This window comes from Canis lupus, chromosome 13 (genome assembly GCF_048164855.1).
Source record: "Canis lupus baileyi chromosome 13, mCanLup2.hap1, whole genome shotgun sequence".
NCBI lineage: Eukaryota > Metazoa > Chordata > Mammalia > Carnivora > Canidae > Canis > Canis lupus.
The window spans coordinates 6,511,561-7,081,492 of record NC_132850.1 but is presented as its reverse complement, the minus strand read 5'-3'; the positions used below and the strand labels follow the sequence as shown (position 1 = coordinate 7,081,492).

The 569,932-nt window shown below is 54.4% G+C and overlaps 1 protein-coding gene and 4 long non-coding RNA genes across 8 annotated transcripts in view; 3 read left to right on the top strand and 2 right to left on the bottom strand.

Annotated features, from left to right (window-relative positions):
• Window positions 1-109,686: 109,686 nt before the first annotated feature.
• Window positions 109,687-114,690, top strand: LOC140602117 (uncharacterized). The gene is made up of 2 exons (XR_012005117.1): window positions 109,687-109,833; window positions 113,923-114,690. It is a non-coding gene; the product is annotated as an uncharacterized lncRNA (long non-coding RNA).
• Window positions 114,691-193,260: 78,570 nt separating this feature from the next.
• On the bottom strand, window positions 193,261-415,759 carry GRIK3 (glutamate ionotropic receptor kainate type subunit 3). The gene is made up of 16 exons (XM_072771904.1): window positions 415,589-415,759; window positions 281,441-281,617; window positions 272,416-272,673; window positions 265,747-265,928; window positions 263,252-263,305; window positions 254,069-254,242; window positions 253,128-253,271; window positions 248,009-248,116; window positions 244,620-244,733; window positions 236,109-236,312; window positions 221,920-222,143; window positions 216,373-216,491; window positions 213,999-214,216; window positions 202,732-202,954; window positions 201,985-202,235; window positions 193,261-199,436 (listed from the first exon to the last, which is right to left on the bottom strand). The coding sequence occupies exons 1-16, from the start codon at window positions 415,701-415,703 to the stop codon at window positions 199,242-199,244; spliced, it is 2,760 nt and encodes a 919-aa protein (XP_072628005.1). The 5' UTR covers window positions 415,704-415,759; the 3' UTR covers window positions 193,261-199,241.
• A 132,948-nt stretch (window positions 415,760-548,707) lies between these two features.
• On the top strand, window positions 548,708-550,486 carry LOC140602116 (uncharacterized). Its single transcript, XR_012005116.1, has 3 exons — window positions 548,708-548,848; window positions 549,135-549,352; window positions 550,188-550,486. It is a non-coding gene; the product is annotated as an uncharacterized lncRNA (long non-coding RNA).
• A 7,749-nt stretch (window positions 550,487-558,235) lies between these two features.
• LOC140602430 (uncharacterized) overlaps window positions 558,236-569,932 on the bottom strand; it is a 14,802-nt gene continuing 3,105 nt past the window's right edge. Inside the window, exons 1-5 of one of the 4 annotated variants that reach the window (XR_012005398.1) lie at window positions 569,101-569,926; window positions 561,345-562,149; window positions 560,887-561,011; window positions 560,453-560,706; window positions 558,236-558,537 (exon numbers count right to left, since the gene is read on the bottom strand). This is a non-coding gene — a long non-coding RNA (uncharacterized lncRNA). Of the gene's footprint in view, window positions 558,538-560,452; window positions 560,707-560,886; window positions 562,150-565,009; window positions 568,919-569,100; window positions 569,927-569,932 lie in introns of those variants that run through there. The other 3 variants (XR_012005395.1, XR_012005396.1, XR_012005397.1) reach the window with 3 other exon arrangements.
• Window positions 562,707-569,932, top strand: part of LOC140602431 (uncharacterized) — a 9,935-nt gene continuing 2,709 nt past the window's right edge. The window contains exons 1-3 of the long non-coding RNA XR_012005399.1: window positions 562,707-563,406; window positions 565,229-565,413; window positions 569,439-569,932. The exon at window positions 569,439-569,932 is cut by the window's right edge and continues 646 nt beyond it. This is a non-coding gene — a long non-coding RNA (uncharacterized lncRNA). The remainder of the gene's footprint in view (window positions 563,407-565,228; window positions 565,414-569,438) is intronic.

Sequence of the window (569,932 nt, the reverse complement as noted above, 5' to 3'; positions counted from 1 at the left end):
GGGGGTGCCCCCCTCGCTCCTGCTGTCCCTGCACCTGTCCAGGCTTCCCAGCATTGGGTGCTGGAGGCGCCCCCAGATCCCAGAGGACGGGGGGCTAAGGGCCATCTTCCGTCAGTGAGTGTTCTGGGGAGAGAGCAGGGGGTGAGCTGAGACTACTAGCCCTGAGTTGCTGGGGGTGTGGGGCGGGCGGCTGCAGAGATGCGGAAGGTGCAGGGGTGGGTCCTGGGCCCGACTGCCCGCCAGCCACCCGGGAAGCGGTGGCGCAGGTGGGTGGTGGCGAGGAGGCCGGGCCAGGACCAGGAAGCCGAGCAAGGCCGTCCGTCCGGTCTGCTGCTGATTCCTGCAGCCCCTGAGTCTCTCTCTCTCTCAGCCTTAATTTCACCACCTGGTAAATAATAGCACTAATAATAATAATAATGGCTCCCATCCACCGACACATTTACACGGGACCTATAGGCTTGGAGGGTGGGGGGAGCACCTCGGCCTCGGTAATAAATACACCGAGGAGCAAGAGCTCAGACCCAGGAGCGGTCAGCTCTTTCCCGCATCTTCCAGGAGGCTCTGGAGTTGGTGACGGGGAGGGGGGTGGGTTTAAGGTAGATTTAGCCAATAGAAATGCAGCATGCCTGCTGACATTTGAAAACAAAACACATTTCTTTTTTTTTTTTTTTTTTAAAGATTTTATTTATTTATTCATGATAGTCACAGAGAGAGAGAGAGAGGCAGAGACACAGGCAGAGGGAGAAGCAGGCTCCATGCACCGGGAGCCTGATGTGGGATTCGATCCCGGGTCTCCAGGATCGCGCCCTAGGCCAAAGGCAGGCGCCAAACCACTGCGCCACCCAGGGATCCCACAAAACACATTTCTAAGCGTAAGTATATTCCACGCAATATCCGGAACAAACCTATATTAAAAAATTATTTGTCGTTTACCTGGCAACCCCGGTCACACACCAAATAGTGTCTTCTCTTCATGCACTTCCCAGGCAATGAGAGTCTTGGTGGGGGAGAGGAGAGGTATGTGTGGGTCATGCCCAAGTTTGGGATCTGTTTCCTCATCTGTGAAATGGGGAAGGAGGACCCCTTCCTCCTTCCTCCTAAGGGCGATAGGAGCTTCCAGTCCCCACCGTGTCCCAAGTGTGGGTGGCTTTGAAGAATCCAGAGAGCTTGGCCGAGGTGAGGCCTCATCTGGTTTGTAGTGGATGCCAGCCTGTTCCCCGCCCCCTCACCATCCCCCTGGCACCCACCAGGGAGCCTCCCCGCCCACCTCCATCTGCAGCTCCACAGAGGCGGTGAGGAGAGGGCCGTGACTACAATGGGGCTCAGCAGTGCTTCCCAGGAAACCCGCGGTCCCAGCCCTTGGGGACGTGCCCTGGCCAGTGATGGGTCTGAAGGGCTTGCGTCTACACCATGGTGCCGCCAGCTGTCTAGCCGGCCTCCTAGAGTCTCAGTGTCCTCCTCTGTGGTGGGGGGAGGAAGGATCCCCATCTCACGGGTCATCGGGAGAGTGCAAAGAAAGGGCCGAGTGTGGACACTCAGGACAGGCTGGCTCGGCACCGCCCCTGGCCGTATCTTGTTGCCAGGGTCGCACATCAGGTCACAGCCCCGGCAAGCTCACTTAAGAAGACCTGGCCACATGTCCACAAGAGCCAAACTATGGAAAGAGCCCAGACGTCCATGGACAGATGAATGGATGAAGGTGTCACACACACACACACATACACACACACACACAATGGAACACTACTCAGTCATCAAAAAAAAAATGAAATCTTGCCCTTTGCAATGACGTGGATGGAACTGGAGGGTATTATGCTCAACAAAATAAATGAGGAAAAGACAACTATCATATGATCTCACTCATATGAGGAATTTAGGAAGCAACACAGGATCACAGGGGAAGAGAAGAAAAAATAAGACAAGATGAAGTCAGAGAGAGGGAAGCAAACCATTAGAGACTCTTTTTTAATTTTTTTTTATTTTTTAAATTTTTAAAAAGATTTTATTTATTTATTCATAGACACAGAGAGAGAGGGGCAGAGACACAGGCAGAGGGAGAAGCAGGCCCCATGCAGGGAGCCCGATGTGGGACTTGATCCTGGGTCTCCAGGATCACACCCCAGGCTGCAGGCGGCGCCAAACTGCTGCGCCACCGGGGTGTCCCACTAGAGACTCTTGATTACAGGAAACAGACTGAGGGTCACCAAAGGGAGGGGGGTGGGGGAATGGGTAACCGGGTGACAGACACAGAGGAGGGCCTGGGAGGTAATGAGCCCCAGGTGTCACACAAGCCCGATGAATCAGTGACCTCTACCTTCTGAAACTATAATGAAATAATATATTATATGTTAATTAATAGAATTTAAATAAAAAATAAAAATAAAAATTTAAAAAAGGAGAGATTCTACTAAAAAAAAAAAAAAAAAGAAAGGAAGAAGAAGACCCGAGCACCACCACCATCATTGTCATCTGCCGTAGGGGGATGATCGGGGGGATAATCGTGGTTCCCAGGGGTCTGGGCTGAGCCTCGCTGGCTGGCCTAAGTGATAGGGACGCTCGGACACGCTGCCACGGCCCCTTGGCACAGGGGCTCCTACACACAGACACCTTCCCCCCTCCCCCCGACTCACGCTTAGCACCCACGCCCATGCGGCTCGGGGGCTCCTGGGATTCATCTCCTCTCTGCTGCTTGCCCGAGGTTCACCCCTTTCTCTGAACACCACGCAGCCTGCCCCCCTCTGCACACAGACCCCACTCGTCTGTGAGCTCTGGTTCCCACAGACCGAGTTACAGGCCTACGCGGTCGCCCAGATCCGTTTCCAAATTCGTTTATGCCAGTGGCACCTGCTCTTGAAGTCGTGCAGTCTAATTAAATAATAAGTGAACCGACATATTGTGACCACACAAAAAGTTGTTTCTGTAAAACCTAAACTGAAAGTCTTCAAAAAAGACTCTGGTGAATTGCTAAAAAAAAAAAAAAAAAAAAAATTGCTGTCAAATTAGGCGTGTGGATAAGCAACCGTAAGATAAGATTGGAAACAAAATTGTAAAAATCGAGAGGATTCAGCCCTCACATCACTTTACAAGTGTCTTTGACGCTCGTGCTCCACTTTAGAGAGATTGAAATCAGAGATTGAGGATGATGTGTTGTGGGCTTAGTGGACCCAACGAAGACGACACGGTTGCCAACAGCAGACCCACAGGCGACGGAAGACTTTGGTCCTGTACGAAAGAAAATGAAAAAAGAAAAAAAGAAAAGAAAAAGAAAGAAAATGAAAAAGGCAAAAAACTTTTCAGCTATATGAAATAAAATGTTGGAGTTTTAAAGGTGTGTATTTTTTTTTAATGATTTCCTCCAGAATCAGTTAAAAAAAATTTTTTTTTTATTAACCCCTACCCCGAGCTGATGGTACTAGTTGACCCAGAAGGCTTTTCCTATATAAACGGACGTGTCTGGACACACTCCCTGCCATACACCCTTTTTAAGGAGATCCACGTGCACGCACACACCAACCCCCGTGTCCACACGCATCCTTGCACACACACAGGTACCCAAAGATGCACACCCTCACCCAGACAGTATACTTGCACACAGACACATGTGTACGCATGCTCTCGCACCCCGAGGCTCCAGTGGGCACCCGGATGCTTGCACAGAGGTGCTCACGGGCTCCCCTCTGGTTGGGAGCTCACACACGCCCCTGAGCAGATGCAAACCGAACCTTTTCTTTTCTTTCTTTTGCAAGAACAGTCAAGGCAATAAGCAGAGGTTGGTTTTTAATCAGGAATTCACACTTCAGAGTTCTTCTCCCCTTGGCCTGGCGGGAGGTTGGGGAGAACGGCGGTAGAGGGAGGAGGGAGAGGGACCTAGTGGGAGGAGGCAGGCCTCCGGGGGGCATCCGAGCGGGGCGACATGTGGCCCTGCAGGTGAGCTGGGCTCCTGCTGCAGGATCCAGCACGCCCTGTTCTGCTTTTATGTAAAATGTAGCCGGAACTGCCTGAGGGGGTGGCTGTCAGCAGAGCTCGAGGGGGGAGGTGGAGGCAGCGGCTCCCAGAGAAGAAGGGGATGGCGGGCCGGGATGGCCGGTTTAGTGCAGGTGGTGGCCAGGTGTGAGGACATCCATTGGCACCCGGGGGGAGGGTGGCGGGGTTCTCTGGTCCGGGCTCAGGGGTACCGCCTCACACCTCCTGCATCCCTGGGAGTCAGCCAAGGAATCTGCATGTTCACAGTTCCCGGGGGGTGATTCCGACAAGCAGCAAGGTTTGGAAGCCCCGCCACCCCAGAGAGACTTGCTGCCTCCTGGTACCTTCAGGACCCTGCGTGATCTCGGCCGGGGGTGGGGACCTTGCTAAGCCAGGGTAGAGAGTCCCCGAACTCTGGGAGATGGAAGGCAGCTCATGCCTGGGCTCTCTGCTTTGGTAAGAGGGGGACACAGAGAACCAGAGGGGGAGGGACTCGCCCAAGGCCGTTCAAGGGGTCAGTGGGTTGGTGGCATTTGACCCCGGGCCGTCTGGTCCCAAAGCTCACTTAGTGCACCAGTCCGCATAGGCCAGGCTACGGGCACTTACATGCTCCGGCCCCGGGAGAGGCCACCCCTCCACGGAAGTGGCCGGAACCAGTTCCACGGTGACAAAGCGCGATCCTCCCACGGGCCACGCAGAGCGGAGAGTAGGAAAAGCTCAGTGAAGAGCTCCGATCGCCTGTCCAGCGGCCGTGACATGGGGCCCAGGAGCTCTGCTGTGTCCCCGGAAGGGGGCCAGCCTGGGACAGTCCTCCTCCGCCGTCTGGACCCCGGAGCCAGCTTCCCGCCCCTCCCGGTCCCCTTGCAGGCCCAGCGGCTCCTCCTCTTCACGTTCCCCACCCGGCGGGGGTTTGAAGCGCCCAGTCTCTCACCCCCGCGCTGGGTGATCCTGCGTCTGTCCTTCCTCAGCCACGGGGCTCAGTTTGTCCATCTGTACACTGGGACTCCGCCTCTGAAACTTGGCCCCTGCTGCCTCTCGTGGGAAGTGTTTCTGGAGGCCTCTGTGTGTTGAGACAACAGACCTGGGGGAACAGACTTTATTTTTCCTCCTTTCCCATCCCTGTTTTAGAAGATCCCACATATGTTGGGCCTGAAGGCATCCCACGCGTCCTGGGAGCTGAAGGGGCTGCAGTTTCCTGCCAGGAGAATCCCTCCTTGGAGGTGGGGCGCTCTCCCTGGAGGCGGGGGTGGGGGGCCCAGGCGAGCCCGCCCCTTCCCCCTCTTCCCTCCCGCGGAGAATTCTCACCTGGAGACAGCACAAGGGGGGCTTCGGGTCTGGAGGGAGTTAGGTGTGATGTCGGGACGGACATTCTGGCAAGAGCAGTTATCGAGCGGGGGTGGGGGGTGGGGGGGCAACAGAGGACAAGGCAATCTTCTCGGATACAGATGTATCTAATTTGTCTGTAAACCTTAAACATTTCTTACATGTTAGGAAAAAAAAAAAACAAAATAGGGAAGTTTCTCAGGTGCAGGGCCAATATTCTCCCCTCCAGGCCCACTGTCCGGGGGCGACCTCAATCAGCCGCGCGGGGTCTCCCCCTGCAGACCTTTCCCCATATACATACAGAAAAAAACGTAAGGTTTTAGGATCCCTTTTAGTTTTTTTTGTTTTTGTAACAAAAGTGGGATTGTGTTTCCGCAGACGTGTACACCCACTCTGGGAGCATGTGCTGGGCCCCTGCTGTGTGTCTGGAGGGTGGTTGGGCTGCAGGCTTTTACACACACCTCCCCGCCTTCCTTCCTGCGGCCCCAGGAGAGGTTCCTTGGGAGGGAAGGCCCCCCCGCGGGGACCCCAGGGCAACAGCCTCACCGGGAGGTGCCCGCACACGAGGGGGTAAGAGGCTGCCCTGGCTCTTCCCATGGGGCAGCGAGGCGGTGCCTCAGGTGGCTTGCAGGTGTGCCTTGGGGCCAGGTTGCAGGCCACAGGGCCACCCACACGTTCCCTGCTCTGGCTGTGCAGGGTTGAGTCCATTTCATGGATTCACAAATCCGCCTGCCCTGGGTGGGGGAGGCGGGGGTGGGGTGGGGCAGTGGGGGAGCATTTATTGAGCGCCGCTGTATACCGATGCTTTCTTACGCATTGCAGGACCCCCAAGGCTGCTTCTGCTCCTTCGGGAGCTCCTCCGATTACACCGCCTCCTTCGAGAGGCCTTCCCTGGGGGCGAGTGGGCGTCTTTTTTCTTGCTGCTACGCCCCGGTGCTTTTCTTTTTCTTTTTTTCTTTTTCTTTTTCTTTTTCTTTTTCTTTTTCTTTTTCTTTTTCTTTTTCTTTTTCTTTTTCTTTTTCTTTTTCTTTCTTCTTCTTCTCCTTCTCCTTCTCCTTCTCCTTCTCCTTCTCCTTCTCCTTCTTCTTCTTCTTCTTCTTCTTCTTCTTCTTCTTCTTCTTCTTCTTCAAGATTTTAGTTATTTATTCACAAGAGACACAGAGAGAGAGGGAGAGACACAGGCAGGGGGAGAAGCAGGCTGCCTGCAAGGAGCCCGACATGAGACTCGATCCCGGGACCCCGGAGTCACGCGCTGGGCCCAAGGCAGATGCCCAACTGCTGGGCCACCTGGGGGGCGTCTGTCCCCTGAGGGCCCCCGACACCAGCCATCCAGTTGAGCTTGCCTTTTACAGGTAAAGGAACTGCTTCCAGAGACGTGACTTGCTCACAGCGAATAGATGATTGGAAACCCCTGCTCTTGACTCCTGGTCCAGTGCTCCTTCCCCCACACAGGGTCCTGGTTCCGACCTCTGGGTCTCAGACACCTCCTTCTGGGGAGCTTCCCGGGTCATAGGGATTCAGAGTGACGGAGGCCACGTGGGTAAAAGGGTGGCGGCTGCCGCATCCTGAGCGCCCCTCCTGGACCGTCTGCACGTGGGCACCGGGGACAGAGCCCACCGGATCTGCAGAGGCAGCATTCCCCCCCGCCCCCCCGCCGGCCCCCACCCCGTCTCCTCCTTCCCCAGCGCCTCTCATTTTTCCTCTGAAAGGAAAAAATTAATAGAAAATGTAAGTGAGCAATCTCGTGGACGAGGCGGGTTTTCATTATTCGCGGCTGGGGAGGCAGCGCGGGGCGCGGGCCCCACCGAAGCGTGGATTGTGCCGGGAGCCGCGGGAGATAATTGAGCGGCGGCGGCGCGGGGCGCGGGGCGCGGGGCTGTATTATCATTAGAATTTACATGACACATTAGCCAGAAGTGGCAGCGTTCATCTTTCTAACCAAATCCCATTTACCAAATGAGCAGCCGACACTTGTTTCATCAGCGGCCTGTGTCCTCCACGCGCCTTCCCGCCCCAGTGCCCCGAGTGGGCACCGGAAGGAAGGGCCGCCGGCATTTATGAAGCGCCCACTGTATGCCGGGGCCCTTCCTACCCGTTCCTGAATCCTCATATCAGGCCTGCGGGCAGGCGGTGGGGTTGCCCCCATTTTACGATGGGGAGACCGAGGCTTCGAGGGGCGAGACTGCGCTCTCTGCGAGGTGAGGGTCGTTCTGGCAATGGTGGTGGGGAGCTTCAGAGGCTGGGCCTTGAGGCCGCACTTCCTGAGTTCGAATCCTGGCCCTTCCACCTGCCAGCGCCGAGGCCTGGAGCCAGTTGCCTGAACTCCTCCGGACGCTCCCGTCCTCACCTGCTGAATGGTGTAAATTCTGGGACGTGTGTCGGGGCTGCTGTGGGGACGGCACATGACACTGGAAGCAGAGTGATGGACCCACGTGGGCTGTGAGCGTGCAGGAGTTATTGCCTGGCTGGTGCCTCGCCCCCCACCCCCCCACCCCGCTGTGTGCTGGGCATCCCTGCTCCCCATAACGTCGAGTCCTCTCAGTGTGGTTTTTCTGATGAGGCACAGAGAGGTGGCTCCAAGTGCCCGCAGTCACCCAGCGCCTGGGTGGTGAAGCTGAAGTGGGTCTCTCTGATAGCCAGACCTGCATCTTCCCAGCTGCACCAGCTGCTTTCGCCCACCCCCCAAAGAGTTTTCCCTAAGAGCCCCTCGTCCGCACAGCCTGGCTTCCTCTCCGCGCCCCCTCTGCCCACGGGGACCTGCAGGGGTGGGGGCAGGGGATTGTGCTCGGGCCCTGCTGCTCTTGGCTCAGGACTGTCTGCAGCTGAGCCCATTGGCTCATCACGTGTCAGGGGTGGGGGGTGGGGGTTAATGACAGGGAACCTCTGATTGAGCACCTACTATGCGCCGGGCCCCGGGGCGAGACAGAGATGGATGAGATGCAGCCTCCAGTGACAACACGGAGGGTATCGCTGACAGAACATGATTAATGGCAGGAGGGACTCCAGGCAGGAGCCGCAGAGCCCCCTCCGAACGGGGAGCCCAGCACCCTGGGCTGGAAGGCGGGGTTGCCCGTCACCCCGTGGTGCTGCCTGAGAGCCCACTGTGTGCCGCGCTCCTCTAGGGCTGCGGCCCCTCTGGGAACGAGCCAGGAGGCCCCTCTGCTCCGGTGGAGCTTAACATTCCAAGCAGATGACAAAGAATGAGGATGTAAAACCGTAATAAGCTAATTTCAGATGGCACGTGCTCTGGGGACAGTGAGAAAGGCCGACGGGCCTGAGGGAGGTGTTCATCAGATATTGGGGTCAGAGGAGGCCTCCCAGAGGTGACGGGGAGCAGTGACCTGCGTTAGGACAAGGAGGCAGCCCCCTGAGGATCTGGGGGAAGGGGGTTCCAGGCGGAGCAAAGGTTCTAGGGGAGGGGATGAGCGTGGCGGGTTGCACAACGCAGGTTGCACCGAGCACCCGAATGGGGCTGGTGGGGTGGGTTCCGCAAGGGAGGGTGCAGGATGCTGAGGCGGGAAGCAGACCCTGGACCCCGGTGGAGGGACAAGGGAGAGGAGGGGTCGGTCCTAGTCTCCAGGTCTCCATGAGGACCCTACCTCTCCTCTGACTGCTTCTCTTCTCTCCTGGTTGGCCTTGGTGCCTGTTCCAAGTGGGCAGGGGGCGCGGTGGAGGGGCACAGCTAGCTTCTAGAGCCAGAGCCTCCCTCCCGAATCCCTGCCCCCCCCACCCCCCCACCCTGAGGCCCCTCCAGGCCCCTCCACTTCTGGTTCTTTCACTCCTCTCTGCTTTGCCCCTGCTGCACCCTCTGTTTGGAATTCCTTTCCCCGGTTCAGCTTGGCAAGGGAAGGCCGACACCCCCTGCCCTGAGTCCCTGGGTCCCCTATCCCTGCCTTAGAGCCCCAGACACAGGACATTAGAATCGCCTGTTTCCCACGAGGACGGAGGGCTTCTTCGTCAACGTCTGTAGAAGAATCAAAGAATGTGTCCCTTCTTTGTCAGTGGCTCTGAAACCCCCCGGGTGGGGTTGCTGCGGCTGGGGTTGCGGCGGCAGCTGGCCTCCGGGAGCTCCCTCGGATTCCCTCCGAGGTGGGAAGGGGCTCACAGAGGATTTCTCCAGTCCCTTCCCTGCCTCTCCCCGGGGGGTACCCAGCCTAGTGACCTAGGCCGGGGTGTGGAGCGGCTCCCGGCTCAGGAGTCTATACTTCTGTGCGCCAGGAAATGGCTCTGGAGATGCTCTGTCAAGCACGAGATATAAATTGCAGGCGGTTTTTAAACGTTTGGAGAGATTGCTTTTTGAGTGGCAACCTGCATCTGCGCATATGGGGAGGGGGTGGGGCAGGGAATCATCCATGTCTTTCTATTTTCTCTCCTCTCTAGGGCTCAGGCCCTTCTTCGCCCAGCAGGATGCCACCGAGGCCTGGAGTGAGAGGTGGGCGCTCCGGACACGGTGGGGGATTGGCTGGAGGGGGTCTCGGGGTTCAGCCCGCGACCTTGCACTGCTGGGATCTGGGGAGGGGCCGGCGGGGAATCAGACAGGCTGGTGTACAACGGGCCTACCTGCAGGTGGGCGAAGCCCCCTCCTTGTCCCTCGTTCCAAACGAGAGAGGCCCGGGGACCTGGCTTTCCAGGCTTCTCTGCTAGGCTGACTTTCAGGGCCTGGATTCGATTACATCCGAGCCCAAAGAGGCCCAGCTTGGCTCAGGCATCCTCATTCTCTAGACCTTCCCGGGCCGTAGGCTGTCCCGGCCGTGGGGGCTCCTGGGGGTTGGGGAGGAAATCTGTCAACCAGGGGGATTGCTGTGGGAACAACTGCTGACCCCAGAAGCAAATTATTCTTTTGTTTCTTCATTCATTCATTCATTCATTCATTCATTCATTCATTCATTCATACTGGAACTTTCTGTCTCAGTAACATAGGAGTGATAGGAATGAGGTATGAACTTAGAAGGCTGATGGGATGATTAGAATGGCACTAGCCTTGGCGGGGCCCCGGGGTGTTTGCTGTTTTACTCGGTGACTACTGGTCTCGGGGAGGGAGGGGCCCTTGAGAGGAATCGACTGGCCCAGGGTGGTGGACAGTAGGGCCACAGCCAGGCTGGGCAGGGGCCGCCCTTGCCTTGCTCACCACCAAATCCTAGGCCCCAGCCCTGGGCCTGGCACACAGGAGGCACTCAGGAAGTAGTTTTGAGTGAACGGCAGGTAGCTAGGTACCAGCCACCTCCACGTCCGCCTCCTGAACTCCCCATCAGAATCCAGCTCACAGGGTTTTCAGGTTGCAGAAGGCTGGCCGTGATTAAATGCAGATGGGAGTGGAGGGAGAGCTAGAAGAGCTGACCCCATGAGGTAGGAGCAGCTGAGCCCAGGGGATCAGAGTGACCACAAACCCCGTTTCCTTCCCCTAGTGGGATGGGGATGGGAGGTTGAGGCAGTTCACCGCTACCGGCCTTGGGTTCTTCCCCATGAACTTGCCTTGGCAGCTCAGGCTGAGAGTGGGGGCAGGGTGGGTGCTGAGGCCTATGGGGTGTGTTTGGGATGGCACTCTGCAGACAGGGACATGGGGGCGCTGGGGGGCTGCCCGTTAAAGCACACCTGATGCTCTGTTCTCAGGGACCCCCAGTGTGAAGGGGGAGACCTGGCTCTGTTCTTAGGGAGCTCAGTCTGAGGAAAGTCATGGCAGCAACCTCCCCTCTCCCCCCCACAGGCCTCTCTGGCCCCCAGCTGGCTCCGCCCTTAAGTCTCTTGGGGCCCACTGCCAATTCCAGCACATAGGAAGTGGCTTTTGGGGACAAAATGTCCTGACCTGAGTGTGAGGACCCTTGAGGGGTCCTGGCAGGGCTGGGGGTTTGGCCCCTCCACGCCCCTCCCTGTGTCCGGCTCCTGCTCATCCCCTTGAGGCATCTTTCTGGCTCTAGCAGCTCCTCCTGGACCAGACTCCTCAGTATGACTCCCCGCTGCCTGGGACTTGGGGGCCCAGTGAACTCCCACTAGGGGACTCCTCATTTCCATCCTAGGAGGAGGACAGTGGAAACAGGGCCTCCTGGGCAGGGGGCAGGGGTTCGTGGTCAGACTCACAGGGATTCCCTTTGCCAGGAGTTGGAGGGCTGTTCCCAACCCCAGGAAGGGAGGAGGCTTCTGGCCAGACTGGGCACCTGCCCAGGTGATCCTGCCGTCGCCCCCACCCCCGGAAGCCACCTCGGCAGGATGGACTCGGCTGGCAGCAGGGTGGGGGACCTCTGCGGGGCATGCCTGGAGCTGGGCCGGGCGGCTGTCCTGAGATTCCCACTCCCGGGCGCCTGCTAGCTCCTTCATGGCAGTCGGGGCGGGCGGGGGGGGTCCCCGAGGACCTGGCCTCCTGGCAGGCGCAGAGAGCTGGTTACCATTTGAGTTAATGCTCCTTAGAAGGAGCCAATGGGTCCCTCCGGGGCCTTTCGGGAGATTACAGATTGCACTCAAACCGATCCACCCCCGAGAGAGAGGGGAGGTTAGCGCTCCACAGCAGCCCTCTGAGCCCGGGAAGCCGAGAGAGTGGGCAACGGCTGGAGGTGGCACCGGAGCTGGGGCCCACGTTACATAGACAAAGAATATGCTTCCTGGCCAGGGTTCCATCACCTGTGTCAGCCTCACCTTGACCTGTCAGGTAGGGTTTTGTGGTCACACATAGTTGACAGGTGAGGAAGGTGACCTCTGGAGAGATGAAGTCATTTGCATCAGGGCCCACGGCTAGTAAGTGGTAGATGAGGGATCTGCACCTAGGCAGCTGGCTTCGGGGCATGAGCCCAAGCTGGAGCTACCACAGGAGGTGGGTCCACCCTGGAGCTGGTATTGGCACTGAGGGTGTTTTGGAGCTGGGGGCGGGAGCTGGCTGGAGCTCAGGCCCGCAGAGAACGCTCCCAGCTCTCCTTCATGAATGACAGGCCTATGTGGGACACGCCAGGCTCATCTTTCTCTCTTTGGAGCCTCAAGGGATAATGGATCTGGGAGACGGCCACCTTTACCCACCCTGGCTCACCCTTGCTTGGGTGGCTGGCATCCCTGCCTGCCCTCAGAGACCGTGTCTCAGGTATTTGGGGAGGAGATGCTCAGGTCTGGGCTGTGGTTCTCCTGCTCTGGACTGGGGAGGTCTTGGGGCTTGGAGACAGCAAGGGCAATTGCATCAGGAATAGGTCTCCTGGTCCTGGGTCCGGATCCCATCTGCAGTTGGGCTGTGGGAAGTTGCAAAACTCCGAAGCTGGAACCTGCCCAGAGGGTGGGTGAGTGAGTCCGGATCCCATCCACAGTTGGGCTGTGGGAAGTTGCAAAACTCCGAAGCTGGAACCTGCCCAGATGGTGGGTGGGTGGGTGGGTGAGAAGCTAGAAGCTGTCAGAAGCATTCCCGTGAGACACCCAAGCCCCCTCTCCAGCTCTCTGGACTCTTGGGGTCTCAGGTGCCAGAAGTCCCAGGCTACTTTCTGCTTAAACATTGTCGATAATTTATCACTGTCTGCAGAATAAGGTTCAGTTCAGGCTTCGTGGACATCCCCAAGTTCTTTTATCCCAGCCTCCCAGCTAATGAGGGACCCAAGAGTTCTCAAGGAAAGAACCAGGTCCAAGGGCTGCGCAACCCCCTCGGGTCCCCTGACACCCCTGACAGTGCTGCTACGGGCATGATTCAAAGGTTACATGCATCGGTTGTTATTTCTGACACACACCAGCTCAGGGCCTGTCCCAGAGAGTCTGGTTAATCCACATGGTTCCATGGGAAGATGAATCCTGTCCTGACTTTTGCTCTGGGCTGGAATTTAGAATCTCTTTCTTTGTACTTCTGGCTGCCTCATCCCGCGGAATCCTGGCCCGGCCGGGTGTAACCGACGCTTTGAAAAACTGCAAATCGCAATTTCTGAGATGTAAGCAAAATACAGCTTTATTTGTGTCTGTCATTGTCCTTTCAACTTTTATCCCCATGGCTTATTGGCTCCTCTTTAGGTTACCAGTCCATTAAAAAAAAGCCATTTTTGGGCCTAAAACGGGTCTCAATTCCAAAATTAGAAAGCTTAGTCCCATATAATAATCCCCATTTCAAATTTGATTCGATGTCAAACCTTTCCCCTCTCCAAGCCAGAGCAGTTAACAGGTCGCTGCGAATGACCCTGCCAGGGTTGGGGAAGGGTTTGGGGGGAGGGGGTGGCAGTGAAATCCCTTCCTTGCTCTGGTCTGGATAAGCTTTGCCGCTCTTGGAGGCTGGCTGGGGAGCCGTCCTCCGCTGCCCCTCAGCTCCTGGGTCTCCAACGGGTCCACTCCATACAGACTTGCTGTTGAGTCCCTGCTCTTCTGGAAGGACTTAATGGGTCCCCATCTCTTCTCCCTCCCTTGCTTCTGCAGTAAACATCTGAACAGCCTCTGGCTTCCCCGGCTCTGGCCGGGCGCCCACCCCGGCGCGGCTGCTTCTCTGGCCACATCTTTCATCGGTTGGATTGTAGGCAGGAACTAGACCCCAGAATGGAGTCTTGGGCGGGTCACATCTTTTGCATCTTGGCTGCCTCCACAAAAATCCCTCTTATGTCGGAAGAGGGCAGTTCCACCCCGGCCTCTCACGAGAGTGTCCGCACAGGTGGTGCAGTGCCCGGCTGTGCAGCTGCCCGCAGGCCCAGGCTCGGCCCTTCCCGCCCACTGGCCATCACACTCACAGCAAAGAGCCCAAACTACGGGATATGGAAGCCCAGCTGCCTCCCCACTCGGTGTGTGACCTCATGCAGCTGACTTAACTTCTTCAGCGTTCCGTTTTGTCCTCTGCAACCCCCGGGGAGAGCAGTCCGTGTGTCACAGATGGCCCGGTAAACGGGACAACCGTTCGCAGAGCGGCGTGCCTGGAACACAGTGAGTGCTCAGTATCATCCTCCCCCTCATCCTCAGCACCACCTCTGGACCCCGCACCTTGGGAGGGGACGGGGAATGGCTAAGAGCATCGGCCGTGGTCCTTGGAAGGAGATCTGGTTAGAACCCAGCTCAAGGTTTGTGACTTCCAGCAAATCACTAACCTGTGAGCCTCAGTTCCTGCAGCTGTGAAATGGAGCTTTCATCAGTCACCTCCTCCCCGCCCCCGTTTTGTCTCTGGGCTGTTGGAGGGATTTATTGAGATAAAAAGTCTCTTAATGTCTCAAGCTGAGGGTTTAGCTTGTAGAGGGCAATTGATAAAGGGAAGGCACTGTATATTCTGTTAGGGATGGAGATAGATTTTCCTGGAGGTTTAGGGAAGTGCCAGTCGTCACCGGTGCCCCTTTAAATCAGTTGCCCGCCCTGACTTATTTGTGCCGCTTTGATCACCAAGGAAACAGTGAAGGGACCCAGATATTCCTGAGAAGCCCTTGATTTATAATTACTGCACCTCGCAGGCAATAATCACTCCACCTCCACCTCCGTCCTGGTCCTGTGTGTTGGAATGCGGCTCTGCGTTGTCAAGAGCTGGGAACTTCAGCCTCCGATTAAGTACAAACAGATGAATATCTCTCCTCTGTGTGTGTGTTTTTTTAAAAGATTTTATTTATCCATTCATAAGAGACAGAGAGAGAGAGAGCGAGGGAGGCAGAGACACAGGCAGAGGGAGAAGCAGGCTCCATGCAGGGAGCCCTATGGGGGACTTGATCCCAGGACTCCAGGATCACGCCCTGGGCCAAAGGCAGGCGCTAAACCACTGAGCCACCCAGGGATCCTTCTCCTCTGTGTGTGTGTTTTTTTGTTTTTTGTTCCTCTGTGTTTTTGTCCGAGTTTCCAACCAGTCCCGGGGAGCAGGGGAGGGAGGGAGAGACAGCTTGGCGGCCTGCTAATGAGCAGGCTCATTTTCCTTGTCCTCCTCCTGCCATAAGGATGGAAGAATTGTTTTTCTGTTTGGCAAGCCAGCATCAATACTGCCAGAGTGATATGAGGAAGAAAACCACCCGAGGCTTTATTAGTCCTCCGGTGGCTTCGGGAAGCCACACAGTGAGGATGGCTGGGGTTGGGTTGTGGCTCCCCTCCCACCTGGCCTCATCCCCACCGTCCCGAGCAGCCCAGGGAGTCAAGCCAGACCCACGACCACAGGTGGAAAGGTCCCTTGGAGGCCAAGCCTATCGCCCACACCTTTGTACACATAGAGAATCTTTTAGATCTTTTGGAAAGTGGACTCCCCTATGGAAATCTCAAACATAAAACAGATAACGTGGATATGAACAGATAATGTTCTGGTTGAAGTGTGGCTAGTGAGGAAAGGGGAGCCGGAGCCCAGTTTAGGGACGTCCTACACCCCTGGTTGGCCCTTAATGAAAACTCCTTCGAGGAACCCCAGGGTTCTGCAGTACCCCAGTTTGAAAACTCTTGCAGTAAATTTCACTGTCTTGGTTTTCAATACCTGCATTTGGGGAACAAAATTTGGAGTTTTGGACTCAGGTTCTTCTTCTTTTTTTTTTTTTTTTTAAGATTTTATTTATTTGTTTGAGAGAGAGAGAGAGCACAAGCAGGGGGAGGAGCAGAGGGAGAGGGAGAAGCAGACTGCAGACTCTCTGCTGAGCAGCGAGCCCGATGCGAGGCTCGATCCCAGGACTCCAGGATCATGACCTGAGCTGGAGGCAGACGCTTCACTGACTGAGCCACGCAGGTGCCCCTGGACTTAGGTTTTTTGACCCAATCAGAGATTTGGAATGCTGCTTTGCTGCCCCTGCCGCCAGCATGTGCGCGGGCAATGACTAAGAATGAACAGGCTTCCAAGTGGGTTGAAATCCACTTCTGGGAAGTGCCTTCTCTCTCGCTGGGTATGGTCAGTGTTTCCCCTGGGTGAGTAGTGGGACCAGTGTATGACTGACTGCTTGTCACCCTCTCCTCTGGACCCCGAAGGGGAACAACGCTGGAGGTCTTAGCCCCAGGCCGTTGGGAGCAGCCGTTTGTCTGTTGTCAAGACAATTAACTGAGTCTCCTCACCTGAAAGTAAGGAAAATAACCTGACCTAGGGTTTCTGTGGGATTAAAGCGAATCTTTTTTTTTTTTTTTTTTTAAAGCAAGAAATTGTTTTTTAAAAAGCAGTAACGACGATGGAGTTCCTACTACATGCTGGGAACTGTATCGGGCCGGGTAATCCTGGGGTGCTATTACTGTGCCCATTTTGCAGCTGAAGCAATCAAGACAAGGAGGTTAAATAATTGGTCGAATGTCACACGAAACTCCAACAAAGAGCTAAGTGGGCCTTGAAGAAGGCGTTGGGGCTCTGGCTTCTCCTTTCACCCCTTCACACCACATGCTCCTAACACGTAGCTCAAGCACCATGGAGGCAGGTCAACTTTCTCACTTGATGAAAAGGGAAATTGAGGCCCCAAGAGGCATAGGCTTGATCAGGGTCATTCAGCAAGCCAGTGGTGGAGCTGGTACCTAAACCCAGGCCTCTGGCCTCCCAGCTCAGGGCCTTGCCCTTGGCTGCACTGGGCACCACCAGAGCATACTTCTGGCGATGTGAGACGAGCTTCAGGCCTTTTCATCGAGAAGATTCCCGAGTCCTAGCTCTCCCGTTGGTGGGGCTGGGCTCTCCCGTCATCGTCATCGGGGATGCTGAGCAGAACCCCTCTTGAGGGGAGAGATGGACCTGTAGGCAGCCCTCAGCGCAGACTTCTCTGTTCTCTTTGAACTTCCCCAAGTTGCAAACCACACAATTAAGGGCGCCTCATAAGCCATCCGTCTTGTCCCACGAAGAGAGAACTGCAGGCTTCCCGCGGCTTCCTCCTCCTCTGGGAGGGGATCAATGCCTTATCTCAGCCGGGCCTGCGAGAGGAAGGAGGGAAATGAAAGCACTTAATTAAGGCGCAGAAGAGCGGAAAGGGAACACCACGTCCTCCCTGGCTCCCTGCTCCCCCTTCGTTTCCCGCATCTCCCCTCCTAGGGCAGCAGCGGGCACAGTCCGCAGAGACTGGGCTGCTGGGGGAGCAGAGGAGGAGGTGGCGAAGATGAGAAGAACTCTGGAAGGGCCCCCGCTGTCTGCGCCCCAGCTAGAACTTGCCCCTCCTGAAGTTTCCCTACTCTTTCCTGTGCACCCGCCGAGTCCCAGGCAGGCCTGGCCATGGCCGTGACGGGGGCGGCGGATGGTCAGCAGCAAGACCTCCTCCTGAGAAACGTCCTTCTTGGGCCTGAATTTCTAGGACGAAAGTGTATGCGTTCAGGTGAGGAAAGCCTCCTTGGCTTCCTCTATGTGACCGTCGTGTTTGTAGAAGGGACCTCCTCTCATGGGCTTGGGGGGAAGACACTGGGCTCCATAATTTACATTTTCCCTCCACATTTCCCCTGGGCAGTGCCCAAAGAACAGTCCTTAGTGCAGCTGGGAAGGTGAGGGCCCACATTAAAAGCATCCACATGCTTGGAAGATCTGTCGCCAGAAGTTTCTGGGACGTTCAGGATCTTCCCCTTGAAGTTCTTCTGTGCTATTCTGTGACCTTGGCTGTCGACATCTGGACATCTCTTCCTCCCTTGGCTCTGCGCTCCTTCTGTCCCGACTGATGTCAAATTGTTGACCCTCACAACCCCTATGGCCTCCAGGCCTACATGTGGCCCTTGTCTCTGGTTTTTCTAAATGTGGCTTCTGTGACATGGCCATTGTCTACACAGCTCCAAGACAGTGGGAGATACCTTTGATGTTCTGTGACACTGGTGGTGGCCCTGCGTACCCACAGTGGGAGGACGGGCGGGGTGAGAGCCATTCTCCGAGGATCCTGGGCCTGGAGGATCCCCAACGAACCAGCTGCTTTCACGGAGTGGCTGTGTCTCCCCGCCCAGATTCACATGTTGGGGCTAATCCCCAGAGCGATGGCCACTGCAGGTAGAAGGTGGGGCCTTTGGAAGGTGATTAGGTCATGAGGATGCCCTTATAAAACAGACTCCAGAGAGCTCCCTGGCCCCTTCCACCATGCGAGGCCCCAGGGAGAAGATGGCCATCTGTGAACCAGGAAGTGGGCCCTCACCAGACGTTGAAACTGCCGGTGGCTTTGTCTTGGACTTGGTAGCTTCCAGGATTTGTGAGACATGAATGCCTGTTGTTTATTCATTTTTATTTATTTATTTTTAAAGATTTTATTTATTTATTTATTTATTTATTCATTTATTTATTTATTTATTTATGAGAAACACAGAGAGAGAGAGAGAGCAAGGCAGAGACACAGGCAGAGGGAGAAGCAGGCTCCATGCAGGGAGCCCGACGTGGGACTCGATCCTGGGTCCCCAGGATCAGGCCCCGGGCTGAAGGCGGCGCTAAACCACTGAGCCACCCGGGCTGCCCTATTTTTATTTTTTTAATTAAAAAAATTTTAAGTCTTATTTAGAGAGAGAGAGAGAGAGAATCTCAAGCAGACTCCCTGCTGAACAGAGCTCCACACGGGGCTCAACCGTATGACCCTGAGATCATGACCTGATCTGAAATTAAGAGTCGGATGCTTAAGTGACTGAGCCACGCAGGCGCCCCAAATGTCTGTGGTCTATAAGCTCCCCGGCGTGTGCTCCTCTATGACAGCAGCCTAAAGGGACCAGGACGGCAGTCCCCATCCGCCTCTGCCCTGGGGGGCTCGAGGAGGAGGACTGTGTGCAGCGTCTCTCCCTGCCTGCTCCGGGGATTCAGGGATGGAAGCTTTCGGGAACGGTGAGCCACCCTGACCACACCTGCAGGACGGGCCCTGTTTCCTCACCTCCCCGTGGCCGGCTGGCTCAGTTCTACAGCCGGTGGGACCAACGCTGGCCTCTCATTGAGAGCAAAATGTTCGGAGATAATTTAATAATTCAATAAATGTTAATTGAGGTAATTGAGGTAACAGGAGGGGGAGTGGAGAGCCGAAGCCACCCTAGGGGACGAGCCATGTCCAGTTCTTAGGTTCACTTGGGCATGTACAGAGCTGTTGTCCCCCGCTGGTCGCCCCCAGGTGTAACTCCAGGGCAGTCCTGGCTGTAATCACCAACCCCGCCACCAGGGTGGTTTCCATCCTGGGCACTAGCTTAGCCTCCCCTCCTCTGGTCTCCCGGGTCTGGGTTTCTCCCCCCGTCCCACGTGGCCTGGCTGCTTCCCGGCAGGCTGGCCAGGGGCCCTGCTGCCCTCTGCCTCTTCTTGCCCGGGGTGCGATCTTGCGGCGGGCATGTCCCGGGCCCTGCTTGCACGTCGCGCCCCAGCCATCGCAGCCACGGCCCGCTTCAGGCAGGTGTGCTCGGCAGCGCCTTGTGCAGCTGGGCCGCACGTCTTTCCCTTTCTGCCCCACTGCCTCCCCGGGGTGCTGGGCCTTGAGGTTCCCATGGGGACACGCCAGAGCGTCTGTGTATGTCCCACCTGGGAGTGGGGCTCGCTGATGTGCTGGGCCTGACCTGAGGTGGCCTGCAAGAGCCCATTGTTACATGTTGAGAAAATTCCGCGGCTTGAAATCGGCCTCGGTGTTCATACCGTGGGACTCGGTGGACGCAGGGGCCCCTTCCCCACCCACTCAGCCCACCCAGAGCCCATCTAGCATCCCCTCACCCCGACTCCCCGGAATATTTCCCCGAATAAACTACTTGAATGCAAACTCTTATCTCAGACTTTATTTTCGTGCGGCAGGGAGGGGGATGGGGGGTGGGTGGGTGGGAGGAACAGAAGCTAAGACTCTTCAAGTATAGGCTATATTTGCTTCCTCTGCCCAGAGTGTACCATTTCCGTGCTTTTATTCCTGTGGTTTTTATTCGCATGTCTAGCTGGGATTGTACAGAGTCTCCCAAAGCAACGCGTCCTGACTTGCCTTAGAACATCTTCTATAGCGGTGCAAAGGATTTTAAAATATTCAGTTGATTTAGGCAGCGACAAGAACATCTCCTGGCCTGAGCGCCGTCTGCAAGTCTCCTGCTTGTTACAGTAACTTTCCTCTACGATTCATTTCAGTTTCCATTTGCAAATGTAACCGCCACCTGTGTCTTCTCCTCGGTTCTGGATCCTTCCATCATATTCCCATATCCCCGTATCGCAGCTGTCCAGGAGCTTCAAAGCTGGGGGCTCTATCCTCAAACCACTCAGCAGCTCTCCCCCAGACAGGCATTCTGTGTCTTCTTTGGGTTGCCAGTTTCTAACCCAAATCATTTGCCCCCACCTGCCTCCGTCTCTGCCCAGTGATGTGCTGCTGGTCATTGAGTGTGCCTACCCCATGACTCAGTTTCCTGTTTCTGAAAGCAGGTCCCTAGGGGTCGCGTTCAGCCAAACAGGCTGGGTGATGGTTAGAGAGCTTTCTAGATGACTGGGTCACGCACAGTAGCTGTGGGGACCTTCGGTCTTGTCTCCCTGGGGTGGTCACGTCCCAAGAGAAGCAGGTCAGGTCAGGATGGAAGAGGACTGGGCGTTCTTTTCCTCCTCGTCTCTCTACTAAAGGTCGTCACTTCTGGATCATTTTTGCTGTGAAGCTGGCTAAGTACTACCGTCGAACAGACTCAGAGGATGTGTATGATGATATGGAAAATGGTAATACTGGTTTTCATAGATATCATTCCACTTAGACTATATGAACAAAGTTTTTATTTATTTTTATTTATTTTTTAATTTTTTAAAAAGGTTTTATTTATTTATTCATGAGAGACACAGAGAGAGGCAGAGACACAGGCAGAGGGAGGAGAAGCAGGCTTCCATGCAAGAGCCCGATGTGGGATTCAATCCAGCAACTCCGGAGGCAAAGGCTCAACTGCTGAGCCACCCAGGCATCCCGAACAAAGTTTTTATTTATTTATTTATTTATTTATTTAAAATTTTTATTTTATTTTATTTTTATTTTTTTTATTTTTGAACAAAGTTTTTAAACAGATCCAACGTGGCACGAGTTCTTGACCTACAGCATCCCCAAATGTTGGAAAAGAAACCCTTCTCTTCCGGAGTTTACAGAGTTCAGTGATTTTATATGCAACATGCACTGATGCACCAAAGAGTGAAAAGCGTGCACACCAATTTTTTTTTTTTAATCTCTAGAAGTTTTGCTCTAACCATCGGCGCCTTCGATGAAAGTTTCAATATGTAACACCTTCATTAATTTCCAGTTTAGCTTTTGGAACAAGACATGAATTGTGTCACCTTTCATTGCTTGGAAACTTAGACTTGTAGTTAGAGAAGGTTCAGCAAATCACAGATGTGAGTGTGAACAATAAAAGAATGATTTTAGAAAACAAAAAAAAAGGTCGTCACTTCTGGGATGGCAGGGAAGCATTTCCTCAAGTCAGTTCTACTAGGTCTACACAGCTCTGTGTGATGTGGGCCCCTGGTCGTCAGTCCTCGGTCAGAGGTGGTAGGAAGGACAGAGAGAAGAGGTCGTGGTCATCGAGATTCTGGGGGAGGCCCAGGGCAGAGAAGAGAAGTGGTCTTGGTCGCCGGAATGACCCTCCATAGCAGCAGCAGGCGGATGCTCTGAGAAGACCCCAGGGGGCTGCCCGGGTGTGGGTACCATCAGAGATCTCCCGGACATCCACACCGGGTGCTCACAAGGAGGTCCTCACGTCCTTGCATCCTGGATGTGGCCCTGGGTTACCAAGTCTGTCATGTTCCATCCCCTGAACTCATGAGGGGGTGGCTCCCTTCCCTTCCTCTCAGGCACCTCCAGCCCATGCGCGGGACTGGCACGGTTTTGCGGAGTCCGCTGTAAGGCCCTGGCAAGGAGAACCCCAGATTGAGCTTCTGAGATACAGTTTCCAGCTGCTTCTTCTCATCAAGACCCAACGTGGTGGGCTCTCCTCTCCCTCCCATTCTCCTGCCTGTTGAGTCCTTAGCTCTCAGGCCCTGTGATAGACACCGACGGTGCACTGCTGGGTGCAGCACACATCGCCCTGCCCTCCTGTGTGTTTCCCAGCCTTCTTTGTGGCGAGGTTGGGGGCACGTGATTGCTTCTAGCCACTGAGACGGAGGCAGAGCTGGCGAGTTATCTCCAGGATGGCCCTTGAGAACACCCCATGAAATAAATCATCCAGCCCCTCTTTGTCTTCCTCCTGTGGCAACAACAGGACCCACGACTTGAGGATGGCAGCGTCGCTTGACAGGGAGCCTGGGTCCCCGAGTCACCCCTGGCAGTCTCAGGGGGGCGGAATTTTAGCCCCCACCCCCTTTGCCCTGGGTGTTATGTCCACGAACAGATGACACACATTCCACGGCAAAAAGGACTTTGCAGGTATAATTCGGGTTACTGATCAGATGACCTGAGATAGGGAGATTATCCTGGATTATCCGGAGAAACCCAGTGTCGCCACACTGGTTCTTAAGAGCAGAAGAGGAAGGCCAGGAGGTGTGGGGAAGGGAAGTCAGAGGTTCGTGGTGCGAGGCTTGATGTGCCATCGCCGGGCGGGCTGGGAGCTCCGTGCAGGCCGCGAGGTCCAGAAGAGACTGCTTCTGAGGCATCTGAGTGTCCGCCCGGGTCTCCCCGAGATGGGTGCTCCCCGCCCCGCCCCGGCCTGAGCTGGGGCCTCCCCGGGAGCGGGGATGCGGTCCGAGAAGAGAAGCCTGGTGGGGAGAAGGGCAGGGCTGTGAGATCACAGAGCAAAGCATCAGCAGAGCTGAAGCCAGAAGCCAGGCCTCCTGACCCCAGGGCCTGGGCTCTCTGCCCCTGCCGGCTGCTCACTAGGTTTGCCCACACGGGTGTGCGTGTGTGCGCATGTGTGAGCCCCAGGCGCACGTGCACGCGGGCTGCACGTGGGCTGCACGTGGGCTGCATGCAGGGTTCCTCTTCTCCGGCTCCCAGATCGCCAGGGTTAACACTCGGCTCGGAGCGGAGAGGAGCCGCCGCTCCCCTCTGGTAATTGAAATCAATTTCGCAGCCTTATCTTTAGGAAACCTATACAGTCGGGGCTGTAATCTGGAAGCCTGGGCTCCGGCCAGTTTTAAATGAAAACCCCTCTGCGCAGAGGGGGAGGGAGGGCAGTGCAAGCGGCTCACCTCTTCCCGCGATCTCTCAAGGAGCACACGAGCGTGCAGGTGGTGCCTCTCGTCCTTTCGCTGGGGCCTTGGCTTCTGACTGTGTGAGAACGTGTCGGAAAATGGGGGAGCGCGTACGGGTGCAAGGATGTGTGGGGCGTGGTGGTGCGTGTGCTAGGATGGGGAAGGGGATGTGTGTGCATGGCCGGGCACCCCGGGACGGCCTCCGTTTTGCCTTGATTTTTGCCTCTGAGCCTGTGAGCACCTGATGTGGGAAATGGGAGCCGACGTGTCCTTGAGTGTAAATGCGTGTGTGCCAGGTGCCGGGGGCTTATAAATATGTGCATCAGAGGATGCATATTTATATGTCTCATTTGAGGAGGCATTTCCTGGGGGGCCTCACCTCTGACTCCCCCCCGGGGGCACCCGAAGAGCGACTTTTAATGCATCCAGGAGCCTGACACAACTGCCCCTCCCCTCTCCAAACTGTCCTCATCCTCTGCTTTTCCCCTGTGACCCCAGGGAGGACAGACCTCCAACTTGTCCACCCTGGAGAGGCGTCTGCAGCACCCCCACCCTTCCCCGAGCTTGTCCAGCCCCAATCAGGGCAGCTCCTCCCCAAAAGTTGACGCCGTGTGGGGGGTGGGGGCCTGGCTTGGCGACATCTCAGCCCCCAGACCTGGCCTCCAGGTAGAGGCTCCCTTGCCAGCGCTGTGGTATTAGATGCAGAGGTCCACGCAGGCGAGGACAGCTTCCTCCTCGTCCCTCCCCTCCCACCTCCCAGCAAAGGGTCCCCCACCTTCCCTGAATCCCCATGGATTTCTCATTTGAAATCAATCAGCCTTGAAATCCCAGCCAGCGCCTGCAGGGTAATTATGGGGCTGGTAATCAATGCCAGACTCTCGGCTGCCCAGGGTGGGAAAGGCACATGGCCTCTGGGCTCCAGCAAACCCTGGAAGTGGTAGGAACAGCTGGGATGGTGGGGGGGCAGGGGGGCCTGGCCTGGAAACAGCCTCCAACTCCGACAGGGGGGAGGTCGGGAGGGGGAGAGTTCTGGGGTTCACGCCTCCCATTCAGAAGGAGGGAGGTTGGCCTTTGGGCAACAGCCTCCAGGAAAGGCCTAGGGGCAGAGGGTGGCTGTGGCTTCAGAGACTACACCGAGGACCTAGGGGAAGCCTGAGGTGGGGTGAGTGTGTGTGTGTGGGGGGTGGTGAGTGTGGCGAGGGCAGCACAGGTGCAAGCTCCATCTCGCAAGGGACAAAGTGGCATCAGCCCGTGAAATGCTGACACCGGGACCTCTGCCCTTCCAACTGAATTCAGTCCCAAGGACGCTCTCTGGGCCCCACGTGCTTCCCAAAGGCTTTGGTAAGTGCCAGCGACGGTGGTGGCGGTGGGTAGAGCGAGAGCGGCCGCGGCACCGGCGACATGGGGAGGTGGGGGGGTGGGCATGGCTGTGGCAGGGCTGGAGGGGATGCCGTCGGCGGTCTTGGGGACACCGTGATGGGAGTGACGATTCTATCGGTGGCGATGGCTGAGGTGCTGGTGGCTGTGGTGGGGGTAAGCGAGGGGTGGTGATCCTTATAGTGACATGGTGGTGGGGGAGATGGTAACTTTGGAGGAAGGACCCAGAAACAGGGGTGTGGACACAACCCACAGGAGTGGGGTGGGGAGATGGGGTGGGTGCCAGAGGAGGAGGTGAGCCCCGCTGGGGACGGCCGGGCCCAGCTGACTTGAACGGAGTGACCTGCCTGTCGCAGGGGCTGTGTGCTGAGGTGCGGGGGGCTAACAGTAGGTAGAGGGCCACCGATTGGGCAGCACAGGGGTGTTTCAGCCCCTCTATGGCATGAAAGGTGTGAAGGCGAAGCTCAGATCCCAGAGGAACAGCTCAGCTGGAATGAGGACCCCCAGCAGGGAGCCCGACAGGTGATCGAGGGTAAGCAGCAATTTCAAAGGCCAGTGGTGTAGACGCTGGTCTGAGAGTGGGGTGAAAATGTTCCCTGGGCTGGGGGACTTGCCGTATATAGGGCCGGGCATCCCCGATAGCTCCTACCCCGGTGCTCTGGGTTTCACCAGGCTTTGTGCCCTTCGCTACTCCAGAGAAGCTTGCTGTCAAGGTCAGGTCAGCTGTCAAGGACCGGGGTGTCTCCTTGCTGCCCCAAAGACTCCGAACCCAGGGTCCTAGCGGCTGAGGGTGCTACACAGTGTGTGAAAGCCCCAGACTCCTGCCAGGTGGGGTGCCTGGGCTCACATCTGGTTTTGCTTTTGTGGTACTGCCCTGTGGGGAAGGGCTCAGGCTGTGCAGGCCAACAGCCCACGGTTCACATCCAAGGCCTGTCCCTTCCTACATGTGTGACCTTGGGTAATGTCCTTGACGTGGGCAAGACTGTCTCCTCTCCTGCAAAAAAGGGGATGGTGCTACCAGCATCCCAGGTTGCTGTGAGGGTCGGGGGGCAGACCCCGAGGTGGCCCCAGTGATGCCACCCTCTTGAAACTCGGGTCCTCGCACCGTCTCCTCCGCTTGGGCAGGACCTGTGCTGGCTTATGACCAATAGAACCATCTTACGGGGAAACCCAGGGGGGCACTCGGGTTGAGCGTCTGCCTTCAGCTCAGGGTGTGACCCTGGGGTCCTGGGATGGAGTCCGGCATTGGACTCCCTGCATGGAGCCTGCTTCTCCCTCTCCCTGTGTCTCTGCCTCTCTCTCGGTGTCTCATAATAAATACATAGAATTTTTTTTTTTTTTAAGTAGAACCATCTTTTGTAATATAACCTTACAAGGGACATCCCGACACCCTTGCCATAGTCTTTGGTTGGAAGCAAAAGTTGCTTCATCGAAGTCAACAAGGGAGACAGTCTCAGAGCCACACGGGAGGGGTTTGCAGGGGGGGCAAGAGGCGAGGCATGTGGTCAGTGCCTGCCCATCCAGGCTGCCAGGTGGCCGCCCCCCCCACGCAGCCCGACCTCGTCCCCCCCTTCTCTGAGGCCCTGCCTCCCGAGGCTCTCCAGAGGCCACCGTACCCAGAAACAGGAGGCCTCCGGGTGCCCCACGACAAGCCTCAATGCCCACGCTCCGAAACAGCACCTCGGGGGGACCAGTGTTGGGCTTAGGGTGACTCTGTAAATCAGAGCATTTTGATGCATAAAATCTGGAAACGCAAGTCTATGAATTGTAATCGAGCATGACGAAATCTCATCAGCAGAAGTAAATACGAAATTCAAGATGACAGGGAGATGCAGAGATGCGCTCCTGAGTCCCCCCCATCCCCCAGACCCCCAGTCCCCCGGTGCCGGCTCGTAGTGCCACCCTCACATTTACTCTCGCACACAACAGAATAACCCCAGGGCCCTGTGGTGGCCCTGTGGCGTCTTCCCCTTTCTGTCCCACGGGCTCGGGGTGCCTGCGACAGGAGCCAGCTTGCCTTTACTGTTCCTTTGAGCCTGGACCCCAGGTTGGGAGAGAGCCCGTGACACTGGGCGCTGACTCACGGAACCCTCTGTGTCACTGCCTTTCCCACCCTGCCTAGAGCTGCGCCACCTGAATTGGAGTCCCAGCTCTGCCCTTTGCCAGCTTTGTGACCTTGAGCAAGTTCCCGGACCTTTCTCTACCTCAGGTTCTTCATCTGTAGGATGGGGACAATCGAGGCACCAACTTACGGGGTTGTTGTGGGGGATCCAAATAAGATATTTGGAACAGCACCTGGCGCTTAGGACAAACCTGTGCCAGCGATGAGTGCCTTCGTCATCTTTCTGGTTCGTGACGTAGCCACAGCTTCGAAGGTCTCAGGGAGGGTAAGTGTTTGGCCTCGGGTCGCACAGCTCATAAGGCGTCGGTCTGAGATCCCAGATCTGTTGCTTTGACAAAGTTTGTCCCGACCACCACACCGTGTCCTCAGTTCCCCAATCGCAGACTGTGGGCTCTGGTCTGCACCCTCAGTTTGGAGGGACACGCCCTCACCTTGTCAGCATCTACTTGTTTTGCGAACCTGGGGTCTCGGCCAGGTTCGTCGCCTACCCGCCTTTGGGCTGAGACCCCTGCCTCCTTGGGCCACTGGACTGTCTCCACGGGCCTCCTGTTCCTCCTCCCAGAGGGCCCATCCTGACCAGGATGGGCTCCTGTGCTGTGGCAGCCTCTAATCCTTACTGTCACCCTCCATGGGGTTGCCCCAAGTGTTTTCTGCTGACTGTGTTTGGGGGAAACATGCATATGGACCAATAAACTTGGGCAGCGCCGATTTAAACCAAGGCAGGTGGGTTTGCTTCTTGCAGGCCTTGTCAGAGCCTTTATTGTGCTAATCTGAAACATCAGATTCCAGGAGGGGGCTGATGGGGGGGAGGCAGGGTTTCACAAACTTACTTGGCCATTGGCAACTTTCTAGCCACCACTGACCCTGGCCCCAGCATCTCCTTGGGCTAATATTCCCTTTAGATAATGTTTGTATAAGACCATGAGGCCCATTGCCTGACAGTAGGGCCATCTGGGTCCCAAGCAGGACCCCCGGTTGGGGGTAGGCAGAGGTGTCTCAGCTTTCTGACCTCCTTTTGGAAAGAAGAGTGACTGTAAGCACACGGCAGGTTGCGGAGGGGATGTGCCAGGGGTGGTCCCCCTCAGGGAACAGGAGTGGCATCCGTCCGTAGAAGGGCTGACTCCGTTTCAGAAGTGAGTCACCAGTGGGCGTGCCTGTGCACGCCCAGACATGCCCGTGTGTGAGCCACTTCCGGTGGTGACTCAGGACCTCCAAGACCTGACACCGTCAGGGGCAGATACTACAGACCCCACCTCGGGAAGCTCCTCCTCCTGAGGTCCTGGTGCTGATGAAGTCCTCGGGCCATTGGAGGAAGTGGTCATAGCGTTGAAGGGGCTCCCGACCCTCGCTGGAGGGATCTGCACCTCCCTCGGGCACAGAACAGCCCCCAGAAGAAGCCCGTTCATGGAGACACACGTAGACATGCACCCTGCAGAGTCAGTGGGCACACGAAGCTTAACCTGTGCATACACGGGTATACGCGATGGTACGCGGAACCCTAAGATGGCCTCCCGGGGTCCAGCCCTCTGGGGCACCAGCCCTGTGTGATCTCCTCCTCTTAAGTATGCGTGAGGCCTGTGCATATGGTGGGGTATTGCACCCTGTGACGAGGTCACGTTTTATGGCACCAATGAAGGGATTTTCCAGATGTGATTAAGGTCCCTAATCAGTTGACTGTGAATTAATACAAAAGGTGGGCCTGGGTGGGCCTGACCTAATCAGGCAAGCCCTTCAATGAAGGTCTAGAGGTAAGAGAGAGATTCTTCTGCTGACCTTGCACAAAGCACGCTGCCGTGAGCTCTACGGCTGTAAGGAAAGACATTCTGCCGACAACCACGTGAACTTGGAAGAGGACTTTCAACCTCAGGTGAAATTGCAGCCCTGGCCAGTGCCTCGTTGCGGCCTTGTGAGACCCTCTGCGGAGGACCAGTGAGCTGTGCCTGAATTCCCAACCCCTGGAAAGGATGAGATAACAATCGGGGGATGTTTTAAGCCAACGAGTTTGTGGTGATTTGTGGCATTGCTGTGCGGCATACGGGATTAATGCGCTCACACTCTATCCAGTGAAGGGACGCACATTGACCCCGAAACATCCGTATGTCGTCAGACTTACATATACGCGGACACATAAATGTTCACACTTCTCCACTCTCAGGTACACCGTGCTCACAGGCATTACAAAGGTATTTGTATCCACACACGCATAAACGTGTGTAAGTGCATACACATTCTTAGTACACGCACGCTGCACGTCTGCACCCGCGAACACAGATGCGGGCATGTGAGCCACCTACACAGCCGCATTACATACGCACACACGTGCCCGTCAAGAGCGATATAAAAATACTTTCTATGTACCAGCCACCGGTCTAAGTTCTTCATACATGTGAACCCACCTAATCGATACCTGCATAGACACACAGAAGCCCATGGACGCAGATCTCTCTACCACAGAGCTTCTGTAAAATACCACACCACTGCGTGCTACCGGGGCACAAGCGGAGGGCACACTCAGCTGGAGCAGTTTCTCAGGGAGTGTCTGATGCGGTATTTTCCCTCTCCCTACTGCCTGGCAGGTAAGTTAAATCCCTTCATTCCTGGGGACGCTTGGGTAGCTCAGGGGTTGAGCATCTGCCTTCGGCTCAGGGCGTGATCCCAGGATCCCGGGATCCCAGGATCGAGTCCCACATCGGGTTCCCTCCATGGAGCCTGTTTCTCCCTCTGCCTGTGTCTCTGCCTCTCTCTCATGGTGTCTCTCGTGAATAAATAAATAAAATCTTAAAAAAAAAAAATCCTTTTATTCCTTTTCCCGGCTGGAGGAGGGGCCCAGAAGTCACCTCCCCGTTCCCACTAGGTGGTGCTAGACTAGCATCTTTGGGTTTGACGGGCAGTCCTGTCAGTCTCTGGGGAGCCGAGCTTACATCTTGGTTGAGGAAAGACAGACAGGAGAAAGAGAAAAAACTTCTCCTGGCCACAACAGCCTCATCTCCATCTGTTCCCTTTCTGTCCAAGATAATCCAATAGGTCCCTGGTGCCCTGGGTGACCTTTGGGGCCCTTGCAGCCGGAGGCTTGGGTGACTGTGCTGGGAGGTCTTGGCCTTGCCTACCATCCTGCTGAGGACAACCAGACACCCAAGCCCCTGGTCATCTCTCACCTCAAGACTTAGTCATTTATTGAATAAACCCTATGCGCCATTTACTGTCACCTAGACACTGTCCTGAGTTCTTTCAAGTATTAACTCATGTAATCCTCATAGCAACTCTATGCAGTAGGTACTCTTATCCTTGCCATTTACTGATGAGGAAACAGAGGCACAGAGACGTTATATAACTTGCCCAGGCTCACACAGCTAGCAAATCGTGGGAAGAAAGGAGAGAGGGCCAGGAATCTTCACCCCATTTTAGAAATGGACAAGCCTGGTAGTCAAACAGTTGGTGGAGGAGCCTGACCTTGAACTCAGAACTCAAACCCAGGGCTTGGCTTTTCTTCCTGGACTGTGGGTTGCATGAAGATGAAAGCTGAGGCTGTCGCTGAGTGGGGTGCTGTGACAGGAGCAGAAGAAAGCTTTCCTTACAGGCCCCAGTGACCCCCCACTAGGGCTCTGGCGTCCAGGAGGCAACTTCCTGACCGAGAAGGGCTCTCTTTAGGAATTTCATGTGGCATGAAAGGTAAGGCCAGTTCCCAGCTAATGCCCGGCCGCGGGTGAGTCTATAGACTCAGACGCTGGAACGGGCCTTTTACAAGATACACAACCCATTCTACACTCAATTGCGTCCCATAAATCAGGTTAACCTTTTCAATGCAGCTCGGAGAAAATTAATTACTCATATCGGAGCACATGACCTTTTTCCTGGGCAGGATGAGCCGAGCTGCTCCTAAGCGCTGGGCATCCTGTTCTCTTCACTGCAGCATCCCGGCCATTAGGGATCCACCAGCCGCCCAAGCGTCCAACCACGGACAGCTTCCCAGGGGTGACCACGTAGGGCCACTCAGTGCCCCTCCTAGTAGCTGGGTCCTTCATATTGACCTGTTGGGGCCAATGATGGGGAAGGAGAACCACCCCAAACCTCCTTGCAAGTCCTTGCTTGGCTGGGCAGGGGGAGGGAAGAAAGGAAGGAAGGAAGGAAGGAAGGAGAAGGGAAGGAAGGAAGGAAGGGAGAAGAATTTAAGGATTCTATATTCTTTGCTGGGGAGAGTTTTTCTAGCCAAAGAGAACCCCCCAGTGGGATCAGATGGTAAGTGTCCCACTCAGGGAATATCCCAGGCCTTACCCGATACTCTGACACTATCCAACCAGCTCGTCAACATCATACCAGTTGACCATCTGACCATCCAAGCAACCAGAACCAACAATCCAAGCAATGACCCATTCACCACCCACCTAACCAACCAGTAGACAACCATGCAAAATTCAGTTTGTACTGAATTCTTACTTTGTGCGGCCCCAGGGTATGCGGGTGAAAAAGAGGACACCAGTCCTGCCCTCCAGAGGCTTATGGTCTCATTGGAGATACAAGATTTGAAGCAGGGAACAAGGCAGCACAGGACTATTGAGTATGTATGTGAGGATGGGCTCTGGAAGAATCTTGGAGCTTTCTGTTCTTGTAGGAGTTGGTGAGTGTGTTTATTTTTTTTAGTGCTTGCAATTATCAACTGCTGGCAACAGGGGGCAGGCCGCTCCTTGTCCAAAAAATGGGTATAACAAGACCCACCTTACAGGGAGGCTGTGAGAATGAGTGAGATGGTGGCCGCAGAGTGCTGGGCACAGTACCCAGCATAGAGTAAGTGCTCATTAAATATCAGCTATAATAATTCTTTCTGTCAGCTTCCACTATGATTTCCGGCATACCGGTGATTCCAGTTCCTTTTTTTTTTTTTAAAAGATTTTATTTATTTATTCATGAGAGACACAGACAGAGAGGCAGAGACAAAGGCAGAGGGAGAAGCAGGCTCCCAGTGGGGAGCCGGATGTGGGACTCGATCTCAGGACCCCAGGATCATGCCCAGAGCCAAAGGCAGACAGACGCTTAACTGCTGAGCCACCCAGGTGGTCCCTCCAGTGACCCCAGTTCTTAACCTGAGGCTGGAGAGATCATGTGCGTTGGGGATACACTGAATGTGTGTGCCAACCAGTTTGCCTTTAGGGATTCTGAGACCAGGAGGCCTTCGTTATGTTTTGGAGCTAAAATGGTGGAGGGGCCCCGAATGATGTGTTTGTGCTCCTGACCATGGGCAGGACCCAGAGTCTCTCACTGTCCTTGCTTCAAAGGAAGGACATTCAGTGAGGCCCCTGGTGGCTCAGTTGGTTATGCATCTGATTCTTGGTTTCAGCTCAGGTTGTGATCCTGGGATCCTGGGATCGAGCCCCTCATCGGGCTTTCTGCTCAGCGTGGAGTCTGATTCTCCCTCCCTCTGCTCCTCCTCCCACTTGCACACACACACTTTCTTCCTAAAATAAATAATTTTTTTTTTTAAAGGAAGGATATTGGGTGATTGGGTTGTGAATGCAAGAAGCCTTACTTCCCATTCCCCCCACCCCTGTCCCTGCAGCTCAGCGCTCCGGGTGCTGCCAAAAGGATCCCCCGCCCAGGGGGCACACTGGTGTCCATACATGCACCGCTCTCTGCGGCCCCAATCTGGACGAGTCCTTAGATGGTGACATGCAGGAGGGTGGGGCCAGGATGGGTGGAAGCGAGAATGAAGCCAGGAAGAGGTGACTCTGGCAGCAGAGGCTCGGTGGGGTGGAGGTGACCACTGCATAGAGGGGCAGGCGGGAGGGTGGGGCTGCTGGGGGTGAGTCCAATCCACTAAGCTGGGGTTTGGTGAGCTGTGGAGGGTGCAGGGTACAGATCCAGTCGGAAACGCAAGGTGCTCTTGGGGAAGAGGCTTGTCATGCGGGCTACCCCAGGTCCCACCGTCAGCTTGCACATCACCTCGTGTGGAGGGCTCCCACGCGGACCGACCGTCGGTATCAGTCAGGCTGCCCTCCTGTAACAAAATCCCACAGGCCGCGCGGCTCAAACGACAGAAATTATTCCCTCTCAGCTCTGGAGGCTAGAAGGCCACAGTTTGTAGCCAATGTGGTTGCCGGTGAGGATGTTCTTCTTGGCTTGCAGGCCGTCACCTTCCACTGTGTCCTCCTGTGGCCGTTCCTGGGTGCGAGCGCGGAGAGCGAGCCAGACGCACGTCTGACCTCCCAGGGACGCTACTCCTGTCAGATGAGGGCCCACCCTTAAGACTTGATTAACCTTCATTCCTCCTGTCTCCACCTACAGCCCCGCTGGGGGGTAGGGCTCCAACATGCGAGTTTGGGGGAGCACAGAGCACCCCTGTCATTGCATTTTTGAGTTCCAGACCTGCCCGTCCAGGCCCAGCAGGACTGCTTAGCTGGAGGGGTGAGCAGGGCTGGGCAGGGAGGGGCCGTGCCTCAGGCGCTGCTGTCTAGCCCACCTTCTTCCGCAGCTGGGGAAAGAATCGCTCCCCCCACCAGCGTCTAGGGGTCAGTGGTGAGCAGGCTCCTGGGAACAGAGAGGGAGGGACACCGTTCATGTCTGCTTCTCCCCCAGCTCCCCCAGGGGGACAGCTGTACTATACTCCAGGCAGGGGCAGGGGGAGCCGGGCTGGGGGGAAGTGGGGCGGGGGCAGGGGAGAAGTGGGGTGGGAGCAGGGGGGAGTGGGGCAGGGGCAGGGGGGAAGCAGGGTGGGGGCAGGCTGCGGTCCTCCTGAGCTCCAGCCCTTACCTGGGAGCCCTTAGCCTGGACCTGGTGACGTGGCTGTGACCGTGACTGTGTGCCAGGTGTGTGTCTAAGCGCATGCACACACAGGCACACACACGTGTGTACGTGGCATGTAGGCGTGTGCATGCATGCTGCAGACACGTGTGTGCACAGTCTGGGTACACTGCTGCGTGTGTGGAGCCTGCCATGACGGTGCCCTGTTGTGAGCTGTCACCGCCGCCACTGCCGCTCCGCCTGCTCAGCCCGGGGCGGCTCCAGATGTCGTCCCAATATTCCTCACCCACTGCGGAAAATCAAACAAACAAATGAAAAATTAACGCCGCTGTTAGCTGGGGATGCCCCGGAGCTGCCGAAGCCACCTCTAGCCAGGCGAGCTGGAGCAGATGGCGAGGCCTCCAGGGCCTACCTCGCACCTTGGCACTGGTGTAGACATGACCCCATGACTGCTGGGGGGTTGGCGGGAGGCAGGCTGCTGTGGGCCGGGCCTCATGTGAGCACAGGAGGCTGTAGGGCCTTCAGAGGACTGTCCGTCTCTCCTACCCACCCCTTCACCCCAAGAGTCCCCCAGCTGTGTGACCCGGGGCAGGAGGGCAGGGGACAGCCGGAGGCCATGCACATGCCTCGGGCTCCTGGTATACAGTAGGCGTTCACGAAATGCTGTCAATCGAACTTCACATACGCGTACAATGGCCTTTGACAGAGCAGGAAACTGAGGCTCAGGGGCCCGAGGCCTTGCAGCTTCGGAGCTGAAGCCCTGGGATCCAGGCTTTTCCCTGATGCTCTCCTAGATGCACGGTGGTTTCTGGAGTGTGATGGGCACGGGGGTGGGGTGAGAGTCTCGCTGGGCCTAGAGATTTACTTGACTAACACAGTGGGGTGGGTACAACGTTCTGGAACTTCCAAGCCTCGGCCTTGCAGTTTTCCATTGTCCCTGGAAGCTCTGCGCCCCAGGAGGGGAGTCTGACGCCCTGAGACTGTCCTGCTGGAGACGGTAGATGTTCCAGGAGGTAGTTTGGGCAGGGCCCTCCCTTCCTCATCCCTGCTAAGGTACCACATGCGCCAGGGAAGCCCCCAGGGCCCCCTCCAGGCGGCCCCGTCCTCCAGCCCAACATCCCTGCTTTTGGTCACACTTCACCGGCGTGAGCCCGGCCGGGGCGCCTGGGTGGTCCACAAAATCCTGAGCCTGTGATAAAATGACGGTGGCTTGAAGCCGCTGAGTTTTGAAGGAAGCTTGTTATGCAGCAGTGGGAAGGTAGAGTAGATGCACACGCATGTGCACAGCTTCACGCCGGCACACACATGCAGCACAGACACACGGACTTAGGGACACACACTCAGGAGGGACACCCCCCCACACACACACACTCTCATGCATGCACGTCCCTTTGTTTCTTTCCAAGAAGATTTTATTCATTTACTTATCGAGAGAGAGAGACAGAGAGAGACAGAGAGAGAGCGCACACGCAGGGGAAGAGAACCCCAAGCCAACTCTGCGCTGAGCACAGAGCATGACATTGGACTCGACCCCACGTCCCCGAGATCATGACCTAAGCTGAGATCAAGAGCCGGACGCTCAACCTACAGGGCGTCCCGGGAGCTGCCCACAGGTCCCTTCGGTGCCAGTGCCCCAGTGGCGGAGTCCTGCACATACCCTGTTCCCGTTCTCTGGGGCGAGGAGAGCTCGGATCCCGGGAGGTGACAATGGCTGCTCATTATCCAGCCAGTTTCATTGTTGGTGGGATTCTCTCATCTGAATTCCTCCCCAAGAATCAGGGCGATTTTATATGGAAATGCAGACAGGAGCACGCAAGTGGCAATGGCTGGGTGGGGGGTGGCGAGGAACAGGGGGCAGGTCCACTGAGCGGGTCCTGTCCGCCCTTGGTCAGGCTTCTCACACCTGCTGCAGCCTCAACCCCCAGTGCGGGAACTGGGGCGAACTGGGCTGGCGGGCAGAAGGCTAAGAGAGGGGGTGCAGAGAGAGCTGGAAGGGACTAGAAATCTTTGCGGGAGGCTTGTGAGGAGACTCCGAACCAAGAGCTGAGAAGGATTGTCCCGGCCTGGGGCTCCGACCCCATGTTGCCTGAAGCCTGGCTGTGCGGGTACGAGTGTGCGCGGGTGGGGGGGCAGGAGGGAGGCTGCGTCAGGTGTGCCCTCTTGTCTGCGCGTGACGGTGCCTACGGCCAGGAGGCGATGCGAGCTGGCGTCTGTGCATTGTGATAACCGGTGTGGGTGGCCGGCCACCTGTGTGGCAGTGCCTGGCTGCACGCGCAGGTGGTCCCCATGGGTGACTTCCCACGTCTGCGTGTGTGCACACCTGTGCGTGAGTGGGCCGGGGGAGCCAGCGTGCAGCTGGGGGTGCAAGTTTGCTGTGGGTGCCGCTGCAGGCGGGCATAGTGTGCGCGTCACCAGGCACCTGGGCGGGACCGCTGGTGCGTGCCTGAGGGGGAGGCCGTGTCCCTGTTGGGCCGGGAGGTGGTGGGGGGGTGTTCACCTGCAGCCGGAGGCCATCGCTGATGTCAGGCCCTCCTGTGCTCCATGGGAGTCATTTGGAACAGAATCCCTGAGCGTCGGTGTCGTGGACAGAGAGAGGAACGAGGCAGGCAGAGGCCCTGAGCTCCTGGAGCTGAGAGTCACAGGGCGAGGGCAGAGAGGAGGCAAATTATCATCCTAATAATCACGTCATCATGATTTTGGGTAGTTGCTCTGAAGGCAAAAAAGCCGGGGTTGTGTAAGACCCACGTTAGGCTCCTCGTTTAGCCTGGGGGTCAAGGTTAGGCGGGGGGAGCATCTCCTAGGAAGCAACATTTAGGCTGAGGCCTCAAGAGTGAGTGGGAGCTGGTGAGGCAAAGGGGTAGGGGGATGGGCCTGGGGGGAAGGGTGTGCAGCCAGAGGGAACTGCGCATGCGAAGACTCTGACAGGGTGAGTTCCTTGGAGAAATAGCAAGAAGGCCCGGATGGGGGTGCATGGACGAGGAGGCTGGGAAAGCAGCAGGCACCGGGTCTCTGAGGACTTCTGGGCCGTGGGGAGGGCTTTAGACTTTATCCTATAAACCATGCTGACGGGATGGTGCCTGCCTTGGGGACCCGACTGTCAGGCTGCAAAGAGTGGCTGCGGGGAAACTGGAGGGGGTGCCTGGCGTGGGAGGCAAGAGGGCTGGCAGTGGGGGGAAGTGGGGGCTCCAAGGAGGAGCGGGAGGCTAGGGGGAGGTGAGGGCCGGCAGGGGATGGTGGGGGTGATGGGGGCCGGAGGGGCGGGGAGCGCTGGCGCCTGAGGAGAAGGTGCAGGTGCAGCAGGGGCACCCGGGGAGGAGGGCCTCCAAGTTCCAGGGGACATGTTGGGTTAGGGATGCTTGTGAGCCCTGGGGGTGCAAAGGTCCAGGCTGGACAGTGGTGGATAAAAGCCCGGAGGCATCTGTGAGAGCGGACGCCAGGACCAGGAGGAGGAGCAGCTGGGGTGAGCGGATCTGGGGTGACGGGGTGCCTTTCTTTGCCTTGGTGGCAAAGTCCACAGAGCAGGGGACAGCCGAGTGCAGTGCTTGAGGTCGCAGACCCTGCCTCTGGGCATCCACCCGCCAGGTGCAAACGCGGGGCCTCGAACAGGTGTCTGTCGGCCAGTTCGGTCTCAGTGGCCGAAAAGTGGAAGCCCCCCTGCAGGTCCCTCCGCGGGTGAATGGGTAAACTGAGTCAGCGTGGCCATACCACGGAATATCATCCCTCCTCGGGAAGGGATCGAATCCTGACACAGGCCACAGTGCGGCGGACCCTGAGGCCATGATACCGGGTGGGAGTCAGCCCGGAGAGCGTGGAGCAGGGGCGGGGGGAGGGAAGCAGCGGAGCAGGTGGGCCTGGGAAGACGAAAGGGCCTGGGGGTGGAGGGGGCCGGTGGCCGCAGGGCAGCGGGAAGGCGCTGCTATTCAACTGTCCACTTCAAACTGGCTACAACCGTCACTCCTACGTTTTGTGTATTTTACCAAAATTAAGCAGAGGTCCTAGGGGCGCTGGGGTGGCCCAGGCGGTTAAGTGCCTGATTTGGGCTGTCATGATCCTGGGGTCCTGGGATCCGGCCCCGCGTCGGGCTCCCTGCTCGGCGGGGAGTCTGCTTCTCCTTCTCCTGTTGCCCCTCTTCCCACCCCCCTGTTTGTGCTCATGTTCTCTCTCTCTCTATCTCTCTCTCCCAAATAAATACATAAAGTCTTAAAAAAAAAAAAAGTCGTAGACTCCAGAGCCAGCAGGACTGCAGAGTTTGAACCCCAGCCCGCTGACTTCCAAGCTGTGTGACTCCTGGCAAGTTACGGAGCCTCTCTGTGATTCAGTTCCCTCATTTGTAAAATGCGTATCATGGTCATACCCGTCCAGAGGGCTGTTGAGGGGATTAAACGAGTTAATAGGTGTGACGGGCTATGACACAGTACACACTTTGTGTAGTTGTTATTGTGTCCAGCGGCCACAGGTCAGATCCTGGGCGATGGGAGCTCTTGGTCAAGAGCCTAGGAAGCTGGGCCGCGGCCTTGGTGCGGGTGGGAGGGACCGGACTTGCCTCTGTGCCCAGCTCCTGTGGTCGCTCAGGCCTGTGATTGAGAGGAGCTCCCTGGGCCCCGTGGGGTGGGCCAGAGCGAACCCAGGGGGAGAGGGAGAAGGGAAGGGGGTCTCGTGGGGAGACAGGATGGCTCAGCCCAGGGACCTTGTGCCGCTGCTTGCAGAGCCTCCCGCCAGACCGGGGTTTGAATGAGCTTCTGTGGAGGGAACAGCATGAGCCAGGATTTTTCTAGAGAAACAGAACTGGTGGGACGCGTCTGTGTGTTTGAATACCCACGCTGTGTGAGAAGCAATTGGCTTGCACGATTATGGAGACTGTCACGTTCACTTGTGCAGTGTGGGCCAGCAGGCCAGACCCCTGGGACACCCGGTGGTACAGTTTCAGTTCCAAGGCTGTCTGCTGGGAGTTTCCCCTGGCACCGAGGAGGTCAGTTTTTTTTTTTTTGTTGTTGTTGTTGTTGCTATTCTAGTCAAGTCTTCAACTGATTGGGTGAGGCCCACCCAGACTACTGAGGATAATCTGCTTTACTTAAGTCCACAGATTGAAATGTTAATCTCATCCACAAACATCTACACAGAAACATCCAGAAAAGTGTTTGCTTGAACAGCCATCTGGGCACCCCGTGGGCACAGCCAAGGTGACACATGAAATCAGCCAACGTGGGAACTGACTTCCCCATGGCCAGGGACATATGGGACCGCTCGGTAGGCCCCTCTGCATCCTGTTGGCCACTCTTTGATCCATTTCCCACAAAGAACCGAGGCAACCTCTCCAAATGCAGGGCCGATTGTGCTGCCCCCCTTTGCTCTGGGAATAGATATTACCTGGTTATGATTCCTTACAACACACCTCCGGCTCTTTGCCAGTTCACCTGCCCATCGGCTTGTGCTCCGCCTTGCTCTCTGCGCTCGGCCACATTGGGCATCGGCATGTTCCTTCCATCTTTGAAGACGCTGGTTCTGACTTTTGGAGAGGGTCCCCCACCCCTTACCCAGAACTCCTGACTCCCTTGTTCTCACAAGCTACCATCACTCATCTCTTCTGCCTCTGGGTCGGGCCTTGGGCCACACATGGGGATGGTCAGGTGGCTTAGACGGGGGCCAGGAGTGAAGACAGAATGGACACGGCACTGGGGGAGCACGGAAGTATGGGGGAGGGAACACGTCTGATCCCCCCACCCTGCTTCCCCCAATGGGAATCTGGTTTGGCTAAATTTAGGATGCTGGATCCCCTTTACCAGCGACAGGGAGGCCAGGCCGTCACTCAGCTCGTCCTTAATGGTGGGAGCAAAAGCTGAGCCTGGCCGCGTGGGTGTTGGGGGCTGGCTTTGTGGGATGTTAGCTCCCCACCACCTCCATCAGCATTTCTCCTCCAGAGTGGCATGGAATACAATAGGAAATAAGAACAATGGATTTGTCACTCAAAGGTGACTTTAAGACAGGTCCCCTGGGTCACCCGGGTGGCTCAGTCGGTTAAGCATCTGACTCTTGATTTTGGCTCAGATCCCAATATCAGGGTGGTGAGATGGAGCCCCCCCCCCAATCAGGCTCCTGTTTCACGATCTCTCTGTTTCCCTTTCCTGCTGTCCCTCTCCCCATCCCTCTCTTAAAAAAAAAAAAAAAAAGACAAGTCCCTCAGCCATGTCTTTTGGGTTGTGAACCCCAAGCCCATAGAGTGATTCTGAAATCAAGACTGCAAGCAGGCATTAAGCCTCCCTCTCTTTTCACACGACTCCGGAGTCTCTGCTGCTCTGGGGTCGGCACTGTCCGAGGCCTCTAGTGCCAAATAACAAACGGCCCTAAGACTGGGCGGCCTTAAGCTGTCTCCTGGTCTCTACGGCCCATGGACTCTGGAGCGGCTTAGCTGGCCTGGCTCTGGGTCAGGGTCTCTGTCAAGGGGCTGCTGTGATCCGGAAGCTCGAGTGGGGCCGGACGGCGGCTGGCGCTCCTGGGGCGGTGCGCTCACCATGCTGTGCGCGGGAGGCCCCAGTGTCTCCCCGGCTGTCGGTACGAGGTCTTGGTTTCCTCCCCGGGAGCCTCTGTGCGTGGCTGCCTGCGTGTTCTCGGGACACGGCCGTTAACTCCTCCCGGATGAACGCGTCAAGACCAGATGAGCAAGGGGACGCTGCTGTGCCTTCATGACTTGGTCTCTGAGCACCGTCACCTTTGCTTTGTTCTGTGCATTATAAGGAAGTGACCAAGCCCAGCCCCACTCGGGGGCGGGCAGGTGGCGTGTGTGTGCGGTCTAGGTTCCATCTAATTCCACAGTCACTAATGGTGATAAGGTTTGGATTTAGGGATGTGGCCAGGGATTATGCCCTAAAGGACACCAGACACTGACCCAGCTAACAATAAGGGGTATTTGGTAGTTGTTACTCCTTGGGTGTAGGACTCGAGGAGGAGGGATAATTAGCAGAACAACATGCAGGCGTCCCTGGACTCTCCAGTCAAATGCTACCTCCTACACTAACTAACTCAGAACTTCATCCAGAACATTCAGAATTCTAATAAGAGTGACTAACGCCTCCTGGGTGAGATGGATGGAGAGAACGAGGGAGGGCTTCCAAGGAAAGAACACTGTAACACTGGGTTTTGAAGGATGAATAGGAGTTCTTTTAGATTTTATTTATTTATTCATGAGAGACACAGAGAGAGAGGCAGAGACACAGGCAGAGGGAGAAGCAGGCTCCCTGCGGGGAGCCCGATGGGGGACTCGATCCCAGGACCCCGGGATCACGCCCTGAGCTGAAGGCTCAGGGGTGATGCTCAACTGCTGAGCCATCCAGGTGTCCCTGAATAGGAGTTCGTTGAGGAAGATGATTCAGGACAAAAGTGCGACAGAGCAGAATAAGCAGGCTTTGAAGTCAGGATGAAAGAGGTTCAAATCCCAGCTCAGTGTCTAGTTGTGTGAGCTCTAGCAGGTCGGGGCCTCTCTTTCTGCTTTTCTCCCCCTTATAAATTAGGGCTCACGAGGCAAAACCGTTCCAGGGTTGTTGTAAAGACTGGAGATAATCCCCGGGGGGTGCTTGGTGGGCTGCAAGCGTGGGATAAGTGGCAAGAACTCTTGTTTGCGGGCATCCGGGAGGGGGCAAAGGGGTGAGACCCCACGGGGCCTGCACGCCGTGTTTGGAGCCCCGAGGGAAGTCCTGCAAGCTCTGTCCTGTTCTTGGGGTTTTAGTTCTTCTCCATCTCTTGTTCTGGCCCAGTCCGGGTCGCCGTACTCCCTGACTCAACCGGGTTGACACCTGGAAGAGCCGGGTCCCGCTGGGCTCAGCCCTGAGGCTGTGCTGGGTGAGCGGGCCAGGGGCGGGGGCCCTCTGGGTCACCCCACCTGCAGTTTTCAGGTCGGCTCCATGGGCTTGGTCCTGAAGCAGACGGAGCCGCAGAGCTGCAGAGGTGAGTTCGGTCCGAGGGGTCGCCCCGCAGCCCCTGGCCGCCCGCCCTGTCCACCTGCCCTCGGGGCCCGGGGCAAGGTCAGTGCATTACGCGTGTCGCAGGCAGGGCGGGTGGACAGGGGTGAGGCAGGCAGTGGGGGAGACGTTGGCCGGGTGTGCAGGGCGGACCTGGGCTGACTCAGCCTCGACTTCCCCCTCTGGCTTCACGTGCCCCGGGGAGCCACTGGGCCTTTCCTGCCACTGGCCCCTGGGTCTCGGAGGGACAAAATGGGAAGGGTTGGAAACTCTGTTCCTTAGGCTTCATGCGATGTTTTGGGTCACATGGCATCACTACCCGAAGCCTCCAGAGGACCTCACTGCGTTTGGTCTCTTCCTGGGGGGGGAGGGGGGCGAGGCGGGACGTTCATGGGAGAGGGGCCTGGAGGTCTGAGTGGGGATCGCAGCTCTCCCCGGGTGGGCTCAGGTGCATCGCTTCACCTCTCTGGGCCTCAGTTTCCTCCTCTGTTAAATGGGGGTCCTGGGCTGTCAGGGTCGGGCAGGCCTCAATGGTCTCACGGCCGCCGATTAGCTGTGACCGCTGCATGGGGACAGGTCATCAAGGGGCGGATGGGGATCTCCATTCTCGCTCGAATACTGGGAGGGTTTTAATCCTCTTTGGTGTGATAGGCCCTTTGCCTCTGGGGTGGGATCTGGAGTCTTTGGTGTGTCCCTGCCAGGCCCTTATTCCTTCAAGCCCGGTGACTGCAGGAGCCCCGAGATTGCAACCTGGTGCCTTCCCAGGCAGAGGTTGTCAAAGTGTGGCCCTCGGACCCGCAGCAAGAGCAGCATCACCAGGGAGGGTGTTAGAAATGCAAATTCTCAGGCTCCATTCCAGACTTTTGAATCAAACTCAGGGGTGTGCCCAGCCCTCTGGGCCCTCCCGATATTGGGGCCCTTCGAGAAGCCCTGCTCAGAGGTGCTGTGGTGCCCCCTCCCACTGGCCACCCCACCCCGCCTTGGATAGGGCGGTGGAGGGGAGGCTGCAAGCCCTGTACCGAGTCTCTCTGCTGCAGGGGCAACTCTCCTCTGACTGTACCTCAAGATATCCCTGAACCTCACTGGTGGGACTGATGCCAGGGTATTTGTTTTGTTTTTTAAGATTTTATTTATTTGTTCATGAGAGACACAGAGGCAGAGACGCAGGCAGAGGGAGAAGCAGGCTCCCTGCGGGGAGCCCAGTGGGGGACCCGATCCCAGGACCCCGGGATCACACCCTGGACCGAAGGCAGATGCTCAACAGCTGAGCCACCGAGGTGCCCCCATCCCCCCTTTTTTAAAGTGATGCCAGGGTATTTGAATAGCTCATTAGCTCTGCTCTGGGCTTCAATCCCTCTTAATTAGTTTTGCAAAAGATATTCATTTAAAAAAAAAAAAACCTCATTACAAATCAAACACAGGTCCTCAGAAGTTTGGGGATGAGGGGGTAGGGGAGTGGGCCTGTGTGCTCCTGTGAGCCTGTGAGGCCATGGGGTTCAGCAGATGGGAAGACCTGTGTCCGGAAGTGGAGGAGCACATTTGAGTGGACATTGTGCCCGTGTGTCGTCGTCGTTTACCCACAGACAAGTCCACTTCACTCCAGCGGCCCCCACGAAGCGGACCCTTGGCCCCCTCTTTATAGTCATTGTTCCTACGGGGCCTGCATGGCAGGGAAACATACCCCCCACCCCACAGCTCTCCTGGTGGGTTTGCTCCCCTGGTGCGCCCAGCTCTGGGCTCCAGCGGCAAGGACGGCCAGTTAAGGCCTGTTCCAGCCGACTTTGCAGCCAGGGGAGGGGCCAGCAGTCCAGTCTGAGGACTCGGAGAGGCTGCTGGGTCTTCTCTACTTAACGTGGGCAGTCGCCCGATGCCTGAAGCCCCAGCCTTGGCGGGCGTCCTCTGCCCCCGGGGGCTAGAGGTCCTTAAGCCTCCCACCCGGGGAGTCAGCCAGCAGCAGGGCTGCCTGCCCGTGGGGGTGGGGGTGTCCTGGGATGCTTAGGGGGTCCTCTCCTGCCCCCTCCTACCCTGTCCTCGGTTCCCCACTGCAGTGCTCGCTGTGAGCATCCCCTTGCGGAGCCGAGTAAATTTATGGCATAATCCTGCATGGAAATGCATGGAAATGCTGCCAATTACCATCAAGCCAAGAGAGAGGCTGCATCCCTGACACCCTCCGCGGCCTGCTGTCTGTTGGCTCGCAGCCTCCCAGAAACCACAGGGGGCAAGGGGCCAGCCAGGATGGGCCAGGCTGGCCGAGTGGGGCCATTCGTAGGAAACCCTTTATTGGACTCACCTGGCCTTGAAGGTTTGCAGCAGAAGCGGCGCCTTGGTGGTAAAACCTGAGCAAACGGGGGAAATGTCATTCCCTGAGTCTCCGCAAAGCCGACAGCTGATGGGATTTATCTAACTGAGATCAGTTCATCAAACTTGGGCAGAGCCGAGCCGCGGGAAGACGGGGAAAAGCTGATACAATCGCGGCTGCTTAAAATGCAAAGGCTCATCGAGGTTTTGGGAACACTGTAAGGAGAATCTCAGGGAAGCCGGGGTGGGGGGGGGAGCATTTAGCAGGCTCTGAGGTGGAGCTGGGGGACGGAAGGGGGCGAGGGGCTGCTCCGGGCGGGGGGGTGGGCGGCAGGGAGCGCGGAGCTTGCTGTCTCTGCTCTTACTCTTCTCCACCAAGGCCAAGGGACTAATGAGGCCTACGGTGTGCAGAGCCAGGACTAGCTCTGGGGCCTGGGACCCCACCCCTGGGAGCCTCACAGTTCAGTGGGGGAGGGAGGTGGGCAGAGAGGGGCAACCTGTGACCTGACCCCCCACTGAGTAGGGTCTTTATCAGAGGCTCCAGGTGCTGCTAAGAGAACAAGGTGGGAGCACATTGTGGTGAAGCCCTCATGTCCCGGAGTCGGTGGGGCTGGCTTCCGACCCCTGTCTCACCTGCTGTTAACTGGCTGTGTGGCCTTGGGCGCGTCGCTTAACCTCCTGAGCCTCGCTGTCTTCATCCGTGGGACAGCTGTAACTCGTCCTACCTCTCCGGCACAGGGGAGGATCGCGGACCCACCGGATATAAAGCCCTTTGCACTGGGCTTGGCGTGGAGGGAGCGCTCAGAAGTGGAGCTGGCGTCCAGCGGGAGGGCCTGGGACGCCTCTGAGAGGAGGCGGGGACGCCAGTTCGGCCTTGAAGGATGGGGAAGACTTCAGCCGGTGGCAGGGACAAGGGGATGCCCTGTATCTGTGAAGAGAGGCCTAGCCGGCTGTCTGCCCGTTGCTGTGCCCCCCACCTCCCCACCCCGGGCTCTCCTAGGGGCAGGGGCGGTGGGCGCTTGTCTCATCGAGCAGCTTCCCTAGCCCCTGCCACCCCGCCAGGGCCCCCGTATTGCTCCTCTTCCCCGCTGAGATGCGCTTGGCAGGGACCAATTTCCTGCCATCAGTCAGGAGCTGTGGCATCTGCAGGACTGCGGAGCCCGAGGGCTTGGTCCTGCCCCCCTTCTCCCAGCTGCCATCTATTCCTTAGGTCCGTCTGCCCCTCCCTCTGTCTGGGGTTCCAGCACAGTTAGGATGCAGGAGAAACAGGAGTCTGGGTCCTGGGGTGGGGGTGCGGGGGGGCCAGGGCCGCGGCTGCATGGGGTCGGGCACGGGGAGGAGGAGGTGACAACGTACTGAGGCTGCCGGTTAAAAGCATATTGAGTTGTGCGTGGGTGGACCCCCCAGCCCCTGGAGCAGGTCCTCCGTATCCTGGACTCCTTCAACTCGGTGGTTCGGGGTAATTCAGAGCAGGAACGTGGGGGCTCGTGGCAGACTCCAGCCACAATGGGAAACTGAGGCAGCAGCTCAGCGGCCCCGGAGTGGAGTGAGTGGAGGCTGAGTCTCAGGCAGCACCGAGGCCCAGGCGCCCCCGCCCCACCCATCCCCTGCCCCATCCCCTGGGCTGCTGGGTCGGGTTCTCTTGACCCACACAGAAGGGTTCTTGATGTAGAGGTCTGGGCTGGCCTTGGGCCTGCAGCGGTGCCTGCTGACAGCCGCCACCAGGGAGCCTGCCTGGATGCACGGCAGCCCCGTCTTTGGGTCAGGAGTCCTACCCGGGTCTGCACCACCTCCTCACGTCCCTGTCCCCTCGCCAGACACACAGCTATGATTCATCGAACGCTCACATGCCAGGCCCTGGGCCAAGCGCTTCATGCATATTAGCTCATTTCATCCTTTATCAACCTGGGGAGACAGACAATGATTAAAATTACCCGATTTTTTTGAGGAAATGGGTTCAGAGGGGCTGGATCATCGTGCATCAAACATCCCCTTCCCTGACCGCCTGTTTTTATTTGGCTCCGCCCCCCTTCCCCTCCTCTGGGCTTCTCCAGGGTGTCACTGGGTTCTCCTCTGCAGCCCCTGCTGGGGAGCAATGCGACCGCGCGGAGGCCCCGTGTGTCCTCAAGGGGAGAGGGGCACCTAGAACTGTGCGTTGAATGATGACTATTTGTCGACGAGGGAAAGAATGGATAGATGGACGGAGGGACGGGTGCCCCGTGGCTAACACTAGCAGAGCCGGATCCCCACCAGGAGCCAGGTTCGAAGAGCACTACCTGCTGGCAGCTGCCACACCAATGCTGCCGTCGCTGTCACCGTAAAGGGAAAGCAGCGTATGCAGGGAGGGGTGATGACGCGCAGGGGATGGCCTGGGCCTGGGCTCCCGGCAGACCGGGGCGGGCCTGACCGCTGCCCTGGAGTGAACAGCATCAAGTCAAAGAGGCTAATGTTCAGCCCTAGCCCCTGTCGTGCCTAGAGGAAGAGAGAGGGTCCTGAGGTCCTGGGGCAGAGGCAGGTGGTCCTCTGGGGGAGGACAGGTGACTTCTGTCGCATTTAGGCAGGGGCTCCTCGCCTCTTCCAGGCCAGGGGAGCCGGGGTGGGGTGGGGTGGGGTGGATGGATCCACGGTCTTGGTCTCAACAGCGCAGCTGGGGCGGGCTGCGGGCGCTGCAGGGCCAGCTGCTGAGCTCAGGCCTTATTAGGATTGGGGGCGGTCTATTTGTCTGGGAATGACAGGGACCTGGAGAAGAGCTTTCGGGAGATGAGTGGCAGGAGAGATAAGCCTGATGTGTGACTTTCTGACGCTTGGTTGGTTTGAAAATAAGTCCTGGGCCCAGATCCAGGATTGACAGGGGGATCAGAGAGGGCCATTTGCTTTCCGCCTCCTGACTTTGAAAAGAGCTCGAGAGTCAGGAGGCTGGGTTCTAATGCTGGGGGGGGGCGGGGGGCGGGGTGTGTCAGGTAGCGTTGGCCGGGCCACAGGGCGAGGTCGGGTGCTCAGGCTGGTGCATGTTGGAATCAGCCCCAGTGACTAAGTTCCTGGGCTCGCCTTTGCTCCTCTTCTGGGAAGAAGAAGCCTGAGTGCTGGGAGCTCAGCGACAAGAGAGCCAAGGAGGCATGGCCAGACTCCCGTGTGTCTCCGATCCGCTCTTGGCCTTCTTCCCCCTGTCCTGGGCTGCAGAGGGCTCATCCGTGTAGACGCTTCAGCAAGTTCCTTTGTCCCCTGGCCGATGGGCTGGTCAGTAGAGGCTGTTTGGGGGTTGGCTAAACCCTCTAGGAGGCCGCAGCTCTTGCCATGTGGCCCTCTCCCTACAAGTAGGGCTTCAGGGTCTGTCCCCTCTTCCCTTGCAGGGCTGGGGTGGTGACAGCTCCCCCCATCCCACCACTTACTGATTTCCCTACATCTTGCCCCACCTCTGTGCCAGCCCTTTCCTAACATTTGTTTAATGTAAATGCGACATCTCTTTCCTGCTGGGACCCTGACCGGTACACCAGCCATGACCACAGAAAGGCTCTGTCTCTGCTTCAATAGTGTTTGGAAGGAGCAGACCCGGGACTCCACCCCTTCTAGCCTCTGCCTGCCTTCCAACCTCCTCTCCAGTCATACCCGCTGGACCACCTTCTTGGCCATGCCGTGCTCCCAGGACCTGTCAATACCTATTTTGTGTGTGTGTGTGTGTGTGTGTGCGCATGCCTAGCTCCTTATTGCTGACCAACCGTGAGCTCCTGGATTTATTAGGATCGTTCACAGCCTGCTCAGCCTGCATCTGTGGGCCTCCTACACCCACTTCTCACCGGGCTTCTATTTCTGCTAAGATGATGTGGCTCTGAAGGGGGCAGATTCCCTCTGCAGATTGGTGGAGGGGGAGCATGAGGGTGCCAAGCACCTCCTGACAATGCAAAAACCAGCAACGGCGGCCGTGCCCCCTTTTAGGAGGCGCAGAAGCCACCCCAAGATGGGTCGGGTTCTGCCCTGGGCACCATGGAAGCCACCAGGGCCCCGGAGAAGACCCTGAACCAGGCCCTTTGGGATCGCACGCCCTGCCTCTGCCCACGCAGACCCCCATCTCTGTGGCTTCCTGTTCGAGAAGGGGAAAGTCATCAAGAAGATGGGTGACCAGCTGACCAACCTCAGGCTGCTCTGGGCAACTATCTCCCTGAAAGCTCAGTCTCAAGCATGACTAGGGGCCTGGCAGCCTTTGAGGGTGGGGTGGGGGCCCTCTGTATCCCCTGGCTGGCAGGGCTTGTGTGCGAGCCGCTCCTCCAGCACCAGGCAGGTTTCTGCCCAGCCTGGACCCTCTCCCAAGCTGTGGACCAAATGGAAACAATAAGACTTTTTGCAATAACAGCAACAACCAAGAGTTTTCCCATGGATATCCCCCAAGGTGGCCTTGGGAGTGGGAGTAATGGGTAGCTGCTTGCTGTCTGGGTTTCCTCAGGCTGCTTTCCAGCCTCTGTGGGTTGGCCCAAGCTAGGGGCAGAGGGAAAGCCACCCCACAGGGGGTCAGAGGATGCAGGTTTGCGGGTTGGGTTCTGCTCTGTCTTTTCCTTCTCTCCTCTCAGGATCTCAGGTTTCTTATCTGTGGTGTGGGGGGAACGACAGCTGTGTGACTGCCAGGTGCCAGGTACTCTATAAAGGGCCATAAATACACGATGTCACTAGCTTTCCCCTGAAGCCCTACAACGGGGCTTCCCTTAGCGTCTCTCTTGGGCAGACAAGGAAACTGGGCCCCAGAGAGGTCAAGGGCCTTGCTCAAGTTCAAAGTCTGAACTGGTAGCCTGCAGTTCAAACCCCGGTCTCTCTGCGCTCAATCCCAATGCCTTCTCTGCCCCACATCCTCGGGAGGTTGAGGCCCAGCTCTGCAGCGAGGCCTTGGGGTGGGCAAGGGCATTTAAAATTTTTATTATTATTATTTTTTAATTTTTAAAAGATTTTATTTATTCATGAGATATAGAGCGAGAGAGAGAGGCAGAGACACAGGCAGAGGAAGGGGCAGGCTCCATGCAGGGAGCCCGACGGGGGACTCGATCCCAGGTCTCCAGGATCACATCCTGGGCTGAAAGCGGCGCAAAACCGCTGAGCCACCCGAGCTGCCCCCTGCCTTTTTTTTTTAATTGAAAAGTGACCACCTAGTATCTCATTGCTGCATTAGAACCACAATTTCTTTACGCAGTCCCCTGATGATGCCTCTTCCCTGCCCCCCCTTTTTTTTTACTATTTCAAACAATGATACAAGGAATAATTTTGTATATTCAGCAATTCACACCTGTCCTACGTATCTTTTGGGATAATTCTCACAAGTATAATGGCCATGCCAAAGGGCACGAAGGCGTTTGCAGTTTTGATGGATGTGGCCAAACCGTCTGCCCCCACTCTAGACTGAACCACGCGTGGTGCATGAGATGTCATTTGCCTTCCAGTCTCCAGCACAGTGTGTCCGCAAAGTTTTTTGATCTTCGCCAGTCTGGTCGTAAGAGGTATATCAGGTGGTTTGTTTAATTAATTAATTAATTCTTCCAAATTTTTATTTAAATTCAAATTGGTTAACATATAGTGCAACATTGGTTTCAGGAGAAGAATTCAGTGATTCATCACTTCCATATAGCACCCAGTGCTCATCACACATGTGCCTTCCTTGATGCCCATCACCCGTGTAGCCCATCCCCCAAGTGCTTCCCCTCCAGCGACCCTCAGTTTTTCCCTATATTAGGAGTCTCGTATGGTTTGCCTCTTTCTCTGTTCTTATCTTATTTTTATTTTTCCTTCCCTCTCCTAGGATCCTCTGTTTTGTTTCTTAAATTCCACATATGAGTGAGACCATATGATATTTGTCTTTCTCTGACTTGCTTCGCTTAGCATAATACTCTCTAGTTGTGTCCACATTATTGTGAATGGCAAGATCTCATTCTTTTTCATGGCTGAGTAATAGATATATTAGTATTAATATTATAATAATTATAAAATTATAAAATTAATTATATTAATTATAATATATATTATACATTATATATCTATACACACACACATACACACCACCTCTTCTTTGCTCGTCAGTCAATGGACACTTGGGCTCTTTCCATAATTTGGCTTTTTTTTTTAATTTTATTTATTTATGATAGTCACAGAGAGAGAGAGAGAGAGGCAGAGACACAGGCAGAGGGAGAAGCAGGCTCCATGCACCGGGAGCCCGACGTGGGATTCGATCCCGGGTCTCCAGGATCGCGCCCTGGGCCAAAGGCAGGCGCCAAACTGCTGCGCCGCCCAGGGATCCCAATTTGGCTGTTTTTGATAATGCTGCTATGAACATCGAGGTTTATGTACTCCTCAAAAATACAATGCATTTTTGTATGCTTTGGGTAAATACCCAATAGTTCAATTGCTGAGTTGAAGGGTAGCTCTATTTTTAACTTTTTGAGGACGCCCCCATGCTATTTTCCAGAGGGGCTGCCCCAGTTTGCATTCCCACTAACGATGCATGAGGGTTCCCCTTTCTCCACATTCTCACCAACATCTGTTGTTTCTTGTGTTGTTTGTTAATTTTAGCCACTCTGACAGGTGTGAGATGGTATCTCACTGTGGTTTTGATGTGTATTTCCCTGATGATGAGTGATGCCGAACAGCTTTTCGTGTGTCTGTTGGCCATCTGGATGTCTTCTATTTTGTGTTTTCTTATTATGGGTGAACTTGGGTGCCTTCTCAAATGTTTAAGAACTATATTTCCACTGCTGTGAACTGTCTTCATATCCTTTGTCCATTTCTCAATTGTGCTATTGGTCTTTTTCTTATTGATTTGCAAGAGCTTTTTATATAAGTAGGAAATCAACACTCTACCTGTATTAAGTCCCAGATATCTCTCCTCACTTGTTGTTTTTGACTTTGCTAATGGGTCATTTCTTCCATGAAGAGGTTTTCTACTTTTATGTGGCTGATTTATCAGTGTTTTTCTTTTGGGCTTCTGGGTGTTTTGTCAAAGGCCTTTCTTACATTAAGATTATTTTTAAAAACTCCTTCACTGTTTCTTCTAGGCCACTTATTATTTCACTAAAAATATTTAAATCTCTGATCCACCTGGAATTTCTTTCAGGATATGTGTGTAGATTCACTCCTTTCTTTCTCTCTCTTTCTTTCTTTCTTTCTTTCTTTCTTTCTTTCTTTCTTTCTTTCTTTCTTTCTTTCTTTCTTTCTTTCTTTCTTTCTTTCTTTCTTTCGATTTTATTTTTAAGTAATCTCTACACCCAGTGTGGGGCTTGAACTTCAAATCCAAGATCAAGGGTCACGTACTCCACCAACTGAGCCAGCCAGGCCCCCTAGGATGAATTCCTAATGGACCTAATTTAGCATTTTGTCAATGGCTTCCCACTGTCCCAATATTATGGAATAGTTTGTCTTTTCCTCGATGACTTAAATCCTATCTTCATCATAGACAACATGCTCACGTGTCTATGGATTTATATTTGTGTTTTTCTATTCTGTTCTATTGGCATGGTTGTCTACTCATGAGCCACTACTTCATAATTCTAATTATTGCAGTTCTAGAATGTATTTAAATAACTGATAAGGCTAACCTCCCCTCATTACATTTTTTTTTTAAGATTTAATTAATTTGTTTATTTGACAGAGAGAGAGAGAAAACAAGCATGCAGGGGCAAAGGGAGAGGGAGAGGCAGGCTCCCCATGGAGCAGGGAGCCCAATGAAGGGCTTGATCCCAGGACCCTGAGATCATGACCTGAGCAGAAGGCAGACACTTAACTGACAAGCCACCCAGGCGTCCCCCTCATTACACTTCTTTTGCATTTTCCTGGTTATTTTGCATGCTCGTTCTTCCATATGAACTTCAAAATCATGTTTCATTAAAAATTCCCATTGATATTTTCATTGAAACATATAAATATTACAGACTAAGGGAGAACTGATGTAGCTTTATGATGTCAGTCCTTCCTATCCACGAACATGGTATGCCTTTTCATTTGTTCAAGTCATCTTTTAGGTCCCTCAGTAGCATTTTAGGATTTTTATCTATGTTTTGTGTGCATTTTTTGGCATTTTGTCTTTCTCATTGTAATAGTAAATATCATATGTCCTTCCATTATATGTCCCAACTAGTTGTCGTTAAGTAAGAAGGGCATTGACATTTGCATATTAATTTTGTAGCTGGCCACATTATTAAATTTCTTTATTGTTGGTCATATTTTTTCAGTTGATTCTCTTTGATGTCCCAGGCATATATTCATATATTCTGCAAATAATGATTATTTTACCTACCGTTTTCAAATTTCATATAGTTAAGTGATTTTTGTTATTTAATTGCATTAGCTTATACCTAGAGAACAAAGTCAGGTAATAAATGAAGACACTGGATATCCAGGTCTTCTTCCTCACTTCAATGAGAGTGCTTTTAGAATTTCCTCATTTGGGTTTAAGGGGGATATATTTTTATCATGTTAAAGCAGCAGCTGTTTTTTCTTATTTCATTAAGACATTTTTTAAGATTTAAGAATGGTTGCTGATTTATGCAGATAATTTATGCTTAGATACTCCAATGTGATAAATTATATTAATAGGAGTCCTGACACCTACCACTCTTTTCTTCTTCTCTTCTCTTCTCTTCTCTTCTCTTCTCTTCTCTTCTCTTCTCTTCTCTTCTCTTCTCTTCTCTTCTCTTCTTTCTCTTCTTTCTCCTCTTCTCTTCTTTTTCTTGACAGAAAGTGTGAGCCAGGGGCAGAGGAGGAGAAGGAGAGAGAGAGAGAATCTCAAGCAGGTTCCATGCTCAGCACAAAGCCCGATGAGGGGTTCCATTTCAGGACCCCAAGATCATGACCCAAGCCAAAATCAAGAGTCAGACATATAACCGAATGAGCCACTGTGCTCCCCCTACCCGAATTTCTTAAACACCACCTGATCATGATATACTTTTTTCCCCCTGTGTTGTTGGACTCTGTATGCTACTGTTTTATTTAGAATTGTTGCAGGGAAATTCAGAAGTGAGATTGACCTATTATTTTTCTGTTCTTTGAGTTGGATATTGGCATTACTACTAGAGCTCTACTCCATTAAAAAAAAAAAAAAAGAAAACTAGAAACTTTTCTTCTTTTTCTATGCCCTGGATTAGGGAGAGAGCCATCCCTTAACATTCTGGTGGAATTCAAGGGGGCCCACCTCAACCTGCTGTTGGGCACCTGGGAAGAGGGTCTTGGGGACACAGATGATTCTGTACCTCTCTAGTGGGTCCAGAAGAGCAAGTTCAGTGGGGCTGACCATTGGTTCAGGGTTGTAGACTCCAGGTCCTCAGGGCGGAACCTGCCCTCCCACCCACCTGGATCTCTGTGCCCAGCACACTTCGACGATTGATTGTATAGGTGTGTGGATCACGAGGAAAGACTTAGAAGAGAAGAGCACTTTTTCCATAGCAAACTACTTCTTGAGCATAGATAGGAGCAGTAGGCTTTCTTGAAGCTTTTAAGGCTTTGCTGGACCTATTGCAGCAAAAGGTTCACTTGATTTGAAGTCGTGTTCCTATGCAGTGTTTAAAGTAATGATATTTAAAAATTGATATATTGGGAATCAACGTGGAAGTTTTAGGAATGCACAGGAAGTCATCTTGCAAATAGGAAGCTGTTCGGTAGGGTTCCATTGCCCACTTGGCTCCCCTTTCCTGGTGACCTCAGTCTCAGTAAAGTGACTTTAGTTTTGCTTCGTTATGCTGGTTCTATAGAAGCAAAGCTGAATCATAACCCATGAAAAATGCTGATGAGACCTTTATCTGGATGAGGGCGTACAGGTCCTTCTGAAATAAAGATAAACCTCTCTGAGTGCGGAAAAAGGAAAAAGAGCATAGGAAGGTGGGGTGAGCAGATGCAAGCTGGCCAGAGAAGGGCTGGATTGGGAAGGGAGGATTTCTTGCAGCCGGGCTTGGAGGTTGGTGGCTGCTGAGGCTGGGCTGGCTCTGGGCACCCCTCCCTTCTCCTCCGCACTCTTGGGTGCCCCCGGGGAGGAACTTGTCTAGGTGTGTGTGTGTGTGTGTGTCGCTGGCTGGGGGGGCTGGTCTAACCCATCCTCCCCGGTGATGGTCTGCTGTTCTGTGTGTCTCTGGGTCTCCAGGGGTCATGGTGCTTCTACGGGTCCCTGTCACCTCGCCTCTGCTGCAGTGCCGCAAGTCCGGCGACCAGCCATGGTGGGGCGGTCTCCATTCATTCCTGCGCATCGGCCAAGAGAGCTTCTTGCTGACACTCCATAAACACTACTTTAGACGCGGCGGGTACGTGCCCCCGCCCGCTCCCACCCCTTCAGGCCTGCTGGCACAGTTTAATTTCCAGCCCCGGTATTTCTCCCCAGCCCGTGACAACCTCAGGTGGAAGCAATTTCACCGTCTTGTAACTCACCGGGTCATTATAATTAGTATCCCGGCGCCCGGGGGGAGGGCGGAAGGAAGGAAAGAAGAGTTGATCCAGCCGGGCGGAGAGGCCGCCTCTGTGGGCTGGGGGGCTGCGGGCGTCGGGGGGTGGGGGGGGGCTGGGGCTTCCTCTTCCTCCTGCTTCAGCCTGTAACTCAGATTTTCCCAGAGACCCGGTTCCACCCAGCTTCCCTCTGTGTGTGTAGGGTGGGGTGGGGTGGGGCGCCAGGTACCGCTAAGCCCTGGGTTCACACAGAGGAGAGGGACCCGACCTGTGACCTGCAGGAGGGGCCCCGTGGGCTCACCTCTGATCTCAGGGTGGGTGAGGGCCCTGGAGGAGGAGAGGGGGCCATACCCTACACATCCCTCTGTCCCAAGGACCCGGTATCCCAGCATGTGGCCCCTCCTGCCTCTGATCCCTGTGGTCTCAGAGCTGGAGCCCATCAGAGCAGGCGCAGACCTGGGTGCCGCCCCAGGCACAGACAGGAGCTCGTGTGACCCCAAGAGAAGCAGCTGGGTGGGGGAACAGGCCACGATAGGGAGCAAAGTTTCTCAGCGGGTTGGTGAAGGCTTTTTGGTTGTAAGCAGTGGAGACAGACACCCCCCAAGAGAGGGGGTTGTGATCAGGGTGTTGGGCCATCGCAGAGTCAGCAAGGGGAGGGCTAGCAGCTTTGGGAGCTCAAGGCCAAGGCAGCCCCAAGGACCTAGTGTTGGAAGAGGGGTCTTCTGGGAGCTGTTCACGTGCCCAACAACCCATGCAACCCATGGGACTCAGTTCCCCAGCTTCCGATCTCTGTGTTTCCAAGTTGAAAATGCCAAATTCCTCAAAGAGGCTCATTCATTCACACATTCATTTTGTTTGTTGGTTTGTTTGTTCCATAAATATTTATTGAGGTTCCCCCGCCCCCAGTGTGGTAGGCAGGCACTGGAGAGGCAGCAGGGACCACACGAAACAAAAATACTTCTCCTGCATCTCCCACGTGGTGGGCGCGGGGTGTGGATGGCTCAGTTTGGGTCAGTGTCCACCCTGAGCCCATCTCAGTCATGGCTAGGAGGGTTTGTGAGTCAGGAGGTCACCCCAAATGGGTTCGGCTGTAATGATTGAATCACCCTTTAAGACACATATCAGCTGTTTTTTTTTTTTTTTTTTAAAGATTTTATTTATTTATTCAAGAGAGACACAGAGAGAGAGGCAGAGACACAGGCAGAGGGAGAAGCAGGCTCCCTGCAGGGAGCCCGATGTGAGACTTGATCCTGGGACCCCGGGATCACGACCTGAGCCCCCCGGGGTCCCTAACATATCAGCTCTTGATTGACATTGCAGAAAGCAGGCGGCGGGCGTAAGAGAAGCTAGGCTTGGTGGAGCTTATTCTCAACTGCGGCAACAAGACTTGGCTCTAGGCAGAGTGGGCACTTTCAAGGAATGTTCTATCCATGCTGCATCCCCCAGGCTCCCCAGGTTTTCCACTTTCCAGGGGTCTGGGTGGAGGGCCACACACACACACACACACACACACACACACACCAGAGCTGCGACCTGCCAGACCTGTGTCAGCCAGCGGCAATGGGGGACGGGCAGCCTGTCTGCCTTCTGTCTTGTGTGCCTCCTGCATGGATGCTTCCACGGACAGGGCCCAGCCTTGCTCCTCCTGGCACCTGCAGTAGCAGGAGCCCGCCCGGGGTTCAGGGCAGTCTTGGTGGGGGCCGACACACACCTGCCCCCGCCTCATCCCTGAGCGTCCCACATCTCCCGGGGACTGCGTCGCCCTGTTCGCTACAGCTCCTTGTATCCCACGCGCAGGTTAGAGACCTCACAAGCCTCCCTTCCTTTGCAACCTCCCGATTTCTGGCCTGAGCCCCGGGAGGCCCTGGCTTCGCTGTGCCCCGACTTCCCAGGACCCTCCTGCTCGAGACCCAAATCGTCAGGTCCCGGGCGACCACCCCTCCCAGGCCACAGCCTTGTCGGGGGCACAGCTTATAATAACACCATTATTCGCCTTAGCCGGGGGCGGGCCGAGCCCTCAGTGAAGCGGACCTGCCGTTAGAACCCTGCAGAAACCAAGTAATAGCCTGCGCAGAAAGCCATTTGTAACGTCGCTGTAATTCCCATGATTCATTAAACAGGAATGGGAAATGATAGCGTTTCCCCTGGAAAAAAAAAAAAACCAAAAAAAAAAAAAAAAACCCACTCCTCCCGGAGTCGCCTGCTGCGTTCACTTGGCTCAAGTCTTTTATTGACTAAGCTTCTTGTTGTGCGGATGTGAGGAGCACGGGCCTGGCCTTGGGGGGGGGGGTGGGGAGGGGGGTGGGGGGGGTGGGGGGGTGGGGGGGGTGGCGGTTTACAGCAGCTGAAATGTGAAGTGGAGAGGGGGTCCTGCCAGGCCCAGACCTGGCCTTGGAAGTGGGGCTGCTGCCCCCGCTTGGGGGGCCCAGTGGGCGTCTCGTGCAGTGCCTGGTGCCCCCCAGGGGCCGTCTGACCAAGGCCCCCTCCTGTCTCTGGGAGAGGATCGGTGTGCAAGTGTCCTCCAGCCGGCTCTGCCCAGCCCCGTGGGGTCCCACGGGGGCTGCCCTCCCCGGCCCTCTGGACACGGATGATCTGTGACCCCCAGGTGTGTGCCCACCTTCCCAACTGCTCAGTCCTCCAGATAGGACCCCGGATGTAACCCTGGGGCCCGTCTTCCGTCAGCCGGGTGCCACAGGTTGCCCCCAGGAGTCTCTGGCGAAGAGGCCTTCTCTCCCTCCTCTGCCACCAACGGGGCTCAGGCCTCACCGTGTCTTGCCCCCCTCCCCCTCCCGGCCAAGCCCCGACCCACTACCCCCCTGGGTCCCTGCCTCCAGCCTCCCCCTCCCCGGTGACTCCTCTATGGTGAGGCCAAGGGTTGTTCTAAGAAGCGACTCTGACCCTTTTCCTTCTGCCTGGAAGCTCGGCGGGCTCCCCACGGCACCTGGGATCATCCAGAAGGCCACGGCGCGGCCCTCAGGGCCCTTCCCACGCTGGCTCCCTTCAGTCTGCCCTTCCAGCTCCTCCTCCCCGGCCACTTTCCGCCGCGCATTCCAGGCTGTCCCAAAGCTCGGGAGCACCAGGGTCTACGGGGATTACGCAAGGGGCGCCCCGCGTCTTCGCACCTTGTCCCTGCTGCTCCCTCAGCCCCAGATGCCCTTGCTCTTCATCCCTCGGGGTCACGCCCTGAGCTGAAGGCAGACGTTCACCCCCTGAGCCACCCAGGCGTCCCTCTTTCTTTCTTCTCTTTCTCCTTCTCTTTCTCTTTCTCTTTCTCTTTCTCTTTCTCTTTCTCTTTCTGAGTTCCAAGGTAGGGCTTGAACTCAAGACCCCAAGATCAAGACCTGAGCTGGGATCAAGAGTCAGACATTTAAGCTACTGACCCCCCCTGGCACCCCCTCCACCAGGTTCCCACCTCACTCAGAGAGAGAGCTACTATCCTCACCATGGCCTTGAAGACCTTCTACCATCTGGCCCCCCATCGCAGCTCTGACTTCACCTCCTACTGCTCTCCCCATGTTTACTTTGCTTTAACCTTTAGCCGCCCCTTCCTTGACTGTGCTCAGCATGCTCCTGCCTCAGGGCCTTTGCACTTGCTGTTCCCATTGTCCTGCATACCCCCCAGCTCTCTGCAAGCTCACCTTCTCAGGGACACCTTTCCTGACTTTCTTCTCAAAAGGTACGAACTTCCTGTTCCTCTGGCGCTGCCTAGTTCCTTCTTCCCGCTTTATTTTTCCCATACTACACATCACCAGCAACAACACAACAGTGTATTTTACTATGTTAATTGTTTTTTATTTTAAATTTTTAAGGGTTTTTTTTTGTTTGTTTTGTTTTTTTGTTTGTTTCCCTCCACTAGACTACAAGCTCCGTGAGGGCAGGGACTTTTGGGGAGGGGGTCCTTCTTTTTTACTTTTACATCCCACACCTGTGCTTGCGTGCCGCAGACATGCATAAGACGTGTTGAACGGGCGAGTGCTACGGGCTTCCTGCTCACTCGACTTTCCCCGACCCCTGCTGGCCCATCCACACGGAGGGGATCGCCCAGTCCCGTGCCTTCCCACAGCAGCGCATCGAGGCCTCTGTTAGAGCACGTAGGCAATCGCTGGGTCTGGACCCCATTTCCCTCCGGGGGAGAACTCCGTGAGGCCAGGGCTTGTGTCTTACTTATGTCTGAGTTCAAGCTCCCAGCATGGGCCTGCCTGCAGCATTTTCTCTGTGCACACTCAGGGAATTTATTTTTATTGCTTTGTCCCTTCTTGCCAGGCTCCCAGTCTTGCAGAGCCAGGACTGTCCCCCTGAAGAAAGGTCTGGGGCAGGTGGACGGAGACTTGCTCAGTGTCGTGGCAGGGCCAGAGAAACTCTTGGTCTTTTAGGTGATGGGGGGCAGGACCCGCCCCTGCAGATGGGGACAGAGCACCCACAGGCCTCCAACAGAGCCTGGAGGTGGCTGGAGGCTTCCAGCCATCAGACCGGTGAAGGCCCAGCCACTGGGGCCAATGAGTTTCACCAGTTCCTGACTTGGAAGCCCTCTAACAAGCCACCTGATGGAGTGATCCCCCCAGAAATGGGACTGAGCGGAAGCTCTCTGGCCCAGAGCTGTCTCCTTACCCCCAACTCTGATGACTGAGCCTCATCTGGATAAAGGAGCAGAACTCAGAGGTGGTGACCAGGCCTTTGGGAGCAGAGCCTGTGGGTGGTCACCTGTCTTCTCTTGTCTGCACCCCGGCACCCACGGTGCCAGACTCTCAGCTCTGCCGGGGAACACCCGGGGTCCAGCATCCTGACGGCCATCTGGGGTGCAGGGGCAGCTCCCCCCCCACCCCAGCGGAGCTGAAGTGCACCCAGGCTAGATGCTCTGAAAATGTTGGATGGATTTGCGGGCGTAGAAGCAGGCGAGAGTCCTTCCCTGTGATCCTGCAGGGGAAGGTGCTCGGCTGCTGCTTGGACGCGTCCGGTCACCGCCGATCAAGCTCCAGATCTTAGCTGGGTTTTCTAGAAGCAGACTCTGGGATGTGGATTCTAGGGCTACCACCTTATAGGGCCGGTGCTCGCTCCGGGCGATGCTCACAGGGGAGGAGGAGGCCGGGAGGGGAAGCAGCCTGCACAGAATGTGACACGAGTGAGTTGCTACCTCGGGTAACTGGCGTGTGATTCTGCTGGTGGCGGTGCAGGACGTGTTGCAGGGTTAACCGGCTCCGGGGAGGTGCTGGGCGGCTCAGGCGCCAAGTCCCGTCCGTCACGGGCTGCCACCAACCCTGAGCTCCCGAGAGTGCTCTGCAACCTGAAATGGGGCCACGGTGCCAGCCGGGGGGCTGAGGCTGAGACTCTGGCACGCTGGGCACCTGCTGACCTTGGCATTTCTTCCTGGGGTACCTGGATCCCGAGCTGGGCATCGCCCCCCATATCAGTGATTGCACCCCCACAGTCTGGGCCCTCTGGCTGACCTTTGGCCGTCACCTGTCCCCAGCACTTTTCCCGTCTCCTCTCTGCCTTCACAGCTGCCAGCCTGAGCTTTCCAAACTCCCGTCTCTGCGCGTTCCACGCTGCACCTGTGCTGCTGCGTGTTGCCGGTACCTGCTGTCTAGCTGGCATCCCGTACATGTGGACGGTGAGCTCAGGAGGTGGGATCCGGGGACCCTCCATGGACACTTACTAGGTGCTCACTAAATGTTGGTTAAACCGAGCTACTGCAAAGTTGATGCAGTCCCTCCCCTGCTCTAGAGCCTCGCTGGCTCCCCAGGTCTTGACGGGAGAGCCCAACATAAAGGCCCAGCGTGACCTCTCCAGCTTCAGGTTCCAGAATCTTCACCCGCAGGCCCCCGTCTGGCCCCACAGGGGCCTTAAGGAGCTTTGCGTGTCCCTTCCTTTCCTTAACCCTGACAAGGCTACAGACTCAAAGCTGGCAGTGGTCAGGCCAGAGGGTGGTGAGTGAAGCAGGCTGCGTTAGGGCAGCATGGAGCGGTGGCCTCTGCAGTGAGCTCCTGGGAGTTCGTGACCACTGAGCATTTCTGCCCAAGTGCTCAGAAAACCCGGAGCCTGTTGACTCCCAGCAGGATTTGGCTGAAGAAATGCAGCCTAGGCCGTGGGCTCGGCCACACGTACCTCTTCATTTGCTGCCCCCTCCTTCTACTTTCTCCTTGTGAAATCTGGCTCCTCCTTCAGAGTCTGGTTCTGATGTCACCTCCTCCGTGAAGCCTGCAGGGATTTCCCCAGCCGGCAGGACTCTTTGTCTACTCTGTGGTGTCACAAACTTTAGAACTTCTAGTATTTGCATCACTATTAAAAAAACAAAAACAAGAAACACCAAACAGTTACTATGTTTCAGGCCCCCTGCCAGAGGCCTTTTGCATACTTCATATCATTTAAAATATACTTTAAAAAATTTAATATTTTGCTATTGTTGTTGAACAATGTGACCTATGTGCAGAAAAGTACATGAAACATGAAGTATAAGGTAACAAGTAATTATTAAGCAGCATCCAGGTAAATACCACCCAGGTCGAGAAATAGAATTTATTTCATTGATGAGGAAACACGGACCCAAAGAGGCCAAGTGATTGTCCTCAGTTCATATAGTCATATGTGCAAAAATTAGCATTTTGGTTTTTTAAAAAGATTTTATGTATTTATTTATGAGAGACACAGAGAGAGAGAGGCAGAGACACAGGCAGAGGGAGAAGCAGGCTCCATGCAGGGAGCCCGATGTGGGACTCGATCCCAGGACCCCAGGATCAGGCCCTGGGATGAAGGCAGATGCTCAACCCCTGAGCCACCCAGGCGTCCTGGGGAAATTAGAATTTAAACTTGAGACCATCTGACTCAGGTGTACATTTCTATGGCTCCAAAGAGGCCTCACCTGTGACCAGGGTTGACAGATTTAGCAAAGGAAAATATAGAATTCCAAGTTTACTGTGAATTTCAGATGAATAAGGAATAAACTTTTAGTATAAATGTGTCCCGAGTTGTATAGGAGACACACTAAAGAGTACTTGTCAGTTATCTGAAACTCCAGTTTACCCGGGCGTCCCATATTTTATTTGGCACGAATAAAGCCCCAATCTCTTGCGCTTTCTTATGTGATGGTCTTTGGAGCGTGTGTCTTTCTCCTTCTCTTTTGAGGATGCTCTTCCCTGCAGGGTGGACCTTTGCCTTGTTCCTCGTATGCACTGGGGCCAGGCTCAGAGGGTGCTCGGGAAGTGCCGCTTGTACGGGGTGAGTACCAGACTCTGGGGCAGTTTCTGCTGAGCTTGGCTGTGCCTCTTTCCTGGGCAGACTGCGATGTCTTGGAGAAAGGAGATGAGAGCAGCTGGGTCCCCGTCTCTTCCACCGCAGCGCCCCGCTCCTGCTCCTGAGACCCAAGCCCACCCTGGGAGGACCAGGCAGGTCCTTGAGCTGAAGGTGGCTCTTCCAGCCGGGAGCAGGGAGGGTCTGAGACGAAAGGTATGCTGATCCCCTGTTACAGGTGAGGCACCGAGGTTCAGCAAGGCTAAGTGACGGCCAGAGGTCACAGGCAGGTTTATTGATGTCCTCGAGGGATTTTCCGGCTTGGAGGAAGTGGGGTTTAGATCCCAATCTTCTGAGTCCAGATCAGTCCAGCTTCCTCTCCAGCTCCGCGAACGTGGGGACGAGCCTTATGCAGTTGGAGGGGGTGGGGGGTGCGGGGGAGAGATGGAGGTCCCCCTCACAGTCGTCGGTGTGGAGGGTCTGGGGACCCACTGGGGGCACCTCAGCCGCGGACACTCCTGGGCAGCCACCCTAGAGGCCATCCTGCCCTTCCGCTGTCCTGCCAGGACAGGCCCTCCTGCGCTCTGTGCTTCCGGGCAGCCTCCAGGCTCAGGCCGGTTCTGCCTCACTCCTATTGCACCTCATTAGCCAAAAAAAGAGTCATTCATCAGCTGCCACTTCATGTAGAGGGGGTTCCGGCGACAGCCCCATCCTTGTCTCTTGGCTTTCCAGCTCTGCTGGAGCTGAAGAGCCCCAGGAGCTCCCGTCTGCTCCCTGTGATGGGCTTCAGACTCCGGGCCCGATGTCAACCTCAGCCTCAGCTCCTTGCCTAAGGGTGACGTCCTCATCCTCGGCCTCGTCCATCCCAGGTCCCCTCTGTCCCCTGGGGTCTGCAGGCCGCCGGGATCTCTGGCTCTCGGATCCTAAGGGCCCAGGGCTCAGGCTCGGCCCTCTCCGGGGTTCTCTGAGTACCGGCCACCCCTGGCCCCGCACACAGCACCCATGCCTGCGAGCAGGGGAGTCCTGGCTCATCCCGGGGAGGGCCAACGTGAGGACGCCAAGATCGCGCCCCGCAGCTCTAACCGGGGGGCCCACCCTCCCGCACAGCAGTCCGCCCCGTGCTATTTGCTCCGAGAAGCAGGACAGCGAGTGCGCCCCCATGGTGGGTGCACATCTATGTCAACCTGAAGGTGCACACGAGCTTGTGCGTCCACGTGGCTGGGTCCACGCATGCCTACGCCGGGGCCCTGGCATCAGTGTGCCCGGAGGACAGACTTGAGGGGGGCGGGGGGCTCTGTGTTCCCCGTGTGAGGAAGGGGCGGAGAGGAGACCGCAGCCCCGTGGACGGCTGGCTTGGCGGGCCCCAGCTCCGGGTGCACGGGAAGGTTTGGGCCAGGAAGAGGGCGGGTCCCGGGGGGGCACCGTGGCCTCCCACCTGGGCTGACTGGTGACCAGAGCCCATGAAATGAGGCGTTTCAGTTCCCTGAGTCAGAACCGGGCAAACCACAGGGAAAGTGATTTGCTTTTCAGATAGAGCAGCCCCCGCCGGAGGCTTTGCCCTCGAGTGGCTGCTTTTCCCATCCTCCCTGCAGAGCCGACGGCGCGGCCTACGGAGGCTGGGGCAGGGCTGCAGTCCCAGCACCCGTCATCCTCAGCCTCCTAGGAAAGCCCGGACGGGGAGAGCACCCCCCCCCCCACTCCCACGGCCCGAAGGCCTCTCCTGCCCCTCGGCCTCAGCACCTCACCTCAGCTCCCTCTGGCTCCCAGGCTGATCTTTCCTGTGCTGCCTGTGATTGAGGTCTCGGGGGGGGGGGGGGACATAACATAAACACCCTTGCCCCCCTGGAGCCATCACTTGGGGATGTCATGTGACCGTCCGGGGTGACACAGGCCACAACACAGTCCTGGCTGGAATCCAGGCTGCTCAGACCCCATATCTCATGCTCCTAAAACTTTACGGTCTCTCAAAAACCAAGGGACCAAAGTGCTAGTGTTTATTACACCTAGCCCCACTCTGGGGAGATTTGAATTTAGCTCCCCCCCACCCCTACCCCAGGGTTGCCTCTGAGAGGTAGCTCCTAGGTCACAGTTTTCTGCGTGGTTGCTTCTTCTTGAATTTTCCCTTAGTCTACATTTAGGGGTTCTCTGCTTCCCATAGACTTAGGCACCCTTGGGCTGCTTGGAGTCTCCGTGGGTCCACACCGACTTCTGTCTACCGACCTGCCGCCTCCAAGAAGTCAGGCCTGATTGAATCCTTGACTCTTGGTGGCTGCGTCTGTCTCTGCTCAGTCCTGACCTTGAACAGGTCCTCAACCCTCTTTTCCCACCTGCCTCCTGTTATAGGCAGAACTGTGTTTCCCTCTACCCCTCCCCACCCCTCTATTCATACGTTGAGGTCCCAGGCAGGGCCTTTGAGTGGTGGTTAAGGTAAAATGAGGGTGTTGGGGGGACCCTGATCCAGCATGACCGGGGTCCCCATAAGACTGGAGGAGGAGGAGGAGGAGATTACGAGGCGACACGCGCACAGGCAGACGGTGGGGACACGGTCAAACCTGAGCAGGGAGGTGTTGGGAGAACCCACCCTGCCCACAGCCCCATCTAGGACTGGACCTCGGAGGTCCTCGCCACAGCAGCCCTGCCCCCTTTCCGAGTCCCTGTTCTGGGTGGTGGAGCAGCGTCTCAGGGCCAGGCTCTCCAGGCCAGAGGTCTCGGGCATTAGCTCGCCGCAGCCACAGGCCTCGCCATCCCCAGGCGACGCTCCCACGTGTGGCTTCGGACACACAGAGGGTCCCGCTGACCTTCTCACGGGCGGCCGTCTGCCTGGCTTACGTTTCTCCCCAGTGAAATCCCAGAATCATAGACATTGGTGGCCGCTGCGCTTCTCCTCGGCCAGGTTGTGCCACCGCGACGTCTGGCCGGGAGGACACTCGGGGTGCTGGGACACGCTGACACCCCCCCACACCCCCCTTATGCTGACCTCAGGGCCCCTCAGCCTCCAGTTCACCAGCTGCCCGGGTTCTGTGTGTTGAGCTCTTTCTCCAGCACCCCCACCCCCAGTGGGCTCATCGGCAGCCCCGAGCCTTGCAGTTGGCCTTGCCCTATTCGGCCTCCTCCTTGGGGTTGGACCCGGTGACCCCCACCTGCACTCCCCCCAAGTTCCGTGTAACTCAGATCCCCTAGGCTGTTTCAGGCTGCTCATACTGCCTTCTAGGGAAGCCCTTGCCCCCCACCCCCCTGCTGGGGGCGCAGAGGACCCGGGAGCGTCTCTTTACTGGGCGGGGGTGGGGGGGCTCGCAGAGGTGGGCCACCACCCCCGAACTGTGTTTACTCTCAACACTCTGAGACACTGAGCGTGTGGCGTCCTCCGACACCAGCCACCAATTCGCTGATTCTTCACCGGCTGGACGGCCCACCTTTCAATTCAGTTCTGACCCGATATTCCCAGACTTAGCCCCATAGGGTCAGGCCCCATAGGGTGCTGGGCTCCATCCCACAAGACAGGCCCCCCTTTCAGGGGCCACATGCAAGCTCTGAGCATCCTGTACTTCTGATCGACCAGGGATCGAGGGTTCCCACCACCCCCCCCCCAATCAAGTTGGATAATTTGCTCGAAACACTCACAAAACTCAGGAAGGCCCTTAATTTACATTTACTGATTTCCTTTTTTTTTTTTTTTTCATTTACTGGTTTATGATTAAAAAAAAATACAACGCAAGAGCTGCCAAACGCAAGAGCTGCATAGGGCAAGGGGGAGGGAAGGGGCTTGGAGCTTCCATGTCCTCTCTGGGGACGTCCCCTTCCCAGTACCTTCATCCCCAGCCTGGAAACTCCCTGAACCTCTTTGTTTAGCCTTTTTTTTTTTTTTTTTAATGGAAGTTTTATTATGTGGGCGTGACGGATTAACTCCTCCACCTTCGGTGAGTGACTCAGTCTCCAGCCCCGTCCCCTCTCTGGAGGTTGGGGGTGGAGCTGAATGTTCCAACCCTCTTATCTTGGTGCCTTCCTCTTTCTGGCACCGGCTCCCATCCCGCAGCTCCCTAGGCCACCCCCCCCCCCCACCCAGCCACCACTCATCTCATTAGCATACAAAAGACACTGTTAATACTCTGGAGATTCCAATGGTTTTAGGAGCTCTTGCCAAGAACCAGGGATAAAGACCAACTATTTACTTTTTATTATATCACACCCCTGCACATGTGTGATTTCAGCAAATCCCTTTTCCCCTGAAGTAATGAATGAGTCTGTCTGTTGCCCCTGAAAGACCCCCCCGAGTGGTCCCCTGTGCTGACTTCCAGTAGGACCCTTGGCCTTTCCTTACTCCCCCCACCCACCCCTGCATCTCTACAGTCCTGGGTTCTGAACTCAGTGTCCCCACACGCTAGTCCCACGTGTGACCTGAGGTAAGTCCCACCCTCTCTCTGGGATCTCCGCGTCTTGATCTACAAAGTCCAAGTGGTTCCATGACTACTACTGGTGAACCTCCATTGGGTCGTTGTCAAAACCACAGAGCGCAGACGCCGTCGTCGGGTAGAGTAGGTGCTTGATGCACAGAGTGGTGGTTCGGGCCCTGGAGCCAGACTCCGGCTCGGCTCCGCTGCCTGGGTTTGGATCCAGGAGCCCCCACCTCCAGGCTGTGTGACTTTGGGGAAAGTTGCTTAAAGCCTCTGGGCGTTATTTGCAAAATGGTTGAACGGTGGTATTCACCACCTAGAATTGCTGTGATTTTGAAATGACTTCGTAGAAAAGGGGTTTAGAGATTTGTGTCTGGTATAGAGTAAATTCTATGCAGGTGTGAGCACTTCGTGCTTTTTATTATTATTATTATTATTATTATTATTATTAATTATTTTAAGGTCATATGTGTTGCTAGTTACAGTTGCACAAGTGTCAACTGCTATTACGCACTATAGACTTCCTTAGGATGACGCCACCTTGGAGAGAGTAAAGGCTCTTCGTGAATCCCAGAGCCACTGTCCCTCCACCGCTGTCCCCTGGACCTGGGTGCTCTCTGCCCATTTTCACTTGGCCACTTCCCCTTGTGCTCTGACCTCAGGCCACAGGCTGCTCCCTTAGGGAAGCCTCTCCGAGTTTTTGATGTCAGCCCCTGGTATGTGCACCCCTAAGACCACGTGCCTCTTGTATGCGGCACTGATTCCCATCACTTTACACCTTTCTGTGATTATCGGATTCAAGCTCTTTCCTTCCGTGGACCCTAAACTCCCTGAGATCGCTGTTAGGTCTGTTTTCCGCTCATCTTTTACTCCGGTGTTGACACACCATAGGCGCCCGATAAATATTCGTCGAACAACGGAGAGAATGAATGAGAGAATGAATGAATGCTTGTCTCTTCCAGCCCCTGGGCCGGGCCCCCTGTCCTCGGGGTTCCTCATTCCGTTCCTTGGTGTCATTCTCTGAACTCCAAATCTGGGGAAGGGCGGAGACAAGTGTCGGCATGGGGTCAGGGGGACCAGAGGAGCGAGTAGCACTCGCAGCTGGACACACAGGAGGAAGTGGGGCCTCCGGGAAGGTCCCGGGATCAGTGGGCAGGAGATGACCTTGTGCTCAGGAGGCAATGCATCATCTCTTCTGCATCCAGGCTCCTGTTTCTACAACCTTCACCCTCTTCTTGGGCTTCCTCTTCCCATTTCAGACACTCCCAAGCATGGCTATCTTCCCAGGAAGGCTTCCCTAGCCTGTCTGGGGGTGGGAAGAGATCTCTGCAGGCCCCCTGATTCTGCACATCAGTCTTCGATTGAGGTTTTGAGCACAGGATGGTCCACCATCCACCACTGGCCGTGCTGCGCTCCGAGAGAAGTTGGTTCCAGAGACCTGCGTCCTCTCCTGTTGATGCGCCAGCCCAAGGTCTGACTGCAGTGACCCTCTGGTTGGTTGGAGCCTCATGGCTCTAGTCCACTTATCTCCCCGCCTCATGGGGTTGAACCCCTGCACGGGGTTTGACGTGCATCAGAGTTGCGTCTACAGAAGTGGGTTTGTGTTCTGGCCTGGCCACTGACCTTCTGACCTTGAGCAAGCCATGCCACCTCTCCAAACCTCAGCTGTCCCACGTAGGCTGCTGTGGGGCTCGAACTATCCATCGAGACAGTGGACGAGGACATTTTTAAGTCATGACTGTTGGAGCCATTTGCCACCAGCCTGACGCTGGCCTCCTTCCTGGCCTCCGGGTCACCATCCACCTTCTCCTCCTTTTCTCCTGGGCCTGGCCCAGCCCCCACCCACGCCCTGGATCCTGCCCCCTTGGTCAGCGGAGCCCCCCACCCGTCAGCGCGCATACCTGTTTGTGTTCTTCTACCTACAAAACAACCTCCTGGGACCATAAAGTCCCTTGGATGTAGCGCCTCCCTCTTCGCCCACATGGCTCATTGTCGCTCATGGTCAAATAGAATAGAGTAGTCTAGACGGAGCTAGCCCCAACCCTGGCTCTACTTGCAGCTGTATGCTCCGGGCAAGCATCTTTATTTCTCTGTGCCTCTGTTTCCTTGTCTGTAAAGTGGGGCTGAGAGTATTTGGCTTATGGGATGGTGGGAGGATTAAGTGGGATCATTCACATTGAGCGCACAGCACCGTCAGCCCGCAGTGAGAGCTTGTGCAGTCGCCAGTGGCTACCGGGATTGTGGTCCCTTTTGCAACCCCACCTTCCATGTCGTCCTCAGTCAGCCCGGCTTCCTCCTCCTCCTGGGCAAACACCTCTCTGGCTTGAATCCTGATGCCTCTCCAGGGGCCAGTCCCCACCTCCCTCCCCAGGCACGCTCCCAACTTCCCCGTAGTCTTTGGGCCTGCAGTGGGAATTAACCAGGGCAAGGTGGAAGGCTCCAGAAGTCCCATAGGGAGCGTCAACCAGTGGTAAGGAAGGTCACGTCCTCGGTGCTCCATGTTTGCAGCCTGAGCAAAGGGCTTTGCCAGGAGGGCTCTGAGAACGTACGGAACGGGACTTCTGTGAGCACCAGCATGTTGGGAGGCTGTACGGGGCGGAGGACTAGTCATCTCAATGATACTGAAAAAGGGGTTTGGCCTGGCAGCCCCAGGAGGGCAGGACGACGTTGTGTTTGAGCAGCGCTGAGTGGTGGCCACAGTTCTTTGCTGAAGGCCCAGGAAGAGGGGTGAGTGTCCTCGCGGAACCGGCGCACGGGCCGCTCTGTGCAGTTGTGACGAGGACCCGGGGCTTAAGGCTTTCCTGGGGTGAGCTCACAGCTTCGTCTCTCTGGTCCTGGGGAGGAATCTTTTTTCCTTTTTTTAACTTGGACAGCCTGACTCCTGCGTTGCACAGAGAGCTTGGTTTGATCTCTTATTTATTACAGAGAATATTCTCTGTTACGGCAAATGTAGGGGATGGAGTTTCAGGAGCCCGGGCTTTCACTGCTGCCTGTGCCAGCCAGCCCGCTGGGGACCCTGGCACCCTCGAGGGGCACTCCGGCACTGCACTCGTTCTCTCATTCATTCTTTCTTTCATCAAATGTATCGAGTGGCCGTCATGTGCCAGGTCCCGAGCCCCCAAAGATACCAGGTCCTAATCCCCGGAGCCTGTGAATGTCATCTGATTTGGCAAAATGAACTCTGCAGGTGTGACTTAGTCAAGGATCTCGAGACGGGGAGATTAGCCTGAACGGCCCCGGGGAACCCCACCTGTAATCAGTTCCTCGCGGGATGGAGGCAGAGGGAGGTTGGCACAGACGAAGAGAAGGGGATGCAGGCCGAGATCGGAATGATGCTCCCGCTCTTGGAAGGTGGAGGAGGGGGCCGTAAGCGGAGGAGTCCGGATGGCCTCTAGAAGCGGAAAAAGGCGAGGAAATAGATTCTCCTCTCAGAGGCTCCACGAGGAACCTGCCTGACAGCACCTTGACTTCAGCCCAGGGAGACCGATTTGGGACTCCTGACCTCCAGGACCACAGAAGGATACATCTGTGTTGCTTAGGCCCGTTTGTTACGGGGTGACGGCAAACTTGGATACTGCCCTGGGGATGGAATGACACCTTTGCCCAAGCGTGAGGGCTGAATGGGGTGCAAGGAGCTGCTCCTGAGCTAGATCTTCAAGGATGGGTACGAATCTTCCACTGGACCATGGTGGGGACGGGGGCGGGGGGTGCTTGGGAACAAAAACCAGCACGTGCACAGGGAAACCAGCGTCTCTGCAGAGCAGTGGCTGTCGGTCGGGGCTTGGATGGGCGCTCAGATCACAGGAGGTGGGCTGGGGCGGTGGCTGGGTCGGCCCCTGAGGCTCTCCGCGTGAGGGAGTTGACATCTGCCCCTGTGGGCAATGGATGCTACCGTGGCGAGTTGCTTTTATGGCCTTAAGTCTTCACCCTTCCTGCACCCACGCCCATCGCTGAGGGACTTTGTCTACCCTCCCATCAAGGGCTGAGTGTGCTTTCCCGTCTCTCTCTCTCTCTCTCTCTCTCTTTTTAATGTTTAGCAAGCCTTGCTTTCCCGTCTCTTGATCCTAGTTCAGCTGTGCGTCTTGCTTTGGGTGATAGAATGATGTAGATCTACCATGTGTCAGTCCTGTGCTTCAGTCTCAAGAGACCTTGCACATTTTTCTCTCTCTCTTTCTTTCTCTCTCTCTCTCTTTCCTTCCTTCCTTCCTTCCTTCCTTCCTTCCTTCCTTCCTTCCTTCCTTCCTTCCTTCCTTCCTTTCTTTCTTCTTTCTTTCTTTCTTTCTTTCTTTCTTTCTTTCTTTCTTTCTTTCTTTTTCTTTCTTTCAAGATTTTACTTATTTATTCATGAGAGACAGAGAGAGAGAGGCAGAGACACAGGCAGAGGGAGAAGCAGGCTTCATGCAGGGATGTGGGACCCGATCCCAGGACCCCGGGATCAAGCCCTGAGTCAAAGGCAGACGCTCAACCCCTGAGCCACCCAGGGGCCCGGCCTTGCACATTTCTGCTAAGGTGTGCCCCAGTGAAGCCAGACCACAGCTGAGCCCTCAGCTTACCTGCAGACCCTGAGTGACCCCGGCCAACCCACAGATGCACGAGCTATAACAAATGACTGTTATCCTAAACTGCTGAGTTTGGGGATGCTTTTCTGTCCAGCAATAGCTAGTTGATGCACCCAGTAGAGGGTTCAAAGGAAGAGAGTGACACAGCCAGGTCTGCATTTTAGAAAAACATCTTTGGGGCTGAGACCCTGGAGGATTGCTGGAGGGAGCTTGACAGTGTGGTCTGAGTGAAAGGCGGTGAGGGCCGCCCCCTCCCGGGGGGGCAGGACCACCAGAAGGAGGGCACAGATACAAGCACCATTAGGAGGCATATTAGACCACAAAGTTATGTTACAAATTACACATAGGGCTTGGGGGAGACAGGAGATTTGGATGTTTTCTGGCATCAGAAATTGGACTGGGGGGCACCTGCGGGGTTCAGCGGTTGGGCGTCTGCCTTGGGCTCAGGGCGTGATCCTGGGGTCCTTAGATTGAGTCCTGCATTAGGCTCCTTGCAGGGAGCCTGCTTCTCCCTCTGCCTGTGTCTCTGCCTCTCTCTCTGTGTCTCTCGTGAATAAATAAATAAAATCTTTTTTTTTTTTTTTTGGAATGGGGTTCATGGATGGATCCCGTGATGAGGTAATGGTCTGCTCTATGCTCATAGTTTACAGTGCTGTGGGCAGCTCAAAGTCATCATTATACATCTGGGGCTGAAGACCTGGGCCAGGGGACCATCAGTGAATTAGTGAGAGACAATTAGTGATGAATTAGTGAAAGCGGATGAGGGTGTTTACGGTAAGCAGAACAAAAGGCCAACTTTGGAACCCTGGGAACCCCTGCCATTGAGGGAACAGCTGGAGCAAGGGTCCCTCCAGGGGGGATGGAGGAGAGGACAGCAAGGAAAGAGCTGGTGTCTAGAAACCGCAGAGAGGGGCCACTTGGAGGAGGAGGAGGGACTGTCACAAGCAGAATGTCACAGATGGTGGAGACCGAGGACATCGGCCAGGGGATGGTCAGCAGTCACCTTGGCGAGAGCAGTTTCGGAGGTAGAAAGCAGCTTGCCATGGGTCAGGAGGTGAGGTAGCAGAGAAACTTGGTTAAGGAAAACCCTTTCGAGAAGCCTAACGTAGAGGGAATAGAGGGTGGGCCCGGGACGAGGGCATTGCTTTATCTTAGGCTGAAGCAAGGGGAGCAAGACTTGTCGAGGGTCCCGGGCAGGGGAGGAAAATGGCCTGATTTACGTTGTGAAACAGATGCCCTGGGCAATAATGTGGCTCCCGGACTGGAGGGTGGTGAGTTGCTGGAAGTGAGGAGACTGGTAAGGGGATGAGTTTAATGGCTCAGGAGAGGGCTGGCAGTGGCTTTGGGGAGAGCGGTAGCTGTGCCAGTAATACGAAGTGGCCACACCTGGGATTTCTTGGGGGGTGGCACTCGGGCCAGGTGCACTTGGCTCCGGGTTGGACTGTGTGCGCGCATGCGCAGTGACAGGACCGCAGCCTGACTTCCAGGTTTTGGCCTGAGTAACTGGGAAGGGCTGGGGGAGAAGCAGAACAGGTTTCGTGGCGGGGGAAGGTGTGGAATCATTTCGTCTTAGAGACCGGGAGTCTAAAATACTTGTTAGAAATGCAAATGTAGATCTCAAGGAAGCAGCTGAAAACGTGCAGCTGGCATTCAGGGGAGAGATTTGGGGCTGGAGACGCAGATCCAGGAGTCAGCCACGAACACAGGGCGCCTAAATCCGTGTGAGAGCTCCTTGGGAGGGAGCAGAGCTGGAAATTCTTGCGCCGTCTTCCGAGTCTACGTGCCATCCAAGCAGAGCCCGGTCTGCCTCGTGCACAGTCGTGGGCCGACGCCTCGAACAGCGCCTGGCACGTAGTGGGTGCTCGACGGATGCTGAGGTGAACACAAGTGTCACAGGGGTCGGTTAGTTGAGGAAGGAAGAGGTAGGTGTGGGCAGGAAGTTGCTGATCCCCAGCTCCTGTTTGGGAAAGGGTGATCATGAGCCGTGGCTCAGTTTCCTACCCCTGAAGTCCCCGCCACCCCCAGGCTCCAGACCCACATGGTGTCCCCACGAAGGCTCAGAGACTGCAGCAAGCCCCCCGAGTTTCGCGAGGTTGACAGGCTGCTGGAGAGAAGGGAGATGAGGCGATTCCTCAGGTCTGGAGTTGGGGGTCCCCAGACTGGGGCCTGGTGATCATGTACATGACTTGCCTCCCATGTGCGCATAAACCCACAGCCTAGACCCTTACCATGGTGGGGGTCAAGTGAGAAAAACGCTTTTTTTTAAAAAAATAGTTTTGCTCGTTTGGAATTTTCAGTTCCCTTGGCAATTTAGGGCTTTGGTGGTTCCTTTGGTCTGTGGGGTTCTCTGCCCTGGTCCCCCGCCTTCTGCACAAGCCCCCTTTAAATCGAGGCTTCCCCGCGAGCTGCCTCTCCGGACACCTGCCGCCTCCATGTCCTTCTTCACCCGAATCCCTCCAGGCCCCCCCGAATGTCAACCTTCCCAAGTCCTCCTCTGGAACCACCATCCCCGTTGAAGACCCAGACAGGGACTCACGTCTCTCTATGAGGAAAATGCTTTAAAATCTGCCTTTTCAGGCAGCCCCGGTGGCGCAGCAGTTTAGTGCTGCCTGCAGCCCAGGGCGTGATCTTGGAGACCCGGGATCGAGTCCTGCGTCAGGCTCCCTGCATGGAGCCTGCTTCTCCCTCTGCCTGTGTCTCTGCCTCTCTCTGTCTCTATGAATAAATAAATAAAATCTTAAAAAAAAATCTGCCTTTTCCTAGGGGAGGGATGTTGGTCAGACCGTGTCCTGCTTTCCTCTTCTCCGATGAACACTGGCTGGTACCCCTGAGCCCCTTTGTGCCTTTCCCTTCCCTGTGATGACTTAGTGGCGCAAGTCTGCCCAGAAGAAGTGACTTTTTAAAAAATTGAAGATACTGAAAATTAAGAATCTGACTATAGAACATTGTGTAAGTCACAGAGGTACGACATATTGATTTGGTGCATTTGTACATTTTTGTCAGTTCTTTAACTGATCTGAGCCTGGGTGTTTTCATTTCTACAGTGGGAATAATAATACCTGTCAGGGTTTTTTCCAGGATTAAGGGAGATCATAAATTTGAGCGCTCCTAGCAGAGTTTTGGACACCTGCAGGCATTGACTGTTGATCTCTTGGCTCTTCCCCTTCTTTTTTCTCATTCCCTGTCTCCCCTTAGTCTGTCTTCTGGCTGTGAAGCTGTCAGGAGGAGTCACCTAAGCCCTGCCCAACATTTGAGCCTCGTTGAAAAGCCTGTGTCGCGTCGTTACCTTGTCCCAAGCTGCCGGGTGGAGGGTGGTGGGAGGCAGCCCTTTTTCTCGCGGATAGCTCTGGCTGGCCCATCTCTAGGGGATCAACCATCTGAGTCTGCCCAGGCCGGAGGGGGTTTGGGAGACGTGGGACTGGCAGCACTAATGCCAGACGCCGACCCTACCTGCACCGCCTATTGTGACCCTGTCCATGAAGCATTGTTCATGCAAGACATCGTTCTAAATTTCAAGGTTCCAGTCTTGGCCAGAGACATGGCTTCTTGGCTCTGCCAGCTGCATTACTGTTTTTCTAACTCCTCCCCTACTCAGCTAGGGGCATCCCCTCTCCACCGCCTTGGGGGCGGTTCAGAGCTGCAGGCATGTGGCCCTGAAACTATCAAGGCACCAGCGTCAGCTCCTTCACACCAGCGGTCACCGACACGCCCAATCACCTTCAGGGTCACCGCCCAGCACCACTGTGCCATATGCGAGTGAAATCCTGTACACGTCCCCGGGAACAATCCTCGATCTGGGTCTGCTCCAATACTATCAAGACTCTTTCAGCGCTTTACCTGTTGGTGCTTGGCTGACCCTGAGAAGCAGAGCTAGGAGAAGCAGCTGTCTTTTCTGCGGCACCAGCCTGAGGCTGGGCTTCTTGTGCCAGGCAGGGGCTCGGACGGTGTCCTCAGACCCTTCATATCAGCTCTAGGAAATCAGGCCCTTAGCCCAGCAGCATCACTTCCATCAGCAGGTGTTCCATCCCCCGTGGGAAAGGGCCTCTGTGAGCAGAACCCCAGACCTGTGGACTTGAGGGCCTTTGATTCAGAAAGACCTGTTTTTCATTCCTGAGTCTATCATTTACTCACTGTGCAACTGCAAGGCCATTAACCACCTTCTCTGATCTTGTTCCTTTCTTTATCTGTAGAAGTGGAGTGCTGGTCCCCTCCACACAAGTGCACCAAAGGCAAAGCTCTTGCCACACTTGCCACCGAGCAACAATCTGCTGGGAGCTGGCCCTTTCCTTATTTATTTTCTTTATGATGGAAACTTGGTTGGTCTGCCTCTTGTCTCCCTGGTGTGGCACAGTGTCATAAGTAGATGGGGTATCAATAAGCAATGACAGTTATGATCTGACCTCTTTTTTCACAAACCTGGGCTTGTCACACCCAGCTTCTCTAGAGCATTGGGGATGGGGCCCCGGGACTTTAGGACTCAAGTCTCAGGAAAGGACAGAGGTCTTTTTCACAGACTCCTCCTCCCCGGACCTGCTTAAACACCCCCCACCCCCCACCCCAGGCTGGGCATGGCCTCAGGGTGCTGTCTTCTCTAGGTGAGCGGTGAGCGGGTCCTGGGGAGGAGGCTCTTGGTTTTTTTGAGCTTCCACTTGGCCATTGAGAAATGGGGATATTAATGTGTGGCTCCCAGGCTTGGGAGGGGGAACTCCAATAAAACACTGAGCACAGATATTGCAAAAAACAAAACAAAACAAAACAAAACAACAAAAAAACCAAAACCAAACCAAAATGCTGAGTGTGTGGAGGGGGGAATGTGTTTTTTAAAATGTTTTATTTCTTTATTTGAGAGCTAGTGAGCATGAGTGGGAAGAGGGGCAGAGGGAAAGGGGGAGAGAATCCCCAAGCTGACTCCCCTCCCCTGTGCTCTGGGTCACAGAGCCCGACAAGAGGCTTGACCCTGGGACCCTGAGTTTATGACCTGAGCTGAAATAGAGTCAGATGCCTGAGCCACCCAGGCTCCCCAGTGAGAATGTGGTTATTATGTGGACTTCCAGGGAAGAGCCAGCTCAGTGTCCTTCTCATTAAAGCCACTTTGGCAACATAGGATGGACACAGGAGGTCAAGTTTTGATGGTAGATGGCAGGGGGTGGGGAGAAGCTAGGATAAGGTGGAGGGGAGACCAGTGAGGGCCCTCGTGGAGAGGGTGCTGTAGACAAAAGACCCACTGACCAATCATCTGGGCTCAGCTTGCCTCTCCTGGCCTCACCCACTTAGCCTGGCTGCATTGATTTACTTGAAAGTTTGTAATGGGTTATAATTGGAAAAGGCCTGGGTGAGATTTGCATATTGATTTGACATTTAAGTATATGATTAAATAAAAGCTGACTGAGGTCATCACTTGACTAAATTGGCTTAATGAGTGTTGATTACCCTGTGCATGTTAATTTCATTTGCCCTGATTGCTCCATCCATCTTTCTCAGCGATCTGTTAGCACCTTGACTGAATTGTACTTGATGGGATGAGGAGCAGGGGTCCGTGTCCATGGGGGCAGTCCCTTGTCTGTCCAGCTGCCCATTTGGCCGAACACAGAGTCCCAGAGGTTCGAATTCCCATATCCCGGTCCCCTGTCTCCCACCCTCTTCCTCCTAATCACAGAAGCTGATTGCCAATCTTTTTCTAAGTGGGAGTGTTGCCACTCTGCTGCCGGAGAAATCAGAAGAGGCGTGGAGGAGAGCTGTGAGACATGAAGTGTCCCTTCTCCCCCCACGATGCCTTCCCCTCCCAACACGCACAAGGACACCCCTTCCCTGTGTGCATCTGAGGCCACAAACCCAGGCTGCTCCATGTTCCACAAGTAGACAGCATTTCTGAAGATGGGGATCCCAACTGCTGGCTTCCGTGTCTCCTGTTTGCTCCTTCAGACCCACCCCTGGCCTGCTTCACCCTGCTGACCTCCGTGAACCTATGAATGGACTCCTTTGTGCCCCCGACTTCCTGTTGGGAGGACCCCAAGGGCCCCCCCCATAGGAAATTGGAGGGAGGGAGGGAATGAGGTTGGGGTATTTCTTTCCTGGCTCCTCCCTGCTGGCTGAACAGAGGGCTCAGGTCCATCAGCCAGTTCGCTTCAAGGCTCTCTCTCTGGGGGCACTTGTCATCCCTCCCCTACCCCCCACAACACTAGGGGGGTAACAGAGAAACCAGTCTCCCCGCAAATGAGCCAGAAGGAGGGAGGTGCCTATGTTGAGGTTCCCCATGCCCTGCCCACAGCTTTGCAAAAGACCCTTCATAAACTCTCCTTAAATTACCCAAGTTGAGCATGCCATCTGTTTCCTGCTGGGACCCTAACTGATACAGCCGGCAACATATTTTCCCACTCAAAAATCAGGACACGTGGTTGACAAGTCCAAGCGTGATTCAGGACCCGGGACCCAGCCCACATGAATCCAGCAGGATGGCTCTGCCTGGTGGGTTGGGTCCTGAGCCCCGGTGGGGGACTTATCCGCACAGACTCCACCATCACTGTCCTGCTTCCACCCGCGACCCCTTCTTTTCACTGGTAAAGCCAACTACTCCCCTTCTCTCGGCCATACACTCGCCCCCAGCTTATTGGGAAAAGAAGTCAATTTTCTGTAAGGCTCCTTGATGTCCTTTCTCACTGGTGACGTTTCATTTTGGAGGGATCACATTTTTTGAATCATGTCCAAGATATTCAACCTCACCTCTTCCTGGTGTCCTCTCCTGTCCACCTTCCCCAGGGACCCCCCCCCCACCATGGTACCTTTCCCCTCCACAGTCTCTTCTCTGAAACATGTAGAGATTTCTCCCCATCCCTCATCCTCGTCTCCTTCATAGGTGAGCCTCCCGCCCGAGCTGTGTGCACTCACCCACTTGCTCCTTCAGCCCCTCTGCTGCACCCTCTGCATGAGGCTTCTCTTGCCAGCTCACCGGTGCCCTCCAAGGTGATAGTGCCAGGGGATTCATCTCAGGTTCTGTTCTCCAGGCAGAGGGTCACCAAGAGCAAAGCCCGCGTCTCCTTCCCTGGGCCAGCATGGTGACGATCTCTCCCAGTTGCCTCCCAATGAGGGGCTTTGGGCATTGGAAGCTGGGAAGATAGGCTGAGATGTGATGTTGTCCTGACGCACCTGCCTAGGTCAGTCAACATCAACGGGCCAGTCAGCAGACATCTCTGCCTGGAGCTCACCTTCACCTCTCCAGGCTCCTGGACATGGTGCCCCCAGCTCCTCTCTGGCGTGTAGACTTCCTTCACATGCTCTCCCTCCAGTGTCTAATGGGTCATCTATCTCATTGACTCAGTTTCTTCCTCTCTATCCCAGACACATGTCTAGTCCCGGCTGCATCCATCTCTTACATGGCCTGTTACCAGAGACCCTCCCAGAGGTCCTCGCCTGCCAATGCTCTGTCCAATCCATCCTCTGCTCTTGGCAGCCAGAGAGATTGTCCCGAAGCTCAAATCCAATCCTGTTATTATCACTCTGCTTGAAGCCCCTTGGTGGGTCTCCATCACCAACCAGTGCAAGACTGAATGTTTTTAGTATGGCAGAGTGTGGTTTCAGGAAACTCCTATTCATCCTTCAAGGCCCATTCAGTGGTCTTCTCCTCAGTGAAGCTCTTTTGACCCCCATACCCAGTGGAGTCCCCGCTCCCTCTTCTGAGCCCTCCACCACCTTAGTCCTTATCTCTGCCAGAGTCTGTATGACAAAGTACTGTAATCTGTAATCTTTGATGGTCTGGGAGCCTGAAATCATGTCTAATGTGTCTTTGTAGCCTTAGGGCCCAGGGCGACACCTGGTAGAAGGAGTCATCCATTCATTTAAAAAAATATGTATTTTGGGGCCTCCTATATAAATGGTTGTTCTAGAATAAGTCACTGGGGTATGGCAGTGAACAAAACCAGACAAAAATCCCCACCCTCCTGATCTTATGCCCTAGTATAGGGCGGTAGGAGGCAGAACATGAACAGGTGAGATGATTTTAAAGAGAGGCCAAGTGCCACGCAAATTCTCTCTGGGTCACAGCAAATGTGCAGAGAAAGTTGAACTTGAACTCAGTTCTTCTATTCAAGTCTATTGCTCATCCCTCTCCCCCCAGGGGATTGTACATCTTGGTTGCACAAGTCGCTGGAGGATGTGACGTGGGGTCCCCTCCCCTAGCCCCTGTGTGTCTGTCAGTCAAGGAGGGGTCATCATGCTTGCCTGCTTCCCTTGGGGGTTGGAGCTGGTGGGTGTATTAGTGTCCTCGCGCCGCCATAACAAATGGCCACAAACTGGGTGGCTTCAGGGAACAAACGTTTATTCTCTCACAGGTCTGGAGGCTCGATGTCTGAAATCAAAGTATCAGCAGGGCCACGCTCCCTCTGAAGGCTGCAGGGAAAAATCCTCTCTTGCCTCCGACCTAGTTTCTGGTCACCTCTGACAATCCTTGGCATTCCTTGGTTCATGTGTCTCTCCGATCTCTGTGTCTGTGGTCGCATGGCCTTCTCCCTGTGTGTTTCTGTGTCTCTTCCCCTCTTATAAGGACACCAGTTATATTGGATTAAGGGCTCACCTTACTCTAGTATGACCTCATCTTACATCTGAGAAGACCTATTTTCTTTCTTTCTTTTTTTTTTTTAAAGATATTATTTACTTATTCATGAGAGACACACACAGTGAGAGAGGCTGAGACACAGGCAGAGGGAGAAGCAGGTTCCATGCGGGGATCCCGATGTGGGACTTGATCCCAGGATCACGACCTGAGTTGAAGGCAGTCACTCAACTACTGAACCACCCAGGTTTCCCTTTTAAAATTTTTTTAAAAAAGATTATTTCTTTATTTGAGAGAGAGAGAGAGAGAATGAGAGAGACAGCGAGCATGATTGGGAGGGACAGAGGGAGAGGGAGAGAGAATCTCAGGCAGACTCCACGCTGAGCATGGACCCTGATGTGGGGCTCGATCTCACGACCCTGAGATCATGACCTGAGCTGAAACCAAGAGTCGGATGCTTAACCGGCTGAGCCACCCAGGAGATTCGCAAGGACCTATTTTCAAATAAAGTCGTGTTCAGAGGTACCTGGGGTTAGGATTTCAACATATCTTTGAGGACACAATTCAACCCAGTATAGTTGATGTGAGAAGAAAGAATAGACAGGCGACACTTGAAAAGTTAGATCCGTCTGGGACTGGGGCCAGGCAAAATCTGCCTTCTTGTTTTGAGGCCCTGAACATGGGGAAGGGGTCACAGGGCTTCCAGCCTGGAGCCCGTGGAGGGAATCACAGGGCTTCCAGCTCAGCCCCACCTAGTTAGGCTGTAGGTGGGGTGACTCAGAGATGGGGCTGTCAAGCTTGAGGGTGTCCTAGAAACGCAATCCTATGCTTCTGGCACATTTCCCTCACCTTATGGGGCCGAGAAAGACAACATTTTTGGAAACTTGGAAAGCTTAGGTTAAAAAAAAAAAAAAACCAAAACCTTTTATTTTTCTTTATGGGGAAAATAGAAATTTTGGGAAAATTGGAAACATACGCAATACTTATTTTTGTAGTACCCTTCTCATATCTAAAGTCACTCTCCTACTTTAGGAGCGCAACTGCAAACCTTATGTAATTTGGTTTGCTCGATCAAATTATCATGTTTGGCAAATTCAATCAAAAACTACAGCTTGCTCAGACAATGATGACAAATTTGCTAATTGAGTGAGGTTTTCAGAGTTTTAGACTCTGTGACAAACGGGAACCTTGTGCAACTGAGCTCCAAGCATGAGCTCCTTGGAGGTGAGCAGAAAAACACCAGCGTGATGGAAAGAAGGACAAAATGTGGAAAGACACACACGCACACCCATATTGTCTATAATAAAAACGTTGTATGTGATATAATGTTAATGATAATATTAAATAACAAGAATTGTGATTTTTTAAGCCCCTGCTGCACGGTCTCATCTCACTTACTCCTATGAGGCAGTTCTCTCCCCACTTTACAGACGAGGAACCAGGTTCAGGGAGGTGAAGCCACTTGCACAAGGTTCGACAACCAGTAACTGGTTCTTGCTTCAGTTGTATGAGGAGCCGAACCTCAGTTCACTTATCAACAAAGACCTCCTGTCATGACACCACAAAGCTATCAGCACGTAGAAGCTGAACACGGAATAATTTCTGTTTCTTGGATTTGGTCTTGTTACCAGGGGAGGCGGATTTGGCTGCTTTAGGAAGTGATCTGAGAACATGAGGGTACCTGAGAACCCTAGGGGAGCTAGGGCAGGGATGAGGCAAGGGTCTTGGGCTCTAGGGTCAGCTGAGGATGCAAGACAGAAGAAGCCAGGTGTCGGGTGATGGGAGCGGGGCCCTGAGGGCAGGTACCCATGGGGAAGGCAGCTGGGAGGGAAGGACGTGGGGGATGCTGGCGTCCCTGGGCCAGGGGCTGCCTGTGTTGGTCTCTACAAGGCCAGAGATGATGCAAGAGTCTGTACCAGTGGTGAGCGGAGAAGCAGCTATTCTTGGAAGAAGACTCCAAGCTTCAGAGACGCCCCGCTCTATAGAGACAGAGCAGCATGGGAAAGGGTGGAGACGGGGCGGGGCGGGGGGGGGGGCGGCCCAGGGAAGCCAGACACAAACCTAGAAAGGAAGCTAAGGCAAAACAGACCCGAGTCCTGGATACCCGGTCCACATCCGTCTCACTGCTGACCCATCTCCGTCAGAGCTTTCTGCTTCTGTGCCTTTATTATTTTATTTTGTAGCATCTCCAGTGGCTTTGGAGTAGGGTGGGTCCCCCGATCCCTGCCTCCTCCTCGCTTGCTTTTCCTGCCCTTCCAACCTGGCAGTGACTGGCACGGCTGCCTTTCTCCTGGGTCGCCTGCACCTGTCCGGCCCCACAACTCCCCTTCCATGTCCCCTGGGCTCCAGGCGGCCCTACCTCCAGGGGGAGGGAGCTGGTTTCCCAGGCAACTGGTGGGGATGGGGAGAGGGGAGGAGGCTGGTATTCCTGCTGGTGAGGGCTTAGAGAAAGCATATGCCATCCCGGCTGCCCTGTGAATTATTCAGCGGCCGTGAGAACTGACTCACTCCCAGTCTGCCGTCTTCTCCTGAAACCTGCCTGTCAGCTCCTCCTCAGCAAGCCCTCTCTGCCTCTGTCTTCGGGGCTTAAACCCCTGTCTGGAGCCTCTATCCTCAGGATGTTCTTCTCTGGGTCTCTTTAAATCTCCCACTCATATTTATGATTACTGTTCTCTGGCTCTCCCCTTTGAGCCACCATTGGGCTGTTTCCTTTATACCAAGCAGTGTGCTCAGTGCACAGATGTGGAAACGGTACCCACTTGGGTAGGTGAAATAATGTGTCCAGGGTAATACAGTTGTGAAGCAACAGAGTCAAAATTAGACTTGAGTTTGACTCCAGAGCCTGTGTTCTAGGGTCTTAAAATGGTTCTTGGAGCAATGGGAGAAGATTCTCTATAGACTGTGTCCTGGGGCCATCTTGGGTGTTGAGCGGGGTAGGTAAGGCTGGTGCAGGGTTTGCCTCGTTGGCAGAGCTGCCCACTCATCCACCCAGGCACCTGGTCAGGGATGTAGCCACTGCAACGGCCCTTCTACTTCAGGCCTACTGCAGGTTTGGCCAGAGTGGAGGTTCCTTGGAGGTCTTGAAGGTCTTCTGGTCTGGCGGCCTCACCCTTCAGAGGAGCAGATACAGGCCCAGGGTGTCGAGCCCCGATGCCTCGCCTGGAGCCCGCAGGCCTCTCTCCCCTGTACCCCACCCCGGCAGTTCTGAGAAGAGGAAATCCTGCTCTGGGTGGAGTCTCAGTACAGGCGTAAAGGCTCAAGGAGGGAACAGAAAGGCTTAGTGGGGCCCATGGGAGACCCGGGAAAAGGATTGAAGGGGCTGGGATCCAAGACGGCAGCCGGTATCAAGGCCCAAGAGTGGGTCTCTGGTCAGGGCCTGGGAAGCCCCCTGGGAAACTGGGGGCAGTGCTTCAGAATCCAGGGAGGGACCACTCAGTGGCCGGGGCTCTGAGGTGCAGGCAGCCATGCTGTGCTCAGAGGCCAGGAAGAGGCTGTCCTCCCCTTGGCTCACTCAGGGACTCGAAGCACGTGTTGCAATTTTGGATCCAGTTGGTGGTGTCCTCCACCTTCCACCTCCCTTTGGTCTTGCTTAGCCAGTCTTCCAGCCCGCCGCCCCCTGGGGACTCATCCTTGCATCTCTCCTCCTTCCTCTGGCTCCTCCGCAGTCCTCCCAGGGATGGTGTTCTCTTACGCTGGCTCTGGCCTCTTCCCTCCTGGGCTTGGGGGAGGTCTCCTGCTTTGGGTTCTGCGTGGGTGCAGGCCGGGGCGGTCTGTTCTTGGTTTAGGGGTGGTCTCTTGGCCTCTGATCTCTTCCAGTCACGGGGACCTCCCTGACCTCCGAGAGCCCCCCTACCCGCTACCACCACAAAGCAGTCATCCCCGAGGAACACCTCATCCCATGCCAGAGCAGCAGGCCGCTGCCCTCCCATTTCCTGTGTCTGGGAACACATCCCCCCACCCCCCGTTGGCCGCTGTCCCAGGTGGGAGCATCCTGCTGCAGTTTGGAGAGCTGCCACCAGGCGGACTGTGGGGTCTGGGCTTCGAGTCACCTCCAGCACCGCAGACTCTTGGTGATTGTGGATAATCGTGAGCATTTACTGATTTCCCAAATCTACGCATCGTAGAAACAAAACAAAGCGATGCGTTTGTGTGCACGTGTGAGTAATACGTGTGTGTGTGTGTGTGTGTGTGTGCAGTCGAATTTATTAAATAACAAAGCATAACAACCCACTCATCTCTAATGACCTATAAAAAGTGATCGCTAATTTAGAGCAAAATGTAGAAAGAGCCACACATTTGGGTAAATCAGGACTCCTCGCTGCCCCTTAACTGGAGATAATTAAGCTTAATTTTGTTTTGACTCTCAACTTCCCTCCTCCTCGGGGCAATTTAATTTTGGCTTCTCTGCGGCTTGTCTGAGCCCCCGAGACCTCCGGTCAGCTAGACGAGGTGTTAAACCTCGAGACTTGGCTTTCTGCGGCTTTCACTGCGCTGGTGAAAGAGCCTTATCTGTGATTGCTTTCTGCAAATCCTGGCCAGGCCTCTGGTCTCCTTTGTCTGTGCTCCCAGCCCCAACTCTCCCCTCTCGCAGTGAAAACCAGACGAGGGCGGGATCACGCGACACACGGGCTACGTTTTCCTAGGGCTTGCTCTTTCTCTTTTTTTTTCAATTATGAAAAGCATTTCCTCGCCCTGACCCCCTTCTCCTGACCACACGTCTCAACCTTTGGAGATGTGTCTTGTCTAAAACCCCAGTCGGCTTCCAATTCTCGAGGTCACCCATTAACCTCATGGCGTTGTGGCTCAGGCAACTCTCTGTTACCGTGGTTTAGGGTCGGGGCAATGCCACGTTATCTTAGACTTAGGTTTTTGAAACATGATAAGTGTGGAGTGACGTTTAAAAATGAAAACGTCGGGATCCCTGGGTGGTGCAGCGGTTTGGCGCCTGCCTTTGGCCCAGGGCGCGATCCTGGAGACCCGGGATCGAATCCCACATCGGGCTCCCGGTGCATGGAGCCTGCTTCTCCCTCTGCCTATGTCTCTGCCTCTCTCTCTCTCTCTGTGACTATCATAAATAAATAAAAATAAAAAAAAAATCAGTCATAAAAAAAAAATGAAAACGTCTGCCTTCCTTATAGGGAATCTCCGATCTGATAGAGGATGTGCTTAGGGGTGGTCTCTTGGCCTCTGATCTCTTCCAGTCATGGGGACCTCCCTGACCTCACTCTCGTAGGACCACTGAGAGGGTAGGCCATAGACCCCCACCCCTTTCTGCCTTCCCAGGGGAAGAAACCACATGAGCCACTCCCACTGCTGTTTGTCCCAGAGCCTGGCAACCTTTAAGTCTCAGGGCAGGAGGAAGTGGGGAAGGAGCTAGAAGTAAGAGGGGAGAGAGGGAGACACAGATGATGATAGAACATGAAACCGAATGTGAGTGAGAGAAGGGCTCCACACGAGGTGACCCGGCGTCCCGAGGAATATGGTTGGAGAAACAGTAACAGGGGAGCCTGAGGCAAGGACCCCGCGCAGGTGGTTCATATGAGAGACGATCCCAGGGATTGGGGAGACTGAGGCACGGAGGAGGAGAAGCCACAGGCAGAGAAGGTTATCAAGGTTGCTTCTGGAGCCAACAGGAGCATGACCCCATCAAACCACCTGAGAATGTTCCAGAACCTCCACCTGGCCAAGCTGAGGCGTTTCTCTTCCTGCCTCCCAACCCTCCCGAGGACATGAGCTTTCCCTAGAACCAGGTGAGCTCCTGGTATGTTTGGGAAGGGCCTGGGCTGGGAGCAGTGCCCGGGAGGCCCCGGGGAGGTGAGACTTTTCAGGGCCGTGGGCCTGAGCTTGCAGAGAACTGGCCACCGCGGGCAGGGCTGCCGGCACAGGTGGGCTGGCAGTGGGGGACACCGCAGGCTCACGGGCTCTGCTCCAAAGGCTTCTGAGCAGGGGTGGGGGACATGGTCGTTCTGCGTGTTGGGGACCCTCCCCTGGCAGCTGGTGAGGAGACAACAGTCACCGGAGGGGCAGGAGCCCACAGCCCCGGAAGGCCACGTCCCTCCCCTCCCCTGCCCTACTCTCATCCTCCCTTCAGGCCCAGGGGCCTCCTTACTTCTGCGGCCGCGCCGTCGGGGGCCGGTTAGCTCTCCTGGGCCAGCAGCCGGTGGGCCCAGTTGTCACAAGTCTCCGCGCAGGCAGCCCGGCGCCCTTCCCCTTGGCCTTGGCATTAGCCCTCATGCCACCACCTGCCTGGGGGTTCGAGGGCGGGTCCCCGACGGCCACCATGGATTTCCAGTCTCGAATTCCCATCCACTTGCCAGAGAATCCCCCTTCAACAGCACCATCTGTGGAGCTGCCAGAGGCCAAATTAGACGGCGGATTCCAGGGCTGCGCTCGGCAACAGGCCTAGGGCAGCGGGACAGCAACGGGGAAGTGCAAGCACGTGGCGTCCTCTCGCCTGCAGCCCCACTGGGTCTCCCCGGCCCGCCACTGTCTCCGCTCTGGGCTCTGCGAATGCCCAAGCCTCGGTGTCCCTCTGCGCCCCGCCCTGGCCTGGATCCACCGGCCTGTCCCAGGGCATCTTCCTTGGGCACCCCCCCGCACCCCCCCTTGCTCCTATCGGCTGTGATTCCCCGGGCCCAGCCCCTGGATCTCTGGCTCCGGGGCACTGGTCCCGCCTCGTGCTCTGTCCCCACAGACGGAGGCCTTTATTGCACGCGACCAGAGCCCGGGCATGAGGATGCTGCGTGCTCACCACACCCTCCCGTGTTCTTTCCCTGGGAGGCTGCCTGTGGGGCTCGAAGCACCAGCAGAAGCCAGCGTGGGGCACAGGGGACGGAGCCCCCTGGGCAGAGGCAGCAGCTGGCCTTGAGGCTGTGAGGGGCAACAGCTGCACCCCGGGTCCCGGCAGAGGCCGTGGTGACAGGACGTGTAGACAGAATGATTGCTTCCCGGCCTGCGACGCGCCCGTAGTTGCATCACACGCCTGCAGGTTTGCAGGGCCCTCCTGGCGCCGGGGCCGTGGCTCCACTGTACTAATTTAGGCCTTGATCCTGTGACTTGCTTGGGCCATGAGACGTCAGTAGACATGACCCCAAGTAGGAGCTTGACTTGTAACTTGCGTGGCTGGGCTTGTGGTCCCGTGCTCTGCCGGGGCTGAGAGAAGGACACGCTCCAGAAGCGCCCCCCCGGAGAATGTGACACAGGCACACAAGAGCCAAGCTCAACTCGTGACGCAGAGCTGAGCTTAGCTAAGCCCAGACGGGATGAGCACAGCCCCAGCTGACTCACAGACGTGTTGTTCCGGGCCATTACACAGCGGTATTGCGGCACTGACTGACACACTGGTGGGGACCGGGACTGGGATGAGCCTGGAGAGGTGGGCAGGTCCCGAGTGTCTGCCCAGATGCCACACAGTGTGCATCAAGGCACGGTGGGGAGTTGGGATGGGAAGACTGCCACATTGTGCTTTATCGCTGCAGGGCCTAGATGCGGGCTACTGATCCCATTGTAGAGACGGGAAAAAACAAGGCTCGAGAATTGACGCGAGGGATCCCTGGGGGGCTCAGCGGTTTGGCACCTGCCTTCGGCCCAGGGAGTGATCCTGGAGACCCAGGATCGAGTCCCGTGTCGGGCTCCCTGCATGGAGCCTGCTTCTCTCTCCCTCCACCTGTGTCTCTGCCTCTCTCTCTCTGTGTGTGTCTCTCATGAATAAATACATTTAAAAAATCTTAAGAAAAAAAAAGAATTGAAGCAAAGGGGCCAACATCACAGACACAGTCTGTCTGACCCTCTGTGACTGAATTCTTCCCTTTTGGGTCAAGTCCACGTACTGCAGGTTCACAGCCTGACTCTCTCTGGTCCTGCCTCCAAGCTCTCCGGTGTTGACTACCTCCCCCTCCCTGTCCCTCCCTCCCCCTGACCCTCCCTGCCATGCTCCAGGTGGCCACTGGCCCTTTTGCTCTTCCCTTGCAGCCACCGGCCCCATCCCCTCTGGCCTGGCCCAGACCCCTGGGCCGCTGTCCTCTCCTGCCCGACCCCCCAGCTCTCTGATCCTGGGCCCCATGAAATCACCAGCCGGCACAATCCCCGGTCCCCGAGCAGATGTCACACCCATGCTCTCCCCTCTGACTCCTGGCCACCAAGTGGCACTGAGGGTAATCACAGAGCTTGCTCCCACAGGTAAGGGCAAAGAGCATGGGCGACTGGAGTTCAAATCCCAGCCCTGCTGCTTAATAGCTGTGTTACCTTGGACACCAGGTTACTCGGTTTCTCCGAAGCTCGGTCACTTGGCTTCTACACACAGGATGATGAGACCCCCATGGCCGGGCTCTTCCGAGAACGCAGTAATGGACAGGGAGGCCCTCCGTGAACGCGCGGCACCGTGGTGGATGTGGGCAAGAAGGATGCCTCCTTCACCTTCCACCCTCTTCCCCGTCACTCTCCTTCTGTCACTGTCACCTTCCGCCGACAACTTCAATCCAATGTGTACTGTGCAGGTCAAGGTCATCAGATGTGCGCTCCCTGGGTGTTCTCACCCCCACCCCGTGTTAGAGAGGAGGGTCGTCTCAGATCAGGCCTGGCTGCGAGCCTCGTGATAGGCTTGTTCATGCTTCCTGCTTCCTCGCCACCTGGCTGCCCCCACCTGTGGTCCCTGGCTTCCGCCTCCACCGAAGCCACTCCTGCTGAAGCCGCAGCGACCCACCGAGCAGACCCAACGCCGCAGCTCAGTCCTCAGTCTTCCCCATCCCTTGGCAGCATCTTTGCTTTCTGCAAATTCTCTCTTCCTGCCTTGAGACATCTACTTTTTCTCCATTCTTCCCTCCCCTTTCATCAGTCCCCTTTCCCTGGTTCCTGAAATCCCTCTCAGGGATCAGTCCTTGGCCCCCTTTTATCCCTTCTTTGAAAGTAGCAGGTAACCACACAGCATTACCGACTGTGTCGTCTCTACATTGTCCTCCAAATCTGCATCTTCAGGCCTGACACCTGCTCCTGTGTCCCGGGCTCGTCCAGCCAACTGCCCACCGCTCACCATCCTGCCTTCTCCAGAGCTATCCTGCTGCTGGTGCCCTGTGGAGGGTCAGTGGCGCTTCCATTGTTTCCTCGGGACAGAGAGCTCGTCCTCACCGCCAGCCGGTAATCAGCTACTAGGTCCTGTCAAGCCGACCTCCCTAAGAGAGCCGAGGCCCTACCCACCGCTTCTTCCAGCATCTCCCCGGAAACTTCTCTAATACTCTAGAGAGGCAGGGCCCCTGTCAATGCTTTTATGCTTCTCCCTTCTCCCGGGCAACACTTAATCACACTTGCAGTGAAATAAATCATCATATATTTAGTTGTTTAGTGTCTATATTCCAGCTAGACGGTGAGGGCAGGGACTGTTTCTGTCTTGGTTGTCTCCATATCCCCAGTACCTGGCATGGGGACCGGTATACGTTAGGGGTTCAATGAATACATGCGAAGGCCATGCACGACAATGGGGAGGGATTCGAGATCGGGGAGGGGTGGGACCAGTGCCCCAGTGTTTGGCACCTACCTGGAAAAGCAGTAGAGTCGGGTGCAGACTCCCCCCACAGGTCTCTGAAAACAGCAGCGGAGCCTTTTGTTCTATGACAGGAGGCGAAGCAGCTACAAGCTCCTTAATCACCTCTCCACAAACACAGGGAAGCCTCATTAATCCCAGTGAGCGGATGATCTATTGTTCCCAGCTCAGGTCTCTGGTGGATCGGCCTTCCTCTGCAGAGGCAGACACCCGTTGGCAGGAGTTGTCCTCCCCCTTCTCTCCTGCAACTGACCTGCCCTGGTGGGGCTCTTGGCCCAGGTGACCCAGCCCAAGGCTGGGACCGATCCTCCACTATAAGCCATCACTTACCTACTGGATGGGCAAAGTTGAAAGGTTGGATTGTATCCAGTGCTGCAGGGTAAGCGACCCTCAATGCACTCTTGGCAGAGGCAGGTGTGCGTGTGCATGTGTGTGCATGTGTGTGTGTGTATGTGTGTGTGTGTGTGTAATCTGCTAGCACGGGTGATTAAGCTCATTAACTCTGGAGCCAGACTGATTTAAAATCCCAACATTGGCACTTGGCGGCTGTGTGAGCTTGGACAAGTCTGTTACCTCGGTGCCTGATTTCCCATCTGTAAGGTGGGGATGAAAGGAGAGTAGCCCCTCTGTGTAGGGTTATTACGACAGCAGGTAAGTCAGTGTATGTAGAGGCCCGGTTTAGGTCATCCTCTATCTGAATGGAAGCACTTCAGCAGCCCTACTCCGTCCGTCCGTCCCCCAAACCCTGGGGTGAGGGTAGCTATGGAAATGGGGGGTGGAAGAGCAGGGCTCTCATTGGCTCCTCCTGGGCCTGTGTTTTGGGTCCAGCTTGGAAGTAAGACCTTGATCTCCCCACCGGGTGGCCTCATCTTTTGCCTTCATGGCTAGAACTAGACTCCAGGAACTCTGGGTTCTCTTCCTCCTTTTGCTTCTGATTTGTGTGAACTGGGGCGATTTGCTTTTCCACTAGGCTTCAGTTTCTGTGTCTGCACGATGAAGGAGTCGTTCCAGAAGAGACACGGATTTTATCTCATCTGGCACTTCAGGGCAATTGGTGGTAACCAGAGACCTGGGTTGAGAAGGAATCTGACGCGGTGTTCGGGCTCTGCTGGAAAAAACATCTGGGATGGATTAGTGATGTCAGCAGTGGTCATAGGATGGGGGGCGGTGCTCTGTGCGTCTTGTATTTACCGCCCCTACGGTGGATGCTTGATTTCTAAGGGGTCTACTTTCTTAATCTAAAACTGTTGATTCAGGGCTGTGAATGTTCAAGATGACTCATTAGTAACGTAGACATAATCTAGGCTTTAGTTCAAAAAGCCCCAGTCTCTATGCTTCAAAATTATTCAGATTTGAGGGGGGTAAGGAGTCTTCGAAAGCTCTGTCCCCATTGACCCCTGAAGACAGCTGGTAGTCACCATGAAGGGAAGAGAGACTGGCTCTAGGGAGTGGAAACCCTACAGGGTTGGGAAGCACGTGGGTGGGCAATGGCTCACCTGGGAGGGGCCAGGGCAGTGAGCATCACGGGATTCCACGGAACAGGCAGTGCTGGGAGGGTTTCCTGGGGCAGGTGGGGGAGTAGGCACTGAGACCAAGGGAGCCAAACTTACAGGTGTGCCTGGGGCTGGCCGTGCCCAGAGAGGGGCTGGGAACTCCTTTCTGAGGATTTCAGCTCAAAGGCCCGGCGAACGGAACTCTCTCCTGGACATAGGAATTGGACTGGCAGCCAAGGCCGAAAGGAACTGATTGGGGTTGGGCTGCAGCCTTGAGACTGGAAGCTCTGAGAATAGAGGGCGATTTTCTGGAGCCTCCTTAGAAGCCTTGAGGTCATCACCGGTTGCAAGGGTTAGGAGAGTGAGGGCAGAAAAACGTGAGTAAGGGGCTCCATTCCTGATGGTTGGCGGTGTTTTTGGAGAACCTTCTGTCACGAGCCTGCAGGCAATTTTAGAATCCATAAAGTTCATAAGCACAGAGCTCATCAACAATTAGGCTCATGTAACCATCACTGTCGTTATGAATTCACTGAAAGTTAGGAGAACGAATTCCATTGTTCTTTAAATTTATTGTCTGCTAACTCAATCAAGGTTCTTTTAGTAACTTAATTGTTTCTGAATTCAGGAACTCCTCACTCAACAGAAGTGTCAGAAAATGAAGTTGATAGGTTTAAAAAACTTTATTCTATACCCAGCAAGTGCCTTTTCATATCTTCAGACAATGAGGCATTTTCTGTGCTTAGACCCCGAGACACTGGGGCACAGTCCTCGGAGCTACACAGTTGTCACAGCCGCTGTCTACACCAGCCAGACCTGGGGTCGAGGTTTTTGCTCTGCCCTTCACTGCCGTGTCCTGGTTGTGTGACCTTGGGCAACGTAAACTGCTGGCACCTCGGTTTCTTCACCTGTAAAATGAGTAATAATATCTACCTTGTGGGGTTGTGCGATTTAGTAAGGTTAACGGTACGTAAAGTACGCAGCGGAAGAGGGCCTGACACATGGCAGGTGTGTGACAAGGGGTAGCTAGGGTCATTTTATTTTTGGAGAAAATGCAAATTCACGGTACCATGTCGTTGCAGTAAAGCGCAACGTGGGCTGCTAAGGCGGGAACACCTGGATATAATAACATAAAAACAGGAACCCATAGCTACCATATGACAGCGAGAGCCTGACACTTAGTACAGAAGTCACTACTTTTGCTTTCTGTAGTTCCAGTTCCCTGCACTGCCCGTTTCCATTTGGAAGCAGATAATCCTCTCTTGGACGTATCAAGACGGTCATTAGTGGCCTAACGCTGTGTCACAACGCCTGTCATTCCCCTCGGGTCAGCTCATCCCATAGGCATTTTAGCATCTCACGTCATTACAAGAAAAAGGGCGAGAGTAGAACAGTAAGATATTTTGAGAGCTGTCACATTCCTGTTATTATTATTATATTATTCTCATGGTTTCACCTTCATGTACTGCTGTTCACCTCTTACTGTGCCTCATTTATAAATTCAGCTTTATCAAAGGTATGTATGAAACAGGTAAAGACAATATAGAGGGACGTCTTGGTACCACCTGCAGTGTCAGGCATCCGCTGGGGGGGGAGGTCTTGGGACGTATCCCCGTGGGGATGAGGAGGGATTGCTGTACCTGAATAAGTTACAGGGACACCTACGGATGCAGTAATGTCACTGCAGCAACACACGGGCATAGTTACGTACACACATAATAGCTCTTGGCCGCACTAAACTAGATAAATAACAGAGAACCAGAGCCGCAGCATCAAGATAGAGTATCCCACAATACGGTAATGTATATGTTATCGTAATATAGAGACACATTAAGTTAGATACAGTAAAAATAAATACTGTTAAGTCTCAACTAGTGAGAAATATTCCCTGTAACGCATAGATAGCTGGAGGATTACGTGGATCTTAGGATACGGTTGTAACATCTTGTGGGAATTGTAATGGATAAGGTACAAGGGCGGGTAGAGGGAGGGGGGTGCACGGTTACAGACCTGTAGGAACACTGAGACAGATGGGTGCTGCGGCACTCAGCGTTTTCTCTGCGGTTGGGAGTTCTTACCTTTCTGAGTCATGTCTTTTTCTAAAAATCTTAAAAAAAAAAAAAAAAGGTTATGGCTACTCTTCTTAGAAAACAAAACAAAACAAAAACCCTCCTTGAATGCATTTACAAATGGCAAAATTTTGTACCCATAGGGCCCTAGCTCTCGCCTGGGTATTTAATGGTTAGGCATCCTGGATTCAAACTCTTGAGAATCAGAGGAAGGAGATAATCTGTCAAGAGGTCAGGCCTCAGTCCGCAGGCAGGCATCATCCAGGCTGGAACCTCAGTCTTCTTCTTGCCTACTGGACCCCGATCTGATTTGGCATTTAGGGGACCTGGACTTTCATCCCGCTGGAGCAAACAGAACCCGATCTCCCTTTCTCTGATCACGGTTTTGATGCCCGGCTACTCTTGTTCGCTGATCTTACGTCTGCTGAGGAGATCAGCTTTGTCTGAGCAAGAGTTTCCTTTGGCCAACATCCCGTAAATCCCAAAAGGTTAGTCCCCAGTAGTGTATGCACAGGCTCGTTGGGCCTTTGGGTGTTGACAGCTCCCGCAGCCTGGATGGTGCTTGAGATGGCAGTGGAAGAAGAGTAACCTCTTAGGAGCAGATGTTGTCCCCTGGAGCCGGACTGACAGGCTTCTTCCTAGTCATATTTCCCTGGACCAGTCTGGAGACCCAAGTCCAGACTTGCTGTATTAGCTAGCTCTTGCTGGGTAACAAAACATCTCAAAGATTTGTTTAACATGGCACACGCTTATTATTGCTCATGAGTGCGTGGGTCAAGTGGATGGTTCCTTTGATCTGGCCAGGTTTTAGCTGGACACGTTCATGCATGTGTGGCCAACTAGCTGGTCTAGGGTAGCCTTGACTGGAGGAACTGGCCCAATGGGAGCTCTTTCCATGGATCTCCCACATCCATCCAGCAGGATTGTTCAAATGGCAGCATTAGGATTCAGAGAGGGGCAGTGGGGTTGGGGGGTGAAAGGGGAGAGAGAGAGAGAGAGAGAGAGAGAAGGCTCTTGAGGCCTAAGCTTAAAACTGGTGCACCATTACTTCTATTGCGTTCTATTAGTCAAAGCAAGTCAAAAAGCCGGCCCAGATTCAAGGAGTGAGGACACAGACATCACTTCTTGATGGTGAGGGCTACAGAGCTACATCGCAAGGGTATTGATTTAGAGAGGAGTAGAGGATGGGGGACATTTTCATAATCACTCAACCATACTTGCTTTTCAGGGGTCATTGCTAGAGCCTCTGCCAAGCCTTCCTTTGGATCCCTGAGCAGAGCCGAAGCTGTGTTGTTTGTTTGTTTGTTTGTTTGTTTTGGGGGGGGGAGATTTCCAACCCTACATGCCTGATTCCTGGCTCCACGTGGGCAGCAGCGCATGTTGTCTGGGCCTTAACCCTCATGAGCTCTTCCTCTCTTTGGCTAAGTGGCCCAGGCTTACCCTACTTTTTTTTTTTTTAATTTTTTTCTTTTATTTATTTATGATAGGCACACAGTGAGAGAGAGAGAGAGAGAGGCAGAGACATAGGCAGAGGGAGAAGCAGGCTCCATGCACCGGGAGCCCGACGTGGGATTCGATCCCGGGTCTCCAGGATCGCGCCCTGGGCCAAAGGCAGGCGCTAAACCGCTGCGCCACCCAGGGATCCCCAACCCTACTTTGACCTTAAGTGGTATCTCCACTGGCTTCTAGTGACTTGTGCCTTGCAGGCTTTCCCCTAGACAATAAATTGGGCTGTATTTCTCTCCTGGGAATTTGAAGTCAAGATGCAGAGATCTTGGGACGGTCAGCAGTGTGTGGAATTGGAGAGGTCGTGGTGTGGGACCAGGGCTGGGAGAGAAAGCAGAGAGACCCAGAGAGAAGCAGGGAAGAGATAGGTCTCATGGGACCAGAAAGGAGGTGGAGGGAGAAGAGAACTGGTCCCAGTTTCCATAAAATTTTGGTGAACCATATTCTCTACCCTTGAGTCCAGAAGAATCTGTTTCCTTACAACACAGACCTCATTTTTGCTTGAGAAGGTCTGATGAGGATCCTATTCTCTGTGACCTGACACTTGCTTACAGGACTCCCTTTGGAAGGGAAGGCAGGCCAGACATCTCAGCTTCCGTGGCAGAGTGTCAATCAAACTGGAGAGCACCCAGCTGGGACCCCCAGCTCATGGGTATCCCTCCGTATGTGCCAGCACCTCTGCCCTCCTGGGTCTCATTGAGGGCTTAGCCTTGAGACAACCAGCTCTTTAGATCGAACTTCTGCCCTAAATCAGAGAGACAATTGATATCTGACAGAGAGGATAAGAGGGTCCCTGACATTCATTTCTGAACATGCTAGAAGCTCTACCTTAGGAAGAGGACCACATAACTCACCACTAAGATGATTTCTCCAGACTGGGTTTGAGTGCTGATCCAGAAACAGATGCCCGAGAAGAATTACTACACCTTCTTTTATTTTTTTTAATATATATATATTTTAATTTTTATTTATTTATGATAGTCACACAGAGAGAGAGAGAGAGAGAGAGAGGCAGAGACACAGGCAGAGGGAGAAGCAGGCTCCATGCACCAGGAGCCCAACGTGGGATTCGATCCCGGGTCTCCAGGATCGCGCCCTGGGCCAAAGGCAGGCGCTAAACCACTGGGCCACCCAGGGATCCCTACACCTTCTTTTAAACTCTCATTGAAAGCACTGTCCGTTAAGTTATCTTCTATCAAAAGTCCTATGCAATTAATTCCTTTAAAAATTCATTGATAGTTGGGGCACCTCGGTTGGCTCAGAGATTAATTTATTTAAAACAAGAGCCAAGTTCATCTTTACTAATAGTTGATACCTGGATTGACACTGGTATCTGGGTCTTACATCTGGCAGTCAGGGGTGTGGAGGGGCCAAGGTAGACAGAGGGAGGAGCGGAGTTCCACAAGGTAATGGGGTTCATGGTGGTACCTGGCCTCTTTGCCATGTCTGGCTATGTATTTCCAGTTTATATGGGGCTGGTCAAGGGATCTATGGATTTTGCCATCTGGTTTGATCTTCAGCAAACTTAAAAAAAAATATTTTATTTATATAATCACAGAGAGAGAGAGAGGGGGGGGCAGAGACACAGGCAGAGGGAGAAGCAGGCTCCATTCAGGGAGCTCGATGGGGACTCAACCCCAGGACCCCGGGGTCACGCCCTGAGCCAAAGCCAGATGCTCAACTGCTGAGCAACCTAGGCGTCCCTTCAGTAAGGGTTTAATTGGAGTATAATGTGTACACAGAAAAGTGTACAAATCACAAAGATACAGGTTAGTGGCTCTTTGGGAATTGAGCACATCAGTATAACCCGCACCCGGATTAGGAAACATAAAATCACCAGCATTCCAGAGGTCATTTTCATGCCTCCCTTTAGTCTCGACCCACTCCCTGGCAACCCCTATCTGGATTTTGAACACTGCATAATTAGTTTTGCATGTGCTTGAACTTGGTGCAAAAAAAATAATATATTCGAATTATTCCATTCAGTGTTAACATTTGCGAGGCCTCATTGTGTCACGTTGTTTTTATTTATTTTTATTTATTTAGTCACATTGTTTTGATGGCGCGTTCGTTCTCACTGCTGTATAACATTCCATTGCACGCGTACATCTATTCTCCCATTAATGGACATTTCTGGTGCTCCGAGGTTGGGAGATAATAGGCAGTGCTGCCAAGACCATTTTGTGTATGTCCTTTTACGAGAAGGTCCAATTTAAACTAAAGTAACCCTCACAGAGTGGGCAGTGGCTTGAAAATTTCCTGCAAAGATACTACGGGTTGAAAATAACCCTAATGAATGCAAGCTCCAGCAGAGAGCAAGAAGACGGCAGAGCTGGTACTTCTACTCCACATGGAAGGTTTTGGGTCACTAATGATGCTTCAATAAGATCCGACGAGAAATTAGAAAAAGGAGGAGAGCTTAAGGAGGCTTTGCTGTGTGGATTTACCCACATGACCATCCATGGTAAAGCTTGACACATTCGCTGGTGAGACTGTGAAGTGCCTGCGGGGAGCAGGTGCGCATGTCATTGGTGTCACGCACCAGATATTTCTGATTCTCTTCTTGGGCACATGATAGGACTGAATTCTTGGCCTCGTTGGAGTTAAGTGCTGCCATATGAGTGGTTTTGGCCATTGAAATATGAGCCAAAGTGACCACCAAACAGAAGCCTTAGGAGCCAGCGTGAGGCTCATCACGTCCTCTTTTCCTTTTGCCACAAGGTCTGAGAAAGTTCTGGAAAGAAGCCACTCATTTAGTCTGGATCCCAGAGTGAGGGCACTGTGGCTCAGAGCCCCCGGCTGGCCTGTGACGTGTCCGTGGCGTGCAATAAATCAGCATTGCTTTAAGCTACAGATATTGGGAATGTTCATTATCATCGCATCACCTAACCTCTCCTGAAAAATGAAGACTCAGGACACAAAGACAAACCTGTTATTTTTTTTTTTTCGGTGATGTCTAAAGTTATGTGATGCTCCCTCTGGTTCTTTACATAATGTTCTGATTCTTTGTGACAAATATTTAGATGTCTCTTTTGAGATTTTCTTTTTTTTAATATTTTATTTATTTATTCATGATAGACACACACACACACACACACACACACAGAGGCAGAGACACAGGAGGAGGGAGGAGCAGGATCCATGCAGGGAGCCTGATGTGGGACTCGATCTCGGGACTCCAGGATCGTGCCCTGGGCTAAAGGCAGGTGCTAAACCGCTGAGCCACCCAGGGATCCCCCTCTTTTGAGATTTTCTTATTTATTGATTTATTTATTGATTTATTTTTTAGATTTTCTTATTTAATCGTGAAAGTTTCAAAGCCCCACACTGTCAAGGAAATGCTGGTTCTTCCTTCCTAGGGCAAAATGGATGAAATAACCCACAGAAGCCAATCCATGGACAAACTCATGCATTCCTTTGTCAGCAAATGTGGTCGGAGATACAAAGAGAATGCTGCTGAAGATGTGACGTGACGAATATTAGAAGAATTTGTGCAGTGGGGGAGATCTGCTCTGGATGAAAGTACAGATGTTCCTAACACGTCTCGGGGTGTGGTATGTGCTAGATTCAGGATTCAGGAATGAAATACACTCAGAATTACTTAAAAAAAATTTTTTTTAAATGAGCTGTACCGAGAAGATATTGTTTCAATAACCAATGACTTATTTAACAAAAGTGTTGTTTTATGGGAAAACAGTAGAAATACAACCACTGATAGAGTGGATGCTTTAACTATAAAACATGAAGGATTCCAGATTAAAGTTAAAGAGATTGCTCCACACGTGCGATTCACTCAGAGACTGGCTGCTGAAGAAAAGAAGTTGAGGCCAGAGGTGCACAAGATGATGGAGGATGTCATTGATGTGGTTCATATTACAAAAAGACCCTTAATAAATAGTATCCTTACGGTATTTTGCAACAAGGGCGTAGAAATTTGATTATTCTGTGATGAGATACGGAGGTTTGATGGTTGTCTTGTAGCAGAATGCTTTAATGAGATGGGGAGCTTGAAGATGAGCTATGCATTTTTCTTTTATAGAAAAAGAAGCGTTTCGAACTTGCTATTTTTATAATGACAACTGGCTGTCAATACTGAGATACAACCAAAAATTTTAAAATAAACTTTAAATTTTGAAATAATTTTAGATTTACAGAAGAGTTTCAAAGATAGTACAGAGCGTTCCTGCGTACTATTTCCCCCGGCTTCCTATACTATAATGTCTTATATAACCAAGGTACATTTGTCAAAACTAAAAAATTAACACTGGTGCCTTATGATGAACAAAACTGCAGACTCTGTTTGGATTTCACCAGTTTCTCCACTGATGTCTTTTTTTTTGTTCTAGACTCCAATCCAGGGATATTACATTGCATTCGGGTAACACATAGATTTTTTAAGACTTATTCCTTTGGGGGGGGAAAAGGGGGCAGAGGGAGAGAAAAGAACCTCAAGCAAACACCCTGATGAGCACAGAGCCCCCGACATGAGACTCAAGCCCTCCAAGGTCATGACCTGAGCGGAATCCAAAAGCTGGATGCTCAACTGACAGACACTCAGGTGTCCCAGGGAACAGATATATTGAAAGCAACACACACACACACACACACACACACACACACACACATTTTGTTTGTCTTCAAAGGGCCATCTCTCCTTGGTATCTCTGTATCATGTGTCTTCTACTTCTTATAAAAACACCTGTCGTTGGATTGGATTTAAGGTCCATCCGGCAATCCAGGATGATCTCACTTTAAGATCAGTAACTTAATTACGTCTGCAAAGACCTTTTTGTGTGATATGTAAACGATAATTGAAAGATAAACTGCTTCCTGAAAGGAACTAGTGCTATGGAGAGCATTGGAAAAACACAGGCAAGCATTTCCATTGTTCTCTGACTTGGGGGCTAGAAAATGATGTCCGTACCTCACGTATGGCAACTCTAAAAACTTATAAGCAGAATTTTCTAACGTGTTTTTTTTTTAAATTTTTTAAACAAAGTGTTTCAGAACCTATTTGCTAAAAATATAAAAATGTAACACCTTTTGATTAGTTTGCAGGAACCGCTGATTGACATCAGGTAAGATGGAAATTTGCTTGCTGAATTTCAACAAAAAACTTTGCATAATTGGTGGATGAGAATGAAAAATAATGATAAGGGTTTAGTAAGCACAGCCAGGATTGCTGTTTTCCCACTTGGATCAATGCATCTTTGCATGGTATCTGGGTTTTCTTTCCCCAGCCATAACAGCAATTAAAATCAAGTATCACAATGATCTGAATTAAGAACCAGACCTTTGAGCTGCTGTTTCATAAAGCTTTGCCTTTTGAAAATGAAACATTTTCAATCACATGGCTGTCATTAAAATTTTTAGTGAGAGCAAAAATGCTTTGACCTATTAATAAATACGATATAGTTAAATAATTAAAAAATACTTCATTTTATCTTATTTTTAATCTAAATAATTTTAATTATGTTTTACACTGCATGCAAAATACTAGTGCAGCGCTGAGTGCAGGCATGTGTTCACTTAAAAAAACAACTGGTAGGGGGGTAGCTGGATAGAGCAGTTTAGGAGAGTGATGTCTGCGGACCCAGTAGCTGGGGGACAGCTCTATGGAAGCTTGGGGGGTTGCCTGGGACAGAAGGGATCAGAGCCACCAGGCTCCCCACAGCATGAGCCAGACGTCAGGCTCTGTGCCAAGGAGGCAATCAGGATTGGCACGATAGCAGTGGCCCCATGTCCCTCCAGGTTCAGGGACAGGAGAGGAGTCTCGAATAAGGTCTGTTGCCCTAGAACAATGTCCCTAGAAATCCTTTGTGCATTCATTTGCTTACCAAGTGGCAGCCCAAGCCCACCTTTCAGAACCAGTCTGGCTGGGGGTTCCCTACCATTTTGGTGACAGTACCCAGTGCCTTCTCTGGATCCTGGAACCTCAGGCTATTTGTCTCTGGGTCGCCTCTGCCCAGGCCTGGCAAGCTCCTCTCTCAAGCTGCAAACCCTCCCGTGTGGCACATCACATTGTCTACAGAGGGTTCTATCACTGGGGGCTATGCCTTGCTCCCCTTCGCTTCGTAGTGGGTTGATGGGCAGTTCTAAAAAAGACATGTCTTCTTTATCCATTCACCTGTGGAGTGGGAGGGTGGGCCAACTAGGTGATGGGCATTAGGGAGGGTCCTTGAAGTAATGAGCACTGGATGTTGCGTGCAACTGATGAATTATCAAATTCTACCTTAATAGGTTAATTAAATTGAATTTAAATAAAAAATTTAAGAAAAAAAGATATGTCTACATATCCGAGAACTTGTGTGATGTGACCTTCTTTGGAAGCAGGTGTCTTTGAAGATGTAATTAAGCCAAGGATCTTGAGGGGAGATCATCCGGCGTTAACCAGTTGGTGGTAATTTGTTAAGGCAACCCCATGGAAATGAAGACACTCAGCGACTCTTTAGTCCCAGCGTGGACATCTGGGAAGCCTCCTCTGGCTTCGCCAGTCTGGATTCGAGACCCTCCTTTGGGTTTCTGACCCCTCTCTGACCCCTCCCATTAGCACTTATTCCCATGTCTTCGAATACACCTGGCCTACCTGACTCGCTGTTCCTTTCCTGGGGCCGGAGGCTATGCCGTTCTTATCAGCGGCTGTTCTCTGGTGCCTGGAAAAAAAGCCCAGTGCGTGATGACAATGGCTTATATTTGTTGAGAATTTACAAAGTCAAAGGCATGACGAAGGTCACTAAGCACAGTAGCTTATTGACTCCTTGCATCATCCTTACGTGGAAGGCACCGTGTTAGTTCCATTACGTAGATGAGGGTAACTGAGGCCTTGGAGGGGTGATAGAACCTGCCCAGGTTCACACCACTAGTAAACAGAGTCAGTACTCGAACTCAGGTCTTTTGGCTCCAAAGCTTTTGTTCTTTGTCTCTATCACCTCAATTACTAGGTGCTTGGTCAATATTCATATAAATAAATAAATACATAATGATCTTTTCTTTAGGGCAGGATCCTTCCTCATCTGGGGTCTAGTGGTCCTACAGCAGTGAATCGGTCGGGGCCCTTGGCAAGAGGCCATTCTGCACACAAGTCTGGCAAATGGGCGACCTGGCTTCCTAGCCCAGAATGGAGAAATCTGTTGAAGCTGGGACGGGTCGCAAGAAGTGTCACCGTGTGACCCCTAGAAGCTTCACGGGAAGTGGCTGGGAGGGGCGATGACTCTGGAAACGAGCAAGCTCTGGCTGCCCCAGGGCCGTGCGGGGCAGCACCTTCAGCAGTGGATGTGTGTCCACCGGGTTCCAAGCTTAGTTACTTCTCTTGGAGCATTCCCAGAGTACGTGTGTGTGCAGGTGCGTGTGAGCACACGCACATTGGTCAGGGGGCTGGAGTGTAGTGAGGGAGGATATATAGACGGGGGTGTGATACATTTCAGATGCTTTTTAAAAATCCAAAAGTGGGGAGGCCTGGGTGGCTCAGCGGTTGAGCCTCTGCCTTGGGCCCAGGGCATGACCCCGGGGTCCCAGGATCGAGTCCCGCATCGGGCTCCCTGCATGGAGCCTGCTCCTCCCTCTGCCTGTGTCTCTGCCTCTCTCTCTCTCTCTCTCTGTGTGTGTGTCTCTCACGAATAAATAAATAAAATCTTTAAAAAAGAATCCAAAAGGGTTAAAATCAAAGTGACATTTTGGTGCCTAAAGGGAATAAGCTTCAATTATCTTGAAAATTTCCTTTTGAGGAAAAAAAAAAAAAAAAGCCTGTTGCCGCTAATGGTGAATAAATGAGGTGTTACGGTATTAATATTGTCGATGATGACAAGCAACAGCACAATTATTTTCAAGCTACAAGACACTCACTCACTCACTCACTGGTCTCCGGATCATCAGATGGGAATGTTTACAGCCGCAAGATTCTGGAAACCAAAGGAGTGCCTTGAACCGAGTGGGCTCTTCCTTGTCACCGAACAAGACATTTTTAAGGGAGGAGGCCTCGGCCTCGGAGTGGACGTGGCTGCTGAGCGGTATCCACGGAGACCCACTCTCTTTTCTCTCTCTCTCTGCCATCCTCAGGTAACGGCGACATTTCCATCCGTGGATGCCGGCTGTCACCTCCAAACACCTTACTTCCCAAAGCAGCCTGGAAAGCATGAGGAGGAAGAAAGGCAGGGGAGAAGGAGCACCCTCCTCCCGCGCCTCCCTCATCAGGGCTAGAAACCTCTCTCAGAATCCCCTTGCACCTGCGTGGCTGGGTCTGGGGCACACGCCCACCCTAGTCACCATAAAGGGGAACGGGGCTGGCACGACTCGTTTGGAGCAATCGGGCACCACCGGCGCCTGAATGTGGGGTCTGCTACCAAGAGGGCAGGATGGCCGTGGGGTCGGCTGCGTGCGTGCATCCCACAAACATCTTCCTTGAGCCTGTTCGACATTTAATCAAATGGAGCCCTGTCCTCTGGAATCTCCATTTTACGGAGAAGCACCACGATGGCCCCGATTGCTGAGCCAACCTGCCCAAGGTCCCCATCCAGCGAGGGTCAGTGCGGAATTGGACGGCACGTCATCCCGAAGCCCAGACTCCCTGCACCACACGGCGTTGCCTCTGCCCTTTCCGGAGCCGCCCCGGGTGTGTAGCCTGCGTCCCCCCTGGCGGGACGCTAACAGGGTTGTGTTTTATGCCTCGAGTTCTCGCTGGCAGGTGCTGCCCCTGTCCGTCCTGAGATTTATGAAGTCCCGGGATGCTCCCGCGTGGCTGCAGATGGAAGGTGCCCCCTCTCCAACAGGCAGGCAGGCTCCCTGCAGATGGGCCCCAGATGGTGGCATTATCTGAGCAGTGGGACGGAGCGGGGCGGGGGGGGGGTGTGGGGAGAGGGTGGGGGCCAGGCTTGGTCAGCCAAGTGTTCAGTGGAGAGCGTGGCCCAGGCCTGGAGGGACGGTGCTATTGCAGGTTCAGAGCTGCCGGCCTGTGACAGCTTTGCTCAAGGTTGGCATCCCTGGCCCAACCCCGACACTTCACTCCCCCGCCGCCCCCACCCAAGGTAGGGAGCCATGTGGCCCCTGAGCTTGTTGGAGCTTCTGGGAGATGCTGAGTCAGGGCCGGCAGGGCTCCCGCCTGGGCCTTCACCTCTGGGCTCTGACCCCCTCGGGAGGCCTGAGGTCAGGCTTGGTGGGGTGGGGGGGCACTCTGCTCCCGGGAGCTGGTGGGTGGCGCTCTCCCCTCTGCACCCCCAGCACGCACCCTTCACGCCACGTGAGGCAGTAAGAGCAGCGGCTGCAGGGTGGACTCACCACCGGTTCGCGGTGTAACTTTAGGCAGCTCGTTCAACCTCTCTGGTCCCAGATTTTCTCACCTGCACAACGGGGCTGATAGCGGCTGGGGCTGTTGTGGGGGCTTCATAAATCAGCGTGTGCAAAATGCTTTGCTCGGTGCCTGGCACATGGTGTGCGTGCAATGGGATCAGCTGGCGTTCTTATTACCGCCCCCCCTCGGCCCTGTGGGAGCCTCACCAGTTCAACCCAGTTGTCAGCCTCCTTGTTCTTGCGTTTGAGTTCAAACTGGGTATTGGGGAGGGGGGACCTTCCCAATTCCTAGGACTGGGAAGGTCCATTCTGGGGCCTTCTCTAGGGTTGCCGAGACCTCTGGGGGGCTTGAGGCCTCTGGTCCCCACCGTGGCGCGGTGCCATCTCACTGCCCATGCCCTCGCCTTGCTAGAAGCCCCCACCGCCTCTCCCTCTGTCAGGCGCACAAGCTTCTCCCTGACTCATCCCAGGAGCTACCATTTGTCAAGAGCTGGTTGTGGGCCAGGAAGTGCTCGAAGCACTTCGCAGTCACCTCGTTTAAACCTCATGCGACGCCTGGGAGTCTACGCTTTCGCCATCTCCACCTTGGGGGACAAGAAATCGGGCGACACACGCGACACGGGCAGTTTGGCCCCAAGCCAGGGTTCCCACCGTCCGCGGCACGGCTTGGCTCTTCTGGGGCTAAGCTGGTACCTCCGGGAGTGCCCTGGGCCGTCTGCCCGGACCCACGGGAGGCAGGCGGCTGCAGGAGAAAGACGGTGGCCGCTGGTGCCGCTCAGGCGGGAATTCCGGGCCTGGCTCTTGGCCCAGTCACTTCGTCTCTCCGAGCCTCAGTTTCCCCTCTTGTGAGTCGGCTTCACAACATACATGCATGGTTGGGAGTGTCAGTGGCGATCGGTGTGGATGGCCGCAGGAGCAGCGCCCTGTCCTCCGCTCCCAGCCCGGGGCGCACCTGTTGGGCCTCATTTCTAGATCTTTCAGGGGTGGCCTTTGTCTAGACAGCTGGCCTACGGTGCAGTCTCTCTTGTTCTACTCTTTTCTCTCTTCTGCCCTTGGCTAAGTCCTCTCTCACGGTCAAGTCCTCTATTCCCATCTTTGGGGTCCGCAGAGGGGCGACTCTTCCCAGGGCCTCCTGACCCCGCAAAGGCCAGCTCTAGGGCAGAAGGAAGGGCCCATGAGGGACAGATGGTGTCTGAGGGGCTGGGGGTGCCTCGCCCAGCCTGGGGGAGGGGAGGGAGGGAAGGGGCGACGGGAGTGCCAGGACCAGGGCAGTGGTCAGAGTGCCCTCTGAAGAGCACAGGTGACCCAGGCCTTGGCCATGGTGGGCTTTTCCTGGTCATGCGACAGCCAGAAAAGCAGGTTTTTCTTTTCTGAGAGCTTCCAGGCTTCACTCCCACCCCCTGTACATGCACGCGTGCGCACACACACACATGAACACACGCACGCGCCATTCTCAGCACCTCATCCCCTGGCCTCCCCGCCGCCAGCTCCCCGCAGCCCTCCGGCCTCCAGGAGCTGACCTTGCCGGACCCCACAGCTCTCCCCGGAGCTGCTCCTCGCGGGAACGCCAGCACTCCCGTCCTGGTGCCCCACGTCTCCCCCCTACCCCGGGCTCCTGGCTCTGCACCCTCCACAGCTCCTCAGCTGCCAACTCCGTCTTCACGCCTCCCAGGGGAGCAGCTGTCAGCCCGTTCTGGGGGCTGGGGATGGAAAAGGCAGAGACGGAGAGATAGGAGAGAGGGCGAGGGGAGGCGGGGGTGGGGGGGTGGGGTGGAGCTGAGAGACAGGGAAGGGGGAGAGTGGGGAGCACCCTGATGGGAGACTAGAACAGAACAGGCAAAGCTGCAGGGTCCTGGGGTCCCCGAACCCGAGACTCCGGCTCTGACACCCCTGGCTCTGCGGCTCCTGTCACCCAAGCAGCCCCGGGGCCCGCGGGGGAGGCGGGTAGGGGGAGGCGGGCCTTGAGCACAGGGGCACAGGAGCCTTCCTGGTGAGCCACTGGGAGAAGCTCATCAGGCCTGCGGCACCTGCCCCTCCCCTCCCCTCCCCTCCCCTCTTGTCCCCCGCTCTTCCCCTCCCCTTCCCTTCCTCTTCCCTTCCCTCCTCTCCTCTCCCCTCACTGCTTCCCCTTCCTCCCTCCCGTCCCCTCCCCCCGGCTGGGCGAGGCACACCCAGCCTAGGCCCTTCCTTCTGCCCTAGAGCTGGTCTTTGGGGGGTCAGGAGGCCCTGGGAAGAGTCACCGTTCTGCCCCTGGAGACCCCAAGGGCAGGAAGAGGGTCTTAGGACCTGCCAGCTTGGGAGCGGAAGGTGCCTCGCATGTGTTACTGCACCGTCAGGACACCAGGGGCCGTGGAGGAAAACTGGGAAGCAGTAAGCAGGAGCGAGATCCGAGGGCCTGGGGCTCTCTGGGGCCCTAACCATGCTCCACAGCACTGGGGGTTGGGGTGGGACCGGGGGCCGAGGACTCGTAGTCACCTTGCCCTCTTCAGTGCCAGCGAGCTCACAGCTCGAAGAAGCAGCCCTTTGTGTTTTTGGAAACCAGTGTTTCCGAGAAAGAACAATAAGGTGACAAACTCCTATTCATCCCACAAAGCCCAACTCCTATGTCACCTTCTCATGGGATGTGCCTCACAGCTCGCTGCCTAGAGACCCGTCATGGGGCCGAGCCCACCCTTTGGTGACGTCGGGGTACCCCTGTGTCTTCTTCATGAAACCGGGTGTTTCTTGAGGGTGGGGCAAATATCCGATTCATCTCGGTGTCCCCAGGCCTCGGCATGGAGTGACCCAGAGTGGCTTCTGAGTGATACGGATCCTTGGGACACTGAGACTGGGCCCGGGGGCTGGACTTGGGTGAACCACGTGCTCCGAGCCCGGGATCCCTAGGGCTCTAGGTCTCGGCCAGTCAGCGGGTGAGCACCGTGGGCCGAGGCCTGGTCTGGGCGCAGCCGGCCCTGGGACCCTGGGAGGGCGACCGACACGGAGGTGCCGGGAGCCCTGAACGTCTGAAGGAGGGACGTGGCTCTGACAGAGGGCCCCCGGCCTGAGAAGGACAAAAATACAGAAATGGCCCTTGGACAGCGTGGGCCGCCTCGCCCTCCCGGCTGGCCTGTCACCACGCATCTGATGAGGTCTGTCTGTCTGTCCTGTCTTTGATCCCGTCCTATAGAGATTCCTCTAGCCCCGGTCCTGAGCCTAATGAATGTGACATTCAGAGAAAACGTCTCCGGTAAAGGTCACCCGAGGGAGGTGGCGTTCTCGCTGGCAGCACCTGTCCTTCGAGACGAGGTGCCTGTGCTCCCGTCCCTCGAGCTGCCCATCCCCACCGGCTGCCTCGTCTCCACAAACCCCGCATCTAGAAAGGACCCGCCTCGTTTGTCTGCTCATGGCCCCCACAGGCCATCAGGACGCAGGGATGTCCTACCTGGCGGGACACCCGGGAGGGCGGATCCCGGGCACAGCCACCCTGAAGTCATGGCTCGGGGGTGTCTCTTCGGGGGCGGGAAAGAGGGGCGGCGGCCAGGGAGGCCGAAGCCCGCAGTGAGAAGTCGTGTGCTGCGTGCTCAGAGCCCTGCGTCCGTCCGGAGGACAGTGGTGAGTGACGCGGAGGGAGTAGGCAGGGAGATGCGTGTGTCTCGGAAGGGCCGCTCGGGCTGCAGGGTGGAGGGTGGGGCAGGGGGAGGCGAGAGGAGAGAGGCCTGCGCTGGGCAGTGGCCAGGCCAGGGGAGAGGCAGCAAGGGAAGCGGGGGGCGCTGCTCCGGCTGCGGCCGCGTGGACCAGGTGGGGGCCGATGCTCAGCTGAGCCGAAAGGGGCAGGCGGGGCGAGGAGGGTGTGCGGGCTACGAACACGCTGAGTGTGATGGGCGTGGGCAGTGGGTCGGGGGCCCGAGGCAGAGCGTGTGCAGGGTGGTGGGGGGATGGGGGGGCAAGGAGACGAGCAGACGCCTGAGCTGAGGTCGCTGAAACCGTGCGTGCAAACTCGGTTTCCCGGGGCCGTGTGCAGCCGGAGCAGGGCCAGGACCTCGGACAGCTCCACCAGGGCCTCCGGTGGGAAGGGGGGCCGTGCCCCAAGGGTCCCCGGGACGGGTCACTTGGAAGGGGCAGGGGCGCCAGGGCCACCCCTCTCCACCCCCAGAGGTAGCACTTGCTCTTCTCCTTTTAGTGACACTCGCAAAATGACTCGCCCGGGAAGGTGCGGGGTTCAGACCTGCACCGCTCAGATTCCGAAGGCCTCGCAGCCGCTGGCTTCTCTGTTCCCTCGAAGGCCGGCACCTGCAGGCTCCGCCCCGGCTGGTCCTCCGTGCGGGCGCGCTCCGGGAAGGCAGGGCGTGGGGACGCTGCCACTGGGGCTGCCACCTGTCTTGGTCCTGCTGCTCCTGCCCGTGTTCCTGGGCAGGTCCCGCCCATTCTGCCCCCACCTTACCCCGACTTAACCGCGCATGACCATGCCTTCTGCCTCAGTTTCCTTGCTCTGCCCTCTAATTCCCAAAGGGACTGACTGCCAACCTAATAATTGCTAGCATTTCGACGGTTCCTCCTACTTTCTAGGCTCTCCAGACATCAGTTCACTCAATTCTCAGCAACTCTTGAGGTAGGATACTCTTATCCCCATCTTACAGATGGAGAAACTGAGGCAGTGAGAGTTTAGAAACCTTGCCCCAGCCTCGCACAGCTGGCCGGTTTCAAAGATCCAAACCTAGGTAGCCCGTGCTTTAGCTATTGGGAGCTCGAGAGCCACTCTACGCCCGTCCTCCTCGCCCCTGCCTCTCTCTTCTTTAGATCCTATCTCCTTCCATCAGTGGATGGATTACCCAGCACCATGAGCTGGGCGGCACCTGCCAGATGCCCCCACTGCGGATGGTGGTGATGGCGACAGGAAGACAGGCTGCCTCTTCTCTCAGAAGGTCGTGTCTCTGACTCCCCTTGGGGGGCAACGGTGGTCTTTGATGATTGGTGATCGTGGACTTGCCTTGGAGCCGTCAGCTCTTGGTGTCTCAAAGAGAGTTGAGGGGGGCAGTTCTAGGGCCTGGGGTCTGCGGTCTGAGCGCCGTGGTTCGGGGCTGAGGGAATTGGGCACCTGGTTTCTCCGTCAGGCCTCTGGTTCCTCCTTCGTGAAATGGGCACAGCGGTAGCCCCCGGCCCTGCACACAAGGATGGTAGTGAGAACCTGCCTGTCGACGCGCGGAGTCTTGTCGGTGTGTTTGCCATTAGGAGAGATGTTACCCCAAGCGCCAGGAGGCCACGTAGGACGTGGCGCTGAGCAACGTGCATGGTCATGACAGTCAGGAAGGGTTTGAATCTTGCCTTTATTATTTCTTCTCTCAGCCTCAGTTGACTTGATTTATAAAAAGAGGGTCATGGGCGTACGCACCTCATGGGTGCTCCTTTCAAACCACAGCGGTACAGACCCTTCCTTCTTTTGGGAAAGAGACAAAATTTTTCTCAGGGATTGATAGACCTATAGGTCTTGATGTTCAGCAATATGACTTGATGGCTGTTTTTGGAGGGAAAATTGTTGGCCCGCCTCACCCCGCTCGAGGGCCTGGGCTCAGTGGGCGGTGTGTGACCTTGCCCGGTCCACAGTAGCAGGCGCCCTCTCCACCCCCCGGCAGCTGGTGCCGTCCTTCTGCGGAGTCCCTGCAACCCTCCGACGGGGGCTTCCCTTCACTCCTGGTGCAGCTCGGAGCAACCCTCAGCTAGTACGGGACGGAAGCTGGAAGCTAAATACAGATTCTTTGACTCTCAGGTGGGCCCCCTGGGGGTGTGTGTTCCACACCATCTCCCCAAGGTCTCCAACGGGCTTGAACCCCAGGTGTCCATGCTGTTCACACTCAGTATTGGCTTCCTTTCCTCTCCATCTTCCCCATTCCCTTATCTCTGTGTCCTGGGAGCACTTCCCAAGCGAACCACCTGCACCCCAATCCTTGTCTCACCGCTCCGCTTCTGGGTGAACCCAGCTCGGGACGTCCAAGGTGACGGGTACTTCCCCAGGATATGAGAGAAGAGATGGAAGGAGGGTTTTGAGAGACAGGGAGTTTGAGCAACTTGGTGAGAACCAACCCATGGGCTTGAAGATGAAAGATGGCGGTGAGGGGTCACCAGGAATGGCCGAGGTCAAGAGCATTAGCTCACTTCTAAGTCGCGACGTCCTGTGCCATTGCTGTCATGACCCTCAGACCTTCAGTAAAACTCCCTGGTGGAACAGCATGGCCCTCATGGTTGCTTTGGGGCATCGAAGGAAAGGCTGTAGAGTCCTTTGGGCTGGCTCAGGGTGGCGAGAAGACTCCAGGAGCAGGATGCAAGACCCAGATGAGCTAGACTTCAGCCGAGGGATGTCTAGGAGACACCCAAGTCCTTGCAGGTGGGGTTGGGGTCTGCAGTGGGACACATGCTGGGGCCATTTCACTGACGTTGTAAGGGAAGGGTGACTCTACAAGACTGGAGATGTGGGGACATCCAGGTGCCTGCCAACGTGAGGCTACATGTGGGCAGCACCCACTGCAGTGCCTGGCTCATACCCATCACCCAGGAGATGGTAGACAGGGCCCTTTCTGAGGATGGTGGTGTCCGGTGCCAAGCAGGCACTCCCAAGAGCGGGGAAGCTGGGCCTCATAGAGCAGAATTGGAAACAGTGGGGCCAACCAGGCAGGTGGAACCCCATCCCAGGACCTGTCCTCATCAGATGCCCAGGAGACCTCTCCATGCCTCACTTTCCCCTTTGTTGAGCAGGAAACCCCAGCACAAACCACTAGTTCCCCCAGTCAACTTTTTTGGGATGCCTTTCATTCCAGAGCATTTTATTCCTAATTTGTGGCTGGACGTAGACACTATGAGGCAGGAATCCTCTGGTTTGTACGGCCAGAACCAGCATAGCGGGCCCGGGGAAGGTGCTCACTAGATATTTGCTTGAGAAATCAGTAAAGATATTTGTAGTTCTAGAACAAAGGAGTAAACCTGGACCCTATCTGTGGCTTCCAGGGCCCATGGGGTCTCTGAACAGCCATCTCTCTACCTCTGCCTCCAGGTGAGTCCTCCACCTGCTTAAAATGCAGACATTCCCAAGTCCTGGCTCAGCTTTCCCCCTGTGTGACGGAGAAGCAGCAACTGTGGGGATGCCAGTGTGCGTGCGCCACGTGGACAAAGGGCAGTGTGGGACATAAATCTAGAAAATTGGAAGGTGAGTATTCTTTGTTCTCTCTCTCTCTCTCTCTCTCTCTCTCTCTTCTTTCCTCCCTCCCTCCCTCTCCATCCCCCCACTTTCTTCTATAGGTTTTCTCTGAGCTTTTAAATGCTAATGAACATGGCATATCTCCAGGAGGAAGGGTCTACAGCTGCAGCAGGTCCCAAATGTGTTTGTTCCTAGAGTGTATTGATTCATGGATTTTACATGGCAAATTTGGGATTCGTGTTTCCCAGGAAATTCCTGGGAGAATGCTGACCTACAGAGTAAGGTCCAAGTTTCTTGACTCTATTTATTATTATTATTATTATTTTTATTCTTTTTATTGGAGTTCAATTTGCCAACATATAGCATAACACCCAGTGCTCATCCCGTCAAGTGCCCCCCTCAGTGCCCATCACCCAGTCACCCCAACCCCCTGCTCACCTCCCTTTCCACTACCCCTTGTTCCACTCTGTTTAAGGTCTTTAGAGATCTGGGTCCTGCACTTCTCAGTTTCCCACCCCCCTTGGCCCACACCCTATTACTCTGCTCCAGACACTATGGTTTTCTCACCACCACATACTCTCTCATGCCTCCATTCCCTCTGTTGGGATGTCGGTGACCCTGTTGTCTGCTGGCTGAGCAACCGTCGAGGACCCAGGCCAAATACCACTTCCTCCTTGAAGCTCCCCCCAGACCCTTCACCTGTGTTCTCAGAGCCCCTGATACATTGTTCTTCTAGCAGAACATGGCCGTGATCATCTAGAAGGAGCTGTGATTGTTTCTGCCTCCTTTTAAACTCTCCGGGGTCAAAGTCCAAGTCGTGTATTCACAGTCGTGTCCTTAGTGATCAACGCAGGACCTATCACAGAGTGGGAGAGCACACATATTTATTTGTGAATAATGGCATGAATGAGGCTGGAAATGGAAATGTTTCCAGTCTTTAAAATGATAGAGAGAGAGAGAGAGAGAGAGAGGTGTCCCAGGCTCCTTTGTCAAGATCTCTACTCCTCAATCCTTGTCTTCTGCTTCTATAGTTAACCCCATCCTGAGCAGCAGGAAGTGATATGTACCATGCTGGCAAGTTTCGGTTTTTTATCTTGCCAATAAAAAGTGCACGAGAGGATGAGGGGTGGGCTGAAAATGGGGAGTGAGTGAGGCTCAGGGGTGGATGTTGCACATAGTGTTTGCCCTAATCAAGGTCATGGGCTAGATTCCACTGCTCGCTCTGGAAACTTCCTTTTACTTGACCTCTCGCTGGCATTGAGCAGAATTGCTCACTCTCTCCTTCTTGAAGCATCGTCTCCTCTTGGTGTCTAGGACACCACATCCAGCTCCCTAGTCCTCCTTCCTGCACTGAATCTCCAAATGTTGTAGGGTCCAAGGGCTCAGTCCTGGGCTCTTCTCTATATGCATTTTCCCCCAGGAGATACCATATACTCCACTGTTTTTTTTTTTTAAGATTTTATTTATTTATTCATGACACACACACACACACACACACACACAGAGGCAGGGACACAGGAAGAGAGAGAAACAGGCTCCCTGCAGGGAGAGCCCAATGTGGAACTCGACCCCAGGACCCTGGGATCACGACCTGAGCTGAAGACAGATGCTCAACCACTGAGTCACCCAGTTGCCCCCTACTCCACTGGCTTTAAGTATCACCTCTGTGCTGCTATCTCCTGTCCTGCCCTCACCTCTGAGATCCATGTACATTTACCCCAAAGCTCCACTGGCTGTCTAAAGGCCTCTAAACCTACTGGGGCCAAAGTAGGATCCTTGTTTCTCTCTACCCCAAATAGCTTTCTTCTTTGGTCTTCCCATTTCAGAAAATGGCGCCATTAGTTGTTCAAACCGAAAACCTTTCAGCAAGTCTAACTGTCAGTAAGTCCTGCATAGTCTATTCCTAAATATAGTGAGATCTATACCTTTTTAGCTATTTCCTCTACAATCATGCCAGCACGCTCACCTGGACCATTGCAATAGCGTCCAAACCAGTGTCTCCACTTCCTCACCTGCCCGACACTCCTTCCCATTGCTGCAGACCAAGCTCATGGGAGTTATTGCAAGAGTGAGGGCTTTGGAGTCAGATGTGGGTTTGCACCCTGGTTCTATCACGTATTACCTGTGTGATCTTGAAGGAGTGACTTAACTTCTCTGAGCCTCAGTTTCTCATCTGGGTAATAAAGGTGAAAGCAATCAACTTGCTTTGGAGCTGAGGTGTCTCCAGGGTCCTCTCTCCTATGGTTAAGATGATGAGGTGGGGTTACGGGCTAGACTTCTTCAGTATGATTCCCCCAGGAAAACCCAAGATCAGACTAGATATTCTGGGAGAATTGCATTTGGAGATATGCACGTGCTAACTCGTGTGACCATGATAGTTGTATCTGCTAAGTGTCAAGCCCGGCTTTGGGTAATTACATACGTTGACATATGAGATTTGAAACAAGCCCTTGAGGGCCACTTGATTGGCTCAGTCTGTAGAGCACATGACTCTTGATCTCATGGTTGTGAGTTTGAGCTCCATGTTGGGTGTAGAGCTTAAGAATAAAATGTTTTTTTTTTAAAAAAGAATAAAATGTTAAAAAAAATAGTAAGTGGGATGCCTGGGTGGCTCAGCGGTTGAACCTTTGGCCCAGGGTGTGATCCTGGAGTCCTGGGATCGAGTCCCACATGAGGCTCCCCACAAGGAGTCTGCTTCTCCCTCTTCCTCTGTCTCTGCCTCTCTCTCTATGTCTCTCATGAATAAGTAAATAAAATCTTAAAAAAACAATAAGTAAAACAACCCCATGAGATATAGTCAAGCAGGAGAGTCAGAGTAGTTACACACTTTGTAAATAGCACAGTCAAAATTTTGACCCTTGGTTCCATTCTTTGACCTTAAGGAAACTTGGGCTTTCACTTTGCAAAACCAGAGGAGCACGGCTACAGCCCTGCCCACCCGGGGGTGGTTTCACTCAGCAGACAGAGCCTGGACTCGGAGTTGGCCTTGGGTTTGAGTCTAGACTCTGCTGCTCCGTGAAGCCACTAAATCTCTCCAAATCTCTACTTTTACCTTCTGAGAAAAAAACCCCACAAAGAAACAGAAGCATGAAGACAATAGCAGTTAAGTCATCGGGTGGTGTGGAACCCGATGCGATATTACGTGCTTGAATGCTCTGTAAACTATAAACACTTGAATTATTGCTTCCTCACCCATTAAACTGTGGGCGGAATGGGTCAGAGGGGCTGCTCTGGGGGCTGAGTCCTGCGTCTCGGAGCGCTGTCATACACCTGTGTCACCACCGAGCGCGTCCCTGACTTCTCGGTCTGGGCTCTAGCTTTTGCTCACTCTCCACTCAGCTGCCTTTATGTTCTTTTTTTTTTTTTTTTTTTTTTTTTTTTTGCCTTTATGTTCTTGACTCACTTTCTCTCTTGGGCGACTTGGTTCTCCGTCCTTATGTTCTTCTATTCTAGCCTCCTGGAAAACCTGCCTAGAGGTTCTCACTTGGAAGGAAACATCTGTATATCCGACTCCCAATTTGTATTAGTATTTTATTCGCACCCAAGGGAAGAGGGCCGTATTCTTAGCCCACGTGTAACGGTGAAAACCTTTTTTTCTTTCTTTCTTTTTTTTTCTTTCTTTCTTTTTTTTTTTTTAGTTCCTACTTCCAGATATAAGTTTCTTACTGGGATAAGGTTCTGAGAGCTGCCTCTGTTCAGACCCTGTGTCTTTCCTTCTGCTTCCTCATTTGGGTCCCTAGGATGTAGCCCCCAACCCACCCTGGCCCCGTGGAGCTGAGCACATGATGGCCTGTGGCCAGTGGGGGGCAGCAGAGAATGAACTAGAAGGGGCTCGCACGAGTACAGGTGGTTCTGTGGTTGCTGGTTGAGGGGCTGGGGGTGAGGGGAGGGTCTGGTCCCTGTGTCTGCCCTGCTCCAGGTCTGCACACCCTGGGCCGGCCTGGAATAGAGAGCGGTGAAGTGGGAATTGTCTCCAGAAGGCTGGTGGAGAGAATGCACCTGTACTAGTGCAATAAATAGGATGCTGGTTGCAAGTGACAGAGATTTCCTTTGGAACCAGGTAAGATGGTTTTTATTTTTAATTTTTTTCTCCTGTAGATTGGCTCCTTCCAGGAACTGGAACCCTTGCCACCAGCAACTTCTGCCTCACATGTTCCCTGCTTCACTGTCTTCCTTTGGTTCTGATTGGACAAAACTCAGGGGAGGACTTCTCATCCTCTGGAGTTGGGTTATGGCCTGCCCATGCAGCCGGGACAGGGATGGGGCTGTGTGTGTGGGGGGGGGCGAGAGCATCCTCTGAAGGCAGCCAGGCCTGCACGTCGGTGGGGGAAGGAGCATTCTCCTGATGAAGGGCCTTCTCTTATGGAGGAAGAGATGGGCACTGGGCAGACACAGCACTGTGCACCTACACAGCCCACGGGTGGTACGTGACACTTTCCCTTTGGCACAAAGGCACCCCCCCACGTCTCAGCTTCATGATCTGACCTTCAGGACCCAGGTTAGCAACCTTCCTCCCCACCTCCTTCCTGAAATGAAGGGTTAGCGTCCCAGGAGGACTGCGGTTTTTCTCTCCACCTTAAATCCACCTGCCTCTGGTCCATTCATAAGGATGGACTCTCCAGTAGGTGTAATGAAGGGGTCACCATGAGAGAGAGTCCTAGCTGGAGGGTGGAGTGGGGGGAAGCGGAGGGACCTCACCACCTCCCTGAGGTCTCGGTGAAGGTCAGCAATAAGCAATCACTGCAAATGTTCTACCCAAGACGCATCATCAAGAGTGATTCAGTCTGTGCCTGACATTTCCCACCAACCCTGAAAGCTAAGCCAGGGTTGCCTGGTGCTGCAATAAATGTCATCATTTGAGTGTTATTAGTGGTGTCTTCTGACCTACGGGGTCATCAGCAAAGCATGGATGGGATTCGTGGAGGCTTCAGGAGACCTGAGCAGTGTCCTGGAGCTGCCTGTGGAGGAGGAGGTGACAAAGGATGGGGGCAGGGTCTGCCCTGGAGCCATGGTGGTGGTGGGGAGATGGGACTCAGGGGAACTGGCTAGACCTGTGGGTAATTTGCACCCCAATTCCTTAAATGTGTAAAGTGTCTGCATGCACTGCTAGGTTTGTTCCCGTCTCACAGTTGAGGAGATGGAGGCTGTGAGAAAGAGAGAGAGAGAGAGAGAGAGAGAGAAAGTGATTTGCTTAGATTCTCAAAGTCAGTTGTCAAAGCTAAGGTAGGATCCAGGGCTTCTGATGCTCAGAGCAGGTCACTCTCTTTGGCTGGAGGGTGGAACAGAGGCAGCTGGAAAAGGGAACAAGAAGGCAGCTGATGGGACCGCATCCAGATGTCTGGGGACGGAGGCCAGTGCATGCAGCAGCCCCTGGGGGGTGTGCAAGGGGAATTCCGTAAAGTGAGTCATGGGTTGCTTTACTGAGAATGCTAGTTGGGGGGTGTGCATGCCGAATGCTATCGGAGCCCATGGGTGTGTGCTGACTTTTCCCATGGACAATTGCATTCCACCTTCTGGCACCTTCTTCAGGCCCAGGACTCTCTCCTGAGCTTCCAGTCTGCATATATGTGTAGGACACTCCCATTAGGAGCCCACAGTCCCCTCGGTCTCCCTGGATCTCAATCCCTGTTCCTCCATCCCCAAACTACTCTGCCTCCAGGATCTGCCACCTCAGTGAATAAGACCATCTTTCCTGAGTCATTTCAAGTCAGAAACTTGAGTGTCATCTTCAACTTCCACTCCCTTCTTCCCCACATCCAACATCGCCAAGTCCCCTGGACTCCTCTTCCCTAATGCCACTCGGATACATCCTGGCACAGCTTCTATCCTGGGGACCCAGACAATGGAAGCTGGGGTGGCTTCTCTAAGCACCCTGGGGGAGGTGGTGTGTCTCTGCTTTGCCAGAGCTGAGGGTGAGGCATGATGGGAGATGCCCCCATCGAGGGAGGGGCCAGCAGACTTGGCATCCTTTGGGGAGGGGAAGTAGGCATGGAACAGAACTGTTGACAGACTCCAGGCTGCTATATTGGGAAGATTTGACAACACACACAAGGAGAGAGTGAGGGCGCGTTGACGGCTGGTGAGAGGCGCGGGGGCCGGCTGGGGACGTGTCGCCACCACCCACACAGGAGGAAGTTGGGAACAGATTGCTTGGGACCCGTGCCAGCCTCCTCCGTCCGCTCCCTCTCTCCTGGTGCTGTCACCTGCCAAGCAATCGGGGAAGGGGCTGCCCAGTTGCAAGTGTATGTCCTGAGATGGGAATCCAGCTCTGCACAAAGGGACATCTACCATGGGGCTTGGTGCCCACATCCCATCCCATCCCACCTCATCCCACCCCATCCCATCCTATCCCATCCCATCCCATCCCATCCCATCCCATCCCATCCCACCCCACCCCATCCCTCCCATCCCATCTCATCCCATCTCATCCCACCCCATCCCATCCCATCCTAAGCACTCCGATCCTAATATCCTACACATTTATGTTCCCATCCTGTGTTGTCTCATCCAATCCCACCCCCTTCCCTCCCAGCCTCTCACCATCTTATCCTCTCCCACATTCAGCTGTATAAGACATTTCTTCAATTTTCATTCGTTGTTATCTCACCTTGAGTGGATGAAAAACAAGAGGAAGAGTCCCGTTTATTATTTTAGGTCTTGGGGCAATAATCACGCTCTGCTTCTCAAGCTGGTTTGGAACCAGCTGAGCACGAGCACAGGAGTTGGGCAGATAGAGTTGTGGAGAGTGTGGCTTGGAGGTGACCACATGGAGCCTCCTAAGCCCCTCTTCTCAACACTTACCCTCCAGGCACAGACGAGGGGACAAGCCTACGCTTGTCCTCTAGGGGCAAGCCTACCTCTCCTCTAGGGGCAGCCCCAAGGGGTTGAGGGATCAGTGGACATTCCGCATCCCTTCTGCCCGGTCTCCTGCCAGAAGGATCTTTCCCTCAGGCTTCATCAGGACTATCTGTAGTTCAGCATCTCCGGGTGCCCAGTGGATTGAATCTCCTGGCTGAGCAAGACCTGGCCGGAAGAGTAAAAGCAGAAATGGCTTGTAGGTGTTAGTACCCCCCTGGCCCGTCCTCCGCAGCCGGTGATACAGGGGAGGTGAGAGGACAGGGACCAGACTCCCACATCACTGACGAGGCCTTAGGAGGAAATAAGAAAATGAGAAGTAACCTTTTCAAGCACCTGCTGTGAGCACTCAATTCATTAAGCACATGGGGGTGGGCTGGGGGGAGTTGAAACCAGCCATCTCCACTTCCTCTAATTATCTTAGAGGCTGTCTGCGATGCCCCCCTCCTGCCCCATCTCCTGGATCCTCTAAAATGGGATCCCCACACCCGCTAGATCTGTTGCTGCTCCTGAGGCAGAGGGCTTGTGAGGAGACCATGGATTCCGAGAGATGGAGAGATGGAGAGCTGGCCAGGCTCAGCCCCCAAGTCTCCTCCCCTCACTGAGGCAGCACCTACTGGGGCTGGATCTCTGCTGGCCCCACCTTCCTCCCTGGGCTCCTTCCCCTCCTTGGCTTGGCTCCCTCCTTCATTCTCCCCATGGGGGTCCCACCCCCTCCTGGGAGTTCACAAGGACCCTATTCTCTGGGAAACTGCCTTGGGGGGACCTTGGCAATCAACCTCCTTTGTAGCTCGGACATCTCCTTTTCCTCCTGGCCTCTCAAATGACAAGGGTCATGAATGTAGTCCTGGAGCCTGGGGACAAAGCTAGCAATTACTGAATTCCTGGCGGGGAGGACTTGAGTGTGTGTGAGTGTGTGCATGCATGCACTGGGGGGTGGTGCACAATCTGTGAAGGACCCTAAATGGACCCTAAATGTGGGTCGTGAGAGGGGAATCCTGGGCTCTGACCTTTAGTAACCGTGTGGCCTCCGGCACGTCAATTCATCTTGAGACTCCATTGTCTCCACTCCAGTGGGTGCCTGTGGTGGATGTGACTCCTTACTGAGGGCAACCTGCGAGGTCAGAGCCCAACAGGAGCCCCGGGCGGTCAGGTGCTGTGTGATTGCCACTGTCGTCACCAAGTGGCAGTTGGCACCCTCATGGCTGCTGACATGTTGGAATGACAGCTCAACCACGTGCCTGGGGCAGTGACAGGGCTTTGGCTGGGGGTGTCTGGAGGGTCAGGACTTCAACAAGCAGAGGTGAGGGTGGCCTGGAGGGCATTTCATGGAAGGGCGAAGGCTCACCTAGAGGTTGTAGGCTTGAGGGGGCACCATGTAGTGGTAGGGGTTCGTGTGTATGTGACGCAGGAGGGGTCACCTGGGCCAGAAGATTAGCAGAACCGCACTTCAGGCTGGTGAGGGTGAAGAGCCCAAATTGGCCAACCTATCCTTTTCATAGATGGGTAAACTGAGACTTGGGGAGGGGCCAGGACATAGAGCTGCCAAAGGAATGGGGTGCAGCTCAGGTCGGAGCTCCCTGTCTCTACCTTCCTCCAATTCCCGAGGCCTTGAATGTCCAGCTAGAGCGCCCATCAACCTTGCTGCCCTGGGATGTCACCATTGCCTTTTGAGCAGGGGAATGAGGCTGACAGACGACAGCAGCTGGATCCGATTGCCTTTCCTTGAGCTTGGTGCCACTCAGCTGACACCGGGAGCTTCTGGCTGGTGACACAGACGGGCTGAGGTCTGCGGGGCGCTGTGCCCACCTCAGATCAGGATGCTGGCCTGAGCCATCTAGATGGGAGGCCCCCAGTCCTGGCCGCCTGTCGGGTCACCTGGAGAGCGGAACAAGGGAAAGGTGCCTGGGTCACCTGGGGGTCTCCCGGGCCCACTCCGCAGGTGATACTTTCCTGGCCAAGCTGGCCTTCGAGGCTCCGTGCAGGAGATCACACTGTCCCCACCAGGGTGGGGACTCGGGAGCAGGTTTCCCGAGAAGAACCTGCCGGAAGTGTGATTTGTTAGAGCTGAATTTCCATGGGAACACGACAGGGCAGGACGGGAAACACGTGTCAAATGCCCCGGCCGGTCCCTCCCTTGTGCACGTTTCCAATCACATGCCATCCGCCTGTCGCCTGTCGGAAGCGCCTCACCCTTGGGCTGATCCTAATGATACAGCACAGCCTGCCGTCCCTGTTTGCGGCTCCCTAACTGCCGTGGCCTGCGGGATGGTCATTAGCACCTTGACATTCGCATCTCCCACGTCCATCCAGCGGTGATTAGGGGCTGCGACTTGCCCGGTGTCCCAGCACGGGGTGGGAGGGGTCCCCAGGGGCCGGCTGCCGAGGCCGGAATGGGTGGGGGCAGCTCGTGCCATCTAATTACCTGGCTGCAGCCGGTGGGCCTGAGCCCCTCTGAGAGCCGCCCGGCCCACCCCCTAATCCTCTGCCTGCCTCTCGCCGCCGTAACGAGCCGGTGCCACCAGCTGCCGCGCGGCTAGATGGGACTAAGTTTAATTGCTACCCCAAATGTCAGCCCTTTCAAACCCACAGTATTTCATCACTTACCTTTAAAGAAGAGGGGAAAAAAATCAATTTGGACCGCGAGTTTCGGCAGCAAAGCCTGCAGAAAGGGCTGCCCAGTTCTTCAGGGGAGCTGTTCTTTTCATTAAAATAGCTATTTTTAAAACTCTCTCCCTCTCTCTTTAACACGAGATGAAAAATCCCAGCTACAAGAAGAAACCCTTTCATGAGGGAATAATAATATAAAAAAGAGTTTAAAAAAACCACTTCTAAAATGGGTCCCTTCTTTTTTTTTTTTAACCTCTCAAAGGTTAAAAAAAGAAAAGAAAGGGTTTTATTCTCCAAAGGCTTTCACACGTGTGATCTCATCCACTCTCAGAGCAGCTGAGGGGTTTGGGGGGAGGGCAGATGTCATTGTCCCCATTTTATGGATGAAGGAATGCACCCCCCAAGAGGCTAAGGAACTGCTGGGGGTGGGGTTGTCACACATCTAAGGGGCAGGAAAGAGGATCCCCATTTTCTGCTCCCCAGACTGACCTCTTCCTATGGGTCCCTCCAATTCTCTTGCCAGATACACTGACCTCCCAAATTCACTATTTACCTACAAGTCAGCAAGTAAGAGTAAGGGACGTTAAAAAAAATACACACACAACCAGAGACCCATTGGAGTTTAACACTTATTTAGACTCTCCGCGAGATCACAGCCATCCTTTCTTCCCTAGGGAGAATTTCCCTCCTTTTCCTTTAGAAGAAAGGGATGTAATTCTTTTGGAGATTACATTCCCCGGAAACTGGTTTCTTAAGCTCCCGCCTGAAGAAGTGTTCCAAAGTCTGCAGACTAATTAACCCCATTGTTCAGAATTAATCACCTCAGGAATATTTGGAGTCAACAAGAAATGTATCAATTGGGCTCTTAATAAACCTAATGAAACGACTCAACATAAAGGCATATGAAATAGACGGAAAACATTAGCATAAACCACCAACCTCCCCGAGCTCTTGGCAGCACAATCTTAATTGACACTTTATTAGCACCGAGAATTGCTATCAATTTGGCAAATCCCCCTGCATTGCCTACTGAAATGATAGACAACATTTTTTAAAAGAGAAAAAAATGGGGAGGCGGGTTGAGGAAGGGACTTGGAATTTTGCTTGCACGAAGACAGAGGAGAAATGGAATTGGGGTCCTGGGTGGAAACGGAGTGTCCTCCTCGTCACTGGATGGAGTCCAGTGAGGACAGGAGTCTATGCCACCAGGTCCTGCAGGGTTGGGGAGTCTACACCACCAGGTCCTGCAGGGTTGGGGAATCGTCACTGACACGCAGCTAGAAGCAGGCCCAGCCCTCTGCCTCGATGACTGCTACAACCCCACAATGGCTCCCCTTGCCAGCGGAGACTCCCCCCAACCCTGCAGTGTTCGGGATGGGGAGTCTGGGCACAGGTAGGAGGGAAAGAGGTGGGTGAGCCACGAGGAGCTTAGAATCTTTCTTGGGTTTTAGCTTCTTGCTTCCCCAAAGGTTGGGGACTGTTTCTAATCCTACATTCTTCGGTCTCTGTTAGCCCCTGATAACCCAGCCCTGCGTTTGGGGTAAATGTCAGAGGGGCCCTGGGTTCTCCTTAGCAGCCTCAGCTCAACCACGAGCCAGGGAGTAAAATCTCCTGGGGTTTTACTTCAGGAGCCCAGACACAACTTGGTGTTTGTGTCCTGGGTGTCAATGATGCCACCCTGACATCACTGACCGCCTCTCACCTTCTTCCTTCTTCTCTCTCTTCTGGGGCTATGATTCATAAGGCAGTTTTAGGGCTTAGCCCAGGGAGGCAAGGTGGCCCCACGTCTTCTGGGGTGGCCCTGGCTCGCTTGGGGCGGCCGGAGAGGAAGAAGTCCCGAAGAACACGGTGCCGTCCCAGACAGGATGTGGACAGCGGCAGTGTCCAGCCCTTGGACAGAGAATTGGAGAAATAAAGGGGAGACAGTTTCTGCTTGATTTGAGACTGACGGAAGAATCTGGTATATGCCACCAACTTGGCTTGGGTTCTATCTTGTGCAGCTATGGCGGGCGTAAGCCCTGGGCAGGGGGCCTAGACTACCTGGGTTTGAATCCTGGTCCTGCCAAGTATTACCAATGTGACTTCGTGTGCCTCAGTCATCTCATCTGTAAAATGGGATGGTAACAGTGGCTCCTAATAGGGTTGTGAGAAAGTTTGAGGAAATGAGTGTAAGGTCCTTAGACCCGTGCTTGTCACAAAGTAAACACTATATAAATGTTTTGCTCGTATTATTGAAAAGGAAACTGGAAGAAAGCATGGGCTAGCATTCATTGACCATCCACTACGAGGTGTCATGAAAGCCAAGGGTGGAAAGAAGTTGTCAAAGGGAAGAGTCAACGGGATCAAACACTCCAGATTGATAAGATCCTGCCTGGGGGGTCCCCCACTGAAATCAGACCTGAGATCTGATGTCAGGGTGATCTTAACACCAAGCGGAGGGGTGTGTGGGTGGCTCAGTCAGTTATGCTTCCCACTCTTGATTTTGGCTCAGGTTGTGATCTCAGGGTGGTGAGATTGAGCCCCGTGTCAGCCTCCATCAGGCTCTGTGCTCAGTGTGGCGTCTGCTTGGGATTCTCTCTCTCCGTCTCCCTCTCCCTCTCCCTGTCGAGGGGCTAGATCTCACGACACATGAGATCATGACCTGAGCCAAACTCATGAGTCGGACGCTTAACCGACGGAGCCACCGAGAAGCCCCGCCCATCACCTCGTTCCACCCTCACCGAATCCTCTAAGGTAGGTACGGTATTTACCCTCCTTTTATACACAAGGGAACTGGAGCATGAAGGAGTTAAGTGCTTTGCCCAAGATCAGACGCATGTAAAGGCTAGAACTAGGACTAAGCCCAGACAGTCTGGACCCAACATCTGCAGCCTCAACCGGTTAGCCGTGTCCTGGCTGGGGCTTCAGTGCTCCAGCTTTGAGAGCAACATCAAAGGGTGCAACCATAATAACTGTTTCTCCAGAACTCATGCCAGAGCTCGAATCTGGGAGCAGAGACACGGGGTCTTCCTCTGAGGCCCATTGAGGTTGTCCTTCCAGCATGAATGAACTCGAGCAAACCTTGCTGTCAAACGTTGTATCAGTTCTGGTTGGGTACACGATGGCACGTAGGCTTCTTCAGATCATTGCAGCTGGCGTGCAGGAAGATTTCTAGAAAGCGCCATGGCACTTCCTGCCCAGGGGCACTTCCCCTGCTTCACCTAGGCCGCAGGCACTGGCACTCTTAGAATAACGTTCCAGAACTTTGCTTCGCTTCTTTCCGCCTGAGTGTCTACAAGAGCTGGGCGGGTAGTCTGTACTCTGCCAGTAGCTGTCACCAACCAGTCTATGCGGCCTCCTGCTTTGAAATGTCCTGAGGTCGTCGTCTGAACAGGAATATGTTTGCCCACTTGGATGACACAGACAGCTCTTAAAATCAGACACGATCAATACCATTATAATTTGCTTGCGAATTTCTCTCGGGGCTCATGCGCTCTGGTCCCCATCCTCACAGAGACTCTGATCTTAGATTTTTCTCTCCCCTTCTCTTATTTTCTTGCTTTAAATGGGATCCCTAAACAATATATCCCTACGTAAGATACGGTGTCATTTGACTTTATATCAAAATGGTACAGCCGAAGGGTCTTTTCAGAATGCAGACCTGATCCATCAATGTGATATAGCATATTAATAGAATATGTACAATTATAATACCGGATTAGCAGAGTAGAAACCAAATGATCATCTCAATTGAGACAGAAAAGGCGTATGACAAAATCCAATACCCTTCCGTGATAAAAACGCACAATAAACCAAGAAATAGAACTCTCTCAACCTGATAAAGAGCATTTATTAAAAACCCACAGCTAACATCGCCCTTACTGGTTCAAGAGTGTATTTTCCTTCTAAAAATCAGACACAAGGCAAGGATGTCTGCTCTTACCACTTCCATTCAACACTGTGTGGAAGTTCTAGTCAGGGCAATGAGGTAAGAAAATGAAAAAAAAAAAAAAGGCAGTAAAAGGCATTCAGATCGGAAAGAAAGAAGTCAGACCACCTCTATTGGCAGATGGCATGATCTTATCTGTAGAAGCCCCAAAGAATCCATAGAAAAACCGTGAGAACGAATAAGGAGGCTCAGCAAAGTTGCAAGATACAAGATCGATATGAAGATCGGTTGGGTTTCTACATACCAGCACTGGGAGATATGAAAATGAGATTAAGAAAAACAATTCTGTTCATAAGACGATCAAAACAAGACTTAGTAGTAAATTTAACCAAGAATGTGCAAGAGTTGTTCACTGAAACCTAAGTAAATGGAAAGACGTGCACGTTCATGGACCGGAAGACATGGTGCTGCCAAGATGACACGACGGCCCCGGGCAAACCTCCAAAGCAGGGCTTTCCTAGTAAAATCCCCACCGCCTTCTCTCTCTCACTTTTTTAGAAATGGACAAACTGATCCTAAAACTCCAGTGGAAACACAAGGCATCCCAAATAAGCCAAAACAATTTTAAGAAAGAACAGAGGGAGAGGACTCACAGTTTCCTATTCCAAAACTTACTACAAAGCTATAGGAGTCAAAATATTGTGGGGCTGGCATAAGGATAGACATATAGATCAGTGGAATAGAAGTGGAAGTCCAGAAATAATCCTAGACATCTGTGGTTTTCGATAACGGTGCCAAGATGCAATGGGGAAAGAATAAACTTGTCAACAAATGGCACTGGGACAGCGAGGACAATGGTGATCCCCATGCAACAGAATGCACGGGGAGCCCTATGTCACACAACAGTAAGGGGCGCCGGGGGGCTCAGTCCGCCGAGCATCTGCCTTGGGCTCAGGTCATGATCCTGGGGTCCTGGGATCAAGACCCACGTAGGGCGCCCTGCTTAACCAGGAGTCCGCTTCTCCCTCTCCTCTGCCCCTTCCCCTGCTCATGCTTGCTCTCTCTCTCTCTCTCTCTCTCTCTCTGTCTCTCACGCTGTCTGTGTCTCTCTCTCAAATACATAAACAAAATCTTCAAAAGAAAATTTATATTAAAAAAAAAAAAAGGAAAATGCAAACCTGATCCTGTCAGTCCCAGCCTAAAATCCCTCACCTGGCTTCCTGCCGGTTCCTGGGCCTCATTTCAGGCCCCTTTTGGCCTTTGGATTTCAGTCTTCTTTCCATCAAAATCCCTCAAGGGAATATGCCAGGTCTCCCGCCTCCCTCTGGGCCTTTGCACAGGCTGTTCCTTTTGTCTAAATCGCTCTTGATCCATTCTCTACATCTTCCAAGGAACCTTCCATGACCTTCCAAACCATCATGTCAAGACTCACATAGCCCTTGCCCTTGTGGTTTCCCTTCTGAATATTTGCCTCTATTTGTGTGCGCGCACGCTCACGCACACACACAGAGTTCATTTCACTAACATCTACTTCCCCCACCAGACCCCAAGCCTTGCTCCCTATTTTATCCCCTATTTTTAGGGCCTGACTTCACCAGCCCCTTGTTCTTGGCTCCGTTTCATCCTCCCATCCTGGGGTTCTCAATCCTGGCTGCCCGCTTGGATTACCCAGGGGTTGTTTGTTTTTGTTTTCATTTTGTTTTTTTAAACCTAAGTCCAACCAAACAGTTGGATCAGCATTTCTAGGGGGTGTGACCTGGGCAAGGATGATTTAAACAACCCAGTGATGCTAACGTGTAGCCAAGGCTAAAGCGGCCGCTTCGCTTCGGTCTCTCTTCCCTCCCTGCTCAGCGCCACCCAATCTGCACTTACCCTGAGCACCTGCGAGGTGTCAAGTCCTGGGCGAGTCCCTGGAGAACCCAGAGACCTGAGACATCCTTTCCGGAGAGAGCACACCCCCTTCTGAGTTTCCCTTAGGGCTTCTTAATACCAGCGGCTGCTAAGACACAAAGTCAAGCAGAGAAAGCGTGGAAGCATTTCGGAGCTCAGAGTCAGTGCTGGGGACTCCCACGAGTATGGCTGTGACATCTTTGGCCTGAGGTCTCCCCGTAGCTCCTGACCCAGCTCCTTGACCCTGCCTCGCTTTTGCCATGGCTGGGGGCGCTTCTCCAATCTTCTTTTTGTATCCGTCCTGGCTGTGTAAGACAGAGAAGCCCTAGGGGTGGCTTCAGATGTTCGAAGTCCAGGTTACTACACATCTGCAAGTCTAGCCTGCTTCCACCTCGGCAAACCGCCCTCTTGTGCAGAACTCCCACCGGGGTGGCTGCAAATTTCTTGGGGTCCCAAGTGGGAGGGATTGGGGTAACAACCTGGTTGAGAGTTCAGAGGTGGAGCTGGGGGGGATTCATGCTGAAGCTACACTTGTGTCGAGGCACACAACTTTGACTCAGGTTGTCCATGATCAATCGAAATAAGAAGCAAAAATTATATATATATATATATATATATATATTTAAAAAGATTTTATTTATTTATTCATGACAGACACAGAGAGAGAGGCAGAGACGCAGGTGGAGGGAGAAGCAGGCTCCATGCAGGGAGCCCGATGTGGGACTCGATCCCGGGACGCCCCGGGCTGAAGGTAGACACTCAACCCCTGAGTCACCCAGGTGCCCCAGGAGCAAAAATTTTATAAAAGAAGACTGTCTAATTTACACTAAATTGAGAAAACATTACTTTCCCATATCTAAGAACATTTATTATTATTATTATTATTATTATTATTATTATTATTATTTTAAGAGTCCCTGGAGGTGAGTTGGTGGAAATGCTGACAGGGTCCCCGCTGTCCCTTGGCACTGCCTCCGAAGAGACTTTTCCGGTCTTCCTGGAAAATGCTCTGTGTCATTGTTCTCTGAGCTTAAAATAAGAGCAATTTCACATCCTTTCAAATAAGACTGTGGCTTCGGCGTGGGAAGCGAGGGGCAAAGGGGCTTTGGCCTCCGTCTCCTCTGTGTCATAGGCTGCCTGGGGGGCCCAAGGACACCTAGTTCCCCCGTTTCTTTTCCTATAAAATGAGGGTAACAGCACCTACCTCATCAGGTTTTGGGGAGACCCAGTGAGAAGATACACATAGAGCACTTAGTGCAGCCCCTGGCGCAGAATAAGCTCTCAAGAAACTATTGTAACGAGGCCCATGAGCTACGCCTGGATGGTGTGTCCGCGTGCTTACGCGTGCAAGGGCCAGGCGCTGTATTTCTGGGTCCGTCCCTCATGTCCCATGTCATCTAATGTACACAATCTAATGAATAATTGAAGAAAAATTAGGCATTAATATTTAAACCGTGCTCTACGTCGCTGATGCCTTATAACGTGGGGTTGGCTTTGAAATTATTTTTGGTCTGTGGAGCAACATGGCAGCATGTTTGATCGATGGACCCACGTTCTTGTTGTACATGTTTCTCCCAGTGTCCACCCACCTGAGAGGCCCTTTCTGATGGATCTAGACCCTCACGAGGTCAGGTCATAGGCCTGGGGCTTGGGACCTGCTTTTAGCTTCCCGCTGCCAGCGTGAGACCAACCTCTGGGAGGAAGCGGAGAGGCAGGGGTGTGATGGGCTTGGTGGGAGCTTTACAGCCATGGGTGGGGGGGGGGGTGTCTCAGCCCTGCTCTGCTGCACCAGGCCAGTAACAAAACAGCTTGAGGCCCCTAAACAGTCCACTGGCATCGGGATCGTGAATCTGCTTTGCAGAACAAGAACTGGAGGCTCACGGAAGAGAAAGGGGCTGCTCTAAGCCCCCTGGTGCCGCCAGTGAAGGATCTGGCTGTGGCCCCACGTTCCCGGACCTTTGCTATCTACCAAGGGAGTGGCCCAGGCTTTCCAGGCTCAGTGGCCAGCTCCATCCGGCCCCGAAACCCCGTCCTCTGGGACTGCTCCCTGCTCCCGCCTGGGCAAATGGGCCTTGCCAGTGCATACCCTACTCAGGGGCCCAGGCTGGCAGCTCACAAAAACCCCAAAGGCCACTGGGACGGGGAGCTGGGAAGGGGTCAGGGAGGTCCCTGCCTCCAGCATGTGGAGACATGGAGAGAAGGTGGAGGTGATCTGGGGTAGATGCCCGCCTCTGGGGCGGGGGTAGAGAACCCCATGGCCCTGAGGGGCTCTGTGGCTGTCACCATAGGCGGTGGGGGCCGAAGTGGGTGAGGGCAGTGGCCGGCAGGTGGCCCAGGGGCCCTGCACAGACATCTGGGCAACCGGGGCGGGGGGGGCGGTGGCTGGGATGGTGGGCAAAGCCTGGCGACCTACCTCCGGGCTGGCTGGAGGGACAGGCAGTGAGGGAAGGATGGAGGAGGAGGCTCAGACGTCCCCGCCACAGCCACGGGCTGCAGCTGGACGTCCTGGGGAGAGGGACGCATGTGGGCAGAACAGCCTCACCGTCCTCTGTGCCTGGAGTCCGCCCTTCAGTCGGGCAGCTTGTGTCTTCAAGGACTGTCCTTCCTCTCCTGGGAAGGGCCGGGGCCATCCCCTGGCAGCTCTGAGTGCACACACGGGGCACTGCCGGCTGCAGAGACAGCCACATGCAGGGAGGAGAGCCTGGGAGCTCTGGGTGACCTTGAATGGGCCCTGTCCTCTCCCTGGACCTCAGTCTTCCCATCTGTAGAGCAGGGGAGACTGAGTCTAGCGACCTCTGACGCCTCTCCTTGGGCTGACAGTGAGCAGACCCCGGAGACGTCTAACCCATATTTGTTGAGTAAGTGAAGGAGTCAATGTGGTTCTGGGCCAGAAACAGGAATGAGCGGGGCCGGGGGGGGGGGGGGGGGCGGGGGGGGGTGACTTCTGAAAGACAAACCCGGAAAGCTACCAACGGGGGCGCCCATCTATTGACGGCTTCGGCTGTGACGGGCAGCTGCCCCGCACTTCCCACTCGGTGTCTGATGACATCTCCATAACCACCTAACGCCGTGGGCTCTGCCGATTTTTCCACTTTGCAGATGACAGAGCCAAGGTCGCAAGAAATCATCCACCAGAGTGATGGCATCACCCGGGACTGTTTCCGCCGTTGGCCACACAAATGCAACTCGTAACAACAGGCTTGAGGAGAAAAGATGATTTATTGCTTACGTACCTGTCAAGCACGGGGGTGGCCGGGCCCAGGGGCTCAGGTGATGACTTCAGGACTATGTCCCTTCCCTGTTTGCTCACTTCTCTGTGGCTTTGGATGGCGGGGACTCCCATCCTGAGCTTAAAAAGAAAAAAATTAGCTAAGGCCCAAATTTCGGAGGTCAGAGCAGCTGGGTCAAAACCAGGGTGGCCCAGCGGTTTAGCGCCGCCTTCAGCCCTGAAGACCTGGAGTCCTGGGATCAAGTCCCACGTCAGGCTCCCTGCATGGAGCCTGCTTCTCCCTCTGCCTGTGTCTCTGCCTCTCTCTGTGTCTCTCTCTCTCTCTCTGTGTCTCTCATGAATAAATAAATAAAATCTTAAGAAAAAAAAAAGAATTTCTTTAAAAAAAAAAAAAAAAAAGCCCAGCCTTGCTGTGTGGCCCTGGCCAAGTCACGCAGCTTCTCTGGCCTCTGTTGCCTTGTTTGCGAGATGGGGCTAAGATGGGGGCCTTACCCTGTGGGGCTGTCGTGATGAGCTCGTAGGTGGAAGATGCGAGGAACAGGGCTTGACAGTGAGTGTGTGGGCCCCGCTGGTTCTACCTTTGGAAATTCCAGGTGGTGAGAAAGCACCCCCCACCCCGAAGAAGCCCACATCTGACTACTACTGGGGACTGACCTGTGCCACCTCTTAAACCCATCACACTGGGGGTGGGGTGGGGGGTGGAATGTGCTGGTTAGGCCCGGTCACATGCTTCCCTCAGAGCCCCGGAGCACAGGGATGGCTGGTCGTCTCCAGGGCCAGGGGCCGAGAGCGGTGGAGAATTGACATGCCACAGGGCGTCGTGGGCCCCGACCCACAGGAGACCACCCTTGTAGCCACCCTGGGACCTGAGCCCCGACGGCTCACCTCCCAGCCACGCAAGCATGGATTCGGCTTGGTTGCTGGGTTTGTGGAGGGTAGTTTTCTACTTATTTAAAAAAACAAAAACAGGGCAGCCCGGGTGGCTCAGCAGTTAGCGCTGCCTTCGGCCCAGGGCGTGATCCTGGAGACCCGGGATCAAGTCCCGCTTCGGGCTCCCTGCAAGGGCCTGCTTCTCCCTCTGCCTGTGTCTCTTTCTCTCTCTCTCTCTGTCTTTCATGAATAAATAAATAAAATCTTTTTTTTTTAAATAAACGTTCACTTATCTACCAAAAGGTTCATTATCAAATTCTGTGTGTTTTACCGAATGCAGAGTCTTGAAAGCGCTGCCTCAAACAGGATACAGAACGGTTCCAACGCCCCGAAGAATTAACCAGTCCTTCCTCCACCCTAATGAATCTGTTCTCTGTCCCTATAGGTTTTGCCTTTTTCCAGAAGGTTCTACAAATAGAACCATCTGTCTGGAATCCCTGGAGATGGGCTTCTTTTGCCGAACACCATGCATCTGAGATTCACCCGGGGGGTTGTGTATCACACACTCTTGTTTGTGGCTGAGTAATAGTCCACGGTGTGGCTCCACCACGTTTTGTTTATTCTTTCATCCGTTACAGGACTTTTGAGCGGTTTCCAGTTTTGGGTAATTATGGATAACGAATAAACATCTGTGTACCGGGTTTTTGGTGTGAACATCAGCTTTCCCTTCTCCGTAAATAAATACCTAGGAGTGGGTTGCTGAGTCACACGATAAATGTGCTCAGAGGCTGCCGGCCGGCTGCCCAGGGTGGCGGTGCCGCTTTGAATTTCCACCGGCAGTTGAGGAGGCTCCAGTTGCTCCACATCCTTCCCGGCCACTGGGAGCTGCCAGTAGGCTCTGCTTTTGCCCTTCTTGGTGTGCCATCCAAGCATGGGACCTTGGCCAAAAATTTTAACAAACGGTGTCAGGAGGTGCCGAAGTCAGCAAGGTTGTAGTGACAGCAGGATTTGTCCACGATCCCAGCCCCCCCGGCTGCCCAGGTGTCTGTGCAGGGGCCACCTGCCGGCCACCGTCCCCACCCGCCTTGGCCCCCGCCGCCTATGGTGACAGCCACAGAGCCCCTCAGGGCCATGGGGTTCTCTACCCCGCCCCAGAGGCGGGCATCTACCCCAGATCACCTCCGCCTTCTCTACGTCATCTCCACATGCTGGAGGCAGGGACCTCCCTGACCCCTTCCCAGCTCCCCGTCCCAGTGGACTTTGGGGTTTCTGTGAGCTGCCAGCCTGGGCCCCTGAGTAGGGTACGCGTACGCACTGGCAAGGCCCATTTGCCCAGGTGGGAGCAGGGAGCAGTCACAGAGGATGGGGTTACGGGGCCGGGTGGAGCTGGCCACTGAGCCTACCAAGCCTGGGCCACTCCCCTGGCAGACAGCGAAGGTCCGGGGACGTGGGGCCACAGCCAGATCCTTCACTGGCGGCACCAGGGGGCTTAAGGCAGCCCCTTCTCTTGGTTCCGCAAGCCGGAGACGAACCACTGCATCGCAGGCACCAGGACGGTGCTGGCGGAGGGCGGGCAGGGTTCCGTCTAGTGGTCGAAGGAACCGGGTTAAGACAAACGTGTGGTGGACCTGGTGTCAGAGCCATAAGGGCCCTCACGCGTGACCCTGAGACTTCCTCCCACTGTATCCACGAGGAGACCAGGTCTGGGGGCCCGCCCAGCCACAGGACGCACGGCAGGTGCCCCATAAATGAGTGGATGACAAAAGGAATCTTCGTCTTCAGGGTGACCCTGGGGCTGAGATATGTCACTGCGCTTGCGCTGGAGGGGGAGCGGGTGCTGACGGAGGTCTCCTGGGTTCCCTGAACTGAGGGGTTCTTGGGCGGAGACCCCGCTCAGACGCAGCTGTACCCAGAGAGAAGGCTCTGGGGTGGGGATGGTGCCAACTGTCTACTCTTCAGACACCAGCGGAACCTGGAGCATGAACAGCGGGCCATTTGCCTGCCTCTGTGTGACTGTGGCTCGCAGCCCCGGAGCCTTCGGCGACCTCTGGGTCCTCATTAAAGCCACTAGGCCCATCCTGAAGGGGACTGGACGGCGGTGCTGAGCAGGAGGGAATGGGGCTGCAGCTCCCCCAGGCCGGGAACTGCCCACGCAGAGCGCCACCTGCGCCTCCTGTATCAGATGCTCAGAGGGGATCACAGGGAGTAGCTGAGGGGATGATGGGCCCTGAGCTCTGGGGAAGAGCAGCAGGGAAGGGCGCACATTGCCTGGAGGGCTGGCCTAGGTGGGATCTGGCCCCACCTCAGCACCCCCAGGGGATGGGGAGCTCTCTGGCTTTGCATCTAAAGTCTCACGGGAGGGGAGACAACGACAGGGAGGCAGAGAAAAGCCTTCATTTTCGAGAAGCTCCCGGCTGATGCCTTGGTTGAGGCGAGGTGGTGGCCGCGCTTCTCACTCCCCCGCAAGGCCACCCACCCACCCCCTGGGAATCCTACCGTTAGGGCCACGCCTGTGACTAGCGCTCAGACCCTCGTGGAAGCCGGTGAGACGTAGATGGGACCCAGGGAGGGCATTTCTGTGGCTCTGGAAGTGCTGGGACAGGGCTTTCAGGGGCAGGGACCTGAGAAGGGTGAGGTCCGAGGAGTACAGGAGGGAGTGGAGAGGATGGCTGGTCGGAGGGAAAAGCTCGGCCCAGTTGGGGAAGGAGGGCCCGTGTGTGTGTGGGTGGGGGAAGGGGGGAGTCGGGGGGACCCAGCAGGGAGAAGCAGGCTGACCACGGGACCTCCAGAGCAGCGTAGGGGGTGCAGAGATGGACCCAAAGGCATCCTTTCTGTCTGCTGTTTTCTGAATGACACCCCGCCCTTGAGCAGCATGTACTCCTGAGACCTTCAGATGCTACCATGGGGCTGCCTTCTGGGGCTTCTGGGAGAGTCCTCAAGGACCCCCCCCCCCAACTCCCCTGCTGTCTTCCCATTACCTTCCTTCAGAGCAGGCTCTACCTATCTGGCTGCAGGAACTTGAGCTCCAGGAAGAGCCCTTCGCCTTGGCCTCCTTCCCTACTGGTGACACCAAAGGTGCCACCAAAGGCGTGACAAATGCCACTTTGGAGTGCTTGCTTCCCGCTGCACGCTGTGCAAGTGCTTCTCACGCATTTCCCGCGATCCTCACAAAGACCCAGTTGCTACCCCCCGTTTTACAAACGAGGAGATGGAGAAGCAACTGGTCCAGCGTCACGTGGTGACTACAGAAAGGACCGGGAATTCACATGCAAGTTTGTGTTGCTCCAAAGGGGACGCTCTTGACCGCCGCTCAGATCAAGTGACGCGGCCTGTCCCTTGGATTCAGGTCAACAGAGGAGCATGGCTTGAGGATCCTGTGAGGGTCTAGGTCAGTGTTGGGAGGGAGGTAGGGGGTCTGGCCCGTGGGGAGCCCCCAGTCCCTCTGGGAGGATGGGGGACGGTGCTGATGCCTCCTACTGCGGCAGCCCCTACCCTTGGCTGGCGTTCACAGTAGGACTTCCTTGTCTTGTCCCCAGAAAAGTTTATCCAAGGAGAACTTGGCTATAAATTTTTCCCGTTCTGCAGCCACCCGGCCCTGGCCCCAGCCTTGGTCAGGGGATGCTGCTGAGCAGACAACAGATTTGTCACCGGCTGAGTCCTGAGCCAGCACGGCTGTCAGCAGGGAGGAGTGGCCCTGCACCATGACCATGGCAAGTTTACCCTTGAGCATGACAAGTGCAGACAGAGACAGGAAGAATTTGTGGCTCTTCCCTCTGAGTGATGGATGGACTGGCTCCTTGGGCCTCTGCTCCACCACCTGCTGTCGGAGGAGGTGCATCTGGCTCCTGGGGAGTGAAGCAGAGGGCAGGATGTGCCTGCCTAGGCCTCTAGGGCAAACTTGATCAGTGAACAGGGAGGGGCCTAGGTGAGATGACCCTGCCTGACTGGAAGAAGGGACGCGGAGGCTGGGAGCGTGATGGCCACCTCTTCCTCGCCGTCCTGACTGCACCGCACGCACTGGGAGGGCATACCTCTTCCTCACCATCTCTCTTGTCAACCATCCGTCCACCCAACAAATACAGAACACCCGCCATTTGCAGGTGCTGTGCCAGGTGCTCGGGATAGAGCAGTGACCCAGCCCCCCAGGACGCCCACCCTTGTGGAGCTTTGAGTACAGTGGAGGAAGGCGCCAGCCAATGCAGTCAAGAAACAAAAACCTTACGGAATGCCGAGGCCTATGAAGAGAATTCAAACGGACAAGTTGGAGACTGACCCAGGGACCTCTTTGGTGTAGGTGATTGATCAGGAAGGTGTCTCTTAGGAGGTGACCTTGAATGACAAGACAGCACTAGACAGGTGTGGTCCAGGGGAAGAGCCGTGGACGGGCGCAGAGCTGGTGCTAAGCGCCTAGGGCAGGGTGAGCGTGGAGTGTTCACCAGGCCATGGGCTGGAGCACGGCAAGTGGTGGAGACGTGGGGCTGCAGGGAGCCGGCGAGGCAGCCCACGGGCTGATTCTTCACGGGGCTTTTAAGTCAGTACGAGGGGTTTGGCTTTTCTCCTAAGTGGGATGGGAAGCTATTGGGGCTTAAAGTAGGGGAGAGGCGTGATATGATTTATGTTTTGATGGGATTATTCTGGTTTTGTTAGAGCAGATGCCACCAGCAAAATCCAAACTGGCCACGTTTCTCCAGCTGCCAACACACACGGCCTGCCCGGAATAGCCAATGCTGTCTGTCCTGGTGCCATTCTGACCACCGCGGATGCATTGTGTCTAAGATCATTTTAAATACATAAAATTTTGTAATAGTGTCGTTATACACAGACACATAGCTCACGAGCGTTTCTTTATGAGGCATGTGGACAAGGTCCAATCTTATCCGGGGAAGATACAGAGCCTCGCGTAGAATTGGCACCATTACAAACCATCCTGAGTCCATCAGTTACAAAAACCGCTCTTAATAAATTGAGTAAAGTAGGGACGTCAAATGCAGGAGCCTTGGAAGCGTGGGCCCATTGGCCCAAAGGGATATTAACAGATTGGCATTTAAGTGTTGATGTTTCTCGAGCTTTGGGCGGCATCGTAATTCAACACATGGTTTGGTGTGACAACATTTAGTGTGATATGCTGAATCTGAGATGAGTATGTCACATATAAAAGAGAGGAAAAGAGCTAGCTGCTCGGAAAGGGGGGAGAATAGAAATGGAGAGAGACGTATTGGAGCATGATAAGAAAGAATTCAGAAGCCTTGGAGTCAAATTGAAAAGAGTAGCATGAACTTAGGACTTTGACATTCGCTCAAGCACGGAAAGAACCCAGGCTGCCTCTAGGCTGGTGCACCTGCCCCGTGTGTCGTGATAGAACCGTGTGCCCCTCCCCTGACCGTGTCTCTTAAATCACTTTGTACCAAAAGCAAGCAGGGATTCCCTGGAGGATAAGCCGTGTTGAATCTCGGGGGGGCAGATGTCTTAGTGTCAGAAGGCTCCCAAAGATGCTCACAAAGAGGCCTGCAGGAAAATCAGAATGTGTGCACAGAGGCCAGCCCAAAGACAGTGTCCTTTATCCGTACCCCTGCCCATTGGGATGACCAAGTAGGGGACCATCTGAACCTAAAAAATGGGTACTTATGGGTGGGAACAAACTAAGTCCACAAATGAATTTAAGTCTATAAGGCTAGGGGGGAAATGGGAATTAATAGGAAGTACACCAAGGGGCGGTTGGAATGCACACCCTCAGTTTTCAACATGGTTTATAGAGTCACATGGCTAGGGGCTCCCACTTAAACCATGGCCAGCAACCAGGTCCCCAGTCCACATTTCTGTTAATGTGCTCTAATTGTTTTCTTGGAGTAGAGCGCACGCGGAATCGTGCTGTTCCCTACGATGTCTGGTTGTACCCAGGGTTCAACGCGCATAATAAATACAAGCACACCCAGACCCACAAAACTGCGATGCCATCGTTATAGATTTTTGGATGACACCTCCGCTCCACCCTTTGCCGGCTTTTGTCACCCAAGAAAGGGTGCGTGTCCTACCACAAAGGAAATCAAGATGTCTTGAGAGCAGGTGAAGCACGGCGATGGCATGGTTGCTAGGTACCGTCCTCGCAGCTGACCCCGCAGAGCTGTATAGGGCAGACAGACAGGTGTGTACGGATGTGTGTTTTGACCCTGGGCAGAAGAAAAAAAATAACAACTCGTGAATTATTGAAAAGTTTAAAACTAGTGAGATTTAACACATCATCCTGATTTTCCAGTTCTTTTGAAAGAATTGGAAGATCTGGAAATACTGAGCCAGCATCTTCATCTTTCCAGGAGGCTGGGGTTGAGTATGGATCTCCCCTTCTAGACTGAGCTCGCCACTCTCGTTAGCCTCAGGCCTTGGGACTCCCAGCTGCCTCTTATTTACATTACCTTCTTGAGCTCTGTAGACTTTTGAGTTTTTGCGCAGCGATCAATAACCACAATAATGAAGGGCCATTATTACCATTTTACCGCCCGGAGGGCTCGAGTAAATTGCCTTGAAGTCACAGGTTGTGGGAGAGGCTGCTTGTTGATTTTTTCACCGTCTGTCCTGCCCTTGCTCGCGAGGAACAGATCATTGTTTTCTTTGCACTAGCAGTGTGCCCATGTGAGAGTGTGTTTTGGGCAGCCCCGGTGGCGCAGCGGTTTAGCGCCGCCTGCAGCCTGGGGTGTGATCCTGGAGACCCGGGATCGAGTCCCGCATGGGACTCCCTGGATGGAGCCTGTTTCTCTCTCTGCCTCTCTCTCTCTCTCTCTGTGTGTTTCTATGAATAAATAAGTAAAAATATTTAAAAAAAAAAGAGAGTATGTTTCCCAGCCTCCCTGCAGTTCGATGTGATTCGATTCTGGCCAACGACATATGGGCAGATGTGTTATCGGAATCACTCTGAAAAGAAGCATCCTTGACACAAAAGAGCAAGTTGTTTTTAATTCCTCTTTGTTACTCTCATTCCTATTGCCGGGAATGCAGGTATAATGGCTGGAACTCTTTCAGCCACGTTGGGCAACAAAGAGACCTTGAGGATGGAAGGCGTGCTCTGTTTTTGGAACAGAAAGGTAGGAATCGGGTGCTCCGGTGACTGTGTGGATCCAGCACACCAGGCCTAACCCACGTCGCCGTAGACTTCTCGTATAATAGGTTTTGTTCCTGTGGCTGATACAGTGATGAGCTCAGGATCCACACTTAGCGTGCTCGGTCCCACAGCCTGGGCTCTTAGTTTCCTCCCTCCCTCCCCGGCCTTCCAGCCTATCCCACAAGAAGCAGCCAATCTGGGACTTTCCGTGTCACTGAAGCTGGTTTCAACACTCCCTCCATGCCTGCTGGCCCCAGAGGGGCAGAGGTACCACACGCTTGGACCGGCTAACGAGTAAGTGGTCACCTTCCAGTTCTCCAGAGACCACAAACCCAACTCATGTGAGGACAGTTTGGGAGTTCCTTGGTCAGGGACTGCAGTTCCATATGTCGTCTCACTATAAGAACAGTAGCCTCTGAGAGTCCTTTTCTGGGCTGCCCTCCAAGGCCAAATGACAGATAAACAATGCCTACGACAATCACCAAATGGAGGGGCTTCTCAGGGAGACCCCAGAAATCTGCCAAAGCTGTCACCAGCTGGCACTCTATTTTTACTCATGCGAAGGATGTTCCTACAGTGACAAGTGTCCTTTCAGTTCAGAGTAATGGACCCCTCTTGTTTAAGTGGTTGGGATTAATTTTACTTTTGGCAAAAGAGAAATCCACATGGTCAGACGTTGAGGCTTCTCCAGGGGCTGCGGAATGGATTCAGCCTTCTGTCTGGAAAATTCTCAAGGTTCGTGCTCCAGCCTCTCTAATCTTTTTTTTTTTTAAGATTAATTTTTTATTTGAGAGAGAGAGAGCGAGCGAGCTAGAGAGCACATGCGTGAGCGGGGCTGGTGGGAGGAGGAGCAGATAGAGAGAGACGAGCAGACTCCAGGCTGACTGAGGAGCCTCATGAGAGGCTCGATCCCATGACCCTGAGATCATGACCTGAGCCTAAACCAAGAGTCAGACGCTTAACCGACTGAGCCACTCAGGTGCCCCTAGCCTCTCCAATCTTAAAAACGATGATGATGACGGTGGAAGGGCACCGATAGCCACCGTGCCACCTTCCTCCTTGCCTTCGCCTCTGCCGCGAGTGATCTGGGCCCTTGCCTGGGGACAGCCCTCCCTCCTAGCACCCAGGGGCCCCTGCTTCCGCGGCTCCAGCTCCGCGTAAGGTCATCATCAGCCACCTTCTCCTGTTAATCCGATAACTTTCCTTTTTTAGCTTTTATGCGGTTGGACCTCTTTGTAGGATGTGATGCTATTGACTACTTTCTCCTTAGAATATTCGACTCTTTCGACCTTCTGACAATAGGATCATTGGGTTTTCTCTCTGCCTCTCAGACCAATCCTTGTTTGGTTTGAAGTTCACCAATCCTTGCTCCTTGGAGATTCCTCTTTGGTCTCCTTTTCTTCCTTTCTCGTCTCACTGGACGCGCTGTCCCCAGGCTCTCTCTCCAGCCCCTGCGTTTATCTAACGCTGTTCAGCGACAGTGCCTGCCGTAGATCAAGGTCCTCAGAAACAGGCCCAAAGATGGGGAACTGAATTGCCGGCAGAAGCTTCCTGAGAGGAGCACTTCCGGATGAGTACTCGAGGGAGGGATGGAGCTGGGATGCTGTGGTACCCGTGGCCTTGGCTGAGGTCGGGGTGGGGGCTTGGACCTGGGATGGCCCTTCACGGTTACCCCGAATCGAGGCGAGGATGCTCCGTCCTCGTGCCCCTGCACTGGCAAGTCTAGTCCCGGGATGCGAGCTGGCCCTGAGGGGCATGGCCGTCGGGGAGGGCTTCCCTCCAGGGGAGGCAGGTCCTGAACAGTGACCGGACGCAGCAGCCGGCCCCCAGTGCTCCCTGCGGCCTCCGTCCTAGCAGCACCGCGGCAGCCAAGATGCAGCCCCAAGTCTAACTCAATGGACAGCGCTGCCGGTTTCTGGAGGGAGCCCCGCACTTCCAGAAGCCTGTGCTCCGAATGTGTTCACCCACGTTGGCTCCAGTCCCCCCGGAGCCATGTGCCGGGGACTCCGCAGTGCCTCCCCCCCCTCCACTGCATGTCCTTGTCTGCGCTCATTCATTCCACGCATGTTTATGGTGTGCCCACTCCATGCCAGGCACCGTGCGGAGCCCTGGGGCCCGGGCCAGGGCTCAACAGGAGTCGCCTCTGGGGCCTGGAATCAACCTGCTGGGTCCAGAGAGGCTGACTGGGCTGCCCCGGCCTGCAGTGCACGCTCAGCCACCCTGGAGGCTCATCACGGCCAAGTGGTGGGATGAAGGGAACAGCGAGCCCCATGGGGACGACGGCAGTGGTGCGATTTTGGGGCCTCGGGCAGGCGGGGGCTGAGATGACTAAGGCTTGGGGCAGTGGAGCAGGGTGCTCTCCCCACCCTGCAGCCCCTGCTGGGGAACCTGTCGGCACCTCCTTGCTCCCCTGCCGTGGGAAATGGGCTGCAGTCCCTGGTGGCTCAGGAGAGTTGAACTCACACACAGATATGCGTGTCCACAAGCAGATCTGTGTCTCCTGTGCACAAACAAGAGATCATGCCTCCGATTCTTCCAGAAGCATGCACATGGGCGCATCCATGTTCCCCACGTACAGACTCTTAGGGATGGGCAGGCCACAACCCAAGGTGGCCCACGGCCCTGTGTCTGCCCTCATAACCCGTCCTGCCCGTGCCTGTAGGCAGGGCCTGTCTCCCTGCTGGCGCAAACCCACACCTGCAGGGACCCTCAGGACCTTCTCAGGTGCTGGTTGTGGGTCCACAGCCCTGGACACCGGTGTTGGAAGACTGAGTGACAGCTGTCAGGCTGCGGCATTGCTGGGCATCTGCCAAGTGGTCACCTCGGCCCGCGGAGGCAGAGACAGGTGAGCCTTTTCTCCTCTCCGGTTTTGGGGCCAGCCTTCTGAAGTGTCATGAATAAGTATTCAGTTCCCTCCCTTCCCCAGAGACCAGGTTGCTCTCTAAATACCAAGGCAGGAAAGTGGAGACTTAAAAAGGTCATTACCAAATACCGAGAGGTTGGTATTTAGCTAGTGAAGTGGCTCCAGGAGGAGAACCTCACACCTCGGCGGGGAGCCTTTGTTCACAGCATCCTGGTTGGGGCCAGCACGGTGTGTGTGGGGGGGCAGCCAGGCTCCTCCTCCAGGGCCGGGTGGCCCCCTGAGCTGAGGGACAGACCCGCAGGGACAGGAGAGGCCTGTCTGGGGCTCCGGGTGGGCAGACATGGAAGCTCTGTAGGTGGAGATCCTAGAAATCGTGGCTCAAAGGAGCACCCCAATTTTCCTGGGGTGCACACAGGAGGAAACAGGACTTCAGTCAACACCTCGGGACCAGAGGAGCCGGGGCGGGGCCAGAAAGCCCATCCGTCTGCCTCTAGGCTTTGTGGAGGTTTCTGGGACTGGATAGTAACCCTGCCTCCGCCCCCAGGGAATGTTCCCCTCCCTTTCTCCTTTCTCTTTTTATAGTTAAGAAGAATAACAACAATGACAAAATGATTTCTCAACTGCTTGACAGCACGATTTCTCTTAGGGACTGTGTTTGGGGGTGGGGGGAGCTTGATGAGCTGCCTGGGGCGGAAGGTGAGGCCCTGAGGGTAGATGTTGGATGAGCCAGGCTGGAAGAGCAAGGGTCTGGCCAAAGTGTTCTGGCGGTGAAGGGGAGGAATTCCTTTTGCTCTAGACGGGGAAGGAGAGAGAGGAAAGAGGAGGGAGGGGAGGGGAGGGGAGGCCGGTGGGCTGGGTCTTCTCCACCAGCTCTGGGCCCCAAGCCTGAAGCCCTCCAACGGCCCTGACCTCAGGGGCCCTTCTACCTCTGGCTTCCAGTTGGGTTTGGCCAATGGGAGGTGCTCCCAGGAGAGCAGAGGGCAGCGGGGAGGTCAGGGGCTTTGCTTCCTGGCTCCCTTCTGGCCTCTACCTGAGGTCACAGGTCCTGCTGGGGGTTCCGTCCCCCTTCTCCCCTGGCCCCCTCCCCCATGACAGCCACACACATGCAGTCCTGCTTCTCTCTTTCCAGCTGAGCCAGACCTGTTGGCTGGGGTGCTGGGGTGACTTCACTACTGGGGACAGGATGCTACCGTCTGCTCCTAGTATGGGGCCACCCCACGTGGGGCCACTCAGCAGGGGCTGAGTGCTGTGTCACCCGCGTATGTATGGTGGAAGTCCTCCCCCTCGAGGTGGTGGTCTTGGAGAGCTGCCGGGGTCATTAGGGTGGAGGCCCCATCCATGGGATTAGTGCCCTCCTAAAGAGGCCCCACAGGGCTCCCCGCCCTCTGTCATGGGCCGTCTGCGGCCCTGAAGAGGGCCCTCACCAGGACCCGGCTGTGCCGGCACCTGATCTCCGACTTCCAGCCTCCAGGACCGTGTGCACTAAACGTCTGTTTTTCAGGAGCCACCCGGTCTGTGGGACTTCGTCATAGCCGCCTGGGGTTGACTCAGGCAGAGAGGAGGGCCCAGCATGGATGGAAGGATGGTGATGGGGACTCCGTTCAGGGCATGTGTTGGGGGAGGGGGTTACAAAAACGAGGCTGGTGACCCTGAAGTGGGGCCTCTGTATGAGAAAACACCTGGGAGTCTCACGGCCCCCCATTCCGGGGACCCCTGGGGACCTGGGGCAGCGGGTCCCGGCCGGCACGTGGCTGCGGCACATCCAGGTAGGGTGCCGTGGGGGAGAAGGACGCCATAGGAGCTGCGATTCAGGGATAGACTTATTTTTCTGGCTCCTAGGAGGCAGCAGGGGAGGGGGGGCCGGCAGAGGGGGGCCTTTCAAGGCTCGTGACGCATAATGCAATCAGATGACATTTAAATATTCATAAAAAAGGATGCAGATGTGAGTGTGAGACTGGTGGGCCAGTGTGGGAGGAGGGAAAGGCAGAGACCGCGAGCCACGGCCAGGCCGCGTTTCTCCAGAGCGAGAAAGGGCATTTTGGAATCGTTTAGTTTGACCTTTAACTGTGGCGGGAATTTCTTTAGGGCCTCCAATCGGTGGGGTGGGTGCCCTCACCCCCCGCACACAAGGCGCTGCCTGTGTCCTCAAGCCCCACTGTCCGTCTGGGGGCCACAGTGGCTAAGGCTTGGTTCCCTGAGCAGCCGGTGAGGGGCCGGGGTGGGGGATGGAAAGCAGCCCTCGTCTGGGCATCAGGACACCTGGGTTCTTGATCCCGCCTGGATGCTCCTGCCTGTGTGACCCCGAGGAGGTCGCTTCACCTCTCTGGGCCGCAGTTGCTCATCCTTTCCAGGGGTCCCTGAGGGCTGATGAGCTGGGAAAGAGCTCAGTGAGGTGGGGGTTCTCTGGGCAACCTCTTGAGGCGGGGTGAGGGGAGACAGCTGAGATCCGAGGGCCTTTGGGCATCTGGGCTTCATCCTTGGCAGCTCCGGGTGGTGGCAGGCCTCGGTGACGGGGCGGGGGGGGGGCGGGGGGGGGTTGGAGTAGACGGGTGACAGCCAGGACCTAACAGGTGTAATTCTGCTGCCCGATGGCTTTGCGGTCTTGGGCAAGAGCCCTAACTCCTCTGACCCTCAGCTTCTCTCTGGAAATTATAGACAACAAACAGCCAGGAGGTCCTGGGGACGCCCTGAAGGTTTGGGAGGCAGCGGCCGTGTGGGGCCACGGGGGCCTGAAGGGGACTCAGCGTGGTGCCTGTGACCCGGGTCGGCAGAGCAGAAGCAGAACCCCGGCCCGCGCCTGTACAACCCAGGGCGGGGTAGGACACGGGGGGGGGAGGGGGGGCATGGTCTCACTTTCCCCACCACAGGCCTTCCTGCCTGATGGGGAGCTCAGTGCAGCCCACTGCGGCCCGCGGCATGGCCAGAGCTCCCCTGGGAACCCCACCCCACCCCGACCCGCACCGGCTCCTCTGAGGTCTTCCTCTGCTGCCCCATCCGCCCCAGGGTCCCAGATGGGCCTGGAAAGGTGGACAAGGCTCCTGCCCCTGGGGTGGCAGCAGGAGGAGATGGCACAGCTGAGCAGGACACAGCTGGATGGAAGGAAGGGTCGCTACTGGGCCTGGGGCTGCCGTCCAGCCCTGCTCAGCCCCCTGTGGCCGGAGGCCCCGTCCGTGTCCCGCCTCCACGTCAGGTGCACAGCCGCTCCTCTTGCTTTTCCGTCAACTGTCCCTGTGCCCTGGACTCTGTCCCTTCTGCCCCCCCCACCCCACCCCGGGGCCTTTCCTGGCGGCGTGTGACTCCTCTCTTGGATGTCGCAAGACCGGTCTTGGTCTCCACCTCTGCGCTGCCCCCCCTCCCCCCCGGGCCAGCCCATGAGCCTGCCGAATGCTCTTCCATCATAAAAATAAGCCAAGGAAGAGACAAATGACGACGACCCTCCCGAGACCCCGTGGCTCCTGTGGCTCTGATCCCGACCTTGGTGCCTTGAAGCCAAGTCTCCGGAGCAGCAGCGTCTATTCCCCATCGGCCCTCCTCATCTCCCACGCCTGCGGTTGGTCTTCTGCTCCTGCAAAGACCTTTCCAAGGTGGCCAGCAGCCTCTGGGTTGCTAGGCCCTGTGGACGCCCCTCAATCCTCACCTCGGCTCCCGCTGCTCTTGGCTCTGGTTTCTGCCCCCACATACCCCCAGGAGGCCCCCCAGGGGTCTGCGCCCGGCCACCTTCGCTTTCCGCTCCTACATGCTGGCTGGCTCAGTCCACCGGTCGGGTGGCCCTGCTTGCCGTCTGCGTGCCGACGACTCCTGAATCTCCACCTGCGGCGGGGCCCTCCGTCCCCAGCCCTGGGCCTGCACATCCAGCCCGCTGGCCAGCTCTATCTGGACACCCTTCGCGGTCACCGTGTCCGGCCTGGAGGTTATCATCTTCCTCTCCGGGGCTCTCTGTGTCAGGGAATATGAACTCTCCCAACCGGGGTGCCCAGGTGAAACCTGTGCCCCCCGCCCCATGTTGACCTTGACCTGTCCTACTCTCCTAGTTCCATTCAATCACTGGCTCCTGCTGGCTCTGCCTCCCAAATAGCTCTCTAACCTGCCCTTCCTTTCTGTTCATGAGCCCGGCCCAGCAGTATCTCCTGCTTGGGTCATCAGCACAGCCCCCCACGGGTGTCCCAGCCCGTAGTCCCTGGATGCCAGCGAGGCAAGGGGTGCTCTGCTCCAGGGAGGAGAGGAGGCGGCTGCAGAGCTGTCACTGATACAGGCCTCTTGACCCTGGGACAGATCAGGGGTTCTGTTTCCTTGTGATCTGGGGCCTGGCTTTGGTGGGAAGGGATAGGTGTGTGTGTGTGTGTGTGTTGTGCGTGTGCACACATGCGTGCATTACGTGCCGGCCCGTGTGTGCAGTGCCTGCGTGTGCATGTGTGTGCACGCTGGAGGGGGTGTGATGCAGGAAGGGCTCCCATCCCCGCTGTCCCTGGACATGTTTCCCGGGAGCCTGTCTCTTGCCCGTCACCCGCCCACACGGGAGAACAAAGCTCTTTCCAGCCGACTGCCGCCCATGTTTGCGGAGACGAGAGTTGTACATCTCAATTTTTATCACATGAAAATGAAATAAAGGACGCTGGGCTAGCTCCCGAAGAAACAGCCCTGCAGAGAGAGACAACTGCTTTGCCGCAGAGTCCCCCGACCCGCTCCGCGCCTCCCGGAGGAGCCGTCCCTGCTGAGATGTCAGCACTCTCTCTCTTTGGGGCCTTCAAAGGGGGTGTCACGGCTCTTACATTTAAAAACACAAGGAGAGTTAAATGCGCCACAGCGGCGAGAAAAGCGGTTCCAGGACGTGCTCATTGCTGGCTGCCAGCTTGTGCAGCGCGCCTCTGCGCTTCTGCCTTGATGCGGCTGCCTTGACGAGACAAGATGTTTTCCTTCTCAGTTAGGACAAATCCACAGCTTCATACCCGACCTGGGAGGTTAGCAGCGCTGTAATTCGCACCTGGGGCGGCGGTGGGTGGGGGGGGTGGGCGGAAGCCACAGACACCTCCCAGGCCAGGGTTTGGGGCCCAGGCTGCCTTCCCTTTGGGTGTTTTCCTCCTGCCCTCCCACTGCTTCACTCAATAAATGTGAATAAATTCACAGAAGCTTCCCGCTCTGCGGCCAGGCCCCTGGGTAGATCTGAGGACGCAGAAGAGCAAGAGGTGGTCTCCGCCCTGGGGGAGGCCAGAGCTGCTCAAAGCCCCAGGTGCCAGCCAGCCTCTTTCTGTGCCTTAAGATGGGATTGGTTCAAACCCTCGGTCCACGGCCCCGTATGCCCAAAGCCTCCCAAGATCCCTGCATGTGGCTGGAGGCCTTCTCCCGTGTAGGAGTCAGGAGCCCGGGCTGGGGGCAAACGGCCCGGCTTCAAATCCAGCCCCCCTCCCCATGCTAGAGCGACCCATGGTACTCAGCCGCCCTGTGCCTCAGTTTCCACACCCCTAGAAGGCAGCCAGCAGTAGTGCCTACTTCACGTGTAGCACTTGCCCCGCAGAGCCTGGCCCATCGTGAGCACTACGGAAGGTTAGCTCTTTATTCTCATTGTCATTTCTAGCTCCGAGCCCCTGCTTGCATTGAATTAATTCAATTTGTGCATCTTTTCGGCCCCCCCCCCGTCTCCCCCACCCCCGCCACTGCTGGTGCCGTCAGTTCTATCCCGAGTCTGCGCTCACTTTTTTTTGATAGACCTCAATCCTTTTCTTTATGTTCCATAAAAAAAAAAAAAAATTCAGCCTCACCCCCTAAAACAAAGCATAGCGGGGCACACAAAGTCCCTGTGGGGAGCAGACGTTTCCAAAGGAAGGCGAGAAGGAGGGATTTACAGATTGCAAGAGCGCCAGCAGCGTAGAAGCCCATCTTTGATATTTCTGTTCCCGAAAAGCCCTTCAGCCTCTCCACCACCTGAGCATCAGCCCTCCTGCCACATTGTTTTATTATTTTCCCCCCACCCCTGCTCCCTCGATCTCTCTCCCACCTCCAAATTCCCACTTATTTCCCATGAAGAGCAGTTTAACTAGCTCTTTTGGCTCCTCGTCTCCTGTCAAATCGTACCCTCAGGATGTCACCTCTCCCCCCAAGTGCCCAATCAAGGTATCTTCTCATACAAAGACGCTGCTTCCCTAAGAGGAATTGTGGTGTTAGATGTTGTACCGCCCGGGATCCAGCCGGGAAAAGAGGAACCTCGGTAAACGGGTAGGACAGGAAGGATTTAATGTGGGACGTTGGTTCCACAGGGGACGGAAAGGTAAGGAAGGCAAATAGCACCAGTGCACACCACGCTGCAACACATTCGTGCGGGAGGGGGCCGCCGTCCCAGACCCCCCCCCCCCGGGTGTCCAGTGTTTGCATCTGCTCCCCTAGTCTGGACGAGTGGGCCCTGGGGCGATGGGAAGCTTCTGAGGCCACCAAGCAAAGGAGTAACAAAAGCAGGGGTGCAGCCGTGGAGCAGGGAGCAGCGGCTGTGAGACTGGAGGCGGGCCGACCTCCAGGAGGCTGGGGGTCAACAGTCCAGGGAAAGAAAACCCTCACTGGACCCCAGTTTGCTTCTTGGCGTCTCTGCTGGACGGCACACAGCAGCACGCCCACCCCACGGGGGATGACCTCTGCGTGGGGCATTGGCCCGTCTTGTTGCAGATGGGGTGACCAAGGCCAGGGAGGCAGAGCGTTGCCCCAGGTCACTGAGCAGTGCTGGGGTCCCGCAGCCCGGCCGAGGGCTCTGCTCCCCCTGCGTGCCTCCCCAGACCTGCACGCGCTAAACAGCAGCACATCAGAGTCAGGAGGAGCAGGAGAAGAGAAGAGGACGCGGAGGTGAACAGAACCTTCAGATTCCGCTCCGAGGGAGACCGCAGAAACTAATGAGGTCTCTGCAGGACGCAACAAAGCTGGGGGAGGCCTTTGAATGGCTGCAAGGGAAGGCACCACCATGCAGTCAAGGACACACACGGCCCACTTCTGGGAGGGAGGGGAGAGGCAATTAGCGGCGGCGGGGAGGTGGCAACCAGCCCTCTCTCCAAACAGACCCGACACCAGGGCCTGGCCCTCCCCGTTGACCTCAGCCCATCTCATGAGCGCGCAGCCCGTAAGAACTCAAGACTATCATTTGGAGACGGGACGTCGGTCCTTCTTGGGTCAGCTGGGGCCAATCTGGTCTCATTTAAAAGAGACAGAGATGGGCTCTGGGCACGTTAAGCGACTTGTGACTCATGCCGGGACGTGAGGCCTGGCCTTGGACACTGGGCGGAAAGAGGTGGGTGGCAGGCCAGGCCGAGGGGAGCGTGAGCTCCAGCCTGGGCAGCGTGGAGAGTGTGCAGCCGGCGCCCAGGCCACCCTCTGACAGTCCCCTCTCCCCTGGCGTCCCTCCAAGAGTCACATGGCAGGGTGAGCAGAGGTCCCACGCCCACGGCCTGGCTGCACTGGAGTCAGAAGAAATAAAAAGCCATCTCTGTGGGCCTGGGGCATCATTGGGAACTTTCTTCCTGCCAAGACAATGTGGGAGAGGAGCCCTCACCCTGTTCCCAGCTCCCCAGATCCAGGTAATAATAGGAACGGGGCCTTGGATAATCGAAACCCCACAGACACTCATCGTGGCTCTTATTAAGGAGGCCCACAGAGGAGAAGCACCTGCCCACCATCACCAGTGACCAAGTGCGTCAGCCCTGCTAATCGTTTAATTCTATCTCCCTTCCAAGGGTCTGTGTCTGTAAGTCAGAGGATTCCAGAGGGGGCACCGGTTGGGTGTAGACTGGCTTTGAATGAGCTGCCTCTCCTCCCTGAGCACGGAGGGGCTGCGGTGCTCCACGGCAGGTCCTCCCTTCCCTTCCTCTCGGGATCTAGCTGGAAGAAGTCCCTTCTGTGCGGGGACTCGGCGGCACAGCTTTGAAGTGGACCCCCGGGCACCCCAGGCAGCCTGTGCCCAGCTGTGGTGCCCAGCTGTGGAAGGAGGTGGATGACCTAATGTCTGGACTGGGCAGAGAGGTGAAAGAGAGGTGAAGTGGGGGGGAGGCAGGGGGTGCTGACTGGGGCTCCTTGGGCCTGCCCTGGGTCCCTGCACCCTCTCCCCTCACCCCCCACCCCCCGCCGTGCCCCTGTCTTGGTCCTGGAGCTGCCCTCCTCCCTCCCACCCTCCTGCTCTCCCTCTTCTCCCAGGGGCTCAGGGTTTCATTTAAGCTGCAGCAATATCTGCTCAGGCAATCATCTCCCGTCCGCTCTCCTCTGGCAGCTTGTCGCTGTTCGCTCTGTAGCCAGGACATATTTAAAAGAGAGAAACTTTAAATTAAGTTTGGAAGAGTTTAAATGAAAGAAAACAAACCTTCACTATTATCACAGGTAAGAAAAAAGCTTCTGGCTCCTGGCGGAGAATTGCGGGCTTTCCTTCATCTTGGAGCTAGGAAGATCATCAAGTTTTTTTTTTTGTTTTTTTTTTTCCTTTCCCTCACCCCCTGCTACCCCCACCCCTGCCACCCAAGTGCCAGGTTAATTGAATAGGAAGCCCATCTACATCAAAGCAGCAGAGTACTGGCCTAGCTCCTAGCTCGGAGGGCAGGGCTCAGAGGCTCTGCAGGGTGAGAGGGAGGGGGGGTTCATTCATTTCAGTGACCTAGGCCTCTCCTTGTGGGAAGGGAGGGGAGGTGGGGAAGGAAGGAAGGAAGGAAGGAAGGAAGGAAGGAAGGAAGGAAGGAAGGAACCAAGCAAGCAAGCCCAGCCTCTACCTGTAGGCTGCCTGCCTGGGAAAGGAAGGGCCGTCCTGACCACCTGGGTGAGCGTCTGGAACTAGCCAGGCCCTGAGCTCAGCCCTGGCCAGGGTGTGCTGAGGGAGCATGAAAGAAGGGGATAGGTTGTATGGACCACTCCACGTCTTCCTGTACGAGGTGGGTGGTCAGGCTGGCTCTGCTCCAGGCATCAGGACAACTGCTTCTTCTCCTCTTCTTTCCTTGTTCTCTTTTCCTGTCAGTGGTGAGAATTAGGGGGCAGGGATTTGGGGTGTGAATGTGGCAAAATGTGCAAAACACAATGTTGGATACATTCACTGTTGTCAGCCTGGGATGTGGACTAAAACCCCTGATTCCCTCCTGGTCTACCTGGGCCCTCAGACAGCAGGTGGGGTTTGGGGCTAAAGCTTTAGTACTTGGAGAAGCCCTTCTGCGCCCCCCTCTTGCCTACCCTATGGTGGCAGCTGGCTGCTTGGGGTTTAGAGGTTGTACCCCTGCAGTCTGTCTGCAACATTAACTCCTCTTACATGAGCACTTACTACGGGCCAGATTCAGGACTATGAGCTTCACTGACATTGTCTCTCTCTTATTTATTGAGGTAAGATTTATAAAACACAAAATATGTGGCATATATATCCTCCTATACTTTTTTTCCTGATATTCATCTAAAGATTAAGTTTTTAATTCATTTGAAATTAAAATTTGAAATTTTAATCTACATTTATTCATTTTCTGGATGGTGGCTCATCAACATTACTTACTTTTTCTTCGCTTATTTCACTGGCCACCTTTACCATATATTAAATTCACCTGTCCCTTCATTTAATATGCATTTGTTGAATTCCTACTCTTTGCCAGGCACTATTTCAGGCGTTGGAGGTACAGCAATGGACAAGACAGGCAAAAGAAAGCAGGAAAAAAAAGCATAAAACAATGTGAAAATGCAAAATTCCATGGATAGATTAGGACAACAAACACAACTGGATTAAATTTCCATCATGTAAAATTTTGGATCAAAAATTGTAAACTTAATTCTATTCTAGTCCAAGAACAGTCATATAAACCAGAGGAATCAAGAGAAAGCCCAGACACAGATCCTAGCACTTAAAATTGGTGAAAAGGTGCATGTTAGAATGTAAGGAATGGCTTAGTAATCACGTGACATTGGAGCAACTGATTGACTATTTGGAAGGGAAAAAAGTTGGATCCTCCACCTCAGTGTCATCAAAATAAATTCTACATGGACGAGTGGTTTAAACCATTAAATTTTAGACGAATCAGAAGGAAATATGGGTGAATATCTATCTGATTTTGTAATGAGGAAGGTATTTCTGCGCACAGTGCTTTGAAGAACACACAAAGAAGGGAAAGAATGACAAATCTGAAAACAGAAAAGTCAAACCGTAATGCAGATCAAAATATCATAAACAAAATTAAAAATCAAACAACAAAATAGGAAATAATATCCGTAACATTTGTGATAGGCGAAGTGAAGAACTCTTACCGATCAATAAGAAAAACCCAAAACCCTATTAGAAAAATGAGCAAAGGACATAAATCAGGAATTTACAATAGGAAACGACACGTAGCCAATAAACATAGGAGAAATTTCAGCATCACTAGCAATAGAAGTAGCTCAAATTAAAACGAGACACAGAGTTTGCTTGTCATCTTAGCTAAGCTTTTCTTTAAAAAAAAAAAAAAATCGTAGTACTTCAGGCTGGCAAAGGTTTGAAGGAAAGGCAACTCCTCTGCCCTATGATGGGAGTGTGAATTGTCACAACCTTTTGATAAGGCAATTTATTTACTTGGATCAAAGGCTTTAAAACATCTGACCCTTTGATAAAAACAATTCCATTTATAACCATTTCTTCTAAGGAAATAATTAGACACGTGCACCAAGATTTATTTCCGAGGAGGTCCCTGGCGGCGTAGTACACAATAGCAAAAGAATAAAAACAGCCAAATGAAGATGATTTACTTAGGATGCCCTACGTTAGGGGATTTGTTGACTAAATTATGTGAGATTCATATGAGGGAACGCCATGAGGTCATCAAAAGCCACGTTTGCAATCGTATTTAGTTTTTGCAAAAGTGCCCGAGGCATAGCGTCAGGTGGAGATTAAGGAGAGTCCTGGGCTGTATTGCTTGTGTGGGGGATACACTTCCAAGTAAGTGTGCTTGGGGGCGTGTTTCTACCTCCACCCGCCCCACTGTCTGTCTGCTGGAGGCTGCTTGTCCCTGCAGCACGGCCTTCCCTCCTGGTGTCTCTGCCATTCCCCGGGATCACACCAGCTTGCTGGGCACTGCCCCTTTCCCGGGTCCCGGGTCCCTTACCCTCCACGGCCTTCTAACACCTGCAGCCGGACCGGCTGGTGGCGTGTTGGATCGCCTGGTACCAAAGCCTCGTCGGGGCTTTCACGTTCTAGAATCCCAACCGGACACAGCCAGACGACAAGAAGGCTTATTGGTTCACAAGCCATGGGAAGTGGACGGATGTACTCAGAAGACAGAACTGACCACAGCTGGGAGTTGGTCCTCCAAAGTCTCCCGCCCCATTTCTCACGTCTGCTGCTGCTCTTGCCTCCTACTCAGACTGGTCTCTTCCGAGGGGTGGGAGAGGTTGTCACCGATGATTTCGAGGATCATGTCTCATGGCTTTGCCTTCGGAGGAAGATTGACCCTTTGCAACTTACTTCTGATCTGAAATTCTCAGAGCGGGTGCCTGATTGCCTGGACCTGGGTCAGGCCCTCTCCCACGGGGCTACAGGGTTCACTCCTGGTTGACAGCTCCCCCTTGAAGCGCAGGGTTCCAGTAGGAGAGGGAGCGGCTCCCCAGAAGAAGGAAGGGTGGCAGGGAGGCAGGTCCAACGGCTCTCTCAGGGGAATGCCAAAGGAATACGTTAACCTCCCCAAGGCCTGGGGGGGAGGGGGGAGTTAGTCAAATTGCTCCTTTTCTTTTTCTTTTTTTTTAAAAAAATATTTTATTTATTTATTTATTCCTGAGAGACACAGAGAGAGAAGCAGAGCCACAGGCAGAGGGAGAAGCAGGCTCCCTGTGGGGACCTGGACCCCATTCCAGGACCCCAGGGTCACGACCTGAGGCAGATGTTCAACCACCGAGCCACCCCAGCGCCCCAAATTGCTCTCTTTATCTTTGCTTAGGTTCCCTCTCTCCTTCCCAGGAGCACAGACAGGAGTCCAAGGTGCTGGGCCGTGGGAAATCGCTCTTCAGGCTGAGGCTCAGAGCTCACACATTGTCCCCTCCACCCACCTACCATTGGCCTGAGCGACCCATTTGCTCAAGGCCAAAATCAACTGAGTGGGGTATTATCAAATCACTCTTTTTCTCTTATTTTAAAGAGTCAGTGTATAAAACTACAACCGTATACTACGGTGCCCCTATTAGGATGGCTAAAGCAAAACAAACAAACCCCCCCCCCAACAAAAAATACACAAAGAATCCCAAAAAACAGCCTGACAACACCAAGTGCTGGTGAGGATGCGGAGAAACGGGAACTCTCCTGTGTCACCAATAGGGGAAGCACACTGCTAGCGCACCTTTGGAAAACCATCCGACGGGTTTTTATAAAGCTAAACATAGGCTGACCCTAGGGCCCAGCAAGTCCGCCCCCAAATATTCGCCCAAGAGAAATGAAAATTTACACTAAAGCCAAAGACGCCGGATTGGGGAGGCTACAGACCATTTCACTCCGTTTTATAAGATCCTCTGCAGAAGGAAGGGTTGTAGGGACAGGGAAGGGAGAATGGGTTTTAAAAAATTATGCACGGCCAGTGTGGTCTCATTCTAAAAACGCCTTTTGTTTCCTTCGGTGAATTGTTTTTTTTGTTTTGTTTTGTTTTTTGTTTTTTTTGGTGAATTGTTTTTGTCAGAAGCCTCTTCCTCTCCCTAGCCTGGACTGATCTGGTCACTGCTGTGTATTCAATATGTTGCATAGCCTGCATTGCTTGGAATTTCCCCTTTTCTGCTATCGAATGACAGAAATTTCTCTCTAAATCTAGTGCTTAACCATCCTCAGGGAGGGTGGCTCCTCTTTGGTTCTGATTTCAAGCAAGGTCAGACTCTGTAACTAGTTTTCCAGTTGGTAGTGGCTGGGCCTGACCCAGGCCGCACCTCTGCAGGCTGTGCGGGCACCAGGAGCAGCATCCGAGGGGGGTGTCCCCAAGGAGCCGGGGGGGGGCAGGTCCCAGACTCAGGGAATCCAGGCTTAAGAGGTGATGGGTGGGATCTTTAGTGAGGCTGGAAAGACAACACCAACGGGGAGAGGGACCCCAGGGCAAAGGAGACTCAGGCTCTAGACCGCTAGGCGAGGTGACAACCAGGCCTGGAGAGGTCGCAGCAACTTGGCTAGTTGCATCCCCAGAGCGAAGCCAGGGATGCAGCAAAGGCGGGGCAAGAGGGTGGATGCAGGCCTGCCAGCCCTCCGCTCTGCCCAGCTTCCTCGGTGCTTGAGGCCCTTCCCGCCCTCCCCCAGGAGCCCCAGCCGGGCCCTCAGCAGGTGCAGGATGCTCATGCGCAGTGAGCAGATCTGCGGCTACGAAGGCTGCAGTCCTCTGCGAGGATGCGCTCCCCGAGGCAGATGGTGGGTTGTCCTGGGGCCCCGGCCCCTTCCCCGTGTCCCCGAAATGACCTCTAGACAATCAGAGACTCTCTTCCACCCGCTAGTCTGCTCTGTGCGTGCAGGCAGCCGGCCGGTCTCCGTGGGCTGACCTCTGGCTCGGAGGCGGCCACAGGGCAGTGGTGGCATCAGTGTGCAGCATCTGCCGCCACCCATCCCCACCCCGTGATAGAGCTCCCCCTTGACTCCCTCGGCCCGGACACCTCTCACTTTCCCGGATCAAGCTTCCAGCTTGGCCTGGCTGCTGTGGGATCCTGACAACGGGTCCTTCTCCTCGGCTCAGTGGTCCTCTGTCAACCATCCAGGGCAGTGACTGGGCCTGGAAAGGGACATGAGGGCTGGGGGCGTGGATCTCGAACCCAGGGAGGGTCACCTTATTCCATGAGGTCTGGGCTGAGCTGGCCTCTGCTGATGGAGGGAGGAGAAACCGGGCAGAGAACGTTCGCCAGGAGACCTCAGCGTGGGTGCTGAGCCTGTGGGTTCAGGGAAGCCACGTCCAGTAGTGGCTGGCAGTGACTGTGTGCGGAGCTTCCATTCTGCGATCCTCGGGCCCTCTGTGGGGCCTTAGTTCCCATCCCAGTCTGGTCCCAGCTGTGCTGCAGGGAATGACCAAAGAGCCTCATCCTTGTTTGGGACAGGGTGGCAAGGGGAGGCTTGGGCTCTGTTTTTTTCTGAAGCCCCTTGGTGGTACGAGCAGGGGAGAAAGCAGGCTGGCACCCAGAGCAGGGGTGACCTGAGGGTGGCACCTCGAGGACAGATGATGGTGGGTGTGTGCTGGGGGAATGTTCCACACAGCACCCTGGGGGCATGTCGAGGTGGGGCAGGCTCTTGGGAGGGTAGATGGTGGTGGGCGGTCCAAGTTCTGGTCATTTGAGAATTCCTGGGGGATGTGACCTCCTTCTGGGGTCCAGCTGAGGAGGTGGTGACATCCTGGCAACAGAGGGAGGTGGTGTGAAGTGGCTCCTTGAGTCTAGGGGTAGAGGGTGCTTTCCAGAGGGGCTGGATCTCACATCGGTGAACAGCTTTGTTCAGAAACGTTTGTCTGCATCTCCCAAGATTTTTTTAGGACAAATTCCTAGAAGCGAAATTTCTGCGCCAAAGCGTAGGGGCAATGGTCAGCTTCTCTTGTCTGCAGTAGCAGAGCCCCTTCAAGCTGGCGTACCAAGGCTAAGCAAGTGCAGGCAGGGGGAGTGGTGACACCCGCAGAGGAGAAGCTCGGGGGGCCCACATGGTTTCCGTCACAGTCCATGGACGGGTCTGGGACACGGTCAATGCTGTCAGGGCCTCGTTCTCTCTCCCTTCATCTCTGGCTCAGCTCTCTCCCAGCTCCACCCCTGGAAGCTCCAGCTCCTTTCCCACCAGCTCAGCCGTCAGCACAAAAAAGAGAATATCTCTTTCCTCTTCGGTCCTCACAAGTCCTGGGCTGGGTCTCAGCAGGACTGGCTGGAGTCCCCGAATCAGTCACCAAAGGCGGGGAGTTGACACAGTGCCTCCGTTGCCCTGGGTCTTGGGTCACGCACTTAGTCCTGGAAGCCAGAAGTGTTGTCCACCCAAGCCAGTGACCCAAGAGTGAGGGAAGGGGGCATCCCAAGAGAAAATGGGGATCCTGTTACTTAAAGAGGCTGCACAGCGAGCTCCACAGATGTCCACTACTGGCAGGAACATGGCTAGTGACCCTCAAAACTTATTTTAAGCGATCACCCAAGGGGCCATGGAGAACCTGTCGGAGCAGAGGACCAAGGAAGGCCGGAAATCCTCGAAAGAATCCTTTGCTGCACATGGATGGAAGACCAGTGCGCGTCAGGAGTGGGGCCAGGCATCGTTCCAAGCCCAGGGGCCACTGCCCGCAAAGAGCATCCCTCCTGTGTGGGGCACACGTGCAGAAGGAACAGACGGTCAGGGTCAGCGGGTCACAGCGCAGTCACCTGGGCGTCTGGGAGGGCAGGGGCAGCGCGGGGACGCGTGCAGGGAAGGCAGGGATTGAGGCCTGCAGGAAGACCGCTGTGCCTCGAGGCCTGGCGAGGGACCGCTCCGCGGGGGAAGCAGCCTGAGCCAAGGCTGGACGGGAAGAAAGGGGAAGAACGTGTAGTTGAGATAAAGGAAGAGATGGGGAGGGACGGCCCGGCCACGGGGCTTGCACTTGACCCCACAGCGCAACGGGGCGCCAGTCAAGACTCAGGGGGAGAGTGACTCGGGCGGATTACTCAGGCTGCCGTGGCAAAAACCACGGCCGGGCTTTGTATCTTTTAATATTTATTTATTTACTTATTAGTTTGTTTTAAAATATTTTATTTTTAAAAAAATTAAAAAAAATAGAATATTTTTATTTTTCTTACATTTGTTTTTATTTAAGTTCGATTTGCCAACACAGAGTATAACTAGCCCAGTGCCCATCCCATCCCGTGCCCGCCTCAGTGCCCGTCACCCAGTGACCCCAACCCCCCCTGCCCACCTCCCCTTCCGCACCCTTTTGTGTGTTTCCCAGGGTGAGGAGTCTCTCTCATGGTTCGTCTCTCTCTACCTAGTTTTTCCCACTCAGGTCCCCTCCTTTCCCTTATTTTTAATCAGCAGAGTGTGTCTCCCAGTTCTGGAGACCAGGAAGTTCAAATTCAAAGGTATAGCCCCTGGGGCTCTGATGAAAGCCCCTCCCCCTGGCCTGTGGACGGGCGACTTGTCACCCACGTGGCCCTCATGGGTGCAGGTGCCAAGAGACAGAGATCTCTGTCTCCCTCATCTTCTGAGGCCCCTACTGCCACCACCACCACCACCACCACCACCACCACCACCACCACCAGGAGGGCCTGTCCTAATCCACCCCTACTTTCCGCCCTAGGGCCCCGCCCTCAAACACCATCACAGCGAGGGGGTGGGCTTCGACATGTGAATTTTGGGGGGCAGGGGGTAGAGATGGTTTGGCCAGGCGTGGAGGGCGTATGGAAGGTGAATAACGATACAGGGGCACACCCCTTCTTCCCCTCACTGCTCCCCGTCCTGTGTCTCCAACCCCTCTCCCTCCCCCCGTCCCCCCTTCTTCCCTCTTCTTTTCCTCTCCTTGGAGGATGGGGAGCTGCCTTCCCAGAAGTAGAAGTTTATGGGGAAGTTCATCCTTGGCACGAGAGACATTCGCCTCACTCCAGAAAACCCCCGGTAAAATAAATCTAATTAAATCTGTTACTGTTCACAGAGACTAGTTTTGTGGGCAATTGACCTGTTTTATTTATTATGTAAACCATCATGAAACCCAAGCTCCATATTATTTATGCTAATGGAAGGGAATAGGTAATAAATCCCGCCTGAGGATGTGGGCAGACCAGATGGTGTGGTGGCACTTTGATGGCTCGTACTGGAGGAACCCGTGCCAGACGTGGCTCCCAACCCCAGGAGAAGGGTTGGGGGGCGCGGGGAGGGGGTGCCGTGGAGGCCTGGGGGGCAGCCTCACTCTCAGCAAATTGCAAAGTGCTAATGAGAAGAGGGGGGCTTTCTGGGTCATCTCCCTCTCAGAGGAAACTCCAATCTGTGTTATATCCCTTGGGGAGACGGGAATAAAAATAGACTCAGGCGCTCCTCCCGTGTGCCACGTCCTAGGGCGGCAACTGCCATCTACACAGTCACACCAGGTTTTCACAATAACCCTGAGAAGCAGGTCTTACTTGTCCTACTTCAGGGGCCAGAAAAGTGAAGCTTAGTGTCGGAAGTGGGTTTGAACCCGGTACGTTGGACTTGCAAGCCTCAGGTGTAGGTAAAACAGATCCAGGGAGGAAGGAAAGGAAGGAGCCAACGGGGTGGGGGGAGAGGGAGCGAGGAGGAAAGCAAAGAGGGGAGGGCGGAGGAGGGGCCAGAGGAGAGATTGGAAGGGGGGGCAGGGAGGAGGGAGGAGAGCAGAGGAAGGCAGAGGGAGGAGGACTGACGGGAGGACAGGAGGAGGGGGAAAGAGGCAGGGTACTTTCTTTTGAGGACAAGCTGGCCCAAGATCTATTTTTTTTTCTTTTTCAGAAGATTTAATATATTTTTTTAAAATTGTTTTTATTGGAGTTCAATTTGCCAACATTTAGCATAGCACCTAGTGCTCATCCCGCCAAGTGCCCCCCCCCAGTGCCCGTCACCCAGTCACCCCAACCTCCCGCCCACCTCCCCTTCCACTGCCCCTTGTTCATTTCCCAGAGTTAGGGGTTTGCTGGCCCGAGACCTTGAGGGGAGAGAGGTGGTTACATGAGGATAGGCCCAGGGCTGGGCGGCTGGAGCGGTTTCTAGGGGGGAGGGTGGTGGCCTCTTAGGGACAATGACGAGCAAGGAGCTTATTTACAGCTGAAGGCCAAGACTGTCTGCTCCTCAAAGAAAGGAAGAAAGGAACACAGTTCAGGAGCGTGACCCTGGGGTCCTGGGATCGAGTCCTGCGTGCAGCCTGCTTCTCCCTCTGCCTGTGTCTCTGCCTCTCTGTGTGTCTCTCATGAATAAATAAATAAAATCTCAAAAAAAAAAAAAAAAAAAGAGAGGCAGCGGGGTCAGATGGGAGTTTCCAGGGGCCTTGCAAGTAAGCAGAGTCGGCCGCCCGCCCGCAGCCCCACGGCAGGTGGCACCCGGTAGCCACTGGCTCCCATGGCAGGTCACCTGCAGATCCTAGTTCTCCTTGCTCCTCACGGGCTAAGGGGCCACAGGAGAGGACCTGGCTCCCCAGAGTGGTTTGATTCCTTTTCAAGCAGGTAGGCACCGTCAGAGAAGCGCAGAGAGGGGTACCACCAGAGGGTGAAGGCCCTGGGGCTGCCGCTGGGGGCCGTGTAGACTGGTGGGTCGGCCTCCGCTTCCCCAGGGGACGGCAGTGCCTCTCCAGTGTTGTGGGTGGGGACGGGCCGATGCGGTGCCTGGTGCACGGGGGTGCTCCCTGAGCTGGGGAGGGGATGCAGGGAGGTGAGTGGGGGCTCTGGGGAGGGGAGGACACGGGCCTCGGGGAAGTAGGAGCTGTGATGCCTCGGCCCACGGGGAGCTCTGCGGCTGGGGTGGATGCGCATCAAAGGGTGACCCGCTGACCCAGTTTGCCCAAGGTCCACAGGGTGCCCAGGATGCGGGGCTCTCATCCTGGGTAACCTGGGACATGCGGGGTGCCCCATGTTGCCGACTTGTCCTTCGTGGCGTGGGGTCTGGACCTGTGTATCTCGGTGGACGTGGGCTGTCCCCAAGGAGGGGGCTTCGCCGTGGCGAGGTGACTGCCTTTGGCTGAGATCAGTTCCTGGAGAAGGACGCGGCTGTGAGCTGCCATTGCCCACACTGCGGGCCGCTGGGGACAGGTGTCAGTGAAGGTGGAGGCTGAGCGGCTGCGGTATCCACGGCGGTGGCTTGGCAAATGCGTCTTCTCCTTGCTGCTTGTGACCGAGGACAGGGTAGCTGTAAAAAGAAGTTTCCGGGACGCCTGAGTGGCTTAGACGGTTGAGCGTCTGCTTTCGGCTCAGGTCATGATCCCGGGGTCCTGGGATCGAGCCCCACATCAGGCTCCCTGCTCTGTGGGGCGTTTGCCTCCCCCTCTCCCTCTGTCTCTCTCTTTTTCTCTCATAAATAAATAAAAAATCTTAAAAAAATTTTATAAAATGAAGGTCCTTTAAGGCGTCACAACTGGTGTCAGCTGCTGCCATGGTTTTTCTTTCTTTTTAAAAATCTACTTCTTACAGATTGTCCAATTTGTTGGCATGTGATTTTTCACGATTTTCTCTTATAATCCTTTGTATTTCTCCTCCATTTCTCATTTTATTTATTTGACCTCTCTCTCTCTCTCTCAATGGATGAGTCTAGCTAGGGGTTTATCATTCTGTTTCTCTTTTCAAAGAACCAGCTCCTGGTTTCATTGATCTGTCCTATTGTCTTTTCAGTCTCTATCTCATTGATTTCTGCTCTGATTATTACGGTTTCCTTCCTTCTATTGGTTTTGGGCTTCGGTTGTTCTTTTTTTTTTTTTTTTTTTTTTTTTACCAGCTTCTTTATGTGTGAGGTTACGTTGTTTGAGATTTTTTGTTGTTGTTGTTGTTTCTTAAGACAGTTCTGTATTACTATGATCTTCCCTCTTAGGACAGTTTTTGCTGCATCCCAAAGATTTCGGACCTCTGTGTTTTCATTTTTGTTTTTCTCCAGGTATTTTATTTTCTGATTTCCTCTTTGACTTCTGGGTTGGCTCATTCACTGTTTAGTAGCATGTTATTTAGCCTCCGTGTAAAGGTGCCCTTTCCATGTCTTCCCCCGTGATGGATTCCTCGTTTAACATGGCTGTGGGCAGAAAAGACGGGTAACGTGATTTCAAGCTTCTTGAATTTACTGAGACTTGTTCTGTGGCCCGACATTTGAGCTATCGTGGAGCATGTTCCATGCACGCTTGGAAAGAATGAGCATTCCCTTGTTTTGGGATGGAATGTTCTGAGTATGTCTGTTATGTCCATCTGGTCCCATGTGTCATTCAAATCCACCATTTCCTTGTTGATTTTCTAACGGGATGACGTGTCCACCGATGAGAGTGGGGTAAAGCCACTGCCATCTTTAAGAGCCCAGGAGGGCTCCTCCAGACCTTGTTCTTGGCTTACTTGAAAGGGAAGATCTTGTGCTCCTGCCGCTATGTAGAGACTCTGGGGGTCTGCACCCAGGGGCCCAGGGAGGTTCCCATCACTGGGTGGGACAGTCTCTTGGAACATCCACTCGGGCCGTGGAATTAGCAGATTTTTGAGCAGGAGATCCTTTTGCTTTTCTCATGGTGATTATTTTTTCTGTCCTCTAGTCTGGGAGTCCCAAACCATCTTTGACTCAGCTCATTACCATAATTAAAAATAATAGCAGTTGACATTTATACAGCCCTTTCTAGTGCCAGGCACTGTTCTAAGTGTCTACAGGTAATAAATCATTTTACCCTCCCAGCCACCCCGTGAGCTAGACACAGTGATCCCTATTTATCACGACAGAGCCCGAAGCCCAGAGAGGTGGAGAACCCGCTCAAGGTCACGCAGCTAAGAGGCACCAAGACGAGGATACAGAGCCAGGTGGTTTGCTTCCAGGACCCGTGCTCTCATGCACCCAGCAATGACACCACTAGAATGAGACCGCCGAATAAATTCAGACTTACTCTGTTCCCGCTGGCAGCTTTATCCCTGCACCCTCTAATAATAATATTATTTTTAAAAATATAGGTGCAATTTGCCAAGTGCTAATTCTGCATCAGACATCATGCGAACTGCTTTACCTTTATCACTTCTTTCATTATCTTCACAAACCTGTGATTCGGTTCTGATTATCCTCATTGTACGCATGCCTGTCACTTCCCTAAGGTCACAAAACGGGGTGGGTGGGGGGAGGAGGGCAGAGCTGGTTACTTATTTCTGGGTGAAAGATTCTCACAAAGCTGGTGGCCTCAAAAGAGCCACACGTGTTTTTTTTTTTTTTTTTTTTTTTTTTTTTTGCATCTGAGTGTTTTTGCGGCTGAGGCGCTCAGCCGGGTCTCAGGTCGGTGATTCCTCGGTGCCAAGTGGCATTGCCTGGGGTCCCTTGATGGTACTCAGATGGTTGCTGGGCCGGGCTGGAGGGTCCACAGTGGTTTCTCTCATCTGTCAGGTACGTAGGTGGGCTCTGCTGGGCCCCCTTGGGTCTCCCCGTGTGGTGTCTCCTCAGGCAGGTGCACTCCTCACATGGCAGCTCGGGGCTCAGGAATGAGTGTTCCAGGAGGCAGGAAGTGGAAGCTGCCCAAGGCCTGGGTCTGGAACCTTCTAGTGGGCTCCATTAGGCAGACCCATCCCAGCTCACCCAGGTGCTGGAGGAGGGGACCTGGACACCTGCCATGGGAAGCATGCCAAAGGATTTGCTGCCACCCAAATCTACCACAGGGAGTGAGTCCATCCACCTCCAAAGCCCGCACCCCCACATCTCTCCATCTTCCTTCACTTGCTTCTCCTTTCCCTGTGATGCCCTCACTTCAGAACACCCAGCGACCAACAGGCTCTCCCCAGCCTCCAGACCTCTGAGACTGGCCTCCAGGAGAGGGTTGTTTGGCCGCCTGAGCCTGTGCCCCCTGACAGCCTCCCATAAAGCTGCAGGTCTGACTTGATCTTGGTCCCAGACAATGGCCCAGGTTCTCTCCTTCCCTCCCTCCCCTCCCCTCCCCTCCTGTGGCCCTCCCCTCTACTGCCTTCTGTACACCTCTCTCTCTCTCTCTCTCTCTCTCTCTCTCTCACTTTCTTGCTCTACTTTCTCCCTAGCAGCCCACCCCCCAGCCCTCTCGTGGTTCCCAGATGGCCACAGTGGCTCCAAGCCCCACAGCCTCCCAGGTAAAAGGAAGTGCAGCCGGAAAGTACTAGCTGGGGAGCTGAGGCATGAGAATGCAGGGTAGACACCACAGACCTTGCACGTCTTCAGCCTGAGGCAGCCAGGGGATGACCAGCACCGGACTGGAGCCGGCATCAGCGCTGACCGGGGAAGGCTTTGCTCTCACCCGGGGAGGGGGGAGGACAGTGGGGCTTAATGGATTCACCCCCCTCCTCAGCTGCATGAACCGATGATTCCCTCTACATTTAAGGGTTTCAGTCGGGGTCTCTGTCATGTGCAACACAAGAGCCCCGGCGATGGTGGGTTTGCAGCGACGCGGCCTAGATATTCAGGCCTGGGTAATGGTAGCACCTCTCTCCTCTCCAGAAAGAGCGTGGAGCTTGCCTGTCTTGGCTGGAGCGCCTACACGGGGGACCTGAGGTCCAGGGAGGCAAGGTCGCATGCAAAGGGAGTGAGGTCTCCGGACTGCAGTCCAGTGGGCCTTCTACCTTCTGAGATGCCTCAGCAGGGAGGAGGTTGTAGGGCGGTCTCCCGAGGCCTCCACTGGTCAGCACGGAAGGCTGGAGGGCCACAAGGCCGAGGCCCGATTACGGAGGGTGGGGGGGTGTGGACACCACATTTTCCTGTTTGCCTCACCGTAGTCCAGCCACGCTGGCCTGCTCAGTTTCTGGAATGTGCCATCAGATTTTTGTATCAGGGCCTTTGCACATGCTGTGCCATCTGCGTGGAAAGAAAGCTCGGTCTACCCTCCCCCTCTTTGCTTTGCTATTCTTTTCTCATTTTTTCAGGCTTCAGTTTAAACATCACTTGTCCAGGGAAACCTTTTCTTGTCTGCCTGTGTGGTTCGATAAATATTTATTGAGCCCCTAATAGATGCCAGCCACTTCTCTGGAGGCCAGTGGTGAATGAGACCAATTAGAGTTGGGTGAGAACACACACACACACACACAGAGACACACACAAGCTAGGAAAGAAAATGAAACAAGATGCAGGGTAATAAATGCCTGGGGAAGCGGGTGAGAAATTTCAGATCGTACGGTCAGAAAAATGACCCTGTGAGGTTACATCTGGGCCCAAAGTCGAGGAAAATGAAGACTGAGCCGTTGAGAAATCTAAGGCTGGAGTGTTCCAGGCAAGGGAGTGGCCAGCGTGGGGGTGGGGAGGCTGGCTTGAGGGTTTGGAGCCTGGAGGAGGCAGGGTGGGTGGAGAGCAGCGAGGGAGGTGAGGTCACAGGTGTAGACAAGGGTGCGGGCCAGGGACGGCCTTGGAGGTCCCAGGAGGGATTTGGGATTATATTTAGTTTTGTAATAAGAAGCCATGGAGGGTTAAGCAGGGGGTGATGTGATCTGATGCCCATCGTTGCAGGCTCCCTCCGGCTGCTGTGGGGGTGACGGGTTGTGGGCAGCAGAGCATGGGGGCAAGAGACTGGCCGGGGTCACGCTGGTGGGCTGGGCAGCTAGGACGGCCCCTGGGCCCAGATGACAGCCGTGTTGGTGGGGGCAGGGGTTGGATTCTGGATATGGTTTCAAGGTAGAGGCCAGCAGGATTTGCCAACAAGCTGGATGTGGGGTGTGATACGGTTTGGGCTCGAGCAGCTGGGTAATGCCAATGAGATGCAGAAGACTTGGGGAGATGGGTTTTCAGGGAAGCCTGAGAGTTGCAGTGAGGTTAGATAAAATGAGGAATGCTGGGGCGCCCGGGTGGCTCAGTCGGTCAAGTGTCTGCCTCTGGTTCGGGTCATGATCCTGGGGTCCTGGGATCGGGCCCTACATGGGGCTCTGAGCTCAGCGGAGAGTCTGCTTCTCCCTCTCCCTCCGCTGCTCCCCCCACTGGTACTCTCTCTCTCTGACACATGCTCACTCTCTCTCTCTCAAATACATAAAATAAAATCTTAAAAAAAAAATTGGAATGCCTCTCGGGTCAACGGGGAGGTCCAGTAGGCAGTTGCATCTATGAGTTCGATGTTCCAGGATGAGATGAGCTCCGGATGTGAACATTTGGGGGTTCCTGGTTCACAGAAGGCCTCTAGGGCCACGTCCTTGGGTGAGGTTGCCGAGGGAGGCAGGGTGGAGACAGGAGAGGAAAGGTCCAAGCTCTGAGCCTTGGGGCCACCAGCGCCGGAGGGCGGGCCTAGTGGGGGCCTGCGTTAGCTTCCTGGGTGCCTTAGGACAGCGGAAACATCCTCTCACGGGCACGAGTCTGAGGTCAGGGTGTCTGCTGGGCTGTGCTCCTTCCAGAGGGTTCCAGGAGAATCTTTGCGGGCCTCCTCGGGCCTCTGGTCGCTCAGGTGTTCCTTGTCTTGGGGCTGAATGATTCCGGCACCACCTCCGTCTTCATGCAGCCTGCCCTCTTCCCGCCCTGGGCCCCCTCTTCCATCTCTCCCCAGGGCACTCACTGGATTTAGGGCCCACTGCACACTCCAGGACTGTGTGTCTCATCTCGAGATCCTTAACTTACCTTCATTTGTGGAGATCCTGTTTCCAAATAGGTTCACATCCACGGCTTCTGGAGTGTGGACACATCTTTTTGGAGGCCACCACTTGACCTACTACAGGGGCACGGGCACAGAGAGGGGGTTGGCCAGAGAGGGGAAGTCAGGTGGGAGTGCCTTTGAGAGGCAAGCAGAGATTTCCAGGAGGGGATGGCGACAGAGGGGTCAGGATGAGGCTCCCCCTGACCGGTGGGCTTGGCCCGTCGAGGTCACCCAGGGCCCGCCGCAGGCTCACAAAGCAGCCTGCCCCGTCTGTCCGTGCCAGGCCCGGAACTACAGGCGTATCTGTAGATGTCTACTTGCCCTGCAAGGCCGAGGCCCCCAAAGGGGCAGGGACCATGTGGATTCTCAGGGCCTAGTTCAGAGCCTGGCAGACGACGGAGGCTCTATAACATTTCTTTTTTTTTTTTTTTTAAGGTATTTATTTATTTATTTATGATAGTCACAGAGAGAGAGAGAGAGAGAGAGAGAGAGGCAGAGACACAGGCAGAGGGAGAAGCAGGCTCCATGCACCGGGAGCCCGACGTGGGATTCGATCCCGGGTCTCCAGGATCGCGCCCTGGGCCAAAGGCAGGCGCCAAACCGCTGTGCCATCCAGGGATCCCGCATTTCTAATGGATTCCAGAGGTGGCGGGTGGGAAGGACGGCCCACTGACACCCAGCAGGGAACTGGACTAGGCAAGGCCAGCTCACCATTTTGCACAATGTCCGCCTGTTTCCAAGTGATCTGACCTAAGGAACCTGCTCCCAGGGGACTGAGAGTTGAGGATGACAGATCGCAAGGAACAGTCAAGGGACATCTGGGGCTCCCCAGACACCCCAGACCATGGTTTTCCAGACTTCCCCAGAACAAGGCTGGGGTCTTAACGGTATGAGCCGAGGTGGCACCTACCCCGTCCTCCCTGCCTCCTCCGCTGAGGGTGGAGGCGAACAGGGTCTCACTGGGATCCAGGGTGCGGGGTGCGGTCCTGAGACAGAAGGGATGGGGGTGGGGGTGGGAGGGAGCTGGGGGGGGCAAGGGGTGGGCTCCACGGAGCAAACTGCCGGCCAGGCCTGGGCTGCGGGGAGGGTAGGAGCTCTTTGGGCTCTTCTTCTTTCTGGATGGAAATTCACCCTACATCCTCCCCTCACACCTGGGGAGTGCTGCCCACACTACAGCCAGGGTGCCAAATGCTAATCCTGGTCTGGGCCCGGATAAGCTGCTGTTTAAATAGTCAGAGATTAGTTTTCAAATTGACAAATAAAGCCCATCTGGAGTGTTAGGAGCCGGCCCCTCCAGGGCCTGGCTGAGCAAACCCAGTTTAATTATCACGGTGCTCAGCCCGGCAGGGGTGGGGACAGATTGGGGCGGCGGGGGTAGGGTGGGGGCTTCTCTACCTCAGCTGCCCGGCTAGTCCCTGCCTGAGCGTCCTAGCCCTCAGGAGTCAAAGGACAGGCATGAACCCACTGTGCCTCCCCCCGAGGAAGGGTGGCGGTGACATCCTTCTCTGGGGCACGAGCAGCTCCAGCCGCAGGAGGACCCCCCTCTGCCCCCTGCCTCCCGTCTTCACCTGCGCCCAGCGTGCCCCTCCACCCATCCCTGAATCTGCCAAAAGAGCCCTGTGCACCTACTGTTTTCCGGGCACTGTTCTGGGCACGAAAGAGGGAAGGCCCTGCCCCCGGAGCGTGTTAGTCTGGGGGTGGGCAAGCGGCCAAAGGATCACACGGGTATTTAGTCATCGACTCTGAGATGTGTCGGGGCTGGATGTGGTTGGCGGGGGTGAGGGGAGGCTCCCGAGGAAATGGCATTTGAGCTGAGGCTTGAAGGGCAACGGGGAGTCAGCCAGGTGAGGGGGTGAACGTGAGCGTGTGTGCGTGTGGATGTCGGTGGTACTCCAAGCAGAGGGAGCACCCAGCACCCAGGCCCTAAGGGAGGGAGCGCAGCGCCCCTGTGTGCCTGAAAGGAGGCCTCTGCGGATGGGGAGTGATTCCAGCAGCGAGGTGGGGGCCGGAGGGGGGGGCCCTCCTGGTCTGGGATCCAAAGAGCTGGGAAAGCCCTGCAGGCTTCAGGCAGGTGCACGATGCTTAACATTTTTAAAAGATGGCCCGGCTGCGGCCTGGAGATGGCCCTTCCTCTGCCCGGAACACTGCCCCCAACCACTCGACCCCCGGGAGGGAGGGAGAGCTCGTTGGGACTCAGCTAGGCCCTCCCCTCCCCGAGTCCCCAACCCCCTCCCCCCACCTGCCTGGAGGCCGCCTGTCCCCACCTCTGCAGCTCCCCTTGGACTTGGTCTGACTTTTCAGGGCCCAAGTCCTCCCTGCATCAACGAGGAATGAATGAATGAACGAACGAATGAATGGAGTCTTGGCTCTGCAAAGAGGAAGGCCGGTTCTGGCCAATGGTGGGTCCTCAGGTTCGGCCTCAATTCCCTTCCTTCACACGTTGACCTCTCACGGACCTCTGTCGTCTCCCCAGGCTCTGGGACGGGGGTGGGGGGTGGGGGGTGGCGGTGGGCCCCTGGGGGAGGGCGCGGGGGCACGAGGCCCGATCTGCGGCATCTGCTCATTTCTGAACGATCCAACCGTGGGCAGCGTCACGGGGAGCCCACAGCCCAGTGCCCCCCGCCCCTGCCCTGTGCTCCGTTGTCCCGGGACCCGGCTCCCCGTGTGCTCAGGACCCTGTTTGGTCCAGCTGAGCCTCAGGCACTCAGGGGCACCCCGGCCCTTCTGACTCCCCACCGCCCCGGGGGAGGCTACACCCCCTGCCTTGCTGTTCCCCTCTCCCTGCTCAGCTGGCAGCTGGGAGCCCCCCATTTCGGTCCTGCCTGCCCCCGGCTCAGGCTCATTCCCCTCCCGTATCCTGAACTAGCACTCAGGGCTCTGGGTGGCAGGAGGGCTGCAATTCGGGGGGGCACGGTGAAGCCCCCAGTTGTCCTTCTCCCAAGTTTGCTTCCAGTCCCCCTGGGCAGAAAGGTGGGGGGCGCTTGCTGGGAGCGGGGGCTGTCACCCACTAGCCTAGCCTGTCCTCTTCACGCAGCCCCGAGGAGCCCGGCCGGGCCCCAGCTGACCGGCGCTCTGCTGTCCTTTGGGGGAGGTGGCCTGTGAGCCCGGAAGGTGGCAGTTGGCACAACAAAAGTGGGGCCGGGCGGGGCGCAGGCTGGGGCTCCCTGACGGGCCCGCTTTCTGCCTGGTGATTACCCATTACTTCCCGTCAGCGCCTGATAAGCCGTTATCACGGAATTACCTGTCGCCGGCTCGGCGTCCCTATGAAATCCATTACTGTCCGTCAAGGCCTGTGGCTAATGCGACGCGCCCGCAGTGCCCGCCGCGCCGGCGGGGCTCGGATGGATCCGTGGCCTGTCTTCCCTCAGCAATCACACCTCGTAATGGGGTCCGGGTCGGGAAGTGACATGAGGTCCCGGGATGTGTCATTCCGAAGGGTGGCGGCGGGTGGGGTGGGTGGGTGGGGCGCCTGGCTGGCTCTGGGGCGTGGAGTGTGACCGGAGGGGACCCGAGGGGTCAACCCCTCGTGCCAGGCCCTGAGTCGGAAGGCAGCCCTGGCGGCCGGGAGCGGCGGGGGGGGGGCCCCTACGGGGATCCGGAGCCGGCGAGACGCGTTGGACGGGAGGCAGGATGGACAGACAGACGGGCCGATGCTGGGGTCCCAGGCTGGATCCCAACAGGCTGGAGCGTGTGCCTTGTTCTGTCCGGGGCGGACTGCGGCCCCCACCTGAGCTCTAGGTCCACCCCTGTGGCGGCTCCCACGCTCCCGCAGCAAGGCCTCGGGCACCCGAGCCGCTCTCTGCCTCAGTCTCCTTATCTTGCAAATGGGGCCAATACTCAAGTATCAGCAGGTGGCTGGCCGGGGTCATCCTCATCTTGTCCCTCCCCAGGTATGACTTGGCACCTTGCTGCCCGCCCACGGGCCCAGCGCTTCAATCGCCAACCCCTCCCGGGCCTCATCCGCGTAGCAGGGCCAACAGCAGGTACCTTGCAGTGCAGTAGAGGGGATCCCGAGAGAACCTTCACTTCTGTGACCTCATTTATCCTCCTACCCCTGGTCTCTCCGAGCCAGCCATCCTGGCCTCCCAAGTCTTCAGACACACCAAGTCCACTCCCACCTCAGGGCCTTTGCACTGGCCGTTCCCTCTGCCTACAATGTCCTTCCCCAGGCCTCCTCCAGCTGATGCAGCCCTTCACCCCATGTCACCGTCCCTGCGAGGCTCTCCCAGATACCTGATCCCAAACACCGCCCTCTCCCTGTGCCCTTTCCCTGTCCTGCCCAGCGCCTGCCACTACCTGAACACCCTATATATCTGGAGGAGCTGACTGTCTCTCCCTCCCTCTAGAATGGAGTCCAGGCAAGGGCAGGAGTTCTGTCCCTTTTGTTGGTTGCTGTACCCCCGGCCCCCAGGGCAGCGGCTCTGTCACAGGTACTCAGCACACGTAACTCGGAATGACCGAGGGATGGATACAAGCACAGCTCACACGGAGGTACTAGAACCGCCACCTTCATGGCGACCCCCCTTTGCTCACGTGCTTCCCCGACTTTCCCTGTCGCCTCCTGTCCCTTTTGTAGGCCACGGCATCTCCCCTACCCCACGGACCAGCACCTCCCCTGTCCCCTCCCATGTCCTCTTCTTGCCCCCCCCCAGAGTCCATCGTCCACACAGCAGTTGGAGTGCATTTCTTTAAATATGAATCAAGATATATACATACTTTCTCCTGATTAAAAGCCTCCAGTGAATTCCCATTGTCACTAGAATGGATTCCAGCCCCTTCTAGGTCCTTCACGCTCTAGCCTGAGCCACCTCCCAAGTCCCCTCCTTCCTTCTCACTCGGGCATGGGGCATGACGTCCTGCCTGCACCCCCTGCCTGGAACGCTCTTCCTCTAGACCCTTCCATGGCTGGCTCTTTCCCATCGCTGTGCAGGGAGACATTCCCCAGGACCCTCAGTCCCATCCCTTCCTTGTTTTCTGCAGGGACTTATCACTCATTGAGGGACTTATCCCTCCTTGGAATTGTTTTTATTTAATTGCTTCTTAAAATTATCTCTCCCTCCACCAAAAGGTAAGTGCCTCAAGGGGAGGGGCCGATTTACTTAGTTCTCAGCTGGGACCCCTGTGCTCTGTAAATATCGGGTTATGGGAAGAAAGAAGGAATGGAGGAAAGGAAGCAAGAAAGGCAGGAAGAAACGGGTGGTGGGGAGGTTTCCTGAGGGCTTCTTCGGCATCCGACCCTCGTCCTCCTCTCCAGTGAGTCCTGCTGCCATCCTGGGGGCTCAACGGCCACACGGGCAGGCTGTCCAGGCCCTGGCCTCTCAGCCACAGATGCTGCTGCACCCTGGACCCTCCCCTTGTTCAAAGCCTTGCTCAAAGTCTTCAGTGCTCTTCCCTGTCTCTGTCCACAACCTCCTAGTCTTTCAGCGGATGAGCTGTGTGATGGCAGGAAAGCCACTTAGTCCCTCTGAGCCTCCCTTTCCTTGAGTGTGTCAATGGGCAGAAAGTGCTTAGCTGGCGCCTGGGCTGGATCCTGTCCCAACCCTCCCCACCTCCCTGCCTCCAACCCAAGGCTGAGACTCGGGCTCTGCAGGTCCATGGGGTGTGACCCAGCAGGGTGACCAGACCCAGCGGAGCAGTCCCACAAGTGCTCGAAGGAACACTGAAGCCCGAGGGCCAGCAGTGTGGGCCGGAGAGTAGGTGCTCAGGGCCGCTGAGCGAGCACCCACAGCGGTGGTCTTAGAGTGCTGTGATCATCGACCACCTCACAGATGAGGGAACTGAGACCCAAGAGGTTAGGGACGTAGTGTAGGGTCGTGGGGGGCTGAGATGGGAACCCCGGTGGCCTGGCCCTGGAGCCTGAATCCTCAACTGCTTCCTGTTCTTGGGGCACACTGTGCACCTGTGGGGGGCAGGGGGGGATGCCTTTGGTCCTCCTCTTCTCCCAAAGCGTCAGGTTGGGTGAGTTCGTGGAAGCAGAGCAAGGACAGGGTGTGGGGAGAAAACTGGGGGAGCATTGAGCAGCCCGCGGGCTCAGCCAGGCCCCGCGGAGACTCCCAAACCCAATTAGCAGTTTTATTAAGGACAATTGGATTAGACGTGTCTGCAGCAAACGTTTGCTTGGCTTGAGCTGGGGGAGTTTACTCATTTTTCATTAATGTGCCTGCTCCCTGCTCCGCTGTCGGTCCTGGGAGCGCTTGGCTGGCGGGCTGGCCACACATCCTGGCATGGCCGGGGCCTCTCTCCTCTCACTTCACCTCACCCTCTGTCCCCCCTGCTCCTCTCCAGCTCCCCAGGGCAGGGTCCTGCCTCTCTGTGCCCCCCAAGCAGCAGAGAGGGGCCCCCGGCAGGTCTGGGGCTGGACCCAGGAGACAGGAGCCCAAGGGATTGGCCTCTCTCCACTGTCCGCAGCCTTCATCCCTTGAAGCAGAGAGGCCACTTCACATCCTTGGGCCCCGGCTCCCTGCAGGGAAATGTGCTGCGCACGTGACCACATCTCCTTTATTATTCCCTCTTCTGGGCTTTTGCACCTGCTGATCCTTGGGCCTGGAAGGTTCTTCTCCAGCTCTTTGCATGGCTCCTTCTCACCTTTCAAGTCTAAGCTCATATGTCCCTCATCCCCTCCCTGATGATCTTAGCCCAAGCCAAAGAATAACCCCAAGTTATTCTTTGGATCATCACCCTGTTTTTTTTCCTTCATAGCTCTTACCCAAGCGGAGATGATGTTGTTTTGCGTCTCTTGGGTAAGTAAATAAATAATAATCCCTGCGACAACCCTATAATGTTCATTATTATCCTCACTTAACTGCTTGGGAAACAGAGGCGCAGAGAGGTTAAGGAGCTTTCCAAGGTCACACAGAAGGTTGGTGGTGGAGCAGGGACTCCCTCCCTCCGCCAAGCTCAGTGGATGCAAAGCTATTACTGTTTCCCTGCCATTCCTGGGGAGCCTCTTCTTAATGAGTACAGGGTCCCGAGGCGGCCCTCCTGCACCCACAACCTCGTCCTAACACAGAGGCCTGGGAGTCCCTGATGGCTGGGTGGCTAGGCCAGCGGGTTAGCCTCCAGGTCCTGCGCCTGCCAACTGCTCCAAAGTAGGGGTCAGGTAGGTCGTGGACCGGGTCCGGGAGGGGCAGCCACGGGCCTGTGTGTCCTCTAACCCCCAGCCCAGCAGGGCCAGTAGGTGTGACCACATCCAGCAGCAGTATATTCCCTCCCGCTGCAGATATTAATTGGGGGGTTTATAGAAAAATCCATACGATGTGAGTTATCCAGGGCGGCGGTCGCAGGGAGAGGCACAAAATCGATAGTGAGAGATTGTCTTATTTCCCGGCCTCTGTAAGCGGGGATGGCGGGGCGCTCAGGGGTATGTGCCAGCAGGCGGAGGTCAGCGGGCTGCGGGAGCCTGTGGCTGCCAGCCCTGGGGGAGGCTCATCTCAGCGCCTGCTGGGGCTGATTTGTATTCTCCCTCGGCACTGTCAAAGGGTCGGTAAATATTTATTAACACTTCTCCGCAGGCAAGAGCGGCTTCTTGGCTGCCAGCTCCTTGGGCACCAGACAGTGGCAGTGATGCTCTGTGCCGCACCCAGCAGCTTGCCCGTGTTAAGCAGCAAGGGTGTCCCCAGGAAATGGGGTAACCCCCCCCCAGGGCTGGAGCAGCTCATCAGGGAAGGCTCCTGAGGTTTTGTAAAAGAGGGAACCTTGCAGCTGAGCCACCCCAGCCTCCCGCTCCCTCCGCCTTGGCTCCCTCCCGTCTCTTGGTTGGGCCACTTGACTTCATTCATTTGTAGGCTCAGGCCTGCTCTTGGCCACGTCTTAGCTGAGATCAGATGTTCTGGAGCAGTGCTGTCCAGAGAAAATGAATACAAGATGAGCCACAAATGGCAGCCATGTATGTAGTTTAAAATTTTCTGGTAGCCGCATTAGAGGTTAGAAAGAGAAAGATACAATTAAAGTTAATAATATCTTTTATTCAACTGGATAGATCCCCAAATATCAACCTGGGATCAAAATGAAGAATTATGAAGTGGAGGTGGGCATGGTGGGGGATGGGGATGGGTGACTGGGTGATGTGATGAGCACGTCAACCAGTGAGTTATTGAAAAGCACGTCTGAAACTCATGACGTACTGTATGTTGGCAAATTGAGTTTACATTAAAAGAATCTTGCACAAAATTTAAAAATTATGGATGAGACATTTTAAATTCTCTTTGTCACAAGAAGTGTTTGAACCTAGCCACACTTCAAGCGCTCAAAAGTCACATGTGGCCACCATGTTGGACAGCTCAGCTGCAGAGAGCGCTGTCTGGGACTCAAGTCGATGCCCGGTGCCAACATATGGCCAGACCCAGAGCGGGTAGCAGGGCCTGACCAGATGATGGTCATTAGTGTTGTCCATCCAATATTTCCAGTTCTGGGCACAGGTTAGGACTGTACTTGCCCAGCTTCTGAGGGTAGAGGTGATCACTCACCTTGTCATGGCTCATGAAGCTGAGTGATGTGGGACCTGTGATCTCCAGGCAGGAGCTTGAAGAGCAAGGATGCAGTTCCCCGTGCTGTCCTGTCCTCTGCACAGTGACCACAATGCTCCACAATGGCAACTGTGCCAGCCTGAGCCTCACAGTGAAAGACCAAGGAGCCTGATGAATGGTAATGGGCCTATAGCGTGAGCCAGAAGTAGACTGTTGTGTTGAGCCCCTGACACCCCAGGGTTAGTTGTTACTGCAGCGTGTCCTGGCCGATCCTCGCTGGCCTACGTGGATGGTGGCCCGGAAGACTCCATTCACCCATCATCCAGTGACGCTGAGTGAGTGAAGGCTTCCTAAAGCCCATGGCCTGGGGATGCCACAGAGATGCAGCCAAGCAAGGGCCTCACCCTCCTCACAGGGGACCCAGGTGCTAAGGAACAGCTTTCTCCGTTGTGTGTCTGATAAGAAGTGAGATGCGCGTTCCAAGAAGAGTGCGAGGAGCGATGAGGCTTTGTGAGGGGATTCGGAAAGGCTCCTGGGAGCAGGAGATGCTTAAGCTGGGTGCTGGAGCATGAGGGGGAAGGAGGCAGGTAAGGGGATCGGGGTGCAAGCACTCTGGTGGCTGCGGGAACCCGAGGTCCCAGGGAGAACCGTCCTCCCCATGGGAAGTGGAGAGGAAACGTCTGCTCCGGGGGGAGCAACCTCTTCCTTCCATCCCCCTGCACCTGCCTCCCCGCTGGCCTCCACAGGAGCAGGGGGCCCTCCCGTCTTGGGGAGACTGAGCTTGCTCTGCTCGGCCCTTTCTCCCGAAGGTGTCAGTGTCTGGATGTGGAAAGAAAGAGGATGACTTGTCCTTCCCTCAAACCTCCATAGCGTGTGTGGGGAGGTGGCCCCGGGCTGCGGGGCGGGTAGCAGAGACGAGGGTAAAGGGGCCAACACGGCTCAGATTCTGCTAAGCCTTGTAACCATGGTGAGGGCTTTAAAACATGATCATATTTGTGTTTTCAAATGTCCTTTAGGAAGGAGAAGGGATTGGGGGTGTCGGGAGCAGAAGCACGGAGAGTGGCTGGGGGGCTGTGGCAGGCGGGCGTCCAGGCAAGAGAGCACGGTGACCTGGGCCGGCGGGACGGGGGCGGGCTGGGGGGACACCGTGGGGATGGGGAGAGGCGGCGGACAGGACAGTGGTACCGGGGGGTGGAATCAACAGGACCACAGGACCGGGTGTAGGGCGGGGGACAGACAGGAGTCCCGAAAACCCAGGTTTGAAGCAGGGGCTTGTGTCCGTAGGCCACCCGGCTCCTTGACCTGCGCCGCCTTCTCGAAGAACTAACCCTTGTGTCTTCGCCCCCATTTGTCCAATTCTGGTGGGAGGACGAGGTTGTCATTTATCGGGCTTGCTTAAGCCCCACTGGCATCCGCAGAGGCCTCCTGTGAAAGACCTGAAAAAGGAACCGGATAGATATGTTTTAACGTCAGGGAGTTCTGCGAAATGCTTGGTTTTGGATCGAGTGCCCTCGATGCCCCACGGGATGCCGGGGACGTGTTGTCACAATACGGCGGGGCACCCTAGAAAGCGCCGGGGCCACCCGGGTCACACAGCCCGCCGCTCACTCCCACGTGACCTTGGACTAAGCACCTAAACGAAGGAGTGGGATTTGGGGGTTCCACAAACCTGGGGTCAGGGTGTGACTGCCCTACATACGGCATGGGCCTAGAAAAATCACGGAGTGCCTCTGAGCCTCAGTTTCTCTATCCAATGAGAGTAACATGAGTTCCTCCTCGGAGTGGGGGGGTGGTCCCAGCACGCAGTTCGTGGAGTGAGGTGGGCCCCACGACGGGTGGTGACCTTTGCCACCGGAGGTAACTCAGAGACACCACGGCCCCGAGGACAGTTCTGGAAGCTCCAGGGATGGGCTCATCGTCCCCTCCCCTCCCCTTTCTCTTCCCTGTCTGCTCAATACCCTTCAAAAAGCACCCCCGCCACCCCCCACAGAGGCGCAGAGTGTGTTCCACAGAGAGGGATCAACCCGCAAGGTGGGGCCGTGGGGCCGATTCCGCGCCAGCACATCTCTTGGCGTTTTTTGACCCCCCACCCCCCGATCGGACCTCTTTATTTCATTGCGGAATTGGGGGTTTTGCTCATAGTGTTTACCGGGTATGTAAAATATAATCACAGCGTTATGAATATGAACTAGATTATTTTAATGATTGCAGGTAATTTAAAACTTAAGGGCAATCACCCTCCCCAGCCGCCTTCTGCTGCTTCAACAGCACGAGCGAGCGGCTTGAAGAGCGACCTCCGCACGCCCGCTCCTCAGCGACGTGCCTGGCCAGCCCCGCGCTACAGTTATCTGGTTATTGTAATTGGTGACATTAGGAATAAGGAACGCGCACAGGAAAATCCCGGCGCCTGGCACGCCAGGGCGGTTTTATTCATTGTCGGAGAAGTTCCTAAAGCTGAAAGACGCAGCCACGTGGGCCAGGGCGGCACAAGGCAGGTGTCGGCCCCTCCTGATTGGTACATAAAATGATTGATTCCGGAAGCCCACCCTAGCTGACAAGTGAAATAAGCTGTGCTCGGCCTCTGTCCTGCACCGCAGCGCCCTGGGAGTCACGGGCTGTCACCCAGCGTCGGCAGGAGGCCCCCGGCCTGCCGTGCCCACGGCCAGCTCCAGGGTCCCCGCCGTTCTTTGTCCCAAGGCCCCCAGTCTTCTACGTTCCTTGTCTCCGGTGCCGCGGTCGCCGTCTCTCCCTTGGGATGTGATGCCCTCTCCCCAGTTTGGCCGCAGGGCCGGCACCTTTTGGGGTCTGACTGCAAATAACAGACATAGGGGCCCGGAAGCTCTAGAGAACCCCAGCCTCTCTCTTTTAGGGAGCAATCGTCATCCCCGTAGGTGTCCGCTGGCAGTCTTGTAGTTAAGTGAACACCTACGATTTATCGAATGTTGCGGCATGTTGGGTGGTATTGGGAGCACTCGACGTACGTCATGCTCCACACCCAGCTCGTGTTGCAGACGTCATTGTCCCCACTTCATAGACAAGGACCCCGAGGCTCCGAGAGGCCAACTCACTTGCCTTAGAAAGTATGTTTTAGTCAGTGGCAGTGACAAGATTCAAACCCAGGTTCTTCCAGCTCTTACTTGCTCTGAGTAGCTTTTCCTTAGAGGGGTAAGGGAGGGAGGAGAGGAGGGGCGGGGTGAGTGCACACAGGGGGCACGGGGAGACAGGGGCGTGGGGATTTGGGGGCACTCCTAACTTCTCGTGGTTTTCCTAGGAACTGGAAGGCAGGTCCTGGGCTGAGCAGGAGAGGAGGAGTTAGGTGAATGATGGGTTAGAGACTTGAGGGGAGCAGAGGCATTTTAAAATGTGGGGTGGGGTGGAGGAGGACGGGGGCGTTTTCCTGATTGGAAGCATGGAGAGAGACGAGGTTGAGAGTACAGGCCAAGGGGGATACTTGGGAATGAGGGGAGAGCCCAGGCCCTATGGCTGCGTGGGGGCCTGCAGCCGTGTAGGGAGCTGCAGGCACGGAGACGGGGAGGATCGCCGCGAGGAGACCAGGTGGCAGGAGCCAGAGTCACAGGGGTCCAGCCCCTTGACCCTAGGGGACCGTACCCAGGCTGCGCCCACACCCGCACCCTGCCTCTCGGCTCCACCCAGAGCCTGTTCTGCAGGGTGACTGCAGATTCCCAGCTCGGGGACACGGTTAAGGTAGGACGATTTGCCTCTCATTCCTGCTAATTTGCTGCTTCTGCTTGAGCTCGTAAAAAGTTTCCTAGCAAAACCATTCCGGCCTGAGTTCCTGCTGGAGCCCGCTGTGCTGCTGTAATTAAGCTTTGATTAGCCGGCTATAAATTCCCTTTTGGAAGCCAGCACTGCCCTTGGAGGGCCTCTGCGGAGGGAGCCAGCGCTTGGTGCATGCACGCCCTACAACTTGGGTCAAGTTTCTCTGCCCCCTGGGGGTCCGTGGGAGAAGGTGGTCGGGGATGGAGGCAGGGGGCGCTCCGCTGGGGCTGAGACAGGGACCCAGGCCCATTGGGCACCTCCCAGAGGTGCGCCATCCAGGAGCCGAGGGTGTGGCAACTCCCAACCAGAGGCCCCGGCCAAACATATTTTTCTACCATCACAAGCTTGTTGCAAAGTTGGTTTTATGGATGCACTAAACCTGCCTTTTAAATTATCGTCGAGTGTAATAAAAAGGCAGAAAATCGTCAATTTTCCTGAGAATGTGAGTAAAGTGAAAGTTAGTTACATGTCGGCGTGGGAGCCGCGGTCCAGCTGTGTCTATGATCGGAAATAAGCCCTGAAAGCTTTGTGGGAACAGCTGCTTTGGGATGGAGCAGCCAGGCTTACACTTCACTGTGAGGAGGTGGAGACAGAGCCCTGGGGTCCCGCACGTCTGTAGGTTCCCCCCGCCAAGGTCCCCACCTCCAATCAACCCCAACCCACCAACTTCTGGCTGAGAGCTAGGAGGGTCAGACCCCTGTGACAGGGAATGGCCAGGGGGTGATGCGTGTGTAGCAGGTGATCCCCAGAGCAAACCAGACCAACCCCGATGTGCAGCATTTGCCACGTTCCTTGGTATAAATAGTCCCAGCTTCGGAGCACCAGTGTGACGCCCCGGAAGTGGGAATTGGGAAGAGATGCTCGGGAATGCACCTTCGCATAGTATTGCCGGACTCAGTCGATGGAAGCAGGCTTAAGGTCATAGGTAATGGTGAAGTCATGAAGACATGATGAGTTTTGTGCATTGATTACCTTTGTTCATGATTTAGTTTATTGAGTTGCTAGTTTACGTAATTCAATTTTTCATAATGGCTGAGTTTAACAACCGGCTTGAAAATTTGTGAAAAATTAGGGCAGCCCCGGAGTCTCAGCGGTTTAGCACTGCCTTCGGCCGAGGGCGTGATCCTGGGGTCCTGGGATCAAGTCTTAGCCCGGGCTCCCCGCATGGAGCCTGCTTCTCCCTCTGCCTGTGTCTCTGCCTCTCTCTCTCTCTCTCTGTGTCTCTCATGAATAAATAAATAAAATTTAAAAAAAATTTAAAAAATTGTGAAAAATTAATGATGGGCCCGGCCAGAAGGCCCGAGGAGCAGGCCTCGCTGTGGGGAGCGGGTCTCAGAGCATCCTGCTGGATCGCCAAGTCGCAAGGCAGGCCCCCCTCCGTCTTGGGTCTTGATTTTGTTCACTGTTGGATGCCTGCCACCCAGCTCAGTGTTTGGCGTTCAGTAAATGATTCTAGAATTTATGAGTAACAGGTGGCAGGAAATGTCCCTTGCAATGCGTAGTGCGGTGGCGGGACTGATTCAGAGCCAAACCACTCTTCTGTGCCGGGGACCCCACCAGCCATCCCCTCCTCTGCCCCCCCTCCCTCCCCCCACTGCACGCACATCTTCGGCTGGGGTGGGCCCCCCTCAGGGCAGGCTAATGCTGCAGAAAGAGAAGCATACGGATCTGATCGGATCAGGACTCTGATCCTGGCCCTGGCTCCCCCCTGCTGCTGACCTGGTGCAGGTTAACTCAGTTTCCCCAAGACACTCAGATAAATGGAAATAATCTCTTCTGCCTTCAACAAATATTTATGGAGGACCTACTGGGTGCCCGGCCCTGCTGTAGGTACTGCAGGTACTCAGAGGAACAGAGCACAGAGGAAAAAGTCGACACACGCGCTTAGCAACCACTCATAAAGCATCACAAAGTATGATCATGCTATGGGGGGAAAGGACTCGGTTTGTGAGAGAATGATGGGCAGCGTGATATGGAGGCGGCCGGGGGCCTCTTGTGAGGACACAGCACGCAGGGCCTTAGGAGATTGTCCCGTGGCAAAGGGGTAGAAGAACATTCCAGGCAGAAGGAGCACCAAAGACGCAGGTGGGCCGGCGTGGTTGGGAGGTCTCCGTCGGTAATGCAGATGCTTGGTATACAGTAGGAGCTCAGCACACGTGCCTTTCTGTCCCTCCTCCCCTCTTCTGATTCTCAGTGGTTTTGACGGGACAGGACAGCTACTGTCCTGAACAAGAGGCGCCCCGCCCTGTCTGCTGGAGGCGGCTGGAAGCACCGGGCAGGTAAGATGGACCCCTGGGGATGGGACCCAGGGCCTGAACCCCCCCCCCCGCCACGTATCTAGTGAGGGGTCAGGCTTCAGACCCAGATAACCCTGCCGGCTCGTAGAGATTTCCACGTTGGCTGCTGTGGAGAAGGTCCAGATGTCCGTGCAGCCTCCAGACCAAGAGCACATGTGCCACCTGTTTGCTCCTATTCCTTGGGCCCCCCGCCCCCACCTCACCTGCCCCAGAGCCCATGTCCTTCTGCTCTGGCCTGGAGCCAAACTCCTTCTAGTAACTTATGGTTTGTGCTTTCTCTCCCGACCCCGTGCTCTGAATTCACCTGTTCTTGTTTCTCCTTCCCTCAGTGTTCATTTAACGTGTACTGTTTCAAGCTGTCTCGGATTCTTAGCTTGAGTGTGGTGGGAGAGATTGGGTAGGGAAGGGAGGGAGGGAGGAAGGAGGGAGGAGGGATGAGAAGGAAGGAGGGAGGAACAGAGAGAGGAAGAGGGAGAGGGAGGGAGGAGGGAGGATGAGGGAGGGAGGAGGGAGGGAGGGAAGGAGGGACAGAGAGAGAAGGAGGGAAGGATGAGAAGGAAGGAGGGAAGAATAGAGGGAAGGAGGAGGGAGGGAGGAAGAGAGGGAGGGAGGGAGGAGGGAGGGAAAGGGAGGGAGGAGGAGGGAGGGAGGGAGGGAGGAGGGGAGAGGAGGGAGGAGGGAGGAGGAGGGAGGGAGGGAGAGGAGGGAAGAGGGAGGGAGGAGGGAGGGAGAGGAGGGAGGAGGGAGGGGGAAGAGACAGACACACAGAGACACACAGAGGGAAAGACTGAGACAAGGAGGCCCACAGAGCCTCCACTGTAAGGTGCAGGGCACCTTGAAGGCACCATGAGTTGGGTGAGGTCAGTGCCGCCCCCACACCCCCAGGAGCGCCCCCCCCAGGCTGGCTCAGCATGCCCAGACCAGCAGCAGACCCGGAGCAGACTGGCCGGTCCTGGAGCCCGAGTGGGTGGGCAGGCCGGGCTGGGCGTGGGCCTGGTGACCCGTGGGCTGAGCCTCCGCCAGAGGAGCCTCCAGGGCCTGAGCCTCTGCGGGATGAGCCTCTGCGGGCCCCACAGACCTGCGACCTCCGACCTCCAACCTCCAGGGGCAGGAGCCAGCCGTGCAGGCCTGCTGAGCAGCCACTGCGGGAGGCAGAGCCCTGCCCGCCCTGGGGGCCTGGTTCTCTCCTCAGCCCAGGGCTTCCACCGCCCTCCTCAGGCCCTGCTGGAGCCTGGCGCTGGGCCCGGCACCCCCAAGTCCCGGCCTCATGCTCCTGCCCTGACCCCTACCCTGGGGGTGGTGCCCCGGGTGCACTGCGCTCTTTCCCTCATTCGTCAGGTATCAGCAAAGCCCAAGTCTGCCAACCAGTGTCCGTGTCCTCCGGTGGGTGAATGACGGCCCCTCGGGGATGGCCGAGTCTGAATCCCTGAGCCTGCGAGTGGTACCCCGCAGGACCACGCCAGCTGGGTCGATGCCGTCCAGTTAAGGGGGTTGACATAGGGCGACTATCTCGGCTCAGCCGGGTGGGCCCGGGGTCACTACGGTGGTCCTCGTAAGGGGGAGGCAGGAGGGGTGCCTCCAGGAGGGGATGAGGACAGAGAGGAAGGGGCCTGAGGAGGCCCCGCTGCTCAAGGACGAGGACGGGGACACAGCCCGAAGGAGGCGAAAGCTGGAGCTCCTCGGGAGCTGGACAGGCAAGGATGTGGACCCCCCCGGAGCCCCCCAGAAGAACCAGCCCTGCTGACACCCTGACTTTACCCCCGGGACGCTCACGCCCGACTTCCCGCCTCCGGATCTGTAAGAAAAACGTGGTCAGTGTTACAAAGACCCCGAGTTTGTGACATTTCGTCATAACAGGAGCAGGAAACTCAGAGAAGCCCTGAGACGCACGGCCAGCATCTCGCGTCCACCCCGGCCTCCGAGCCTGATGCGCCAGGCTCCTTCCACTCGGGGGGCACTTCTCACCCCTGATCTTGACGCTCCTCCAAGATGCCCCTCTCGCCCCTACCTCGGGAGGTCCACCCAAACTCTGACTTGCCGCTACTCACGCCAGCTTCTTACCCCAATGTCTGGTCTTTGGGGGAGACCTCCGGCTTCTCAGTTCCTGGGTTTACCTGGGGCCTCCCCGACCTGGACCTCCCCCAGGGGCCCCTTTCTCCGAGGGCGGAGCAAGAGGATAGGTGACTTCTGGTGACCTCTGCCTTCCTGGGCTTTATAGGGTCCAGTAGCTGCACGCACGGAACACCAGAGCAATGGCCCAGGGGGAAAGGCTGGGCACGTTCACCAACCAGGAGAAGAGAAGTGGCTTGTTTTGACTACATAATAAATTCAACCAAGGGGTCAATAAGTATTGAGCTGAATTGACCTGAATAGTCTAATAACAACCAGAGCTACGGTGCAGGGAGGAACCAATCGGCCCGACACATCCGCGACACTTGGGTCTAATTCCTACGGTGACCTCTGGGACAAAGACTGTTACTTCTCTCGTACTCCAGCTGGAGAAATTGAGATTCAGAGAGGTCACGGGACTTGCCCAAGGACACGCAGCCAGAAGACAGAGGAGCCAGGATTTGAATCACCCAGTGTGGTCCAGCGTCCACATTCTCAACCCTACTCTTAACTATTTGCTGTCATCTGAGCCTCAGTGTCCCCAGCTGCAGAAAGGGGTCAGGTGCATGAGTACCAACCTCGTGGCTCAGCATGGTAGTTACTGGAATTTCTCTGGGCTCTTCCAGTGACAGGGGATGATGCCTGGGCTGGGCACGGGTGGCCTCCGGGTCCCCAGGGAACCCACTCGCCTTGTCCGGTACGTGCCGTTCCCAGGAGCAGCTACTCGTCTCCCCCAAGGCCTCCTCCGGGTTTCTTTGAAGAACTGCTCTGCCCCTGGACGATGTTCCGTGTGACACGCTGTTTGTCTCGGAGCAGGAGCTCGGGGGGTGGGCTGCTGCAGGATGCCAGCCGGCCCGCCGATCCCGGGGGAACGACCGCTCTCGCTGCCTCTGTGCTTCTCGGAGATGCTTTCCAAGTGGCCCGTCCGCTCTCGCCTCCCCAGTGCCCGCAGACGCCGGGAGCGCTCACAGTCCACCCCGTGGCCGCCCGGAGTGCCGGAGGCCGCCTCCCGGGTCCTGGGTGATGCAGTGCTTAGGGCAGAGGTCTCCAGGTGGGGAGCCGGGTATCAGGCCAGGTAGGGGTCCCTGCTGACAAGCCGACGTCCCTGGGTCCCGGAGGGCCCCACGTTGCCCAAATTCTTCCCCAATCCCAGTCTGATCCAGTGCTTTGCATTCCCCCAGCTCCTGCACCCCCTACTGGTGTTAGTGCCCTTACAGGAGGCAGGTCAGAACGCAGATGGGCATCTCCAACAGGTGACATTAGCAGCACAGGACCTGGCTCCTTCAGGGCCTCCCAGGACTGGAGATGCCTTGAGTCCCCCTGAGGGAGACACCGAGGCAGGGGCCAGAGCCTTTAGCTCAGACTCAGAAGCAACCCAAGCATAACCTGGCAGCGGGGGGTGGGGGTGGGGGGGGTGGGGTGGCGCCTCCTACCAGCCAGCGACCCGGGGCTGGCACCTGGATGCTGGCCTCGCCTCTCACATGGAGCCAGGGACAGAATCCGCCCCAAAGAGCGCTGCTGGGAAGGTGACGTACGGCACGTGCCTAGCTCAGTGCCTGTCTCATGCTAAGTGACCGGCAGCGGGCTGAGACCCCGGGACCCCCAGCCCAGGATCCCTACGGTCCCTGCTGCCAGGACGGCCCAGCCTAGGACGGAGCGGTCCATCCGCCCCTGCTCATCTGTCTTGGCTCCATCCCCTGCGGGGGCCACCTTCCCAGTGGAATGGGGTGGGGGGGGAGCCCTTCAGCATTTCCAGCCCCTGCTGAGCTTGTCGCTTACCCCTCAGCCCTCCCGCCAGGCCCCCTCTCCTGTGCCTTCCTCATCCTCCCTCCAGCTCAGGCCTGAACCCAAGCCCCCCTCACCTTCCTCCTTCAGGTCCCGACTCACTGCTGAGTCCACAGCAGCTCGTGGTGCCTCCGCGTCCCACCCCACGGCTGGGGGATGAGGCCTCCCTGAGCCCCGGGGGTGCCCGAGCACTGGTTTTCTTAGACGGGGTCCTTGAGCAGAAATAGAGGGTGCCCCACCCGCCCGAGACCTGCAGGCTCAACCCTCTGGGTGTGGGGGGGGCACACTGGGAGGCCGGGGGGACGAGGACTCTCCCCAGGCCCCCCCAGGTGCCAGGACGGGGCCGGATCCTCTGTGTCCTCGGCTTACAGGGGAAGACGTGCTTCTGGGGCTGTGCAGGGAGGGCGTCTGAGAGGCACCTGCAACTCCGGAGGACCCGCCCAGAGAATTAAGAGGTCTGGTGACTCTTTGGGGCCCTGCCTCCCACGATGAGTTTTCCTGGCAATCTCAGTAAGAAGCTCTGCCTTCATTATTCCAGTTAGCCTCCAAGGAAATAAAAATATTTCACTCCTTTGACATGGTTTTTTGTGCTATTTTGCTTTTACAACCATTCCCTTTTAAGTGCATTTAGTTTTAAGCTCCTCAAATCCTTTTTAAGGACACGGGGATAAGTCTGCGATGAGTGAAGCAATAAATAGAGAAATCTGAAGGAGGGATCCCTGGGTGGTGCAGCGGTTTGGCGCTTGCCTTTGGCCCAGGGCGCGATCCTGGAGACCCGGGATCGAATCCCACGTCGGGCTCCCGGTGCATGGAGCCTGCTTCTCCCTCTGCCTGTGTCTCTGCCTCTCTCTCTCTCTGTGTGACTATGACTATCATAAATAAATTAAAAAAAAAAAATTAGAAATCTGAAGGATTGTGAGTTTCCTTCTCTTCCCCAATTTGCCCCCTGGCTCCTCCCCAAAGCCTGACCGAGTGCCCTGACCCCCTCCAGAGCTGGGCCAACACCCCCCCCCCTGCCTCGCCGACCTCCTCCCCACCCCGCCCCCCCAGGCAGGGGATAGAGGGTGACCCCAGGGTACGCAGCGGTGTCCGGGCGCAGGGCCTGACTGGCTGCTCAGCCTGGGACAGCCCCAGGTCGTGGCCAGCTCCAGGCCACCCCCGAACCTTAGGTCTCATTTCTTGCACCCCTGCTTGGCGTCTGAGTCTCTAGAAGCAGAGCCTATGACGGGGATCGGAGGTGAGTGGGTTGAGGGGATGCTCTCCCGACCAGGGCAGTGAGGCAGCGGGAGTCTAGCTTCAGGCCCATCCCGCTGCCAAGCTCTGGTGCACGGAGCCGTGACCAGCCAGGAGTCACAGAGGCGGAGGATCGCGAGGGCCTTTCAGGGGAAGGGGGCCTGGGCTGGGAAGCTACCTCGCCTGTGGAGGCCCAGCCCCCCGGAGTATGCCTGTCTCCCTCCCCTCCCACGGGGCGCCCACTTGGCCCTGACTGAGCTCCTGCTGGGGGCCAAGGCCTGGGCTCAGCATCCCGAGTCCTTCACGAGACCCTCACAAGGCGCGGCTTCTGCACCCTCACCTACTGGCGAGGCTCACAGTCCTCTGACTGATGATGAATCCCAGGGCACGCAGCTGTTGGATGGGAGAACCAGGACTCAATTTTCTTTTTTTAATGATTTTATTTATTTATTCCTGAGAGACACAGAGAGAGAGGCAGAGACACAGGCAGAGGGAGAAGCAGGCTCCATGCAGGGAGCCCGTGGCGGGACTTGATCCCGGGTCCCTGGGACCATGCCCTGGACTGAAGGTGGTGCTAAACCGCTGAGCCATCCGGGCCACCCCAGGACTCAAATTCAAATTCTGAAAAGCCCATGTTGGCGCTGTGTTCTGGGCCCTGGGCGGGATTCCGCTCGGCAGGGCCTCCTCCATCCTCGGTGGCCCGGCTGTGTGGCCCCTTCTGGATAGTTTCTAGTCCTGGGTGCTGGCTCCGTGTTACACACCCCTTCCCGCCCCCCAGAAGCCCCACTCATCTCTGGTTTCAGGGTCCCCGCCCTTCACCCCAGACAGCCTCACGTGTCTGCCCCCTGAGCCCTGCCTCTGCCAGGAGCCGGGAACACCTGACGTGCCCAGAGATGACCTCTCCCTGGCGCGGGATCTGCTTCTGTCACCATCGACTCCGCTGGCGCCTCCATCAACGTAGATCTTCCTAAAGACAACAGACATTTATCCCTGACAGGCAGAGGTGCAGCTGTGATCGGATGCTGGGGGCCTGGGTTGCGTGCTGTCAACAGATTGATGAGGGCTCGTCAGTCAGTGTGTCAAAGGGGCCGGAGGAGAGGGCTGGGGAGTCAGTCAGAGGCCGCGTGTCCTCGGCAGGGGCCACGTCCCCCCCGGGGCCCGGCCTGAGCTCTGGTCGCAAGCCGGCTCACCAGACGCATGACAGAGAGGAAGGAGGGGCGGTGGCATCCTGAGCGGAGCATGAGCTGGCTCAGGGTCTGGGAAAACAGGCTGGACGTGGGGGCAGACAGGAGATGACAAGTAGGGCAGGAGGCGTCCCCGGGATGGTTCCTTCCTCCGTCCGGGCCGCGCAGGACACACAGGTGGTCAAGCACGGTTGGGCCTCTGGTCCCTGAGACGCTGTGGAAGGAATGCGCATCACTTGTGGGCGGAGGCAGGAAAACGCTTCCATCCACCCCTCGCTCTGCTGCGACAGTCGTAGAGGACACCTGGCTCACCGATGTGCACAGCGGCGGCTGGACCGCAGGGCAGTAAACGTCGTTGCACTGAGTTCTTGGGACTCTGGGGCTGTTTGTTGTCGCAGCAGCGCCCGGCCTGGCCTGACCACTGCAGGTGCGGTCTGACGATCACCCACTGCGAGCCCGGTCGGCGGTGAGCACTTCCCTTGATCCTCTCACTAAATCCTGCGGCATCTCCCGATGGATGAAGGGAAACTGAGGCATGGAGGGAGCAAGCGACTCTCACACGTTGTCACATCGTTCGTAGACGGCAGGCTGGATGTCGGGCCCAGGCCCGTGTGGATTCCAGAGCCGGAATTCTTTTTTTTTTTTTTTTGAAATATTTAAGTTATTTATTCATGAGAGACACAGAGAGAGGCAGAGACACAGGCAGAGGGAGAAGCAGGCTCCATGTGGGGAGCCCGATGTGGGACTCATTCCCAGGACCCCAGGGTCATGCCCTGAGCCCAAGGCAGACGCTCAACCACTGAGCCACCCGGGTGCCCCCAGAGCTGGAATCCTTAGCACAGGGCTTCCAGAGAGGCCACCCTGATTTTTCTGTCCTCCCTGGGCTCCGGGCACCAGGGCTTGGTAGGACGCAGGGGAGCACGTGAAAGCCGTCTTCAGAGTGTCCCAGGCAGTAGCGGAGTTCCTGACCGGGGCCAGTCGACGGCCGCACGCACACCTGTCTCTGCTCCCATGGAGTTTGAGTCAGGCGAAGGCAGTGGCCACGCATGGTGTGGAGGCCGGGCAAGCGGTGTGAGCGCAGGTGTGCATGTGAACACGAGTGAGGGGGGGACCGAGTGTGTGCAGCCAGCAGCCCGGCCTGTGTAGCCCAGAATGAATGGATTGGTGGGGGGATAAGGGTGTGCCCCAGGCCGGAGACCACACGGAGCCCCCCTCTGGGTGGGGGCCGGGGGTCTGCCCCGTGTCCATCAATCCTTCCCAAGGGGGCCGGGTCCCCCGACTTGTGTTTGGGAGGCAGGGGGCTGGCCAAGTACCCCTTCCCACCCCTCGGGGTATAGAGTGGGGCTCATGACAAAGCCTTTCGTGGGCCGTGGCCCTACCTCCACTCCCAGAAGCAGCGAGCACCGGGGTGTGGCTCAGTTTCAGCTCTTGACGAACCGAACGGAGGCTGAGCCTCGAGCTGGGAGGAAGGCAGCACGTGGAACAGAAAGGCAGACCGATGTGGGTTTACACGCAGCGTAGACTGCTTGCCCCCCGCGACCTTGAACCAGTCCCCTCACTTCCCATCATCGGTATCTTCATCTGATATGCAGGAACAATCGCTTTTCCCTTGAAGGCCGCTGCTCAGGAGGACTAACTGCCTCGCCCTCCTTCCTCTTCTACCCTTTCCAGAACATTCTCTCCAGCAGCCCCAGAGTGATGGGGGTCGGGCCACAGGTCCTCCCCGGCCGGCCGGGAGCTCAGCCGGGACCCCGTTCTGGACCACGGAGGAGGCCTGCCCCACAGGGCTCCTGGCGCCCAGCTGCAAGCGGCCCCTGCCTTCACCCGGAAAAGCAAGATCAACCTGAACATAAAGCACCCCCAACGTCGCCGAGCATTATGTCCCTGGAGGGAGTTTGCAGGCGGAGTAATGTATGGGTCCATTTTTAGATGTTGCTGAATTCCATTTGCCGGAGATCTGTGTTTTATTGCCGTATCAGTGTTTCTAAATTGCACTATATTTTCTTAGCTTGATGGGAATTTACAGCACCCGGATTGGAGCGAAATGGGGCTCTCCCCGAGGCTTGGAAATCACTGGGGTCGATTGCTACGGCTGCTGCCTCCCCCTTGGATTGCTTCTGCTAATTAGTCACATGAAGAAGAATGGGAATCTGAGGAAGGACACCCGGGAGGGTCGCTCGGTGAGACCGTTTTGAAGGCTGGGAGGTCTGCGGCTGCTGCCTGCGGGGATCTGGGTGCCCCAGATGAGGGCCGTGGAGCAGGGTGCTGGGGCAGAGACAGATGGGAGGCTGGGGAGCTGGGGAGGGCCCAGCCCGGCGTTTCCCGGGGTGGGGGGGCTCGACATTAGGTTGAGGAGCAAAACCCCAGGAGCCGTAAAGCTGCGCACTGCACATCCTTAGGGTGGCCTCAAAGCGCTCGCGGATGCGACTTCTTGATTCTCCTCCCGAGAGGAGAGGCCGACAGGGGTCACCAGCCCCATCCTGCAGATGCCGAAACCGAGGGCGTAGGGGGCCAAGGCACGAACTAGAGCTGGGAACCCAGGGCCGTGGGACCACAGTGGTGTTTATTGGCCCCTGCGCATGTGGCCAGGTGGCATCCCCTGTCCCTTTCCACTTTGGAGGCTGGGAAGGGGTGCTCTCATTTGCTGAGCCCGCCAAGCGGCCGGCTCGGCCCTAGACACTCCTGGCCTCTGCTTCTTCGACCCCGTAGAGGTGGGTGCGGCCCAGCCCACGGCATGCAGCATCTGGGGCTGGTAACAGGCTTGGCGGGCTCCCACGGCGACATGCAAGTAGCAGAGCCGAGAGCCGGGCCAGGGGATACCTGGTTCCCAAGCTCATCCCTCCCCCGCTTGCTCCCCTGCTTCTGGTGACACCTGCCACCGCCACTCCTGGTGCTGTGTGGGGGGGTGACCACCCGAGCCTGGGGTGGGCATCCGATGCATTCTGGGATCAGATGGTCGCTGTCTGGCGCTGCCGTTCCGCGGGCTCTCGCGAGGGAGGCCGGGGCGCTCAAACTGCACCTGCGCTCACAAAACCACAGTCTCCCCTGCCCCCAGCCTCCCCGCCTGCTGCAGTAGCACCCGGGGCACGGGGCCGGGAGAGGATGGAGTCCCGAGGACCCAGCTGGGGGCTGCAGAAAGTTCTGGCTTGCTCCTCTGGCAGGTCCTGGCAGTTTGTCTCACTTGGCAGTGATCCTCTGTCTAAAAGCACGTCCGACGTTTTGTGCAATAAAGTTAATGGACTTCTCCATCTTAGAGCAGCTGAATTCTCTTGGAGCAGATGCTGAGGGTTATGGATGTTCTAATTAGGAAGCTGCCTTTGGCATCGAGGGGAGGAGGGGAGGCTCGTGACGTTGCGCGGCCCGCCAAGACCCCTTGCCAAACCGCCCCCCGGAGCTCGCAGGGCGCACACGCTGCGGCACAGGAGACAGAGCCGGTTCCTTCTGCTCCTGTCTCTCCCTTGCCTTCCAGCACCAAGGCCCTCCTCGTTTCCAGAAGGGACCAACAGGTCCAGACGAGGTGGCCGCGGCCTCCCGCGTCTGAGGAACCACAAACAGGCTTTAGTGTTACAATCCAATAAAACTTACAACCAAGTTAATCTGACACATTTATTGATGTGCATAATTGTTATTGGGCTGCACTGCAATTAGGCATAAATGGTAGGTCATTCCTGTGAGCGGCTGTAATTAGTAATTCTCATTTTTGGCTGAATCGAGTTCAGTTGGTGTTTTTTTTTTTTTTTTTCCCTACAAGCATAGAAATTCCCCAGGGTCCATAAACAGCATTGGTTATCGACTGTTTTCTGATTCACTCATTCATTTATTCGCTTACCCGTTTATCAAATCTGTGAGATGGGGGTTCCAGCCTGGAGGTCTCATTCTGATGCTTTCTGGGTGATTGTGGCTGAGTCGTTCTACTTTTCTTAGCCTCCATTGCCCCATCTGTAAAATGGGCATGATGTCCCCTAGCTCATAGGGCCATGGTGAGAATGCCGGGAGCTGAGGTCCGCAAACTGCTCACACAGTGCTGGGTCTGGAGTTGTCACCTCGCTGGCCAGAAGGTAGTATTGGGATGATTATTATTTTATTCATGACACCTTCTCCTCGAAAAGGAGACCAGCACTGAAGAGTTCTCAAGCTTTTGACCATCTGATCACAGGGCGATTCCGGGTGCCAAGGAGGCCGGACCCTTGTACTTTGCAGGTGGCTGAAGGCAGGTTATTCAAGAGGGCACGGAGCCGGTGACATTTGGGTTACAGCACCCACTGTGACCTCGACCTCACCCACAGGTGAGCAGGGCTAGGAAACCTGTAGTTTTCCCCATGTCTTGGCTCACCACTGCCCAGGCGTTGGGAAATGTGGGAGGGAGTCAGACCTCCCCGAGGGGGAAAGGACCCACAGAGGGCCGAAGGCTTTTACTAAAATGCTGGGGCCTGAGGCTGGACTGGGGAGAAGCTGGGCCTTGTGGCAGGAATGTGAGGAAAGGCTTTGGGCCAGAGGGGCTGGACAGAGGGGAGCACTGTCTTGGAGGAGAATCTAGGGGCCTGTGGCTTCACCCTGGGAGATGGGCTGTGACTGTGGGGCCCTGGGCAAGGCTAGAGCTGCAGTGAGGAGGGATGGGGAGGCCAGGGTTGGATGCCAGGAGGTGGTGAGGCACCGGTGGCCCCTTGAGCTGGCAAGGCAAGCAGCCCTGGGTTAACTCTGGAGCTCGGGTAAGTCACCTGGCATCTCCGAGCCTTAGGCCACCCACCTCTACAAGGGGGTCCCAGGAGGTGCTGTCAATACCTTATGTGTCTCCTGTCCTTCCCACCTCCCCACCAATGGCCCCAACTGCCACCACTCGCATTGCTTTCCCTGCCCCAGAGCCCACCTCGGCAGCTGTGGTGTGCGAGAAGTACCCAGGTCCCCCTTCGGAGACTAGCCTCGATCAACGATTGGTGTATACATACCCCTGCTCTCTCCCCCCTGGGGTGAGAAGCCAACTAGCATATTGTATGCTGCTCTCAGAGGTCCTTGGGGACATGAAGCTTCAGTTGCCCTCCCCCCTTCCCCTTACATCTCGCTGGATACTGACAGCTCAGTCTTCAAGGAACTGGGGACAGAAGCCTGAACCAGGCTGAGCTGTCGCTTGGATCTTTGGGAATAAAGGATCACGGCGGTCCTGGGACGGAGGCAGGACTTGGGGGCTGGTCTGGCTGGCTTGTTCCAGGGCCGGTCAGATGCTCTGGAAGTCATCTCCACGGGACCTCCTCATCCCAGATCTGGTCTAGAGGCTGAGGCGGGCAATAAATCCCCTCGGTAGAGCTGGTCCCAGCATGGGCCACCCTGCAGAAAGGCTTCATCAGCGGCCTCATTTGCATAAGATAATGAAACCGCAGTAAAAATAGTAAAAGAAAAAATGGCCTGGCAACTTTGTTTCCATAATGACAGATGCTTCTTAAACACTCGGCTTCTGTTTCCCAAAGAAGTGCCATCAAGGCCCCTGGGGAGCCGCGTGTCCCTGCAGCCTGATCCGTGGAACGGCGACCTGCAGCCCCAGGAGCGCCCGGGCTCTGACCTCCTCCTCCTCCCCGCTCACTGCACTGGGACATGGAGGGGACAAGGGGAGGTGAATGAAAGGCAGAGAAGGACCCTCGCAAACACTGAGCCAAGCTGTCTGACACCTGGTGTGTGCTTTCACGGGGGCTTTTCTCTTCTTGCTGTCATGAGCACCTCGAGGCTTAGGACTGTGAACCAAGCTGTGGGCTTTGGAGAGCAGGGCCATGACCTAGAAGGGGGTGGGGATGGGTGGGAGGTGGGGGCCAGCTCAACGGGTCTCAGATCCCTGCGCTCCAAGGAGGGTGAGACGGCCAAGGTCAAGGCAAGGGGATCCCTGACATCAAGGGTATAGTTGTCTGTGATGGGGCTCCCCAAGGCGAAGAGGCCTAAAGAACCCAAGCAGAATCTGCTTTGGAAATGTCTGGGACTATCATCTCCAAGCCACCAGGGCTCCACAGTGACTGCATGGGAAGCAGAAATAACCACCACAACCGCAGTGATGATGATGATGATGATGATGATGATGATGATGATGATGAATAAAATAAAGAAGGAGCTTGTTCCCCCAGCAGAGAGGGAACGCTCTAATAGTCTCAATTGGCTAGGGGCGTGTTGGGGGATTTTCTGCTGTGCCACCACCTTCCCTCTAAGTGAGTCTGTGGAATCTTTGGCCAGATTTGGTTGTTGGTGGAGGGGGAACAAGATCATGCGTCCTTCCAGACAGTTTGGGTCTTAGACCAGGACCCAGACTTTCGAACTTAAAAGCTGAGTACTTGGCTATCTTTGTTCCCTCTGTCCCTGGCTCTGTGCCTGCTATGGGACAGGACTCCACTCATTTGTTACTTTCTCCCTCAATAAAAGCTATCATTGGTTGAACTGTATTGGTGCCCAGTCATTTGGGCTCCTCTTCCTTCCTTGGGGAGGGAGCAGCGAGAGACCCCCCTGAAAGGAGAGAAACAGCATCTCCTGCTCTTGGGGTTGCAGTGGGGAGGGAGAAGCAAGGTCTAGGATCATTTCTTGCCTCCTTAAGACAGGGCTGTGGAGAGAGCTCAGTGCTTGGGAGGGCCAGCCAGGTAGAGATGGGCTGTTGAGAGGTAGAGTCAGGGGCTCTCAGAGAGGCTGGGGGGACCGGGGAGTTTCTGTCTTCTCTGTGTCCAATCCACAGACAATCAGAGCCGCCCTACTATTCTGAGAGGCCTGGCTGGCCCTGATCAGGAGCCCAGAGTGTCACAAATGGGCTCCTGGACCAGGCTCTGAGCCCCAGCAGGGAAGGAGTCTTGTCTCACTACTCACCAGACTATCACCTGTGGAGGCTCAGCATATAGTAGGCCCTAATTTTTTTCTCCTTTTCCTCCTTCTTATTAATGAAAATTGCTGTCACTTCTTGTTGGCTTATGGTATGCCCAGCCTGTGCTAAGTACTTACTGTGCTTTTTTTCATTGAGCCTGCCTGACCGTTCCATGAGGGGAGGATTTCATGATGACTGATACATTTTATTTTATTTATTTATTTTTAAAGATTTTATTTATTTATTCATGAGAGAGAGAGAGAGAGAGAGAGAGAGGCAGAGACACAGGCAGAGGGAGAAGCAGGCTCCATGCAGGGAGCCCGAAGTGGGACTCGATTCCAGGTCTCCAGGATCATGCCCTGGGCCGAAGGTGGCGCTAAACCACTGAGCCACCTGGGCTGCCCCAACTGATGCATTTTAGATGAGGAAACCAAAGTTCAAGCACGTAAAGTTGCGGTGGTGGAGCTGGACTCACACAAAATATTCAAGTTTATGAGTGGATGGATGGATTGGGGGTGGGTGGGCAGCTAGACAGATTGGTGGAGTGGTTGATGAATTGGTAGATGGGTGGAAAGATGTCAGGGGAATGGGGACAGATGAGTGGATGGATGGATGGACGGATGGATGGATGGATGGATGGATAGATGGATGGATGGATGGATGGATGGATGGATGGATGGATAGATGAGTGGAGAGATGGATGGGTGGATGAGTGGATGGATGGTGGGTAGTTGGGTACATGAATGGATGGGTAAGTGGGTAATTTACTTGTTCCTTCACTCAAAGTGTGAGCCTCATTCCTACTGGCTCTCTTCCGTCTCTCTTATCCACATTATCCTACTCCTTGCTGGGCCTGGAGTCCACCCAGAACTCTGCTGTATTTATTCCTAGGTGATGGACTTTACCTCTGCTTCCCAAGGGCTGACAGATGTCCTTCAACCCAGGGCCTCTACCTGGCTTGGACCCAAAGCCTCTTCCTGGGTTGTAGTTGTAGGCTAGAGCAGAGTTCTCAGATACAGTGGCCCACTGGGGTTCTGGTCTGCTCTTCATTCTATAGAGATTTTGGGGACCTTGACTTGGCACTTGCCAGCCAATGGAATAGGACGGTGGATATTTAGGAGGCCTGCTCAACTCACATAGCTTTCTTTGGGAATTTTGGGTTTTCTCAACTCTCCTAAAGCAAAGAGCCTGGGTACCATGATTATATTATGGGACCCTTCACCCCCGCTGGTCACAGCTGATTGGACCGTAAGTGACCAACTAACCAGAGCTGGTCCAATAATAGTCATTCTCCAGGGAATTAGAGTGGCGGCACTGAGAAACCGAGTCAACGGTGGTGGAGATCTGGGCTGAAAGATCATACAGAGTCAGGACTGAGCTGTGTCAGGTTCTGAGGCAAGCAGTAGAGGAGATAATGGACGTCTAGAGCTTAGCCTAGCACATGCCACGTAGGAAGCGCTCAATAAATATTATGACTTCTTATGATTATGATGATGTCATGGAGGGTTGTGGATGCAAATCTCTACGACGCTGATGTTTGCATGAGATCTGGAAGGCAGAAGAGAGGCAGAGGCCATTTTTTGCCCACTTTTAAGCTGTCTCTGTCACAGAGATATGAGAGTTTTTAACAGGATTGGTTCCTAGGTGACGAGAAGCAACGTCATGGGGGCGGTGGTGGCAGCAGCTTCCTGACCCAGGCTTGCTGAGCCCCAGATCACAACCCTGGGATGTGCTTTTGCCTCAAAGCTCTAGTCTCAGTGTCTCCGAGGTAGCTACTCCCTGGGTGGGTCATTGCTCTGTTGTCCTGGGAGCCACTGGAGGCCCGGGGGGGGGCCTTGCCCCCTCGTCTCTTCCACTTGTTTTATAAACATCTGTGTTCAGTTCCTTCCTTTTTAAAGTCCCCTGTCCCGGACCCTGGTTATGTGTACAGTTTCCATCTCCCGAGAGTAACCGACTTAAACCTTCCTTATTTCCACTTTGAAAAAGCTTAGGCCAGATCTCTGATGGGCCGTGCTTGGATAAGAGGCCCACCTGCCATCCCAAGCTGTGGCCAATGGGACGGGGTCACATAAGGACATGACAATTCGCCGGGTAGCTCTGTGGGTGGTGACAAGTTGGGGACAGATGTGCCCACGGGAAGACAGAGGTCAGACGATGTCAAGGGCAGACACCTCACCTTGTTATCTGAAAGGAGAACCGGGGGCTGGGCTGGTGCCCCCCACCCACTCATCCCAGGGTCTCCTGCCCAGGAGGACACAGTCAGCCTTGGGGAGAAAATGACGCAGCTGCCCGGCACCCTCTGGTTTGACGGAGAGAGCAGAGAAGCAGAAAACACACCTCAGGGAGGGGGGACACTGTTTTCTAGAAACATTTCTTTATTTAAAATTTAAAACCATATTACTTCATACAGCAAACTGTGCACTTTGATATATCACAGTGTCTTAAAAAGGAAAATAATCAGATTTGTTTGGAAAGTTATTTACATCAGCCTAGAATGATTGGCAAGTAACACAGTTACTATGAAACCCAAATTGTTACAAAATGTTTACAAAAAACTATATTCATAGAAATTCTGCATGTCCACAAAGGGCATCCCCTGAATGGCCCAGAGACCAGTGTGTGGGAACCATGTTGAGTGGGAGTGGGGGGCATCCAGGCACTCTGGTCTGGGTGGTGGGACAGGCCAGGGGTCTCGCATGGCGCTGTCTGGGGGCTCAGCCCTGGGGCTGGGAACCCAAGTCCCCGACAAGGGAGGCCCAGGCAGACATGGGGTGGGGGTTTGGAGCACAGTGGCATGAGGGCCCCTGGAGCCAGGACAGGCCCCTCCTCAGGGGGCTGGATTCAGATGTGCTCTGGCGGGTGGGGGGGCCCCAGAGGCAGATTAAGTGCACACCAGCCTGACGCCCACGGCCGAAGCAGAAGGCCGGCTGCTGACCACACGGAAGCCCACTCCAGTACCTTCTCTCCTGCAGATTCCAGAGGTGCCCTGACCGGTGACGGGGGCAGGGCCACAAGCTAAAGGACTGGGATGGTGAAGCATAGGGGGAGCCGGGCAGGGCAGGGCCACAGGTCGGCGGGGACGGTGGGGGTGCTCCCTGCCAGCTGCCCAGCCGGGGGAAGAGGAGGCAGGCGGATGGCTTGGGCTGTGCTAGGGCAGGAGGGCCGTGCTGCTTTCTCCTCTTCACCTGGTGTCACTGCACTCTCCACGTGTCCGGCTCCCCGGTCACTCGCTCACAGCCGGCCTCTGGGTCAAATGGGCCTGGGGAGGTTGTCTGCAGTGGGACAAACCTGCTGGCATTACTGCCATCACTACAGCTGCTGCCCTGTTTCTGGAGGCCCCAGAGATTGGGTCTGCAAGATAGAGACACACTGCAGGGTGATCTGAGGTCTTCCATCCTAGAAGGCAGGGGATGGGGACAGGGCCAGTAAGTAGGGCAGAGGGACACTGCACTGGCATGCAGACAATGCCTTCGGGGCCATTCTCTTTAAAAAGCATTTTCCCTAGCTGTGAACCGTGACGCTGTGTGTGGGTGAGAACCTGAGGCGGAGGCCTGTGCCACCTAGAATGCTCCAGCCTCTCGGGATGTTCTAGGTGGAGCCTGACACCCACCTGGCCACTGTGACGAGAACAGGTCGCAGGAGCCAAGTGCTGGTGTGACATTTCCCCAGACACAGGCCCTGCTTGCTGTCCTGCCTCAGATGCTCTCAGATGGAGACCAGGCCCCTGGGTCTCTCCCGCCTCTGGCCAGGGGGCACCTGCTGGGCCAGGCCCATCCGCCAGCCCCTGTGGTCCAGTCCTCTTCTTCGCGGTCTGCAGCTGGGACGTACGCAGGGCCTTCCCCATCCCACGGGGCTCTCTGCGGCTCCTGCCCCGGGTGGCCTCCCTCCCAGACCTGCCTGCTGTCGCCCCGTCCCTCACCTGGTCCCCACCCATACTGGCTGGGTTATGTACACTCTGTGTGCAGACGTGCGGGGAGGGGTGCGTATACACATGGGCTACGGGGCATATATACACTGTGCATATATATATATATATATACAGCATATATATATATATATCTTTTTACATTCATATATATATTGTACAGAACATTAACCTTCTACCAAAAACAGTTTTGTGACGTCACATATGGCCTCAGCTCTGAAATTTTAACTCCAGGGCAAATCCAGGACTGAAAAATGAGAGCTTGATTCAAACTGGCACGGGGACAAGGAGCAGGGCCCTCTCACCGCGGCAGGCAGCTGGGCCCGTTCCAGATGCGTCTGTCCCGCCCGGGAGACTGTTCCAGATGTGTCCATCCGTTCAAGACCTGTCGACAGAATTGGGCTCAGTTCTTGCGTCTGTCTGCGGGCCCGGGGCCCGTCCCAGATGTGAAGTCCATCCAGCTGTTTGTGGCGAGATCACCGGGCCCTTCCAGGGGGCTGTGCACACAGGGCCAGTCCAGACATGCGGCCAGGGTTTGGCCAACTTCCAGATGTTTGTGCATATCACTGAGAATGGCTTGGGAAGGGCCCAGCTTCATGCTGGGGGATGAAGCAGCAGCTCGCAGACCTCCACACCGCACCCCTGGCAGAGAAGGCAGGGAGGGGGCCTCTTCTCTCAGCGAGCGTGAGCCCGGCCCCACCTCTGCTCTCCTCCAGCATGAGGAGGGGGTGACTTCTCACCAGGTGGAACCTTCTGCCAACCCTGCCAGGGCCTTCCCCCCACCTGGGCTATCACTGCTGCCTGACACATGCACGAGGGAGGAGCCAGGTGTGCTCTTCTTGTGGAGGCAGTCTTGGCTGTGAGGTGGGGGGAGGCCCTCTGAGCCTTCAGGGATCCAGAGTCAGCTCATCTGCCCTCACGAGGGCATTATTCCTCTTGAGAGACACTTGCAGAGGGGCCACCTGAATGGTGACAACGCTGTCAGGGTTTTCTTATGTGTCCACAGCAGAGAGACCGGTAGCAGGTCAAGGGGAGAGAGAGGAGGAGGAGGAGGAGGGTTCACCGTCCAAAAGCCCCAGGGCCTTGGTGACTGGCGGGGGATGGGGATGGGGGGGTCTCCTCACTGCTGCCCCCCAATCTGGCCAGTCTGAGCCGGTGGGAGATGGGGGTGGGAGATGGGGGCGATCTTTTGTTAAGGGAGGGCCAGACAAGGACAGTCCAGCACCCGCCCGGGGAGGTCCCATCTTTTGTTCCATCGAAACCAACGCTGACACTTCCACGACCCCCCTCGGTGCTGCTGGGTGTGGGCACAGCCTCCTGCTGGCACGCCTGACCAAGCCTTTAACTCCTCCTGGTTGGCCTCCGTGGGAGCACCTCCTCCTCCCTCCTCCCTCCCCTGCCAGTGTCGTAGTGCCACCTGGCCCTGTCCATACCCGGGAAGACGCTCACACTCAGGCAGAAGTCGTCTCCACTGCACTCTCAACGCCGGGCTGGTCTCGAAGCAAACAGGGCACCAGCCGGGGTCTGCACATGGGCCACACAGACGGACATAAGGCTTGGGCGGGAGGGGAGGTCGGGCAGCGTCACCCCACCTGCATTCGGAAGTCTAAAGGACTAAAGGACTAAAGGACTCCTCTCATTGAACTGTGCCTCTGCCATCTACCCTTGTCCAGACGAGACACCTTCCCAACCCATAGGCCACTGCTCTCCTCTCCCATCAGACACGCTCACGGAGCACCATAGGCAGAAGCACATGATCTCGACAAATCCTTGTGACAAACGATCTCTCCCTACAGCAGAAGTGCAAACACACCCCGATCCCCCGCCTTCCTGATGGTCCATCTCTGCTCCTGCTCTGAGCCGGAACACATGCGTGAGTTTGAACACACGTGTGAGCAAGCCTCCCCCCACCCCCTGCTCCGAGACACTATGGTTCCACGTGGCTTCGTGCATCGACCTGTGCGGCTCGTCTGTCTGGTCCTGTCCTCCGCCTCGCTCTCCACTGCAAATGCAAGCCCACGCGCACATGTGCACACTCGCTCACACGTGGACCCCTTGATGACATGGCTTTTCCTTTTAAACATTTGGCAATACTGCGGGTTTTATCCTGTCCTCCACTCTCTGCCATTGGTGCATAAATGTGCACGCATGTGTGCACACACACACACACGCACGCATGCATGCACGTAAGCACACCCACTCGTGCATGCATGTGTACGTATGTATACCCCCAGAACCCCATTAAGACATGGCTTCTCCTGTTTTTACATGTATGGGGCTCTGCTGCTTGTCCAGACTTGTCTCTCTCATCCCAAATTCACACACATGTGTGCACACACACGTCGGAACCCAACGGATTCTATTATTGCGTGCCCTGGACTCTTGTCTGATGACCAAATCGGTCCTTCACCCCCGGTCCCTACAGCTCTCACACACACACAAAGATACACACAAATGCACACACACACACAGACACACACGCACTCCTACACACAGCATGGCTTTTCCTGTCATTACATGTGTTGGCGATGCTGCACGTCCAGCTCTCTTCTCCTACCTCCAAGCACACAGCCTGTTGGAACTGCTGGGATTATGGGAACCAGCTGGCTTGGTCCTGCAGCCTACAGTTTGGAGGAGGAACAGTATTTATCACATGAGCCCACTGCGCTCTCCTGCTCTGGGAGTCCCTGGGGGGGAGCCAGAGATGATCCTTCACCCCAATTGAGAAGGTCCTTGAGATCTAAATGTAGCTCTTCCCTAACCAGACTCCCTAAGCAGAAGCAGGAGAGAGGTGACGGGGTAAAAACGAGTGTCTTCTGGGTCCCCGTCCAGAATCTCCAGGCTTCTCTCCCCCGCTCAGAGACCGCCCTCGGCCCTTGGCATGGGAAGCCCTGCCGGCCTCGTCGTATTCTCTAAGGACACTTTGCTCCTAACCCTTCCATGTCTCATTCCTTTTCTAGAATCTTAAAGTCACAAACTTGTAGAGCATCCATCCTACCTAGCTGGAACCCACAGGTCATCTGGTCCGGCCCTAACTGGTACCTCATCTGCTACTATTTCTTTGCTGTACCCCCAAACCCCACAAGGTCCAAGCTGCTCTGGACAAGAGATTGGGGCCTAGATGGCCTGTATCTCTATGTGGGGTCTTTGGTTAATTCTCCAGGAGGCAGCTTTTCTTTCCCTATCCTTGGGGCCTCTATGAGCTCCGATGTCCTGTCCCTGAAAACCTTCCTTTCTGGAGAGCATCTCTAGGTTTGGCAAGTCCAGGAGGCCAAGAATTCTTTAGGGCTCCTCTGGCTTTCCCCATCTACCCCAAAGTAGACCTGAATCCCTCTTTGGAAGAGGGGTGATGACTTTTACTTCAATCTAGGTTTCTCTTCTCCTTCCAAGATGACAGGGGAAGTCAAGGTCAACTGGCCAGGAGTGGGGAGTTGCTGAGGAGTAGCTGGCAAAGAACTCAAGCTCTCAAATGCCACTAGGGTTTAGAAAACAGCTCAGTAACCAGCAAAAAAATAAGCCATCCCAATGGCTCGTGGGCCTCTGGGATTTCCATGGAATCCACTGTTCTTCTGTCTTCAAATATGGGCTGAATCTCTGGTCAGCCTTTGTGGGAGATTCAGGGGGTCCTCTATCCTCTGGCCAGAAAGTAGAAAATTTGCTCTGACCACTCACTCCCCCACTTTATACTCCTGGAGACCTCCTTGAGGGATGGGAGCCATTGGGACACTGTCCATAAGAATTCAAAATGGCACCTTTGTGCATTCTCCTCTCTCCCATACCCCAAACTCCTCTTTTCCTCTATGGAGCTCTGTGCCTTCAACTTTGCCAAGATGGGGGCTGCCATACATGGTGCCAGGTCCAAGAGACCAGGACTACGTGAGCAGCCCCTAAGGGATGAAGTCTTCTTCTGCTCAAGACATGTGGGGTGGCCATCCCCCTTCTTCAGCTCCCATTGGCAGCCACACTACAATCCTTAAGGTACCCAAGGTTTGTGTCTCTGGGCTCACGGTCATGGCCCAGGAGGCCCGGGCTCACAGGGAAGGAGTGGCAACATACAAGCTGATTCCCATTTTCTTTGGCCTCTGCAGGGCCGGGGTAGAAACTTCTGACTGTGGAGGAGAGTCGAGGGGCAGGTGAGTTTGGCCTGAGAGAGGCATATGTGCTTCCTTTGGCCTTGGCTGTCTCGGCTGGCAGGTTTCGAAACCCACAGAAGAAACGAGAGGCGAGTGAGGCCCAAGTAGCTGGCCTGGGGCCTGCTGGTTTCCCAGTAGGTAAGGGCAGAGGGCTCCTGGCCCAGCAGGCAGGCAGCAGCTCTGACCCCCAAACCCAGCATGGGCACAGGGGAGGGGCCTTCCAGTCTCCTTGCTTTCCTCTGCCCTGCCCCAAGGCCTTCGGTCCCCACCCCACCTGGGCCTAGGGGAATACGGGGGCCAACGATGTGCTGCAGGCCATGCTGTCCTTGCCCGGAAGCCGGCGGTCGTTGAACGTGTGCATGTTGATGACAGCATCAGTCTTGACCATCATGGGAGGCTGTGGCTTGTGCTTGACCCGACGCTGGCAGGTAAGGGAGAAACGGATCTCATCGGCTACGGTGCTGCAGAAGGAACGCTGGGGTGGGGTGGGGGGCAAGGGGCACATGGGTGAGGCCTGGTCTTGCAGCCCCTGCCAGCCCCTCCCCTTCCTCCCAGGGCTGTGCCAAGGCTGTCCCCCCACCCCTCACCTTTAGGCCTCCCACCCTCTGCCCGCTCCAGATGACCAGTTTGTGAGGCAGCCTAAAGCGTGATGTCCTTGTTTGGAGGCTAAGGTAGATGGATCGCACCATCCCATCCCCGTTTCACAGATGAGCAAGCTGAGGTCCTGACTGGCATGCACATCAAATTTGATTTTTCGCCACTAGATTCTGAGGGTGGGAACCAGCCAGCTTCATCCCTGTGAGCCCAGCTCCCAGCACTCGGCCTGGCCCCGTGTCAGACCTAAGAAACACCTGATGAATGTATGGGTCATTCTACCCCTGGGAGGGCTTCCCACTAAGGGGAAAATCCCCATGGTCCCACTTGGGAAAGTCCAGCATGTTTCTCCAGGTGTGCCACGGGGAGGGAGGTCCCCGCAGGGCAGGTGGTGGCAGTGGCTTCTGGCCTGGGTCCCTGTGGGTACCCGAAGGGGGCGGCAAAAGTGCAGCTTTGCCTGCAGGTATCTGATGGCCATGGCTCCTAGGAGACCAATGGCCAGAGCCTGTCCTGTGGCTCGTCTGGAAGGCAGTGGGGCTGTCGATAGCTCGATTATGCAGTGAGGCCAGGGCAGGAGCACCCGGCAGCTGAGCGCTGGCTGTGCAGGGTAGGGGGGTCCTGGGCTCTGGCTCCGCCTCTTAGCGCTTTCCCTCCAAGCTTCCCCTTAACGCCCCCCGCTAATCTCTGGATAGCATCCCTCCTCACCTTCCTTTATTCATTCTAGGAATATTTATTGAGGCCCCACTAGGCGCCAAGCACTGTTCTGGGTGTTAGGCATACAGACAGGAAAAAGACAGTTAGGACCCAGCCCTCAGGGAGCTTAGGGTCTGCGAAGTGATAGCAACAGGTGATAAACCTGCCAACAAATATAACACCTCAGAGCATGGTAACTAGTAAGAGAATAAAGCAGCAAGGTGGGATAGAGGGGTGCTGGCCGTGGGGGCAGGAGGGATGGCCATTTCAGCTGGAACCCGAATAACCAGAACATGCCAAAAATGTGGTTTCCCAGTAGAAATGGGGAAATGGTGCTCCGGCAGGAGAGCGCTGCAGGCGGCTGGAGCAGCACGTGCCAGGGGCCTGGGGCTGAAATGTGTTTGGTGCGTTAAGCACTAAAACTCAGTCCAGTGTGTGTGTGTGTGGATGGAGGAGAGTTAAGGGAGGAGAAGAGGGGCAGGAGAAAGTCCGACAAGTGGACAAGGACCAGATCTGGTAGAGTTTTTGGTGGATTGTGGGTGCTCATCCCGATTGCAATGGGAATTCCTAAAGAGTTTTTTTTTTTTTTTTTTTTTAACGTATTGTGTGTGTTTTTTTTTTTGTTTGTTTGTTTGTTTTTTGTGTGTGTGTGTGTGTGTGTTTTTTTAAAGCCATCCTTCATTACCGGACGTGGGGTGGGGGGTGTTCCCCTCCATTTTTCATGTGATCATTAACACTCCAGTGAACACCCCTGTATCTATCCTTGGCCACTTCCATTTGGGTACATTTCTAAAAGCACGATTCGCTGTCAAAATGTGCGGCCACTTTCAAGACGCTGTCCGCGTCCCTCCAGAAATGTACCCACGGACGGCTCCCGGCTGGACTGGGGAGCGTGTGCCTTTCCCCGTGCCCGTGAGAACCATGACCCCAAGAATGATCTTTCCCCTTCCTGTTTGCTGACTCTGGCTTACAGATTATAAGGGCCCGCATCTCATCTCTGATCGATGCAAAAAGTGCCTGTTTTGAATGGTCCCGTCCACACGGCCCAGAACCGCAATCTGCTTCCACCCTGGCCCTGGGTCCCCTTGGATGTCTCCGAGAGGCATGCGCACATTTAAATTACCCCGTAGCTACACTTCCTTAAGACACCAATGCCAGGCTCTGCCCCTGACCAATTAAAACAATCTCTGGGAGTGAGGCCAGGACATTAGCACTTAAAAAACTCTCCCTGTGATTCTAATTTGCTCCCAGGACCCAGAGCCACTGCTCCTCCACCCTTGAATTAATCAGATGGGTTAAGCGGAGCCCAGCCAACTGCATGCTTGGGCCAGACCTCTTAACATTCCTTTCTTTTTTAAACTTTTGATTATGGAAATTTCCAACTCTATGCAGAAGTAGAGAGAACAGTATAATGAACCCCTATGTAGCCATCACCCAGCTTCAACGATCACCCTGGAGGGTTTTATGCAGGGGAATGACATGGTTTGAATTAAGTGTTAAACAGGGCACTGGCTGTGTTCGGAGAGCGGATGGGAGAGAGGAGGCAGGAGGGCCGGGCTGCTGCGGGGTGCCCGCTGGAGATGGGGGGGCATGGCCTGGCCCAGAGTCCCAGCAGAGGGGGGCGGGCTGAGGCAGGGTGAGCTCGCACACCGCACACCACCTGTGCCTGGGAGGCGGGAACCCGGCTCGAACCCGGTCCTCCACTCGCCCTCCTGTCCCCAGCTCTGGACGCTCACCTGCTCTCGCTCTGCCGTTTTGCGGAGCTTGTACACGAACTCGCCCACAGCCACCAGCACAGACAGGACGAGCCCGGCGGCCAGCACGATGAAGATGCCCCCGATCTTCTGGATCCCCAGGGCGCTGGCCTCTTTGTTCTCCTCCTCGGGGCACCCGCTGCCCCTCCACCACTTCTCCTTCATGATGTGCAGCTTGTCCTCCTCCTGCAGCTGCAGGATGGCGATGGTGATCTTGTCCCGGTACGGGGAGCCTGAGTGTGGGAGCGGGGGTCTGGCTGGCAGTGGCACCCAGGCCACATGGTTCATGCCCCTGCCAGCACCCTGGGCAGCGCCGGCCACCCTCCCCAGCCTCCCTGGATGCTCGTAAAGGCCCCTCTCTGAATCTTCCCATGGTGTCTGGATGGGAGCAAGGTCCTGATTTGGGGTAGGGGGGGTCTTGCCTCGGCCCCTGGAAGGCCCTGTGGATCCAGGCTGCATCAACAGGAGTGAGGTCAGAGAAAGCAGGCATGAAGCTCTGAACTGACCCCCCACCTCTGCGCAGGCCTGACGCTGGCCTCACCAGGTTGTGACTCTACTCCTTTGTCTCTGGGTTGAAGAGATGCCACCTTTTGAGGCTCAATGGGATGAGCTGGGAGAGGCAGCAGGAGACTGTGTGCAGAGCAGACTAGGGGGTCCCGCCCATCCTAGATCCCCCAGCCGCCCCCACCCCCCGCTGGCCCACCCGCCCGCCCGCAGCCCCTTGCTCACCCATGGGTGTGCCAATGCCGTAGCCCTTGGAGTCGATGAGGCCCCCGATCTGGGTGAGGTTGCAGTTCCTCTGGGTGACGTACTCGATGGTTGTGGACTCCATGAGCAGGGCATAGTCTGCCGTCAGGGTCCTCTGGATGCCCTCCTCGTTGTTCTTTACCAGCGCCGAGGGCTTGCTGCTCATGAAGGCCCACATCTTCTCAAAAGTGGAGATCTTGGATTTCTGGGCCACGACAGAAGGGGGATGCACACAGTTACTGAGCGCGCCAGGGGCCCAGCACCACACGCCCCCCTTAACAGGGCTCTGGTCACCGAACTCTGTCTACCACCCTCTGAGGGAGGGAAGGCCACCCCTTGCTCAGATGTGGCAACTGAGGCCCTGGGAGGGAAGGTCCCAAAACACATAGCTGGTAAGGGATGAAGCCAGGATTCAGACTCAGGCCCACCTACTAGGAAGCCCTGGCTCTTTGGCCACACGGCACAGTGGTTTTCAGACTGGGTTTTAAAGAAATGCCTTCTCCTTCTCTAACATTTATGAAAGGTTTCCATGTGCCGGCTCCGTTCCGAGAGCTTTGTCTGCATTAACTCACTGATTCTTCACGACAATCAGGGGAGGTGGGGGCTACCCTCAGCTCCATTTGACAGAAACTGAAGCCATGGCCAAGGAGCTCGCCCAGGGTCACTCAGATACTAAGTGGCCAAGCTAGGCTTCCAACCCGGGCCACTGGCTCTCGTGTTCCCCACCACTTCGCTGCCCTGCCCCACAGAGAACCCCGTGAGGCTAGAGAGGGACCCCTGAGTACTGTGTTCCAGGGGAAGACGAGGGTTTCCGTCTATGGCGTTTCATTCGGGAGCGGGCGAGGAGTGGGGGCGCTCAGAGCAGGTGGTGTGCAGGCCCTCCAGCTCCTACCGGGAGTGGCCCCGAGCATCCTGGGTCGGGCGCTGCCGTATGAGCAGAACTAGCGTCCCTAAGACCAGGCCTGGTGGGTGGGCTGCCGTGCTTGTCCCGCCTGGCCGGGGAGGCTCAGAGAAGGTGCTGGGGCCGGCAGACCAGGCCGAGGTTGAAGGGCCCCCGCTGCCTGAGGCAACGGGCAGATCGGGTGCGTGGCATTCACGAGATTTCTCAGGAAATGACCGCCAGCCACCTCCCTGCTCCCTGCGGGGAGTGGCCCTGCCCCGCGGATCCCGGGGCAGCAGGTGGCTCTACAGGCCCCGTTGGACTGGGCTGCTTCCAAGTCTGGCTGTGCCTGTCTGTGATGTCAGCCTGTCTGACTGGCACCCGGCCCAGCTCCGGTGTGCGTGACGGCGTGGGGGTGCTGGAGCAGGCTGGTGCCGGGGGATGGGCAGGGGACGCGGAGGAAAGGGTCTACTCTTCTCCGGGGCCTCCCCAGCCCTGGTGAGGGTTGTCCTCCCCAAAACTGGCTCCTGGAGCCCCAAGCAGGCCCAGGGGAGCAGGGAGCCCTGAAGCAGCAGGCAAGACCCCATTTGGAATTTGATGGAGACCCAGAATCCATCAAGGGCAGAGATGCCTCCTCCCGGCCTGGGGGCAGACAAGCAGACAAGCAGCCACTGTCCTACCTGCGATTTCCCTGCCTCGATGTGGAAGTCTGGAAGGGCTCGGATGCTTCTAGCTCCTGCCTGCCCGCAGCCATCCTGCTTTCTAGCCAGTCCCGCTTGCAACTACTCGGGTCACCACCAGTCCCTCCGGCCTCTCCAACTCTCACCTTCAAACCTGTGCTCCCCAGCTACTCCCTCTTGCCAGCTACTCCTCCCCCTCAGCTTTTCCTGCGGCCCCAGCCGCCCTCCCCTCCTAGCTACTCCTGCCCTTAAAAACATTCCCGATTTCCTGCTTTTCTGACTCCTCGGACATTGCTTAGTCTCTAGATAGTCTCTGATGTCCAGACTCACCTTCTCTGGCTCCTTTTCTCCCTCTGGGTCTTCCTCACTCTGTGACTGTTCCTGCCCAGACCCACTCTGGTAGGAAGCTTCTATCCAGCTCCAATGACCCCTGTCCCTGGTACTCATGCCCTTGTATCATCCCCTCCCCCTTGAGGGTGGGCCTGTCTAGCTACTCGCTTTTTTAACTGCCCCCAGAGGTGTCACTTCTGAGGTTAGGTTACAAGAGACTGACTCTCCTGCTCGCACTCTCTCTGGCTCTTCTCCCTGGCTGCTCTGATGGCAGCCGGTGGCCCTGCTGTGAGTCGCCCTGTGGAGAGGCCCACGTGGCCAGGAACAGAGGGCAGCCTCCAGCCAACAGTGAGCAGAGAACTGAAGCCCTCAGTCCAACAACGCAGGAGGAACGGAATGCTGCCAGCAATCACGTGAGCGAGCTTGGAAGCAGAGCCCTGAGATGACTACAGGCTTGACAGCAGCCTGTCCCAGACCCTGTGCAGAGGACCCAGCTGAGCTGTGCTGCCTCCCGACCCAGTCAGTGAGATTACAGTGCTGTTGTTTTAAGACACTAAGTAACCTTCTGTGCAGCAAGAGGCAACTAGTACACTCTCTTACCCACGTACACACGAGCTACTTCTGTGCCCCAAATAATTGTTTTTTCAGGTAATCAATTCCAGTGATTCCTCTAATCAGATCATCCAGGTCCAATCCTCTCTGGTGCCAGGGATGCATGCTTCTCAGATATCGGCCCTCGTGGTCACTATAACTAAGTACTATTACTCTACCCATGGCTCCAGCACCCCAGCTCTTTTTTCATCCCAGTCTCTCCTGCCTTCCAAATTCTTCTATGGGAAGCAGGGGGCTGATAAGACCATTAGGGCTCCCCTTACACCTCCTAATGCATCCATCCATCCATCCATTCATCTATCCAACCACCCATCAATCTATCCATCCGTCCATCCTCTCTCATTCATCATGTTCATGTTCCATCCCCGTGCTACCTACACACTAATTCATTCAACTAACTACTCAACTGCCCACCTAGCCTTTTACTTAACCATCCATCCAACCAACCACGTTCATCCATCCATCCAACCATCCAACCAACCACGTCCATCCATCCATCCATCCATCCATCCATCCATCCATCCATCCATCCTCTCATTTATCATGCTCATATTCTCACCTACATACTACCTACACACTAATTCATTCAACTAACTATGCAACTGTCCACCTGGCCTTTTAGTCATCCATCCATCCATCCATCCATCCATCCATCCATCCATCCATCTATCCAACCAACTAACCATGCATCCTCTCATTCATCATGTTCATGTTCTCACTCACATACTACTTACCCACTAATTCTCTCAACTAACTACTCAACTGTCCAGCTAGTGTGCTACTTAGTTACCCATCCTTTCATCCATGTATCTAACCAGTCATCTATCTATTCTCTTACCCAACCATCCACCCACTTCTCTACCTCACCTCTCTTACCCACTCGCTCTCCCATGAAGCCAGTCATCCATCAGTAAATCTCAAACACTGGCAAAAGTAACTTGACAATGAACCGGTCAGGTAGCCCTGCTCCACTTCTTCTGTCTCAGGAAGGGCTTAGCACTCCTCTTGTTTCTGCAAACTCCTCCCCGTATCCTCACCCAACACCCCATTCCTCCCTTACATAGGATGACGAGCAGAAACAGGGTTCTGACATTAAAGCATATGGTCTTTCCAGGAACACTCCACCATAAATGGAGACAGAAATTTCTTTTGGGGGTTGGAGGGCTATTGAGGCTCATAGGCTTTGAGGAAGACACATGAAAGCTCCAGCGGGTAAAGGAACACAATGAGGAAGAACACGAGAGAGAGGTCGGGCCAGTTGAAAGGAGAAGTGACAATACCACGTGAAGCTGGCTGTGATGCTGGTTTCAAGTGGATCTGCTCTCCCAGCCCCAGAGGCAACACATTCACACCTCCACCAGCTTTAGGCAGGTGGCTCTGAAATCTGCATCCCTAGAATGGCCACGACTGTACTTGTTCCGTAGCTTGGGGCTCCCACGCTCAACCACTTCCACTCATGGTCTCTGCTTCCATTTATGTTCCTTCCTGTGTTCCAGTGATTTCGTGATTCCAGGGCACATCCCCCCAAAAGCTCCTCTCTAGCAGGGCTGGTCTGAGGCAGAGAGGGAACACCTGGGGCCCCTCCCAGAGTCTCGGGTCCCTCACTCATCTCTTGGGCCTGGTCACCAGAGGTCTGAGTTTCTGTCACTGGCCTGAGCTCTAATCACCACCCCAGGGAACGGAGTCCCACATATCCATGGCTCCCACGTCATCCTGCTGGTCCCAGCTCCAGTGGGAATCTTACTTAATAAGCATTGCTTCAGGGCCAGTCACCCAAATCAATTAATGGAATCGTTTGGAGGAGCCAATACAGGGCGACGTGCCAGGACAGAGAAGCTTTTTTTATCAGTAAAATTGGCAAGAAAGTAAGTTTCAGGCTCACGACTTTCAATTCCAGCCTCCTCAAAGAAGTAAATTGATTTTCCCCAACTGAAGATACTTAATCTTGAGAATTTAACATTTCTGTACAAGAAAAATGTATATAGGTATATATATAAATGTATATCAATTTCAAAGGAAGCTGAATCCCAGGGAATGCGTGCAGGGAGGCAGTGGCAATGTGATTCCATGCGAGACCTGGGGTATTTTCCACGGTGGAAAGGAGACCTTTCCTCAAGTTAATTGGCTTGCTTATCCCTGGGTGTGGAGGCTTTGGCCTTATCAGATCCACATACTCGAGCAGTTAATCATGTCTCTGGGATTATTTCTGCGGGGACCAGGCATGCTCCCCGAGTCTGTGGCCTCTGCCTGCCGCTGTAGCCCACCTAGCCAGGACAGACTCACTGACCCTTCAGGCCAGCAGTAGCCCCTGCTGTTGGCACCTGACCCCTGAGGCTTGCCTGTGTGTGCATGTGTGTGTGTGTAGGGGTGGAGGCTGCAGGCTGGCCTGGCCCCTGCAGGGGAGTCTGGGTCAGCTTTGCTGCTTGGGCTCTGGTGTCATGCTAACCCGGGTTCCAATGCCGGCCCAACTCCTGCGTGGCCCCTGCATTTTGGCCTTCCGACTCTGCTCCTGCTGGAAGGCAGGGCTCTGACTCTGGACAGGCCAGCAGATGGGTCAGGAGACCCTGGAGGCTGAGATGGGGTGAGCCTTCCAGCTCAGGGGAGAGTCTGCTGAGCACCTGGAAGGTGGGGGGCTGGGCTGATGGGCCTCTCCAGGCCCTTTCCAGGCTCCGTGGCTGCAACAGGACAAGGCTGTGCGAGGGGGTGGGGACCAGACGATGCTGGAGCCCTGGGGAGCCTGGGAACCTTGGCCCCCAGCTCTGGTCTGCCCCCTGAGCGGCCATCCCCTGCTGTGACGGGCCTCCCCCAGAGGGCTCTCCTTGGAGGAGCTGCCTTCCGACAGTCTCTGCCTTCAAAGCTGCCCAAGTGATGTCACATCTCTGAGCCTCATGTCCCACATCTGTGAGATGGGAGTCGGCTAAGCACAGAGCCCGGCGCCTAATAAGTGCTGGACAAGCGGATGACATCATTATTTCTCCTGAAGGCTCTGTTTTCTCATTTGGAAACTGGGGATAATCTAGAGTGCAGAGTTTCTGTAGAAATGAAACGACACAGTGCTCAAGGCAGAAAACCCCCACTGTGGAGAGGGGCCGGGGAGGGCGCTGTAAATACGGAAAGAGCGCCGAGTGGAATTCTGATAGACTGGGAGAGCTGTTGCCTCTTGGCTCCCACAACTGTTGCTCAGCGGGAGAGCAGCTCTTTCTGGAAAGCCAGATCTTTCACATTTTCAAGAAGCTGGAAATGGGAATTTTTTTAAATGCAAAAATCTCTCCATTTTAAAATGCTGGCAACTCACGTATGAAAATGTAAGCAAACCGTATGGCCCCCCAAAACCGTGTCTGCGGGCTGAGCAGGCCTGTGTGTCACCACTTTCAACAACAAACAATAGGGAGAGTTGACACTCACTACACTGCGATCTCTGTGTCAGGTGTTGAGCTGCTTATGCACATCATCCCACTGTCCTCATCTCAGTAACTGCGAGGTGGCTGCTATCATCAGACCCATTTCACAGATGACCAAAGGCAGGGGCAGAGAGGGCCTCCGTGCCAGGAGCGCTCAGTCACTCCCCCCTTCACTGGCCGGGCCCTGTACCTGTCCCTGCTCCTCGGCTGCTGTCTGGGCCTCTGAGTCCTCGACGAAGCCTGCGGCCCCCACCTGGAGGGACTCGGAGGAAGGGAGACTCTCCAGGTGTCTTCGGGCGGGACCCCTCTCCAAAGTGGTCTGGTTAAGCCCTTTGAGGACTACGGGGCAAAAGGAGAAGAGCGTCCAGCCCACTTCCCAGTCTTCTGGGTCAACCAGCTGGAGGGGCTTCGGACTGGAGTGCTTCCGTGTGCCCGGTGCTGGGCTGACCGCCGGACGTCCAGCAGTGTGCTCAGTCCTCTCGCTGGTGGGCATCAGTATCCGTGTCACACGGGTGAACAGACTGAGGCTCGGAGAAATAAAGTGACTTACCCAAGGTCACCCAGTGGAGACAATGCCCAAGACTCAAGTCCTGGTGTGTCTGACCTTTAAGACCGGTGTGACCTGACTGCGCCAGCAGGGTGCCCGGCACCGAATCCTGCGTGGCCCCCGCATTTTGGCCTTGTGACCCTGCTCCTGCTGGAAGGCAGGGCTCTGATTCTGGACAGGCCAGCAGATGGGTCAGGAGACCCTGGAGGCTGAGATGGGGTGAGCCTTCCAGCTCAGGGGAGAGTCTGCTGAGCACCTGGAAGGTGGGGGGCTGGGCTGGTGGGCCTCTCCAGGCCCTTTCCAGGCTCCGTGGCTGCAGCAGGACAAGGCTGTGTTGGGGGTTGGGGAGGCCGGACGATGCTGGAGCCCTGGGGAGCCTGGGAACCTTGGCCCCCAGCTCTGGTCTGCCCCCTGAGCGGCCATCCCCTGCTGTGACGGGTCTCCCCCACGGTGACACCAAAGGGCACTGGATCCTTGGAGGAGCTGCCTTCCGACAGTCTCTGCCTTCAAAGCTGCCCAACGAACACGCTCCCCCAGTGTTCTCCTTTACATTTTGCCTACATATTTTTACAGCCAAACAGTGCTTTCAAAGACTTCCTTTTTCATCTCCTAATTAATTTTTATCTTCCCAGACGGAGGGAGGACAGCGCGGGAGACGCTGTTTGTGATGTTTGCTGCTCCCCGACAACTCTTCAAATGAAATTTCCTCTGGAACGCCGGGGCGCCTGGAGCTGCGCGTCTCCCGGGCTGCAAGGTGCGCGCCAGGGCTGGTGCCACCACCACCCTCCCGACCGAGAGCCCAAGAGGAGTGTGTTCTCTTTGGTTCCTGTCCTTAACACGTCTCCTCCTCTGGGCCACTTGGCTTCTGCTGTCCTTGTGCCGCTGGAGCAACTAGGACGGCTGCGTCAGGACTGTTAGGCTGGGGCTAAGCGCACCCGGCTGTGGCTTGGCTCCTGCCCCATCGAGTCAGAGAAGCCACAGGCACACGGTGACACAGCACGTGGGCCCCGGTGCCGGACCGCTGGGGTTCAAATCCCAGCTCTGCTTTTCACGAGCTGTTGATGGTAAAGCAAGTCAGTGGGAACTCAGGTTGCCATGGAGCCTACCTTCCTCAGGTGTCGAACGGAGACGAATGATAATGGTTTCCACGGTCCCGGCTTGCCGTGAGGGTGACACGCGTTACATTGGCTCAAGTGCCCCAATGTGGCCGGCACCTACTAAGTGCTCAACAGATGCTACCATTACCACTGACCTTGCCAGTGTGTCCTAGAAGTTCCGTGGCTGGCCCCTGAAGCTGATCCTTGCTCAACCCCAGTGCCGCACCCACTCGTGGGCAGGGGAGAGGCCTAGCCCTCCAGAAGAGCCTAGAGTGCGCGTGGGGGAGCGTGCTGCGTGTGCACACAGAATTATCTGACCTGACGTCGTGCTTCCTCCACTGACCTGCTGTGTGATCACAGGCAAAACCACCCACCCACTCTGTTTCTCCGGGTGAAACTCAGGTTTCCTTCCAGCTGTAAAAACTGAAAGTGGTGAGTCCATCAACAGATGAACGGATAAAGATGTGGTCTCTCTCTATATACAATGGACTACCAGTCCATTGTATATATAGAAAAAAAAAAAAAGTGAAATCTTGCCCTTTGCAATGACATGGCCGGAACTAGAGGGTGTCATGTGCGCTAAGGGAAAGAGGTCAATCAGAGAAAGACAATTATACGTGGAATTTAAGACACAAAACAGAGGATCGTGGGGCGAGAGAGGGAAAAATAAGACAGAAGCAGAGAGGGAGACCAACCATTAGAGACTCTTCATCACGGGAAACAAACTGAGGGTCGCTGGAGGGGAGGGGGGTGGGGATGGGGTACTCGGGGGACGGGCATTAAGGAGGGCCCGTGATGGGATGAGCCCTGGGTGCTATACAAGCCTGATGGATCACTGACCTCTACTTCCGAAACCAGTAATATTATATGTTAATTATTTGAATTTAAATTAAAAAAAAAAGTGATACTGAGGAGGCTACCACTTTGCCCAGGGGGCTGGGAGGCAGGAGGTGTGACTGGAAAGCCCGGCTGGTAGAGTAAGGAGGACAGAGGCACATCCAGGGAACTTGGGGGGGGGGTGTTGTGCTTCTAGCTCATCGTCTGGGGTGGAGTCAATAGCCCCACATTCGGGCTCCTCTCTGCCTGCAAAGCACCCCATTGCTGCCGTCAGGGAAAGGGACCCTGGGCTAGAAGAGCCTCCTGAGAATTAAAGCAAGAGACAAGGTGGCCAGACGTCCAGGGCAGTTAACTGGTGATCGGGAGCTGCTGTTCCTGGCCAGGAGCCCTCGTGAGCATGGGCCCCGGTGCCCCAGGCCCAGCTGGGTGACAGCATATATGCGCGAGGGCGGGGTGGGCCGCCGGGGGTGCCGCTGGGCGCGGAGGACAGCGGCCCGGTGGGGAGCTGGCCCTGGGCTCTTGGAAGCCAATGTGAGCATCTTAGCGTGGAGGGCGGGGGGAGGCCAGGGCATCCAATCTGCGGCGATGAGCCCGCACCAGGCTTATTTATGCCGCTTCCCTTTGATCGGGAGCCCTGCTTAGAGACGGGCTCATGTGTAATGCATGAGAGATGCTCGGGCACAGTCAGAGGGCTGGGCCACAGCCTGGGGACACCAGCAGGCACACTCGCACCAGCACACACACGCGGGCAGGAACCACGACATGCACACGCAGACAGTGCATGCAGGGGCTGTTGCACACACACAGGCACGGCCCGTTACATACACAGGCTGACACCTACACAGACACGCTTGCATGCAGGGGCCATCACACACACACATGCATGGCCCGGTACATTCACAGGCTGACACCCACGCAGACACGCGTGCATGCAGGAGCCGTCGCGCACACACAGGCATGGCCCATTACATACATAGACTGACACCCACACAGACAGGCGTGCATGCAGGGGCCATCACACACACATACGAGCCATTACACATATGCATGCCTGGGCTGGGACACACACAGATGTCATCCCCCGTGCTCACCTCTGTCCACATGTACCCGTGGGGACATCCAGGTAGACAGACACACATGTAACCTCCATGCACGTATACATCTAGACATTCTGGCACAGCCACACTCATAGGCACATGTCCATGCACCCAGATCACAGAGACGCACGCACACGTATGCTTGCCAGTACACGTACAGATTTTTGCAAATACTCACGTCCAAACACAAAGATACACATACACCCACACAGGCAGACTTTGCACACCAGCACCTGTGTGTACGCACGCACCCTTAAATGCAGGTTTATATGGATCACGCACGCACGCAGGTGCACACATGCTCACATACCGCTCACAAACACGTAGGGTCCCAGAGAGCTCCTACTATGCCTGTGACGATGCTTTTATGCGCCCAAATGCATGTATAGTGACCCCTCAGGAAGGCCACACTTGCCACTTCTCAGTGGCAGCAGCAGTGTCACACGAGGGGAGCCCTTTCCTTCTGTCTTTCCACTTTACTGAACACCTGCTTCCATCCTCAAGGAGGGTCACAGGGGAGGCCAGAGTAGGGGAGAGTGCTGGTGGGGCTGCAGGGCGCGGGGGGAGAGGTTTTCCCTCCCAGTCCTCTCCCTCCTGCCCTCTCCTCACTCAGGCCCCACTGGAGGCTCAGTCCAGTCCTCCGAGGCTTAGCCCGGAAGGAAACCAGAGCTGGAGGATAGGGAACAGGGCCCAGGCTTCCAAGTGACGAATAAATAAATGGATGAATGGACCTACAGCCCCCAGAGCTCCCGAAGCCTGACCACTTCAAAGAAACCATGAGAACAGAGGCACCTGGAAACTCATAAAAACGTGCATTCTTGGCCCTGCCCCAGACTTCCTACACTGGAAACCCGGAAGGCGGGGCCCGGGAACCTGGGTTTTCCCAAGCCTCCCAGATGATTGGGATCACGTTCACGTCTCAGAACCGTGGCCTAGAGAATGGGCTTTTGCAGGAAGGCAGACCTGGGTCCTTCAGCTGTTGAGTTCTTGGACAACCTGCTTCGTCACTCTGAGCCTCAGTTTCCACACGTGTACCGTGGAAATAATCGTGGTGTCTACCTCACAGGAGTTGTCGTAAAGGGTCAGTGAGGCCGCGCTGCTAGTCTGGGGGCGGTAGCTCTTGTGATTTTTACCTTAATTCCTGTAAGAACATTTATCCCATCAGTCTCCTAAACCCTAGCTACTCTAGTAAGTGAAAATCCTTGGGGGAACTGGACCAACACCCCCAAAGCAGGAGGAGCAGTAAAGCTGGGGCCAGACCCCATCAGAACAGGAGCCCTAGCAGGGACAGGGGCTTTAGCCGGACACCAGCCGTCCAAGAGTATAACATGCGAAGAAATGTTTATTTTTTGCTGCTGCCCCCTCAGGGGTGGAGAGCTTGCCGCCAAGCGCAGGCCAGCCTCTTAGGACACGGATGTCGCCGAAACCTTAAGCCAAAGGTGAGGGAGCCCAGTGGCCCCCGTACGTGTCTGTGTGTCTGGACCACGCTTCTCCTTCCCCCTTTCCCAGCCTCATCCTTCCACCTGTCCTCCTCCGATGATTTAGAGAAAAAACCAGCACATTGACCCCATGCATGGTCCCAGGTGTGAAAATGTGTAGGATCTGTGCTGGGACACACTCTGGTGGCCGCACCATCATCACAGCTTCCCCAAAGTCAACTGGTCTCCAACAGGGAAGGGCCCGAGCCCTGGGGATTCCTGCACGGTTTGGGAAGGACAGTGACGGGCGTGGGAGGGTCCGCTCGTGCAAGGGAGGGAGAGGGTCTCACCTTGAAGAAAGTCATGGTGGCCCCATCCTTGACGGCCCCATACTCAATTTTGGTTTGCTTGGCCAGGTCATCAGCAGAGTCGATGGGCGACTCCATGCGTTCCACTGTCAGAAAAGCAGCCAGGTTGGCCGTGTAGGAGGAGATGATGATGAGCGTGAAGAACCACCAGATGCCACCGATGATGCGCGTGGACAGGGCTTTGGGCATCAGCTCTGACCCTGGGAGGATGGAGAAAGGCACGTGGTCCCTGACACCGTCTAGGGCTGCTCAGGGCCCCGGCGTCACAGACCCCACTGATGACCTAGTAACAGCTCAGCAGTGGTCGTCACTGTGCTCCCCGGACCAGCAAGCAGCGCCTGGGGTCTTGCTAGAGTCCCCAGCACATTCTCAGGCCCCTTCCCAGGACCTACTGATTCTGTCCCTTCAGGGGTGGGGCCCAGAAATCTGGGTTCGGCCCAGATCAGCCCTCCAGGTGGTTCCCGTGCTGCTAAAATTTAAGAACCAGATGACACGCGCACGCACATTTCATAGGACCCTGGGGTCCCTGGGTCAGAAGGGCTGGGGGTAGAAATCCCTGCACTCAGGTGAATCCTGCTCCCAGCTCCACGTGACCGCGCTGGACATTTTTCCTCTCTGGAGACTCATCCATCCTCAGTCCCAGCCTCTCACAACTACCGTGAGACCGCCGTGCTTTCACTGCAAGTGAGAGTGCAAATACGTGCCGTATACAAACACAAGCCGGCTGGGCGGTGCTGTGCAGCAGGAGGAAAATCAACACTTTTTGAAGCTCTTTGCCAAAATAGATCACTCTTCCTCCCCGACCTTGGGCGTGGAGCACAATTTAGATGAAACCTTCTAAGTGAAGTAATTAACTAGGCGGCTTTCAAGAGATTTAAATAGCAAGTGACTCCTGAACTTTCCAGAATATTGGGACCTGCATTCTGAAAAGTGCTTTGATACGGATGATTTTTTTTCCCTTCTTCTTCTACTCAAAGAAATCACTCAAAGGAGAGTTTTTCAAATACATGACTATTTTTTCTCCCTCCTAATCAAAACCCCACGGGGAATACATCAGGGGCCAGGCTTTGAATAGCCCTGGAGGTGGGAGAGGAGAAGCGATGACTGCGTTGAGGGGCTTCCGGGTCTTTCCCAACTGTCCCTGAGAAAAGATGATGGACAAAGAAGTGAGGTGAGGCTCCAGGACACACATTAATGGTGGGACAGAAAGACGCACTTGCCCTGAAGGCAGCCTGTCATCGCTTCCCAGCTCCCCTCCGCCAGATTGCTCCACCCCCGAGATTGCTCCAGGTCATCAGCAGAGGGTTTGGCAGGTAGTGGTCACTCAGGACACGCTGGGATCCTGTCATTCGTTTGGCATTTGCCGACAGAGGTCTCCTGAGGGCCAGGGTTTGTGCTGGGCCTCGAGAGCACACACAGCTGAGTGCCCTTGGATCCCCTTCCTTTCCTTGCCCCCTTGTCACCCAATGCGCCTTCATGGGATCCTAACATAGGCAGAGACTTTGGTCCCACCACCACCTTCTTCTCTGAGTTAAGAGGCTCTGGACATGTGACTCGACAGGTTGAACCCATGAACTTGTGGATCCTGGCCAGAAAGGCTGGGGATGGGGGGTCCTCCCTGGGAGGGGGATGCTTCTCTCCTGGCACCCACCCTTCTGCCCATGGTGTCTCTGCAGCCAGTGTGGGTGCTCTGCTTTCTGAGACATCTGACTAGCTGCAGAGCTGACCAAAAGCAGGGCCCCCAGGCCAGGGTCAGGTGAGATAACCAGCCGTCCCTCTAGAGAATGTAGGAAAATGTTGTCCTTCTGTGCAGACCCTTCCTGATGCACTCAGGCTGATAGCCCCACCTTGACCATGACCCTGCTCACTCCCAGGCTCCCCACGGCCAGGTGGTCACCGAGTCCTATCCTTGCTACATCCTGAAGTTCTCGGAGTCCATCTCTGTCTTCCACCCCCATGGCCACCACCCAGGTTCAGGCCTTAACCTCCCTGCCCCCAGTCTCCTCCATCCTCAGCTCGACTTGACTCAGCCAGAGTGTAAGGTGACAGGGCCATCAGCCGGGTTGGCCCCAGCAAGCAGGACGCTCCTGCTCCACAGCGGTTAGGGATGAGCCCTGCACATCACGGGTATAGGGTGGCTTATCTGCTTTAGCCTCACACCCCGAGCCCCGTCCAGCCACGGTAGCGAGGGTGGACGGGGACCTGAGACCAGGGTACAGACCAGGGCTGACAGCTCAGCAGGTCTGAGGCTGCTCTGGAGGGTGGGCAGGCTCTGCTGACTCAGGGGCACCCCGCGCCCCCGACCTGCCCCCCGACCCCCGGGAGGAGGGAACCCCTGGGGAGAGAGGGCACATACCTTGCTGCATCAAGGACCCCATTCCGAACCAGAAGCTGTTCAGCAGAGTGAAGTTGTTTTCTACGACCTCGGAGCCAGGATTGCAGGGATGAGCATCGTACCACTCGTAAGGGCTGAACCTGGAAGGGAGAGGGGGGCAGTGGGGCAGAGCTGCGGGGAGCCCACGGAGGAGGGGGCGTCCAGGCCACGGGAGCTGCCTGTTTAGCAAACATTGATGTGCTGCCACTTTAGCATCAATTTACTCGGTGCTCTGCTGGGGAGGCAGGGAATGGGAAATCAGGGCCATTTTGCGTCTTGTTCTTTATCGTTAGTGCCCTTTTCCGGTTGTAAAAGTAATTCAGCAGTATCTCTGAAAATTAAAAGCACACATGCCCTTCAACCTAGCAATTCCGCGACTCATTATCTGGCCTAGGAAAAAAAAAAAACAAACGCCCTGACATGAGCTTATATAAAGAGAAGCGCGCAAGGGTGTTTATCAAAGCATTGTTTGTAATAGCGAAAAACTGGAAACAGCCTAAATGTCCTTCAACAGAAGAATGATTAAGTAAACGATGTCAGAGGCACCCTCTGCAATGTCACACGGCTGATAGAACAGAACGAGAGACATCTGGAGGTACTGACGGGGAAAGATCTTCCACCCATACTGTTTGGCAAAAAAAAAAAAAAAAAAAAAGATAAAATAAGAACAATATGATCACATTTATATAAATAGATTCGCAAAGATACAGCTCTCTGGTGCCTTACGTACGTGTGTATACAAACGCATTGGAAGGGTCTGGAAAGATCCACATCTAAAAAAATACCAGCGTTTATTACCTCCGGGGAAGGGGGGTTCAAAGGGCGGCCGGAATTTCAGAGAAGCCTGTTGCTTTAGACAGATTATACGAATTTTTAGAAATGAGAATGGGTTTTTTCTATTACTTGTATACTTAAGATGGGGGAAAAAAAAAGCAAAGCATACTCTTCATAAAATATTCAAGCAGTAGAGAAGACTACGATGAAAAAGTGAAGGAGGTCCTCCAGGATCCCACCCCCGGGGAGAGAACAACGTGTTATATAATTGTTCAGATTTTTCTCTCTGAATATACAAATACCTGAGTGACAGGGAAAAAATGTTACTTAGAGCTGCGCCCCTCCCCACCCCACTGCCTGGTAAGGAAGAGAAGTCCTGATAACTGGAGGGATCTTTGCTGCATGGATTCCAGGTGAGGACATGTAAGCAGGGGGAAGCGAGAGCACCCTGGGGAGACTGGGAGACCCTGGGGAGACCCTGGAGAGAGCCCCCCCCCAGAGGCTGGCGTGGCTGGCGTGGGGTCGGACGCTGAGATGACAGGCCCAGCAGGAGAGGCGCGTCCAGTGGAATTTTGTTTTGTTTTCTAATGCATGATATGCTTTAAGCGTGATGTTGAGACTTTTCTATCCCCCTTTTAAAAGCTTTAATAAATTATACATTGATCACCAAAGCTCGCGTGAGAAGAATTCCGTTTTCACCACGTGGGGAGACCCTACCCATGTGAAATCTTAAAGGGAGGCTTTAAACCAAGATGGGGATATTCAAAGGGAATGGCCACGAACAGGCTTGAGGCTCTAAAAATCCACAAAGGAGAGGCGAGGTGGAGGCTGCTGTGGGAAGGTTCTGGAGAAAAGCCTCGGGAGGGCGGTACATTCAGGGGTCCCTGCGTCCCCCCTGTGAAGTCCAGGGAGTGGGGTTGCCATGAGCCCGGTGGGTGGCCCTGCAATGAGTAGAGCCTGCCTGGGGGTCTGGAGGGCCGGGGTCGGGCTGCTGGGTGGCTCCCGGGTGCTTGCAGGAGCGCGAGTCCCTGTCGCACGGCATTGGTCTGCACGCCCAGATGCAGCCAGATACACGGACACTGGGCCAGCAGCGCGTCCCTGGACCAGGTGGGCCCAAGGAGACAGATCCAGCCCCGCGCCACCTTGAGCCCCGTCCGAGAAGGGCCCCAAGACCCCAGAAGGGAGAGGCCATGGGGCAGGGGCTGCTGGCGGAGGAGCAGGCCGGCCAGGGAGGCTCTGCAGGAGGGGGCCCACGTGCCAGGCAAGGCCAGAGGTCTGATTTGCCGGCAAAGGTAGAAATGTCGAGGACTTGACTGGACCCAACCTTCTAATTCCTGATTTGCGACAGTGTTTGTGGTTAGAGAGACACCGAGGGTCTCTTTCTGTGACCTGGAAGCGAGCCAAGAAGTGACAGGTGCCTGCAGGGCTCTGCCGGGGGCAACGAGAGCCCCAGGTCGGAGCCCCCCAGAAGGCCGGGTCGGGGTGGGGAGACAACGTAGAGATGATTTCTGATGAGGCCACACAAGGGTTGTGGGTCTTACGTGCACACACGTACGCGATACCGAGGGTTGTTTTCAGACACAAGGAAGGATGATACCGTAGTGCTGCCTGCAACTTGGGCTCCTCACTGAGTACGTCACCGGCCTCCTGCTAGACCCGTTTTTCCAGATGTGCTTTTTCCTCTCTGAAACTACCTCCTAGGGGTCTTCGATCCCTCCTCCGCTGGCGGTGCTGGGCCCGTCCCCGTCTCCCACTGCCGCACACTCTGCCGGAAGAGACGCCCCTGAGGACACCTCCATAGGCACCCATGCCCACGGGCAGGCCCTGTCCTCCAAGGAGAGGTTTTCTAGATTTGCGGGGGGGGCGGGGGGCGGTGGAGACCATCAGTGGTGACTTTCAATAGGATAAATTCCCAGCGGTGGAGCTGCCCATCATGATACAACCACCTGGCTCTAGAACGGGCCTCTTGGTCCAACAGGACTTGGAGGTTGACAAAATGACAGGTGCCCATTTTGCAGATGGGGAGGTGGTTTGGAGCAGTCAGGGGGCTGGAGGGCCCAGATTCTAACCCCTAAGGCCACAGGAGAGGACAGAAGTGGGTTGGATCCTGGATAGTAAGGAAGGTGTCCCCCGAAGTTCACGAAGGATCTTGGATTAAGGGCTCGCAGCTGCGAAGGACCGTCCAGTCATGCACACGGGTAGGAGCTAGGAGAGGCTGACCTGGTGATACCTCTAGGTCTCCACTTGTGGGAGAAGCTGAAGTCCAGCCCTGGTGATGGAGGTGTAGACAGAGCACCGGCCAGCTGGGGCCATCTCTTCCCCGGGCTGCTCATCTGCACTGGATTTGACCAGAATGTGAGTCCCGGGAGCTGGACTGGCTGGCAGCTGACCCTCAGCCCTGCCCCGGGGATCCCGCATTTAGGACCATGTCCTTGCCATGAGGGCCAGCCATCCCGCTGTCTCCCTTCCTTTCTCCTTCTCCCTCTCCGAGCATAAAGCAGAATAAACAGGTGGCAGAGAAGAGCGTTGGTCAACGCGGGGACTCCTGGTGCTAGACAGACACAGGCCAGGCCAGCTGGCAAGCTGGGCATCCCCATAACACGCCACAGCTGCCCTGGAGCGGCCCGGGGAACTGCCCACGCTTCCAAGACCCCATGTCTGGGGCAGCTGCGTCCGGCTCTCCAGCAGCCAGCGTGGAGTGGTCCAAAGGACACCGGTCACGTGGAGGGGGGACAGAGGCCACATCCATCCTGTAGATGCGCCATGCTTGACTCGGTGTTGGAAGACATCGAGTTAGCGACGACCTGCACAAGCCACGAGGTGACACACAAAAAATTTGACTCTCTGTCTAAATAGCATGAACGTTGCAGCGCGGGGCCTGCGTCCCTGCTTAGCACAGTGTGTCGGGGCCGAGGAGCGGCTGCCCCGCTGGCCAGGCGTGCGTCCTCCTCCTGCTTCATTCTCTCACGCTTCCTGTCCGGCCCCGGGCACACCAGTGTTTGCCACCCCGATTTAAAGATGGGCGGGTCTGGCTCTGGGGTCCAGCCCTGGAAGCAGAAGCTGTCTGACCTTGGGCCCTGGCTCGGCCTTCCTGAGCTTCACTTGCTGCTTCTGCACAGTGGGCAGAAGTATCCCCACCTCCTCAGACCTCTGTAAGGATCCGACGGGATGGGTGCGAATGAGGTGAGTGTGGTGCAACGTGATAGCTGTCCTCTGTTCAGGGCCCTGTGGCCAGGTCCCTTGTCCCTCTCCTGTCCCCTTGGCTGTCCTGTGTCATTCTAGCAGCTGCAGAAGTCCCAGCTCTTCCAGAAAGCCTCTCCAGCCTAACCTCAGGAGGGGGGCCCCTACCTTCCCTGCCAGGAGACAGAAGGTGAAAAGCAGGCTGAAAGGCTGGGATGGGGAGACTGGGTGGGGGGACTGGCCTTGCATCGGTGGGCAGGAATCCTGCTGGAGAAGCCAGAACTGCTTTCCAGGGGGCAGGAGCCGAGAGCCGGCTAGAGCTGCTCAAATGACGGTGAGAGCTCTGGAGAGGGGCGCCTGCTTTCAAAGGCTCGTTAGGCCATTAGAGAAAGAGGCGTGATGAAGGCCTCTCCCGGGGGGCTGGGCAGCGGGCGGGGCCGGGCAGGCAGGCGGCACCGGCCAGCTGGCAGCCACGGGCGTCCGGAGAGGAGAGGACGATTTCATCCCTCACATCCTTCCCTTTGGTCTCTCTCTGTGCGGGAGGAGGGAGCCAAGGGGGCTTGGTGGGAGGGAGCCTTTCAAAGAAGACTCAGGAGGGAAAAAAAAAAAAGGCCCAAACACAAGTCCTTGAATCTCCAATTGCCTCTCCAAAGAAGTCTCTCTTCGCACCTTGTTAGGATGTAGAGGACAAAGAAGGAGGGTGGGGGCTGGGGCTGGAGCCTGGAAGCAGGAGGCAGAGGGCTGGGGGTCCAGGAGGCACCGACCTGGGGCAGGGGCACAGGACACACGTCCAGGGGGCCGGGGATGTGCCTGACACACACAACACCGGGTGGTCAGAGCTCCAATGCCAGTTGTGTCCCTTACTGCTGGGGTGGCCTTGCTGGGCACGGGGCCTTTGCGAGCCTCAGGTGTCTCCCATTCGTGGCGGTGACGGGGCAGGGGGGTGGGTGGCGCTGAGAGAATTAGGTCATGAACAGGGCTGTGAGGCACAGAGCTCGGCGCTTGGCAAGCAGCAGGCGCCCAGTAAACACGGAGCTACACCTGACCCTGGTGACCACCTCCGACCGGGCACCAGCAGGCTCATGCTACGTCTAGTTCGTGCGGAGGACCGAGTGTGCGAGGCAGCTGCCAGCATGTGTTATGGACAGGGATGCGTGTGTTTATATGGCACTGTTCCTCCCACTCTGTGGACACGGTCTGTTTTCCAAGTTTCCATCCTGTCACCGGACTGTCCGATGCACGGAAGTCTGTCGTCCTGGGCGCCTGGCCCAGGTGGTGAAGCTCTGGGCAGTGACCTAACCTCTCCAAGCCTGCTCAAGGGGCCTGGGACACTCCTGCTGCCTCCTGGATGCAGACCGGGGTAAGGCCTGGGGATGCAAGCTTGGGGTGGGGTGGGGCGGGGAGGAGGGGCAACAGAATGTTCTGGGGGTCTGAGCCTCAGGAGGGTAGAGAGGGGCAGGAACAGCAGTGGCCCGAACCTGGGCCTTCTGTGCTAAGGCCCCCGATGTGGTGACCAGTGTGGCTTCCCTGAAACCCCAACCTTGGGCCAGAGCCCTGGGCCGGCATCGCCCTTACCTGGCAATGACAAAGAGGACACAGCTGACCCCCAGGTAGGCGAGCAGCACATACATCCAGATGTCTGGGGACAGGGGGTTGAGGAAGGAGAAGACACTGGGGTTGGTGCCGTTGGGCTTTCGATACAGGATGCTCACACCGAGCGTCATGAAGGGCTTGGAGAAGTCGATGGCCTTCTCGCGGATGTGGGTGATGGTCAGGGGGGCCACGGCCAGATCTGCCTTCTGCAACGAGAGGGAGACACACACCCAGACGTGAGTAAAGTCTCAGACGAGCAGGGGACAGACACCTCTTCCTGGAGGAGGGGAGGGCAGGGGGTCAAGGGGAGTCTGTCTCCAGAACCTTGGGGTCACTCGACCGTTCTTCAGTGTTGACAGACCCCCTCCTTCTGTGCCAGGCCGGGCCCGGAGTGCCGAGGAGACAGTGGTGACTTAGACCGAACCCCTGTTTCCCAGGAGCTCGCGGTATCAACGTGCAGCGGAGGGAAACCCATGAAACCTGCACCCGTGTGGTTCGCTCCCCAAATGGCGCTTTGTCAAATACACACAGTTCAGCAAACCTACACACACTTAGAAACAGCTCCTGCTCTTTACTGGCGACTTTTCAGACATCACGAAGAGGACGCGGAGTCCGGAACAAACCTTCCTTGAATCTGCTTTCCTGTCCTGTCCACTTCTCGACTGCTTCTCCCTCTTCTGGATATTTTATGCACCCTCAAAGCCTCAAAATTCAATTGGGCCCATATAATACCCTTGTTAGAGGGAGAGGGGAGCCCAGAGCCCCCTTCGGTCGATCGGGTGAGGGGAGGGAAGAGGGCAAAGGCGGCTCGGAGTGTTCCCACGCTGGCCAACTTGAGCTCATCACAATGTTCAGGAGGGTAATAATTAAAGGTCCGTCTCTTTGGTCTGAGATTTCCTGATTAAACACCTATAATCCCTCATTCCCATCTTCCCAGCCTCCTCCCCGTGGCTCTCCTCCTACAAAGGCCCCATTTAATTGCTTCCTGTTCCCCACATGCCCTTTCCCGCCTCCATGCTTTGCACACACTGTGCCCTGCCGAGAACACCCTCTCCCCGCTGTCTCTAACCACCACCCCTATTTCCGCGCATATGCCGCCTCCAGTGCCAAACACCCATGAAGCTTGCTCACCCCCACGGTAAGGTCCTAACCCGCTCAGTTCCAATGCAGGATGCGTGGCCATGGGACTCTCTGTCTTATCTGCCTATTTACCTGTGACTTCCTAAGCGCAGCTGGGCCATAGCTGGGGCCTTGCTTTGCTTGTCCGTTCCCAAGCCCATCTCAGCCCTGTAGTATTGTTGACGGTGTTCCCCCTGGGAGGGCTCCTGTGGATAGTGACCTATCACAGCGTGAACCGGGTTATCACTTCCCTGTCTTAGGAGAGGGCAGGACGGAGAGGTCAGGTTCTAAAGAACAGCACGAAAGACCCTTTGGCCAAGGGTGGGCAGCTGCTTCCGACACCCTTTCTAAGGCCTGTAGGCAGCCACCCAATGGCTTGGTCCAGTTTGCTTCATTCATTCATTCACTCACTCGTTCATTCATTTTATGAGCTCCGCTAAGCACGAGAGATTCAGAGCTGAGCCAAAAGGACGTGGTTCCTGCCTCGGGGCTCACAGCCTAGTGGGGGACACAGACATTCATCAAACTGTTTACTAAATGGTAGCTGTTAACACCATCTCTGATTTCACCAATCCTAGCATAGGAACCAGCCGCCAAACTGAAGTCAGACTTCCAGGAAGGGAAGCCTGACCTGGGTAGACTCCGCAGCTTCCCCAGGCTGGGGGCGGCGGGGGTGGAGGGCGGCCTTGCTGGCAGACACGAAACCACGACACTGCAACCTCCGTGTTTTTCCTTTTAAGGGCAGCCCCCACATCCGGCGACTGACATGCGGAGCCCAAGGGTCCAGTGACCCTTAGAACCTGGGACACCAGGGAGGAGGAGCCTGTTATAAAGGACGTGTCAGAGTGGGATCGTCCTTTGGTAAATTTTGGAATGTGTGAGTTGGAACTTGCCTTGCTTCGAAGGCAGACGAAGAAGAAGTGCACAGCTGCCGCCCCCCCGGCCCCCAGGAGCCCTCAGGGTGTATACAAAGAAGAGAACGATCAGGGAAGGTGCAGAGTGAGAGACCCAGCTCCTGCTCTTACGGAGCTTCCGGTCTAGTGAGCAACCAAGGGGGGATGTTGACAGGACTCAGTAGGGTGGGGACAAAGGTGTGATATCCTGGAAGGTTCCTTTTATTCTCGAGTTCAGGATCCTCTATAATGTTGGCACAAGGCGGGTGTAGTGGGCTTTAGATTCTAGAACTCAGCCTCCCCTGGCCCTGGCCCTTCAAAGCACATTGTTTGGGAGGCTGTGCTCTGACTCCAAAGTCATCATCGCTGTACATTTGGAGCTGGTCTCTGGGAACAGCTTCTGGGGCTTGGACTGGGTTCTCGGGAAGGATCTCAAAGTCAACGGTGCCAGTCTTCCTCTGGCTTTGATGGCAGGTTGGACGAAAGGACTAGTGACCGAGGATCAGGGTGTCTGCCGCCATGCGGGTTCCACGAGAAGGGGTCCGGGACTGGCAAGGAGGCCAACTCTAGAGCTGCGGGCACCTGCTTCTTCCCTAGCGCCATCCTGGAACCTTCCTAGGATCCGCCCGCCAGCTTCCCGCTGCTCTCGGGCTCTCAGAGGTCAGGAGGTGGGTGTCTACACACATTCTGTGCCTACAGCAGCCAGTCAGCTGGTCAACCTGCTCTCCTTCACGGGGAGCTTTGATGCGTGTTCTCCCTCGGGCTTCAGGAAGCCTGGCGTTCTCCACTTTGATTTTGGTTTAGGCAAGAAACACTACATTTCACCGTTGGTTACGATTTCTCTGAAAAAGGCATTATTTCGTCCGGCTTCCCTTGCAAGAGTGGAACAGATGTCAAGCCTCTGCTTGTCAGTTCATTACTTGGAATGAAAGGCCCAACCTTGGCAGGCTCTTCCCACTTGTGCAAGATTTCTTTGAGGGTGATTCATAAAATCATAGGCTGTCAGAGCTGGACCAGAGACCTTCAGGAACATCTATGCCAACCCTCCACTCTTATGGAGGGAAACTGAGGCTCCATGAAGGTCCAAGGCCTTTGCTCTCATGCTCACGGTGCTCACAGCTTTGAACAAACCAAACCTCTGACTCGTCCAACATATTCATTGATCTCACCGGTGATTTGTTGGCCCCGTCTGCCTCAGGACCTTTCTCTACTTTTGTCTAAACCTCTCAACTGGGCAGGACAACCCTTCCAGGACATTACTTGAACCCCATAAGCCAGTTTCCACCTCCCAAGAGTCTGTCAGGACCCACCTGGCTCCAGCCTCTCCCACTCTGCTCCATGGGGCCACTTGGCGCCCTTTGCTCCCCCACATCTCCAGCAACCAGAGCTGAAGGCAGGATTGGCTAAACCACCTGCAGCTCCCTCTTCTGGCCCAGAGCATCCTGCCACCTCAGCTGCTGGCTGGACACTACTAGCCTTGTCGCAGAAAGTGAAACCGGGGAAACCTCCTCCAGATTCCAAGAACAGACAACAACCATGGTCCCACTTCTTGTAACTCATTGCTGATCAGCCTTCTCCTCTGCCAGGGGTCCTCCAAGGGGAAAAGCTCAGGCCCCTGAGCCCCAGGGGGGTTGCTACCTGGGTCTGGTGACCCTGCTGGCACCTGCCTACTTGCATTCTCAGGTAAGGTCTCCACCAGATCCCCTGTCTCTATGCTCTGCCTCTTGTTTGGGATCCCCTGGGTGGGGTGCAGGGGGATCTTGCTGCTCAGATTGTGACCTGCTACGGTTAAAATAGTAAGAACCACTGTCATTCACAGATGGATCCTATACCCCAGGCATTGCTAAACATGCCATACAGGATCCTCCCAGCAGCCTCACGTGGCAGTAAATGTCCTAGCACATTCTAGATGAGGGTGCTGTGGCTCGGTCAGGCTATGAGGTTTGTTCAAGCTCTCCTTGTCTGGGTGGCCAGTGGCGTCGGTGATACAGTAGTGAGTGAGCAGAGCTGCCTTCCAAGCTGGTGAATGGCTGGGCCGGTACCTGGACTTGGTTCACTGCGACCTCAAACCCCCATGTTTTACCACACTATCACGCAAACCACATGTAGGGGGGTTGAATTGTGCACCCCCTCCAAATATGTTCAAGTCCTAATCCCTAGCATCCGTGAATATGAGCTTGGAAATAGGCCCTTCCACTCCCCGCCCCCCAATAAAATAGTCTTTTATTATTGCCACTGGGATTAAACAGCATCGGCGAGATTGCCGGGGGAGTATCGGGCGCTGTGTGCAAAAGGGGGCACAGTGTGTATCTTCAGTGGGCGTGTTTACTTCCCCCAGGATCGGGCTCTCTCTGGCCCCTGCTGAGTGTCCCTGAATCCATCACTGGGTCCAGCAGCCGCTCCTGGGCGTGCAGCACCGCGGGTCTGTGTGCATCCGGTCTCTACCTCGCAGGTGTTCCTTTGCATGTCCCCAGCAACACTCCCCACGTGGTTTCAAATTCTCACAACACTCCTGCCTGCCTCTCCAACAGCCAAAATTAAAAAAAAAAAAGATATTGATAATACCAAGTGCTGACAAGGATGCATAGCAACCGGGCCTCTTCTAGCTTGTTGGCGGGAACGTAAAATGGTGTGGCCACTCCGGTCGCCGGTTATGAGAAAAGACTATAACTCCGGAATGGCTGCATGGAAGAGATGCATAGGGCAAGGTATGTGGGAAGGGAAACGAAGCTCCCGCGTCCTCCCTCTTTCTCTCGGGGCACGCCACTCTCCCCACATCTCCATGGGTTCACCAACCTGGACGCTCTGGAAATAGGGTCTATGCAGAAGTAACGAAGTCAAGAAGGGAGTCACACTGCATGAGGGTGAGCTCTACGCCCCAGGCCTGGCGTCCTTACAAGCGGAGAAGAGGACACACAAGGACAAGGACACACAGGCCCCGTGACACTGGGGGCAGATAGCGGAGCGATGCAGGGTCAGGCCAAGGAACACCACGGATGCCCCCCGCAGTGGAAGCCGGGGGAGGGGGCGTGATGTGATGAGCACTGGCTGTGACACGCGGCCGATACATCACTGCACGCTACCTCTGAAGCTAAGTGTGTACTTGATTGAGCTAATTGAGCTTGAAGGAAAAAAAAAAAGGACCAATTCTTCCAACACCTTGACTTCTGATGTCCGGCCTGCAGAACTGAGAGAGAATAAATCTGTTGTTTTAAGCCACTTAGCGTGTGGCCGTCGGCCACGGCAGCCCTGGGTCCCTCGTACACCGGCCACTTAGATCCTGAGCAGGATGCACAAGGCTCCTCCCACCTCCCCATTCACAAGAGCAGGCCCTACGGCTGGGCCCGCGCTGCCCTGGCCCGAACGTGGGCTGCATTGCTGGAGACGTGAACCCCACTCCGGCTGCCGACCACGGCCGCCACGGGGTCTCCCCATTGTACGCTTCGCATGGCCTGGTCTGCCTTCTGAGCCCTACGGCTGCAGGAACATGCAGACTCGCCCCCGCTTCCCTCCAGATCCTTCTGCTCCTGCTTCCTCGGCCCCTTAAGAAAACCAGTCTCACTCCTGCCACGCACGCGGGACTTCTCCCCAGGGCTCTGTGTGCCGCCTCCCTGCCCACGTACGTGGTGGTAGCCACGGGCTTCGCCCTGCGGTCTTCCCTCAAAGTCGCGTCGCTCCAGCTAGGATGCGTCCAGTCTCAACCCTGCTGACTGTACATTGAGACCCGCCTCGGCCCCGAGGATAAGGCGTTCTCATCAGGGGTTCCGTAGCCTTTAGATGATCTAAGAGAACTTTCTGCAGCGCCAGGGAAGCTCTGCATCTGCGTCGTCCAGCCCGGGAACCGCTAGCCCTACGCGGCTTGGGTAACTGAGGAGCTGAGTCCATACTTGAATTAATTTTGAACTAAAGAATTTTAAAAGTCGTCTTTATTTTAAGTTCAGATGTAAATCACCCCCCATAGCTGGTGGCTACGGAGCTGGAAAGGGCACACGGGCCCTGCCCGCCTCTCCAGCCTTTCCTTACCTCCTGTCCCCTTGCGTGTGTTCTACTAGCTTCTTTCGGAGCCCCTCACCTCAGGACCTTTGCACGTGTGCGTTCCTCTACCTGGAGCTTCCGAATTTCTTCCTCCACAAACTTTTTGTCTAGCTAATGGCTACTTGGGGTCGCAGCGCAGTTACGCCCACAAACAAAATCCTCCGATGGTGATGTCTGGTTTCCCTAGTGATTCTTCTCACGGCGCAAGTATTTTCATGCCTAGTGTTGACCACAGCTGGGTTTTAGAGAGGCTTGCTGGTGTCTCCCCTGCTGGGCCATCAACTCCCAGGAGCAGGGCCTGAGGCTGTGTCTTTCCACCGCTGTGCGCCCCACGCCTGGCCCAGCGCCCGCCGTCCGAAGACTCTGGGACTGAGCGAGTCAGCGTGTGCGGGAGAGACACGAGCAAGCACATCCTCAGAGCCAGCTGGCTGAGCACCTGCCACTTCGTAAGGGCTCAAAGCAAGTCCCAGGGGGTGTCTGCTGATGACCCCCCAGACTCCAAGCTTAAGGAAACCCAGCGCTGCTTTGAGAGCCGCCGGATGTGAACCTGACCACCAACAGCCCCAACAACCCACACACCAGAACTCCGGGGAGAGAACCCTGGAAAATTCTCGAGTTGTCTACGGATGGGTCAAGTCCCAGCACCTGTAGTCTCCACACGCTGGCTTCCTGAGCCGTGGCGGCCTCACTGCCCGCCTGGGCGAGCTGCTGTGCCCACAGCCCCTCGTGCTGCTCCTCAGGGCCCTTATCACAACTAACTTACTTGTAAGTCACTGTTTAACCCCTGGCTCGTCTGCTGGTGTGTAAGCTCCAGGAGGGCAGGGGCCAAACTGGATCACACACGGGTGTATCTCTGGGGTCAGCACGAAGCCTGGCCTGAAGGAGCTCAGTAAAGTTCTTTTGCAAGACTGACCTACAAAATGCCCCTAACGGTCCTAACCAACCTTTACCACAGCCTAAGGGGGGGGGTGGTGCTGAGCTCTGCCTCGGTTTCCCTGCTTGGCACCCCTATTCTCCCTGAAGCCACCTGACCCATGCTGGTCTGCTTGGGTCCTGCCCTCTGACTGTCTCTCATCCTCCTCCCTCCAGTTAGGACCCTGTTCCTGGGACCCTGGCCCCAGAGGGCCCCTTACTTCTGGCCTTTCCACTGAAAGCCCTCACCTGTCCCCATGACCCTCCTCAGGTAGGTCCCAGCGATGTCTTCAGCTCCACATCCTTCCCCGGTCATTGCCCTGGGCTGCCTGGCCACCCTGGGGAGGGTCACCTGTCTCTCCCACCCCCAGCCTGGCCTGCTCCACCTAGGACTCTGTTCCACCCCCAGGTGAGCTCCCAGCAGGCCTAGCTTGCAAGCGCCCTGTCCTGGGCTCGGGGAGGGGGCCTGAGTGGGGGCTGGGACACAGCCTGCCCTGGCCGTGTAAACAGGGGTCGGGTCCAATGCGTCCAGGTCTGCTCCCTGGTTGGAAGACAATGGGACACAGTGGGGTGATGGCGGTAATGTCTGAGACCAGATCTTCCCCTCACACCTGCCCTCCTACCTGGAGGCTGGGAGACATCGTCCCAAGCCTGTGTCCTCCTTCACTCACCCGACACGTGTGCCACCTTCATTGCACGCCCGGAAGCCACAAATGACCCGGGCCCCCTCCCTGGATTTCTCTGCAAGCTGCCGGCCAAGGGACAGGGAAGGTATTTCAGAACTGCCCCCACCTGTCCCAAGTCTTTAGCAACTTCCTCCAGGTCCCAGGCAGGGCGCAGCTCGGGGGGCGCCCCCCGCTCCGGGACATGTGATGGGGGATGCCCCCCTCCACTCCCACTTCTGAAGGAGACCCCCTTCCCACACCTTGTGTCACCAGCAGGCAGGCAGGGGTCCACCCAGGGCCCAGCGCGGCAGGGTCCTGCCAACCCTGCAGGCCCCCTGCCGAGGGTGGAGACGTGGGCATCCTTGGTGCCCCCCCCAAGCAGGTACCCCGTCTGTACCCCGGGTAGCTCCTCCTCTTTCTTCGGTGTCAGTTGGAGTCCCTTAGGCAGAGAAGCCCGAGTCCTTGCTGCTTGTCCTACACCTCCCAAGACCCCTCCACCCCGCGGTGGCACCGCCTGCAGTTGCAGAACAATGCAGCCTGGCTGATTCACTGTTCCCATGGGGCGGGGGGGCGAGGGCCGCGGACGTCTGTCTTGGCTGCTCCCATCGCTCTGGTCACCGGGTCTGGCACCTGCTGGGTGCCTGGTTCGGTCCTCTGCCCTCAAGCCCCAGCCCAGGCGCTCTGGCTCTGTCCAGCCACCCGCAGGCACCTCACCTCCTACCCGCCCTGCCCCTGCGGGTCCTGTGGCAGGGTCCCCCCCCACCCCGGCTCCCATGCCTGCTGCGCCCAACCCAGAAACGCATGCACGTCAGGAGGAGCCCATGGGCAAACCTGTCCCCCTCTTCTCCCCAAGACACACTCTGTCAGTCTTCTCTAGGGTGTCGACTCAGGTTCTGGTGACACTTGGTACTGACAGGCTCAACCGTGAGTCCTCGTATTGACTTTGGTGCTCCTGCTCCAGGTCCCCGCCCCTCACGTGCTCCCTGGCGCCGCACCCCCGAATGAGCTGGCGCCCCAAAGCCTCTGCCTTGGGCCCTGCCATCCAGGAGCCAGGCTGAGACGGCGTTCCCTCAAATCCGTGGGATGGACAAAGGAGCCGATGACCCTCGGCGGGGGTTGGACAGAGCCCACCCGTTGTTCCCTCTCAACGCCCTTTCCCTCCGAGCCCCCTTCACCCTGGAAGCTCCCCTGTACCTGTGCCTTGACCGCTCTTGCACCTGCCTGTCTGCACCCCGACCTCCAGCAGGGCTTCTCCCCAGGTCTTCCCCAGGTTGCTCTGCTGGCTGAGTCCGTGCCCCTAGAGTCCTTCGGTGAACCTCACCCCGGCCTGCTCCCCTGCCTGTTCTCAGGCAGAGCCGGAGCTTCCCCAGAGCTCCTCCGTCATTGCCCTGGCGACCCGGCTGCCCTAACAACAGTCCACCTTTGCACCCCATCAGGAAATCCCCTGCCCTCAGCTGCCTCGTCCCATCCAGGACTCCACCTGCCACCGGTGAGCTCCCAGCATGCCTTGCTTCAAAGTGCACTGCCCGAAGGTGGTTTGGCTGCACAAACGGGGGCCTGAAGTTCCCCCCCGCCCACCAGCCATGGGGGCCAAGACTAAGATCCAGTTACTGAACGGTGGGGGACATGGTGGGTGATGGGTCACAGCCTTGACACCTGGCCCTCCGCTTGCACAGGATGGGCAGCTCCATTGTTAGGACCCCACCGCCACGTCTCCGGGGAAGGTGTGTGGGTCCACGTGCTCACTCACGCGCCCTCGTTCGTCACCACCTGCTCGGCGTGCCCAGCCCAGGTGCTCAGGCCGCAGCCAGGAGCATGCATCGGGGCCTCACCGTCTGGAAGAAGGGTCAGGCGGGGGAAGTGGGCACTTGACACCGAGCCATCCTCTCTGCCCGGCACTCAGCCCTACAGGGAGGCAGATGGGGTGTCCGGGCAGCGCTGCTTCCACCCGTGACCACCCCAGTGTCCATCTTGTTTCGTCCCCCATCTTGGTGGATCTTGGTCAGGCCCCATCCACGAGCCAGGGAAACCCCCCGACCTGCTCTAGTGAGAGGTGACGACTGAGAGACAAGAGAACTGATGGCTTGCTGTGGCCAGGAGGGCATTTCTGCACTCCCTGCGGGCCAGGCTCCTGCGTCGTCTCTGCCTAACCCACCCGCTCTGACTGCCGGGCTCAGGACAGCGGCCGGACAGGATCCCTGGGTCCCTGAGAATGAAGCTTGCGGGAAGCCAGGCCAGGAGCACTCGGGAGGCCCACGCGGGGGCCGCCCCTACCCGTCGTGCCAACGCGTGGATGCTGTTCATTCCTCTCCGTAGACCTCCCTGCCTGCCACTTGTCACCCTCTGCCCGTGTCTTTCCAGTGGCCTCTCCTGTCACCCACGCTCTCCTGGTTCTCCTCCTTCCTCTTCCGGCCTTGGCAGGCGTCTTGTGGACTCCTCCTTACCCTCTCTCCTTACACGCCCGTGTCGTTCGCGTCCTACCCAGGCTCCCATCTCTCCTCTGCCCTCAGTCTCTCCCCCTGGATGTCTCCCGAGGTCCCCCCCACCACCCCGAGGTTGTGCTGAGGACTCCCAAATCCTGACCTCCTGCCCCGCTCCCTCCTCTGACTGCTCAGCCGTATGGCCAGCCGCCTACTGGCACCTCAACCCCAGCCCGCTCTCCGTACCTCCCCTCCATCCTCTACGTGGCCAGGAGGCCCTTTATTTGGGGATGACACTGTCCTCTTCCCAGCTCTGGAATTTCACCCCTTGTCCTTGTGCAAAAATCCTCCCTTTCCCTCACCTCCTTCATCCAACCAATCACAAATCTTTTCAACTCTACCTTCCGGTCTCCTTGCAGAGCTATCTGGGCCTTCCTTCCCCACCGTGGCCCTCCCTTCTTGCCTCCACCATGTTCTCCTTCACCCAGGTCCCAGCGATGACCTCCAGACTGGCTCCCGTTTAGCCCAGCAGCTCGGTGACTTCCCTCCAGGCCCATTCTCATGTCACCCCCTCGCCCCACATCCTCTAGCTGTGCCCTGCAGCTCTCACACTGAGGACCAAACGTCCGTGTGCAGCACCCAAGGCTCTTCAAGAACATCTCTTGCCCCCTTCTGGAGCAGTAGCCTTTCTTCTTGGGTTCAGACTCTCCACTCTCTGAAATCGCTGCCTCCCCTCAGCACCCTGACCCCCGAGCACGGTGCTGGGGACCGTGTGTCAGGACAGAAGCTCTGGATGGCAGGCGTCAGGAAAGGCCAATGCTCCAAGTGAAGCAGAAGGGGCGATGCCTTGGTGTGTGCCTCTGTTCTCCATGAGTCTGAACAGTGTCAGTTGGTTTCCCGGGGCTCCTATTTGTGTTCAGAGGGGCCAGGCTTAGATCCCGGGTCACTGTGCCCCCCCCTGCCCCCCGGGATGACCACAGCTGAGGGGCCGGCCCCACCACCGCCATGGTGTTCATCCTCCAGGAGGAACAGCTCCCAGGTGCTGCCCATTTACCAGGCGTCAGGCGCTCTGCTAAGCATCTCTGTGCTGCAGCTCATTAAATCGTCCTACAAACCCTGGGAAGAAGGCTTTTTTATGACTCCCATTTCGTAGATGTGGAAAGGGAGGCCAGAAAGGTTGAGTATGTGCTAGACCCGGATTGTGAAGTCATCTCTGTTGGATTCCAGAGTCATTAAAACACCTGCGAGTAATTTAAGGCTTGGGTGTGTGAGACCTTGGAGAGAGGGGGAAATGGGAGAGAGCAGGCAGTAAAAGTGGAGAGAGTGGCAGTCTGGGAGAGCTGGGGTGACGGATGGAGAAATCACTGCTCCGTCCAGGTGCGTCTGTTGCATCAGCGGGAGGGGGGCACCCTGCACGTGCCCCATCCTCCTCCATGACCCTGGCTCCCTGGAAGGCCGTGTGGCACGGGTCAGAGGTGAGCGGACTCTCTGGTCCTGCTGGTCAGAGGCTCCGCCCGGGGCCTCCGAATGGGCCTCGGGGGTCAGATTCCTGCAAAGGCAGGCATTCATCACTTTTACGTCTGCGTTCAGATCCCTAATAAGGAAGTAATAATATTGCCAAGCCTCTACCACGCTATCTATGAGCTAGCGAGAAGACTAATTATCTGACGACACTAATAAATGGTTATGATGTTATTAAAAATGGCACCAAGCTAGGATTAATAGGCTCATCAATTGCAGGGAATCGGGTTTAACAAGGTCCCCTGCATGTCCCGTCAGGGCCCGCGCCTTGATGGATACGGCGCCGCACGGAGCCCGCGGACGAGGCCGCCCCCCTCTTTTCCCTGGCTGAGGGTCAGCTTAGAGAGGTCAGGCCGCTGCTGGGGTTTTCTGATCCACCCCCTTTGCGAATTGCTCTTCAAAGCTCCCGACGCCGGAGAGGCTGTGCCCGACAAGACTGGCACCAGCTGGGCTCGCTTCCACAGGTGGCCTCGGTGCTCCACGTGACCCCCTCCGCCTCCCCAGCCCGGCAGCCTCTGCAAATGACAGGCTCGGGCACCCACTGGGGCCCCACATTCCAGATCCGGGCAGAAAGCGGGAGTAGGGGAGCTGATAAATGGAGATGCCTCTGGGGACTGCTGACTAATTTCCATAATAATTATAGTTATTACTAATAATGGTGACAACACCACTCCCTTCCGTTTAGACTGGATTCCACAATCTGGGAGCGCTTCCCCACCAGCTGCCTCCTCCGGGCCCCAAACCACGCTGGGAACAAGGCCGGGCAGGTATTCTCGCCCTGGAGTTAGAAACTGGAGCTCAGAGACATAAAAGGATTTCCTGAAGCCCCCACCCCGGCCTCCTCGAAAGAACAGCCTTATGACAAAAATAAAAATAAGAAGAGCAGGTAACGACATGGTGCAGACTGCGGAACGCGCGTGTGTGACCTCACAACCCCCGGGGCTCGTTCTATGACTGCCATTCCCGTTGTACAGAGAGGGAAACTGAGACCCACAGAGGCCAGGAAACATGTCCGGGGGTGCACGGCGAGTGAGCAGCCCAGTGGGAACCAAGCCCAGCCCCAGGTCCTGCTGGCCACCGCGAGCCTCTCCCACCAGCCTCCCACGCGGGCCCGAGTTCCCGGGGCCTAGGAAATGAAGGCTCTGCTTGAGCCTTCCGGCCACTCTGAGCTCCAGCTCCGAGGCTCCAAAGCGGGGAGAGCAGGAGGGTGAGCAGGACGCCCACCCAGAGACGCAGGGCGGTAGCCATCCCTCTCCCCAGCCCCCGGCTGGATCCGTGCAAAGATCCACCCTGCATGAGCCTACCTCTGCCCTGGCTCCCGGGGTTGGAGGACAGGGCTTCCGAAGGCAGAGAGCCTCCAAAGGCTCCTCCGCTTGGAAGCCCGGCTCCATCACCTACGAGCCGTGGGGCCTCACCTCTCCCTGCCTCAGCCCCGTCTGTAAAATGGGTGCATCGCGGGGCTGTTGGGGGGGATAACTGAGAGGGGGAGAACAGAGTGGCCTGGCATAGATCAGGCCCTCCCTCACCTTCCTTAGCAGGTCTTCCCTAACAGATGCCTCTGGAAGGCCAAGGGCCCTGGGCCAGAAGGCAGGACACGTTTATTGTGGGACAGACAGGCCTGTGCTCCTCCTTTCATTCCCGCAACAACCGTGGGAGCTTTGCTGGTTGTCACTTACTCCTGTGTTAGACGTGGGGAAACGGGGCCTTGGGGAGGTTGATGATGAGTGTGCGCCGTCGCACACCTGTCAGGTGCTGAAGTGGGGCCTGGGCTGTAGCTCTGTGGGACTGCCGCCTGGCCTCCTAACTTCTGGCCTCTGACAGGTCTGGGTCGTACCGTGGGCTGTGCCCCGCACCTCGCACTTCCAACCAAGAAGGAGGGATTAACGCCCAGGCCACAGATGGGGAAACCACTCAGAGAGGCCCCCAACGGCCCCGACTGCACAGCTGGGGAGGGAGGGCCCCGCGCTCGAACCCGGGGCTGTGGCCACCCCACACGGTGGCCTATGCCTTCCTCCTGGTGTCCCACACGCCCCAGGCCCCACCCACGAGCTGCTCCTTCTTCCCAAAGCCCAGCCTGTCTGCTTCCCTGGGCTGAGCAAGCCCCACCTTGGCCCAGTAAGTCCCTTCACGCAGCCCTCAGCTGCCTGCACCCCCCGTCTCCCCATCATGCCCAACGTTACTCAAGGCAGCAACGGATCCAGCTCTGTGCCTAGGGTTTGTGACGTGTTTTGCGCTGGCACCTTGCCCACATGGCTGGGGCATCCTTTGGAGGCTCCTCAAGGAGCAGGAGGCAGGGACAGGCTGAGGAACCCCTGCAGGGTGAGCTCACCAAAGACACCAGTGCGAAAGGCACAGTCAGATGGGGGCCGTGCGCGTGTGCTGGGGTGCAAGGCCATGTCTGGGAGCAGGGAGCACGAGCAAGGCGGGCCCAAGGGAGCTGGGTCCTTCCCAAGTCACCACCTCTGTCTCCGTCTCCCCTGCCCCCAAGGCCCCCACCTGCCAGGATGCCCCCTACCCCCGACGTGCCTTGCCGGGGCTTGGCCAAGCCTCCCTGGGGGGGGCGGGGTGAGGGGGGGGGCAGCCCCCCGTGCTCCCTTCCCACTTACATGGTCAATGAGCTCCTTGATCATGCCGTTCCACTGGCCCTTGTCGTCCTGCGCCCCGTACTTGCCGTCCTCCACCAGCCGGATCTCGTAGGAGAAGCCCAGGATGTGGGCCAGCTCCTTCAGCAGGTCGATGCAGTAACCCTCAAAGCGGTCATTCCCAAACAGCGTCCTGTCGGACTTCCGGAACATGACAAAGGGCTCCTCCTACGGGGACAGATGAGAGGGGCTGATGAGAGGGGAGAGGGGCTGACGACGGCTGAGCGGCTGGGCAGAGAGCCTGGGCTGGAACCTCTGCTCCTGTGTCTAGGAAACCTCTGGGTGGCTTCGAAGGGTGGTGTCGAGTCAGGCCAATGCCGGGCCTCCCCAGCGGCCACTGGCTAGCGGGCCCTGGCCCTGAGCGGGGCTCGGTAGGTATTGGCTGATTACCTGTCCCATGGTCCCGGAGCTAGTAAGTGGTGGAACAGGCATTCGAACTCAAGACCATCGGATGTGAATCCTGTGCTCCCTGCCCCACCATCGACGCAAGGCCCGAGGTTCTCAAAGTGTGGTCCCGGCCAGCGGCGCCAGCGGCACCCAGAAACGTGTGAGAAACGTTCGCTCTCTGGCCCCTCCCGAACCACTGGGCCAGAAACCCTGGGAGGTAGCCCTCCAGGGGAGGGGCGCCTGGTGGCTCAGTCTGTGAGCATCCGACTCTTGATTTTGGCTCAGGTCACAATCTCAGGGTTGCAGGCTCGAGCCCCTCTGTTGGGCTCTGCACTCAGAGCTTGGGCTTCTCCCTTTCCCTCCCTTTGCCCCTCCCCTTGCTCATGCTCATTCTCTCTCTCTCTCTCAAATGAACAAATATTTTATTTATTTATTTATTTATTTATTTATTTATTTATTTATTTATTTATTTATGATAGGCACACAGTGAGAGAGAGAGAGGCAGAGACATAGGCAGAGGGAGAAGCGGGCTCCATGCACTGGGAGCCCGACGTGGGATTCGATCCCGGGTCTCCAGGATCGCGCCCTGGGGCCAAAGGCAGGCGCCAAACTGCTGCGCCACCCAGGGATCCCTGAACAAATATATCTTAAAAATAAATTTTTTTTAAAAAAACAGCCCTCCAGGGGATTCTGATATCTGCTCATGTGTGGGAACCCGGCTGCACAAGACCCTCCGTCCAGGGTCCTCCCGGACACCTCCCCCTGATGGCTTCCCACACCCCCTGCTACCTCTCTCTCCTTCCGGGGATCTCAGCCCCCAGCGTGAGGATCAGTGAGCGCTGACAACCACGAGAGCCTGCATTTGCGTGCGGACACACCGGCCCTGTCACACCGCCCAGCCAGGAGTGCTCCCAGACAGACACGCAGCATTGCCTGGTTAAACCCCGACTTCACTGTGCCGGGGGAGTGGGGACCCATAACCCCACCTTACAGCTGCAGAGAGTGACCCCAGGAGGACGAGCAACTGGCGTGAGCTCACCCTGTGGGCAAGGAGAGGATCTGAACTCTGGCTGGTGTCGGCCCAGAGTGCAAGCGCTTAACCACCTCACAAAGCCCGAGCCCCTGAGCCCCAGGGTGCCTCTCCCTGGTGGGTGCAGGGTCCTCGGCAGGTGGCTCGGGGTGGCAGGGGGAAGAGCACAGGGCCCGCTGGCCCATGTCAGGGCTCCTCCCTGCCGGGCGATGTGGAGCCAGCAAAGGGCTGGGAAGAGCCACAAGTCTGATTTCTCATTTGGAAGCAAGCCCCTGGTCACCCTGGGGAGAACCGGGGGGAGGAGGCAGGACGGACCCGACAAGGGAGCCTACGGAGTGAGCACCGAGGGCTCTGACGTCCCAAAATCCAGGCCCGTGGCCCGGCCCCGAAGTCCAGGTCAGCACACACGTCTGTGTTTCCACGGGCCCCGTGCCCCCAGCTTCACCGACAAGTCCCCGTCCCCAAGCTGCGCTGGACGAGCCACTCCTGAGCCAACTCGGCATTTCCTGAGCTCCTACTATTCACCAGACACGGATCTGGGCACTCTCACAGGCTGCTTGATTCAGGCCTCACAGGCTTGCAAGACGGGGGGCGTTACTCCCGTAGCATAGACGAGGAAACACACTCAGAGAGGGTCAGTAAGTGGCTCCGGGTCACACAGGGGTTGCACTGCAGTCTGATGGAGTCCCACTGCATGCACTTCTTCCCACCTGTAGCCCCTTGGCCTCTTCCTGGGCCCTAACCTTCCCCAAAGCCATCTGGGCATCGTCCCCCCGACCCCTCACCTATCTGAAGGCCCCGGAGGCTGAGCAGCAGCTGACTGAGTGCGTGTGCACTGGGAATCCCTCGTGCACATGCCCGCGGGAAGGGCACACGTCGTCACTCCGTCAACCAGCTCGGCCCTGCCTTTGACACCATGGCCCCGGGGGCGGAGTGAGCCATGGGAGGCCCCGGAGAAGACCCCTACTGGGGCTCCTCGGGCGCAAACCCGCCAGCAGCCTCCTGCTGGGCTCGCGCTGTGGCAGGTGGGCTCCATTCTCTGGCCCCCGGACCCCCTGGTACTGCTACCTTCCAAAATCCCATCCCACCGCGGGGCTCCTTTACTCTCGATTTTCAACATTCCTTTGGGATGCTTCAGGGCCAGGCCGGGGGCTCCTGCCCCCCCCGCCCCGGGATCCCGAGAAAACCACCTCTCGGTCTAACTGGGTGAGACACGGGGTCCTCGGCCCGACTCTGCGCCGAATCTCCGTGCCTCCCACCCCGACCCGCCACCACGCAGGCAGCTCACGCACGAGTTTGGCGAGAAGAGCCCAGGTGGGGCTGGGGCAGGTGCTGGGGGCGCAGTGAGCAAGGACTGGGGGCCGGAGCTTCAGTCCCAACCCCTCCTTCCGGTTGCACGTTCTTGTGCAGTGAACAAAATGCACCACCGTACCTGGAGGCCCTGATGTTAGCTCGAGGAAAGAATCGGAGAGAAGGTACTGTCTCTCCCGGGGGAGTCACCAACCACGCACACAGGTCCCTGGGCACAACCTACCTCCTTCTGTAAGTAGACTGGGGGTAAGACTAGAACCCACCAGACGGGGTTTGTCGAGAGGAGGACACGAGCCAATCTGTGAAAAGCGCTTACAACAGCGCCTGGCAAACGTCAGCTGCCAATACGGCTGATTGATTGATTTTTTTTTTTTTTATTAATATCATTGCCTTCTTTCTGCGTGCTGGGCAGCCTGCGACCGCAGGGCCCTTTCCGGCCTAGAGACCGTGCCCAAGGTCACCAAAGGTTAAAGACCAGAGCTGGGAAAACCTTTTCTCCGGAAAGGTCCCTGAGCCCTGAGCCGGCTCACTTTCTGACCCTCCCTCCGCGCCCCTCCCTGGGTCTATTCTCTAAAATTAGCACTTCATTTGTGAAGCCACCACAGCCCCAGAATCTATACATCTCCATATAAATACGCTGCCTTCGGAGCAGCTGTAAAATGCCATTAATTTCGGGAAGTGCTCTGCGGATGGCATACATATTTAACAGCCAAAGCCCAGAGCATTAAAATGGTGCTCGCCTTAGTAATGTGTCTCCAGACCTGCAACATTTCCTAGGGGGTAATTCTGAACTCCGCCAACTACTTATTCATGGACTATTTCACAATTTATTACTGGAAATGTCCAGACAGCCAATTCACAAGCTCTCTCGGCTGCTAATCGATTGCTCAGTGAAGGTGCCCTCAATTTCATAACTTTACGCTCTCCTATTGCTCTGGGAGCCGGGTAATATTTCTCTTCAACAAGTCACAGGAAACAGGGGTCCAGAAAAATAACCTTTTCCGACTTTTCGTTGCCAGGGCTCTTAGTCTGGTTTTCCACTCTGATCGCTTACACTGACGTGAGAGCCGGGCCTGGCGCTAAGCAAGCTTCTCCCGGCAGCAGGACCTGTGGAGTTGGAAGGGGTCTTGGGGGAACGAATCCAACGGTGAGCTGCCCGACACCTGCACCCCTGAGCTCCCTGGTGATGCAGGCCCTATCCACACGCATCCGTACAGGCGTGCGCCTGTGTACACGATGCCACCAGCCCCGCCAGACCACGCTCTGGACGTTGTCTGCTGAGGCCTGCTTGGCCGTGGAGGCCGAAGGCCCTGGACCCAAGGCCATGGTTTCTGCTGGTTAGAACCGGGACAGAGCACTAGGAGTCCTGCCTCCCCCGCAAGTGGGGCCTAGACTGGTCCTGGCCCGGGATGGTCCTCCCAGCCCACGTCCTGGCCTTCTTTTGCTTTTCTGCCTCTCCTGTTTCCACAGGCTAGGTGTCCCTCCCACCTGGCCGTCAAGTCTCAGGTGGTCACATGCGCACAGGAGTCCCTCCTGCCTGGTGGTTGAGTCTCAGGTGGTCACAGTGTGCACGGGGGTCCCTCCTGCCTAGACATGGAGTCTCAGGTGGTCACATGTGCACAGGGGTCCCGCCTGCCTGGTGGTTGAGTCTCAGGTGGTCACAGTGTGCACAGGGGTCCCACCTGCCTGGCCGTTGACTCTCAGGTGGTCACAGTGTGCACATGGCACACAGACACCCATCAGTGTGTACCCACACACCCACGTGTGGCTGGCCCAGGCCCGCACCCACACATGTACCCGCACACGTGTCATCACTGCTGCTTTCTTCAGCAGCCCAAAGAACTCTGAACCTTCAAAGGCAGGGCCCCCAGGAGCGAGCCAGGTGTGTTTTCTCGGTGTGTGAGCTGTGGTTGGAGTGGATGAATTTTTCATGAGGCCGTGGAAGAGCAGAACCAGAACAGAAGCTGGGGCCCGGGGAAGAAAGGGGAGCGGGAGAGGGGAGGCTTCCAGGCCCTCGACCCCAGACACGGGGAAGGCCACCTGCAGCTCTCAGGGGCCAGGGCTCTGTCCATCTGTGCATCCAGGCTAAGGGCACCCTTGGCTCCTAACTCCAGGGCTCAGGAAAGGGGAGGAGAGGAGGTAGGTTTAGGGCAGCTCATGGGGAGCGCGGGCCTCTGGCACGCCCAGATTCCGGGAACAGGGTGAGCAGAAACCCCTCTCATTAGGGGTCCAGCCCTATGCTCTGGGGGCAAAGCAGCTGGATGTTCCTGAACTCTGCTCTGGTACCTGCCGTCACTCAAAGTGCCGTTGCCCGGACAACACACTTGCAGGCAGGCCAGGCCCCCCAGCACTCTGGAGGGTGGAGGGAGGTGGAGGGGGGTCCTCGTTGGCCCTGCTTCCCCGCTGCCAAGCACAGGGCTGGGTTTTCAGCCAGCGCAGCTGGGGCTGGGCCCTCTCCACGACTGCCCCAAAGAGCCCCAGTCTGAGAGCACCCCTCAGGGCTCTGACACATGCATACCCCACGGAGACTTTCAGGGAATCTGGACCAGCTCTAGGTTGTCGTGAAGGAGGCCCGAGGCCAGTCCTGGCGTGGGGGTGGGCCTCTCACTCAGCAGACTCTGAGGGCATTTTCAGCTGGAAGGAGAGAGCTTCCGGGAGCCCCGTGCACAGGCCGTGTGTCACATCCCATGTCCCCACCTCCGTCAGGGATCGTCCAGATGTTACCCTGGCCATTTCTCTTCCTCCAGGAAGCTTTCCTGACCTACAGGGTGAAGCAGACCCTGCCCTCCAGGAGCTCTGGGCCGTGGGGATGCACGGAGCAATCAGGGGTCACCCCTAGTCTGACACTGCGGGATGGTGTGAAGACCGTTGGTGGGACATCTGCCTCGAGTGGGTCAGCAGCCCTGCCAGAGGTTGAGGCCGACGGGGGCCGGCGGGGAGGGTCGGGGGGCCCAGGAATTCAGACTTTGGGCAAAGCAGACGACGAAGTGCTGACTGGGTCTGGAGTCAGATGTATGAGCAGGAGACTGGAGCTCGGAGGGACTCCGGTGGCCAAGGTCACACCCCCGACAACTTGGGGGGCCAGTGAGGAAACAAGGAGGCGGTAGGGTCATTCGCAACAGCAGCAGCTATCACTTGGCCTGCACTCTGCGCCGTTTATGTTTATGAACCCCTCAGCCTCTCTCCTCTGAGAAGGAGACACGTTTATGATCACCTCTTTTTAGGTGGGGAAACTGAGACACGGAGCAGTTCGGCAATTTTCTGGGGGCCACACAGCTAATTAGCAGCGAAGCCAGGGCTCAGACCCAAAGGTCTCTGCTCTCAACCATCACATCCTGGTCGCACGGCACGTCTGTCCCCAGCAGCTGCCGGACTCGTGTCTGCAGGTACGAGGGGCAGCGGGTCAGCTGGGGGTGTATGTGGGGCCGTGGCCCAAGAGGGGCTTGTCAGCTCCCTATCCCGGGGGGGATGGGGTGGCCAGTGCCTGAGAGCTGGCGGGTGGGACTCCCAGCGAGGGACTGAGTGCATCAGGTCGGGGCCTTTGCAAGAAGCCGTGAGTATTGATCCAGAAGCTTGGAGAAGGGGACATCTGCTGGGTCCCACCTCTGCGGGTGTAGACAACACCTGTGCGCCTTTGCAGAAGTCTTATGCCCTTGAAATCTGGCTGCTGCCATTTTAATAAAACGCGTACCGGTGGTGTTTCCAGGAGTGTGACCCTGCATCCTTCCGGGGACCTCACCGCTCCCTCGAGGGCATTGTTTTGTGGCTGAATCATCGGGCCCACGTCATCGCCCTTCCTCCTAATCTCTCCCAGCACACTAGCTTTGCACCTTTCTTAATCTTGTCTTGTGCAAAGTGTTTTATTTATATCTCACATTTTATGCATCTCTGTTTTTTAATCTTTTACCACCTTTTTATTATTTCATTTTTACCCTTTTATATTTTAGCCTTGTCTCACTTTTATCCTTTTGCTTTCCGACATTTCGTCCTTTTTTTTTTTTTACCTTGTCTAGCTGGAGCTGTTAATTATTTATTTTAATTTTTCATCTTCCTTGATGGCTTCCCTTTTCATCTTGTGCCTTATTTTTCATTTTTTTCTTGTTATTATTTTTCCTTTTCACCTTTTCATTTCGTTCCCTTTCAACTCTCTTCTCTTCTGTTTGCCATCCACATCAATGTCCCTTCAATTGCTCATCAGTCTTTAATCCCTTTGCTCTTTTTTGTCTCTTTTTAATCTTTCTAGTTTTTTGTTTTGTTTTGTTTTTTTACACAATTGTTCCCTTGTTCCTAATGAAATCTTTTGACTTAATGGTCTTAGCAGTCTGATTTATATATATATATAAATATATATATATATGTATTTAGTTAACAAAAATTTGATCAATAAAGGCAGGCAGGATGTATGGTGATGGGGGAAATGCTTGGGGGAGGAGGGCTCATGCCCAAACCGGGGGGGGGGGCAGCAGGTGTCTCCCCAGCCCTCTCACCCTGGCTCTGTCACGAGTATGTCCATGACCACTGTCAGGACTCCATCACCTTTGACGGGATCCTCTCAGTGCTAACCCTGGAGACTGGGGGTGAGATCCACAGGCTACAGGTGCTCCCTAGAAGCTGCTACTACCCCTGGTATAGGCTGCTTCCTGGGAGAATGGGGTTTAACAACTATGTCCCTTCTTGTGCCAGCGTGTGCACCACCGGTCCACCAAGTCACACTAGAAGGAGAGCACAGGACCATCCCATGGGGCAACTGAGCTCCAGCACCACAGAAGGGCCGAGTGCTGGGTGCCCTGCCCTGCTCTCAGGTTCCATCCCGGGGCAGCCTTACTTTGTCCAAGCACTCCAAATCGGGTTGAGCCCTCTGTTTTATACAGGATTTGTTTTATTCGTGTTGCATTTATTGTACTGTGTGTGCTTTATTATAAGGAGAAGATGACCAAATTGTCCTCAAAAGGTCTTTGATGAGAATCTGCTGGGTGGTCATCAGGCTGCCTCTGCCCAGGATGGCCCAGCTTGGGTCTCCAGGAAGAGTATGGGGTCTTTGGACACCCTAGAGGCCTTCTAGGAGGGCTAGTGTGTGGGGAGAGGGCATAGCAATGGCCTTCTGTCCATCCTGAGCTCCAAGGAGCAGAGAGACCTCCTTGGGTCAGAAGAAGGAGGCGCTATTCAGTCCTGGGGCTTGGAGGGAGGGTGGCAGGTGGGGTGAGCATGGAGGAGAGCTCTGGGGATGGGACCCTGTGGCCTGTGGCATGTGTGTGGGCTCCCGCACCGGCTGGGCTTTCTGGGTGTGGCCACAGCACCCACCACAGCCCGGGGGACCAGTGAGAAGGGCCTTTGCCCTGGGGACTGAAGTGAAGAGGTGGGCCATTGAGTCCTGGTGCAGAGGGCAGGTTAACCTCCCTCCTTCAACCCCATGGTGGCTCATACTTGGGCTCCGGGGTGGGGGAGGTGGGGGTTGCAAACCCATAGGCCTCTGCGGATGGGCTTCCAAGCAGGTCTTGAAGACCAGCTCACTGTGGTTTGGGGAAGAGGTCACCAACAGCCACCCCCTGGGGTCTTTGGCCTGTGACCATGAGCAGTCGCTGCGTTCCAATGACTGAGGGCTTGCTGAGGGATCCCCCAAGTTTCCACCCCCACCCCATCTTCCAGCCTCGCAGCAGCCCTGAGAGGTGCCCTGTCTATGCTGGATGGGGTCCCTCTGGCCCGTCCCCAGCTCACACAGTTCCTCCTGCGGGGCTGCAGGCTCTTACCAGCACGGTGGTGACGATGAGGGACCGGTTTGTCAGAGAGTCAGTGACATTAGGGCCTCGGCCTTTGGCGACCTCCGTGATGTTGAGCCCCTCCGCGGGACTCCACACGCCGACCTGGATGGACAGACAGATGGAGAACAAGGGTGAACCCCCCGTCTTTCCGTCCTTCCTCCACACCAACAAGGCCATCGACTCGTTCTCCTTCCTGGGAGCACCGTCATCATGGCCAACGTGCTGCAGGCTGACCTTTCTGACAGCCCCACCACCTCTCTTCATCTCGGAGGCGGCTCTCAAGGTGTCGAGTCTCCCAGGATGGCCACCACCCGCCTCGCTGGCCACCTCCGCACAACAGGCAGGGAACTTGCAGAGGAGAAGGTGAGTGCAAAGACAGCCCAGGGACCTCAGCCTCATCAGGAGCAGAGCAGAAACACTAGGAAACCAAGGGTCTTGGGGCAGAGGCGATTTGGGCCTGTTGGGCCTCCCCCTTCCCAGGGAAGATGCCCATCACCCAGCTGCTCAGTCACTGGGTCCCACTCAGTGCCTCCTCCCTGGGGCCACCCACCCTCCGCAGCAGAGGGCAGGGCCTGGAGCAAGGGAGATGCTCATTGAACATTTGTGGGGAGTGCCTGGGTGGCTCATATGCATTGAGCATCTGCCTTCAGCTCAGGGCATGACCCTGGGGTCCCGGGATCGAGTCCCGCATTGGGATCTCCCCGTGGGGTGCCTGCTTCTCCCTCTGACTCTCCCTCTGTCTCTCATGAATAAATAAATAAAATCTTAAAAAATAATAAATTTGCAGAACGGGTTAACAGCTGATGAGGCGTGTTCACACGCAGGAAGGCAGGCTGGGCAGGAGCTGGTCTTTGTAGCTGTTTCGGGGGTGGCAGCCCAGAGCGGAGACCCTCACTGCAGGCCTGGTGGCCGCTGGGCTGGAAGGCAGGTTGCTTTGTGGTGGTGCTTCTAAAGTGGGCCGACGTGGCGGCCAAGGTGGCATCATCCATGTCCTCCCAGTGCCCTTGCTGCTACAAGGCCCGAGGCTGGAAGAGGCCGGGAAGACGGAGTTCACCAATCCTTCTAACCCCCTGGGCCCCACTCTGCCCTGCTCCGCCCCCTCTCAGGTCCTCTCCCTCAAGGAAGGTGCTGGCAGGCCCATTCTGTCCTTGGCCAAGCTGGGGGGGGGGAGGCAGGGGGGCACTCAGGAAACTTAATCAATTAAACAGAGAGGCCGAGTGCAAACATCCCATTCAGAGAGCTGCGCGGAGCAGATAGCAGGGAGCCGTGTAATTATGCCTGGGTAATTCGGCCCTAATCCTCCCAGAGCCACCGGCGGGAGCTGGCGGGATCAGCTGTGACCCGGCTTAGCAAACAGAAGCCATGATACGAGAGGCAGGGTGGCTGTGTTTGGGCTTAGCACCCTCTCCAGGCAGGATTTCTATCTGTGCAGACCCCTCCCCAGAGCCCAGAGGAGAGACACGCAGGCCACGTCAAAGAGGCTCTTGTCTCAAGTGGGCCGAGGGCACGAGGGTCCCTAGCAGCACACCTGTCCAGCGGTTCCTGAGCAGCTGGATCCCCGGCTCCAGCAAGCCGGTGTGGACTTCCAACTGCATGGCCTGCTAGGCACCAGGTGCCCCGGGGGATGTGAGAACAGTTAGGACCGAGGAGGAGGCCCCAGCCCTGCAGAAGCTGTAATGCCCCCCGCGCCAGGTGGCTGAGAGTAGGAGCCCCTGGAGGGCGCAGGTCAGCCTTCGTCCTGGTGCAGCAGGTGGGCTTCCCTTGGGTGTTAGCTACAGTCACTCTGTCCGGGGAAGAAGGATGCTGTGGAGGCTCAGATGGAGAGCGCTCGCCCGAGCCTCTACCGACGTCTGCTGCGTGCATCTGAGTGGGCAGCTAACTGCCATCCTCAGAATTTTAGGCCATCCCCAGAGACGGACAGGTGAGAGCAAAAATGAGATGCCACTCGAGCGAAAACCATTGCAGTCTCCCTGGAGGAGGAGGAAGGGCCCCCCAGCACCGCCGGGGTTTAAGCAGCGGCCGGGAGACTGCTCCATGAGGACTCGCAGTGTGAGCAGGCTGGGCCAACTGGTATCCTTGATCTTAGGAGCACAGGCCACAGCCTCTGTCCCTAGCAGACACATGTGGCAGAGGAAAGGTGGGGTTTCTCTGGCCACCCCTGTCTGGGGGTCCCCAGGAGCTCGAGGGAAACTCAGAAGAGAGGAAAGTCAACTTGGCCACAAGGTACAACCCAGCCAGAGCTAGGCGTGTGCCTGAGGGAGTGAACGTGGGGGACAGAGGCCACCTAGGCCATGGTGGCCATGCCTACAACCAGGGCCACCAGGTGGGCAAAGGACAGGCCAGCGGGAGTGGGGGTGACTGGGCCCTGGGGAATGTTTTGGGGGCACTGGAGAGGTAGGGTGGGTTCATTCTTGGAAGGCCATAAAGGCCCAGGGGAGAGGCTGGAGCTTAACTTGGCACCAGGGGACCACGGAGCAGGGCAGAGCTGGGCTTTGGGAGGCTGTGTGTGTGTGTGTGTGTGTGTGTGTGTGTGTGTGTGCGTACACTCAGGATGGCTGGAGGCTCACAAAGTGGGGTGGAGAAGCCAGAGCTGGGTGCTAAAATCACCCAAGGGAGAGGCCTGGCCCAGGGCAGACGGGTGGACAGGAGAGTAGTAATCAAGGCATCCTGAAGGCCCAGCGCATCAGAGCATCAGAGCCGGCCCCTTCCCCTCCTGGCTTTGCTCCTTGCTCTTTGTACACCCCACCCCCGGGCTGGACAGATGTCCTGGTGTGAGACGGGGTGGCCGAGCCCCCGGCCCCAAGGTCCCAGGAATGTGGAGAACTAGGGGCTCATGCTGAGTGTCCTCCTCAGCCCAGCAGGATACATTGATGGTTCCCAGAGAGCAGAAGTGGCCTCATGACAAATACCTGATGGTGGCCACACGGAGGTCCACCCCCCTGGAATCATTGAGGCCTTAGAAACCAAGGGTGGGAAGTTCAGAACCCATGTGCTTCAACATCTTTCCAAAGATAAGAACCAACTCCGGTTCCCAGACAACCAATCACGTTGCTTAATCTTTGCTTAAACGTCCCCAGTGACAGTGAGCTCACTACTCCCCAGGTAGGCACCCCCTGGTGGGTAGAATTTCTCTTACCCAAAGTCAGGTCTGTCCATCTGCACCCCGAGCCTTTTGTTACTTTTCCTAGGTTAAGCCTCCCCGGTGGCCCTCGCTCAAGGGGCGACAGCTGGGGCGTCCGCCATGGCCGGGCCGCTGGGGTCTGCACCCGTCCAGCCTGCCCGCCCCGTCACGTTCTCCAAAGGGTCCAGGCCCAGGCCACACCGGGTCCCATCAAGCCCCCACGGTCTCGTCCCTCCCTCTCCTGAGCCCCGCGCACCTTCTCCAGGCCGTCCTCCTTCAGGCTGATGATGTCCAGATCAAAATCCGTCCGTAAGCCACTGGTTTTGTTGAAGACGATCCGTCCAGTTAATCCTTCCCACTGAGCCTGCCGGAAGGGAGAGGGGAGAGCGGCAATTCCTCGGGCTCATAAATCATCATTCGGTACAACTGTACAATGCTTCATTTTAATTACTCTTTGCACCGATACTGTTCCCCCAAGACCATGATTAATTAATAATCACCTCCATCATTGCTCGGGCTGTGGTGCGAGCCAGCGATTTCCATAAATTCTATTATGCTCTTTAGCCAGCTTTACATTTGCACCTTCTCGTGTACAACATCGATCTCAGATGCACTCAAATGAGCCCCCGCCTTGAAGCGACGAGGAGGGGGGGAGCCCGTGTCGGGTCCCCAGAGAGGGGCAAGGAGGCAGGCGGGCGGCTTGGGGCAGGCGAGAGCCGCGTGGAGGCAGAAAAGGCAAGAGGCCAAGCCGGCCCTGGCTGGAAGGACCGAGACTTGGGGTAGAGCCCGAGGAGGCAGAGAAGCCACCCCCACTGTCCCCGGGGCTCCAGCCCCACGGGGTCACGGTTAAGCACACGGGGGTCAGAATGCCGGGTCCGACCGCAGTGAGCTGTGTGAACTCGGGGACTCCACTTCGCCCCTCTGCCTCGGGTTCCTCATCTCCAAGACGGAAATCCTAACAGGACCAAAATGCCATGAGGGTGGAATGAGAGAAGTCCCGCAAGATACTTCGGACAGCGTGCGGTACGTACAGCCCGAGCCCTGGACCACTGGGAGCTTCTGTGATCTCTCATTGCCCTTAACGACATCAACACAGAGACGCAGAGGTCCAGAGCGCACGCGGGACCCAAGCTGAGAGAAGCCCCACTCTTCTAGCTCAGCGGTGGGCAAACCGTGGCTGGCGGCCCACGTTCCCCCGCCGCCTGTTTTTGTAAACAGTTGATTAGAGCACAGCCACACCCGTGTGTTTACTCATGGTCTTTGGCTGCTTTGGCGCAGCCACGGGCAGGCCTGAATAGTCACAAAGAGACCATCTGGCCAACAAAGCCTAAATGTTTACTATCCAGCCCCTAACAGAAAAGGTTTGCTGACTCTGTTCTAGAAAATAGCCTTCCTGTGGGCCCAGGGGATGCCCACAAAGTACTTCCCGCTGCTCAGGGCGGGTAACCCACAGCCCCGGCAGGTGGGCCAGGTGAGGTCACGATTCCCATCTCACAGAGGAGGAGGCAGGCACTTCGCCCAAGCTCACAGGGTGGATGAGAGCTCCACACTGCCCCTCGGGTCCCAGGGCCCCACCACCCAGGCTGGAGCCTCTCTCTCCCTCTCTCCTCTCTCTCCCTTCTCCGTGGAGGTAGGAGGCTGCGAGCACACAGGTAAATGCCTAAAATGCCACAGGCTTTCTGCGTCTTGGAGGACAAACCCATATATCCGGGAGTCCTTGGTAACCAGGAAAGGCTGGGGTCTGGAGGACAGGAGAAAACCTGGAGCTCACACAGCCCACTGGGCCTGTGGGGCAGGGGAAGGCCTGAGCGTCACTAACCACACCGGGGTCATGATGCCTCTTAGGTTCTGAGAAGGGTTCCAGGGCCTTTCCCTAGCTGAGCATCCCTGACACTTATGCTCCCGCTCACAAGGTGACATCCAAGTTCACAGGATCATGGATCCCTGGAGGCCAGAGTAAAAGCTGTGGGCTTCTCCAAGCACTTGGGCAGCTGGAAGACATCGCAGTGTGTGCAGAGGAGAAGCCTGGTACAATAACTTGGGCAGAGGGGCAGGGTGCGGTACTCTAACTCAGGCAGAGGGGTGGGGCCTGGTACACTAACTCGGGCAGAGGGCAGGGCCTGGAAGCAGTCCAGAAGGCCCTAAAACGAGTTGGACGGGATGAGGGGAAGATGACCCATTACCTAGGTGTTAAAAGAAAATGTATCACGTGCGTAGCGAGTGCTGCGCGCACATCCCGACTAAGCGGTACATCCCCTCATTTCCCCTTGGTTGTTTCCTTCCACGGGGCTCCCTTGGATTCGGGCTGGCGCTTGGCTGGGAGGAGGGCTGGTCACCGGGCCAGGGCCCGAGGCCTCCATAGAGACCTGTCATAGCGGGCTAACCTCCTTCCCCGAATGCACTGGTTTTGTCTCATCACGATCCTGCCCAGGTGGGTGTCGCCGTCACCCCCATTTTATTAGAGGAGACACCGAAGCTCAGAGGGGGACTGAGCCAACAGTCATCTGCAGGACACAATCCTGGTCTGCAGGGATGGCGTTGAGGAGCTTCGGGTCACTGTGCCCAAGTCCTGCGGGGGAGGCTTCTAGAGCCCGGGGGCCGGACACGGGGCTGGGGCCAGGGATGCAAAGATCAGAGAAGGTGGAGACCACTGTTCATGGCTTCACAGAGCGGCTCAGCTCCCCCCGACCCCCCAGGCTGGCTCCCCCTCCTCTGCACCCTCACGCTCCCTCCGAGCCCCCAGGGGAAATCACAGCAGGTGCCTTCAGACCTGCACTCAGCGAAGCCTTCCCCCTTGTCAGCTACAGAGGGATTAAATGCCAGCAGGGGCACCGACTGCCTGCAGGCGGGCGGGCGGGGAGGGCGGGCAGGGCCGGGCAGGGGCAGGGAGCGCCGGCAGCTCCTCCCCGTGACATTTCCCGGCCTGCCCGCCCCTTCCAGCCACCGCTCAAGACTCGCTAAATGAAAGATGCTTCACGCGCTCTGAACTCCGGCCTGGTATTTCCCAGCTCCTCTCGGAAATGCCAAGTCTTTAAAATGATTTACTGTCATGCAGTCAGAGCGGGAGGCGGGCGACTTGGAAATGGTCTGAGGGAAGACGGGTGCCGGGCTCAGGCGGGGGCACTTGGGTCCCGGTCTCGGGCAGCCGCGGCACTGCGGGCAAGCCACGTGGCTGCTCCGGGCCTCCATCTCCACCGCCCTTCACCGCTGAGCCTCAAAAATTCCAAGGGGTGCAGGGAAAGCAGAGTGGGGGCCCCCAGAAGCCGTGTGGCCCAGAGATCCTCGTTAGCTGGAAACCCATCATGGAACAAGAAGCCCCGGGGAGGGCAGTGGTGACGACACAAACAACAGGAACAGCAGCCACCCTGTCGAGCCTCCGCTCTGTGCCGGGCTCTGGCCTAAGCGCTCCACACACACCCTAACTCGCTTCCTCCTGCCAACAACCCCAGGAAAAATCTCCAGAGTAGAGTCGGACCGGAGGCACAGAGAGGTTCAGCAGTTGGTCTAAGATCACACCGCTAACACGTGGGTCAAGCTTCGAAGGCATTTTTGTGCAGCTCATAAGGTCCCAGGGTTGTGGCTTGGGTCACTGACCCCCACCCAGGGGCCTGTGGCCACTCAGGCAGAGGCCTGCCGATGGAGGGGGCACAGGGGGCTAGGCGTCAGGCCCCAGGGCTCCCCGAGAACCAGCGGGTGCTCTCCCAGGCTAACCAGGCCTGCTCAGGGCACTGGACAAGCAGCCTTCCTCTGCAGTTTTGAGGGGCGGGAGGAGAAGGGACCATCCCGATGCTCTCCTACCTACATACCTGACCCTGGATGGAGCCCCTTCCAGATGTGAGGGGAGCTGGTGCCAAGGGCTTCATGCCTCCCTCACCACCACGGTGGGATGACGCTTGCCAGGTGAGGACACGGACACCCGGGGACGTCTCGGACACACGTGAAGCCACCCCACTGGGAGAGGCAGACAGCTCCATGGGCCCGTGCCCCATCCCTGCTCCTTTCAGCCCCGTTCCCAAGCAGGATGGTGAACCGGGCACCTGCGGGAAAGCTGCCCTGCCTGCTGACTGTACGCTGGTGGGTTCCTGCGTTTGTCACCCTCCTGCAGCTGCCTTCCTTTGCCCGTGGGATTGCATTCCTGATGCCAGGACTCGGCTCGTGTCTGCTCCCTCCCCGGGCTATGAGCTCTGCGCACGCAGGAGATCGTCCATCTCAGCCCCATTGGATCCCGGGGCACAGCTCGGTGCCTGGCACCCAGCAGGCCCACACAACTAGCTGCTGAGTAGCCGAACGAGGGCTCAAGGCAGCCTGCCTCTCTCCCGGTCCAGTGTGGCTGCTACAACCCGCCTCGGGGGCTTCCCTCGACTGCACCTGGAGCTGCCCGGACATGTCACTCCCTCCGACCCGGGGTCACCCTGCCTGGATCTGCTCCCCGAGCCTTCTTCATCCACCATTTACTGGGATTTGACTCTGCCCACGTGCTGGGCTAGATGCTCTGTGTACAGTTTGCACACCGTCTCCTCAACGACACTGAGGCAAGTACTCTTTATGCCCACTTTACAGTCAAGGAAACTGAGGATCAAAATGTTAATCCTCTCACCCAAAGTCACATAGCTAATTGTAAGGCAGGCAGGATGCTTGCTTGGCCTTGGCCTTAGCTTCCCCACCCATGAAACGGGAACCATGAACTGCAATCCAGAGCTTACAAGGGCAATGACGATGGAGGGTCCTTCAGAATTACCAGTTGGCATCGCGAGTGCCAATGGTCATCTTGCAGCAGGACAGATTTCTGCTCTCTGGATCCCCTGAAGCAGCCCCACGGATGGGACTTCTTCACAGCTGCCTTGGTGCCAGCAGAGCCAGGCCGGGGGGCCCAGGACATGAAGAGGAGTTTGGAGGGCTGATTATCCAGCCAGCCTCCTCTGCCCTGCACCTGCCCTGAGCCCCTTCCCTACACGGCGTCTCATCTCAGCTTTCTGGTTTCCCTCTGGGGGGCATGCTTTGTACCCCCTTTTGCAGATGAGGCCATCACAGCTCAGCCAGTTTCTCTAGCTTGCCCAGGGCCACACAGCCAGAGGCAGAGACCCTCATTGCACCGGAAAGCCCAGGCAGGTCCTGCTGACACTGCTGAGCACCCACGGAGAACCTCCCACGTGCCATGACCTTAGCCTCCCAATCACCCTGTAAGACTGGTCCTGTCCAGCCCATTTTTGCCCAAGGACACTGAGGCTGGGACATGCAAACCAATGTGCCCAGGTTTGTGTGGCCTGGAAATCAAGTCCTCCTGACACCACACCTGTGTCTTTGCTCTGCAACACGAAAGACCCCCAGGGGAGGTGGCCTTGGGGGGGTATAGGGGGTTGCAGGGGAGCACTCACCTCCTTGATGAAGTTCATGAAGCGGCCGCCAAAGCGCCAGGCCTTGTGCCGATGGCACTGCAGGGAGTTCACGGTCATCTGGGGTGCCCGCTGGTAGCACACAGACACGATGTGGACGGCGTCGTACAGTAAGGCCGCGTCGGTCTGGAGGGGAGGGACAGGGCCTGCCTGAGAGCAGCTCCCAAAGCCCGAGCGTCCTTGACCCGACCTGCTCTGTCCCCTTTCCCTTCCCCGACCAGGCACTTGGGGTCCTGACCAGGGAAAGGCCCCCAGTGACCCCATCCATGCCCCCAGTGAAGGCCAGACTTGCATGAGCGTCCCTGTTCTTCTTCTAACCCCCAACTCCAATCTTCTCTGTAGCTCAGACCTTCTCCTTCCAGACTCTCCTACCTCATTCCATCACTCCTGCTGCTCCTGGGCCCCATTCACACCTTCTCCTTTCCTGCCTCCCTAAGCTCCAGCTGGTCACAGCTCCAAGTCCTTCGTGCCCAGGGCCCCATGTCCTTGTCCCTGCGCTTACAAGCCTCCCTTACCACCCTGGGGTGGGACTTTCTGACTCCTTGTGTTCCTAAGGTCTGGCTGATGATATACGGGGCAGGTTTTAGGAGGGGAAGTGGTGCAAGGGAAGAAAGAGATAGGGAGGGAGGAGAGAAGAGAGGATAGAAGAGGGAATGGAGGGACACCTGGGTGGCTCAGCGGTTGAGCACCTGCCCCTGGCTCAGGGCGTGATCCGTGGTCTCAGGATCAAGTCCCACATCAGGCTCCCTGCCTGGAGCCTGCTTCTCCCTCTGCCTACATCTCTGCCTTTCTCTCTCTGTGTCTTTCATGAATAAATAAATAAAAATCTTAAAAAAAAAAAAAAAAAAGAAGAGAGAATGGAGCAGGGGTTGGGGCTGGGGGAGAGGAAGGGAGGCCCTGGCTCTGGCCCCTGGCTGGAATACCATCATCACTCCATCCAACAGGCCGGACTCTGCCCGGGGAGCCGCCTGCAGCCGCTCCATGGACCACTTCTCCACGATGGCCGAGACATGCGGGTTGTCTACGTTGAGGATCCGGAACCCCGTGAGGTTCACCCCAGAGTAGCGGTAGGGCTCCAGGTCTAATGCATACAGATCCTTGACAGAAAGAGGTTCCAGTAAATAAAGGTGTGGCCTGCTGTAAGCTCCAGCCACCCCTCACCCCGGCCACCGCGGCCCCACACCTTCTTCTCCCAGCGCCCAGAGCCCAAGGCTGCAGAGCCCTGCCCTGCAGGAGGGGAGGCCTGCGGGTGATGGAGCACCTGCAGGAGCATCGGACGTGGCTTGACTGGAACTGCCTCTGCCTGGTGGCTGACCTCACGTACTCACTGCCGGACCTCCGGCAAGGGGTTCAGCCGGTTTCTTCGTCTACAAAATGGGGATCGTGCCTCCTTTATGGGACCTGGTGCAGCAGTTCACTCCCAAGGCCCAGCCCAGAACATCAAAGGAGCTTGGTAATGGTCACAACGGTCATTTCCAACGGCGGGGACCAAGAGCTCTGGGTCTGGGCTTCTCCAAGTTACCCAGAGGGAAGCTGAAGGCAGTTATTTTATCCCCCGCCCCCTGCAAGAAGCTATTCTAAAATACTCTTTTCTAGCTTTTGCACCATGAAGGGAACCATCAGAGAAATGAACGGGCTGAAAGGGAGAGGTACTTGAAAAGACGCTCCACGTCACTCATCATCGGGGAAATGCCCGTCAAAACCACGAGGCGCGACCGCCTCACGCCTGTCAGAATGGCACAATCAGAAAGAAGCCAACAGGTGTTGGCGAGGACGTGGAGAAAAGGGAACCCTTGCACCCTGTTGGTGGGGATACAAACCGGTGCACCTGCTGTGGGGGACCCTCAAAAAATTAAAAATAGAGCTACCCTAGGATCCAGCAATTCCACTTCTGGGTATTCATCTGAAGAAACCAAAAAACAAACAAACAAACAAAAACTGATCTGAAAACATCAGTGCACTCCTAGGTTCACTACGGCATTACTTGCAACAGCCAAGAGAGGGAAGCCATCGACGTGCCCATCGATAGATGAATGGGTCAAGAGGAGTAGAAGTATAACTCGGCGGCAAGAAAGAACGAGATCCTGCCCTCTGGGACACCGTGGCGAGGCCCCGGGGGCGTTATGCGAAGTGAAGTCAGACAGAGAAAGACAAATACCGCTTGATTTCACTTATACGTGGAACCTCTAAAACAAAACAGACAACACACGAGCAAACTGGAGGAAGAGGGGTGGGGGGATGGGCAAAACAGGTCAAGGGGATCGAGAGGTACAAACTTCCGGTTATAAAATAAGTCAGTCCCTGGGAGGTAAGGTGCAGCTTAGGGACTGCAGTCAACAAGGGGGCGGTCACTGGTGACCAGTGATAACCACAGCTTCGGGGGCGATCATTTAGTAAATGCGTAAAAATACGGATTCGCTATGTTGCACCCCCGGAATGAATATATCATTGCAGGTCGGTGATAATTCAATAATAATAATAAAAAATAGTCTTTGTGCTTGGGACTCCAGGAATACTGCTGCCTTTTTCTCTCTGCTCACCTCCTACATCACCAGCCAGGCCTCCTCACCCCCTGCCTCCTCGGGGTGGCTGACTCCCAGGCAGCCCGTCTGTCCACGGCCAGGCCTCACCCGTCTGATGTAATGAGTGGGCCCCCCACCCCAGGCCTTAATGTGTGGGGCGGCAGAACTTCAGGTGATCTGCAGCTCCAGCTCTGGGGCGAGGTGAACGGGGGGGGGGGGGGTAGCGGCAAGGAGGCAGAGAGCGATGGGGTGGGGATGCAGGGAAGAAGCCGGGGAGCTAGGCTAAGGGGAAGGGACAGTGGCAGGGACGTAGGGGAGAGCTCCGTCTTGTCAAGAAAAGCGCCCCAAACTTGTAATTAAGGCAGAAGGTGAGCACCGTGTCCTTTCCGTGCCGTGTGGAAGCATCCCGGCCCAGGCCTGCCGGGCACGGAGGCCACGGTCAGCTACTGGCCCCGGGCTCTGGGTTACCCTGGAGCTGTCTGCCCCTTGAGAAGACAAGCCCGGACGCTGTGGTTTGTTGCCCTTGCAGGACAGGAATGCATTTTGTGACTAGCCGAGCAGTCTGACTCTGTGCATCTCCCTCCATATAAAAACCCGATCCCCCAAAAGCTCTCTGATTGCCACCCTACTGGTTCCCTTGTTAGCGAACGGACTTCATCTTTGATACGTGCTCATCCTATATTTGCGTGGATGACGCTTCACTTTCTGCAAAACACACTATGATAATCTAGATTGCTCCCTTCCTCCCAGGGGGGGAAACGGGAGTCCTAAGGTCCTCCTGGGCAACTGTGTCTTCTTCCCCTGGCTCCACCCTCGTCCAGCTGCCTTCTGTCCTGGCCCCTGGTCCACATCTTCTTTCCTGGAAGAGAATGGCAGCCACCGCCCCTCCCCGTGGGCCATACTTTTCTCTGCATGGCTGCAGTCATCGGAAATGGGACCCAGGCCGTCACGACCCAAGCTCCGGTTAACTCGATGGTGGCTCAAGGAACCATGAGCCCAAGGAGCAGCTCTTCTGTGTGGCGCTGACTTCATTTGGTCTCTCGGATGTTCCTAATTGATGCTAAACGGCTCCTGCACCCCCGAAATGGGCCCTTTCTGGAAGACACGGTGTTGGCTTCCTCTTCGAAGGTTCAGGGAGTAGGATATCGGGGAGAGATCTGGAGCAGACTTGAACCCCGGGCAAGAAAATTTAGTCCTAGCTTTGCCCAACCACATAGGGCACTGATTCTAGGCCCAGACTTTGGGATGGGCAAGGGGCCAGGGGGGGAAGCAGGAGGCAGGGTCTTTGGCAAGATGAGCCAAAGGGTGCCTGGCCAGTGTCAGTGGGGAGTGGAGGTGCCCACCCTCCCACCATCCCATCCCGACACTCCTGCAAAGTAGCTGCTTAAATGGTAGTGACCTCTTGCAGGTGAGGAAACGGGGGTGCAGGCATGAGGTAGGTGACTCTCCGAAGGCCATAAAGCTCCTGAAAGGCAGAGCAGGATTTGAACCCAGGGCTGTTTCGATGGTATGCTGGAGCTGGCTCGCGCTGGCCTGAGGGAGCCAACCTTAGCACTTCTCAGCTCTTTGCGACCGGCGACCTCACATTGGCAGCCTGACCCCGGCCGCGGTGGGAGCATTTCTCCGTGGGAATCAGAAGCACCGCAAATCCAGGATTTCCCTCCCGTGCACAGGGAGAGCCGGTTGTACACCACCGTCTGTCTTATTCAAAAACTCCGACGCTCTTAGGTCCCCAGGGGTTACCAAACACACGATACACATCACAACTGTCTTTGGAGCTTTTCTGCGGGGGGACGTAGAGGCCACAGAGAGTGTGAGGGCGCGGCCTGGCAACCCTGTGACCTGAGAAGCCCCTCACCTAAGTCATTGCTCCCGACGGGACCTCGCTGGGGGCAGGAGTGCAATCAGAGAGCGGTGGAGGGGAGCGGTGGGGGGGGGTGCCTCTGTCCCCTGCAGCCCCGTCCTGAGCACGGGGCACGGGCACGGGAGACAGCCCGAGCAAAGGTCAGGTGTGCAGCCCGCGAAGCCAGGCCATCTGGGTTTTGGGCACACCTACCCTCCCTACCTGGGTGGGTTCGGCTGCCAAGTGTCGGCGATGATGACAACGGGACCTAGCAGGTGGGGTTGTCATGAGGAAGGAACGGGGTCGTGGTTGTGCGCAGGACACGTCGGGTGCGTGGCCCACGCCAGGTAAGCGTCTGACAAATACTTGTCTTCTGCCCCCTGTGGCAGCAGGTAGTGACAGCCACGGGATGCAGCCCCAGGGACGTTCCTGGGTGTCGGGGCCTTTCTGCCTCACCCGTCGGGGCGGCACAGAAACAATCACCCTGAGCTAGTAGCAAACGTTAGAGCAGCGGGCCGCGTTCCAGGTGCCCTCCGTGCACTAATCCCCGGAGTTCTCATTTCCACCCTGCCCCAGGAGGGCGTCCTTATCACCCCATTTTGGGGGAAGGAACTGAGTCCCAGAGAGGTCTAGGCTTCACGGCTGGAGAGCAAGGGAGTCCAACCCAGGCAGTCGGGCTCCCGAGCACCTCCCTCTCCCTCCGTCCACACAGCATTCAGAGGGGCCTTTCGGAAGGATCAATCCCAGCCCGTCCCTCCGGTGTTCCTGGATCCTTACTGCCTTCTCAGAATGACTCCAAGGTCCTTAGCTTACAAAGCTCTCGGCCCCTCCCGCCTCACTTGTCCTCCCACCCTCCCCCACGTTTGTTTCCGGAACCAAACCACCTTTGTTTCCCTTCCCCCCTCCTCGCTGACCACTGACCCCACCGTGCAGCCCCTCGTCCCCCCCGTGCCAGCATTTGTGCAGATGTTCTCTCCTGTGGCCGGGAGGTCTCTCTTCTCAACCCTCTTGCATGGGCTATTTTCTGAGATCCGATTCAAATGGCACCTCTTCCGGGAAGCCTCCCCTGACTGCTCCTTTACGCACCCACAACAGGGTGGGTCGTGGGTGCTTCTGCTTTTATCTTGAGACCTCTTGGCTCTCACCCCTCTGATAACAACTCATAGTGTCTGTCTCCCCCCAGGAGCCCCTGAGCCAAATACTCCTGCAACCCAACATGGAAAGAGGAAGGGTCAGCCAGCCGAGTCGCCCTCTGGGGGCAGCTAAACAGCACTGGGAAGGGCGTGGGCCGGGAGACTGGTGTTTCCCATCCTCCTCTCCTGGGACGCTAGAGGCAGGGTTGGGTAAACTGCCTGGGGGGAGGGTGGGACCTGTAAGGGGACAGCTCACCTTCCATGAAGGCAGGTAAGGGAAGGTTGGGCAGTTTTGTTTTGCAGAATTCGAGATTGTGAGTTTGGGGCCAGAGCTAACTGCAGGGGTCATGGAAGAGAAGCTGACCTCTGCTCCCTCCGGGGGGTGGTCACGCCGCCCCCGCACGGGGCACAGCCCCTTCCCATGCAGCGCTGACTGCATGGATACGTGAGGCCTGGAGGATGCCAAAGCATCAGCCTGCCCAGGGCATCCGTGCCTTGGTTCACCGTCCTCTGGGACCTGAGGCCAACCAGACTCTGGGAGGGGTGGCATCTTTGGTCTGGGTGGAGGGTCCGGGGGCTGCGGACACCAGCCCTTCCAGGCTCCAGATGGAGCACTGGGTCCGCGGACGCTCACACAGTGGCGAGCTCGGGCCTCACGGCTGGGGTCCCCTCCCTCCCTGTCACGCCGAGCCTGGGTGCGCAAAGAGTCGTAGGGTTTGCTGCACCAAGTGTCCCCACTCCTGGGACGCGAGGGCGGCGAAGACCAGGGAGCTGCCCAAGAGGCCTCTTGGTCCAGCTCCAATCCCGTGTCCAAATCGCCCCGGGCCGAGACCCCCCAGCGCCACGCACGGTGAACTGTGCACAACCTTGTCGCTTGGCAAAAAGTTGCTGTTCTCGATGCCAAATGTTGACACGCTGAATTCAGTATCGACGAGGGACCTTTTAGAAACATTCAGCATAACATAATAGACTAATTCATTAGCACCCCATGGGTCTGATGGGTAGAAGCTGAAGCTCGGAAAACATTGCCTTAAGGAATGACAGATGAAAATATCTTTCCCATGATATAACTGTTATTGCCGGGAAGTGGCATTAATTGTGATTGCTTATCTATTAATTTATTATAATTCTTTTTTCACCTCCAGGCTTCTACCTACACATGACACGGACCAGGGGCTCAGCTGGGGCTGATTAACGCAGGGTTATCTGGGAACGGCTCGAAGCTGGCTGCAACAGATAGTGGCCGCTGGGGTAATTAAACTGTCTTCTGCGTGGAAGAGGCAAGTTTCGAGAATTTTCTCAGAGGCGAAGAGTTGGTGATGCAAGTTTCCTAAAGAGAAGGAGATCCGTGCCAAACACCGCGGCCCTCCGAAACGCAGCCTCCGCTGGCCAATGGACAGAGAGAGGCAGGATCACGAGGTGGACTCTGAAGCCAACGGGACTGGAAGGAGGATCCTGGAGCCGGAGCCGGACAAGGGCTGGAGTGGAGTGGAGGGGCCCGAGGGACAGAGCTGCTGTCCCGGCCGGCAGGGGGGTGAGGGGACAGATACGCCGGGGGACCCCCGCCCCAATGCATACACACATCCTCAACTGCAAATGCAGTACTGTTTGTAGTGCAGGGGGTGTGCCTCCCTGGGGGTGCAGATCCAGTCTCCCCGACCCTCACGGGGAGGCCCGGGGAGGGACGGGCGGTGGCCTGGAACAGCCACACACAAGACCGGGAGTCAGGAACCAAGGCCTCTCTACCCCTGACCAGCTGCGAGACTCTGGGCAAGTCATGCAACCTGTCTGGTCCCAAGTGTGCCCATCGATTGACGGGGAGCGAAACCCCTCCTCTATGAAGAGGAAAACCAGCCATGTGGAGAAAGGGCTTAGGAACCTGTGAGGTGTGGGCCCTGCTGAGATTTGTGGAGCCTCCATTCCCCCCATTAGTGTCAATCACCATCCCCGGACCAGCGCTGCGGGGTGCGGCCAGAGGAGCCCAGCCAGCACCGCACACAGCTTTCCGCGTGACAGCTCCCGGCACCCCCCCCCCACCTGCCCTGCTGGGCCCCCTTCTTGCTCGGTGACCGTTATGGGCCTTGGTTTCTCCTTTCCTGTAAAACCAAGAGATCATACCTCCCTTGGAGAGGTGCTCTGAATTTCGGATGAGATGGAGTCCGCTTAATACACAGGAGGCACTTCATCCCCCGAACCCTTACGGACGTAGCACTCAGATAATAAACACCAGGCCCTCGACCTACTGCTCGCTCAGCGTAGCCACGCTAGGAGGCAGCGCTGTTTCTGTGGCTCGTGTAGGTGGGAAGAGGAGGCACAGGGGGGTGAAGTCACGGGCCCAGGAAAATAGAAGAACCTTGACTCTAACTCAGGCAGGCTGGCACCAGCGTCCACGCACGGTCTGAGCTGCTGCTATGACAAGGGTGTCGATAACTTCACTGGTTACTCTCTACTTTGTACGCTGGTCATTCACTCATTCAGCCCCTAATGCGGCACCTCCTGCATGCCAGGCACTCTCTGGGCGCGGGAGCTGGACAGGTGAACCGGACACCCTCCTCGATCCTTATCTGCACCCAGGAAGCCTGCCAGCTGGAGAGCTTTGTGTGGAGCCTACACTCTGCACACACACACACACCCTCGCCCCGGTGCCCAGCTTGCTGCCGGAGGCCTTGAGAGCATCTGTACGGCTGCCAGGAGTGAGTACATGGCCTGAATCAAGGAGATCAAAAAGTAAGAGAAGTGGATGCTTTTAGGGCTAGAGGAGGCCCCACGGCCCTAGGACCCTGCCCTGAGCCTCCCTCCAAGACCTCTAACCTTGAGCCCAGGAGGGCAATGGCATTAATGAAAGGAACATGGGGTCACTAGGGAGGTGCCCTCTCTTTGGAGTCTTGTCTGAAAGGTCATGCCAGGCCACAGGGCTAGGGCCTAGAAGTTGGTCTCAGCACCCTAGGGGCCCAGGATGGGTGGACATGGCTCCCATGCCGGGGACAGGGCCTGGGGCCCCTGGAATGGGCCCCCTGCACCTTCCCAGCCTTGCTCCTCTGCCCTGCTCCCAACTCCACACGGGGTGGAACATGCGGGGTCTGGTGGCCTCACCTTTTGGCCTCTAATGACCTTCCAGGATATAGTGTGACGCGGAGAAGTCAGCTTGGGGAGGCAGAAATCCGGAAGGGACTTGGAGAAGAAGGTGCTGGATTTCAGTCACCAGCTTCCAGGACCCCTTTCTCCCCATGTGACTCCTGGCAGGTCCCCGGATCTGAGCTCTGGATCAGGTGAACGTGCGGGGGACGGGGTGGGGGTGCTGAGCTCTGCTGTGGGCACCGGGTACAGTGGGTGGCGAACGAGCAGTGCTGTGCTGGGAAATGCTTAGTAACCAGCTCTCGGGGGAGCGGAGGCTAAATTTGTAGTATTTGCCAACTTTGGTGGCACCGATAGTCGTTCCATGGCCAAATTCCAGGTACTACGTGCGACCACCGAACGTGGGTTTGGGAGCAGAAGACTACGACGGGCTCTAGCAACCAGAGCGAGCCTAGCCCAGCTCCCCAGTGAGGTGCGAGCTTGCCCCTTGGCCTTTGCTTATGCTCTTCCCTCCGCGTGGAACGCTCTTCCTCTCTCTCCTTGGCGAACTCCTACTGACCCCTCAAGGCCCTGTTTAAGCATCCGCTTCCTTGTCTCAAATGTCATGAGACACTCAGCGGAGCCCGGGCGCTGGGGAAGGAGTGTTACCTGGGTGCCAGATGGACGAGGGGACGTGGAAGCCTGCCAGGTGGAAGCGAGGCCGACGGGGACGGCAGGAGCCTGTTCCGGTGCCAGGAACGGTCAGAGATGCCGCCACTCACCCCAGAGCTGGGCTGGGTGGGACAGTCCACTTGGGGCCCCAGGGAAGTGCGAGAGGGGCTGGCTCCAAGACAGGGTGGTTGGTTGGGCGGTGGCGTCCCTCTGGCACAGGGATCTCTTTACTCTGCTGATTTCAGGCCACAACTAATCATCCTAATGGGTTTAAATGGCCCTGAATGTTCTGCGAGTTTGGACAGGACCCATCTGGAGCCTGAGTGGGCTGGCCCAGCTGACAGCCAGTGGGCAGACCTCAGCACGACGCTGCGGGAATCCAAAGCAGCATTTCCTTTTGTTGCGCGAGGGCCTGAGACATCACAGGGGAGCGTGTGGGTGGGAGCCCAGGGGCAGCATCCTCAGAGCAGCTAATACTTGCACAGCTCTTCACACCAACCAGGCACCGCTCACAGCATTTTGCTTTCTGAGCTCATTCAGCCCTCATGGCAATTCTAGGAGGTAGGAGCCACTATCGTGCCCATTTTGCAGACGAAGAAACTGAGGCAGGGAGGTTCAATGACTGGCTGGTAATCGGAGGGGCTCGTGTTTGCTCCTGCAGGCCTAGAGTCCCCCACCGCCCGTGGTCACAACGTGATGGCATTTCTCAAAGTGGGCGGCCCATGAAGATGACGTCTCCGGGCCCTTGCCGGGGGCCACGCCCAGAGCCTTCGGAAGCACGGCCAGCCTGAATCTCCGCAGCTGTCCCCACCCAGCTGACCTTGCTCCCAGGGCGTCACCCCCCCCCCCCCCGACCCGTGCCAGGACCCGGAGGTACGTTACCAGAGTAGTGAAGATGAAGTGGTAATACTCGGTCATCATGCCCATGGCCATGGCCTGCGGGAGAGCAGGGCGTTAGCAGCCTGCACAGTGTGCCCGAGAAGCCCCCTCCCCATCTGCACCCCGGCGGTGGGGACCAGACAGACTGGCAGGGGCTCGGGGGAGGCTGGCCACCTGGACTGGGATGTTCCCTGAGACCACCTCCCCAGGCAGCCGTGGGCTTCACACTGGGGCCAAGTCACTTGGGATGGACTAACATGCAGAACCTTGGGGCACCTGGGAGGCTCAGTCCCTTAGGCATCTGCCTTCAGCTCGGGTCAGAATCCGGGGGTCCCGGGATCGAGCCCCCGTGCCGGGCTCCCTGACCAGTCTGCTGGTCTCCCTTTCCCTCTGCGTCTCCCTCTGCTTGTGCTCTTTCTCTCTCTCAAATAAATACAATCTTTTTTTTTTAAAGAAATGCAGACTCTTGGGCCATACTCTGCAAGCAAAGATTCCAAATTTTGCAGGGCCAGGCTGGGCCCAGTCCCCTGGCTTTTCAGTGGGCGTCTCTGGGCCTGCAGTCTGGGGCCCCAGGTTGCCTTCTCGGTGCCCCGACCCCACTGAGTTGAGCTCACTGTAGACAGAGCCGTGTGGAAGCGCACCCTCCACCTGCCCCCCCAGCCCAGAAAGGCTGCACTGGGGCAGAGCCTCCGGGGGTTGGGGGAAGGAGGGTTGGAGCCAGCCCAGCCTCCCCGGTCCAACTGACCACCAAGCAGGCCGCACAGCTGCTGTGGAATTATGACCGTGCACCAACACGAAGCCTGCATTACGTACATTTACGTATTTTATCCGAAACCTATCACCTGTAACGTTCACGACCACAATGCATTGTCTACAGAGTTCTTCCGAATGCCGGGCCCACTAAGTACCCTGGAGGAAAAAATGTCCCAGGGTCAGGTTCACGTGGAAAGTGCCCCTCGTTCTCTCGCCCTCTTGGGGATCCACACCCCGCATCAGCAGGTGATTCGAGGTTGGGACCAGGCCGCGGTCAGTAGACGTGTTTGGTAGGAGGGTTCGGTGTGTCTAGCGGAGCAGCAGGTCTCTAGGTTTAATCCTGGATGTTTCCAAGTCAGGCATATGTGGGATGGATGACCTTGGGCCCCTTCCTTTCCCCTGGAGCCTCGGCTTCCTCACCTGTAAACTGGGCATGATCATCGTTGCCACCTGCCGGGGTGGCAGGAGCTACATGGACCTGGCCCACAGTCACTCCTCAGTGTGACCCACCAGGGCTCTGGCTGTTATAGGTGCGGGGAAGAGAAGGGAAGAGTTGGCAGTCACCCGGGAAGGCGGGGTAAGGGACTTGTGGGGAGCCTAGGTCTATTTATTCATGAGGGATACAGAGAGAGAGAGGCAGAGACACAGGCAGAGGGAGAAGCAGGCTCCCTGCAGGGAGACCATGCGGGACTCGATCTCAGGATCCCGGGGTCATGCCCTGAGCCAAAGGCACACGCTCAACGGCTGAGCCCCCCAGGCGTCCCTCCTCCACAGTGACATTAAAGACGGCCCACACCCAGGGCTGACTGAGCCCCGGACACTGGGGTACACTCTTCCCTTGCCTTATCTCAACAGAATCCTCCATCACGGCTCCATCTACGGAGGAGAGGATGACGCTGGTCCCCCAACACCAGCGGCAGAAGCAAGATTCAAACCCCCCAAGGAGTTATTTAGCCACTGTGTGAAGGAGCCTGAGGGAAGACACAGGCTGCCAGGCGGCTTGGGCCCGACTGGAGGAGGGTGGGACCTGGAACCCCCCTCCCCGCCCAGGACTTGAAAATGCTCCTATCCTGGGGGCTCAGCACCTACCCCCCACCCCCCACTCCGTGCGCCTCCTCCCCAGCTCGAGGTCGGGACTCCGCACTGCACAGAATGCCGCCTTCGCTCACCAGGGACCCTTTCTGGGGCCATACGATTGCCTTTTACACAGGCACTGGCTCAAATGTGAGTGTTTTGGGTTTCGGCTGTGGCACCCTCAAAGGAGGCTGTGGGCGATTTTGCTGTTTATGTCTCCGGGAGCTGGCGGGGGCTGCTCTGGCTCCCCGCATGCCACGCCGGGCTGTGTCTGGAAAGGAGCGGAGGCCCATCCAGGACCGAGAGCGGCTCTCCTCCCCCACGGTCGCTGCAAAGTCGAGCAGATGGTGCGGGGACTTCAATAAACCTCCCAGCAGCAGGAGAGTAACACCAAGTGCTGCGGGCTACGGGGAGCTCCCGGGAACTGGCGGCGCGGCCCTCCTGGGGCTGCTCCTGCGACCCCGGGGCCCCTCCGTGCTTCCCCCGAATGTCCTGGGTGGCCTCGGGCCCCTCTGGGCAGGCAGCGGGCTCACCCCCGGGTCATTCCAGCCGCACGCCGGCTCAGACCCTGAGGACACACTGCGCACCTTCTGTGCGGGAAGGGGCGGTGGGGGGGCAACAGGCGGGTCCCCCCATCCCCTCCAACCCCCCAGCTGCCAGGACTCACGCACCTGCTTGAGGATCTGGGCGGCCATGGTGTGGCTGCAGTCGAAGATGATGCGGAACTCCCGGCCCCGCTTCATCTCCTTGAGCAGGGGACGCGAGTCGTCGGAGTCAAGGGGGAGCTGGCGAATCTTCAGGCGGATGTTGTACCTCGACGGGGCCATGATGAGCTCCTGCAGTCGGATGAGCCCTGGGAGGCCCCGGGGTGCAAAAGACACACGTGTGCACACAGGTAGACACAGCCGCCGGCCCGCCCAGGCTCGGGTGTGCACGCAGGTCTGCGGACACAGACACGGATGCGTGGCCCACTGCGTTGGGTGCATGTGCAGGGATACAGCCACATGGGTCCAGACATGGGCACGGGGACACTCGGGTACAGCGCTGTGCACCAGGCTGTACACACCTGCACACGTGCACACACACACACACACACACATTTATGTGGGTATGCATGTTGACATGGACGTACACCTGGGCTTATTCACACACGCAGACCAAGGCGTGTGCACACAGATACATATACACCATACGGAGTCACCAGTAGGCACGGATGGTTGACCCCCGTTGACCACACCTACACGCTACCCCCTAAACTATGGCGTGCACACAGATTTACTTGGAGGCCAAACCAGAGGCCACCCCGCTTCATCACCCCACCTCTAACGCCGGGAAGCGTGGGACGTGCTCCAGGATGTACCCGTGAGCTATGCTCTAGGCTCACCTGTACCAACTGCTGGGCAGGGTAACCCCAGGTGGTATTTTGCACCCCTGACCCAAGGGCAGGCTGCCTCATTAACCTGACCCATTTTTCCAGGCTCAATGCAACCGCCTCCTCCAAGAAGCCTACCCCTACTGCTCTGTCGGAACAAGCCACACCCTACCCCCAGCGGGTGGCCTCCCGGCTCAGCACTAGAGCCTCCGCGGGCCTCATCTTACTCCCTCGTCCCACCAAGTGCTCCTTAACCTCAGGGCTGGGTGTCCACAGCCCCTAGCACAGGGCCTGGCACTTAGGTGATGCTCGACACAAATTTCCATAATTGAATTGACTTTCTGTTTTTTTTTTTTTTTTATTCCCCACACTGAAAAATCCATCCTCCACCCTGGCATTTTGCAGAACCACTTAATCTGGGGACTTCCAGGGAAAACTGAATGTCACTTCCTGGAGACAAATGGCTTACTTAGGTCTAATTAAGTTCATTTCTGTCACTATTTCAAGGTCCATTCTTGTGACTCTGGCCTGTTTAGCCGGGGAGCAAGCCTGCTTGCACCCTCAATACCCTTCCCCACTGCAGGGAGGGGCTGAGCCAGCAGGGGCCAGGCGCCCAAGGGGGCCATCCCCTCCCGCCCACTGGGTGCCCTGCCCACATTCAGGGCTTGGGGTCTGTGTCCTGACTGCACTGTCCACTCAGCCATGGTCCGTCCCCCACAAACAGCACTCTGGTTCTCCTTTGGGAAGCCACTCCTTCCCCATGCTCGGACCATGTGACTTGGGAGGGCCCCATCCCCAGCTCGAAGGGCACAGCATGGGGCCCCAGCCTGGCCAATCAGCATGCATGTTCCCCCAGGCATAGGGCTCAGAGACGGGTACATGACTGCCAGCTGGTCCTCTCAGGTGACTTCCAGAAATGGTCCCTGAGCAACCGGTAAGAGATGCCCCCTTTTCGACTTACCTCCGAATGGGGAGGAGGTAAAGCTAGGCATCACCACATAGAACCTGAGAGGGATTCCAACACGGCAGGAGTCAGGACGCACGAGGTCCTGATGATACCCATTTGAGCCTCTGGATCAAACAGAACCTGAAGCTAAAACGGCTTCTGAACTTCCCAGTAGAGGCAGCCAATCAAATCCACTCCTCCCTTTCTTTGTGGTTAAGCTGGTTTGCTCTGGATTAAAGTTTGCTATCAACTATCACAGCGTCCCCTATCTGGACGGAGCCCCCCTCCCCCTGACCCCCGAGTTTTCCAACAGAGCATCCAGGTTTCCAAAGCCATTTCCGACACAAATGCCTGCATATGTTCGGCTTCTCCTTCCCATTCCAGGGACTGGACACGAGGAAAGCAATCTGGCGTCCATCATTCCCCTCTGCGGGGGAAGACAGAGACATATCCCTGTGACCTAAGCCTCCCAAGGAGCTCTCCAACAAGCTTGGCCATGGCCATCAACTGCGGGCCACCCCCTAGTCCCCTGGAAGGTCTCAGACCCAGGTGTATGGGCTGCCAGAGGGCCCTGGAGTCCTAGAGTGCCCTGGGTCTTCCCCACACCAGGCTCAACAGCGGGCAGGAAGAGGCCATCAGCTGACCTGCACAGAGGACGGAGGGGCCCCAAGCTCCTCTGGAACATGCACCCAGCCTCACCCTCCCCTCCCCAACCAGCTCCCGAAATCCTCCGTTGGGTTGAATGATGCCACCCGCTTACACCTGTCACCCCGGGAGGCTCCCAGTCTTCACTGTGCTCCCACTTGCTCAGAGTCACGCGCAGTATCAGCGGGCACGTGAGCTTTGGGGATGCAGGACGTGAGGGCCGGGACCGCCTGCACGCCGCCGCCGGAGCAGAGGCCACCAGAGTCTCCCTGTCAGCCAAGTGCACTGCCCCGTGTAATACACAGTGACCCACATCCTCCAGCAGCAAATGTCAGACCTCCTTCTCCATCAGTGTATTCCCCAAGGGGACCAGAGGCTCGGCTCAGCCCACCCCAGCAGAGGATGAGGCTCTTGGCTCGCCCGAGATGAGCTTTCCTTCCTGGCTGCTTCCCTCATCAATCTCTCTCAAAATATCTGCAGTGAATCATGGTTGTTAGAATCCTGCTTTTCACTTACAAAGCACTTCTGCACTCATTACCCTATTTAAACATCTCCCTGTCCTAGAAGGCATGTAGACGAGGGACTTTTGTTCCAATGTTACGAAGAGACTGAGGCGGTTAAGTGACCGGCCCGAGCTTCTGCAGCGCGCCAGCCACGGGACCCAGACTCGAGACCCAACCCTTTGGCTCCGAGGCTGGGGCCCCTTTTCTCCACCTCGGCTTTTCTCTAAGACCCTTCCCTTCACTGTTGACATGAGTTTGTCTTTGTGTGCAGCTCAGGTCACGAAGGTGTGGCTCATCAAAGGTCCCCAGGCAAATGCTGTCGCCTCCCATGATAATCATTTGTGATATTCTAGAACTGATGCCCTGACATCCTGAGATCACGTGCCCAACGAAAGGCCAAAGTTGTTTATGTTCCTATTATCCCTGCGCTTTTGCGTGTTCACAAGATCATATTATAAGCCCTCCAACCATAAGCCCCAACATCTGTTTTGCTTCCTGCCCCAAAGAGGACATCCCCAGCTAACAAATCCCACCTCTCATCATTATAGTCTATATTATGGTAATAATACAATTAATAATAAAATAATTAGAGGCTCTAGAGTTATAAAAAAAAAAAGGCTCTTGTCCATGCTTGAGGCTCTTGCTCTTGTCTTCCAACTAACCCCAGTGCTTCTCCATGACACCCAACACACCAATGGTGTGGCCATACAGCGAGCTGTAACAACTCTTCTCTCAATGGTGTAGACCTCTCTGCGTCATCCTGTGGTCGTCCTTGTCTGCTGGATCCCAGGTGCACTTAGAAAGAGTTCTCCCTGCAGGAGGTGGCAATGATGACTCTAATTCTTCACCCGTCCCTCTAGGTAACCCCCTTTGCCCCATAACTAACTGTGCAGTGGGCTCCAACTGCAGGCAGGTGACCTGCCCCACTCACAACATTGGGCTCTAGCATGTAACCCGTGTTGGCTGGGGGTGTATCCACAGGCATGACACGAGCAGACATTTGGAATGGAATTGCACACTGTTCTTTGGCACCTCTGCCATGGTTGTGACAACATGTCCATGCGGGCCTGCTGGTGGGGGCACAGCCGGTTGCCCCTCTCATCTCCACCAACCGTCCAATGACCCCCTACCCCCACCCCAAGCAGGTGAGCGATCCAGCTGAGACACAATAACCACCTAGCCAAGCTCGGCCACTCACTCCCTGACCCTACGGACTCGGGAGCTTAAACAAAGGCTGGGTATTTTAAGCCACTAAGTTTTGGGGTGGTATGTCTCACAGCATCATTATAGAAATATCATAGAAACTGCTGTGTCCCCTTCTAACGTACTAGGAGAACCAAGGTTCTGTGTGGGTGGCTGTGTGCCGGTCCCGAGAGAGGACTCGTCCCTTCCCTTAGGATGGCAGGCACAGATCCGGTGAGCTGCAGGGGATGGTCGGCTGGGAGGTTCCCAGACAAGCTTTCCTCCTTGAAAAGAGGCACAAGTCCCATGGAGAAAAATCCCTTGGGCTTCTGCCCCTTCCTCTCTATCCCCCGGGGTGTCAGCATGTGAGGATGTGATGCTCGGAGCTGCAGCAGCTCTATTTTGACCATGAGAGAGAAAGCCAAGAGAAGCGTGATGACACTGACCCAGCGCCCTGACTCTGTCGAGCTGCTAAACCAGCCCCAGAAAGGCCCGTCTGCAGACTTTTTGTCAGTTAGAGAGAGAAGCACCTAGTGCTCAGGTCAGTTTGAACTGGGTTGTCTGTCATTCCCGCCACGACATCCGAACGCACACAACCCCCATAGCAGAGACAGCCCAAGCCTGGTCTTCAGGTGCTTCCCACTCTTGGGGGGCGGGTCTGGTAACCCACAAGCTGTCCCCTTGAAATATCCTGATTCCAGGAGCACACCTCCTCTTACCATCATCATCATCATTGAAGTCGTATTATTATTTGACTGAATCCACCCCCGAACCCCTAGGACCCGGGTGTTCTTGGCCAAACCCTCTCCATCACTGACTCCCGTATGTTTTGAAATGTCTGTTAAATGGAACTGATCTGAATTGAAAATCAGGTTGAATCAACTACAATTAAATACTGTCAGAAAGGGTGTCCTAGGCACCGGTAGGGGTGACAACATGATGACAGGATCGCCTCTTCCTTGGGAAGTTAGTTAACCATACTGCAGGCGAGTGCGTGCCCACCCAGGGGGACCACAGGTCATTCCAGGCCACCCGAGTTGATACTCAAGTGACGTGCACGCATCTCCAGAGCTAAGGCACCTGAGGGGAGGAGCCCCAGACGTCAGCCAGCGTCAGCCCTGAGAGCCTCATGGGCCCGGCACCTGCCGCTTTGCACAGCCTCTGCCTGGAGGCCCCAGAGCTGCTGGGCCGTGGGCCACGCCACGGTCTGTTCTGGCTGCGCCGTGTCCGGCTACAGTTTTTTCAGCATCGCCTCCGTCCACATCCAGTTCTTCCCTTCCATTATGGCCCCCAAAGTCTCTTCCAGGCAACCCCTCAAATCCAGGCCTCCTTTGCTCCCGCCTGGATCAATATAGGGCCGCTGGCCTTCTCGCTCTTACCCGCCCCAGCCAGGCTGTGCTTTCTCCAAGGGCTGCCATGCACCGTCCCACCCCCGCATTTTTTGCTCCCGCTGTTCCCGCCGCCTGTGATGCTTCAAGACTGCTCTCCCTGTCTGTCTACCCTCAAAGCCCAGCTCATGTCTCCCCCTGGTAAGTCACCCCAGATGAGCCAAGGCCGCAGGGCTTCCCCTCCCCGAGTCCCTTGGTGCTGACTCTATACACTTGTCGCCTGATTCTTAGCTCTGATGGGCTGGAATGACCGGTGACCTCTGGGTGCGTGCTCACGCCCCTTCGATATAATTAACTCCTCAAAAGATGACGGGAGCACCACATCCTCATTCTTCTCCCTTACTGGCGCCCGCCACTCTCTTCCTGCCATATTTAATTATAATTTATTTCATCTTGATTTTGAATTCCATTCAATTCACTTCAGCTCAACAAGCATTTAAAAGCGTCTACATTGTACCAGGCCCTGTGCTAAATCCTGGAGGCACGCAAGGCTCAAGGGCCGGACAACAAAGCAGGCTCAAAGCGGCACGATCATCCCCAGTGGTGTGCTAAGACAGACGATCTAACAGGGCTGCCAAAACGCTGGCAGCGACCTGGAGCTGGGTACTCGTGCCCCTCAGTGGCAGACACCTCACGCTGGGGGCACTGAGCAGAGGTGGGCACCCACCCCCGGCCTCCAGGATCTCCTATCTGGTACTTTGGGCATAGCAGGCACTCCACAGATGCTCGTAGAATCCCGAGTTAAATAGACAACTTTTCTGGGGGATTCTCTCCCTATGATTCCTACTCCCCATTAGGAGGTAATCAAGAGCTGACAGAATCACAGGCTGCAGAGAGCTGGAGGGCTCTTTCCAGGCCGGATGCTATAGCTCTTGACTTGACACGTGGGCAGAGAAGGGCCAGATGGGTTAAGTGACTTGCCAAGGTCACTCTCTCTTAAGAGGCCAGGCTAAGAAATGTCTCGGGACATGAGGCTTTGGAAAGAAACAGGAAGAGAGGAAACGGTTCTGTGCTACTCAGCTCGCGAGCGTCAGAGCCAGTGCACGCGCCAGCCTGTGTGAGTCCAGAGCTGGTGCTCATAGCCAGCCCGGGGCGGCACACGTTTGGTGCAGATGGGAACGTGAGTGTCAGAGCGCAGGCAGGTGTGGGCACAGCTGTGCCCGGGGCAGTGCAGGGGCCTGGGGGGTGCTGAGTGCAGACAAGAGCGTGCTGCGGGGGTGCGTGCAGCGTGGGGACGGTGTGAGGCAGGCTGCGGCTGAGTGAGGGGTGAGGGTGGCTGGAGTGCCCTGGGCCCGGCTACCCACCTGTACTGTCGTCATAGACCACGGTGGCAGACCGCCACTTGAGGTACTGGACCAAGTCGAGGATGGCGTGGCTGAGGGAGGCGTAGTCAGGGTAGAGGTTCACGTAGAAGGTGTCCTTGTTGTCCAGCGGGTGGTGTTTCCAGCGCAGCTGGATGTGGGGCACCTCCAGGGCATTGCAGATGGACTGGACGGCGTTGGTGCAAGAGCCCTGTGATGGTCCGAAGATCGCCACCACGCCCAGCGCCAGCTGGTCACAGGCTGCAACGGAGGGGAAGGGGCGGGGGTCAATGCTGGGCCTCAGCGGGTGGTTGGGGGCTGGGGACAGGGTGGTGCGCTGATTTTGGTGATCCCATGAACATAGCAGAGATCTTCCGAGGGCGGACGACTGAGGCTGCCTGTGAACCTCAGCTCCCTCATCTGGGAGCTGGGGCTGCAGTCCCCCCCGCCTCATGGGATCATAGGAAGGTCGAGCAAGACTGTGCGCACAAGACCCTCAGCACCGCTCCAGTGATGTGGTCATCACTGTGCTGAGCACCCCCAGCTCCAACCTGCCCTGTTCCGGGGTGACGGCTGAGACACCGGCAGGATGAAACACCTACTCACGGTGACGTTAAACCCCAGCCCCCGCCTGCTTCCCCACTTCCCATGTGCTCATCTCACCTCACTGGACATCACCATGTGCATGTCCAGGATGCGTGTCAGACCGAATGTGTCCCAGATGCAGCCCCCTCTGCCCCTCCAGCCTCCCCTCCTCAGTAAACCAGCTCCACCGTCCTTAGTGCCTTATGCCCTGAGCCCTGGCTTCCTCTTGACTCCTCTCATTCTCTCCTATCCTGCACCCCAAGTGCTTCAGCTTCAGAACGTGCCGGAATCGGGCCACTTCTCACCATCCTCTTCTGCTTGCACTACTGCAGGAGCCTCCTCGGCTGCCCCAGCTTCCTCAGGGGCCCTCCCTACCTTCTTACCTCTCACCACCTCAGGTGGTTACATCACACCTTGGCTCTAAAAGCTCCAATTTCACTCAGTCTAAAAGCTAAAGTCCTCACGGTGACGGACGAGGTCCTGCTTGCTGTGGTTCCTCTCCACCCATGTCCCACTCCTGTCCTCATCACCACCACTACCACTTTTCTGACGTTATCCCATATCCAGTCATACTCCCGAAACCCCATACCCTGCTTTGTTTATTTATTAAATGACCACCGGAAGTCTTGTTCATTTGTTGCCTTTCTACTCCCACTACAATGTCAGTACAAGGCAGCAAGGGCTTGATCTATGTTGTTGAGCACTGTCTCAACAATAAACAGTGCCTTAATGGTACCTAAACGTGCTTAAAACAGTACTTGGTCTGAGTAGATGCTTCACCAGCCTCTGCTAGGTGCATTAGTATTGAATCCTGGTCTTCCAATAGTTTTCATTCTTGGGGGAGGCCCAGGGGCTCAGGTAGGTCAGAAAGCAGAAGCTTCTGGGGAGGGCAAACAGCGATAGGTACAGCAGAGCTTTAACCAAGCAGCCCCAGGGCATTTGGGGCTCAGAGGGTGGGTGTAGACTCACACAGGGATTGTGCCTGAAAGATCCTGAAAGTGGGACCTTTCAGGGCCAGTCAGGGAGCTCTCGCCCTTTTTTCTGGCAACTGGCTCTGAGTTTCCTGTGGGCTCCTTCGCCTGCTCCACTCCCAGGCCTTGAGGACTAGAGCCCGAGCCTTAGGCGCTGGCCTCCTTCAGGCCCCAGTCATTGGGTTTGAGGATGGTCATATGACCAGTCGGAGTCAACGGGATGCCATGAGACCTCACACCAAGAAGTTAGCACCTTCCCTGTGCAATGGGCCATGCATGGTGTGGGGAATAAGATCTGGCTGTACTGTAGCGACCTTGTGCTCACAAAGAAAGGGCAGTGCTTAAGGAATGGAGTCAGTATGGAGGGGAGCAGAGTCAAAGGCAGAGGAAGAAGAGCTCCTGACCGAGTAGAACCTTGGATTTTGGTTACGTGAATCAATACATTCTTTTTGCTTAAACCATTTAGGATTTGGTGTTTTGTCACCTGCAACCAGAGGAGCCTTAAGCAATCTTTCAATAGAGTGTCAGCAAACTCACCAGCCTGTGGCCATCTCTACCTTTCTCCTTTTGCCTCTAGGACCCTCTGATTGATTACTTAGTCAAACGACTAGTATATTTCTTCCCTTCCACTATCACCTCCAAGAATCTGCCTTTTGGATTTCCCCCTCTGATATGTGCCTGAAGCAGGCAGGCAAATACTTCCTACACCCTCACCCTCACCCAGCCCAACCTCTTAGGTCATGTCTGCCTGCCCGGGCCCAAGGTCTAGATATCTGGTTTGATGGAGGCAGGGGAGAGTGGACCAAACACAAGTTAAGTTTCGGCAGAGGATCATTTAAGAGTGATTTTGAAGGAGGCAATTTTGATTTTGATACCAATTGTGAAGATAATGATAAAGGTGATTGCAGTGATGGCTGTGATGGTGGAGACCATGGTGTGAGGCTGTTGATGATCATGGCCATGGCACCGCTGAAGATGGAACTGATGATAATGTTGATGTTGTAGCATAATGGTGGGATGATGATGGGATTGACGATGATAAAAATATCAATGCTGTGACAGTAATGGCGATGATGCTGGTAGGAATAATGACCATGATATAAGCGTTGATGAGAGAGGAGGTGACAACAGTTTGATGCTGATGACACTGTGGTGATGATGTTGGTGGTGATGGGGCTGGTGATGATAAAGATACTGACACTGTGACAGTCATGAGGAGGAGGAGGAGGAGGATGATCTTAGGGGTGGTGATGTTGGCAAGGGTGTGAATGGAGGTGGTAACTATTTTGGTGGCATTGATGAGATTGGTGATGATGAAGATGTCAATGTCATGACTGTGATGATGGCAGTAGGGAGGATGGCCATGACGCTGGCATTGATGAGATTAGTGATGATGTAGATATCAATGTCATGACTATGATGATGGCAGTAGGAAGGATGGCCATGATCTTGGCACCGATGAGATTAGTGATGATGAAGATGTCAATGTCATGACTGTGATGATGGCAGTAGGAAGGATGGTCATGATGCTGACACTGATGAGATTAGTGATGATGAAGATGTCAATGTCATGACTGTGACGATGATAACAGGAATGATGGTGATCATGTTGGCCCTGATTAGGCTGGTGATGATGAGGAAGATGTCAATGTCATGACTGACAATGGCAGTAGGAATGATGGCGATGATGTTGGCACTGATGAGATTAGTGATGATGAAGGTGTGGCTGTCTGGCAGTGGCGTGGTGATGATGACAGTAGTAATAGTGATGGCGGTGGTGATGATGTGAAGAGTGGAGGTGATACCTTTGTTGATGGTGATGATAGTAATTGTGATGATGGGGCATTGTCATTGATAGTAGTGACAACAGTGGTACTAGGAGGATTCATCCTGCCAGAGACACAGTGATTAGGTCTCGTGGCTGGGTAGCAGGAAACAGCAGTTCTGTCCTTCACCTGTTTTTCCTCTTTGGCCTCTCTCCTCATCCCCTTTTCTGTCCCCTCCTGTTCCTTTCACCTCCTGAGGATCTTCCAGCCCAGAAGAATGCTGCTGCCCCTAAGGGACCAGGGCAGGGGTTACAGCAGTAGCAGTAGAAGCTTTATCTCCAGATGTTTCCAGGGTAGCAGCCAACTCTTGTTCTGGCAGCCCTGAGCACACACTGCAGTAATTACATTATTTGTAGCTTCAATTTGGAATCCATTTTCTGGTCATTTTACAGTAACTCAATGGTTCACAGTCATTGCAGGAGTCCACAGCCTGAATGCAGCCCCCCCAGCCCCCTTTCCGTGGCAATTGTCGTTAGAGCAAAAATTATCCCAATCAATTTGTGTCTTAAAAGGAATTGAACAGCCCAGAGAATAAGTGAAGGCAGAGGAGCCTGGGGAGTGCTGGGTCGATTCCAGGCCTGCTCCGGTCAGGCTTGGAAGAAAACACAGGCACTCTCTGGGTTGCTGGCTCGGGCATCGTTTGGCAGTCACTCATCTTTTAATTTTCCACAAAACATTTAAAAATAAAGACAATAAGTGAAAGTCCCTTTTAATGGAGGAAAGGCCTCTCAGGCCTCCTGTGGAGGGAAGGCGTAATTCTAGCGGAGCTGGTGGGGCATGCAATGCCAGGCCCTGTGCACCGTGCCCACTCCCCCCACGTGGCCCAAGGGGCTGCATCCAGCTGCAGCTGGATTATCATCCTCATTGGGTTAATTAGAAAGAAGCCCAAGGTCATATCCCAGAAGAGTCCTAATGATGATGCTCCAGAGGAATACATTTTCAAAAACCGAAGATCAAAAGAAAAAAATAAAGATCAGGGGAACAAGGGGTTCCCCAAGGGATGGAGTGTGCCTAAAGGGGAGAACCATCCGACTGCAGAAATGCCTCCAGGGTCAGACAGCAGTGGCTCTAACCGCAGCAGGGCTCTGTCTTAGGAATAGTATGTATCGGAGGGGTGTTAAGGGAAAGCGAGGCAGACAGGAGCCTCAAACTTTTTTCTCTGGAGACATAACCCAATACAGTACAGTGCATCAATTTTAAGCATAGACTTCTATGAAATTTTACATATAACTGCATCCATGTAGCTACTACTAGGATCAAAATATAAAACATTCCCAAAACCTAAGAAGGTTATCTCTTCCCCTCTCCAGTTAATACCTGCTGCACGCTCCTCCCTCCCCCAGAGGTGACCCCACATTACACCTGCGAGGCTCATCCATGATGTTTTGCATAAGCAGAAATTTTTTTTTCTTTTTTTTTTTTTTACTGCTAATCCAAATTCCATTGTATAAGTATACCCCAATCTATCCATTCTCCTTTTGATGGACCTTTATTTCCCACATTCGGCTGTTATCAATAAAGTGGCCAGGAACTCCCTTGCACACATACATTTAGCTTTAGTGAGACATTTCCAAACTCCCCTGATAAGTTCAACCAGTTTTCACTCTCACCGACACTGTGTAGGAAAAAAAATCAACCTCAACTCCTACCTCCCACCAAACATAGAAAAATCAGTGTGAGGTAGATCATAGAGCTAATCCTGAAAGACGAAACAACAGAGCTTCTAGAACGTAGGAGGAAATCTTCACGACTTTAGGATAGACAAAAATAGAACACAAAGCCATTAAGCATAATGGAAAATATTGATAAATCAGACTTCTTTAAGTTAAGAACTTTGTTCCTCAAAAGATCTTACTAAAACAGTGAAAAGGCAAGCTCATTTGCAGCAGATACATGCAATCACAAAGGATTCCTACCCATCATATATAGAAGATTCCTACAAGTCAATAAGAAAATGACAAGTGACTCCATTTTAAAAGTGCTTGAAAGGCTGAAAAATCACTCCTGAGGAAAAGGGGATTCAAGTGATCTATTAGCATATAAAAAGATGCTCAAGATCTCTGGTCATCCGGGAAATACAAAGTAAAACCACAATGAGATATCCACCACACCAACCACCAAAAACAAAACTTAACTTTATCACATGTTCGTGATGACATACAGTGATTGCCGCTGCCCTGCGCTGTCCTGGGGGATTGGTGTCAGAACTCTGGAACGCTGTCTGGCCAAACATATGACATCCTATGACCTCGTATTTCTACTCCTGGGTGTCTGCCCACCAAAAAAATGTGCACATTTGTGCACCAAAAGACATCTATGAGAATGTTCATAGCAGCACTACTCTATGGGCCCAAATGGAAACAACATGAATGTCCAATAATAAATATGAGTTTTAAAAATTGTCTTTGTATAATGGAACACTGCACAACAGTGATTAGATTACTGTTACATCCAGCAACATAGATGGATCTCACAGGTATATTGTACACACTGCCAACACATACACACTGGTCTTCTATTTATGTGAAGTTCAAAAACAACCAGAACAGTCTATGTATGGCACCAGTAGTCAGAACAGTGGTTCTTTAGTCCAGCAGCAAAGAGGCAAGAAGACGTGTAACCTGGCAGAAGATATGGACAATAATCACATGATTACACACACACATACACACACACACATATCCACCAATCAGGGTTGTGAAAGAGAAGTCCAGAGCTTTATGAGGTGGAGACTTGACTGTGTCTGGGGACTTGGGGAAGGCTCCCCAGAGGACCTAGACAAATGGCAGGGCAGAGGTAGGCTAGGAAAAGGGCATTACAAACAAAGAGAATAAACATGTGCAAAAGCCCTGAGGTGGGAGGAAACATGGCCCTTGGAGGATGGCAGGTAGGGGCAGAACCCAGAGGCCGAGGGAGCAAATGGCACAGATGTGGCTGGAAGGTCACCTTTGGGCTAGACTGGATAGGCCCCCATGGGCTCTGAGCATTTGGGGAAAGAACAACAGGACACGCCAGCCAGGGTTTTAAGCAAACAAGTTACATGGTGGGGGGTTGGAGGGTGTGGCTGTGGTCACAGGGACCCATTGGGCTGGACTTCCAGAGCTGCGTCTTTCTGTCTCAGGTCTACTCACTACTTGGCAGTTCCATGTCACGTAGAACTCTAAGTTCCGGCTGGAGGAAGTGCCTCAGAAGACTCTGGAGTTCTGCCCTGGGCTCACTGCTGCCTGGGGAAGGTCCCCGTGCTGACTCACAAGTGTGCTACTAAAGAGTTGTTGTATTATTTTAGTAACTTTTAGAAAACATGGACAGAATATACCCAGCCTAGCCCTTCGGGGTCATCGTGTCCACATAAACCTCTGTTCTGATTCCAGGCGTTTGTTCTGTGTCCTCACCTTTCCACTGAGCATTTTTGGTTGAGTTCAGCTGCTTTCTAGCTGGACGAGGCCAGGCAGAGGATGCCAGCAGGGACTCTCAGTGGGGAGGTGGATATCTGACTGTACAGGGTTGGCCACAGGGCATGTGGAGAGAGAGCTGGGAGGACACCGGTAGGGAGGAGGGTTGCCAGCGCAAGGAGAAGGGTGATGGGCAAAGGACCACTCTTCGAGGCTATCAGAGTAGAGTTCCTCTAGTGTGTCTGCAGGCTGGCTCTGGGACTCAGGACAGTGGTATCAAAAAAGTCAGGGGCATCGTGCTCAATGTCAGGGATCCTGTGTTCTTGGGTTCACAAGGCATGGAGGAGCAGGGCAGGTGAGATGAGGCCAGCAGTGGAGAAAGTGCCTGTAGATGTGAGGCCCTTAACCTGAAGGCTCAGTGGGTAGAAAGCAAGACAGCCAATGTCCTGAGAGCACAGGCCAATATGGTACCTTGTATGTGCCAGACACTGTTCTAGGCACTTCGCAAAAGTGTGTCCGTTTTGTAGACGAAAAAATTGTATTTTGTTCAAGGTCACAACCAAGATCAGAATGGACAAGGTGCAAGGCTAGGCAGTCTGGCTCCAAGCTCATGCTATGCTGCTTTTCTATGCTAAGGTGTTTACCTACAATGGGGCTTTGGGAAACAGAACCAGCCCCAGGAATCATCTCGGTAGGTCTATACCTGGGAGCCCAGGAGGCCTTGATTAACTACTAGGAACCCCTTTGAAAGACCAAGGGGATCTTTTGAATGTGCCTCAGTCTACCCAAGATGCATGAATGACACTGTCCCTAAGCTCAGCAGGCAGAGGTCCTGGGCAAAGATTCTCAGACTCCCATGCCCCATTCTCACATCATTCATTCATTGATTCATTCAATAATTATTTCACTGAGCACTTACTATACATCAGTCTTCTAGGTGCTAGAGTTATATCAATTTTTTTTTATTTATTTATGATAGTCACAGAGAGAGAGAGAGAGGCAGAGACACAGACAGAGGGAGAAGCAGGCTCCATGCACCGGGAGCCCGATGTGGGACTCGATCCCGGGTCTCCAGGATCGCGCCCTGGGCCAAAGGCAGGCGCCAAACCACTGCGCCACCCAGGGATCCCCTGAGTTATATCAGTTAATAAGAGACAGCCTTCCTTTCAGTGGTGTTGGAAAGAAGGGGAAAGACATCAAACACACACCATTAATTAACTACAAATTGTGACACGCGCCTTGAAGAAGAATAGCAAGGGACTATGATGGCAGATTATAGGAAGGATGATCTTATCTTCCCTGGGAATGAGATTCCTTAGGCCTGAGATTTTTAAATGGAGTTCTGTGGAACTCTTGGGATATATGGAAGCTATTTCTAGAGTTATCTGAGCCTCTAAGCTAATTTCAATTAAGTATGTACATGTGTATAAATTATGTTTTTAAAACAATAACAAAGGAATATATGTGCTATATGCCACACAGGAAACTGCTGGCTCATTCAGGTATCAACAAGTTGCTTTTTTTTTCTCCCTGAGGAGCCTGGAATAAAGTTCTCTAGTCATTTCTGTGGAGTCATTGGAGCTCATTGTAAATGTGTCACTAATAAAGAAGGATGCAATTCAACGTTCGTTTGTTTTGTTCTTTAGAATTCAGGCGTGGGAAAAACTGTTTTACTGGATTTACTAAAACTTATTTTTATGGCATAATTTTCCTGTTACTGTGCAGCTAACACAAAATATGGAAACTATTGAATGCGGAGGCTAATATCAAACTTCAAGTGTCATCCACAGCCCTCTGGGGTCAAATTACGTTAGCCATAGAAGCAGCCTCATTGTTTTTAGTAAGTCTTTTTACAGCAACTAAATGTTGTATAGTTGAATTACTCATATTCTGGGTGGGGTTTCAATGAAAGAAAAACAAGTCTGGAAATGCCGGCTCCGGTTCAAAGGTGCTGGGGAGAAGAGCTGACCTTCTCATTGCTAACTCCCCCACCCCACCTTGGGTCTCATTCTCCACCTCCTCCCATGGTTCCCTCATTCCTTCACAGCACATGCCAGTGGCTTGGAAATTCCTGAGGGACAATCTGGGGGAGGACACAGCCTACACTGAACTGGAAATGTGGCAGGTCCCCAAACCAGGCAGACCAGGCTCTAAACATCCAGCCTACGAGAGCATGGGCCTGTTTTCAGGACCCCGGACAGCAAACACAACTCCTCTGTCCACAAGCTTGGAAGAGTCAAAGCTGCAAACTCACCCTTCTTGGTGGCCTCGAAGCTGTCATGAAAGTGAATCCTCTGGATGTCATAGGTCAAGGTTGTGTTGGGCAGCAGAGTCCTGTTCCTGTTGATGATGTTGGCAGAAAATCGAAAGGCATGCTCCTCAGCATTCATGACCTGGGCGTTGGGGCCGTCCGCATACTCAAAGATTCCTCCTGTAAGAGATGGGTAAAATCATGTGTAGCTGGGGAAGGGGGTGGGTGGGGGTAGAGCATGCTAACAAAGATGCTTGGCTCAGAAGGTTTTATGGACAAGATTTTCCCCCTCACACAAAATGCTCAATACTATCCTAGATAATTCCATGCTTAGAAATCATGCTAGAGCATAAGAAATACCAAGATCCTCCTAGTTCATTTCACTCAGCCAGCAACAGAGACTGACAACACAGACTGACAAACAGAGCCAAATAAAATGCCCAACTTATTAATATTGTTATGAAAATTCTCAATAGAGTGCTGGCAAGTAGAATCTATTAGAATACTACAAGGATAACATACCATGACCAAGCACAGTTATATTCAATATAAAGAAAGGGTGGTTCAACATAAAGAAATATATGAATATCATTCCATCGCATCAATAGTCCAAAGGAAAACATAACATATGATCAACTCACAAGATGCAAAAAGGCATTTCATAAAACCCAATATCTACTGCTGTTTTTTTTTCTACTGCTGTTAAGAATGCTTAGCACCAGAAAAGCTACTGCCATGAAGCCTCTTTAGATCAAATTCGCTTTCAATATCACACTAATGGTGAACACAGGAGACATTCTCATTAAAGAGATAAAGGAAGGAAAAAAAAAAGAGATAAAGGAAGGGTAAAGATTCAAACCATACCATTAGCCAACAAAATAAGAAAGAAAAAAGGATTTAGAGACACACCTCTTAGAAAGAAAAAAAATTCTTGCAAACAAGATAAATGTTTTCCTACAAACCCTTAATCCCCCACCCCCACAAAAACTAGTTAAGAACTAGTAAGAGAGTCTAGTTAAATGACCAGTCAGCACAAATTAATACCATTTCTTTATATCAGTAACAACCAGTAAGAAAAATTAATGGCAAAAGATCTTCTTTCTGAGACCAACAAAAATATTAAATAACAAGTAACAACAACAAAAAAAAAAACAAGTGTGCAATTTCAGCATTAAAAATGACAAAAAACACTAAAAGGGAGAGATGTAACAGCAGACTTAAGTGAGGAGGCATGGCATGCTCCAGGACAGTTAGGCTCAAGAATAGAGGTGTTGGTTCATTACAAATTAATTTTTCAATGTAATGCCATCCCAGTCAGAATCACAGAAGGATTTTTCTTTTACTGGACAGGATGCCTCTAAAATGCGTCTGGAGGACTAATCAGGAGATAGCAGCCTAAAGAGATGACAGGTGATCTGCACTGCCAGATTTAAAATGTATCATAAAAGCCAAAATAATTAAAAACATGTCCTAATGGCATATGAAAATACAGACAGATCAATGGGATGAGATAAAAAGCCCCCAGAAAGAGAATCGAGTAGAGATAAGTATTTAAGACATGACAAAGGTGGCTATTTCCAACCAGTAGGTAAAATATAAATTATTCATTAATAGTACTGAAACAATTATTCAATTATTTGGGAGAAATTTGAGTTAGATTCCAATCTTAAGCCATCTATCAAAATAAGTTCCAAACAGATTAAAGATTAAATAGGAAAAGTAATGGAAGGCAGGAGGAGAGAAAAGCCTCAAAGTACCAAAAAAGAAGATGTAGGTGAATATTATACAATATTGAGGAGGAGGAGACCTTTCCAAGCATTATAATAAAGTCAGAAACCATAGGAGAAATGCTGATAACTCCATAGAAATAACATATATCAAATAATAATATATCAAAACTACCATCCAGAAAATTAAATGGCAAACATCAAACTTGGAAAAATATTTGTAACATATTTGGCAGTATAAAAGTTGATATTCTTATTTTATAAAAACAAACACTTCAAAGTCAACAAAAAAGACAAAAACTCCAATAGAAAAATGTGCAAAGGGCAAGCATGGGCATTTCACTAGAGAAAAAAATATTACAAAGGAGCTATTAATGTATGAAGCAACGTGTGCTCTTCCTAAAAATCATAAACTCCATTTCAACCAACAGTGAGAAACCACATCTTGCCCGCCCCATTGCCAAACATAAAATAACTTATAACACCCAGCTTTGCTGAGGGCATTTGGAAACAGACACTTGCTTAATTGTTGGTAGAAGTGGCAACTGGTATACCTCGCCTTCCTGGTGGTCACCAGAAAATATCAAAAGCCTTAAAAATGCTTAGGTCTTTGACTAAATACTTCTCCTTGACTCATTACTTCAGTTTCCAGGAAGTGACTCCAACAGCAATGGTGGACACACTGGTCATGTATGGGGAGGGGATCTAGAGATGTCCAACACCAGAGAAAGAGTCAATACATTATAATAAGCTATATAATTCCCATATAACAGCAAAAGTATAATGATTTGGGAAGTGCCTACGACATATTTTTTAAGTGAAAAGCAAAGGTTATAATGTTGGAGATGCAGTGCGATTCCACATTAGAAGAGAAAGAACAGAATGGGGATGCCTGGGTGGCTCAGTGGTTGAGCCACTGGGGTCCTGGGAATTGAGTCTTGCATCAGGCTCCCTTCAGGGAGCCTGCTTCTCCTTCTGCCTCTCTCTCTGTGTGTCTCTCTTGAGTGAATAAATAAAGTCTTTTAAAAATAAAAAAAATTTAAAAAGGAAGAACAGAAGGAATATAAGGAGGAATTTATACAATTGACAAAAAATAGGAAGCACTTCAAAACAGCACAAGTGAATAGCCCTATGTTGTAGATTTCTTATTTTGTTCTTTTTACTTGTCTTCATTTTCCAAACGAAGCTTTAGGTTTTCTTTACTCTTTTAAAAAGTCAGCTTCGTGGAGGTAATATTGACATTAAGAAATTCCACAAAATGCATCTTGTTTTACGTGTACAGTGATTTTTGGCAAATTCATGGAATTGTGTGACCATCATCACAATTGTGAACATTCCTATCACCCCAATGAGATCCCTTGAGCCCGTTTACGGTCAAATCACTGTTCTCAGCCCCAGTCCCAGGCAACCGCTAATTTACTTTCCATCTCTAGAGATTTATCTTTTCTGGACATTTCATACAGATGGAATCATGCAATAGGTGGTCTTCTGCACTTGGTTCCCTTCACTTAGTGTATTTTTGAGCCTTATTCACATTGTAGTGCAGATCAGTGCTTCATTCCTTTTTACTGTTAAATAATATTACTTTCTACAGTTTTACTGCATCTTATTTATCCATTTACCACCAAGTTAATGGGTATTTGGGTTGTTTCCATCATTTTGAAAAAAAATTTTTTGAAGTGACTATTTTAAAAAGTGAACAAATCAATCTGCCCCCCACCCCAGTCTTCCAGAAGGCTTACAATTTGTAACATGTAGTGTTGTAAGCATATGAGTCTGCGTGGGGGTGCATAAACATGGTGGGCACACCCATAAAACAAGACGAGAAGAACGCATTCCAAAATGTCAAGAGGGCTTCCCTCTGAATGGCACGATTATGGGTGACTTTAATTTCCTTCTTTGTGTTTTTCTGTATTTTCCAAAAGTTCTGCAGTGAACATGTGTTATATTTCTAATCAGAAAAGCCATCATGTGATAGTGTGTATGTGTTTAAAGGAAAATAGATGATCAAAATACCATATGATCCAGTAATTCTGGGGATTTTAATTTAATGCTAGGGATTTAGCATTTCTAGGGATATAAATTTAGAATAAGTTAGAGATACATAAACACATTTATGTAGAAGGATATTCTTGACATAATATTGAAAAAATAGAAACAACTTAATGTCCCAGAGAAGGAGATTAATCAAGGTATTAAAAGTCATCCATATGGCAGGATAACTTGCAGGCATTAGGAGTCAAGGAATAGGATGGCATGATATGGTATCCAAGATTTCCTTCAAAATCACAGGGGAGGGGAGGGTGTGAAGGACGTCCAGATAGGGCAGGAAAGGTCATGGGTTGCTGTTCCCTGGGGCCAGGTCGTGGGTACCCAGGGCTCCATTATACCATTCTCCCTAAGTGGCTATGACAGACATCCTCCGTAATAAAATATTCTTTAAGACCATTGTATAAATAAGACAAAATGAGCAAATCGTGGTAGTGCAATCTGAAAAGAGACACAATATTATTTGCAGACGCTTATTACTGTTTTCTTAACAACTCAAGAGAATCAGATGGAAACCAAGTAGAAACGAGACAGCTCATCAAGGAGCCAGCATGCAAATACAGGAAAACAGACAGCCTTCCTATACATCAGCAATAAACACTGAGGAATTATAAGGACAAAGAGAGACCCTATTCACAAAGGCAACAACGACAAAATAAAAAATAAAATACTTTACAATAAACGTGCAATTCTTATACCAAGGAAACTACAAAACTTTACTGGAGGACATAAAAGGAGGCTTGAATAAATGGAGAGACATTACTTTCTCCTGGAAGAGAAGGCTCAATATTGTAAAGATGTCAGTTCTCCTCAAATTAATTTATAAATTTAATGCAATTCCAATTAAAACTAAAAAGGACATTCCAGAAGGGCATACACCAAAATGTTAACAGAGGTTCTTTCTAGAAAGTAAAAAGATAATGGATTGCTTTGCTTAGTGCTTTTTTTCCTCAAGTCCTCTGCACTAGCAAGAGCTTTGGCAATAAGGAAAAAAGCTTTAAAAAAAATGCTCTTATGGAATACTTAATGATATAGAAAATGCTCATTCTCCACCCCACCAAAGCAACAAAATTATATTACAGTTTGAAATCTATTTATCAAACTAAAAGCACATTATCTCTATTTATAGAAAAAAAGACTGGAAATTTTTGTACCAACATTTGACCAATGAGTTTATGGATAGAAGGGGTTTATGGATACTTTTAGCTTGCTCCTTGTATTATCTTGATTTTTCCAGGTTATTTACAATAAATATGCATTACTATTATTTTATTTTTTTTAAGGTTTTATTTATTTATTTGAGAGAGAGGAAGCGAGAGACAGAACACAAGCAGAGGGAGAGGGGCAGAGGGAGAAACAGGCCCCCTGCTCAGCAGAGGGCGCCTGATGCAGGGCTCAATCCCAGAACCCCCGGATCATGACCTGGGCTGAAGGACCCCAGCTTAACTGACTGAGCCACCCAGGTGCCCCTATTTTTATTGCTTTAAAATGTAAAAGAGAAGCCCAGGAGGAAGTCTGGTCATTATAGATCCCCATCCCAAATGAGGATTGCAGGTCAGGGGACAAGGAGCCATTTCCTAGGGCTTCACCCCTTCCTGGTCTCTCCCATCTTGGCAGGTGGGGAGGAAAGGTGAGAGGTTGATACCTCAGTGGGGGTGGTGACACATCGCGGGCACTGAGACCCCAGCCAGGGGATCTCTGCCACAGGCCAACCTGCCAGTGAATCCTAGGGCACCAAGAGAAGTTAGCAGCAGGCTCCTGCCCACAAGGAACGCTCAGGCAACGCTAAGCAGCCAATAACCAGCCTATGTGTGGGGCTCAGCTGTTGGGACTCAAAAGTGCAAAGGTTCCCAACTCGGACTCCGGTGACCATTATGCCTCCATCTGAACCCTGGCTCTTTCCCCTGGGAGAAGTCACTCAATCTCTCTGAGACTCAGTTTCTCCATCTGCAAAACGGAGTGCATAACTTCCAAGGGTTGACCCTTGCAAGGAAGGAGGAAAACAATGTAACGAAATGCACGTCACAGGGAGAGAACGGAATTCATGGCAATTCTTAAAAAGAAGAAACAACGCCATTTAGAAAACCAAAATGAGTTTTAAACTTCTACGTTCTAGGGCAGGGGCTGACACACTTTTTTTCTGGAAGGGATCAGATGGTGAGTATTTTTGGCTTTGTGGGCCAGATGGTCACCTCAACAACATTTCCACAGTAACATGAAAGCAACAGACAATATGTATGCAAACAGGTAGAGCGGCGTTTTGATAAAACTTTATCTATAAAAACAGGTGGCTGGCTGGATTTGGCCAGGGGGCCATAGTTCATCCTCTCTTCTAGGGGAAGGGCAGTCTTCATCTTAGAGGTAAATGTCCTGTAGGGTTTGGGTGGAGAAGATAAGACGGTGATAGTACTAACCTGCTGGCACGGGGTACAAAGATGGGATGATGATTTTGAATGGGGAGGTGGGGAGAGGGGCCTAAGATGAAGGGGGCAGGTATGATGTGGACCCAAAAAGAGAAAAAGGAAGAGAATACGACCCGTGGTCAAAGGTGGAGGAGACCAGTAGGAAACCCTCAGTGGCAGGAAGAGGCCCTGTTAGCACAGGGGTGCTGGGTGTTTAGTCTTCAGGGAGCCTGCCCCTGTGCTGTCCCCTCCCTTCTTTACAGGAGACCTGACATTTAGTAAAGTCGGCCACGGAAAATGGACACCAGCTTGTGCTCTTTGGGGAAAGCGACAGGAAGCAGGCAGTGCCCAGCACAGGGCGAACGGGGGCAGAAAGAAGACAAGAGGTGCAGGAGGTGGGATGGGAGAGAAGACAGGTTGGAATAAGCAGAGACTCAGAGACAAGAGGCCCTGGAGCATTCTCGGAGACACTGCTGGCAAGAGGTTGTCCCTCCCCCACTCCCACGCTTGGGGCAAGGATAGGCATCATGGAACTTGAACATGTAAAGCGCCAGGTGACCCCAAAGGTTTGAATGTCTAGGGACACCCAGGCAACAAATATATGGGTACAACACAGAGGCTCAGAGAGTGGGATCTGGAAGCAGCAGACCTGGGTTTGAACCTTCCATTCCTAGGCTGCCCTTCTCTCCAGAGAACTGCATTCAGTTGAAGGGGCCACCTTGCCCAGAAGGTTACCCCACTCACTTTGCCCCCAGGGACAGTTGGCAGCCACTGATGACTCATGAACACTGGGGCCCCAAAGGGTGTTCCCCTTGCCTCGGGATGGGGTTAATTTTGTGATGCACGCATGCTCCAGAGCCCCCCTAGCACCACCACCATGTGGCATCAGGCAATGGCCAGATCTCAACCCAAGCAGCATCTCTGCCTAGACCTGTCCCCATGTCTATGCTGCTTTGCTTATCCCCTGACGCAGTTTTCCTAAAGAAGTCTCTTCCCTCTTACCGACCTCCTGCATCTCAATCCCTGCCTCAGGCTCTGCATCTGGGAGACCCGACCTAAGATGTGGATGACATTGCTCCAGGGCAAGTATCAACCACACTTCACCTTTCATGCTTCTGAAGGAAGGGAAAGGGGGCACTGAGCCTCATCAACCGATAGACCATCAAGGGTTCTTCTACCCTCTTCCTACTGGTTTTTCCTTTCTCCTTTCGTGTAGGGGTCCTGCACAGATCAGGGAGCTTTAGGAGCTCAGGGTCTGATGGGCTAGGGTTCTGATCCACGCTCCACCCCATGGAAGAAAGGCTGCTTTGGGTCTTGGCTTCTGGAGAGAGCACCCTGCCCCACATAGAAGCAGTTCCCCCACTCAATTGGCTCCTCTCCATTCTCTCCCTTCCCATACATTCCTCATGATCGTTATTTAAAGAGGCTAATAAGTAGGTTGGCACCGTTGATTAATGCATAATCTTAATCATGATTGCATAGTGTAATTGGCATTAATTTGAAGAGCCAGTTCATTATGAAAATAATTGTCACTGCTTTCTGCTTTAATAAAATGGAGCAGAGACACCAGGGTTGCTGAGGAACTGGGATGGGGTGTGTGTGTGTGTGTGTGTGTGTGTGTGTGAGAGAGAGAGAGAAAGAGAGAGAGAGATGGGTCCCCGTGCTCTCTGGGTGGAGCACAGCCAGAACTAGAACATTTTCTTTAAACAAAATCTTGAGTGGAAACCCACTGGGGTAAAACTACTACTACTACTACTGCTGCTGTTGCTGCTGCTGCTGCTGCTGCTGCTGCTACTACTAAACAACTTATATGTCAGGGATGATGTGAGTGCCTTCCACACGCTTCATTTAATACTCAAAGAACCTCTACAACCCCACTAGATAGAAACTACTATTGTCCATTTTACATAAAATGGAGGCCCGGGGAGGTTCGGGTGCTGTTGTGACCACAGTGTAGTAGATTCCTTTCTGCAACCTAAGCCAGCTGATTGGAGCCGATTGTGACATTTTTGGGAGTTTTCAATGTGCGCTGGCAGCTTGAAATCAGCCGCCATAGGAGTATTTACACCACAGAAATAAGCAGATGCTACAAGTTAGGGTTTTTTGTTTTTGTTTTTGTTTTTGTTTCCCTGAAAAGTGTATTTCCCTGCACTCCACTGCCCTGGCCTGTGTCCATCACCTGGGCACTTAAAGACTCGATACCACGGTTTCCCGAGAAGGGTCTGGTGGCTCCCAGGGCAACCCCAAGCACAGCGCAAAAACCAGTAGCTCAAAACTCCCCTCATCTCCAGATGGAAACTCAGGGGCAGGGGTGGGCGAAGGAGGGAATGCATCAGCTGGCCAGCCAGAACCAGCCTCCTTCTTGCTCCTTCTCTGATGATGTGCTGTTGTATATTTTGAGAAACATTCTGTATACCCTAAGCAAAATGCCCATTTTGGCTGTTTACTTGTCTGTTAAGTAGGCTCCACACCCAGCATGGAGCCCAAGGTGGGGCCTGCACTCATGACCCTGAGATCATGGCCTGAGCTGAGAGCAACAGTCAGACACTTAACCGATGGAGCCACCCAGGTGTCCCCAAAGTGCCCATATTTTAAAAACTGCTTTTTCTACTTCTGGAAATGTGCCCAAATGGCAGAATTTTCCTGTCTCCCAGGTGAGCCTACCATGGCAGCCTGTGTCAAGCTGAACTGTGACCACAAAAAACAGGAAGAAGGACTGTCACAGCTTCCCTGCCAGGCCTCATCCCTACAACATTAAGGGCAAGGACCCCGGTGGCACCTTCAACACCTATTCCCTCTGGTCAGATGGCCCTAGAGATACCCAGAGGCTCAGGTCTTGGGGCAGATGACAGTGGAAGGCTGAGTCCCTTTGCTTGAGCCCATGATCCCACCACTGTCTAAGGCTGGTCTCCAGTCCGTTGGGATTTTCCTTTTTTTAAAAAAAATTTTGAACAACTTTGTGCTCCTGAATTTGGCCCCTGCATAAAGCAGCCCAGCCCTGAGCGTAGTGAGCCTAGGAGACTCGGCAGGGCCTGCGCTTGCCTCCCCCGTCTGTCTGGCAGCTGAGTCCCAGGAGACACACGCGTTCCCAGCACCAGGCCCAGGCACTATCTTGTCCTCCGGGAGCTTGAGTCTGCTCTTTCTTTTCTGGTCCACTTTGTTCTTTTTCTGAAGTTTCCAAGGTGTCGTGGAGATTAATTGAGACACTGATCAGCGAGATTGTTGCTAACAGCCTCTTCCGGGGGCCGCCTCCCTGTCTGTTCCCATCAGGTTCTCTTCTCCCTGCCAGGGCCCCTGCGGCTCTGTGCAGCCTGTGGGCTGGGAGAACCGGGCTCTGCTCTCTATGCACCTTAGCCAGCCCTTGGGGGACCCCGATGGTGCCTCTGAACTTGCTTTTGGGCCTCTGTGTGCTGTTGTCGCAGCAGGAGGAGGAGTCGGGGGACAAGTTAGCTGGCTTTCCCCGCTGGGCGTAATAGGTGGTTTGTGGAAGGCAAGCAGTGCCCAGCAGAAAAGCCCGAGGATGGCCTTTCTGAGGTCGTGGGCAGGGAGAGGGGGCAAGGAGTAGGTATGCCTCCCCTCATTCATTCCTCCCTCCCTCCCTCCCTCCCTCCCTCCCTCCCTCCCTTCCTTCCTTCCCCAAGCAGTTTCTTGGCTCCTGCGGGGAACAGGGCTGTGTGCTGGCCGCTGTGCCTGAGTCAGCTTGCGGCTGGGCATCCTCCCAGGCCTTCAGGAGCTCACAGCGTGGGCAAGGAGATGAGAGGAGGGGCACAAATGAACACACTACACGCCTAAAGATTCTCCATGTGACAAGAACGGTCAGACAGCTGGTGAGACTCAGAAGAGTGCCTTGGAGGGCTTCACGGAGGAGGCGGCATCTGACCTGCCCCAGCTGAGCAGCGGTGTGTGGGGAGACTGGGCCTGGGCTGGCGGCCTGGGCGGGAGACGCCTTGCTGCGGAGGGTGCAGGGGGGGGAGGGCATCCAGGCAGGAGGGGGCACTGGTCAGTGAGGAGGAGCCGAAGGGATGTGGGGTCTGGGATGGGTCTGGATGAGGACGCAAGTAGGTCAGGGAGTGGGTGCCGCAGGGACCCCACCACTTCCCGGCTGTGTGACCGTGGGCAGGTCCTTCCCTCCTGGGTGTCTCCCTTTGGTCTGTGGAAACCAGGGCTATTAGCAGCACTTACCACACAGCTATTTTGAGGCCTAAATGGCAAAAATCATCGAAGGCCCCCTGTAAGCCCTGGAGAGGAGCAAGAAGTTCCTATCCCGAGGGGCCAGGACGCTGGGGAGCACTTCCCGGACACGGGGCATCAGAGAAGCAGCGGAGCCAGCCAGAGGCCCCAGGGGAGGGGCTCCTGATTGAGTTCCGGGGCCTGGTGGCAGTTGTTTTAATTGATCTGGTGATATGTGGAGCTTTGTCTGGAGAACGCGGGGACGTGCAAGTCAAATACCGCAGGATCGACCGCGTCTGGAGGGTGGCTGGAGGCTCCAGCGGTGCCCAGGGACCCTGATGACCGATGAGCTGTCATCAGATGCGAGTGGGGGACCCCCGGGGGCGGGGCTAGGAGGGGGCAGCTGGGGCGGGGCTAGGAGGGGGCAGCTGGGGGCGGGGTCTGGAAGGGGCTGCGGGGGGCGGGGCTAAGAGGTAGTTGGGGGGCGGGGCTAGGAGGGGCTGCGGGGGGCGGGGCTGGGAGGGGGCTGCCGGAGGCGGGGCTGGGAGGGTGCTGCGGGGGGCGGGGCTGGGAAGGGGCTGCCGGAGGCGGGGCTGGGAGGGTGCAGCTTTCGGGGGCAGGGCTGGGAGGGTGCTGCGGGGGCGGGGCTTGGAAGGGCAGCGGGGGGCGGGGCTGGGAAGGGGCTGCTGGGGGCGGAGCTAGGAGGGGGCTGCGGGGGGCGGGGCTGGGAAGGGGGCTGTCGGGGGCGGGGCTTGGAAAGGCAGCGGGGGGCGGGGCTGGGAGGGGGTTGCGGGGGCGGGGCTTGGAAGGGCTGCGGGGGGCGGGGCTGGGAGAGGCTGCTGGGGCCGGGGCTAGGAATGGGGCTGCCACCCCGGGGCAGCTGGCGGGGCGTGCTCTTGCCCAGCGTGCCCTTGCCGGAGGGGCCGAAGGAATGAAGACCCAGAGTCCCTGAGACGCTGGCGGGGCGGCCCACCTGGAGGGGCAGGGCCGCGACACCGCCCCGGTCATGCACACAGGCCCGCCCAGGGAGGCCCAAGCTGGCACGGGAGACCCTTCCCGGTCCACCGACCTCCCCCAGCCTCAGCTGCTCTACACGCATGTCCTGGCCCACCACGCGGTGCCCGCTGGCGCCTGTCCCCAAGCGTGTTCTCCCTCCGCCTGGATCACCTTTCCTTCTTCGTCCCTTCCTTCCCTCCTAAGCTGGCTCCCACGCTTCTCTTCCGAGCCTGTGTCCTTGTGCCCTAGTCCCCCCCAGGGGCCACCCGTAGGCACTTCCTCTGCGTGGTCCGGGCTTTCTGCACGGGGAACATTCTCTGGCAGTGGTGCAGGTATGACCAGTCCCAGCCACAGAGCCAGGGGGTTAGGAACTCTGCAGACCCTCTGCCCAGGAGGCAGGGAGCAGATGGGTGAACTCGTTTCCTTGCCCCTTAGACGCACAATTCTGATACGATTTAGTTTCTCAAAGGGCCCCAGTGGGGCTGAGCCCCAGGCGTCCACACCGTAGCCCACCGGCTGACACGCTTCCACTGCCTTTCCTCCCTCCCTGACTTGCTTCCCTGTCCATCACCACCTCCCTGGGATCACCTCCCCGATAAAACTGCTCACACCAGAACCCTTGTTGTGTCTGCTTTTGGGGTCCCCTCCTCAGACATCTCCGCTGAGCTCTGAATTCATCCTCTGGAGGCCCCCATACATTCTGATGCATTGCATGACCCCCCCTCCCCAAAAAGCCATTAGGCTGTGGTCCTCTGGAAGATGGGGACACACCTTAGCCATCCTGGCCCCATCTCTTTCCCTCCCCCAATGCCCAACACACTAGCACAGAGAAGATGTCAAGACCCACTTGTTAAATAAATGCATTTGCCAATGCACATCACACACACACACACACACACACAGAGCTTGTTTTAAAAACCTAATTCGAGTTCAGGATGTTAATACTTTAGTGACAAAGCAAAAAACACACAAACATCCTTCAGACCACCTGTCAAAAGATGCTCAGTCAGGAGGACACAGGGTCTCGCAGTTTCCAAGCTGCTCCCACCCCAGCCTGGCAACATTGGCTCTTCCTAGATGAGGAAGCTTCAGCCGAGGTGTTCTCAGAAGCACCCTTCTAGCCACCCCCCAACCCTCCACCCCCATCCCCTGCGTGGATGGCTAGGTGCCGTGTGCTTGGCGGCACTGGGTGGCGGCAGAGAGAGGAGCTGACCCTCCCTGGCTGAGGGTGAGCCAGCCCTAACTGGGGCTCATCTCCCCACCCCGGGGCCACCTGCTCCATGGTGGTGCCAACATGTGAACGACAGCCCTGCCTCCGCAGCCCCTCAGTGCCAGCTCCCCACCCTCCCGCCCACCCACAGCCCTGCCCTGAGAATGCCAGGAGGCCCCACTGAAGGCCGCTCAAATGCGGAGTGAGCAGAGGTGAGGGGCAGGAGGTGCAGAAGCCAGGAAATTAGTGGAGGAGAAGGAGCAGCCCGTTCTGCATTATTACTCCCATCCTCATCTGTTTTAAATATCAATTGCTATGCAGGTTAAATACTTATTCAGATGCCTTTTAGCTTAAAAGCAAGCTAATTGATCTCTGGAGATCCTGAATGAACAGTGAAGAAACTGCACTAATTATAGAATCAACTTCCACTTCTCTGTTTTGTTTCTTCTCTGACAGCACCGCTGGAGTGACAGGGGCCTGGCGGAGCAGGAACACATGCTGTTTTCATTAGCCGCCACACGCATGCACATGCATACATGCACACACACACACACACGCAAACACACGGACACACATGCCAATGCACGAGGCCCCAGACTGAGGGGTGAGCTCTCCCGGGTGGGCCTCGTAGGCACACCTCTCCCATGTAGGAGCTCTCACAGGTAGGACCCAAGATGCTGGAAATACCAGCACACTTCTCCACTGCCCGGATCCACTGAAGCTGTCTGCCCTCAGCCCACCTCCCCTGTAGGCCCCCCACCTGCACCCACACAAAACCCAACACAAATGCTCCCAAAGCAATCCCAGGTCTGCTTCTTGTGCACAGACCCTGACCTCCCCTGTGCTCTGGCCTAGTGGTGTTTCGCTGGCCTTCCGGAACTAGATGGTACAGCTTTGCCCTGCTGTCTCCCCAGTCCCTCCGCTGGCTTCCAGCTCATGCTCACTCGGTGGTGTGGCGGTGGGGGGCAGGCTACAGTCACAGGGTGCCTGGACTGTGTGACAGCCTGGGCTTTCTTTTGTGTTCTCTACCCCTGCCCGGGTTCTGACTCCAGCTACTCTGCTGCTTTGGGTGGAGGATGGGCACTTCCGGCTCGCTTGGAGGGCAAATTGCATCCCTGCTATTGTGGTGGCATCAGGAAACCGCAGTCCGTGTGCAGGGAGACTAAAGGTCTCCCGCATGTTTGGGAGACTAGAACTTAAATGAGGTCGAGCAGATTCCTTTTCTGCAGGACTTCTCTGGGCATTTATTCTGCTCATGTGCAGCCTCTGAGATGGGGGTAGCGTAAGCAACATTTCCCAAACTTACTTGACAGCCGTGGAAACCTTTTCTGACAGAGCATCTCACTGAAAACGCGCTTTGGGAATCGCTGCGTTACAGTGCTTTGGGCAAAAGTGGTCTTTTTTTTCCACCCCCTTCTGAGGTGTGAGCTATTTGAGGTCCCGGGCCAGAGCCTTCACATCTAAGTCTGCCCCACACACCTGGTCCCCAGCCTTGAGCATTACGGACACACAGAGAGAATGGAGAAAGTATGACAGTGAAGGTGCCCCATCTACTTAACACCGGGTGGGGAGGGCCTCATGTGCACATTTTATTTATTTTTTTTCCAGACTGATTCTGGGACACTCGTGATTGGTTGTTTTTCACAGAGCTTCTAGGAGGTGTGATTACTCCACCAGGCCCCATCAGCCTGTGTCTTTGCGTGTGAGCGCACCTGGGCAGGTGTGGGCACACATCTCACCTGGGGTGGGGACACAGCAGGGAGGGAAGCGCGGGGAGCCAATTCATCAGCCCAATGCTTTGCGTCTCTCTCCCCAAGGGGTTGAAATAAGAGATTTCTGGCTTAATTATGATCATTAGCAAATGAGGCTGCCTGCGTCTTCACCAGCCCTGGGCTCAGCACAAAGAAACTCCAGGCTCATACAAAGGAATTCCAAGTGACCTTGCTCCCTCCCCACTTGGCTGATAGAGACATTTATCTCCTCCGCCCTTCCTTTCCTTTAACACCAGGGAGCACCTCCCATGTGCCAGGCACCTGCTATACAGACATCTACCTTGCTTATTTCCCCAAAGCTCTTTTTTTTAAATTCTCCCCCCCCCCCACCCCAGAGCTCTTAACCCAAGTCCAAACGGTCTCCAGAATTTGCCATCTGGTTGACGGGCTGCCACCGCTAGAGCATCAGCCCTTCCAGCGTACTGAGCTCGTTTCTCACTGTCTCCCCAGTGCCTGAAACAGTGCCTACCTACACAGAGCAAGCACCCAGCAGCTATTTCTCAACTGTAACCAAATGCGTGTGAAAGACAAGTATAAACAAGCACCAAGTGTCTGACTCCGGAGACGTAACCCGGGGACAGTGGCTTTCAACCAGGGCCGCTGACTAGAGCAGCAGAAGGGGACGCCACAAAAAATCATAATGTAATTCGGGGCCTTTAAGTGGCAGTGTTGGGGGCAGTGGGGGCGGGGGAGGGGGGAGGAGATTATAGGAGCATCCGGATCAGAAAGCCAAGCACTTCTTGCCAAAAGCCTGGAAGACGCAGAATCAGAGGTCACAGCCACTGAGAAAGCCCAAGGCAGTTTGTGACAGGCAGGACGGACGGATGGATGGATGGACGGATGGACGGACGGCAGGGGCACATTCAAGAAGCGGAGCAAAGCTGCAGTCTTAAAATCTGCATGGACTGTCAGCGGGTCGTGGGGAAGGAGCTGGAATTCGAAAAATAACGGCTTAAAGACGCCACCCACTAAACCCTGCACTTTGAACAGAGGCAGAGACAGAACTTTCTGCACAACCATCTGGTGTGGATCAGCTGGGCGACCGAAAGCGGTTCAGGAGGGGAGACTCCTCGTCAGGGCCCCTGAGAACTGCGTTCCCTGCCTTCTCCACTCATTAGCTCACTTAATCCTCAGAACCACCCTATGAAGGGGATTTGCCTATTATTCTCTCTCTCTCCTTTTTTTTTTTTTTTTTTTTTTGGGAGGAAATGAAAGCTCAGAGAAGTCAGCACCTTGTCCAAAATCAAACAGCTTCTGCAGATCTAGAACTCCTGCTCTGGTTTGAGTCAGGAGCCTGAGACTGCAAAGAGCACACAGGTGATAGAATAGAGAGCATCTATGTCGGAGCCGAGCTGGAATCTCCTCCCTGCGCCTCATCTGAGAAAGGTTAACACCAGCGCCCACAGAGTGCTTCAATCTGTGGCTTTAGTGTCGCTAGACTGATGTTTAAATATTGAGGAAATGGTGTGTGGTTCTCATTCGACGCTGTGGATTCAGTCATTTCCAACTAATTCTCTCATTGCCTTAAAAGGTCATAATGAACAGCAACAACAACACACTTCAAGTATTTCCAAGCAGAGGGAATTAGGCCGTGAGAATAAAAGGGTGGACTCCTGTTTTCCAAGAAGACCAGTCAAGTCAATGCCCCTCTTCCAGCACGGGCCCTGGTCGTGCTTGGGTGGGCTGTCTGTCGTCCTCACCTAGGACACCCATCCTTCCACGGCGACCCCGAACACATGTCACATTTGATGAGAGGCTGGTGGCCTCCGGGCTGTGGATGAGGAACAGGCTTCTGTCGGGGTAAAGGCTCTCTGTCCTGTGATCTGCCTTCAAGTCCTCCACGAATGCCCTCACCCAACACTGCCCAAATCTAACACAGCATTTTCTCTGCGAACCTGCTCCTTTCCCTGGGCTTCCCATCTCGGGGAAGGGCATCGGTGCCCTTCAGGGGCCCCGGCTGGAAACCTCAGTGTCTTCGCCTCCCATCCCAAATCCCTCCCCACCCTCTGGCCCCCAAATGACTGGGGCCTGTCACTGCCACCTGTGATGCCACCTTCCAGTTCACATCCCGCACCAGGGCATCTGCCTCCTCAGGCCCTCCCTCCCCTCACCCTCTGTCTTCCCAGCACACCCTCCTTGCACCTGCCCAGTGGACCACAAAAGCCCAAACCCAATGGCACCAGTGCTCTGCCTCACGCCCTCCATGGCTCTCTCCTCCCCAGAGGCTCAGGGTCCCAGTTTTTGTTTCGATTTTCAATGTCTTCGTAAGTCTGGCCCCATCTATCTTTGCACCTCATCTCCCGCTAATCGTCTCTCTGCAACGCGTGGTTTAGCCACAGCAGCCAGTTTCTGGGCCGTGCCCCCAAGAACTGCTGCATCTCTATGCCTTTGCTCATGACATTATGCTTATTAATGGGGACAAAGTACTTGGTTGGTTCTCGTGCACCACATACTGGGCCAAAGGCTTCCCGAGCATCATGTGTAATCAGCATCCCTAAATATTAGATTCTCCCTACATTACTAAGGAGGAACGGAAGGGTCAGAGGGAGTGTGACCTCCCTGCCGTTGACACCTGAAACCCAGGTGAGGCCAGGTACATCCTCCCCACACATCACACTGACTGGTCCCACCTTTGGTTTGTGCTCACCTGTCACTGCTTCCGTGTTGGGCCCCAGCTAGACTGTAGGGCCTTCGGGGGATGTGCTGTCCTGAGCCCAGTGTGGGCCCCGGATACAGAGCAGCGGGCAGGAAGCCCACGCCCTTGCAGGCACCACGTACCTACTACATTGTAAAGGGCCACTCCAGGTGCTGGAGGTGCAGGGTTGATCTAAGCAAACAGGCTCCCTCCCTTGGAGCTACCAACTTTGTGATAAGAGCCAGGAAAGGAATAAGCGGGGTGCCCATGGGGGGCTGGGTTTTCTGGCTTTCCCAGGGAAGCTCACTTCTCCCTTCTTGGTGCGGGGGCAGCAGGAGAATGGCTAAGTCCGCCAGCTCCCTGGGCTGCTCACAGACTAAAGGGAGAAAGGATCAGATAAATGAATAAATAACAAGAAGGGTGATGACTGCTCGGTTGCGGTAAACACGGAGTGCATTAGGAGTGCAAAAGACCAGGAGAAATCCCAGGAGGGCTCTTGGAGGAGGTGATGTTTAAGCTGGGCCTTGAAGAGGGAGTAGAAACAGATGGACCGGGCAGAGGAACTGGGGGAGCAGAGCCTGAAAGGGCCTGGTGACTTCGACAGGCGGGCAGGACCCGGCTTGGCCCCACACAGGCCCCTGTCTCCTCCCCGACATTTGTTTTGCTCAGTCCCCGCCTCCGAAAGCCACGCTGCCTGGAGAAAAGGCTGCTTGCTGTCTCTGCAGCACTGCTGTGCCCGGCTCACAGCGGACACGCTGCGATGATGGGTTCCCCCAGCATCTCCCAGCACGTGCCCGCCTGCCAGGGAGCCCCACAGAGGAGGACCGGAGAGTCCTGGAGGAAAACACAGTGCCCAGGGCCTCCCAGGTCCTGCGTGCTGTGGGTGAGCATCCTCAGCCTCAGGAGGGAGACACGGGGGTGCCAGGGAAGGGACCAAACGCCCCCTCTCGCCGGACAGCCGGCTCCACCCTGGCCACCTGCAGGAGCATGCAGGCTGCAGCGCAGGGGGGCGCAGTGGATGCTGCTTGGCTCCCAGTTCTCAGAGGCAAGGCCTGTGTCCCCGGCACCCGCCCCACCCCGCACAGCACCCTGCTCAGCCCTGCTCAGCCCAGAACCGTGGCCGAACAGCACCGGGAGGGGATCAAGGAGCTATAGCACGCTCGCCCCTGAAGCTCATCTGTGCCAATGCGTACCCTAGCTCTGGGCACTCATCTTGCCCTGCGGCCTCACTTTTTTGATTGCCTCAGTGTCCCTAGAAGGACAAGACCACAGCGGTCTGGAGTCGGTAGGTCAGGTGCAGCTCCCATCCCAGCTCGGCCACTAACCAGCTCCCCTCCTCTGCCTGTCAGTTTTCACACCTGTGAAATGGGACTTGTGCGTCCCAGGGCCACGGGGCAGGTTAGAGCAGGTGGTGTGCCCTTGGCCCGGTGCCTGGCGCACAGCGGACACACCTTGCGGCCTCTGATTCTCCCTCCCTGCTGCCCTCTGCCCAAGCCTCGGGACGAGCCTGGCTCCCGAATTTGCAACCTCTGGGCCAGCCACCTTCCTTCCATGCATGCTGCATCCTCGGGAGCTGCCACCTGCCTTCCGGACACATTCTGGGGCTGTCCATCTAGCATCTGTCCCTTCTCCCTGTGGCAGGTGGCTCTGGGCCCTCCCATCTACCTGAGGTTACCTGGGGTCAAGTATCCCCAGCTCCGGGCCAGTTCCCTGAGGAGGCTGAGCCCAGGCTGGCCCTCGGAGTCTCTGTGCCCCCCTAAAAGGGAGCCCAGCTGCCCCAGAGCCATTCCCCACACCCACGCCTGAGTTTTGCTTCAACCAAGGCCCTCATGCTGCTTGCCTGGTAATGGTTGGGAAAGGGAGCTGATGGGCAAAAAAGAGGCTCCATTTCTCTCTGGGACCAATTTATGAGTTTTCGACAGCAGCTCTCGCGCTCCTCGTTTCTGCCTCGACTCCGCCCTCCTGCTGCCCCCACTCGCTCCGCTGGCAGGGAGGATTCCAGAGGAGGTCAGAGAGGTGGCCAGCAGCAAGGGGGCGGGAAGCAAATGCCCATTCTGGGATGGGGTGGGGGGAGGCCAGAGAGAGGCTGCGTCCCGGACGTGGACGTTTCTGCACAACCATCCCCTCTGGCACCCTCTGCTCTTGCAAAGAGGCCGTGATGCCTGGCGGTCAGGAGCAACCCTGGAGGTAGCAGGAGCACGGTCGGAGCCCCGCCTCTGCCAGCTGCTAACAGGATGGCGGAGCTGTCTGTCAAACCTGGGGCCGGCCACCTGCAGGCTGCACACCTCAGGCAAGCTCGCGGAGCTCCGTGGGTCTCTGAGTCCTTCCCACAGATCCCGAGGGGGGCCTGCTAGGACTTAAGCAGAGTTAAATGCTCTTAATCATTAGGATCTTCTGTGGCCTTGTGACAGTGCTTAACCTCTCGGAATGCCACCTCGATGCCCAGGGTCTGTGAGGTTGCAGCGCGGGGGCTGCTGGTCCCCTCCGCAGAGAAGCCCGTGTGTGGAGAACCCCCGGTAACCGGCAGCGAGTGCTGCTTTCATTACCGTATTTCATTGATTCCCAATCACACTTTTCTCCTCCACATTTTAACATCCATGAAATGGAGATGGGTTTGCCATAGAAGATAAGAAGGCACTGTGTCATAGTTTAATCGGTGACATTTTTGTTTCTTAGGGAAGTACATAAAATTATGTATCTTACAGTCAGTGGTGTTTTAGAATTGATGAAATCCAAGCAGACCGAGGCAAGAAGGAAAGTTCTCAAGACCTGGGCCTGCTGCTCCTGAGGGTAGCCCATCTGCTGTGGCCCCTCCAGGCCCCCAGGGACAAATCTCTCTGGTCACCTGGGACCAGTGTGTCCCCCAACCCACCCCTCCTCTACTTCTCCCTGATATCTACCCACCCTCTCCTCTTGGAGTGAGGTCAGAGTCCTTCTAGAGCCCTTGGGTAGAGAGGCACTTGCTTTCCTTCTCTGTTGCTCACCAGGGCCTGTGTTCATGGCGCCAGGCTGGGGGTGCATGAGGTGGATGGCCAGGGGGTGGGTGTGCGCTGGGCTTCCAGCTGTGGGGAGCACCCTCGGTAACCCCATGACTGTGGGAAGACAGGACACAGACCTGAGCTGGCGAGGTGTTGGTCCTAGAGGTGCAGGTTGGGAAGAGGGATAGTGTCCCCAGAGCTCTGGCTGCTTCATGGTTTCTTTTCTTTTTTTTCTTTTCTTTTCTTTCTTTCTTTTTTTAAAGATTTTATTTAATTATTTATTCATGAGACACACAGAGAAAGAGGCAAAGACACAGGCAGAGGGAGAAGCAGGCTCCATGCAGGGAGCCTGATGCGGGACTCGAACCTGGGACCCAAGAATCACACTCTGAGTCAAAGGCAGTTGCTCAACCACTGAGCCCCGCAAGTGCCTCTGCTTCTGAGAAAGGAGGAGACACTGAAGAACCCAGGCAAGCCATGATTTAGGGGGAGGCTGGGTGGTGGGTCTGTCCCTTGACCTCCCCAGTCAAGTAACATCCCCAAGCACCTAAAGTTCCACTGCTGCCTTAATTGCTCCCACTCCATCCTTGAACTTCCCAGGACCCAGTAACTAACTAGGTGCTTAACATCGGCCCTAGTTTTGACTGGCCGCTGCTCCTTCCCTCCCAGCCTGGAGGGGACTTGCTCTGAATATCACCCCTGAATCCCCCCCCTCAGCTAATTCAGACTTTTGGCCTCCTTGGGATTGGTCCTGATGATACGGGGCTCTGAGCATACTGAGCCTCAAAGAAGGAAACCTTCTTATAGGGAGCACCCACCCTACCCCTGGCCTTGCACCTGATTTCCACACACACTTTCCCACTGACTCCTCCCAACAGATCCAAGAGGGAGACGAGGGAACGGAGGCTCTGGAGGTGCAGTGAAGCTGCACTCCAAAGCTCCGATTTGTCTGCTGGCATCTCCCTGCACACACTCCTCAAAGTAAGCTGGGCTCCAACCTCTCCCGTAACCCAGAGTCTACCAACAAAACGATGATCAAAGGCAGGGAGACGGTGTCTGTCTGGAGCCTGGGGTAAAGGAAGGCCATGCTGCTGCACGGGAGCCCATGCCAGGCAGGGAGCAGCACCCCCAGCCCTCACCTCTGGTCTGCAAAACCATTAAATATGCACAATCTCATCTTGTTCCCGGGCAGCCGAGGGCTCTGAGTCATGGGAGGTGACATTGCTCTCCAACAGGTAAGTTGTTCAACAGATGGGCAGTCGAGTGGCAAAGAAATACATTATTAATGTTTCTGGTTAAATTAACTGATTAAAACCACCCCAGGTAAAAATGTACGTATCAGCGCTTTGCCCACAGCAAATGAAGAATTAATGGAATATGGCTGCGTCTTTGTAATGAAACACAGACAGGGGCTGTCTGCAAAGGTTCTCTCTCTTCAGCAGCAGCGGCAGGGGGTGTGTGGGGGGAGAGGCCTGATCCATCTGTTAAAGGGACCTGCGCTGATTGACACAGGGGCGGTGGAGGGGGGAGAGAGACCCAAGAGGGCTTCCATAGGCCAGACAGGAGACCTGAGCAATCTGGACTCTGGGCCCCCCGATGTGTTGGAGCCTCGGAGGAGCCTCAAGTCAGAAGCAGCGGGCCACTCCGAAGGCGAGGGCCTGGGTGGGGGTGTGCAGGGGGGAGAGATGGAGAGCACCACCCAGGAAGCAGGGCCAGGGGATGTGGCTCCAGCTCTGTCCCTGCACACTTCACACAAGCCAACTTCCTGGCGGGGCCTTAGTTTCCTTATCTGTCAAATGGGGAGGAGACTGAGACAGTCTTCGGTGCTCTCTCCCAGATCGGTTTCTCTCACATCACAGGTTTCTAGGATGAATCCCTATGTTCACCTTGTCCTCACTCTCAGCAGATAACCTAGTGGGGAGGTGAGCCCCATTTGAGGTGTGTCTGGATAGCCTGGCCCTTGCAGTGCTCTTGGGAAACCCCATTTTTGACGCAAGAACAAAAAGGCCCTCCTGTGTCTATGCAGCAGGTGGCATGCACATGCGTATCCATACACATACACGTATGCACACACTTGCACACACATGCACTGGCTGCCCCATTCAGGCATGTGTCTGCATCCAGGACCCACACATACAAGCAAGTGTGCACACGGACACACACATACTCAGAGCTCCTAGGCATGAGTGCACAGATGTGCACACACAGCTGAGTAAAATGTGAAGCCCTGTCATGTCACGCACGGACGGGAGGATGGGTGCGGGGCACACTTCAGAAGTAGCACTGAGGGTGAGGGGCAGAGAGGGCACTGCTGGGGGAGAGGGTCAAGGGCCACTTTCCTCATCAATGCCAGGGGTTCAGGAGTTCCCAGAGGCTATGACCCAATTCAGACAAAAGTGAGGTTTTGCATAAGTTAAGCAAGTGATCACATTCCTACTAGGGCTGCCCTTTTTTACCCAGGGACCTGGAGTGGCCAGAGTGCCAAGCCCCCCACCCCCAGAGCCCGCTGCACCTGAACTAAATCAGGGGCTGGGCTGGTGCTGTGCGCTCCCCACACCCCCACCCAGGGTCCCGGGAGCTCTCCAAGGTGCTGACCTCAGGAGCCAGGGGAGCTCTCCAAGGTGCTGGTCCCAGGGGCTGGGGGGCTCTCCAAGGTGCTGATCCAAGGAGCTACGGAGGGGAGCCATCCAAGGTGCCGGCCCTAAGGGCTCCAGGGGGAGCTCTCCAAAGTGCTGATCCCAGGAGCTAAGGGTGTTCTCCAAGGTTCTGGTTCCAGGAGCTCTCCAAGGTGCTGATCCCAGGAACTATGGGGCGGTTTCCTTGGGGGGGGAGGAGCTCTCCAAGGTGCTGATCCCAGGGTCCAGGAGCACTCTGAGGTGTTGGTCCCCAAAGTGGGGCCCCTGAGCTCTCCAAGATGCCGATGGTAGACTGGCTGAGAGAAGCAGTTTTTCTCCTCCATGGCTAGCCTGCCAGCTGCGGGGAGGGCAGGCGGTGGCAAGGATGTGGGTTGGGTCTAAGCGCCACTATCCTATCACTCACCCAGCCGCCAAGTGCCATGCTGGGGGAGAGGGAGGGGGGTGCCAGCCAGAAGCCTCCTAATGACTCCCAGCATGCGAGGAGGCCTGCCAGGGGGGGTCAGCGCTGGCATCGCAGTATCATTAGCTGTTTACCCTGAGAAAGTTCACACTTCTTGGAGGCCGCGCTCGAGCTGTCAGAAACACTGCACGCAGCGCTGGCAGTTCTGCCAAGTGCACTCCCCAGGGCCCGGCAAAACAAATATTTAGTAGGCGCCTGACTCTGGAGCACACCTACTCGCACGGGGCACAGCATGCCAATGCACAGACACAAACATCCACACAGACTCATTCCCCAGATGCATACAGAGACCTAGAGGCACACATACCATCAGTACATGAACGGATACATGCATGTAGACATGCACACACAAACCCACATTCTCAGGGTAGTAAGATAACACCCTCGGTACTGAGCACCTACTATGAATGTTGCTTACAAGCAATTAATATGCATTATCCTATTTGACTCTCCTGACAACCCTGAGTTATAAGCATTATCACACTCCTATTTTTCAGCCGATAAAATCAAGGCTCCAGCAGGCCCCCCTGACAGCTAGTGCTATTACCATTCACTACACTGATACACACCTGCCCACCCAAAGGCACGTGTACGTCAGACACATACACAAAGATGTGGATGCACAAGCACACAGAGGCAAACTGGGACTCACACATGTGTGCATTCACAGAACCATACTTGCACACACACATGCACAAGCACTTGCACGTGCGCACAGTGCAACCATCTTCCTCCCAGCCTATGCACCCTCTGCCTCAGTGTCCCCAGAGGCATGGACACACTGCTCCAGAGAGCCAGATCATGCACTCTGAGCCCTTCCTCCACAAGCTGCCCAGCTTCTGGTTGGGAGACCTGTCTGATGTCAGTAACAGCACTGGCAGATAGGAGAGAGTGGGCTTTGATTGGGAGCAAGTCCAGATGGTGGCAGTAAGCCCCAGATGTTATATAGAAACAAACAAGCCTGCTGAAATCGGGAGCTCTGCTTCAGCCTGGGCCTGCGGAGTGGAGGCTGGAGCTCTGCTGAGGGTGCAGCCAGTGTGGCCACTAGCACAGGCCGAGCCTGGCACAGTTGCCTGCTGACAGATGGGGAGGGCTCAGCTCTGGGGTCAGGACTTCTGCAGAGCTTTAGGCAGCTTAGCCAAAGGTTACTGGGGTCCCAGTAGCCCACGGAGAAAACGGGTGTTCAGTGCTGGTGTGACAGGAGCCTGGCTAGGGAACCCTGAACATCATCCATGATCTCAGCTCCTTGTTGGCTTGGCCCACCTAGGCACCGGGGCCAGACCTGCTGTCTCCAGGCTCCCTGAATAGCCTCCCTGGAAGCCATCAGGCTCTGATTCACCAGATCTCTACTCTGACTTCCAAGGTCACTGTGCAATGATTTGGGTAGTCATCAAACAAATATATTTGAGACCATTTCCTGTAGATTCCTGAGATCGCAGTGATTCCTAGGCCCAGCCCCTACTTCTACTTTAGGAAGACCCAACTCTACCCTCTGCCCTGGACCTTTGGGCTCCTGACAGAAAAACAAGCCCTGTGAGCAGTGCAAACTCTCTGACTGGATGGTTAGCATCACAGCATGGGGGTGGGGGTGGTCTCGGTGGTGATGGCGGTACATGCTTTAGGTGAACCTGGTAACATATACACGATGTACGTACCTGGAGCTCCTCCTTCCTTCCCCCCTCTCTTCTTCTCCCCTGCTACCCCCTTCTATTTAGCAGAATTTCCCAGGCCAGACCCAGGGCCTTCCCACCTCTCACACTCCCCAAGTTCTTACATTCATGCCCATTTTTTGTTCTCAAGAAAAGATCTTATTAACCCCACCCTCTGATGAGGCAAGGAACTGAGTCTGTATGGGCTTTCCCAGGGAATTTGCATGAAAGGGGGTCATAAGCCAAAGAAGCAAACCTGTGAAAGCAGACTTTCAGACACAGAGCTATGAGGAGGAGCTCCTCGCAGACACATCTCCCTTCCCCAGGTACCGCCTGAATTGCAAAGCAAGGAAAACATACACAAATAAAGTGTCATGTCCTGACATTTGATAATTTAAGTCAAACGTCGAAGAGCATCTGCTAATTACACAGAGCTGTGTGTGAACACCAAGAGACAGGCTCTGGGGAGGCAAAGACCCCATTCAAGAGTGCTAACAGCCATGCAGCCCAGGATGTGCAGACAGAGAGATTTGTCTTTTGAGGTTAAATTAAAGCCCACGTTTCATTTTTGACACAATCCTATTCTTCTGGTGTTCTCCTTCTACCTTCCCAAACTGGGGCCTTAAGTGGAAAAGATGCATTGAATAGCAAATGCAATTCAACAAATATTATGACATGCTGTTCATCACGAGCCCTAAATATTTAACGGTTCAACTTTATGGGCTTTTCATTTTGTTTTATTTTCTTTTTTTGCCAGACATGATGAATTTAGCACTAACAGGCCCCGTGCCGTGGAGCTGCTGGTGCCCTAGTTTGCAAGACGAATGAGGCGAATTTCGTGGAGGTGTCTGTGACCTCCCTCCTTTCGGGCCCCATCAACCTTATCTTGGCTCTGCCCAGCTGGCTTTCTGTAAAAAAGAGTGAGATCGAGAGAGAGAGAGAGAGAGAGAGAGAGAGAGAGAGAGAGAAGGGGAAAAAGGGAGGCGAGAACGGAGAGGGTTGTAAAGCCTCCATCGGCCAATTCATTTCTGTTTAATCCACCTCCGCGCTGCAGAAAGCGCCTTTGTGGTGATGAGACCAAAGGTCGGTAATAGATTTCAACAGGTTCCGAGAGGCTGTTGACTGCTTGGAGCCGAGTGGGAGAGTGTAAGGCTCCCCGAGAGGCAGGGGGAGAGAGATAATTGGAGACCTGAAGCCCCAGTTTGCCCTCTGGTTCCTGATTTCACGGAGTTAAGAAGAAAAAGAGATTGTCTAGCTTTCCGCCTCCAGAATTGTGCGTGTGAGAAAGAGAGCAGAGGCGGGGGCGCCAGGCCTTGCCTGGAACCCCTGGAGCTGCTGGCATATGGCCACTGTCTTGCTCAGAGCCAGAGGCTGGAACAGAGGTCTGGGCACCTCTGAGCCAGGCTGCTGGTTGGAAACCACCTCTGGAGACGGGGAAGGCCTCGGAGTCATTATTCAGACCCCCTCAGAGCTGTGGCTCGGTGGAGAGGCAGCCACCCACTTGTTGGGCCGAGGGGGGACAGGGGAATAGGTGATGGAGGCAAGGGCTGGGGAGAGCAGACACTGAATGAATTTACCAGCTGTTCTCTGCAAAAACCCTCGGAGTGTGCAATGCAGCTGGAACAAGGTAAGGAACTCCTACATCATGGCCTAGCTCCCAGTTCCCTCCACCCCAGGGATGTGGGCCCCAGGGACCTAAGCTGATTCCCTATCATCACTCAGACTTTTCACGGTGGCTCCCCCGGTGAACAAAGAAAGAAGGGCATTACTTGGTATTCCAGATGTGTCTGAACAAAAGTGACAGTGCCACGGGGTGGCGGGAGCAAGGATGTCACCCCCCTGCCATGCAAAACCACAGGCTACCTACCCAGGGCTCAGAGTGGCATTCTGCTCATGTGAGTGTAGGGGCAGCCATGTAAGACAGCATCCTGATGGCAGCTGAAGCCAGGCCTGGAGATGCAGGACCAGATGGCCACATCCCTCTTCCCAACACTCCCTGGTTTCCCATCACCCAGGGAACCCAGCCTAGGCTTCGCCCTGCAGAAAAAAAAAATAACCCAAACCCACCTCTTCAGCCTCATTCCCTTATGTTCTCTGCTTTGGCCATAGCAGGCCTCTAAGTGTCCCCAATTATGCACTAGGAAAATGCTCTGATGGAAGTAAAGGCAGGGGACACAATGGCACCTTAGTCAGCTTGGGGGTCCAGGTGTCAGAGAATACTCCCCAGAGGAGGTGCACCTGTGTTGAACTTTAGAGAATGAATAGCACGCAGGAGGAAAACAGCTCACGTTTACTCAGCCCTTACTACATGCCAGGCACCACATCAGTGCTGTACCTACGTTACGTTGCCTAATCCGTAAAATCATCCCTATGGGATTGATACAATTATTATTAGTTTGAATTTACAGATGAAGAAACTGAATCAGAGAGGTGAAGAAACTTGCCCAAGACCAACCAGCTCGTAAGGGACAGAACTGGGCTTCAGAATCAGGCAGGATGAAATCTGAGCCCTCACCCTAACCACTGGACTGTGAGCCTTTGAAGACAGAGGCCACAGGATTCATTTCTGTACTCCTGGTGCCCGGCACGGGTTCCAGCAGAGACGAGGCATCTGTGAATGTTGCTGGATGGATGGATGAATGGATGGATGAAATAATGGTAGAGTGAATGAAGGCAGATGTATTCAAAACCCAAATAGACCCTTTATGTAACAAGTACGTAAGATTACAGTACATCAGTATTTAAGTACATTAGTACATCAAATCTTCCATTTGTCCTAGAACAGCAGTTCTCAGAACACATTCCAGAGGGCATGAATTCCTGGAAATGTAGGCACAAAAGAGTAGCCGCAGTCAGGTGAGTTTGGAGAACTCTGGGTTAAACAAAACTAAACAGGCTTCTTTACTCCAGGCCTTCTCAAGTTCTTTCACTGGGTGCGCATCTCCTGGGACCAGAGCCCCAGTAAACAGAATTTGGGAAGCACCGCCTTTGGGGCACGTTTTGTAGACTATGAGGGATGGTGTAGTCATTATTTACTACAGTGGAAGAAATGGTCCCCACACTTGGCAACTTAAAATAACAATCAATATTATCTCACACGGTTTCTATAAGTCAGGAATTCAGAAGCAACTTAGTTGGCTAAGGTTCTTGCCTGAGCTGTAGTCAGGGTGTCAGTCAAGTCATCTGAAGGCTTCACTGAAGCTGGAAGACCCAAGATGGTGCACTCACGTGGCAGGCCGGTTGGTGCTGGTGTGAGGCCCGAGTTCCACACCATATGGACCGTCCACAGGGCTGCTCAAGTGTCCCCATGACATGGCTTCCCAAGAATGAGTGATCCAAGGGAGCAAAAAGGAAATGGCAATGTCTTCCATGACCTAGCTTTAGGAGTCCCAGACTATCAAGATCACCACATTTTACTGGTCACGAGATGCAACCCTGATACCACGTGGAAAGGAACAATAAGGGCATGGATGCCGGGACACCAGGGTCACCGTGGGGCCTTCTTGGAGGCTGGCTATCCAGATGGCCTCCTGGTTTAAGCTTCTGGAGCTTGGTGATAGGTACGTGTACGTGTCTCCTCTCCTCAGGTCTGCAGGTGAACACAGCAACGTTCAATTGTCAATTCCCACAGCCGTGCCCAGCGGCTACTGTGGGGTGTTTTCACACTCTGTTCTCAGTAGTTGCCTCTGTTGACCTCTTCAAGCTCTTGACCTTGTGCAATCATAAATCCTAAGCATCAGAGCTGGAAGCTCTCAGCCAGTCCAGATTCAGTTCACAGGCAAGGAAACTGAGGCCAATAAAAGCAAAGACACTGCCTAGGCTCACGGGGACAGTCAGTAGCGAACCGTGGCTTGCAGGTATGGTGCCCCATGCACCACAAGACGTGTGTGTCTGTCCACTGTCCTGAAATTCCGAGTCTGCTTCCCATCCCTACTGAAAGCCAAGGGTTCAGGGGGCTCCAGGTCAGGGATGGTGTAAGTAGAGACTTTATGGAAGTGAGGGTATGGGAAGGGTGGCTGGGTGGCTGTCAATTGAGCGTCTGCCTTTGGCTCAGGTCATGATCCCAGAGTCCTCCTCAGTGGGGAGCCTGCTCCTCTCTCTCCCTCTGCCACTCCACCTGCTTATGCTTTGCACTCTCTCTCTCTCTCTCTCTCTCTCTCTCTCTCTGTGTGTGTGTGTCAAATAAGTATGTGGAATCTTAAAAAGAAAAGGAATTGGGGGTATGGGGAAAATATTATGGGCTGGGCCCCGAGGAGCCCATTCATATTTGTCCGATCTCTGAGTGACTCTGCTGCTGTTATCTAAGGGAATGGTGGGCACTAGGAACTGTCTCTTCAAAACCCACGTCAGGATCCCTGCAGGGAACCTGCTTCTCCCTCTGCCTGTGTCTCTGCCTGCCTCTCTCTCTCTCTCTCTCTCTGTGTGTGTGTTTCTCATGAACAAATAAATAAAATCTTCTTTAAAAAAAAAAACAAAAAAACAAAAAACAAAACCTACATCTTGAGGGTAGCCTGGGTGGCGCAGCGGTTTAGCACCGCCTTCAGCCCAAGGCGTGATCCTGGAGACCCAGGATCGAGTCCCATGTCGGGCTCCCTGCATGGAGCCTGCTTCTCCCTCTGCCTCTCTCTCTGTGTGTCTCTTGTGAATAAATTTAAAACAGATTTTTAAAAACCTGTGTTTTGAGACCCACCCTCGTCTCTACACCCAAGCTCAGGCGACCACACAGGCAGTAGGACCAGCTACCCATGTAGGTGGGAGCGCTGAGCAGGAACACCTGAGATGCTTGCTGGCCCTGTATCTCTGACATGGCTCGGATTTGCACTGCACATTCCCAGGGACGATGTCCTTGGAGGCCTGGTGCCCGCCTTTCTGCTCAGTCACAAGTGGTTGCTGGGGCCGGTTCAGAGGGGTCACCCCTGCACTCAGCCGTTGGGACTCCCGGTACTCGTCATGAGTTTCCACAAGCACGTTCTTTCTCTATAAAGTCTGTTTGTCAAATTGTTATAGCAAACCTGAGATGCCGAAATAAGGGCAGGATAAACAGAGAGACTCCGTGGGGGCAAGACCCAATAGAAACACAAACACCTGCCCGCCCTGGCTGGTGAACTAAGCTCCATCTCCACGCCTGTCCCGGCCAGAGAGAGACACGAGGGGGTCCTCGTCCCCCACGCTGGCCTCAGCTCAAACCTCCCCTCCTCACAGAGGCTTCTCCGACCCCTTCTGTAAGGTCTCCCCCTGTTCTTCCCCTCGTGAATCTGGTCTGTTCCTTCCTAGTACGTAGGACGTGTTGTACTCACCCAGGTATTTATTTACATATTTATCATCCAGCTCCCTTAGCACAAGGTTCATGGGGTAGGACAATGACCCGCCACGGGACCGCTTGCTCCCCTGCCCCATCCTCTGTGTCTAGAACAAGGCTGGCACTCCGCAAATGACCATGCTTGACTTAGGAGAAGAGCATTCGTTCCCCCCTTTGCTGTATGTGGGAGGCCCGGGGACCTAATCTGGCGCTGGGACCAGAGGGGAGCCGCTTGGACTCACGCCGGCAGAGAGATGTGCACATCGCCCTCTGTCTGGGCCTCGGCTGCTGTGTCTGTGGCATCCGGCAAGGACCCTGCGGGCTGTCCGGCTGGGGCTGACTCGCTCACCCCACCTGTGTCCGCCGCCACGTCCCAGGAGGGGACTGCCCATCTCATCTTCATCCTGTCTAGTCTCAGTTGGATCTTGGAGATCGTCTACGTGACAATCTTACTCTTGCTTTAATTTTTATTTATTTTATTATTTTTAAAGATTTTTATTTATTTATTCATGAGAGACAGAGAGAGAGAGAGAGGCAGAGACACAGGCAGAGGGAGAAGCAGGCTCCATGCTGGAAGCCCGATGGGGGACTCGATCCCGGGTCTCCAGGTCGCGTCCCGGGCCGAAGGCAGGTGCTAAACCGCTGAGCCACCCAGGGATCCCTTGTTTTAATTTTTAGCATGCTATCGCACTTCCAGGTGTAGAGAGTTGACCCTGGGTTTTGGGTGGTGCCCAATCTCTAGAAATTCGGGGAGTCTTGCTCCTGAACAAGTGGCACATGCGGTCTGCTCTGGCTCTCGGGACTTGGATGTATGGCAGTCCTCTCCTCCACCTGGGGAGGGACTTGGGGAGGCACCTGAGCCCTCCTAAGGCCTTGCCTTGCCTTTCTTTATCAACTGGTACCACAGACACTTGGAGTTCATGTCCCTTCGCTTCTGGGGTAAGAAGTGAGAGGACACAGAGGCAACATCCCCAGTGCCTTTCTTTCCAATAAAGGGTCAGCAACCAGGATGCCCACTTCACAGCCAGAGGCACCTCCTCCACTAAGAAGGTTCTTGGCTCAAATTAGATTTGTATTGTTTTCTAAGCCACCACATGGCTGTGTCTTACACTAAATACCCCACTCCCTAAAGGCGCTCTCCTTTTCTTTCATTCTAAACATTTTTGAAGAAGAGAGGCGGGGACACCTGGTCCCTCTTGTAGGTGCATCTACAATCAGCGCTCGCCTGTGAACACAGGCCCCACGTCTGTTTTGCTCCCCATTTCACCGCGAGCCCAGTGCCTGGCACATGAATCTATTTGGAATGCTTGTATTGGGATAATGGAGGGGGAAAGAGGTCATGGTGATCCCCAAATCACTGCTAACACTAATCACCGAAACATGCCAAATGACACACTTAGCGTCAGCTGATTCGGTTACAATCACATCCAATATGTAGAAACACATTTACCACTCATTCTGCAGTCTGTTACACTGTCTGTTTCTATCTGAGCTATCTTTTTTGTGTGTGAATAGAGAACAAAGCCTACACTAACATGGTTTGTCACTGAGCAGGCTGAGCTATTTGCTTTCTAAACAGTCTGGCAGCCAGCATAGGCCAACGCGAGGACGGCGAAGCCCAGCAGCTTGCGGGGCTCGAGTTTGCAAGAGGCCCCTCCCCGACCCATGCCATTCCCCACCTCTCAGCCTGGGGACCTCAGTCCAGAGGCCTCCCAGCCCATCACCCACAATCGTATTTTCATCAACGCGCTCACTACTCCCCTCCCAACCACGAGCTGCCCAAAAACGGACTGCAGCCGGGGTGGGGGCCAGGGCGGGGGTGCATGTGGTCATGCTGCCAAGGGCACAGTTGGGGACCTAAAGAGAACTGTGCAGCTCCAGACAATTGGCATCTTCTGAAAGAGAGAGCTTATTACTGCTAGGTAATCAATTTGACTTTTTGCACACCTGCCCCCCCCCGCCCCCGCTCCATTATTTTCCTTATTCTTATGTGCTTTCCCACAGTTCTGTCACCAGCCAGCCAGTCCACCCACAGATGACGGAGCCACTGTATCGTCATCAAAGGTAGGACGTCTCCGAGTGCTTCCGCTGGCTTGAGGCAGCCGTCTTTCCTGTGTCTTACACTCTCCTTTCCCCAACATTGCTTCCAAGTTCCCAGGCAGCAAAGCGAAGCATATGGGGCACAGGGCTGAGAGTCAGAACTCACTCCCTGGGGCTCCTCCTCCATGATCTTGACTGGGTAAAGCAGGAGAGCCTGTGGAGGGGCCTTTGCTGCTCCTCCCCCTCGTGCTTCTGCTTTTTCCCACAAGAAGGAGGAACTTCCATTTGGGCTTCCTGCCCTCCTCTGCACCCCTCCCCTTAAGCCCCACTGTGGATGGGAAACTGTTAATCTGAGTATTCCAATCCACCAGGGCCCTATTGCCTAGGGGGCGGGGATATGTGCCTTAGAAGTCAGGCTCTGAGCAGTCAGGGCCCAGGGCTGCTCTCCAGGTCTCACTTTTAGGGTCTCCAGTCTGCCAGTGGGTGGGTTAGGTGGGGGGGCAGGTCTTCCTTGAGGGCCTGGCCACACTCAGAGAAGGTGAAATGAGGGGGAAGCCTTACTCATTCAACAGATATTACAGAGCCAAGCCCCAGTCCTCATGGAGCTTCCAGTCTGGAGGGAAGTGAAGGAAATAACAAGCACATGGATGTGTGTGTGTGTGTGTGTGTGTGTGTGTGTGTGTGTAGGGGGGGATTGGGGGGAGGGGGGGAGTGGAGAGGCGTGGCCAGGGGGCGGGGCTATTTCAATAGAGCCAAGGGGAGAGCATTCACCAACAAAGGTGCCCTTTCAGCAAAGATCTAGTTCATGGTGAACCCATGCTGGCTCCAACTGATCGCTACTTCCTTCCTAAGATCTCTGTAGCTGGAACTCTGAAACGGTAACGTTTTATGAACTGCACCTGAGATTTTTTTTTCTATGATCACCATCAAATACCCTGGAATGTAGAGACTCTATCTTTGGAAAGCACGCGGCCACCTCCTGTGTTCTAACCCCTTCCTAGTGACTCCTCAGTCTCAGGGGGACCTCACTTGTGATCTTCTGTGCCCCGGGTGGAATCTGGCCAGGACAGTCGACAGGCTCTAGTCTGGACAAACACCGGAGGTCCTTACATTTTCTTCCCCCATCTCGGGCTTTAGTTCCCTCTCATTGAGGCTCGCTTTCCGCTCTTCAGTCTGAGGATCATTCCCTTTGACAAAGAAGAGTTGAGAGGTTTCTCTTTGCATTATTTATCTCTCCCTGTGGCCAAAATAGGCCTATTCCCATGTCTGGGATCTGTTTGTAGTTTCTTTCTTTCTTTTTTTTTTTTTTTTTTACCCTGAGATTCAAGTTTCTAGAAGAGCACATCTAGGAAGTGAAAACAAGAAAAGTGCATGGCAACAGCGTTTTCCTTTTAAATTTTCAGAAAGCAATCCGAGGGAGTTGGGGGGTGGCGGCTCTCTGAGCACACCATCAATTTGCGGTTAATTGGTTTAGAATTCATTAACCACATTTTCCTGCCTGCCTCTGCCGGTCTCTGGAACGGTGCTTGAGTTCTCCAATTCTTTGAGTTGCCAAACTAATAATTCACCTACTTTATTTCCTGACTCACAGTTAGTTTGTTTTAGTCTAAATAATGCATATTCAGCTTCATTAGCATATATTTGGATCATTTCCGACTTGAATGTATTCAATCCCATCAATTTACCATTAGCGTGATCATTCAGGGGGGAAGTTTCCATATCTTTCACGCTTGTTCAGTCACTCTCCTCTTTCCTGGGTGTGGGGGCAGGGCAGGGGAGAGAAGATGGGGGAGGGGCGGATGAGGGGAGGTGGTCTTCCCCAGACAGGGAGCTGCCACAGGCACCCCGGGGATCCCAGATTCAGAGGACCCTCTGCTTGAATGGGATGAATGTAATCCACATGTGGTGGGGTTTTCTGGATGCTAATGTTTCTGCATCAGGAGATTAAGGCCAAAAAAGGTGCACACCACCTACTGTGACTCTGAAGGGTTATTTTTTTCTCTACCCAACCCATTCTCTGATTCTCCGATACCAACCGGGTGTCCCAACAATTCAATGCAATCCCAGTGCTAAGTACCCAGAGTTAGTTCAGACCCCACATGTTAACGGCTCAGTCCCACGAGGCTGTCTCCACTTCAGGTGGCAGTTCCAAGGACAGTCCTGGGCCACCTGCCCTTTTAACACACTGGCTATAAATTGAGGGTTCCCACAAGCCCCACTCAGGCTCCATCATTTGCTAGAATGGCTTGGACAACTCAAGAAGACAGTCTACTTTCATTTATTGCCTTCTTAAAAAGGACACAACTCAGAAACAGCCAAACGGAAGAGATGCATGGGGCAAGGTAGGGCGGAGGGTGGGGAGCTGCAATGATCTTTCTGGGCATACCATTCTCCTAGCACCCAATGTGTTCACCAATCTGGAATTTCTTTATTTTTTATTTTTGGAATTTCTTATAAACCTCATCACTGGGGGTTTTGTGGAGGTTTCATTCTGTAGGCATGGTTAACGGAATCACAGGTCATTGGTGACTGAACTCGGTCTCCAGCCCTTTCCCTTCCCAGGAGCTTTGTCAAAGAGGGGGGAACTGGAAATTCCAAGTTTCTAATCAAGACTTGACCTTTCTGGCAACCAGTCCTCATCCTAAAGCTACCTACACCCCAAGAGTCACCCTATTAGGCCAAAAGATGCTCCTCTATCACCCTTATCACTCAGGAAACTTGAGGAGTTCATAGGAGCTCTCTGTCAGGAACTGGAGATCAAGACCAAAAATCTTATTAAATCACAGTGACATTCTAACTGGGTATGAGCACCCAGGATTCGATACCCAAGGGCTCTGGACACTCAAAGTGAGATCAATAATTAGCTCCTTGAGAGGAACATGATATTGGTTCATTCTGTCAATATTCACTGACCTCCCCTACTATGTGCCAGGCACCACGTTAGGCACTGGGTGTACCGTGCTGCATAAAGCATCCGTGAAGCCGTGCGAGTGTCATGGAACTTGCAGTATATGAGTGGTGACGGTCATCAAACAAATATACCTATGTGTGTGTAACAATACAAACCAATCACCAGACACTCTCTTGCTCTCTTTACACCTTTGCTCTGGCTGGTGGGCAGTGGGTAGGAAGGGATTGATGAAGCAAGAGAGGGCCGAGTTACTCTAAACAAGATAGGGAAGATCAAGAGTCTTGCTTTTGCACCACCCTGGGGGCTTGCAGGAGAGAAGCATGCAAGCGTGCAGGGCAGGGGAGAGCCAAGGATCCACAGACAAGGTGAGAACATGGACAGGACCATGGGTCTGGAGTTCAAGGGTCAGCGGGACTCCCAGGGGAGGGAGTGTGTGCAGAAGTGGGGAGGTCAAACCGGAGGAGATACCCAGTTGCCAGTAACTAGCTATGCAGGGGTCTTGTGAACCCCCTGTTCCTTCCCCTTTCTAGATTTCCCCTGGAAGTGTTATACTGGAAAATAGAACTAGGCTGAGGGACCTAAAGGGGGAGAGTTCTGTTTCTCCCCCAACCTGCTACCCAATGAGAGGCAGGTCACAACGCCAGAGCGGGATGGCACTGTGAATCAGATGAAGAACCCGAGCGTGCTCTATCAATGGACTAACTCTAAAACTGAGTGCACGGAAGCCACATCCCTGGAGCCCAGGACAGGATGGGGACACAGCTTGGGGGCCCAGCTTAGTGACACACTCTCAGGAGGTCCATAAGCCCAGCATGAATCAGCTCCCCCAAGGAAGTGCAGGCCATCCTGTTAATGGAAGCAGGGAATCTAGAAGGCAGAAGGTGATACCTTGCTCCACTCTGTGGGCAGGGACAGAACCTGGACTCAGTTTTGAGGTGCAAATGTTGCAGCTGGAAGATACAGATGTTATCACACCTTGCGAGCTATCCCTGTCACCAGAAGACTGTCTCAGGCCTCACACGTAAACAAACTCCATCTGTGTTTATTGTGGTTCAGTGAAACAGAAATCTCCGTACAGAGAAAGGACCCCAGAGATGTGTCCTGCCCCTCACATACCTAGATGATTAGAGTCGAGGGTAGAGGTGGGGAGCAGAGGTGACCCAGGCCCAGTTCCTGCCCTTTGCAGGGGTGACAGTCCCCCTGAGGAGACCAGTCAGACTCTAGGGAAGGAAGGAAGAGAGGGAGAGAGAAAAGAGAGAGGGAGGGAGGGGGAAGGTGAGTGAGAGGGGGAGGGGAGAAGGAGGGAGGGAGGGAGAGTCAGAGACATGGAAGAAAAAAAGAAGGAGGGAGGGAGGAGGGGGAGGGGAGGAGGGAGGGAGAAAGGGAAGGAGGGGAGGGAGGAGACACAGAGGGGGGAGGGGAGGAGGAGAGACAGAGGGGGGAGGGGAGGAGAGAAAAAGAGGAGGGAAGGAGTGGAGGATGGAGGGACAGAGGGAGAGAAGAGGGAAGGAGGGAGGGAGGGAGAGAAGGAGGAGGAGAGGAGGGAGGAAGGAAGGAGCACTAAGAAGCCAGTCTTCCAACTGCTATCACTTCAGGCTCCTAATGACCCATGAGGCTGCACAGTGATCTCTGACCCCCCAGGGGCCACGGAGTCCAGGCGCTGGCCTGGCTGGAGGACGGCCTCCTTCTCAGTCAGCCTGGGCCCCAGATAAAGGCGGCCAGACTGTGCTGAGACGTCTCTCCAAGACACCCGGGTCTTCGGCTCACTAATGTCCCAGCATGAATTCCAAGCGCAGACACGTTCTTTCACTAATAAGTAACAACTAAGCACCCTTTAAGGATATTCCTTTAAGGTGCCCAGCCCTGGGTTGTGTGTCAGGGACAAACCCACAAGCAGGACCTGGTCTGTGTCCTCCAGGCTCTCATGGGTTGGCCGGGGAGGACCACCACGATTCCCAGGCTGTCTAGACTGCAGGACGGCAGTGGCAGGGACACAGGGCATCGGCGGAGCCTGGAGGACAGGGTGGGAAGCAGAGGGTGGCCCCCGAGAGCGGGACAGGATGGGTGCCGCCTCTGGGGTTGTCTGCAGCTGGCTGTGGCTGGGACCGGATGGAGGGCAAGGACGGGGAGGCAGGCCCCATTCTGGGCCGGCCAAGGGGAGCGGTCTACACCTGTTTCCTTTCCCAGAAAGCGCACTGGGCCGTTTTCTGCCCGGTCCTGCCCCACCGAAGCCCTGAGCTGAATCGCAGGCCACAAAGCAAGAGTTTGAAGTGATTAAACAGTAAAACCCGGGCTTGCGGTTGCAGGGGAAGGAATTGATAGTGTCAGTCAGCAATTCCGCGGCGCCTGTGTTTCTGTTCATCGGAGAAATGTGTTTTCAGCCTGGACGGACTCTCAAAGTTCTTCTCCTGCTGAAAAGGCCAGGAGATGAAAAACGGCCCCCCTGTGCCCATCGCCATAGGCTGCAGTAATGTTGCCCAGCTCACCGCACTCTCCCAGCGGCCAGGCCTCTGCGACCCCCACAGGCCACCTCTCCTGGGACAGCGATGCTCCAAGTATTCCCGCTCGGGGCCCATTTCTGACCGGGGGCGCCTGTCCTCTGACCTGGGCCAACTGCCTGGTCACAGAAATTGGTGGAGGGGGTCAGCAGCCAACCCAAACTTAGTCACCTGAGTCCTTCTCTGAGGACATCCAAATGGGAGATGGGGACAGAAGATGTTTCTCTCTTGACATAACACTCTACGCAAGGACAGCCTAGAGCTCCCAGAGGCTATGGTTCTGACCCGATGGAGAACAAAGCCGAGAGGACAAAGTCGACTCAGGGAAGAGCAGGACTCATGAGCCGGAGCAAGAGGGTGGGGCAGGGGGAGGGCAGAGAGATGGACTGTGTCCCTGGTTCTGGCTGTCCCCAAGGCCAAGCCCACCCTGCCTCCCTGCATGTGGCTACACGAGCTGCTCCGTGGATCTCCGGACGCACCACCTGCTTCATGTGTCTCCACCGCCGGCAACCAAGGCCCGACGTCCCTCTCCCGCACGGTGCACAGAGGTGGAAGCTGCAACACGGATGGTGCACCCGTGAGGGAGCCGCTGGGGGAGGCACGGTCCCCGAGGGATGACGTGACCCAACATAAATGTCACCACGGCAGCCTCTCTCCTGGAGGGTTGCCGCAAAGGAAGGAGGTCTTCCAAAGGAAACAGTAGAGAAGCTCCTGCCCTTGGCTTTGGTCACTTGGCAAGCGGAGGCCAGGCCCCTTCTGCTGACGGCGAAGGGAGGAAGGGGGCCCTGCTGACACTACCACGAGGACGGCTGCTCCATCCTGGTTGAGATGAGCCGGAACTAGAGCCCGAGTGGGGAAGAGGGAGGAGTGGCCTCACAGGAGGGAAGACTAGGGGAGGAGGAGCGGTTCAGGTGGCAGGATGGCGTCTCACCCACCCTCACCCAGGGAAGAAGACCAGGTCTAGGGATGAGGCTCTGGAGCCCCCAGGCTGGGGCAGCCACAGTTGCCGTTTGTGATGCTTCCTGAGCTAACCTCTGCCCTCTCCGTAAAGCCAGAGAACCGCCGGCCCCATCCCCCCATCCGCGCCCCACAAACTTGCCTTAATAATCGCAGCCAGGATTCCCCGCCCGGTGGCTTCTTATGGAAGAATTCCACACGAATCAGAAAAGCAGACAACAGAGCAACAGCAGAGACCAGGAAGGAGCTGGCGGGGGAGCCATGGTGTCCCGACTGCAGCTGTCCTGCGCCATCCCCACACCGTCATCCTTGCCGTACCTGGAAGGCTGCACGAGCCAGAGCCTTCGCAGATGCCCCTGAGTCCGCATCCCACTTCCCGGGTGTCTCCCCCTTCTGGGTGCTCTTCTAGGAGCGGGGGTGGGGTGGGGGGGTGGGGTGGATGAGACAGGCCAGGCCTCTGCCCTCAGGGACATGCGGGAGTGTGCGCAGTTGGAGCAAGCACACCGAGGAGCAAAGCGATGACACATGTAGTCAGTGTATGTGACCCTGTCACCCTCAGTAACTCAGAAGGAGGGGACGCAGGCGCCCCCGGGGGACGGAACCCACCGCCCCCCCACTGCTGTCCCCACACCTCCACCCTATGGCCCTGGAAGCCCCAGGGAGGCCCTGTGGTTCCATCCAGAAACGTCCGATATTCTCCTTGGTAGCTCTTGGGGGGATGCCCCAGCCACCGAAGTCCCCACTGTCCTCGGCTTGTGGTTGACTTGAACCCCCGTGTTTGCTTCGCCAGGGATGGCCCCAGGTTACCCCTGTGGTCCTGGAGTAGCTAGGAACCCCACCCATGGTCACGCGCAAGTGTCCAGGTTTACACAGCACGTTATCCGCACCCCCCACCCCACCCCCATCCATGGAGTTCCCAAGCTTCTGACTCCCCGAAGCGCCTTGACGGAGAACCAACGTCGGGCATCTTCTCTAGATGTCGGACAAGGTGAGGCGTCCCGCCGCACTGTGCCCCACCTCCCTGGACACGGCCCAGCCTTCAAGGGCCCCGGCACAGGGAGGGGCGTCTCCTCAGGTGGCCTTCCCTGCCCGGCCCCTCTCCTACCCCCCAGCTAGGGCTCTGCACTGTCCCTCACCCCTCGTCCCTGCCAAGAATTTCTCCTGAAGAACTAGAAGCCCCATCCTGCCCCAGAAATGACAGGCGTGGGGGGCAGGTGCCGATCTCTTGTGCTAGAACGACTTCAGCCCAGGACGGACACCAAAGATCCGCTCTCTGGGGCCAGGATCCCCGCCCCCCGGGAGGGAGGGAGATCCCGAGCCGGCGAACAGCCGTGCCTACCTGGGTACACACACGCCACGCTGCTGGGCACCCTCCCCGCAGCCCAGCCAGCACAGCTGGGTGGCAGCAGGCGGCCTCTTCATGCAAATTAAATAAAACAACCTTTTTATCTGTTGGCTGATTCCCTCTTTTGAAGAAATCAACTACAAATTCATTTTTCGGGAGAAGCAATTATGATGATGGATGGAATGTCAGAGAAAGGGAATCAAACAGCAGCCTAGAGGCCTGGGCTGGGGGCCGCCTCATGGGGCAGGAGAGTGGGGTAGGATCCTTTCGGCCCCCATCCTGGTTGGCTCTCCCTGCCCCCTTCCCCCGGCTCTGGTTCTGTGAGGGAAGATGCTGGAAGGATGCTGGAAGGGCCCTTCCCACCGCAGCTAGCGGCCGTCCACTGCGCCTCTGCAAGAGGTCAGAGGAGGCACAGTTAGAGCCACAGCTTCTGGGCGACCAATCACGAGCCCTCATGGTGCGGAGCACTTTCCAGGTAGCAGGTCGTCATGACATCTGCAGATCTGCTCTGCAAGGTAGACATGACTTCACCCATTCCACAGATGGAGAACCCGAGACGCACTGCCGTGCTCGAGATCACGCAGCTAAACGGGGAGCGGAGTCAGGATCCAGTCTCTACTCAGCTCAGAGCCCCAGAGGCCAGATAACCCACCCCTTCTTGCACCCACTCTGTCTCCTGTCGGCCCCCATGAAGCTGGAGCATGGCTTAAGACCACAGGGCCCATCATCGGAGGAATCCACACATTTATTCCACTAATAAATTATACACAGTTTTAGGTGCCATTCAAGGATGCACAAGCCCCAAGTTCTCAGTCAAGGGCTTCAACCCTGGCCCTGGCCCGTGGGTTGGGAGATTTGGAAGAGAAAACATCCCACGGACCTGACACGGGCCTCCCCTGGGGGGGACCCCAGCTCCACTGCACCACCTACGGTCACATCAGCCTTCTGTGCTGGAGAGAAGGACACCAGGGGAGGGACACACGGGACCCCATGCGGCCAGCCCAGAGCCAGCAGCCCCTGGTACTCAGGGAAGGACTGAGCTGCTGGCGGTGTCTGCCGGCCTGTCAGTTCTGAGGAAATCCTTCACAGAGATGGGTCTGGGCTCCCACTTCAAAGGCTCCTCCAGTAAAGACCTGCTAATTGTTGGAAACACATTTTCAGTGAAGTGTGAATTCTCTCTCTCTCCAAAGCTCCAGCGAGTTCCAGGAGACCTCAAGCCAGAAGGAGACTGCGAGGCTGCTCCCTTGCCTGGAGCTAGGGGGTCCCTGGGGGTCAGGGACCACCCCATCCCCCATCGGTCCACCTCCCAGGGACACCTTCCAGGTGACAGCTTGGGTCAGCCCCGGCGGGTGTGGGGAGGGCCAGCTGTAGGATGACGACCGGTTACCCCGCTATTAAAAATAACAGCTAACAGGGGACACTGGGTGGCTTAGTTGGTTGGGTGTCTGACTCTGGATTTCGGCTCAGGTCGTGATTTCAGGGGTCGTGAGATGGAGCCCCACGTCGGGTTCCCTGCTGTGCATGGAGCCGGCTTGAGGTTCTCTATCTCCTTCTCCCTCTGCCCCGCCTCACTCATGTGCATGCGCATGCTCTGTCTCTCTCTCAAATTAATTGTTCGGGGTTTTTTTTTTGTTTGTTTTTAAAGCTAGCAATTCCATGAAGCTTGCTGTGTGGCAGGCACTGCTCTAAGCGCTGTGCATACCCAGCGCTACTCATCAGCATCCTCCCCGCAACTCACGAAGTAGGGACTCTGATTTTGCCTCCGTTTCCAGATTAGGACACAGATGCTCGAGAGTTGAAGTAGTTTGTGCAAGCTCATGGTCGTCCGCTGAGCAGAGGAGACAGAGGACCAGCCCGTCAGCAGTCAGTCCATGCTCGGGGCGCGGGACACAGAGGGAGGGGACATAACACACGGGAGGTGAGTGTCCGCAACTCGCTCTCCCTCCCTCCCCACATGCCAGGGCCCTGCTCAGAGGTCAGGCAAGGCAGGGAAACTGAGGACCCTTCAGAGAGAAGAGCAAAGGCATTGGAGTCACCCGGATCTGGGAATAAATATTTTCCAGCCAGGTGACCAGGGGAAGTAAATTAGCCCCGCTCTGAGCTCGTTTCCTCATCTCTAAAATGGAAATTACAATACCTGCCAGCAAGGTTATTTTCAGGAACTGAGATAAGCAGGTACTCCCATGACCTCGAGAGCGAGTGTCTCCTTAAATTTTGTGCCCGAGGCACCTCATTAGTCTCTCCCTAGTCCCGGCCCTGGAGATAATTACATGTTAAGAATCTGGACCAGAAAATTCCTGGCAAGAGTAAGACGAGGAATGAGCAAAGGGAATGAATAAAGGGAAAATTGAATGAGTAGTAGTCGAGTGAACAATCGCTACGGTCACTCATTCATGGTCCACACTCCTCAGGCAGGACAGGAGGCACAGGGGGTGCAAGGATGGAAGGCGCGCCCTGTCCTCGAGGAGCTTCCATCCTGGGGGTGAGGGAACCCTGTGGAGCCAGGGAGGCCCCTCTCTGCCTGCTGCCCCACGGGGGTGGTGGGCTTCGGGTACTGGACCCACCCAGTGCCACTGGCCCCACGGGTACCTGCTGGGTACCTCGCTACAGGACAAGGCTTTGCTCCAGACAGCGACCCAAGCCCAAAGCCTGGAGGTTTTGAGGCTCCAAGGCCACAGCTCAGGCCCCGCAATTCCCCAGGACATTGGAGCAAACCAGAGAACTGCCCCAGGGGCTCGGGGCCCTGTCCCAGTCTCTCCACCCTACCAGGGGCTCAGGGCCCTAACCCAGTCCCTCCATCCTACAGGGGCTCGGGGCCCCGTCCCAGTCTCTCCATCCTACCAGGGGCTTGGGGCCCCGTCCCAGTCTCTCCATCCTACTAGGGGCTCAGGGTCCTGTCCCAGTCCCTCCATCCTACCAGGGGCTCAGGGCCCTGTCCCAGTCTCTCCATCCTACCAGGGGCTCGGGACCCTGTCCCGGTCCCTCCATCCTACCAGGGGCTTGGGACCCTGTCCCATTCCCTCCATCCTACAGGGGCTCGGGGCCCCGTCCCAGTCCCTCCATCCTACCAGGGGCTTGGGACCCTGCCCCAGTCCCTCCATCCTACTAGGGGCTCAGGGTCCTGTCCCAGTCTCTCCATCCTACTAGGGGCTCAGGGTCCTGTCCCAGTCCCTCCATCCTACCAGGGGCTCGGGACCCTGTCCCGGTCCCTCCATCCTACCAGGGGCTCGGGACCCTGTCCCAGTCCCTCCATCCTACTAGGGACTCAGGGTCCTGTCCCAGTCTCTCCATCCTACCAGGGGCTCAGGGTCCTGTCCCAGTCCCTCCATCCTACCAGGGGCTCGGGACCCTGTCCCAGTCCCTCCATCCTACCAGAGGCTTGGGACCCTGTCCCAGTCTCTCCACCCTACCAGGGGCTCGGGACCCTGTCCCAGTCTCTCCATTCTATCCCATTCTGGGACATGCACAGCTGGCCCAGACCAGGGGCTCCTCAGAGGATGGCAACCATGACTTAGAATTCCACCTACCACCACCACCCCGCAGGAGGAAGGCCTGGAACGAAGACGGGAGGAGAGAAAGGAGAGAGGAAAGCAACCTTCCCTGAGCTAGCCCTGCTAGTGACTGGAACCTTAGGAAGGCACAGGTGAACCCCAACATCTGAGGATCCTCTGGAGGTTGACATTGGCCATGACAAAGGGGGTATCCTTGCTGGAAGGCCCTGCAAACTGAAAGGCACACAGGCCTCCCAGGGATCTCTGCAAAGCATCCCCCACATAGAGGAACCTGGGGGGCAAAGCAGGAAACTGAGGGTTGTGGGATATCAGAGCAGGGGGAGGGAAGTGGGGCAGGGAGAGGAAAAGAGGAAGGGGAGCAGGGTGGGGGGAGAGGGGAGGCAGCAGAGAAGGTTCTCAGGCTGCAGAGAACCTGCCCCCGGGACACAGACTGAGGCCACAAAACAAAACGCAAGAGGAGTGGGGCCTCGAAGACCTCGAAGACCTGGCATCTCCGGCAGGAAGTCTGGGCCTCATCCGGTCCTCCTCCCCTGACCCCCACGGGCTGCGGCTGCGGCTGCCGCTTCAGAGAGGTGCGGCCCCAATCAGTCTCCTGATCTGTTAAACAGGAGAACAACAGCCTCGCCCCCTGAAGGCCGCCCCCACCTGCAGTAGCAGCCTCCGAGCTGACCTGGTGCTCTCTCCAACCCCGAGGGGCTGGCTGCCCAGCCAGGGGCCAAGACAAGGGCATGGTGAGGCCACCCGGCCTCGCGAGCCTGTGGGCAGGTGTGCCTGGCTGTCCCCCCACCCCGGCCGCTGGCCGCCGGCCACACTGTTCATTAAGCAAATGGCCCACGATGGCCGATGATGAGCAGAGCACGAGGGCAGACGCCTCTCCCAAGTGGGCCTCATCAAAGGCAGGCGGCAAGCTCATTTAAAGATCTAAGTGGAACATATTTCTCCTGATGCAGCAGTTTCAACGGACTCGTATTGTCTCCAAATAAACACCGGAGTCACAGCAATTAGTTTTCTGGACAGGACTCCAGGTTAGGAGAGCAGGGGCAGCACAGCGGAGAGGGGCCGGGGGGAGTGGCTAGGACCGGCAGGCTGGCAGGGGGTGGGGGGCCGAGCCCTTGGTCTGGGCAGGGGTGGGCTCTCTGGCCTCGAGGTTCCTGCCCGGGAATGGAAAAGTCCCGGTGTCCATCACAGGCCTCCAGAGCTGGCAGGGACTTGCAGCACCATTAAGACTGATCCTGCAGCGTCATTTAGACAGATCCTTCATGCAACAGATAGGAGGACGCCGGACACCCCAGAGAGTGCGGACGGCTCAAAGTCGTCCATCGAATTGGAGTCAGGGCCTGGGCTCCTGGCTCAGGTATTAAAACACAACCCGTATTTCCCAACACGCTGCAGCCAAAAAGGTGCTCTTGGTGCTTAGCATCTCATTGAAGCAACACAGTGGCCCTGAAGGGTGGAATCACCATCCTCAACGTCAGAGTGGAGGAAACAGAAGCTCAGAGAAGGTAAGGGACTTGCCCAAGATCACACAGCGGAGTGGTAGCCGTGGCTGTTCTGCTTATCGTACCGCCCCATGCTGGGTGGGCACGTGTCTATCATGCCCCTGGGCCCCCGGGCCCGAAGCCTCGTGTCCCAAAGAGTCTCACTTTATGGAGTCCCCATGTTTCCCCAGGGCGACACACCCCCAGCCCCCTGGAAGTTCCTATCTGATGGTAAAGGCAGAGGGTCTCTGCCCAGGGTGAAAAGCCAGGGATAGACATGAGAAGGCCAGAAAGTGACAAAAGAGGACAGGACTTTGGGAGGCAGCCTGTGGAACGCAGCCGAGACGCTGGCTGGGCCTGCATGCAGTGGGATGCCAAAACCCCCACCGTTAAAGCTGCAGCCCAGGCCCCAGGCCAGGCCAGGCCAGGGCCAGGGCCAGGGCCAGGAGCCGAATCTGCACCGGAGCTTCCCAGGGAAGCCCAGACACCTGCGGCCCGCGGCTGAGGCAGGGCTGCCGCCCTGAGAGAGAGAAAAGATGCGACATCTGTCCTTTGCCTGAGGGAACATGGACCCTGGGGGCAGTACCCCCCAGCTGCAGGCTGGGAGCACGGCCTTGGGACAATGAGAACATGCAGCTCCGGCAAGCAGCAAGGAGTCTCCAAGTGTCTGCCGGACCCGTTGCAGGGAGCCTGGGGCGGGAGGCGGGGGGTGTCCACTCTGTCCTGTAGCAATGACAGTGGCTACATCCCCCCTACCTGGAGGTCCGAATGGACATGGGGATGAGCACCTCAGCAGGAGTGATTTGCGCTGACTGGCCTGATCCCAAACCCCACATACTTCCCTGGGGGCGGCTCCGGGGCCCGCAGGACCTGTTGGGGTGAACGGCCTCACGTGCGGATAATGAATCACAGCAATGAAGCCTCATTCTGTGCCAGGCCCTGTGCCAGCACCTGCATCTTCTCATTTCTCATTGCACGGATGACAACTCGGAGGCTCCGAGATGTGAAGCGTGTCACCCGACGTCACACAGCGCTTGTAAACAGCAGGACGGGGACTGAAAGCCAGCACCTTAGCGACTTCTGGTATTGTCCCCACCCCGCCGGGGCTGTCAGAGGCCCCACAGAGGCCCCGGGCTAGTTGAATTCCAGGATCTCCTCCAAGAGGGTTGGCTCAGGAGGGTCAAGGAGGGTAGAGAAGAAGGAGAAACACATGCCAGGCAAAAAGCAAGATGCTCCTCAGGGATTTGGATCCAGTGTGGAGCTTCTGCACAGTAGGGGAAGGCACTGGGGAGGAGAAAGGGGGATGGTGGGCAGCGTGGAGGGGCTGGGGGTGAGGGGAGGAGGGAGAGAGAAGCAGGAGCAACAAGGGACCATCTGCTCCCCAGCCCACTCGGGGGCCTGCTGTTTTGGTTTCTCATCAAGAGGGTCCCACTCATCCTCAAGTGCCTTTTTTTTTTTTTTTGGCTTTTTCCCCCTCCTTCAACCCCAGATGAGCGGACAGTTCCACGGCTAAGTGTCCGTGGCACCTGCCCCCCTTGCCTGCCACCTGCCCACCGCCTGCCTCCAGGCTCTGGCCTCCCCGACCTGCAGCTGCCACCCTGCACCCCCGCCCTCCACATCCAGCCCTGCCAGCCTCTTCCTCCCGAGGCTCTGCTCACCTCTCTCCTCTGCTCCAAAGCCTTCCGAGGCCGGCCACTGCTTATGGACTCAAGTCCAAGTTCCTCATGCTGGCGTGTGAGGCCCTCCCTCCCTTCTGTCTCCCTCCAGGGTTCTCTCCCTGGTGCCACATGCGCCCTCCCTTCCCGGATCCAGGCCTGTGCTCACAGGTCGGGGTAGCATCCTGTCCAGTTACCTTCCAGAGGAGCCCACCCCTCGGGCCCTTCACCCCCTTCTCCTGCTTCGGGTTTTCCTCAAAGCAGTATCAACGGCTAATATCCAATGTACTGGATTTTTGATCCTCCTGCCTCCCCCACTCTGCACCTGGCAGCAGGGATGGTTTTATTCGGGGGCCACATCACCTGTTGCCTGTCACGGGCATTTGGTGCCCATTGAACAAATGAATGTCCGCCCTGCCGCCCCATGCCGGATGCTCCTTGCCGCGGCAATTCAGGACGCTGCAGCTGAATCCCACTTTCTGCCACTTGCCTTTGTACGAAGTTGACATGGGACCCACATCCATCCCCAGTGCCTCCTCTTCCAGGCAGCCCCCCACCTTTCACCAACCTCAGTCGGCGTGTGACAGTCTTTACAAACGGCTAATATTTCATCGCTCGGTAGGATCTAGCCTTAACTAGGAATGAATAGTCTGCGTCTTCCCCACCTTGTTCCCCCCCTCCCCGCCCAGAACACCTGGTACCAAGCCACGTGCATACTAGGTGCTCAGTAATTATTTCTTGAGTGTAGTGCAGAGATTGAAGACTTGGTTCAAGCAAGCATTTTTCTGAAACCTACCTCCTCTCAGGCAAACCCTGGGTTGGCTGAGGCCCTACTATGTGCCGACCATCATATGCTGGGCGACTTCTACTGTGTGCCAGGCCCTGTATGGGGGGAGACCTATTGTGTGCCAGGTTCCAAGCCGAGACAGCACCTCCTGTGGGCCAGCCTGAGTTGGCCGGAACCCTACTGCGTTTGGATCTGGTGTGGGTGGACTCCTATGAAGGCAGGGAGGGGCATCTATGTGCCCGGTTACATGCTGAGAACGCACCTACTGTGTGCTAGGTCCTTAGCCAGGCAAGGTAAGTAAAACCCAGCCCCTGCCATCCAGCACCTCACAACCAGCCCGAGGCGAGCAGTAAATGGGAAAGGAAGGGGGAAGAAGGAAAGCACAGGGGAGATTAATAACAACTATTTATTCTGGCAAATTATGAGCGCATGTAGGGCCATCTGTGCACACAGCTCCATGCCCGCTCATCACCAGCAAAGTCCAGCGCAGGAGCCCAGCTTGGCTTTGGGGAGCAGCGTGGCCTTCCATCAATTTGTCATTGCCGAGGGGAAGAGACGCCCAGCCTCCTTGTCTCCAGCCCTCCGGCCCACTGCCCAGCAGGTGGACGGGCAAGAGCGACTCGAGAAATACAGCCAAGGTCTGGCACAGGTGTGACGAGGGTGCTCCTCCCTCCGCCTGCTAGAATGCAGTTGGCCACTGCTGGAGCTGGAAGATGCTCAGGGACCAGGACACCCAGGGTAGCGCCTGGGGACTCCCCAAGGAGGACGGAGCCACTGCCTGCTGCGGTGTGGCTCCAACTGTTTAGGAAGGAAGGTACCATGTGGCCCCTGGAGAGGCTGAAATGGGTCCAAGGATGAATTCACTGAGGGTTGCACTTGGGACCCAGGGAAAGGCCCTTCCTGGATGCCCGGCCAGCAGCACGGAGCAGCCCTCACACCCTGCCTGCTTCCACTGCAAAGTCAATACTGAGCCCCATGTGTACTTGACTGAAGCTTCTGGAAGGCCTCTGTCTCCCTCGACTCACAAACAGGCAGGCAGAGAGAATCCTTTTGGAGAAAAGTGACCGCATGAGCCACACGGGGCTCTGAATCCTAATGGTCTAGAAAGAACGTGAAAGAACGTGTATTTAATAACACAATACTAAGAAGACAAATAGCATTTATTGAGCACTTGCTGCATCCGGGGGCCATGTTTAGTGCTTCGCATGTATTGATGCCTGATTCCTAATAACAACCCCATTTCACAGACGAGAAAAAGAGGCACCAGAGTAGTTAAGTAGCTTTCCCAAAGGCACACACCTGGTAAGTAGCAGTCAGGACTCGAATCCAGGTTACCCGGCCCTAGAGCACCTGTATGTGCCCACGATACTGGAGTTGTTCTGAACACACACCAGCTCCCGCTTCAGTCCCTGCATGCACGCATGCACGCACACACTACACACTACACACTACATAAAATCTCATTTTCTTTTTTGGAACAATGCTATGAAATGGCTTTTATTACCCCAGTCCTAGAGGTGCAGAAGTTGGAACTCTGAAAAGAGAACTGGCTTGCCAAAGATAGTGCAGCTGAGACTCGATCGAGTTGGCATTCAGATCCAGATTTTTAAATATACTCATTCCTGCTTACCAAATACATGCACACCCCCTAACATAAAGGGAAAAAAAAAACAGCGATACTTAATCATTGTACCATCCAGAAGAATCACTGTTCGTATTTTGGTACGGGTCCTTTCTAGTCTTTCCCTCATTTACGAGATGCTGGTTTTTTTTTTTTTTCCCCCAATAAAATAAAGATGCTGTTTTTTTTTTTCCAACAAAATAAAATACTTTTCCAGCAAAAGATGTGGGTGCTGCATAATTTCCTTGACAAATCCTAACAGTTGGCAGCTAGGTATTTAAGCCCATCTTCCCCCACTCCCAGAGAAATCTGATTTCCAGAAGAGCAAACCAGAATGGGCTTGGCTGTGTGGCCAGCAGACAGCACAGAGCAGAGGATGCTCGGGCCAGCTGGTACCCTGCATCCCACTACACAATATGCTCTGGTAAAGCAAGGGCCTCCGTGAGATTTGCCTGTTTTATTCTGGGGACGGTCTTGATCAAAACTTGATGTTAGTAGCCCTGCTGCAACACAGAACCGGGCCTTTAGGGCCACAATTGGAGGGAGCAGCTTCTCATGAGTGATTGTGTGCTCTTACCTACCGATTACACACTTGTCCCCCCCAAAACGCTACAGTGACGGTGGCATAAGGTCTGGGGTGGGGCACAGCAGGGCCTCAGCTACAGGCTGGGGTCAGAGGTTCTTCTCAACATCAGCCAAGGCATCTGAGAACAGATATGCTCAGACCCAGAAGGAATATGTCCCAGGGAGGAGAAGGTTGGAACCTGCAGCCGGGTGGGGGGCGGTAGCCGGCTGGGGGGTCACCCAGCGCTCTTGCTCACAGCCATAAGGCTGCTCCCAGGGGTCCCCTGAGGGTCAGAGCGTGGGAGTGGAGGCTGGAGCAGGCGACTCCGAGCCCCGCAGCCCCCTCTGAAGGGAGGGAGGAATGCAGCCCTGAATTGAGGGTAAAAGGAAGAGTGGATCATGATCAAGGACACATGCGAGCAAGGGACAGCAAAAACCCAAAAACTTGGGCCAGGGGCAAGGACACGGAGAGGAAGGGACAGAGGACGCCCTGGGGTCTTTGTTTCTCCTTCCCTCTCCTCTGTCTGCTTCCCACTGCACACCTGGGGGTGGCCACGTGACTACCGGGGACCAAGTGGCCTGAGCCCAGGGCCCCTCTCCGCCGCGGCCTACTTAGGGATGTCGGTGCCGCCCATGCTGGTCTCGCACAGATTAATGAGGCCACGGCTGAGGCCCGGCACCGGGGGACTGGCCTTGTTTCTAGGTGACCAGGCACTTGAGCCTAAATTAACTTTGACTACCCTTTGTGTTCTCCCCCTCCACAGGGCGGGAGGACGAGAAAGAGAGAGGAGGCGGAGAAGGGGAGGAAGAGCAAGGATTCTGCGGAGGAAGGGGTGCAAGGATGGGGGCAGCAGGCAGGGGCACAGGAAGGTCCTGCGGCAGGAGGCGTGCGGCTGCCCCCCTGTCTCTCCCACGCCACCAAAGTGCCCCTCGAGGATCTGAGCCAGGCGGGCCCTCTTGTGAGGGGCAGAGGGTAATGAAAGTCCCGCCCCGTGGCCCCTTTGGGCCCCTCGCGCTGTCAGAACAACCCCGGCCGCTGCACTTGACAGGTGCCAAAGCAGGTTCAGGGAAGAAAGTGACCTTCCGGGAGTCACGGGGGGCAGGGGGTGCAGAATGGAGCCCAGGCCCAGACTCCCCGCCTGGGGCTCTTCCTGATGTGTGCAATGCACCACAGTGACAGCTCCTCATCCCTCAGAACCCTCCTCAAAGGGCCCCTCCTCCAGGCAGTCTCCTCGGGGCCCCCACGGCCTGCTAGAGTGCGTCCCTCTGACCAGGGTCTGGGGTCTCCTGCCCTGCCAGCCTGAGACGTCTCCCTGCTGGCACTGCTGGCTACTCAGCCTCCTGGCCTGCTTCCCAGCATGGAGTGGGAGATGAATGAATGAGTGAATGGATGAATGGATGGATGGGTGGATGGATGAATGAATGGATAGATGAATGAACGAATGAATGGATGATGGATGAATGGATGAATGGATGGATGGATGGATGGATGAATGGATGGATGGATGAACGGATGAATGGATGGATGAATGGATGGATGGATGGATAGATGGATGGATGGATGAATGAATAGATGGATGGATGGATGGATGGATGGATGGATGAATGTATGTATGTATGTATGTATGGATGGATGGATGAATGAATAGATAGATGGATGGATGGATGGATGGATGGATGAATGGATGGATGGATGAATGGATGGATGAATGGATGAATGGATGGATGGATGGATGGATGGATGAATGGATGGATGGATGGATGAATGGATGAATGTATGTATGTATGGATGGATGAATGAATGGATGAATGGATGGATGGATGGATGAACGAATGAATGGATGGATGGATGGATTGATAGATGGATGGATGGATGATTGGATAGATGGATGAATGAATGGATGGATGAATGAAGTTAGGCCTTCAGGTCAGGCAAATGTGGGTTTGAACCTCCGCCCCACCTCTCCATAGTGGTGACCACTGGGGAGTTTCTCGGCCTCTTTGAACCTCTGTTTTCTCATCTCTAACATGGGTCCCTCACAGGGTCGGAAAATAAAGTACACAATGCAATCCCTCCTTCATTCATTCGCTTACACCCTTATTGGGCGCCCACTGCATGCCACGCAGGTTCCGTGAGGGGCCCTGGGTACCCGGCAGGGAATATGTAGACACGGTGTTGGGGGGTGCAGACAGACAAGGAAAGAGTATACAGATGAACGTCTATTTAATGGCAGAAGGTGCACGGCAGGAAAAAGCCAAGGCGCAGAGCAGGAGAGTGGGGTGGGGGCGAGGAACCATCAGGGGAAGCCTCTTTAAAGGGGGACCATATAAAGCCAAGATCTGAAGGTGGAGAAGGAGTCCGGCCGTGGACGGGGAGGAGCCCTCCAGGCAGCAGGAGCAACATGTGCAGCCATCTACAAGGCAGAGGATGGGGAACATCACCCCGTGGGGTCTGCATGGTGTCCCCTGGTGGGGGGCTTGGCTGAACCAGGGCTGCTTGGAGGAGGAAGGGGCGTCGAGAAAGGTGCCCATGTACCCTCCACACATGTATTCCTTCAGGACACGTTTGCTGAGCCCCCCAGTGAAACAGAGTGCGTACCTCCTTGCTGGCACCCAGGGCATGGTCAGGGAGGGGAGGGGAGGGGAGGGGAGGGCGACCCCAGGCCCAGCCACAGCCTCACGGCCATGGTGGGGAAGGGATGCCAGACACCAGTTAAAAAAACCCACCACAAGCAAGCCACGCAGGTTGCCCAGCATGATCAGAGCGGGTGGCAGGAGGACCCCACCAGGCATGAACGGGGTTGGGGGCGTAGGGGAGGAGAAGGGAGGGAGGGCAGGAGAGGCCGAGCTGAGATCTGTCCATGGGTTGAGGGGCCTGGCAGACTGAGCAGAGAACTTGGGGCTTATGCTCAGGGTGGTGGTGAACCTTTGACAGCTTTCGGGGGTGGGGCTCCGAGACTAAATCTGTAGAGCAGATGGGAGGTGGGGGTCGGGCAGATGCAAGAACAGCCTCGGTGGCATGACCACGGCCCGGGGCGGGGGGGGGGGGCGGGCGCAGCAGACTGGGTGGAGAGAAGGAAACGGAGCTAGGCACGCTTGGAGGAGGAACCCAGGGCAGGGGCAGGCGAGGCGGGCAGGAGCCCCCAGCGATCCTGTGGGTTCCCAGCCCGTGGGGCTGGACACCTGAAGGCGTCATTCGCTGTGAGCTGGGTGCTTCCGAGGTGACCAAGTGGAGACCCAAGGAGTGGGACCCACAGTCTTGGAGCTCAGAGGAGATACTCACTCCGGCTGCATTAGCTTAACATCGAAGTGTGGCTTTGGGGGGGCTCCCCTGGAAGGAAGCACATGGAGGGACCCCAAGAGAGCAGCTTGGGTAAGAATGCTGCCTGTGGTCAGGGGAGCCCAATCAGAGGCTGGAGGACCCCCAGACGGTGCTCAGGACATGGGGACCACAGCTGGGCCTCTCTCTCTGCGGTCAGACAGCCCCTGGCCTCCTCCCCGTGCCGGCTGCTGCACCCAGCCCCGCTGCAGGAAACCTTCTGACCCGAGGAGCAAAAGGATGTCCCAGAGCGTGAGGTCTGATGCTGCTGGGTGGGCAAGACAAATGCAAAGGGTGCAGCTTCCCCTGGGAATCCGGGAAGAGGGGCTGTGTTCGGACTCAAAAGACAGAGGGCCTTTCCAGGCCCGGATGGAGGGACGGGGTTCCTGCTGGGAAGACCCGGCCGTGGCCGAGCACCCGTGTGCCTGGCAGGCCTTACCTCCTTTCACCCCAGCTCTGGACATGTCACTGCAGGAGCCTGACGGGCCTGGGGTGCTAGGCGGGACTCACCCTGCCTGCCTCTCCTGGGCGCAGCACATACCCAAGGACCTGCTCAAGAGAGTTTCACGGACGCCCCTCTGGGTCACAGCAAAGACAGAGGCCGGAGAGCTCATCCAAGGGGCCGGCGGGAGGGAAGCCAGGAGCAGCCTCGCCTCGAAGGCAGGTGGTCTTTACTGAGGAAGTAGTGGGGAGCACTGAGAGACATGTGGGGTCTCCCGGGCGTTCCGGGGTTGGGAGAGGGCCAGAGGCTGGAGGGCAGACCAACAGGTAGGACAACACATCTGTGTTCCAAAGGACAGGTCCCTCAGGCTTTCCCTGATTCGTGTAAGGAGGCCGGGAGTGTACACGCCTCACCTCCACACACAGGCCCAAGCACACGCACACAGAGGCACACGGGTGTACACCTGCGTACACACAAGGACAGGCACGTGCATGTGCACATCACAGAGGCAACCAGACAGACACATGGGGACGCCCAAGTTCAGACCATACAAAGACACTTCATTGCACAAGTACAGAATGGCCAACTGCCTACGGGTGTGCACAGAGGGACACGCTCCTGTGTGAGCCTGCATGTGCACGCACACACACGCATGCACACGGGTCCACGGGAGCAGGAACCCCAAGCGGGCTATGAGGCACGGCGGTATTTTAGGCAGTGTCAGGAGAGGCTTCGCCCGCGTAGGCCCCCAGCCCCAGGCAGCCCTAGACGGCCCTCAGCAGAGTGAGGAGGTGCCCAGACTGGGCCTCGAGGTCGCCGATGCACTGAGACGCGGGTGCACATGTCAGCCCCCAGCCAGCTGCCTCCCTTCCTAAAACAGCGGCGGTTGATAAGTGACAACCCCCCTGGCCAACGGCGGGGCCTGGCGTGGCTGGTGTGAACCCTGCCAGGAGGACAGGAGGGGCAGGCCCGGCCCAACACTGCCTTGAGGGTGTTTCCCCAGCCCTGAGAAGCACGCATCATGCACGCGCATGTGGGCAAGCGCACAAACACGTGGACAGATGCACGGCAGCTGACCAAGGCATGGACATACACACGGCACCAACACACAGAAGCACAAGTCCTGATCATTGGAGACCTCAGGTCACCCGAACACAGAGGCACAGACGCATGGCACACGTACTTGTACACACACACACACACGCACACACACACGTTGGCCAGACACATGGAAACACAGGCCATAGCTACACGCATTCACATACAAGCGTATCTGGACAGACTCACAGACAGCAGTCCCGTAGGCCACGCACAGGGTCAAACATACCCACATATACACAAAACATACTAAACACACACACACACACACACCCCAAAGCATTTGTGTATGTGGATACGACAGCGTAACGTTCAGATGGCCCCGGCGCCTGCTGTAGGGATTCAGATCCGTCAAACACGCCAGGATTCAGGACCCCCCCACACACACGTGTGCATACACATGTGCATCCAGAGTGCTCCATGACCTCCTACATGAGGGTCCTCTCCCTCCCGTCCCCCCTGCTGAACAAGGCCAGGGGCGCGTGTTTGCACTGCTCGCCTGTGTAGGGTCAATGCGGCCAAGACCAAGGTCCCCAGGACCAAGGCTCAGCATCCAGACTGACTTCTCTGACCGGGCAGGTGGTGGCGCAAAGAAGCAGAGCCTGGGGAGCCACCTCCTCTCCCAAGCGCCGGTCTCCCTTGGCTGCAGGGTCAGGGGGGCACACAGAGGGCCTCTGGGCAGGGGTCCTGAGCCCTGGCACCCTGCTCACTGTCTCGGCCCGCAGCCTGTGGAGCGGGGGGGTGCCCAGGGAGCTCTGACACTCACCCTTTCCACCACCCCCCTCTTCCCTGTCCAGGTAAGCCAGCGCTGGGCTGAGCCGGGGCCGCAGAGCAGGGGAGAAGCCCTAGGAGGAGAAGGGCTGGGGCAGGGGCAGGAGCCGGGCCCGGCGGGTGTGATCGCGGAGCCAGCAGCCGCCTTGGCTCGCCACCGGGCAGAGGTGCTGCGTAAGCACAAGTGCAGAGGAGGGAAGTTACTTAGGAAGATTAAATGAGTCAGTGTAGCATCTCACCAACAACCATTTAAATGACGCAGAGCCTGGATTGTGAAATGGCCACAATTCCCCCGGACGGCGACATTCCAAGTGCACACCAGAGAGAGGCGGAAGGGCCACTAACTCCTTCCGCACCGGTGTGCAGGCGGACGGGCTCTGGCTTCGGGAAGAAGTGCCCACGGCCGAGGCCAGTCCCCCGCCGCTCCCTCGGCCAGCACCCGGCATCGCCATCCTTACGAGGTCTTGAGGGATCCCCCGGAGCCCGGCCCGAGCGCCGGCCCCCGCTGGGCAGGTGGAGCGAGCGCGGAGCAAAGCCGGCACTCAGAGGGTGGGGACAAACCCAACAGCCAGCTGCCAACTGATGACAACGGCCGGCCCATGATGAGCGATGAGCACATGACTTCCAGTCTCTCTACTTTGGTAGATTTTAAAATGTTCTAAAATAAAAGGTTTTTGGGTTTTTTTTTTTTTAAGGCTTTGGATCTCCTCTCTTAGAGACAATCTCCATTCATCATTCGTTCACTCAATCACACATTCATTCAATCTGTCAGTTGCTCGGGAGCCCTGCGCTCAGAGAGCTCCCTGTCCAGTGGGGGACCCGGCCTGTGAGTACACGCATCGGCATCACACCGGGCGGGGGCATGGGTGACGGGTGCCCAGCACGCATGGGGTACAAGAAGCAAGCCCCTCTGTGCTGGAGCCGGAGGCCTTGAGTTGGTCTGGGGTGCTCAGCAGGACACGCCTGAGGACTGAGGAGGTTGGTGGCAGGTTCCCACCTACAGCGGCCGACCTGGCTCCTTTGGGGACCTGATGCCACTTGCTAGGATTGGGGTGAGTGGAGGAGAGGAGGCAGGGGCCGGCCAGGGCAGGGGAGGCTGGGCCTAAAGGTAAATTGCTAGATGGATCCTTTATAAGATCTGGGTGCCTGATTCAGGGCAGGGGGAAGGATGGTGGGGAGGGAGTGGCAGGCTTACTGGTGGCAGGAGGAAGAGAGCAGGGCTCCAACACACTTTGAGCCCCACAGTGCACCAGGCTCCATGCCAGGCACTATCCCCACCCCCCACTCCCGTCATTTACATGAGGCAGGAATCATGATGCCCAGGGACAGGTGTCCAGGACTCATGACGCCCCAGGACAGGTGTCTGAGGCTCTGACCAACAGGCCCCAGAATAAAGCTGGGTCAGGGTCTGCCTTCTGACTAAAGAGAAGATGTTGACACTGACGGGAGTGCCCGGGGCGGGAGGGGGAGAGGCGTAAGTCTGCGTGCACTGTGAGGGCAGAGGCCTGTCTGCAACCCCAGGGCAGGGCACCTGCTGGATGCTGGAGAAACATCGTTGAGAGCATCAAAGTGAAAGGCAGGTGAGGGACGGGGGGGGGGGGGGGCTGCAGAAGGAGGGGACGCCAAGGACAACAAGGAGGTATGCCAAGGGGCTGGCTGGCTGGCTGGTGGCCTCGGGGGCTCGGGATCTACTGCTGGGCTGAGCCCACGCTCCTCTACTTCAGGATCTGATAAGCAGGAGGGCAGGTGGGGTGGCCCAGAACCTCAGGTCAGCCCCATCCCCTCCCCATCAGCACCTCCAGAAGTCCCATGCTAAGCTCCAGCTCCTCAGGGGATCCCTCCTCCCCAGTCAGCCCCAGGACACAGAACAGCCCCTCCGGCCCTGCTGCCCGGCACAGCAGCCCCCCACTGATGACCAAGCGTGCCCAGGGATGAGCACCCCGAAGCCCCTTCTAGCCAGGACTGGCTGGGGAGCTGCAGTGGGGGTGGAGTACAGTCCCCAAAGAAGGAAGAGAGCGGATCTGGCCCTTCCCAGGGAATGGCCATGCCCATGTCACTGCCGTAGCTGCCGCGGGGCAGGTCCAGTGTCGTGTCCCCCCCTCGCCCCGGAGCTGGAGCCAGACACACGGAGATGACCTGCCCTCTGCCATCCTAACTGGAGATCCCGGCTCTCCGATCGGCCTCTCCGTGTTCTGCTGGTTTCTGCAGACATCTGGGGCGGCGTGTGCCGGAACAGAGCAGGGCCCCGTGCAGTGCAGGTGCGCGTGCACACGCGTGCACACCTACGCACTCCTACGTACACTCTCCTCCTGCCACTGCCCCCAGCGCCCACCGCCGCCACCGCCCCCCACACAGGGGACCTGCCTGGCTCAGGCCCTGCGCTGGGGTTAAAGGGCATGCAGCAGCGAGCAGGCAAGGGGCCTCGGCCTGAATTCCAAAGTCTGAAATAGCCCACCACAATTATCTTTGTTCTGACAGGCTGATTAGCATAATTATCCCATCAGAGGGAAGAAAAACAGGAGGGAGAGGATGAGGACAGTGGCAGGCAGAGAGACAGCCCGGGGCAGACAAAGACAGCAACAGGCACCAGGACGAGATAGGGGGCATCGTCGGGAAGCAGCTGCCCCAGGGAGCAAGAGCAGGGCCGCTGGCCCCACAGAGCCCCGAGGGGGGCCGGCCAGGCTGAGTGTGGGCTCCAGGGGCTGTCCGTAGACAGGAAGGGCCCGACAAGGCCGTCTCCCAGGTCCCGGCAGCACCTGTGCGTGGAGCTGGCACGGCTGGGACGTGCGAGACAGAGCCGTTTCACCAAAGGATGCAACGGCCACCGTGTCCAGGTTGTCCTGCTTGAGGTCAAGTCACGCCTTACACCTCCTCACTTCCCAACCCCTCCCAGGAAGAGCCCAGAATGTGCCCCTCCTCTACGCAGGGCCCAGCCAGGCTCTGGGGACTCTGCAAGGACCAGGACCACAGAGGGATGGAGAGACCCAGGCAGGTAATTTCAATGCCCAGGGATGGCTGGTCTGGGAGTCTGAGCACAGGGACCTGGACTACAGACGAAGGACACGGGGTTCAGCTTGTCGGGGGGAGGCACGGGAAGGGGTCTAAAGGAAGGGAGGCCCAAGGAAGGACCGCGTGAGGGGCAGGGTGGCAGGTGGTGGTGACAACGGCAGTCCTGGCCCTGATTCCGGACTCATGGTGGATAACCACTGCTCCCTAACCACCCACTACCCGCGTCTGAGCCAGTTCACACCTATTTGCTTCTCTTGGGCAACCAGATGGAAAGAACCTTGAGACCAGGCCCTCTCCTGTTTCTCCTACATCCCCCACAGCCCTGGGCACGCAGCGGGCTTAATAAAGCCTCACGGCACAGACGCTGTGCCCGGGGTCCCAGGCCTGGGCCCCTGATGCTTCCCACTCCTTCTCCTCCAAGGGACTCAGGGGCTCCTCCAGGTGTGTGCTGCAGGGGGGTCAGTCCCAGCCCCAAATGCCACCTTCCAGGACAGGATCCAGTCGATGCTTTGGCTCCTGGGAGAAGGGGCAGGGGAGGAGAAAGAGAGCCAAGCAAACCAGCTGGTCTAGAAGAAGAGCTGGGGAGTCCTGAGCAGAGCCCCAGGCTCCCCTGTAGGGGAGGCTGATTCACCCTGAAGCGGGAGGCGCTGGGGAGGGAGGTGGTGCAGATGGAGGTGGGGGGCAGGGAAGGAGGGATTAGGAATAAATCAGAGAAAGAGATGGAGAGAAAGAAAAGAATGAGCATCACACACACACACACACACACACACACACACACACACACATGGAGGCAGAGAGATTAAGAGACAGAGAAGCGAATAGAAGGTCAGAGAGAGGGAGAGACACACAGAAGCAAAGAGAGGGACCAAGCCAGATGGAGAAAGGGATAAAAAAAGAAAGAAAAAAAAAGCCAGAGACGCAACGAAGCAGAAAAAGAAAGGGAGACAAACAAGCAGCCAGAAAGGATCTGGGGTGGCTGAAGAGGGGGGGACGGAGGGAAACAAACAGGACCAGCGAGCCTCGGGGGGTGAGGAACCAGCCGAGGGGGCACAGGGGGAGGAGGAGGAGCGTCCCTAATCCAGGCCGGGCCACGCCAGGGGCAGGGTCCCGGGCAGGGAGGCCAGGCGCCCACCGTCCTCTGCTCCGTCTGCGCACCGGAGCTAGACCCCGCCTTCCACTCCGCCAGGCTGGCAGGCCTCCCTGTGCCTCCTGCCCACTTGGCTCCTCGAGTGTGTCTGGGGGAGGCGGGCAGTGGAGAAAACAGCTCGGGGAATAAACAATCCTGCTCAGCCTCCTGAGACCAGGACACTCAGGACGCCAGGCGGAACATGAAAGTCACACCCGTCACGCTTCCTGGTGGCCTCCCGCAGGCCCAGGAGGAGGCTTAGGAGCTACACCAGCAACCACAGCGTCGAGGAATGCTTTCTGCGTGGCAGGCACCGTGCCGTGAGCCTGGTCCGTGCGGGATTTCACGGAGCCCTCCAACAACTCCGAGCTGTGTGCCCCTTATCCCCTTCATGGGAGGCCCAGAGAGGTTCAGGAAGTTGCTCAAAGTGGCACAGCTGGGAAGTGGCCCTGGGGGATCTGAACTCCTGCTTTGAGTTTCTATTCCTCGTGATCTATGAGGAAGAGTGAGGGGGTGCTGGCCTCTGTGGGGGCGGCTTCCCACCTACTGAGGCTCCGAGTCCTTTAGGAAGGAATCCTTGGCAAGAGGCTCCTGTGGTGTCCTTCCTACTCGTCACATTGGTACGGCCCCCAGAGGCACCTCGGCATTGAACGGCTGTCATTGACAAGGGCATCCCAAAGCATTCAGTGTGTCAAACGGGTCCCAGATTGCCTGTCGGCCCCCCAGTCAGCCCCAGGGTAGGGGTGGGGAATTAGCTGGTGAGAGTGAAGAGGCAACGTGTAGAGCCGGGAGGCTTCTCGTCCCAAGCAGAAGCCCACCACCCTTCTCTCTGAGCACCCTTGACCATAGAGGGCCTACGGGACAGAGCATGGGGAAGCGGGAGGTGCTGAGAAGCTGCAGGCTCGGCCTGGGCAGACCCGTGAGTCTGTTCACGTAGTCAAATGAGGCCTGGGATGGATGGGGGTGCGTTGGGCTGCTGGACCCCAGCCCTCTGGACAGCACTGAAGCCCTTCCCCAGATAGTTCCCCCTTGTCTTGCCCAGACGGGTGCTGGCTGAGGGTTCAGGATTGGTCAGGTGACCTCTCCTGGAGGGTGCTGGTGAGCTTTGGCCCAGCCGCCTCAGTTAGCGCAGCTGACAAAGACCCCAAAGGCAAGAAATGAGACCACAGGCTCTGTGTGATCCAGGGGTGGCCCCCACACAGTGATCCCTGCCCCTTTCTTTATACACAGAGCATCTCCAGACGAGTCAGGTCCCTGGATACCAAGAGCCCCACACCTCTGCCCTTCAGATAGAGCCAGCACGGATGGGGGATCCCCGTGGGCCAGGCCCTGGCCTGGGTAGCTTTCGCCCATCACACCTTTATGATCTCCACCAAAACCCTGCAAGGTTGCCCATTTGACAGATGAGGAAACAGAGGCTCAGTGAGGTGACTGCACCAAGACCACACCCACAGCGAGTAGCGGAGCTGGGATCCAGGACTATTCGTGTCTTTTATTACCATGCCCCAAGACTACCCCACATGATAGGACCACTGTAGACCCAACCAACAGCATTGAACTCAAACCTCAGGTGCTGCTCTGAAAAGTGGAGTCCCAAAGGGATCTAACAAAGGTCTCATGCCAGAGTCCATAAGGAAGGTCTCATAGCTGCCAGGGCCACCATCATAGCCCTACCCCATTGGCTGACTCTCTTTCCCAGGGAAGGAAATACTAATTGCTCCAGTTATACAACACATGTGTGTTGATCCTATTAAGATCAGCGAGATCTGAGGGCCCGCAAGATGGAGGGGAAGGCATGTAGAGCCCAAGAAAGGAGACTCCGTTCTCATCCCAGAGCTGCCTTCCCTTGGAGTATGACCTTGGGCAAGTCACTTAGCCACCCCAGACTTCTGTGTCCTCGTCTATCTAATGAAGGAGCTGAATTATGTGGTCCCCAAGGTCCCCTGAAGGCTGAACCTTCTAGGAGCCTGTGATTCGTGATTCAATTAAAGTTTACCAGGCTGTCTATCAGCGAATTTAATGACTCTTCAAAGTTGACCAAGGCAGGCAAAAAGATTATAAATGTAATTTCATTGAAATGGGGGAAAAAATGAGAAAAAGCCAGCAAATAGCTTCTTAACACAGAGGCCACGCTTACCAGCATACAGTGAGTCACTGCCTTTGCATGGTGGGGGAGAAGGAGGAACGAAATTGGATTCTCTGGAGCTCACGTGGACTTGTCTTCCCAGAGTCTTGGTGAGGACTGGCCATAGCCAGGGGCCAGATGGGACCCTTGGGGTTAATTCAAAATGAAGGGAGAGAGGGAAGGAGGTCCCAGGAGAATGTGGAGTAAGCCTGCCTGAAAGAGGAATTTATGACAACCGCAGTCCAGTCAATTCTTCTCCATTTGACCCAAAGGCCTCCAGACTTGCTGGGGTGGCTCTGAGAGACTCTGAGATGGTTTATATTGAGTCCCAAAGGGAATTTCGGTCCCAGAAAGGTTAAAGGTCCTCCATGGAACCGCAATTCCCTAAGAAACATGGCAAAGAGGGTAATTTAAGCAAAAATACTATTTGTTTCCCGATTTACAAGCAATTACACATGATTTACAGCCCAGCTTGCCTCTTGCACAAGCAGCTCTGTAATTTACAAGACCATAAAGTCGGGGGCTCCCATGCTCCCGCCACCATAAATCTGGCCTGGATGGTGACTCGGGGCAGAAATGATTAATCTGCCCTTCCAGAGATGAGCCTTCAAACTGCTGTATTAGCCGGGAAGCATCATGCTGAGACGGCACTTCTCAGCCCCACCCACAACACAAGTTTTGCTGTGGAAAAGAAATAGGGTCCACAGTCCCAAGAGACTCTGGGCCATCGGGCATGCTGGCCGGTGAGGGGTGCCAGCCAAGGGTGCAGGTCCAGCCAGCTGTACATTGATGCACCCTATCTTTTGTCCTCAGGGATCACCTGTGACATAGTAAGAAATATAATATTTGGGCTCTGCCTCCGGTTCCTGCTAATGTTTGGTCTTTGAACCTGGATCCTGACATAGAGTTCACAAAATCCTTGTTACTTCTTCAGTGATGAGGGGGTAGGAGCATCTTACACAGAGCCCCTAAATCTCTTTGAATTTCCTGCATGATAGGAGCATCTCTTGTTCTAATGAGGTGACTCTGGATGGACTAACTGGATGGGGCTGGTCACCAAAAAGATCAAGCCAGGATTCAGAAGCTTGGAGCTTTCAGCCCCACTTCCGGGGCTTGTCTGCATTAATAATCGATCATGTCAGGGGCGCCTTGGGGGGGGCTCAATCAGTTAAGTGTCTGACTCTTGATGTCAGCTCAGGTCTTGACCTCAGGGTTTTTGAGTTCAAGCCCCATCCATGTTGGGCTCCACACTGGGCATGGAGCCTACTTTAAAAAAAAATTGATCATGTCTACATGATTAAGCCTTCAAAAAAATTCCTAAAGTTCACAGAACTTCCAGGCTGAGGAACACATCCATACTCTCGGAGGGTGGTGCATGCCAACCCCACAGGGACAGAAGCTCCTACACCGAGGATCCTTCCAGACCCTGCCCCATGTACCTCTTTATCTGGCTGTTCATCTACATCCTTTATCATATCCTTTACATTATGCTAAGCCAGCATAGGTGTTTCTTTGAGTTCTGTGACTTGTTACAAGAATTGCTGAACCTGAGGATGGGTTCTTGGGAACCTCAACCTATAGCCCGGTCAGACAAAAGCGTGGGTAGCATGGGGACCCACTACTTGAGCCTGGCATCTGCAGTGGGGGTAGTCTTGTGGGACCGAGCCCTTCATCTAGGGGAGGAAATGTTAATTCCAGCAAGACAGTGTCAGAATCAAATGCAATGGTAGGACACCACCCACTTGGTATCTTCAGAGAACAGGAGAAATGATTGGTACAGGGGAAAAGCTCCCAAATCTGGTGTCAGAAGTCAAGCACTGAGGATACAACACAAGAAAACCAGTGATTTCCCCCGTCATTTTCCCAATCTGCTCTCCATAGACCCAGTCTGCATCAGCTGAGGCAGCTTGTGGCAGATTTGTGAGGTCGGAAGCAGGAGATGAAACCAGACAGGCTACCAGACGAATGTCAGACAGGCCAACATTTGGCCTGGACTAAGCCTAAAGACTTTGCCAAACCAATGGGGGCCTTGGAAGGTTCAGCAGAACAGGTCGGCTTGGGTTGGGTCAGTCTGGACCACAGCCTCTTTGCCAGAACCAAGGTGGGGTTAGTAGGTCAGCATTGGGGATGGCTCCCAACAAGGCTCTGCTTGGCTGAGGCTGGGGATGGCTACAGCCTTTTGACTTTTAGGTTCAGGTCAGCCCTACCTGGGAGGGCAGCTGAGAGAAATTCCTAGTTGAAAGGACAAGACTGGGAAGGCAGATCCCCATCTTTGTGGAAAGGTTTCATCCTCATCCACACCAAGAGCCCTCTTTCCCCCATGAAGCTGGGTGTCTCTGGACACTCCTGGACCACTCTGGACACCATTGGTTCATCGTGGTTTCAGTGGCAGCCTATTTCTCAGGATCCTCCTCACCAGAACCTTCTCCCCGGGTAGAGACCACCCCACCCAGCTCCCCCGGCACTCATCTTCATCAGGATTCCAACCTTTAGACTTGGGCCCAGGGAAGGAAGGGCTAATAGATCCAGATGTGCGGAGTCTCTCATTCATTCAACAACTATGTACTAAGACTCACTGCTTGCCAGGCAATGAGCTCGTTTCCGGGGATACGATTATTTAGAAATGTAGAGAATCTTTCGTCTTAATATATAAAAAGAACAAATAAGTTGATGATAATTATCACCAATATCTGATGAATTCTATGTATCAAGACTTGTGTTGAGCCCCTCTATAGACAGTATCTCGCTTAATTCTTAAGAAACTCTATGAAAGAGGTGTTATTATCATCTGGTCACACAGCTAGCAAGAGGAGAAGCTAGGATTTGAACTCAGGCATCCTGACTCCAGGGCCTGCCCTTTCGTACTGTGACAGAGTGGAAGAGGCCTGTGGGTGCGTAGAAGAGTCTTTCTGGTCCTTAATTCTCTTCTCCAGCCTCTGTTTTCCCTTCTCCACTGACAAGCTGAAAGACCAGGGGCTCAGGCTTGAGCCCCTTCTGCTGGGCACCACAAAATCCTGAGAAGTGCCTTCCTCTGGTCTGTCTTGGCCCTTTGCTCCCATCTCCATGCCCAGCAGGACCTGACTACCCCTGCCAGGGGTCAGTCACAATGCAGAGCTCAAATCCCTTGAGAATATAATTAGAAATGAGGGAGCAAAGACCCTTGGGTCATCTGCGGCTACCTAGAAAAGCCAACACCAGGATATCTAGCCACTGGCTATGGCCTGGAAAGGTGGGGGGTGACAGAACAGGAAATAAAGAGGAAGTAGGATGGAAAAACCAAGACAGAAATCCATTGTGACAGACACAGAGCGGTGTGGGCACGGGGAGGGTTCTTCTAGGCAGTGCCCCCAGAAGGTATATGATGAACAGTAGAGGACAGAAGGGTAAAGAAGATACACCTTGGTGTCAGATAGGCCTGGGCTAGATGCTCAACTTTGCCGCTTATGGGCAGATTACTTAAACCCTGGAAGACTCAGTTTTCTCATCTGTAAAATGTGGCCAATAAGAGCAAAACCACATCCTTCTTGTGAGAATTGAGACAGCAGGTCTATGACCCATAGTGAACACTCAGTAAATGACAGTAAGATCATTGACAAAAATGACACACTCATCCACTGAGCTTATTCTGAAGAACCTGGCTCTCAAGCACCTGGGAACAGATTCCCAAATTCACCTCTAGTCTCTCTATTACACTGAAAAGCTGAGCTCACAGAGTACAGGCACTCTATGATGGTACAGACTCCTCCCCCCACTGCCCCAGCCACCCCCTCTATGTCTCTCTTGCAGGTTAAGATTAACCTTAGAACTTGTACCGTGAGCCATGGGAGCTTTATTATTCACTTCCCCACAGTTTCACCTGCTCTTATGTCTTTCTCTCTATGACCCTGTATTTTCTGTTTTGTCTCCCTTTGTTCATGCTCTCTCTCTAGCTTTATTTTTCTTCCTCTCTCTTTATTTCTCTTCTCCCCCACCCCCATTATTACCACTGTCCTGCAGGGCAGGATAATTGGTGGCCATTGAGATTGACATGTTTCCATAAGGCAAGTCAGAAGCTCTTTGTTAAGGATGGCAATTTGGTATTCTTCCCCCAGGTATGGATACTCCCCCAAGAACAAAGAACATTTTAACCCGTTTCTAGTCGAGCCTTGGACAGCTTGGAAAATATCTTTAGCTGTCTTTTTAAAGGCCTCTGATTTATAGACCTTCCCCCCTCTTATATACACATAGACATCCCATCAGTCTACTAGTATCGGGACACGGTGGCAGTAGCTGCATCCTCTTCTAAGCCTGAAACCCCCCACTTCCCATCCCCCAAGCACAGCTCCATATGGCACTGGCCAGGCTCTCCTGGGGCCCTTGCCAAGACATCCTGGCCAATAACTTGATAGGAACATGGTTCCCATTTCCCAACAGTGGGTGTCTCAGGAACAGGACAGCACTAACACCTCTACCCAGGATGCACTCTTGACTGGAGTTTGACAGTTGACAATTTGAGCAAACAGAATGACTCATCCTGAAGACAAAACCAAGGCAGAGAGCCTTTCCAACCCTCTCCCAAGGGAAGCAAACTAATTAAATAGCCTCATCAGAGTGCCCACTGAGGAGCCAGCCCCCACTCTCTGCTCCCTCTGTTCCCCACAAGGAGGCCAGATTAATGGAATTGACTGCAAATGCCACCCTCTCTTCCCCCAAATTACTCTGGCTCCCAAGACAAAGCATCCTTTCCAGAAAAACAGGCAAGTGTCCTCTGGCTCATCTCTTCAATCAGCTCTTGCTGATTCCCTCGCCAAGAGTCTCCTTGGGGGCTGAGCGGATGAGTATCCACCAATGGCAGGAGCCTGTCAGGACAGCCAGGGAGAAAGCAGAGGAATGAACCCAAACAACTCCGAAAGATCAACTCTGTCTCTGGCAACCAGCACAGGGGGCTGTGTCTGGTCATCTTCACCCCATTATCTCCCTGGGAAGGTCAGTGGCAGGTTTTAACAAGGAGCATGGGACCTATGTCTGAATCCATTGCCTGGGAACAGACTTGGTTTTTGTTTTTTGGGGGGCTAGTTTGCAGAGTTTTGATCTCGACAGAGTAACCTCCTCACACACAATTACTAATAGATAGCTTTGTTCATTCATCCATTCAACATTTTTTTGACACCAACCATGTGTCAGGTCTGTGGTGAGGCCTTGGAGGTACCAAAAAGAAACCCTAATGATGGAATTAATTAGGAATTAGGATGGAGCTATGTGCAGGGTGCCCTGAGAGCCTCTGGTGGGGAAAGATTCACGATTTCTTGAGGGCATTAGAAAGGACTTCATCACTGAGGGACACAAGCACGGGCTCTAGAAGGAAACTGGAGATTCATCAAGGGGAGACACAAAGCTCACAAGCTTCAATAAAAATCATAGGTCCTGGCTTCAGGGTGCAACACAAATCTTAAACCCATCTAGAGCATAGCACGCTCAGGAATCACAGTGCTTTCCTGAGAACACCATGAAAATGAGGAGGAAGAGAATTCTATTGCATGAGCCAAGAACAACTCAGCTAACAGACGTGATCATGTCGAAACTAACAATAGGAAATCCTGTTAAGAAATCCCATCTTGGCAGGGGGGAAGCACATAACACCAGTCTCACCGACAGCAGTGTGAAGGGTGAGGTCAAGAGACCAAGTAAGGCGTGATATATCAGAACTGCACGGCTCCTGTCACAGCATCCAGTCCTGCTTGTTGGGGACCCATGTTAGCCAGGACCAAAGGTTTAATTTTAAAAATGCATAAGAGTTGTGGTGGTTGAGAATATTTTATCGACTAACTGCATGGTTTCTGTGATTTAAGAAAAGAGCAAGCACTATGTTTAGAGCAGGGGAAGGTCTTTCTGCCCATGAAACCCCTATCTTGACCTGTGAGATTGTCTCCAGGTGTCCAAGGGTGGTGAGTGGAGTCAACTCCCCATATCAGGACTAGTCTCCCTCATGGAAATCCTTACACCTTACACCTCTGACACCTCTCTGGTATTTTGACAGATTTAGACATTTTCTGACTCAAACTACATTTCCAGCCTTTTCTTCCACTAGCTTACTCTCTAATCTGGCTGGGATGTTCTACTCATCACCCCCCTTACATGCTGTACTGTTCTGATCACCACTATTAGCTCAATTCCTAGCACACAAATTGTACTCAGTAAGTATCTTATAGAATGAATAAGAAGGTGGATGGACGGACGAATGGTTACATAAGTCCTACCACTATGCCACTTGCTCTGCCTGGAACTCTTTATCTCAATCCAGCCTATCTTTGAACTCTTGACTTATAGGACTTCTCCCTTCCAGGACCCTTCCCTCTCCCAGCTCATCTCATCTCACAGTGGTTACTTGTCTCTTTTAATTCCTGGTAATGGGCCTGCCATGCTCCCCAGGATATAAATCATGTCTTGCTTCTACAGATTGCCCCCGCAATGTCTTACATTCCTTTTTGTCTCACAATCACTTTTCACATCAGTTCTCCAAGGAGCCTACCGCTATCACAAAGGAAATACCCTGTGTGTTATCCCAGGACAGTCCCAGACCATTGGACAAGACCTGCTAGGAACTCAGTAGGTGTTATAGGATCATAATAAGCCCTGACTGTGGAGCCATGCTGAGGACTGAGAAGCCACTAGTCAAACAAAGTATAATTTCCTAATCCCAGCTCTGCTGCTACGTGATCTTGGCTGGCCACCTTAGGACATGCTTGGAGAACCACCTATACCTTATGGTTCCGATGGAGCTGTCGATCACAGGACTCTCTCTCTCTCTCTCTCTCTCTCTCTCCCTCTGGCGTAGAAAAGTGTTAAGTGTCCAAACTGGCCATCAGCATTCCCATTGCCACAGAGATCAACTCCAGGATGGGCATGTGACTGAGTCCAGGCCAATGTGGAGCTAGCAGGGCAACATCTTCCCATGCAAATGGAGGAAAGTCTATGCTGTAAAAGAGAATGAGGCCACTGCTAGGCCTCACCGAAGCAAAGTCAAGGAATGGCATGGCCTGATTCCCTAGGTCTATTCCTATCTGAAGCCAGTCTACCCTGAGATTTTCCAATTTGGCAGGCCTTCCAATTTCCGTTTTACCTATGATACTTTGATTTAGGCTTCTAAACTCAAGAGAGTCCAAAGTCTAAGTTCTCCCTCTGTACCAGGAGGGAGATAGAAGATGAGCAAATTGCTCTGCTTTCAGAGAGAGTCTGGGGGGAAAGTTTATGCTTGGGTATCAGAAGCCTCTTAGGGGCTCTTGGAGGCTCCTGGCCCATTCACTGTCTTGCCCCAATCCCAGGCAGGCTCTTGAGGGGGATCTCGTGACTCTTGGCAGTTCCAATCATCTATCTTTGAAGACCTCCAGATGGATAGCAGAGTGAAGGAGACCATTGCCTGATACCCCCTCTCCAGCAGAGTCACCAGCACCCACACGTCCCTAGTGAACATCCTCCTTTCCTTCCATTCTTCTTGCATCCGCATTATGCAAATAGACCCACCAGCCAGAGAGCCCCAGAGACACCCATTTGGAGGGAGCAGGAGAACATCTCCAGCTTACCTCTCTGCAAAGTACGTCTGCGGCAGAACCACTCCCCAGGGCCAGGCACCATCTGTTGTTAGAAATCCCCTTTGCTAATTATTAAACTTCTCTGAACGGAAATGAATCACGGAGGCAGGCAGGAGGGGGCTTGAGGAGGTGCTGGCAATTTACTTAGTGCCAGTAATCATCCCAGCCGGGCCACACGCAGAGGCTCCTGATCCATCTTTGGCACGCACTCCACCACGTGCTCAGCATCCCAACGAGGCCATTATTTCTGAAGGGGAATTCACAGGGCTTGGGAGCCCTGGGAATTGCCGTGAGAACCTCCCTGGGGCTGGAACCATTCTCTCTAGCTCCAAAGAGCCATCCCAAGCTGGAAGTAGATCTTGCTGGAGCAGCCAAGCCTTTCCTGACTTCAGCATCTCGGGAGCAAAGTACCAGGCCCATCTGACCTCAGCTAGCCCCTGGACGAGGATATAATGCTCACTAGGAAGAAGAATGGAAAGGGTGGGGAGTAGACTCTTGAGAAATGGGAGGTGGACCCTATCTTACTAAGGTCTGTCACCACCTCCAGGGGTTCATTCTGCCACCAGTATGTGACCTTTCCCTCAAGCAAGTTGGGGCAGGTGATGTTCACGGGACCAAGATGAGTGTAGGATACTAGGAAAGATAACTCCCATGTCCTGAGTGCTTATTATGCTTGCAAGCACTCTGTTGTGTTCCTGGCAAAGTTTTCTCATGGAATCTGCCCAACAGCCATGCAAAACAGACACTAGTACTCCTATTTAACAGACTGGGAAACTGATGCTAAAGGAGGGGGGAAGAGTGGTTTTCCCAAGGTCCTTCAGCTAGCTGGTAGCAGAAGTAGGACCCATTCCATGGAACGCTTTCCTCTCTACTACCCTGGAGAACAAAGGATGGGGTTGAACACGTATCCAGAGAAGGATTTGCTCATGCAGAGGGAAGAACACGGGGCTCAGCTTACCCAGGTGGTCTCAGGCCCAGGATCTCCACCATCATCACCATTGACTCTGAGCATGTACAGGGGTGAACTGGATGGTGGGAGTGCAGAACCCGAGAGGCTCCCACCATAGTCCCCTGGGAAGACAGTCAGGTATTACGAGTGAGTGAGCCATGACCATCTAGTTACTCTGTCTCAGGAGAAGGGAACAAAGACAAGGCCCAGGTGGTCACATCACACACACACACACCCTAGTCTTGTTTAAACTCTTCCTAGGTGTCCCACAGCTCTTAGGAAAGCATATAAATGTCATCGGGGCATTCAGGACCCTCCATTGCCCACCTCCCCTGTTCCTCCTCCCTGTTCCAGCAGCTCTGGCCTTCTGGAAACATGCCTTGCTGTGTCTGTACACCAGGCCTTCATCTGAGCTGTTCCTTCCACCAAGAACACCCTTCCCATACCATTTACCTGACTAGCTCCTACTCTTTCTTCAGGTGACGATGTAGACATCCCTTCCTTTAGGGGACAACGCTCCCAAAGCATCAACTGAAGTATAAGGAACGTTTTTAGATAATGCAGCAGACATTTATGATGCAGCGTGCCCTGTCCTCCGACTCCCCCGATTTCAGCACAGCTGTAGTGGACAGTTCCCTGCCCATGGCCTACTTTAAGCCCAGGTCCTGGAGTCTCCCTAATTCCTTAAGCTTTGGGAAGGCTGCTGAGCCCCCCAGGAGCCCCTAGGAAGTGTGGAGGGAGATAAAGCAATGGGTGTTAGAGTTGCAGATATGGGCCCCACTTTCCTGTCCTCTGATGGCATAATTCTTTTTTTTTTTTTTTTTCTTTTTTTTTACCTTAAGATTGTATTTGAGAGAGAGACAGCACAAGAGCAACGGGAAGGGCAGAGGAAGAAGCAGACTCCCCATTGAGCAGGGAGCCCGATGTGGGGCTCGATGCCAGGACCCCAGGATCATGACCTGAGCCGAAGGCAGATGCTTAACCCACTGAGCCACCCAGGCGCCTCCTCCAACGGGGTAATTCTGAGGGGTGTTCTATTTGGTTCTTCAGAAGGCTGAGTAATGGGACAGAGCCCCACCTGCCCACAATAACCAGTTCATTATTTCATTGGCTTCTAGCCCCTCCTTGTTTCATTTTTCTCTACCCCTTTACTCCGGTTTCCTAGAACTACTTCCCAAATAAACTATCTGCACTCAAGTCCTTATCTTAGGCTCTGCTCTCAAGATAAGAAATCATAGAAAACTATCTCTTTACTTTAATATTTATGTATATGCTTTAACATATATTAAAATACAAAAGGCACACATCATATGGCCCAAAGGTAAAAACAACCCAAATGTCCATCACAGATGAATGCATAAACAAAATGGTATATACACTCAACGGAGTATTATCCAGCCTTAAAAACAAAGGAGATTCGGGTGGAGGCTACAAAATGCATGAACTTTGAGGACGTTATGCTCAGTGAAATAAGCCAGGCACAAAAGGACAGTATCGTACTCTTCCATCTGTATGAGCTACGAGGAACAGGCAAATCCAGAGACAGGAAGCAGACAAAGGTGACCAGGGATGGAGAGAGAGGGTGAGGAAATCGATTTTTTTTTTTGATAATGGAAAATTATTGTTTCATGGGTACAGAGTTTCTGTTTGGGATGATGAAAATGTTGAAATGAAGACTGGTAATAACTGCACAGCATTGGGGATGTACTTAATGCCATGGAACCATGCGTTTAAAAGAGTTAAAATGCTAAACTTTATGTTACATGTATTTTACCACAATAAGAAAAACTTTAAAAATAATGTAAATAAAGGCAGCCCGGGTGGCTCAGCGGTTTAGCGCCTGCCTTCAGCCCAGGGAATGATCCTGGAGTCCCGGGATCGAGTCCCGCATCTGGCTCCCTGCATGGAGCCTGCTTCTCCCTCTGCCTGTGTCTCTGCCTCTCTCTGTGTGTCTCTCATGAATAAATAAATTTTAAAAAATCTAAAAAAATGTAAATAACACATTAAGACCCATGATTTTGAAGATGATTTTGCTTAGGACAAGGCTAAGAGGGTCAGCAAGCCTTTTTAATGTTTTTAAATGAGAAATAAATAATAGTACAGACGGTGTGTTGATATGGCAAAAAATGTGCGGGTGGAACTTAGATGATCAAAGTTTGGAGTCGCCAGCCTAGATGGAATGAAATCCTCACTGCCACGTGGGTCCAGAGCGCTCTCCACTTTCTCCATCTTATAATCCCCATCACAACTGTAAATGCTTATTTCCTTGTCTGATTCCCCACTGGCCTACAGGTCATGTGAGAGCAGTGACCCAACACTCCTGCCCCTTTCTGTCACCCAGCCCGTAGCATGCGGTGAAGTGTTCTATAAATAAATGCTCTATTGAACAGGATGGGGTTAGAAGTTCTCGAGAGGGTTTCCCCAGAAGAGGGGAGACTCCAAAAGTGGACAAGATTCACCCCGGGCAGCAGACGCAGAAGAGCATCCCACATAGAAACCCCACACAGGGAGGCCTGCAGTGTGCGCCATGGACGTGGATGACGAGCTGTCACCCCGGGCTGGCAGAGGACAGGTGGAAGGGGGGTGGGAGGGAGTGTGTGCTGGGGTGGTTGGCTGGAGGAGGGTGGAAGGCCAAACGAGCCCTCGAATGCCGGTTGGAGGAGTCCTCAGAAGCCCCTGCCTCTTCCCTTTGCCAGAGTATTTCAACTACTTTCTCCCCAAGACAGGAGGCCTTAGCAGGGGATGGTCTTCAGGGCATCGGTGACCCTTCACCTTGTATGCAACTCATAGAAATGTGCGTTTTTCTGGGGAAAGGGTCCGTAGCTTCTAAAAGGACTTTGTGATCCCTCAAAGAGTGAGACGGTCCTAGCTCTGGGGTTGGGTAGGATCCCACACCACTTGTCCACCACCCTCATGGGCCCCGGACTTCGGAGGCAAGGGCGGAGGGCTCACACACTCTCCAGACCTCAGAGCCATCGGGGTTGGGGACCGGGACTCAGGGAACGTGAAATCAAGTGCATGTCAAGGGGCAGCTGCTGGTCCTCTTTCCCTCCTCATGGCCCCTCCCACCTTCCTGGGGCTCTGAATCACCCCCATCGCCTTCACTCCACACCAGCCCAGTTCCAAAGCACCAAGACTCAAGTGCTCTCCCCTGTAGGCCCCACTCAGGGGTCAGGGAGGGCTGACTGGCTTCCTCCCTGGTTACTCATGTTTCTGAACTACATACCTTTTGCGAAGGTCCCTTGGCCACAGGCCACACGACAGACACGTCTCTGCCCTGACCTCAGCCCCACATCTCCAGAATGGGCTCCGTGAGACAGTCAGGGTCTCTCACTCTCAAGGCTGGCTGCCAGTCCCCTCCTTTCCCCTCAGGAAACCAGTCCACATTGTCCCTCTGATGTGGGAATCAGGGAGATGTGGAGTCAGATCCCACCTGGGCCATATGTCAGCTCTGTGCAAATTCCTGCCTTGTGAGGCCTCCATCTCCTTAGCTTTGTGACGGGGTTAACAATCCTTACCTCGCTGAATCCCTATAAAAGCAACCAATGAAACCATGTCTGCCTCTCTCAAACCAGGTTCCATTGTTCTAAAGCTTTGATACCCTTCTATCTCCCTCTTCATTATTATATTAAAGGCTCTGAGAAGTTCTGCAAAAAAAACTTATCTCACTCAGTTCACCCAGGGTTGGACCATGAGACGCAGCATCTGTGCGCAGCCCGTGGAGAAGCTCGGAGCTAGTAAAGGTAGTTCACTGGCAGACAGTAGATGCTCAATTAGTAGGCTCTCTCTTCTCCCCCTTGAAGAGCCAGGTATGCAGGAAATGAAGAACATTCAGATAATAGAGCATCCTCCTCCTGAGGTTTTCTGTGATCTGTCTGAAGGTCCTTTTCGGGGAGGGAGCTACAGAGACTAAGGGCCCAAGACACAGCTTCCTCGGACCAGCTGGCTGATTCTGGGGAGGCCACCCTGCCCTGCTGAGGAGGGCAGGTGACTCCTGTCAGATCTGAATGCTTCCTAATTCTTCCGAGGATTTCTTTTCTGACAGCCAAGACCCACCCACCCATTAGCAGGACTCTGTGGCCCGTTACAGTGAGAAGAGAAATCAGTGAAAAAGCAACAAGCCAATAAACAGAATCCACCCACCACCACAGCCCCCCTGGGCCCCACCGGAGTCATGTCTGGGGGGCGGGCCCTGCATGGGCAGGACCTCCCTTGCATGGCCACAGGGACCCAATGGGACTGCTCTGGGAAGCTCCCAGGCCACCCTCTGCATATCCCACCTTCCCCCCTCCCTTCATGGTGTCCGCTGATTAAGGCAGTGTTCCCTACTACAGCATAAACGAATGCATTATGTCTTTGTTATGCTAATGTCATAGCACGACGCAATTTAAATAGCACTTCCAGAAAAATTAAGTATGTTCATTGACACAGTGAAATGTTTTCACCCTCGATGTAACCTTCACAGATTCTGTACAAAATCCATCAGTCAGTGAGCTATTCATTTGCGAATGCTTAGCAATTATTATGCTAATGCATCACAATGCATTACAGCAAATTCTCTGTAAGTGGCAGGAAGTGCAGCTGCCTGGCCCACACCACACACCACACCCAGATTACAGGGCATCTATCAATATACGGGAGTCATCACTGCAACTTGAGTCCAACCACATTTTACGTCCTGCTTTCAAGGAGTGAACCTCCTAGGCTCAGAGGCTGAGCTACCCAGCACTTAGCAAGGCGTCCTCCCCTGAGGTCTCCCGGCCAAGGGGTGTATCAGTTAGCCACGGCTGCATAACAAGCTGCCGCAAAACTCAGCGCCTTAAAGTGATAAGCATCTGCTACTGCGCAGGAGTCTGCAGATCACGCGGATGGTTCAGCTGATGTGAGCCAAGCTAGACAAACCTAGGCTGGGCTCCCTTGTGTGTCTGGTAGGCAGGGGCTCACTGCTCTAGGGTGGCCTCATTTCATGACTGGCAGTTGGCCGACTGTGTCAAATGCAGAAATGGGGTGACTCAGCCACCCATCTCTCATCATCCCATGGGTATGATGGCCCTGTTCACACAGCAGTAGCAGGACTCCGAGGGAGAGAAAGTAAAAGCATGCAGAGTCTTGAAGTCCTGATATTCCTTTTGCCAAATTCTACTGGCCAAAAATAGACCACGTCTTGATGGGAGATGCTGTCGTCATCTCACACGCACCAGGAATACAGAGAGGAATAAAAATGTATAGCCATGAGCCATCCACCTACTACCAGAGATGCCTGGACAACGGTATTTGAAGACCAAGAGAGGCTGGCATTGACCATGCTCGGACACTACTGGATGGGTTGGGGACAGATGAATGGTTATTGGTCATGGTGACTCCTATAAACTGCATTTCCCCTCTAAGTGTGGTATCCAGCCCTAGTCTAATGGGCCAATCACCAAGACAGAAGACTCCGGATCCACCAGCCCTCACTACAAAATGTACTCTGACCATGATGCTGGCTTGCAAAGAACCAGTCACACTCCCTTGCTGGCACCAATGGCATGGGCTAGTCAACCAAAAGGCCAAATTTTGGTTTCACGATGGCCAGGGATCCAAGGTCAGTTCTCGTCACTCAGAGCTCAAAGGTTTTGGCTTCCAGCATGACCGATTAAGCAGTCAGATCCAGAAGGCCTGGAGTTTGGAGCTCTGGTGCAGGATTTGTCTATGTCTGGAATAAGCCAATGATGTGCCCGCTCTATCTGCACCCTCTCCTAAGAGAAGTGCCACATTCATGGTACTTGCTGCCTTGTAGACCGTGGTTTGGATCCATATCCTCTTTGGACACAACTGATCAGACAAAGAGGCAGGCACTTGACCCAAAGACAAACAAACTATGACCTGGCTCATAAAGAAGAGTTGATCCAATCAGATTTTTCTCTTGGGAATCTGAACTAAGAAACACAGAAAAGATTCACTGGTCGGGGGCAGGAGGTGCAGATGAAAGATGATGAAGGGTGGACAGGCCGGAGAGGGTATGATGGGCTACGGAGGCCAAGTGCCCCACGGGGAGCAGAGGGTGGAGGTAGAGGGAGGAGAACAAGGAGGACTCCTACATCTCAGGGCTGAAGGCTGACTTCTGAGATGGAGTAAGGTGGGGGGAGGGAGGGAGGGAGAGGGGCCCAGATCAAAAGAGAGGCTGCTTCCAAGGGCCTCTGGATTCCAGAGGCTTTCCAGTTCCAGTTCCAGTCCACATGCATCCTGACAGCAAGTCCTTTTAAGTGGCTTTTATTCCCTGCAATGCAAATCTGAGCACACACTCCACAGATACATGGTTCCAGTGTGTCCGGGTCTCCTCGTGTCCTTGGTTTCCTAGCAAAAATCCCCTGGGAAGAACCCAGTATCATGGCGGCATAGCCAACAGGACCAAACCATGGATGGACCCCAACCATTCTTCAAATGGCAGCCAGAGGATATTTTTTAAACTCAAATCTGATTAGGCCATAGCCCTTGTATACTTCCTATTGCTCTTAAGATAAACCCCAAATCCTCCCAAGGCTGACGGAGCTTGGTATGATTTTGGCCTCTCCCCAGCCCTCCGGCCGACCTCCCACCTTCCCCTGTGAGGTGGGCTCCACGCAGGCACCCAGCTTCCCCGGCATACGTGTACCATGCTTCTGCTCACACAGGGTCTTTGTCCCTGCTGCTCCCTCCAACTGGGGCTCTCTCCCTCCTCCTGGGGTGCCATCTGCCCCCGCTGACTAGTGGGATCAGCTTGTGTGGTTTGGATACTAGACAGGCCTGGGGACACCTGAACCTCACACGCGGTTGGTGGGTGCTAATAACAGGCCGAGGGAGCTCAGGCCCGTTTTCCTGGAGTCAGCACCGCCTACCCCGAGTCCTAGGAGGGTCTGGCTTCCCTCGGTGGGGCCCCCTCACCCTGCGGAAATGGGGATGGAACAGAGCAACAGGTAAGAAGGCTCAGTTTAGGTTCCGGGACAGCAGGAAATCATGAGAAGGACCATCCTGTTCTTCCTTTTATGGGTGAGGAAACTAAAGCTCCCACCATCCATCTGTCCCTCCTCCCCTCCTGTCTCATGGGCTTCGCTGTACGAACCAAGAACTAGAACCAAAGGAAATAATGGCCACAGCTGTAAATGACTCAACGTTGACCACATACCAAGCACCGAGCTAAGTGTCAGATGTGGATGATTTTATTTCATTCTTACAACGCCCCCATTGGATGAAGAAACTGGGGTTCAGTGAGGTTTCAAGTGCTCCCCACTTGCTAAGTGGGGATGAGATTTACACCCAGGTTGTCTTGTCTTGCTCCAGAACAAACCCCCGCTCCACTATCCTGAGCTGCCTCCATCAACTCAGGCCGAGTTGGGACTTCATGGAAGCAAGTGGCCGGAGGGTGCCCGGAGAGAGAGGGGGCCAGCTGGTGCCCACCTGCCATCACCACGGGGCTCTGAACTGGGTCTTCATGCGGGGCAGGGGGTCATCCATCACCACGCCCCCTTGGCTGGGTGCCTAGTGACCAGGGAGGTGGGGTGGTGAAGCAGCTGGGCAGCTCAGGGGTGATGGAAGAGACGGTAAGAGAACCCCTATCCGAGCTCCACTTTAATGATGCTTTTAGACGCCTCATGGCCACATCCAGGTGGGGATCACTGCTCCCATTTCAGAGTTGAAAAAACCGAGTCATTGAGAGAATTCGCCTAACAGCACCAGCTTGTAAGTGGCCAAGCTAGGGAGCATGGCCAGGCTCATCGGACCAGAGTCTGCTTCCTATCTGCTCCATTTTACCACCCAGAAGCCAGCCTGGTTGTTCCTCCAGGAGGTCATGGGGGTGAGGGGCACGTCAGCCTCCAGTTAGTGACTCTTGTTTATTCTTTCTAGGAGGACATACAGGCCGCCTAGGGTGTTCATGCAGGGTTTTTGTTTTTTGTTTTTTGTTTTTTTTTTGAGCACCTACTGTGTACCAGGCACTGTTCTAGGCAGTGAAGACAGGCCATTGAACAAAGTCCCCCCTGGACCCTAGAGCCTTGTTGAGGGGTCGGGCAGTAAACCAATAAATGCAGAATGTGACATCCAGTAGCCAATGACACCAAGCCGAGCGACCAGGGAGCAGCATGCCTGCGTCGCCCTCAGGTGTGCCTGCACACGGCGGGTGGGGGGAGGCTGGGGTGCTAAAGGAGGCCCTGCGGGTGGCCAGGAAGGAGTCCTCCCACTTCCCCAGGCTCCCTCATAGACTCCTAAGTCCTCCCACTGCCCCCAGCTCCTGGGTCGCACTCCTGCGGTCACCACCTCAGCCAGCATGGCTTAGGATCCCCCAGGAGGCATGTTTCCTACAGACCCTGAAGGTGCATCCCCATCTGTCCAGCTGACCTGGGGGTGGGGGCAGGTGGAGAGGGACGGTGGTGCGGGTGGGAGGCGGCTCCCCCCAGAGAGGACGCCCCTGCTGGGTTCTCAGGCAGGCGGCCAGAAGCACAGGGGTGCTGAGGCTGTGGGCCTCCGGGACCAGGGTCGGCGTGCGGCTACTGCTCCTGCAGCTCCCAGGGGAGGCAGCCTGGCTCGGCCGCCACCCAGAGGGATGGGTGGGGAGGACGTGGAGTCCTTGAGAAGGGCCACTTGGTCCACAGCTGGCGCCTGCAGGCCTCTGGTCCTCCTTCCTCAGGGGTGGAACTCAGAGCGGCCTGGGCACCAGCACTACCCCCAGGGGCTGTTAGCAATGCCGAGTCTCAGGCTCTACCTCAGGCCCCTGTACAGGATCCGATCCCTGTAGGAACAATCTCCCCGGGGACTCGGAGAAGAACTGGCCCAGGTCATTATCTAAAGCCAAGGGTCTTCAGGGAGCAGGTGGGAGGGAGCGGGGATGCCCTGTTCATGGGCACCTCCGAGTCTCTAGAGGGAGGGCCCGGGGGAGGGGGGGTAAATCACCGCTCAGGGGGTGGCCCCAGGGTCCTGGGTCTCTAGGCCCTGAGGAAGGTGAGGGGGTGAAGGGGAGAGGGGGAGGAAGGAGAGGGGCACACACACAGAGCTCCTGGCCGGGAGAGGAGGGAGCTGGGCAGCGAGCAGGAAGTGGGAGAGGAGGGGGAGGCGGGAGGAGGGAGGAGGAGAGGAGCGGCTGCCAGCTGAGCTGAAGGATGGTGGCCTACAAGTAGGGCAAGGAGCCCAACTGCCGCTCTCACAGGGCTGCTGACAGCTCCCCGGAGCCCCATCCTCTCCACGGACAATTAAAACCCTGCTGTCTCCCCGTGAGCCCCGGCCGCCCTGGGCGCACCTGCTAAGGCGGCCCAGGCTCTGGCTCCAGCCCTCCTCCCCCCCCACCCTCCCCCCCCCTCCTGCTCCAGTCCTCCCTCCCCCTCTCCAGTCCTCCCCCTCCCCCATCCTGCTCCAGCCCTCCCCCACTCCCTGTCCTTCTCCCTGGTCCTGCTCCCCCATCCTGCTGCACCCTGCCCCCTGGTCCCGCTGTCGCATAGCCACTCGTTCCTACGACCCTCATGCTGCACATCAGTGCTCACCATGAATGTTCGCACCATGAACAGCATCCCCCCCCACATGCCTGGGTAGCTGCTCTGCTCCCAGAATGGCTGCCTCACTCACACACACACACACACACACACACACACACACACGCATACACTCACACACATTCACACTCACAGCCCCCTCCCCAGCCACCTTGTACCTACCCAGTCCCATCCACACCAGAGTTCCTACAAACACACACAGTGGGGGGTCTGGACCCACAGCCCCACACCAGCTCCGGCACATCATGTCTCACGTGCATGCACCTGCTCATGCCCACACGGACACAGCACCTCGGGGAGGGGAGACAATAATCCCAGGGAACCCCGAGAGCCTCCTAGGTGCCAGGCACCGTCCTTTGTGTTCGCCGCGACCCCAGGACACAGGAGCCATGATCATTCTCATGGCACAGAGAGGTCGAGGACAGAGAGGTCAAGGCACCTGCCCCCATCACACAGCTGACACCCGGCAGAGCTGGGTCTCAAATCCGAGCTCTTGGCCAGAGCCCTATGTTGCTCCATCCCGCGATGCTCACGGCGAGAAACCTTCAAAACCGAGGCCCTCCTTGACCCCCAGTTTAAATGAGATTGCTCTAACATATGGTCTTGGAGCGCTCTGGGCTTTCCCTTGAAGTCAGTGATTACTTCCTTAAAGTTAATGATATATTTATGGGATTGTTTCACGTTTACTTGTTCATTCTACAAATGCTGACCGAGACCCTGCCAGGCGCTGTTCTGGGAGGGTCTCTGTGTCTCCCACCACCGCCCACCCACGGGGACCGCCCTGCAGGGGAGCAGCTAGGGGCACCTGGCCCCAGGAAGTGACCCTGTGGGGCAGCCAGAGACCTTGCACCCAGCTCTCTAAAACACTTCTCCCTGTCTGCCCAAACTCCAGCACCTGGGGGGTGGGGGGTGTCTGGGAATCAGGAAGACAGGCCGATGAGGGCACTGAGGTGCTCTGAGGGCGGGAAGGGTGAGCGCGCGGTGGGGAGAATGGGGGTGACAGCCAGGAGGGGAGGGAGAAGGCAGTGGGTGGCTGCCAGGGTCTGCCCAGGGCAAGGACAAACCCCTCTTCAGCCTGGCCCTGAGGGCAGCGCCTCCAGGCCACAATCAGGGGGCCACGTGCAAGGCTGAGGCGTGGGGCCCAGGCCAGGAGGGCCACGGCAAACACGGGGAGTGGGCCAATGATTAATCAGGGCGCTCCAGGCCTCGGGGACATCTCGGGCCGAGCCTGGCACATACAGAACTGGTAGGACAGCTGGACAGGAGGCTGGGACACGGCTTACAGCCGGGCGGGGAGGAGCGCAGTGGTCACCGGCTTTGTGAAGCAGAAAGAACACGCGGGGCACTGACGTGCAGCGCACCTCCAGACAGGGCCACCGCCACCAGGGATGCTCAGCGGTGCCGACGCCACACAGACAGCCAGAGGGGTCAGAGGAAAGACTGGAATCAACGGGAGAGGAACAGGGGGCCAGGGGTCAGCAGGCAGGGACTCTCTTCAGAACCCTGGGGACACAGTAGGGGTCGGGGCGCTGCCCTGTCCCCTCCTCGGGCTCCAAGGCAGGCTGGGATGTTCCTGCCCCTCCCTAGTAGCGCTGCCCCAAGTGCTCAAAGCCTGGTGTGACGCTGCAGTTGAGGCTCACGCTGCTCCCTCCCCATCTGCCGCCAGCCCCTCATGTCTGCACGTGCCTCCCTCCTGCGCTGCCATCCTTCTGGGGCGGAGGCAGTGGGGACAGGCGTGGGGACCCTCAGCCCGTGTGCATGAGGCACACGCGCCTCTCACCGTCGTTGGCCTCCCTTGTCGCTGCTGGCGAGAAAGGCGAGGGTGTTGCTCCTTCCCAAGGTGGCAGGGATGGGTCTCCGGCATCCCCAGCTACTGTCACTAACCCCCAAGGCCCTCCTGCTTCCTGTCCTCTAGGCTGTTGCTCTGGCCTCCCCCAGACCTCCTGGGGATGTGTGCGGTCTCCCTCTCCACGCTGTCCGCCTCCCTGCAGTCGCAGTCGGAGCTCAGGACAGGTGCCTGCAGCCCCCTCCCAGCTGTTTCCTCCCTGTGGTGCAGCCCCCAAGGTGGAGGAAGAGTGAGCTCCCCGGAGGGTGGAGGAAGCCTCCCTGAACCACAGCTCCCAGCCCAGCGACCTCACCCAGGAGCCCACATGCTCCCCCCCAGGGGCCCAGACCACTCTCCTCTCCTCTCTGAGCTTCCAGGGAGAATCCTGAGAAGCCTGCTGCCAAGAACACGGAGTCACTGGAGAAAGCGGTTGTTTCTTGGTTCCGAAGCTCAGCCTGCGCACAGAATGCCCCGCTTCCTCAACATCCGCCGTGAATCTGCCCACCTTCCCATCCACCGGCTCACCCACCAGCTCATCTCTCCCAGTTTCCCTCCATCCATTCCTGTCAGTCCATCCATTCTTCCATCCATCCCTCAGTCTGCCTGCCCATCCATCTACCCACCCACCCACCCATCCGTTTATCCCTCCCTCCATCCACCCATCCATTCCTCCCTCCCTCAGTCCAGCAGTTTATCCCTCTTATCCATCCCTCCCTCCCTCCCTTTCTCCTTTAGTCCAGTGGTCCATCCATCTATCCATCCATTCATCCACCCCACCCACCCTCCCTGCATCCACTGATCCCTCAGTCTGCCTGTCCATCCATCTATCCATCTACCCACCCATCCATTCCTCCCTTAATCCAGAGGTCCGTCCATCCATCCATCCATCCATCCATCCATCCCTCCCTCCCTCCCTCCCTTTCTCCTTTAGTCCAGTGGTCCATCCACCTATCCATCTACCCAACCTGCCTTCCCTCTCTCCATCCAACCATCCATTCCTCACATGGATATATGGATGGATACATATATCCATCGATCCATTCATCCACTCCACCCACCCTCCCTGCGCCCACTGATTCCTCAGTCTGCCTGTCCATCCATCTACCCACCCATCCATTCATCCTTCCCTCCATCCACCCATCTGTTCCTCTCTCTCTCCCTTAGTCCAGTGGTCCATCCACCTATCTATCCACCAACCCATCCATTCATCCCTCTCTCTATCCAATGCATTCCTCCCTTAGTCCAGTGGTCCATCCATCCATCCATCCATCCCTTCTTTTCTCCCTTAGTCTAGCAGTCTATTCATCTATCCAACCATTCATCCACCCCACCCACCCTCCCTGCATCCACTGATCCCTCAGTCTGCCTATCCATCTATCCATCCACCCACCCATCCATTCATCCCCCCCTCCGTCCACCCACCCATTCCTCCTTCTCTCCCTTAGTCCAGCAGTCCATCCATCTATCCATCCACTCACCACCCCATCTGCCTTCCCTTTGCCCGTCCACCCATCCATCCATTCATCCATCCACATCCATCCATTAATTCAGATCATGTTTCTTGAGCTATGGCTGTGCCAGGCCCTGGGCTCTGCAGACAAAAAAAGATGAATCGACAGTCCCTGCCCTCAAGGAGTTCAAAGCCTGCTCAGGGACCAGATGTGGAGACAGATAAACTGCTAGACAGTGTGCTAAGTATAATTGGCAAGCCCTGAACAAAGAGCTGTGGAAACACATCGGCCAGAGCCTGGAGGAGCTGGGGAAGGCTTGGCAGAGGAGGTGACATTTCAGCTGAGTCCTGAGAGAATGAGTGGCAGTCTTCTAGCGGGTGACGTGGGGGGAGAGAGCTCGCTCCAACATCCCTCACAGGTATCTTGTGACAGTTTCAGCTCCACAACTAATAACTCTGGAGTTCAGCCTAAATCCTCCCCAGCCATTGAGGCTGGACCCGATGCACTCATTTTAGACCTTGAACTAGGAATTGGAGCCTCACAGAAAACAGTCACTCACCCTTCCCGAGGACATAATCTGCCTCTGGAAATCCCAACACCTTCATTTGGGGAGCTGTGCTAGCTGGGTGCGGACTAGCTGAGCGCTCCCTCCCTCTCACCCAAGTCCAGATCGAGTTCGAACTGTCAAGAGCAGAGCCCAAAGCAATGGGCATGCCGCATCCAAAGTCCACCTCAAGCCTGTGGGCTGGGGAAGCAGATCCAAGGGCCGCGTCTATCAAGTGGGCAGTGGTGTGGTTCGACTGCACACACGCCTAGTGAAGTTTGCCCTAAAATCTGTCCCTGAGACAAAGATCTGAGTTCAAGTAGTTTTTTTGGGAGGCGATGCCAGGAAACACTACTGAGGGCCCATGATGGAGGGAATGGGGGAGAAAAAAAAAGGCAAAAAAGGAGGTGTCGATGAGTAGACTATGGCTAAGGGCCGTTTGGGCTTAGTCTCACCGGGTTGTGCTGGGAGATGGAACATGCTACGCCCAGGATTATTCCAGCAGAGGAGCAAAGAAGCCAGGGCACTTATCTTCCTATTCCCGTCCACCACTGGCTGGGGGTGTCAGCACCCCAGAACCCTGGCCTGGGAAGGAGTCTTAGGTATTTGCAGCAACACCCTGCGAGCATCGCTGGTATGGTGAGCGCCAAGGGGACACAGGCACAGCACCAAGAGTGTGGGGCCACAATGCCCGTCCCAGGACCCCGTCTGAGCACAGGAGGCCAACACGGGCTATCTTCCAGGATGGGGCAAGTCTTACATTTCAGATACTCAAAGGTTCAATTCTGAACAGTGATCAGTGACACCTCAAGCAGCTAAATGACATCAAGATGACCAGGGTCTGCCCTGATAGAACTCAAGCAGGCACGGATGGCACCGGGACAGGGCGCCAAAGAGCAAATGAAAACCCAAGCTTGGGTGCCATCCTCCCAGAGCCCCATCCTCCTGCCTAGCCACCCCTTCTGCCCCCAATCTCCGCAGAGCCCATGGACCAACAGATGGACAGACAGTGGCAGAGCTATGCTAAGCTTGGCGGAGCCACTGCACCACCAACCTCCCCGCCCTATGGGGCAGTAGGAAGCAGTGGGGCTGGTTTGGTGGCGAGAAGCACCCCAAAGCTTTGCCGAGCACCGAAGCCCGCCCAGAAACCCTGACAGCGGGGCGCGGAGACGGCGTGGCCAGATGGGCGAAGATCAGAGAGCCCCTTCCGTGAGAGGACTAGCGATGGGACCCGAGTGCGGGGTAACTTCACTCCCGAGTGTCGCAAAGAGAAACTCCACAAAGTGCCGAGTCACAGAAAACGCCAAGATTCTTCACACATAGAATAATGAGGCAATAAAACTCAACTATAAAGTTAAATAATTTACCATAAATATCTAAAGCTCTCAAATTATTCTCTACATTAACTGCCTATGTTTAAAATGATCTTTGCATTCACTATGTCACAGATGGCAAAAGCAGACAAGAGAGTCCTTGACAACTCTAACTGCAATTAGCCCTTCCCAGCTGCGGTGATTTAAAGGCCTTTTCAGTTAAGCTGAATGAAACACCCGCGCTTTATAAATAAAGGCTTTACCAGGACTGACAATGAGGTATTTGAAACGTACAGGCCCGAGCTGGTGGAGCGGGGGTGGCGGGGCGCGCTGTCACTACATCCTAAACCCGAGCCCGACGTGCCCTCAACCCACCTCCCCCTCCGGAGCCTCGACTCGCGCGATGCCCAGACACGCTCCCCCTCCTGCCCGGCACGGCTCCCCTCCTTTCCACACACATCCCCCACTCCCACCCGCCCGCCCCCCGTAGACACCCCCAGGCCCCTTCACATTCCTACGGGCTTCATGCACGCTCCTGCAGCCGAGCACACACACGCACACACACCCTCTCCCTTCACGCGGATGCATACAGGTGTCTCCACCCCTGCTTCACAGGCACGTCCTCCCACCCTTCTCTCCTCTATGTGCACATGCATGCACACACGTATGTACACACACATGCATACACACACAAGCGCATGCACACACACCCTCTCCCTTCACACATATGCATACAAGTGTCTCCACCCCTGCTTCACAGGCACATCCTCCCTCCCTTCTTTCTTCTATGTGCACACACATGCACACATGCATACACACACAAGCGCACGCACACACATTCTCTCCCTTCAGGCGTATGCAAACAGGTGTCTCCACCCCTGCTTCACAGGCACATCCTCCCACCCTTCTCTCCTCTATGTGCACCTACACGCACATACACACATGCATACACACACAGGTGCATGCACACACATTCTCTCCCTTCACGCGCATGCATACAGGTGTCTCCACCCCTGCTTCACAGGCACATCCTCCTACCCTTCTCTCCTCTAAGTGCATACACATGCACACACCATGGACGCACACAACACAGAGCTGAGGATGTTGTGCATCCCCAAGAAAGGTGTCCAGGCCTAAAGGCCCAATGAGGTTCGTTGTCTTGGTCAGAGACCCAGGAGCCCACACCCACGGCTCTGCTGGCAGAGGGGGACCAGTGCGCTCCCTGAGCCGGGGAGGAGCTGCCCTTCAACAACGCTGGAGCACCTTGGAGATGGGAGGTAGGAGGCGGCTGCAGGAGTGTGCAAAGGAGGTCAAGGTTACCCTCTGATTGCCGCCGAGCGCTCCTCCCAGGGGCCCGGCTGGTTAATTGCTTGGAGTCTGGTGTGGCAGAGGGAGCTGTCAGCAAAACAGCCCCTCTGAATCGCACGCTCTGATCTCGGGGATCCTCGTGGGGAGGCCAAGCCTGCACCCCCACACCTTCCAGCCCAGCCTCACCCACCTCGCCATGGACACAGGCCAAGTCCCCACGTGGCCCAAGAAAGCTTGGCTGCCCTCGTGCTTACCCACTCTCAGGTCCACAGCGTCCCCGTCCTGCACGTCCCGCTGGGACCACAGCTCATCCTGACCACGGTCTTGGCCCGAAATAGTCCTAACTCATGGCCTCTCCCGGATGCCACCCACCGCACAAGGACAATGACACCCCCCTAGCACACCGACTTCATCTCAGGCAAAGGGCTAAGTCTCTTTCCGACACCACTTCCCACTGAGCCTCACTGTAGTTCCACGTCGCAGATACTTAGCCTCATCCCCGACTTTCAGGGAGGGGACCTGATAACCCAGGGAGCCTATGTAACTTGTCTAAGATCTTAGACCAAGGAACAGAAAGTAAGGGTTCGACCTCAACACACACGCTGAACCAGGACACTCAGACGAGGCTGTCACTGCTTGTTTGCCAGGCTCCTGTTGGGACCGCAACCCTCCGGAGCCCAGACCTATGCAGTGGAGCCCCAAGCCCCGCACGGCCCTCGCCGTGCTTGAGCTCTTAGGCTTGAGCTCCCGTTTCTGGAACACGAGCCAACCCCGACAGTCAGGATGTCCCACCTGCCTGGGCACTGCCTCTCCCGTCCTCACCCCATCCTGCTGCATCCACCAGGCTAGACCTCTGCACAGCCACATCTACACCATCCAGGTCTTCCATCATGGCATCCTGCCTGACTTCCCAGCCTGGAGGGACCACTACCCGGGCACCAGGGCCAGCAATGTGCCCACATCTCGGGGCTGGAGGAAGTCCAGGAGTTTCTGGCTCCAGGCTGAGGCCGCTGGCAGGGCTGGCGAGAAGTTCTAGAGAAGAATCTGGACCCCTGAATGGCTCCACCCAGACAAGGTCCCAGCAATTCATGGTTTTTAATATCGGAGTTCCAGGGAACTGCCTGGGCTGGGGTTCAACTTAAAAAGGGGAAAGATAGTTGGAGCATCCACCTCTTGGTTTGAGCTCAGATCATCACCCCAGGGCCATGAGATCGAGCCGGGTGTCAGGCTCTGCCTTCTGCTTGAGATTCCCTCTCTCTCTCATCCTCTGTCCCTCCCCATGCTCACACACTCCCTGTCCCCCCCATCCTCGAATAAATACATACATCTCTTTTTTTAAAAATGGAGGAAACAAAATTCAGTTCATTTTCTCTAATGGCAAATCAAGGCATTTACAGGATCTTCAGATCTGTTAAGGGGAGGGATGACACCATTCCTTTGTGAGCATGGACATAGTCACAAGGGACAGCTGTGAGGTCTGTAGCAGCTGGGCAGCTGCAAACCTCGGAGCCTGGGGCTCTGGTTGCCTGTGGAAGATCCCAGGGAGTGGGGAGGACGATCTCAGGCCCACTGGGATCAGATGATGAGAAGGCAAGGTGCTCAGAGGCAGACTCAAGTCTGGGCCTTGCTGGGGCCCTGAGCTTCCTGGGAAGGGACAATGATTTGTCCTCCATGGTCCATGGGAGTGTGGAGACTGGGTCCTGGGTCACCAACCACCTGTCCATCCCTCGGCTCCCCAGCTGCCCCTTCCTTGGGGTGTGTGGGGGGAAAGGGGACTATAGAGAACCCTGAGCTATTTGAGGGAAGCACAAGGGCTCCAGAGTCAGCACCACCACGTCCGTGCTGTGTGGCCTGAGGCAAGTCACTTCATCTCTCTGAACCCATCTTCTCATCTATAAACTGGGAACAAAAGCCCTCACCTCATCCAGGTGTTCACGTGCACGGGGCACCTAGCATGGTGCTGGCACCTCGTAGGTGTTTCATACCCATCAGTTCCTCTACTCTTCCTCCCCCATCTCTCAAACTCCCCTTCACAGGAGTCCTAGACCATCACAGGTCAGGGTTTGGAGCAGCCACAGAAACCATATATCCAGTTCTGCATTTGAAAGACTCGAGAAAGGAGCGAGCAGCCCCCAACACAGTCGTCAGGGGCGGAGGACAGACTCAAACCCAGGTCCCAGTGTTCCCTTAGCACCTCGGCTGTCCCCCTGGGCTCACCTCCACGAGAGGCTGCTTTATGAGCCTCCTGGCAACATCCCTCATTCTACGGACGACGCAGGCTTCAGAGGGAGGAGAAGCTGTGTGCCCATCCCTGGCCGGACCCCCAGCAAGGGGAAGGGCTGGGATTCACACCCCAGGCTCTTGGCTCCCGAAACGAGCTCTTCTCAGGAATCCACCTTTTCCCAGCTGAACCTGAAGATCCTCGAGGGTTGTAGCTTCAGGCCAGCTGCTCCTCATCAGCCGAAGGCTCAGCCAAGGTCCAGGAAACAGAAGTCCAAGCCTAACAGCAAAGGTTATCAACCACGCGGCAGAGAGGGCCCGGGGCCGGGGGCAGCCCCTGTAGGGAGGCTTGCCGTCCACGTCCTGGCGGGATGAAGGGGCACAGTGCGCGGCAGCCAGCCCTCAGCTGCTCCCAGCAGCAGGTCGTGCAAGGCTGGCCAGGGAGACAGACGGGACTAGAATGGGGCCTGGGAATCTGGAAAAGGTGGGGCTTGATGGGGATGGTGCCCAGAGGAAGGCCTGGCTTGTGCTCTCCAACGGAACTGGCCCCCTTCCTGTTGTCAGCTCTTACGGTGGCTCAGTTTACTAAACCCCTGTAATGAGTGGACCCCGAGTCAGACATGAACTGTAGACGACGGACTGCCCTTCCCGGGGTCTGGGGGCGGAAAGGAGACTGACCTCAAGGAACAGCACCCAGGTGAGAGAGGTCGGGAGGGCAGAGGGCTTTGTGGGCAGGCAGAGGCTGCGGCGGGGGCTCGGGGGGATGCAGAGAGGCACAGACACCCACCTCAGGAGGGTGAGCCTTGCCCCGGGAGCAATAGGGAGCCACCGAAGGACTGGAAGCTGAAGGAGCTGTGATCAAATATTCACACCAGAAAATGCAAATTCAGGGGCACCTGGGTGGCTCAGCAGATGAGTGTCTGCCTTTGGCTCAGGACGTGACCCCGGGGTCCCGGGATCGAGTCCCCCATCAGGCTCCCTGCATGGAGCCTGCTTCTCCCTCTACCTGTGTCTCTGCCTCTCTCTGTGTGTCCTTTGTGAATAAATAAAATCTTAAAAAAAAACATTTTTTTAATTTAAAAAATAAGGCACATTCTGGTGGCTGAATAGCAGGGGATGGATGGGGGGGGCGCCTAGGAAATACTGAGTCCAAGTGGAAGATGAAGGCCACGGTCACAGAGGCAGTACTGATGGGGGAGGTGGGAGGGACACGTGCCCCACGGGAGGCAGAGAGAATCGGGCATCGAGGGTGAGGGAGCACATGCTCCTACCTGGGACTCGGTGCACGGCGGCGCTCAGGAGGACCATCAGGAGCAACAAGCCAGACAGCTGGCTCCCACGTGCGGAGCACTAGCTATGCGCCAGGCCCTGTTGTGAGCACTACATGAGCATTAGCTCAGCAGACCCGCACAACGTCATGAGGCGGGTGTATACCACAATCACCCCCGTTTTACGGATGAGAAGGCTGAGGCACAAAGAGTCACAGTAGGTTCCCAAGGCCATGCCCAGGAAGTGGTGAGCCAGGATTAGAACCCAGTCTAATCTCAGGGCCGGAGCTCCTGCCACCTGTGTGCCCTGCAGGCCTGAGGTCAGATGATAAGGCCAGCACCAGCTATGGCAAGTCCCGGGTGTCTCGGGGACATCCGGATGGGTCACCAGGGAGAAAACGTGCGCCTGATATCTCAGGGAGATGGGGGGATGGAAGTTCTGGAAACATCAGCCAGGGGGTGGGGGTGCAGAGGGGACATTCAATGCATCTGCAAAGTGGCCACGGGTGGCAAATCCAAGGTGCCATGTGCGCACGTGTGCTGCGGGGCAGCACCCAGGGCCGGGTGCGAGGAGCACTCCGGAGGGGGGCGGGAGGCTGGACGCGCCAGTCCCCACGTCACCCTCGCTGAGTGTGCATCCTGAGCCGGTGTCTTAACTTTAGCCTTTGAGCCCATCTTCCATCAAGTGGGGGTGTTAATCGTGCTCCATTCACAGGGCATTTGGGAGGCTAAGATTGCAACGGAACATTAAAGAGCCTTTTGTTAGCAGGAAATCTGATGGATATTAATAAGCACCGTCAAGGCGATGGTGACGTGACGGGAGTCTGGGCAAGGTGTGCACGGATGGCATGCGCCAGACGGGGAGGGGGTGGTAGCCACTGAGATTATGAGAAATAAGGTTTATCCCCGACGGCCGGAATGGACCCAGCCAGCAGCCCATCTGGGGGATCGCCTCTCCTGTAGAAAATGGCTTCGCCCCAGGTCGTATCTCCGGTGGTGGCGGCCCATGGCACAGACTTTGGAAGGGCCACCCCGGCTCCAGAGCACCTTGCGGGGCTCCCGGGACCCAGGCTGCCAATGCACCACAGCAGCACCGCTCTCTGCCTCCCTGCTTCCACCCGTCCCTTCCCAGGTGCAGGTCCCAAGTGCCCTCCTTCACCAACATCCTGCCGGGAGCTCACCAAGCCCACGCTTCTGCACCATCAGTGACAGAGCAGCTCCCCTTCCCAGGGTGGCCTAGCCCATCAGTGACAGCGCCAGGCGTCATGAGGTTCTCCCGGCGGGAGGGTCCCACACCTCTTCTAGCCTCATCACGCATCCAACACCAATCAGGGTCACCCTCCTTTCCAGTTCTCAGCTCTGGGGCCTTGGACCTGCTGGTTTGCCTGTGAGCCTTGGCCTCTTCCTCCATCAAATGGGCACAGGAACCCCCTGCTGCGCACAAGCGTCTAGCCTTCTTACGGTATCCCTGCGCCACCTCGTATGTGCCGTGGGCTCTGCCTTCGAAACCATTTTGCCATTCAAACTGACCATTTCCCAATCCCAGTTTCTCAGATAATTATACAAATGCCCAGGTTTCAAGTTATTTTAAGCTGAGTGACCTGAGGCGAGTTACGTAATATCTCAGTTCCACAGTCCTACAATTTGGGAAACCGCATCAATCTCATCAAGAACCCCACAACGGGGTCTTGCATGCAGTAGGTTCTCGGTAAATGTCAGCGATTATCTTCAGGACCCTTTCATCACTTGGTACCCAGAACCAGATGCACTGCTATCGGCCATGGTCCCTCCCGCGCCGAGCGGCGTGGTCCTATTACCTCCCTCTCAGATCCTTTACTTTGAATAACGCCGCTGCCCGGGATTTTTCAAGAATGGGGCTTTTAAGTCAACACACGCACCGAGTGTCATTCTAGGATCCCTGGCAGGAAAGAGAAACAAAACACAAAACCACCTGTTAACACTCACACACATGCTTTCACAGCGCGTCTTTGCCTTTGGACGCAGGTTGGATTCTCCACCTTTTGCTCTGTCCCAGTGAGGCTCCTTTCCATTTGGTTCTGCCTGTGAAAGCCCTTCACAAACAGAAGGGCGGAGAGAACCCACAAACGAATCGGGTGGACACTGCCCGCGACCTCAGCACTGGGGTGGGAGAAAGAGGCATCTGCGGAGACAGGCGGTGCAGGTGCCCGCCAGAGGGAGGAGTGGTTACGGAAACGACAGAGCCATCAAGACAGTCGTGAACGTTGCTGTTGTCACCCGACTAATTGCAATTTCCCACGATTTCACGTGACAATGCTGAAATTAACATCCTGACACCTGCCACACCATCAGTAGTAGCGACTGATCATTATTGTTCACAGTGGTCTTGTTCAACCCACCACACCTGCTGAAAGAGCAGCCCTCGAGCCCCTCTGTTTGCATCTTTTGACCCCGCCAGCCTTCAGCCCTCGGAGCTTCAAATACTCCCTAAGGCTGGAGGCCCATCCGCAGCAGGGCCAAGGCCCAAGGGCCTCGCGTGCGTAGCTGGTGGGCCCATCAGATTCCTTCTCATAGGAGTGTACGCCAGACAATACTGAGCACTCGAGCTGCCAGTGGGAGCTGGATGACCAGCAGGTTGGACAGGAAGGAGAGGTCATGACAGACAGTGTGCAAGTGACAGGCACGGGGGACTGGGAACTTGGTGTGAACACAAGCTCCGAGCCAGAGAATAGGATGAGGAAGCAACGGGCAGTCAGGCAGACAGGGGGGAAGCTGGGAAGCCCAAGTCCTGTCTCCGGGGCACCCTTGTGCCTGAGGTCCCCAGACCTTGGTCAGCTGCTGCCTCACTTGAGCAAGCCCTGGTTCTTTCACTATTACTGGGTCCTACACGCAGGAACCTGGCAGCCCATACCCTACACCTGTGAGCCAGGGGCAGAGCCCTGTGGCACTCCAGCAGAAACCCCCTGACCTGCGGACAGAATCATTAATAAGTGAGCACCCCTGGAATGCAGTCATTGGGCCAGTGACCCACCGACCCAGCTGTCCCTCTTGAAGTAGGAGCTCCTCCACCTTGCCCACAGGGACAGCTGAGCAGCCTATGTGAATGCCTGCTGAATTCAGGCCGCTCCTGGGCTCAAGTTTGATGACTCTGTCGAGGACAAGTTTAGTCACGCAGAATGAGGCCTCATACCTGACATGCCATGGGACACATGACAGGTCTTCAAGAAAGCTTGGTTTGGGTTTATGGGCGTTCACAAACCTGAGCCTCGAGCAAGCTCCCTGACCTGTGGTTTCTGGAAACCACCACTGTCCTTTTAGGGATCTGCCCATCTCTGGTCTCCCAGGGCTCTCCTGTTCCGCAGCAGGGCAGTGGTTCAGGGGTGTGTGCAGCAGGTTGTCTCAGCGCCCTGGCCACCCTAGGGCTCTCTGCCCCCGAGGTCTGGGCTGCCCCTTCCAGGCTGACCATCCTTCCTCTCAGTGGTGTGAAGTGTCATGGGTGAGTCCCTTGTCACCCGTGAACATGAAATCCTTCTCTTGTTCTTCATACAAATTGGAAAGACTTACGCATTCTTCCTACCTTACTTTTGCTCCCTTCCTCTTCTTTTGCCCCACAGCCCGCTTGAGAGCCCCCCTTGAATGTCGTTATGACATTCCCATGGCGAGTCCCTTAGATGGAAGGGGCCTCCTGTGTACTGGACACAGGCTACACACCCATCTGTCTTGACGTATCACATGGATGAACAAATAACGAATAAACAACCTTTGATCTAGAAAAGAGACATGGATGACTGAGTCAAGGCCACACAGCAAGTAAGGAAGTGGTCAGACCAATCCCAGGTCTGTGGGTCTGCAATCCTGCCTCCACTGTGGACTACGCATGTGGCTCTGGGCAGCCACTGTTGTCTGTCTCCGATTCCTCATCCGAAAAGCCAGAGTAGCCAACACTTCCTACCACCAGGGCTGTTTTGAGGACTATTCGAGCCGTGACACGGAAAATGTTCAGCACCCTACCTGGCACATCGTGAGCACTCAATAAAGAACGGCTGTTATCGTGATGTACAGTCACGTGTCCCTAAGCACATTCTATATACTGCCTTAGTCTCAGCATCTGACACGCCTCCTGGAGGCGATGTGTTCCCAGAAGCACATCCCTTCTCATGCGCCTTCTTGATTAACCTCCCTTCTTTCCGTCCTTGGAATACAACCGCTATAAATCCAGCCTACCCAGAATGCTCCTCACTCAACCACGCAGGTTCCCTTAGGAACTGCCCCATAACCCTTCTACCTCCTTGGGTCAGTTTACAACTACCCTGTCAGAAACAGGAGACTGCAATTGACCCAGTTCTCTGAGCACCCCCTATCCTGCCCCCAACAGACTCAGGCCGAGGGACACCTGTTCACGTGTCCTCTGAGCTTCAACACGTCACTTGCTAAAATTAAGACTGTATCCTCCCCTGACACCATAGATGGAGCTGGTCCCCATCATGCCCCTTCACCAGCCATCTTCTTCTTGGTGAGAATTTGGTCCCCAGTGGCTCTTCCAGTCATATTTTTTTTGTTCTGGGAGATGGAACTGTCAGCAGGCAGGTCTAGAACCGACGGGAGGCTCTCTTCAGGACCAAGGGTACTCATGGCTGATGTTAGGAGGTCCGGCTCTCCTGCTACCATATCCCCTGCCTCTGTGTCAGCAGGCGGAGTGCCAGGAAAGAAGTTCCACTTCCTCTATGGCCAGGCCAAGGCCAGAGAGAGATGTTTCATGTATAGGAACCTGTCCAAGTCTTCTCTTTTCAGGATCTTATGGAAAAGGCACAGGAGGGCAGTGTGGGCAAGATAGGCCTGGTTCAAATCCTGGCTCTCCACTTGCCACTCACTGTGGGCAAGTCTCTCTGGGCCTTGGCTTCATCACCCATAAGATGAAGCCAATAAGTCCACCAGCTTGTGGGAGGGAGGGAGATGATGCCCGTAGGGCACATGGATTCTCAGTAACAACTTCCCTGCCTTCTTCCAGGGTGGTTCTCTTAGCCCCTCAGGGACCATTTGGTGGGATGAGCAAAGGACAGCCCTTCCCCACAACCCCATTTTGCTCCATGGAGTCGCCCAGGACCTGGGATTGTCAGTGCTAAAACTAGACGAGTTGCGGCAAGCCAGGACAAGTTGGTCACCCTACCTTGAGGTTACACTCAACAAGATCTGGCTCCCTGCTATCCTAAGCCGAGCGTGGAATGGGAGAAAAGAGGAAGAAGCTATGAGGACAAGTTGGTTCCTCAGGCAGAGACATGTGTCTGTGGGCTCCAAGGCAGGGCCCTTCTCACTCTCCGCTTCCCCACAAGACACTTTCCCGGTGTCCTGGAGTGGGAACAGATGCACCTCTATCAACTTTAGCTCCCCATTCTGTTAGAATTTGGTTGGGGCGGGGGTGAAAATGAGCTTCTAGTGGCTGCCAAGCTGTGCCTGCCTCCTGCCTCCTGGGGATCAGTGATGCGGGGATGGTACCTCCCTTTAAGATAGTGGTTCTCAACTGCGTGGGAGGATTTTGCCCTCCAGGGGACATTGGGCGGTGTCTGGAGACATTTTTAGTTGTCACAACTTGGGAGGAGGGTGCCACTTGTGGGTAGAGGTGCCACAGATGCTGCCAAACACCGTATACTGTGTAGACGACAACCCACAATGAAGCATCTGGCCAGAAGTGCAAATAGTTGGGAGGGAAGTTGAGAACCCCTGCTTCGGGGCAGCCAGGAGAGGCTGATCCTGGGTGAGGAACCAGGCAACCAAGAGTTCCAGGAGCCCATGCCTGCATCTCTAAGGAGCACAGCATCTGAACTGGGCCCCCCGCCCCCTCCCTGCCCCCAGGCAGGAACCGGGATGTCCCCCTCCACCAAGTCAGAACTGGAAGTTGCAAATGCCAGCCGCAGGCCTGGAAAAGGGGTGTGGGGAGTGGGGGCAGGGATAGGCACTTTTGGCACAAGGCTGGCAAGGAGCAAGCTTTATGGCTTGTTCTGTTCAGAGTTTTAATTAAGCGTCTCAAATAAGGATTTAATTGGGTTGTAACAAGCCAGGCTATTGTATGTGAGAGAAACACCTGGGGATTATTAGAAAACATTTTTAAGGCAGTAAAGCTGCAGCAAACACTTGCAGTTGTTAAGTCAGGAAATATAATTCCAGAGCTCAATGCCACACGCAGTGAGGGGGAGCCAGCCCCCCAACTCCGCAGCACTGGCCAGGAGGGGCTGGCTGCAACCACACAGGGAGCGGTGGCAGAGGGAGAAGGAGAGAGAAACTTCAGCAGACTCTGTGCTCAGCACAGAGCCCGGCGTGGGGCTCCACCCCACGACCCCAAGACCCTGAGCCAAAACCAAGAGTCAGATACCTAACTGACTGAGCCCCCCAGGAGCCACTATCTCCATTTTATAGAGAAACTCCCCTTTCCCTTCCACTGCTCTTCCCAAATCTCCCCATTGAGCTGGTGATGAAGGGAGCCCCCCTCCCACCTGGGAAAGGTTGCTTGAATGTCAGTTTGAGGCAGTAAGCAGGGCAAGGCAAGTCCCTAGGCCCCTATAACCAGGGATGGGACCCTCCTGATGAAGCCCAAGGGGCTTCATGTCCCTGGATATCCACCAGCAGGGTGTGCAGTTCCATCAGACCGCCTCAGACCCCATCCCTGTCTTGCTCTGCTGAAATTCAGAAGTGGGGTGTGTGTGTGTGTGTGTGTGTGTGTTGGGGGGTAGGGAGAGGAGTCAGGATGAAGGCCGCTCAGGACAATAGGTGGGACATGGGGTACAGAGTAGAAGGCTCAGGGGCCTGAGGCTGGGGGCTTGAGTGCACAAGGTAAGTCCATCACACATGGAGGGACCCAGGAATTGCAGAGGGAGGTTTGGGGACACCAAGCTGGGGGCCAAGGTGAGTGGTCTGGGGAAGAGGACCAGGTGTACCAAGGCAGAGAGGCAGCTGCTGGGGCAGATGGAGGACAGGTCACTTTCCTGGACCAGGACCAAAGCTCCTGTCTCAGAAGGAAGGAAACTGCAAGTCAGGAGCCAGGTGTGAGGAGCCAGGTGAACACCAGGCCAGGTAGAGAGCACAGCGCTCAGCATCTGACCTTCAGATTCCTTTCTGGAAAGGACCCAGAGGCCCTAAATCTAAGTCAGTGTCCCAAAGGGGCCGAAAGCAGCAGGACAGGGGCCTCAGGCAGTGCTTCCTTCGCCTGCCCCACCCAGCCTAGATTTTCCAGGGCCCTATCAGTCCAGGGTCCTCTGGCTGAGCCTCGGGACAGCACCCTCCACCCACACCTAGCAGAAAGCACCTGCAGGGAGGGGCCCACCCCAGCCTCTCAACTTTCTCTGCTTCGAGGCACTGAGCTTCAGATCTTTGCTCAGACTTCTCACCCAGGTCCTGGGGGCGAGGACCTCGATTTCACATGACACCCCCCCCACCTCCAGTCCTCATCCCTGGATTATTTTGTCTCCTAGACACTTGATCTTATGAAGCACACTCTACATTTCACTGTAATTATTACGCTTGTGGTTAACGTCCAACGTCCAGCTTGTGCTGGGACGTGGTCCTCTCTGAGGGCAAGGAGTCTTGCTGTTTTGTTCTTTGCTCACTCGCCAGTGCTCAGGACAGTGCCTGGCGCATAGTAAACACTTAAGAAATACCCGCTGAACCAATGACCTTCAGAAATCACTGTCTCACGTGAACTTTCAGCCTTCCCATCATTACAGTTGGCAAGACAGGTGTTCCTTTTATTATTGCTATTATATATACGAATGAATAATAATTATATATATGAGTGAATAATAATTACAGTGCTAATAGCTAACTTTACTGAGCATCTTCTGTGTGCCAGGTCTGGTGATAAATGTTCCACAGACATAAATCTAATGAATGTCATCTTCACAACAATCCTAGGAGGTTAAGTGCTATTAACCCAACTTGACAGATGGGGAAAATGGACTTCAGAGAAGTAAGGTCACTTGTCCGAGGTCACACAGCCATGTGCTAGGCACCACGCTCAGCGTTTCACATGGATTACATCATTTAATGCTTATGACTGTCTTACAGGGCAATAATTCTATCTTATGGAAAGGGAAACTAAGGCCCAGAGAGATGCAGTGACCTGTCAAAGGTCACCCAGGTAGCAAGGTGCAGAGCCAAGACTCCATCCCATATCTCTCTGAAGCCAAACTCACCTCCTTTCCCCTCTGTCCAGCTGGGCAGGGAGCTTCCCATCAGAAGTGGGTGTTCAGAGGGGCTTGAGCAGAGTGGGCACGATAGTATAGGCCTTGAAATCGATGGCCTAGATCTCAATTCCTTTCTTGGGTCAAAATGCCTGTGGGGAGCTATGCCACCTCTAAAATCCACGTTCCACGAGCATCCACTGGCACACACACCAAAGCACTGCACGGAGCCCTGTTTTTACCCACTCCCCAGCCGGGGAAGCTGGCAGCAGTCCCTGGGTGCAGCAGTTAAGGAGCGACGTGCATGTGGCCGCAGCAGCTCCTACATCAGTGCTGTCCATAACCATCCAAGGGAACATCCAAGGGATTATCAACCCATAATTTTTCATTCCTAACTCCAAGAATCAAAATGCCTTCAGGCGCTGCAAATACATGTTCCGTGTCTCCCACCCCTGTTGCCCACAGTACTCAGAAAGATGAGCTCCTGTGGGCAAACAGCTCCATTTTATTGTCACAAACCAGGAGTGGCCAAGGACAAGTGGTCCTTCATCTGCCTATTGTCAGAAGGAACTGTCTGAGATCAATTGTTCTAAAGCAATTGATCTTTGATTTCATTGCATTTGGCAGTTGCCCTCTCAAGTATAATGAGTTTATATTCAGTAACTCTATAAGGCAGAGAGTTTAGCTTGCTCACTTGTAGGGGACGTACTGCACCTGATTCCTCTGCCAGGGAGGCACAGGGCTCTGGGAGCATTACGAAACTTTTCCCTGCTTGCCGAGGGGGCCTGGGATGGCTGGTCAGGAACCCCCCCTGATTGGAACCATCACACCAGGTATAGGGCTGGTCCATTTGGGGGAAAAGACTCAGGACTGGTTTTGAAGAAAAAAAAAATAGGGCCCTCTTTGTGTTAAAGTCAGAAGAAAAGAATCTGGATAGGTTCCTCAATTCCTCAAAAGAAAGCTTTGAGGGAATCTGAATTTCTCCAGAGGCAGAATCCAAGACAGAGTTGAGTGCCCTACGACCCAGTAATTGTACCACTGGGGTATTTACCCCAAAGAGACAGATGTAGCGAAATGATGGGACACCTGCACCCCAAAGTTCACAGCAGCAATGTCCACAGTAGCCACACTGTGGGAGGAGCCACGATGTCCATCAACAGACGATGGCTAAAGAAGACGCGGTATGCAGACGACGGAATATGTCTCAGCCATCAGAAAGGATGAATACCCGCCATTTACATCGACGTGGATGGAACTGGAGGATGTTGTGCTGAGTGACATAAGTCAACTGGAGAAAGACAATCATCATATGGTTTCACTCGTATGCGGAATATAAGAAATAGTAAAAGGGACCATAAAGGAAGGGGGGGGAGACTGAGTGGGGAAGATTTAGGGAGGGAGACAAACCATGAGAGAGACTCTTGACCCTGGGAAACACACAAAGGGGTGCAGAAGGGGAGGTGGCGGGGGAGATGGGGTCACTGGGTGACGCGCACTTGATGGGATGAGCACTGGGTGTTATACTGTATGTTGGCAAATTGAATTTAAATAAAAAAAAAAACAGAGTTGAGCGCCAATAGTTACTTGGGAGGTGATCTTGGGCTGCGCAGGCAGGGGGAGGAAGTGACAGGGCAAGGGGTGGCTAAGAGCAGATTCTTTCTCAAATGAATTACCACTGTGGGCAACTGGGCTCAATCCAGCCACCACGGGCGACCTCTGGGAGGGGGATGGCCGGGAACCTGCCTCGGAGTGATCCCAGCAGAGGGGAGAGGAAGCAGGGGTAGTGACCATAAAACCTCGCCTGCCAGCAGGGGAGGGTTCATTCAGCCCTCCAGCTCCACGTCAGAGCCGCAGGTACAGGTAAGCAGCCCAGGAGGGTCCAAGGAGAAGGGTCCAGGAGGAGGGTCCAAGGAGAAGACGCCCAGCCTCGGGAGGGCACCAGACGACCCACTGGGAAGAGGAACAAAATTTTAGCTTCCAGGGGCACCTACCTGGGTGGCTCAGTAGGTTAAGCATCCAACTCTCTTGATTTCAGCTCACGCCATGGGATTGAGCCCCACTTCTTGCTCAGTGGGGAGCCTGCTTAAGATTCTCTCTCTCCTTCTGCACCGCCCCCCCCAGGCTTGTATGTTCTCTCTCTCTCTCTCCAAATATATATATTTGCACACACACACACACACACACACACACACATTAGCTTCTATCTACATTGATCTGAATCTCACCCATTTTAATTACTTACATCCTCAGGTGAGGTATAAGGTACATAGTATGTGGACCTGGGTGGCCCTGTATATGACGGCTGCATATATGAGCACCCTATGTGTATATGACGCATAAAGAATGAACGACACTTATCAGGGTGCACGCTCAACTGTTAGTAGTGGGTGATCATTACCAATCAAAGAATCCCGGTGATCATGGCTCGCAGTTCAACGGATTCAAGCGACCTGGATGTGCGCTCTTGCCAGAGATGGTGGCACCAACCCCAACCGTCTCTTGCCCAACACAAACCCAAAGTCCGATGGAGGAGAATAGCATTTTGGAGAATGGGCAAAGCACGCCAGCCACCTACTCCTCCAGCCATTTTAGGGTTTCTCCTTGATCAAACAGTACACTTGGAGCGTATTTAGGCTCCCGGCTTGGTTTTGTCATTATGAGTTTTGCCATGTGGCTTCAGCTGACATGAAGGGCAGATAATACCCAGCCTCAGTCTTGGGAAATCGGCTACTGCCATTTGGTAGAAGGATTTTGTGTCTCTCAGTACCTTCCACATAAAGCCCTAGGTGAAGAAATACTTTAAAATGAACGGTTAAGGGGGACCCGGGTGGCTCAGTGGTTGGGCATCTGCTTTCGGCCCAGGGCGTGATCCTGGGGTCCCGGGATCAAGTCCCCCATGGGGCTCCCTGCATGGAGCCTGCTTCTCCCTCTGCCTGTGTCTCTGCCTCTCTCTCTGTGTCTCTCATGAATAAATAAAATAAAATCTAAAAACAAAATAAAAAATAAAGGGTTAATAAAAGCTTTATTTCACCCCAGAGATACTAGGTTGATCTTTTATAAAGGAAAGGTAAAATTTTTGCAACCAGTAGTACTGGCCACTAGCAAGCACAGAGTCAAATATTTGGCCCCATTAAGGCAACCATCATGGGCATTAGGACTCAACAACAATAGGATTTTATCATTCTTCCCAGGAAACATTTTATTTCTAATTTATGTTTTTCCCAGTCCTCGATTCTTTGAAAGATAACTTAGCTACGTTATTAAACGTAATTTTTTTTTTATTTATTCATGAGAGACACAGAGAGAGAGGCAGAGAAATAGGCAGATGGAAGAAGCAGGCTCCATGCAGGGAGCCCGACGTGGGACTCGATCCCGGGACTCCAGGACATGCCCTGGGCTGAAGGCAGGTGCTAAACCGCTGAGCCACCCAGGGATCCCCTATTAAACGTAATTCTTGTAAACAACCTCAAATTATATCTGTGGAATGAGATGGAGTAGTTACTAATTCATTAATTAAAAAAATAATCCCAGCTGAGAGCCCAAATTGCACTTTTGGACACAAACACAGAACACCAACAATGCCCTCCTGGGTCAGTGCCACGGAATTTCAGATGCTGAGCCGGCCTCGCACAGGAGAAAGGTCCTTTGCTTAAGGTCCGTGCCATCAGCCTTGACAGGTGAAAGGGTTGAGCTTCAGCATCGCAGAGGGGCCGCGGGGTCTGGGTCTGGCCAACAGGTATTCCCCACCCCCCCACCCCCGCAAATAGGAGCACCACTCACTTTGTTTTCGTTTGTACCCCGAATCGACTCTTGGTCTTTCTGAACTGACTGGGAACCCACAGGTCTCTCCAAAAGCCTCTGAGCCTCTGAACTTCTGGAACCCGTCCTTGCAGGTTCTAGGATGGACCCTTCTGGGAGCTCCTCGAGAGCTGGGCTGTTCTGTTTTTCTGCTCCTCCCAGTCCAAGTCCGGCTCCACCAGCTGCCACCCTTCTGGCAGAAAGGGCCATGTCGCCGCTCCCCCCACCCCCTGCCACCCCACTGGTTCCCCAGCTCCCACTCTCTTCTTTCCAGTGCTACTCAGAGTGAAGGCGCAGGGGTTGGCACCTGCTACCATGGTGACCCCCAGAGCCAACCTGAAGGAGGGTTGAGGGGGGATGAAATACTTGGGGGAGCACTTGGCTCAACCTCTGCCCTCGGCACCCCCTCAGAGACACACACACACACACACACACACACACACACACACACACATGCCCCAGGAGCCATCAGCAAGGACGCCTGCAGGCCGAAGGAGGCTGCTCTCCAAAACAAGCACGCATCAGAGGGCAGAGGCGACAGGCACCCGCTCCCTCTCCAATCCCCGCTCCACAGCCCACCCTCTGAGGGGCCTGGTCAAGCCAGGCACCTTCCCTGAGGTTCAATTTCCTTATCTATAAAGCAGAGATAAGAATACCTGCCTACCTCACGGGGTGTGGGGGGGGTATCAAATTGAAAACTGTGCACAAAAGGGCTTTGAAAAGGATAAAGAATCACACAAAGGAGTAGAGAATTGTTCCCTCTGAGAGCTAAGTGACCCCAGAAGAACCAGGGAAATATTGAGCTTCGGGATCTGGAGTGGAGCCGGGGGCTGGGGCCTGGCCAGGAGGGGCCCCCACTTCCCTGCCCCTCCCCCAGATAAAAATCACTACTCCCTTTGTTCACACTTAAACCCTTGAATCAACGAGCTTGGTCTTGAGGAGCCTGGGTGGTTCAGCTGGTTGTGTCTGTATTCAGCTCAGGTGGTGATCCCAGGGTCCCCGCTCCCTGCTCAGCGGGGGGCCTGCTGCTCCCTCTCCCTCTCCCCCTCCGCCCCTCTTGTGCGCACACTCACTCTCTCTAATAAATAAACAAAATCTTTAAAAAAAAAAAAAGGAAGAGAGAAATCAAGAAATCAAGCTGCGGGATCCCTGGGTGGCGCAGCGGTTTAGCGCCTGTCTTTGGCCCAGGGCGCGATTCTGGAGACCTGGGATCGAATCCCACGTCGGGCTTCCGGTGCATGGAGCCTGCTTCTCCCTCTGCCTGTGTCTCTGCCTCTCTCTCTCTCTCTGTGACTATCATAAATAAAAAAAAAAAAAAAAAAAAAAAAAAAAAAGAAATCAAGCTGCTTCTTCAGGGAAGGGACCTCCAGAGGCCATTCGCGGTCATCTGGTCCCACCCCCGCCCCCGTGCTCCATGCCTGGTGTCTCTTTGCTGTCACTGAACTGTGTGAGCATCTGGGTGTCCCTCTAGGTGTGTGTGGGTCTGTGTGTATGCACGCACATGTGTGTGTGCACACGTGTGCCCTCTAACGCCTTCTGATGGAGACTTCACACGGGACGACAGCAGCAGGGACAAGCATTATCTGCGGTGGCTGAAGCCCACATTTACGAAACACCTACAGTGTTTACCTGGAGCCTCATTTCCCTTCCCTGCTGAGACCCCCTGGATCCCCACCCTCCTGTCTCAGCCCGCCTTATCTCGGGGTCCCTCCCCAGCCAGCCCTGCATGGCACAGTGAGCCCCACTGAGGGGGCCCTCTGGCCAGCTGGAGCACTAGCCTCGGTCACTGGGTGCGACACAGCATTGCGGCCTTAGTTCCTTTGATGCCAGTCTCAGACACCTGCCTAATAGTCTCTTCCCTCTAAGGACAGTTTCTCTGATGACAGCAGCCCCCAGTCCTGGCCCACTTCTGGCTCTTGCCTCAGAGCTCTGGAGCTCACCTGTTTCTAGGACTCCTCCTCTAAGCTCTGTCACTTTCTGGCCCCTCCTCTGCCCGGTGTCGTGCCTCTCCAGTGACTCCTTTTTTTTTTTTTAAGATTTTATTTATTTATTCATGAGAGACACAGAGAGAGAGAGACAGGCAGAGACACAGGCAGAGGGAGAAGCAGGCTCCACGCAGGGAGCCCGATAGAGGACTCGATCCCGGGTCTCCAGTCCAAAGGCAGGCGCTCAACTGCTGAGCCACCCAGTGTCCCTCTCCTGTGGCTCTCCTTGTTCTGGGTCCCTATCTGATGTCGGTCGCCAGCCCTTGTAGACATCACACTCTGCCTTGCTAAGACCAGCCCCCATCCCTCACCTGTGGCTGCATCCCTGCCCTCACCCTCTACCCCTCCAGGGCTGGTTCTGCTCTCCCGGGAAGTCTAAGTCCCATCTTATGGACCAACCGTCTCTCTCACATCCACTAAAGGCCACACAGGAACTCTGAAGCCCCAAGAAGCCATGGGTGTTGAGGTACGCTCACCCATCCGAGACCTGAGGGATGTGCGGCCAACGGTAAGAGCAGATGGGGCCTCTAGAAAGCCAGATAACAAGGAAGACATCGGGTGCCTAACAAGAGATGGTGCCAAAGCTACCAGGAGGGATCACAGGGTCTGGGCTACCAGGGAAGGTGTCCAGGAGGAGGCACGACCTGATCTGGGCTTTAAAGGGTGGAACGTAGGTAGACAAAGAGGTGGGAGGTTTGCCCGCCTGCACATGGTGTGCAGAGCAAAACCACGAGGGTAAGGAAACTGTAGATCACTGCATCATTCATTCATTCATTCATTCATGTAGTCCCTCATTCATTCATCCATCCATTCAGCAAACATGTATCAAGCACTTCTGGTGTTCTAGGCAATCCTCAAGGCGCAAGGCATATTATGGTAAATAAAGCAAATGCCCCAGTCCTCACGGAATGTATTCCCACGGGGTTTACGCTTGCTGGCGAGGATGAAGAGGTAGGTGGAGGCCAGATCATGGAAGGCCTTGAATGCTAGGCTGAGGACATTGAGCTTTATCATGCAGGCGCCCCCCCCCCCCCGCCCCACGCCCCAGGAGCTCTAAGGGTTTCTGAGTGAGGATACGGTGACCTGAAGAGATGTACCAGCAACTGAGAATCCCTGACCTGGGCAGGTGACCTGGGTCAAAGTAGGGAGGGGGTAGAGCACAGAGAAGGGCATGCAAGTGAGTGAGTGGGGGTGAAACGGGCACGCAGGGAGGCCCGAGGTGGGGGGAAGCTCCTCGGGAAGGCTGTCTGCTTCCTTGGGGCCTGTGACCCTCTCTCTGAATACACAACGGTCAGAGCCAAGCCTGAACCCCAGACCTTGCAGGGCAAACTCCAGCTACCCCCCCCCCCACCCCCAACCCTGTGAGCCTTAGCTCAGAGCAACTTTAATAATGCAGTGGGGAGGAACTCAAAAGGCCTGGAAGGCCTAAATATAGCCAGCCAGGCCACGTGCAGAAATGCTCCCCTGAATTTACTTAAGAGCAGAGGTTGGCATGTTCCACTGGGGACCGCACTTTGTTTCAGGATCACGCCAGCCAGGCTGGCCTGATGGGTCCTCGGAGCTTTCTTTAAACACAGAGAAAACATTAAATGATTTTTCTGCAAAAGCCTCAGCATGAGAGGAGGAGGCAGCTAATGGAGGTTCGAGTCAAAGACCTTCCTGGTCAATGCCCCGCAGGACTCAGGTGAACTTATTCGTGAAAAATCTAAAAATCGAAATCCCTCTGGACAAAGGGCAGTCTCCATGCAAACCAGGCACGTGGGTCACACGTCGGCGCTCTGTTCCCAGGCACCAGCAGAGCTTCGGGGAGGGAGGGAGGCAGGCAAGACAGGCCTGGGCTGGACCGTCCTGGGCGGTGGGACAAGCGCCAGAAGCGCTGCAGCTTCGCTGCGCTCAACACCCTCGGAGGCAGAACGAAGGCCTCTCTGCTTCACAGGATGGGAAACTGAGGCCAGGGAGGACCCCCGGGAACTAGCCCAAGGCCACGGAACAAGCCAGCAGTGCAGGCAGGATTTGAACTCATGCCCACGCTGCTGCCTACGGCCCAGAAAGGCACCCTCTTCACAGAGATGACCCTGCACCACACAGAGGCCTCTGCCTCGGCCCAGACCTACCGCCGCCCGCCCCGTCCACGAGCTGCCCTGAGTTGTGCCCATTGCAGAAGCATCCTGTCCACCTGCAGAGCCTCCTCCTCACTGAGTCTCACACCTGGGGGCTGAACGCAGAGTCGGGTCAGCTCGGCTCGGCAATGAGTGCGGGAGGCCCCCCATGTACACAGGCTCCGGAATGCTGGTGGCGGGCACCGGGCAGATGTGCTTTCATGTCCGAACTCAGGCGTGACTCAGGCGGGTCTCACGAGGAGGGAGGTATTGTCATCACAGCCATTTGCAGATGAGGAAAACCAAGGCAGAGAGCACACAGGAAACTCACCCAAGTCAGGCAGCCACCAAGCCACAGGGCCCACACGCCGGACTGACCTTATCCTCACTGGTACCAGGTACCAGGGAGATGGCAAGGAGGGGAGCCCCTCGAGCAAGGGGATGCTGGAAAGCCTTCTGGAGGAGATGAGATCTGACCTTGGTGGATGCTGGGAAGGGCATTCCAGGCAGGGAGGAGCCAAGGAGCCAAGGCAAGGAGGCCTGAGTGCACGGTGGCCTCTGGGAGCCGTCGGGCCTGGCCGAGGACAGGAACAGCTCCCCGACCGGGTTCAGGTGCCAGGCCCAGGCCGGCCGCTTTCTGCGCGTTTTCTCAACACCTCACCCACGCGTGGCCCATCCAACAATCACTTCTTCACATCCTGGCTGAAGCGGGGAAGTGGCCGGCCCAGGTAGGGGGCTGAGCACTGTGGGAGGAGCCAGGGAAGGCTTCTGAGGAAGGTGGTGATAGGTCACAACCCTAATCCAGCCTTCACTGGGTGGCAGGTCAGGCAGGCGGGTGGGAGGACCCTGGAGCCTGGGAGCCACCCGGCCGTCAAGGGCTCAACTTCTCTTCAGAGCTCTGGGTCCCTGATGGGCCTCAGAAAAGGGAGCCCCTGTCACGAAGGGTAATGCGCCTAAGGCTGCCTGAGAGAAACATTCTGTATCTCACCTCCACTTCCATTCTACCCCCTGACCACCCTGCACACCTCCTCCCAGCACCCAGAGGGGCCTGGGTGAGGACGCCTCTGCCTGCCATTATAAAGGGGACTTCAGAGTCTCATGGGAGTAACAGAGAACAGAAGAATTCAAAAGAGCATCCCTGGGGGTCTGGGTACTCTGGGTACACCTCGTAGCTCCACCCTGGAGCTGGGCTGGGTGGCACCGCATGGGTAACTCCATCTACCTGAGCCTCTGTATTCTCACCTGTGAAATGGGCCATGAGGATCCCGACTCTGCTGGTCCTGCTCCAGGGCTGAAATGACTGTGGACACTGCCCGGACACTGCCAAGGCATAAGGCAGACGGTGACTAAAGAAACACCCTGTGTCTAGGTATTCACTGTAACGTTCTTTCAACTTTTTTGTACATTTCAATTTTTTCGCCATTAAAAGTTGGGGGAAAATAAATACCATATTTTCTTCCCCCAACACGGCAAACCTAGTAGGGTCACCCTCAGATGAAGCCACCCACCTAGATGCATCTTTCTGGCTATTCCCCAGGTAGGAAGACAAGGGGTTCAGGCAGGTCACAGTGACAGCCTGGGGATGGTGCAGGGCCGGCATCCACCCCGTCCCTGCTGCCCTGGGGACCTCTGTGCTCTCACTGCGCCCACCCCAGACAAGGGAGGGTCCAGGTTGCTCAGGGATGGTCTGAGCTCCAGCACCTCCGAAACACACAGTCCAAAAACTCTGACCTCCTGATTTCTCACAAATGTCAGGGACATAGACTGTGGCCCATTGCTTACTCCTGAGTCAGGCAAAAAGTCAGTCATTATCACAGAATTAGAACAACAAAGTGATTCCAGCTCATTTCTTGAGTCTTTCTTTGGTGAAAAGGAGGCGGCAGCTGTGTTATCATTAAGACTATAGACTCTGAAGGTGCATTATCCAGGAATAAATCCAATCTCCACCATTTGTGCGCTGTGTGACCTTGGGCAAGCTACATACCCCTCTGAGCCTCAGTTTTTCCATCTGTCTAGTGGGGATGACCTCAAGCTGTTGCCACGAGAATTAATCAGTTAATGCACATGAAATGCTTACCGTATGGTGAGCGACCAAGAAATACTGAGCTAGGGGCACTGGGTGACTCAGTTAAGTGGCCAGCTCTTGGTTTCAGCTCAGGTCATGATCCCAGGGTCATGAGTTGAACTGGCATCAGGTTCGTGCTCTGTGGGGAGTCTGCTTGGGACTCTCTTCCTCCCTCTCCCAGGGCCCCTCCCCCTATACTTTCTCTCTCCCAAATAAATAAATCTAAAGAAAGGGAAATACTGAGCTATTTATTATCTTTAATAAAACTCATTTTTTTAGGCAAGTTTTAGATTCATAGAAAAAAAAAAACGAGCGGAAAAGAGTGTGTCCACATACTCCTGACCCCTGTGCATGCACAGCCTCCACCACTATCAGCAACCCCGGCCAGAGTGGTATGTTTGCTACAATCCATGAATCTACACCAAATTCACTCTTGGTGTCATACATCCTGTGGCTTTTGACAAATGTGTAATGACCTGTATCTACCATCCTACTATCCTATAGAAGAGTGTCACTGCCCTAAAAATCCCCTGTGCACCACCTATTCATCTCTCTTCTCCATCACTCGCCCCACTCCCCCACCTCGCTATTTTATTTTCATTTGATTAAGGAAAATGATTTCCATGAACTTCATTTCAGAGTGCCTGAGTACCAATGGGCTGAAGATAATGGCGCGATGTGGACGAGAGATTTTTATCTTGCAACGGTCTCAAGGAGGAGGGGAAACTGAGGCACAGGGCCGGGGGGGGGGCAGGTCGAGGCTGAGCGGGAGCCTGGGTCCCCTCACTCCCCCAGCCCCAGATTCTCCGTGGAGCCCAGCTTGGCAGCCTCTCCAGGCACAAGCCCCAGGGGGCTCGCAGAGATAAGTCTGCATACAAATCAACTTGGAGGAAAGAGACCTTTTTCATTTTTTTCCCTTTTCATTTAAAAAAAAGAATCTGTGGAACTGGGGCTGAAATGGCAGTGTGTGTCTATGGCTGGAGGGGTGTGTGTGTGCGCGTGTGGGGTCCATTTGTGCAGAGCCCATGTTACCAGAGTTTGGGGAAATGTCAGGTTCTTGGAGAAGGAGACTTTAATTAGGTTAGAGTTGCCTCCAAAAAGTACTAAAATTAAATATGAATCCATAATGCATGGCATCATAACTAATGGGATGCAAATGGGGCTGGGCCGGGCCAGGAGGATTCAGAAACTTGGGTGATAACAGTAATTGGGGAAAAAAATGTCCCCTGGCCTGCAACCACAGACCCCAGGATGCAGATGGGCAGGGGCAGGGGACAGGGAGCAGGGGAGAGACAGAGCTCAGAGGGGGGCAGTCACTCCCCATAATGAAGAAGAGGGTGCCAAGGGGGGCCACCCCCAATGACAGGGCAGCACGGTGCTGGCTGAGCGTGCACCCACACTGGGGAAGGGGGAGGAGTGGCACCCCCACCCCCTCCTTCCTTCCCCACCTCCTCCCTCTCCCCCACTCCCCCCAGCAGGGCCCCGCAGTGTAGGGTTAGAGGCTCCTCTGCAAGCCTGAGGATGGTTTGCATCTGGCCCCCCTCGTCAGCCAGCTGTGTGACCCAGACCTGTCCCCTAAGCTCACCCTCTCTTTGCTCAGCTACGAATTAGCAAGGACCCAGCACCACCCGTTCTATCTTCCCGAGCTGCTGAGGGTCAGAAGGAGCTGTAAATGTTTAGGGCTGCACAAAGGGATGTTTATTCCTTTTTATTTCGCTGTTTGTTGGAGAACAACTACGAGGTAACATTTACTGAGGGCCTGCTACATGCCAGGCACCTTCTCCCACCCGGGCCTCTCTATAACCAAGGGAAACCGAGGCACAGAAAGTCTGGCCGATGGCACGTGGTGGATCTGGGATTCAAGCCCAGCACGTCTGGCTCGAGGACCTGCTTGCGTCTCACGACGTCTCACGACGTTCCTGGAGGGACGGGGGCGAGGGTGGCCAGGACAGCCCAGCCCACCTCCGGGCACATGGTCCCCCGTTACAGTGCACCTAGGAAGCACCCAGGAGTCACCTACCTACCTGTGTGCTCCCCGGCAAGTCACTTGAGCCCCCCGAGTGGGTCCAAGCCCCTCTGAGGGCCTTTCCAACTCCACAGCAGCACAACGGCCCCAGGCAGCCCCGCACAACAGAAAAACGCCTGGAGCTGCCGTCAGACCAGCCCTGGGCAGACCTCCACTCGGAAATCCTGGGTGAGCCACGCAGCCTCAGTGTGCTCATCTGTAACATGGGGAGCCTCTTGTCTCAGCCCCGTTGTGACGATCGGATGAGACCGCGACATTAGATTCCATGCTTCAAGCTCTAGGAGGCGGTCGCCGTTGTAAGCCCTTTACCCACTGTTAGCTCATTGAATCCTCAGTGGCTAAAAGCAGCCAACACTTGGACGGTGCTCGAAAGTTCCAGACCCGGGGTGCTTCCCCACAGGAACTCAACCCTACGGTTGTATTCCACAACTCTAGGGGGGTAAACACTTTTTCATCTGCATTTTACAGATGGAAAAAACTAAAGCGCGGAGAAATGCAGAAGGTATCCAAGGTCAAGAGCTAGGATTTGAACCCGGGCAGCGAAGCCCCACATCTGGACTCATAATTAGCATGCCCTGCTGCTTCGTCCGATGCAGGAACACTTAACACAGCACCTGGCTTCCCTAAGCATGCAGTAAAGGTACTGTTACGTCGAAGGGAAGGGGGCATGAATGGTCAACTTCCAACATCTGCCTTTTGGTGAGGGTTCAGTATGATTACACATGGGAAGTTCCCAGCACAGAGCAGGGGCTCAAAAAAAAAATGTCCTATAAATGAACGAATGAATGAATGAGTGAATTGAAGGGAAGACTGAGTCTGCTCTGGCTCCTGGTTCTTCCAAGCAACGAAGCTGATGCCGTAACTGGCTGTCATTCCCCCAGCAGAGCTGCTAATGAGGAGTCTCACAGATGGGAGGACACCCAGCAGCAGGTGGCTGTGGGTACAGTGTGCCCTGGAAAGCAAGTCTGTTCTCAGAGGCCTAGGTAGATGGATCAACTCTCCTCCCACGGGGCCCCCAGGCCATGGATCAGAAGCCCCCGCCAGTGGTCCCAGGATGCTCCACCTCCTGTCCAGGTGGGTTCGGGCCTGAGCAGCGGCCCCGGGAGTGGTACGCAGAGAAGAAAAAACGGGACAGGATATGGCACCAAGGTTTCTGAGAAGGGAAAAGTGCGGAGCCCTTCCTTTGTGTGGGAATGAGTGCCAGGGGGACACTGCCTACTGAGTTTCCATCAAGGTAATTTATTGATCAATACAGCTAACACGGCTAGTTCAGCGGTTTTGTAAAAAATAACCATGTGTTGGACGCAAGGAGCACTTTACTGGATTGCGGGGAGCGGGGCCAGGCAGGATCGCCCGTGTTTTATGGCCTTCTGGGAACCGGGCCCTGGCAGTTACGTCTCCGTGGCTTTATCTTCATGACACCAAAACACTGGGATGGAGAGAAAAGAGATGGGCCAATCTCCTAGAGGTTTTGTCTAACCTGGCAGCAAATATCAAGACGTTTCTGCACAAGGTCACAACAGTGAACCAGAAACCCTCAAGGCAGGAAGAAGGGGACGGGGTAGGGACGGCCCCGGCCCAGAGTTGGCTCGGGAGGCCAGAGGGACCCCTACTGAGGGCCTGCTCTTTACCAGGCCCCCAGCTAAGCGCTCTAACACGTAGCATGCTTCCCCACATTTGCAGACGAGAACAACCGAGGCCGGACCCTGTGCCCCCGAGGTCACAGAGCACCTGTACGGTGAAGGAGTGGCTCACCTTTGGGCCTAAAGCGGGATTTTCTTGATCCTACCCACGTGACTTTGCTTTTGCCAGCTGGCCTCACCGAACCTCAGTTTCTTCAGTGCAAACGGGGGAGCCTCCTTTCAGCCCTGCCTGCTGAGCCCACTGCTGGAAGCACCCACAGGACAGATGTGCATGCACTTGGGCAGACCAAAGACAATTCTGCTACCTTTATCGATGGACTCTCTTCCAACCGTTCCCCCAAAGTGCCCAGCCTGGACCCGGACAGTAATACATGTTGAGTAATTTATCAGCGGGTTGAACCAGATGGCCACCCTCAAAATCCCAGGTGCCTCCAAGAGGGTATGCGCTCTTCCCCCCCAGAGGGGCAGGCCATGCACAGGTACAAAGTCTGGCACACGCCTTGTGGGGGGAGCCAATAGAGCTTTCACTTATTTAACTCCCACCGGCCCCCAGGATGAAGAGCCCCTGGAGGCCTCCACCTGGCGTTCACTCACCTGGATGCTGGGCATTGGCCAGGAGACACAATCTCCCTGGAAGAGAACCCCTCCCCTGCAGAGAGCCTGGTCTTCCGTGGGCCAGGGCTGGCTCCTCCACTGCTGCATCCAGCCTATGCTTGGGATGGGCCTGGGTGAGCCCCCTTGCTGGGAAGAGGTGTCCCTCTCCAAGAGCGGCACCACGGAAGGATGTACAAAAGAGAGGATGAGGCTGGGCCCCAAAACCTAAACAGGCCACAGGAACCAATGGTCTGTGGCATGAGGCTGGCCTGTGTCTCGAACCAGAACCTGTGCCAGCTTGGGAAAGCCCCGAGATGACACGGGGAATGGGACCTTGGAAAACCACCTCCCAGCCTCACCCCACCCCCTGTACACCAGGCCTCATACACCACACGGGCCTTCTCGCTGGTCTTTGACCACCCCACACTCTTCCCCGCTCTCAAGGCCCTCACACAGGTTGTTCCCCCTGCCTGCAACGCCCCCTTGCATCCTTCTCAAGGCAGTTACCCCCACTCTTCAGGCCTCAGCCTGAACACTATCCCCTCGGAGAGGCCCTCCCTGCCCCCAAAGGCATAGAGTGGCCTCTCAAGTATGTTCATGCATACATAGCATTTGCTCTAACCCCTAAGTGCGCATTCCTTGCTTAGTGTTTGTCATCCCAAAGGGACAAGATAGGAGCCCATGAAGAAGGGAGTCTCACCCCTCTAGGCCCAGCACCTAGGACACTTGACACATAGTAGAGCTCAATCAGCTCTACTTATTGAAAGAAGGAAAGATGTGGAGATGGAGGGAGACAGCGAGACAGGGAGGAAGGAGCCAGGCAAGCAAGGTGAACTGTAGACCAGCTTCTGAGAACCAATCAGGATGGGCGTGTTCCAGCCACAGAGTTCCTTTTCTGGCCGATTCTCGGACATCTCTTCACTTGGATCCCACTTAGATGGTCTGGTTCCTCCAGGAAAACTCTATCCGGTGGCTCACTGAACCCCACTCTGGGCCAGGCTGGGACAAACCACGTAGTTTACATATGGCGCCCATCCACCAACAGAAGGTAAACCACACCCAGTGGCCTCTGCTGAGCAGCTGGAGATAAGCAGGGAGGCCAGATCACCAGTGGGGTACCACAAAGGAGCCACCCCAAGCGGGCGTCTAGCCATCTGAACCTGCCACGTTGACCGTGAGCTCGTTCTGACCCTACCGGGCGTTTGAGAGTTTGTGCATCCTGATATCAAACATGCTCAGTCTCCCTTTCTCCTCTCGGCCTCTGTCTCCCTCTCCGATCTCTTTGTCTCTTCTCGTCTCCTCCATTCTGAGCGTCTCCGTCTCAATCACTGGCTTCCTCTTCCTGACTCATTCTTTGTCTCTTGCTAAGAATTCATCCACATTGGTTCTTTCAGGGATGGAAACAGCGGGCTCAAAATAGAGTCTAAACATCCTGTTCCTGTCTTAGCATCAAGGGATCCTCAAGCCCAGGAAGCTCCTGCCCAGATTTTATCAGGACTCTAGGTTCAGAAATCCCTACCCCACAGTGACCTGGGTTTTCTCTAGCTACGGAGTAGGCCTGTCCTAGGGTGAATGGCTGCCCTCCACTGGGCATCCAGGCTCTGCTGCCCACGGGCTGAGTGACCCAGGCAAGTCCCCTCATCTCTCTGAGCCATCAGCTCTTTACCTGCAAGAAGAGGATGACTGGACCATCTCCCAGGGTCCTTATGAGGACTAACGAACGAACACCCAGAACTGCTTCTATAGTAGCCGGCATTGCAAGTGCATGAGGAGGGCTGGTGGCAGTTTTTTCCTGGTCTTGGTCTACGAGTTCTCTTTCTGCTTATTTGTTTGAAGGGAGGGCCTGTCTGCAGGGACGGGGCAACGAGGGAGGTAGAGCTGTCCGCCCTGAGAGACAGGAAGGCCTATCTCCCTGGGACCACATGCTAAAGCACAGGGAAGCCGTGGGGCTCTGGGAGGCCCCTGCCTGGACTCTTCTCAAGCCCCAGAGGGGCTGGCACCTGCCCCAGCCAAGGGGGCTAGGCCTCACCCTTAATGTCCTTCCAGCTGACCTAGGAGGCCCAGAGCCTGAGTGCGATGGCATATTCCACCATCTTCTCTCTCTTCTATCGATTCTAAGCTCTCAGGATGTGGAGACACTAGACCTGCAGACATGTGGGTGGGGCTGGTGACCCCTGCACGACGTCCTCGGGGCTGGGAAGAATGAAGGCCGCTCAGACTTCCACAAGAGCTGTGCCTCCAACCTGACCTTGAGGCCACAGCATCTCCAGAGGTCGAGACCTTCCGTTCCCACAGTGGGGTGGGGCTGAGCTCAGCCCCCGGGAAGCGGTCCTGAGCTGTGCACCCAGGGCACCTCCGGCCCGCTCCCAGGTGATGCCGGGAGTCAGTCACTCATGCCTCGTCCCTGCCACAGTATCTAACGCCATCCGCCGCCACTGAGGATGAAGAACATCCCAGGAAGGGACCCGCTCCCAGCTTCCAGACCCAGGAAGGCCAGATGTCTAGACTCTCAAACCAGATGTGCCTGGGAAGGCGGGATTTACAGGCACTGGTCGGCGCTTCATTCTCTGCTAGATCTTCCCCCTGCACCACCTCCCAACCCCTGACACCAGACAACCTGCACTGTCCTTGTAGGTGCCCCTCAGCCGTCACCTGGTCAAGGCCCGGGTGCCCAGCATCCCAGTGCTGCCGGGGGTGGGCACAGCCTCTCCCCACTTTCCCCTACCCTGGCCAAGCACAAATACAGGCTGTGCAGGGGCCTCCTACTCAGCGTCCCTGCTCAGAGCCTGGAGGCGGGTGGGAAGGCCGTGCATCTGCGTGGCCTAGTATCCATCCAGGCCTGACAGGTTGCTGGGCCTGTGTCGGCATGATGGGCCCCCAGCCACGGGAGCAGACAAGGACAGATGTTGTTAAAATGTGCCCACAGAGCTCTGGTGCCCCCACCGTGTCCCGGGGCCTGAAAGACACGGTCAAGCGAAGGGACTACCGCAGATTTCCTGCCTGCACCACGTTAACTTAACTCTGGGTAATGCTGCCCTCGAGATACACAGCCCCACTCAGAGGCCTCCAGGTGCCCAAAGGAGGGAGAGCCAGGAGCACCCGAACATGCCACTCACTGCCCATCCACTGCTGGGAGGGCACATCCAGGACCCCATCCCCTCCATGACTCTCGGATTCAGTTTGGGTTGTCAGGTACTCGTCTACTGGGGCCTCATTCGGTGCAGCTGCAGGGAATACGCAGGGGAATCAGGCTGGAGTGGGGCAGACCGGCTCAAACCCGCCAACCCCCCCCTTCCTGAAGGGGGTCCTTCTCCTTTCGAGGGCTCAGATCCCTCCCCTGGAAAGACAGAAGAACTACACCCACCTTAGGGACATTGTAAGGGTTCAATGAGATGAGGAAAAAGGCCCAGGGAACACCTGCTCTTGGCATCAGGATAAAGAGGACTGGGATAAGGTCCTTGCCTTTGGGGAACCCCTGGTCCACATGGGGATCAGGGACCCAGCGCCTGCAGGGTCCCCAAGGAGCCCTACAGGAAGCAGGACCGTGACACACGGACTTTGGAAATGAACGGCCCTCTCACCCCGCATCTTCAGCATGTAGGACGGTAGAAACGCAGCTGCACCAGATGTTTCACCTTTCCCTCCTGACGCCGCTGCACAAAGAGCGCGGGCATGGTGGCCAACGGCCCCGTCTCGTGGAATGCACTAGAAGGGCTGCGGCAAGTGGGAAGGTGGCAAAGGAAGCCAGAAACCCAACATTTTATATAAAGCATCCCGATCTTGGAATGTGGGCTGAGTCAATTTAAAAAAACCAATACAAAATAAATAAACAAATTAATTAATTAATTCAAATAAAAAAACTAATACAACTTGGGAAGCTTGGATGGCTCAGCAGTTGGGTGTCTGCCTTTGGCCTAGGGTGTGATCCCAGGATCCTGGGATCGAGTCCCATGTTGGGCTCCCCGCAGGGACCCTGCTTCTCCCTCTGCCTGTGTCTCTGCCTCTCTTTGCAGATGGAAAGAGGTGAAAATGAAGAAGGAAGTTAGGTTGAAACAAATACAAGTCAAAAGGAACAAAAATTACAAAGAACCACACAGGAAGGAAAACAAACTATGTACTAATTTAGGATGGTTGAGTTACATTTAAATAAACCAAATGTGCTTTGTTAAAGTTCAAATGTGCAGCAGTAGCTTGGGTATTTTTGGTTTATATGCCCTCAAGTAAAAGAAAAGCAGAAAGGGTTAATCCTATTTTAAAACCATATTTTATTGTATTTTGATGAGATGTTAAATTCTCAAAAGTTTTATTAAAAATTGTACCAAGTTATTTTATGACATGAGGAGTTGTTTATGTTATAAATTTTTTTGAAACACAATACCTACAATAAACTGGTATGGAATAATTTAAAAAAAAAAAACAGTCGGAAGCAAACACAAGAGGTCCACAAGCTTCAACGTGGGCTCTGGGGTCACCAGGGGGATAAAGGAGAAGGAGATCATTTCCGCCCCCATAAGAAGTGCTGTAAAAAGGGGGCTGGAGCAAGGCTCGGGGAGGCCCAGGGAAGGTCGTGCCACTGCCTGGGGGCATCCAGGGGAGGCTTCCCGGAGGAGGTGAGCCCACGCCAGAAGATGGAGTATGAGAAAGAAGAAATCGAGCAGGAGGCCGGAGGGGCGGGCACCGAGGGGGGAAGACGCAGAGAATGCAGGTGCACAGAGTCACAAACAGCCCCGCCTGCCTTGAGCTGACAGTGGTTCCGAGTGAGAAGAGGTTGATGCGGAGCCCAGCGGGACTGGCTGGGGGAGGCATCTGCAGGACCGGGGCAGCGCCCGCCCCAAAGGGGAGCCTTGAAGGCGGGGGCGTCTTCCAGGCCACCCCCCACCCCGAGATGGGGGGCACTGGAGGCTTGCAGCTGCCAGGAAACAGCACCAAAAAACCCAGGTGCCGTCGCTAGAAGAATGGGGACGGGTGAGGAGTGGGAGACGAGGGAGGGGCCAGGCTGGGACACACCTGGCCAGCGGCGGGAGTGGGAGCAAGAGATCCTCGGGGATCCGGGCAGCTGTGAAGACCCCTTTCCCAAGCTTTTTCCCTTTCCTGACCCAGACCGCTCACCCCATTTTCTGCCCAAATTTGGATAATAAGCAAGATTCAACGAGCACTCCCCAAGCACCCACTTTGTGCCAGGCACAGCCACAGGTCTCAGCAGCCACCACGGTGATGGAGGACAGTGATGGCACCGACGAACACCTCGGGATGCCTTCTCCGCCGTGTGCATCGGGCCAGGTTCTGTTTCCTCGTCGCTCAAGTGCGGACACAGTCCCTACCTCCTAGACTCCCTGTCTTCCATGAACGACTGTCAAGAAGATGCTTAGCGCAGCATCTGGCACGTCGCAAGCCGGTAAGAGATCATCCTTCTCCTGCCGGGGAGCGCAGTAGCTGCACATCAGCACCGGGGCTGGGGACAGAGACTGGGGCTGGGGACGGAGACCAAAAGGGAAGCACAGCGCCCGCAGCCGGTGCCATGCAGGGCTCCCGGCCCAGGTGTGGGGGACCCCTGCCCCTGTCCCGTGGCCTGGGACCTCCCCCCTCCCACCTGCCAAGGAGAAGGAGGCTTCCATCCTCAGCCACGGAGAAGGTCCTGGCCCCTCCTAGACTTCCGAGGGAAGAGCAGAGACAGACAGGGTCCCCTTCCCGAGCCTTCCGGCCAGGCTGTCAGAAAGGCCTAGGACTTGCAGGCCAGGCCAGGTGACCAGGCGTCTAAGGCCTGTCCGCCTGCAGGGTGGGGGCAGGGGGGACACCGGGAGCTGCCCACCACCCCGGGGAGTCCTCATCACCCTGGGCACCAGGAGATGGACACACCCAGGGTCCTCTGGGCAAACTGGGGAACAGGCCATGGGGCTGGAGGCCCAGTGAGCTTCCCGGACAACGTTGAAGGCGGGCTCAGAAGACGGGCGCGTGGCTCTGGGGAGGGTCCTCGCCTCCACACGGCAGCCTGCGGGTCTCTAAGCAGCCTTCCATGCGCCCACGCATGTCCCTGGACTCCTTAAACAGCTTCCTGGTGGCCTTCCAGCTTCCACCTTCACCCCCATGTAGTCGTTACTGGCAGCCACCAGGATGCCTTCCCAAAGGTACAGATCTGGTTATGTTGCTCCCTTCCTACAGTCCTCAAGGGCTCCCCAGTGCCCTTGGGGTACGGCCCAGCCCCCTCGCCTTGGCTTACAGAGCCTCACACGAGGCCCACTCCCCAGGCCCTACTTTTCCACCTCCCCTCGTCTTCCCCCTATTCACACCGGACCTCCTTGAGGTTTGCTTTTTGTTTTTTTACGTACAAGTCTGAAACACATGAGATTGCAGACATTTGGCCGCGTCCGACCTACAAAGCCGGGGGTTTCACATGGTTCCACTTCACGCAACGGTTTGCCCCTTGGGCATCTACACGTGCTACGTCCTCGAGCTGGGACACATGCCCCACTCGTGCGCATCCCCTGACCTCGCTGCACCTTGGTCCTCCCTCGGCCTCAGCCCGAAGGTCACAGACTCAGGGAAGCCTTCCCTGAAGGGCCCGCAGGCAGCCCACGCAGCCCGTCTGTAACACGCCCTGACCTTGGAGTGATGTCTGGTGTCCGTCTCTCCTGCCAGACTGCAAGCTCCACGAGGGCAAGGAGCACGTCTGTCTTCCTCACCCTTATGCTTCCAGAGCCCAGCACATGGCATGTGTTCAATGAAGGCTCGCTTGGCAAACAACCTCTTGTGTGCCCGTGTGAACCAGACTGAGTCCCGCCCCGTCCAGCTGCGTGACCTTGGACCATCCATCTCCCGTACAGACAGCCATTCCTACATCTGCAAAAGAAGGTCATCGCACCTGCCACAGAGAGGTGTGCAAACGACACGGCCACAGGCGCCAGGGCATCCAGCCTTATCCTGCTCAGAAACGTTGACAGGTCCTGCCTAGGGCTGGCTGCAGCCACCAGTCTCCTTCCGGACCCCTGGGCGTTGCCAACGGATGAACTGCCGCGGGAGGCATATGCAAGACAGAGAGAGACTGACCTTAACACCGTGGCTCACGACCACCGCTCTGAGCTCCGAGTTGACAGAGAAGGCACGTTCCTCTAGGGCCACTTAGAAAGCCTGGGTTCTTATAGCCTCTCTAGCTGCACAGCTGGGGATGCCTGGAATTTCACCCAGAGCCCCTCGGGAACATCCCTGGCCAATCTGTTCTTGATTACCTCCTATAACATGAAGCTTACTACTCCTCAGGTGGCTTACTTCATCTTCAGATAGCACTGAATATGAGACAGCTGGTGTTGAACCAGATTCTGTCTCCTTGGACCATCATCCCACTGGCCCCAGTGCTCTCTGCTGGGACTTCTAAGACCAGGTTTGCTCACCCCTCTACACAACAGCCTTCGGAGACTGAGAGATGACAGCCTTCGCCTCCCCATCACCAAGCTTTAGGTTTTCACCTCCCTCTCGGTCTCCATCCCAGCACTATGGGGCCGGCAAGGGCTAGACCTTATTCCTCTCCAGGTGGGGCCGACGCTGCTAGCATCTGTGCTCAAAGAGTGGGGATGCAGGAGCTCCAGACCTTCCTCCCTGCAGGCCTCAGATCCAGACTCTGGGATCAAAGTAGTTCACAGCAAAAGCCACCTTTTGCCGGGTGAGTCAGGCTCAAAGGCTGCCGGCCCTCCCCAGCCTCTGGGGGAGATGGCTGCCCATGCTGACGGATCACTCCAATGTATTAGGTAGATAAAGAAATTGATTATTCCATAAATCACTGTCTCCATGAAAAAAAATCCCAATTTTTAAAAAAAGAAAATATTATAAATCTGCCCAAGCCCATGTGAGGGCAAGTGTAGCCATCTCAGCTTAATTGCTGGAGAGCTTCTTTGCTACGGCCCTAAGAAAAAGCAGTCCCTGAAGCTACTGGCTCCCAGTCGAGATGTTCCTTCCCAAACCCCACATATGGCCATGTCATGTCATGGATGAGATGGATTTACATTGCAGCAGAAAGAATCTCAATCAGCCAGAAAGAAAAGCTTTCCCATCAAAGGAGACAGAACCATTTCTTTGGAGACAAAAGTCGGATGCTAACCCCGAGCCCCGCTTCTCCTCCCTGCAGACACACTCACCTGCCCCATCTAGAGAAGTTAAGGTTCCATTCTGACAAGAGACAGAGAATTGGCCAAAATGAGCCCAGTGGGATGGGGTGGGGGTGAGAGGTCGATGATGGGGCGTGACAGCTCAGGAGTGAGGAAACCCCCAGAACAATGGAAGTGACCACATGCTTTAGAAGGAGCAAGGCAAGAGGGAGCACACCTGGCTCCCCAGCGGGCTCTGCTGTGTGATTCTTACCTCGTGGCCCCTCCTCTCTGAGCCTCAGAGCTCCTCCCCAGCACCCAGGAAGGGCGAGGAAGATCCCAGCACGGGGCTCTGGTCTGAACTGCAGGTACCTACATGGGCAAGGAACCAGGGCTGTCATGGAAGGTCGCCCCACACGGACCTAGCAGGAGGCCACTGAATCACCACCAGGTCCAGGGAGGCGGCTCCACGCCCCCAGACCCTCAACCACCCCCTTCCCGGTGGCACTCCGCAGCACACAGAGGGGGCGCTCCATAAATATTGGGTGAATCAATGAGTCAGCCCAGAGTCCACGTGAAAACAGCAGGAAATAAACACTAAATTACAAACAGCATAAAAATAGCCACATTTCCAACGCAGATTTCTCTGATTCTGTGAATCCAAGCAGGAGAAGCAAAAACAAAACAAAAAAAAAACAAAAAAAAAAACCCCACAAAACCATCCCCTGTCGATCTCTCAAGCCAGGGCCCTGAAGCAGCCCTGCCCCGTAGACACTAGAACCCACTTCCCCTCCGCCCGACCCGGATCTCTGCCGTGTGACTGCAAGGTGTCACCTTGCTTCCTACATCCTCAGGGCCCGTTTACTCAGACATCGCTCCTTGTTCAGAGGCACGAGCCATCTCCTCTGACTCCATCCTTCAAATGCTCTCAGACTCCTGCGGCCTTTGGCTTCTAAGCCGGGTGTTCCAGCTGACCCCCAGCACCTCAGTGACGGACAAAAGGTCCCCCTTTCTTGAGGCATGCTGAGGCCACTCGCTGAGTGACTTTCCTGTCTAGGAGAGACCTTTGTCAGTACCCAGCCTAAGCTCAAGGCGTTTCAGACGCATCCAGGTGGTGGAGCACCTGGTACTGCTGGGGTTCTTTGGGGAAAACCACGAAGCTGTGACACATTTAATTCCCATCACCTGAACGAGGAGTAATTTTATTTACGAGCAGAAAATACAGCTCTATTATAGGTATGCAGGGTTCCACAACTCAGGAAATAATAACACACAAAATACTTTTAAGAAATCACATTTAGCAGGATAAAAATACCTAGCACAAGCCTACTTACCAAATGCAATGTGAAAGATGATGCTGACAAGCTGAGCAAAGATGCTTGGTATCAGGTGTGATATTTGACAATAGAATGTTCACTCGTTTTGTCATCTGCGACTGCTCCCTAGCAGACAAGCTGTACAAGGCAGCAGAGGCTTAGGAACAATTTACGTGGGGCAGGGGGGGCGGGCAGGTGTAGGAGAAAATTCTCTCTCTGCTCTTCATTTTCCTCTACTGTGAATTTCTCGATTTGAATGACCACAAACAATCGTTCTTACTAGGTACCGTGGGCCTGCTCAACACCTCAGCCTGGTTTGTGAACACCACAGTCCTAGAGGAATAGAATTCGGGAAAAGAATGCCTGTTTAGCAAGACCTTGCAACAGCCACGTCACTCCTGCTAGAAGAGTCTGCGGGCAGGTGGCGCCCACTCAGGACCCCAGGGCCCGACTGCACTCTGTGGTGCTGAACACGGAGGCTGGCGTAAACCTTAATCTCCGGGCCTCTTGGGGGAACTGTGTAGTGGGTACCAATTATCTACCTTTCTAAACACACCTGAATCTGGTTTGGTATTTCTCCTTCAATGTGGAAAAAATGTTTTATAGGTCTGCTTTTCCACCTTGGAAAAATGTAGTCTATCTCAAGACCGCAAATGTAAAGCTTCCACTGTGTGTATGTGTGTGTGTGTGTGAGAGAGAGAGAGATAGGAACGGGGATGGAGTTTTCTTAATAGACTGGGGGGTCAGAGACCCACGTTTGCATCTGATTTTCCCATGGCTCACCAATGGATGGGGCACAAAGCACGTTCCCCTTTTGGTCCTCAATGTCCCAATCTGTGAAAGGAAGAAGTAAGGACAGATACTGTACTCTTGTAGCTTCAACATTTAGGGAGGGGCGTCCTACTTGTGTTCTGGTTCTTCCACGAAGTCCCAAATGGGATGACCTTGCCTGGCCTTCGTCAGCACCGAAAGACTTCCTGGAGCCAGAGAAGGACACAAGGCTCGGCTTCTCTTGCAACAGGCAAGGGATTCAATCTCTCTTGCTCAGCTCTCCCCCAGCCCTCCATCCCCATGGACTGGCCATAATTCAGCTAAACCTGAGAGTTCACCCATATTTTATTTACTGATTCGATGTTACGAGACAAGTAAAATAGACGGCTGTCACCTCTATTAAACTGGGCAGGAAAAATGGCCATGTAGGCAACAGGCTCTTTCTGCTCATAATGTGTCATCTGCTTCCTCGGGGAAGGAAGCAAGAAAGGGGAGGGCATGGCCTCAGGGGAGAGCCGGGTTCTGTCATGTGCTAGAGGGGAAGCCCAGGCTCCACTACCAGCCTGTCTGGGACTCACTCTCAGATACATAAATACGACAGACCCATCAGCCCAGTCAGCCAGGTACTGGGACCCCCAACTTAAGTCTTTGGCTCCCCACTGGTCCAAAGGAAAGTCACTACAGTCATTTGTCAGGCTTGGAATAAAGAATGGCTGTTGAGCCACCCTGGGAAGCATGTGCTAGAGAAGCAAACCTCCAAGTGGTCATTTCTTTTAAGTACACAAGCACATCCACGCGTAAGCATTCACACTCCCCAGAACCCAGACGATGCATGCATCCCCGGGGCTAACAGGCCCAGGCTGATGGTCTATACAGCCTGAACCTCCAGTTTAGCTGTCAACACCTCTGCTTTACACAATGCTTGCATGGAGACCTGTTGTCTATGCATCCTAGTAGGAGTAGGTGATGTGGTGAAGACGGAAAACGGAGGGGCCGGACCGCTGGCTGGCCGCAGCGCACACAGCACAGCAACAGCCCTGCCTGCCAGCTGTCCTGAGCGGCCTGCCTATTAAGGATGAATCACAGAAGCTCTCTTTCCTGGTTCAGCTCCCAGAGGGAGCATCAGAGATGCTGAGGGGCCAGTGGGGAGGAGAGGCAGGTGAGGTCATGAGCCTTTCTTCAGTTTCTTCTTGAAGTAGACAGCTCGTGGCTCCCTCGAGAGGAGACTCATCATGAGACGAACCAGACCAAGGATGTGAAGACCAATCTAGGCCTGTGAAAAGAAGGACTCACTCCTCTAAATATTCCAGCTCTGTCCAAGCTACCTACATGGACAGAGTCTGTGTCAGAACACCCACGACTCCACTAAAACTTTGACTTCATAGAAGAATCGCACAATGTCTTTCGCAAAGTCCTGTTGACCAGAAGGAAGAAGTGTTGAGTTGAATAACAGGGCAGGTAGGTGGACTTTTATTCAAATGACTGTATTTGGGGCCCCTGGGTGGCTCAGCGGTTGAGCTTCTGCCTTCAGCCCAGGGCCTGATCCTGGAGACCTGGGATCGAGTCCTGCATCGGGCTCCCTGCATGGAGCCTGCTTCTCCCTCTGCCTGTGTTTCTGCCTCTCTCTCTGTCTCTCATGAATAAATAAATAAAAATCTTTAAAAAACAAGTGACTGAAAAAAAAAACAAAAAAAAAAACAAGTGACTGTATTTATCAATGCATTCATTTATTCAACAAGTAGTTATTAGTTACTAGGTGCCATGCACTGTGCTAGACACACCGGATAAAGCGGTAAAAATAAGCCATCTGGGGCCACTGCTTGTATTGTCAGTGCTATGGCAAAGGAAGTACAGGGTGCTGTGTGGACCCACAGAAGTGAGTAGGAGTCAAGAAAAGCTTCTTGGAGGAAAAGACACCTTTGCTGAAACCTGAAGGATGACTCAAAGTTGTCGGGGAAGAACAGCAAGAGCAGAGGCCCAGGATGTGAAGGAAAGGCACAGTGCCTCCTGGGGACTTGCATGTTGAGCACAGTGGAGCAGAGAGTGTGTGTGAGGCAAGGAGGGACAGAGTCAGGACAGGTCAGAAAGGGCCTAAAAGCCTAAGGAAGCCAGTGGGGTTTTGAAGTTGGTTAAACTTTAGCATAGTGGATCCTAGATCTCTGAGTTAAGCCAACGGACTTGGACATTGGTCATCCCCTGTCCAACGTGTTGATGGCCAACACAGCTGAAGGGAGGGAAGGCGGGTTCCTCTCGGGCTCAGATGGCAGGGAGCATTCCAGATAACAGAAAGGGAGCCGCGGAAGCTGCATGATCCAGAACAGGGCTCTGTTCGTAGTATAGGCCCATACCCCATTAACCTCTCCGCCACAGACCCCTTGGAGGAAGAAGAGAGGGAAATTCACCTCTACCTCCTGAGGATGGAGAGACCTGAACAGGCTTTGGTGGTCCAGAAACAATGAGTGAGACCTGAAGGTTCAGTGATAGGATTTACTGAAGATAAATGACAGGTCCTGCCTTTAGGCTCAAAAGATCAACTGCCAAAGGGAAGATGAGAGAAGTTATAGATCAGCAGCGATACCTGTGCAAAAGACCGGGTGATCCCCGGAGACCACCAGCTCAGCATAACTCAGCAAAGCAGAATGGCTGCTGAGGGGGTGGGGACGGTGATCTGGGTTGTACACGGAGACACGGAGGCCCAGGTCCGAGGAAGTGGTGCGCTTACTGGGTGCAACTCACAGGCAGCGCGGTGGTTAGCTCTCAACACCATGGGGCAAGAGCGGAGCATCTTTTTTTTTTTTCTTAAGAACTGACCATCTTTAACTTGGAGAAATTCAATTTGGAAAAATGCCTTTATGTTTCCTTCCGTAGGGTTGCCCTAGGAAGCAAATCCAGACCAGAATCAGTGGGCATGGTGATCCAACGTAAGCATAATAGATACCATCTGTTGAGCGCTTCCCACGGCTGTGGTCTAAACACTGTATATGCATTCAGTCATTCAAATCCTCCAAACAACCCTGTGAGGCAGGTACTATCAGTACTATTACTATGAGACATTAATTTGCCCAAGATCCCATGGATGGGAAGTGATGGAGGCAGGCTTCGAACTCAGGCCAGCAGGTTCCAGAGCCTGTGGAATTATCCACAATGCTAGGGCATATTAATCCTCACAATGATCCCATGAGGTCAAAGCTATTGTTGTTCCCATTTTACAGGTGAGGAAATCTAAGGCTAAGAAGTTAAGTGACCTACCCAAAGTGTTAGAGTCTGCGGCAGGGAAGAGGGTTTAAACTCAGACACATGGATCTCAGAACCTATGCTCTCAACCTCCAGGTTCTATGGCCTTCACCAAAACTTCGGGGAGGCAAATTTTAGCGGAAAACATGCAACAAAGGTTGGAATAAGCCAAAACATTTGCAGGAAAGCACAAAAGAGGGTCCAGAGTAGTGAGCTTCCTATCTCAGATGGTATTCAATCAGAGACCCGATATCCACCTGTAAGGAGGGGGGGAGGTCCCTCCAGTGACCTAGACCAGTGGTCTTCACAGAGTAGTCCCCAGATGAGCAGCATCAGCATTCTCTGGGGACCTGTGAAAAAATGCAAAATCCCAGGCCTCGCCCGAAACCTACAGAATCAGAAGCTCTGCAGGGGGGGACCCAGTGGTCTGTATTTTAAGGAGCACTCCAGGTGATTTTGATGCATGCTGATGTTAGAGAACCAGAGGCCTAGAGTGACCCCTGGGGTCCTTTTCAGCCTAGAGTCTGTGATTCTCCATCACAGACAGGAAATGCGATGCGCGGAGCCCTGGGAAGTCCTTGGCTCCCCGCTCCTGCTTTTCCGCCCAATTGGGCAGGCTTTTTGGAATAGCGTATTCCAGTTCTGCAAAGCAGATGCAGGAAGGCTTTGCACAAGTCTCCCTCGTTCCCATATTTAAAGAGCTCATCCCTGCAGTTGTTCTGAGAACTCTATAAACGCCCTTCCATCAGCAGCCTGTCTGCATCAGTCCCTTTAACAGCGCAAGGCTTAATTGTCTCCTATGGATTGGAACCCTCTTCACACAAACTAGAATCTTCGCTCCTTCTCGCTCCCTTTTTTCCCCTGCCTTCCTTAACCACCATTCAGCATGGCACCAAAGGATTTGGAGTCGGAGCTGCCACTCCCCCCGGATCTCACTCCATCTCATTATCTCCGATCTGTATGATCACCATGGGGACTCTCTCCTCCCCGGCTCTTGCCGTGGCCTCATTACCTGATGTCTCCCAGCAGAGCCAGCAGTGTCTATCCCCTGGGGGCCCAGCCTCCAGCCGCAGACCCTCTCTGGGCTGCAGTGGCCTGCCCAAGACGCAAGATCGAACTCTACATCCAAGAAGGACCGAGGAGGACTCCCCGGATCAATTCCTAAAGAGCATCCCACCACCACGCTCTTCTCGGCTCCCGAATACATGCAAAATGCATTTCAACCCAAACGTTGCAAATATAGGGAAGAACCTATATTTGCCATAGGTTGCAGGTATGTGAAAAATAGCAGGCCAGGAGGAGTCTGGGAGCTAACATACAGAAGCATCCTAAAAGGCACCCCTCTGCCTCCCTAACGTGGTGGGTAACTGTCACAGGTAACCCTACCGTCTCCCGTATGGGGGACATGGGTGTGTGGGCAACGGGTAAATGCCACGTATTGAGCTGCACGGACTGCTGAGCACCAGGGTCGGCAGAAGGCAGAGGGCACATAAGAAGCAGACAGCCTCAGAGCTCATAGCCTGATGGCAGAGACATGGCCTCCACCTTTGGGGATCCTTTCTCTCCCAACATTTATTAAACATCAGGTACTGTGCGAAGAGCTTTATAGACTTTATCTTCTTTAATACCCACACTAACTCTGGGAAGATGAATCAGTAAGGCTCGGCCATATGAAATTTTTTGCAGGTTAAAAACATCCGATTATGGTTCTGCTTGACAGTAAGGTATCTATCTTAAAGACGAGGAAACGGAGGCTCCCGGGTAAAGCACCTTGCCCAGCGTCCCAAGGCACGGCCATAGTCAGACTCACAATCTAACTCAGATCCACCACATTTCAACAAACCCCAGACACGCCATGATATTTTGAGGTGCCGAGAGAGGAAAAAAAAATCCCGTAAGTAACCCCCGTTATGATACAGGAGACACACCGATTTCAGAGATGTGAGAGGGCAGAGGGGGAAAGTCCATCTCAGAACCAATGAAATACAGTATCTGACGCCCCAAAAGCTCATTCTGCCTCTTGGTAGTGATGGCGGGGGAGGTGCCCTTACGCCCTCTGGGTCACCTCCTTGTCCAATGGGGGAGGCAGGACACACAGGCGGGGGAGACAGGACACACAGGCGCTAGAGAAAGCCCTCGGCACAGCCACGGGCATAACCAGAGCCAAGGTCAGTCAGCCTGAGTAAACAAGGCACAGCGAGGGGTGGGGACGTGGGACAGTGACGTCTGGGGGAAGGGGAGCACCAGGCTCAGGGCAGTGGGCAGTGGGAACCCTGGACATCACTCCAAAGGAAATAAAACAAGGTAAGGTGGGTTCAAGTTGCTCTGGGCCTTGATGCTATAAAATGTGGCCAAGAGCTAACGAAAACAAAATCAGAATGACCTGTGGTCCTCAAACCCAACCCCTCGGGCCGTGCCTCACTCCCACTCTGGCATAGGGTCTTGTCTCTGGGACACAGAGAGAAGCAGAAGATGGAGGTGACTCCAGGAGCAAACACAGGCATTGGCCCCGGCCCCACGTCCAGGCCACTCAGGGGACAAAGTTGAGGAAGCGTAGACAGTGATGTCTCCATTCGGCCCCCTAGCCACCTCCCTCACCTCCCCCCTAACCCGGCCCCGTGCTGCTGCCAGACTCCCTGAACAGCACTGGGAGGAAATGCTGATCTTCGGACGGTGCTTAAGCTTTTCTTTTTTTTTTTTTAATTTTTATTTATTTATGATAGTCACACACACAGAGAGAGAGAGAGAGAGAGAGGCAGAGACACAGGCAGAGGGAGAAGCAGGCTCCATGCACTGGAAGCCCGACGTGGGATTCGATCCCAGGTCTCCAGGATCGCGCCCTGGGCCAAAGGCAGGCGCCAAACAGCTGTGCCACCCAGGGATCCCTGCTTAAGCTTTTCTGAAAAGATGTCACAGCCCTCTGACTCTGGGAGGCAGGCTGGGAGGTATCATCCCCATTTTACAGATGGGGAAATCGAGGCCCCGGAAGATAACGTGACCGCTCTGATTGTGCTTGTCCCAAATGTGTCACCTCTCTAGGGGCTCCCAGTGATGCAGTTGCCCCCACTTCCTAGAACGGCTCCGTGCCCAGCAGCCACCCTCATCCCAGTCTCCCTGCGTCCCCCAGAAGAAGGAACATGGTGGACAAGAGGCATAAATGTGAATTTGTCTCGGCTCTCATAGAGGTGGCCTGGCGGAAGGGTGGCCTGGGCAGCTCTGGCACTCAGGCCCCCACATCAGACCCACAGCATGTGTGGGACAGCACACGTTCCAGAGCCCGGTGTCAGTGGGCCTTACCCTCCTACTGTCCACCGGTCTCAACTCCCGGCAGGACAGGCTCTATTTAGAAGGTCGGAATGTGACTCTTGCTTAAAAGTAAGATGATCATAAAACCTATTAGCCTGGAAAGGATGTTGGAAGAGGGCGGGGATGGGACTGGGGAGGGAAAGGGAGGTGAGGGAAAAGGAAGATCGAAGAGCAATTCACCAACCACCTGCTCTTGCCAGGTCACTGGCTGGTGATGGAGATGAGGGGGAGACACAGACACGGGGCCTTTTCCTCAAGGCTCTGAATCGAGGTCTTTGAGGACAGCCTGGTGGCTGCCAGGGGGACGTGGAGGCCGGAGTCCCCAGAACAGAGAGATTCTTATTGGGGGGACTAGCCATCCCCAAGGGAAAGTCCATCCTTTATCTCAGGTTGAACTGGAGCATTGGTCAGAGTCCAGAAGCCCGGACAAGGTGGGATGTAGTCATTGGAAGCACGAGTGTTGGCGGGAGGGGTGAGAAAGACCACGCACCCTTTCCTCTAGAGGAAGCACATCGGCCACGCGGCCCATCAGCACGGACAGTGTGACTCTGCAAACTAGCACTGGCAGGGTTAAATGTTGGGGAACCCACACAGCCGTCTCCAGCACCAGGCCCGACAGGGCCCAGCCCGAGGAGGCCACACACAGCCCCCCGGAGCCATGCAGTGGGGGTGCTCCACCCAGCACCCCTGCAAACCGGTGCTTTCCCACCTTCCAACCACACGGACAGTCAAACACACAGGACCAGGAGTCGGGCGGACAGGGGTTCCTATCCTGCATCTCCCACACTGGCCGTGTGATCCTGGCCAAGTGACTTTGCCAAGCTTACTTTCCTTCTGTGCAAAATGGAAATAACGCCCACGGGGTGGCGAAGCCTGAAGAAGATTTGGGGGGGAGGGGGAATGTGGCAGCTGCATTTATTGAGCACTTACTATTCACCCGCATTGCTAGTTGGGCGTCTGGAGCCCCGGGGTACCTGGCACCTGCTAAGTGCTCCTTAAATGACGGCCCTGGTGGCGTCCATGTTGCTGTGCGTGATGCTGACGTCGCTCCAGCCCCAGGTGGGGTCCCAGGCAGGAGACGCCGATGCCTCAACACAGGCACACTGCCCCCTGGTGCTGCTGTCGGGGAATCGGCATCTGGCAGACGAGCTATTGCAGTGAAGGAGCCCGGGATGCTGTCTGCACCAGGCCCCGGGCCCATCCATCCTTCCTTCCATCCATCCATCCATCCATCCATCCATCCATCCATCCATCCGGTGCTCCAGCCCCATCACACCAGCATCAGGCGGACGAACCCTGCTCCTGGAACTTCGGTCCTCCTTGCTGCTGGGCAGGGCCTGGAGGGCTCCAGGCTCTCTTCCGCTGCTGCTGCCTCCGCTGCCCAGCCAAATGGAGCACCGGCTCTCGCCTCTCTGCAGTCCCTCTGGGGGTCCAGGGTAAACAAGGTGGGGCTCAGGCTGAAGCCACAGGAGGCAGGGCAGCTGTCTGTAACAGGACGGAGGAAGCTGGGCCTCAGCAGATCAGAAGCAAACCCAGCTGCTGAGCACAACCAAGTCTCCTCCGAAAAGGGCACCCTAAGCAGCCTCCGCCACCTCCCCTGTATGTGGATGGCCTCATGCCCCCGCCCCCGGAGGAGGAGGGAGACTTCTAATGTCCACAAGGGAATCTGTGCTTCCTCCCCCTGACCCCTGAGGGGGCTCCGTTTCCTAGGGACACCGAGTGGCTGTGGGAATACGGGGGTTCAGGGGGCTCATGGGCCCCAGAAAGGATCCTCAAAGCACCCAAGCAGCCTTGCATTCCCGAAGGGGTGGGGGACTGCAGGGTTGCCCCTCAAAGCCCTTTCAAAATAGCACAGCGGGCTGGACTTTTGAAGTCAGCTGTCGCGCCAGCAACAGGGGGATGCAAGTGACCTTGGAAGAGCCCAGTCAGGACACAGTGCCGGGCTCACCCTGCAGAAACCACCTCTAAAAAACCCCAGATCATCCTGATGTCAAATGACTGCTAAGCGCAGTGCGAGGCAGGCATCAAGTAGAAATTAAACTCCAGCTTGAGGAGGAGGCAAGCCCAGACTGACAGGAGCGGCTGGGCTGGGAAGTGGAGGCAGAAATTCCTCAAGTTAATGCCTTCCAAGGCCCCTCGGGCCACTCCCAGGTCTTGTCTGAAGCTATTTACTTCCAGGGGGGAAAACCCTATTGATCTTCATTCAGCTCCTGTCTGCTCCTACTAGGCGGCAATGTCTCAGCGCATCACCAGTCACGGTAAGAAATTCCTCATTGTTTTACATGCGGCTCCCAAACTAGGGAGATGAATGTTAGGACCGTTTGGGTGAACTGATGGCAAAAGATCGGGATGGACAGCCGGGGCTGGTTGGGGCACTCTGGGGGAGGGGCTCTCATTCCCCAGGGACGGACTGCTGCGCTTGCCCGCTGGGCCCCCCATTCCAGGCTCGGGGCCTTGAGGCTCCTCTGATCTGCTCTGTTCTGCTCTGTCTGTAGATGCTCTGAGAGTCCCGAGTGGAGCCAGCCCTTCCCTGCCACCCCCACCCCCACCACATACACCTGCTTTATGTCTCTGCAGTCATTTGGCTCCGAACCTCCCCCTGGCTGGCTAGAGATCATCACCAGCCACTAGAGCTCCCCAGCTGCTGCCACCACTGTCTGGTTCCCTTTTCAAGTTCCAAGCTGGCCTCGTAGCACGAGGGAGCCTCGTGGAACCGTGAAACCCATGATGACACGGACAGCACAGTGCCCACCAGTCTGCACTCGGACGTACTCTGGAGCCACGGAATATCCCAAACCATCGCAGCCAACCCAACAGTTCACAGGTGGGGAAACTGGGAGAAGGGGCAACAGTGTGATTTGACCGAAATGGCTCAGTAAGCGGGAAGATGACGGAACAGGAAACCCAGGCTTCCTAGCTCCCGGCCTCGGGCCCCTGCATTTCAGCTTCTAGGTCATGCAGCCAGGTCCACGTGAGGTCACTGAAGCCCATCTGGCTGAGGGGACCCCTGCATTAAACGGCTTTCCATGAGTTAAGACCAGAATCTGTCTCCACAATAATAACGATGATAACAGTAATAATAAAACGCCGAACAATATGCCTTGAAAACCTTCAATGAGCAACACTTGATAATCACACGCAGATACATCTTCCACATATTCATATAAAATAATCAATGATCATTTTTTCCCGCACACTACAATCCAATTACTCTCTCTCCCTCGCTCTCTCCCTCACTCTCCTTTGTTACTTGCAAACCATCCAAGCAATCAATGCCTTGACCTCTCCCTCTGATAGACACAATTACAAAAAGACAGAGCAATGCAATTCATCTATTCAAGATGGATTGTTTGAACACTCTGTCACACTGCTGAGCTATCCATCTCCTTGTCTAAGAGGAAATTTCAGCCCCCAAAAAAAGGCACAAAGAAAGGGGCGGGTACGCTGCTCTCTGGCCCAGAGAGCCCCTCAGACACCTGCAAGAAAACCCTCTCCCAGGCTGGTGCTTGGGGATGCCTGCTGCTATAGGACTCGGCTCCAGGCACAACGGGAGCCCGTCCCGGGAACCAGAAACACCCAGCACACTCCGAAGCCCAATTTCCAGGACCTCAATTCCCACGGCCCCGGTCAGAGCCCTGGAAACCCACGGGTGGATCAGAAAAGGGAGATGGTGTCGGACACAGCCAAGGCGGTGTGTCTGGGTTTCGGCATAGGATTCTGTGTGTGTGTGTGTGTGTACGCGCGCACTTGTGCACGCGCTCCCATGATGTCCACTGTGGTTCACTGGCTCCAGCTAAGGCTCCAGCTAAGGCTCCAGCCTGGGCTCAGAAGGATGGAAGTTCAGCTCCCCAGGAAGCTCCAGAGAAGCCCAGAGGCCTCAGAGCCTTCTCATCCTCCGTCCAAGCTGGCACAGCTCCGGCGGTCACGTTTGGCATCCGCACAGCACCCCAGTCCTCGGGCTGGGAATCAAATGGGGCAGGCCTCTCAGATATAAATGGCTTGGGCCGACACGCTAATTAATCCTGGGGCTTAATACGAAGAAGATTAGAAGAGAGGAGGGCTTTGCCATCCTTAATTGCATTATTACAAGCTGAACCCAAGAAAGGGCAGGCAGGCTGGGGCTTCCCCTCAGAGCGGTGAGGAGCCCCCAGTGCAAGCCGATTCCATAGCAAGAGGGGGCAGGTAAGGATACATCATCCTGCCCCTCCTTCGCTCATCTTTCTGGGGTTGTCCTCATCTGCTCCTGATTTCCAGGGCCCCCAAAGACCTCCATCCCTGAGGCTGGGCTAGGAGTGTACCCAGCTCCCCGCCGCCCCCACCCATGCAGGGGGAAGAACCATGGAAGAGGAACCTGCAATGCGTGGGATGGGCACATAGCACCTTTTAGGTCTCCCCTCCTTTCTCCCAAGGGCACCCTACCATGTAGGCCCCTGAAAAACCAAGGAAAGAAGGAAGGAGGAGATAAAAGAAGTGCTGGCCCACTACTAAGGGGACCGCCTGCCCCTGGATGGGTGACCAAACCGGGGAACTGGGGCAGGCAAAAGAGCGGAGATAGAAGAGGTATCTGGCTTGCCAAGAGCAGCCCCGGCTGCAAAGGGTTAAGCGTGACCGTGGGGGATGTCCCCAGAGCCCCTCACTCCCGGACTCCTCTGCCTTCTGGTGTGAGTCGTTGGGGGTCCCAGGAATGGACTGAAAGACCCCAGAGTGGACAACAGCGCTAAGGGCTGCGCTCTACCCCCATCCGGATTGTTTATAGTTCAAGACATTGTGGGATCCAAGAGTGAGCCTCGGAGACAGACCCCCCACCCCCAGATTCCTGACCGCCTCCTAGGAAAACCCGACCTCGGTTCCCAGCACCCCCTCACCCTCTAGCAGTCGGTGCCTGGAGAAGAGCCACAAGGAAGGACGGTGGCTCCGGCTCAGCAGAGCTCTGGCTGCCTTGTGCCGGCTGCTGGCGGCGGCGCCTCGCGAACCCAGGCGGCCCAGGTCTCCGGCCTGGAGGCGGGCGCGGGGCCTGCGTGGCCGAGGCTCCCGCGTGGCCAGGCCGGGCCTGCACCCCGAGGGGGCCCCCCCGCATCGCCGGGAGCGCTGCCTGCAGGGCGCCTGGGGCGGCCACAACAAAGTTAAAGCCCCGAGTAAGAGTCTCGGGCGGCGGCGGCTGGAGAGCGGGGATGCCAACCTCAGAAAGCCTGCGCGCAGCCCCGCCAGCCGCCGCCAGCTGCGGAGGGATTTCGGCTAACTTTAAAACCCGCTCCCTTCCCCCCTCCCACCCCGACCGACCCACCTGGGGCTGCCCCTTCTCTGCCCCAGGTCCCAGGTCGCCGGGCCGCAGGCCTCCCCCTCCACGCCGGGAGAGAAGACCCAAAGCCCCCGCTCTCCATCCTGCGCAGCGGCCGCCGCGTCCCGGCCGCTGGAGCGGTGCCCCCGGCGCAGGAGAGGGGCCTGCGGGGAGCCAGGAGGGAAGAGAAGTTGGCGCCTTCCCCAGGGTTCCCGCGGCGCGGAGAAGCCGGGTCCCAGAACTCGGGGCGGCCGCGCAGGCTGGCAGTCGCCGGGAGATGGGAGATGGGAGATGGGAGATGCGCCCGCGCCCGCGCCCGGGCCGGGACTGGAACGCTCCGCTGCTCTCCATCAGCTCTGGCCTCCCCCGAGCGCGCCAAGGGCCCCTCGCCCGCCGCCGTCTCCCCACTAAGTGAGGCCCGTGACCCCGGCTTTGCAACTTTGTCCTCCCCAGAACGACCTCCCGGTGGTCACCTGCCCCCCACCCCCAGCCCCTGGCAGCCTGGAGAGAGGTCGGGGGGAGGAATAAACCCTCTTGGGATCGCGTTCCTCGGCGCCCCCACCCCACCCAGCTCCATCCCCGCCGCCGCCCGGGCGCAGCGAGACCCCGGCTCCGGGGAGCCCTTACCGATCCGGATGACGTGGGGCATCCCGCGCGAGTCCGGGATCCAGAAGGCGCACACGAGGAGCCCGGCCCAGTATTCCCAAACCAGACTCCGGGGGCGCCGCCAGGGAGCGGTCATCGTTGGGCGCCGCCGAGCGTGCCCGGGGCGCGGCCGTGGCGGGCTCCCCGGGGCGGCAGCTCTAGGCGCGGGCGCGCAGCAGCCCCCGAGGCGCCGCCTGGCCCAGCTGCCCGGCTCCCGAGCGCCGCTGCGAGTGGGGGGCGCCCCGCGGCGCCGCGCACATCTTACTGGGGGGCCGCCCCGCCGGCGCCCGCCCCGCCCGGCTGCCGCCCACGGGCCGCCCGCGAGCGCGCGAGGCTCCCGGGCTCCGCTCGGACTGCGCTCGGGCTCGGCTCCCGCGCGGGCTGCCACCTGCCCCGGCTGCCGGGCGCTGGCGGGCGGGCTGCACGCGTCTCTCCGGCCGCTCCTCCTCCAGCCGCCGCCAAGGCTACCGCCCGGGCTCGCACAAAGCCCCGGAGTGGAGTTGCACGCGCGCACACACTCCCTCCCAGCCCCCTCCCCGCGCCCTGCCTCCCGCCGCCCGCGCTCCCTCCGCGCACTCCCCCGCGCACACACGCACTTCACACTCACGCCCCGAGGCGCACACTCGCGCGCTCACACCTGCGCAGGGGGCGGGGGGTGGCGGGGACGGGGACCCCGGGCCCGGCTCTCAGGGGGACGCCCGGAGAGCGAGGACGCCCCCCTGCTTCCCAGCTGTCCCCATCCGCCCCGCCGCCCCCCAGCCAGTCCCTACAACTGCGAGGGCACGGAGCCGCGGAGCCGGGCGTGCAGCGACAGAGCTGGCACCGCGAGCGGGCGACGGCGGCAGCCTGGCGGCCCGACCAGCTGGAGGAGACGCGCCCGCCGAGCGGAGGGACGCGCAGCCCGCCGTCTGCGGAGCCTCGCCTTCCCGCTCCCACGCAGCGGGCGCAGGCTGGACGGCGGCGGGAGCGCACCCGGGGGCCGCGGCCGCACCGAACCCGCCCTCCGAGCTGGGGCTGGGCTCCGGGGAGACCGAATTCAAACAGAAGTGTCCGCCGCGCTGGGCTGGGGATGCTGCAGGGTCTGCTAGGGGCGGGCCTGGCCCGCGGACCCTCTGCGGTGGAAGGTGGCACTTGCCAGCGCCCTGCAGCCCCCGCGGTTTCCGAGGCCAAATCCTGAAGTCCGGAGGGCATCTGAGATGCACCTGGTACTTCCCATCCTCGTGTTCCCTCAACCGTGCAGGAGGCGCTAGCCCCCTTCCCCTTGCCTCCTGAGAAGGATGCAGAGACACCCGGCAATGGTCATGTCATTGCCGTGGGAGGCAGCAAGACCCACGGGGTGGGGGGGGGGGGAGAGGAGGGGAGCAAGCTAGAAAGGGTTAAAAAATGGGGGGAAAAACCTTGTTTATTAGCAATAATAAATTTTTTTTTTCAAGTGGCGCTGGGTGTCGAGGGAAAGAAAGGGCTGTGGAGCGAGTCTGGAGCAGGAGGCTGGGAATTACGCAGTTAGGCGAGTTTAATGACCTTTTTGACAGAGACAAAGCGCCCGCCCGATACAGTAGATAAATAAACGGATCTGTCACCGGGCAGCGGCTAGGCTGTGTGTGGATTTATTTTTCTCATTTAAATAATTTGATCTATTCCATCATTCCCAATCTCTCCCATTTGCCAGCTGTCTGGTAAGAGCATGGCCCCCAACATCTGAAAAGCAAATCTTTAATTTTCTTACAAATAGACTATCAGTCCAGCCCTACCCCGGCTGTTAATTTGCCCCGTCTTTTCTTTCCCTTCCCTTCTGTTCTGGAACTAGGGGACGGGACGTGGGCATTGTGTGGAGATGTGAATATTGCAGCGTGGCCAATCCTGCCAATTGGAAGGGGACTCCCTCCCACCTTGCGGGGGAGGCAGCTGTGGCGGTGGGAGGAGGATTTCCCCGGCTCTTCTGAGAAAGGGAAGAGGTGTGCAGTCTTGAGGCCGTCCTCCAGCACTGGACAGCCAAGAGAGGCTACTGGGCACCGTCTTTGCCAGACTTGGGCCTTCCTCACCCCGGAGCAGGAGCGGCTGGTTTCCCAAGCAGCCACTGGAAAATGTTGCCCAAGAGACCAGGGGGAAGGACATGCAGACCAGAGCCAGAGAGGCAGCAGCTGCCACCTCTTGATAGAGAGTAATGGGCCCCAGTGGGTCCCAGCAAGGAGGAAGCACAGGAGAGGGGAGCAGAAGGCCCCCCCATACAGCCGGGGGAGTCTCTTCCTTGAAGAAGTCACACCCCAGCCCTATTTAACCTGGTTTAGTTACTCCAAGGAACCAAAAAAGTCCTGGCTCTTCTCTAAGGAAGGAGATCCGGTGCCCTGATGGGGGGAGAGGAGAGGGGATTTGGCAGGACCTGAACTCAAGGCAAAGGATGCGGGGGCTCAGAAGGCATCAGCAACTGGCAGTCCTCCAGGAGGGTTAGGGGGTGGGGAGGAGGGGAGAGCCTGGGTGCTGATTCTGTTTGGTCATCCTGCAAGCAGCCTCTTGCCAGGAGAGGGGTCGAGTGCAGGAAACTGGTGGCACACGGCAGGGAAACTGGGAAGCAGAAAGGGAAAAGGTGGGGAGGGTCTCCTCCAGGGAAGGGAATGGGCAGATTTGCACCCTAGATTAGAGCCCTGTGAAAGGCCAGGGGTGGGAGGGATGAGAGGTGGGGAGCAGGGGGAGAAGGAGGAGCCCCCAAGAAAGCCCGCACAAGGGAGGCCGAGGGGAATCGGAGGGGACCATGTGACCCTGTCCCCTGCAGGCCCCTCGCCAGGTCTGGGGGAGCGGCACGGGCTGGACGTGGCTCCTGCCGCATCCCAGAGTGGGCGGGTGTTAGCGGGTGCTGCGGAAGGAGGCTTCCCTCTGCTGCCACGTTGGCTGCGGTGGGAAACAGCCTCCAGCTGCAGAGGCTGTGGGGCTCCGTCACCGGGCCGCAGCCCAGGGGGAGCCCTGGGTCCCAGGGAAGCTGGCTGAGCCGGCCGGGCGCGGGCCCTTACCACGGTCCTAGCTGCGAGGCGTCCTGGGGCGCAGGGGTCTCCCAGGCCGGCAGCACCTGCTCCCTCCGGGCTGGGGAAGGGGAAGGGTGCGATGCTTTACAACAAACCACCAGCGATGATACCCTTGACTGCTGGTATTTATCACGTTTTCTATATTCGGAGGCGGTCACTCCCGTACCTCGTAGCTGGCGCGTGTGCATCCCTTCCTGTAACCCTGCCCGCGGCCTGCTGGCTTAGGATCCCTGGGGTTTTCAGTTTACAGTAAGGACCCCAGCCTCGGGGAGGTTAAGAGGCCCAAAGTTACACAGCTAGGATGTGACCTTCCTCCTTCCCCCCCTCCCTCCCTCCCTCCCTCCCTCCCACCCTCCCTCCCTCCCTTCCTCCCTCCCTCCCCTTCTCCCTTCTTCCTTTCCCCCTCCTTTCCCTCCTCCCTTCTTCTCTCCCTTCCCTTCTCTCTTCCTCCCTCCTCCCTTCTTCCCTTCCCCCTCCTTTCCCTCCTCCCTTCTTCCCTCCCCTTCTCCCTCCTTTCCTCCCTCCCCTTCTCCCTTCCTCCCTCCCTTCCCTTCTCCCTTCCTTCCTCCCTCTCTCTCTTCTCCCTCCCCTCTTCTCCTCCTCTCTTCCCCCACCTCCCTTCCTTCCCTCCTCTCTTCTCCCCTCCCTCCTCCTTCCCTCTTGCCTCCTTCCTTCCTCCCTGTAATACTTATGGGCCATCACTGCCAGACATTGTGGGTGAAGAGCCAAGATCTGCATGTGGTCCTATCTGCCTTCTAAGCTTGCAGCCTCAACCCTTGTCCTGTCCTGCCTGGACTGAGCAGGGGATGGGCTCCAGCAGATCCCCCCGCCCCAGCTCTGCTGGAGGCCCACTGGGGCTTCTGGCTGCTTGCAGAAAGGTGACGAGCAGGATAGGACTGGGGCAAACTGGAGCACCCCCAAGCCCAGGAGGAGAAACCTGCAGCCCTCTGTCCCTGTGGTGAGGCACGTCTTCAGGCTGTCCTGCCACCAGCGGGCACCAGGGCTGGCAGGATCTCAAACTGCCTCCCCTGGGATTGGGAGCCGCCAATCCTGGCTTTTCGAATTGTTGGTAAACAAGTCTACCCACCAGCCAGGCCTCGGCTCCTCGCTCCCCCACGAGGCAGCCAGCGCCGGATTTATGAGGCCTCCAAACCTCATTCAGACTAATGCAGCTTTTCATTCCAAAATAAAAGGGGCCGCTGTCTGAAAGGACAAGTGCTCCCGCATTTCATTAACATCCCCGAAAATGGCTGAGCTGGCCCAAGTCGCTGCCAACCAGATTCATGTCTCCCACTGGCTCACAGGTGGGGGTAGGGGAGGAGGAAACCCTAGCTGCCCGCCTGGCCCCTCCCGGCCCCTCCCGGGCCCTCCCGGCTTCTGCTGGGGCGGGAGGAGCATCCCAGTGGTGGCCAGGCGGGCTCATTTGGATGAGTCCCCTGTGTGCGCATTTTGTTTAGACCGATCCACTCCAGCCCTCAATCCCCCCACAATCAGGGTGAGTGATGAGGCCCTGGGCTCGAGTTACCGAGATTCATGATCTCCGCTTCCCAGGGAAACCACCGAGCACAGGCTTGTGGTTGCTGAGTGCAGATTCCTAGCACTGGAGTGCCCTCTGCTGAAGCCTGCCTCCCTTCATCTCCCTTCAGGCTGCCCGGGCGGGCAGGCCGCTGGCGGTGGCTGGATGCTGGGGCCCGGCCCCTCCTCCAAGGGGCACCCCCTGCAGGCCTGCACCTGGCAGGGGCCCTGCAGACCGACGCCCCGTGCCTGCGTGACAACGAGGGGACAGGCTGCCTCACCCCATGTCACCCTGAAGGGGGCCTGGACTAGAAGGAGGTCACTGCCAGCCCTCCCCAATCTCTGCCAACCACCAGAGCAGGGAGGAGGAGGGAGATGCCTTTCTCATACCCGCTCTTCCCTTAACAGCCTTCTCTCCGCGGCAAACTTGCTGCCCTTTACAGGACACCCAGACTTTTGCCTCTGGGCCCAGGGACAGAAGACCCTTTCATCAGCCCGGGGCATGGCCCTCGTCCTTCATCCCTGTCCTGAGAAGGCAGAAGCATGGCAGCAGCCGGCTGCCACCCGAGCCACAAGCCCTGCAAAGGTCGTATCCCCTTAGATTTTTGTCAACAGTCAGGCAAGTTCATTCCCACAGAAGTCAATTCCTGTGTTTATTGTCAGCTTAACCCGCTGCTGCGAGTTATTTCTCAGCAGTGAGGGAGACAGGTAGACAAGCCACCAGAGATATGTTATTTTAGTGACATGTGCGTCTCAGTAGTGCAGGCGCAGTTGCGGCCAACGACGGGGAATGACACGGGAGGTCCTGTTGGTGTCTACACGTTGTGGAGCGGCCGCCCTGGGGGAGGGGAGAGGAGACAACTGCCCACAGGAGACTGTCCTCTCGCTGTCCTGTGGGCCTGCTTCCAGGAGTGCGGATGAGAGTCGCTCACTCCCTGGAGTCACTCAGATGTCCCCTAATTAATTTATTTGCATTCCTAGTCATTCACTCATTTGTTAATTTACTTACTCAATTCCTTACCCATTCCTCCATCCGTCCATCCATCCATCCATCCATCCATCCATCCATCCATCCAATCACTTAATGCCTCATTCAGACACTCACTCATTCATCCATTTATGCAATCTTCTGCTTAATTACTTGCTCATTCATTCCCTTACTCCTTTACTCATTCATTTGCTTACTCACCCACTCTTCAATCACTCAGTTGTCCACACGTTCGTTCACGTGTTCAAGCCTTTGTTTGACCACCCCCTCGCTCAGTTACTCACATGCACACCTGCTCCTTCCCTCCGTCGCTCAGGAGTTCACTCATTGCCTGCCCACCAGCCCGGGCAGATGCCCACCTGCTGCTGCTGTCCTCAGCCACTTTTCAGGCTGAGTCGCAGACACCAGCCAACCTCGTGGGACAGCCTGAGGTGCACCAGCGGTGTACGGAGCATCCCAGCCAGTCACTCGGGCTTCTTGGCCCCTGCAGAACCCCCAGCTCTCCGATCTTCCACTGGATCACGAAATTCAGCAACCTTCAGAATTCAGCTCACACCCCTGACTGTGGAGACTTGCCAGCCAATCCAGGGCCCACAAAAGCCCAGAGCCCAGGTCTGATGATGGATATAGGGGCAGCCTGGGTGGCTCAGTGGTTTAGCACCGCCTTCGGCCCAGGGTGTGATCCTGGAGACCCGGGATCGAGTCCCACATCGGGCTCCCTGCGTGGAGCCTGCTTCTCCCTCTGCCTGTGTCTCTGCCTCTCTCTCTCTCTCTCTTTCTCTCTGTCTCTGTCTCTCTCTGTTTCTTATGAATAAACAAATAAAATCTTAAAAAAAATATTAGAGGTGCCGCATGATGCCACCACAAAGGGCCAGAAGCCATACTGGCTTCCATTCGCGTGATCTCTTCGTCCTTGAAACAACTCAGGTCGAAGAAATGGGCTCCGAGGAGTGAGATAACTTTCCCACACATAACTTGCTGGGGGCTGGAGGTGGCAGAAACGAGCAGATACCTTGGCGAGCAGATACCTTGGCTTGGTGTGATAGGGTGCGAGGGATGAATGACCAAATGAATGAGGTGTAAGGGGGTGGATGAGCGCATGAATGAGTGAATGAATGAATCCATGCCCACATGATGACCTGTGCCCACCCAACGCTCACAAAACTGAGCTTCTGACCCAAGTTTCTGGACACCAAGCCCAGGGCTATGTCATCTGCTTAACAACCGTTCCCCCTATCACACCTTGACCTTGCAGGTTATAGCAAGAGGCAGGGGTTGGAGGGAGAGGTGAGGCAAGGCTAGAGCATGAGCTGAACGGCAGTAGGGTTTTCTGGAGAAATACCTCCCACGGAGGCTGCACAGAGCCACTCTTGTCTACACCTGTCCCCCCCCCCCCCCCGCCATGGGCAGGAGGCTGCCACCATCCTTCCTGAGAGAGAGAGAGAGAGAGAGAGAGAGAGGTGCGAAAATCCAATCAGTGAGTGATAAGAAAATAAACAAGTGAACTTCTCCAAGTTTGCCAGACTTCCCTGCCCGAGGCCAGCTTAATTAAAGTTGATGTAGAATTTTAAAGTGGGAAAATAATTAGAGCGAGTGGTAGAAAAGAGAGAGAGGAAGGAAAACATTGTTTTGTTTTGTGTTTTGCTCCCTCTTAATTATGCCACAGACTGTCTCTCCCGTGGATCCCATCCCAAGTCCACCCTCCGCCAAGATTCCAGCAGGTGGTACGCTGTGTGAGCGGCGCAGGCACACCTGTGTCTCCCTGGCACGCAGGTATGGCACTTCTCTGCCTGCAAGACAGACAAGGCGGCAAGCAGCCAGGGCTGCGAGTGGAGAGGAGCACGTGACCTCGACACTCAGGAGGAGGACCCAGAGGGAGAGGGGGACAGCTGGCTGTTGGGAAGAGACGCCGCCTCCCTGCCACAGGTCCAGAGGGGAATGGTCCTCAGCTCCCCGAGATCCCGACCTCGCTCTGATCTGGGCAGTCCCGGCCCCCACCTCGTGGTGTAGCAGATCCCCAGGTGACATGGCCCCTATTTCACCTTTTCCTCGGGGAGATTTTCCTGCAGCAACGTGTAAGGAAGAAAGTATTGGCACTTGCGCCCGGAATAGGGCTGGGAGTCACCAAAATTCCAGCTGCAGCAGGTGCTAGAAAGCAAGCCCACCCGCATCCAAGCGCTCAGAGCTCAGACGTGCCTTTGCTGGTCGCTGTTCCTGAGGCCCCGTCCTCGGGCAGCCAGGACCGGGTGACGCTGAGCACCAGCCTCAGGATGCTGGGCAGACGCGGGGGCAGCCGGGGCCGAGGAAAGCTACGGGCTCCTCTGGGGGAAGGAGAAGGGACAGATTCCGGGAGATCTCCTTGAGTGGAGCTGGGCAGGCCAAGCATGAACTCTGGGGCCAGGCAGGCTGGCTTCCCATCTGCCCGGTCTCTCCCCAGCTGGGTGCCTCTGGGCAGTTTATCAAAATTTCTGTGCCTCTGTTTCCTGTCCGTAGAATGGGGATAATCGTAATATCTGCCCTGCAGGGTTGTCGTGAGGATTAAATGAGTTGATACACGCGTGATGTGCTTAGAATGGTGCCCAGCACCTGGTCAGAGTGGATTGTACTTTAGCGATTAACTCGCTCTGCTGCATGGACCTGTTGGGCCCTGAATAAGCTCCTGGGAGAAAACCCTCTTTCCTGCAAGCATCCAGGAGGAAGGAAAATGCACACACGTACACACACACACACACTCTCCAGGGTTCCCTGGTGGGGGGGGGGGCTCAGAAGGAATAGAATGCTGTGTGTCAAGCAGACCCTCGACTCCCCTCCCCTCCCCACTGACACCACAGGGAGGCCAGCAGCTGGGGTTGCTGCAGGTGGGCGGTGGGTGTCTGTGTTCTGCAGCGGGCAGACTGGCTGCCGTCGGGGGGAGGAAGGAAGCCTAGGGCTTGTACCCCAAACCTGCTGCCAGCTCCCCACCTCTCTCAGCCTGGGCTGCCTCTCGGCTCCTGACATCGGTCCTGACATCAGTCCTGACATCGGTGACATGCTCTCCCTGTATCTCAGTCCAGGATATTCTCATCCCCCGGCCGCTGGCCTGAGAAACAATTCAGGAGATCTTATTTAAGAAGAGAACCTGACTAAGGAGGGCACTTGATGGGATGAGCATGGGGTGTTATACGTATATGTTGGTAAATTGAATTTAAATTAAAAAAAATATTTTAAAAAGGACATCTTGAAAGGCAAAAAAGAAGAAGAAGAAGAAGAAGAAGAAGAAGAAGAAGAAGAAGAAGAAGAAGAAGGAGGAGGAGAAGAAGAAAAAGAAAGAAAGAGAACCTGCCCCTCCCTCCCAATCCAGGCACCCCGAGGTCTGGGGTCTGCCCACCAGTTAATCCCAGGCTCCCACCCCCCACTCGGGTTTGGGTGGGTTGAGTTGGTAGGACCAGGCGGGAACAGGTACCAGTGGCCACAGCCTCATTTCTCTGATGAGGCCTTATGTCATTCTGTGGACTCAGCCAACCGGGTCCCTTTGCTCTCAAGAATGCAGGTGCCATGCAGCCCGGGTGGCTCAGCAGTTTAGCCCCTGCCTTTGGCCCAGGGTGTGATCCTGGAGACCCGGGATCGAGTCCCCCGTCGGGCTCCCTGCATGGACCCTGCTTCTCCCTCTGCCTGTCTCTGCCTCTCTCTCTCTCTGTGTCTCTCATAAGTAAATAAATAAAATCTTAAAAAAAAAAAAAAAAAGAATGCAGGTGCCTCCCTTCCAAGGACCAGGATGCTCAGTGACACCTGGAGAAGCTCTGAGCAGCTTCAGGACAGATGGGAACCAGAGAACAAGATTCTGATGCCCATTCTGGGATATGAAGGAATCTGACACGGCCCACAGGCTCTCTGCCTTGAGTGCAGGAGGGCCCCTCCGTGTTAGGTCAGGGGACTTGGGTCTTTAATGGTGTCCTTAATGCCCTAGAGAAGAGAAGAGCTGACGGAGTAGCTAAAAAGGGCCCCAGATGGCTTTTTACATGACTCCCCCTCCTTGGATGCCCTAGGAAAGAGCCCCCGTGTGGGATGTGCCCCTGGGAGTCAGGAGCCCTTAGCTAGATGGTTATTAACTTGCTGATTCTTGTCCTGTGACCAGAAGCCAGGACAAAAGGGCAAGGGTATGGACAAGTATTCCACAGAGCGTGGTGTGGAGTTGAGGCCCATGCTGCATCTGCACACATACCACTGAGCAAAAAATAGAAACAGTTTTTCAGATAATTCAAGGGAAAACACTTTTATACCAACCACACTTGCAGCTAGTTCCAGATATCTGCCCAGCTGCTCCCCTCATCTACGCATTTATTCTTTTTTGTTGTCATAGGGAGGCCAGGGTGAGCTAAGGTGATAGGGGGAGGGCTGCAGGGTCACAGGTGGGATACGTGGGGATTAACGGCAGAGGCTGAGGGGCTCAGATAGTGACCGGGGAGATGCAGGCCGGGATGGTGGGGTCACAGGAGGGTAACACGTGGAGAGTTTGAGCGGACAGAGGAGCACTTGAGGACCCAAAGAGGGGACAAAGGGGCAAACGAGGGGTCCCATCCAAAGCAGAAGCTCTTGGATCCCAGGTGAGAATTGGAGAAAGACAGGTAGGAACTGTGGTGACCCAGGAAAGAGCAGAGGGCACAAAGCTGGACACCCAAGAGGGGAAAATCTCCCCTATGCGCAGCTCCGGGCCTTGGAGAAGAGAAAAGTCCCAGATAAAGCTGCTGGCTAGAGGAGAGGGGCCTCCGAGCGACCCGGACTTGGGGGCTGCGTCTAGCACCTGCTCCAGCGAGGTTCTGAAGCTCTGGCCACACCTGCACCGAGGAAGCCGGGGGTGCTGTGCGCACAGAGACCCACCGTGTGCTGGGGGAGCACCCAGTCTGCACCCCTGTGCACCTGCCCTTGGGGAGCTCCCAGGACCTGGGCGGCGGGCGGCCTGGGGCATCCCACCAGTGCCAGGCGGGCGGACGCAGCGCTGCAGGAGCCCTGAGGAGGGACAGCCCTCAGCAAAATCCAATGGCTTCCTTGATAAAGATGAGAGAGCAGTTTAAGCCCAGCAAAGCGGCCCCAAATCCGGGTGAGCTCGGCACAGGCCGCCAGCAGGGTTGCCGTGACCTCTCTGTCCCTCTCCCCCACCCGGTCCGCCAGCCCTGCGGTCCCTCGTGGGGCTCTGAGTTCTCACCCCACGGCCTGCCCCCGCCTCCAAGGCTGAGCTGCTTACAGAATCCCCTGGGGAATTTTTTTTAAATAGCTTTATTAAGGCATCGCTTACATACCGTAAACTTCATCCATTTTAAGCGTACGCCTCGATGACGTTTAGTAACCGTGGAGTCGTGCAACCGTCACCACAGTCTAGTTTTAGAACATTTCCATCATCCCATCCCCCAAATATCTCTGGTTGCCCATTTATCTGAGGGGCTGTGATTCCGTCATCCTGGGGAGGGGTCTGGGAATATGTATTTGAGCAAGTTTCCTAGGGGATTCTGGGATGGGGGTTTTGGGGGGCAAACCGCATCTGAAGCACCGCTGGAGGGGCCTCTCCACAATACCACATGCAAGGAGAGAGCATTGCCCTCTGTCCCAACCCTCCAGGGCTGCTAGACGAGCATGCCAGGGTGGAGCGGACGGGGCTCCTAGGATCATCCGAGCGGGCCTCAGGCCCACCAAGGCTCTAGGCACTTGACAGGGGTTACGTCCTTTACCCCACAAAGTTGCCCTATAAAGTGGGCGCTGTCATCCTTTCCAGTCCGCTGATGAGGAAACTGGGACATAGGAAGCAGCGGGACCAGGTTTTGAATCCAGGCAGCCCCACCTTCAGGCCGTAGGTTTCCTACTTCTCTTCCTAGGAGGGAACACCCTCCTCCCTGTCCTTCCATGCCTTCCAGCTCCCCGACCTCTCTGCTTCACCCCTCTCTACTTCAGCCCAAACAGGTCACCTCCCCTCTCGTGCCTTGTGCCTTCGAGGCCTTGCACAAGCCTTTTCTCACACCTGGCTCTGCCCCCATCCTCCACCGCCTGCCCCCCGCACCACCACGCTAGGAATTCCTAGTTAGGCTTCAAAACCCACCTTTGCATCCAGCGCTCCCCCAAAGTGGACTCCAGCTCTGCCCCTCTGTGTTCTCAACACTTGGCACACGCGTCTCAATTAAGGATCTGCCCTCTTGGGGATCCCTGGGTGGCGCAGCGGTTTGGCGCCTGCCTTTGGCCCAGGGTGCGATCCTGGAGACCCGGAATCGAATCCCACATCGGGCTCCCGGTGCATGGAGCCTGCTTCTCCCTCTGCCTGTGTCTCTGCCTCTCTCTCTCTCTCTGTGACTATCATAAATAAATAAAAATTAAAAAAAAAAAAGGATCTGCCTTCTTCATGCTGTCCTCGTCCCTCTCCCCAACTTGACTGTGAGTTCCCCTAGGTCAGGGGTAGGGGGCTGCTTTCTGTCTGTGCACCACCCCCCCATGGCACCTGCGTCTACGATGGGCTTGGTGAACGGCGATGGGCCAGCCTGTCCGGTCATCTCCCCATCTTCTTTTTTTTTTAATTTTTATTTATTGGAGTTCAATTTGCCAACATATAGCATAACACCCAGTGCTCATCCCGCCAAGTGCCCCCCTCAGTGCCCATCACCCAGTCAGTCCCCATCTCCTTTTGGGCCCGTGCCCCAGGATGGTCCCCTCCCCCCATTAGCAGGCCTTCCCCTCACTGGCCCCGAGCTGCCTCTTTCAAAGCTGCCGAGGGCAACACGTGTCAAACTGCAGAAGCGATGCAGGCTCAGCCCCTCTGTCCTGAGCGCCACCAAATGCCCTATTACCCAGCGGGCACTCCGACGCGTGTACGAATGAGCGAGTGTGGCAGGGAGGGAGTGAAGTTCCCAGACGAGGACTCTGTCTGGCTCATGTCCTCTTTCCACTTAAAGATGCCTGGATCTTTCCTAACTCCACTTATGCAGGAGGTTAATTCAAGTGCTTTCCAGCTTAGCAAGCAATAAACAATTTGGTGTTGCAGCGAGTTGTTCTGCGCGTCATATTTATGGATTGGAAGTGGGGGCGGGGCGGGGGGTGTTATTAAGTTCAGTGTTACAGGGAATGTTACATGCCCTCCCTTAATTACTTTCCTCCCTTTAATTAGATGTGGCGGGGAGGGGTGTCCCGGGGAGGGGATCTGAAAGTCACCGCAGACAAGGAAGGTGCGGGCGGCCTCCTGCCACCGGCTAGGACGGCAGTCATCTGTGGGGGTCGGGTGGCCGAGGGGGGCATCCCCTCTCCAGAAGGGACCCCACCACGCAGAATCCTCAGAGCCTTGCTCGTGCTTTGCTGTCCCTCCGCTGTCTTTCTCTGCAGGAGCTGTTTTCCCAGCCCATTCTTTCCGCCTCCAGCTCCTCTCTGTCCACCTGCTGGGAGCTGCTCCAGCCTCCCGCCTGCACCTGCCCTTCTCCTTCCTGACTCTGCTCAAAGGTCACAGGATGAGCTGTGTCCTCAGCACACACACACACACACACACACACCTTTCCGGTGGTGCAGCGTGGAGGACCTGGACGCCTCTTCCCTCGGCCTGGCCGGCCTGGCCGCGAGCTCGACGGTGAGACCTCCTCCCCAGCAGAGCTCTATCATGATGCCCCCTCCTCTCTGGAGCGCCCCTTAGTCTCCCGCCAGGGGAGTAAAAATGTGTGCAGGCACAGTGTGTGCACACATGGAGCCTCCTGGGGACCCTGGGAGGCGTGACTGTGATCCCTGCCGAGTGGCTGGCCCACACCGCACAGCTAGGGAGCTGTACCAGCGGGCGTCGGGGCCCCTCGAATCTTTTCCTGGCACCACTGCAGCCCGAGCTGCCGTAGAGTTCCTGCAAACTGCAGGCACAAGCCACCACTTCCCAGAATGGACCAGAAGCCACAGGGGCAGCCAACACAGCTGCTCTGGCTGCATCAGGCATCTGACAGTGGGGAGGGTTCCTCCAGGACCCGGTTGATGGGGACCCGGCGGGGCCCACCATTCCTCACGCAGGCTGGTGGCCTGTGCCAAGCCTCTTCCTCCTCTCCCCACTGCCTGTGGGGAGACGAGCTCCAAACCCAGCCCATCTGCTGCATTTTCCCGAGACTCCCGAGACGATCCAATTCCGCACACCAGATGGGAAATAGCATGTACATTTCGGATGGTGATTAGTGTTTTTGTTTTTTTCCCCAAACGCTCGCGTTAATGGAGCTCCTTCCTGAAAGTAAATTGGAGAGCCTTCCTCTTGATGGAATCTGGCCGACCACCACCTCCCTGCCCCCCGCCCCCCCAAAGCAAGCATGGCTTTCCCAGGAAGGGTGTGCAGGGCCCTCAGCTGCACAGGCCACCGTCTGCACGGACCCTGGCCTCTCGCTAGGCGAGCAAAGCGGGGTGGAAGACAGGTCTGGCAGGCTGCAGAAGGGCTCTGGGGAGCCTGGTGATCTCACGACAGGTGATTTAACTCCAGGCGAGGGGCCTTCGGGGATGAAGGGATGGGGCCAGGCTGCCCTCCCTGAAAACATCATCACACCTCCTTGAACTCAACAAGGGAAGTGGGACTTGACAGATGAATCTGGGCTCTGCTCAGGGCGTATGACTTGAGAAGTTCATATATGATGCCAAGTTCTAAAGGGCTGGAACTTGGGTCTTTCTACAGTTTGAGCCAACTCATGGTACATAGTAGGGTCATAGTAGGGTCATGGTAGGGTCACAGTAGGTACATAGCAAGGGCCAGCTTGCATGCTGAATGAATGAATGACAAGATAGATAAATAAGAGCATTTGTGTGCATGTAGTCATATGCAACCCTCATTTTCCTCCATATTTGCAAATTCACACATGCACACGCTCGCTCGCTCGCTCGCACACACAACTTCTCCCCCCAACCAAGGAACTGGAATTAAGGAAATACATATTTTATGTAATGCTTATACATATTTATACGATATATATAAACATATTTAGATAACATATATGTTACAGGAAAGACACTTTGCAGGACTTTTATATGTTGTTTTGCTGGTGTTGACCGTAAGTCTGAAAACCATGGTGTGGTTCAGAGACGTCTGGTAACGTGGACAGGATCCCACAGGTAGCAAGCATCAGAAGGGAGATTTGGATTAGGAATAGCTGACTTCAAAGGCCACCACGGGAACCCAGCAAAAGGTTTTTAATGATCCAGGCTCATGCTTTGTCACCCAGAACTGGGTATAGTGAGGGCAGAGAGCCTGGATCCTGGGAGACTAGCTAGGGGCTCGTGAGTGGCCATGGCCTAGGTTGGCAGCAATGAAAACAGAAGGTGACACTTCATAGGAAGGAGCCACAGGCCTCTGTAACAGGGTGTGAGGGACGGAAGAGGCTGAGAGGGCAGTGGCGCCAGGCTCCGGCATGCTTAGGGCTGGAAAGAAAACTGGTTTGGGGAAAGGGTGGGTGATAGGGGACCATCTGGGACCATTGGGTTTGAGAGGTGCACACGTCATCCATTGGAAACAAACTTTTGGAGCTTAGAAGAGAGATTAGAGGCTGGAGGGACAGATTTGAGAGTTTTGTCCTCACAGGGGAAGAAAAGGAGCTCGGGATCCGAGTGAGAACCCCTAAGCGAGTGTAGACTGTGAAGAGAAGCAGCCTGGAGGTCCTGTCACCCAGGCAGGGATAGGAGTCTGGAGGCAGGCAGGCTGAGAATGCATGCGCATGTGCAAGCACACAGGTTTGTGCTTGTGTGAAACAACCGGTATGCACACACACATACTTACGTGTGTCGTGTGCACGCGTCAGCATCACACACACACACACGTATACATACACACGTCTTCATAAATATACACAAAGTCACACAACCAGATGGGACCAGATGCATGCCTGGGGCAGGATGTCTCACACAGCAAGGTGACAAGACGCTTGCAGGTGAAGTGAGGGAAGGAGACTCTTGGCTCCTCTGCTCTGGGGCCTGAGCAGAAAACACTAAGGGAGCATCAACCAGATGGTGGCTCCCAGCGAGCTCATCTTTCTCCGAGGCCCCACACTCCCCTCTCCTGTGCCCCCCACCCCACCCCCCCACCTCCGGTTCTGGTACAAAGAACCCAGAAGATGAGCTTCATCCCACGACTGTGTCTCCCAGCGCCTTTCTCACTCGGGATGCATGTGTCTCCGTGTGCCTGTAACTGGGACATTTCAGTGTGGAGGTGCCAGACTGGCAAGCTGGGCACCCCTCCAAATCCACCGTGTAGGTGGCTGTGGCTTTGCTCGTGCTCAGGACGATGGAAGGAGAAGGCTGCAAGTGGAACGGGAACCTGCTGCCTCACTCTTACCAGGTCAGCCTAGAGACCTGGTGGCTCCGGCCATCATGTGTCCAGCTCTCCAAGACACAGGAAAATCAGCCCCCTGGCCATTCAGTCCCTCTCTCCAGAAAGCCCACTCATGCTTTATGGTGGCTGCAGATTCAGGTATGAACAAAGCAAACGTCCTTTGCTCTAGGCCCTGGGGAAACAAGACAAAAGCGATTCCATGTAGGAAGGCCAGGGTGGCTCCTCTACCTTCTGTGTGGGCAGGAGTGGGGGCTAGAGGGTCAGCTGCCTCGGACCCCCGCCCCTTGGCTCTTTCCTCTGCCCTCAAGGCAATGGGACAGGGAGGCCAGAGTGCAAGTTCACAGAAATTCATCCCCTTGAGTCCTTTCCGGCACTGCCAAGTCTGGCTCGGAGTGCTCCTTCCATGACATGCCAGTGCTGTCTCTTTTCACGAGAGGAAAGAAAGTTTCTCAAGTTGTTAGAGTGGGGTTTTCATCCTGAAAATGCTCTCTGCTGTCTCAGGGAATCTCTGGCCTAGAATGTAACGTGCATGAAGAGGCTTAATCTCCATGAACACAGACGCGTGGAACCTGCTTTGTAACAATCCCGTGCACAAAGTAGGGGACATGTGTGCCTCTGTCTTGCAGGTGAGGCCAGCAAGTTACTTGGTCCCAGTCTCTGTAGTATGGGATAAGGATATCTGCTTGAGCATTCTTTTTTTTTTTCTTTTTAAGATTTTATTTATTTATTCATGAGGGACACAGAGAGAGAGAGAGGCATAGACACAGGCAGAGGGAGAACCAGGCTCCCTGCAAAGTGCCCGATGCAAAACTCGATCCCGGGACCCCGGGATCAGCCCTGAGCCAAAGGAGAGGCTCAACCGCTGAGCCACCCAGGAGTCCCGAGAATTCGTTTCGAGAGCGCGGGGAGAGAAGGCAAGGTGCTAGGGGCACAGGAACACTCAGCCAAGCTTAGCTCCTAGCTGGGACTTGAACCCCGTTCTCTTGACTTCGCATCTGGTGTCCTCTGCCTGGGGTTCTCGAGCATTCTGTGATGGAGCAGCCCCCGGAGCCAGTCGCTGAGGATCTTTAGCTGAATTTGGAGGTGCCTTTCTAGCCACCTTCCTCCAGGTGTTGGGTCAGAACCCAGGCCAGTGTGCCTGAGTGTGCGGACACATGTGCATGTGTGTACGTGCCCGTGCGTGGCAGGCAGTCGAGCTACTGTCATCTGAGTCCTGCATATTCGTTTCACTGATGGAAATCAGAGTGGCTGAGAGGGGAGGCCATGCTAACTATCCCAGCCAGCGCCCACAGTGCCTGGCCGTTAGAGTCAATGCCAGGCTCATGAATACCAGATGCATGTGCTGCATAGACCAGTCCCTTAGGCTCAAGTGGGTCTGCTTTTCATTGCGAGAGCATTTCCCACCCACTCAGGTTGGCTGGGAAAGGGCCCCTTTCTTTCAACCCATGTCCACCCTCCCCAGAGAACCCCCAGGGCTCTCCTTGGGGTCACCGAGAGCCAGCTGGGCCTTCTGAGAGACTGTTTACATTGACGATCCGCAGGCACTTCATGCGGTTGTTTTCCTGATGCCTGGTGCCGCTTGTCTGCTCTCGATCCCCGCCTCCTTCCCCACCAGTGCCTGCCTAATTACAGGGAGGGGTTGGGGTTTGCTGCAAACCTGCTTCTGGCTTCTTTGCAGCCTGGCCGTTCCAGTCTCGTCTCTGCAAAAGCTACAGTCCCTGTGCAGAAACAACATCTCTGGGAGGAGCTGAACGGGGGTGGGGGGTGGGGGCTTCCAACCAGCCGGGATGGCCTGGGGGTGGGTAGAGGAACCCTCGCCTGGGGAGAGGGGGAAAAGCAGAGCCTGCATCTGGGCTCTGAAAGGCTGCCATGATGCCCGCCACTGAGAACCCAGTCCCGTCCTGGAAATAAAGGAGGTTTCCAGAACAACACATGTTGGAAACAGGGGGTAGGACGAGAAGCTACATGGCCCACAAACCTGCCAGTAGGACACCAACAAAACAACCAATCATCATGCCTTCCTGACCTAGAGACCTCTCTAAACACCTAAAGAGCCTCACACAAGGGCTTGCTGTCCCACCCGCCTGCATCACCCCTTGGACTGAGGTGGGGGTTTTTTCCTGGTCATTAAAATGTAAATAATAACCCCAAGGATGAGATCCAGTCAAGTCTCAGGTGTTCCTGAAAGGATCACATAATTTCCTAAAAGCAAGACAGTTTGGGGCACAAGGCTGCCCTCCTCCTTGAATGAACGGGGTAGAGGAGTGGGTCGTTGCATGTCCGGGACCCCGTGGTCTGTTCTATTCTTTCCGGCAATGCCCGGAGCTGGGGGGACACCCGAGTTCTGGTTCAGAGATGGGGCGCCTTCCCAGACGCTCACAGAACGCTGACCTCTGCACATAGAGCTGCTCCCCCCACCCCTTCTAGCTATGAAATCTAATAAATTTAAATAAAAATTTTATTTATTTATAAATCAATATTATAAAAATTTTAATAATTATAATAAATATTATAATAAATTTTATTATTATTTTATTTTAAGAAAATCTATTTCTAACTATGAAACCTCACCGGAGTAGATTTGTAAAGCTAGAAAAGGAGGCTGGAGGGGAAGCCATACCAGGTAATGTCAGTTTTGGGAAGAACTGTCAGTTATAGACCCCAAAAGAAGAATTATTAACAGGAACGAATCATCAACTATCAGGGAGGGATGTAGACTGCATCTCCTGCGGGAAACCCACGGACCCAGCAACTCAGCCGATGAGAAACCATCATCAACCTGAGCTCTTGCTTTCCTCCAACAGACTTTCCCAAAACAACCCCTCCCAGCTTCCTCCCTCTTTTCCATAAAATAACTTTCTTCTGCTTTGCTACTTTGTTCATTGGATTTGCCTACTGTTTTGACGTAGCTTGCTTGGCCTGAATGACGTTTCTCTATTATCCCCCAAATAAACCAGTTCTTTTTTTTTTTTTAGCAAAACCATAGAAATTTATTATTTATTTGTTTGTTTGTTTGTTTTTATTTATTTTTTACGATATAAATTTATTAAGCAGAGAATCAGAGAAAGCTCTCAAAAGTGAGAGGGGTCCCGACAGGGTTGCCCCAAATAAACCGGTTTTGCTCCAAAAATCACTGACACCTTTGCGTTTGGGGTTAACCTAACGTCCTGTAAACTCACACCTGTAAGGGGCTGGCTCTACGGAAAGTCTTTACTTCGCCTCTTAAGCTGTCTATCCATCCATTGCAACATGCATTCGTCCAATCGTATATTCAATAAATTGACACCGAGTACCTACTACGTGGCAACATGTGGGCAGGAGCTGTAAACGCCAGTGGCCTCATGGAGCATGAAGTCTGGCGAGGAGGTTAGACGTGAACAACTCGTCACTTAAGTGAGTAATTACAGACAGTGACAAGTGTTTTCTAAAGGAGAGCCGCCCAGTTGTCTGGAAGTGATAACTTGGACCTGAACTGAATAGGACACCTGGGTGGCCCAGCAGGGCCACAAGGAACAGTTACCTCCCTCCTCCCAGGTGGTACATGCTTCTAATGATGCAGCCCAGGTTATCTGGAGTCACCCTGGCCCCCCTCGCTCTCACTTGCCCTAGGAAGACAGGCCGTGACACATGTTCATGACCATATAGGGAAGGACCTGGGACTGGGACAGGGGTCCTGAGACGGAGGGTTGGAAGCGGGCCAACAGGAACAGCACAAGAGCTGAGGCCGTGGCCTGTGAAAATCATAGAGGCAAACCTCGTTTAGGATGGAGTCGGGAGCTCACACGTCCCGCCCCTGGAAGTCCATAGCAGGCCCAAAAGGAAGAGAGGGACCCTTCCCTACCTTACTGTCCCAGCAGGTAGTAGGCAGGCTTCCTCTTCCCCCAGCCACAGCCCAGCCAGCGACCCGCTGGCACAGTCCAGCCAATGAAAAGCCACCGTCCTTCCGGCTGCCAGGCTAACCCCATGAACTTGCTGTTCAGAACAGCCCCTCTCAACTTCCTGCTGCCCTCTAGGGAGGAGCGTTTCTCTCCTTTATTTCCGTTTTCTCCTTTATTTCTGGCCTGCGGTTTTGCCATAGCCTGCTTATCCTCGAATGTAATTTGAGATTCTTGAATAACCCCGTCTTTGGCTGGTAAAATAACGGGCGGTTTGATTTCAAAGGTGAACAGGAGTCTCTCATGTTCCTGACTCCTAACTCTGGGAGTCAACAAAGGGTGGTAGAAAGGGAGGTGGGCGGGGGGTGGGGGTGACTGTGTGACGGGCACTGAGGGGGGCACTTGATGGGATGAGCACTGGGTGTTATGCTATATGTTGGCAAATTGAACTCCAATAAAAAAATAAATTAAAAATTAAAAAAAAAAACCAAAGGTGAACAGGATGCACCTAGAAAAGGGGGCTGGTGGGGAGATGGAGGAGGAAGGTGGAGAGGTGGCATCAGGAATTGGCATCACGGCAGAGAAACTCCTGAGTAGTGGGGCCGGCCTCGCAAGAAGCAAATCCAGAAACAGCCACATCCCCCGACACCATCCGGCCTATGGTCCTTTTGAGCTCTCGAGAGAGGTTGCTGGGGTGGAGCAGGTGGCTCCAAGGGCTGGTGAAGGGGACAGCGACTTCATGGGGGGGCCGCATCGCTGTCCCTGCTCCACATGGAGATCCTGCCTTTCTGTCACCGGGGTGAGACAAGGCAAGGGCTATTTATCCTGTTCTGCAGAAGGAGAAATGAAGGCTCTGAGAGATTTGTGAGCAAATGATGGAGGCCAGATAGGCCGGGCACCCACCACCCAGGCCGAGGCATTGAGCACGAGGCAGCCATGGTTCCTGGCCTCAAGCAAGGCTGGGGAGGGATGGAGAGAGGACCTGGCTGCCTAGCCTGCTGCGATGGTGACAGTCGGCAGTCTTGGCCCAACGTGAAGCTTCTAGATGCGATGGAAGATGACCCACAATGGCCGGGCGGCTTCAGGAAACACTGTAGTCAGTGAGCCCTATTTTTCCAAAAGAAAGGAGAAGGCAAAGGAGGGTCAAGTTATGGCTTTGCCTTTGGTCAAGTTACAGCTTCTCTCTGGTCCACCCCTGTCCATCAGGTGTCCAGACCAGTGTCAGCGACAGGAACTCTCTCCAGCAATTCACTAGATGGGCTGAGCCACCGACAGTCTACACCGCTGCCAACCATCAGCCCCAGTTGCCCAGCATACGTTTATGAAAGTGCTGGCCAGAGAGAGAAAGAGGCTTGGCGAAGGTGACACAGCACACCCATCGCAGAGTTGGGGCCAGGCAGCTTGCAGCGCGGGGTTGTTTATCTTATCTTATCTCCCACCAGAGTCCCTTGTGAACGTCAGCATCTTTGTCACTTGCCAGTTGCCAAGGCCTTCATCAGAGGCCCCCTCGGCCAAAGCCTGTGCTGGGCAGATGGGAGGGCCCAGGAAATAACCAGTAATATCCACTGGTCTGAAAATGCAAACAACCGGAATCATGATAAATGGCTACTATTTATTGAGCATCTACAACGTGCCAGGTCTGGGCCAAGTGTTCCCACACGTCCTTTTAAGTGACTCTTCCTTAAATGTGTCTGTGAGGCAGGAACTGTTGCATCCCCGTCTTACAGAAGCAGCACAGACTCAGTACATGATCTATAGTTGCTTCCTACTAATAGTTATTATTCATGTTAATAACGATGCTGGTTCATGTTTACTAAGCACTTACTACATGCCAGGCGTATGGATTACGGCTTCGCAGGGCTCATCTTGTCATCCTATTAGGTCAACACTATTATCATTTCCATTACAGGGAGGAAAGGCAGGCTGAAGAGCTAAGGTTGCCTGCCCAGGATCCCACGGCTTGCCAATGGGAAGGAATTAAGATGTATCTGATTCCAAAACCCTTGGCTTTATATTCTTCTCACGGGTTTCATAGGTTGCCTTAAAATAATATGCAAAACTTGGGCGAGCCGAGCAATTTTCTAGAGGAAGGATGAAGAGCCTGCGCCCATGTTTCAAAGCAGTCCAGGACCCACTGGCTCACACCAGTGCTCGCCCGCTCCGCAGAGGCCTCCTCTTGCAGCAAGGCGGCCACGAGTCAAGGTCCTAGGAGGAAGGTTTCCCACAAGGGAATCGCCGAGCCCTAGCTCAGGCCTGTCCCTGGGGCACCTGCCACCCAGGGGGCACCTTGTAGGTTTGTATCCGCCCAACTCAGCTATCTGGGTAGTGCAAGTGACTATCCCTCTGCAGGCTTGATGGCGCCGGGGGGCGCCTGATGTCCCGAACTCTTGTGAGTCCTAACCTAGGTCCTTGGCCCCTGTGACTGTCAGTGCCAGGGAGATAGATCATCTAATCAATAATAACCTACCCCTGGCTAATGGATACAAGAAGAAAAAGCCAGGTTTCTGCATTGGAGCACTCATAACTTCTCCATCCCAACGACCTAATTGATCAGCAAATTCTGTTTACTTCTGAGTGATCACTGGTGAGCGCATCAGAGGAGCCAGCCCCCTCGCCGACGCTGCCCCCCTCGGTAATCGCTCATGATTGCCCAAACGGGCGGCTGTGGAGGGAGCGAGGCTGTAAGATAACTGATTGCTCATAATTGTCAACCAAATTGCATCCATGGTATTGAGCTTAAAAATGGACCAAAAGAAGCGTCTCTTATTGATCCCTTCAGGTTACAAACAAGATGCGACTGGTCCTCAGAACCGGAGACTGGGTTCACATCGATTTTTATTCTTTTTCTCCCTTGAATAACCTGCAGTGGAATCTGAGGGCTGATTTTTAACCTGCAATTGTTCGAGGTGTTGCTTCTCTGGAGGTTGGCGGGGAGAAGGGCTGTCAGGGATGGACGCTGCCCGGAGACACATCGACACCGGCCGAGAACTCCGCTTCCTCGAGGGAGGGTGGCCAAGGGCTGGGCACCTCCTCTGACCTTCACAGCGTCCCCACCCCGTGCCCTCCTGCCTATGTGGTCTCGAGGCCTCTCTGCCGTGTGGCCTCCGCAGACCCCAAACTCAAGTTTGGGGATAAGGGATAAGTAAGCGGCCTGCCACACAGCCGGCGCCCAATAAAGCTGTGCCACTGGAACGTCCCATCGACACGGGCAAGCAGCGGACTCTCTGGGCGCGTCCGCATTTCCAGATGTTCGATGGTACAGGCTGTCTGGAAAAAAACGCTGATGGCGATCCCTAACCACCAGTCACATGTCAAGGACGGCGCTTTACTTTATTCCCTCGAGAGTCCGACAATGTAGGTTCTTCTGTTCCTCTGCCCCCCAGATATGGAAACTGAGGCACAGGGAAGTCACGTGACATGGCCAAAGCTGCCCAATCACGGGAAAAGCCGATCTGCAGATGTCTGATGTCAAAACACAGATTTGCCGTGTCTCTCCACCTGCTGAGCGGCCTGCTGTGTGCGGGGCACTGTGTCATCTCGTCAGGGCCACCTTAGCACCTCTGTTCGCCCGTGGGGAAGACGGACGCGCAGGAAGGAGACGGGACGAGCCCGCGCTCACACAGTTCTATAGCTCCCCGGCCAACATGTTCCCAAAGGTCTGAGCTTTCCTTAGGAGCCTGCCCCAACAGCAGCTTCTAGAAGCAGAAGACAAGGCCGTGACATCCCAAAGCCAGGAAATACGCACGGCTTACTATTTACAGGCCACGTGCAGGGCCGCTTCGCGCTGGACGGACACTGCTCCTCCCACGTCACACGCGAGAACACCGACACGCCAGGAAAGTGAAAACTGCTCCTCTTCCCTCTCTGTGGGGCCTTCCCCAGGCCCGGCAGGCTCCGGGAAAGTTTTCCTGCCAACACGCAGGCTGGAGAAGCGGACAGGAAATGAGAACTGACAGGCGTTTGCGACGGCCCATGCTCCGGAACAGGCTGCAAAGCGCCCTGTTGACAGATCTCCCCTGGGCCTCAGATGGAGGGTGTCTTCCGGAGCCCTGAGGAGCAGCCTGGGGTTGATTCCTGAAGTCTGGGCTCGGCCTCAGGCTAACAACCCACGCGGATTGGCCCGGCTACAGTGAGGAGCTGGGCAGAGCCGCTCAACGGGTGCTCGCTTCGTGAAATCGCCAGCTGGGAGGTGAGTGGCCGGCCTGCCCTCTAGACCCATCTCCCAGGCTAACCCCACTCCCGCGGGGTAGGCCCAGACAGCAGCTGTCTCCTTAATCAATGTCTCAGCCAGACCAGCGTGCTCCAAAGCCCAGAAACTGCGAGAAAGGCCTGGAATGCATCAACAGTGCGAGGTTGGGGGTGTTGGGGGACAGAGCTGTTCCCACAGGTGACTCCCAGGGCTCCAGAGACATTCCTCCCGCCAGGTGGTCCCACCAGGAAGCAAAGTCCTTCCTGGGGTCTGACCAAAACCTCATGCTTTTCTTTAGTTGCCCTTTTATAAGGTGTAACATCTATCAATTCATGGGTTATTTTTGTTTGTTTGTTTTGATTTAGTTTCGACTCCTGTTTTATTTTAAAACCACTTTCTTGATCTGCACAGATGTGGATAAACAAAGAGGCTTATTTTGCCTGGTTTTCGAGAACCAAGACCCGGAAATAATCTCTACACGTACCTGTTCTAAGGGATTGGTTCAGAAGAACACAGAATAATGTGGGTGGGAGAGGAGGCGGGAACCAAGGTCCCCTGACTGGGGTGGCAGGGCCTGGGGACGCCTGGTAGTGCCCTGCCCTGCACGCTGTGCCTCCCGCCAACCCTGCTCCTCCGTGGACCCAAACTATCCCATCCCTGGGCCTCAGCTCTGCTGTGGGGCTCCCTGTCTGGGACCCCCCACCCCATCCCCATAATGGGAATAACAGACCAGTATGTAATTGCTTTTTTTTTTTTTTTTGTAATTGCTTTATGATGGGTTCACTTACCACCTGCCAACACTCCGTCCAGCGCATCCCAGGCATTGTTCTGTCTCATTGTCAAGATTCCCTCGCAGAGTAAAAATTATCTGGGGGGCTGCTGAGAACCCAGACGTGCTCGACTCCACATGTCACCCACTCCCGGTACGGTCCCAACCTGCATCACCGCGTCCACCATGTGTCATCATGCACCTGTTCTACTCGTCAAGGAATAATTCCCCTCGTCTTTCTAGCTTGTGGCTTCGGAGTCTTGAATCTACCTTCCGACCCGACTCTGAAGCCTCCACGAGGCCCGTGTGGTCGAGGCCTGGCCTTCCTCTCCACATTCGTCTTTCACCCACCTTTCCTTAGCCCCCCTGGCTCTAACCACTCCTCGGATTCACTCTGCTTCCTCTGCCACACGCTCCCCCGGCTCGGTCGTCATGCTCACTTTCCTTTCCGTGCAGTTAACCCCAAGTCACCCTTCATGTCTCAGCTCGAGTGTCATTACCTCAAGGAAGGTTTTCCTGGTCTCTCAGCTCGACCCAAACCGTCTCTGGTGGGGAATTCACAGCGTCATATCCCCATCCTTCACAGCACTTGCCGTTTTCGTGATAAATACGTTCACACGTTCTTCGTTTAATCTTCCTAACAGGCCCTGCAGCCCGCGAGGGCAGACTCCACGTCTGCTGCGCCCTCTGCAGAAGTAGCCACGTCGAGGGCAGGGCCCGGCCCGTAGAAGGTACTGCGTTCCGTTTTCATGAATGAATGAATGAATGAATGAATGCACTTCTGAGCTTTCTTCAGGCCCAGCCCTAGCTGAGTCCCCAAGGTGTCCTCCTTGCTCTGTGTCCCCTCTGTCCTCTCTGTCTCACTGTCTCTGGGCTCTCTCCTCGTGTGGTCTCTTTGGGTTCCTCCTTTCCTGTAGCCTTATGGTCCGTTGTATCTTACCCTCCGAGAGAGTCAGCCTCGTTTAACAGCCCCAGGGCAAGGGGGCCTCCGCAGGCTGGGGGGTGGGCAGGCAGGGGAGGTGACACTTTCCCAAAACTGCCTGACCCTGCTGAGTTCACGTCCCCTCCACCCAGGAGAAATGGCAATTGCTCAGAGTCCCGAGGTGCCCCCCGGGGCCCATGCAGACCCTCAGCGGCAATCCTTGTGAGTGCAAAGTTGGGGGGGGTGGCCTGTGGATTTACGGGGTGCGGGGAGATCTCAGGGACCACCCCCAGGGCATCTCTGAGCTGTAGAGCCACATAAATGGCCTCCAGCCCCCTGGGAGGGAGGGGGAAAGCTCCAGAGCCCCTAACCCTCCCAGCGCCGTGGATGGTCTTTTGACACTTTCCCAAATGATTTCATTGACCATGTGGCACACGTCGTGGTGTTTGAAGAAACTACAGGGCGTTGTGGGAAATGGAACAGTTGCTTGGCAGTGCGTCAGGGAAATTTTGCTCCTTTCTTTAGTTTCATGTCGTGTGTATTTTTCTTTCTGATGAAGACCGCGTGTGGTTTCTAGGCAAAAGCAGGTCTGGAGGGGCTGGAGTGAGAACTTGTCAGTCTTTGCGGAGAAATCTGACACCTACTCTTGGCTGGAGGAGCCGCCCGGGGGACCCTGGAGGACAGGAGGTGGACAGTCTTGGGGACAGTGCTGGGCAGTGCTTCAGCAAGTGTGTCATTATGTGGGGCAGCACCCTGTGGTGGTCCTCGAACCCGTAGCCCAGGGGAAAGACAGTGAGTGTGAGCCACCAATGGGAGCCCCGTAGTGATTTTAGATCTTCTGGTAACTACATTTTTAAAAGCGAAGAAACAGATATGACGATGACAATAATAATAATAATAACAATAACAACAATAATAATAATAAATAAAAGTAAAGAAATAGGTAAAATTGATCGCATCTTTACATTTTATTTAGGCCACGTATCTGAAATCATTAGCATTTCAACAGGTAATCGGTATAAAAATTATGAATGAGTCGTTCCACATTCTGTTTGTCATACTACGTCTCTGGAGTCCGGTGTGTTTTACACGCACGGTGCATGTCGACCTGGGCCCCCTGCATTTCCAGGGCTCCGTAGCCCCCCACGGCTGGCGGCTACCCAGGGACACAGGACACGGTCCCCGGCTCCGAGGGTCACGGGGCTGCTTCAAAACGAGCTCCTCCTCTGGAACTGGACGGAAGTGCCTCGCTGGCTTCTCCTTCGCAGCCTGTTTTATTAGCTCCTGTAACGCCGTGGTGCCCCGGACTCAGCCCTGCGCCCTCATCCCTGCTCTCCAGGGGATCACGCTGTCCCTTTATTTGGTTATTATTTTTTTTATTAAAAAGTATTAATTTATCAATAAAAATTTTTTTAAAAAATAAAAAGTCTTAATTTAAAAGATGTATTTTTAAGTAACCCCCACACGCAGCACAGGGCTTGAACTCACAAGGCCCCGATGAAGGGTCACGCGCTCCAGCACTGCGAGCCTCCAGGCCCCAACTCCGGCCCCGTTTCGCAGCTCCCTGGTGCCAAGCAGGCCTCCCGAGGCCCGCCAGTGCAAGGCGGGAAGTGCTTTCCCTCCAAATCTATCAGGACGCCAGCTTTCCCCAGGTCACAGCCTGGAACCACCCGCACCCAAGTTTACCTGAAGGTCGTCCTTGAACCACGTCCGTATCTCATTCCCACTTCAGACCTCCGGGGAGCTGCGGCCTTTCCTCCTAAAGTCTATCTAAGTCAGTTCGCGTGCTTCTTTCCACTCTGACACCTGGGCCGAGCCACCAATCACCTCTGCCGGAGTCTCCAGAGGGCCTCCTGCAAGCCTTCTCCATCCAAAATAAGGATAATTCTAGAACGTAAATGCAAACACATCTCCCCTCTGCTTAGAATCCTCCGTGCACTCAGAATAAATTCCCACCCACCTCCCGGAGCACCGATGACAAAGCACAGCTTCCTGGCGCTTCTCCTCTGCACTCCTCTCTGCCCTTGTTTGCCCCCCAGCCACGCCAGGCCCCTTTCTGTTCCTGCAACACCCCAAGCTGGTTCCAGCCTCAGAGCCTTTGCATCTGCTGTTCCCTCTGCTTGCCATGCTCTTCTCCTGCCTCCCTCCAGGGTCAGCTTCCTCTTACCTTGACATCTTGAGGGAGAGGTCACTTCCCCAGGGCAGGGGAATCCTCTCTGACTGTCCTGCGAAGCTCTTCCCTCACCCTTCCCTGGGCACTATCATGTCACCCTATTATTTATGCATTTATTTTTTAAAGATTTTATTTATTCATGAGAGACACAGAGAGAGGCAGAGACACAGGCAGAGGGAGAAGCAGGCTCCATACGGGGAGCCCATTGTGGGACTCGATCCCAGGACCCCAGGATCACAACCTGAGCCAATGACAGATGCTCAACCACTGAACCACCCAGGCATCCCACGTGACCCTATTTCATATCCTTCGAACCGTTTTTGACTGCTCCTAATTCTCTTGTTTATTTACTGGTTGGCTTGTATTTTCCCATTTCCGCCCAGCAGAAGGCAAGCTCCACAAGGGCAGGGGCCCCACCAACGTTTGCAGTCCCAGCCACTACGCTTGAATGAAGGAGTGATTCTGAGCGTGCATCCATCTGCGCCCCTTAACTACTGTGTGACCATGAGCAAGTGACCTCACTTCTTGGAACCTCGGCTTCCTCATCTATAAAATGATGTAGTGACAGCAGCCGCATCGGTCAGCTTTGCTGCAGTAACAGTACCCCCATATCTCGAGGCTTATCCTAGCAAACATTTGTTCCCTGCTCTCATCACCTGGGGGCTGCCGCTTGCCTGCTCTTGGCCGGGTTTGCCTGGGCTCCGTGTGTTTTTGGTACCAGGTCCTAAGCTAAATAAACAACCATTATTCAGAATATGCTGTTCTTGCAGCAGAGGCGAGGGGGAAGAGAGCCAGCGCTGAAGATACTCTTAAAAGCTCTTCTGGGAACCGGAACACGGTCCCACCTGCCTGGGCACCGTTGGTCAAAGCAAGTCCCATGCCCAAGCCTGAGCACCACGGGGAGGGCTCGCATAATCCTCTTGCAAGAAGGAGCATGGAGCTGGGAACGACCATCCTGTCTACCACACTCGCTAGCACTTGCAACATGGTTCGCCGTGCGCCAGGTTCTACTCTGGGCATTGAGGTCGGCGCTATGTTCGCTGTTACACAGAGGAGGAAACAGAGGTAAACCCTCGAAATAACGCGGCCATGGCAACAAGCCAGGAGGCGTCTCGGCAGCGTGGTCCGCGCTCTCCATCGTGGTGTCCACAGTGATGGTGATGGTAGGCCCTGGGGATGGGCCTGCTCAGCCCCGTGAACCGAACGCTCTCCCTGGGGTGCCCCTGCTCATACTGAGGAGTGATTTTTTTTTTCTAGGAAGTTCTACCAATCACACCAAGAAGGATTTTTCCTAAAAGAAAAAAAAAAAAAAAGAAGGATTTTTCCTAAATCCACCCACGCTGCCTTGGTCCTTGTGATGTCAAACACTCACCAGGAGCTAGGGCAGACACAGGGAAGAGACGGAGGAGTCTGGCAGTGTCCTCTGGGCATATCTGCGTTCCCATGGATGTCCTTGTAGCCAGATGTCCTTCCACCGAGAGAGGAGCTGCTCCCTTGGAGCTGCCAGGTGGTCTTCACCCACTGCCAGGCAATGTTGGGCTGCTCCTTGTCTGGCCCCAATGGTTACATTCTCATTGGCCTGAGAACCTCGCTCTCCTTGAGGGAGACAAGAACCAACACGCAGCAGGTGCCTTAGGTTCAAATTCTCAAATTCTCCCCACAGCAAAAGATAGGTACCCGCTCATCCCATTGTACAGATGAGAAAATCGAGGCTCAGAGAACTGAAGCGAGTTGCTCAAGGTCACAAGACAAGAAATGGGCAAAGCCAGCAGCTGAACCCCGTCGAGGGGCCAGGGTCCAAAGCAGGTGCTCTTCCTGTGGACGGAGGAGATTTTGTCAATGAGGAGGAACAAACACAAACGCCTTTTACCAGCGACGTGCCCCATGGAGCCTCGTTCCACACAATTTCACATTTATTGGACTCATCTCCAATGTCAGCGCACACGTTGTGCCCTTGGGCACAGACAGGGAGATGAGTTCATTTGCTCACTTGGTCTCTCACACTAAGGGTGGGTCACTCATCCACTCACCCATTCGCTCACTCACGTGTTCACTCACCCATCCCAACCGTGCGTTCGTTGATTTATTTATCCACTTACCCATTCGTTCTGCAGCTCTTGCCCACAAAGGCTTCTCCCTCTGGGCTGTGATACGGAAACTCATGTTTCCAGGGAGGGGGAACCTGAGTCGGGTGCAGATGGAGGTATTCCTGGTGCCGGTTAGCAGCCGAAGAGGGTGGGGAGGAGGCTGGGTTCTAGGTAGTGAGGTGGGCGGGCAGCTCCAGAAGGGAGACACCATGATGGGGGTGGGAGAGAGTGGTCCAGCCCCAGCTGTGGTGCTGTCAGGAAGGAGGCATGGAGGGGCCCAGGGCAGGGCTCGCTCCTTCCTGCATCCAGGGATTCGGAAGCCCGAACCTCTGAGCACCTTTGGACCCTGGCACAGAGAGTGAGAAGGGGGTGCTCAGGACCAAGGGGGCCTGTTGACCCTACAGCTGCCTCAGCCATCAGCCAGAGAGTGATGGAGAATGGCCCCGGCCCCAGCCCCGACCCCGGCCCCGGCTAGCCACAGAGGGGCCCCCTCAACATTGCATGGTGGGCCTCTCTTAACCAAGGCTTCATAGAAGCAGCTGGAGCAGGAGAGGGAGGAGGCTGAAGGCCGTGTCCCCCTCAACCTCCATCCCCCTGATAAACATCTAGAACAACGATGCTGTTGGCACAACAGCCAGCTGCATGTCTGTGCAGAGCCCACCCTCTGTAGGTCTGGAAACAACGGTGCGGCCCACCAAACCTTTCCCTTCCAGCCCAGATGTGGGGTGTGACAGGGACCCAGACAGAGACGGAAGAGCAAGGGGGAGAAGAACAGAAGGGCGAGGGGAGGGAGGAAGGAGATGTTTGCCAAATGATTAAAAAATTAAAGGGATTTTTATGCAGAGAAAATATTTAGCTTGGCATTGTCTTCTCCACCAAACGTTGGGTTCCAAGAGAAAACACTGGCAACAGCCGGGAACGTTTGTTGAATGAAAACAATGGTCGCCTTCCCAGCAGCCAGAGAAACTGCCTTTGTCTGCGCCCCGGTGCCTCGGCCAAAAGCAGCGTCTTCAGAAGCTGCCCCCCATTTCTGAGAGGCTTCGGGGAGAAGAGGCCTCGCCGGAAGCCCATTGTGCCCGCAGCACCTGCTAGTCGCACAGGTGACGCTGTGCAGAGTGGAGGCCTGGCCTTGCGGGGGGGGAGGCAGGGGAGGGGCTGGGAAGGAGGGAGGCGGGCAGGCCTGGCTGCAGGCAAGGGGAGGGGAGTGGAGGAGCTGTGGGGATCTGGTCCTGGGGGATGGCGACCTCCCAGCCACTTGTCCTCCTCCTTGAGGAGCCTTTTGATGGTCACAGCAGAGCAGGGTTTAGGGGCTTTGTCTTGCTGAATCCCCATCTGGGAACGAGGTCCTCCCGGAATCTGGGTGTTCAGAGGAGGAACAAACTGATGCCCAGGGAGGGGGAGCGCTTTGCCTGCACCCCGAGCCTCAGGGAACAGGATTGGAAACCAGAGGCCAAGGACTTACCCATTCGGCAAACAACAGCACCCGAGTCCCAGGAATCTGTGGGGCCGAATAGCAGCTGGTCCCTGACCCAGCACTGGGGACCTCCACCTTCCTGCTACTGTGCTCTGGGTCGCTTGGGGTCCCCACCCCTGGGGATTCTCTTCCCCGTCTTCCCACTCCTGGGAGATTTCGTTCAGGGCTCCATGACTTTAAAGAAAGACTGAGGGATGCCCAGTGGGGGCTCAGCGGTTGAGCGTCTGCCTTCAGCCCAGGGCGCAACCTCGGGGTCCCTGGATCGAGTCCCACCTCGGGTTCCCTGCATGGAGCCTGCTTCTCCCTCTGCCTGTGTCTCTGCCTCTCTCTCCGCGTCTCTCATGAATAAATAAATAAATAAATAAATAAATAAATAAATAAATAAATAAAGTCTTAAAAAATAAAGAAAGAAAGAATGTTTGAAAACAACCACTGGGCTGGACCAAACCATCGGAAAGAGAGCAGGGAGGCCCCAGAAGACCTCAGAGCGTGGGGGGGGGGGGCACTGTCTTTGCCCCGATGCCAGGCCCCTGCAGAGACCTTGCTCCCCTCCCTGGGGCTGATGAGCACCTGCCGAGGCAGAGATGTCAGCACAGGTGCCCTGAACCCAGCTGTACCCCTGTCACCCTCCCTGACCTCCAGTCAATTTCCGCCCGAGGGCCTGGGACAGTCTTCAAAGTGGGGACTGGCCACTGTCCCTCGACGGCCCCTTCAGCTCCTCCTCTTGGTCATACGTGGTCATTGAGGGTCGGCCTGGGAAGTGGAGCCCCTCTTACTCTTCGAGCGTTCATTCCTTCGTTCATTCATTCATTCACCATTGCCTACTGCCCCGGCCCCATGTGGACACTGAGGGTTTCTCAGAGATGCCCAGGAAACGATCCCCACCTTCCGGAAGCCCCAAGCCCCACAGGGGTGTGACCAGTAAAGGGATGTTGAGTATTCTGGAAGCAGGGCTCTCCCCCGCCTCCCCACTCACCTCTCCAACTGCCCACAGACCATCAGCTTGGACATCCCACGGCCATCTCGCCTCGACCTCTCCTGCGCATCTTTGCCATCGCCGCGTATGACAACACCCTCCTCCCAGGGGCTCAGGACAAAAAGCCGGTGGCGTCGTTGACCACTGTCTTCTCATGCCTCACACCACAGCCCCTGTAGGAGCTCTACCCTCAAAGTGCATCCAGGACCTGCCACCCCCTGGAGCAGACCACCTCTGACCCCTGCGGCTGTCCCCTTAGCCTCCTTACTGTCCCCGTTGCCTTGGCCCTTACAGCCCCCCCTTCCCCTCCCCAGCGCCCTGCATCCGGACGCTTCCGCGTGCAGGGGACTTTGCACGGGCCGGTCCCTCTGCCTGGAAGGCTCCTCCCCTGCCCCTGACGGCATCCCCACAGCCCACCCTCTCGCCTCCTTTAGATCATGACTCTAATGTTACCTTCTCCACATGTGTCACGTCTCTGCCCTGCTCTGCCCAGCCGTCCTCAGCGCCTCCTGCTCCCTGTGTCCCCGGTTCCCGACCCGGCCTGGCTTACACCGGCGAGGATAGAACCCCATCTATGCCAGGCATGTGCTCAGCGTGTCTAACGTGCCTGCCCCGCCCCCCGGCCAGCCTTTCTGGATGCTTCCGCCCCTGCCTCTGCCTTCCCTTCCCTCTGGCTACCGGCCAGGCCACCCCAAACGCTCAGCTGGCATCAGACGCCGGGCCTCCTCCCCCCTGCCCAGCCCTCCGCTGGACACTGTCCCTAGGCCCCCAGATGCACGCCAGCCCTGCATTCATTGCCTGCCACTGCCCAAACTGAGCCTTTGGTCCCACCTGTCCTTGCACTTCAATTTCCCCCAGTCCTCCGGTCTTGCCGTCTTCAGCACGCACGGGCCTCCCTCAGCTGGTCGGAGCGCCGAGGCCTCCATCACTGTCTGCGGAGGTAGCTGGCGCCAGCCGCGGGCCGGGCACTTCTGCTGGGTTGGCGCTGAAGGCTCATTACTCAGGCTGCTAGAGGCCTCTCCACGTCCGTTTCCTACCTCCACCTCCGGCTTCTCTCCTTGTCCCCACCTCCCTGTCAAGTCAAGGATCCTTCCTCCAAACTCTGGATCGTGAGGAAGTCAGAGCATCCAACGTGGGGCTCAGGTTCAGGGCTGCTCTTCGTGCAGACATATGAATTCCAACCTAACTGCCCCCCATCCCTGCCAAACTCCCGCCAATGCCGAGACCTGGCACATAGCAGGTGCCCGGGAAATGTTTGTTGAACGAATGCCTGCTTCCCTTCCCGTTCCTGAGAACGCGGTCCCTAAGGAGCCTGTCCCAGGCTCTCCCTCTGTTACAGCCGTACCCTGCTCTCTCCTCTGATCACCCTCCAGCCTCCAGCTGGCTCCCTCAGTTGCTCTTGTTTCTCGCTCTCCCTTCTCAGTTCTCTCCCCCCGCCCAGCCTGAGCTCCCGGGACCTGAGACCCATGGGGCCAGAGGAAGCGGGATGCTCAGCAGTTGTGAGCGTAGCTTTGGTGTGTAAGAGAGGATGGGCGCCCCTTGGCTGGCACGCCCTCCTCCTGTCCGATCGCTCTGCCTCCAGAGCAGCCTAATCTCTCGGTGTAACTTCACAGACGTGCTGGATGGTGCATCGGGCACTCTCCTGGGCCTCCCCAGGGGCAGGCGTGCTGAGCGTGTTGGGGGCCTCCTGCACACCGCGTGTGTGTAAGGAGGGGAGAGGGGGCTGTAACAGAGGCTGCTGCACAGCTCGGAGCTGCCTTGATGGGGCCCTAGCCCATTTTGGCCAGGAGGCAGGTGTGGGCCTGACCCAGGTAGGTGGCCGCTCCCCTGGATGTGCAGGTCATCCTTGCCAGCACCCCCCAACCGCCGTGCACCCCATCAGCTGCAGTCTCAGCACGGCCAGTTCTCCCTGCAGATCCTCAGGCATCACCCAGCTCCTCCAGTCCTCCTCCTGAGAGAGGATCCAGGCCTGGGCAGGTGCCCTTGGGAAGTCGCCCCGGTCCCCACCCTGCCCTGCACTCCCACCCCCCAGACCACAGAACTTCTTCAGACCAGCGATTCCTCTTGTCACACTAATGGACCTCTGGCTGCCCCCAGTCTCCAAGGCCACCAGGCAGGCGGCTAGACCTGCATCCCACCCCCCGAGGCAGTCAGGGCCTGCACCTGGGTCCTGCCAATCAGTGGAGATAGGTCTTCCCAGCACCTGCAGAAGAACCGCTGTCCTCTCCCCCCTGAGAACCCAGCCCGGCTCCTCTCCTTTGGTTTCCTCCAAGTACCACCAACACACGGCATTTGTGTGCAGCTCACTTTGCTGCAGTTTGGGAGCTGGGGCTGCAGAGGTGGACCCGCCGGCCAGCCCGGGCACGGACCGGAAGTCTGCTGGCACTAGTCAGAGAGATGGGGCCTCCCGGCCGCCCACGGCGTGGCTGTCCTCCCTCTCCCTTGCCGGCTCCTGGCTCACCTCTCTCCTAGCTGCCCCGGAAACTCCAAATTCTTCCCCTCGGTTTTGTAGAGCAATTCATCTCTTTTCCGCTTTCCTCTTCTCTTTCTGGCTCCTTCTGACCATGTCTTGAGATGAGGAGGACGGCAGCGGACTTCACCTTTTACTTCCCAAACATTAACCACTAAGTCGTTTCCCAGAGAGGAATTCCGCATCTGGCTTTTAAAATAAGTTGCTGTCTTTTTTTTAAAAAAACTCACACGTCCTGACATTTTTATGGTGCTCATCAGCCGCCAGCATCTGAGGAGCTATTAGCGAACACCTGGGGATGTGAGGATGGTCAGGACTGGTCCCTGTCCTCACAGGGCCCCACACGGGACAGGAGGATGTGGTGACACGGTTACAGAAAGGGGCGGGGGTTTGGCCAGGGTCACAGAGGAGGGAACGTCCAGTGCTGCTCGGGTTGATCGGGGCAGGTTCCCTGCAAGGATGGAGAGCGGGGTGTCTCGGTAAGTCAGGAGAAATCTGTTGAGGGGCTATGTAAAGCAAGGGCATTCCAAGGGCACGGGCAAGGGTGCGGTGCCAAGAGGGACCAGGGTGTTTGCAGAACTTCAGGTTGTTCGGTGTAACTGGGCTGTACTGGGGGGGTGGGGGGCGGCTAGCAATGAGGTCGGGAAGGATCCTAGAGGGGCTTCGAAGGTCCAGCAAAGAAACCGGGCATCCCTTATCCCATTTGTCTTCCAACCTTCTTAGTCAGGTGGGAGCCAAGCAATGCGAGGAACGAATCCATTCTACGGGCGACAAAACATAAGTGACTCTCCTCTGAGCTGCTCAGCTGACGCTTGCTCCCGCTGCTCCCGGACCGGCCTCACCTGATTTTGCTAAGGTTTATTTTTAAACATCAGCCACTTCTTCGACTTCGAGAATTGAATTTGCCCAGCTGGCTTGGCCTCCCTCGGCCCGGCCTCGCGTCCCCAGAGAGCACGGTCCCCAGATCCTGCCTTGTTCACACCCAGCAGTGGGAAGGGATGTCCGCACGTGCAAGAAACAAGTCCCCCAAAGGGAGAAAAAAGAAAGGCTTCCAGTCCCCAGGGGAGGTTGGGTGACCTCGGTGGCCAACGGGGCACTTGTGTAATCTCCAGAGAGAGGCCGAGGCAAATGGATGAAGGGGTCAAGCCCCCTCCGGATGCGCGAGCGGCGTCTGCACACAGCCGGGGGAGCACCGCCGCAGGAAAGGCTGAGCACCTCCAGGACTCTCTCTCACTCGCCCTCGTCCTCGCCCTCCACAATCCTTCCAAAGCTGTGCAGACGTGTAGGGCACCACAGACCCCAGATCAGAGCCCCCAGAGGCGCACGGGGCCGAGTGAGAGGTCAGCTACTTCATGGCCCTGCCTGCAAAGACCAGGGCCTGGGAGTCCCTGTGCATTGTGACACTCCGCAGCGCATGTAGGCAGGGTGCACACTCCTCCCATGTCCGTGTGCCTGTGGGTGAATGTGTCTTTGTGTGTGTTCGGTGCCTCCAGGAGCACTCCCCCTTCCGTTTCCCCCATTCTCCACCAAGGCCGTCCCAACACTCGTGGCTCCATCGACAGCTGCATCTGGCTCTGCACATACACAGCGGCGTGTGTGTGCTCACACCCACTGGTATGCATGTGCCGCGGAGTTTGTATGAGTGCTTCACGCACCTGACCATGCGTGTGTGGTACACGTGCCCAGTGCACATGCTCATCTGGGCGTAGATTTCTACATACGTACGTACGCTTGTATGTCTGCACAGTCTGTGTTCGCACGACTGAGCGGACTCCCTAGTTGGACCCCTGGAATGTCTGGAGCTCTTCCTTCCTCCAGGCCTCTGCACGTGTGCTCCCAGGCCTGAAACACTTCCTCGGCTACTTCCTCCCCATCCAGCTGAAAAGAACATACACTCTGTGATTTTTCCTCATCACGTTCTATTCTTTTCGTTCAATGCACTTAGGTGCATTTGTTACTGTACGTTTATTTTTGTGTTAATGTGTCTGTTCTTTATTTCCATGAAGGTCCATGGAGCGTCCCTTTGAAGCCCTGCTACTGCCTGTACCTCGACTGGTGTCTGGTGTATGCAGGTTTTCAAGAGGAATTAAGGGGCTGCACGATTCTGTGCTCTGTGTGTGTGTGTGTGTGTGTGTGTGTGTGTGTGTGTGTTTGCCATGTACCTCTAGGTAGGGGAGCATGTCTCTCTGGATGCCCATGCCGACCTGTGTGCACAAGTCTGTGCCGATAGTAGAGACCTGTCCACGTATGTAAGTGTGTCTGCATGTTTGGAGGATGGCAGGGGTTTTGTTTCTTCTGCTCATCCCTGCCCTAGTGGGGATCTCACTGCTCCCCCAATGAACTCCAGGGAAGGAAAGTCAGGGTCCCCAGAATGGCCTGGGCATGGAACTCTGTCTTGAAGGCAAGCAGAGCAGATCCCCACCCCACCCCTCCGAGGGCTGCCCTGGGTGCCTGCAAGTCTGAGCAGACCCCAGGGAAAGGACGGGCACATCGAAGGGGGGGGACGACGCCCCTGCGATTTTCTCACATCTTTGCTGAGATCCCTTCTGGGCCATGCCTGAGCTGGGTATTGAGATGGGGCCCCGGTGAGGTGCTCCCAGAGCCACGCCGAGCACTTGCTTCATCATGGCATCTCCACTCAATCTCCCCGCGGCTGGCTTATCTGCCCTCCACACTCCCCACCGCCCCCAGTCCCAGGTCTGTCTTGTCCACCACCGCACAGAGCATCTGGAGGTGCTTGATGAACACCTGCTAAATAATCGAATGAATAAAGGAACGCCCAGCCTTCCCCTGCCCCCGGCCTCCCCATACCTACGGAGAAAGAACACCCTTGATACGTCTACAGCCTTGAAGCTTGGAAAGAACCACATCGCCCACTCTCCCGGGGCTCCCTCCCTGGAGACAGGCACCTCACAGTCTCTTTCATCACTTTGGAAAGTGGGGGGAGTATACAAACAAAGCAAAACAAAACTAGGGAGGAGCAGGAGCTGATGGATCAAGGCGCGGCAGGAGCAGAGCGCCTCAAAGGTAAACACAGTCCAAAGGCTGCTAACGCGTGTACTTGGGGGACGCAGTGAATGTGGTTAAAGGAACTGCTAACAGCATCGCCTGAGTGGCAGGCAAATCCTCGTCCTGCGAGGGCCGTAGAAGCCCTGCCCAGCCGTGTCCGGTCTCAGGACTGTGGAATTCCCTTGGGGTGGCTGCCCGAGGCCGTGGGGAGTGTGGGGTCCTTCCTGGCAAGACGGGGATGACACCTCATCCGGGCACTTGGGTGGCTCCATCCTTTGGCTGATGTCAGCTCAGGTCCTGATCTCAGGACCCTGAGGTCGAGCCTGGCCACCGGCTCCAAGCTCAGTGAGGAGTCTGCTTGAGATTGTCTCTCTCTCCCTCTCCCTCTCCCTCTCCCCCACTCTCTTCTCTCTTTCTAAAATAAATAAATATTTAAAAGAAAAGAAAAGAAAAAGCTGGAATAGATGATCTCTATGGGCTAGGTCCTGACCTTGGAGGGTGAGGAGATTAGGGAAGGTGGTTCTAAAAGCAGGAAGAGAGGTTACCCTGCTCCCACCCCCATTTATAAAAGTAGAAATCAATTTAAACACTGAGATACCAAGAAAAAGCTAGTCTGGGAAGGCCCCTGGGCAGATGGAAGCGCCAAGCCGGGTGCAGCCTGGGGGAACGTGGGCGCAAAGCCCGGGGCCCAGCTCCCGCCCTCCGAGTACAGAGCTCACCACCTCTCTCAGCACTGGGAGCGCCTCGCCTGATTGGAGAGCCTTTGTTTGAAGTCCTGATTTATGCAGCTTCTTGCTGCAAACTATGCATTAAGTTGCCAGCGAAGATTCAAAATTGTAAAATAATTGTGGTGGCGAAATTATTCACAAATCCATCCAGGACCCGCACGGCTTCGGGAAGGCGGTCAGATTTACATTGAGCACATGGTGACATAATTCAGGCTAAACAGATAAGCTTGTTCCGCTCCTGACAGAAGCAATTCCCAGGAGACTGCCGGGGAACGCCAGGCCAATTACACGCCCGGCCCAGGGACGGGAAGGCCCATCGCCCTGCTGAGGATGACATGCTGTGTGACAAGGGGGCAGGTATTGGGCCCGAAGGGAAGTGTCCTCATGATACCTGAGCCAGATAGGAGGCAGGGCCGTGGGCGGGAAGCCACATGGACGGGGAGGAGGGTGCCCAGGCGGGGACTGGGGTGGGGTCTGGCCCTGAAGCCAGCCTCCGAATCAGCTGGTGGCACGTTAACCAAATCACATCAGGTTCACAGAGGAGGCAACAGCGTCCCTCAAATGCCAAAATTGGTTCTACCCCTTGGGGGGGGGGTGCAGTGGAGGGGGCGGCTGCATCAATTTGGACTGGACTAAGCTCCAGGTGCCAGGTGTGCCCCGATGGTCCCATCAGCATCTCTCCCCACCCCGTGTGCTGGAATACTTTGTGTGTTTTTTTCTTTTCTTTTCTTTTTTTCTTTTTTTTTTTTTCTTTTTTTTATGCCAGTGTAAGTTGCTTTCTATGGCACTTTACCAAGGAGGCAGGTGTTTTTTTATATTCCCCACAACAGTTTTTTCACTCTTATCAAATAAAGCTGGTCATGATAATAGCGAACATTTGTTGAATGCTGCACGCTACGAATTTTATAAACATTATTTCATTTTAACCCTCTAAAGCAGGGATGTTCGAACTTCAGCGTGAATCGAAATCCCCGGGGGGTAGCTCTCTAAATCACAGACGACTGCTCCCCAAGAGCTGGGGTTTCCTGTTTGGGGGTCCAGGGTGTAGACTGAGAACATGCATTTCTGACCAGTGCCCAGGGGATACTGATCCTGCCGGTCTGAGGACGACCCTTGGAGGATACCAGTCTGAAGGAAAGCACAGACGAGGAGCTTAAGGGGCAGGGGTGTGGGCCTTTTCCGCAGCCAGGAGGCCTGAGTTCAGATCCTGAATTCCTTCACTTCCTGGCTATGTGATCTCAGGCAAGTTGTTCAACCTTTCTGTGCCTCAGTTTCCCCATCTATAAAATGGGCATAAAGATAGTCCTCGTTCGTCGGGCAAAAGCCGACCGAGAGCAAATAATTCAACACGTGCAAAGCTCTTAGAAGAGCACCTGGCACATGGTGAAGCTGTGATAAATGTGAGCTGAGACTTCAACCACCCCCCGTGTTCGGACAGGTAGGAGATGGAAGCTCTAACGAGCTCCTGCGGCCCTGACCTTGAGCAGTGGGCTAACTCAAGGCGGGCCCGAGCATCTCTTCCCTCGATCGCGGGGCTGTAAGCCTGACACTGGGGAAGCTGGGCTGACCTGGGGCAGGGAGGGAAGCCGCAGTGAGGGCTCCAGGGCCAGAGGCAGCACAGCGAGGGCCCAGGGATGGCAGGCCGGACGCGGGCCCGGGTGCTCCTACCCGGGGAAAATAGACCTGCACTCGGGAAGCTTCCGTTGTGGGCAGTGGACTCTCCCACCCCAGCTACAGAGCCAGATCATAAAGGATTCTGAATGCTGAGGAATTGGGGCTTGGACCCCAACATCGATGCTGCTCAAACTTTCCCGCTAAAGGACCCCTCCTAGACAGGAGCACTGCTCAGAGCCAGGCGGTTTCTCTGAAATCCTGTGTTTGAATCTTAAAAATGCACACCTGTTTTGTATTCCACTCCCTAATATTGCCATGTTTGTTTGCACATAAAGATAATAACTTTTTTTTTTCCGGAATCTTCTAATAAAACAGGCATCCGGGAGCCATGTATCTTGTTTGCCCGGGGGCTTCGGGATCCTCCTTCGCGTCTGAACACATCTGGGGTGGGCTGAGCCGCAGGAGAGGGAGCAAAGTCCTGGGTTCCTGGGGTGCGGGGGCAGGGGGCGGCCAGGCCGTGTCGTCCCCAGGACGGTTTCCTCAGCCCCAGCTCCTGGGTGGGTGGTGCAGGTCGCGTCCCCGGGCCGCTCTGGGGCTCTGGATGCCACCAGCCCCCACCGACTGTGGTTCCTGTTCACGGAGAGATTTTACATCAAGTGCCTTTCATTCAGAATTGGAAGCTTTAATATGTTTTACAGGAAGCCCTTTTATGTGCCAATAAAAAACGAGCGATTATAGCAGACGATGAAAAGCAGCTAGCGCCTCGGAGCCACTGTATGTTTAGAAAGAGTGGGTACATTTCCCCCGAGAATGACACGATCTGGTCCTTTCTCCTTCATTATGGAATCAGGCGGAGAGGAGCTCTTGTTAAAGAAATGCAGGGCTTTTCACCATCACTGTACACACTTGTGCCGGGGGGTGGGGGAGGGGACGCAGCACAAACAACCCTCTCTGGCTCTCCTAGTGTAATACTTGGCTTTCTTCTTTGTGGAAGAAGGGATGGACGTACGCCAAGGGCAGTAGCCATGACCACCAGGGGCATTTAGCTCCGTCTTTCAATTACTAGAAGATGCCCAAACCCTCACCATTTCCAGAATCAACAAAAGCCAGGGTTGAAGAAAAGTCAGAAGGCCGTCCCCGCCCCCAGTGAGCGCAGGCAAGCGGGAGCCTCTCCAGTCCTTAGGGAGAACAGGTGGTGTCCTTGCACTTTCCCTACGGGGCCATCATGGGGGTGAAGCCCCTTGCACCCTGGCCCGAGAACAGGAGGCGAGAGAGAATGCCTGGCGTATATTTGTGAACCTGGGGGTCTCGGTGCACATGGGCTCAGCGGTGTTCACACTCAAATGCCGAGCCATTAGGGCAGGGAGGTGGCACGGCCCTAGCCAGGAAGCGTGCAGGGTTAGAGACCCTCAGCTGCCCTAGGAAGTGCACACCCCTCCTCCCCGGGCCCGGTTAGCGGGTCTTGGTGTGAAGTGAAAGGCAGAGACGGACGTTAGGGTATAAGCTGAGGTGTTAATGCCTAACCTTGAACGTGTTGTCCCTGCGTGGATTCAAGCCCAGAATAGCCGTCAGATAGAGGGAAGTAGAGGGCCAGATGTCGACCTGCTGAGCTTTCACCCTGGCTTTGCTGCTCAGTGCACACGGCCTTAGGCCAGTGGTTCCCAGCTGGGGCCCTTTTTTACACACACACACCCCCTACACACACACACACACACACACAGACTCTGGTAATGTCTGGAGACGTTTTGGATTGTCACAACTGAGGGGGTCGGGGGTGGTCCTGGCATCTAGTGGGTAGAGGCCAGGGATGCTGCTGAGTATCCGAGAACACACAGAATAGCTCCCACAACAAAGAATTATTTGTCCCCCAGTGTCAGTGGTAGGGCTGTTGTGAGGACTCAAGGAGCTCATGCAGACAAAGGGCTCGGAACGGTGCTGCGTGCAGAAAACTCACTACAAATGTGCGTGGCTAATGCCGTGGGGGTCACCCAGGGCCGCAGAAGACGGCAGAAAGAGGGCACCAGAGAGTCTGCAAGAACCGAGGTCCAAGGACAGGAGTCAAAGGCGAGGTTGAACTCAGTGTCCCGGAGCTGAGAGTTCAGAGCTGGGGAGACAGGATGGAGAGGAAATAGGGTGAGAGGACGGCCAACCCCCTTGCTCCCTGACGGCTGCTGTGGGCACATGATGGGCTTTAGCCTCTGGCACCTGGAAGCAGCCCAAGCTCTGAATTGGGGGGGCCACAGGAGTTGCACTGGGTTCTGCAATGGTTTGAGTCGTGCCCCCCCCCGAAATACATGTCCACGTGGAACCTCTGACTATGATCTTATTTGGAATGAGGGTCTTTGCGGAAGTGATAAGGTGATGATCTCATCACCCTAGATCAAGGTGGCCCCTAAAACCAACAAGTGTCCTTCTAAGAGATGGAAAAGGAGAAGACACAGAGAGGCAGGGAGGCAGGGGGCCTGTGACGACAGAGCAGAGACACGAGTGACGCATCTACCAGCCATGGCCCACCACAGATCGTGGGCAGCCACCAGATGCCAGGAGAAAGGCATGGAGCAGATGCTCCTTCAGAGCTTCTGGGAGGAACCAGTGCTGCTGACACCTTGGTTTTGGACTCCTGGCCTCCGGAACCGTGGGAGAACACATTTCTGTTGCTGCAAGCCATCAGGTTTGCAGTCGGTTGTCACAGCAGCCCCAAGAGATGAAAACAGTTCCCCAAACAGAAAGGCTGCAAGGCCAAGAGGCACCATCGGGCCAGGCAGCCGGGTGGGGAGCTCCGAGGCTGGCCTCGGCCCAGGGTCACCTTTCAGGGCCTGGGACAAGGCTCTCAGCATCTTGACCTCAGATAACTGCCCCGTAACAGGGACCTTTTCTTCCCCACATCCTCTAACCGTCCACACTTGGCAAGATCTGAGTCTCCGGACCCGTTAACAAGGCCACTGGATGGTCAGGTTGAAGGCCGCGTCAACAACCAACTGTGTGGGAAGAAAAGAAGGGAGAAAAAAAAATGAAGCACAACTGAAGCTTTATTAATTGTCCGAGCTATTTAGCAGTAGGAGTTGAAAGGAAAGTAGTTAGCTGTGGAAGGGAGAAATGGAAAACTCTGGTCTTTCATTAATCTCGCTGCCCTCCACGTCAAACGCCCATTGTCAGGGCGGCTACAAAGGCTGCCACAGTTTTCGGCAGAAATGCTAAGGGCCGAGCAAACGGGAATGCACGGGCCCCAGAGAGAACGGTTCAATATGGAAAGTGTTTTCTCCGCAGCCAGAGGTGCCCATTTCCAGTCCTTTTCAATTTGTACACTTTTCTCCAATGACTCCTTGAGGGTAATTACAGTTCTTTTCACAAATGAAGTATGGAAGATACGAGAGAGTGGCTAGGCTGTCAATAGCCCTGCAGGAATGCACGGGGCTGTCTCCAGGAGACGCAGGAGGCATCGATCCTCCTTCCTGTGGGACTTGGAGCGTGAAAGGAGGCTGGGGTAGACTCGCCTTCACCTCCGAAGGGCCGACTGGCTGGAGAGAGGAGGTTCCGAACCCCAGGGAGGCACTCGATGGACGAGATGGCTCCCCTCCATCCTGCCCCCCAAGCAAGGATTTGGAGACCCAAGGGCTTGTGGTTTTTGTATTTTCCTTCCCTAGATGGGTGATCCAAGGGCCCCAGCCACAGTCAGCATGAGGTGCGCTGGTGGCCCAGGATCCTGCATTTCCACCAGTGACAGAGACGACCGGAAGGAACACGGTTGCCGGAGACTGTGGGGGTACCTGCTGCCACCGAGGAGGTGGGATCAGTCAGACAGATGTCCTCAGGCTGAAGTTTGCAAGATGGAGTGTCGCCAGCATAAATGTGCAACTTGCCCTTGGATCCAAAACCCAACAGCAGGCTTGTAGCAAGCAGCAGCCATCAGATAATTCCTAGGCTGGGAGCTGACGGTGAGCTCAGCACCAGTCAGCTCTCTGCTGTGGGTGCCAGTAACAGCGCACACTTGCCGAGAGCGCTCTTCAGGCACCAGGCTCCGCGCTTTCTGGCCAAGTCCCAGGGGATGCTCACAACGGCCCTACGAGACCCAGTGCTGTCCTATCCCTCGTTTTCAGACCAGGAAACTAACCGGCTGAGAGCCGGTCAGCAGCTTTCCCAAGGAACCCAGAAAGTGGTGGAAGCACGGTTTGAAACACACCCAAGCTGGCTGCAAAGCCCATTGCTCAGGCTGCTCCAAGCTGCCGAAAAGACTACTTCAACTTGGCCTATCCCAAGGGAGGTGGCCATCTGTTCTGCGCTGCATGGGGATGGGATGCTCAGGCCCCGGTGGAAGGAAAAGCACAGGCGACACCCCCACTGACTGTCCCTGTAGCCCCCCACTCCCACTGGGCTTGGCTCTTGGCCTTCACACAACCCTTATGTCTGAACTCTGCTCAATGTCCCATCCATCAGCTAGTCCTGGAATCCCAGTGTGGCTTCCTTCCCTGTCGATCTGAGATGCTGCCACCATCGTATCGATCCCATTCTTCCAACACCCTCAATCTCCTTGCCCTTTTCCCCCACCCCATCGAGCAAAATGCCAAATCTGGTTTAATCCGTTGACTTTTGTCTTTCTGCCTGGGGGCTTGGAAAATAGACTGTAGGCCGGGGACACAACCAGCTCACTATCTCCTCCAGGGCTGGACCTTCAGCTCCACCAGTGATGACCTTCCACACATCAGGTTCATCTATAGACCCTGCTTGTGGGTTTTTAGTGCTCATGCCCTCTGAGCAATCCCTCTCACCCCCACACCACACCCCTCATTCTTCAGCCTGTGACCTCCCCTCCATGGGAGAGGCCAACTGGTGAGGGTGGGAAGTACTCCACCAACTTATTGCCCTAATCTTTTTTTTAACAGCTTAATGAAGTGTAATTTAGATACCTCTTACCTTAAAATTCATCTGCTGATGTGTACAATCTAATGATTTTTAATGTATTGACAGAATTGTACAATCATAACCCATTAGACCATTTCCATCACCTGAAAAAGAAATCCTGTGCCCTCTTTCAGTCACCCTACCCCCTAGCCCTAGGCAACCATGAGTCTACTTGCTATCTCTATAGACCTGTCTTTTATGGACATTTCACTTAAGTAGAATCATGCAATATGTAATCTTTTGTGTCCAAGCATAATGTATTTCAGGCTTGTCCATGCTGTAGCCTACAACAGAAGCTGGTTCCATTTTATTGCAAAATGGTGTTGCCTCATATGGATAAAACATTTTGTTTATCTATTCACCAGGGGATGGACATTTTGAATTATCTCCACTTTTTGGCTACTATGAACAATGCTGCTGTGAGCATTTGCATACATGTCCTCATGGGGACATATATTTTTATTTCTCTTATGTAAATAACTAGGAACTTAACCCAATCTTAGAAGCTAATCTGAATCTTTCCCTCCTTCATCTCCAGTGTCATTGACTGAGGTCTTTCTCCTCCAAATACAGGAGAATTCTCCAGCTGTGCTCTGTGTTATTCCCCTTCCCTGCTACTAAGGGGTCTTTGTCTGTCACCCCTTCTCACTCACCATCAGTATTTTCCCTAAAATGAGGATAACGATAAGATCCACCTCGTAGTGTTTTGTGAGGGTTAAATGAGTTAAGTGGGTAGACTCTACTCTAAGGTCCCCCAAGATCTCCACCTCCTCCTGTTCAGGCCGTCATGTAATCCCCTTGCAGAAGTAAGGGCAGGACCTGGGACTTGCTCCTAACCAATGGCACATGGCAACGGTGATGGAATGTCATTCCCACAGTTATGTCACATTACATAAAACTCTGTCTTTGAAGACTCAAGATACAGACTTTCTTTTTTTTTTTAAGATTTTATTTATTTATTTATTCATGACAGACACACAGAGAGAGGCAGAGATACAGGCAGAGGGAGAAGCAGGCTCCATGCAGGGAGCCTGACGTGGGACTCGATCCTGGGTCTCCAGGGTCACGCCCCGGGCTAAAGGCGGCACCAAACAGCTGGGCCATCGGGGCTGCCCAGATACAGACTTTCTTTGCTAGCTTGATGAAGGAGGCAGCCACACTGGAGGACCCCGGGCATCCTCCAGGGACCATAGGTAGCCTCTAGGGCCTCAAGGGAGCTTCTAGCCAATTGCGAGCAAGAATCCATGGTCCCTTGTGCTACAACGACAAGAAAATTAATTATGCTAACAATCTGAATGAGTTTAGAAGTGAATTCTGCCCCAGTTGAGCATCCAGATGAGAATGCACCCCAACTGATACCTCGATTGTAGACTGTGAGACCCAGAGCAGAGGACGCAACTATGCCATGTCAGGACTCCTGACCCACAGAAACATGAGATGATAAATATGTGTTGTCTTAGGCTGCTGAAATTGTGGCAATTTGTTCCATAGTAACAGAAAATGAATACACTCATTTAGAACTTAGAAGGCAAAAAAAAAAAAAAAAAGAACTTAGAAGGCAGCCTGGCACTGCCAGTAGCCTATGAGTGATAGTGGATGCTCATAGTGGTACCAGGTCTGCAATTTTCCCCTGCATTATAACTAAGCAAAGCCCATCTCAAACAATCAACAGAAACAGGTGAATCTTTATTCTCCATCCCTGACAAATTCCTTCCAAGAGTTTTCTGTATTCATTTCTTGTCCTTCTAGTCACTCTCATTTTGCTGCAGTTTAATTCCTCTACTTCCTCGACTACATTAAAGCTGTTCTCTTCAAGGTCATCAATAACCTCTTAGTTACTAAATCTGATGAATGATTTATGTCTTTCCTGTACTGGACTTCTCTGTGGCCTTTGATGTTGGTGACCAAAGAGGCCTAGAGCCTTGTCCCAAGGAGACGTTCGTTGCATCTAAACCTCTTCAGGAGGACTCAAGAGTGATTAGATCCTGGGACGTGTGGGTGGCTCAGTGGTTGAGTGTCTGCCTTGGGCTCAGGCCCTGAACTCGGGGTTCTGGGATTGAGTCCCACATCAGGCTCCCCACAGGGAGTCTGCTTCTCCCTCTGCCTGTATCTCTGCCTCTCTCTGTGAGTCTCTCATGAATAAATAAATAAAATATTTTTTAAAAAGAGTGATTAGATCCTGGCATGCTGGCTCCTGAAAACATTTATTCCTTAATTTGTTCATTCATCCATCATCCTTTTAACCCCCTCGCACGCTTGTGAGTATTGCAGATACAGCACCGAAGCACTCAATGGGCGCAGTCCCCACTCTTGATGAAGAATGCACTTGAGGCATAGGGTCGCCGATTCAAATAGGTCAAGAAATAGACAAATGGCAAGATTTCACGTGTGTAAGTATTGTGGTGACAATAGGGCAGGAGAAAGTGGCAGAGCACCTGACACAGCAAACCTACATTAGACCAGGTAGTCAGGGAAAGCTTCTCTAGAGTGGTGACATTTGACCTGAGGTCTGAATGAAAATAAGGAACCCACCATGGAGACATAGGCGGGGAGAGCACCCTAGGCCAGGGGAACAGCTAATGCAAAGGCTCTAAAGTGGGAAACAGCTTGAGGTATCTAAAGAACAGAAAGAAGCCCAGCGTGGCTGCAGCAGAGCCATGCAAGCAGCTGCGTGGTGGGAGATGGAGACCAGAGGTGCCAGCAGGCTCACACCACATCGGGCCCAGTGGTGGGGAGGCTGGGTTTTAGTCCAAGTGCAACAGTGAGTGAATAGAGGTTTAAAGCAGGGGAGTTGAGGCTGTGGCTTTTGTTTCATGAAGAACAGTCTGGTAGCTACGTGGAGAATGGATTATAGGAAAGCCAAGGCCAGAGCGGAGAGACTAGTTGAATGGTTACTGCAGTGGCGTGGGGGAGAAGTCACGGTGCTGTGACTAGAGTGGTGTAGATTGTTTCCCAGGAGACAGACGCTGGAATTCTGTGATTTGCATGCAGGTAATTTCCTGGGAACTGCACTCCGGGATGACACCCATGGGGAAGTGAGGGAGGCGGGGCTGGACACAAGGAGAAATCAAATTGTGAAGAAGTGATAGCAGGGTCCCCGTGGCACCACAAGGGAAGCTCCCTGAGCTCGGAGATCCCTGCAAGGCTGTCCTGAATGGAGGCCAGAGGGCCAGGCTTGCAGACCTTAGAATCAACCAGTCCCTAGAGAATGGGATGTGGGCCTGGAGAGGGAATATAGCCTTGGGCAAGAGGGTTCTCTTCAGCTGAGAGGAATTCCTGGAGAAATGAGTGCCTGGGCATGTTACGACATCTGCTACAGGTAGTGGCTACAGAAATACAGAAAACCGGACAGAGCCAGGATACCATTTCTGGGTGGAACCAATGCAACTCATAGTTGGTCTCATTGTAGGACAGGACATGGGAAGAACCAAAAGTGTCTCCCAAGTGTCTAGTTTGAGCACCAGGGAAGACAGTGGTCCCATTCCTGAGATGGGGCACCGATTTTTGTGAGGATATTAAGAGTTCAGCTTTGTCCCTGTGCCATCCCAGAGGCCTGACAGACATTCATGGAGTGCTGCCAACTATACAGTGTGACGGGTTGAGTATGAGGCTCAGTGGCATTCCAGGCTGAGGACATAGTTTGGGGAGCTAGTGGTCATCCAACAAGTAGAGGATGAGTAGCCTGCAAAAGACTGAGAAGAAGCCCACGAAGCGGGAAGGAATCAAGAAGAGTGGGTGTCCCAGAAGCCAAGAGAAGAGCTGTTTTGAGGAAGAGGGAGGAGTCATCAGGGTCGAGGGCCAATGAGGAGCAACTGTTGGATTTGGCAGGATGGGGATCACAGGTCCTCTTGACAAGAGCAGTTTTGGTGGAATGGTGGGAATGGAAGACCAGGTAGAAAAGCTCGAGGGGAGCATCAGAGGTGGAGGGGTGATTATAGTGATTGTAGATAATTATTTATTTGGCACGCCTTGCTGTGCAGAGAACCAGGGAAATAGGACAATACCTGGAGGGAGATGTCTGGCTATTTAGAGGGGTTTTTGGAAGCTGGGTTATTCCAGACCATGTACATCTGCAGGTGAGGATGATTTAGTAGAGGGACAGGAGGGAAGGGAAGGAGCAAAGTCCTTGAGAAGGTGAGCTGGTGTGAGTCCAGGGCGTAAGTGGAGGACTTGGACATAAACACAAGAGTCCTCCATCCACGTTATGAAGGGGAAGACACCAACTGTGGGTTTTAGATGCGAATATCTATAGCGTAGTAGGTTTGGTAGTGGGGGCGGAAGATGAGGGGGTTTCATTCTGTCACTGAAGTATGAGGCCAACTTGAGGAGAAGAAAGAACACGTGGGGGATTTGTTGAGCAGCTGGAGATAAATATCCAAAGTCCAAGTTTTCAGTCTCCACCGGGAAAGGCTGGACTAGGGATCTGGCAACTTGAGGGCAGATCTGCATGAGCGCTGGAAGGCTGCTTGGTGAACAGACTCAGAGCAAAGAAGGCTGGAGGAACGAAGGGACTAGAAGCCGCCACAGCCTTCTGCAGGCATCCACCTTGCCCTTGAGATGGTCTTGCCGTTGGGACCAGAAAACTCAAAGCCTTATGGCTTGAACCCTCCGTACCTATCTTTAGGAACAGAATTTGCTGAGCCCGAAGGCCTAGGTCTCCTCTCTTCCAGACAGCCCTGGGATGGGCACTGTCCATCCTATCTCTGAGGACTTGCTTTCTTCTGCTCTGTGGCCAACTTCCTTCTGGCCAACACATTCTTATTTTAGATTTCCTAGACATACAAAATAGGCTGCAGTCCAGTCTCCTGGTCCCCAAACTATTTTTCATTTTTAGATGACCCAGCATATCCCTCCTTTAGGCCGGGGGTTCAAACTGACTCTCGGTGGCTTATCTATTTTCCTTTCCCAGTTCCCGGGTGCCCCTCTCGCGTGCTCTCCACTTGCCAGCACTCTCCTTTCACCCCAGGTCCTTCTTGTCTCATCCTCCTCCTCCCTTTCTCATCCTCTCCAAGGTCTTCCCTCCCCTTAGGCACTGGCCTAGTTGGGGTCCCACCTTCGTGACTCCTTTCTTCTGACCTTGACACACTCTTCCCCGGGTTCCCCAGCTTCCACTGATGAGCTGATGAATTCTAAACTCATTGTTGCCCACCTAGAGTCCTCTCCTGAGCTATCCACCGGCCCCCATTGAATGTCTCTCACAAGTCAAGGTCCCCCTCCATGATGAAGCCCTTCCTGACCACCCTTCCCCCTTCAGAATTCTATTCCCCACACAGATTTCAATCTTAGCATCTTGTAACACTAACTTTTAAAATAGACTTTATTTTTAGAGCAGTTTTGAGTTCACTGCTAAATTGAGAAAAAATTACTGATAATTTTCCATATATCCACAGTCCCCACACATGCACATCCTCCCCTATATCTCTCCCACCCGAATGGTGCATTTGTTACCATTGGTAAGCCTCCATTGACAAGCCAGTATGATGCCAAGCCCAAAGTTCAAATCAGAGTTCACTCTTTCTTTTTAAGATTTTATTTATTTATTCATGAGAGACACAAAGAGAGAGGCAGAGACACAGGCAGAGGGAGAAGCAGGCTCCCTGTGGGGAGCCCAACGTGGAACTCGATCACGGGACTCTGGGATCACGCCCTGAGCCAAAGGCAGACGCTCAACCATTGAGCCACCCAGAGTTCACTCTTGGTGTTGTACACTGTAAGGGTTTTGACAAGTGTACAGTGACAGTTACTCACCGTTATGGTATCACAGAGAATAGTTTCACTGCCTAAAAGTTCTCTGTGCTCGGCCTACTCATCCCATCCTCCCCCGAACTCCTGGCAGCCATTGATCTTCTTACTGTCCCCATAGTTTTGCCTTGTCCACAATGTCAGGTAGTTGGGATCATACAGTGTGTAGACTGTGGATTGGCTTCTTTCACTTCGTGATGGACATTAAAGTTTCCTCCGTCTTCTCATGGCTTGATAGCTCACTTCTTTATAGCAGGGAATAGTATTCCTTTGCATGAAGGTACCACGGGTTATCCATTCACCTACTAAAGAGAATCCTGTAATGTGATTTTTTTTTTAAGCTGGACAATTTACACATACGTCTCCCTCCACTAGATATAAGCCCATGGTGAACAGAGTAACCAAATTTTCATAACCTTAGCACGTAGCAGAGTGCCTGGTACATAGCTGTTCCTCAACAAAGGCTTGTTAAAAGTCGATAAATATGGTCCCATTGACATCTACAACTCTGTATGTGCAAAGCCAAATGTAATCTCTCCTCCTTCCCATCACCTTCAAAATGATCCAGATGCTTTTCTTAGACTTCGTGTTTCATAGAATCCACCTGGGACAAAAATCTGAAGATACCCTGGACCTCCTATGTACCCGCCCCCCCGCCGGCTTCTACTGACTTGACCCTTGAATGTCTCCCCCATTATCCCTGTTTGCCACACCCTTTACCACTGCTTAAGTTCAGACCCTATTCATTCCTCACCAACAAGCCCCCCACTTTATCTCAACCCCCTGGGCACTTTTCACACTGGTCACCTGAGTGGTCTTCCTAAAATATCCCCTCTCCTACTTAATTTTCTGCAATGAGCCCTCATGCCCTTGGGATTACAATGCAACCCCCTACAAAGACATTTGAGAGCTACTCATGATCCAGCCCCTGAGACAGCATATGTGATGCTCTCAGCACAGCACCTGGGATGGGAAAGCACAATAAATGTTCACATGATTACCATTTTTACCGTACAGTCTAGAGATGAAAAGAGTTTGGGAGGACAGAAGAATCGTCATCAAGCATCTGATGACCAGGCATATGAAATATGCATCAGACCCTTTCTGTTTCGTCCCAAGAAATAGAATTGGACAGACTGAGGGAGACTGCAGAGAGGCAAGTTTCATTTAAATTGGAAGGTGACCTTTCTAACAACTGGAAGCATCCAGCCGGAAGGATGTGAACATTGCTGTGCCAGAGGAGTGTGGTGGCACGCTCAGGTGTTTCTGGATCCTAGAGGAGCCATTCACTGGATTCCCAAAATCCAGGTGGTTTACAGGGGCAGGGGCAGGGGCAGGGGCAGAAGGGTGCACCTTGACCTCATGGGTACCTCCAACCTGTGGTTACTATAAGACAGTGGCGGGAATCCCGCCATCATCAGCTCTACAAATACCATCCCCACCCCTCTGTCCTCTGTCACAAAGCCCTGCTTCTCCTACCCTTCCCAGATCCTTCACTACCACTGCCATTTTTCCTTCTCTCCAGCCTGGGCCGTTTTGCTAGCCCACTGAGGGCTCCCCAAACCCATCTGCTCTCCCTGGGGCCAGTCGATCCCCCACTGCCTTTACAAAGTGATCTCCTCCAGCAACAGCTGAGAAGACTCTACCATTCCTCTCCTCAAAACCTTCAAGACCCTCCAGCCCCCCCCCATTGCCTCCATCATAAATCCCAAATGCCTACACATATTGTTTCTGGCTATAGGCCTCCTGGGGGTTCGAGGCCAGCCCTAGTCCTCCTGGGGGTTCCAGGCCTGCCCTAGTCCTCCTGGGGGTCCCAGGTCAGCCCCAGTCCTCCTGGGGGTTCGAGGCCAGCCCTAGTCCTTCTGGGGGTTCCAGGCCAGCCCTGGGCTTCCTGGGAGTTCCAGGCCAGCCCTAGTCCTCCTGGGGGTTCCAGGCCTGCCCTAGTCCTTCTGGGGGTTCACGCCAGCCCTGGGCTTCCTGGGAGTTCCAGGCCAGCCCTAAGGCTCCTGGGCCCCATGGTCCGGGTGGACCAGGCTGTTGTTTATTCACAGCCAGCCACGGGGGTGGGCCTCTGAAGCCCTCCCTGCCCCTGTTCCCACTTTCATTTTAATGAAATGAAGCCACCCTATGGCCCCCACCCCCAAACCTTCCTAAGGTAAGAGTGAAATTGATTTTCCCTTTTAACTCGAAAGCAAGATAAACACATGGCACCCTTAGGGGCGGAGGGGAAGCACTTAAAATAGCACATCTCTGGGAGCAGGCTGCTGCATGCGGAGTTCGTCAGAGACAAGGGCTGAATGCAAATCACGGAGGCGGCAGCTGGGGCCCCGCCTGCCCCCGGGGAGCAGGTGAGAAGCAGCACCTTCCTTCGCGCCTCTGCACCCTCCGCTTCCCATCAAGAGCTTCAGCGGGGAGCAGCGTCCCCCACTTTGAAAGATATCCCCCCGCTAGCTCATCCCCACCGATGCCCCACAGCCCTGCAGCGATGGGCACCGGCCACCCTTCCTCTCCTCCCCTCTCCTCCCCTCTCCTCCCCTTCCTTACTGACCACCCTGGTGACTCAGCAGTCCCCCCACCGATGGAGTCTGATCCTGAGTCCCTGCAGGGACAGGAGGACAAACATCACCCCCAAGGCTTGTCTTCTCCTATCTGACCGCCTCCCCTGCCCTGGGGACCCCCAGCCCCTCCGCAGAGAGCCCATCTCAGAGTGGAGATTTCTTCTTTCCACCCCTGTGTGTCTATGCTGGTGTCAGAGGAAAGCTGCGAGTCTCCAGTGAAGATGAAGAGGCGGAGGAAGGCATGGCTGGGGTATCACTGAACACCTGCCAGTCGGAGAGAGCATCCGGAAGTGGTGCCAGCATCTCATCTCCTCCGGACAACCACTCTGTGGTTTAGGGACTACCATCACTCCCACTTTACAGATGGGAAAACCGAGTCTCGAGGATTCCTACAGCTTGTCCGGGGTCACAGAAGTGGTGAATCGCTCTTAATCACTAGTCGCACGTTCTCTTGTTTTCCCAATGTGTAGGTTTGGAATATCAAATGCATAAATTGGAGACACCTCCCGGGCCTCCGGAAGAACCCCAGGCCAGCGGGGTCCATGGAGGGACTCGCGGGCTCCCCGCCAGGGCCACTCCGGGGCACCTCCGCACACACTCACCCTGGGCCCTGGCAGCGAACGCCACGTTCGTTCCCAAGTCCGCTCGGCATCTGCCAGACACTAGCGAGCAGCCCCTCGACACGGAGCCGTCGCGCTGTGTTTACGGACGGGGAAAGCTGTCCACAACATATTGTAGAGAGGAAAACGCGTTTACACAACAGCCTGCGGAGCCTGCTCCCGTTTATTTAAAACCGTGTACATATGTGTTTATAATCAGACGGAGGTGCCCGAGACTGCACACCAGAGCAGTTCCAGGGCTTGGTCCCGGGAGCAGGATTTGGGGTGACTTGTACTTTCTTCTTGGTTTGTTTCTGGGACTGATTTTTATAATGAGGAGCACATACCCTATTTAAAAAAAATTAAATAACGTTTGCCAAAACCTCGCTATGCAATTTAATCAGTTTTATGACATAAGACAGAGGCTGGAGGAGGGGCCACCATCTTCCTCCTTCGCCCTTCCCAGCCTCTCCCTGAGGCTGCCCCAGACACTTAGGTGGGGGCTTCGCGGCTGGGTGATCGCAGTGGATGTCAGCTGTGACCTCCTGGATAGAATATGGGCATGAGTAGGGGACGCCTGGCTGGCTCAGCGGTTGAGCACCTGCCTTTGGCTCAGCGCGTGACCCCGGGGTCCTGGGATCGAGTCCCCCATCGGGGTCCCTGCATGGAGCCTGCTTCTCCCTCTGCCTGTGTCTCTGCCTCTCTCCCTGTGTCTCTCATAAATAAATAAATAAAATCTTTAAAAATAAAATAAAAATAAAATAAATAAAATAAAATAAAATAAAATAAAATAAAATGGGCATGAGGATTTCGACCGCATGGGACTGTTGGAGAGGTAAGCAAGAGCGATGGTGAGGAGGCACCCGGCCCGTGATGCCAGAATCAGGAGCTTGACGCCTTGGAGACACAGCCTGCCCCTGGTGTGAAGGGCAATGTCTCTAAGCATCTGAAATTACTGACCCAAAGCCATGCAGCATTTCCACCCAGAGCCATGATAACACTTCTTTAATCTACATTTTTAACCGGCACATTTACCTGCCGCCCCAGGAGTCAGCACACGCAGCCCGGGGGCCACGTCCAGCACGCAGCGTTTCTGCACAGCTGTCAAGCTAAGAATGGGCTTCACGTGTTTAAAGGGTTGCAAGGAACAGACGAACACAAAGAACATGGGGCAGAGACCATATGTGGCCCGTAAAGTCTAAAATGCTTACTGGGGGCCCTTTACAGAGCAAGTGTCCTCTGTGCATTAGGAGCGGGGGGTGCAGGGGCATCTCAGCAGCACCCCCGCGGCTGGAGAAGTGACAACTAAGGAGCTCAGAGCTGTCTCCCCGCACGAACAGCGGGTGCCAGCGTCCCTGTCCTGAGTTCTTGAGAGAGGCGGTCTCCCCCAAGATCCCCAGGCTGGCCAGGCAGGGACAAGCATAGGCTTCAGGATGATTTTCATCCCAGAGAGTAAGATAGAGTTTGTTTCGGGGGAAGAGCTTCGATTATGCAGAAGAGGAACCCCGTGAGTTGAGTCCTATGATTATCCCTGCTTTCAGAGGCGCACCCATGGGGACTTAGAGACGACGGGTGGTGAGCCCCAGGTCATAGCATTGTGAGTGGAGAGCAGGGATGGGAGCCCAGGCAGCATGATCTGGGTCCCCGGGTCCTGATCTTTGCCTGCAGGGTTGTTCTGGGGGCAGAGGACGTCCTTAACTTGTGGGTCCTCAGCCACCCGGAACGTCCGTGACTCACCTGAGTCAGGTGGGCTCCTGTGGATGAGGCCACTGGTGCGACCTATTCAATTGCTCAGCCCTGACTGTCGCCCACCCTCTGCAGGGAGCTCAGAGGCTCTTTGTGAAAGCAGAGGGAAGGGGACACCCGTGTTCTAGTCGCCGGCCAGGTAGGCCAGGTGTCACACAGGTGCATTACGCACTACGGCATGTCCTTCCCTCCTCACACCCACCCACTGTATCGGGACGGTGAGTGATTTTGCAGAAGGAAAAGCTGAGGCTCAAGGAGCTTATACGAGGCCATGCAGTTTGTAAATGTCCAGACCCTGGACTTGAAACCGGCCCTAACTCCAGAATCCAGGCTTTTTCCACGTTGCCTCTTTTGTCAGGTGGGCGGGGACACCTTCCCCTCCTCTCCTCATGGAGATGCCCCCTCGGGCACCCCTCCTAGGAGACGCATGGGCAAGCACGCTGCCTGTGCCGAGCCCCGTCCCAGGGACTCAGCCAGCCGGGTGTAGCGGGATTGAGTCTGCCGAGACAGCCTAATGAAGCAATTTAAAAACAATTGTTTGGAACCCACATACATCTGGTAATAATAGACTCCAAGACAACTGACCAGTGGATTTTCCCAGGGCCGCTCACATGGCCAGGTCTCCGTCAGCACGTGCAAACGGCACGAGCCGTGGCTGGGCAGGCCCCACAGGTACGACTCGGTGAGGGTTTCACCCGCTTCCAGGACCGGCCTGCCCACCCCTCTGGCGAGGCCCGGCGTGTCGGAGGCGCGCTGTGTGCAGGGCTCACGCCCAGCTCGGCATTCTTGTGCATGTACGCAGCTGCACGCACAGCACACACGTGTGGCAGGAGCCTCTGCACACGGGCAGCGACCTGCTGTCACACGCACGCGGGAACCTTTTGCCCACACGTGCGTGAGCTGTGCGGACACAGACACGTGCACACAAAGGTAGAACACAGAACGAGCCCCCATCCCTCACCCCTCCCTGCATCCCCGGCCCTCGCCGTGTGGCTTTTGGGGTGCAGATTTCCCCTGCCCCTCCGCTTTGCGCTTGGTCACGTGACTTGCTTTGGCCCAAAGGCCCAGGCAGGTGCCATGAGAGCCTCGTCCAAGGTGAGGCCTCGTGGGGCCTCCCCGGTTTCCATTCACCCTCTTGTCCTCGTGCCAACACCACGAGAAGAACGTGAGTGAGCTGAGGCCTGCTGGGCCCAGCAGGAGCTGCATAGACGGGGAGCAGAGGCCGGCGGGGACAAGACAGCAACGACTGCTGTGCCCTGCGGTGCCCCCAGAGCTCCCCAGTAAGCGCGTTCTGGGGGACACGCGTGCAGCCATGCACACAGCCCCCGGGCACACACCCGGGCATGCTTCTGCAGGTGCAGAGTCGGCCCCCGGCTCACCCCCGGCTGGGTGCGTAGGAGACAACAGGGGGAGGTAAGCCCTACCCCAGGCTCCCTCCGTCTCCGGGGGGCTCTCTTGTGCCAGTGGACAGCCCGCAGGTGTGAGCTATTTGCCCAAAATTATTTGACCCGTTTCAAGAGTCCGCCCCACAGGGGCAGGGGGTTTGTAGAGGCTCTGCCGAGCAGCTCCGATGGAGGCCCCGGTGTTGACTCAGATCACAGCTTCCTCGGGAAGGAGGGGCCGGCTGTCACCTAGTGACTCGGGAGCGAGAACAGAGGGAGCTGCGGAAGTGGCGTGGGTGGGCAGGGTGGGGCTGCTCCCCCGGGGTGCGCGGCATCCCAAGGGCACGGGCCGGGGGCCTCTCACCCTGGGCCCTGGGCACTTCACCCTGCGGAGCGGGCATCCCAGGGCTCAGGAAGGCAGGTCCCGTAGGAGGCCCCACAGCAGGGCTGGGCTGGGGGGCCCCCCTTGTTCTGGGCGCGGAGGACAGGAGCTCCAGGCAGATGTCACGCGCTCCTTCGGGGAGGCTGTGCGGCTCCATAGGAGGGTGCTCAGGCTTGCTTTTAAACCAAACGACCCGGATTCTAATCTGATAACGTCCGGCCCTTCTAGCTGGGCAAGTCACTCAGCCTCAGTTTAGCTGCCTGCAAAATGGAGTCATGGACGCATGAGGACAGAAGCCTCCGACTCTAGGCCGCCGGCCCGGAAGGGCAGGAGCGACGCCGGGTTTCATCAGCTCTCTGCAGCTGGAGCCCTGGGGCCTGACGCAGAGTGAAAGGGCAGAATGAAGGAGCAGAGGCAGGTGGACGCAGAGGACAGGGTGACAGCACGTACAAACAACGGCCTCCAAGGCTTCGAGGCCACGGGTCGGGGTCGGACGACGGGGTGCGAGGTGGCGGGTGGTCGTTGGTAGCAACCGTGGCCCACAGCTCCTCCAGGCACGGAGCCCCGGGGAGCTCGGCAAGCCTGTGCCCCTCGGGTAGGTGGTTTCCCCCTCCTCGCTGCCCCCATTTCAGAGATGGGGAAACAGGTCCCCAGACGGCGAGTCACAGCTCTTCTGACCCCATATCTCGGGAGCCGTCGTTCCCCTGGAGCTTCTCTCAAAGGGAGAAGGACCTTTGGGAAGCACTAGTCCAGCTTCCTTCTCACGGAGAGATAGGCCCTTAGAGAACAATGACCACCTCAAGGCCACATAGCGAGGAGGCTCGTGTGTTTGCTGAGCCTGAGCCCCGGGCATCTCTAGGGTCCCCTACCCACCTGGCGACATAGGCAGGGCTTAATCGTACACCTGCAAGCCGGCCCTCAGGGCTCAGAAGTTCTGGCCTTAAGCCTCAGGTGCAGGAGGAAATCAGCTTGTGCACGTGTGGGTGGAAAGGGGCAAACCAGGCCACCCAGCGTTTATCAGATGCCTGCTGCATGCCAGCCTTCCGTCTAGGAGCTTGGGCTGTGAAGATAGAGAAGACACAGACCCCAGCCTCCAAGGGGCCAGAGTCCAGGGGAGAGACAGACGTGTGGACAGAAGCGCACAGTGGACGGAAGATGCTCGGTGAGGGGAGAACTGGGGGCTTCTGGTCCCGGCTGGAGAGGTCAGGCAAGTAGAGCCCATGGCGCCCACGGGAGCCCGCAGAGGACATCAGGTGGCATGAGTCAGACCCGTCTTACTGATCTGTGCTGACGAGAGGCTCGGCCTGTCCTCCAGGTCCCGAGCAGCTCAGCTCTCAGAACAAAAGCCCAGCAGTGAAAGACCCTCCCATTCTCCTTTGCCACCGACACTCAGACCCCCAGCTGCTTCTCAAAGGATGTGTCGCAGGACGCTGGCTGAGAGGGATCTAAACCAGTCCCCCCATGTCTGTAACTGCCAATGCGAGTTAGGGCCTCCGACACCAAGCCTCCTAGGCACAGCTTGCAGGTGCAGCTTCCCTCATTCCACGCCCCAGAGAAGGGTCCCTGGAGGAAATGACACCTGAGCTGGGTTTTGCAGGAAGCATAGGTGCAAGCGGGGTGAAGGAGGCTAGAAAGGAGCTCTACGCAGGTCAAGGGGTGTGAGAAAGCCTGACCTGGCCTGACCCGGTCGCCCCCACAGCCACTGTGGAAAGAGAGAAAAAAAGGGGAGCAGCCTGGCAGCTGAGGAAGCCAGCAGGTGGTCTGAGGAGGGGGCTTGGGCTGGCTGTTTATCCGGTGGGTCCCCTAGAGGACAGGGCAAGGGGCTCAGAGGCAGGGCAGCTGGAGGTCTGGGGAGGGAATTGGGCGGCTTGGCGTCCCGGCTCGGCCACGACAACCTCCTCCATCGCTCACCCCTTGTTCCCTTAACAACCATTCGTGCCCGGAGGTGAGATGCAAAGGGGCTTCATCAGGCAGGGCCTGTCGGTCACAGTGGGGACCTGGATCTGAGGAAGGCACTGAAGGCGGGAGGGGGAGGGAGTGGCCTGGAATCAGGCAGGGGCCGCGTCCAGATGGGAAGCAGGATGGACTGCAGCGGGCACCCTGGTCCCTCGACATTGAGTAGCGGGTGGGCGCCCTGAACTTCTGCTGGGAAGGATCCAGGCGGGCGCCGGCCTCACACAGGAGCCCCACAGTTCCTCTGCAGTCACAGGAGGACAGACCAGTGGGCACAGGTGGCAGGAGCGCCGCACCGATGGTGGTAGGTATGGGTGAGTCCACGTCTGGTTTATCCTGTTTTTTTTTTTTTTTTTTTTCAGGGCAAGAAAGGGGCAGGTGATCAGTGGACCTCAGGGAGCAGGGAGGAGAGGGGAGAGGTGATTCCCCACTGCGCCACGTTCTTTATCCCGAGCAGCCCACGGGCAGGACCTCCCTGCATCTTTCCTGACTTCCGAGGGGGTGAGAGAGACTCCACCTCCTGTGCCCTGGGCCACACCTGTCCCTGGAGGCCGCACCTGCCCAGGACCACGGCAGCCTGGGAGCGCTCCCTCCACCCGCACCCAGACCCTCCCCAGCCCGCTCGTCCCTCCTCCCAGAGAGGATCAGGAGGGCTCAGAGGCTGCCCAGCTCCGGAGGTGGGGGGCAGCCAGGTGGGGAGGGGCGTGCAGGGAATCACGCGGAAATCTCTGCAGGTGTGTCTTTGGGAGGCCCGCCTGCCGCCAGCCAGCTCTGCTCGCAGCCGGCGACAAACCTCGCATCCGGAGACTCTTTGGTGTCACTGCTAAACTGTGTGATTACACCCGTCAGGCCCCTCAGGGGAAGGCAGGCAGGCCTCCGTGACTTCGGGTGCCTGTGCCAGGGGAAGGAGGCGCAGCTGGCGGCTGGGGCGTCCGCTTCCCCCGCCCCTCTGCTCCTGCTCTGGGCCTCCTCACCACGGTGGCAGCGGGGTGGGACAACGTGGGGACAACGAGGGATGCCACAATAGGCCTTGCCAGGCTGAGGCTGGGGTGCCCAGAATGTGGCATCAAAACCCCAGGCGAGGGCAAGTCCAGTACAGCCCATCACCTCCCTCATTCTGGACATCAGACCTCTATTAATACAGCATCACAGCCACACGGCTCCCGCAGCTCCCGGATCTCTGTAACATAAACATCATCGTGGTAACTGAGCTTTGCTGTCAAGATGGTGAGTTGCCTCAAGCTGGGAAAAAGCTCATCGTCCGGTCCCTTCCCAGAGGACCAGGCTGCAGCACGCACCTGTTCCTAGAACTCAGGAGCCCTCAGGTGGGTGTTCTAGGGAGAGGAGGTTGGTTAAATGCAAATTGGGAGTGGGCCCGAGGTTGACTGGGAGGAAGCAAAGCGGTGAGCAAAGGATTCAGACCTGGCGGAGGGGAGCCGAGGATGAGCAGGAGGAGAGAAGACCGAGTCAGGAAGAAGCGGAGGCCAGGCCTGAGGTCACAACCCTAGGAGGAGGTTTGGAGAAAGCCCCTGTTGGGGACGAGCACCTGCTCGGCAAGGGGGAGACCCAGGAGAGCCGCGGGTGGGGTCTCTGAACCAGGTGGGGCCTTACAGCCCAGGGGCCACGGACTCCTCAGAGGGACCCAGGGCCCACCGAGCCCCGTGATCCACACACAACCTTCCGAGGTCACCGCTCTTACGCTGCTTCTACACACAAGACTGAGGGTTCCGCTGTCCCTCTGGCTGGTGACAAATGCCCAAGAAACCATTTGTGAGCTTCCGTTGCTTGGAGCGCACAACCCCGTAGTGCTCTGCAGCTCGCACACGGCCACCTGATTCACGCACACGTGAACGTGGCTCCACAGTCCATGGTGCAAAGCACTTGGAAGGCTGGAAGGCTCCTCTGCCCCCCCCCCCCCCGCCCACCTTCAGGGACCAGGCTTCCAGTACTACATTGCGGCTTCCCTTATGCCCACTGTCCCAAAGGAGAGCTTAGAAAACCAGGTGGTGCAGGTTGGGGGGTGGGGGAGTCTGTGGTCTGCCCACCCAGAGGTCGCAGCCTGGGGAAAGGAAAGCCTGTTATACGGGGGCCACTTGCGGTTGGAGAAGGTGTGGGTCTGGCTCAGTGAGACACACAGACAGAGATAGGAGGAGAGAGAGAGAGACAGAGAATGCGATCTGCAATCCTATAGGGTCCCCTGAGCAGACTGTCCTACAGAGCCCGAGGGTATGCTAGTCCTTTCCTCTTCCTGAGACGGAAAAAAGGGGGAGGCATCCCCCTGATTATAGGGACCCTCAGTCCCTCCGAGGGAGGTAGGCAAATGAGGGAGGCAAGCTGCAAAGGGCTTGGGATCAGGAAGCTGGAGCCCAGTTGATGGCTCACCTGCTAACCCTCCGTCCTCCACCTGTAGCAGACATCGCTAATCAATCATAACACCCCTCCCTGGTAAGATGGGACGGTGGTTTTCTCTTAGAGGACACCACACACCCTGAAGGGCCCTAGTGGAGACAGTCTCTAGCAATAGGAAAATTGGGGAGGCCTTGGGAAGCCAGAGTGATCTTGACCCTACATGTCAAGGACAAATCTCTAACAGGGCCTTATTTATTTACTTTATTTATTTATTCATGAGAGACAGAGAGAGAGAGAGAGAGAGAGGCAGAGACACAGGCAGAGGGAGAAGCAGGCTCCATGCAGGGAGCCCGACGTGGGACTCGATCCCAGGACCCCAAGATCACGCCCTGAGCCAAAGGCAGACGCTCAACCACTGAGCCACCCCGGCGCCCCTCTAAGCCTTGAAACCACTTTCACAGCTCATTGGTATAGGAGCCAATTAGGTCACGGGTAGCACGTCCTCCTTTCCGCTGGCACCAGTCAGAGGGGCCAGGGTCCGAGGCCTCAGCCCCCAGAGGACAGGACACAGTCCACATCTGTGCATCCTGCTTCTGCCAGCGTAGGGCCCAGCCCACCAACGGCTCCAGTCGATGCTCAGGAACCTGAACATGGTGTCAGCTTCACTCAGTGCCCAACTCTCTTGCTTTCCTGGAACAATCTAATCAAAGACTCAAGACTATTTTTAACTGATTAAGAGGAAAGTCTGGAATCAGAGTTTCTTCTCAGCAGCTGTGCCACCAACAAGGCACTACTACAAACAACTGCAATTACTCCAGAACACACAGGGCAGGCATCGCTCGGGCTTCTGCTCCACCTGCCAGGGGCTCCCATTTGACCACCGTTAGCCCCTCCACCCTCGGCCGTTAGGATGAATTAGGGCAGCAAAAGGGACAATCATCTGCTAAGGATGTTCTTAGAGCCTGAGCCCACAGGAGAAGCCAAATCACCTCGGTACCACTTATGGGACAGCAGGGCTCCATGACCACGCAGTCAGGATGTGAGCGATGGTCTTTAACTAACGAGGGGCCTACAGATCCATGTGCGCACCTGAAGCTGCGATCCTGCCTGGGAAACAGCCTTTGAAAATACAGAGGAGGCCAAAGAAGAAGAATACCGACAGGGACTGTGGCTAACTGGGCACAGAGACTGGCCTGGCAAGGGACACTTACACATGCATCCGTGCTGGCCAGAGTTGGGGGCTCCATGCCACGTCCCCTTCCGTTTAGGAGCAGAGTATTTTAGAACAAAGGTGGCATACCCAGCCGTCCCCCACCTCCTGCCTGTGGCAGACATCTCTCATCAATCATGGCACTCTTCCTGGATGTAGATTCAGACTACAACCCAGAGCGCCAGCCAGCCACTAACACTGCACCTGAAATGAAGCCTAGAAGCTGGTCTGTGTTATAAGCTCTTTTTATGGGGCACCTGGGTGGCTGCCTTTGGCCCAGGGCGTGATCCTGGAGTCCTGGGATCGAGCCCCACATAGGACTGCTTCTCCCTCTGCCTCTGTCTCTGCCTCTCTCTCTCTCATTGTGTGTCTCTCATGAATAAATAAATATAATATTTTTTAAAAAGCTCTTTTTATGACTAAGCTGGGTCAGAGTGGGAATGGTGGACCTTCTCCCTACTGGCCACGAAGGATCGTTTTCTCGGCCTTTGCTTTAGCTTTGATGCACTAGTGGCAGGGCACTCGAAGATGCTGATGGTTCCAAGAAGCACATTTGGGCTCAGAAGGCTGGGAGCACCGGGTCCACTGGAAGCCTCATCGAGCACTGATTGGATGAGGCTCATTTTATTTCTGTCTGCCCAGCACCCCACTCATCTTCTGGAAGCAGCTGAGCCTTACTTGGCATGACAGCGCCTCCCCTCTCTTCACAGTGAGGTTGTGGGGGCCACCAGTCATAGTAGCTACATCGTGGCTGCCCTGTGTTCAGACATGGACGAAGCATAGACAAGAGACCTGCGCTGGGCCGGGGGAGAGGCCTTCCCTGAGAGTTCTGGACTGGAACTACGGGAAGGGGGGCTGGTCCTTGCTGGTGGCTGAACTGTGGGGTGCAAGGCTTGGGAAATGCCCAGTGGTCATTTCTTGACGTGTGAAGGAAGGTGGTCTGAGGGCAGGACCATGTTGGCCCATAAAGATGAGTGAGATGGAGCAAGATAGGTGAAGATGAGAGCAGAGGAGACAGAAAACCCGGCAGTTCTAATTCTCCCCAAGACCAACTTATACACTCCCCCCTTCAAGCTATCACATGAATCTTCTAATAAAGTCCCTCTTTTGGTCACATTTTGAAGCTGGGTTTCTGTTACTCTCAACCAAGAACCGATCACAATGCACACACACACATGGGGCACGTACGAAACTATACAAGTGCATCGTGAAGACTGCACTGGGGTGGGACTCCTGGAGGCTCCCTAGGATAACGGTTTGTCCTGTATACCATGGGACACAGCTAGTCACGGCGATGGAGAGAGCCTGACCTGAGAGGGAGCCCCAAGGAAGGGATGGGATGTGGACAATTCTACTCTTGTATGAAGAGGGGGCTGGTCTTGGTCACTTCCACAGGCTGGTCTTGGTTGGTAGGGTTGCGTAGACCCACGGTTCTCATGCATTATGAGATCAACCAAGTTTTCTGAGATTCTGTGAGGCAGACTGATGGCTGTGGACTCTGTGTCCTTCACTCTAAGGCTTCCCGAGGGATGGGACAGTATTCTGAGTACTGGGCAGGGATGACACCCATTCCTGGAAAGAGGAGCCAAATCTCCGCACTGCCCAGCAGCAGCATGCCACACTCTTCTCTGCAGGACACACAGTTCTGAAAACAGGAAGGATAGGTGAGAATCTCCTACAAACACCCACCTGTTCATCTGTGCTTTCAACATGGGTCTGTTGGTACAGTATCTACTATCTGCTAGATCACATGCTGGGCATCTCAGATACAGATTAAAACACGCGGTCCAGGTCTTGAGAAAGTGTCAAGCCAGTGGGGCATAGAGACCCATAATTAAAATATAGGGCAGTAGTTTTTCTAGCAAAGGTGGGTATGAAGGATTCTAGAAGGCCATGGAAGGCATGATGAGTCAAGCCTGAGGGACAAGAGCAGGCTTTACCCAGGAAGAGACAGTTCAGCCGAGTAAGAGCTTATTCAGAGGGCAGGACCCCAGAATTGTCCTTAAATTCCCAGAGGGTCTTAGGGATGGCAGGTACATCACTCTCCCCCGCAGAGATGTCCTCCTATATAATAGACACCCTCTGCTAACCCGGTTTTTCATGTGACCTAGGTTTTGCCAAGCAGACAGATCGGATGAAGCATGGAGGGTGAAAATGAGCCAGGGGAGGCAGTAGCTATAGGATGGTTTACAGAAGCTCTGACTGAGCATTCCCAGTGAACTTTCCAGTCATAGGAGCTGAGCAGTGGGAGGTGGTGGCCATGGGGCTTCATTAGGACAGCTCTTTTATGGCAGGACATTCCTCCTAGCTTTATTTCCTGACCCTCCCAGGAATTCTGTGTGCTACCTAATTCGTAGAATAAACCCTTTTCTATTTCACCCAGTTGGAGTAGACTCTGCAGCTACAACTCCTGAAGATGGCAGCAGGTTCTACCTTGGGCTTGCTGCCTCTCCAGCTGTGTGTACAGTGGTCAGAAGCATCCACTGCAGCTCCAGAAAGACCCTAGTTCAAGCCCCAGGTTGATCCTTTCCTGCCAATGGGACCTTAGCACTGAGATGGGTTTCTCTGCCTATCAAAAGGTGGTGAGTGTAATATGTGGCTCATGGCGTTATTATAAAACCCAAATGAGAAAATGTATGTAAAGTGCACAATATTAGACACATAGAAAATTCTGGAGAGACGATTGTTATTATTCTTACAACTTGAGTTTCTTTGCCAGCCAACCCAGGCTTCACGCCGGTTGTGAAAAGTTAATTGACGAGCAGACAAAAGAGCATTCACAGCAGAAAAAAAAAAAAAAAAAAAAAGAAGACCTTGGTGATCTGGAAGGCAAATTGAAGATGAAATTAAACAGGAGTAAATACAAAGTTCTACTCTCAGGTAAAGAAAACCTGAGCAAAGACAAGGAGGCTGAGACACAGGGCTTGGTTGCAATATACATGAGATGGATTTGTGGGATTAGAAAACAGGTCAGCGTGTGTGTCACTAGCGTGAGGTCACCAAAAAGTGAAGATAGATAGCCTTTGGCTGAAGTGATAGAGGTAGAGTGTAGAAAGGGGAAGTGAAAGCCCCATTCCACAGTCTTGATCCGCCCACATCAACAAAGCTGAATGTAACTCCGAGAAATCTTACCATGAGAGGGATACCGAGACGCGCTTGTGTTCAGAGAAGCCACCTGGGATAACAGCTAACATTTTTTTTTTTTGATATTTTACTATGTGCCAGAAGCCACTCCTAACTAATTTTTAACTCTTCTCCCAGCAGGATAGACTTGGGCGTATAGAAGGCGGGGCAGGCTGTGCATAGTCTGACTTAGCCCTACTAACGGCCATGATGAGGATGGCAAATGTAGTTTCCATGCCACCACTCACCCCTCCCAGCCCATGGCAGGCATCGTTCCCGAATCACAGACCTTAGCCCACTGAATCCAAATCGACTTTCAAAATATCCTCTCAACCCAACATTGTACTCAATTAAAGATGAATCCTATAGTCCAGTCCTTTGTTCTAGAAGGCCACAGAAGGCATGATGAGTCAAGCCTGAGGGACTAGAGCAGACTAGCTTCCCATCCATATGGACAGGATGGATGAGTGGTGACCATCCCGTGAACTGTGACCAACCCAAGCAGGAATGGACCTGCCTTCAAAGGAGGCTACAAGACATGGGAGAGAAGATGGCAGGACTTCCCAGGGATACACACAGCCCAGCCACTTGTCCGTGGTCTGTGGGTGCAGAAACTTGGTAGATCAAGCTTTGTGACAGAGACAATGCTATATACGTTTACCAAATCCCATTCTGCTTCATTCTTCCTGGGCACACAGCATCCCTTGCAGCTAAGTTGAGATCATGTGACTGGATCTAGCCAATGGGTTATGAGCAGAAGTGACACAGGAACTTTCTAGGCTGCACAATAACACCCCCTGGTTAAGCGACCATCCATGCCCTTTCTTCCTTTTGTCAGTAACCTTGAGGCCATGCATTGGGGATGGTAGCGTCCCAAGATGGAAGGCGCGTGGACCCTGGAGGAAAGCACCAAAGGTGGCTGCCCAACCCATGTTGGACTATGATACAAGCAAAAACTAACCTTTTCTGTGTGAAGTCACCAAGACATCAGAGTTTGTTTATTAACACTGCAGAGCCTAACTTAGCCTGACTACACGAGGTTAGCATCGAGAGTTTCTCCAAGTGTGGTCTGGGACCGCCAGCATTACAATCCCCCGAGAAGCTGGAGAGAACTACACATCCTTGGCTCCACTTCACAGGACCTGGAACCACAGATCCTGGGGTGGCCCGAAGACTTTACACTTTCAGCGAGCAGTCTAGTGATTCTTATTCTCCCTGAAGTTTCAAAACCACTCACTGCTCAACCGCACTCAAAGGAGCCAATTTATCACTTTATGGTAAGAAATTATACTGTCAAACAGAGCAGAATCCTGGGGTCAGCTGGCCAGGACTGTCTTTTCCATGGGCAAGTGTAAATGAAAGGTACTGAATTTCCATTTGAAGACTACTCGGAGTCCCGGAATCAGCCCCAGGGAGTTGAGAAAGGGGATTTTAAAGGGTCTCAGCCTGAGCCAAAGGCCTGAGACTCCCCTGACCATCACTGCCCACTCACCTGGGAGGTGTCCTGCCCAGAACAAATAGGGCATCTTCTTCTGGGACCACTCTGCAAGCCCCTAAACAATGTCCTGCTCTAACCACCCTTCTACTTTCCCAGGCACTGGTCAGGCAAGAGCCAACATAATGAATTAGGTGATGCCCTTACGGTCACCCCAGGAGGATTCACATCGTGCCTCAACATCCCCTCACCATCCCTCTCCAGCATGAAGTTGAGCGGGACAGGGATGTCCCTACCTGCAGTGTATGTTGACCCTTAACTGTCTCCTACCTTTAGGGTGTCAAGGCTGACTACCTGGGCTCCAGGGCACCAGCTGGCTTTGAGTCCCAGCACTGCCACTTACGGAGTGGTGAATGGGGCAAACCATTTCATCTTGGCAGCATCCAACCTGTCACAGGGGGATTAAAAAAAAGTGAAACGAACTGACAATATTAATCTGTGTGTGCGTGAGCATGTGCATGTGTGTGTTCTATATGCACATAGACGTGTATTTGTACACCTGTGTGTGCAGTGATATCATCACCAGTGTTTATTGGGTGCTTCCCTACATGCTAGGCGCTGTTCTAAATGCTGTGCTGCATTAACTCATTCAATCTTCCTGACAATCTATGAGGCAGATATTCTTACCCCATTTAACGGATGTGGAAGCTGAGACATAAGGCTTCTGTATATAGAGACCAGAGCTCTCTTTATAAGGTACCAGTAACCCTTCCATTGCTCCACCAACACTGCTTTTTTTCTCTCCTTGATGCTGAGAGGTGAGAAGAACAAATGTGGCCTCCAGGCCCTGGTGGAAGCCAAGCCTGCTAGCTCATCAGCAGCCCCTAGGCTCACTTGGTTTCACCTCTCAAGGAGCTTGTGTCCTGGGGAGCTCCATGTGGTGTTCGGGTATGAAGCGGGGGACATAGAGGGCAGAAGCAAAAGGGTTGGCACTGGTTCCCTGGAATCCCAGAGGTGATCATGTCCACGGCCGCTCCTCACTCTCTGGAAGGACCGGGACTGACCTAGTCTGATTTCCCTGTGATTTCAAACACATCGGGATTAGAGAAAGTCATACAAAAAATCAGACCGTCTTACCAGCCAGCCCCCTGCCAAGTGGTTCCCTCTCAGGTTAACACCTTAGAGGAGCACTTGCCACGGGCACCCAGAGACACAGCCAGCAATGCTCTGAACGGCCGTGCCTTAAAACCATAACCTGGGTGAGCAAGGTGAGCTGTCGTCAGGCCGTGGAACACGACACAGCCGTGAAAATGAACTGTAGCTGTACACGCAGCTTGGAGGAATCTTAAAAATAAGGTGGACTGAAAAAGTTGGGAAATAAATACCTTTCTCATTCACCAAAACAGGCAAAGAAAACGCCTGGCTTTCATGTTGTTAAAGAAAACAAAGGAATGGGATACACAAACTTCAGATAGTTGTCCCCGGCAGGGAGCAGAGAATCCCTGTTAGGGAGGGGCACACCGGAGTTTCATTGGTTTGGGAATGTTCTGGTTCTTAGGTTGGGGTAGAAACATATGTGCTTATTTTATTCTCTTATCATATATATATATACACACGCATACATATATATACATTTTATACACACATTATGCACACATTTATATATATTATACACACAAATACACACGTATATATTATACATACACACATATATTATGTGCATATAAAATATTACTCGTGCATATATATTATACATGCATATAATATATACAATATAATATGCATACATATATCACACAGATCCACACATACATGTTATGCACACATATATCTTACACATATATTGTACCCACATGTGTGTTTTATATACAAGCCCACACATATGTATTACACACACATACACACGCTTTTATTGGAATCCAATGAAATAAAGAGACCAAATGAGACAATAAACCAACACCTTAGCCTTATATTGTGCAATTTGACTTTCAAGTGACAAGAAATCCCCACCTTTTTGCCTGTTGAGTCCTTACTACCGCGTTAATAGCAGCAAGCATTCACAGGACCCGCTGGAGCTGGGCCTGCTTCTGAACACGGCGTATGCTGACATCGTTGAATCCCCGTGAAAAGCCCGTGAGATAAAGTACTATTACTATCTGCATTTTGCAGATGGGGAAACCGAGTCAGGGAGGTCCGCTTGCCCGAGGACATGCTCCTTCTAAGTGGCAGAGCCGGGATGCACACCCACCCCCTCCACCCCGCCAGCATCTGAGCCTGTGTCCCTAACCACTGGACGGCACAGCCTTTCCTGAGCCTGTGGTTTGCCTCCATTAACACATTTAATCTTCACATTGGCCCTTTCGGGAGCCGCTTACGCTTCCCCGTCTTCCAGAAAAGGAAACCAAGGCATCTCCGGGAGGCACGGTGCCCGTTCACACGCTACACCCCTTGCCAGGCCCACAGCAGACCCAGCTGACAGGTCGTGTGCAAACTCAGGTCCCCCCGGAGGCCAAGTGCTATTAATCAGCGTCGGCCCACACCTTGGAACCTGCTGGGCGCTCCCCCACCCCCACCCCCGCCCCAGCTTGGAACGAGCTCCGCTTCTGCAGGTGCTCAGAGACCTTCCTGGCCCTTGTGTGGGAAAGCTTTGCCTGTCTTCCTCTGTGCCTCCCATGGCTGCGCGCACTGCCTGGCCGCCCTGGCCGGGGGGGATGGCGGGGGCACTTCAGGTCCCCAGGGGCCGCTCCTCCCTCTGCCCAGCGCTCCACTTCTTACAAATCAAAACCGGCCTCGAATAAACCTCTGATGCCCCGTGCCTCGGTTTCCCCAGATGTGAACTGGACAGAAACGCCACGTGATCGGTCCCAGGCCCTGAAGAACGACAGCGGTGACCTGTGCTTTCTGAGGCCGGTCAGCCGCCAAGACCCACTTCGCCCCCGCGAGCCCGGGGTTATACTCCGAGCAGCGGGTCTGGGCGGCTCGTTGCAGGAGCTATTAATTGCTACATTAAATTCTATGATATTGCTTAAGAGAATGTTCATTTAATTTCCCTGCAACTGTGGTCAACCTAATCTTTAATCGAAACTGACAGGCACAATTTAAGTCAGGTAGCAAACTCCCCTCTCTTTAGAAGAGCCAAGAATGGCATGAATATTAAATGGGTCAGGACAGTTGGCAACACTAATACAGTTTAAATCGGAACAAGCCTCAGCTACAGCTTTTAATTATTCATGCTCTCCTGGTAAGTCGGGCCCTGACAGCAGTGTCACCGGGAGTTCAGGAAACTTCCTCGACGTGACATGAAAGACAAGGGGGGGGGGGTGACGCCGGGGCAGGGGCAGCGCGGCCCGAGGTCCCAGGTTAGGGCCGAGCTGTCTGAAGGTATTTCTGGCTCCGAGAACATGCTTGCCGGTGGTCATCGTTGTGCTGTTAGCATCGCTTAGCGCTGTGTGCTGAGTCGGGGAGGGAGGAGGAGAGAGCCAAGGAGGGGTGCAGCCACTGGAGGGGTGGGGGGGGTGGGAGAGAGACACGCAGAGACAGAGAGAGACAGAGACTGCACGAGGAGCAGAGACACATAGGGACAGAGCCAGAAGTTACAGCTCAACACCCTGTAGACAGGAGGGGACAGCCTGGTGGGGTGCCCCCCCCCACCCTGCAAGGTGGCCTCCGGAGGAGCAGCAGCGAGAAAGCAGGAACAATAGAACAAACGCAGGGCCCGTTGCCTGGGGACCGAGGGCGGGCGCGCTTCATCTGGAACAGCCTGGACTCGGCGCAGCAGTTCCCGGGCTGAGCCAGGCCCATAAATCACTCGGGACGGAGAAACCTGCGTGCGGACTGGGAGGCAGCAGCTGGCAGGAGGGGCGGGGGAAGGGGCCTGGGGAGGAAGGACAGACAGAGATGAGCCAGACAGAGGGGAGGGATGGGGGAGCCGAGAGAGCCACTGGAGGGGGAGGCACAGAGGGGCACAGAGCCGTGTGCACACGGGGATGCGCGGGGACGCTCGGGCACAGGGTCCCAGGCGGGCGGCCAGGATTCCGGAAGGATTTCCTTCCCACGCTGACCTTTAAAGCGCTGTTTGCTGAGCACTTGCTGCTCCTAAGAACAACACACCTTCCCGTGTGAGGCGCTTGCGGGCAGCGAGGCGCTTTCCCACCCAGTTCGCCACCTTGTCCTCACCCCCTCCCGGACTCCCAGCTCCAGAGGGGCATTCTAGAATATTCATTTCCTAGTGCTCACTTCCTGCCCCAGACAGGCCCCTCGATTCACCCCAATAGTCTGTCATGAGGCAATGATCTAAAATCTCCCCCCCCACCCACATTTTCTACCTGTAGCACATCCTGCATGCACGCACCTGGCATGGGCCAGAGAGCCACCGTGGACTTCCAGCCCTTGGGCACAGGGGCCTCAGTTTCCCCATGTGCCCAGTGGCATGTGACAGCCCCAGAGGCCGGTGGTGAGGGCCGGCTGAGATGGCACGGGTGCACATGTGAGGACGGTTCTCAGGAGGGACTGTCCTGGCCCACAGGAGGCCGCTTCTTCTGTAGGTGCCTTTGCAGGACCTGAGGTGCACGCCCCGAACCTAGTCGTCCTGCAAAGTCAGCCCGTGCAGGGTGCCCTTTGCCCCCCAAAGCACAGGGTCTGTCCCTGCGCGTCGTCCTCTGTTGCTCTTTTGTGCAGACCTGGTGCTGGAATTTGCATCCCATCTGCGTCCCCGCTGATCCCCGCCACCCGGAGGGGAAGGTAAATGGAAAGGCGGCCCGGGGCTTCCTGAGCGTGTTTGCCCTCTGCAGCGCTTAACATTTACACACGCAGGTGGAGCAGGTCGGCGGCCTCGGCGCCCAGGGCTGGCATGCCAGCCGAGGAGGAGCCCAGTCTCTCCAGTGGGGTTGGGGGAGGAGGGTGCGCAGATGTCTTTGCTGTCACCTTGGAGGACCAGCAGGCAGGCCAGGCTGGGCCTGGGGAGGTGGGCATGGACTCCGCCAAGGACTGCCCGCCTGGGCCCTGCACCCGCTGGAGGAAGAGTGGGCACCCTGGCATCCCCTCTGTCGCACGCGGCGTTGCCAGCAGCCCCAGGCAGCCAAGACCACACCGGGCTGTGTCCCCGCGCTGCCCTGTCCTGTGGTTGCCCTGATTCGCATCTGCCCTGGAAAACCAGAGGTGGCCGTTTCCCTCCGATGGCTGAGGCTTCCCCAGAGAGGTGAAGTGACCCACCCGAGGTCACACAGCGTGTTGCGGCGGAGCCCGAGTCTCCATCTGCTTTTCCAGGGGTGCCGCAGCCGAAAACACGGCCCCTTATGCCTGCCTCACATTGGCCCAGGGCCTTTAAACGTGGGATCAGGCCACGCGCAGGCCCCTCAGCCAAGACCATGTACCTAAGCAGGTAGCATTCGCTCAGATAGCACATGTTTGTCGAGTACTTACTTTGTGACGGGCCCTGTGCTGAGGGGGACGGTGCTGAGTCGGGCAGGCCCCATTCTAGGGCAGATACAGGAAATGAGCAGAAAAAAAAACAAATGAAACAAGATGATTACAGGGTTTAATTAAAGCAAAAAAAAAAAAAAATGGGAGGGGATGCTGAGGAGAAAGTAGCGCATGATCTATTCTTGACGGGGCCTCCGACTGTCCCCGGCACAGACAGGCACACGGCAAACATTTGCTGACTGACGAAATTGGAAATGTCAGCCACGTGGTATCATTTTGCTGACGTGTGAGGAATGAGAACGAGCTAGTTAGGCCAAGCGTGGCTATGTCCGTGAATAGCGTGTGCAAGGGTCCTGAGGTACGAAGAGCTTGGCATGTGGGAGGAACCGAGGGAGGCCAACGAGGCTGGAGCACAAGGAGCGAGGTCCCGGGCAGCAGGAGACGAGGTCTGGAGACGTAGGCAGGGCTCAGATCTCTGGAGGTCACCGGGGCAAAGGAGTTTGGAATTTATCAAACAGCGGAGGACAGCCAGAGAGGGACAGGAGGACGGAGTCATTGTTTCCACACCCTGGGTGGGGTGTGTGTGTGTGGGGGGAAGATTAAAGATGGTCATGAGTTCTTCGCTGCTTTTCTCACAGGTAGACGGGGTCTATTCCCTCTTCCCCCCGCCTCTGGCCCTTGACCTACGTCGACCAATAGGCAGCGGGAGACGCGACGCTGTGTGCGATTTCCACGGCTGGGCCTTGCAGAGCGTGCAGCCTCCGTTTCTGCCACTCGGAACGCTGCCCAGAGACACCCAGCCACCCTTAGGAGAGGCTGGGGTGCTCCGGGTAGGCCTGCCGGCAGACTCCAAACACCAGGGTGACGACAGCCCAGCCCAAAACCCGCCCAGCGGAGCCCAGCCAACTCACAGACCTTGGAGAGACAAATGGGAGTTGCTATTGGAAGCCACTAAGGCTTGGGGGCGGTGTGTTACGCAGCACCGGGTAACCGTCACACAAAGGTGAGGGGCAGTAGACGGAGAGGCAGGATTTGAACCCAGAACCCAGTGACCCCACGATCCTGCGTCTACTTAACCCACCTAGTTACGTAACAGCCAAGTCTGTCCCGTCGCTGCCACCCTGGTGGAGCTCCCCTTGCGCGTCCACCTGCCCGTCTCCCCATCTCTCCGTGTCCGGCCAGCTCTGACTTTGAGAGCCATCCCCTCCAGGTCCCAACCCTCTTCCCTGGGGACCCGGCTGGGCTGAGGCCCTCGAGGATCCCCGAGGATCCCAGTCCGTCCCGCCACTGTGGCCCTGCCCGCGTCTCCTTCGTCCGGGCCCCGCCGTCACTGCCGGCCTGGGGGAGAGCATCCTCCCTCTCGGCAGCCCCCCCACCCTGGGGAGCAGGCCGCTGCCCTACTAGCTCCCCCCCTCCACCTCTGCACTCGGACGTGACTCACTGACCTTTACGAGCCTGAGACTTGATGGGCCTGGTGTTTTATTAACCTAATAAAAAGGCAGTCTGGTTCAGGGGCTTAACATTTCTGGAGAGAGGAAGGCTCTGCCCCCTGGGCATTGGGAGGAAGAAATACTGTCTTGGGCCGAGCTCCCACAGCCCTGTTCTCTGGGACTTCTCACCGGGCGGCGAAGAGCAATTCATTGTGTTCCCCATCAGACAGCAGCGGCAAGCCACCAAGCTTAATTTAATTTTGTAATCAGTGGAAGCAGAGGCAGAGGAAGGCTGCTCACTGTTTTTTCCACTTTGCTTTTTAATAGGATCTCTGACAGCGCACATAATACAGTGGCTTTTATGCAATAAAGAACGTGTGTGTGCACACACGCACGCGTCCACACGCTGCGACGGCAGGAGGCAGGCAAGAAATCTGGGGTTTGGAGGCCGGAGACCTTCTCCCTGACTCGCCTTGTGGCTTTTGGATTATTAAAAAATAAATAAATAAATAAATAAATAAAATAAAAAGCTCCATTTCTCTGCACCTACCTCCTTGTTGAACGGAAGTGTTTGCCTCAAATTCCTTAGATTTTGTAAAAATAATGGCTAATGTTTATTGGTGGCTGAACACGCATGCTGAGAACGTGCAGAGGGTCTCACTGGACCTCAGGAGCCGGTCCGCAAGGCAGCGAGCGGCTCTTGTACTCCGTGTTTCACGGAGGAGGGAGGGAGGCCCAGAGTGGTCGTCGGAATTGCCCGAGGACGACACAGCCAGCGAGTGGCAGGGCTGCGGGTCAAGGGGGCTTTTAGCAGCCGTGACAGAAGCCGAATCTGGAGGCGTGGGCGGGAACCACGGTCACCCAAAGGGTGCTGCATGGGCCGAGCTGGCCTGATGAGGAGCCCGCCTCCGCCACCCGCCCTGCTGCCTAGCTCGCCCCGCTGTTTACCCTGCTCCCCGGCCCTGCAGCGCTGCGGCACCTGCCCCAGGAATCCCACCTTCACCCCGGCTGCCTCCTGAGCCAGCAACCCTGACGGCCCCGCTCAGGAGGAGGATGTGCACCTCGACGGTCCCCCTCCCAGCTTCCTCACTTCTCGCCAGCGCCCGGCCCCGTGGCTTTGGCCCAGTGGCCACCTCCCTGGCTGCGAGGAGGACTGAGCAAGGTGAGCCGTGTGGGTTCTCCCCCTCGAGAGGCAGGGTGTGCGGGACCGGGAGTTACCCAGACGCCAGAGGTCTATCCAACGGGCCTCATGGCCCCAGACAAGGCAAATGTGTCTGCTAGCCCCCGGGGTTTGCACCACAGCCTGATTTATGTTTTTCTTTTTTCAGATTTTATTTATTTATTCGTGAGAGACAGAGAGAGAGGGAGAGAGAGAGGCAGAGGGAGAAGAAGGCTCCATGCTGGGAGCCCGACATGGGACTCGATCCTGGGTCTCCAGTATCACGCCCCGGGCCAAAGGCAGCACTAAACCGCTGAGCCACCCAGGGATCCCCCACAGCCTGATTTAGGATCTGCCCTTGACTGGATCAGATGAAGCCGTGGCACCCAAGAGCTCCGTCTAGGGCACCTGGGGCAGGGGGGTTGGGGGCTCCGTCAGTTGAGTGCCGGACTCTTGGTTTCCGCTCAGGTCATGATCTCGGGCGCGTTTAATGGAGCACAGCCCCCCTCCTGTTAGGCCCCGCACTGAGTATCTCAAGTGGAGTCTGCTTGAGATTCTCTCTCCCCCTCCCCCTTGCCCTGCTCAGGCTCATGGGTGTGCTCTCTCTCTCTCTCTCTCTCAAACAAATAAATAAATCTTAAAAAAAAAAAAAAAAGTGTTCTGTCCAGCATGAGGGCCTCCTGCAAGGTGGGAGGGCCGAGGGAGACTCGGGTGAGCGGTCAGGACGTGACCTCAGTGCCTAACAAATGCAGCGCTGCGCGTTCAGAGTGCCCTGAAATCCGGCTAGTTTGGGCTGGACTGGTTGGCAGGTAGCGATAACACAGGCAGGCCCCGGGGGGATGCCCTTCGAGCACCCTTCCCTCTTCCAGGCCCCCACCCCCCGCCATCCCCAGGCCCCAGCCTCTTCCAGTAGGATCCTTTGCTTGCCTTCTGTGAGCTGCTCCTGTGGCTCTGCCTCACCCACTGGAGGGAGGGGCCCTGGAGCAGGGATTATGGGTCTGCTTTGTAATCTCTGGGTCCCTAGCAGGTCCCTTCAGGAGCCTGGTGCCAGCAGGTGCTCCATGTTTCCTGAATCAATGGGAGTTTTTGAGCAAATAGAGAGGGAAAAACCAAGCCACGGCCAGGTGTGAATCACCGAAGACAGGCAAACATTATTTTAAAACGTGTATTTCCTCCCCTCCCTCCCATTCCTGCGGACTCGACTCCGGCGGTGACAGGGTCTTCCGAGGGCCTCACAGGGACTTGCTGTCGCCCTGGTCTGACGCAGCAAGTGCTCTCAACACAAACCGAGCAGCAATTCTTTCAAACCCTCGAGTATTGGGGAATTTTTCTTAATTAAGCTTGGGGACCCTCCCTATCAATTAGGAAGGAAGGAAAATAGGAAAGAAGAGCTGATATTAGTCTCGATTATGGCTTCGATGTGTTTCTTTCTTTTTCTTTTTTTTAAGTGATTTTCAAATGCCATCTATGGACTGGCTATATTGGAACACCTATGCATGAGCTCCTTGCCATAGAAATCCTGGTTCAGATGAACTGAGGCTGGGCCTGGTATGTGGGTAATTTCGTGAGGTGTTCCGTTGCCCAGCCAGGTTTGGGAACCAATGGTATATATCACATTTTCCACCAGAATGCCATGCAGGATGCTGCTGGTGCCTCCGCATAGGTGGGGCTTGAAAAGTCAAGTGTTTTCCCAAGGTCATCAACCCGGAGGCCTGGGGCAGCAACCAAAGCCTGCTGAGTAAGAGAGAGTGAAAAGAAATGAGGTGGGGGGCGGTTGAGGGAGTAGAAGGCGCAGCAGGAATGAAGCGAGAAAAAAAGATCGGGACAATAGGACCATCTTGTTTCCTGCTCTCTGGCCCTGGGGCCTCTTGCCAGCCTCTGGCCCGCAGCTCCCATGGCCACGCTTGTCCTTAGTGGAGACGCTCTACCCCGGCCCATGGTACCCTCCCAGTCTGGGGAGCTGCTCCCCTGCAGCCCACTCCCCTGCCCCGCCGCCCCCGCCCCACCTGCCTCCACTGCATCAGCTGGCCCACAGCAGCGCATATATGACACGGCTCTAGGAGCACCCGATGTCTCCACACCCCCAGCCCAGAGCATCCCCCACTGAGAGCGAGCCAAGGGACTTACCAGGGCAGAAGGGGGCACATGCTCTAAAACGTAAACCTAACAAGTGTTTGCAAAGCACCTGCTATGAGTCTCACAGAGAGAGAAGAGTGGGTCCCTGGCCTGGGAGTTCACCATCTTGGTGGGGATTAAGACAGGCTCTGAAAGTCAGAGAAAAACCCCCTTGATCAAAGATAGCATCCTGGGACTCAAACGGATGCTCAGACTGTGGGAAGGACGGAGCTGGAACATCCCTGCAGGCAAAGGGGGTCACGGAAGCGGGAAAGGAGATCCCCCCCTGGAATGTGTCCTTTGGAAGTTCAGGGTTTCAGGGGCCAATGTGTGATGGGAGGCAGTCGAGGGGTCCCGAGCCAGGAGACAGGGGCGAGTTCCAGGCATGGCTCATACTCCCAGCCCGGGGAAGGGCCAGGCAGGACTCTAAGCCGTCCACATGCCCTACCCCCTCCCACCATCCTCCCAACCTCCTCCCAAAGAGGCCTAAATAAGGGAGGCCATCTGACAGACGAGGAAATCGAGGGGCAGGGACGGGACTTGTCCAGGACCACCCAGCTCCGGTGGTGGAGCTGGAATTCGAGCCCGGGCCATCCGGCTCCAGGCCCCGTGTGCCTGGCCCACTCCACTAGGCTCCCTGTCCAAGCGGAAAGGCCAGAGGTGGGGAAGTCCCTCCCAGATCTGGGGGACTCGGACTCCACTGCGGCCGCTCCCTGGTGGGAAAGGCCGGGCAACAGGCCCTGAGGCTGACCCTCCAGGTTGGGCCAGAGCAGAGAGGGCTGTGGGCAGTGCTGGCATCGGGGTATGCTGCTGCCTGTGGAGAGCTGCTGGGGTCACAGGCCCACGGTTGGGGCAGATGAATCCGGTCCTTGTGTCCAGGGTGCTCTGCATAGACAAAGACGCAGGATGTTTCAGCAGAGCAGAGGCAGGTTAAGGGTCTGCACCGGGGAGCTGGTTGGGGGTGGCGGGGGGGGGGAGTGAGGATGCTGAGAAAATGAAGGGGCCCACTCCTGGGAGAGCCTCCTCTGGGCCTTCTCTCTGGGCTGCAGCCCCCTCTCCCCGGCGCCGGCCAGCTGAGTGACTTGGCGTGGGTGGCTTTGTCCCCCTGGCCATCTGCAGGACCAGAGGACGCCGTCAAGGTCACATGAGGCCAGGACCATCAGGCTGAGCCTGGGAACCGCAAGCACCATCCTTAACGGGAGACGATGCTCTGCGCCTGGTTCCATCCCCCCGCCCCCCGCTCATCTATTTGGTTGCTGATCTCCAACCATCTATTTTGAATCTCCCTGTAGGCTTTTACCAGTGTATTTGTAGCAAGTGACGTCGCATCATTTTTGGGTGTCGGCAAGATCATAAATTATAGAAAAATAAATGAGCGCACTCTCTGCCTGGGTCTTTGCGTCCCTGCCTGCAAGGTCTCTGCCTCTGGCTGCAGACCCTTTAGTGTGCTCGGCTGGCTGCAGTCTCTGCCCCTGCTCCTGCTGGGCAACCCCCAGACCCCAGCCCCTTTGTAGGATACGAACCTGTCCCTGGGGTGGGCAAGGGGGGTGGTCAAGGGTCTGCGGGGCTCTCTCGGCCACTCCCTGCTGCTGGGCCTCTCAATGTCTTACTCCATGCATCTCACCTCCCCTGGGGACAGTGCACGGAAGACACTGGAAGGAACATGACCCCCTGGTGCGGCATCACTAATTCACCATCCTACCCGCCATCTGGGGAGCTGAGGAGTCCAGGCTCAGCCCAGGTTTGGGATGGGATGCCTGAAAGACAAAACAACACAGGCCAGTGACCAAAGCAAGAAAGCCACCAAGGTGTTTCGAGGCACGTTTGAGCAGAGATACCCCAGGCCAGACGTGCAGCAGGCAGGGCAGGTGGAAGTCGGGGAAGAGTCTCTGCGAGAGGTGCAGGCTGAGAGTCATCTCCACGGAGGTTTATATTTAAAGTGGAATGTGTCTGCTATTCTGGTCTCAGTTGACTTGACTAATGTTGGAAATTAGCTGTTGCCAAACATTCGTCGTGGTACAAATAATCCTAAATACATCCCACAGCACATTCACTCACCGACAGACAGTGACCGAGTCCCCACTCTGTGCCAGGCACCGTGCCAGGCGCCAGGGCTTTGGGGGTCCTGTAAGACACCTCCCTCTAGAGCTTAGAGTTGGGGGTGGGGTGCAGTAATCATACAAATGTCGCTTAACTACAATTTGGGAGACCACAGAACGGGGAAGGATGTGTGCTCCCCCCGAGGGGCCTCACCTGCATCCATTCTACCCGCAAGCCTGGCCCTCCCGGCTCTTCTTTCCATCCCTGCTGCTACCCCCACCTCCACCCCGCCTTCCACCCGTAGCAGGCCACCACCTTCTCCCTCCCCAAGCACTGCCATAGACCTCAAGGGTCTCTCTGCCCTCAGGCTGCCCCAACCCAACCCACCTCCAAGCCAGGGTGCCTCATTCCTCATTTCCCCAGCGGGCCACAAGCCCCAATGGCCTGGCCCTGACCACCTCTGGAGCCTCACCTCCCACTCCTCTTCTCTCCTCCTGGCCCACCCCACGTCTGCCTCTGTTTGGTTGCCCACCAGCCTTTGCACATGCTCGTCCCTCCACCTGGAGCATGGCTTCCACTCTCCTTCGTCTGGCTGACTCTTCCTATTTCAGATCTCAGTTGAACACCAAGCATTCATTCTTCCATTAACTTGACATCTATCTTCTGACTTTTTAAAATGTGCAAACTGTCGTGCCAGATGCTGGGGACCCGGTGGGACCGAGCTGGCATGGTCCTCACCCTCAGAGGCTCGCAGCCTGGGCCCTGGGTGTAGCGCCCTACGTCCACCATATGCCTTCTCAGCACTTATATTCCTGCATAATGGAGCTGACGGTTTATTGTCACGATGGGTGGTGGTTTTCCCTCCTTCGATCTCCATAGGGGTGGGGGGTCAAGGCACCTTGGATGGCTCTTGGCACACAGTAGGTCCTCATGTCCTACATCGATGGAGATGATCAATGCACAGTCCCTGCCCTGAGTGGATGAGTGTGAGGTTGCTCCGGACAATCGTAGGAGCTGCAGCTTGACAGTGGGGCTCTGACATCATTTCCGCCAGCACCAGGGACCCCCAAGGGGTGTCTTTTCCGCCCAGACCCCATCACCCAGGGCCCTAGCAACATCCTCCCAGTGCCCGTCCCCCTGCCCATCATTATAAGTGTAATAATACCAATAACTCTACTTGTGCAGAAGAGCCAAAGGACCCATTTCCCTCCCAGACTGGGGCAGGGGCGCCGCCATCCCTGAGAGCCCTGCTTTTCCATGTGAAATGCTGATTAGAAAAAATGTTAATTAGCCCGAATGTTAATCCACCCAAGTGTTGCATCCTGTGCCCAGCAGCCGAGACAGGTGATGCGGCCCTCCTGCCGGCCCCTCACCCCCCCTTTCCCGACGCTACCTTGTGGAATCTGACTTTTTCTGCCCCTTGGAGGAAGGAATAGTTCAGTGCCCACTGATGGGGGAAGCCAAAGAAAAATATTGCTCCGGGGTGGGGGAGGGAGAGAGGAGAGGCGATGTGTGTTTGGTTGCTAAACACAAAACCCACTTTTATCCTCATCCCAGCCCTCCGCTGTCGCCGCTGGGTCAGGGGACCAGGGTGCCAAAGGTGGGCGTGGTGACTTTTCGACACCTGCTTGATTTGCCAGGCCGCACCTGGCCCCCTGCCGTGCACCCCCCACTTCTGGTGGCTGGGGGGCTGCCTGGACGCTCGCACGCTCGCACGCAGCCATCGCCCAGGCCGCCCTAGGCAGGGGTTGAAGGGACCCAAGTGCCGCCCAGCAGGTGCTTTCAGGCAGCCCAGGCTCCCTTAGCCTGGGTTTCTGCTGCTATAAATGGACAATGAGCATGCTCACGAGCGGTTCTGGTAAGCTGTAGGGAGATCACATATGTGCAGGTCCAGAACACCTCGGCGAGCCTCCATGTCCCTCCTCGGGCCTTCACCTGCCCCAGCCGATGCTTGATTCTGCGCCTGCGGGTTCAGACTCCCCCCAGGTCCCCATTGTGTCCTCAGAAGGAAGAGCGGCAGATTGTGCCCTGACACGGTTGCCCGAGGGACTGCAGGGGGCGGCCCCAAGTTCCTTCCCGTGCCCTCCTGACCCAAGCAGGCTGCCCAAAGCTGGGCCCAGGATCCCTCTCGGCCCCTAAGCGGGAACCTGAGCCCCCCCTCCTTGGCCAGCTGCTCCACCCCCCATGCCTACCCCAAGCCTTCTAGCCACGCAGCCCCTGGCTGGTCAGCTCTGCTGGACTTCCGCCTTGCGTCCCAGCCTTGCGTCTGCACTGAGTTTCCCACCTTGGTCGCAGGTGGGGCCTTAGTTCCCGCCGTGTTCCCCCTGGCCTTCTGCAAGGCTGCCCTCCCTGCCCCTCTCCGTCCTGAAAGGAGGGCTGCTGGACGGGGCAAGTAGCAGAGCATTGAGCTTACGGATCAGCGACCTGAGTTCCACGTCCAGCTGCTCGAGGGACAACCTGCGGCCCGCAGCAGGTCCTTCCCTCTCCAGGGGAGCTATCTTGACAAGGTGGGAGGGGGAATTAGATATGCAAATGGAGACCCAGCACCTAGTACAGAGTGCCGGGAAGGCAGCCCACGCATCTGGGGTTCCGAGCACCCTACACACCCGATGCACTGAACCCATGACCGCCCCGGGACGTGGGTGCTGATTCGCTCCCATTTAACAAACGGCCTAACCCAGGCACAGAGAGGTCATGAAAGCCGCCCCAAGCTGCACAGCCAGCAAGTGGTGGAAGCGCCTGCGCAAACCAAGGGCGGCCGGCCAGGGAGTGTGCTCGGAATCCCCAGTGCACGTCTGCCGACCGCGTGCAAGCCGGTGTTTCTGTTCTGGGCATTGTTCTTTCTATTGTCAGACATCCCGACCCCACGGCTGTGTGCCAGGCTTCTGAACCCAACCACCCCCTGGAATCCCTTACCAGCCACCCCACAGATCAGAGCCCCTGACTGAGAGGCCTGCATGTCTGAGTGAGGGGTGGGGAGGGTGTGCAGGTGCCGCGAGCCAGAGACAAAGAGATATTGCTGCCAAATCTCCCCAGCTCCAACAGAGAGCAAGAGCGAGAGAGAGAGAAAGAAGCATGGAGAAAGGGAAAAGGAAAGGCAGCTCCGGGTTTAGGAAATGATGTGCATTAGTGGATGGGGTGTGCAGAGGGTTCTCCCACTCGGGGGTGGGTTGCAGGAGGGCCTGTGTGTGTGTGTGTGTGTGTGTGTGTGTGTGTTGGGGGGGCTGTGTGTGCGAGGGGATGCTGTGTATGCATGCACAGCTGAGCAGGTGTGTGAGTGTGCCCCCGCGGGCACACTGCCTCTGTCAGCTGCAACAGTCCCACCCCAGGATAAATGACACAAAGAGGGCTGAGCTTCAGTCGGGCCTCTCGATGGCTTTGGTGGCAGGGCGATCAGAGGGGACAGAGCAGGGCCGAAGCTGCTGGAAGAAGAAAGGGCAGGACGCTGGCCACCTTCCACCACCAGGCTGTCGTGAAGGCCATCCCACCCAGCCGAGCAAGAATCACAGAGCAGAGTGCGACCGGGTCTTCCCAGGGGCACGAACCCACAGCCTCATCTCAGCCTCTGATAGTTTATTGATTAAGTAGCAGCCTGGAGGCGATTATAGCTGGGGCAGCGACAAAGCAATTTTCCTCCATTTGGTCTGCATTTCCTGGTGGGCCTCTCCACCAGGCTGAGGCCAGCCCTGCGCGGGCAGCCGGAGTAGGTCTGGGCCATGCTAACCGAGAGCAGAAGCTCCTGTGCTCGGTGACGGTGACCTGCTTCACCGGGTGCAGGTCCCGCTCCGGAGGGCACGTCACTGGAGGGACAGACTCATGGCTTAGGCTAAGACAGAGTGACAGGGGCCACGGAGCTGGGCGCCTGCCAGGCTTTCTGATTGGGACTGGAACGGGGAAGGCACATCTAGGCACACAGGGCTGGGAGGTCGGGAGCATGCAGGCAGGACCCCGTGCATTATCCTGCAGCCAAGGTAAGCGAGCGTCAGCCCCTCGGGGCGCGGTTAGTTCCCTTGGCCTCCGTGTTCCTCACCTTCGCAGTGGGCACAATGTCTCTTGGGATTCCTGGGGCGGGTCACCGATCCATCACCTGGCGCAGAGTAGGAGCTCTCGGAGCCCAGCCGGGCCATTAGAAGGGAAGGAAACACAGCTCACACCAGGCTTGCCAAAAAGGGAACAATGATTGGCTCACAGAATCCGAACTTAGCAAAGGCACCAGATAAAGGGGTAGCAGGGGAAGAGGGGTGAGGGCCTGGCGTGTGACAATCCCTCGGTAAATATTTGTGGAACACACCGTGCTGAGAATCCGCGACATGCACGAGCTGTGGAGGGAACAGAGCCAGAGGTGGGCGCAGGCCTGGGTGTCTGAGAACCAGGACATCACAAAGGCCAGGGCCAGGGCGGCCGCACCTCTTAAAAGAAAAACCCTGCTGCAAGCGGGAGTTTCCCGGATTGAGGGGGCAGGGAAGGTAGTGGAAACAGAATATTCTGGGCACAGGAAACAGGATTTTCCAAGGCCTGGAGGAGCAGCTGCTGCCACAACTACTACTAGGCCGGAGGCACAGGTCAGGAGGGAGGCTGCGCCCATGGGCATCTTTTTTTTTTTTCTGGACAGGCCGCTCAGGCTTAGAAGTCATGCACACCAAATGACGCGTCCCTGCTCAGCACTGCCGCCGCCAAAGCGCTTCTGTTCCCATGCACACTTGCCAGCCCCGGGGAGCCAGAATTTGCCGTGCCCATTGCACAGACGAGGACGGCAGGGCTCTGGGAGCTCTGAGGGCTGTCCCATAAGTGGGACCCCACCCAGGTCCTGTCCCTGAATCAGGGACACTGAATTCTCTTGTCCTCACGAGCTATCTCGTCGACCCTGGCTGCACCTCCTCAGCAGGTACAATCTGTCTGACCTGCCAAGTGCACAGTAACCCCCCCATAAGCATGTGTCAGGTGAGCAAATGATGAATGAGGTTCCACCATGAGTGGTGGCCCCCTCCGGCTCTGGATAGCCTTCAGGTTGTTTGGCAACAGGAAAAACAGGACTCAACTCTTGCCCTTTCTCTCCGTCAGTCCAGGGATGATTCTGCTACGTGGACGGGGAAACTGGTTCATGAAGTGAGGGCAGCACAGGGAGCAGGGGCCCCTGTCCTGGTGCCTGGACTCAGGCCATCTACAACCAGGACCCCGAGTTAGGCCAGGTGACCCAGCTCGCCACCGCCTCCAACGGCCGGGCTGGGGAGGAAGACAAGTCCATGTCACAAATGCCAGCCCAGGCTCTGGAAAGGGCCAATGGACTGCCCTGGGAAAGTTCTGGATGCTCCGAAGACAGGCCCTTGAACGGAGGCACAAACCAGACTGCGATCCCAGGGGCTTGGGGAAATCTCACTCCCCCAGGACTGCTGTTCTGAAGGAAGCCGGTGGCTGACTCGGAAACCCATCTCTGACATAATATGAATGATGAAAGTGCTCTTTCTGAAATATTTTTAAAATAGGAATATATATATATATATATATATATATATATATATATATATATATACAAGTATATGGGAGAGAGAGAGAGAATGACAGATGGACGGGGTAGTCAGCAGAGTATTTTTAATTCTGGAGTCAAGATTACGTAACGATGGGAAGAGAAAAGCTAAGGCAGGTGGTGAGTCATCTGGAGCAAAGATGGGAACAAGTCTCGCCCCAACCTCCCTTCCCCATCCGCCAGCATCTGCAGGTGCCGAGGTCGGCAGGGCCACATGGGAAGAGTCCAGAGTGGTGGGCCCAGAGGTGGTGGGGAGCCACGCTGCGGCAGGCTCGGGGCGTGGGGTGGGCTCACAGGCTTAGGAGAGGAAGGCAGGGCCCAGCCTGGCCCAGTCCCAAAGGCTGAGTCTTGGAAACATTCGCCAATTTCCAGGAACTTGGGAAAGGCTTAGGAGATATTTTCGAGTGAGTTCTTGGCTCTGCGCTGCAGACTCTATCTCATCTTTGACTTCCTGTAATTTGCTGAAAGGGGTGGGGGCTGTGAAGGCTTCCATCTGGGAGCCACTGTCGCTGGAGGGCCACTGTGATGGCTGAGAGCACACGTGCTCTTCTCTTCTCAGGGCTGGGGAACGCTGGCCGCAAGCCACCAGGCTGGGTGGGCACCAGAGGCCTTGCATGAGGCCAGGAGGAAGCCACCGTGACTGTCACAGGAGAAAGGCTGGAGATGGGGGCCCGAGAGAGGCTGCAGTGTCTGCCCCCAGGAACTTCCAGAACACCTCTGTCTGCCTCCCCTGGCCTGCAAAGGCATCTGCCCGAGGCAGGGGGCTGCTGGGACTCCCTCCCCCTCCAGGATTCGTGTGTTACGGCTCAAACTGCACACACCCGTCCTGGAGCTGTCTTCAGTAGAGCTCCTGCGACTCCCTTGGCCTTCCCGCGTTTCCAATAGCTCCTGCTGACCAAGGGTTAGCCACGGTCTAGACACCATCCTTGCCACATCTTATCACATTTAAACTAACCTCCCTACAAGACAGAGGCTACCATTCCCATTTTACAGATGTGCAAACTGAGACATGAGGTCAGTGTCTGGGATTTTAGCCCATCTGTAAGACTCATATTCTTAACATGGAGGCCCTTCCCACCTTGCTCCAGGGCTGATCCTTCCCCTGGGTTTAGATCCCCTGCAGTAGGTCTGGATGAAGCCGGTTAGAGCTGTGGGTCTAGAGAGGCAGTTGTGAGCTTCGGTTAACCAGACTCTGTCCATGATTCAGCCCACAGGCCAGGCAAGAACTGCCAAGAAAGGAGCCTCTACCTACACCACAGCCCAGCCAGCTGGAGTCAGGGTCCAGAGCAATGCTTTAAAGCTCTGATGACTCAAAACAGAGGGGCAGGGAGTGAGGGATGAGGAGGGAGGGGTTAATCAAATCAGAGGCAGTTTTTTTGGGGGGGGGGGGCACCACTGTGTGCTTCCAAGTAAACAAACCAACCTTCTCTTTCTGTTGTCCCTGTGGGAGGGTCCTGGAGGGAGGCCCAGCAACAGGCTGTATAGAAGGCAAGGTCTGGGAGGGGAGGCGGGGCCTGATGCTGCGCTGGCCCAGACTGCCCTCCAGCCCTTCCCACAGGGCCAGAGAGGAGAGAGACGGTGGGCGTGAGGGAAATGCCAGGTTAGACAGAGACAGAGGTCAGGAGACAGCTTCCCGAGGCAAGGAGAAAGACCTCTACAGAGAGATGGAAAGCCTGGAACAGATAAAGACAGAGATAGAGGTCATGAAGAGACTCAAGACCCATGGAGAATCAAACAGACATAGAAACAAGAGCAGAGACTCCGAGAGACACAGAGCCCAATCAATTAGCAAATATTTATTGATGTCCCCCCCACCGCCACCACCACCTTTTGCGAGGCCCTGGGGATACAGATGTGAGTCAGGCAATGCCTTGTTCTCATAGCACTCCCCATCTCATGGGGTAATGGTCAGGATGGGAGAGACAGACAATTCACAAATAACCCTCCAAAATGTGACTTCAGATAACAGTAAGAAAATAAAATAGGGTGACATGATAGAAAAACCAGGGAACCAGGGAGACTGAGATACCAGGGAAGAGGCAGAAAATATTATATGGACCATGAGGAGACCAGAGAGGATGGGGAGGAAGAGGGAGAGAAGAGGAAGGGGGTGGTGGAGGAGGGGAAAGGAGAAAGAGGAGATATAGATAGAGGAGACACAAGAAAAAAACGACACCAAAGAAATAAGGAGACACAGAGGCCACGAGACACCAACAGTAGTTTAGAACCCTGAGAACCCAAGACTACGTGAACGAGAAGACTAGAGTCATGCCCTGACTCAAGGACACTGAAGATAGGAACTGAATGAGGAGAGCGGCAGCAGAGAGAATTAGAGACCCAGAGTCAGCAAGGCAGAGAGCCTGGGTAGAAACCCAGAGAGAGACAGAGAGATTATTCCCATCACTCAGTTTGGATCTGGGTTTTCAAAGTCGCCCCTGGATCTATGGACTCCAACCTTCTCATCGTTCCTTTTGTTATCCTCCCTGATGGGCCCCAAAGTTTGAAAGATATTTGTCTACCAAACAATCTGCATTTCATAAGTAATAATTAATTCGCTTTCCCATTTTTTATTCATCAAAGACGTCTATAACTGGCAATCAGAGCTTCAGAGCAGCAGGAGCTCGCTCATGTTGCCACACTCAGTTGCTGTACTTCCAGCCAAAAAGCAAAGAAATCTGCCATTTGAGTCATCAGCCTTGCGCAGTCTGATCACAGGTAAATGCATCCTGTGTGTTGAGTTTTGGGGGATGTTGACAATAGTTCAAAGGACACAAAGGGAGGCCCTGCTGTCTTCACAGATCCCTGCAGATCCAAGGGCCCACTTTCCAGATGACAGTCCCAGGAAGGTCCTTTGTCCTGCCAGGCATTGGGCCGCATTACCTGAGCGGTGGTCCTCATTAAGGTGGGCTCCTCCGTTGGAGTGGGGGGCCGGAAAAGGACACAGGGCATCAATGTTTTACATGCAAACTATACTAAAACAACAGTACCAAAGCCTCCACTTAGCCCCCTCGCTCCTGTCCTAGTTCTTGCCGTCCTCCACAGCCGTACTTGTCAGGGGAGGGTGGATCTTTTCTTCTGATCTCCTATAACTGAGCTCGGTTTATTCTTCTCTGAAAGTCTTCCATTGTCTTCCTGATTGCCCTAGCCAATGACTTTTTCAGTTCTCTCTGTTGTGTAGCATCGTGGATCCTGTCCTCCCACCTTAAGTTTGCAGATGCTCGACTCTGGTCCAGGAGACTTGGAGGTGAAGGTAGATCTGCCCGCAGGGGCAGCGGCGGGCCTCCCAGAACGACCTTGCTTAAGGCCAACCACCCATCCCTCTTGGTCTTGGTCTTTGCCTCTTGGCTGACCCTGTCAAATCTGAACCCTATAATGACCTATGGAGAATGGCATTTCTTATTGTGTCATTCTGGTCTGTGACCCTGGCCATGCCCCCAGCTGTGTATCTGTGGGAAAAACTTGATTTCAAGCATGTACATAATGGCTTCCTAGGCTCTAAGAGCTGGGCTGTCCTTGGTTTGGTGTCTTGCTTGACCCCCACCAGGACGTCTTTCAAACTCTCCAGCCGCAATTCCTGCAGTTCACTGCCTTGTCCCCTGGATCGTATTCTTCTCCCAATGTCTCCAGTGGTGGGCATTCACTGAGGTACTATTTACTATTCTCAGCAACTCCCCTCCTCATGCCATGCTCTCTCGCTGAGCATCAGCCGTGGTTGGATTAGACACCATGCCCTAATCAGCACTCCACCACTGGTCTCCCACTCGCACATTTACTCATTTATTCTGTTTATTAAGCTACCATCATCCTTTAAGACTCTCTTCTTTCCCAACCCTTGGTACAAGGAACCAACTAGACATCTCAGGGGTTACCCAAACATCTAGGAGTAGGGAGAGCTCGATTTAAAACCTAGGGTTCCAAGAAGGCAAGCACAGAGAGTATATCTTCTACACAAGCATGGAACCAGGAGGGAAAAAGACAAACCAGAAGGCTCCAAAGCCGGAGAAGCTTTGGGACAAACCAAGGATGAGAATAGGGGTGGGAAAATGAAGATATTGTCCCACTGCCATGGCCAGAGTTGAGGTTCCAGAAATTCAGCATGTTAGCCCCCAGTCATGGTGCATGAGTGGGTACCATGTGAGTTAAAGGCACTGGGTCAGGGTAGGCAATTCCTAAGTGCTACAAAGGACCTCTCTGTCATCACATGCAATAGCAACCTCTCCCTCTCCTCTGCTCTCCCAAAGCACTTCATCCTATCACTCTTTGTATTTCACTTACAGCTGCTGGTCCTTTTTTTTTTTTAAGATTTAATTTATTTATTTATTTTAGGGAGAGAAGGGGAAAGGACAGAATGGGGTAGACAAACACCATCAGATTCCATGCTGAGCACAGAAGCTGACTCAGGGATCAATCCCATGACCCCAAGATCATGACCTGCGCTGAAACCAAGAGTCAGATGCTCAACCAACAGAGCCACCCAGACACCCCTACAGGTGCTCTTTGTACACAAGTGCTGTTTTTCTTCTACTGAAAGCATAAAATTTCACAAATGTTGGTGATATTAACTCCCCAGTTATATATTAAAATTAGGAGAAAATTCTATTTGAAGAAAGACTTAAACAAACACAGTGTTAAGGGACAGATTTATTCCTTTCTCACTTTCAACCTTGCCTGTAATTAATTTTGACTTGGAAATCTTGGGTTTATTCATTTATTCAACAAACATTTACTGAGTGCCAAGCATATACCAGGCACCATGCTAAGAACTTGAGTGCCATAAGAAGCAAGACACAGTCCCTGCCCTCTAGGAGCCAATAGTAAAGACAGGAAGACAGGAAAATCAGCAGTTATAGGGGAAAGCGGTAAGTGTTAAAATAGAGTATGTGTTGATGTTTAGGAAATATATAGTAAGGGCAATAAGTTAAGACTTTGAAGGAGGTAGTGGTTGAGGAAGGCAAGAGCAATACCTTATCTGAATCCTAGAGGACATGAAGTAGTCGGAAATGGATAGGAGAGGAAGAAAGAATTCAGTCAAAATGATTAATCCAGAGAAAAGGGGGAGAATAACACAAAAATCAGTGGAGTGGCAGATTGTTCAGAGTGCCTAGTAACAGGCTGCATGGTGGGGCAGGACATGGGGAAGATAAAAGGTGTTCCTGCCTGGCAAGGGGAAGGCTGGAGCAAGATCACAAAGGGCCTTGTATTCAACGCTAGAGAGTTTTTATCAAGTATGCTCATTTTGAGTATCCCTGTCCCTTCCAAGAGATTTAAGTAGAGAATGGCCTGACTGGATTTGAGTGGTTGAAGAGAACCCTTCTGGCCAATGTGGAAATAACGTAGAAAGATGTAGCTGTAGTTCAGGTGAGACATGATAAAAGCCTGACTGAAGGCAGTGGGGAATGGAGAAAATGGGTGAATTAAAATGATATTAAGTAGAAAGAGTCTACAGCCTTCAAAGACTGACTAGGGAGCACATTTTCTTTGAACGTGTCCTTATATCAGCAGCCTTCCTGGGTTGTGTTTACTCTGCCTTGGGCTCTGGCTCTCAGGGCTAATGAGTAGCATGAACTCATCTCTATCAGAGGGTCTCCTGCAGCAATTCATGGACTGACCAGCCTCCATATTCAAACACACAGAAATGAATTTTTTCTTGCTTTTGGTTTTATTGGAATTGGGTGTCGCTCCTACCTCTCAGTTACTCTAGTAAGGCCCAGACCAGAAAGAAAACTTGTGCAACTAACTTCAAGCTTCACAATCCATTCCTACCCTGTTCCACCTTCCAACATTGCCTTTCCTTTCTTCTCATGGCTTCAAAGAGCACTGGTGACAAATATGGCTGTTGGCACATAATTCTATTCTTTCCTCAACTATTTTGCCCAATCAGGATCAAAGTTTACCTTGGTTGCCAAGGGGAACCATGCTATTAGTTATCTATTCACTCATCTTTGAAGCTCACCGCTAGTGTGAAAGTTACTTTGCATGAAATTCTAAGGGGTTGTTCATTAACTCGATTGTGCTGGAAGAAACAGTTCTAACACAAGCAACTCTTCAAGGAAACTTTTTTCCTCCTGAATATTTTAGACACATTTTGTAGAGTAGAATTAATTTTTAAAGAAAATTACATAGTATTTTTCTGACAAGCAAAAATAGATTGAGGGGAGAGAGGGGGAGGAATGAAGTTGAGAGGGAGAGACTACCTGAGCACAGAGAAAGATAGAGATAAATAGAAAAAGAATATGACAGAGACAGAGACAGAGTGGACACAGATTACTTCCTACTGGAGTTGCTGTTTTCTGGTTGTTATCAAGCAACATTTTGGAGATAGTCTATGGAATAGATCATCAAAGCCACATTTTTTTACATGTTACAAAATATACCAAGACTCTGTGACAGCTACAGATTAGAGTGCCAACACCAACTGTTTGTCCTGCAGTTTTTCACTCTTGGTTTCGATGCTTACAAAGAACACTCATACTCAAAACTTTCACTTTCTACCCAATATATGATCTGTCCCTTGCCATTAACCAGAATCATAACTCAGTCAGGGCTGACATGTCATCTACCTTCCCTGTCCCCGACCTGTAGCTTGTTCTAATTCCCTCTCCTTCCCAGCTCCAGAAATCCCAATGTTTTTCAGTCACCCATTGATGAAGACCATCTTGGAGTTGGTAGCGTAAATCCAGTTTTGGAGAGAAATAGGATAGGGCAGGGGGATGTCAGCGCCCGCAACTTCCCAGAGAAATAACCAGGTTCCTCTGTGCAACACTGACTCAGAACCACGGACAGCAACAGCTAAGCCAGCCTTCGTCCTGTCCCCTCTCCCTCTCCCCTCGAGATGTTAGGCTCTGATTTGGAAGAGAGTAGGGACATTGAAACACTTAGTACTGATGGTAGATGATAGAGGAGGGATTAGTAATACATTCTACGGAATGAAAATATATTGAGAGGTGTATCTTCTATATCAGATTGCGTTGACTCTGCACTTTTGCAAAGTTAGGGATGCTTTCTCCGGCTCAGGCTCAGTCAGATAGAGCTGGGATTCTGGTCCCTGCCTCTCTGACTCCAGCACTCATACTCTTAACTACAATAGAGAGGTTCTCTGTCTGACCTGGGCACTCCCCCCACCCAACAGTGAAAGACCCAACATCACTATGATAGGGAGTTTCCCATTTTGGAAATTTCCCAGATTCTGATCTTGTCTGATCTTATCTTCTATATGTTCTATACCAACCTTGAAAAATTATCTCAGAGGGGGAAAAAAAGGCTAAGAAAAATGAAAAAAAAAGAGGAAAGCAAATTATTTTAAGAGGAAAAAATCCACCCCATCACTCCTCTACTCTGACACTGCCATTTTTCACTTCTGCACATTATCTTTCAGCCCTTGTTGGTACACTGACATATTTTCCATCATTGCAATTGAAGCAATTGTAGTATTTGCATTGTATTTTCACTTAGTGCCTTATCATAAACCTTTCCCCAAGTTGCTATACAGTCTCTGTAATGATCACTTTTAATGTCTGTATAATGTTCTAACAAATGAATGCTCTATGATTTACTAAACAACCCGCTAATTGTTGAGCATTTAGGTTATTTCCAGTTTTTTTTTTTTTTATTTCATGGATCGTGCTATGATGAGCATTTTTATGTGAAAACCACATGGGGTGCTTGAAGGAGCATGAGCATGGAGTTAAATGGAATAGAGGTAAAACTCAACTCTGCCTTTATCTCTAATGAGTTGAAAGAGTCCTCAGAGGTTTCATCCTGGGGGCGGGGGCAGTGGACATCACCAGAGCAGTGGGATGGAGGATTGGGAGGCAGAGGCAGGCCACCCATGCAGACAGATGCAAAAGGAGGAGGGAGCTACTGACAATAAACTTCCAAGATTTACAACTTTGCCTCCTCAAGTCTGGAGCTGAGCGAGAGCTGTTTATCTAGAGGAAGGCACATAAAACGGATAGTTCTCCTTTGATCAGATACTCAGGACCCAGGGCCTGAACTGGGAAGCTCATAAATGTGATAAGCTGACAAAACCCTCCTTCAAGAATATATAATGATGGGGATGCCTGGGTGGCTCAGCGGTTGAGCACCTTGCCTTTGGCTCAGGTTGTGACCCCGGGGTCCTGGGATCGAGTCCCCCATTGGACTCCCTGCATGGAGCCTGCTTCTCCCTCTGCCTCTCTCTGTCTGTGTCTCTCATAAATAAATAAATAAATAAATAAATAAATAAATAAATAAATAAATATTTTTAAAAAAAGAATATATGATGATAATAGCAGGCTGAGAAGCAACCTCTACATCTGTTCCTCTAAGCTCAACACCCTGGGGTCATTTCCCTGCCCTTGATCAATTTCCTCTGAATTCTTTCTTCCCATCAACCAAGGACACATTTTTCCTTCACCTTCTGGAGCCACCAACATGCCTATGAATCTTGATCACAGCTACCAGATGGGACTCAATCTCTCCAGCCACTCCTGCCTCTTTCTCCCCTAGGACAATCCCATAGACTCCTTCATTATAATCTCTTCTGACATTTGGTGAAGGTGGATACATCCAAGAGTCACCATATTTCTGGACTCTTCCATGGCTTCTATCATTGTCCTTGGCTTAGAAAACCTGGCATCCTGATGGCATGGTCCCTGGATTCTTAGCTGTCCTCCATGTGTCCTCCTTATCTCTTGAGTATGGACCTACCTGTCTCCAGCAGAAAATAGGAGCTTAGGGCTAAGCCCACCTACCAGATTCCTTCAAAAAACAAGCCCCCTCCTCTTCCCCAAGCATGTCCATGCAATTTCCGGTACATGACTGAATTGGTAGTCTGAGCTCTCACCGCCCTGGGGAGCAGGGAGGTCTTGTCAGGGGAAAGTTGCTGACCAGCCCCTTCTCCTTGGCTGTCAGGGCTAATCAACATCAGGGCAGCTAATGGGGAACACAAAACCTATTTAAAAGCTACATTTACCACTTGGCTGGTTCCATTACAGTGTGTAATATCCAGGTGTCACACTTCCTCTCAAAATGTCTGTCTCAATGCTTCCTCAAGCTTCTGGGGTTAGGAAGTCACTGCCAAGAGCCACCTGAGGAGGACTCCTCTGATTCTGCCCCAGCCCTGTCCTCACAGCAAACTTTTCTGCAGGCTCCGGGGGACAATTCTGGAGCAGGGCGCTATAGTGGACACTACAGGCACATGACAACTCCTTCCCTGGATAGGAGGATTTCTCCCTCCCCACTGTGACAGGTGCCAATCCTATGCCCCACCCACATCTGAGAACCTGGATGCAATTTCCCCTACTTTCCCTAAAAGTCCAAACAAGTAGGATAATTTCTCACAGCTTCCTGACATGTGCACTTCCCATTCCCGCTCCTGTGTCTCTCTCACTAAGGATCTGGAGGCAGAAGAAAAGCTGGGGATTCCATCTGATGAGACCACAGCCCCCTCCTCCCTAGATGACCTCCTACCCTACGGCTCTGCCATCAATGCCGTCCACCCCACCTACCAGCACTCAAGCATTTTCTATTCCTTAAGCCAAAAGTGTCTTCACTTTGCTTGCCCCTGGCCAGCCATGTGCTGAGTGCGGTCTGTGAGGGCAAAATCTTTACCCTCAAGGGTCAATTCTGGGACTTCGAAGGGAGTGCATCTTGCGATCAACAAAAGCAACTCTTTTTACGCATCCAGTAAATATTTTACGAGTACCTAGTATGTGCCAGGCACTGTCCTTGGCCTGAAGATACTGGAAGGAGCAAAACTTGCAGGGTAGAGGGAGATCCAAGCAGAAACCAATCGCAAATATCTAATTACACACTGTGGTGTGTGCTAGGAGGGAAAAGCACAAGGGTTCCTGAGAGCAAGTGACAGGGTCAGGGAAAGCTTGAGGGAAGCCCTGGAGGAGAGCATGGCTGTCTACCCTTGTTCCCAGCACCTCACAATGTCTGGCACAGAATGTTGGGGGTCATGTTTGTGGAAGGACCAAGGAATGCTTCTTGTCGGCTCTCCTTCTCCCTCTCCTTCACCTGTTCTGTGTCTCAGCCACGGCCACCCCCATCTCTGTGTCCCACTTCACCCAAACAAGTGTCTGCCTGGCAGCAGAATCAGAGCTGCCCTTACCTCCTTCCCTTCGGATGAGCCTGGGAAGGAAGCTGTTTCCTCGAGATGAGTGAAAGATCCACCTTCCTCCTACTCTGGCCCTTCCCACTGCTCTCTTGTCAACAGGCGAAGCCAGCTGATGTTTCTCTGGAGGAGGGAGGGGGAGCATGACAGCTCGGGTTAGTGCGGGAGGCTCCTGCCGTACAGGCCTCCCCCTGGGGGGGACCTGGGGGGGGCAGGGTGCTGAGAATCTGGACTTGCCAAAGGCTGATGGTGCCTCCCATCTGCCACTTCCAGGGCAAGGAGCAGCTATTGCCCATCCTTGCCTGATGCGAGCCTGCTCATGCCGGGGAGGTGAGGGGCGGCCCGTCTCCCAGGAGGTGCTAGAAACGTTCAGAGTTGCCGTAGCCTTGTACCGGGTGAGTCTCAGCAGCACAAGAGGCGAGCATGCCCTGTGAGGGCATCTGGTGCCCACACATCTGGTCACGCCAGACGGCATCTGTGGGAGCTGCCCACACCACCTGCTCAATGGGCAGCTCTCCATCTTGCACGCAGCTGGGTCACCATCTAAACAGAAGGCCTGGCTCTGCCTCTGCAGCCAGACAGAGGCTGCCAGGGCTCGTCCCAGACTCTGCGTAGCTCTGGACGGCGTGGAGAAGCCTGGCACGTCCCGTGGGGTCAGGAGATGCGGGCATCCGGGCAGCGTTCCCTCCCTCTGCAACCCTGGAGGTGCTCTCCTTCTGGCAAGCCTAGGTCTTCCTGTGAAATGAGGGGTGGAACCCAATCTGTGGCTTTCCACGGGGTTTTCCATGGGCCCCCTGAGTCCCGTAAAGGCAAAGGGAGGGCTGAGGAGCAGACATGGGAGCTCTGCACAGCCCTGCTTCCACCAGGCCGGCAGCACTTCCTTTCCCTGCTTTGGACACAGAGCTTCCACAGCAAAGTTTCACTTAGGAAACAAAAGTTCATCGCCGCGAGCAAGTTCAAAAACCACTCGAGTGATCGTCCCTAAGGCCCCTTCTAGCTCTGACATTTCATGATTTATGAGTAAATAAGAGAATATATATGAGGAAGGCCTGGAGCATGGCAGGGCTGCAGTATGCGTGCTCCATCACTACTGCGTCGTCTACGTGTGTCACGGGGCCCCCAGCGAACGCTCAGCTGAAACCCAGAGGCCAGGCCTCCACCGTTGTCTGATCTTCGAGTCCAAGAACAGCACTCGGAGAAGCTCCACGGCTCTGTGTTGGATAAACGTGGATGAGAGGAAGGCAGAGAGCGCAGGGAGAGAGAGGAAGGAGGGAAGTGCAAGTGCCACGGTCAAGGTCTAGGAGCCCTGGGGTGCTTAGGTTCCCAGGAGGACAGGGGTGGGATGCAGCTTGTCCATCCCCCACCTCCACCCACACCCCACAACTCCATCGTTTAGGCCTCACACACTGGTTGCCATGGAGATGGGGCGCACAGGGGCCCAGGGCGCTGGCCTCCGCCAGGCACGGCATCTGCTCCTCTTGATTTTGTCCAATTGAAGGAGGAACGGAGGGGGACCCTCTGCACCGCCCTCCCCTGCCTTCTACTGCGTCCTTACAGCCTCCCACTCACCTTCAGGACCTCCCTGGGCAGCCAGGGGCTGAGTCTCCTTTGGATGAAGGTCCTGGCCCACGTGTTGATGGAGTGAGTGATGGGAAGGAGGCTGGCGGGGCCACCGAAGGCAGATCAGGAGGGCCCAGGACGGGGAGGTGGGGGGAACAGTTTGCAGTGTCGGATCTGCAAAGCAGCAGACAGTGGAGCAGAGAGAAGGGATGGGAAGGGGTGGCAGGGGGGTGATGCAAGTGAGAGGAAACGCAGGAAACGCAGGCCTGGCTTAGGACAGTGGCAAGGAAAATGCACTGGAAGGACCAGGTCCAGTTTTGAGGGACAGCGGCCGGGGCTTTGTTCCTTGGATCAAAAGTCTCAGAACCTCAGTGTGGATCGAAAGTTTCAGAACCTCAGTGTGTGAAAGAGTCCAAGACCTAGTCTGGCTTTCCCCCAAAACCCCTTCCCTGGAAAACCAGCTCCACTGGAAAGACACCCAGGATCAAGCTAGCTTTGGAAATGCGAGGGTAAAGCCCTGTGCTGAAGATTCATGGTGCCCCTTAGCACCCTAAGGGCCCGGAGAGGCTCCCAGCTGCAAAGCTGCAGAGGGACCTCACCCCACCTTGTTTGACTCAACTTTGAATTTTCGCAGACGTCCAGACGTAAAGAAACTTACATTATTAACTTCGTTTAGCCCAACTTTGTGTCTCAGCTTTGACCGCAGAGCTTCCCCAGCCCCTTCAGAAACACCTGTGTGCGCCTTCTGGAACGCTTGGAAATTACCGATCCGGGCAATCGTGATTCACCCACACACACGATGCACGATGGTGGGGAGAAGATTCAGGACGTTTGGCCGTCCTAGAGATAGTCACGTGGTGACTCAGAGGTCCCGCTTCTGGGGATCAGGCCTAAGGCATGGGTGCCTAACGTGGAGATAACTGCACACGTGATGTCCCGTCTAAAACGTGAAAATAGCAAAATATCTTTTTTTTTCAAAGATTGATTGATTGATTCATGATAGACACACAGAGAGAGAGAGAGAGAGAGAGAGAGGGAGGGAGGGAGGCAGAGACACAGGAGGAGGGAGAAGCAGACTCCCTGCAGGGAGCCCGACGTGGGACTCGATCCCGGGACTCCAGAATCATGCTCTGGGCCAAAGGCAGGCGCTAAACCACTGAGCCGCCCAGGGATCCCCAAAAATAGCAAAATATCTAAAAATCCAATGGTGTAATCCCTCAGTGGCACTTTTGCACAACGATTATGAATAGTATGTAGCCACACAAGAAATCACTTGTAAGAATCACTTGACTGTTGATTATTAAAAAGAGAACGATGGGGACCCCTGGATGGCTTAGTGGTTGGGCGTCCGCCTTCAGTTCAGGGCATGATCCCAGCCGGGGTCCTGGAATCGAGTCCCGCATTGGGCTCCCTGTAGGGAGCCTACTTCTACCTCTACCTGTGTCTCTGCCTTTCTCTGTGTCTCTCATGAATAAATAAATCTTTAAAAAATAATAAAATAAAATAAGAAGAGAACTATGTATGGAAAAAAAAGTAAGAGGGGAATACATAGCAGATTTTTTTTTTTTTAATCCTGAGGAAGTTTCTCTGGTGACTATGAGAGTCCTAGTCAGAGAAACAGGATCGTACCCAGCTGCCACCCCCCTGCGCTGTAGTAAGTGGCAACTGGCTTGTACCTCTGGTGTCTGTGAGTCTAGTGAGTTTGAGTTGGTTCCCTGGGTCTCATTCCCCACAGGCATGTTAGTATCCGAACCTGCAGGGCTGAACCAGGGCTGAACCGGAGCCTCATTCAGAGGAGCCACACGTCACATGTCCCCTCCTGACGTCCTCGTTTCTCCATCTCACCTCCAGCAGGGCAAACGGGGCTCTGGAAAAGGAACCACGGGAGTCTTTCAAGGGTAGCACCCGACTCACACTTCATCCTACGTGTGTTGGTTCTTGACCTTGGTTGCACATTGGGCTCAACCCAAAATCTCTGGCAAAAATGCGGCTGCAGGAGTCCCACCCTCGCACATTCTGATTTACCTGATGTGGCACACGGCCTGAGCCCCGCAGTTTGCAAAAGCCCAGGTGATGCCAGCGTGCAGCAGGTATGGGGGCACTGGTGCCAGCGGTGGGGGAACCCGGGCCGAGACCGAAGGGGCGGGGTGTTTGGCAGTTCCTGGAGGTCAGCAGTAAATGCTCTGCGGGGGCACCGAGGGAGCACCTCTTGGGGCCTGGGGTCAGTGGCCGGGGAGGGGTGCAAGGTCAGGCCTTGTGATGGGTCTGGGTTCCTTCAGACAGGCCTCGGGTCAGAGCAAGAGGCCAGGAGGCCAAAGGCCGGGAGGCGAGAGGCCGGGAGGCAAGAGGCCAGGAGGTGAGAAGCCGGGAGAGGCAAGAGGCCGGGTGGTGAGAGGCCGGGAAGTCAGACCTGGAGGTCAGAGGCCGGGTGGTAAGAGGCCGGGTGGTGAGAGGCCAGGTGGCGAGAGGCCGGGAGGTCAGAGGCCGGGAGGTCAGAGGCCGGGGCTCCAGGCATTCCTGGTTTGGGAGAAGGAGCCCCCACCCCCACCCAGGCCACCCGCGCCCATGCCTTTCAAAGGAAGACCTTGCCGCCCGCCGAGTGGACGGTTTGTAGGCTAAATGGCTTAATATTTTTGGAGTAGAAGGAACAAAACTGCCGCGAGACACTGTTGTTTTCCCCGCTGTAATTGATGGCACTCACTCTTTTCTGCCGTTAAAGTACAAGCTGGAGCTATTTTTCTTTTTTTAACCAAACACCGCTGAATGTGAAACATTGATTTTTCTTTTTTTTTTTTTAAGCTGGGTTTCAAACTGAGAAATGTCTTGATCCCAGAAGTCAATCACCTGGAGCGTCACAGTCACTTCCACGGGTGGCGCTGCGGCTGGGCTGTGGCCGGGCTGAGTGGGGGGCTCCTGCGGGGCTCACTCCCCGCGCCCCTCGGGGCTCCCGCTGTACCCCGAGCTGGGCAGGGACGGCTGCCAGGACAGGGACCTCCAGGTCTTCTGAAGGGCACACGGGGACCCATCAGCTTCTCTTCTAGGAGGGTCCAAGGAGCCCTCGCCGCCCTTCTGATGACCCCCAGCCCCGGGAGCGCATCAGGAGCCAGGCAGGAAGGGCACTCCCGACCCCTGCCCCGTCGCATCACTCGGGACCACATCACAGTCGTGCCAGTTGCCCACTGCCCACCTCTAGAGCACATGGCCCCATTAGTGCCACCCACTCGCTTTTTAAAATCAGTCCTTGACGCCTCCCCCGTTGCCCGAGGCTACTGCTCCTCGACGTGGTCTGTCTGGTCTCCCGTCCACCCATCTCAAGCTTCAGCCCCTCATCTCTGGCTCTGGTCCCACCGAATTTATGTCCCTTTCCCAAAGATGCACATTTTCCTGGCCAGTGTCTCCCGCCCAGGCTGTGCCCTCGGCCTGCAATGCCCTCCCTCCTGCTGTCCCCACGTCCCAGGCCAAGTCCACTCTTCCTTCAGCTCGCAACTAAAGGCACCACCTCGTCCAGAAAGCCTTCCCCGACCCCTCCACCCCGCCGGCCCCCCGGCTCCGGGGCACCTCTTACTGCCGTGGACACGGCGGTCACCTCACGGATCGCAGTCCCATCTGGAGTGCAAGCTCCCGAGGGCGGGACGTCGGCCTTGCTTCCCGCCGTCTGTCCAGCGCTGACCGCGCCCCGGCCTGTGGCAGGAGCTCCTTCAACTTGCTCCGGATGAACAAAGGAAAGAACCAGCGGCGCTGGGGGCAGGTCACCTTGCCCGACGTGTGCTGTGGTCCTCGCCCACCGCCCCCCATGTTTGCTCCGTCCGTGCCTTGGTTTCCCTGATTAGACCAGGAGCCTGCCTGCCCCCACCCTGCCCTTCTCGACTGAAACTCTGGCACCTACCAAGCCCTTTCCCGTCCCCGCTCTTGGGGCAGAGTGGACACCTGCCTCCCGGGCCTCAGAGCACCGTCCCAGTGGCAGATGGACTGATTTGAGCACCAAGGTGCCAGTGGACTCTCGATGCCCAACCCAACCCTCCAGGGCACCAGAGTCAAGAGCGAACAGAGTTCTCGCATTTAAACACCACAACCGGGGCCCCTGGGTGGCTCAGCGGTTGAGCATCTGCCGTCAGCCCAGGGCGGGACCCTGGAGTCCCGGGATCGAGTCCCGCATCCCGTTCCCCACGGGGAGCCTGCTTCTCCCTCTATGTCTCTGCCTCTCTGTGTGTCTCTCATGAATAAATAAATAAAGCCTTTAAAAAAATAATAAAATAAAAAACTGCACAACCATCCTCTGAGTGGGCGTTATGATAATTGTTATTTTACTCACTTTATTGAGGAGGAAAAGGCAGAACAGAGGGGTGAAATGACTCGCCTGACATCACACTGGATTTTGGACACCGGGCAGACTGACCCCAAAGCCTTTGCTTCACACAAATATTCTCTGAACAAAATTCAGATTTGCTACACAGGGTTAAACCCGGGGCCTGAAACGGGGGACTGTCCTGCAGGGCCTGCCCGCCCAGGTCCCCAGGTCCCCAGCGTGCCCGGCTCTGGCCCGAAGCTGGCCATCTTCCATGTAGATGGTGGGGGCCCTCTGCTCCCCTTCTCGTCCTCTGCTCCCCTTCTCGTCCTCGTGGCCCGTCCCTCTTCCCGGCGTGGAGCAGACACAGAGGAAGGATGGCTGTTCCTCGTCTCCCTGGACCATCCTTCAGAGGCAGCCCCAGCGCTCCTCAATCTTCCTCTCTGTGTCACCACGCTTTCTCCGTACTGGCAGTGTCACCTTGGGCTGTGAAGGCACAGACGGGCCTGCAGTCACAGGGAAAAATGGACAAAGAAATTGCATTTCCTCGGAGACCACTGTGAAGCGTGTGTGACTTGCCCCTTTAGTGTCGGAATTATTTTAGCTGCATCTTGCAGGACCCAGATTCCGGTTGAAACGCGGAAGGCCCTTGGCTCAGGGGAAGGAGACGACTGGGAAAAGCGTACCGGGTTCTAATCCCAGCTTTGTCTTCAACCGGCGACTCTTGTTGTCCTTGAGATGATTGCAAACCTCTTGGAGGCGAAGGACGGCGGGGAGAGGGGTGGAAGAGAGCAAGGCCCTTGCCCCATCAGGGCCGCCCGCCCTTTCTCGTGAATGCTCCCCTCCAGCCACGAGCTCCTCCCTCTTCCTGTGACCTGCAGAGAGGTCCCTGCCCCTGTCTCTTTCCTCCCTCTAGGCCCAGAAACCCCTGTCCACTGCCCTTATCCAGTTGCTGATGCCCCCTGTCCCCGTGGATGTCCTCCAGCGGAGTGTGCAATGCAGTTTAGTGTTATTTTCTCTACCCAATCGTCTAATCATCTACTGAGTGAGCTTCAGGAAGGCTGCACCTCATCCATCTCGCTCACCGTGGTTCCTCCAGCGCCTGGCACAGTGCCTGACACACGATAGATGTTCTAGCAGCATACACTGCATACGTGAATGACTGGACAAATGAGTCAGGATTCTTTTTTTTTTTTTTAATTTTATTTATTTATTCATGAGAGATACAGAGAGAGGAGAGAGAGAAAGAGAGAGGCAGAGACACAGGCAGAGGGAGAAGCAGGCTCCATGCAGGGAGCCCGACGTGGGACTCGATCCCGGGACTCCGGGATCACGCCCTGGGCTAAAGGCGGCGCTAAACCCACTGCGCCATCCAGGCTGCCCCTGAGTCGGGATTCTTTATTGCAAGCGACAAAGCCAACTATGCCTGATGTAAGGGGGGTGGGGGGAACCAACTTCTTCAAGGGCTATCGGGTAGCTCACAGAATCACGGCAAGCTCTGGAGATCTGGGCCCAGGACCACCCGGCAGGACTTGCGGGGTGAGGGCACCATTGCTGTCTTCCGTGAGAACGAGCGCCTGTTGCTGGGACCACCGCCGTCCCCCACCACGGCCCCTTGCCCCCTCCAGCGACAACACGTGTCCCTGTTCCTCCGGCAACTTGAACGTGCTGCCCCCCCTCCCTCCCTCCCTCCTGCTTCTTCATGTTATTAACCCCCGATTGAGAGGCTGAGGCTGGGTCGTGTGTCCACGGCCTAGCCGCGAGGGAGCCTGGGACAGGGAAGACTTCGCATTTTTATTTCCTAGAATGAGAGATGGGGGGGTGGCCAGATGGAGAATTCCTGGGAACGAGGTACCCACGCCGAGAGGCTCACGAGTATGGGGAGCCCCTGCCACAGTGATCAGATGAATGAGCCAATGAGCCAAAGGCCTTAGGCGACTTCCCTACCTTGTTCCTGCCTCCGTTTCCCCATCTGCAAGAGGAAGACGTGTTAAGTGTTTCGGCTCCTCTCTGCCGTCACCGTTGTAGGATTCTGGTTGCGTGTTGTTTATCCACCCGCAGCGTGAAGGCGCAGAAGGCACTCCAGTGGCCCAGGGAGAGGACAACGTCCCACAGGTTGTCGTGCCATCCGGGGCTGCCCAGGGTAGGTCACAGTGACACATCTGGGGTGCCAGGGGCTCACCCCAGAGGAGACTGCCGCAGTGAGGGCCTCGGCTGTTGGGCAGGAGAGGCGGGCAGTTCGCTCACTGCCCTCGGTGCTTCCTGCTGCTCGTCGTCGGAAGCCCGTCTGCCCTGGACTGTTCCTGAGGGGCGTGGGGTCAGAGTGGCGAACCAAGCGACCAGCTGGCCCCGCAGGAAGGTCAAGCTCAGAGGCAGGCAGCTTCACACAGGAGGGTTTATCCGCAGCAACACCGCCCGACGATTTGTTCACTTACTCAGCCACTCCCTATTTAGGGAGCCTCATCCCCGGTGTATTGAGTCCCCGAGCCGGCCGGCCACTAGGGAAGTGATAGTAAATGGGAGAGAAGGGCCCGCGCCCTCTGTGACCTCATGCTCCACTGAGGCAGAGAGAGAAGACGTGGATAAATGGAGAATCAAGCACGGGCGCTTTGGGGGGGCGGTCAGGGGTACTAAAGGCGCAAACAGGGGCCGCAGGGGCCCCCCTCCGATGACATTTAAGCCGAATCATGATTCATAGGATGAGGGACAAGCAAGCCAGGCTGAGGGGACAGCCAGAGAGAAGAGTGGGAGGTAGGAACAAGTGTGGCTGGAGGAGCGGGAGACAAGGTCCGAGCAGTGGGTGCCGTCCTGGCTCCCAGCAGGGAAAACACAGGGTGGGGGCGGGAGGGAGGATGGCCTGGCGCTAAGCAAGGGAGTGACACGATCTGATTTGATCCTGTGATTTTTCAAAAGCTGCCTCAGGCTGCTGGGTGAGGAAGGGATGGGAGAGGGCGGCAAGGCAGTAACGGAGCCGACACAACACCTGCTTCAGTGGGAATGAAATTGCCGGCGGAGTGTCCCAAGACACCCAAGCCCCCCTCCGTTGTTCTTGCAAATAGTAAGTGCAGTGGTTACAGTGACCCGGGCAGGGAGGGTGTTCCCGTCCGTGGATTCCCAGGGGAGCATCTTCCCCAGGTCTTGGCATGAGTCGGGACAGCGTAGGCCACACTGCAGCAGCGAGCGAACCCCCCAGCCTCGTGCTTCGGCGATCCCTGTTTTCTTCCTTGCTCGCACCGCCTGCTGGTGGTGGCTGGGCCTGGGGTCCCTGCTCCGTCCGGTCTCACTCAGGGAGGGACCCAGGCGGACAGGGGCACCCTCCCTGGGTAGCCCCGTCTTCTTGGCCCCCACAGAGGGCAGGGGAGGAGCGTGCACAGGGAGCGGACGCCCACACCTCCACACTCAGTTGCCTCTTCGCGAAGCCCGTGGGCCACAGCCAGCCTCACGTCCACGCGCAACTGCAAGGAAGCCGTGGTCTCCTGTGGGCCCCGGAGGAAAGCAGGCCTGGATACGCACGGGCACCAGTAACGTCAGCCACGGGCCTGAAATCAGGAGAGAGTTGTCTCTGGCCAAATGAGAAAAGGCCGGGGGGTGGGGGGCAGGGGCTGGAGAAAAGAGGCACCACAGGTTGGATGAGACACCAAAGATCTGTGCAAACTAAAAATAAAGCTGCTTTTTTTTTTTTTTTAAGTTGCTTTTCTGCTAGGATATCCCATATGACTTGGGAGCAAAAACCACTTGTTTTAAGATGAATATGCATCTGGCCAGGCACTCGGCACTGGAAGGTCTTTTGGCACAGAGACTCCAAAGGCCAGGAGAGTGGACCGACCCCCCCACCCCCGGGCCCTTCACGGGGTCGCAGTTTCCTTGCCTCTCGCTGAGGTCTGCAGAGGGACCCAAGCATCCTGGAGAATTTTGTAGACCTTTCCGCATTGTTATGCGATCTTCCTTTTTCTTTTTCTTTTTCTTTTTTTTTTAAGATTTCATTTATTTATTCATGAGAGACACAGAGAGAGGCTGAGACACAGGCAGAGGGAGAAGCAGGCTCCTTGCAGGGAGCCCGACGTGGGACTCGATCCCACGTCTCCAGGCTCAGGCCCTGGGCTGAAGGGGGCGCTAAACCGCTGAGCCATACGGGCTGCCCCAATCTTCCTTTTGGATGTTTGTCCTGCACACGCATTTTTTTCTTTTTCTAATAATGTTATCATTTTGTTTCAAAGATTTTAGTTATTTGAGAGAGAGAGAGAGAGAGAGAGAGAGTGAATGAGCGACAGGGAGGGGGGAGTAGAGGGAGAGGGAGAAGCAAGCCACCCCGATGTGAGGCTCGACCCCAGGACCCTGAGATCATGACCTGAGCCAAAGGCTGACGCTTCACCGACTGAGCCGTCCGGGTGCCCCTTGATTAACATTATAATTTTTAATAATACTCATCACTGCACTTTTCCAAGTACCTTCTAAGCATTTCACATACCCTAGCTAATCCTCACAACCATCCCAGAAGGTAGATATGATTATCAGCATCATTTTACACATGGGGAAACTGAGGCACAGAGCGATTCAATAAGTTGTTAAAGTGTAACAGCTAAGAGTGCAAGAGCTGGGAATCAAAGCCAGAGGCCCGGGCCCCCGAGACCCTGCTCTCAAACTCTAGACCCCAAGGCCTCCGATATGGGGTGTGCTCCCACAGACACGCCCACAGTCCACGCGAGGTCTCAAGAGCAGCCATCCCCAAGAGTGGAGGAGGGCAGGAGCTCCTCTTCATCCACCTTCCTCAACTGGTGACTTGTGACTTCACGGGGGCATGAACCCGCCCGTGGGGACACGCACAGAGCCTAGCCCGAACCGGGTGCGCACACCCTTCGGCCAATCATGGGTGAGCGGAGAGAACCAAAGCAAACAGTTGAGCTCTTCTTGCTTTTTCATCTTATTCAACTTCATATTTGGGCTTGCGTTTTGGTTTTTATTTTTTTCCGACCACCATTTTCGAACATCCCCTACAAGGAAGACACTCGGCTAATGCCACAAGGGAAGTAAGGAGAAGAAATCAGGAGTAGAAGTCATCACGTCCTCCCTCGCAGAGCTTGCCGTCTTAGGGAAACCAGGCCAACTCCCGTGACAACTGCCATCATTTTGGGAGAGGAGACCCTGGTACGGTTCTCGACAAGACCCCATGTGTAATCGCTGGATGGGATCGGGACGTAGGGGGCCGGGGAGGGCCAGCAGGGAAGCAGGTGGAGCACAGCAGTCGGCCGGACGGACAAGGCCGACTTGGAACAGAAGGAGGAATTTGAACCGAGTTTTTTTTTTTAATCTTTTCATTTTTTTTATTTTATTTATTTATTCTTGAGAGACACACAGGGGGGACAGGGCAGAAATGCAGGCATAGGGAGAAGCAGGCTCCATGCGGGGAGCCCGATGCGGGACTCGATCCCAGGTCTCCAGGGTCAGGCCCTGGGCCCAAGGCGGCGCTAAACCGCTGAGCCACCCGGGCTGCCCTGAATCGAGTCTTGAAGCATGTGGCAAAGACCACATTAAGCAGATGCTGGGGGCGCCTGGCCCCTGGTCACTGAGACCAGGAGCTTTGGCCACGGCTGAGGCCACCAGACAGAACTGAACGCACGCACCGGCTGGACAAGGACCCATCGACCGTCGCTGCCTTCCAGGGAGCTCCTGCTATGGGCTGACAGCAAGTTGTCAGGATGGCAGGTTAAGAAAAGATCGTAGAAGCAGGCCGGAGACGGGAAAGCAAGACGGGAGGGCAGTTCTACGAAGCCACGGGCTCTGCGGAGCCCCCGCCAGGCGCTGGGTGGGCCAGGGGAGGCCACATGCCCCCCCAGCCGCCTGAGCGTCTGGACAAGCCCCTGCAGGAGGGCCCAAGGCTGTGAACCAGTGTTTTAAACTCTATTACTTACGGCCTTGAAGCTGCCACCAAAGCTGCTTTGGAGAATTTGCTTCCATCACACACACACACACACACACACACACACACTCATACAAATCAAACAAACCAACAACAACAAAAACCTACACATTTCCCTGCTGCATGAGTCAGAACACACAACCCACTCTAACTGGTTTTAAAAAGAAAATAAAATGGGGGCGCCTGGATGGCTCAGTTGGTTAAGCGTCTGCCTTGGGCTCGGTGTCCTGGGATGGAGCCCCCCCTCATCGGGGTCCCTGCTTCTCCCTCTCCCTCTGTCCCCCATCCCCCACTGCTCGTGCGCTCTCTCTCTCTCTCTGTCTCTGTCTCAAATAAATAAAATCTTTAAAAAAAAGAAAGAAAATGAATGTATCAGAAATTATTAGATCTCAGAGAATGTCAGAGGAGCCCAGAGAGCTGGTCTTCTATGTCGCCAGGAGCAACATTCAAGTCAGAGGGCTGGCCCACTTGCAGACGCGGTCCCTGTCCTGGGCACGGGCACAGAGGCTCGTGAGAGTCCCGGAGCATGGAATGCCATCCTCAGGGCTCTGTGGCTGCTGCGGCCTCTGCAACCCCGATGGCCCTCCAGCCTCTGGCTAAGAGCTTGCACCCCGCACCCCCTTCCTCCGTGTGTTCCCCTCTGAGCTCAGGCCGCCCACCCATGCACCCAGCAGGATCCCAAGTCACACGCCTGCCGGGTAACTAACACCGAGGCTGGGAAAGCGAGTCCTGACTTCCCTCTTGGGAGGCTGAGATTCCTAATAGGAGTAGTTGGTAGGGTGGCCACACTTGCTGGCTTCTTAAGAGAATCTCAGTTTCTGCCTGTTGTCCCAATGCAGTTATTAATAGCTCCCTTTTAGCTCTCGAACATGGTTCCAGTTGGATCATAAATTATATAGACGTCCTCATAATTCCCAATCACAACTGTTGGGCTCAGTCATCAGAGATGGGCAGCTTTCCTGCCCTTTCCCGGTCCTCCGCCCCTCCTATCCAAGAAGCCCGTCCCGAATGTGCCAAAGCCCTTCTCCTACTACAGCGCAAAAGGGGACTGTTCTGTTTGCACCCAGGGAAGACCCACAACAGGCACACCTCGGGGACCCTTCCAGCCAGAAGAGGAGAATGTTCTCTACAAGGTGAAAATAGCCAAAGGAAAATTTGGAGGAATAAAGGAAAATATGAGCAAGCAGCTGGCCGGTTTGTTGAACATCCGGGTTGGGGCCAGCTCACAGAGGGTCTCTAGCGACAGGGAGCAGACTTGGGGCTTTATCCCGGGGAGATAAGACATGTGACATACGGAAGTTCCCTGCACTGGGGAACGGCCCCATCCAGTGTACGTGAAAGAGTGGGGGCCAGACAGACCCTAACGCATGACTTCTTTTTTTTAAAGATTTTATTTATTTATTCATGAGAGACACAGAGAAAGAGGCAGAGACACAGGCGAGGGAGAAGCAGGCCCGATGTAGGAGCCGATGTGGGACTCGATCCCGGGACCCCGGGGTCACACCCTCAGCTCAACCGCTGAGCCACCCAGGCGTCCCTAACGCATGACTTCTTATACAGAGTGAGGGACAGAATGGAAACTTCACTTACCCTTTTCAAACATCACATTTCTTGTTCATAAAATAGAATGAAAACCTTCTCTGGAGATTATTGTGAGTATGAATTAAAATATAAGGTTCTTGGCACAGGAGCACCTGGGTGGCTCAGTGGTTGAGCATCTGCCTTCGGCCCAGGATGTGATCCTAGGGTCTCGGGATCGAGTCCCACGTCGGGCTCCCTGCGTGGAGCCTGCTTCTCCCTCTGCCTGTGTCTCTGCCTCTCTCTCTCTCTCTCTGTGTGTGTGTCTCTCATGGATAAATAAATAATAAATTAAATAAAGTTCTTGGCACAGCACACAAACACGCAGTAGCTATGTGACCGATACAGTTGCCTTAGCTGATGTCCACACAGGATTTGAGGGAGCATCACACAGCACACGTGTGCAGAGCCGCAGAAAAGGGGAGGGGCTGGAGGCAACGAGGCCGGCAGAGAGGTGACCTGGTGGGGAGACCCTCGGAGGAAGGACCCATGGTTGGGAGTTGCCATAGGGGGATGGAGTTGGGCTGACAGCCAGGCTTCCCACCTGGGTGACTGGCAGGCCAGTGGCGACAGCCCCGAGATACAGGGCGATGACAGGTGGCTGGTTCCGAGGGACTTGTAAGGAGCGGACAGACGAGGAATTCAATTTGGAAGTTGAGTTTACAGAACTTAAAGGCCCAGGCTGTCACCCGGGGGGGCTTCTCCAGTGGGAGAGCTCGAGTTTGAAAACAACCCGCCGGGATGAGGACATGTACTGAATAACAACAGAATATGCCTTATGAGGGGTGCCAGGCTGGCTCCGTTGGTGGAGCATGCGGGACTCCTGACCTCAGGGTTGTAAGTTCGAGCCCCATGTTGGGTGTAGAGATTATTTAAAAATAAAATATTTTTAAAAAGAATTTGCCTTATATGCTGGGGCCGAGCTGCAGAGCTTCTATTCATCCCTAGTGGAAAAGGCTAAAGACACACTTGGATGGCAGAGGTCTTTGATCCAGTTTTAGTTGTTTTATGTATATGTTTAAGGTAAGGGTCCAACCTCATTCTTTTGCACGGTGTCCAGCGTCCCAGCACCATTGGTTGAAAAGATTACTCTTTCCCCCATCACACTGTCTTGACACCCTTGTCAAAAATCAGTTGGCCATTGATATATGGGTTTATTTCTAGATGGTTCCATTGATCAATACACCTATATCAATGCCAATACCACACTGTCTTGATGATTATTGTTGCTTTGTAGTAAGTTTTGAAATCAGGAATTGTGAGTCCTACTTTGTCCTTGTTTTCCAAGGTAACTGTGGCCACTTAGGAGTCCCTTGTAATTCCCTACGAATTTTAGAATCGGTTTTCCAGGTTCTACAAAGACGTCAGCTTATGTCCTGATACAGGTGACATTTAATCTGTAGACCAGTTTGAGGAGTGCTAAGTTTTCCTATCACGACCATGGAGTGACTTTTCATTTATTCAAGTCCTCTTTAGCGTCTCCACAATAGTTTTTTTCAACTGTAGTTTTTGAGGTACAAGTCTTGCACTTTCATTAAATTTATTCCTTAGTATTTTATCCTTGTTATGCTACCGCAAACCAGAATGTTTTCTCAACTTCACTTTTGGGTTGTCTATTGATGGTGTATAGAAATATAATTGATTTTTGTATATTTTTTTTAATTTTTTATGGGTGTTCAATTTACTAACATACAGAATAACCCCCAGTGCCCGTCACCCATTCACTCCCACCCCCCGCCCTCCTCCCCTTCTACCACCCCTAGTTCGTTTCCCAGAGTTAGCATATTGATCATCTGTAACTCTGCTGGACCAATTCTGATAGTGTGTGTATGTATTTCTTCGTACATACTGTATGCAATATCGTAGCAGCTCCAAATGCAGATAGTTTCACCTCCTCCTTTCCAATATGGAGGTTTCTTTTTTTTCTTTTATTTGCCCATTTACTCCACCTAGAAGGTCCATTACAACATGAAATACAAGTCATGAAAGTGGACATTTGCGTCTTATTCCCAATCTTAGGATGAAAACAGTTATTCTCTCACTATATATCATCAGCTGTGGGTTTTCTGTAGATACCATTTATCAAGTTGAGGAAGATTCTCTTTATTTTTTTTATTGAATGCTTTTATCTTGAAAAAGAATTGGGTTTTATTGAATATTTTTTCTGCATCTATTGAGATGATCATATTGTTTTTGTCCTTTATTCTATTTTTTTCTTTTTTTTTCCTTTATTCTATTCATAGGGTGCTTTATATTGGTTTTCAGATATGAAAAAAAAATTTGTATTCCTAGGATAATTTCCTCCTAGTTATGGTGTTCCATCACTTTTATATATGGTTTGATTGATTTCGCCAGTATTTTGGTGAGGATTTTGTGTTTGTATTCATAAGGGATTTTCGTCTGTGGTTTTCTTTTCTTATGATGCTTTTGTCTGATTTTGGTGTTGGGATAATATCGACCTCATAGAATGAGTTGGTAAGTATCTCTTCCTCTTCTATTTCTTGGAAAGATTTGTGAAATATTGGTATTAATTCTTTTTTAAATGTTACATAGAATTGCCAGTAAAACCATACAGGCCTGGACTTTCCTTCATTGGAAATATGGTTGTTGCTTCTTATTAATTCAATCTCTTAACTTGTAATAGGCCTATTCAAAGTTTCCTTTTCTTTTTCTTTCTTTCTTTTTTTTTCTTTCTTTCCTTTTTTTTAAAGAGAGAGAGAGAGTAAGGGAGCGGAGCAGAGAGAGACGGAGAGAATCCTAAGCCAGCTCCAGGCTGAGCTTGATCCAGGTGGAGCTTGATCCCACGACCCAGAGACCATGACCTGAGCTGAAATCAAGAGTTAAATAGATGCTTAACCAACCGAGCCCCCCAGAGTTTATTTTTCTTCTTAAATCACTTTCAGTCATTTGTGTCTGTCTAGGAATTTTTTTCATTTCACCTAGATTATTTAATTTGTAGGCATGTTGTTGTTCATAGTACCACCACATAATCCTTCTTATTTCTATAATGTCTGTAATAACATCCCCTCTTTCATTCCTGATTTTAATAAGCCTTCTTGAACAAGCCTTCTTTTTTTTCCCCTTGGCTGATTTATCTAGAGGTTTGTGATTTTGTTGGTATTTAAGAAGATCCAACTTTGATTTCATTAAATTTCTTTCTTGTTTTTCTATTCTCTGTTTAACTTATCTTTATTATTTACTCTTGTCTTTATTATTTTCTCCTTTCTGCTTGCTTTGGATTTACTTTGTTCTTCTTTCACTTGTGTCTTCAGGAGAAAGCTATGGTCTTGGTTTAAGATCTGTCTTCTGGTGTAATATAGGTGCTAATAGCCATACATTTCTCTAGACACTGCTTGAACTGCATTCCCTACATTTTGGTCTGTTGTGGTTGTTTTTTCATTCATCTCAAAATGTTTTCTCATTTCTTCTGGGATTTTCTTTCTTTGATCCATTGATTACTTAGGAGTGTGTTGTTTAATTTCTGTGTATTTGTGAATTTCTCACGTTTCCTTCTCTTATTGATTTCTAAGTTTATTCCCTTGCAGTCAAAAAGCATTCTTTACGTGATTTTAATCCTTTCTAATTTACTGAGGCTTGTTTTATGGCCTAACATGTGGTCTAACCTGGAGAAAATCCATGCGCACTGAAAATAATGTATTCTGCTGTTGATTGGGCAAAGCGTTCTAGGGACGCCTGCCTCATAGTGCTGTTCAAACCCTCTACTTCCCTGTTGGTCTTCTACCCCATTGTTCTAGCCATCGCGGAAAGCGGGATTTGGAGTCTCCAACTCTGATTGTGGGATTGCCTATTTCTCCATTCAATTCTATCAGGTTTTGCTTCATGCATTTTGGGGCCAATTAGGTGCATATATGTTTATATTGTTGTATCTTTGTAAGAAATTGACATCATTATAAAATATCCTTCTCTGTCCCTGATAACAATTTTTGTCTTAAAATCTACTTGTCTGGTATTAGTGTGGCTTCTCCAGGTCTCGTTTGGTTAATGTTAGCATGATATATCCTTTTCTATTTTTGCCTTTGAATCTAAAGTGTGTCTCTTGTAGATAGGATATACTTGTTACCTCCTCTGCCTTTTATGGGAATGTTTAGTCTATTTGTGTTGAACGTAATTGCTGATAAGGTAGGATTTACAGCTGGAATTTGCTGTTTGTTTTCTAAATGTTTTATGTTTTTTGGCCCTCTGTGCTTCTATGTATGTTAGAAGTACACTAAAACGTGTATTATTATAATTCCCTATTGTTTCTTTTATCATATTTCTAAAGTTATTTTCTTAGTGGTTGCTCTGGGAATTGCAATTAACATCTAAACTTAATTTAGTTTGAACCGATGCCAACTTAATTTCAATAATATGCAAAAACTCTGTTTCAATATATCTCTGTTCCCTCCTCCTTTGTTTTACTGTCATACAAATAAGATCTTCACATATTATAAGCTCTTCAACCCAGTTTTATAATTATTGCTTTCTGCACTTGTGTTTTAAATCAGATGGGAGAATAAAAGCATTATAAACAAAATGCATTTATATTGTTTTTATATTCACCTATGTAGTTATCTTTACTTGTGCTCTTTATTTATCTGTGTGGTTCCAAGTTACTGTCTAGTGTCCTTTCATTTCAGCCTTAAAGACTCCCATTAGTATTTCTTGTGGGGCAGGTCAGCTTCCAACAGGTTCTCAGTTTTTGTTTAACTGGGAATGTGTTAATATCTCCTTTGTTTTTGAAGAATGGTTTTGCTGGAATGTCTTGGTTGAACTTTTTCTTTCATTTCTTGACTATGTCATCCAACTGCCTTCTGGCCTCCATAGTTTCTGATGAGATGCTAGTTTTTAATCTTATTGAGGATCCCTTGTATGTGACAAGTCACTTTCTCTTGTTGCTTTCAGGATTCTTACATCTAATTTGAGAAGTTTTCTAAATTTATACATATATTTCTTCTGTCCCTTCTCTTTTCTCCAGCTGGGACTCCCATTATGCACATGTTGGTATTGTTAATGATGTCCCATGGTCTTTGAGGTTCTCCCATTTTTAAAAATTCTTTTTCTTGCTGTTCTCTGGACTAGATTGTCACAATTGACTTATCTTCAAGTTCATTCATCTTTTCTTCTGCCAATTCAAATATGCTGTTGAGACTATCTAGTGAATTTTTTATTTCAGTCATTGTACTTTTCAACTCCAGAATTTCTATTTGGTTCTTTTTTTTTTATAATCTCTATCTCTTTATTGATATTCTCTATTTGGTGACATATTGTTCTCATACTTTCATTTAATTCTTTGGCCTTTAGTTCTTTGAACACTTTATAATAGATGATTAAAGTTCTTGTCTGGTAGATCCAATTTCTGGGCTGCCTCAGGGAGAATTCGTATTGACAGCATTTTTCCTGTGTATGTGTATCATACTTTCCTGTTTCTTCATAGGCCTCATAATTTTTTGTTGAAAATTAAACATTTTAAATAATATATTGTGGCAACTCTTCACATCAGACTCCCTTCCCCCACAGGGTTTGTCATTGTTGCTGTTTGTTGTTGTTGCTATTGCTATTTATTTAGTGACTTTTCTGATATAATTCTATAAAGTCTGTATTATTTGTCATGTGCAGCCACTGAAATCTCTGCTCAGTTAGCTTAGTGATTATTTAATGGTTGAAGATGTTTCCTTATATGGTTTCAACAAATAAGTCTTTCATCTTTTTCTGAGGGGCTCTGTGTGTGTGGGGGGGTGCACACTTTCAAGTCTCTGGTAATTTGCAACTCTGCCTAACCTTTCATTTTCCGCTTGTGTAGAGTCCCAAGATCAAGCAGAGCTGAGAGATGGGAGCCTTCTCGAGGCTTTCCTGGGAATGCACAGAGCCCTGCACATGTGTGTGGCCTTCTAAATTCCCAAGAATATCTTAGAGCTTTTAAAAGCTCCCTATGGGAACATCTTACTCACCAGATTTAAGTTTTTTAGCCAGCCTCTTGTTTGCCCAACAGGTATTACCACCTCAGGTAACTGGGATGTTAAACAATTGCCTGTGATTGTTTTTGACAAATGCTGTGCAGACAAAGTGTCTTGCTGAACAAGCTCTGAGTGCAAACAAATAAAGACAAACCCTTTTATGGGAGCTGCTGTGCAAGTCAAATAGGGAAAAAACTTTGAGGACTGAGATTTTGGGAAGTTCTAAACTCATATTTCTCCATCCAGTGACTGCTAGGCTGCTGGTTTTCACATCTGCTGTGATTGTCATGCTGCTGGTTCTCAAGGCTACCACAGAGCTAGGGAAAGAGGAATACAAATAGGACAAGTTAAAATGCCACAAAGATCATTGCTCTTGCTGAGATTAAGCCATTTTTCCTGAGTAAACACTCTTTGGATTGTTACAAGCCTTTATTAATTTCCAGTATTCTGAAAATATTTGTTTTGACAATTTTTCCAGTGTTTTCATTGCTTTTATGGAAAAGCAGAGTTGTGAGGGTTCTTACTCTTCCATTATAAAAGTTCTTCCCTTTCATGAAGTTTGACTGGGGCCTAACGTGACCAGATCATTTTGTTAGGATCTGTCTGGCCTCTGCATTGAAAATAGATTTGAGGGATGGAACAGGCAGCAAGAGGACAGTTAAGAGAATCTTACAGAGGAGAAACTATGGTTGCCAGAACCAAAGCAGTAGGGGCAGCACGACTGTGAAGAAGTAGATCAGTCCAAGAGACTCACATAGGATATTTTTTCTTTCTCCTGGTCTACTTAGTCAACCAGGAGCTGAAATAGGGCTCACACTCTACCAGACAAGCAAACTTGAAGGAAATCAGACCAAATACAATGCAAGGAAGAGTAAAGGCTGTTTGCTTATATCTGGGCAGCCCAAGGATGCTTTGTGAGAGAGGAGACTCAGGGGATCCCCAGCAAGAGGTGAAGTAAGTCTTGGGGAAAGGCAACAAGGGCTAACATCAGAGGATGGGGGGCCTGCAGGAACAGGCAGGGGGCCAACCAGAGCTTTACTACCTGAATCCTTGAGGACCACAGATTCTTCTCTGCTCTAGCCTCATCCACTTCTTTCAAGAGGCTGTCCCTGAGTGCATTGTTTCCTGAAGCCTAGGAAAGAAGCCAGGTAAGAGTGAAGTGGACTCCTTTCTTCTTCATTTCTTTCTCTCCCAAGAAATTCTCTGAACAAGCTTTTGTATGTCCCAGATGTTCCTGTCTTTGTTCAGATTTAATCCTCCCTATTTATCTCCCATGGTACCTGTTTATTGTGTTCCATTTCTCTTTGGGAGCTGGGGCTCAGCAGATCTGCCAAGACTGATCTTATCTGCACTTGGGCAAACACAGTCATGCCCCTGCCTTGTCATCCAGCACCCATATGAAAGGGCCAGAGAAGGAGAGGAATTAAAACCAGTACCACCAAGAACAACAACCCCAAAGAAATTTAAAAATAAACATGAAAACTGCTTTGGTCCCAGGTCAGAAGCACTTGCAAAACCCTTCAATGGAGATACAATGGACCCACTCTCAGAGCCCTGTCCCTCTGCAGCTACAAATCATGCAGCTTTGGCCCTTGATTCCTGGCTTGAAAAGGGGACTGTGGCTTCCAGCCCAGCTGTGAAGACAATGACACAGAACTTCTCCCCTGCTTGGATTCAAAATCTGGGAACATTACAGCTGTTGGAGACTATAGCTATGGGTCTTCATTGGGACCCCTGAGTCCAACCAGGAGAGGAAGGTCCAAGGCCCCAGAGTGAGCCACATACTCAGAAAAGGGTAAGATACAGGCCTCCTGGCTCCCCCTAGACTGCTTTCTCCAATGGCACGCTGCCTATGCAGAGCTGTAAAATGCAAGTTGAGAATCACAGCAAGAGCGGGGCGGCGGGGAGAGATTTTATTCATCAGCTTTACTAGACAGATCTATGGAGACCAGCCAAATAACCATACTACCTCTAATATGGACCTCTGAGGATATCCCTTGATCTGAAGCCACCAGGTCCTGCCAGCCCCACTTTTGGGGACTGAGGGCAGATGAGTTCTGATTCTTCACTAGCTCTAAGTTCAAGGGATCACATAAACCACAGGTTGGAGTAAAAGCCTTGGAAGCAAGTCATAGTGAAACCCACTGCCCATACCTGGGGAGGGTGGAAGAGCTCTTCTAAATTCTCTCCTGGATCCATAGTACTTCCCCCACCTGCTGTGTCTCCACCTTGGTGGCCTGCAACAGGAATGAGATGGGACCTCAGTGACTTGAGGGCCAACTCCATGGCAGCAGTGCATTAGTTCTCTAACTCACTGCACCCCAGCTCTTTTAGTCATGCCATCAGCTCGGCAAGGTAGGCATCAGTATCTCCATGGCTGACATGAGTCAACCAAGACCATGAGAGGTTACACAACTTGCCTGGGAACACACAACTAAGAACTGGCAGCTTCAGATTTGAACTCGGGTCTGTTGGATCCAAAGCTAAAAACATGCATAGGAACCTCCCAATGCACCAGGGTTCCCACTGGCCAGTCCTCTAAAGACTGACCATTCTATTCATCCAGGATGGACAAGCCCTGAGCCTGCATGGCTGGGTGGGGGTGGAAGGACATGAGGCACTGCAATGTTCTGCATGCATCCCCGTGGTCACCGCAAATGGCTCATTTTATAGTGGGGGCTGTGGCAGCATCTTCAGGCGCCTTTGCCTTGCAGGATTGACATCAATCCTCATTCAAATCAAACTCCTCTGAAACATGCTCCAGTGGAGTGGAATTTTCTGCTAAATAAGGTGTTATTAACCCAGCTCCCGGCTCCTTGGGCCCGGGTTGAGCTCAGCAGCAGCGGCAGCCACTCCACGCTACTTAAATACCGATTAATAGGCATTGCAGCACTGGCCCAGACAGACCCTGTGACCCCAGGCTCTTCCAGGCTCCTCCGGGCTCCTTGGTCCATGGCGCCTGGAAACTCACTGTACATCTTGCCTGACTCTCATTCCAGTCCAGTCATCAAGTAGCAGTCGGCTGCTTTGTGGTCTGAGGACAAGGAGGTAGCAGTGGGGGATAAAAAAGGGAAATTATTGCTCTTCTACAGCTTCTTCCTTACCATGTGTCTGTTTGCAGGGCTTCTCGGGGTGGGATGGGACAGACAAAGACAAGCCCAATCAGGGAGGACGGGAGTAGCTCTGCCTTCCACTGTGCTCACAACACTGCACAGAGTTGCCTGGGATGCTCCTATCACACTGCAGACAACACAAGAAGCCATCCAGGCTTTAGGTTGGGACTGGATCCCAACAAAATGCCATTGCAGGTCCAGCACAGCCCAAAACACGCTTTGATGCCCTCAATCCAATCATTTCAGCCACATATAAGCTCAGTTTAAACTTTTACAGCTCAAAGGGCCCTTAGGGAGCCTCTGGTCCAAGCTCATTTTACAGCTGAGGAAACTCAGGACCAGAGAGGGAAAAGGTCACGTCCAAGGTCACACAGCTAGTAAGCAGCAAAGCCAGGGCTCATATCCAGATATGCGACTGCCGGTGCAATACTCTTCCCCTTATTCTGTTTCTCTCCCTTCTAAGAACACAAAGGCATCGTTGAGAGCTAAAAGTAATAACCACATTTACATGATTTCCCAGTTTACATATTGCAATGGATATCAAATTGTTCTTAAGTGATATGTTATTAAATAAGATCAGAGAACATAAAAATGGATTTCTGAACTCTCGTAAATAAGAATACATCATACTCATTCATCTATTTTCCTGACAAATGCTTGCTAGGGGCCTGCTATGTATCAGACACGGTGCTGGGTGGGGGGTCTACAGGGGTGACTGCACGAGAGGTGGTCCATAGCCTCACTAAGCTTACAGTCTAGCAAGGGAGACAGAACAATCACACACACACACACACACACACACACACACACACACACAGTTACAAATCATGAAATGCAGATAACTGCAATGAAAGAAAGGAACCAAGGGATAGCACAGAACCATGGGAAAGATCTGCTTTGTTTGGAAGGTCACAGAAGGCTTCTCTAAGGAGGTGACATTCAAGCCAAGACCTGAAGGATGACAAAAGGCCAGCCAGTGAGGAGACAGGGAGGAGTGATCCAAGCAGAAGGAATCAAACTTGGATTTCTTATCATGGACAATGAGGTGAAAATATTTTTAAATTAATATGAGCCCATTATTTTAGAGACAGGAAAGCTATTCCATTCCCTCAGCTAATTGTTCTGCTTCTTGAAGATGATGCCTTATTGATCAGCCTTTCTGGGTCACTCTTCTGCGTTTTTGTACCATTTGCTCAATTTGTGGCTAAGAAGGGCCCTTTCAGGGGTGGTGGAGGGACTTTCCACTTCCCTCCCCAAGCCCAAAATAATGCTGAATAGTATTGAGCACACAGGTTCCAAAAGAAATACCCAGGCTCCATGCCCTTAGCTGTGTGACCTTGGGCAAGGCACTTCCTCTCTGAATCTTAGTCTCCTCATTTGTATAATTTAGGATAATAAGAGCACACCCTCAGAAGGCTGAAGTAACGTGTATGAAGAACCTGGCACACAGTATCTGGCATGTTGTAATTGCTCAATAACTGTTAGCCACTACTATAATTGGAAGCTACATTCAAACTAATTAAACTATCGTGTACATGCAAAAGTGTTGGTTAACTTTTCTTCCTTTTTTTTTTTTTTCCATGCACATTGCAACAAAGAGCAGATCCCCTTGTGGTTGTGACTGAAAGATTATGCTAGAAACCCCATGGGTCCTGGCAGGATTGGTGGAGAGACTTATATGCAAAGGTGGGGGCCCCTAAGACCTGGAGTCAGAGGGAGATTTTCTAAGCTGGACAAGTGTTGCTCAGGACAGAACCCCAGGGAAGGTGTCAGCCTTGGGAAAGACTGACATGGTGACATCAACAGAATAAGGAAGAAAAGAGGACCCAAGACGTAGAAGCCCGGGACAGGCTGGCAAAAGCCACAGTCGCTGAGCTGGGCTGCCCACGACTCCAATACATACAAACACAGAGCAGGCGATGCCACCCATTGGGGAAGATCCAAACAGGCCATATTCAGAACCAGAGAGAATGCTAATGGGGCCTGGGAAGCTCTACAGGGGGCTGGCAGGTGCTGTCCCCGAAGGTCAGCATTTCTAAGTATCAAAAAATTTGATTAAAATTTGTCCCTCTCCACCCACCTTGGAAACATTTCCATTTCTGTCTGAAGAAACAACCAATCTGGCAAACAAACTTAGGGTTTGGCCAGGAGTTCCTCAGAGAAATACACTTAGTTGGACATGTTTCTATCTTTTCTCCCCATTGACTGATTTTTGGATTTCCTCTCTTTCCTTCCAGCTCCCCACCTTGGTCCATAGCACCTTTCAGGCCATGCCTGGCACCCACCCTGACTGCCTCCCAACATCTTGCCTCCTGGATCATGAACCACAATCCAAGCTTGCCAAAAGCTTTTATTATTACCATACCTCTTTCTCTGGCATTAGGCAGATCCAGGCTGAAATGTTCCAAATTCAGTTCATCTGAGTTGCTCTCCTGAAGTCAAATGCAAGGAAGATTTTCTGCACTAACCAACTGGCTGATTAGCATTTGTCAGGGTCCCTCCAGCCCAGCTCTCCTTGCTTCCTCCTCTATGTACCCACCAACCCTTGAAGCATCTCTGCTAAGCTCTGGAGCTCCTTGAAATGCCATGTGAGAATTGCTGCTTTGATCTAATACCCTATCATACCCTGAAGAAAACGAAATCCCGGGGTCATGGTCTCAGCCTCATCAAAGCCCAGACTCCTTGTTCAATCCCTGCTTGAAGTGCATGCGAGGTAAGGACAGAGGGTTAACTAGGAAGGCCTCCATCTCTATGAGGGGCTCCCCATCTTCTCCTCTGCCTCTGCCTCCCAGACTCAAATCTAGGTCCCCTTATGGTCCAGCCTATAAACCAGGCTGTATGTGAGTCAGTTCCGCACTAGGAGACTCAATAATGAGTCACTGTGTTGGATGGTCTCTCCTTACCCTCAGATCCACTCTGTTTCCTTTTCTCATCTGCTCCGTGACCCGGGAATCTGATCTTGCTGCTGTGCTGGGTTCAATCAGCTGGTGTCCCTAGCAAGGTGGGAGGAGAAAGAGGTCAGATTCTTTCTTTTCTACCATCTGTGTTGTCCCCATGTCTCTGGCAGTGGCTACCTCCCTCTGTGACTAACAGTTCTTATCTACTGGAGCCTGGGAACATTATTGACTCCCTTTGTCTCTTCAACCCTAGCCGTGGTGCTGACTCTCTGCTGCTGTGCCTTTCTGGGTGGTCCCTTACTAATTTCTTCAATTCTGCCCTTACCTCTATAAGTTGTCCATCCATCAGGATCTCTTCATTCATATCATCCTGGATGAATTCTGTTTCTCACCAAACCTCAAATGATAGAGTCATATCCCCCAGGCTCAAGGTCCAATGGCTCAGTCATCGTGGATGGCCTTAAGCCTGCCTACATAGGCCCCATGATAGCTCTCAGATCCAGGTTCCTCTATTGGCCTTAGGCTTGGGTATCTTTGAGATACAGGTTTTCCTGCCCCATGTCTGGCACCTTGACCATCACATCCTCCTCCAAACTGCCCTTTGCTGCACAGCCATTTCCCAGCCAGCCTTGCCCTCGTGAGAGGTCCTGTATGGTCCTCAGTCCTGTACTCTGACCTCTCCTCAGAACTCCATGTTTTGTTTTAGGTGGATGGAAGTGCTGCCAATCTCTGAGAACGGGAACATAGAAGTTGGAGCAGATTTTGAGAATAGCCAGGCATGGGGCCAGTGGTGGTAAATTCAATTTTAGACACATTGGGGTTAAAATGCTTTAGGAATATGTGTTTGGAGATGCACAGTAAGTAGAGAGATTGGGACATGGGTGGAAAACTGAGAGAGAAGACCCTGCATTGAAAGTTAAAGGGTGGGACACCTGGGTGGCTCAGCGGTTGAGGGTCTGCCTTCGGCCCAGGGCATGATCCTGGAGTCCCGGGATCGAGTTCCACATCCAGCTCCCTGCATGGAGCCTGCTTCTCTCTCTGCCTCTCTCTCTGTGTCTCTCATGAATAAATAAATAAAATCGTTAAAAAAAAGTTAAAGGGTGAATAAGACACTGCTGCATGAGGAAGAAAGTCTGAGCACAAAGCCCTATGGACACTAAGATTTAAGGAAGAAGATTTTGGAAAGAAGAATGAGGAGTGGTCAGAAAAGTGGGGAGGAAACTGGGAGAGCATAGAGTATGGAAACATTGAGAAGAAAGGGTCTCAAGGAAGGAGCGGTCACCATGAAGTAGGCAAACAGGGTGAGGAGTCCACTCATTATCCAATCTCAGTTGACTCTGTAGCCTGGATTTGAAAACTGGCTCCTCTTCTTGCTAGATACGTGATCTTTGACAAGTTGGGTGGCCTCTGAGCTCCAGTTCAAAAAGGAACAACAATGGTGCCTATCTCCCAGGGCGGTTCCATTAATGTGACTTTGTCATAAAGCACCCAGCATAGCACCTGACACATCTGAAGTATTTAACAAACATTAGCTCTACCTCTGAGCATTAGTTCGCTCAGCAAACACTCACGAACACTGATGAAACATGCTTCCTTTGGAGAATGCTGAACCAAGATGAGATAACCAGTCTCAAAGTGGAGATGACATCAGTCACTCAATTCCAAGGGAACAAGTGCTGAACTGCACATAAGAGGCACAGAAGGTAAGTGCAAGAGCCCTAAGAAGGAGAAATCCCTGTTGTCCCCAGGGCTCTGAGGAGCTCCAGGCATAGAAGGTCACCGTGGAGGAGAGACTCGACCTTGAAGGAAAAGTGGAAGAACAGCCAGGAAGAGGAAACAACCTGAGCAAGGAAGGCCCCACAGGTTGGAATCTGGAGTCCAGAGAGATTCTCAGGACTCCCTGCTGCCCTCTGGTGCCAAGTCCAAGGGCAAATGGCCCCAAATCTGGACAACAAACTCATGGCAGACACAGCTCCCCCGTCCTGTTCTCCCCAATGCAAATGCTGGGACGTGATCATTAGGTGATTATATTTTTAAGGCCCAAATTGTTTTATTTGTTTCCCTGCCAGCTTTCATGAGGCCATCAGTCATTCCCCACACAGATAACATTTCTTATGTACATTGACAGAATAAATTACATGGTTCTCATCCGGCAAATCAACATTACAGGGGAACATTATCTTTTGCAAAACGCTGCCTGGGCACATCATAAATCCTAACCAGGTTTATTACATCTGTCTTGTCATAGATTCATTTTATTGAGAAGTGGGGTTTTTTTCCAGATTAATAATCACATTAATAGATGAGATTCTTTTTTAGAGGATTGTTTTCTTGGAGAAACCAAAGGAAGAATTTCACGGCCGCAGAGCCTTGCCACGCTGGTGCTGTATGACTGTCCTTGTCATTGCTGACAATGCTCTCTGGGACTGGGAAGTGGGAGCTCCTGACTCACTGAGGGATGTTGGGCCAGCCTAGGATTCCTTCCTCACCTCTGTTTTCACAGCTGTCTCCAAAGGACAAATTGACACATTTCCAAGATGTATTGTTATATTAAACCAGTCAAATGAACATTGAATGAATAACTAGCATGCGTACAACTGACAGACCAATGGGGGAGAGAAAGCCAGCCCACATGGACCAATAAGAGAACAAATTAGGACAGCATCCCGAGCCAGGCTTCCTGTCTGCCTGCTGTCCTTCTGTGCTTGAGTGGCTCAACCATCCTGAGATGGGTGGCCTATTGGCTCTGGGCTTCTTCACCTCTTTTTGTTAAGTGAGGGGATAGAGCTAAATCAAGGATGGCAAACCATGGCCCCTAGGGCCAAATCCAGCCCATCACCTGTTTAGTGAATGTAGTTGTACTGGAACACAGTCACATCCATTCACTTACACATCATCTATGGCTGATTTGAGCTATAATGGCAAAATTGAGGAGCTGAGCAAATGGCCTACAAAGCCTAAAATATTTACTCTCTGGCCCCTTACAGAAAAAGTCTGCAGACCTCTGATCTAGGTAAACTCTAAGTGGTCAATCCGAGGGCCAAGTTGTGGGATCCTACTGAAGTGCTCCTGGCAACATTGAATTGAGCTGTCCGTGCCAAGTGTTTTCCTTGCATCATCTCATTTCTTCCTCAAAATGCCTCCATGACCAGATTCTATTCTATAGATGAGGAAACTGGAAAAAAAAATAAAAGGAAACTGAGGCTTCAAGAGGTTTGGGGACTTTCCTAAAGTCACTCACAGATGGAGGAAAGTCAGGAGCCAAAACTCTTGACCTTGCCTCTCCAGTGAACTTGATGCCTGGGAATCATGGAGATGTTAATCAGTGAGAATGGGGGGAACCTCTTTGAAGACCCTAAATCAGGCATGTAGGATTTTGATGAGTGGAGAAAAAGGGAGGCAGAACTCCCAGTGCTGGGAACTGGGAGAAGAAGAGGAAGTGGTTATGTATCACAGGAGAGAGAGAATGACCTTCCACCCACCGTCCCAGGATGGGCATTGCCTCAATAAAGCCTTACAGCCATACTTAAGTCAAGCCTTACAGCCACTCAACAGGTTGCGGAGGACAAGCCCCAGAAGCAGGTGCTTGCCCAGGTCACCCAGTGGGCCAGTGGCATTCCCTTGTCACTCAGGTGTTGGGCAAGTCCTTTTCACAGCATCAGACTGTCTCACCTGGGCTAAGGGAAAATGCTAGTGGATTTAAAGTGGGATCACTTCAGCCTGAGGGCAAGAGGCAGCAGGGTGGCAGAGGAAGGCAAAACTCGAGGTCACCTTGGGAGTGATCTAAGTGGCTGCCTGCCCTTCCTGCGCTCAATCTCTATTCACATCAGAGAAGACTCTGGGCTTCTTTCTCCTCTTTTTGGGAAGTGAGGGGATAAGCTCTGTAATAATGAGCAAGATGTCCCTCCACATGCACTTGGCTGCAGTTATTCTTCTGACCATGACCACTGCTTTCCCCCTCCATCACTTGATCCAGCCACACACCCTCTCTGCCTCACCCTGGGTCCACTCACTGCACAACTCCAAGGATACCCTTCACATTGTCCTTTGCTCTGTGAAGGCTGTGCATGCAGCTGGGCAACTTGGTAACTCTGCGCCTCTGGATCTTTTCACTTTCTGTTCCCTTAGCTTGAAACATTCTTTCATATGTATCCATGGTCTGAATGCTTCAGCTTCTTCAAATTTTTGCTCAAAAGTCACATTTTGGGTGATACCTTCCTAACATTTTGCACCCAAAATGATGCCCTCCATACCACATCTTCCCTTCCCACCTTCCTGCCTTATTTTCCTCTATATCATTTACCTCCATCTGGCTTATTTATTGTCCACCAATGGTCCTCCATACACACACAAACACACACACTGGAACATGAGTCCATGAGGGCAAGAATTTCATCTGCTCTATTTAGTGCTATACCTCTAATACCTAGAATAAAGCTTAGCATATAGTAGGCATTCAATATATACTTGTTGGCTAGAAGTTTAATACATTCTAATATCATTCCACACTTTGCTAGATTGGTTCTTTGGACAAAGTATTCAGTTCTCTAATACTCAGTTTTCTCCTCTGTAAAGCTGGGGTGAAACAGTACCTTTTTCATTGGATGTTGTTAGGAATAATTGAAAAACAGGGACGCCTGGGTGGCTCAGTAGTTGAGCAATCTGCCTTTGGCTCAGATTGTGATCCCAGGGTCCTGGGATCAAGCCCTGCATTGGGTTCCTCAGTGAGCTTGCTTCTCTCTCTGCCTATGTCTCTGCCTCTCTGTCTCTCACGAATAAATAAATAAAATGTTATAAAAAAAGAAATAATTGAAAACAAAATAGAAGTAACATAACATACTTGGCTCAAAGTCTGGCACAGAGCCTCATGCACAGCAGGTGCTGGAGGAAGTGTCCCTGATTTTTTGAGGACACTCACTGGAGCCAAGTATAACTTTACCGTAAGACCGAGACCAAGACTGTATCTACCAAGCACTGGTATCAGACCACAGTGACAATGGAAAATTCCTTTATTTCCTTTCATTCCAGCATGCTCATCTGTAAAATGGGTTATGATAAAACCAACTTCACAGAGCTGATTTGGACGCCGAGTGAGGTAAAACATTAAGACTTGCTCAGCATGAGACCCGACCCATATGATCTCAGGTATTAATGATGAGGATAATGATGATAGGAATCCCCAAAGAAGCTGCCTAAGAAGGAGGTGCTGGCCCAGCCTAGGAGTCCTCTGGCCCTTGGCCTTTAGGCAAGCAGTTAGTTCTTGACAGTTTAGACTTGAGCAGGTTAACGTGCAACAGTCTCTCCTCCATCTCCTTTTTTTAGCACAAAAATCTGTGTTAGCACCTCTCATTATCCACTTCATCAGTCTCAAACGGTTGGCTAATTGCACTCTCCAGCAGCCCCCTCTCCCTGCCTCTTCAACAAGCTCAATAACACACAGCTGCCTCCTTCCTTGGGGCCCCACCGGGAAGCTATAAACAAAATACGGCAAGTGATACCCCAACTGCCTTCTCCAGGCTCCCTTCCCATATTGGCTCCTGCTCCTCTCCCCCTGAATAGTACCAGAAGGAAGCTAAGATCCCTATCTGAGAATAAAAAGCACAAGAAATAGTAATACATATGAGTCAATGTGGAAGACTTTTCTTAATTATTTAATAGAAAAATTGCTATTTGAAGAAAAATAATGATAATGTATTATGAGAGTTAGCATATGGAGAAATTTAAAAATGCCAAAAATAGAACAAAAGAGGGAGGAAATGGAAATCTACTATTGTAAGATCCTTCTATACTGTGTGCAGTGGAATAATATAAATTCAAGGTAGGCTTGGATAATTTAAAAATGTATATGACGAAAAAAAGAAAGTACGTGACAATTCCTAGAACAGACATTTAAAAAGTATGTCAATTTTTAAAAAAACTAGTAGAGGCAAAAAAAGTATATATATATATATATATATATAATACAAACAACTATGAAGAATACAAAGAAGGCAGGAAAAGAGGGAAGAAAAAATTTTTAAATAACAAAAGGGGAAAACAGATATCAAATAGCAACACAGTAATTCTCAATCCAACCAAATCAATAATTACATTAAATGTAAATGAACTAAAACTCCCATTAGAAGGTAGAAATTGACAATTAAAAAGCAAGCCTCAACTCTATGCTTTTATAAGATACTCACATTAAGTATTAAAACACAGAAAGATGAAAAGTAAAAAGATGGGGAAAAGATACACCATGGAAACACTAATTAAAAGAAAGCCAAGGTGGGTATACTGTATACCACATAAAACGGATTCAAGACAAGGAATACCACTAGAGGTAAAGAAGGACATTTCATATTTAAAAGAATCAAATAACCAAGAAGACAAAACAATCACAAATGTGTATGCATCTAATACCAACCTCAAAACACATGAAGGAAACACTGACGAAACTAAAAACCTGTGTGTTTTACTATGTGAAAAATCATTATCTCCATTAAAAAACACACACATATTTGTGAAAATTTATTTATTTTTAAGATTTTATTTGTTTATTCATGAGAGAGGCAGAGACACAGGCAGAGGGAGAAGCAGGCATGCAAGGAGCCCGATGTGGGACTCGATCCTGGGATTCCAGGATCACGCCCTGAGCCGAAGGCAGATGCTCAACCACTGAGCCACCCAGGCGTCCCATATGTGTGGAAATTTAAAAACAAAAGACAGGATCTCTGGCACAGAAATAGGTCTGAGGCTCAAGGTCAAGGCCTAACCAGCAGCCAAGGAGTCTGGACACAAGAGTCCCAGGATGTCAGACCAGAGCTCTCAAATTCTCCCCACAGGCGGTTGGCTCAAGGAGGAGCAGAAATCACAGGAGGGACAAGAAGTGTCGGCTGTGGGGCAAGAGAGGGACAAGGGCGGAGAATGGGTCAGCATGGCACCTCTGCAGAAGGCTAGCACATGGCACACAGGAGGAAGCCAGAGGCGGGGTGGTGTTCTATCTCAGCACTTGGTTCCCTCACAACACTTCCTCCAACGTCCATTGCAGTTGCCTCTGTGTCACTTGGTTGATGTGTGTCTCTCCTTGAGCCTGCAAATCCCACGTGGGCAGGGACTGTGTCTGCCTCTCTGTCGTTCGTAATTTAAGTTCCGGGCACAGTGACTGGCATACAGGAAGGCCCTTGATAACTGGACAAAGGAGTGAATAAATGAATGAATGAAGAAATAAATTGGACAAAGGAGTGAATGAATGAAGAAATAAAAGAAAAGGGAGGTAGGGGAGAGAGAAGGAAGGGGGGAGAGACGAGGAGAGGGAGAAAGAGAAATAAACAAAAAGGAGAGAAACGCAGGAAAGATCACTGTCCCGCTCTCCCTGGGAGGCCTAAGGCAGTGTCATAAAGAACACGAAGTCAACATACAAACCCTCCGCTCTCTTTTTACATCGCAGTTTCCCGGTGGCCCCTACACTCCCTTGCTTCTTGCCCTGCCGCCTGAGCCCCTGACCTTAGCAAGCCCCCGAGGACTGTGGATCCGAGCTGAAATCCTCTGCAGCGCCCCTGAGACATTCTCTGCGACTCCAGTGTGCCCTGCTCTCAATCAGACTCTTGTCTGCGGGCGCACAGTCTCAGCTTCCCCAGGAAGGAATCGACAGTCATCTTCGATCGGAGACTCTCTCCGTAATTTGCTGCCCCCCCATCCCATCTCCACAATGGACCATTTCCCAGACAATAGACATCATCACCGCCTTTGTGCAAGCCCAGGCATCCTGAAATTGAGTCTCCAATCTCCTCACGGACATGCACAGGAAATGGAAAATCCATGCCAGTCCCTGCTGGCACTCCGGCAGCTGATTCCAAAGCACACAGGGCACCTCTCCCTGGGGTGTAGAGGGGCCTGATGACCTGGGACAGCCCGGGCAGGGGAAAGTCAAACCCCCACAGCCAGACTTCCAGGGTAGAATCAGCAACTTCCTGAGGACCCAGGGTCCCCAGGACCGCTGTACTTGTCTCACCCACCCACTCAGGGTAGATGAGGATCTGGTGAGCTAGGGTTGCCCCTGGAAAGCCTGGGGACCCTGGGGGTCCTGGAACTCTGTTTACAGGAAGGCTCCCTTGCTTCCTGGAAGCACAAAGGATTCAGGGAACTGGCAATCCTCTGCAAGGAAGGGAGACAACAGATGCTCCTACACCCCAGGAAAAAAAAAAAAAACCCTAAAGACACGAAGCTATCCTGAGGTAGGAAGACGCCCCTCCTTCCCTTTCTTCAAACAGCAGCCTGCGGATGCTTCTGACTCATGCGCCTGACGACGTCACTTCTCCTGCTTACAACTCTGACCACTGCCACGCAGCCGGGTTAACCATAATCCTAAATATCTGGAGACAGTGGGAGAAATTTGATTAGGAACTCAGTTATTAGACAATGCAAAGGATTTTTTTGTTGCTCTTGTTAATTGTTAAATGTGACAATGGCTTGTTGTTATGTAAGAAAACATCTACCTTTTTAAGAACTATATCCCGTGGGGCTGTAAATGGCACAGGAGCCGAGCTTTGCTTTAAAATACTTTAGGACAGAAAAATGAAAAGAGAAAACTATCCTTAGGCGGAATCCAGGCTCCGCAAGACGAGACGCTGTGATTGATTCATGATGCTGCCCGAGGCAGGGGAGACCCAGCAAGGGCGGGCGGGGGGCGCAGAGTACAGGCCACCAGCCAGGTGTCCACCATCCTGCCTGGCCCCTTGTCGGCCAGACAAATGTCTACTTTGCCTTTCAGGCTCGCTTCAAAGAATACCTTGATCACTATTGATTAACTAGGAGTTAATACGTTCTTCAACAATTCAGTCTTGTTTATTTAATCTGTTTTCTGCTCTAGGACAAGCCAAAAATGAGAACTATCAAGGCCTTGGCCTAACAGTTGCTATTATCGATTGTAGTTTATATGGAAGTACTGCTTTTTATATTCTAGACTCAACTAAACGAGATCCCCTTTCCAGCAGGAAGTGATAGAAGCAACTGGCATTTATTGGGTTCCTATCACGTGCCAGGCACTGTACGGAGCACAACACACACACACACACACATCTCAGGGACCAGCCCAGCAACCTCGTGAGGTAGGACTGTACGAACCCCTAGTTCAGACCCGAGGTGAAATCATTCACACCGGGTCGTACAAGAGGGTAAGTAGTTGAGTCAGGCTCTCTGATGCCAACGGCAGTGCTCTACTGTTTCCCTCTCTTATCTCCCACTTGTCAACTTTTCAGCAACAACCAAGAGCGGGGACTTTGTGGGCTGGAGGGCCAGAGAGAAGAGGGGAGGTTGGCTTCCAAAGGAAAGCTGCTTGAGAGCCCATAACCCCAGGGGAATCTCTGCTCTGGGCAAGAAAGGGGAAGAGGAAACCCCATGGGTGAGGGGCTCCCCAGCCCTCAGAGGGACCCCTCCCATCCAGGCAAAGCAGCTGCTCAGAAGCCACCAGGGAGGGGCTCCCCATTGTGACGCTTGCTGGTGGCTGGGGCCACTTCCCTGAAAATTCAGCCCACTTTGAGGCCAGCATTCTGTTCATCAGCAAAATGATGAGAAAATTAGGGGATTCGATTGGTGAAATCAGGGCTACAAACGTGGGACCCCGTTAATATAATTCAAATTGGGTGCAATCTTCGGTTCAGGGCTTTTGCTTGTTTCATGATGATAATTGGAATCAAAATTTTTATATGCGTTTGGTTATTTCCATGTAATTTAAATTTTTATCAGTAGTTACTGATCTTACCCGGTGTGCTGTGGGAGGGGTGTGTCATCAACACAAAACGCAAATTTCCAATGTCAGGATTAAGGGTACAGTTCATACTGGGCACCTGGGTGGATTAGTCAGAAAAGAGTCTGACTCTGGATTTTGGCTCAGGTCACTATCTCAGGGTCGTGAGACAGAGCTGCAGGTCAGGCTCAGCAGGGACTCTGCATGAGATGCTCTGTCCTCTCCCTCCCTCAAATAAATAAATAAAATCTTAAAAAACAAACAAATGTAGTTCATGCAAATCAGACCTCCCAAATGAAATGATTTAGAAATCAAGGATTGCTAACCTAGAATTCTCTGTGGTTTTCTGCTTCTGTTTTATTTCCCCCACTTAAAAAAACAAACAAACAAACAAACAAAAAAAACTCCAAGGTATTCCCAGGAGTCAATGAAAACTACCTGTCATAATTTTCTGTTCTCTTAAAAAACGCATCCTTAATTCCCCCAGAACATAGCTAAGACCAGATTGTAACAGTTCACAAAATTTTACTGAAGCCTTGTGGGGAGCAAAAAGGAATTTTGGTGCAGAGGGTTATCTCCCTCACTGAGTTCCAGCCGGATGCCGTACCACCCAGCCCACCAGCTCCCTATCTAAGACACCAGGGCTTTGTCTCTATCATCCCCACATTAGTTCAGCATCTTGCCCCCCAACCCTCCCCCCATCTCCTCTGTGGTCCAGCAAGAGGAAAAAAAAAAAAAAAAAGGACCTGCAGTCTCTGCTTCCCATGACCTGCAGACCCACTCTCAGTGAAGACAGAGCTTCAACACCATTGTGAAAAGCAGTTTCCTTCCTCGCTGCCCCGAAACTCCATTTCAGAAAAGAATGTTTTGCCTCATAGTTGTGGAAACAGAAGTCCCATCAAAGGATTTGTCTTAAATTAGGACGTAATTTGCCCTCAAAGTCATATACAAATCTCCCCTTTGGTGAAACAGGAAGTCACCGGTTTTTAAAACCAGGACCTTTTTCCTGCCACTTGTCATCATGAATTTGGGGTCCGCCTTTGTATTTTGGAGGTCATCTCCAAATACAGCAGCTGGGTGCTGACCCATGGTTCCTAAACCATGCTCATTCCTTTCACTCCCTAAGCCTCCCCCAAAGGGGGGGGGGGGACATCCTACATTTCTGTCCTAGAAATTGCTCTTTCCAGGATGCTTCCCGGCTGAGTCCAGGGTCCCTGGAGGAAGGAACCGTTTTGGATGAAGCCAGTGGTACAAACTAAAGAAAAGGCCTTTGTGAGCAGCAACATGAGCAGCCACGCTGCTGGTGACAAAGGAAGGACAGTGCAGTACTGATTGGGCCCCATGAAAAGAAGGGAGGAGAGCAGAACTCGATGGCATACCAAAGCCAGCATCCTTTAAGACCCCTCTTTGAATGATCCATGTGCTGTGCTCACCGGGGGCCTCGGCCTTGGGGTTCCCCCGGGGTAAAGTCCAGGTTTTCCCTTTTTAAAACATTTCAAACTCTTTGTCCTGACATGTCTTAATCTATACTCCTCACACTAGGGCACATTTTCCCCTTCCCACAGGGATGTGCAGCATCGGGCTAGAGGGTATGTGAAGCCACAGAGCCCTGCACACTCCCGTGGCATTTGGAGTTAACTGAAAAGTGGCTGGCAGGAGGCGGGGTGGGGGACTGTTTTGAATCTTTGCCCTCTTACACAGCTTTGTCACAAGGCAAAAGCCCTCTGGCTTTTCCATTTTGTGTAATTTCACATTTTTTCATGAAAGCTGAGAGGTGTTGCTTTTTTTTTTTAATTTCTAATCAAAATAACACTAAGTTACAGTTGTATTTTTTAAACAAAGTTACAGCTTTGTGTGTGTGTGTGTGTGTGTTCTTAAGTATTTTATTTATTTGAAGGGGGGGCACAAGCAGGGGGAGAGGAAGAAGGAGAAGCAGGGTCCCCGCTGAGCAGGGAGCTCTACTATGGGCTCCAGCCCAGGAATCCTATGATGACCACCAGAGCCTAAGGCAGACACTTAACTGACGGAGCCACCCAGACACCCCCAAAGTTACAGTTGTATTTTATTTATTTATTTTGAAGATTTTATTTATTTATTCATGAGAGACACACAGAGAGAGAGGCAGAGACACAGGCAGAGGGAGAAGCAGGCTCCCTGCAGGGAGCCCAATGCAGGACTTGATCCCGGGACTCCAGGATCACATGCTGGGCCAAAGGCAGGTGTTAAACCTCTGAGCCACCCAGGGATCCCCAAAGTTACAGTTTTAAAGTCAAATCATACAAAGAACTTCTCATGAAAAACCACAATGCCCCACCCTACCCTACTCTATCCCCCAGCCTGGGCTCCCCAGAGGTAACGATTTATAAGTCTTCGTAACTCTTGCAACTGTTTTTTTTTTTTCCTTTTCCTACTAGCTACCTCCATATTTCTAAATAATACTGTTTAAACTGCTATTTATTGATCCAGGCATTTCACACATTCTCTATTGATTCTGAATTATGACTGTGGGTCTGACTCTCTCATTTCCCCAATCTGCATTGCCCCATACAGCTAAGCTCACTGTTCACAGAGTTGGTGCTGCAAAGGAGACATTTGCTGTTTGGTGGCCACGGAGCATCCATGCTCCTTCCCCTTCTATTTGTGCTTTGAGTTTCATTTGGGAACCCGCAGCTCCGCCCTACGCCTCACCACCCTCTCCATGCCCCAAGCTATAGTGATTGGTCAAGAAAATGTATGCAATCCAGTACCAACCAGTGAGAGGTTTCGTGATGGAAACTGGGACAAAATTGCCTGGCTTTTTTTTTTTTTTTTTTTTGTAGCAGCCCCTGGAGAAATACTCTCCTCCTGATAGATGTGAAGAAGGGAGCATGAAGCCCCTAGAAGGTGCTGGAAACCACCTTGGAACCATGAGGAAAGACAGCCTTTGAATAGATATAGTAGAAGGCAGAGGAGGGGTGAGTAGTAAAGATTTTAGGGAGCTCCTGGATCAAGTTCATCTGGAGCTTAGACTGCCTTCAAAGTTGCCCATCATGTGCACTACCTGTGATAATTCTCATTATGGCTTAAGCCACTTTGAGTTACTTGCAAAGGGAAGATTGCTCACCGACATAAGGATTTACTTCATTATGATACGCAGCAAATTAATTACAGTTTCACTGCAGAGCTGAGCAGTATATGATTACATATCTTTTCGTGTAGGTTCTTTTTAGTGGTTTTGAAAATTATTATTTCTACTTGCAGAATTTTCCATATGCATATCTTCAGTTCTTTCCTCATGTGTGTCTCCAACTTCTTCTTCCACTCCGGGCTGGAGTCCCTCTAAAGCTGTCAACCTGTGCCTTCTCCTCAGCGTTCTCCTGAGTTGAATCCTGAATTGCTTGAATCCCATGACTTCCTCTCTCTTGGATTACTTAAGATTTGATGGAACATTTTCTCGATGTTTTCTGAGTTTCAATCAGGTAAGTTGCCCAGGGAGGGCTGAAGATGTCTTAATTCTGCTCTCACAATTGACGAATAGCCTGGCAGGGTACAAAATTACATTCCATAAAGTGTTTGAAGCCATTGTTCTGTGGCTTTCTGGTATCCAATGTTGCTACTGAGAAGTCTGATGTCATTCTGATTCTAGTCCTGTGTGGGTGACTTCTTTTGCATTATTTCGCTTTTCGGGAGCTTTTAAGGGATCTCCTAACCCCAGGTTCTAAAACCTTTCTATCAAGTGTCTTGACATGGATCTTTTTTCTCTCTCTCGTTCTCATGCATCCCCTTTATGATGCGAGTCTCTTCAATCGGAAGCCTGATGTCTTTCATTTTGGAAATTTTTTCTTGGATTCGTTCCTGTGTCTTTCCCTCTCCTCTCTTCTTTCTTTCTGGGGACTCCTTAGTCAGGTGTGGGATTTCTAAGGCATATTGTCTATGTCTTCTCCCACTGTTCTCTTATTGTTCAGATCTTTATCTTTTTGTCCTGCTTTATGTCCTATTTCTTTGACTTTGTCTTCCACTCATTTTTGAAATGTGAACTATCATTTTTTATGTCCATGAGATCTTTATAGTATCTTATTGTTTTAGAGATGTTGCTCTCTGAAAATATTTACTAGAATTTAGGCGCCCCACTAAGGAGGTCTCCTTCACATCGCCTCACTCTCCTATCTGAGCTAAAAAATCTGGGAGACAGTGCCACTCTTGCCTGAGCTAACTGTGCACCTGTGCTGAGCATATAACCGTGTTAGCATAGTAGACTGTAAAATGGTGATACCACTAGGAGCTTGCTCATTAGTGTGCAATTCACTTTGCCAGGTCTGTCTCAGAAAGACACTGAACAGAATTTATACTTACTGAGTTAGAGAAAATAGAAGATCCGTTTCCCATGTTAAACAAGAGCCCGCCTATACATGGAACAGTCACCAAAGATGCTATAAAAAAGAAGCAAGAGAAAGAGAGAGAGAGGAACAGAGGGCAGAAAAAAAGGAAAGTAGAAGAGAAGACAAAGATGGTGTCAAAATATTAACTATCCTGACAAAGCAAACAAAAGTCAGATGAAGACTCTGTGAGAGAAAACTAACTCGAGAAATAAAAGCACATTTCCCATCAATGTACACTTAAGAATGACTAAAATGGTAAATGTTATGTTAGGTATGTCCTATTACATTTTTCTAATCACCTTGGAATGAAAAAGTCCACCTACTGGGGGAAAGGGAGAGAAGATGAATAATCAAACCACAGATATGGCTGAAGGTTTGGGGTCTAAAGGGGGCAGCCAAGCTAGAAAAACATGCCCTTATAGGCTGAACCATAAAATACCGCATTTTAATGTGTTCGAAAAGGCATGTTTGAACAACTAGTCAGGAGATGGGGGTTAAGTTGGTTCTTTACCTTACAGTCGTGTGACTGAACAGATGTTGAGGTTTAGGGCATTTTATTGGTCTTTGTTCACTATGTTTATAATGATGATGCCTGTAAGACATTAAATGCAAATTTCTTGGTGGCAAAATAACTGTTTAAGAAAATTTCAACAAGATAATATGAGTTCCTGAGCAAACCATGGTATTGGCTGTTGAAAGTGAACAGATGGAGGTAAAATTCTGACAGGCACAACTGCAGGAGTGGCAGGAGCAGGCTCAGGCACACATTATATGAGCCAGAAGCATCGCCTCAATTGTCTTCATGCTTCACTTCAAAGGTCTACCCCTTGATTGCATTGGTGTTCTTAGTGGAGGAGTAAAATGGGTAAATTTTGTTATTAGGGGTTGTTTGAATACTCATCTTGTGGAAAGTGTCTTGAAAAGCCTGTTCTACCTCACAACTATACACTGGTTTTACCAGGAGAACACCCAGCCAGTGTTTTTGAGACATCAAAACCCAGGGTGAAAATGTTGGTGGGTGGAATGAATTTGTTGTTCATCTTAATGACAAAGTGACTCACAAAACCAACTTATTTAGCAAGTTTCTTTTTTCAAGGTTGCACACACTCCATCAAAATCTTTAAGGCCAATCTGTGAAGGTACACTATTAATAATCACACCAAGTCCTGGTCTTAATTATGGCGACCACCTCAAACTGTAGGCAGATCAGCTCTCGAATTTGCTGACATAGCCTTAGAACAAAATAATCAAATTGCCTGACATTTGCAAAAAAAAAAACAATGGTCTGGTTTCTTTCTTTCTTTCTTTCTTTCTTTCTTTCTTTCTTTCTTTCATTGTTGTCTTTGTGAGACTGGATTTCTGCTTCTAGAAAAAAATTGTAGATGTACTTTTCCCTATTCCTCCTGCTAGGTAAAGTTAAAACCATGGACATTATATTCAAAACAAACATAAGGCTCTGAAAAGTAGACAAAAGAAGACAAACTGGCTAAGGATTTCAAGAACCAAGGAATGTTTCAAGTGAGCCCCCTGGATTTTTTTTTTTTTTTTGCCTTATATACCCCACTGGGTGCTGGAGAAGCCAGCGACTTGGAAATGTCAATGGGTGCAAACAAAAGGCAAGCTGAGTAAATAAAGTCTGCTTTCTTTAGACAAGGGACCAAGAAAACGGCATCTTAGGAAGACAGAAAATTTCTAAATAATAAGTACCCTATCCTACCAAATATCAAAGAAAACCTTTGGCCCCCATCCCCACTCCCACCAGCAAAGGCTGAACGGGGAGTCTAGACTTCCATCCTCATCAGGCTGAAATGATGACGGATACTCATCTTCCTCCAGGTGGTGTCAAAAAAGACCAAGTGGAGAATTAGGACCTTCACACCCACTAAGTGGCAATGAGGCTTCTCTATGGTGTCAGTAGTGATAACATGGCAGCCTGGACTTCTACCCCCATCCAGCTGTGTCAAAGTGCCCTCCCCCTTCCCATCAGAGGAGGCCTAGTGAAGAGCTAGGACTTTCATCACCACCCAGAATTAATGAGGCCTCTCCTCCACCACCACCACCACCACCACCACCACCACCCACATCGTGTTAGTAGAGGCCATGTGGAGAGCAGAAACAATACACTTCTGCCTCTTCCAGCCAAGGTGGCATCCGTGGAGGCCTAGTGGGGAGACTGCACCCCTGCTCCCACACTGTGGTAATAAGTAGTCCTTCCCCAACTATGGTGTCAATGGAGGTTGGATGGGGAAACTGGACTTCCATCTCCACCCGAAATAACAATTCAGCTCTTCCCCTTTCCACCCCAGAGGTATGTCAGATGAGCCCTGCTAAAAAAGCTGATTGAAATAATATCCTACGTCTCATAAGAATATGCCCAAAATGTCCCAGTTTCAGTCAAGTCACTTATCATACCAGAGCCAGGTAGATCTTACCTTGAATGAGAAAGATAACCAACAGATACCAACACTGAGATGACACAGATATTAAGGTTATCTGACAAGAATTTTGTAGCAGCCATCATAAAAATGATTTAACAAAAAATTATAAATTCATTTAAACAAAATTTGTAAAAAAGAAGAAGAAGAAGAAGAAGAAGAAGAAGAAGAAGAAGAAGAAGAAGAAGAAGAAGAATCTCAACAAAGAAATAGAATATATAAAGAAGACCAAAATGGAAATTTTAGAACTGAAAAATATAATAACTAAAAATTTAAAATTCAATAGGTTGGTTCAATAGTGAAATGGATAAGACAGAGAAAAGCCAGTGACCTTGCAGAATAGAAATAAACAGATCTGAACAACAGAGAAAATTCACTGAAAAACAAATGAACAGAAACTCAGGGAACCGTGGAACTTTAATAAAAGAACTAACTTTCATGTCGTCAGAGTCCAAGAAGGAGAGGAAAAAGAGAGTGGGCTGAAAAAATATTCAAACAAGTAATGGCTGAAAATTTCCTGAATTTGGCAAAAGACACAAACCAATGAATTTTAAAAACTGCAACCTCAAACAGGATAAACCCAAAGAAATTCACACCAAGATACCTTATAGATAAATTTCTGCAAACTAAAGACAAAAAAAAAATATTGAAAGCAAAGGAAAAAAATAATTTTTCTACAGAGGAAAAGCAATTTGAATGGCTGATTTCACATCAGAAACCACGGATGCCAGAAGAAAGTGGCATGACATTTTTAAAGTGCTGAAAAGAGCTGTCAAACTAAAAATCTATATCCAGCAAAAATATCCTTTGGGAATGAAGAAAAATCAAGATACTAGGTGAAAGAAAACTAAGAGAATTTGTATCCAATAGATGTACCCTAAAATAATGGCTAGAAGAATTTAACTTGAAGATAGAACAATAAGGGAATACAGAAAGGAGATGATAAAATTAGATAATTTTGAACATCAGGAAAGAAGAACAATGGGAAGACTAAAAATATGGGCAAATAAAACAGATTTTCCTTCTCTTGAGTTTTCTAAATTATGTTTGATAGCGAAGCAAAAATTATCACACTGACGTGGTTCTCAGTGTATGTAGAGGACACATTTAAGACAATTACATTATAAATGTGGGAAGTAAAGGGATACAAAGAGAAATAAGGTTTCCGATACATCACTCAAACTGACAAATGTTGACACCAGTAGACTGGGATAGGGATGTGTATATATAATGTAATGCTTACAGCAAACATTTAAAACTATCTATACTAAGACATGCTCGAAATATCATAGATAATTCAAAATGAATGCTTTAAAATGTTCAGATAATCCACAGAAAGGCAGGAAAAACAGGTAAATTTTTTTTAAAAAATGAGAAAACAAACAAAAAGGGCAGATTTAATCCCTAACATTAACAATTACATTAAATGTAAAAAATTACATTAAATGTAAATTATCTAAATATACCAAATAAAAGATGGATATTTGGCAGAATGAATTTTTTTAAATGACCCAACTATATGATGGCAACAGGGAATTGACCTCAAAAATATTACTGATATTTTTGAGGCAGATTCAAAGTGAAAGAATGGAAAAGATACATTGGGTGAACTTTAATCAAAAGAAAGCAGGAATGAAAAAAAAAGAAAGAAAGCAGGAATGGCTACATTAATATCAAATAAAGTGCACTCACAGTAAGGAAAATGACCAGGCAGAAATAGACATTATATAATGATAAAAGAGTCAATCTACCAAGAAAACATAGTAATCCTAAATGTGCATGCACCAACAAAAGAGCTGCACCATACAAAAGTGAAGCAATGTATAAAAGGAATTGTATACCACAGTCAAATGGAGTTTATTCCAGGAAAGCAAGATTGATTCGATATTTGAAAATCAGTCAATGTAATTTGCCATATTAACAGGCTGAAATTAATACAATAGTCTTGAACAAATGATTTTGGAGCAATTGAATATCCACCCATGGGAAAAAAAATAACCTTGACCTAAACTGAACACTTTATATAAAAAATTACTCACATGTATCATAGACTTAAATCTAAAACATGAACCTATGAAAAGTTTTAGGAGAAAATATTCTGGACCAAGAGCTTGGTGAAGAGTTCTTAGAACACCAAAAGCACAACCCATATAAGAAATAAAATTAGTAAATTCAACTTCGTTGAAGTCATAAAATTTGCTCTGAAAAAAATCGAGCTAAAAGGATTAAGAAAAAGATAAGCGACAGATGAGGAGAAAATATTTGCAAACCACGTATCCGATAAAGAACTAGTATCTAGAATAAAGAATTCTCAAATTCAACAGTATGTCACCTCATACCCATTAGCATGGCTACTATTTAAAAAAAAAAAAACAAAACAGAAACTGATGAGTGTTGGCAACGATGTGGAGAAATTGGAACCCTTATGCACTGTTGGTGGAGATGGAACACTCTGGAAAATAGTATAATGTTCCCTTAAAAACATTAAAAACAGAATTGTCATTTGATCCAGCAATTCCACTTCTGGGTATATCTCCAAAAGAACTGAAAGCAGGATCTCAAAGAGATATTTGTACATCCTTGCTCGTAACAGCATTATTTATAATAAAGAAGAGATGGAAGGAATCCAAGTGATCATCAGCGAATGAATGGATAAGAAAAATGGGCAGCCATACAATGGAATATTATTCAGCCATAAAAAAGGAAGGACATGGGCAGCCCGGGTGGCTCAGTGGTTTAGTGCCGCCTTCAGCCCAGGGCATGATCCTGGAGACCCAGGATCGAGTCCCACGTCGGGCTCCCTGCATGGAGCCTGCTTCTCCCTCTGCCTGTGTCTCTGTCTCTCTCTCTCTCTGTCTCTCTCTCTCTCTCTCTCTGTGTCTCATGAATGAATAAATAAAATCTTAAAAAAAAAAAAAAAAAAGGAAGGACATTCTGGCACAAGGCCATGACACAGGTGACCCTTGAGGACATTATGCTGGATGACATAAACCAGTCACAAAAGAACAAATGCTATATGATTGCCTTCCATTCCATGTGAGTTATCTTGAGTAGTCTAATTAATAAAGGTGATGGTGGCTGCCAGTGACGGAGGGGAGGGGGAGGCAGGAGTTGTTTCATGGATGCAGAGTTTCAGTCTTGCAAGATGAAGACGTTGTGGAGATTGGTTCAACAATAATGTAAATATACATAACACTTAGAAGTGGTGAAAATGATAAGTTTTGTGTTATGTGGATTTTAGCACAATTTTTAAAAGCTCAGCAGCACAGAAAACAAACAGTCCAATTAGAAACTGGGCAAAAGGCATGAGGAGACATTTCACTAAAGAGAACATAGGATGGTAAATAAGCGCACGGGCTTCCACCTCACTAGCCATGGGGGCAGCAGACGAAAACCACAACAGAATGTCACACTACACACCTGTGACAACAGTGAAAACTTTAAAAGGTGACGGTGTCAAATGCCGACAGAGATTGGGGTTTCCTCAAACGTCTCTGGTGGGAAGGTAAGATGGTGCCGCGATCTTGAAAATAATTTGGAAGTTTTGTTAAAAAAAAAAAAAAAAGCTTAACATATCGCCATACAATCCAGCATTTGTACTCGATAGCACTTATCCCAAAGAAATGGAACGTGTCCACACAAAGCCGTGTACATAATTGTTCGTAGCCCCAAACTGGAAAGAACCAAAATGTCCTACGTCCAATCGTTGAATGGCTAAACAAACTGTGGTCTGTCCATGCTACAACCTCGTAGCTCTAACAAGGGATAGATTATCGATACATGCAACAACTTGAATGGATTTCCAGGACATTAAGTGAAAAAAGCCAATCTCCAAAGCCTCATACTCACCCCATTTATGCAATTTTTTTAGTGGTGGGGAAGAAGGAGAAGGAGAGAGAGAATCTTAAGCAGGCTCATGCCCCGTGTGAAGCCCAACTCGGGGCTCAATCTCAAGACCCTGAGATCATGACTTGAGCCAAAATCAAGAGTCGGAGGCTTAACCCACTGAGCCACCCAGGTGCCCCTCATTTATGTGATAGGCTTGAGATGACAAAATTATAAAGATGGGGAATGGATCAGTGGTTGTCAGAGGGTAGAGATGGTCACAGCGGAGCGTGACTGGTGAAGGCCAACATGAGCAAGACCTTCGTGGAGATGGGATCGTTCTGTATCTTGATTGTGGCCGTGGTTACACAAAGCGACACGTGTGACAAAAGTTACATAGAACTACATACACACTTTCTATCAGTGCCAATATCCTGATTTTGATATATTTATGGGGGATGTAACCGGTGGGGGAAACTGGGCTAAGGGTCTGGTTTCTCTTTCTACCATCTTTGCAACTGCCTGTGAATCTCTATCTATTCAAGATAAAGAGGGTGTTAGGGGCACCCGGGTGGCTCAGCAGTTGAGCATCTGTCTCGGCTCAGGTCATGATCCTGAGGTCCTGGGATCAAGTCCCCACATCGGGCTCCCCACAGGGAGCCTGCTTCTCCTTCTGCCTGTGTCTCTCACGAATAAATAAATAAAATCTTTAAAAATAAATAGATTTTTAAAAAAATTTTTTTATTTATTTATTCATGAGAGACAGAGAGGCTGAGACACAGAGGGAGAAGCAGGCTCCATGCAGGGAGCCTGACGTGGGACTTGATCCCGGGTCTCTAGGATCAGGCCCTGGGCCGAAGGTGGCGCTAAACCACTGAGCCACCCGGGCTGCCCAATAAATAGATTTTTAAAAAGGGTTTTAAAAAGCAAATGAGGCTGATAGCAGATCCAAGGCCTTTTCAGACCTGCCCTAAGAATCGAGCAAATTGTCCTCTTTGCAAGGTCCGCCCGTGGATGTTTCTATGTATGGAAACCTGAAAATCTTGCCCACGCCACCTCTTTGACAAAACTCGACACACCTTTCCTCGGTGCTTATGCTGACAGAGCTCACAGAGCAAGAAAAAACATAAAGCATTGTCATGTGTGCCTCTGTGTCTGGGCAAGCCTGGGTGCTCGTTGCAGATGGAGGCAGGGAAACTGAGTCAACTGGATCCTTAAACTGGCGGGCAGCGTGGACTCACAGTCCGGGCTACCTACCGGCCACACCGCGCTCGTGATCCTTGGCTTGTGCTCCTGTTCGAAGGAGATGCTAAATTCCTGCTCCAGGTTATTTCAAATACATATATCTTTTTTTTTCCCCAGCCAGGCACACAGGATCCCTGAATCCTCACCCCGGGTTGAGAACACGTCCTCTGAGAACTCTTTTAACTGCATCCCCACAAGTTTTGATTTGCTCCCATTTTCATTTCTGTTCAATTCAAGATATTTTCCTATTTCCATCGTGATGTCCTCTTTCACCCGAGGGTTATTGAGAACAGTATTGCTTTGCATCTCCTCCAAACCCGCAGTATATCCCTTGCAAATGCGTAGCAGAGTAAAGCTCCACAGAGCTGGGAGGGAATGGGCCCCCCCACCCCCAATCCCTGCAGAGTTGCCTCGAAAGCGAGCTGCCGGGTGGTTGGAACCAGTGCCGCTGCAGAAGGAATGAAGTGTTTAATGTACAGATTTTATTGCTTTAAAACATATTTTTTTTTTTAAGAGCAGTTAACACAGGCTCAAGCTTCGAAGACGCAGTGGCTGCCTGGCAGGGGACCCGGGGCGAGGCAAAGAGCGTCTGGCCTGCAGGGGGTGACTCTCACGCTGCCGCAGGGCTGGACTTCGTCCTTCTGCTTTTCCTTGGGGGTCAGGGGAGCCCCCGGGTGGAGGGGGGCACAGCCGGGGACAGAACTGGAATCTTCCAGCTGAGGAGGATCTGCGGCGAGTCCTACTTGAGCTCCCCCACATGGGTTAAACTCACAGACGAACCTGGAAGGGGAGGGAGGGGACTCAGGCAGAGAAGACCCACGTGCACCCCAAAACCTGTCCGTGCCCAGTCCACTGGGCCTGTCAACACAGCAGGTTGGGGTGGGATTTGTCCTCAGGTTAGAAATCCAGGGTGGACGGTCAAGCCTCAATTGGGAGATGCAAGATAGAGAACCGTGGAAATTAAAGAAGATTCAGGAGCACCCGGGTGGCTCAGCGGTTGGGCATCTGCCTTCAGCTCAGGTCTTGATCCTGGGTCCTGGGATCGAGACCTGCATCAGGCTCTCTGCTCAGCAGGAGTTTCTCACTCTCCATCTGCTCCTTCTCTCTCTCTTTCTCTCTCTCTTTCTATCTTAAATAAATAAAATATTTTTTAAAAGAAGAAGATCCAGTGGGGGTCACTCCATTGCTTGACTCGCGGGGTGACGGTGAGCACACGCTTCAGCTTCCCAGCCCTCGTTTCCCTGCGTGCACACGGAGCAGGTGGCACAGAGCTCTCTGCAGACCTTTCCAGTCCAAAACGTCAGTGAAGTGACCTGGGGGGTCCGCAGCATGGCCACCCGAGAGCCTCACTTTGCTCACATATGCACACAAGATGATACTACCTGTCCGTGCCCAGGACGGTTGGCCTGACCCGGTGGTGCTGGGCACAGGAAGGTGACACCGCGCATCACAGCAATGTGACCTGTTTTCTAAGCCACCACAGCTCCACATGTAAGAACAAGCTCACAGTAACGGCCACAAGCTGGCATTTCGCTGGCTCTGCCCTCCGCCCCCGTGAGGGGAACTGCACCCTCACCCTGCGGCCAGCTCCCACAATCCTCCAGCACCTCCCAGGAGCACGTCGTGGACATGCAGGCCACTGTGGGGCTTCTGCTACTTTCTCATTGCAGACCCCACATACCAGAGGTGCCCCCACCCTCCCAGGGCAACGTGCTACCCTGTGGGCCTCTGCCGTCTGCTCGGAACATGCCAGCGTCCAGGGCACCAGTGCTGCATGCGGCGAGGGGTGCAGGTGCCCCTCACCAAGGCTGGGACTCTCGGGGGGCAAATGAGCCCCCCCCCCGGGGTACAACCCTTCAGCTGGTGCTCCCTCCTGTAGCTCTCGGGGTAAAGGCTTTCTCGGTCTCACTCTGCAGGCCACTTGCCTGTGTCACTGTGATCCCGGGCCTGTCCACGCAGCCTGTGCCCTGAATGCTCGTTGGGCACAGGGGCTAACTCAGGACGCTGGAAGCCAGGGGTTGCCCCAGCCTGCTCCGGAAACTGCTTCTCCAGGCACACAGGCAGGCCCGCAAGCTGAACTGACTGTACCCAATCGTCCCCTCTTCATTTAGGGTAAGTTTTTCCAGGGGGCTCTTGGACCTTTGTGGCCAATGATCCCAAATCTCCTTTCTTTTCTCTCCTGCTTTCCTCTGTTTGCAGTCCTCAGATGGGTCTGAGTCTCAAGTTGGGGACCACAGCTCAGGCACTAGCTGGGGTCCAGCTACAGTGCTCCCAAGCTTAAATGTGCACTCTGAGAGGCCTCCCCCATTAGGATTCCAGGCACAGCGCAGACTGCCTCTCCCCCTTGAAGAAATTACCCACTTAAGCAGATGCCTGTCTGCCCGGTGGCATGCTCGTGGAATTCCAACACGCCTATGACCCCGCTCCGAGGGCACCGCCAGGCAAGGCACAGGTGCCTATCGCCGCCGTCCGCTTAGACTGAGGCAGGCCCGAGCCCAGGTCAGAGGACACAAGAAAAAAACAAATAAACCAAAAGCGAGACAGAAGGAGAGAAGGGAAGGAGCAAACTGCCTTGTCCAAGACCTTGCCTGCCCCCAACCCCTCATCGGCCGCCCCAGCTCAGCAGCCCTTCCCTGTGTGGGGCTAGAGACAGGGAGAGATACCCTGACCCATGACTCTACTGTGGCTAACATACCCCCTCCCCAAACCAGTTTCGTAGAGGGTTGATTCTGAGACTTGACTGGGCTCAGCTGGGTGGTTCTGGTCACGTGAGGTCAGACAGGTATGCATGTAGTCATCCGGGGACTTGGCCAGGCTGAAATTTGCAGGGTGGCCCATTGCCTGGTCTTGTTCTTGAAGGGAGTGACAAGCAGGCTGGGGCTCTTCTCCGGGGTTGTCCCGGGCTGTCTTCTCTATGTGGTCTCTCCAACGCGGCTCCCAGCTCAGACTCTAAAAGGCACAGAAGAGGAACCCTCTCTGCACTCTCTCTGTGTGTTGAGCCACAGGCCAGCCCAGACTCTGTGAACTCACACTCACACACTCTCACTTGCACACTGATACAGCCATACATTCTCACACACTCACACAGAGCAGCATCCCATAGTTCTGTACCCTTATTCAACCTCTCACCTGTGGGCCTTCATTTAAGACAAGGATGACCCCTTCTATGATCAGATTTGCAGGTGGAGGAGGAAACATATTTTGTAGCGGACTCAAGATTCAGAGGCTCCACTGGGTTGGGGAGCTAACAAGATCTATGCCAGTTGGGGTGGGTAGAGAGAGGCCATGTAATTTCTCTGCAAAATGGATCACGTTTAAAGAGTACAAACGACACCAACCAAAAAGGGAATGCTGGGACCTGGTCGCCCTAGTTAAGTATAAAGCCCTGAATATGGGTTTAAAAAATACCAATCTCGTAAGCGGGGTGGGGGAGGGGGCTGGATATAATAACACCCACATCTGTGACATCCATTCAGGTGCATGTCTCCTGGTCAGGCTCCTCTATTCTTATTCAAAATCTGTCCCATCTACTCTGCCAACTGTCAAAACGTATGAATATCTGAGAAAATCTTCATGTAGGTCCTTACCAGAGAACGCAACCTCGAACTCTCTGCTGCCCCTTCTTTATCAAAAACTTTGCTGGGAAAAAATGATGTTCGTGGTGGGCTGCCTGAAAGACAAATTATCCATCCGTTCCTTCAGCTAGCCTAAATTCTACCTGTGGACACAATTCAGTGTCATCCATCAGAGGCTGGGTATGTACCGCGTGCTATTTGCTCTAGCCTGCCTCTCCTACTCTCTCTCTCTCTCTCTCTCTCTCCTACCCCTGAATCACTTTTTAAATTGAACTTTGGTGCTAAGGCTCTCAAACTTTTCCGTTAGCTTGCATTGATTGAGGCGTTGTACGAAATAGCCGTACAAAGCCTGCTACTGCGCTCGGCCCGGGAGTACGGCCTGCAAATGACCTTCCACAATGCATTACTCGGGAAGAACGACTGCAGTTTTTGGATTCCAGTTTCAGAAAGTGTTGGGGCTCTCCAGAGCACCTGCTTCCTTTAGAACGTAAGGGAACTGTACAATGTTTAAAGAGTTTGGCTTTCCTGTTTTGCCTTGGCTGCTGGGAAACTCAGAGGTCAATTCAGAGCCCAGCTCTGGCAGCTGGACAGAGCCATGTGATGTATACTTGTGGGTATTTCATGGTACGCATGTCACCTCACTCAGTGTGTCATGAGCATTACAGTCAATGCCCCAATATTCATTCCAGCTTGTGTGATTAGTCAAAAACTGCCTTGAAATTCCATTCCTCCTATCCATGGTTGGCTTGGGATGGATACGGGATGTAATTCCAGCCAATAAGAAGTAGCAAGTGAAGGTCTGCTTGGGAGGTGGAATCTAAAAAAAATAAAATAAAATATAAAAAATTTTAAAAAGCTTCTACTCTCTTAAGAAGAAGTGGTCATCTTTTGTCTTTGGAGCATCATGATGTCTGGATATAATAATCCCTTAAAGTGCTACCAGCCCAGGGACAAAGCGCTCACACACATGTGTGCACACACACTTCAAATGATACCGGGACAGAGGCAGAAGGAATGTGGGTCCTAGGTCACCCCCTCTGGACCTGCTGGTATAGCAGATAAACAGGCTCGTTGTTTAATACCTGTAGCCAAAGCCAGACTAACTGAGCACACCGGCTCCCTCTCATTTACTGACCTCATCTTACCTTTGAACTTGGTCTCAGCTCATTGTCTATATTTTTAAATTATAAGTGTTTTTGCAGGTCACTGCAAAAGACCTGGATGTCCCATAGATATGACTCAGTGACTTGGCATAACAGTTCAAGGAGATAATGTGGTTGGCAGCTGCTCAAAGAGAGCCGGAGTTTACCACCCAATGAACAAGCCCATGTTGAGCGCCCACTGCTTGTCAGGTCTACTCAAGGCACCGAGGCCACATCAGGGAACAAACTAGGCAAGTTCTCTCCTCCGGGGAAGGCACATAGATAGGAAACATATCAAAAAAATTATAGCAGTAATTTCAAATTGTGCAGAAGAGCAGAGAATGGGAGAGAGAAAGGGGAGGTAAGGGAGTTACCCCGGATGGGGTAGTCAGGGCAGGACTTTCTGGGGAAGACGTTTGAACTGAAACTCAAAAGAAAAGAAGGAGGCAGCAATGAAACCCTCTGGAGAAAGAACATTCTAGGTGGTAGGAACAGCAAGTGTAAAGGCCGTCAGGTACAACAAGTTTGGTAAGTTGGAGCCGTGTTTTTCAAATGATGGGCTAAAACCCATTGGTAGGTCGCAAAATTGGTGCAGTGGGTCAGGATCCAGCATTTCTCCAGTGAAATAAACTAGAAGAGAAGAGAAGAGGATGCAAATACCAGCGAGCTGAGCCCCGAGTAAGGATTAATGTGCGGTTTTGTAACACTTCGTTTCAGGGAGTGGTTAATGGGATGGAACACAAAATGAATTTCTTACTGTGAACTGTGGTTTAGAAAAAAAGAAAAAAGGAACCCACCGTGAGAGGAGAGCAGAAGAACGGAAGAACCATCGTCGGGAGCACGGTGGGCCAAGGGGCAAAGTATGAAACAGGAGAAGATGCAGCCCAAAAGGAGGGGTCTGAGCACCAGGCGGTGAAGCCAGAGCACACAGGGTATGACAACACCACAGCAGGGGCCCCCGAGAGGAGGGGTGACAGTGGGACCCATGGCTGTGAGGTTGCTAATGAGCCTACGGAAGTGATTACCATGGAGTGATGGGGCCAGAGCCTCACTGGGGAGGGTGAAGCAGAGCATGGGAGGTAAAGGGTAGAAGTTTTGACCTGCAAGAGGGCAAAGCAAATGGGGTGGTGGCCAGCAGAGGCGTGGTGCCACTGGAGAGGCAGTCACTGACCGCCCTGCCAACCCTGACGTGGCTCGGTCCTGGTCAGGCCACCTTCGGAGCGTGTTCCTTTTGGTTCCGAGCCCCACATCCCCTGGCGACATTGAGAAATTAGGGAGAACCCTCTAACCCCGTCTCCCCCAAACCATGTCATCTCTGCAAGGATAGAGGAGGGGTGAGTTTTACGGTGGAACAGGAAGGAAGATGATACTGGAACAGTGAGTCACTTCTGCTTTCGAGCTGGGTAAGCGTCAGGACCGTGACAGTCTGGCCGGGTCACGTGATGTCTCTAAGAGTGGAGCCTTCTCGGTAGTAAGACCCATTTTGCAAGAAGAGATTGCGTAGACTTATTTCACTTATGTCACTCAGCATAATAAGTCAATTGGAGAAGGATAAACATTATATGGTCTCATTCATTTGGGGAATATAAAAAATAGTGAAAGGGAATAAAGGGGAAAGGAGAAAAATGAGTGGGAAATATCAGAAAGGGAGACAGAACACTGAGAGACTCCTAACTCTGGGAAACGAACGAGGGGTGGTGGAAGGGGAGGTGGGCGGGGGATGGGGGTGACTGGGTGACGGGCACTGAGGGGGGCACTTGACGGGATGAGCACTGGGTGTTATTCTATATGTTGGCAAATTGAACACCAATAAAAAATAAATTTATAAAAATAAAAATAAAATAAAATAAAAAAGAGATTGCATAGAAAGGGCTTCACGGCGAGTCATGTGCGCTTGGGTCCTCAGTCTCTGTCTCCCTGACTGTCTCAGGACCTCTGTCGGGGTCATGGACTCCAGGGGCAACTATAGGGCACCAAAGACATCCCAGGGCCAAGAGGAGGACTCGGCAGGCAGCGAAACTCCCCGCCTAGCCCCACAGTGGATGAACCCCTCTCTCCTTAATGGGCCAGGTGGGCAGCTCCGGGCCACGGGCTTCTCCTGGACCTGTGTCCGCAGCAACTGCAGAAGGAAGCCTGGCTCCGGGGCTTCTAAGCTCTCCTCTGTCCGGGCCACAGTCCGGCAGGATAGAGTCAGCACGGTGGTGAGTCTCCGGACAAGTTTTCCGAGCCCTATGGATCCTGAGCCCCGGAATTCCTTACATAAGGAGGGGACAATCACCTCGGGGTGACAACCAAGTGGGGCCATGTGGGCAAGACATTTGGCTCAGTGCTGAGTCTGGAGCAAGAGCCCAGTAACTGTACTGTCATCGTGGATGTCTTTGCCACTTCCCTTACAACCGCCCCCTCGTGCACCCCCTTCTCCTCCTAAAGCAGCCTCCTCTCACCCTCACTAAAGTCCACCAAACCTTTGTCCCTGCCCATTCCCCTCTTGAGGGGTTACCCCTTTTCCCACTTCCTCGCTCAGCAAACACCTACTCATCCTTTTGGTGCCAACTCTAATGCCACCTCCTCTGAGAAGTCTTCCATGACTCCTCGGGCAAAGTGAATGTGTCTCGCTACGATGCGTTCCAAATATTCTCTTTATACCTCCGTCACGGGGCTTTGGACAGCGTGTCATACGTGGTTCTCTGTGGCCATGTCACCCTCTTGTCCTTGAGGACAAGAATGGCACCTTTTTTCTCTCTGTACCCTCAGTGCCTTGCACAAAAGACGACGGCAGTGGAGTGAATTGATGAAAAGGTGCAGGAACATGGACGGTCGGATGGATGGACAGACCAACCGATGGATGGACGGAGACGCAGTGAGCAGCCTTCCTGTCCACCTCAGCCCAGATCTCAACTCTGCTCATCCTCTGCCGGCCCAGGCTCATCCAAAACCTGGTAATTACTTGAGTGATGACTCACGGGAGTGGTACCAAGCACAGCTCGCCTGGACTGGGGACGTACTGTGGACTCAGAAATGTGGGAAACAGAATTTCGAGCATCCCTCGGGGCCAGAGAAAACCACTCCGGAGGAGCCAGGCTCTGCGTAAACCTGCGAGGAGCCTCAATGGGAGAAAATGATTTAATTATCAGAGTGTCACCAAACAAATCGTACGCCTCATTTTTGGGTCCTCAATGCTTACGGTAATTAACATTACAAAGATTTTTCTTCTCCCTTCTGTTTATATTTAGTTTAGCCATTCACAATAGAGCTAAAATTATTTCGGCTAATTTTAGGCCCTCTCACTACATTGCCCCTGCCTCCCTTCCCCAGCAGTGATACCCAAATGCAATCTTTAACTTCAGAGACAGCCAAATGCAGGACAAATTGGAATCAATGCTGCCTTTGTCTTCACTAATAAGTGGCTGCCACGCAGAGGAGTGCAGAACCGCTAATTGGCCGATCTCAATAGGGAAGAGACAATGGTGGCGAGGGCTGGGGGATTAATTATAGGGCCGCCTTCTGTGAGCCCCGGCTTCCGCTGCTCCCGCCTCCCAGTGCCACAAGGGTGAGCGTCCCCCCACCATCACCACCATCACCCCTCTTTGGAAACAACAAGCTTTCCAGCTGGAATCCTGCTTCACTCGGAATCCAGACCAAACACAAACAGCCGGTATGCACAAAGGTCAAGGGAGAGAAAGGGGTAGACTGAGCGAGCAGGTGCCCGGTCATGAGGGAGAGGACCTGTGTGTGTGTGTGTGTGTGTGTGTGTGTGTCAGGTGTCGGGGAGTGGGGTGGGAGTGAGCGTGCACTTACCAGGATGGGGAAGCTATGTTTGCCAGGTCAGGCATGCTTCATCCCTCTTGCAAATGAGGAATGAGGCCTCAGGAGGCCCAGAAAGGTGAGGGACACGCCCAGGTAGGATAGGTCAGCTCCTCCAAGGAGGCCCGGCACCCCCCACTGACCCAGCCAGCCCTACAGAAAGGCCCCCCCTTGAGCTTGCACGCCAACCTTGCTTCGTCCCATCTCCAAGCCCAAGCTCTTGGCACTGCTTTGGAAATCTTCCCTCCACCATTAGTCTGTGTCCTCTGAAACGTCATTTCATTGTCTTGGGGTAAAGGCATTACCTCCTAAGTGTCCCTGTTAAAATGTAAAAACCTCAGCAGAGCGAGAGGAGCTGTGCACGTTAGCCCAGATTTGCTGTTTAAATTAGGCACCTGACACCAGGGAGAGTAGCTTCTTGAGAGTTTTGGGAAGGGGAAGGGGAAGCTGCTAAAGAGGCGCAGGCCCTGATGGAACTCGGCGGTTGTCTTGGGAATGGGGCGGAGAAGCACAAAAGGGTGGCATCTGCACAGAAGACACCAAAAGGGCTGTGCCAAGGGCCAAATCCAACAACCCAAAACCAAACGTGGTCTTCTCACCCAAAAGCCACGCTGCCTCGGGGATCCCACACCCCTGCTGCCCCCCCAGAAGCCTGCAGGGGGTCCCCAGTGCCTTCCTGGCCTTGCCCTGCCCCCAGTTTTGCTATTCTAGCTTTAAAGCATGCCCTCTCCCCCCATTCCTTCCTGCTCTCACCACCTTCTGCTCGGGTCAGCCTTTGCCCCGCACCAAAGTCACTTTGCACCGACCACTTGCTAAAAACGGCAAGACAGATTTTATGTCAGTACGAGGCTGAGTTCAACACCCAAACCTGCAGGAGCAACTGGGGATTTCTAAGCAAAGGGCAGGGCGAGAGTGTCAGGGCCGGTGGGAAATTATTAAGAGGAATTTGGTTGGATAGCGAAGGTGGGGGGATTCTTGCTAAAGGGGCGTGGCAGGATGCTCTGGAAAATGAGGCTCTGAGACCAAAGAGCAAACCGAGGTCGAGGCCAGTCCAGAGGAGGGCTCCAAGGAGCCAGACCAAAGCTGGCCTGGGAGCGGGGTCCCCGTCACCTCTCCGGAGCCCTCTGTCTCCAGGCTGCCCTCCATCCACAGCCACACTGTCTTCCTCAACCCAGCTCGATCCCATTCCTTCCCGGCTTCAATGCCCCCGTCACGCCCCAACCCCTGTCCTGAGGATAACACACAGACTCCTAGGACAATGGGCCACACAAGGGCAGTCAGCTGGACCCAGGGAGTCCTGGAAAACCTGACCCAGAAGGAAGAGAGTTCTCTGGTGTCTCCATTCCTGATGCCACTTGGGTCCTGGGCTCAAAAGGGGTTAAACACATGAGAACACGACCTTCCCCAGCCAGGACCTCTGGTTTCCAAGATTCCTGGTGCTTTATCTGGTGGGTTTTCACACCTCCCTGGGTAGGAGGTGGAGAGAGCTCCGTCACCACTTCCCAAAGGAGGACTCGGGACCAGAGTGGCTAAGGGGCTTTCTCCGGCACACAGCTGAGAGCTCCAGACCCAGTCGGTGGAGCACCACGATCATAATTGCCCCTTTCCCCCTGTCTAGGTGATAAGCTCCAGGAGGAGAGGGCCCGTGGCAATCTGGTTTATCCTTTGTCCTCACTCAGCACTGCCTGGTGCGCAGAACACTGGGTGGAAAAGGCAACGAAACCACTGCCATTCATTGAGGACTTACCGCGCTGAGTGTGTTCAGAGCTCACTCCTGGCCTAACACTATTATTAATCCCATTTCAGGGGCGTAGGAACTGAGGTCTGGGGCAGTTTAATAGCACACTCGGGCGGCACGGTTAACAACGCGGCGGGGCAGGGCTTGACCGCAGGGCCCCCGGGTTCGCTCTGCCATCTACACTGCTGGGTAACTGTGTCTGTCTACACTGCCGAGTAACTGTGCATGAGCACGCGAGGGGACAAACGGAGGAACCCAGTTCCTGAGCTCCTTCTGGCCTGCCGTGCCTTCCGTCCAATGAGCGCCTCCTCGCTTTCCTCTACACCCTGACCTCTGGGCTCTTCCAAATGTAGACGCTTTGCCAGCAGAAGAGAAGCCCCGCATATTAATGCTCATACCTAATGCTCTTCGGTAAAGATCATTTCAATGTTTTAAGATACTAATGTCCCCTTGACTGGCCTCCTTTCTAAGCCCTTCTGAGTAAACACATCTATCTCGCGCTGATTGATCCTCGCAATTGTGCGGTTATAACCTAAACTAGGACATTCTGAGTCACATACTCAAGAAAGAGAAAAAACGGTTCAGGGGATGCATGTGTGTGTGTGTTAATATATATATATTTTTGTTGTTCAGTTTCCTTTTGTGCTCAACTCGAGAGAAATATTTGAAATTCAAATAATGAGGTATTCATGGCGAATTTGCTTTGCTTAGGCCCAGGGTAAAAATAAAATAAAGCGCTAGACCTTTCTATTCCTCCAACATGTGGAGCCGACTCTCCTTTCTCATTATGTTTACCTCCAAAATTCGAATGAGAGTAAAATTTAAAGGAATTACCACAATCCTTTGGTACATTTCCAAATCAATTAAGAGGGGAGCCAAATTATGCTCCTGCTTTTTTTTTTTTTTTTTTTGCGGGGAGCCAGTCTTCCAAGGAGTGAGGAACACCGCAGCCCACAGCTGCCTGGCAAACAAAGCACAGCTGTCACGTCGAGAAGCAGGCTTGGCATTTCCGCGCTCACCTCCGGTGGCCGATGCCACCCGCCGATCCAACCCCTCACCGCCAGCCGCTGGCAGCTCCCCTCACCTGCCAGGAGCTGAGCCTCCCACCGGCTGTTAACGGTCCCAGAAAAGCACCCGCCGTCTCTGGAGTCAGAGGCCCAGCTGCGCCGCCCCGACTCTGCTTGTCTCCTGGCTCTGTGACCTTGGGCAGATCACTCGACCTCTCTGCGCCTCGCTTTCTTTGGCTGCAGTTGGAAACCATAATAATGCCTCTCCCAAGGCTGTCCCCAGACTGTCATCTGGAGGAAGGTGCCTCCCGGCAGCTGGCTCACATTGGGCCAGTGTCAGAGCCCAGAGGGAAAGTGGGTGAGACCCCTCTTTGTTATCCCAGGTCCCTGAGAGTGTTTTTTGTCTTGTCCCCAGGTTCCTACAGGAAAGGAGGGCCCAGCAAGACCTGCAAGTTAAAACGCCACTTCCTCCAAGAAGCCCTGCCAGATGCAGCTACATCGTCTCCTCCTTTCTTAATTCCCTCTGAATTATGAGAATTTTGTTCTCTCCCCGGTGTTATTTCTCCCCTCTCCACAAGGAAGGAGCTCCGTGAAGGCAGAGACAAAAGGTGATGCCTCTTTGCAATTTCTGTTTCAACCAAACAAAAACTGTCACGGTTTCCGTTGACTCCCCTGCTATCAGGCCTTCCCGCCACAGCCTCGTCCATCCGAAGCGTCCCTATCTCCACCCGCATGCCCAGACCAGCTGAGGCTTTGCCCCCTGCAGACTCAGGCGTGCAGAAAATGTCCCACGTTGTTTCTTTGGCTTGGTCTAAACTCGACCCAGAGCTGAGCTTGAAGATTGGCGTATCCCTGACCAACCAGGAGGGGACCCCGGGCTCATGGGGTCTGGACTGTGACATAACAAGG

Coding starts and splice junctions, on each gene's coding strand:
- GRIK3 (XM_072771904.1), bottom strand. CDS start 415,703: ATGACCGCTCCCTGGCGGCGCCCCCGGAGTCTGGTTTGGGAATACTGG. Junction 263,306..265,746: donor CCGCCCAGATCCTCAAGCAG/GTGCGTGAGTCC, acceptor GCTCTCCCGCAG/GCCATGGCCATGGGCATGAT. Junction 253,272..254,068: donor TGTTGGATGGAGTGATGATG/GTATTCCAGCCA, acceptor CCTCCCCTCCAG/ACCGACGCGGCCTTACTGTA.